Source organism: Gopherus flavomarginatus, chromosome 2 (assembly GCF_025201925.1).
Source record: "Gopherus flavomarginatus isolate rGopFla2 chromosome 2, rGopFla2.mat.asm, whole genome shotgun sequence".
Taxonomy (NCBI): Eukaryota; Metazoa; Chordata; order Testudines; family Testudinidae; genus Gopherus; species Gopherus flavomarginatus.
This window is the reverse complement of record NC_066618.1, coordinates 279,882,686-280,456,636: the sequence shown is the minus strand read 5'-3', so window position 1 is coordinate 280,456,636 and position 573,951 is coordinate 279,882,686. Positions and strand designations below refer to the sequence as shown.

The following is a 573,951-nucleotide window of genomic DNA, read 5'->3' as shown; positions in this document are numbered from 1 at the left end:
AATCCCAGTTCCCTCAGCCTCTCCTCATAAGTCATGTGCTGCAGCCCCCTAATCATTTTTGTTGCCTTCCGCTGGACTCTTTCCAATTTTTCCACATCCTTCTTGTAGTGTGGGCCCCAAAACTGGACACAATACTCCAGATGAGGCCTCACCAGTGTCGAATAGAGGGGAATGATCACGTCCCTCGATCTGCTGGCAATGCCCCTTCTTATACAGCCCAAAATGCCATTAGTCTTCTTGGCAATAAGGGCACACTATCGACTCATATCCAGCTTCTCATCCACTGTAACCCCTAAGTCCTTTTCTGCAGAAATGCTGCCTAGTCATTCAGTCCCTAATCTGTAGCTGTGCATGGGATTCTTCCATCCTAAGTGCAGGACTCTGCACTTGTCCTTGTTGAACCTCATCAGATTTCTTTTGGCTCAATCTTCTAATTTGTCTAAGTCCCTCTGTATCCTACTCTCCAGTGTATCTACCACTCCTCCCAGTTTAGTGTCATCTGCAAACTTGCTGAGGGTGCAGTCCACACCATTCTCCAGATCATTAATGAATAGAGGGACACGTTAAAGGAACATTTGTTTGTTGGACTATATTTTAGTGAATTCACTCCAGAATGCTAGATTTGTGACTAGGAAACTTGTATAAATATATGTTTCCTAGTAGGGCAACATTTTTAAAATGTATTATTTGCCAGGATCATTATCTCACATCGTTATCTCAAGAGGTTGTTATCTTGGGCAGTTTCTGTACGAAACTTTTTTATTATTATAACTAATTTTTATGTAAGAACAGCCATATTGGATCAGACCAATGAATGGTCCATCTACCCAGTATCCTGTCTTCCAACAGTGGCCAATGCCGGATACTTCAGAGGGAATGAACAGAACAGGTAATCATCAAGTGATCCATCCCCTGTTGTCTACTCCCAGCTTCTAGCGAACAGAGGCTTCTAGCGAACAGAGCTTGGAGTTGCATCCCTGCCCATCCTGGCTAATAGTCATTGATAGACCTAATATCTGTGAACTTATCTGATTCTTTTTTGAACCCTGTTATAATTTTGGCCTTCACAACATCCCTGGCAAAAAGTTCCACAGGTTGACTGTGTGTTGTGTGAAGAAACTTCCTGTTGTCTGTTTTAAACTTACTGCCTATTAATTACATTGGGTGACCCCTGGTTCTTGTATTAAGTGAAGGGGTAAATAACACTTCCTTATTCACTTTCTCCCCACCAGTCAAGATTTTATAGGCCTCTATAATATCCCATTTTAGTCATCTGTTTCCCTAGCTGAAAAGTCCCAGTCTTTTTCATTTCCAATAATATGAAATCTGTTTCATAGTCCTAATAATGTTTGTTGCCCTTCTCTGTACTTTTTCCAATTCCAATATATCTCTTTTAAGATGTGGGGACCAGACTGCCTGCGGTATTCAAGATGTGGGCGTATCATGGATTTATATAGTAAAAGTGGAGGAGCTTGGTTTGCCAAAATGATCAGTCAAGCCAATACTGACAACCTGCATGAAAAGGCTGCAAAAGTCATGCCTCTGGACTGCATTGACATGCAGAAAGTCTTATAAGCTAGTCAAAGCCAATTTTAGAAGTTCTTAATGAGGCTGTTAGGGATGCTGGAGACACAACACAGTTTATGTGAACCAACATGGCTGTTGCATCATACTTTCTATTTAAGCAAGAGATACCACACACTACAAACTGTAGGCCAGTGTTAAGTGCATTGTCACTTGTTAATCCTGAAGTTGGACACTGGTTCCAAACAGGACTGGCAAATGCTCACTATCTTTCTGCAAAAAAAACTCAACTGACTGGCTGGAAGCATGCGGTGCAACAGTGACTCAGCAGTTGAAAAAGCAAAGAACTCTCTCATCACATTCAAAAAATGTGCATACATGGCTGATGAATGCACTGATGCAAATAGGCATCAAGTAGTAAGTTATTGTGTACATTATCTTGAGGTCCGTGGTAGGCCAGTAGATGCCTTCTAGATCTTCAGGTTACAGAAGACACATCAGCTGCATCTTTGACATCTTAGAAGAGTTAACTGCTTGTAAATTGAACCCCGAAGAGATGACTGCTTGTGCATTTGATGGAGCTGTAAACTCCTCTAGAAGACATAGTGGAGTACAAGCTTTGCCTAGAGAAAAGTGTAACCTAATCTCTCCTATACACACTGCAGAGGCATCTACTACAACTAGTGCTAGTATGAGCTGCAGATTCTTCAAAATACATTAAAAAGCCATAAATGTAATGGCTTTGTTACACTCTTTTTTCAACAAGAGTCCAAAAGGTCTGAACCTTTTGGAAAAAAATAGAAGATCCACTGGAACTGAAATTCAAATAAGTCCAACCTGGGAAAACCTGCTGGCTTTCTCATGAGCAATCTTTGGCTATTGTCTTAAAATTACTTCAGCTGTTATTACTGGCTTTGGAAAGTATCTACCAACATAGGACAGATCTAAGTAGTGCAGCTAGCAGACTACTTTTGCTAATGAGTTCAGAGAAGACTATCACCATTCTCTCTCTTGTAAGTCTACTGTTGAAACCACTTGGGTCATTAAACGATGCCATCCAGGCATCTGCTACAACAGTAGTAGATCTTTGTCCAGCAATAGAAGCTATTCCTGGATCAATCCGAGAGCTATCCATTGAAAATGTACTGGAAGAAGCAAAGACTTCAGTCCAGAAGTTGACTAAAGAAGGCATTTATATTGAATCTTTAATCGAAGATGACAAGAAGTGTTTGTTAAGCCAGCTGAAAAAGTACACAGATTTGATTCTTACAAATCAATAATAGTGATTTCTGGATTCTACTCAACATCTATGTAGCTTTTACAGATGCCTGGTCTTATAGAAGACCTACAGTTGAGTGGAATGAGGCATTATCAGCAATGGGGCTGCCATGTGATCAGGACAGAATAGAGAATTTTAAACACAGAGTGGAATATCATATGACAAATGAATGAAGATTTAACTGTAACTTCTTTATCATCACTAGTGGTTCAACCCATTTTTGTGCTGTTTCCTGGGCTGAAAGAAGTAGGAATTCATTTCTTTCTAGTCTCAGTCACAACAGCTACAGTTGAGCAATACGTTCTTTTTCCTCATTGAACAGAATTTTGTGTTCTGAAAGAAGTGACCTTCTGCCTGTTCATGAGCACATCATGAAGGACTGGAAGTAATGGACATACAATAAGCCACCAAAGATGAATGCATTGCATTTGAGAAGTTCATTAACAGAAGTGTGCAAATTTACAAGAAGAAACTAAGAAGGCTACAGATAGTACAGAAGGCTTCATAGTACTTTTGTGTAGCCAACTTTAATTTCTGTGATGATTTAAAAACATGAGTTAAATCTAATAAAATGGTTATGAAACATTTTTCTGTTTTTACTATGGTGCCATACAGCCCACCTTCATCCTCATTGTCTGACCCCTCATTGGCCCTCACCCCCACCCCCTGTATATTCAAACACCCCCCTAATTTCAATTCCTGGGTAAAACACTGGCTTTGTCCCCAGTCCAGAAGCATCCTCCTTCCAGCCGACCATCCTATATCTCCTTCCCAAAAGCCCCTCTTCTGTCCTTTCTCTTCTTTCCTGGGCAAACAGATCACCAGGCCCCCCTCTCTTCCATCCTTTGTTCCCTCACTGGCCAGAACTTGCTGCCTTCCAGATCGCCTGAGGTCTTTCTCCTCAGCCCTTTGTCCTCCCACTGGCCAGAACCGGCTAACTCACAAGATGGGATGAACCTCAAAGTCACCAGTTGTTAAGTTCCACAGCATCCTGGCCATTGTCTGGTGTCCAGGCAGCTAGGCAAGGTCACACCTGGCCATCTGCAACAACAAACATCTTCTCTCACCACCTCATTAAACATACAACACAATGGGAAACTGACACACACACATTATTCATGCAAACCATTAAGAAAATCCCCCACTTTGTCACACCAACAAACTCAGGATGATCTAGGAGATGCATTAGCACAGTCCTCGCATTATTTACACGACAGGCAGCAAAGTAAAAGCGCATCCACTGATGTGGCACAACAGGGGTAGGTAATCAGCAGCTGGCTCTGTACTCATCTTGCACTGTGTGAAACAAAGCCTTCAGCTTGTTTGCATGCTTGAAAATGGCCCTGAATCCAATGATGCAAGATTTAATTTCTTTCATTTCTTCTGTAACAGTAGCTGCTGATACTGTAATGTTAATCAGATGAGCAGGACACATAATGCATAGCTGCTCCAGTTTCTGATTGAGTTTAATCTCCCGGGCAAACTTAAATAAAAAAACAAAAGGCTAAGAATCGGATGGTCCAAAGCATCAGGAGACTCATCAAAAATCAGACTAGACACAACATTTCCAGCAATTCGGTCCATCAGTTTAGAACTAAAGCATCGTCATTGTCTTTCAGATACTTACAAGTGAGATTATCTGCATTAGGAAGGGTTTTTCCTGCTGTCACACAAAGTCATCAGTAGGATCCTCTGCAATTAACAGTGGTTGTCCGGTGAAACAAAGAGCATGCACAAATTCAGACACACTCATGCTATGTTTTCTTTTTCATTAAAGCTCTAGTGAAAGCTCCTGATATTGATTGTTTAGCCCAAAGCTCACTTTCTTCTTTAAACTTCTCATGTTGCTTGCTTTTGACATGCTCCTTTATTCTGTCATTGCAAGTGCTGATCTCAATGCTGCCGTACTTGCAGTACAATGCATCCTCTTTGCTCCTGTCTTTACTTGTCTTGAAAAGTTCTAAGCACTGATTTTCTTATTGATATTCAGGCACAGATTTGTATTGTCACCCCATGTTTACCTTTTTACCTTAGCTTTATCTGTGGAGGATTGATTGATTAAATTCAGTGCTGCACTAAATGGACTCAAAGAAATAGTTGAGCAGCGTCTCCTTGTGAACCAATCATAGCACGATTTTAACATTGTGTGATTTTTCTGACCTCCACAGTGTGTGTGTTCTGTGTTTTACACCGAGAAACTGCTTCTGTCTCAGCACTGCAGGACACAACAATTGCCTAAAAGCATTAATGTGTAACAAAAATAAATACCAGAAAAAAATATTGAGTGGCTTGATATATAGGTGTAAATCAGTAAAAACTGAAATCCTTTAATAAAAAAAACCCTGATAACACTGCTCTACAGCCAAAATGCTTCTGAAATAAATGTAGTCAAACTTTACTAAATCTGGATCACTGAGAACGAAAATGATGCTTAAAATTATTGATTGGCTCTAGTTTTCAAGATATGCTATTGGGTCAGTATATACGACCCTTGACTTGAGAATGGCGGAGGATAAGTGAGTTATAAAGGGAAGGGATCTCAATTTAAACCAGCAATGACTAAAATACATCTTTGACTGGATCTATGAATAAATCTATGACTGGGTTTGGACAGTACTTGCATTTTAGGCAAAACAATGAATGCTGCAATCTGAAGCTGGTATTGCGTCATACATGATATGAATTGCATCATGTTATTCCTAGAAGTCATGGATGATGCAATCCTAACGAAGCTTACATCACTCTGCTGAACAAATTGCCCCACATCAACTCTAGAAATCATACAGTGTCGTGCTCTCTTATTTCTCAGTGTTTGATTTTGCAAAGGGACACATTTCTGTTTAGCCAAAGTGAGCAGAGATACCTTGTACTTGTGTGAATAGTGCAGATAACTTCTGCTATGTTTGTGGTGAAGTGACTTTTGCATCACAAAAGTGCAGTATAACCACTATGGTTAAGAAGGCCTACCACCTTTCTTTTGGCCGCAAAATTGGAGATCAGGACAAGAGGTGGGCCCCACACATATGCTGCAACACTTGTGCAACAAATCTTCACCAGTAGTTGAACAGGAAAAGGAAATCTATGCCTTTTGCAGTGCCAATGATTTGGAGAGAGCCAACAGATCATACCAGCAATTGTTACTTCTGCATGATGCCTCCAGTTGGGAAAGGTGCGTCAAAGAAGAAAAAGTGGACTGTGCATTATCCAAACATTCCATCAGCTATACGCCCAGTACCCCACGGAGAAGGACTGCCGGTTCCTGATGCACCAGAATCATTCTCACTTGAGTCAGACGAGGAAGAGGAAGAGGATGAAACTTCTGGTCCTGAACCATCAATGTCACAGGACCCACATTTTCTCCCATCCTCCTCCTCTGAACCACACCTCATAAAACAAGGTGAACTGAATGACCTTCTCAGGGATTTGGACCTACCCAAGAGTAAGGCAGAGCTGTTGGGCTCCAGACTACAGCAGTGGATTCTCCTGGCAGGTGATGTTAGGGTTTCCATGTTCCGTGACCGTCAAAAGGATCTTGTCCCATTCTTCTTCATGGAAGGTGATCTTGTAGCCTGCAACAACGTCGATGGTGTGATGGCAGCCCTCAACATCGTTCACGATCCAGATGAGTGGAGACTATTCATTGATTCATCAAAGACGAGTCTTAAAGCTGTTTTGCTACATAATGGCCATGTTTTGCCATCAATTCCAGTTGATCATGCAGATCATATGAAGGAAACCTATGACAACATGAAACAACTTTTGAGGTGCATAAACTATGACCAACATCAGTGGCAGCTTTGTGGCGATTTGAAGGTTGTTGCTCTCTTGCTTGGTCTGCAGACTGGATACACAAAGTACTGCTGTTTTCTCTGCGAATGGGATAGTCGTGCAAGAGATTCCCACTACATCAAGAAAGACTGGCCACTCCAACAGTCATTGGATCCTGGGAGGAAAAGTATTCAGCATCCACCACTTGTTGAATCAAGGAAGATTTTGTTACCACCCTTACACATCAAGCTGGGTCTGATGAAGAACTTTGTCAAGGCCATTGACAAAACATAAGCAGCTTTCAATTACCTCCGTGGAAAATTTCCAAGGTTAAGTGAAGCTAAGATAAAGGAAGGTGTCTTTGTTGGTCCTCAGATTCGTGAACTTCTTCGAGATGATGCATTTGCCCATGCACTGCGTGGCAAGGAAAAGACGGCATGGAAAGCCTACCAGTTAGTGGCAATAACTTTTCTCGGAAACAACAAGGCAGACAACTACAGGTTGTTGGTGGAAAACCTCCTCAAGGCATACAAAAGCCTTGGTTGCAACATGTCACTAAAGATACATTTTTTGCACTCTCATCTAGATTTTTTTCCACCAAACTGTGGAGCAGTGAGCGACAAGCACGGCGAGCAATTTCACCAGGACATTGCAACAATGGAGAAATGCTATCAGGGCAAATGGAGCCCATCAATGCTTGCAGACTATTGCTGGACAGTGACAAGAGATGCTCCATTTAATGAATACAAGAGACAAGCCAAGAAGCGCCGAGTAGACGCTGAATAGGACTAAACTATGTACATAATAGTTTTTTGCCTTTTGTTTCATAATAAATTTTATTTATATAACCCTTTTGCTGATTTTTAAAGTGTTACATAAACAGGACAGGTGAAATATTATCATGTAAAGCAACCATAAACACATGAAAAGACCTAGGTTTACAATTTATGATTAAAACTCTACTATCTACACAATATACATAGGCATAAAATGTAAAAACTTAAATATCTTAGAAACAGTAGCCAATCAGTTGTTTTAATTGTCATATTTGAATTCAGCACATCAAAATACATAATAAATAGCACATTTTAGCTCTGAAGCAGATGACTTCTCAAAAATTGTAGACCAGTGTAACTTATCAGTGAAAATCAGTAAAAACTGAAAATGTGGAACAGTACTTGTACAGTATTTTGAATAATAAAGACAAATACAAGTGGGAAGCTGTTTCCAAACACAATTTCTCGATACATCTATTTATAGCAGTTAGGGTGACCAGATGTCCTAATTTTACAGGAACAGTCCCAATTTTTGGGTCTTTTCCTTATACAGGCTTCTATTACCCTCCACCCTCTGTCCCGATTTTTCACTCTGGCTGTCTGGTCACCCTAATACCAGTCCATGATGAAAACCTACATTTCTTGCCACACAGTACACCTACCCCCATTTCATACAGTCTTCTCATCCATAATTAAAAATCATAACTATCAACCCCTCCATTCATTGCATACAGTGACAACATCTTATTTACTGTTTATTTTTTTGTAAAAACACATTCATAAATGTACTATCATCCCTCTTCTACTGGTCCAGGCAAGGCCATAATGAATGGAGCATCCCTAATTTCCATTAGCTGGATGCATTCTGCTCCAGCTGCGATAGGTGCTCTTTCTGGCTTAGTGTACCAGTTCAGCAATCCATTACTGTCATAGCTTGACTCAGGGGACAATGGCTCACCTTTGGCTTCATAAAGATTGTGAAGAGCACAGCAAGCTACAATAATGCAGCCAGCATTGACAACACTGGAGTTCAAATAGTTCAGTAAACAGCACCACTGGGATTTCTATCAGCCAAACACACATTCAACCACCATTCTATGCCCACTGACGGTGTAATTAAACCTTCTTTTGGCAAGTTCTCTGAGATCAGGAGGTTTCATAAGCCAAGGGAAAAGGGAGTGCGCAAGCTCCCTTAGAATAACAGTGGAGCAATAACTCCAGTTGTCATTTGGTGGGAAGAGTGTCCCAGACTGACAATGAAGGTGGACCTGATCAGTGGAAAACATAGCATCACGAACTTTTCTAACACAGCCCATGCTGGTGTCCATAACTTGGCCTCTGGTCCATGAGCCTCTGGTCCAATGAAGTAGTACTCTTTGTGGTTTATGTACTCATGTGATCCTTGAGAAGGGCAAAATATAGGTATATGAGTCCTATCAATGGGTCCAGCGCAGTTTGGAAACTCCACTCTCAAAACCATCATTTACTTCAGGAATATGGTTTATGACCACTACCTTTGGGTCAATCACACACCTGACTGCATCAGACACTTTTCCCACAGTCGACTTTCCAACACTAAACTGGTTAGCAACAGACCTGTAGCAGTCCAGGGTAGCCAGCTTCAAGCTGGTTATAGAAACCTGTTTCTGGACCAGCAAGGCTGCCCTCATGTATATATTGTGATGCTAGAGGGTCAGGGAAAGCAGCCTACAAAGCTTCAGAAAAGTAGCTTTCTTCATGCAAAAGTTATGGACCCACTGATGAGCTACCCGAGGCTGCTTGACAATATGAGCCCACCAGTCTGTGCCTGTGACTCTGCACCAGATATGCTGGTCTACATAGGGGGCATCAGTGGCTATACCGGGACTTGTGAGCAGCATCAGCTAGTTCAAGTCTGCCATGTCTATTGTTCTCAACCTCCTCCTCTGACAGTTGCCTTCGGTGGGTCAGAAAATGCCACAAGAACATCCACCTGCATCTCATGGAGGTTCTGCCCGGTTCCTGAAGCAGAAGTGAAAGCTCTAGCAGACAAGTTCTTCAAATGGTGACTCCACCATGTTGCTGGCTTCAGTTGCAGGGAGCACGGAGACCCAAAAGACAGCTCAGCTGCATATGTTGGTGGCCTGCAACAACTTCCTGTAATGTGCAGAGTGGAAAGGCACGTTTTCCCACACTGCACCACAAACAAAGAGCTAGAAAGGCTACAGCTGGGGAGAGTGCTAGGAAGCTTGTGATAGCCTGGTTTGACTCAGGTTTTCAGAATGCTTTGTAGATGCCTGAGCATGGCTGAGAGACCCAGGTCCAGAAATTCTAAAGCGGGGGTCAATATTCATTGTTTGCAAACACTGGGCCAGGGGATGCAAGTCCTATTGACTCTGGCTGTACGTTGCAAACCTCAGGCTTTGTGAATCACAATATTGTTCCAGTGATTTTCTAGGTGCATAAAAGTTAGGCTTTACAACACTGATCATCGCAATGCCTAAGTCCCTTTTTGAATCTGAGCCTTAGGCACTACAGGTATGTCATGGTATATTTCCCCAATCTGAACCTTAGAGTCCAAAAGTTGGGGTACCAGCATGAATTCCCCTAAGCTTAATTACCAGCTTAGATCTGATAGCTGCCACCAATCAGGACTTGGAGTGCCTGATACACTCTGGTCCCCCCAAAACCTTCCCTGGGGACCCCCAAGACCCAGACCCCCTGGATCTTAACACAAGGAAAGTAAACTCTTTCCCGCACCAGTGCCTCTCCTAGGCTTTCCCTCCCTGGGTTACCCTAGAAGATCACTGTGATTCAAACCCCTTCTCTCTCCTTCTCAGGCTTTCCCTCCCTGGGCTATCCTGGAGAGATAGTCAGATTCAAGCTCCGTGAATCTAAAACAAAGGGATTCCACCCTTCTCCCCTCCCTTCTTCTTCCCTGTTAAGTACAGACTCAATTCCCTTGAGCCTTGACAATGGGAAAAAATCAAACAGGTCTTAAAAAGCAAAACTTTTAATAAAAAGAAAGAAAAAAAAGTAAAAGTTACAGAGTCTTTCAGCTTATAGATACTAGAAAAAAGCCTCCCCCCAGTAATATACAATTTAAAATACTTCCAGCAAACTACACATTTGCAAATACAGAAAATAATCAAAAGACTATAACCACCGTTCCTATTTAATAGTCACTATTCTGAATATATAAGAGACTGTAGCAGGGAGATTGGCAAGAAACCTGGTTGCACGTCTAGTCCCTTTCAGGACTCAGAGAGAACAAAGCAAAACCCAAAAACACAAACAAAGGCTTCCATCCACCGAGATTTGAAAGTATCTTGTTTCCTGATTGGTCCTCTGGTCAGGTGTTTTTGGTTCCCTGTTTGTTAACCCTTTACAGGTAAAAGAGACATTAACCATAAGATAGTGTAACTTTAGCGCCCTCGTGGCCAAGATGGAGTCTGCTCTGGCCAAGAGAAGGCGTGCGCAGGCATGCAGCAGGAGAAATCCCTTCCATCCCAGGGGCACCTGTTCCAACCCCCCCAGAGTGAACACACATGCACACACAGGAAAAGTACAATGGATATAACAAAAGGAAGTATTTATTTACAGAGGGATGAGAGGAGAAAAACAACAAGGGGAAATATAAGGGGAGCAGTAAAACAGGGCTGCATCCAAACCAAGGCCCCACAGGCCCAGTGGTAGCACAGTCTGGAAGGGCAGACACGGAGCAATGTGTCTGCACACAGAATTCAGGAGGCCTGAGCAAAGTTCCAGTTCAGTGGTGAGTCTAGGGGGCTCCTGGTCATCTTCGGCGCCAGTGACCTCTCCCCCGCAAACCCCTCCGGTGCCCTCTTCTGCCGCTCTCTGCAAAGCCACCCAGAGCGACCACCTCCCCACTTAACTATCTAGCAGCCTCCCTCCTTGTTCCCAATGCAGAGTCACAAGCCTCAGTACTCACAGCCCCACGCAGCTCTGGGCAGCTGTGATACTGGGTCCAGCTCCAGCCTGTCCTTCTCGGGCGATTCCTCCCTGACACAGGGCTCCTCCTGGCTCCTGTCTTGGGCTGTCCCTGATCGGGCTTGTCCTCCTCAGGCCTCAGGCAGGTTCTCCCCACTTCACTCTTCCAGGGCCTCCCCTGCCTCTCTCTCCCCCTGGTGCTCCAGCGCTGCCCCCTGGAGTTTCTCTCCTTTTTTCTTACTCTCCTCCTCCCCCTGGGAAAAAGATTTAAAGGGGCCATGCTCTCTAAACCCCAAAGGGGTTACAATAGAATACAATGTCTCGGTTAAATAGAATAGAATCACAGGGCTAAAAGGGACCTCAAGGGTCATCTAGAAAACAGAATATCATTGTTACATTGTGCTCACTCTGTCTATTGTATCCATCTGTTATCTCACCTTATCCTTAGATTGCAAATTCTTTGAGGCCGAGACCATAATTTTGTAATGTGTTTGTACAGTGCCTAGCACAATGATGCTTGGACAAGTAGGTATTAGCATACCGCTAATATTAATTTATAAATTCAGAGTGTTCACAGCATCTTAACTATGAAGCCTATCCTGACTTCCTATCATTTTTTATTTTAAGACTCAGCTTTATATTTTTCTTAACTTTCACACCTTTGTGTACCTCATCTCATAAACTGGTGTTTTTGTTTGGTTGTAGGGGTGATATTTATTTACAAGCATAATTCTGTCTTTACTTTTTTATGGGAGAGAAGAGCTATCTAAACAAAAAAGGCCATATTTCGGCTCCAATTTGCATCACTGCCCAAAATTTCCTTTCTTCCAGAAGTTTTTGTCTACGTAGCTAAGGTGTTCAGTACCATGGTTTTACATCTCATACAAAACATGGCAGCTTGATTAGCACTGTGTCCTCTACCCTCCATGGATGAAGAAAGCATCACTGGTTCAGCTCTGACTCAGAGCATATAGAATCATCTGCATCACTTCCTGCAATGTCTAGGTGTTCCTGGAATTTTCTCACCCATCTCTTAGCCTTCTTATTTAAAACTTCAGATGAGATTGCAGCCAAAAGAGAGCAGAGTTGGGAAACCCCAAGCCTATCTCCATAACAACAGATGATTTACAATTACCAAGTTCAGAGAAATGGAAACCACAAGGGCATGAAATATCATACGATTGCCATGGCAAATTCAGACAATGTAAACAGTGCTGTATGAGGCTAGACCTGCAGCCAGACATATTTCAGCTCTTTTTATAGTCTGATTATTCAGTGTCTGGTACTTACATGAGTGTGCAGTGAGGAAGGGTGGGGATCAAGACGACAGCCTCTCCCTTGCACTGTCTATATAAGGGCAAGGCTGAACTGCGACTTTTGCATTCAGAAAACCATAGAGATTTTTCCATGCCTACTGCCCCTCAAGGCACATAGTGTCCAGCAGGGGATGGGGTTATGCAGGGAGAATATGGAGCCATGGACCTGCCCACCTGCCCATGGAGTGGGCCCCCAGCACAGAAGTTAGCAGGCTGTTCCTCATTCAGATGTTATTGAGGAGCATGTTTCTGCAGCATTCCAGGGAGCTCCAGAAGTCAAGAACCATTACACTTGCATGCCTCATGCAAGGTGTCTAGCACCTACTGTAACACCTTCAAGGGACATTTAAGGTGCTCAGCATCGAATAGGATCAGGCTCTTGTTTTCCCTACCTTTCTTCCTACAAAAGAAAAATAAATAGGCACACAACGTGGCTATGGATTTTGGGTGCCTCAAATTTTGGAGGCCCAACTTGAAACCCCTTGGGCCTGGTTTTCAGAGAAGCTCAGCACCCGCCACTTCAAGTGACCTTAAGAGTAGCTGGGAGGGCTCACCAAAAAAACCACACTCAGAAGTGTCTCAGGTTAGACACCCAAATTTGGAGGGTCCCTTTGGAACATGGTGTAAGCATGTTAAACTGGCCTCTTCAATTAAATCTGTTAAACCCAGGGAAGAGGCTAACTATGTCCATTCTTTTCTTTTCATTGCACCTTTAAAGCCAACCATTCACCGCACCTTCTTTTCAGTTCTGAAGCTGAATAAGACTTGAGCTTCTGCCCTCTGTCCTCTTTCCATTCAGGAACAGTGGTTCTTTCAGGTTTATTTCCCTCTGAAAATTGAAATTATAAAGAGGAAAATAGTTTACCATGGTGGGTTTGCAATGAATTGCTGGTCAAATTACCCCCTTAGCTCTCTACTATGTGAGTGACATTGTCAATCTTTGTTTTTGTTTGTTTTTTAATGTGTGGCCTGTGGCTGTCCAAACCACTCCCCTTTTCCCTCTGCAGCACCCCACTCACAGTTTGTTGTCTGAACCAGCAACGTCCCCAGAGTCTGCAGATGCATTTGGGTGGGTTTGTCTCCTGAGTGGGTTTGCCTCCCACCCTTGATAGTTAAGTGATGCCACTGCTCATCAGTGTCATTGCAGTCTCTGCCACTGTTTGTTTCTGTCATTGCTGTCATAACTACTGCTGCGCACAGCTACCATCATCACCATCTCCTCTTTCTTCAATACCGTGTTCTGAGGTTCCACCCCTTTGCCCAGTTATCAGTGATCTCCCTGCATAAGTTGGGGGGGACCTCTCTGTTCTACATTGTCTTTTCACAACAATGCTACCTCCAGACTAGGTTTACAGCTCAGCCCCCTTAAATCAGCCTATCAGCAAACTCAGCTCTAACTGTCACTGAGAAAGGACCAGAATGCTCAAATGAAATTAGCCAGCTCTGTCTTCAAACACTAGAGAAGAATATCAAATAGCTTTAGGGGGAGTCAAAGCCCAAGTCTCTCTTGGCATTAACATCTCTACCCCATGCTTAGCAAAGGAGATTAAAAGTTAAGATGAACCCTTCACTCTGGGCATGTTGAGTACAGTCCTGCTGTCCTTTACTCATACCGTCAGGATAACAACATTTCATTATGCATGCCCCATGCTTAGCAAAGGAGATTAAAAATTAAGATGAACCCTTCACTCTGGGCATGTTGAGTACAGTCCTGCTGTCCTTTACTCATACCGTCAGGATAACAACATTTCATTATGCATGCATTCAAATTTAAAAAGTTTATTAAAGCTACTGTTAAAAAATATGTAATGCATAGCTTGAGAAAAGAGTGTCTGTACCTCTGGGTATAGTGCTTAGATTATCCACAAATACAGAGGGTTTTTTTTAAAAGTCACATGATACATGCAGTAAAATGAATTTCAACCCAAAACAGCCAACCTTGATCACTTTGGTAACACAAGTCTATCTACTGATACCCTAGACATAGTAGATGTGTCTATGCAGATATAGTCTGCTCCAGAGGTCTTTTCTCCCAGTTCATCACTAGATGTCAGGGGAGAGCTCAGTCAGACCTTGCTTATACCTGCCTGGATGTCCTAATCCAGCCTACAAATCTACCATGTAGGGAAGAGTTTTAAAGGGTCTGTATTCTAAAAGATATTTGGGCCAGACTCCAAGCTGGCATGAACTGACAAAGTTAGGATCTGGTTCATTTGATTCTTGTGGGATGAACACTCCATTTAATAAGTCACAACAGCTAGGAGAAAGAAGACAAAGATTGCACAGTTCAAAGATTATCCTTCACTTTGTCCCAACTCTCTCACCCAGAATACAAAGGCAAAGGCAATCAGGAGTGGGAAGCAATTTTATTTATTTATGGTAGCACCCACAGTGTCCCAAAAAGAGAAGAAAGCAAGTTCTCAGCCCTGAGGTCTCCACAACCTAAGATGAACTAGTAAATGAACAGACAGGGGGTAGGTGAGGAGGAGCAACATACATATAATTATGTTTACAAATAGATAGCTATATTATGCTGGCTATGTAAACTGTACCCAAGTTACTTCTCAAATGTGTCACTGTCAGCAAACATCTCATTGACATGCTGCGATGGACTTTCAGGGGGAACAGGTGATTGAGGATGAGTTCAGGAAGGTCCTTCCTTGCATAAGGACAGCATGGGAGAAATCCCCCAGATGTTTGTGTGGGACCGTGTCCAATGGGTGAGCAAGGCTAACACCACTGACAGAGCAGAAGGGCTGGTGAGGACATCGAATATAGCAGCAAAGATGGAGTGAAGTCCCCTTCAACACTCTCTGGATAAGAGAGCAGACACAGCATGAAAGACAAGAGAACCCAACAATTAGACAAATCAGAATGTTACTTTTCCTTTGAAAAGACCATTTTGATATTACCAAAAAAAAATAAAAAGCAACCACGTGACTTTCCTATGAAACTGAGTTTATCTGCTGATTATTACTAGGCTCCTGCTCCTTGCTTGTGCTTTCAGATGAAAGTCGTGTCCACTCAGGGGTGACTCATTAACCACAAGACAAGAATAAAACACAAGTAATCACCATGGAACAGAAAGAAACCAACAAACAAAAACAACAGAAAATGTTGCCAGTTAACCAAAAGTTCCAGACAGTTGACAGAATGATTCTGCATACACTCGGCCGCTCTCCACATCCTGTGGCGTATGGTACTTGGCAATAAGCCTGAACTACGGTAACTTTCTTTGCCATGTGTGCATTCTTGAAAAGGGAGAGGAAGGATGATATTGTGCATAAAGCACTGGACTGGGACTTTGGCTCTGCCAGATTTCCCGTGTCCTCGGGCAAGTAACTTTGGCCCAGATCATTAAAGAGATGTAAGTGCCTATCTCCCATTGGCACCCATATCCCTTTAAAGTCTGGGCTTAATCTCTCTGTGCCTCAGGTCCCCAGTCTGTAAAATGGGGGTAATACTATCCTTTATCAAGTTAGATTGTAATAGCTTCAAAAGAGGGGCTGTTTCTTCCTCTGTTTTTGCTTAGCACAATGGAGCCCGATCTTAGTTAGGTCCTATAAATGCTACTGTAATAAAAATAATAATTCTTATCATAAAAGATATTTTAAGCACTTACCTTAGAACTTGCACAGTGTTGCCTGATCTATCGCTTGTGTATTTATTATAGTTACTTAAGAATTCCCAGTTAACATTCTGAGGTTCCAGTTCCAAGATCAGGTCTAGAGTTATTAGAATTCTGGTTACATTGGAAACCCCAATGAGCATGGCTGCAACACTCACACTTAGGAAAAAGCTTCTGAATTGGTAAAAGTTTTATTAAAAAGGTTAATAAACACACAAAGGTTCCAGTCAAAGAAGACTTTAATAATCATGCGATATTAATTTTATGGCCAGCCGTGTCATATGCAAATTCACACAATCCTTGGGGAGACCTAGGAGTGGAGAGGCAGGTGGTGGTCCACAGGGTTGCCAAATGAGTCCAACAGTTAAGGTCTAGATCAGAGGTGGGCAAACTATGGCCCGCGGGCTGAATGTGGCCAGTTGGACTGTCCTGCCCGGCCCTTGAGCTCCCAGCCGGGGAGGCTGTCCTCCTTCCCCAGCAGCTATGCCGCTGCACAGGCAGCGTGGCTTGCACCCGCCCTTCTCCCATGGTTAACCCTATTATAGGATCTGATGGATGCCAGAATATTCACAAGAGTGTTCAGCCTCCTTTGCCCATAACTAGTATCCTCAGCCTGATATTGTTGGAGTCTCTTTATTCTATAGGTTAGTATATTAATTATCTCAAACTCATTAGCATACACATCAGGTGGTTACTATAACAATTGTGCAGTTGAACATCTACTGATGTTCCTATCCTAAAATACCCAAACTGGCATCAACTGACATTTTGGGGTTACCCATCAGCATTGTATGCACAATTTCAGCAGAATTATTTATTGCAAAATTATATTTTGTGCCATCTTGCAACTTAAGCTCATTGTTGGTCAGCTTATTTATGCTAAGTCTTAACAGGCCTAACTTCCTTAAATGCTTAAACTAATGTCTTCCAGGCTTTTGGGCCTATAGGCTTCTTGCATTCCTGCCTTATACCTGTATCTTATCTTTAGACTCGTAAGCTAATTTTGAACACATATTTTGACCCACAGGCTACAACAATGCACTTAGAGCTGGGCCTGATTGTTATATCCTGCTATGTAGATCTCTTGGCAGTCAGTGAGAAATTACTGTCTTGCTCTAGGTCATTTATTCATAAAATTTGGCCAATATCTTCATGTAGGCAACGTAAAAAACAAGGTTACTTTTATTCAGTTTTCTGTGTAATGCATCCCTCTGTGAGGTTACATGCTGGGTTGTAAAGTGACCCACTTGGTGCAATCAGACATGGTCCATCAGCAATGCTGTACAAATTAAAAACAAAACCATGTTAACCTAGAAAGAGAAATTAGTGAAATAAATATACTCTGGTAAAATTCTACCCTTGGTTATGCCTGGGCCACCCCATGCATGTCACTGATTTGAGTAGGATGCAACTGAGGACAGAATCTGGCTCTATAAATCTTGTGTTTTTAATCAGTCCCATTATCTGTAGGCTGGTCTGGACTGAAATAGATGCTGTTTATTAAATAAGAAATATACTGAGAGGCAGGGACAATACTCTGACATCAGATAGTACCTGATATGAAGCAATGGGCTTAAACTACAGCAAGGGAGATTTAGGTTGGACATTAGGAAAAAGTTCCTAACTGTCAGGGTAGTTAAACACTGGAATAGATTGCCTAGGGAAGTTGTGGAATCTCCATCTCTGGAGATATTTAAGAGTAGGTTAGATAAATGTCTATTAGGGATGGTCTAGACAGTATTTGGTCCTGCCATGAGGGCAGGGGACTGGACTCGATGACCTCTCAAGGTCCCTTCCAGTCCTAGAGTCTATGAGTCTACGATGAGTAGTCAATGGACTACTTGTGGAGTACGGTACTTCCCAGTGTGGATAAGATATTCTAAACTGGCCCTTTTTCATCATCTTATATTTTAATGGGAAGTTAGTGTCAAATTTAACTATGAAGGGACCCACATGTTGCTATAAAAATATACTTGCTATTATTAATGGTTGGTAAACATTCCAAAGTCCATAGTCTGATCTAACTTACACTGTCTGAGTCTGACATACCTTCATTGAAGTCAATGGCGCAACTTCAGATTTACACCAGTATAAATGAGTTCAGAATCTGAGTCTAGCTACTTACTAAAATAATAATAGGAAATATACCTATCTCCTGGAACTGGAAGGGACTTTGAAAGGTCTTTGAGTCCAGCCCCCTGCCTTCACTAGCAGGACCAAGTACTTATTTTTGCCCCAGAGCCCTAAGTAGCCCCCTCAAGGATTAAACTCACAACCCTGGGTTTAGCAGGCCAATGCTCAAGCCACTGAGCTATCCCTCTCCCCCTCTTTGATTTAACTTTATCACTGTGTGTTGTCTTGACCTTTATTATTGAGCTCTGGGCAGCACAGTTTGTCATATTTGTGGCAAGAAAATACTTATTCACACTACATGCTGTTGCATGGGGCCATGGAGTTAAACACTGCAGCTGGAGCTGAACAAAAATCCCATTTGTAGCTGGCATAGCAAGAGATCAGGATAATCAAATATCATGCTTCAGAGCATAAACTGGTTGCTGGAGAGGTCAGGAAGGAATTCTCCTGCCACATACAGAACTGCACAATGGCCTAGATCAGGGATCGGCAACCTTTGGCCCGCAGCCCGCCAGGGTAAGCACCCTGGTGGGCCAGGCTGGTTTGTTTACCTGCTGTGTCAGCGGGTTCTAGGGTGACCAGATGTCCCGATTTTATAGGGACAGTCCTGATTTTTGGATCATTTTCTTATATAAGCTCCTATTACCCCCCACCCCCATCCTGATTTTTCACACTTGCTGTCTGGTCACCCTAGCAGGTTTGGCTGATGGCAGCTCCCACTGGTCACAGTTCGCCGCTCCAGGCCAATGGGAGCTGAGGGAAGCGGTGGCCAGCACATCCCTCGGCCCGTGCTGCTTCCCACAGCCCCCACTGGCCTGGAGTGGTGAACCATGGCCAGTTGGAGTTGCAATCAACTAAACCTGCAAACGTGACAGGTAAACAAACCAATGCCAAAAGTTGCCAATCCCTGGCCTAGATGCACGGTTGTGGGGGGAGTTCATCTTCCACTGACGCATCAGATGTTGGTCACTCAGGCTACTTCTACACTGCAAGTTAGAGGTGTGATTTCCCTGCTTGTGTGCACATACTTGCACTAGAATTATGTATACATACTTGCACTAGCACCCATCGTGTTAGTGCGAGTATAAATAGCAGTGTGGCTATGGTAGCACTGGTAGTAGCAGAGGCATTTACCCACTAGTTTCAGGCAGGTTTGTATTCAACACAGCTCAGCTGTGCCTCTGTTGCTCTTTATACTCATGCTAGCTCTATGTGAGTTAATGCAAGTATGTGTACAGGAACAGGGGAATCGCATCCCTCACTTACAGCGTACATGTAGCCTCAGAGGCAGGATACCAGATTGAATGGACTACTGTAATTAAGGCATGGTGAATCCTGGAAATTTCATATCTATTGATAGCACCTGATCCTGGAATGTTCAGAGCACCATCTGGGAATGAGGTCTTATGTGTTTGTGAAGTGCCTAACACAATGGGGCCCCAGTCCTGAATGGAGCTTTTGAACACTATCACCATACAACTACTACTGCTAATAATGAATAATTACCTTCCTGACATTTTGTGACTTTATTGCCCCAATCCTGCACCCATAGAAATCAGTAATCATTGACTTATCTGAGAGAAGGATCAAACCCTAATTGTGCAACATTAAAATTGCACTGACACATTTTTTAATTTAGTTTATAGCCCTGGAATTTTGAAAGGAGCTGAAGAGACTTAGGTATCCGAGGTGCACTGAATTTCTATGAGATGTAAGCACCTGACTCCCTTCAATTCCTTTGAAAATCTCAGCCTCACAGAACAGCTGAAGAGTGAACTTAGTTAATATGTCATACAGATTGGTGCGTGATTTTCAGTATTCTGCGCTGCGTGCCTCTGCAAACACTCTTATGTATTTCAACCTCTCCATGTTTGTTTTTAAAACAAAACAAGCCGTATTTACAGAACATATTCATACAAAGTTCTGCAAATTATTAGCATTATGTGAATGATCTACACTAGGAAGAGATGTATATCCCAAAGTGGAATTGATTTGTGCTCCAAGAGCCCATAGTCATAAATCATAACACTGCAATTTACATCCTAGATCTTGTATTATATCAAATCACCGAGGTGCCATGTTACCATGCTACATTCCACATACTGCTGAAAGACAATGGCAATCAAGACAAAAAAGACACAAATATTAAACTGATGTACTTTCAATAGACGGCCTCTAGAGTCTTAAACTGTGGGTCAAAACATGCAAGGACCTCAGAACATTTTACAAACACTGAGTCACCTACTTTCCTCAGAGGGGAGAACACTTTCTTTTGCAGCCAGGGAAACCAAGGGACAGAATGTTAGGTGACTCCACCAAGGCCATCATTTGAATCAGTGGCAGGGCCAGGAATAGACACCAGGAGGGTGCCAGTCCCCTGTTTCAATCACTAGAGGATCCTTTTATTTATTTATTTACTCATTTATTGCTATTGCTTCAGTAGATTACAAAGGCATGTTGATAGTAACATGAAATCTGTCTTTAACAGTTCTTGCATCATGATAGGTGGATCAAGATGTTGGACATGTATGTTTTCAATTTAACTACTTTTAACTGTGGTTACTAGAGCAGATAGGTGGATTAAGAGACACCAGAACTACCCCCACGTGTCCAATTAACACCTTGAGCACTCACCTTGTATGGTGTAGCACTTTCCCTACCCTTTGTCTGTTTGTCTTCTTTGATTGTAAGCTCTTTGGGGCAGGGAACATGCTTTCCTAGATGTCGGTACAACACCAAATACACTTTGGGTGCTGCTGCAATGTAAATAATAAACAGTAATAATAGTGCAAGCCATAATCATACTCATTGCCCAAAGACACACAGAAGGAACTGCCACAGTGCTCTCCAAGCAATGTCTGATTCCACGAGGTCATCTTCAAGGTACAGATTTTGAGACAGTGTTTCACAGAATAAAAATTTCAGAGCAGTGGAACCTGTCCAGTCTGAGGTGACACGATCCCAAATGCCCGTGGGCCTTCAAATAATCCCACGTTTTGAAGAATGGGAAAAAAAGAGATGACAATGTTCCTTCAGAGTGCAGCGTAACAGCATAGTAACAGCACCTGGCAGACTCTATGAGGATACTAAGACATGTATGCCTGTGACAATGAACACAGCTCAGTGGCAGGACTTTCCACTGCTCCCTAGGCTGGACAAAGACACTCCGTCTGAGATATATCTTCATACACCAATACAAACAAGTTACATATCACCCTTGATGTATAAGGGTGCCATCTCTGACATATTAGGGTGCCGCCCATTGCCTTGTACCTGTAGCGTCAATCAGAAAGATCTCTATCCATCATGCTGTCATCCTGACCTTATCTTTAGGATGGGTCAGTGGGTTCCTGTTATGTTTGGGGAATGCACTGGTATCGAGGTGTTCTGGTACCACCTTTCTGGAATGTGTTTGCCTATATATTCTTATGTCTCGCTCTACATAGGAATGTGTGTTTCTGTAATATCAGCCCTGTTCTTGCCAGATTCTGTGAGCAGGGCCTGCTCTTGCTCACAGCTTGACTTTGCTTTATATTAGCAAGTTTTGACCATTACTTTAGCCCAGGCCTCAGGCCTCATACCAGGCCCTCTTCCTACTACAGGCCTCATGCATTCATACAATTCCTGTGTGTCTATAGGGCAGAACATGTCAAAGGGTAACCAGGTCTCATCATCTAGTAAATAAGAAAGGAAATATGGTACAGTGGTTAAGCTCTAGGCTTGGAAGATGTGATTTCAAGTCCCTGTTCCACCAGAGATTTCCTGTGTGTGACCTTGGGCAAGTGACTTAGTCTCTCTGTACCTCAGTTGCCCATCAGTCAAATGGGGATAATAGCACTTCCCTACCTCTCACAGCATGGAATGGAATGTTAAACTGTATTATAATGTTTAGCCAGTAGATAGTGCCATATGTAACATATCTTACTATACCTGGCAGCATAACATATCATAGCTGGTAGCATGTTAAACTGTCTAAAATAGAACACATCTTCATGTGTGTCTCTGGGATAGAAGATCTGTAATGGGTCCATATGTGGTACATGACATGGTGTCAGAAGTGAATGCAGCCTAACTGGTGTCAGAGGAGAACAGAAAAAGAAGGGAAGCAGCAGTAAAGTTTGCAAACAAACTTAAAAAAAAAATCAACAAAGGTTCCAGAATCACTCATGCCACTCTTCGGTGCTCCAGAGAACTTCATCTTTAACAGACTGGAAGCAGAATTTTGCATTGAACCCAAACTCCTCAAGGAAACTGGAGATATTCAGGTATCATCTTTAATTTATGCCAAAGGGGAGCAGGCAGAGCATTCCTTTAAATCTTGTACCTTCACTGAAGTCAGTCACAAAGATGACTGAGAAAGGGTTCTGGCTCTGTTTGATGCATACTTCATGCCTCAGAGAAATATGATTTATAAAAGGGCATGTTTTCAGCAGAGAGGGGAATCTGTTAACATTTTTTTCAGCACTTTACATGCATTGACAGGAAACTGAGTTTGGGCCTGTGAAACATGGAAATATCAGAGATAGATTAGTCATAGGGCTTGCAGACAAAAATCTTCCACAGCAGCTACAGTTAAAAACAGACTTAATCCTACTCACAGCTATTCAAATAGCAAAACAATCTGAGCTGGTGAAACAGCAAAACTGAGAGCAACTTACCAAACTTGAAAAAACAGAAACTGTAAACAGACACGGTATGAGTGCTAGAAGTCGTAGTCATAAGACCTCTGAAGCTAAGAGGGATACATTCTAGGCTAACTACAAAATCTTTCAGGCTAAATGCACAAGATATGGGAAAAAATCATAATGCAAGAAATATATGGCCAGCCAACAGTGCAAGATATAATAAATGTACAAAATATGGATATAAATTGTTGCTGTTTGACATACCAAGACAGTTGGGGGTCTTAATACTATAGATGGCCAAGAGACATCATTTTTTGGGATCTAACACGTGATGACACACAGCCTGCCTGGAGAATGAAACTGGCTTGAAAGGGCGAATGACTTTAAAATCAACTCAGGAGCAAACATGACAGTCATATCAGAAAGGACTTACAATCACCGTCAACAACTGAAATCATCTCACACAACCATGACTAGCCCTAGAGGTATTCTGAACTACATTGGCCAGTTCACCACAGAAACACCTTACAAAAACAAAAGCTTTGCATTCAGAGTGTATGTGATCAAAGGATCAAAGACCAACAACTTTCTCAGTCAGAGCATGTCAGCTATGTTGGGGCTAGTGAGAAAGGTGGAGAAACTCAGAGTATTTGGTGATATTGGACTTTTGAAAGGAAATCCAATATAAATAACCTTAAGTGACCACGCTAAACCATATAGAATAACATCAACTCTACCCAGACAGACCTTGGAAGACACTAGCTGCAGATTTATGCAAATTCAGACATCATTACATGGTCATAGTGACTGTTTTTCCAAGAATAGAGAAATAATGTACTCAAAAGACATAAAATTTCAGAGTGTTACGGAGGAAATGAAGTGCACTTTTGCTCATTTCGGTATTGCAGAACAGCTAGTGACAGACAATGGCCACAATTCACTGCAGCAGAATTTAAGTTATTCTGAACAAAATATGATTTTGATCATATTACTAGAAGCCCACATTATCCACAAATGAATGAAGAGGCTGAGAGAGCTGTACAGTCAGCCCAGAAAATCCTACAGCAGGAAGATTCATTCCTTGCTCTTCTGACTTACAGATCAACATCAGCAGCAGCTACTGGATATAGTGCAGTACAACTCCTGATGGGAAGAGAATTCAGAACTATTGTTCCAGCTTTAGAAAGGAAGCTATTTCCAACGTGGTCAGACATGAAGAAAGCAGACAAGTCCGATAAAAAGGCTAAAAGAACTTATGAACACTTACAACAGATGTCACTCACTTAGAGAACTGCTGAGTCTAGAACCTGGTGACCATGTTCCTGACAAATTGGATGGAGAAAAAGGATGGACAATTCCAACTATCATTAAAAAAAAAAAATTAATCGCCCAGCTCATATGTGACCTAGACCGACACTGGGGGAATTAAACAGAAACTGTTGAAAACCATAGTTTGGTCCTCTGAAAGACCAATCAATAGAGCAAACTGAACAGATGGTAGATACAGAACAAAAAGAAGAAGACTCAAAGATCTGAAACTGACCATTTGCAGCTAATGGGCCATTGCAACAAATGGGCAGCCAGATGACCAAGTTGTTATGCATTTAGTGGTGTAGTTAGAATATCAGGATGATTCAGGGATGATTAACAGAGTGGCACATATGGAACTTTAAAGATAGTGTGATAGTGTACTTTTTGTAAAAGTTTGTAAATGGAAGGAATGTAAAACTTATAGGGGAAGTTGTAATGGGATGTTAAACTGTATTATAATGTTTAGCCACTAGGGGAACACCATGTGTGACATCCCTTATGCTGAGAACTGTCAAAGCTGGCAATGCATTAAAATGTCTTAAGGAAAACACATCTTCATGAATCCCTCAGGTGTGGAAGCTCTGTAATCAGTCCATATCTGTTAGATGGCCCGGGGTGGTGTGAGCACAATACACTACAGCTTGAGAGGCTCTCATATGCTACAGTGATGGGGTCCATATAGGTACCAAAGATAGATAGGAATCACCCAAATAAGCATTACAAATCCTAAGGAAAATTACCCAACAGCACACATAATTCCTCAAAACAGAAACTGAAAGGGGGGAAAAAATCTCCTCAACCTCTGCAGAAAAATGCTGCCAAGGCACTGAGCAATCACAGTCAGTTTCCTGGCAGCCTAATGAGTGTGGCTGGCCCTGACAGAAGCTGTCTGATTGACTGCACCACCTGGCTGGTTGAAGGAATCAGCAGGCTGATATGTCAGCTCAGGAGCAGCAGCAGCAGCAGCAGTTCAGTGGCTGCTCAATGCATTTCTAGCCTACTGCTGTGCAAGGTCCTATCCCTGCCTGTGCTGTCTCTGGCCTGGCTTCTGCCCTAACCCCAGCTTCTTTATCACTCCTGGCTCAGACCCTCAGTTCTGCCTTCTGACTGTGACTCCAGTTAGCCCTTCAGCTTAGGCATTGGTTTCTGACACCCGTTTATGACCCTTGGCATTGCTTCTGGACCTGCCCACTCTGGATTCAGCTCTCACTAATAAGATGGACTCTTGCTGCTACCTTGATTGCCCATGACTCGGTTGCCAACACTGCCTGCATGGAAAGGCTACCTGATAGGACCAAGAAACATTCCCAATCCTCAACACTTTGGCGAGAATGTTGGGTTTTTACAGAATACGAATGTGCGCAAGGTGCTTTGTAAAGCATATAAAATATAAGTCCTGCCCCAAAGAGCTTCCATTTGAGTCTGTAGGGGTGAAAGTGGTAGACAAACAAAAGGGGGTGGGGGAGGAAGAGGTGAGGGAGAACAGGAGCTGAAATAAGAGGGTTGCTCAATTCAGGTTGGGTCCATCGTGATCCTTGTTCTAGATGTGACTTCATATGGTCAGGGCATAGATGCATAAAAGCAATTCAGCAAATGCAATGCTGTGATTAGCTGCCATTTTTAAGAGGCTCTCTTATTCCTGCTGCCAAGGAGGCATAGTGGCTACTCGAGTGTGCTTACGAGCTGCATTTAATAGACACTGATAGCATTGGCAACCTGAGTGCTAGCAGCCAACCCAGCAGTATGTCAGAGGAAAGAGTATCCCTCATGACTAGCTGTTCAGTGCCCCACAATGTACACAGGGCACAGTGTTTGGCTTGTGCACCAGCACATTCCCTTCAATTTATTTCACCCTGTGGATGCTGGGTAATAAAGTTCAGATTTTATAGCACATGATGGCAACCTCCAGAAAAACCCTCCAAGTTGCTACAGAAGCAAGCTCAGTTTAACCTGCATCATTTGTACCACTACAGAGGCAAACCTTGCAAGCATCACTAATATCACCATGACATCAATGCTAGCCAGTCAGAAAGCATTAAAGCCCCAATTTGGCGATGAACTTAAGCTTGTGCTTTTCTTTAAAGATATGAATAGTTTCATTGAAACCAACAGGGCCTAAAATGAAATGCATGCTTTAGTTAGCCTAATGTTTTCTAATTGGGGTCTGGATTCCAAAGTTAATTTCATAATTAGGGCTAAGTTCTCCTTTCATACCTATATACAACTCCTACTGCTTTCAGCTTTTAGACTAGCTGGTAAGCACTTCTCTGAGATGTTAGATGCCCTGTCCCACACCAGGGGGCTCAGCACTTTGCAAGATTGAGTCTTTAGTTTGCTAGTAGATGCGAGTTCAGCAACACTAAACTTGATGTAGATGAAGCCTTCATCTTGAGAATGCAGTTAGATATGCAGAGGATTGGCAATGAGAAGCTTCTTGGAGCCCATTATCCCTTCTACAATGACTATTGTTTTGAAGTACAAGAATATAATCTGGGGGCAAAAAAGTTTTGAAAGAATGTATGTAGTATTTGAAACCTCTGGCCTAATTGTGCTTACGGTAACTGTCAGGCTGTCTCAGGTGAAGGTTTTGCTTGGTTAAGTCAATGTGATTGTTCCTGTATCACTGGTTTGTCTTTTCCACTGAAAAGAAACTGCAGACAGGCGTGCACCACTGTCAAGTGTTAGAGACAAGAAGCAAGATGACATCCATAACTGAAAGATGATGGGGAAAGGAAAGAGGCTTAACATGGCGATACAAGAGATACTACCATGTTTGTTTGGCTCAGTTCCCAATTGATTCCTGTTTCAGCGTTGTTATTTTTACCAAGTAAAGGTTTCACAATGTGGAGACGGAATCTATCAGACATGTTGTAACTAAGCCTTTTAAAATTGAAGTGCCATTCGGTCCTATATGTAGTGTATTAATTTTCAAACTTAGAGCTGATATTCGGGCACTAATTGCCTCTTTCCTTTGTTCTCATTAGTCAGATAAGCGAGATATGACAAAACACAATTTGTACCAAGTGTTAACTGTCCTTCATTTCAGAATATGCTGAAAATGACCATGAGCATTGTGACTTTGATGTTCATATTGAAATAATGCTACCCAGAAATTAAGAAATACCAAAAAACCAAACAAGCAAAAACTTCCAGTTCTCTGCCTGGATGTGGAACAGTATTATATTTTATAGATGAATGAATCAATAAGCCTCCACTTAAATGCCAGCCTTAAAAGCTGTGGAGCTGTATTTTCAATATGACTTGAATCTATGTGGGTTCATCCCATTTATGTTACAATTCTCTACAAACTGAGAAGATGCATTAATGGAGTCATGTAGAAGAACAGTGAACAGAAATCAGTGAATTCATCAGAACAAACAATTGTACAGCTGAACATGGTATCAGCATAAGCACCAGAAGGAGCACTTCTGTCTGATGCACGACTTGCACTCCCTTCAAGCTGAACTTGCACGCAGCTTACATAGCCTTAATAAATTCTCACTTGCAAAGTGCTTTGAGATTTTCATATGAAAGGAATGTAAAATGGCAAGTATTACTATTTATAGTTAGCCAAAATTGTATTAAAAAAATCCCAGAATAAGAGGGTTTTTTTGTCTTGCACCTTCAAGATTCTTTTCTTTATGATCCCTGTTCAAAGCTTCTGAGCTATAACTAGGTTTATAGATTTTAGAGCTGGAAAGAGCCTACCAAGACTGAGACTGAATGAAGCTGAGGGTTTTGTTAGGGGTGTTGCTAGATTAAATCAGTGTGTAGAGAGAAAGGATTAAAACTAGGCAATGAGTTGCTGAGGGTTGGAGGGAAAACATAGGATGGAATCAACTGGAGGATGGCTGGGGGGAAGAGAGTAAAAACACTATTTTGATAAAAAGTGGGGCCAAGATGACTTGTGCTAAACATGACTTCAATTTTTGTTTATTTTTTGCATCCCTGCACCCAGCTCACTCCTGTTTTTATCTACTTAGGCCGTGATCCCAGAAAGATTTATCTGCCTAACTTTAAACACATCAGTCATCCCACTAAACCCAACGGGATGATGAATGTGCTTAAAGTTGGGCACTTGCACAAGTGTTTCCTGGATGGGGGCCTTGGTTTGTAAGTGCTTTGGGGCAGGCTCTTCTCTAGTTATCATATGTCTCTGAGGCTACGTCTAGACTACCCGTCGTATCGGCAGGTTAAAATCGATTGCTCGGCGATCGATATATCGCGTCTCATCTAGACGCGATATATCGATCCCCGAGCGCACTTATATCGATTCCGGAACTCCACCAACCCCAACAGAGTTGCGGAATCGACAGGGGGAGCCGCGAACATTGATCCCGCGTGGTGAGGACGGGTGAGTAATCCAATCTTAGATATTCAACTTCAGCTACGTTATTCACGTAGCTGAAGTTGCGTATCTAAGATCGATTTCCCCCCGTAGTGTAGACCAGCCCTTAGAAGCACCTAATACACTTTTGGGCACTGAAAAACAAATAATAATAAATATTCTGAGATATTTCAATTGTTTAAACACATCCCCAAATGAGGTTATGTTTTGTTTTTGCACCAGCATATCATTGCTCATTCATGTCTAATTTTTCAACCTCTGATTGTTTTCCACACTAAAATTCTCTACCCAACTGTCTCCCACTTTGATATTGCAGTAGACTGGCTAGTGCATATTAGTATCATTACCCCGCACTGGATGGACTCAGAACTGTTCAGTTTGCTTGTCCCAGGCCTTATTAGCAAAGGCTGCTAATAACCAAGAGATTCTCCTTTGCTCTAAGTGGCAGAGACCTGTGTGTTTTGCAGCAGGAGAAGTTCTGCTCTGTCCCTACTGGCTGTTGCCATGACGCTCTGAGTGGCCACAGTGTGCAGCCATAGTGACAAAAGGGAAATGTGAAAGGGCGATGGATTTGTTAGAAGATTATTTTCCCCACACAACTGGCACTGTCTAGTTACCTTGTGGACCAGTAGTTCTGTCTCTCTGTAGCATGAAAGTACCCAGAATAGGTACAGCACAGGATATGACAGTGCCACCCCTCCACTTCTTCCCACCAGTGCTCACTATAGCTGCAACTGTCTTAAATTCAGCCTCTGTGGCCATTGGCTACCTAGCCTTTTCATAATATTGCCAATACAGAGAAGGACCGGGATATCATACAGGAAGATCTGTATGACCTTGTAAACTGGAGTAATAATAATAGGATGAAATTTAATAGTGAAAAGTGCAAGGTTGTGCATTTAGGGATTAATAACAAGAACTATTGTAATAAACTGAAGAGGCATCAGTTGGAAGTAACAGAGGAGGAGAAGGACCTCAGAGTATTGGTTGATCACAGGATGGCTATGAGCCACCAATGTGATATGGCTGTGAAAAAAGCTAAGGCAGTCTTGGGATGCATCAGGCGAGGTATTTCCAGTAGAGATAAGGAGGTGTTGGTACCATTATACAAGGCACTGGTGAGACCTCATCTGGAATACTGTGTGCAGTTCTGGTCTCCCATGGTTAAAATTCAAACTGGAACAGGTTCAGAGAAGGGATACTAGGATGATCTGAGGAATGGAAAACCTATCGTATGAAAGGAGACTCAAAGAGCTTGGCTTGTTTAGCCTAACCAAAAGAAGGCTGAGGGGAGATATGATTGCTCTTTATAAATATATCAGAGGGATAAATACCAGGGAGGGAGAGGAATTATTTAAGCTCAGTACCAATTTGGACACAAGAACAAATGGATATAAACTGCTATCAGGCAGTTTAGACTTGAAATTAGATGACGGTTTCTAAACATCAGAGGAGTGAAGTTCTGGAACAGCCTTCCAAGGGGAGTAGTGGGGGCAAAAGACATATCTGGCTTCAAGACTAAGCTTGATAAGTTTATGGAGGGTATGGTATAATGGGATAGCCTAATTTTGGCAATTAATTCATCTTTGACTACTAGCGGTAAATATGCCCAATGGCTTGTGATGGGATGTTAGATGGGCTGGGAACTGAGTTACTACAGAGAGTTCGTTCCTGGGTGTCTGGCTGGTGAGTCTTGCCCACATGTTCAGGGTTTAGCTGATTGCCGTATTTGGGGTCAGGAAGGAATTTTCCTCTAGGGCAGATTGGCAGAAGCCCTGCAGGGATTTCACCTTCCTCTGCAGCATGGGGGAGAGGTCACTTGCTGGAAGATTCTCTGCACCTTGAAGTCTTTAAACCATGATTTGAGGACTTCAATGGCTCAGACATAGTTTTGATACAGGAGTGGGTGGGTGAGATTCTGTGGCCTGCATTGTGCAGGAGGTCAGACTAGATGATCATAATGGTCCCTTCTGACCTGAAAGTCTATGATTCTATGATAGTGGTTTTAGTGACATCCACTAAGAACTGAACTACTCAGCTGCTCCTTTTGATGTTGCTGTAGCTGACCAGCTCAGAAAAGCCTGTTTGTTTCACTCTACAGCTCAGGTAGAAAAGACATGATCACTTGTAATCAGCAAGGCCTTGTCTAGGCTAGGAAAGAGAGCATTCCTTACACAATTGAGTTAGCTAACATGATTTGAAACAACACTTAGCACCCAGTGTAGACATAGCTTAGCACCTTTAGCTGGTCATGGTTCGCCTGTGACCTCATAGCAATCTCCAATCCTTTCACCGCCTTCCTACAGGGCTTCCCATGAGAGTGGGTGTTTGAGCCCTGCAAAATAAATAACTCTGGGCCTACTCTAGCTCTCACTGAAGACAACTGAAGCTGGGCCACTGACATCCAAGTGAGCAAGACCAGGCCCTTTCTGTGTTAAGGTCTGATTTATAACCTCTTTGTGGATTGCAAATATTTTTAACCATGCTTATTTTTAGCAGCAGTCACCTGCTGGAATTTCCTGTGCATTTCCTCAGAACTGTGTCTCTTGGTGCATGGAAGAGCTCCCAGGACAAACCACTAATACAGATTTTTGCTTAAGCTAGTAAGACACTAGGACTTTTGAAAGTATTTAGGCCTCAGGGACTGTGGGAATTAGAGGGCAATTATACTCAGAGCTGCCAAGTTCCAAGTAGCTTCCCATGTGACATTTTTGCAGGCAAAGCATGTGAGATGAATGACTTTTTACTGATTCAGCCTGTCTCCCCCTTTCTAACTACAGTATCTTCCGGGGTTTCACCTACCTGTGAGGTAGGTCAGTATTGCTGTCTCATTCTTACAGATGGGTAAACTGAGGCACCAAGCAGTGACATGACTTTCTCATGGTCGTGCAGTCAGTTAGCAGTAGAGCTGGGAATAAAACCCAGAAGTCCTGACTCCCACTCCTGTTCAGTAGCCACCCTGCCCATCCTTCCCTTGTTTGTCCTGCAGCGTTTCCTTTCTTCCCTTGCCTTGGCTTGGTCCCAATCTCTTTTTCAACTCTCTCTTTTCTTCTTCTTCTTCACCATTGTGTCTCTCTGTGTCTACCACCTGGCCCTTTCTCTACATTTTCAGCTGGACCATTTCCCAAAATGGTCAGTCTCCCCAAGTCTTTTCTTTCCCTGAATTTCTTGATAGGCTGTCTGGTCCTGTCTCCTTCAATCCTTGGCTATCTCCTGGGGGATAGGAAATGCTGCTGGTCATGGCCAGGAAGCCACAATGCTAGCCACCCATTCCTCTCCATTTTTGCTGCACTGAGAGGCAGAATGGGAGTGAGGGCATGAGTGGAAGAAGTGGTGAGACGGGGAGAACGAGGAAGCATTAGCTGCTTGCTTAGAAACCCAGACTCTAGGAGGAGAATCTTAAGGGGAATCTTGCTCATTGCCTGAAGGCCTGTTTATGAGTGAGTGATATTGCAGTGGACATCAGCGGGGGAGTGACAGCAGGGACACAAGTGTGACAGGAATGTGTGGAGCTGTTTGAATAAAGACCAGTTGCCATTTTATCACGCCTGCCCTAAAATAAAGCTGAATATATGCAAAGGCTGATTACTCAGTGTTCTGGTGGGTGGCGCTGCTGTACTTAGAAACCATTTCCCTCTGCTGATTCACTCTCATGTCCCAGTTCATTTGTGGGTTAGTGAAGGTGGAGGCACAGCAAGGTGCTCTTAAACCTCTTTGGGAAGAGAAAGGAGTGAGAGGAAAGAAATCATGCTCCATTCCACACAAATACTACCCACGGGCATAGCCACTTAAATCCTTTGGTTTAGACGCCTCAGTCTTCAGGTCTTATTGCTGAGAGATCATGGGCTTCATTTGCAGATGTGCCAAGTACCCTCAGCTTGAGAGCCGTAGATGTTCAACACCTCTGAAATTGATGTCTCGGATCAAAATCTCGGTGTATTTTTGAAGGTGTGAGCACTAAGTCCCAGATCCTCAAAGGTATTTAGGCACCTGGCCTAGCATAGTATGAGAAGAAGCTTGTACTTGGCACTTTGTTGTGTGCCCCGGCGTTACACTTGCAAATGGTTGTATAAGACACTGGCCTGAATGAGCTCTCCTCTGCCATCTATTGATGGGAAGAGACTTCAGGAGCAGACAGTATTTGCATAGACACACCTATTCTGCCTGTATGACCAAGACATATACCTACTTTGCCAAAGTGATAAAGTCTGGCTGTTTTGGATTAAGCTTCACTTAAGCCTTACCTGCAGAGGGAAGGAAATGTTGTTATCCTTATTACAAGACTAAAGGGTGGCAGAACTGTATTTAATATGTCCTAATTGGGAGCGGGGATTACCCTACATTTAACCTCACTCACTAAGCGGGATGGGGGGAGTGACACCAAACCCTAGTGAAAGCCAGAGGAGGTGGGGGGTAGATGTTCCTCCTTAGTGATATAGGTGTTGTTTAAAGGGTATTATGTACTATTTGACCCTTCCCCTGCAGTGTTTACAAGACAGGGCTGATTAGACTTGGTGAAAGTCCTTGTTTCTTTTCAGTGATTGCTAGAGTTGAAAGAGCTGATAAGCTGCTCGAGGGGACTGAGTCTTTGACTTGGCATGGGGAGAGTGTTGGAGTGAATGACAACGTAAAAGGTGGCAGCAGGGAATTTCTCCATTATGCCAGTGAAATCACTAAGGAGGGGGTTAGGTAGAGTAACCTCAGAACATGATAGCCCAACTAGTGGCAGCAATGAGTGGTGGCTGAGATAGCATCAACAGTGGTGGGCAGTGATAGCAGCAGCAGCAACAGTAGTGATCAGCAGAAGAGGCGGAGACATTATTTCACCATCACCACCCCTCCATAGTGAGAGATGAGCCCACCTGAATGCCCAGCTGTATTCTGGGACTTCACTGACTTTGGACAACGAACCAGGATGCAGGGGAGGGAAAAAGAGGTGTGGCATATTAAAAGGACTTTTAAACTGCAAGGTGGGAAGCTCAGGCAAAGGACTATTGCCTAAGATACAGTGGGGCAGGTGTTTACTTGTTGTTTGCATTCTTTTGAATCATTGCTGCTATGTTCTTACAAATTTATTCTGTGTTCCCTCTTCTCTCAATACATTTTTGTTGTTGATATGTGTAACCCATACACCTCCTGGGTGAGGTGCTCTGTCCCATGTAGTGGGACCGAGACCACTTACAGAGAGAGAGATTAATGAGTCTGCTCAACAGCCTTAGCTAACAGCCATGTGGCTTTTAGCTCATGCAGTAGAGGCTCACGTACTAAGCGGTCTGTTGGCATTACTTATGCACAGACTCAGTGCTTGTGAGTGGGGAACTATTGCCTTTTAGAGGTGCCCAGAAGTGATGTTTCGTTTTCTCACATTTCTGTGTGGAGGTTCAAGCTGGTTTCACATTGTAATGTGAAGAGGAGCCCCTAAATATTGAACCTGGCCCTTGTAACTGCCAACGCCACCTGGCAGAAGAAGTATATATGTGCTTTCTTAGCCGAAATAGTAGTAGCTGGAACTGGCCACAGGGTAAAAGATTAGATGGACCACTGGTCTGATTCTGTATGGCATCTCCTATGTTCCTAAAATGTAGTTTTGAAGCGTTCCATGCCAGCAATAAAACTGCCAAAGACCGGAAAGAGAAAGAACACAGGGCAGAATGAAGTTGTGGGGCAGAAGCACAAGTCTCATTTACGTAGTCTGTGGCATAGCTGTGTCTGCTTCTCAGAGCGCGACATTGTTTCTAAAACATATTCAGCATAACTCCAATGGACCTAAACGTTAATAGCTAGTCACAAACCCAGAATTTAAATAGGTTGCCAGTTCCCCATGGAGAGGCAACTCAAAAATAACTAAATCTGGAACGCAGAAAGATATGAATTTTGCTGTCGTATAAACAGAACTTCTGCAAGAACATTTAATTTCCAGTCGCTTCCCTCTGAAAATACTAAAACTCTGTTTTTTTCTTCATGATGCACAATGATAGATGAACCTGTTGATACAGCCCATGAGGTTTTTGACCAGTAATGCTGTATTTTTTTCCAGGGGGAGAAAAATGCCCTTTATAGTGGGGAAAAAATGACAAATTTCATAAGACAACATCAACTTTCATAAACATGTAATGTAAGTCAGTATCAAACAGTGTTTTGTAAGGTGCTGGAAATGGTTCAATGTTTCAAACTCAGAGAACTGGTATGGAAGGTCCAATGGGAAGCAAATCTAAGGGGAAAATTATTTCAGAAGAGCTAGCAGTTTCTCAAAGAGGCAATATTGAAGGCACAATAATAAACTATCCTACTGCCAATGAAAGATAGGAAGAATAGTAAAAGGCTAACTAGGCTCCATCAGGAGCTTTTTAATGACCTTAAAATCAAAAAGGACTCCTACAAAAAATGGAAACATGGAAAAATTGCTAAGGATGAATAGAAAAGAATAGCACAAGCAAAATCAGAAAGGCTAAGGCACGAAATGAGTTACACCTAGCAAGGGACATAAAAGGCAATAAGAAAAGTTTCTATAAATACCTTAGGAGCAAGAGAAAGACAAAAGAAAATGTAGGTCCTCTACTTAGTGTGGAAGGTGAGCTGATAATGGATGACATCAAGAAGGTTGAGTTGTTTAATGACTATTTTGCTTCATTCTTCACTAAAAAGGTTAACTGTGACTGGATGCTTAACACAATTAATATTAACAACACGGGGAAAGGAACACAACCCAGAATAGGGAAAGAACAAGTTAAAGAATATTACATAAAGTAGATGTATTCAAGTCAGCAGGGCCTGATGACATTAATCCTGGGGTACTTAAGGAACTATCCGAAGCAATCTTGGAAACTTTAGCAACTATTTTTGAGAACTCATGGAAGACTGGCGAGGTCTCAGCTAACTGGAGAAGGGTAAACATATCTATCTTTAAAAAGGAGAACAAAGACAGACCAGGGAATTATAGTCCAGTCAGCCTAACTTCAATACTTGGAATGATACTGGAACAAATTATTAAACAATCAATTTCTAAGCATCTAGAGCAGGGGTTCCCAAACTTGGTTCGTGGTTTGTTTAGGGTAAGCCCCTGGCGGGCCATGAGACACTTTGTTTACTTGACTGTCCACAGCCCGGCCTGTGCTGCTTCCCGTACTCCCATTGGCCAGGAATGGCGAACCGCAGCCACTGGGAGCTGCAAGTGGCCACCTGTGGACGGTCAGGTAAACAAAGTGCCTCACGGCCCACCAGGGGCTTACCCTGAACAAGCCATGAACCAAGTTTGGGAACCCCTGATCTAGAGGATAATAAGGTAATAAGGAATAGCTAATGTGGATTTCCAACAACAAATCATGCCCAACCAACTTAATTTCCTTCTTTGACAAGGTTACTAGCCTATTGGATTGGGGGTTAGATGTGATATATGTTGATTTTAGTAAGACTTTTGATGCAGTCTCACATGACATTCTCATCAGCTAACTAGGGAAATGTGGTCTAGATGAAATTGCTATAAGGTGGATGCACAAGTGGTTGAAAGACCATACTAAAAGAGTAATTATCAATAGTTCACAGTCACACAGGGCAGGAGAATCTAGTGAGTTCCTGGGGGGGTTTATTCTGGGTCTGGTGGTATTCAACATTTTCATTAATGACTTGGCTATTGGAGAGGAGAGTATGCTTATGACATTTTCAGATGACACCAAACTGGGAGGAGCTGCAAGCACTTTGGAAGACTGGATTAGAATTCAAAGTTACCTAGACAAATTGGAGAACTGATCTGAAGTCAACAAGATGACATTCAGTGTCACAAGTGCAAAGTACATCACTTAGGAAGGAAAAATCACATGCACAGCTACAAAATGGAGAATAATTATCCAAGGAGTAGTACTGCTGAAAAGGATCTGGGGGTTATAGTGGATCATAAATTGAATATGAGCCAACAATGCAATGCAGTTGCGAAAAAAGGTTAATATAATTCTGGAGTCCGTTAACAGAAGTGTTGCATGTAAGGCATGGGAAATAATTGTCTCCTAGAGAGGCCTCAGCTGGAGTATTGTCCAGTATTGGGTGCCACACTTAAAGAAAGACGAGGAAAATTGGAAAGAGTCCAGAGGAGAAGAAAAACTGATAAAAGGTTTAGAAACCTGCCCTATGAGGAAAGCTTAAAAAACAGAGCATGTTTAGTCTTGAGAAAATAAGACTAAGCAGCTGAGAAGAGTCTTAAAATATGAACTAATCTGCTTAATTTGGAGCAATGGAGACTTGATTTAGACATTAAAAAAATCTTTCTAACTATAAGGATTCAGTACCTTACTGGAATAGGCTGCCAAGGGAGATTGTGAAATCCCAGTCATTGGAGGTTTTTAAGAATGCATTAGACAAACGCCTATCAGGGATGGTAGTCTTGGTCTGAACCAGGGCTGGCTCCAGGGTTTTTGCCGCTCCAAGTGATGAAGAAAAAAAAAAAGCCGGGATCGCTATCAGCGGCACTTCAGCAGCAGCTCCACCGCGCCGCTTTCTTCTTTGGTGGCAATTCGGCAGCAGGTCCTCCCCTCTGAGAAGGACTGGGGAACCCACCACCAAATTGTTGCCGAAGATCCCGATGTGCTGACCCTTCCCCTTGGCTGCCCCAAGCACCTGCTTGCTGATCTGGTGCCTGGAGCTGGCCCTGGTCTTAACTTATTGAGGGGGAATGGAATAATGATCTCTCAAGATCCCTTCCAGCCCTACACGTCTATAATTCTATGATTCAATACAGATCTAAAAAAAAGCACAAAGGGTGAAATCCTGACTCCACAGAAGTCAATGGCAACAACCTTTCTTGACATTAACTGAGCCAGGACTTCATGCAAAGAATACCTATTACTTTTTAGCTTGTAGGAGCTTGTTTTGACAGTAATGTTTTCCCTGGGGGATTTGGGGGGAAAGGAGGGGATGGTAGTAGTGAAAGGGCCATAGGAAACAGATAGGAAAAGCAAAAGAAAACAGAGGCATTTAGGAGAAAGGATGCAGCACTATCTGTCCCCTTGTTTTTTGAGGGGGGAGAGTCTGGTTTCTTTTCTTCTAAGCTCCCACATTTCTGTTCCCTTCTTTCCCTGTTTCTCATAGTACTCTGGTCTGAAGGCTCAGCCTGAGGAAGCCCTAGATCAGGCCTTCTGGCTCCAGCCAAGGCCCCATCCTCACCTGCCATCTGCACTCTCCTCCCTCTCTCAGTGAGATCAATCATATTCACATCTCTCTGCTTTGTGTGGCTTGGAGTCTCAAAACATTTATTTATTGTTTGGAAAGCTCGATATCTATGAGAACAGAGATGCTGATTCAAACTGAGATGTTAAACAATTGGCAGGTGATAGAAGAAACCTTCCAATTCAGTGGACTCTTTTATTTGTATATTTGTTATTTTGCTGATGCCTCTACAGATCTCCAGACAACTCCCCAAATTTAATACACAACACTAGAATATCTACAGTTTTCAATGTGACCCTTGGCTTAATCAAAGATCAACTAAAAGCTTCTCTTTGCAGACAAAAAACCTGAAGATACTCTACTCTACCTAGTTCTATCACAAGAGGCCACTTAAATCATCCTGCAGTTGCCAGCCCCTTACCTACCATCATAGTACCCAGGTGGCTAGGCCTGAGAAAAAAGAAGGGCTTTGCAATATTCCCAGAAGATTAACAGAGGGAAGTGAATTCCAGGGTTGAGAACCCCTTGTGAAAGAAGGCCAGACAGCAGCTCACGCTCTAGAGAAGGAGCTCTGGCTCATATGCCTCCACTGATCTCAGCTGCAGCAGAGTGGCCCAAAGAGTGAAGCAATCTCTCAGGTAAGCAGGTCCCAAAGTATTTAGGGTTATGTCGGTTAAAACTGGCACCTCATAGCCCACCCAGAAACTTATCAGAAGCTAGTGCAGCTTGGATCTTTCAGGTTTCTTAGTTCTTTGATGGTGAAAATCGTCCTTTCTCCCCATTCTCACTCATCCTTCTCTGGAGGACACTGTGACTACTTCAGGCAGAGGGATCCCTATCCTGTCCACTTTAGTCAAAAGAATACTGCCCGTCAATATACAAATAGTTTTACCCATATTATGAACCAAAATGCAAGATACAAATGTGTCCAAACGTAGCATATCTAAAGTGATGCTTACAGGCAACCTACATGTATTTAAAATTTTATTTATGGAATGGGGTGTATATGCTTTTAGCTTCAGTTCTCTTTCCTAAAGCCCTCCATCTTGCAGCCATCACAATCCCCTTAATTTACTTCTCTCCCTATCTTATTTCACATAGCACACAGTTACAACCATTCGTTGGGCTGATGATTTAATAAATTCATGTACAGCCTAGTCTCAGGGTTTAAAGGATAGAAGGTACTATGTGTATTTTTGTGCATAATTTAGACTAATCAACGTGTACACACTCAGAAGAAAGAATACTGCGCAGCACATGCAGTTTGTTCATATACAATTAAGAATCCTTTATAATAGAAGAGAACATTGGTAAAAGGGCTTCCCAAATTATATATTCAGGAGAAGATAATGTAATTTAGTTATATCATTTTACATTTCAGTAAGCTAAGCAAAGCTACTGCTAAGAGGTTTGCTAGCAATTTCTTGATCTGACAATATTTTCAGTCACCTACAGAAATGTGCAGTGACCTGGGTACAACATGCATTTTCTCATGGGACAGTGCAAAAGACAGAGGACAGCACTCAAAAATGAATGATTATATGAAACTGGAAATAGATTATGCTCCTCACTGGTGTAGGTGCCCATAAGCTACAAGCAGATGACTCTCCAGTTCCCCTTCATTGTGTGCATGTGGCAGGAGACCACAGAGAAGTGATGCAATGGGGATTTGTCATGCTCATTGAACTCTACTTCTGTGCAGAAGTCCATCACACAGCCCTATTCTGAAGGTTTATTTGGTGCCTATGCCTTGTGCTGGTCCTCTGCACAGGGATGAATTTCACCCTTCTGCATACCCAAGAAGCAGAATTCTGAGGCAATTTGTTCCATATCAAACTAGAGAGAGGGGGTATCATGTACCAGATATGTACTGGTTACAGAGCTTCCACTCCAGAGAGACGTAGAAGAAATGTGTTCTCTTTAAGACACTTCAGTGCATTGGTGGCTCTAGCTATTACCAGCTCAAGTAAAGTATGTCACCACCTTATGGCAGAACTTTATAATACACCATGATGAAGCAGAGAAACTGCCTGTCAATACAGAAGAGGTTAAAGGAGACTTTGGGTCCAGCTCGTGCCACCCTGTTACACCTGCAGCCAATGTCAGGCCTTGGGAGGGAGAAAAGGATAGAGTCTGGCTCAGTTTGGGACTGACTAGTGACAAGGTAGGAGGTAGCTGCCTCTCTACCTGAGGGGAAGGGTCACTAGCCTGTCAGCCAAGGCAGCCACCAGGAAATAAGTACTGTCTCCCTGGCTAAAGGAGACTGTGGAAGAGACTTAGGAGCACCCAGCTTAAGACATAACTGAGTGACCAAAACACTGAGACCTTGTAGGGTTCTAGTCCCGCCGAACTTACGGCTGCCCTGCCCAGAGGAACCTGGGACCACGGCAGGACACTGTCCAAGGTCCACGAAGGGGCACTGCTAAAGACAAGCCACCACAGAGACTTAAGTTATAGGGGCCATGCCCCAAACTAAAAGGACAGCAGTAGGAAGTAGCCCAGGGCAGTGGACATAGCCTCCCCTCTGGGAGGTCCCTGATTCAGGGGTGGACTCACACAGGGCCCTGGGCACGGACCTGGCGGACTGAGAGGGCCCAGATCCCCCTCCCCACTTCCTTAAAGACCGAGGCACCTCAACCAGGGAAGCAAGGGGCCGGAGGATAACTATTCCAACCACTAGCCTGCCCAGTGCTCCAAGCTCCCTGTTACATACACTTTACATTCCATTACAGCTTCCTCTTTGTTTTACATTCCTACTGTTTACAAAATGTACATGATCCCCTTTAAAGTTAAATATGAATCATTTTGTTAACTGTCTCTGAAACATACTGGTTTTCTAAATACACAACCTTAACATGAAACAACTTGATCATCTGGCTGTCCATTAGTTACAATGACTGGATGGAGTCAGGTTGGAATCCTTGAGTCATTGTCATCTTGTTCTACAATTGCCATTTGCAGAGTTTACTCTGTTGATTATTCTTTTGAAGGAACAAACTGTAGATGTTGACTGTTACTGTTCTACTCTCCTCTGTTGAGCTGGATCACATATGATCTGGGCAATGAATTGTTTTTCTTTACGACAGCTGGAGTTGTCCATCATATTTCTCCATCTAGTTTGTTGTAAACACAGTCACCAGGTTATAGACACAGCAGCCCTCTGACTGAGTGACGATGGTTGTAAAAGTGTTCATAAGCCCTTTTTTGCCTTTTCATCTGATGTGGTTACTCCCTCATGTCTGGCCATTTTGGAGATAGATTCTTTTCAAAAGTTGAAACTCTAGTTCTGAGTTGTCTTCCTGTCGGGTGCCGGACTATATCCAGTAGCTGCTATTAATGTTGATCTGTAACTCTGAAGAGCAAGGAATAGATCTTCCAGTTGTAAGATTTTCTTGACTGTATGTACAGCTCTCTCAGCCTCTTCATCAGTTTGTCGGTAATGTGGGTTGCTAGTAATATGATCAAAATCATATTTAGTATGAATGACAAATTCTGCTGCAGTGAATTGTGACTGTTGTACTTCACTTGTTGTTCTGGAATACTGTAATGAGCAAAAATGGACTTCAGTTTCTCTATAACATAGCAATAGGGAAGAAAGACTGCTAAGCAGAGATGGGGTCCACCTATCAAGGAAAGGGAAGAGCATATTTGGATAGTGAGGAGGGCTTGGCTCGACAGGAGCAGGAGACAAAATCCCACAGGTAAGTCCAAAACATGGAGACATGGGAGAAGGGTCAGAGTCTGGAGGGAGCATGGGCTGTTATAGCAGGGATAAGGGAGACACAAGAGAGAACATAGGAGGGAAATCAAATCAATATCTTAGATGACGGTATATTAATATGAGAAGTATGGGGAATAAGCAGGAAGAACTTGAAATGCTAGTTAATAAACACAACTATGACATAGTTGGCATCACAGAGACTTGGTGGGATAATACACGTGACTAGAATATTGGTATAGAAGGGGACAGCTTGCTCAGGAAGGACGGGCAGGGAAAAAAGGGAGGAGGTGTTGCCTTATATATTAAAAATGTATACACTTGGACTGAGATTGAGATGGAAATAGGAGACAGACTTGTTGTAAGTATCTGGGTAAGGATAAAAGGGGTAAAAAACAAGGGTGCTATCATGGTAGGGGGCTATTACAGACCTCCTACCCAGGAAGAAGAGGTGGATGAGGCTTTTTTAAAAAATAAGCTAACAAAGTCATTCAAAGCACAGGACTTGGTGATGATGGGGGGCTTCAACTACCCAGACATCTGTTGGGAAAACAATACAGTAGGGCACAGATTATCCAACAAGTTCTTAGAATGTATTAGAAACCATTTTTTTTAGTTCAGAAGGTGGAAAAAGCTAGTAGGGGAGAGGCTGCTCTAGATTTGACTTTGACAAATAGGGAGGAACTGGTTGAGAATTTGAAAGTGGAAGGCAGCTTAGGTGAAAGTGATCATGAAATGGTAGAATTCGTGATTCTAAGAAATGGTAGGAGAGAAAACAGCAAAATAAAGAAAAAGAATTTCAAGAAGGCAGAGTTAGCTAACTCAGGGAATTGGTAGGTAAGACCTCATGGGAAGCAAGTCTGTGGGGAAAAACAGTTAAAGAGAGTTGGCAGTTTTTCAGAGAGACATTATTAAAGGCACAAGAGCAAACTACCCGACTGCATAGGAAACATAGGAAGTATGGCAAGAGACCTCCCTGGCTTAACCAGGAGATTTTCAATTATCTGAAACTCAAAAAAGATTCCTCATAAAAAGTGGAAACTACGTCAAAGTACAAAGTATAATATAAACAAATAACACAAGTATGTAGGGAGAAAATTAAAAAGGCCAAGGCACAAAACAAGATTAAACTAGCTACAGACATAACAAGAAAACATTCTATAAATACATTAGAAGCAAGAGGAAGACTAAGGACAGGGTAGACCCATTACCCAACGAGGGAGGAAAAACAGTAAAAGAAAATGAGGAAATGGCAGAAGTATTAAGTGACTTTTATGTTTTAATCAAAAAGGTTAGTAGTGATTGGACATGTAACATAGTCAATGCCAGTGAAAATGAGATAAGATCAGAGGTTAAAATAGAGAAAACACAAGTTAAAAATTACTTAGATAAATTAGATGTCTTCAGGACACCAAGTCCGGATGAAATACATCGTAGAATACTCAAGGAGCTGACTGAGGAGGTATCTGAGCCGTTAGCAATTATCTTCAAAAAGTCATGGAAGATGGGAGAGATTCCAGAGGACTGGAAAAGTGAAAATATAGTGCCCATCTATAAAAAGGGAAATAAGGACAACCTGGGGAATTACAGAGCAGTCAGCTTAACTTCAGTACCTGGAAAGATAATAGAACAAATAATTAAGCAATCAATTTACAAATACCTATAAGATAATAAGGTGATAATTAACAGTCTGCACGGATTTGTCAAGAACAAATAGTGTCAAACCAACTTAATAGCTTTCACTGAAAGGATAACAAGCTTTCTGGATGGGGAGAAGTGGTAGATGTGGTATGTCTTGACTTTAATAAGGCTTTTGATACTGTCTCACGTGATCTTCTCATAAACAAACTAGGGAAATATAACCTAGATGGAGCTGCTATAAGGTGGATGTGTAACTGGTTGGAGACTCATTCCCAGAGAGTAGTTATCAGTGGCTCACAGTCAAGCTAGAAGGGCATATTGAGTGGGGTCCCAAAGGGATGAGTTCTGAGTCTGGTTCTGTTCAATATCTTCATCAATGATTTAGATAATGGCATAGAGAGTACACTTACAAAATTTGCAAATGATACCAAGCTGGGAGAGGTTGCAAATGCTTTGGAGGACAGGATTAAAATTCAGAATGACCGGGACGAACTGGAGAAATGGTCTGAAGAAAATAGGATGAAATCCGATACGGACAAATGCAAAGTACTCCACTTAGAAAGGAACAATCAGTTGTACACATACAAAATGGGAAATGACTGCCTAGGAAGGAGTACTGCAAAAAGGGATATGGGAGTCATAGTGGATTACAAGCTAAATATTAATGAACAGTGTAAGACCATTGCAAAAAAAAGCAAACATCATTCTGGGATGTATTAGCAGGAGTGTTGTAAGAAAGACACGAAAAGTAATTTTTCCACTGTACTCTGTACTGATTAGGCCTTAACTGGAGTATTGTGTCCAGTTCTGGGTGCCACATTTCAGGAAAGATGTGGAGAAATTGGAGAAAGTCCAGAGAAGAGCAACAAAAATGATTAAAGGTCTAGAATTCATGACCTATTAGGGAAGATTGAAAAAACTGGGTTTGTTTAGTCTGGAGAAGAGAAGACTGAGAGGTGACATGATAACAGTTTTTAAATACATAAAAGGTTTTTACAAGGAGGAGGGAGAAAATTTATTCTCTTTAACCTCTGAGGATAGGACAAGAAGCAATGGGCTTAAGTTGCAGCAAGGACAGTTGGTGGTTAAGCATGGGAATAAATTGCCCAAGGAGGTTGTGGAACCTCCATCATTGGAGATTTTTAAGAGCAGGTTAGAAAAACACCTGTCAGAGATGGTCTAGCTAACACTTAGTCCTGCCATGAGTGCAGGGGACTGGACTAGATGTCCTCTCAAGGCCTCTTCCAGTTCTATGATTCTATTAACATAGTATGTCTTTAATGTACTTTATTTCTATATACCTGGGAAAATAGTCCATTATGACAAGGTAATGACGACTTCTGAATTTACATAAATCTGCAGCTAATCTTTTCCAAGGTCTGTCCAGTAGAGGTGGTCATGTTCTACACGGTTGGTTCAGCATGGTCTTTTAAGGTTATTTGTACTGGAACTCCTTTCAAAAATCAAATATCATCAAATACTATGTGTTCATGCACTTTTCTCACTAGCTGTGTCATGGCAACCACACTGTGGCTGAGAATGGTGTTGGTCTTTGATCACAAGCAGTTAGAATGCAAAGCTTTTGTCTTTGTAAGTTGCTTCTGTGGCAAACTGACCCGTGTTGTTCAGAATACCTCCAGGGCTAATCAGAGCTGTGTCAGATGACTTCAGTTCTGGGAGGGGTTGAAGGTGATTGTAAATCCTTTCTGATATGACTGTCACCTCTGCTCCTAAATCAATTTTAAAGTCAATAGTCTTTCCATGAATATTCAGTTTCATGTTTCAGGCAGGCTGTGTGTCATCACATGTGATAAATCCCAGAAACAATGGTTCTTGATTGTAATATTAGTCAACTCCCTGACCACTTTGGCATGGCAAACAGTTGGAAAATGACCATATTTTGTGCCTTTATTACATCTTGTGCCTTTATCTAGCTATACATCTCTTGGGTTATGATTTTTTCAACATAGACTCATAGACTCATAGACTCTAGGACTGGAAGGGACCTCGAGAGGTCATCGAGTCCAGTCCCCTGCCCTCATGGCAGGACCAAATACTGTCTAGACCATCCCTGATAGACATTTATCTAACCTACTCTTAAATATCTCCAGAGATGGAGATTCCACAACTTCCCTAGGCAATCTATTCCAGTGTTTAACTACCCTGACAGTTAGGAACTTTTTCCTAATGTCCAACCTAAATCTCCCTTGCTGCAGTTTAAGCCCATTGCTTCTTGTTCTATCATTGGAGGCTAAGGTGAACAAGTTTTCTCCCTCCTCCTGATGACACCCTTTTAGATACCTGAAAACTGCTATCATGTCCCCTCTCAGTCTTCTCTTTTCCAAACTAAACAAACCCAATTCCTTCAGCCTTCCTTCATAGGTCATGTTCTCAAGACCTTTAATCATTCTTGTTGCTCTTCTCTGGACCCTCTCCAATTTCTCCACATCTTTCTTGAAATGCGGTGCCCAGAACTGGACACAATACTCCAGTTGAGGCCTAACCAGTGCAGAGTAAAGCGGAAGAATGACTTCTCGTGTCTTGTTTACAACACACCTGTTAATGCATCCCAGAATCACGTTTGCTTTTTTTGCAACAGTATCACACTGTTGACTCATATTAAGCTTGTGGTCCACTACGACCCCTAGATCTCTTTCTGCCATACTCTTTCCTAGACAGTCTCTTCCCATTCTGTATGTGTGAAACTGATTGTTCCTTCCTAAGTGGAGCACTTTGCATTTATCTTTATTGAACTTCATCCTGTTTACCTCAGACCATTTCTCCAATTTGTCCAGATCATTTTGAATTTTGACCCTGTCCTCCAAAGCAGTTGCAATCCCTCCCAGTTTGGTATCGTCCGCAAACTTAATAAGCGTACTTTCTATGCCAACATCTAAATCGTTGATGAAGATATTGAACAGAACCGGTCCCAAAACAGAACCCTGCGGAACCCCACTTGTTATACCTTTCCAGCAGGATTGGGAGCCATTAACAACTACTCTCTGAGTACGGTTATCCAGCCAGTTATGCACCCACCTTATAGTAGCCCCATCTAAATTGTACTTTCCTAGCTTATCTATAAGAATATCATGCGAGACTGTATCAAATGCCTTACTGAAGTCTAGATATATCACATCCACCGCTTCTCCCTTATCCACAAGGCTCGTTATCCTATCAAAGAACGTTATCAGATTAGTTTGACACGATTTGTTCTTTACAAATCCATGCTGGCTATTCCCTATCACCTTACCACCTTCCAAGTGTTTGCAGATGATTTCTTTGATTACCTGCTCCATTATCTTCCCTGGCACAGAAGTTAAACTAACTGGTCTGTAGTTTCCTGGGTTGTTTTTATTTCCCCTTTTATAGATGGGCACTATATTTGCCCCCTTCCAGTCTTCTGGAATCTCCCCCGTCTCCCATGATTTCCCAAAGATAATAGCTAGAGGCTCAGATACCTCTTCTATTAACTCCTTGAGTATTCTAGGATGCATTTCATCAGGCCCTGGTGACTTGCAGGCATCTAACTTTTCTAAGTGATATTTAACTTGCTCTTTCCTTATTTTCTCTTCTAAATCTACCCTCTTCCCGTAAGCATTCACTATACTAGACATTCCTTCAGACTTCTCAGTGAAGACCGAAACAAAGAAGTCATTAAGCATCTCTGCCATTTCCAAATCTCCCATTACTGTTACCCCCTCCTCATTGAGCAGTGGGCCTACCCTGTCCTTCGTCTTCCTCTTGCTTCTAATGTATTGATAAAAAGTCTTCTTGTTTCCCTTTATTCCCATAGCTAGTTTGAGTTCATTTTGTGCCTTTGCTTTTCTAATCTTGCCTCTGCATTCCTGTGTTATTTGCCTATATTCATCCTTCATGATCTGACCTAGTTTCGATTTTTTATATGACGCCTTTTTATTTTGTAGGTCACGCAAGATCTCAAGGGTAAGCCAAGGTGGTCTTTTGCCACATTTTCTATCTTTCCTAACCATCGGAATAACTTGCTTTTGGGCCCTTAATAGCGTCCCTTTGAAAAACTGCCAACTTTCCTCAGTTGTTTTTCCGCTCAGTCTTAATTCCCATGGGACCTTGCCTATCAGCTCTCTGAGCTTACCAAAATCCGCCTTCCTGAAATCCATTGTCTCTATTCTGCTGTACTCCCTTCTACCCTTCCTTAGAATTGCAAATTCTATGATTTCATGATCACTTTCACCCAAGCTTCCTTCTACTTTCAAATTCTCAACAAGTTCCTCCCTATTTGTTAAAATCCAGTCTAGAACAGCTTCCCCCCTAGTAGCTTTTTCAACTTTCTGAAACAAAAAGTTGTCTGCAATGCAGTCCAGGAACTTATTGGATAGTCTGTGCCCCGCGGTGTTATTGTCCCAACATATATCTGGATAGTTGAAGTCCCCCATCACCACCAAATCTTGGGCTTTGGATGATTTTGTTAGTTGTTTGAAAAAAGCCTCATCCACCTCTTCTGCCTGATTAGGTGGCCTGTAGTAGACTCCCAGCACGACATCACCTGTGTTTTTTACCCCTTTTAGCCTAACCCAGAGACTCTCCACCCTTCCGTCTCCTATGTCCATCTCCACCTCAGTCCAAGTGTGTACATTTTTAATATATAAGGCAACACCTCCTCCCTTTTTCCCCTGTCTATCCTTCCTGAGCAAACTATACCCATCCACACCAACATTCCAGTCGTGTGTATTATCCCACCAAGTTTCAGTAATGCCAATAATGTCATAGTTGTATTTATTTATTAGCACTTCCAGTTCTTCCTGCTTATTACCCATACTTCTTGCATTTGTATAAAGGCATCTAAGATACTGGTTTGATTTTGCCTCCCAGCTTTGCCCTGACCCTCCTTCCTCTCTGCCATTATAGCCCGTGCTCCCTCCTGTTTCCATCCCATCTCCCAGGTCTTGTTCCCCACTTACCTGTGGGCTTTGCTCACCTGTCCCCGTCAAACCTAGTTTAAAGCCCTCCTTACCAGGTTAGCCAGTCTGTGCGCAAATAAGGCCTTTCCCCTCTTCGAAAGGTTAAATGCATCTTATGCATTTAGTCTGAAATGCTTTATGAATATCGTAAAATTTGTCCCTCTTGGCCTCAGGGATCGTATGATAATGACTTTTAGCACTCATGCTGTATTTATTTACAGCTTCTAAACTAGTTTCTTGTTTTTCAGGTTCAGCAAGTTTGTTTTGCTGCTTCACAAGTTTAGACCGCTTTGCTAATTGAATAAATGTGTGTTTGGTTACATCTGTTTTTCTGTTTTTATAGCTGCTGTGAAAGACATTTGTCTGTAAGCCTTATGACCAATCTATCACTAATATTTTCATGTTTTGCAAGCCCCAAATCAGGTTTTGTTTGCTAATGCATGTGTAAACCTCTAATAAAAGATTTAACATTTTCTTCTGGCTGTTGAATTCTCTGGTGAAAACACATCCTATCAGAAATGAGGTATGAAGTATGTATCAAACATCAGCAGAACTGTTTCATTGTCTTCTTTGTGATCATGTCTTCAGGGAATCTAAAAGATTTAAAGGTATACCCTCCCTGCTTCCCCATAGCATGAATTAAAGACGTACCTGAATATCTCTAGTTTCCTTTTGGTTGCAGTGTGAACTCTTGTAGAATGCTGCTTTCAGTCTGTCCATTCTGAAGCTTTCAAAATCTTTAATAGTTTATTTATTGTTTGGAACGCTCAGTATCTGTTAGAACCGAGATGCTCATTCAGATTGAGGTGTTAAACTTTTGGCAAGTGATAGAAGAAATCTTCCAATTCACTGGGTTCATTTATTTCCATGTTTTCTTTTCACTGATGCCTCTAAAGACCTCTAGACAACTCCCCAAATTTAAAACACAACACTAGAACACTATAGTTTTCAGTGACACAGCTGGAGTTAACTGGGGGCATTTAAGAATGGCATATTGATGAGAGAAATCCTTTAACCTTTGTTGCTTTTTTAAAATTATTTTCTTCTTCTGCTTGCAACCTTTGCTAGTTTCCTTCTGTTTCTGTTCTCCTCTGGCAGTTAGGTTGCCATTACTTCTGACACCATGTCATGTAACAGATACGGGCTGTTTACAGCATTTCCACTAGAAAGAGAGATACAAGAGATGTGTTCTATTTAAGACATTGTAATGCACATTGCTCTAGTTATTTCTGGATCAGGTAAATGATGTTAAACATTTCGTCTCCTAGTGGCTAAACATTATAAAATTGTTGTATATTCCATTATGGGGGAATTAGCAGTGGGCCAAGAAAATGGCCAATACATCCAAAAACTTAATGCATCCATTGGCTAAGCACCTGTGAAGAGGGTTCTTAGCAGGCTGCAACTCTTATTATAACTAGGAAGCTTTGGCAATGAATGCTGGGTAACCGTATGGCTGCTCCATGCCTGGGTTTGAGTTAGGGCAAGTATCTGCTCCTTTGTTCTCTACCTAGCTTTCCCACAATCCCCTCCTCCTCTGAACCCAATTATTCAGGCTTTGCACAGGGGATGAGAATTTGGCCGTAGTCATACTACACATACAAAATACAGTTACCATTCTGTTGGGGGAGGGAAAAGCAGATGTAGTGACATGAAATGGAAACTGGGACTGACAGACTTCTCATCTCCCTAAACCTGCCCTGAGATTTTCAGTGAGTATGGCAGAGACGGTGTCACCGTCACTCTGTCAGTAAAGGCATATTTTAATTTTTGTATTATTATTACAGAGAGAAAAGGCACAGACTGAGAAATAAGGTGTAGGGATGTCAGTTCTTATTTCTTTTTTGCCATGGTGTTAAAACTGCCTCCTGATACCAAGGAGACACTTTCTGGCCATGTTTTTTTAATTCTGATAAATTAGCAATTAGCTCTGAAGTTGTTTTTATTCTTCTGGGGAATAATGCCACATGGTTTTTCTACTTTTGTGTTATTCACCTTGCTTTGCATATGATATCAGGTGAATAATGATTTTTATTATTTTGCCCTCCAATTATTTTGTTTTTATCTGATTAAACTGCTAGAGTATTTGTAAACAATAAGCATTCTTTCATCTTCTCTTGGTGAATGTCCCATGGGGCTCTTCCCTCAGACTCAGTGACTATAAAGTCTAATTCAAGAAGCCTGCACAACTCGTAAAGTGGCGAGGGCCACATTACTCCAAAGAAAACAGCTAAGGGCAGAAGCCCCCAGCCTCGTGGAAACACGCCCCCCACCCCCTGCAGGACCTCCCGGCCCTGCAGAAACACCCTGCCCCAGTACCGCCCAGCCCTGCAGAAACAAACCCTCCTCCCCCAGCACCTCACCACCAAAACAGCTGTGGGTCAAAAAAGAAGGTTGGGGGTGGGGAGGTGATACTTGATTTCAAATCAACCAGGGGCTCCCAGCTGAAGAAGTGGCTGGGAGCTGTCAGGGGCAAATTAAAGGGCCCAGGGCTCCAGTGGCTGAGGGAACCCAGAGTTCTGCGGGGCTGGGGCAGGGATTTAAAGGGCCCAGAGCTCCTGCCGCTGAGGGGAGCCCTTTATATCCCAGCCCCAGCCCTTCTGCTGGAACCGCGGCCGGGATTCAAAGGGCTCTGGGCTGCCCATGGCGGTGGGGAGCCCTGAGCCCTTTAAATCTCAGCCGCAGCCGGGAATCTCTGCGGGCAGCCCAGAGCCCTTTGAATCCCGACTGCGGCTGAGATGTAAAGGGCTCAGGGCTCCCAGCCCAGAGCCCTTTGAATCCCAACTGCGGCTGAAATGTAAAGGGCTCAGGGCTCCCAACCCAGAGCCCTTTGAATCCTGGCTGCAGCTGAGATTTAAAGGGCTCTGGGCTCCCTGCCGTTGCGGCCAGCTCAAAGCCTTATGAATCCTGGCTGCGGATGGGATTTAAAGGGCTCTGAGTTCCCTGCATCTGCGAGCAGCCCAGAACCCTTTGATTCCCTGCCGGGCCACACAATGAGCGTCTGCAGGCCGCATGTTGTGCAGGCCTGGTCTAATTCAAGGTCTCTGTAATGACAGTCAGATCTTCCATGGGACTACCCTGCTGCCTGAAATGTCTCCTTTCCTTCTGTGACCACGGCCTCTCATGAGAGTTGCATTCCACTGGCACAAACTGTTAGCCAAGGGTGAAGGCTGATGAGTGTGAGTGACAGGAGCTGGATCTAGACTATGGAATCCACTCCCTTGGGAGATGAGGATCATCATATGCGTCACTGCATTTAGAATTAAATGCAAACTAAGTTTCTTTGATTTAGCTTTCCCTCAGTTCTTCACAGACACACACAACCCACTCGTTCACTCACAAACAATTACAAAGTGCTATACTCCAACTATTTCTCTCACAGACTAAGAAGAAAGAAGAAGAGAGACAGAGAGAGATTGGGGCTATTTCTAAATAACTGAGCACTAATGACAGCAAATATGATTCCAAATAGCCAAAGCGAGTAGAAGGTGCAGTTTTTTACAGTCACTTTTTTATTTATCTGTGGTACTTAAATGGCCCCCATCACCTTAAAATCTGAGCAGCTCATTCTTTATTAGTTTATTTATTAACAGTTCATTTATTTTAGACTGGAAATCTCATGAAAAAAATTTACAACTTAAATGGAGATAAAAGATGGACAATTATAAATTAGCCAATAGAAGTCCTTAAAGCTGTAGTGACGACACCTGCTACCAGTCACTTTCTTCAACTTTGTGGTACTGATCACATATTGTGGTTGATGCTTTTCTACTCTTTGTCTTCCTCTTCTGCCTTGTGAGTTGGTTGTGTTAAAGTCTTTCAGCATCTCACGTTTAGGTCAAAACTTCTGGTTTTTCTTACATTTAGATGTGTAACCTGTTTATCAGTTGTCCTATCAAACTCTGCATGATACGAAGCCGTTCTCTTTTTTCCTCCTATTTCTATCTTGTTAAAGTCTTAATTTTGAGTTTACATTTGACTATTGTTGAAGGGGTTTCTCCTATCCTATTTTATTATAGTGTCAGGTCTGGTGGCGAGTGAGGATCCTCTTCAACCAAACATCAAAAAGTTCCACCAGACTTCTAAGTAGTTGTCTTTTTTCCTTCTCCTTGTAGAATTCTGACAGTTTTAATTTTTCTAATATCAGAATTTCGCACACTTTTTGATACCAATCATTATAATGTGCCTGCAAAAAAGGTGCAGAGTATAAACCCCCATGTTTAGTGATGGCTTTGTACTCCATTATTTTTGTTTGGGAGCACATGGAAACAGGGAGTCAGATAACTAGCTATCGTCATTGATGAGGGGGTGCAGGCACAAATCCTGTTATGGAATTCTGTTCTCAGACTTGTCCATGAGTATTTCTCATGCCCCATAAAAATAACCCCATAATACTGTTGCATGGACAAGTGCAGAGAAACAGCTGTTGTGCTGAGTCTGTGTGATGGGAACAGAGACATTTTCTGAACAGCACCCAATGCAGTTTTGATTAAATAAAGTACTCTTAAGTGGCAGTGGTTGGAAAAATGCTGCTTCTGCTACTTTTTAAATCTAGCTTGCAGACATATTACTCTGATTCACTCCCTTTCTGCAATTGTCTTTTGCATAGGAATTTAATTGATTCCCACAGCAAATAATGAATAAAAAGGCAGGATGGATTATGAGTAATTGTGATGGACAGGGCGGCTCCAGGCCCCAGCACGTCAAGCACGTGCTTGGGGAGGCAAGCCGAGGGGGGCGCTCTGCCGGCGCCGCGAGGGCGGCAGGCAGGCTGCCTTCGGTGGCTTGCCTGTGGAGGGTCCGCTGGTCCCGCGGCTTTGGTGGACATCCCGCAGGCCTGTGGAGGGTCCACTGGTCCTGCGGCTTTGGAGGACCTCCCGCAGGCAGCCTGTCTACCGTGCTTGGGGCGGCAAAATCCCTAGAGCCGCCCCTGGTGATAGAATGTTACATTTTTACACTGTGCAGCTGCTAGGTAGCTCTGTGTGTAAAATACAAGGGAACCCCATTTATCCAATCTAATTGGAACTAGGGCTAGATCGGATCATCAAAAATTCAAATAACAAAGGGAATGGGCGGAACTCGGGCTGTCAGTCCCAAAGGTGGCAGGGCTCTGGCTGTCAGCCCCAGGTAGCAGAACTGACAGCTCAAGCCCCATTGCCTGGTTTGGTTAATTCGAAGAGCTGGATAATGGAGGCTCAGCTAAATTGAATTCCACAGTACCTGATTTAAAGGAATCTCAGCTACATCTGGAAGAGCATTAAAAGATCTTATGATGAACACATCTGGTGTGTACAAGCAAGCTCTGTGATCAGTCCATATCTGGTACAGAAGAACATGGCATGGTTCTAGGAGCAAACTAAGAACAGAAACAGGAGGAAAACTGCAACAAAGGTTGCAGACAGAAGGAACAAAGCAACAAAGGCTATAGGATATCATCTAAATTCCACTCTCCAATGCCCCAGAGGACTTCAGCTTTGACAAAGCTTCAGAATGGACAGAGTGGAAACAATATTTTGCAAGATTTCGCATTGCATACAAACTCCACAAAGAAACTGGAGATATATGGGTATCTTCTTTAATGTATGCTATGGAGAAGCCAGCAGAACATATCTTAAAGCTTTTGACTTAAGTGAAGACAGTCATAAAGATGACTATGAAAGGGTTCTGGCTATGTTTGATGAATACTTTATACCCCATGGAAATGTGGTTTATGAAAGAGCATGTTTTCACGAGAGAATTCAAGAACCAGGGGAAAATGCTGAATGTTTTATCAGACTCCGCATACATTGGCTGAAAACTGTCATTTTGGGGATGCAAAACATGAAAATATCAGAGACAGACTGGTTATTGGGTTAACAAATCAAAATTTCTCACAACAGCTACAGTGGAAGAGGATTAACCCCAGACACAGTTATACAGATAGCAAGGCAGTCAGAATTAATCAAACAACAGAGCAAAAGGCAGGAGCAACTTGAAAAAACAGAAACTAGCTGAGAAGCTCTAAACAGACACTTGAGTGTTAAAAGACATTATCATAAAACCCCTGAAACAAGGAAAGAGAACTCTCAGACTAAGAGGGACAAATTCCAGCCTACATGCACATGATGCGGAAAAAGTCATATCCCAAGAGATGATGCATGTCCAGCCAGTGGTACACAGCATAATACATGCATGAAGTATAGCCATTTTGCAGCTGATTGTGGCACCAAAGCAATCAGAGTTGCCTCATATTACAGACAACCAAAACACTTGTGATGACATAAAGCCTGCCCGAAGAGTGAAACTGAATATTCATTGCAAGACTGTTGACTTTAAAATTGACTCAGGAGCTGACATCACAGTCATCTCAGAAAGGACTTACAATCCCCTTCAACCCCTCCCAGAGCTGAAGTCACCGGACACAGCTCTGACTAGCCCTGGAGGCATAAATGACTGGTGCCCCCCCAGGTGAAGGGGGGGACACGTGACTTCCCCATGTGTCTCTGCCCCACCCCCAGCTCGGAGCCCCCATGCTCTCCTCACCCTATGTTACCTGTGGAGGGGGGGATGTCTCTGTCCTCCCACTGTGCTGGCTTCTCCCCTAGCATGTTTGGCTACTCTAATAAAAATATAACATTAGGGATCTATTATCAACCACCTGACCAGGACAGTAATAGTGATGATGAAATGCTAAGGGAAATTAGAGAGGCCATCAAAATTAAGAACCCAATAATAGTGGGGGATTTCAATTATCCCCATATTGACTGGGAACATTTCACTTCAGGACGAAATGCAAAGATAAAATTTCTCGATACTTTAAATGACTGCTTCATGGAGCAGCTGGTACGGGAACCCACAAGGGGAGAGGCAACTCTAGATTTAATCCTGAGTGGAGCGCAGGAGCTGGTCCAAGAGGTAACTATAGCAGGATCGCTTGGAAATAGTGACCATAATACAATAACATTCAACATCCCTGTGGTGGGAAGAACACCTCAACAGCCCAACACTGTGGCATTTAATTTCAAAAAAGGGAACTGTACAAAAATGAGGAGGTTAGTTAAACAAAAGTTAAAAGGTACAGTGACTAAAGTGAAATCCCTGCAAGTTGCATGAGCCCTTTTTAAAGACACCATAATAGAGGCCCAACTTCAATGTATACCCCAAATTAAGAAACACAGTAAAAGGACTAAAAAAGAGCTACTGTGGCTTAACAACCATGTAAAAGAAGCAGTGAGAGATAAAAAGACTTCCTTTAAAAAGTGGAAATCAAATGCTAGTGAGGCAAATAGAAAGGAGCACAAACTCTGCCAGCTTAAGTGCAAGATTGTAATAAGAAAAGCCAAAGAACAGTTTGAAGAACGGCTAGCCAAAAACTCCAAAGGTAATAACAAAATTTTTTTAAGTACATCAGAAGCAAGAAGCCTGCTAAACAACCAGTGGGGCCCCTTGACAATCAAAAAAAAGGAGCGCTTAAAGACGATAAAGTCATTGTGGAGAAACTAAACAGATTTTTTGCTTCAGTCTTCACGGCTGAGGATGTTAGGGAGATTCCCAAACCTGAGCCGGCTTTTGTAGGTGACAAATCTGAGGAACTGTCACAGATTGAAGTGTCACTAGAGAAGGTTTTGGAATTAATGATAAACTCAACATTAACAAGTCACCGGGACCAGATGGCATTCACCCAAGAGTTCTGAAAGAACTCAAATGTGAAGTTGCGGAATTATTAACTAAGGTTTGTAAGCTGTCCTTTAAATCAGCTTCAGTACCCAATGACTGGAAGTTAGCTAATGTAATGCCAATATTTAAAAAGGGCTCTAGAGGTGATCCCGGCAATTACAGACAGGTAAGTCTAACGTCGGTACCGGGCAAATTAGTCGAAACAATAGTTAAGAATAAAATTGTCAGACACATAGAAAAACATGAACTGTTGAGCAATAGTCAGCATGGTTTCTGTAAAGGGAAATCGTGTCTCACTAATCTATTAGAGTTCTTTGAAGGGGTCAACAAACATGTGGACAAGGGGGATCCAGTGGACATAGTATACTTAGATTTCCAGAAAGCCTTTGACAAGTTCCCTCACCAAAGGCTCTTACGTAAATTAAGCTGTCATGGGATAAAAGGGAAGGTCCTTTCATGGACTGAGAACTGGTTAAAAGACAAGGAACAAAGGTTAGGAATTAATGGTAAATTCTCAGAATGGAGAGGGGTAACTAGTGGTGTTCCCCAGGGGTCAGTCCTAGCACCAATCCTATTCAATTTATTCATAAATGATCTGGAGAAAGGGGTAAATAGTGAGGTGGCAAAGTTTGCAGATGATACTAAACCGCTAAAGATAGTTAAGACCAAAGCAGATTGTGAAGAACTTCAAAAAGATCTCACAAAACTAAGTGATTGGGCAACAAAATGGCAAATGAAATTTAATGTGGATAAATGTAAAGTCATGCACATTGGAAAAAATAACCCCAACTATACATACAATATGATGGGGGCAAATTTAGCTACAACGAGTCAGGAAAAAGATCTTGAAGTCATTGTGGATAGTTCTCTGAAGATGTCCACGCAGTGGGCAGAGGCGGTCAAAAAAGCAAACAGGATGTTAGGAATCATTAAAAAGGGGATAGAGAATAAGACTGAGAATATATTATTGCCCTTATATAAATCCATGGCACACCCACATCTCGAATACTGTGTACAGATGTGGTCTCCTCACCTCAAAAAAGATATTCTAACACTAGAAAAGGTTCAGAAAAGGGTAACTAAAATGATTAGTGGTTTGGAGAGGATCCCATACAAGGAAAGATTAAAGAGGCTAGGCCTCTTCAGCTTGGAAAAGAGGAGACTAAGGGGGGATATGATAGAGGTATATAAAATCATGAGTGATGTAGAGAAAGTGGATAAGGAAAAGTTATTTACTTATTCCCATAATACAAGAACTGGGGGTCACCAAATGAAATTAATAGGTCGCAGGTTTGAAACAAATAAAAGGAAGTTCTTCCTCACACAGCGCACAGTCAACTTGTGGAACTCCTTACCTGAAGAGGTTGTGAAGGTTGGGACTATAACAATGTTTAAAAGGGAACTGGATAAATTCATGGTGGCTAAGTCCATAAATGGCTATTAGCCAGGAAGGGTAAAGAATGGTGTCCCTAGCGTTTGTTCATCAGAGGATGGAGATGGATGGCAGGAGAGAGATCACTTGATCATTGCCTGTTAGGTTCACTCCCTCTGGGGCACCTGGCATTGGCCACTGTTGGTAGACAGATACTGGGCTAGATGGACCTTTGGTCTGACCAGGTACGGCCGTTCTTATGTTCTTATGTTCTTTCTGGCAGACAGAGCCATAGGCAACAACTCTGTGGGTGCTCCGGGGCTGGAGCACCCACAGGGAAAAATTGGTGGGTGCACCCACCAGCAGCCAAACTCCCCACCCCAGCTCACTTCACCTCCGCCTGCTCTCCTGAGTTGCCCCCCATCCTCTCTTCTCCTCCCAGCGCTTGCCACTGCAAAACAGCTGGTTCGCGGTCTAACAAGGTCTGGGAGGGAGGGGGAAGGAGCGGGACCATGGCACACTCAGGGGAAGAGGCGGGGCTGGGATGGGGATTTGGGGAAGGGGTTGGAATAGGGGCAGGGAGGGGACAGAATTGGAGCAGGGACATGGGGAAAGTGTTGGAATGGGGGTGAGACAGGGGTGGAGTCAGGGTGGAGCTAGGGGAGGGTGGGGATCGAGCACTCACCGGCACCAGCAGAAGTTGGTGCCTATGGCCAGAGCTGGGCAGGGAGTGGGACAGAGGCACTCCCGGATGCTGCCTGGTGAAACGCAGCAGCTGCCTGGGAGAGCTCCTGGCTGTGGCAGCAGCGGGCTGCCTCCCACCAGGGCTTGGCTTCCTGGATAATGGCTGAGCAAGTCAGAGTCCGCCCCTGCCCAGCATGCTCAGAGTTGGCTCCTGTCCCCAGAAGCTGAGCCTGGTCAGGGAGCGGGCTGCCGCTGTTGCCCCTCCCCAACCAGGCGGCAGGCTTTCTCGCAGCCAGCATGCTCTTTGCCCCAGACATGATGGTTCCAGCTTGCTCGGCCATGGTCCCGAGAAGCTGAGCCTGGGTGTAGGGCAGCCTGTTGCTGCCACAGCCAGGCGCTGTCCCAGTCAGCCCAGACACTGCACTGCACTGGACACAGTCCCAGGCAGCATGGCTGGAAGAGGCTCTGGCTCCACCCCTTCCTCTCCCCACCAAAGCTGGCTTCTGTGGAGGGGCACTTGACCCTTTGTGCCCCTCCAACAAATCGCATATGCCTGGAGGTATTCTGAGCTGCATGGGCAAGTTCATGTACGCAGGGTAAGAGCCATGCAGGCAGCCCACAGACCCTTCACCTGCCCTGGCCAGGGGCACAGGGGGCAGGGACATGGGCCAGGGCTGCTCTTGGGCCTCCCCACCCTGGGCAGCTGGAAGGGACCGGGCTTCCCAGCTGGGGTCTCGCTTCCATCTTGGCTGAAGCCTCGGAGGAAAGAGATAAGGCACGGGTGAGGCCTCAAGCACCGCCCCCCGCCCACACTTTTAGGAAAAATCCATTGCCCCTGCTAGCAGTATACCTAAAATTTTCCAAAGGAATGTGGCAGAACTGTTAACAAACAAAAATGCAGTTGTAGTTTTAATGGACGATATTCTAATATATGGATCTTCAATGAAAAAACACAGCAAAATCCTCAACGAAGCTCTAAGCCTAATCAGTCAGTCTGGACTGAAGTTAAACAAGGAAAATGCATTTTCTGTCTACCCCAAACTGAGTTTTTGGAACAGACAGTAAACAAAGATGGAATCAGTGCTAGCCCTAAGAAAGTACACGCAATTTAAGAATTGAATGCACCACCTAATGTACCAGAACTGTGATGTATGCTGAGGATGGTAACTTACCTTGGTCAATACTTGTGAGACCTTTCTACAGTGACAAAACCACTGAATGAATTGTTAAAATTCAGCATGTTTTGGCTATGGGGGCCATATCAAGAAATTGCCTTTAAAAGGGTAAAAGAAATTCATAGACTCATAGGCTCTAGGACTGGAAGGGACGTCGAGAGGTCATCGAGTCCAGTCCCCTGCCCTCATGGCAGGACCAAATACTGTCTAGACCATCCCTAATAGACATTTATCTAACCTACTCTTAAATATCTCCAGAGACGGAGATTCCACAACTTCCCTAGGCAATCTATTCCAGTGTTTAACTACCCTGACAGTTAGGAACTTTTTCCTAATGTCCAACCTAAATCTCCCTTGCTGCAGTTTAAGCCCATTGCTTCTTGTTCTATCATTGGAGGCTAAGGTGAGCAAGTTTTCTCCCTCCTCCTGATGACACCCTTTTAGATACCTGAAAACTGCTATCATGTCCCCTCTCAGTCTTCTCTTTTCCAAACTAAACAAACCCAATTCCTTCAGCCTTCCTTCATAGGTCATGTTCTCAAGACCTTTAATCATTCTTGTTGCTCTTCTCTGGACCCTCTCCAGTTTCTCCACATCTTTCTTGAAATGCGGTGCCCAGAACTGGACACAATACTCCAGTTGAGGCCTAACCAGCGCAGAGTAAAGCAGAAGAATGACTTCTCGTGTCTTGTTTACAACACACCTGTTAATGCATCCCAGAATCATGTTTGCTTTTTTTGCAACAGTATCACACTGTTGACTCATATTAAGCTTGTGGTCTACTATGACCCGTAGATCTCTTTCTGCCATACTCCTTCCTAGACAGTCTCTTCCCATTCTGTATGTGTGAAACTGATTGTTCCTTCCTAGGTGGAGCACTCTGCATTTATCTTTATTGAACTTCATCCTGTTTACCTCAGACCATTTCTCCAATTTGTCCAGATAATTTTGAATTTTGACCCTGTCCTCCAAAGCAGTTGCAATCCCTCCCAGTTTGGTATCGTCCGCAAACTTAATAAGCGTACTTTCTATGCCAACATCTAAATCGTTGATGAAGATATTGAACAGAACCGGTCCCAAAACAGACCGCTGCGGAACCCCACTTGTTATACCTTTCCAGCAGGATTGGGAGCCATTAACAACTACTCTCTGACTACGGTTATCCAGCCAGTTATGCACCCACCTTATAACAGCCCCATCTAAATTGTACTTTCCTAGTTTATCTATAAGAATATCATGTGAGACTGTATCAAATGCCTTACTAAAGTCTAGGTATATCACATCCACCGCTTCTCCCTTATCCACAAGGCTCGTTATCCTATCAAAGAACGCTATCAGATTAGTTTGACACGATTTGTTCTTTACAAATCCATGCTGGCTATTCCCTATCATCTTACCACCTTCCAAGTGTTTGCAGATGATTTCTTTGATTACCTGCTCCATTATCTTCCCTGGCACAGAAGTTAAACTAACTGGTCTGTAGTTTCCTGGGTTGTTTTTATTTCCCTTTTTATAGATGAGCACTATATTTGCCCCCTTCCAGTCTTCTGGAATTTCCCTCGTCTCCCATGATTTCCCAAAGATAATAGCTAGAGGCTCAGATACCTCTTCTATTAACTCCTTGAGTATTCTAGGATGCATTTCATCAGGCCCTGGTGACTTGCAGGCATCTAACTTTTCTAAGTGATTTTTTACTTGCTCTTTTCTTATTTTCTCTTCTAAACCTACCCTCTTCCCATAATCATTCACTATATTAGACATTCCTTCAGACTTCTCAGTGAAGACCAAAACAAAGAAGTCATTAAGCATCTCTGCCATTTCCAAGTCTCCCGTTACTGTTTCCCCCTCCTCATTGAGCAGTGGGCCTACCCTGTCCTTACTCTTCCTCTTGCTTCTAATGTATTGATAAAAAGTCTTCTTGTTTCCCTTTATTCCCATAGCTAGTTTGAGTTCATTTTGTGCCTTTGCTTTTCTAATCTTGCCTCTGCATTCCTGTGTTATTTGCCTATATTCATCCTTCGTGATCTGACCTAGTTTCCATTTTTTATATGACGCCTTTTTATTTTGTAGGTCACGCAAGATCTCAAGGGTAAGCCAAGGTGGTCTTTTGCCACATTTTCTATCTTTCCTAACCATCGGAATAACTTGCTTTTGGGCCCTTAATAGAGTCCCTTTGAAAAACTGCCAACTCTCCTCAGTTGTTTTTCCCCTCAGTCTTAATTCCCATGGGACCTTACCTATCAGCTCTCTGAGCTTACCAAAATCCGCCTTCCTGAAATCCATTGTCTCTATTCTGCTGTACTCCCTTCTACCCTTCCTTAGAATTGCAAATTCTATGATTTCATGATCACTTTCACCCAAGCTTCCTTCTACTTTCAAATTCTCAACAAGTTCCTCCCTATTTGTTAAAATCAAGTCTAGAACAGCTCCCCCCCAGTAGCTTTTTCAACTTTCTTAAATAACAAGTTGTCTGCAATGCAGTCCAGGAACTTATTGGATAGTCTGTGCCCCGCGGTGTTATTTTCCCAACATATATCTGGATAGTTGAAGTCCCCCATCACCACCAAATCTTGGGCTTTGGATGATTTTGTTAGTTGTTTGAAAAAAGCCTCATCCACCTCTTCCACCTGATTAGGTGGCCTGTAGTAGACTCCCAGCACGACATCACCTGTGTTTTTTTACCCCTTTTAGCCTAACCCAGAGACTCTCCACACTTCCATCTCCTATGTCCATCTCCACCTCAGTCCAAGTGTGTACATTTTTAATATATAAGGCAACACCTCCTCCCCTTTTTCCCTGTCTATCCTTCCTGAGCAAACTATACCCATCCACACCAACATTCCAGTTGTGTGTATTATCCCACCAAGTTTCAGTAATGCCAATGATGTCATAGTTGTATTTATTTATTAGCACTTCCAGTTCTTCCTGCTTATTACCCATACTTCTTGCATTTGTATAAAGGCATCTAAGATACTGGTTTGATCTTGCCTCCCAGCTTTGCCCTGACCCTCCTTCCTCTCTGCCATTATAGCCCGTGCTCCCTTCTGTTTCCAACCCATCTCCCAGGTCTTGTTCCCCACTTACCTGTGGGGTTTGCTCACCTGTCCCCGTCGAACCTAGTTTAAAGCCCTCCTTACTTGCAGGCATCTAACTTTTCTAAGTGATTTTTTACTTGCTCTTTTTTTATTTTATCTTCTAAACCTACCCTCTTCCCGTAAGCATTCACTATATTAGACATTCCTTCAGACTTCTCAGTGAAGACCAAAACAAAGAAGTCATTAAGCATCTCTGCCATTTCCAAGTCTCCCGTTACTGTTTCCCCCTCCTCACTGAGCAGTGGGCCTACCCTGTCCTTGGTCTTCCTCTTGCTTCTAATGTATTGATAGAAAGTCTTCTTGTTTCCCTTTATTCTCATAGCTAGTTTGAGCTCATTTTGTGTCTTTGCCTTTCTAATCTTGCCTCTGCATTCCTGTGTTATTTGCCTATATTCGTCCTTTGTAATCTGACCTAGTTTCCATTTTTTATATGACGCCTTCTTATTTTGTAGGTCATGCAAGATCTCGTGGTTAAGCCAAGGTGGTCTTTTGCCACATTTTCTATCTTTCCTAACCATCAGAATAGCTTGCTTTTGGGCCCTTAATAGTGTCCCTTTGAAAAACTGCCAACTCTCCTCAGTTGTTTTTCCCCTCAGTCTTGATTCCCATGGGACCTTACCTATCAGCTCTCTGAGCTTACCAAAATCCGCCTTCCTGAAATCCATTGTCTCTATTTTGCTGTACTCCCTTCTACCCTTCCTTAGAATTGCAAACTCTATGATTTCATGATCACTTTCACCCAAGCTTCCTTCTACTTTCAAATTCTCAGCGAGTTCCTCCCTATTTGTTAAAATCAAGTCTAGAACAGCTTCCCCGTTAGTAGCTTTTTCAACTTTCTGAAATAAAAAGTTGTCTGAAATGCAGTCCAGGAACTTATTGGATAGTCTGTGCCCCGCGGTGTTATTTTCCCAACATATATCTGGATAGTTGAAGTCCCCCATCACCACCAAATCTTGGGCTTTGGATGATTTTGTTAGTTGTTTGAAAAAAGCCTCATCCACCTCTTCCACCTGATTAGGTGGCCTGTAGTAGATTCCCAGCATGACATCACCCATGTTTTTTACCCCTTTTAGCCTAACCCAGAGACTCTCCACACTTCCATCTCCTATGTCCATCTCCACCTCAGTCCAAGTGTGTACATTTTTAATATATAAGGCAACACCTCCTCCCTTTTTCCCCTGTCTATCCTTCCTGAGCAAACTATACCCATCCACACCAACATTCCAGTTGTGTGTATTATCCCACCAAGTTTCAGTAATGCCAATGATGTCATAGTTGTATTTATTTATTAGCACTTCCAGTTCTTCCTGCTTATTACCCATACTTCTTGCATTTGTATATAGGCATCTAAGATACTGGTTTGATCTTGCCTCCCAGCTTTGCCCTGACCCTCCTTTTTCTCTGCCATTATAGCCCGTGCTCCCTCCTGTTTCCAACCCATCTCCCAGGTCTTGTTCCCCACTTACCTGTGGGGTTTGCTCACCTGTCCCTGTCGAACCTAGTTTAAAGCCCTCCTTACTAGGTTAGCCAGTCTGTGTGCAAATAAGGCCTTTCCCCTCATCGAAAGGTGAACGCCCTCTGTGCCTAGCAGTCCTTCCTCGAATAGCATCCCGTGGTCGAGGAAGCCAAAGCCCTCCTGGCGACACCATCTTCGCAGCCAGGCATTCACCTCCACGATGCATCTGTCTCTGCCCGGGCCCGACAGATGCATCATGGAGGTGAATGCCTGGCTGTGAAGAAATTATCTCAACAGCTCCAGTTCTTAGGTACTACAATGTACACAAACCCACAATGGGGGTCAGCGTGGATGTAAGCAGCTATGGTCTAGGTGGTGCATTGTTCCAACAGTGTGACGCTACGTGGAAGACAATTATATTTTGCTCTCACACACTTACAGAAGCTGAAAAATTATATGCACAGGTTAAAAAGGAGTGCCTGACAAGCATATTGGCATCTGAGAAGTCTTACAGATATCTGTGTGGACTGGATTTGTTTACACTGATAATAGACCACAAATTGCTTGTAACCTTCATCAACAGAAAAGCCCTGGATCCACCACTGCTGAGATGCCAACGTCTATTGCTGCAGTTCCACACAGCTCCCAGAAGCAGCAGCGTGTCCCCTCTCCAGCTCCTACATTTAGGGCCAGCAGGGGGCTCCGTACACTCCCCCCGCCACAAGCACTGCCTCTGCCGCTACCATTGGCCAGGAACTGCAGCCAATAGGAGCTGCAGGAGCAGCGCCTGGGGATGGGGTAGCACACAGAGCTGCCTGGTCACACCTGCATGTACAACCCAGAGGGGGGGACATGCTGCTGTTTCTGAGAGCTGTATCCCTGAGCCCAGCCCCCCCACTGCCCAACCCCCTTCCCCAGCTCTGATCCCCCTCCCACAGTCCAAATCCCTCAATACCAGCCCGGAGCACCATCCTGCACTCAAAACCCCTCATCCCCAGCCCCACCACAGAGACTGCACCCCCAGGCAGACCACCCCATGCACGCACACCAACATCTTGCCCCAGCCCAGAGTTTCCTCCTGTACCCTGAACCCTTCATTTCTGACCTCACCCCAGAGCCTGCACTCCCAGCCAAAGCGCTGACCCCCCCTCTGTGTCCCAACCCCCTGACCCAGCCCTGATCCGCCTCCTGCCCTTCAAACCCCTTGGTCCCAACCTGGAACACCCTCCTACTTTCCAAATCCCTCATCCCCAGCCCCACCCCCATCCCAACCCCCTGCCTCATCCCAGAAACCCCTCCTGCACCCTGAACTCATTTATGGCCCCAATCCAAAGCCCTCACCCCCAGTCACAGCCATCACTGCCTCCTGCACCTCAACCCCAATTTTGTGAGCATTCATGTCCCGCCATACAATTTCCATACCCCGATGTAGCCATCAGGCCAAAAAGCTTGTCCATCTCTGGACAAGAGACTACTTTGTGGTTTGTGGACAATTAAGCAAGTCAAATGGACTAATGATTAAAGGCAATTGTATCATATTTCCACATAAATTGAGAGAAGAAATCCTAAACCTCATCCATGAAGGACATCAAGGATTAACTAAATACTGTGAACAGGCTGACTGATCAGTGTGGTGGCCAGGCATCAGCAAGGCTTTAAAGAATGAAGTATCTGCATGGGAACACTGCAGAACTAACAGACCAACACAACACAAACTTTTAATAACAAAACCTCTACCAGACAGACCTTGGAAGAGACTGGCTGCAGATTTATGCCAATTCTGAGGACATCATTACCTGGTCATAATGAACTATTTTTCCAGGTATACAGAAAAAATGTACTTGAGAGACATAACATGTCACAGTGTTACTGAGAACTGACATGCAGTTTTGCTCTCTTTAGTAATCCAGAACAACTAGTGATGGACAACAGACCAAAATTCACTGCAGCAGAATTTAAGTCGTTCTGAATTATCTTGATCATATTACTATCAGCCCACATTACCCACAAGCTAACGAAGAGGCTGAGAAAGCTGTACAGCCAGCCAAGAAAATCCTACAGTAGGAAGATCCATTCCTTGCTCTTCTGAGTTACAGATTGACACCAATAGCAGCTATTGGATATAATCCAGCACTATTCCTGATGGGAAGACAACTCAGAACTACTGTTCAAATTTGTTCATGTCAAATGGATGGAGAAAAAGAATGGAGAATTCCAGCCATAGTGAAGAAAAAGAATTCAGCACTCAAATCATATGTGATTGAGACTGACAGGGGAGAGTTTAATAGAAATGGTCAATGTCTACAGTTTGTTCCTCCGAAAGAATAATCACAGGCCCAGGCATGCTTGGTTTGGAATCTCATGGGCTAGTCATTTTTTGTCTTCATGGTATACAGACATCAACTGATACAAACCTTAGCTAATCATCACTGGAGGTTTCTAAGAACAGGTTGGACAAATACCTGTCAGGGATGACCTAAGTTTATTTGGTCCTGCCTCAGTGCAGGTGGCTGGAATTGAAGACTTCTTGGGGACTTTTCTAGCTCTACATTTCTATGATTTCTATGAAACTATAATTGGGGAGGAGAGAGAGAAAATTAAACTTTCATAATTAATCATTTTAGCATTCACTACTATTCAAAGTAACACAACAGACTTATCAGCCCAGTTGCAATAACAAGTGTGACAACTAGCTGCTTGACAACTAGGTTTTCTTCTCCACCTCTGAAATTTATGGAATAACCTTTTGTATTTACTTTTGGGATGTGGTAAATTAGTACTTTGGCTTCATTACAAAAATTAATTAAAGCAGTCACACAATAGCATCATTCATTGCTGTACTTCTCTTTCCCTGCAGAATGTCCCCATGTCAGTTCTCTTTAGTTTGGGTCCCAAATTCCACTACGTGCTGGACTGCCCGTGTTATTTGCCTAACTAGAATAGGTTTTTTCTTTTGTCCATCTTCCATGTCTCATTGGAAAGGCTCCTGTTATTTAATTCCAAATTTTTTCTACTGTCGCTTTTGTTGTAGAAACTATGTACTGGCAGACTCATGGCTTGATCTTATTTACTTACAAATGTTTTCTCTCACAGAATTTGCTGTAGAACGTCTATTTGAATTGTCAGGTGTAACTTATGGATAACAATCTGCCCTACTGACATCTTAAGTGTACAGCTTTGTAGAAAAGGGTTCAAGACCCACGTGTTTTAATCAGTCTAAAAAAAGAGTATAACCCTGTTTATTCCAAAATTATGCATATTAATTATTATTATTATTTGTATTACATGTGTAGTATAGTTGGATTTCTGCCCACAGAAATACATTTACTTTTTTTTTTCTAAAATGTTTCCATATGAATGTAATGCTCATGAAAAGTGCTGGATTTACAGGCCTGACGAATAAAGCCCTCTCTTTATAGGAGGAAGCATTCTATAATGCTTCACATCACTAAGTACAGTAGTGAATGAACATGTTAATTTCAGTGCATACCGATAAATATGGGTCGCAAAAGAGAGCTCTAGAAACAATTAATGCAGTTGTAAAGGAAAAATGACCTTCTAAAAATTGTTGCCTGCTGAGAAGTACAGAAGAAAGTCAGTTCAAGCTGATATCATTCTAAATAATTAGTGTTTGTAGGAAATGGCATCCAGAGGTTGAAGAGGAAGAAGAGGTTATATGAAAAGTGCTCGACTGATAGACGTATTGGAGAGGTAAAGTCATCATTTAAAAAGAAAATATTAATATTGCTTGAAAAAAGAACACACTGACTGCTTGGGAAAGTGGCACCCATTACAGGCACTCCTTCTGCAGGGTGCCTAATTTTAAGCATGTGAGTAGTCTGGAACTACTTAAGTGTTTAATGCAATGGTGGGCAACCTGCAACCCGCTGGCCACATGCGGCCCATCAGGGTAATCTAATTGCATGCTGCAAGACATTTTGCTGATGTTGACTATTTGCAGGGACATGCTGGCCGCTGCTTTCCGCAGCTCCCTTTGGCCAGGAATGGTAAACCGCTGCCACTGGGAGCTGTGAAGGGCTGTGCCTGCGGATGGTCTACATCAGCAAAATGTCTCACAGCCCGCAATCAGCTTATCCTGGTGGGCCGCCATGGGCCACCGGTTGCCCACCCCTGGTTTAATGTCAGGCACCTGCTAAGTACCTTGCTGAATTGGGGTCTTAACAATCTTCCCTCTGCTTTTGTTGGCTAAGAGATGGACAAACTCTTTATAGCAAAAAATGTAGTCAATAAATTTAGCCTTTTTTCTCACTTTGCAAATTTCCCATGACCAGAGTTTGTTTTTTCCCCCATAAGCAGGCTGCGTAGACTGTCAGTCCTTCATCAGTTAAGACTGAGCTGATCACAACACGTCTTCCAATCTTCTCTCACTCTGGCCATCCTTCATCATGCTTGTCCATATCTCCTTGTTAGGAAATCATCCCACCTCTTTGGAGGCCGACCGCGTGGCCGTTTCAGTTCTTGCGGATATCACTCGGATATAGCTGCAGTCCATCTGTTGTCACTGATTTGGGCCACGTGTCCCGCCCACCACATTTTGCTGAGCCTGCTTTCAACAACAACATCTCGCACTACAGACTGCTGCCTAATTATTTCATTGGGGATGTGATTGCTTAGTGAAATGCCCAAAAATGTTCGTTCCATTGCCCTCGGCGTGACAGACAGTTGATGTTCTTCAGTGTTCGTCAGAGACCATGTTTCACTGCCATATAGCATCGCTGGAAGCATGGTTGAGTTAAAAAGATTTGCACAAGTTGTTTTGCTGATCTTTCCTTGGAGGATGTCCCTGACGTCGTTGAATGCGCACCATCCAGCTTTTTTTCTGCATGACAGTTCGCCTTTCTGATCATGGCACATGTTGACTTCCTGTCCCAAATAAATGTATTCGTCGACCTCTTGGATCTGCTTTCCTCCAAGAGTTATTTGGTTTCTTGGCAGAACATCTCATCTCATATATTTTGTTTTCGACTGGTTAATTTTTAATCTGACTTGACTACTTTTTGCGTTCAGTTCTTTAAGCATTCTCTTAAGCTGGACTGTATTTTCAGCTATCAGCACTATATCAACTGCAGACCTGAGATGGTTTAGCCACTCGCCGTTGATATTAATCCTGCCTTTCAGGTCTGCTCGTTGAAAGACCAGTTCAAGACAGGCTGTGAATAATTTTAGTGAAACTGTATCTCCTTGTTTCACACCTTTCTCGATGGGGATTCTGAGGGGAGTATCGATCAGCGATATATCAGTGCTGCAGCCAGAGTTCACTTCCTTTAATAATGTGATATATTTTGAGCTGATGCCCTGTTCTGAAAGAGCTTCAAGAACGGCGTTAGTCTCCACACTATCAAACATCTTCTCATAGTCCAACGCCTTCTCATAGTCCACGAAGGCAATGCACAAAGGGAACTTGTATTGTCTTGAATGCTCTAGTAGTCGGTTTAGAGTGAAGATGTGGTCTATTGTGCTGCAATTTCTTCGAAAACTGGCCTGCTTTCTAGGTTGCTGTTCATCCAGGTTTCGCAACAGTTGATTTGTTATTATTTTGGTGAACAACTTATAGACATGCGAAAGCAGGCAGATCAGGCGATAGTTCTTTAGATTTTCTCAATTGCCTTTCTTATGCAGCAAGATGGTATTGGACTCTTTCCAACTGGACAGTATCTTCTGGATTTCCAGATAACGGCTGAACCTTTGGGCGAGAGCTTTCCAGAGTTCCTGACCTCCCGCCTTAAGTGCTTCTGCTGTCAGACCATCCTTGCCTGGAGCCTTCCCCTCTTTCATTTGATGGATTGCATGACGGACTTCGCTGATGAGAACCGGGAGTATGTGTCCATCGGTCTGTTGAAGTGATGGTATTGGGATGTCTATACAGGATGCAAACAGCTAGGTATAGAAATCCCTGCAGATTGCCTCCATCTCTGTTCAATCGGTTACTGATTCTCAATCCTTGTTCCACAAAGCCAATAATGATGACCTATACAATGCCAGTTCCCGTTTGCATTTTTTGAGACTTTTACAATCTTCAGCAGCCTTTAGGACCTTTTCAGTTCGAAATTTCTCAAAGTCTTCCTTCAGCTTCATTCGTATGAGCTTGCACAGAAGGGAGTACTCAAGTCTGTCACTGCCATTTCTTTTCATTTTCCTCCTCTTCTCCAATAAGCTCTTTGTATTCTCCAAGATTCTTCCGCTAGCTCTTTTTGGTCTTTCATGCTCAGCTGATTTCACACACCATTTCAGTCTCTTGCTGAAGTTCTCATAATCATCATCACAATCATCCAGGAGGCTCCAATCTTCCCTGGAAATGTTTTCTTTCAGGATTGCCTCATCGAAAGCTACCGGTTGGTGCCTTCTGTCTGCGATACACAGAGCCTTTTTCTCCACCTTCACAGTGAATGTGAGTCTAGCTCTCAGTAGGCGATGATCACTACCAATGTTAAATGATAGTACTACTGAAATATCCTGCATAGTGCATCATCTTTCGATCAGAAAGTAATCGATTTCATTCCTTGTCTTCATGTTCGGTGCGATCCAAGTCCCTCTCCTGTTGGCCTTCTTTCAGAACCAGGTGTTACCAATGAACATTCTCCTCATCTCTGCCAATATAGCTAGTTGTTCTCCTAGCGCACTTCGTTCTCTGATACCATACCTTCCTATGAACTTTTCACCCCCTCTCCCTCTTCCCACTTTGGCATTAAAATCTCCCATCGCAATCGTATATGTGGAACTCTGAGTGAGGGTTTCCTCCAGCTCCTGATGGAATCCTTCCACATCAGCATCTTTGCATGCACTTGTGGGGCCATAGATCTGGATAATTTTGAGGGTGCTGTTTCGGTTCAATCAGAGGTAAAGCACCCTGATACGCAACAACTTCAAATGGCATGAGACGATTTTCAAAGACCATTCCTTGTTTATGATGAATCCAACTCCTCCAACTGTCCTCGTGCCTTTTCCTTTTCCTAGAATGGCCACGCTTCCATCCCTCCAGCTGACCTCCATCTCCTTCTTTCATCATGTTTCGCAAATACCCAGCACATGGCAGGATGTTTTTGCCTTTTCCTCCATGAGATGGTTTATCGATTCCTCCCTCATCAGTGTTCTGCAGTTATAAGTGCACACTGAGAGAGTTGTCCAGTTTCCTTTTGGCAACCTGGCACCTGAATTCTTTTCAGCCTCTTGTTGATTGAATGCCTCACTGCCTCCGGAGTGGGGATCGAGGGACGTGCAGAGAACTGGGACTTGGTTTTCTGTGTTGTTTTAGCCATTATTTTCAGCCACCCACTGGCTGAGCTGTCAGTGGCACTTGTACCTCCTCAGCTTAGCTAGTTTACAGCCTCAGAAAGAGGGATTATATGCCCCTCCACAGAGGAAGCAACCCTCTTGCTGGGCTGACAGTCCGACACCCTGATAGCATGGTTAGACCTGCCAGAGAATACACTCCGCTACCATCGTTGTCGAACAGCCGGGTCACCGCTGCGCCACACTGAGGCATCAAGGTAGGATTTGCAGCATTTCCCCCTTATTTTTAATAAATAACACACACAAATCTTTTTGAACCTATTTTGCATTTTGATAGCTGAGATACAGTAAATTGTTTAATGGAAACATATACATCATGCTTGTATAGGTCTGGGAATACATAACAGCTGTTTCTAGAGGCCCAGCTTGCAATTCTTACTCAGGCAAAACTCCCATTGAGAATAATGGGAGTTTTGCTTGAAAGTGTGCTGCAGGCCTGGGCCCATTTTCTAAATCTGTCAGCCTAAGAAGAATCTTGGCAAGCAACAATTTAATTTCCACTGATGTAAAATAAAAATAGCCAATAGCTGATTAGGATCACTTGATGATTACCTGTTCTGTTCATTCTCTCTGAAGCACCTGGCATTAGCCACTGTCAGAAGACAGGATACTGGGCTAGATGGACCATTGGTCTGACCCAGTATGGCTGTTCTTATGCAGGGCCATCCCTACCCATACGCAAAGTATGCAGCTGCATAGGGCACCAGGAAATTTGGGGCACCACATTTCCTGGTGCCCTGTGCAACTGTGTGCTGCTCCAGCCCCTGCCCTGCCTCTTCTACATGGTCTAATCTGCCCCACCCCATCCCCACCCCACCCCATCCCCAAAGGCCCCACCCTGCTCCGTCCCAGCCCTGCCCCTACTCCACCCCTTCCCCAAAGCCCCCGCCCTGCCCCTTCCCAAACCTGCTTCACTCCAGCCCCGCCCCCACTCCCCTGAGGACTGCAGCAGGGCCAAGCCCATACCCACCAGAAGCGGGAGCTGCAGGAAACTTGCTCCAGCCAGGGCAACAGTGCATGCTGGGGGGCAGTTCCCCTCATTCCCCAAGACAGCCCCGCCCCCCCTTGCAGAGACCTGCCCCCTTCATGGGGGCGGGGAGCTGCATAAGGCCCCAGAATAGCTAGGGATGGCCCTGATCTTATGTAATATAGTTCCTGATATCACAAAAAAACCCAAAGTCTGATCTTTGATTAGTCACAAACAGTAGTATTTTTGCTGTCTTTTTTAGTAGGGAGAAAGTTTAAAAGTAGAATCCTTATTAATTTATATTTAGAAATGAGAGGATCATCCTGGATGTGCTCTGGTTGAATGACATACTGTGTTTGATTTTGCTGAGACTGTACTTTTCACCAATAAGATGTACTTAAAAGTTTATAACTAAAAATGGGGCTGATGCAGCGCACAGGTATTTTACTGTGGAGTTGTTGCCTGTGAGTAGTCTTTAGACAGAGTTGCTGCACAGATATCAACCCTTCTATGAAAGAACAGCAGCTCAGTTACTTTGCCCACAAGCACTAAATTCAAACTACTGCAGAGATGTTTAAACTGAAACGGCACTTGGGAATATGGTTGGAGGGGTGGGGGAGAACACAATACAAAGCACAAAAATAATTGTGGTAAACCACAAATGCACCATTTCTGGGTTGACACTGGTGGTTTAGGGACCAGATTGAAAACACCTGTTTAAGGAAAATGTGAAATTTCCACCTCACCTGCTTCCCAGCTGCAGATATGACAATGAATAATTTATGTACCTTACAAATAACCTAAATCCTTGACTGGTGCTAAGGAGCAACTATTATTTAATATTTATATTGCAGTCTGTATCCCAGCTTTCAAAAGTCTGCTACTGATCTTTATTCTGTTTTTCTCCCATTCCTTTTGTCCCTTTTTCAGCAATGCTACCAGCCATCCAATTACCCGCTGGATCAATGGACAGCGATCGATCCAGCAGGGGTAGATTTATCGTGTCTAGTCTAGACATGACAAATTGACCGCCGAGTGCTCTCCCCTTGACTCCGGTACTCCACCAGAGCGAGAGGTGCAGGTGGAGTCAATGGGAGAGCGTCAGCTGTCAACTTACCACAGTGAAGACACCACAGTAAGTAGATCTAAGTACGTCGACTTCAGCTACGTAATTCACGTAGCTAAAGTTGCATAACTTAGATCATTTCATACACTCACACACATTCTCATCCAATTAGCCCTTATACCGTGATCCCACCAGCTCTGAAAAGCCAAGCAGAGTTGTACCAGGTAGACACGGGGATACAAGATCTTCAAGGAACAGCTTGAGGATGTAGGAAGTGGTGTTGGGGAGTTAGTAGGTGCCTCACTCCCAAGTCAGTACTGAGTCAATGTGGAGAAAAATACAAACCTTCCTTTTAACTTCATTGAAATGCAAAGGTCTATCAGACAGCTTTAGGCAGAGACAGATTGGGAAAATTAGCTATTATGCTCCTCTCCTAAGAATACTGTGCATATAAGGAGAAATGTGTGTGCTTGTTTGTTAAGCTTACATAAGTGTTTTAGGAAAGCTTGAGGATGAAAAGTAATAGAGTGTTATAATATTAATGGCATCAGTTTCTTACCAAGACATCTCAGGTAATCATTACAATGTTTTGGCTATCATATTTAACCACATGTACTTTTTGAACCATAAGCCACCTGGAGGTGCAGGTTCCTCCTGCATTGTATCATGGATGGAGCAATTTTTCCCTGGGGAACAACATTGCATGGAATTAGTAACACCGTAATTTAAAGGTGAATAACCATTTTTTTTGCAACTATTGGTCGGACTCTAACCCTGATCATGAAAACACTCAAACACATGTGTAATCTAGAGTCTAGACTTCAGTGGAACTACTCACTTGAGTACAGTTACACACACAGCTAAATGTTTTTAGGATCAGGGTCAAAATCACTGCTGCAGTTAAACGCTTTTAGGGGCTACTGATGAAATAACTAATTTTAATAGCAATAATGTTTTTCACTTATAATACTTTTCATTAGTAGATCTCAGTGTTTGCAATCCTCAGCAAAGATCATATCCTTGTTTTACAGATGGAGAATCTGAGGCACAAGGAAGTGAAGAGATTTTCCCATGGTCATGTGGCAAGTCAGAGGCAAAGCTAATAATGGAATTCAAGAGGACTAGTAGCACTGGCTCAAAGCAAGTATAGTGACAACAGACATTGTCCAGAGTTCCTTACATATTTCTGACAATGTAACTTCATTCTTGACCAGGAGCAGCCCTGCAGTTTTAGCAGAATAGGCCCTTTATCAGTGAACTGCCAAAAGTGTGGAAGCGTGCCAGATTGTGTGGCGATATTGTGATGCTGACAAATTTTAGGGTTCTCGCCTTTTTGAGAGTTGTCTACTAGATACACTCAGCCATTATGATATTGTGATGTTGTGGTGGCATGTTGCTATCCAGCGTGTTTCATGGTAATGTCAGCACTTGGTGATCCAATGCTGCAATGTAATGATGTTTCGTAAGTTCTGAAATAGCCTTTGGATGTAATAATGTGTTGCAATCAATGCTTGCAGAAGTGGTTTCCCATAACTAAATCAGGATGATTCCAGAAATACTATGAGAAGTGGTTAGCCCTAGATCATGATGACACCACCAAACTCATTTTTAGTTATGCTTTAAACCACCATTTTGATTCAGCACGCCAAGGGAAAACACTAGTATTGAAAGAAATTCAGAATATCTATCCCACAGGAAATTCCATCATTTTGAAAAAATAAATCAATACATAAAATTAATTCCAGAGTGGAACAAAAAGGTGAAATTTCCAAACTTCCTGTGAAACAAAATTTATGAAAAATATTTGTTTCAGGTGAATCAAAACACTTAATTTTGATAAAATAAAAATGTTGTATTTTGATTTTGACATTTATACAGAATATTTTATTAACGTTTATATTGTTTTAAAACTACTTTAATAATTTTAAAAGTATAATATAAACTAGAATAAAAATATAAAAATAAAATTTAAAACAATAAAAATTAAATATAAAATCAAATATATAAAAATGAAAAAAATTGAAATGAAAAGTTGTTTTGAAACATTGCTTTGGTTTTTTTTTTTAAACAAAAATACATCAAAATTCACACATGCCTGTGGAACATTTCAATTGTGATGAATTAGTTAGTGCAGGGTTGATGTCACTGATTTATATATGGCCTGGGCTACACATACAAGCTAGCTACATTCCTCAAGGATGTGAAAAATTCACACCCCTGAGAGTTGTAGTTAATCCTACATAACCCCAATATAGACACTGCTAGGTTGATGGAAGAATCTGAGATACCACTTCTCAAGGGAGTGGATTGACCCTTGTGGTCCCTTCTAACCCTATGATTCTATAATTCTATGATTTACTACAGCAGCAGAAAAAAACCTTCTGTCGCTGTACCACAGGAGCAGTGGCACAGGAGCCATCAAACAGAGCTGAAAACAAGAGTAGGAGTTTGGGGGAGTATATGCATATGGTGAGTTTTTTGTTTGTTTGTTTTTTGTTTGTTTTTTCCTTGACATGAACTTAGGAAGGAAGGCTATCACAGATATGGGGTAACAGTGGTAGTGACCCAAAGAATGGAAGAGACAATACAGGTGACTTCAAGTGGAAGATGCAGGATGTACATTATTCTGGAGAGGGTACCTGAAAGGTGCTTAGTTTGTATGAAGTGCCAGCTGATAGAACTAATGGAAGAGAAGATCCAAGGTTTGGAGATGCAACTAGAAAGTATGGGTTTTAGAGGGGGATTTGAGCAGATGATGGAGGGAAGGAGAGAAGAAGCTGAAGGGAAAACTGAAGACTTGCAGATGCATGCCGAACAAGAGAAATGTGAGGGTAGACTGCTGAATGAGGAAAGTGACCTGTGGCAGCATATGATTACAAGAGCAAAGGAGAAATACTGCTGAGGAACAGGTTCACTGCGTTGGAAAATGAAGAAGGGCAAGGAAGAAGAGAAGAGCAGCTAGACCTACAAGAAGAGAGGAAGAGACAATGGAATAGCCATAGTTCAGAGTCCCAGGAGGACAGAGGATGACTCTCAGAAGACTGCAGGTGAGAACAAAAGACAAGAAGACTTGCACCCAGAAAGAACAAATGGGGAAAGGCCTGAGAATTGGACCAATACCAGGCATAGGCAGGTCTACTTAACTGAAGGCAGAACTACTGATGCAGGAAGTAAAACCAGATATTATAGGGATAGTGGAATATTGTCATGATCAGAATACAGGTACTGAAGGGTGTGTGCTGTTTGGGAACGAGAGAAATAAAAGTAAAGGTGGGAGAGCAGCACGATATATTAACAATGAAGTAGGCTGTAAAGAAACTTAGAATGGAATAGATGGAATGGGTAAAACAGAAGCTGTTTGGGTCAAAATCACTGTGAGGAAGAATGGCAACAGAGGCTGCACAGTGATAGTTCTTGGGGTCTGCTAGTGCAGATGCTCCAAGCTGACAGAAGAGAGCTCTCCTGTTGACTTAATTACTCCAGCTCCCGCAAGTGGCGGTAGCTATGTCAGTGAGACAAGCTCTCCTGCCAACATAGCGCTGTCCACACTGGCACTTAGGTCAGTGTAACTTATCTTGCTCAGTAGAGTGGCTTATTCTCACCCCTGAGTGACATAATTTATACCAAATTAAACTGTAGTGTGTATATAGCCCTATTAATAACAGTAGGGCCTAGATATTCCTGAGTGTGAGAGGTAACAGATTTCTTCACCAAATAGTCACTGAACCAACAGGAGGTGATGCCATTTTAGATTTAGTTTTGGTAAGTGGCGAGCTCATAGTAAAACTGGGTGTAGAGGAGAACATTGGTTCGAGTGATCATGAGTTAATCCAGTTTAAATTCAATTAAAGGATAAACAAAAATAGGTCTGCAACTAAGGTGCTTGATTTCAAAAGCGCAAACTTTAAATAATTAAGGAAATTAATTAGGGAGGTGGACTGGACTGATGAACTCAAGAATCTGAATGTGGAAGAGGCTTGGAATTACTTTAAGTCAAAGTTGCAGAAGTGATCTGAAGCCTGCATCCCAAGCAAAGGGGAAAATTCATAGGGAAGAGTTGCAGACCAAACTGGATGAACTGACATCTCATACGGGTATTAATAGAAAGCAGAAAGCCTACAAGGAATGGAAGAAGGGATGGATCAACAAGGAAAGCTACTTGTTGGAGATCAGAAAGTGTAAGGATAAAGTGAGAACTGGCAAAAGCCAGGCAGAGTTGGACCTTGTAAAGGAAATTAAAACCAATAGTAAAAGATTCTTTAGCCATATTAGTGAAAAGAAAACAAGGAAAAAACAGAAGTGGGTCTGCTAAGCAGTGAGGATGGGGATTAAAGATAATCCAGGTATGGCCCAACACCTAACTGAATACTTTGCCTCAGTTCTTAATAAAGGTAATAAAGAGCTTGGAGGCAGTGACAGTGTGGATAATGGGAACAAGAATATAGAACTAGAAATTACCACATCTGAGGTGGAAGCCAAATTTAAACAGGACCAAATCAGGAGGGTAAAATAATCTTAATCCCAGAATATTAAAGGAACTGGAATATTAAATTGTTAGCCCAATCGGAAAGATTTTTAATGAATCCATAAACTTAAGGTCACACCCTACGACTGGAGAACTGCAAATATAGACCTATATTTAAGAAAGAAAAAAATGTGATCTAGCTAAATATAGGCCCTTTAGTTTGACCTCACTTGTGGGCAAGGTCTTAGAACAAATTTTGAAAGAAAATTATTAAAGATATACAGGCAAATGGTATTTGGGATAAAATAAAATGTGGTTTTAGAAAAAGTAGATCATGCTAGACCAACCTGATCTTTCTTTCAGAAGATAACTGATTTTCTAGACAAATGAAATGCAGTAGATCTAATCTACACATTAAATGTTTTACTAAAACATTCAGTATAGTTCCATATAGAAAATTATTAGTTAAATTGGGCAAAATGAGGATTAATATGAGAATCTAGAGGTGGGTAGGGAACTGGTTAAAGCAGGGACTACAGCAGGACATACCGAAAGGTGAACTGTCAGGCTGGAGGTAGGTTACTAGTGGAGTACCTCAAGGATCCGTCTTGGGACCAATTTTATTTAACATTTTCTTTAATGACCTTGGCACAATAAGTGGGAGTATGCTAATAAAATGTGCAGATGACACAAAGTTAGGAGGTATTGCCAATATGGAGGAGGACCAGAATATCAAACCAGAAGATTTGGATGACCTTGAAAACTGGAGTTTTAGAAATGGGATGAAATTTTATAGTGCAAAGTGCTATTATTCACTCATGGCATGGCTACACTTGCGAGTTACAGCATATTAAAGCAGCCTTGTGCGCTCTAACTCACGACGCATTCACACTGGCAAGGAATGTAGAGCGCTCTAACTCCGTGGCTAAAACGCTCCTAGTACTCCACCTCGGCGAGCGGAATAACATTTGATGTGCCCCTGCTGGAGCACCGCAGCACCAGTGTGGATACCCTAGTCTGTTAATGTGCTCTGATCAGCCTCCAGAAGTGTCTCACAATGCCTGGTCTAGCCACTCTGGTCATCATTTTGAACTCTACTGCCCTGCCCTCAGGTGACCAACCGTCAGACCCGCTCTTTAAATTCTCTGGGAATTTTGAAAATCCCCTTCCTGTTTGCTCAGCCAAGTGTGGAGTGCTCTCAGCGAATCTTTCCAGGTGACCATGCCTAAACGTGCAAGGCGATCCCCAGTATGGAGTAATGGCAAGGTGCTGGACCTCATCAGTGTTTGGGGGGAGGAAGCTGTCCAGTCCCAGCTGCGCTCCAGCCATAGGAATTACAATACCTTCAGGCAGATATCAAGGGACGTGATGGAAAGGGGCCATGACTGGAACGCACTGCAGTGCAGGGTTAAAGTGAAGGAGCTGCGAAATGCCTACCACAAAGCCTGCGAGGCAAACTACCACTCTGCTGCTGCCCCTGGGACCTGCCATTTCTACAAAGAGCTGGATGTGATACTTGGGGCGACCCCACCTCCACTCCAAGTACCACCATGGACACTTCAAAGCCCAGTTCAACAAGGCAGGAGGAGGAGCAAAGCAGGAGTGAGTGTGCTGAGGCCAAAGAAGACACTCTGGAATCCCTAGATGAATGCAGCCAGGAGCTGTTCTCAAGCCAGGAGGAAGGTAGCCAGTAGCAGCAGCCGGTGCTTGGGGAAGGACAAACACCAGAGGAGGTTCCCGGTAAGCGGCTTTTATTTTGGAAAGGAAGTTATTTGGTGCGAGCTCTTGGGGCAAGGAGGGTTACGGCTGCCTGCACGCCTAGATGTGGAATAGGGCATTGATGTGCTCTCTCACATTGCAGTAATCGGCCTCAGAGATCTCTTCAAAGGTCTCATCCAGAACTTGGGCAGTGCGCTTGCACAGATTTCTTGGGAGAGCCACTGTGGTCTTTGTCCCAGTCAGGCTAACATGTCTGAGCCACTGTGCCATGAGGGGTGAGGGGACCATTGCTGCACACAGGCAAGCTGCATATGGGCCAGGGTGGAAGCTGCATTGTAGGAGAAGACCCTCCCTTGCTTCCAAGGTCACCCTGAGCAGCAAGATATCTTCCAGGATGAACTCTTGTGGAAAATCTGGGGATATTTTTCAGTATAGGGGCCCCCTGAAGCTGTTGGCTCTCCCCAAGGCTCCGAAACCCAGAGGACAGTACAGCCATGAAACAATCATTCCCCCTGGACCCTGTGCTTACTCACCATTTTGGGGCTTCCGTGGGTTATGTGTGCTCACTTTGGGATGGGCAAAATATGCTATTGTGTAGACTGCGCTTGCCCTCCTTAAGTACAGGGGAATAATTGCTCTTTCTGGTTTGAACAATGCTGCCTCTGTTAAGTGTTGCATTTTGCCTTTACAGATGCAACCTTGATATCTCAGCCGTTCGTGTTATCACCGGCCGAGAGACTGCCAAGTCTCAGGAAGAGGCCACGTAGAAGCAAGGAAGACCTGCTGCATGAAGTAATGCAGCAGTCACTTAACTGGAATCTAAAAGCGCAGGAGTGGAGGAAGAGTGAAAGGAGGATCAGCCAGCAGAATGCAGATCGCTAGCACAAAAGCACAGAGCTCTGTCAGTAAAACACGGATCGGCTGATAAGCATCATGGAGCGCCAAGCAGATTCGACCTGGGTGCTTGTAGACATGCAGGTAGAGCACTACCACACCCACCCCCCCTACAGCCCTTGTCCCAAAACTTTTTCCCTTGTGCCCCTATATCACCTCCAAACCATTTCTCCCAACATCCTCCAACACCTGTAGCTTCACCACCCAGCCCTGAAAACTACAACCCTTATCCACTGCACTCAACCCCCATCACTATGCAGTATAGCCAGTCTGAAGTGCAGCACTTATTGTACAGCACTCCAGACAGGAAGGCTGAGTATGATAACAAGACATACGCAAATCTGTGATTGTACCATTCCCCGCTCCACCCCTTGCCCTTTCTGTTTCCCAAGCAGTTGCGTTTCTTTTCAATAACAGGTACAGCACGTGGATATAACCGTGGGGATGCTGTCATCAGCCAGGTCCAGCTTCCCATAAAGAGAGTGCCAGTGGCCCTTTAAACGGCCAAAAGCACACTCCACAGTCATTCTGCACTGGCTCAGCCTGTTGTTGAACTGCTCCTTGCTGCTGTCAAGGCTCCCTGTGTAGGGTTTCATGAGCCACGGCATTAAAGGGTAAGTGGGGTCTCCAAGGATCACAATGAGCATTTCGACGTCACCTCCAGTGATCTTCTGGTCTGGGAAAAGAGTCCCAGCGTGCAGCTTCCTGAACAGGCCAGTGTTCCAAAAGATGTGTGCGTCATGCACCTTTCTCGTCCAGCCTGCGTCAATCTCAGTGAAACACTCATGGTGATCCACAAGTGCCTGGAGAACCATAGAGAAATATCCCTTCTGATTAACATACTCGGAGGCTAGGTTGGCTGGTGCCAGAATTGGAATATGCATCCCATCTATTGCCCCTCCACAGTTAGGGAAACCCATTTGTGCAAAGCTTGTTTCATTTTAATTAAGATGGTTAAAAGCAGCATTTTCCTTCTGCGTAGTAAAGTCAATGTTCAGTTGTAAACTTTTGAAAGAACAGCCATAACATTTTGTTCAGAGTTACAAACATTTCAGAGTTATGAACAACCTCCATTTCTGAGGTGTTTGTAACTCTGAGGCTCTACTGTAACTTATTTCAAGACTGAGTTTGTTAACTTTATGGAGGAGATGGTATGATGAAGTTGCCTATGATGTCATATGGGCCATCTATGACTGTTATTAGCAAATATCTCCAATGGCCTGAGATGGGACAATAGCTGGGAGGGCTCTGAGCTAATCCAGAGAATTCTTTCCCAGGTGTCTGGCTGATGGGTGTTGCCCATATGCTATGGGTCTAACTGATTGCCATATTTGGGGGGGTCAGGAAAGAATTTTCTCCCAGTCAGATTGGCAGAGTTTTTTTTTTGCTTCCCTCTGCAACGTGGGGCACAGGTCACTTGCTGGTTTGAACTAGAGCAGGGTGTCTCAAACTTCATTGAACTGCAGCCTCCTTCTGACAACAAATATTACTACACAACCCAGGAGGGGTGAGGACTGAAGCCTGAGCTTGCCCGAGTCCCACCATCCCAGGTGGAGGAGCCAAAGTCTGAGCAAAGTGGGGCTGGGTGGCACTCCCTCCCCACACCCTGTGAGGGCTGGCCTGGGCCTGCCAGGCCCCCCGAACATTCCTCTGTGCTCCCTCTAGTTTGGGACCCTTGCACTAATGGATGTGCTACACTGGCTTTACTGAGAGTGAGGATCGCACTGGCACTTTCACCAGCACTAAATTCATGTAAATTCATGTAAATAAACCCATCATATATATATAATTAAACCCCCCTCTCACACCTATGGGTGGTATGTATCTTCCTCAAACTCGGGTCCTCTACCAGAGGCCTGGGAGTTTGAGGGTTCTGCGCAGTATCTTAGCTGTTCCTAGCACTGCACTCTTCTGGACAGAGAGCTCTGATGTTGTTCCTGGGATCTGTTGGAGCCACTCACCCAGCTTAGGAGTCACAGCCCCGAGTGCTCCTACCACCACTGGGACCACTTTGGCCTTCACTTTCCACATCCTCTCTAGTTCCTCTTTCAGGCCCTGGTACTTCTCCAGCTTCTCATATTCCTTCTTCCTGATGTTGCTGTCACTTGGCACTGCTATATCTATCACCATCGCTGTCTTCTGGTCCTTATCTATTACCACGATGTCTGGTTGATTGGCCAGTACCTGCTTGTCCGTCTGGATCTGGAAGTCCCACAGAATCTTAGCCCTGCTATTCTCCACAACCTTCTGTGGAATCTCCCATCTGGTCTTGGGAGGATCTAGCCCATACGCTGTGCAGATGTTCCTGTACACAATGCCAGCCACTTGGTTGTGCCATTCAGTGTATGCTGTTCCTGTCTGCATCTTACATCCTGCCACTATGTGTTGGGCTGTCTCTGAAGCCTCTCTGCACAGTCTGCACCTTGGGTCCTCTCTAGTGTGGTAGACCCCTGCTTCAATGGATCTGGTGCTCAGTGCCTGTTCCTGTGCTGCTACGATCAGTGCCTCAGTGCTGTCTTTTAGTCCAGCCCTTTCCAGCCATTGGTAGGATTTCCCAATGTCAGCCACCTCAGCTATCTGTCGATGGTACATCCCATGCAGGATCCTGTCTTGCCATGGCACTTCTTCTGCTTGGTCTTCCTCCCATGTCTGCTGCTGCCTCAGGCATTCTCTCAGCAGCTCATCTTTGGGGGCCATCTTACTGATGTACTCCTGGATGCTTCGGGTTTCGTCCAGGACAGTGGCTTTTTGACGCTCACCAAGCCCCGCCCGCCTTCTTTCTGGGTGTTGGACTTGGGGTGGAAGCCTCCGTGCATTGTGAGGAGCTTCCGGATCTTCACATCGGCAGCCTCCATGTCCTCCTTTGGCCAGCTCACTATACCAGCAAGGTATCTGATAACCGGCAGGGCATATCTGTTAATGGCGTGGATCTTGTTTTTCCCACTGAGCAGGCTCTTCAGGACCTGTCTTATCCTTTGATGATACTTGGATGTTGCTGTCTTCCTTGCCTCCTCATCGTGGTTTCCATGTGACTGTGGGACGCCAAGGTACTTGTAGCTGGTCTGTATGTCTGCTATGTGGCCCGCTGGTAGTTCCACCCCATCAGTCTTGACTACCTTCCCTCTCTTCACTACCATCCGGCCACACTTCTCCAGTCCGAATGACATCCCGATATCCTCACTGTAAATCTGCGTCAGGTGGATTAGCGAGTCGATGTCTCGTTCATTCTTAGCATACAGCTTGATGTCATCCATGTAGAGGAGGTGGCTGATGGTAGTTCCACTCCTAAACCCATACCCGTATCCAGTCCTTGTAATTATCTGGCTGAGGGGGTTTAAGCCTATGCAGAACAGCAGTGGAGACAGTGCATCACCTTGGTATATGCCGCACTTGATGGCCACTTGTGCAAGCTGCCTTGAGTTGATTTCCAGTGTTGTCTTCCATAGTCCCATTGAGTTCTTGAGAAAGGTCCTTAGTATCCTATTGACTTTGTATAGCAGCAGACATTCACATATCCACGTGTGCGGCATAGAGTCGTAAGCTTTCCTGTAGTCAATCCAGGCTGTGCTCAGATTGGTCTGTCTAGACCTTGAGTCTTGGGTGACTGCTCTATCTATGAGCAACTGGTGTTTCGAGCCTCTGGCGTTGTTCCCAATGCCCTTCTGAGCTGTGCTCATGTACTGGCCCATATGGTCCTGTAGCTTGGTGGTTATGATACCTGATAGGATTTTCCGTGTTGTGGGGAGGCAGGTTATTGGCCGATAGTTGGATGGTTCTATTCCCTTGCAGGGGTCTTTCATGATCAGCACTGTCCTTCCTTGTGTTAGCCAGTTTGGGTGGGAGCCTGCTGCCAGCAGCTGGTTCATCTGTGCTGCTAGGCGTTCATGCACTGCCTAGCAGTGCATATATATAAAATAGAGAGAGAGTGTGAGTACTTATGCAGGGCATATTATTTTTCACTCATATTTTCCTGATCCTACATCTGGAGCTTATTAAGTTGTGCAATAATTTAGTCTAATGTCCCATCGGTGCAGCTCCACCAGGGACAGCAACAGTCGGAACCCAATGCCCCAGTCCTGAAAGTACTTGAGCACAGGCATGTTTCCACACTGTGACTAGTCCCACAGATTTCAATGTGATGACTCTATGGCCCCAATCCTGCAAACACTTACCTTTACTAAGCAAATGTGTAAGTGCTTGCAGCACTGGGGTCACAGTGCATAAAAATTAGGCACAATCATAATTCTTTGCAGATTTGGGGCCTCAGTGTAGAAAGCTTTTGAACTGGATACAATTTTAATAGACCAAATTTTGGTGTTTCGAGAGAAGTATTTTTATTTGATATAAATGCTCAGATGATCAACCTTACTACATTTCTGAATTTATGGGTAGAGCCCTACCAAATTCACAGCCATGAAAAATGCATCATGGACTGTGAAATCTGATCTCCCTTGTGAAATCTGGCTAGAGTAGGGGAGGGGCAGGACTGGGGCCTCTTACTGTGTGCTGATCTCCAGATGCTAGTCCTAGCCGGGCTGGGGAGGAAGGGGACTTCCTCTTCCCTTGCAGAGGCCACCCCTGGGGCTCGGTCCGACCCATCTCCAGGAACCTCCCCCGAATGCAGGGAGCCCAGCTCTGAAGGCAGCACTGCTGCCAGCAGCAGTATAGAAGTAAGGGTGGCAATACTGCAACTCCCCCACACAATAGCCTTGCAACCCTCCATGATCCCTTTTTGGGTTGGGACCTCCATGGTTACACCACCATGAAATTTCAGATTTAAATATTTGAAACTTTGAAATTTAAGATTTTTAAAAGCCTATGACCATGAAATTGACCAAAATGGAATGTGAATTTGGTAGGGCCCTATTTATGGGATAATATGCACACACACCACCTATTATTAAGACTGCTCTACACTTTCAATTATAAGATGTTGTTTTCAGTTGCTTATAACTTTTAACTGTTTGGGTTGAAATTTTTCATGCCAGGCATCTGCCTCAGGCTGATTTGTCTTGGGAGGAGGAGGGTGGGAATTTCAGCCAAAATGGTTCAGCTGTTTGACCTGTTATGGAAAGCAGGAATGCAGTGTCTCCTGTGTTCTCAATACCCTCTACTCACACCACCGCTTGGCCCATGCAGTGTGGAGCAGATAGCTACCTGATTCCAATGCAGAGGGGACAGGAGCCACACCTGAAGTGTGGGGGATAGGGGTTTGATTGGGACAAGGAGCCTGGGGGAAGGAGAGTTGGACTAGAGGCTTCTGGGAAGCTGGGACTGGAGAATGAGAGTGGGTCCAGCAGGACAAGGAGATGCGGGGTGGGAGCCCAGAGGGCTGAGATCAGGACTTGCTGGGCAAGGAGACTATGACTAGGATGAGAAGCCTCGGGAGTGGAGACTGAGACTACTGTAGGTGAGGAGAATGGGACTGGGAGGGGTAACCAGGGAGAGATAGAAGTAGACAAGGAGAGAATGGAGAGAATAGTGGTAGAAGGGGGTCAAGTTAGGGAGTAGTGGGCAGAAGAGGCTGCACCTAGGAGATCACAGTCTTCTACAGTGCCTGAGATGGAACCCAAGATTCACAAATCTCCCCATGCCTTGGCTGTCAGCAAATATCTATTAAACCCTCTCCCAAAGCATTCCATCTCCCTCCAGTGCTAGTCCACATAGAGGATGACAGCTTACTACTGCTCTCAGTCACTCTATTAGATTACCTGGTAAAAGTCTGTGCAGTAGACCGAATGATGAACCATGTGAATATCAGCATGATGCCCCATGATGGAATTTATTTTTTCAGTTTGTTGTTTTAAAAACCCAGGACATTAGACACTCTTTCTCAAAGAACATTATTAAGGTTAGAAAGTCAAGCACTGCAAAGATAGCAAAGGCCAGAATTACAGGTGCCTGTGGCCTGGTCCACACTACAGCGTTAAATCAATTTAAACAGCGTTAAATTGATTTAACGCTTTACCCATCCACACTACAAGGCACTTTAAATCGATTTTAAGGGCTCTTAAAATCGATTTCTGTACTCCTCCCCAACGACAGGAGTAACCCTAAAATTGATATTACTATATCGATTTAGGGTTAGTGTGGACGGAAATCGAAGTTATTGGTCTCATTCTTTTACTGAGCTACCCAGAGTGCACCGCTCCGGAAATCGATGGTAGCCTAGGACCATGGACGCACACCAACGAATTAATGTGCCCTAGTGTGGACGCATAAAATCGATTTTATAAAACCGGTTTTAATAATTTTGATTTTATGCTGTAGTGTAGACGTGGCCTGTGAAGCATTAATTTAGCTAGCTTGCTTGAGTGCCTTGTGATAATGTTTAATTAAATAATCTTGTAACTGTTTTTTCCTAGGACCCTTGCACAGACAGCCTTAATTCTGGCATTTCCTAGTGTGCTTGACTTTACAACCTTAATAATATTCGTGTAACATGGTTTTTGTTGTGCGCACTAGATTTAAAATGACATGACCCAGCTGTCCCTCCCGCACCAGCAGAGCAGAGACTCGAACCCAAACATTCCCCGCCAGCACCCTACTCCCACACAAGTGCGTGCTCTAGAGCCGGCAGCTACCTTCTGCGTCCCCGCCTCTTCTCCCTTTAACCAATCAGCAGCGGCGGGGCGGGGCTGTGCTCGTGACGCGCCCGCGCCCCCGCTCCCGGGGAGGTGAGATAGTAGGGCCCGGGCAGTGGCGCGCGCTCGCGAGGGGAGCTAGGGCAGCTGAGTGAGAGCCCAGCCACAGCCCAGCACAGAGGCACGAGACGGGGCAGCTCCGCCGGCTTCGGGGGGGTTGCAAATAAAGCGCCGATGAATCCCGTGCATTGGGGTTTTCTGGAAACACTAAATTGGTAGTTGGCTCCTCTCCCGCCGTGGCAGCCAGCCGGCCGAGAGCATTAGTAAATGCACTGGGGCTTTTAAAATTGAAATATTAATTTGTTGCTCTAAATGCGTTAGGCTTTTTTTTTGGCAAGCCATTGATCTGTTTTGTTAAACGCGCTTTACTTTCTTTTTTTTAAAGTGCAGGCAGTAGCGTGGGTGTATTAAATGCTTTTCTTTGCCATCAGATTTGTTGCCTTAAATGAATAGTTATTTTGCTTTTTTTGGTAGGCAGCAAATCTGGTGCATTACATTCATTTTTAAACCGCTGATGTTGTTTTAGATTGAAATAGCAGGTTTGATCCTACTTGTGGGCATGACCCATTATGCACAAGGATGGATTTTGTTGTTGCCCTTGTGTGGGAGGATAGTAGCAGCTTGGTTTTAAATCTCAGGATATTTTTGGGAGGTTGTTGGGGGCTGTATGTAGAAAATAGACACCAATAATATTGGGATTTTTTTTCGAAATAGATAAGGATTTCACTTATTTTCCCTGCTGCCTTTAGGTTCGCCTTTTTTTTTTTTTTTTTTAAGAGCTGCTCAGGTTTTGTAGAGGTGGGAGCTTGGGGCGATTATTATTTTTAGGGTTGTGAAATTGCAGCAGTGTCTGTGTCCTCCTGTGTGATCGGCTGGGAAAATGGAGGCTGTGATAGAGAAGGAATGTAGTGCGCTTGGAGGGCTCTTCCAGACCATCATAAGCGACATGAAGGTAAGTGATTGAGAGGGAAGTGTGGGACCAGGTGCTGGGAAGCCATCTAGTAACCTTTGCTGGGTAAACTTTACAAGCACCACATGATTGCACCATAAATTCCAGCTGCATTGAAGGGTCATTGCATTAACTCCCTACCCCACCCAAAGCCCCCTTACACTAGTTTGTGGATGAGACTGAGACCCTGTGTTTAATCTTCTGGATGTGTGTTGGCATCAGTTATAAATGCTCTTTGCAGTATGTTAGTTAATTGTTGATGGTTTTGACTCCTGAGTTGCTTGCAGGACACCACCTCCTTCTCCTGCAGTGCCCATCCACGAACATTTAAGTTTGGATCTCTTTACCTTAGGGCCAACATTTCCTATACCATTTTTAAAAACTGTTTTAGGTTGTGCAATTCCTGACAATAAATGCAACAAGGCCAGAAGTGATTCAGTGTAGGACACCTATTATAGTGTGTTGGAAAGCCCTGGGATGGGGCTGAAAAGGGCAATATAGGCATCCGTATACCACCATGATGAGTGCCATATGAAAATATAGACCTACAGATACGAAAAAGTATATTTGTTTTTTCTGGGATGAAACTATATCTTAATCTGTGGTTAATTTTGTTTGTATATGGTATGTTCATATGGATGGTAACTGCCCTTTCCTAAGTCTGTTTAAATGCAAAGTGCATCAGTTCTCATAGCTTTGCCCCCATGAAAACTGAAATCACAGTCTACAAAGATCGTTCCTGTGAGGGAGCCATCAATTAAGGGGTGTTGCCTGCATCCTTGACTGCAAAGGGCCTCTCTGCAGGATATATATATATGTATATAAGGATGTGAAGGCTCTTCTAGCCTAGTCTTGTTTTAAAAAAATAAACTACAGTATCTCCTTAATAATGGTCCTACACCACTACAGCTTAAAATAACGTTACTACAGTGTTTGCAGCTCTTCTTGCGGAATACTGTAATGTTCTCTTCAACAAGGGCAAGATGCCTTTCTCGGATGGGGTATAGATGCGGGGCTAGGTTTGAGGGAATCCAGCTATAGTCTAAATACAGCCAGTAGTGAAGTGTTACATTACAGTATTCTACAGCAATGATTCCAGTGTGTTTTTAATTTATACAGGAGTCTTCCCAGAAGGGCTGGGAAGTGAGGGTGCCAGGTGGAGGTAGTTCTCAAAGGTGAGGGATTCACTGGTGGGTGTGGATGTGCTTTGGATGGGAGCTCAGTTTTACTAGCTAAAATATAATTTACAGTGAGGCACATATAAATGAATGTTTTTTGTGTGTGTATGGAGTGGGTGGGGGGAGGAAAGGGGACGGGGAGGTGTTTGGTCCAGGAATTATTTCTTAGCTTGGATTCACATGCCCTTTCATCTAAACAGATCTATGGAGATAATTAAAAGCATGGTTTGTAAAGAGTAGGCAGGTTTGGGGGAGAGGTGTATGTATCAGAAGAATGTTGCAATTATTGCTGTCATGTTCTTCAAGTGTGATTTTCCAAATTTTGCCTTTTTTTTTATATTAAGTGTACGTTTAATTAAAAAGACAAAACAAAAACCAACCTCCACCACTGTAATAATTTTCATTAAATATACTTCAAAAAGAACATTTAGCAGATGTTTTGTTCTGCCAGATTAAATATGTTATTTTTTATTTAAATAGAGAAGAGCAGAACTTCTCTTCTGTAAAAATGATGCATCTTGTTTTGCTGCTGCTGTTGTGTGTGTGTTTATTCACTGTTACATGTACGGAAACCCTGGTCACTGGAAAGATTTTAACACAGCTGCTTTACAGAAATGGAAACAGGTGTGGATTTAAAAAAAATCTTTAATAGTAGTGGAACCTGTTTTCTAGACTGAACTCTAAAAGGAGTGTATTAGATTTAAAGAAAACGAACACTGCACCAATCTTACCCCGGTTGATCACTGTTTAGATGAACAAGCACAATGTTCCTTATTAATTAGTCTAAACAAAGCAATTAAATTACATCCATGCAATTAATGAAACGTTAGCTGTTTTTACTAATTATGTGCAAGGATAACGACAGTTTACAAAAATAATTACTTTTTTCAGAGATTAATGGGTACTTTCAGCTAGCTGTACGAAATGGTCCTTAGAAAGCTAAGTTCCATTTTACTGCAGAGGTACAAGTGGAACTGTGGGGGTGGACTCCTTGCAAAGCTGTTGGGATCTGAGCAGGAGTCTGCCAACCTATCCTGTTGCAGGATCTGTACGTAATTCCCATAATTGGAAGGCTATAGCCAGATCCCTGTGTACTCTGCAATGGTGTGGAATTTGCAACTGAATCCAGCCCTTTCATTTTATTAATTTTTATTCTTAGCCATTGTGATTGTGATGAAACCCCCCCAAATATGAACAGTGTGAACAGAGGCTCTGGGAAGGGGTTGGCTGTGCAGCGCTTACCTGGGGTTCCAAGGTGGTGCTGGCCAGGGACCTCCATGCACTTCTGCCCCCAGGCACCGCCCCTGCAGCATCCCATTGGCCAGAGGGGTGCTCGGGGCAGGGCGCAGAGGCACAGCCCCATCCCACCCTTGGGCCGCAGGGGGAGGGCCATAGCAACTGGAGTGAGCAGGCAGACGCCACTCAGCTCTGCTGCACCACCGGGGCCCCTGAGGGGGGAGCGCCCGGAGGCGGCAGGTGGGGCTCGGAGAGACCTGCCCCAAAACTGCTGAAGCCCCATTGGCCACTGCTGAAGTCTCGTGGGCCGTGAGTTTGAGACCCCGATTTAAACTGTGTTCAGCACCAGTTCAGCTGTCCTGTTGTTGATGCCTACCTTTCCTTAGAGTGGACAAGGCTTCTGAGCCTGTAAACAGTAGCTCCAAAGTGAGATCTCCCCCCAATAGACTCAATGGTGTGTTAACACTGAAACCTAATGATGACTGTGTTAGCATGCTTAACCAGTCTAGTGCTGGTCTTCTTAGCAGAAACATTGAACTAGTTTGCTTCTAGTCCACAATCGTAAACTGCTTCTCTCAATTTCCGAAGTGCCAAAAGTCCCAAATCTTCTACATTGCAGGTTGGTTTCAGTGCAAAGTTTGGCAGCTATGTGTAAATTAAAAAATTTGTGGCATTGTGTAATTAAGAACGTAAGAACTGTCATACTGTGTCTGACAAAGGGTCCATCTAGCCCAGTGTCCTATCTTCCGACAGTGGCCAAGGCCAGGTGCCCCAGAGGGAATGAACAGAACAGGTAATCATCAAGTGATCCATCTTGTCACCCATTCCCAGCTTCTGGCAAACAGAAGCTAGGGACACCGTCCCTGTCCATCCTGGCTAATAGCCATGGATGGACCTAGACTCCATGAACTTATCGAGTTCTTTTTTGAATCCTGTTATAGCCTTGGCCTTCACAACATCCTCCGGCAAAGAGTTCCACAGGTTGACTGTGCGTTGTGTGGAAAAAATACTTCCTTTTGTTTGTTTTAAATCTGCTGCCTGTTAATTTCATTTGGTGACCCCCAGTTCTTGTGTTATGAGAAGAAGTAAATAACACTTCCTTGTTTACTTTCTCAATTAAATTGAATATCAAATTAAATAACACAAGGAATATTGTATTGTTCATTTTAATATATAATTCAGTAACCCCTCCCCCTTCCATTTTTTATTTTATCTTATTCTGCTGTGGAATTTACGGTTTGCTGTGTAAGCAAAATCCAGGCACTCTGCTGCAAAGTTTAGGTCAGATTTATCATGGACTACACAGGCTCTTCGCTATGACAGACTCATGTTTGACGTGTTCACGTTTGGTGCCATGCTTGGTATTTTTGCTCCAGAATCAGGATTTGGCAACTTCAGAATTCAAGAGAATCATAGAAATTTAGCTGTACGTTTTGTCCATTCTTAATGAACTATTGTTCCCTACAATCTATTCTTGAGGTGATAATGAACAGATGTTATATGTAAGATTTTTTTCGAAGTGGTCCAAATTAAAAAATAAATACTTGCTTTGTTCCCTCTGAGGAGTAGATTTATATGATGTGCTAACATTGTTCAGGTTTCCCTGTGAATGTAATGTGCTTTCTGTAGCTCCCTGTGGGAAGATAGCATTTGATCTGAATGGATTGTAACTCCTTTCTGGAAACAAAATACCGAGAAGCTCTGTACAGTAGTATGCTGTTAATTTCTCGTAGCATACAGCAAATGTATGGAGATCATTTTGGGATGAGCTTTTGAAGAGCATGTTTCAAACAATCCTGTCTTTTGATGCAGAGCATGCTCCCCCTTTTCAGTGTTGCTCTTCCTTTCCTTCTCATTCCTAATTCTGTGCTTTTCTTAATTTGTTCCCTCCAGCTCCCCTTTACTCTCACGATTCCGCACAACCATTACTCTCTCCTCCCCCACCCCGGTAAGGAACTAAGATACTATGTGCCACTCATCACTCTTGCTTTTATATTGCATCCTTTTCCCCCAACACACCCTTCATCTGTTCTGTCAGTTTAGGCTGTAAGCTTGTTGGAGCTGTTGCTCTGTGCAGCACCTGGTTGAATCGGGCCCTGATCCTGATTGTGGTCTCCAGGCATTCCTAGCATACAAATAAATGATAACAGAGAGGCCTACGTTGATTATATCCATGAGTTTGCTTGGGCTTAAAGATACAAAAAGGGGATATAAATTTTCTCCTTGGAGAGTAAAAACACATTTCTAAGGCAGGATCAGTGCCCACCTCCCTAATAAGGGGTGGAAATCCAGAGGCCTAATGATAAGAGAATATAAATTTTTATAGTCTTTTAATTGAAGTCTCCATGAAGTAATTGAGAGCAAAGCATTGATGTGACTTTTATTTTAATGCAAAGTTGGAGAGGTACCACTAACTTCATTCTGCCCTGTTGTGGCTAGTAATGCACTTTTGGATGGGAATGTGGCATCATTGCTGTCAAATGTTCAAGGCTGTTGCTGATAGAGATATAGAAAGGATAGAAAACTGAGTGGGCCCAAAAGGAGAATAGATAAGAGAATGTATCTGAGTGGCTGAGAGATGAGAAATATTAAGTTCCGAGAATTTTTCCGATTCTCAATGTATTTTCAATATGGGCAGGTTGAAGAGTAGTTAAACTGTGTACATGGCAAAACTTGGCACAAGATGTACAAGGGAAATGGCTATAGTTCTTGAAGCAATTTGGTAGTTAGGTTTTTACACTGATTCAGAGGTTAGGGAAAGCCGGTGGCATTTGTGTGCGTTTTTGATATGAACACAAGGAAATGCACGTTTGAAAAACAGATGAAAATATTTGTAACGTGACTCGAGCAATGCTAAGCCATTGTTGGGATAAGCAAAGTACTGAGCCAGTTGCCACGCAAATATGGCGTTAAACGGTCCTCATCCTGTGATCAGATCTGTACAAACACGAGGCTGCCCGCATGTATCTGCCTCCAGGACCCTGACTTTATTTTGTATAGCATCTCTCAAGCTGTCTCTAAATACTTTGAAGTAAGCTGGTAGTAACAAAATTGAAGTAAAATATAGATATTACAGCTGAATTAAGAGTCTGGCTGCCATCCAGTTTCTAATATGGCTAGCCTTATTTTCTTTTGATGTTTAACTAAAATAAATGCAAAGCACAGGTGTAGACTTTGGGGGAAGAGAGGGGGAGATGAGAGAGGGACTTCTTCCATTACCCCAGTGCATGCTACATTATAATGTACATGTTTCTCTCACGATTCCTGAAGACAAGCTCTGTTTCAAGCATAGAGACTCTGGTATTTATACTCTACAGTGTGTTTCTTTTTTTCTCCATGCAGCTTCTTTTTTTAGAATAGGTGTTTTGCTGTCAACACTTCTGTGGATAGCAAATACAGCTGATTGTTTGCAATTTGTGCAAGCAGCTAGTTTGCTTTCTCTGAAATTCCTTGCTCTTTATAAACAGCTGCAAAATCTTTCTGCAAGTGTCTTAAGGACTTCAGAAGGAAAAATTCTCATGAATTTATCACGAAGCTTGAGGGATGGTCTAGGAGAAGAAATACTGAATTCTTATCAATGTATTGGGCCTACCTGTGTGTTCCATACAATTGTGGCAGAGCTATGAAAATGCATAACTACTACTCTTTTTAGCAGCAGATCCTCAGCTGGTGTAAAGCATCTTCAGTGGAGTGATGACAATTTACAGCAGCTGAGGATCTGCCCCTCAAGTATTTAGAGGACAGTTTTGTTTCCTGCTACAGTATGGAGGGGAAAAAATACTTAAAAATCCTTTCAGATCAGGCAGAATGCCTTAGGCTACATAGTAAGGTTTCCAGTGTTGTAGCCTAGAAGAGATTGTGCAGCTTTCCCTAAAAAATACAACTGACGGAACAAATGTTTGAGAATAATGAGACTGTGTAATTACACACTTAGAACTGGTTAATACAGAGTTCACCGCTTCCTCGGTTCTGAACCTGGAAAAGATGCATTAAAACCAGCAGTATACAGTAGCCAGTGCTGTGCTGTGTGTGGATGTCTCTCTTGGTCACATATTTGTTGCTGTAAGTGATGGAGCACTTTTGTGTATCTGTATAGAATATTTTCCAGAAGCACCACTATCATTGTCTTGATCTTTTCAGCTTTTCAGTTACAAATCCCCAGTTTTAATCAGGAGGGAAGTAGCGATCTGTCCATGGAAATCTCCATATAGGATATTCGATGAGGGTGGGGAGTGGGGAAGAATCCCATGACGCAAAGTGGAATAATAAAATGACAGCTGTACTTAAAAGGTGCATCAGTCTACTTTGAACCCACAAAACCAGGGGGGCTCTGAATTAATAAGGAGGAGTCCCCCCAAAGGGCCTCTCAGCAGGGAGGATTTGTTTTCTTTGTGTTTAGGTTAGTCAGTTTAGCATTATATACCGTCGTGTCAAATGTTAAGCACATAAAAATTCCCTGTTGAGTCAGTGGGGCTGCTCGTGTGCTGAAGTGCTTTGCTGGATTGAAGCAATGTCTGAAGGAATGCTTGGCATTAGGGTTGAGCCCATAGTGCATTTCATCTTCAAAGTGCTCCACAAACACTAGTACCCAGCTTCACAGGAACCTTAGGAATATTTATCCCCTCTTTAACAAAAGGGCAAGGTCAGGCTTGGAGCTTTGGTGACGTTTCCCCCAGACTGTAAATGGAACAGGCCTTAGAAGAAGGATTTGAGTTCAGGAGTTTCTGGCTTTCACTACTGTGCTCTCTGAACTTTTGTCAGTGTCTCAGACTTCACTGACGTTTCCCCTTGTTTGAAGGTGGAGAAGAGAATCTCTGCAGTTGCTCCTCCAAGGCTGATCGTGATGCACCCCCACCCCCGATATACATGAGGCCAAAAACACTGGGCACAACTGCGTTAGTTTTTAAAGGAAGGGGCTGATTGGAACACTTTAATGTGTAGGATTATAGTGCATGAAGGATCCATAGCTGGCTATCCTGTGAGTGGCTGTTTTATCTCTGTCTGTCGCCCCCTCGTTAGCCAACTACAAGCTATTGAAGAGGTGAAAGCAGAGTAGTGCTGTGCTATTTGTGTTAATCTTAGGATGCAGGCTGAGATACCAGCTAGTGCATAACAATCGAGGCCAGTGGTTCTCAAACTACAGCAACCCGAGGACCCTCATTTTGGTTTAATTTTTTTGTGGACCCCTAAGCCCCCTGCTCACCCCATGCCCTGCCCCCACTACACCCCTTTTCCGCAAGGCCCCACTCCTGACTAGGCTGACCAGATAGCAAGTGTGAAAAATCAGGACAGGGGATGGAGGGTAATAGGAGCCTATATAAGAAAAAAAAAATATCGGAACCGTCCGTATAAAATCAGGACATCTGGTCATCCTACCCCTGACCCATCTCTTCCTGCCCTACTCCACCCCTTCCCCTCTTCTTCCCTGCCTCTTTCTACTCCCTCCCTGGTGTGCCCTCCCTTCCCCCGCCCAGTGCCTCCTGCGTGCTGGGGAACAGGTGTTCCCCCAGCATTCAAGAGGTACTGGGACGGAGGGAGAGGAGTTGATCAGCGGGGCTGGCGGACCCCAGTTTGAGAAATGCTGATCTAGGCTATGTCTGCACTAGGACTTTTGTCAGTAAAACTCTTGTCGGTCAGGGGTGTGAAACAACCACATCCCTGACCGACATAAGTTTCACCAACAGACGCTCCAGTGTGGACAGTGCTGTGACGGGGGGAGATGCTCTCCTGCTGACATAGCTACTGCTGCTTGTTGAGGATGGTTTAAATATGCCGATGGAAGAGAACTCTCCCATCGGCATAGAGCAGCTGCACGGGAGACCTTACAGCTGTGCAGTGGCACAGGCCTAACCGTGCTGATGTAAGGTCTATGGTGTAGACATAGCCCAGTGTCTATTGTAAGTAAAGTTAAGCGAGTTAACTTGTTGTTGATGTATTCAGTGCTAGTAATGATTATTCTATCTGAGAAAATCAATTTATCCTACCAAAGAGAAACGGGTTGGTGGTGGCGTGATATCACTGTCAGTCTTGGTCCTCTTTCTCTCTAAACTAGCAATGCCACCATGTTTGTGTGTAGGACCTTGAATGTTGTTGTGAAATAGCTTTTGTTGACATGCATCTGACGAAGTGGGTATTCACCCACGAAAGCTCATGCTCCAATACGTCTGTTAGTTTGTAAGGTGCCACAGAACTCTTTGCTGCTTTTACAGATCCAGACTAACATGGCTACCCCTCTGATACTTGACTTTTGCATAGTAGGTCTGTAGAGTGAGTTAGCCCGTCAATTTTGAGTTGGTAATAATCGTAGCCTCAGCCTTTTCCAATTCTTTGCTGAAACTTGGCATAGGTGCTTAGCTTGGGGCTAGGAAATGACTTTATTTTTCTCCTCTGAGCTAGTAATAAACTTGTAATAAACCAATGCATACCAGTGAATTTTGAAGCTACCCAAAGGGTAAAACCCCTAAGAGAACTCTCTTTCTCCCTGTGTGCTGCCTTGACAGCTGTGATCACCTGAGGCATTTCTCAACATCTGGGGAAAAGATCTTTGGCTCTGGTAATCGTTTCATCTGCTGGCCTGAGGGAGCTTGTGTTAGACTTAACCCTGGGCATTGAAACCACGGGCATCTCTTCTATGTGGGTTTTGCCGAAGAAATCGCGTGGACTTGGTGGTGCATACTTTGCATGGTGTGACTCTTGTAAAGGAGACACTGGTTAGCACATAAGATGCATAAAACATTGTACAGTGCACAGAGACCAAGTGGTGAGGGGCACTGTTATACTTTTTTTTTGCTAAAAGGGCTATGTGAAATTTTAGTCGATCAAATCCCAGTGCTGTTAATGGAGTTACCCGGCCATGGGTAGGCCCTGGCATTGCTTTGAGAATTTACCCCGTATGCCTTAACCAGAGTGAATGCCTCTTGAAATTTTAATAATCTTAGTTTTGATCCAACTGAAATATTGTGGGTTTAAGTGTCTGCTGTGCATACACAGGAGCTGATTCATAATGTTAGAGTGGATAAAAGGCTTCTATTGATGTCTCTCTGTGGAGAAATCCTCCCTTCAGAATTTCTCACGAATTTGTCATTCTAATCTGAATTGAAGAACATGTAACTAAACATTTCCCCTTGCATACTTCTTTAGAATCATCTTCTTGTGTATATAACTCTTTTTGCAGAATGTGCCATCGGATACTAGGTCAGGTTCTCCCATAGCTGCAGCAGGGTAGCTTTTTCCCCTCCTACAGACAACTTTCTCTATGTAGAGAGAGAGTCCAGTTAGACTTCTCATCTTAATGCAGGTCTGCTTATATTTGAGAGGGACTTTCAGAGTGGAAGAAAATGAAAGGTATCCAGTGGGTGTGTATCCTCTCACATTGTATTAATACATTTTTCTCAACATGTTTGCTAATTTTCCAGTCCGTTTGTATTTAAACTTACTGTCTCAAAGCTAAGTTTGCTAGGTCTTAACCTGTAGTGAATGATGTAGTTGTGACATCACACTTGTTGGCAGCTGGTGAGTGGCCTGATTTGGTCTCAAGCCAGGATGTTATGCGCAAAGAAAGGAGAGGATGCTTTTAGAGCCTAAATATCTTGGGCCATTCCACCCTTGACATCTGACAGACTGATGTGATTATGAAAATACAGTGTGTGTACTTCACTACTGGATCCATTTAGTCATGGGCTATTGGGATGTGGACTTTATACCAATAAGAACAAAGCGAAGAAAATGGCTCTCTAATAACAAAATTACACCTAATTCATATTCCTCACCTCCTTCCTTTGAATTTTTTATAGTTGCTATGCTCATTAAATTGCCATATTCCAAGAGGTGGCTGTACATCAGTGCTCCGGAATTAGTTATTGTTTGATGTTCAGAAGGTGCTTTGGGCATATCTAAATCAGTGGTGGGCAACCAATACTTTTTCCTGTGGTGTGGTGGTTTCTTCTAGATTTTTCCATAGACTTCCACCCTGACTGGATCAGTGTCTTGAGTTGTTCAAGCTGTTACAAAACTCCTAGACTAGTAGAGGTGGTTCCATAACATTTATAACAAATTTAACCTATACAAGCTTTCCATGGAAGTTTTTAGATTGCGTACATTGCAGCATTGTGCTATTGCATAAGACCCTGAAAGTAAAACTGGCAAGTCATCTAGGCCGGGTTTTCTCGAAGAGGGGTCGCCGCTTGTATAGGGAAAGCCCCTGGCGGGCTGGGCCGGTGTATTTACCTGCCCTGTCCGCAGGTCCGGCCAATTGCGGCTCCCACTGGCTGCGGTTTGCTGCTCCAGACCAATGGGAGCTGCTGAAAGCAGCATGGGCCAAGGGACTTACTGGCCGCCGCTTCCAGCAGCTCCCAGTGACCCGGAGCAGCGATCCGCAGCCAGTGGGAGCTGCGATTGGCCAGATCTGCAGACGGGGCAGGTAAGCACACCAGCCTAGCCCGCCAGGGGCTTTCCCTACACAAGTGGTGACCCTTGTTTGAGAAACCCTGGTCTAGGCTGAGAGAAATAGAAAAGAAAACGGTATCATAAGTAGTGGAAAAATAGGTTAGACTTATATTTTCTTTTTAATCGTCTGCTGCTTTGGTTTTCAACCTATGGTCCATGGATGCCTGGGAGTCTGCAGACTGGCTAAGATGCCCAAAGGGGTTTGCACCTCCATTTGAAATTTTTTAGTGATCCGCAAATGAAAGAAGGTTGAAAACCACTGAACTACAGTCTTTTGATGTTGAAACGCAACACAGGCTAAATCACGGTTTTAACTTGATTTCCTATGATTTGTCACTGCTTTTAGTTGTTCACAGTACAGCCTCTTAAAGTTGATGCTTTTCCATTTCATGAAGTTGGATTTGAGATGCCTTTGTTTTGAAAGGAGATGAAATTAATGTCATTCTCTTCTTTAACTGTTAACTACAACATATCATTCCTGGCCCTGCAGGGGTTCTGGGTGAGTAAAGAGTTTCTTTGGCTGCAAAACCATTGCGTCCTAAATCCTTGCTCTATGTATAGCATTATCTTTTTCTTCAGTTGTAGAACTCTTCATGAGATTATGGGCTTGCCCTTACCACTTATGAGAGGTTCTGTGCACACTTGCTTCTCTTTTGAACAAAGTTGCATTCCGGATACCCACAGTTCTCTAAATGAAACTAAGTGGGGAAGTTATTTTTCACTTGCCTTTCAAAAATAAAATAAAACAAAACAGTGCAGAGTAGCTTAATAGGGGAGTTCTGTCCTCTTTGATCCCATGGGTGCATGTATATTAATGATGGGTGAATTGGGATGACTTCACTCTCAAAGGAACTGAGCACCTGTAGTCATGAAGATACATGTGCTCACCACCTTTGTAAATCAGACCATGCATATAGTTTGTAAAGAATCCGTCAGAGTGAAATGGTGTTCATATAAACATGAAGAGGCCTTGCATCTGCTTTATTCTAATTATCTATCAACAAATTAAGGATAGATGTATTTTCATCTAATACAAAAATATTCTAAGATACTGGTTATGAACGATATAGAGAAGGTAGATAAAAACTTCTATTTGTCGTTTCTCATAATATAAGAACAAAAAGATTCTCAATGAATTTGAAAGGTGGCAAATTTAAAAGCTGCTAAAAAGAAATATCTTTTTCAGTGCAGTGCACAATTAGATTGTACATGAGATACCATTGAAGGGAAGAGATGTCCAGGATTTCAAAAAAAGAATGAGATTCTTATATTGTTATCAAGAAAATCCATAATGGTGACTATTAAACGAGTTTTGGAAGGGATATAAATTGTCATGCTTCACGGCATAAGACAGCCTTTAAGTTTGGAGGTTAGGAGGAAACTTTTTCATGGTGGCAGTTATCTCATTAATTACTTTTAGCTGGTTTTCTCATCCCTTCCTCTGAAACATCTGTTATTGGCCACTGTTAGAGACAAGATACTGGTCTAGATGGACTTCTGGTCTGGTCTGGTCTGGCGTTGGAAATTCTAACAGTACGCAGATTTTGAAAACTTGTCTTAAATTACATTGATATTTCTCATGTTTATGCTATACAATCAACAAGATATGTTTTGGCGGGCATATCAACCAATGGAGTAACTTTTCTTTTAAGAAAAGTTTGAAATGGAGTATTTTAATCTTATGGAATTGAAATGCTATTTTAAATGCTTGGTTTTAAATTAGTTCATTTTGACATTGCAAAACAAACTGGAAATGCTCAAGATCTTGTATGATGAGCGTATGGTGCATTTGGGGTTGCAGAAGCTTCACAGGTTGATTCACTTAACTGGAATATTAATATTGAGGGATAGGAAAGAGAAGTGTGTGGGAAATGAATATGTCAAAATCACTTGCACCAAAGCAAGATACAGATTGATAATGAAGGCAGCAGTAATGAAGGCCTATTTGTTAAGAGGCAAATAAAGTAACATCCTAGAATACATATGCTATTATTCTAGATCTGCGTGAAGAGTGAAGTAGAATGAACTATTTCTGGACCCTGCCTGAGTTTACGTTTCAGCTCACTGTAAGATGGTAGTTAACCTGACATTTTGTAGGGAAACACATTGAGCTGAAGATACTTCATTAAGTAGGTTCTTTAATTATTTTTAATGTCAACTTTCTGACCTGAAGAGTCGAGGAACCAGCCAGCTTAGAGGGAATGCTACCAATGGGAAAGAAAATTATTACTGTTAAGATAGTAGAGAAGCTTGGAAAAGGTGATCCTAAACTTCAAATTGGACTGTCTGTTGTGTGTCAAAGATGATCTGTTTTTTTTGCAAGCGCTTTTATGGTCTTCTGAGTGGCTGCATAGTCTAACTTTCGAGTTACGTAAACCATCCATGGATTGAGCAGAGAAACTAGCAGTACTGTTTGCTAGTGTTTTGTAACTTCTGCTCTCATGGCTCTTGCCAAATGCCCTTTTCCCTTGTTGACCCCTTTTAAAAAAAAACAACACAAACTGTTTGCAGCAGATGTTCTGGTTTAGCGAACTGATTTTTCAGCCACTATATCTCCCCCTACATGTTGACATTTGTCAGTGGTAAAGGTCCATTTTAAGGCCATTGTTGTATTGCTTTCCCTCGGTATTTCTTGCTCTGTTGTCCATTGAAGTTTCTTCGGCAGACGTGGTGTCCTCTATGTCCAGTCTAGTGAAGTAGCTCTTTGTGTGTAACCTTTGTATGTTTGTACAGCACCTAGCACATTAGGCTTTCTGTTTGGGGACATGGTGTTGTGCTCATATTACTAATCATTCTAGTGGTTGTGGTAACCAATGAGAGGGAAGTTTTGTTGTGAGTGGATAAGATTTTAGAGTTGTATATTTTATTTTATCAGGGCCGGGTCTAGGTTTTTTGCCGCCCCAAGCAAAAAAAACAACCACACCTCCAACAGCACAACTCCCGTAGCAAAAAAAACAACAAAAAAACCTGCTGGGGAATTGTGCTGCCCCAAGCATGTGCTTGGTTTGCTGGTGCCTAGAGCCAGTCCTGTATTTTATATTTTCAGGACATGTGTTCAGGAGTAGAGTTAATATTGTTTTGTTGTCGCAGGACAGATGTGCAGTCTGTGGATCTGTTACTACTGTGTGAAAGTTGGTGACAGAATTGCAAACTTAAATTTAGTTGTACAATTATGCTAAAAAAATCCAAGAAGGAAATCACCAGTTAACTTTGAGAAGTGTTAATGCAGTGGTGTTCAAACGTTTTATATTGGTGATCCCTTTCACACAGCAAGTCTCTGAGTATGACCCCACTATAAATTAAAAGCGGGGGTGGAGTTTGGGTGGATAATTTAATGTGGGGCTGACAATCCAGAGCCCCCAGAGCTGACAGCTCGTGACCCCCATGTAATCACCTTGCAACCCCCTGAGGGGTAACGATCCCCATTTTGAGAACCTCTGTGCTAACACCCATGATTTTTGTATTAATGTCTCTAAACAGTGAGCTGTTAATGTGATAAATGTGGGTTGCAGGGAGGGAAGCTGAGGCTTGAGGTGAGGAAGTGGAGATTTCTGGCTTTTGATGAGTAACACTACTGCTCTGCCCGCTGCAATCACCCTGCTTCCTTCGCATTTTCTTCTCTTTTTACTCCTCACACCCCAGTGGGACTGTCAAACCATTTTCTCATTTTTTCCCCTAAAATAGGTGGTACATCCAGGTCGTCCTGTGACATTCAGATAGTTCTGTCAAAGGTTGTGTATGTGATGGACAAGCAAAAATCAAACTTTTTTGCTGTCTCTTTTGCAGTAATTGTCATTGGTGACTGTCACAGGGGGAACTGAACCCAGCCCTGGCCCAGACCTGCAGGGGCCAGAGAGGGGCACCTGTTCTGCAGCCGCAGCCCCAGAGCCATGGCAGGGAGAGGCGCCTCTCCCCCCAGCCCAGGTGCTGGTGCGGGGAAAGAGAGCTGGGGGGAGTCTTCTCTCTCCCCCCTGTAGCCCCGGAGACCCTCCTGCACCCCAAAACGGCTCAGTCCCACCCCAGAGCCCACACCCCAAGCTGGAGTTCCTCACACCTCTGCACTCCAACCCTCTGCCCCAGCTCTGATCCCCCTCCCAGACTCCGAACACCGCCAGCCCATCCCCACACATGCACAGGATCCAAAATACTCTCCTCTGCCCAGAAAAAGCCATGACCCTACCACTAAGTTTGTGACTGGGGCATGGTTAATATGTGACAGGATTTGTCCAGATGCTAATAGGCCTGGGTACTGCACATCTGAGGCTTGAAAGAGCATCCTGGGCTCCAACAGCTCAGCCTAATACCTTTAGGGCAGTGTTTCCCAAACTTGGGAGGGCGTTTGTACAGGGAAAGCCCCTGGCGGGCCAGACTGGTTTGTTTACCTGCCCTGTCCGCAGGGCTGGCCGATCACGGGTCCCACTAGCCGCGGTTCGCTGCTCAAGACCAATGGGAGCTGCGGGAAGCGGCATGGGCCAAGGGACGTACTGGCCACTGCTTCCAGCAGCTCCCATTGGCCTGGAGCAGTGAACCGCGGCTGTTGGGAGCCGCGATTGGCTGGACCTGCGGACGAGGCAGGTAAAGAAGCCGGCCACACCGGCCAGGGGCTTTCCCTACACAAGCGGCGTCCCAAGTTTGGGAAACATTGCTTTAGGGGAACCAGCTACTGTATGTGCCCTTGAGGGGACACAGTTTGCCGTTTTAATTGTGAACTGGCTAAATACTGACAGGATAGGATTCACTGTTTCCTTTGTCAGCCTGCAGGGTAGTCAGTCAGGGAGGAGAGGTAAAAGCAGAAAGAGAGTGCCCTGCCCACCTTTGCAGTACATGAGTCACCTGATCTGAGGAGAGGACTCACCCATGCTACGATTAATCACCCATCAACTAACAAATTAAGCAATGAGATATGACAAGGGTATACTATTATGGCCTAATAATGACATGCCTTGGTGGTTGGTAGGCAAGCAGCCAAATACAGAGCGTTGCTTAACACCAAAGTGTGTCACTGTAGATACTTTGGAGTGTCCTACTGTGGCAAAATATACATTCCAAAGAAAAACACAGTAGTTGACATTTAAAGAACTAACTTCTTCAATAGGCATAAGGTTAGTTCTGGGAAAATAGATCCCCAATGATAAATAATTAACATTAAGAAACCTCCCAACAACCCAGTCTGCAAATTACTGACTTGTCCTGTAAACAGTGAAGTTGCTCAATAGATGGCCCCAGGACCTGTGTCCTAAAGCTGATCTTCTGCCCAACATTCCCTTCACACTGTGAACAGGGTTTGAAAGATAAAGGAAGCCTGCCCCTTTTACAGATACTTGAGCTCAAATGACTGACATTTAAAGAAAAAAATTGATTTCCTTTATCAGCTATTTTGAAATAAGAAATTTCAGACTGAACAGAGGTAGCTGTGTGAAACATTGCACTTAAAAACACTTCGTTGTTGTTCTTCCAAAGGAGTTTTAAATCACACTAGGATTTTTAGTCAAAGCAATTGTATAGTTTGCTTTTCATATTATTTAAAATAATGTTGCATTTAATATTTCTTAGGATGAAATCTTACAAATTTAATGGACATTCTGTCTGTAAAGTACTTCTGTGGCCCCCTGTTGTTGTATAGTATCTGAGCACTTTTCAATCTTTTATCCTCACAACACCCCTTTGAGGTAGGGAAGTACTATTATCCTCATTTTACAGATGGGGAACACAAAGGTCTTTACAGATGGGGAACACAAAGGTGACTTGTCAAAGGTCACACACAAAGTCTATGGCAGAGAAGGGGCTTGAGCCCAGGTTTCCCAAGTCCTAGGCTAGTGTTTTAACTAGTGGACCATCTCTTCCTCCCCCTTTGCTTTCCATAAACCTCACCCAGGTGGTCCTGCATAAATTGTTTCCCCAGCTGGAGGAGGCAGGCTAAATACCTACCATCAGATCTTGGAAATCTACAAAATATGAGTTTATATAGAAGATTTGTGGGTTAGAGATCAGAGCTGTGGAAAAGCAGAGTGAGTTATTGCTAGCCAAAGGGATTATACTGTGTATCCTATATTAATTAATGCTGTAAATGCAATACAGATAAAAACCATAACACACACATGCTGCTAGAAGGTGGGATTGTTGCTAGATTGCAGGTGAACAAATATTCAGGGATTCAATTAGGGTCGAACTAATAAATTGCTATTTTGGTATCAAATTAAGCTAAATCGCGATCAGCCACTCTTAGATCAGTTTAAGAATGTCCACATGAAAGGATTTGTACTGATTTAACTAAATCAATTTCGAAACCAATTTAATTACATTAATACAGCTTCTGTGGGTAGGCTTAAAAACAAAGAGAACCAAGATTTGTAGAAGTGGTAGATGATGATTTGAATTTGATTTCTGTATGGCAAGGTGGTACCACAGAATCTTCCCTTCCCAAATTATATTTTGTCTATAGTGTCTCTCAAGTCTCCCTGTGACACAATTAAATTCATGACTGGTTGTCAGTATTCTCTGTACCATTAGGCACAGTTAGCAGTGTAATGCTGCCACTGAAATGGCAGCATAAATAGACTGCTTTGGTAAGCTTAGCTGTCAGCTTGTATTTTGCTTGAGAATCCAGTAAAGCCTTAGGCCCTGCTGTTAATTGTCAGTGCTTCAAAGGTTCCTGGTATATACATACATAATGCATACGTTGCGTATAGACGGGTTCAAAGTAGTAGATTTCAGTAATACTGGTAAGTTTAAGGAAATGGCAATGATTAACTCATCAGTGGGTGTTTTTGCATTTACATGGCTGACAGTTCTGTCTTAACATAAAACACTTTATTCAGGGTTTTATAATCCTAAATAAGATTTTAACATCCCATGAGGTGTAGACATATTTAGGTTCAGGTTCATGGCAACCTGATTGATTTACTCAGTTCATTAAAATAAATGTGTGTGAGAGGTGTCGTATTGATATCCCTAGAGAGTGCAGTTTTCTTCACCCACAGGACAGTCACAGCTAGGACAATAGCAGGGCATGCTTCTCCTACCTCGGTGTAGTGTTTTAATTCTGGACAAGGACGTCTAGGGATAAGAGGGAAGGGCCTTCTTCATATGTATTCACCCCTGAGCCTTTCTTTTAGAAGTTGCCAACTGTGGAGTGACTTCTGGTTTGTGAGAGATGTGGTCACTGGACAAGAATTTCCCATTTCACACACGGGCCATTCATTCATGGTACTCTAAGGATAGCAAATTGGCTACTGACCTTGGCTAGACTTGAATCAGGAATTTAGGGCTTGTTTTCAGTGCAGGGTGTAAATCAAGCTTTGCCCCCAGTCCCATTCCCTCCCCATCTCTAGCCTGAGGTAAATGTTTTAAACTCAAGCTAGTTGGCCTGTTAGAGGTGGTGGCTGGAAGCCCAGTTGCTGTTGATGCTTGAGCTAGTAATGCAGTGAGGATGTAGCTACAGATTACCTTTTGAATTAGCACAGCTCCTAATCTCCTAATCCAAACACTGTATAGCTCAAGTTTTTTACTATGTGGCTGCTCTCACTCAAGCGAGGCTGGCTCAACAAGGACCTGGTGCTAAGTGCTGCGGTGAAGACAAGCCCTTAGACGGGTGAGGCTGTGTAATTCATTATCAGTCCTCTGATTCATTCTGTTCTTCTCTGGGTATTTGCTGTTAATGATGGAAAAGTCAGTGTAGTGTTCTGGCATTTCTCGAGTTAAGGAGTCTTCATTTCTCATGTCTAATAGGTAGTGTATTAAATTAATTACATTGTGAGGTTGCTGGTGTTCGGAAGGCAGCGGATAGCCTAACTGTAAACGCTCCAGTAATCCAGATTTGAGTTTCCTTCACAGTTCTAGATGATGGTATGGAGGTCAAATGTAAAAATCGTTTTTTTGTATACTGCCAGCCAGTGCGTTTCATAAGGCACTGATGCAGCAAGGTACTTAAGGACCTACCTGACTAATGTGGGAGTATTCATGGGCTGAAATTTCAATATGTACTTAGGCCCTGATTCAGCAAGGTACTTCTGTGGTCAGTGTTACAGTAACAACAAGAACAATCCAATTCTGCAAATGCAGAGCTGCTGGCTGTAAAACTGGTTTCTAAAGGAATTGTGAATGTGGGAATTACAAAGATGCCTCCTCACTTCTCTGGTGTTCATTAAGGGTGGTCCTTGTTGATGTAGGGATGTCACCTGGAAAAAAACTCAGGGTAAAATCATGGCCATATTGAAGTGGATAGCAACATTTTCATTGATTTCAGTAGAGTCAAGATTTCAGCCTTATACTTTCAGTGTCTGCATGTTCTGAAGCTGACTTTAATTATACGTGGTAAGCTTCATGCTGGGGTTTGTATCTGCTGACATTTCTCAAAGTGGGGGTGGGAAAGGGAGGGGATGCATGCCAATCAATTAACTCTGAACTTGATTAAGGAAAAGCACTGTAAAAATGAGGCTTCTAAGACTCATCAGCGAGTTGAGTTGAAATAATATTAGGAAATGGGGAATCTGAGAACATAAGTACCAAATTTATATGAAATTCAATATGTTGTATGAAACTTTTGTTGGGGAAAGTGGTGCATCCTTTTGAATCTGCTGCTTTCTCTTTTGCTGTGAAAGTATCTCTTTGATTTAAACCTGCAAAGTACAATACTCTTCTTTTCAAATAAACTTTGTTTTGGTTTAGCAAATCAATACAAGATTGTTAAAATAGAGTTAGCCTCTTCCATTAGGTGAAAAGATTTTTGGGGGCATTTAATATCTTGTCTTACTTATTGACAATGATCCCCTGGATACGCTAGCATCGCTAGCAATTTTAGGGTGTGAACCTGAGTCACTGATTTCGGTGGGAGTTACGAGTAGGCTTGCAGGATCAGGCTTGTATTTTTATAATCCACTGGATTATAGTTGATAAACACATTGTGATCTGACATTCTGATATGCTGCCAAATAGAGTAGTAAGCAAAAGAAGCCAATCCTGGTGCAGAATTCCTGTAAGATTGAGGTGTTACCAGATACGGTATTGCATGATACTTACAAAATCTGAAGGATAGATAACGTCTACAAAAAATTTGACAACGGCTAGTACACTGATATCCGTGCCCATCATGCTGACCACTGGGGAATACAAGGAAACAAGACAACAGTCTGTATGACTGTATCCATCTGTTTTTTCTCTTGTCTTCTATTTAGATCATAAGCTCTTTGGGGCAGAGACTGTCTTTTTGTTCTGTTTGTACAGCACCTAGCACAATAGGGCCCTGGTCCATGCCTAGGGCTTTTAGGCACTATGCCTATTAATTATTTATATTACCAATCTTCTGTCTCCTTTGATAGAAGCAGAGATGATACCTGTTGGGGCAGATATACCTTACTACAAACAATTGTATTTGCATACAATAACTTCCCGTTTGGAATGCATATTCTCAGCTGTGGGCATCTGTTTGATCTAGGCTTGTACCATGCCCATTGCTGCTGTAACTGAGTATCTTGCAAATTTATTAACGTGAACACGGTCTCTTTTTCTCTCTAAACCCTAGTTAGTTGGAATTATTGGGGGGAGGGGCACGGACAGCTGATTGTACTGTGGTGAGGGGGTGGGAAGAAGCTAGGTCAAAGGGGGACTCAGTGCCTATTCTGAATAGAGCTGTTGTGGTAATGGGGCCTACCAATTTATCCTAATTGTGAGCTCAGCTGAGAAGAGTGAATGAAAGTCTGTAAGATGTTACAGTAACCTATACCTATACCTATACATGGTGATGGGAAAAGGTGCAGAAGAGACACAGACTGAATTAGTCCTAACAGAAAGGCCTACTGATATAATTCAAGAACAGTGTTAAGATAATGCTTGGTAACCAAGGAAAACAATGCACCAAAATTAGGGTATTGGAAACTAGGCCTAATTGGTGACAAAATAATGAGGACCGAGAGTCCTCAGAAGGAGATTTTAGGGGATGACGGCAATGCTGGCTGATTAAATGAAGGGGAAGGAGCGAGCCTCACTGTCATGGCTGCCACCTCCACTGTCTACTGGGACCTGGATCTTCTTCGTCCTAATCTTGAGAGGCGCTGAGCAGACTGGGCCAGAGAGGAAGTTAGATGACATTGGCACCTCCACTGGCTCTGGCTAACCCCTGAATACCACCTGGGATGCAAGACTTTGTCCCCTCCTCCCCCTCCTCCTCCCTCTCCACACAGTATGTCGTTTTCCATCTGCACCTCATTTCTTATCTTTGCTTTCCTTCTCCTTTTGCCTTTTGTTGAATTAGAGTCTGGCTTAGCCAGCCAAAAGTGTGTATTTTGCTACACTGCTGTGAGCCTGTGATCGGAAAGAGGCTGTTAAAAGCAGTGCCCTAAACAGCCCATCGCTGATATAAGTTTGCCAGGTCTCAGAGTGGCTGATAAAACCATGTGCTGTGCCTGTGATTTTCCAGCAGAGAGATTGCAAATGAAAGTCAACACCAGAGACAAAAGCTGCACTTTCTTTGCTGTTCTTTCTTCTCCCTTCTTGTGTATGTCTTGTTTTATATAAACAGGGTCAAACTTCAACTGCATTTATAACAGCTCCAGTCCATCTCAACTAAGTTCCCCTCCAAAAAGGAGAGTTGTTATCTTTGATGCCATCTGAAAGACTGTCAAACAAAGTGTTTTACTCATAAAAATTCTCCCCAGGTAGAGTGGGAAAAGGAACAAGGGATGTTGTTTGAATGAAAGCCTTATTCTACATTTCAAATGCTTTAAATATTAACTGTTTCACCTTTTTTTTCTTTATCTGTAATAACATCTTTTTAACATTTTTAATTGTGTTTGCCATAGTACTAAGCAGGGCTAAGGGCTCTGTATGCCAAACCTTACTTGACACAGTTTAATGTTAGACAGTTTGGGGGGAGATCGACCTAAGTTCTAAGATCGAACTCCTGTTCTTTTTGCGGATGCAGACTAACACGGCTGCTGCTCTGTGATCTAAGTTACGTAGCTTCAGCTGTGTGACTAACGTAGCTGAAGTCGACGTACTGAGATCTACTTATCGCGGGGTCCACACTACGCGATGTCCCGTTGCGCTTCTCGTTCAGGTGGAGTTCAGGAGTCGACGGCAGAGCTATCTGCAGTTGATTTTGCGGGTCTTCATTAGACCCGCTAAATCGACTGCCAATGCATCAATCGCCATGTGTCGATCCCCGGGTATGTGTAGACAAGCCCTAAGTGGCTTGCCCAAGGTCACACAGGAAGTCTATGACAGAGTAGGGATTTGAACTTAGGTTTCAAGTCCTGGGATATAGTGTTCTCTCTGCTGCTTATGTTCAGCAAACAGGCAGCCTGAATTCAGAACCAGTGGGAGTTTTTTTTTGTTTAGCGAAAATGTAGTTTTAAAGGAACAGCAGATAAATTGTTAGAAAAATGTTATATGACTCAAGGCATGGACATTTATTAAACAAAAAGTAGGCTTTATTGCTTTATTTTGATCATTCATATTATCTCAAACACTGAATTCAGAATGTCAAAATAGAATGGCCACTAAAATTCTCATTATTAGTTTTTTGTTTTTTTCTTTCAGGGAAGTTACCCAGTTTGGGAAGATTTTATAAACAAAGCTGGGAAACTGCAGTCTCAGCTAAGGTAAGTTTCTTATCACACAGCCCATCCCCTTGGCATGTGCGGACATGCTAGGCATCCTGTGTAGTTCAAATGGTGCTTCATCCTTGATAGTGTATTTAGCATATTTTGAGTTTAGCTTTTCTTTTAAATATTTCATATTCAGAACTCATCAATGTAATTTCTGTGTGCCACCTTTTACAGTTTTAGTATATTTTAGAAAAATAGCTAATTGTCCAAACAGTACGGTAAGTTCTTTTCACATTTTCATTGTTTCACAATGTGGCCCCATCTGGACTATTATTGTAAGAGAGTTGATTTATTTTGATTTAATTAACCCATAGCTTTGGAGTCTAAAGTCCTTACATTATTTTTATAAATGTAAGATAAAGAAGGCTTATTAAGTTACAGGAGTACTCTGAATATTGCATAAAGTCTATGGTAACCAAAAAATAGGACATAGGATCTGGTTGCCAAGGGAATCCCAGTTCTGGGTCATTCGGCAGCAGTTAATAACATGTAACTGATTGGGTCTCCGTATACCAAGTGCATTCTGGATAACTTTTCACAGCCTTCCATTAATAAAATATTATTCAAGCAGCTTCTGTATCATGTCGCGACTTGGTATCAGTAACAGAATCAACAGACTCATAAAATGCCGTTCTGTTCACATAGAAAGAGAGGAGAAATTAAATTGCATGCTACTATGAACTGAACCTTGTTTCCTAAACTAATGGGATGTACACGTCTCGTGTGTCCTGTCAGAAACCCCACAAAATCCTGTATGTGGTTGCTTGCCTGTATGTGTCCTTCCCTTTCCATGCAGTCCTATCCCATGTGGGATTCACCTGTCTTACTGAAGAAGTGAAAGGAGAACCATACTTTCTCTGACTCCTATTAGGTTGTGTAGTTGTGTGAGGGATAGCTCAGTGGTTTGAGCATTGGCCTGCTAAAGCCAGGGTGGTGAGTTCAATCCTTGAGGGGGCCACTTAGGGATCTGGGGCAAAAATTGGTCCTGCTAGTGAAGGCAGGGGACTGGACTCGATGACCTTTCAAGATCCCTTCCAGTTCTAGGAGATTGGTATATCTCCAATTATTATATTTATTATTATTATATCTATTTTTAAAGATTTTTTTCAGTTCTTTTTTTCTCCATGTCCTTCTCTCCTCCACCAGCACTGTGGGATTTGAAGCATGCCCCTGGGGCTAGGAAGGCTTTGCTTTGGCCGATGTGAACTTGCTTGTCCCCACCCTATCCAGCCCCCACCTGCCCTTTTTTGATATGTGATACCAGTAAAGTAATTGCCACGTATTGGGAGTACTTAAGTGCCAGAAAGGTTTTACAGGACTGTGCCACAGCATCACTCCAAGTTGCAGATCATTATTAAATCCACTTTGGATTTTGGAAGGCACAACTGGAAAGGATCTGCCTGGGTTCTTAGATGTTCAAACGTTGTCTGGCCAATTTCCAAGTGTTCCCTGAAGTCTTGTCCTGAATGAGATGGACTGGAAAGCGGAGCCATGTTGGTACTCTTGAAAGGAGCTGGGCCCACTTCCTTATCTCTAGGAGCTCCTCTATACACCCAACACCTCAAGTCTTATCTGGCTTCCTGCTTCTGCCACCTTTCGAGCTTGGAAAGCTGTATGGGTAGGTGGCATACAAATGCAGCTGTGACCAAGTGTGGGGAGGAGATGATAGACAGTGAGAAGTGAGGAGTAATCTGTATAGAGGGTGGGTGGAGCTACTGGTGGGAGAGGAGAAAAATGAGTGGAGTCCGGGAGGAGGTTAAGGGTTTGAAAGGTTACAGTGTGGTATGTCTTTAAGCTAAGGTGTGTTAAACAAATTAGAGCAACCTGGAAGTTTTTAATCATTTATTTTGGAAATACAGTTTGTCTGCCCAGTTGGGATTGCTTCAGAAACTGCTCCAGTTCTGTCATAGCATTCTTCCTCAGATCTGAACTTTATAGAGTTCAGAAAATGAGATACTAGCACCTGAATCCTCTAAGCTTAATTACCAGCTTAGATCTGATAGCACTGCCACCACCCAAAAATATAGTGTTTTGGGGCACTCTGATCTCCCCCATCTTCCCTGGGGACCCCAAGAACCCAGATCCCTCGGGTTCTTAAAACAAGGAGAAATAAACCATTCCCCCACCTTTCCCCCTCCCAGAATTTCCCTCCCTGGGCTATCCTGAGAGATACTGATCTAACCTCTTAAATCACCATACAGAGAAGCATCTCCCTTCCCTTCCACAAAGAGGCAAACAGATTCAAGGAAAACAAAGAGAGATTATATTTCTCCCCCTCCCGTTTCCCACCCCACCCGTCCTGGTGAGTTATCCCAATCCCCTGGAATAACACAAGGGAAACAAGGAAAAAAAAATCTATCAGGTTCTCTCTCTCAAAAAAAGATATCTTTTAATAAAAGGAAGGAAAAGGTAAAGAATCATCTCTGTAACTTCAAGATGTAAATATTACAGGGTCCTATAGCTTACAGACACCAGAAAGAGACTTTCCCCCCCGTACCAATACAAATCAAAATATTCCCAGCAACTACACATACAAAAGTTAACCAGCCAGATCCACAGTTGCAAATAGAGTAAAAACAATCAAAAAGCCTAAACCGCCTGTTTTTACTTACTATATGAAAAGAAACTTAGAGAGGCTGTAGTAATGTCTGGTCTCTCTCAGACCCTCCGAGAGAAGAGCCCACAACGGACAAAGAACACACACAAAAGCTTCCCTCTGCCCAAATTTAAAAGTATCTTGTCTTCTGATTGGTCTTCTGGTCAGGTGTCCAGTTCCCTGCTTGTAACCCTTTACAGGTACAAGAGACATTAGCCCGTAACAATCTGTTTATGACAAGTTCCTCTTAATCCTTGATGCCACCAGTTCAGGACAATTGGGCAACTCCTCATCTTTCAATAGGGAGACCAGAATCCAAGAGAATCTCCAGATTCTGGCGCACACTAGCCAGCCAGGTCTTGACCCCTGCTTTGTCTCCCCAGTACATCTCAGGTCTCTGCCATTTGCTGGGTTTTCAGTGCAGTTTTTCAGAGTTCTTCATTTTTCTAATTTTCCTTCTGGGCAGCAGTGACAAGGGACATTCCTCCCCTGTCCCAGAAAAGAGGCTCTGCATACTTTGGCTGCATGAGTACAACATGGACCTGTGTCGTAGATTCTTGCTGTCAAGCTGCCCTTCAGAAAGAGCAATGGCATCTGGCAGCATCTCAAAGTTCCAGACTACCTCTCCACTGCTCCTGGCCTGGACAGTCTCTGATACCAGTGGCCCGTGACAGAGCTTTCCAAGAATAGGAGCTTTCAGATCCAGGCCTTGTCCTCAACTACTGCAGCTGGAAGGGTAGATGACAATTTCCAGCACCCTCTTTCCTCCAGCAGCTTCTTTTAGAAGGTGGGAAGTGTTTGCCTTCAGGTGCTGAAGTTCGTTTGCTCAGCCAGTTATTTTATAGGTCTTATTCAAGGGCTTTTTTTCTCTACTACCCACACACCACAAAGAAAACTTCCCTCCCAGGTGCTTTAGTAACTCTGTGCACAGTTTGAGGATTCTCTCACTTACTTCCAGCAAATGTTAATCTTTTGCCTCTGCTGCTTCCTCTGACAAAGGGGAGTATATGTAATCTAAGCTGGAGTTGGGCCCTCTAGTGTTTTCTTATCAGAGAGGTGGAGCCTCCTTGGTAACAATCTGGATAAGATAATGTAGCCCATGATTTTGGAAGAGTCTAACAATAGGAAAACAATGCTGGAAAAATCCAGATGTGGAAATAGCCAGATCCATGAATAAGTATTACCAATTAGCTAGAGAAGCCCTGCTCCTCCCCCATCCCAGGGGCTGACCTACAAATGACAGTGTGTAGAGATTCCTCCTCCCGTCCATTTGAGGTTATTCTCTCTTTCAAACCCATATCTTGGATCAGAAGATTGAGAAGGCTCTTAAGAAGAATTCTGCATCGACTGTCGCCCAACTGTGCACTACCATTTATGTCTCCTGTATTTTGAGGGTGTGCTTGAAGTGAGGGTTGGATAACATCCAAGTAGTCCAGTTCCAGCTCTCCCAGGAAAACAATTCTTCATCTACAACTATGGTCTTTACTTACTGCGGACAAGCTTCCCTGCAGCTTTCTGCTCACGTTTTTGGTTTGGTGAGTGTGGCAAGGATGGACTTCTGCCTTTAGGCCATAATGAGAAGACTTCTGAGACAAAGTAAAATTGATGGATCTCTTTAAGGGGATCTTGATTGTTTGGGACTCATTTGGAGTGATGTCTTCAACTGTTGTGGGGAGGAGGGAATTCACTATATTCACCTATGTTTCTGCATACCTCATTGTCCATGAGGACTAAATATTGCTGTGCCACTGTTCTCATTTAATCCCTAAAGTCTTGTCCTAATTTCATTTAAATCAGGATACCCAGACTGAAAGACAGAAAGAAAAGTTTTGGCACAAAGCTGTGATGCGTAGGGCCCTCAAGACCTACTTATATAGAAAATTGGAATCCACGTACGTCCTCTCTGAGGATAAGAATCAAAGGATGGCAGCGGCTAGATTTGCTATCGAAATAGATAAAACTGTTTATTTGTCGTATGCAATTAGCAGGCTGTCCTTGCACTTTGAACCTGAAAGGCCAATCCAGTTCACTTCCTAGGCAGAACAGGTGAGTAGCTGTAGTTGAAGAAGTGCAAATCTCCCACTTGGTGGTCCCTGCAGAAGTGTTCTCAACATACTGCCTCTATGCTTTCATCCTCAGATGCTGCCTATGGACAATGTGCCCTTTGGGCATTCCTCATAGCTTGGTGGTCCTACTGTCAAGGATGTGGGGGGAGGGGGAAGGTATTCTGTATCTTGTGCATTAGTTTTGATGGAATTTTCTTCATTTGGCTCTTCTGCCTTTGCCATCTTTTCTCTTCTGTCTCTTGGGCGTATGTTGTCTCCTCCTCGAGGTGAGACTGCCTCTGGGACAGAAGAGATTTCTTACTTGTAACTCCTTTCTTTGCCCTGGTTCTACTTGCACGGGCACCGAAAGTTAGTCAGCAGATGCAGTTTTGTTGTTGTACATGTTTATATATAGCACTAAGACATTTGGTTTAGATCTTCTAGAGGCAATGGTGGGGGTGGTCTAGCTGGCTCGGCAACTAAGACTGAAGGTGCTGACCTACCTGTCCAGAGGTGAATGATATAACCATCTGTCCTGCCCTGGTGTAACTGTAGGACAGAGAGAAATCTCTGGGTAATGAATATTCTCCTTTTCCCACTGGTCCCAAAACTCCCAAACAGGATCAACAGATCTCTTGGAACGTACCCTCTTATGCTCTCACAATTATTGAGGAGGCAGGTACACTTCAGATAAGCACTCATTTGATGTGCTTAGGATAGGATTTGTCTAGGACTGCAGAGAACTTACTTCTCCCTTATTTGGGGACGTATCCTGCAACGTACAGGTGCCCCCCAAAATAGTAGTGGTTTTAATTTGTTTAGATTCTTTTGCATGTTTGATTGCTTTAATAGTGATTCATCAGATGAAATCCGCTCGAAGGGTCTGGCTGCATCCTTTTGAAATGACACCTGTCCTGCGTAATTCACAGCACAGTATTAGCATGGCTGCAACACGGTCCATAGTGCCAGCACAAAGCAAGGAAGAGATTAAGAAATGAAGGCAGAAAAGGGCTAAATTCAAACACAAAATAGAGGGGCATTTGTTATATTGCTGCCCCTGCATGTTCCCACTAGTTTCTTAATAAGCCTAAATATTTTTGACAATCGTTAAACAGGCAGCAATGAGACATAGCTAATGTTTTGTTTTCTGTATGCATTTCAGGACCACAGTTGTAGCAGCTGCTGCCTTTCTGGATGCCTTTCAGAAAGTGGCTGACATGGCTACTAACACACGTGGTAAGCAGATGTGTCAATATTTAGTTTAACAGAACACTGTGTCCAGTTTATACCATTTGTGGTGGTGGTTTAAATAATAATAATAAAAAAAAAAAGCCTACTTGTTACCACTTGCAGACAGATCTTGTAGACCTCTGTTTGATGAATTCTTACTTGGAATATACAGAATATGAGATGGTTTGGAAAGATTTTTTGAAAAATGATGGAGACCCATAATCTTGATTTGTTTGACATAAATCATTTTGAATATTTCTTAATTGCCCTCTGAATTACATGCTTGGAAAGAATATTCTAACTGTTGATTTATTGAAATCTGTATCTGTTCTCACACTCATACTTTATCCCATAAAAAGTTTAAAAGAGATGTAAAGTCAGATCCTCAGCTGGAGTCTATCAGTGTAGATTCATTGAAGAGAATAGAGCTGTGCTGACTTGTACCAACTGAGGATCTGGTCTGTAGTTTTTTTGTTTGTTTTAAGCCACAGTCCCTGGATAGCTGAGACAGTTGCCTGTACCTTCATTTTAGAGGAATCTTCCTCTATTCTCCTCACCCTCCCTTACTCTGTAATTTTTCCTTAACCTGCTAATTAGTGGCCAAAGTAGTTCTCCTTGCCTCTAGCAGGAAATGAGGGATGTCCAGGTTCATATTGGGTGACTGTGCAAGTTTGTCAGTGAATAGACAAGTAGAAACAGTGCAGCTAACAATCCTGCCAGATCGCTCGGTGAATACGGAGCAAAGGGCTGATTTTCTGTGGTGTGCTGAATGAACACTGATCCAGGCAACAAGAGTTCTGATGTCTCTGCAGAGGTTGGGATGCCCGGTCCAGCAGGGCTCTATTATTGAAGAGATATTCCAAAGTGAATGCACAACTGTTCATTAAGTTGTTTTCAGTAGCTTCTAGCTTTTTTATTTATTTATTTTGGTCCTAAAAAATCCTTGCTGGTTTCTAGCTCTGAGTAGTACTGCTTCCCTAATGTTGAAAAGTGTGAGGTTTAATTAGCAATGTGCTAACGATCTAAGCCACACTTCTCCTTCTGAGAGCAGTAGTAGCAGCTGGAACAAGAGTTAAATAAGGGCACTCTGACAACTTTGAGGAACCAGGTATTTGTTTTTGAAAGCTAATATTTGCATTATGCTAAGCTTAGCTGAAGGAATTTTTGTATCTGCTGTTGGTGATATTAATTCATACGTTGTTAAATGCCAGCTCCTACATGTTGGACATCAGACCATGACTGACAGACTTGGCTTCTGCTGGACATGGCAGGAAAGGGCTAAAAGTAGAGATGAGACTGTCACAGGGACCCAAGGTGAAAAATTTTGGGTATGGATTCTGAAACACCCCTTTTTTCCACCCACAAAGTTCGGGCTTGGCTGAGCTCTGCTTCAGTGCTGGGTCATTAAAAGTGCTTGAAGATAATTAAAAAAAATTTTTTTTACAAATGTTTTGAATTCTTGAATGACAAAAAAACCTAAGGAATGTGGATCTATGCAAATTAGTGCAGGATATTTTATACTTCTGTTCCATGTATTTGGAATATATCCAACGTGCATTGCATCTCTGAAGACTGTGGCCTTCAGAAAACAAGCTCTGTAAATTCAGTCCTGTTAAAATTGTATAAACCCCACTTTCTTCCTCCCTCACTTTGAATTTTGACATATTTTTAGAAACTGATATTCTGACCAAATAATTGAAATTTCAGGCTAGTGGCTCTTCCATTCCCCTGAATATGTATTACTAAGAATTAGCATCTTGCATTGTAGCCAAGAAGAAACCTCCTTGAGGTTCTTCAACTAATACGACTCCTTATCTCTCTTGCTGTAGATTGGATGAAATCCCGGTCCCATTGAAGTCAATAGGAGAACTCCTATGACTTCTCTGGGGTCAGGATTTCATCCAACATCTTCATGAAAGTAATAGCTTCAGTGAAATCTGGCTTAAAAATACTGATCCTCCCCTCCCTTTTATGATGTGGGGATTCTTTTCCTGCCTGTGGTTTTGCTCCTTGAGGAGTTGTTAATTAGATATGTAGGACTTAAGACAATATTGTACTAAATGTTGCTATTTTTTCTGTGTATTTTATCTTTTATTAATTGTGTGTTTCTTTGACCTGTGGTGGTTGCTGTTGGTATAGATTATACAACTTAATACTGCAAAACCAAAGGTGGTTTTTACAACAGTTTTGTCCCATGTTTGTTTACATTAACTGAAATTAGCCGAGTTTGCTTTTGTGTTTTAACTGTCTGTGCAGAGAGTATATAAAATGTTTGTTTTTAATATGTATGCAAATATTTGAGGGCAAACTGCAAGCAGGAAATACACATACATCCTGTGTACCACTTGACAAAAGGTTTAGCAACTTGGCGCTCTGTGAATTATAGATATACATTGTCATTGTATGAACAAGTACTTATTTGGTAACTTTAAGTAAAAATGCTGATCCACCTGCCTGTTTGAGAGACAATGCTATTCCCTAATGGGAAGTAATGTGATTAAATTGTTGTAAAGCTGTGTGCTGTTTTTTATTTGTAATTGCTTACTGTTTTACTGGAAGTGACATGTTGTTATTTTAAGGCCCAGCGTTCTAGCTGATGAAAGCATTTTATCACAGTCAGCAGTAGCCCTCTCTGTCTACTTGTCAATCTGCTTGCATCAGCATTTGCTTCAGAGGAAGAAAATACTGTCTATGTCTATGTATATAATATATAAATATTTACAACTTTACATACCCACGTATACAGAGGAAACCCTCATACCTTTGCAGATACCTGAGGATGATGGGTTGCACGCTACGTTTCATTTCCATGAAGTACAACACTGAAGCCAGGCTTTTGTAGCTGGCACTAACCTCTGCATGGTGCTTGAGGTCTGCCACCCCGAAGTGCTGGCTATTCCCGTCCTATCTGCCTATCTCACCGGTTCTCAAATGTCATTTCATTGTGACCTTCCCTTCTGATGATAAAAATTACTACATGACCCCAGGAAGGGAGACTGAAGCCTGAGCCTACCCAACCCTGGGCGGGTGGGCCAAAGCCCGAGCCCCACCGCCCTGGATGGGGGGGCAAAGCTGAAACCCAAGGGCGGGGGGCCTGTAACCTGAGCCCTGCCTTCCAGGGCTGAAGCCCTCGGGCTTTGGCTTCAGTCCTGGGCAATGGGACTCTGGCTTTGGCCCCAGCAAATGATGCCAGCCCTGGCAACCCCATTAAAATGGGGTTGCGACCCAGTTTGGGGTCATGACCCACAGTTTCAGATCCCCTGGTCTCCCTTGGTCATTTGCCTCCTCTTGACTTTAACTTCGCAAGTTTTGCTTGTTGGGCAGTTTTTATATTCCTGTTGGAGTTAGAGTCTTTGTGGCGGAAGGTTCTAAGGGGGGAGTGTAAAACAATGGACTCACAGAGTGGAGTGTGCCAGTATGCAAGGGCTACCTTTGAGGGTAGCAAAGACCCACTCGATGTGACACAGTGCATTGTTGTACTGAGCTGGTCTATAGAAACAATAGCTCAGAGTGGTATGAGCTGCTCTGTTCATTTCAAGGTGGGAGGCCAACTCTGAAGGATTTCAATACTGATGATGCTTACTCCTGATGTGTGTGAGCAGAAACATTCAGCTGTTCCAAGATGGTGAGTGGAGGATAAGTCCTGCCACTTCTTTTTTTCCAGTCTGACCCCTAAATAAGGAGAGCTGTTATATGAGTCGACGAGTGAAAGAACATTGTCCATCTAACACATGCAGTAAAAGTGGTGCGTTGCCATATATTAGTTATGTTTATATTCCGGATACAGAATTTGTTATAAAAGCATGTGAACACAAGTAGTATAACACTATGTTGTATTGGAGGATTTATCTCCCTTTAAGGAGACAGTGTGGTCTGGTGGATTGACCGCGGGCAGGGAGCCAAGTACATGTGAGTCTGAGTTCTGCTCTGTATCTGTTTCAGAGCTGGCCTTCCTTAGGTCATGGGGCTTGCATAGACTAGGATAAGAAATATATATTCAAAGGGTGCTGGCTAAATTGGTTCAACAATGCATTTTTAAATATTCGCCTTTTATTCTAGTCCAGATACACCTGCTGTGGGGCCATCCTGGGATATGTGCTGAGTGCCCCCAACTGCTACTGACTTCAGTGGAAGCGGACTGTCTTCAGAAACTCACAGGATTAGGCCCTATACTTCCCTCCTTCTCTCTTCCCCGTCCATACCAGAAGATAATTCTTATCCAGAGTTCATGGGAGGATTAGTTCATGTGTAAAATCTATGGCCGCAGTTCAGCAAGGTGCCTGAGTTCATGCCTAATATAAAGCATGTGAGTTGTCCCACTGACTGCAGTGAAGTTATTCGTTGGCTGAGAGTTATTTTATGTCCCAATTTAAAAAAAAAAAACAAGAAGTACTAAGTGCCCTTAGAATTATTAAATGTACAACAAAATTACAGTAAATACTAATATGTTACATTTCGTTAGCCACTGGCATTAAGGATGGGATTTTCAGAAGTGCTCAACATTGGCGTAACTGCTCTTGTTGAAGTCCATGGTAGAGATCCTGTTGGCTGCAGTGACTGCATATGGAGATAAGTTTACCTTGGCCAGCAATAGATTAGTAAAACAAAACAACTACCCACCCTGAGAAGCCATTTTTTCTCCCACTTCCCCAAAATACTCTCATTCTGCCCCATCAACCCTCTCCAATAGATGGCTTTTGCCAGTTAGGTATACATGTCAATACGTTGCTGAACCAAGGTCTGTATAATGCTTTAAGTATTTTTATTTTTTTTAAAACCCCCATTTAAAAAATTTTTGGTGGAAAAATTACCTTAGACCCATTCAGAATTTTTTGATTTATAAAGAACAATATCTTTCACTGGGTTCAGTAGTCTACTCTGCCACAAAGTTCCTGTGTGACCTTGGACAAGTCATTTAGCCCCTCTGTGCCGCAGTTCCCCATTTTTAAACTAAAGATAATAGCACTGCCTTACCTTGCGATGGACGTTATGAGGATAAATGCATTAAAAGATGGCGAAGCGCTTTGAGAGCTACTCACACAAAGCACTACATAAGTGCATTTTTAGGCATTATTATTTTAATTATTATTATTAGCTTAGTTTGCATTTTGCTGAGGATGGAGAAAGAAAAACTAAATTGGTCTAGTCATGTTCTCATTTTCATAAGTTAGTGCAATATTACTGCATCTTAGTTCAAACCATTGAAGGGGGAAATGGTCATTTTTAGAGACTTAAAATCATATAGCGTCTCTTCTAACCCAGCCTTCTATAAATGTTGGCCTTAAATTAAGTTGACATGGTCGTGCTATGTTTTCTTACAACAGAGAATCTCAATATGTTCAAAACACTGTAGTTTGTAAATTAAAACTGTACAAAAAAACAAATTTATGTGTGTGGGTAAGTTGGTTTCTTTGCTTTGTACCTACACTAATTTTCTCTTTGCCTTCACTATATTTTGATGTCCTTCCGGACTGGCACTGGATTTAAAAACCTGAAAATGTAAGTTGGAGAGGAGTAGTGACATTAGCCTAATGTTTTATAGCTTCAGAGTTAATACTGATGTTATCCTTTAAATCTGCTTTATTGAATATTCATAGGGGAGCCTGAATATATTAAATGGCAAAGTCTCCCCACCTTCTCCTTCATTTCATAGGTGTAAATTTAGAAGACTTATGGGAAGAGAAATTGAAAGCTTTGTGATTACGTGGGAGCTAACAATTGATCTTCAAAGTATGATTGTTAATGGGTCCTTCAGTATCCACTTCACATATAGCGTTTTTTTTTTCTTGAACTGTATTGAAATGGTTTTTAATACACATAGGAGTATTTGTTTTTGGCAGATAAGTGTACCTCAGAATGGTTTAATTATACAGTAACTCAGAGCTTTTCTGCTGACAGTCTGACTCAGTGTGTGATGATGCAATCATGGGCCTTGCTTCAACCTGACATGTCCTGCAAGGGATACACTTTCCCTTCCCATGTACAATGCAATGCACTTCAAGATGTCAGTGCTATTTATGCTCTCAATCCCCTTCATTCTACAGCAGTCCATGAGGAGTGAAAGATGATCTGCACATTAGAGTGCTAGTGAGATGTGTCTCGGAAATGGTTTCCTGACAGTAGGATAGGACTTGGTGTTAGAGAGTGTCAAGGTCCGTGAGGAATAGCCAAGATAGCACACTGGAAAGCAGCCAAAACTGATGCTTATGTCTATGCTGCAGCTGAGAGTGTGCCTCCCAGCCCAAGTAGACAGAAACACATTAGGTCTGCTCAATCTAGCATGCTAAAAATAGCAGTGTGGATGTTGTGACATGGATGACAGCATGGGTTAGATGCCTGAGTACAAGCCCACCTACTCCCTAGGTCAGAGTTCAAGTGGCTACCTGTGCCTCTGCATGTGCTGCTATGTCCACAATGCTGTTATTGAGTGCGCTAGTTCATGTCTGACTGGACTGGGAGACATGCTTCTAGCGGCAAAGTAGACATACTCCCAGGGACCCAGAGTGCATACTCTAGTTGCTAGCCAGTGCTGAATTTTGTGAAGCATCTATGCTGCTGCTATTAACCGTGATAACTAGGTGAAAGTTAATATGGGTATGCCTACCTGTGCTCCAATCACACCTTTGCTTTGCAGCGTAGAAGTACCCCTGGTGTTCCCAGGCAGGGGAAAGGCAACTGAGGGCTATGGGCAAAAGATGAGTCTCTTCCATCTGGTCTTGTGAAAATGAATTATTTATTTGTATTTCAGTAGGGCCTGGAGGCCCCACTGTGTCAGGCACTGTGTAAACATGAAGTAAGATGGTCCTTGCCCCCAAAGATTTTGCGGTCTAACTAAATAAGATAAGTGATATGTGGGGGGAAAACTGAGGGGAAGTGATTTGCCTAAGGCCACACAGCAAATCACTAGCAGAGCTGGGAATAGAGTCCAGGTCTCCTGAGTAAATATTTTAATTCTCCTAAACTGGTGTTTGACTTAATAAAAATTGCCATAAATTGTGTTTGCAGGACAAAATTTCATGACAGTACAGCGTAATAGCATGGGAAATATTGACAGAAGTGTCCCTTCGCAGTCAAAAAACTTCAAAGTTAAACTTTGAACCAGTTATAGAGATGAGTGCAGGAAAGAAATGTAATTTCCCCCAAAAACTTTCCCTGTTTTTGCCTGGTTCTAGGGCAGTCTCCAATGACTGGAGACCTATTATAAATGATGACATCACAAGAAGCATGGGAGTAAAAGTGGAGCTGATGAGGGGAAGGGAATTTAGTCACTGTGAAACTATTTTTTTCATTAACAGCTGTTTAAGTGATATTAGAATAAAGGAAACCTTTGTTCAGTTAAGGGCGTAGGAACTTACAATAAATGTCTGTGTCCTTCTCCCGGTCCTCCCAAATAAATAAAACCCAGAGATGATCAGACTTTACACACATGGTACTTGTAAGGTGTAAATCAAGCAAGAGAAAAAGCAATATTTAAATAAACCTTTTATGCTACCAGTATGTGCAACAAAGGGATCAATTTAAAGCCCTTTGCAGGTAGTTTTTAAATTGCTTGAATACATATTTATTCTGTGGTCTGCAATATCAATTCATGCACAACAGATCGTAGTTTTAAAACTACTATCTGTTTAATATTAAATCCGCAGAATCAAGAAAGTACGTAGTTGAAGGCAGGTAGAGATGAGAAGACAAGGATAATACTATCTTCTTGCACATAGAGCACGGTGTTAAAATCACTGAGCTGCATACATACCTTGAGAGTTCTGTGGTACTCAGTAGAATGGGGTCAGAATGGAATGAGACCAGAGTCTTGCTTTTTTTAGATGTAGTTTAATCTTAAATGCAAGATATTTAAAGCTATGTTCTAAGAATTTTTTGTTGTTGTTTCTAGCTAGATTTTTGTGCGCTCTCCCCCACCCCCCCTTAAGGTCAAGTCTAAAGCTAGCTCAGGATTCACGTAATCAAAATTAGTGCTGCCTTGCTACTTCACACTGAGGGGAAATTTCCAGTTTGATAGATAAAATAGTCACTATGGCAACCTACATGGCCACCTAGTCCACAGTGCTTTGCGCAATATGGTGTATAAATAGACGATGATGTCTTTCTCTAAATCAGCGCGTTTTTTTATGAAGCCGTCTGTCTTTTGTAAAGAGATTGAAATGCAGTTAGGAGATGGATTAGGCTGCTGCAACAATTGTTATTCAGGCAGCAGAAATGAACAAATTTAATTGCAAAGGTTTCTTTAAAAAACAAACAAAAGAAAAAACCCACCCACCACCACCACACCAATGTTTGGGAGGGAGTGCAAGTAAGAAATGGCAGGTGTATACTAAGGAAGAGGTTGACACCCCTTTCCTGATTAAAAATGCAAATCTATTCAGAAACATTGAGTCAGAAGCCTTGTTGGGGGAGGTAGTAGGGGATAGAGGAAGAGTGAGTATTAGGTATGCATTGCTATTTAACCAATAACAGCAGCTTTTTTTCTGACTTTCGTATTTCTTAGCACTGTAGTATCTAAGGCCCTATGGACTGACCCGTGTGTCCATGTGGTGCCCTTTATTGGACTCTGTGTAGGTGTAGGTATCTGCCCACATGTTGTTCCTTGCAGGACTGGGAACGAAATGCCTGGTTTTTGGAACTGGTCTTGAGTTACAAGTGTTAAAGGGCTGGGATTGGAGTGTTAAAACCTTTAAAAATACAATTTCTTGTGAAACTGTGAAGATGAAATAATCCTTAAACAGCTTGTGGTTTACACTCATTTCACTAATTTACTGGAGGGAGGGAGAGAGCGAGAATGACTTAAAACAGTGGCGACTGAGGTGTTGGTTGGTGGTTACTTGTCAATACAGCCCATCTTCCTATGGTTGGAGATCCCCTTTCAGTCTAATTGAGTCATGATGTGATAAACTGGTACTGTAGTTGGTGCATAACCATACGTCTGTAGTAACCACAACAAGAGAGCTTTTTTCCCCTCTGTGAATCTGTTGGTTAGCAACAGTTGCTAAAGAGATGTTTCCATTGTAGTTTACCAATATTTGTTTTATTTTAATCTATTTGTCATAAGGCATCTATAGGAGGAATAAGTTTAAGGCCATTAAGTTAGAATTGAGTTGCTCGCCCTTTATTTAAAGTACGTAAGAATGGCCATGCTGGGTCAGACCAAAGGTCCATCTAGACCAGTATCCTGTCTTCCGACAGTGGCCAATGCCAAGTGCCCCAGAGGGAATGAACAGAACAGGTAATCATCAAGTGATCCATCCCCTGTCGGCTATTCCCAGCCTCTGGCAAACAGAGACTAGGGACACCATCCCTGCCCATCCTGGCTGAAAGCCATTGATGGACCTATCCTCCATGAATTTATCTAGGTAGACTCATCCTGGTGGCCCTGGAGATGTTGCCCAAATAAAAGTACTGTATAGGCAGCTGGCGATGCTTGCCCAAACTGCCTTTCCATGTCTGACCCAAAGCCTGCTTAGGCCACCTCTCGAAGCGAAAGGCAACAGCTGAGTCTCTACATGCCAGTTCACTCCTTGGCCTCTCTGGGTATGTCTACACTGCAGTTAAACACCTGTGGCTGGCCCATGCCAGGTGACTTGGGCTCTAAGGGGTCGGGCTAAAGGGGCTGTTTAATTGCAGTGTAGAGGTTTGGGTTTGGGCCATAGCCCAGGCTGTAGGAACTTGAGAGGTGGGAGGATCCCAAAGCCCAGGCTGTGGCCCTTGCCTGAACCTCTGCACTGCAATTAAACAGCTCCTTAGCCCGAGCCCTGCGAGCTCGAGTCAGCTGGCACCGGCCAGCTGCGGCTGACTAATTTCAGTGTAGGCATACCCTCTGCTGAGATTGAGTGTGACAGTTGTGATGGTAGCTTTAGTGAACAATGGAATGTGCCCACCAGAAGTCGAATTAGCAAAGTCAACTTGCTTCCTGCAAGTCACATCACAGTTTTATGCTGGCAACTTCATTTAGCTATAGTATCAACCCAGGCAAAATTCAGACCACTGACATAGGAGTATGTCCTGTTATCATGTCTTTAAGCCATTTGTCCCTCTCTCCATTCCTTTACATCAGTCCTGAGTGATGTAAGGCAGTGTATTTGTGGCACATAATAAAGTTACACCCTTTGGACTGGAATACAGGTTTGTTGTTAGGTTTTCCCCTCAGACAGAATTCTGTTTCTGACAACATAAAGGACACAAACAAATTTGAGATGACAAGCCTTGGAGGTCTAGAATTGAGAATTGCACATCCAGAATAATGAGACTCAGTTTAATCCTTGAACAAAAGACCCAGTGGCATTTGCATTGTTTAACAGGCTTTCCCCCTTCTGTGGTATACTGCCTGTCTTTCAGAAGGATGCTTGAGCCACTGTTTCTGATGTTGTTTTAATTATTCCCTGGAGGCTAAACTCTGCCATGTCAATTCTTTTTATTCACCCTTACTGCAGAGTTGTTAGCAATTTCAGTTGTGTAGTTTTGGTTGGGGTATGTGTGTGTGCGCATGTGTACAAGCAAACTAGTTAAGGCTGTTCTCATTGCCAGGCAGTTTGCTTACTGATATGATTCATCCCACATTTGTATACTTGCTGCTCGGAGGAAGGTTATACATTTGTATGGTAATAATGAGGTCTTGCTTAAAATAGATCAACTTCCTGTATTTTCTTGTCCTTCTGTTTGCTTGTGAGCTGTTGGGTGTTGCTAGCTCAATTATTTGCCCCTGTTGCTATGTGCAAGTATCAGTTTGTTTTAAAATGAGGTATCTCCTGAAGTTAGAGCCTAGGCAGTTTTCTGGTCTTGTTTGGCCAATACTGGGGTAGAAATACCCTTTGTATGCAGAATTCTGAGAGGGGAGCCCTTTCGGTTGTCAGATTTTACTAGAAAACTATCATCAGCCTAGGACAAGTGACTTATTGTTCTGTGCCCTTCCCTCCCGCTCCGCTCCACTCCCTTACTTAATGAAGTCCAACCTGTAAAACGGCATGAAAGTTAAAATAGTGTGATCGTCCTGCTGTTTCAATTCAGTGTTAGAACCTATCTTATCTTCTTTTCTAGGAAGAGCGGGTCTAAAAGGGCAAACTTCTGTAGTGAATCATTTCCCCCTGCCCCCCATTCTGATTGTTTCATTTGGCCTTTAGCAGGCACGTTCTGGTTCAAAAATGACCCAATCTCAGTGAATGACTCGGTTAAATTTCATTGTATTTGGCACTGTTTGATACATGAGAGGGAGCACGTTTCTTATTCTCATAAAGACCTTGGTGAAAAATGCTGCCATTTTGCAGCAGCAGCAGCCCTAGCACAGGTTGCAGATAACCATGCGAAAAATAATAGGGAGTGGGGGAGTGTTCTGTTGGATTGCAGTGTAGCAGAATCATGGGATAATTGTATGGGGTGGTTCTGTTTGCTATGCCAATGCTTACAATTACTATGCAACTCTGTCTTTCTGAAGCATTTACTGCTATGTAAAATTGAAATCTGCATTATCCCCTGCTGGGAGCGCCTGGGCCTAGGGACTGGTTACTATAGAAACTAATATCAAGGAGCTGGCTTGTGCTTTTCTTCGAAGTTGTATAAGAGCGTATTTCACAGTTCCATGCAATCCTGTGCAAATGTTTGATTACAGCCAAGAAGATAGGGAATGTGGCTCTCCTTGCTACAACTGAAGTGCATGCATCTCAAATGGGAACTGCAATCTGAAAATGAGCATTCTGAAGAATGCCTGCATCAGAGGTTGACAGCGTGTATGTTTCTGATGTTGCCAAGAGAGCCATAGATTTGAAGGATTGAATAATACAGTGAGAATTGATGGCAGAATATTCTTATATTCTGGGCATCACTTCAACCCATCTCAAAGTGAAATGTAAGGCTAGGAATCGGTGCTGTTTCTCCACAGGATAACAGCTGTCACATACTGATGCTGAGCTGGACTCTATTTTACTGTGTATAGTGAATAGCATTGTTAACAAAGTTACATTTGCAGGGCCAGATTCTGCTCTCATTTCCATCTGTGCAGTTTTAAGTTGTAATGGGGTTGCATAGCAGAATGAAAAGAGACAAGAACAGAGGTGACTTTCACAATCCAGGTTTTGTGGTGCTGGCAGTCTGGAAAATATGTTGTGGTCTGAGGGATGAAGATGGAATCCCATGATATGTTTGTATCTTTTTCAGAGTAGAACCCCATTTTCGTGAGAAGGGGAATACAACATAGAGAGAGTCACCTGCAGTAGAGTAACAATCTCTGAGCAGAGAATATTTCATACAGTCAGAAGAATGGCTCAGAGAAGTGGGCATACCCAATGCACAATGGTACCTGGACTATGAACAATTCCCCAGATATTGTGAATTAAAGTCAAGGGCAGTCTTATTGCCAGCCAAGTTTGTAGCATCAGCAACATAGCCTGAGGTGTGAACGTGTATTCTAATTTATAATTGAAAGCTAGTTGAACATATTTGAGTATAAAAATATGGATAATCACTTTTTTAGAATAAGATTTCATAAGAATGGCCATCTAGTCAAAGGTCCATCTAGCCCAGTATCCTGTCTTCCGACAGTGGCCAATGGCAGGTGTCCCAGAGGGAATGAACAGAACATGTAATCATCAGTGATCCATTCCTTGTCTCCCATTCCCAGCTTCTGGCAAACAGAGGCTAGAGACACCTCCCCTGCCCATCCTGGCTAATAGTCATTGATGGACCTATCCTCCATGAACTTATCTAGTTCTTTTTTGAACCCTGTTATAGTCTTGGCTTTCACAACATCCTCTGGCCAGGAGTTCCACAGTGACTGCATTGTGTGAAAAAATACTCATTTTGTTTTTTGTTTAATTGACCTTGTTATCCATAATACAGAATATTAACTTGCCTGTTCACATGATACCACTGGTTTAGTGCAGTCATGATTTTGAGTATTTTTGGACAACAATAAAATGTTTCCAGGTAACATGTTAGTGCCACCTCTCAGAAGGAGGTAGTGTCAGAACTGCACAGCATGTGTTGGTTGATATTGCTGAGAAACCTTGTTAATCAAGAGGTCAGTTCTGGGGCTGGTTTTAGTCAACATCTTCATTAATGATCTGGATGATGGGATAGATTGCACCCTCAGCAAGTTCGCAGATGACACTAAACTGAGGGAAGAGGTAGATATGGTGGAGAGTAGGGATAGTGTCCAGAGTGACCGAGACAAATTGGAGGATTGAGCCAAAAGAAATCTCATGAGGTTCAACAAGGACAAGTGCAGAGTCCTGCATTTAGGAAGGAATAATCTGATGCGCAGCTACAGACTGGGGACTGACTGGCTAATCGGCAGTTCTGCAGAAAATGACCTGGGGATTATAGTGGACGAGAAGCTGGATATAAGTCAACAGTGTGCCCTTGTTGCCAAGAAGGCTAACGACATATTGGGCTGCATTAGTGGAACCATTGCCAGCAGATCGAGAGAAGTGATTATTCCCCTCTGTTCGGCACTGGTCAGGCCACATCTGGAGTATTGCGTCCAGTTTTTGGTCCCCCACTACATAAAGGATGTGGACAAATTGTGGAGTCTCCAGTGGAGGGCAATGAAAATGATTAGGGGGCTGGAGCACATGACTTATGAGGAGAGGCTGAGGGAACTGGGCTTATTTAGTGTGCAGAAGAGAAGAGTGAGGGGGGATTTGATAGCAGCCTTCAACTACCTGAAGGGGGGTTCCAAAGAGGATGGAGCTAGGCTGTTCTCAGTGGTGGCAGATGACAGAACAAGGAGCAATGGTCTCAAGTTGCAGTGGGGGAGGTTTAGGTTGGATATTAGGAATCACTATTTCACTAGGAGGGTGGAGAAACACCAGAATGGGCTACCTAGAGAGGTGGTGGAATCTCCATCCTTAGAGACTTTTAAGGTCCGGCTTGACAAAGCCCTGACTGGGATGATTTAGTTGGGGTTAGAATAGATGACCTCCTGAGGTCTCTTCCAACCCTAATCTATGATTCTATGAATCTTCATGCCTTGTAGTAGTGGAGAGAGAGTCGCTTCTCTGCTTCCCAGCAAATGAGTGCTAAGCCGAGTGCTGTAAGACTTCATTATTTTTACATAACACGCTCCCTACAAGTCTAGTACATTATTTGTAATTATGCATGTGTTAAAGCTAAAGAACACTTGATAAACAGGCGAATAAAGCACATTATGGTGGATTATCTCTGTTGAGAACCAGCGGTTCTCTAACTGTGGTGCTCAAGGGAGGCACAGGAATGTATGAAGGGTGTGTGTGTGAGATGTGTGCTTTTTTTTATGGTAGGAGCTCTGGCTGTCAGCCTCGGGTGGCTGGGCCTTGTGCAGAAGGGCCATGCACACCTGGGAGGCAGGGATACTGGGGACAGCGGGAGCCCCGCTGCTTGGGATCTCCTTTCTTCCCTCTCCATTCCCTCACTGGGAGGCAGCATAGACTTGGGATTTCCTTCCCTCCTCCCCAATCCTCACCGGAGGCACAGGGCTCCAGCTGTCAGGTCCAGGGTGACAGCAGCAGAGCAGAAGAATGGGTGGCAGTGGGGTACTAAGTCTGCTGGGAAAAGTGATATTGATGAATAACACTTTTCACATTGCTACCCTTACTTCTGTGCTGCTGCTGGTGCAGCACTGCCGTCAGAGCTGGGTGCCGATATACGTACTTGTGCGTGTAGGGAGCATAAATGATTATAGACACAAAGAAGGGGGGCCGATAAATAAGTTTGAGAACCACTGTTCTAGACAAATAGCTAAGTGTGGGCATCAGACATGCTGGTTCAGAGGTAAAGCGTTCACATGTTGTACTTCATGGCTGTGCAACGAGGAGCCCAAGTGAGGAGTTTAATCGGGAATGGCATGCACGATTAAACCAACCGCAGTTTAGCCTCCAGTTGGGGAAATGAAAGCTGTCTTTTAAAGGACGGCGTAATCCTCTGCCCATTCCAGACCACTTGATAGAAGGGCACCATACAGATTTGTGGTGGTTAATTGATATAGCCTGTAACAGGGCGGCTTGCCCCTAAAGGCTGGAGGGCTTGGGTCTAGCCAACCCTGGTTACTAAAGAGGCACATCTGGATTAGTTTAGGTACTTCCCTATAAAGGGTAGCAGCTGGCTACAGTTAAGGCAGAAGCTCAGGAAACTGCAGGAAGTAAGAGAGACTTCTGCAGGAAAGACCCTCATACCCAGGGGATTTGGAAGCTAGAGCCAGTTAGGGTCTGGAAATGACCTGCCAAAGCAAGAAGGACCACAGATAGGAAGGCCCAGAAGTAGGGTGAAATGGCTCCAGCAGAAACACCTGGAGCATGGGGTTTCCCTCCTGAGACTACAGACAGGAAAAGCCTGGGACTGACGAGTCAAGAGTGTAAAACTGATGGATTGTGTTTTGGAGCTTTGTTTATGTGAATGAACTTGCACTCCTGAGAAGGGGTGGTGAATGGACAAGAAAGGTCTGTGTGGCGTTTAAGAAGCTCCTCGAATGGGGGAAACTGAGGCAGGCTGCCAGAGCAGGAAGCCTGCCTCAGAGCCAGAAGTGGGCACATGGGAGGCAGCAACCCAGAGCCACAAGTGGGCACATGGGAGGCAGCCGGCTTGTGAGTGCATCGTAGTTTTCAAAATGGGAGTGGGGAAGCTGGGAAAGAGTTTTTTAAATGAGCAGGGTGGTGCTGAAGACTGTTTTTGTGAATAAATGATTAAAGAGGAGAAGAAGAATGTTGATGGTACTGTAATATGACTTGAAATTTCATGCGCAGTATAAGTGAACAGTAACCTGCTCTGAAAATCGAGAGAAGAGTTCTGTTTTGAAGCCGTTGTTGCCTGGTCAGAACAAAGCCTGCCTATTCAAGCATGGTACTAGAGTACATAAGCTTCCCTACCGTAGAACTTGAAGGGGGGTGTGTTTTAAGAAAATTTATCTGCCCGTCCTGTGTGCCACTGGTGGATATTGGACAGAGCTGGCAGGAAGATCTAGCATTCCCCTTACTTGTGGAAGGACTGATTCATTAAGACTAAAGTAGGAAAACCTCACTGCTCCTTTCACTTCAATACATGGACTGTTAGATACGTTACTGCATTCAGATCAGAGTGTACTACCAAAAAACCCTAGTGCTTCAAAACCTAATTTTTAATGCCAACTTTTGTATAGGAAATATTCAAACCTGACTTTTAAAATAGACTTCCGTTTTTATGTGCACCGTTTTGCACGTACAATAAATAATGATACCCAGAATTGTTTTTATTCATGTTTAATTCATACTTTCCTCTAGTAATTCACCAGGAATTATCTTGGCGGATAAATTGCACTTGCAAAAGCAGGAAGCCTGGCTTGCAAAGTGAGTTCTCCAGGTGTTCCTAAGTGTAATGTAGCTTTATTGTTTAAAAGAATGTCATCAAACTTTAGGAAATCTGTTGTGGAAAATAATCAAGAAGGTGCTATTAGCATAGTTTTTTACAATTATTTCCTCTAATATGTAAGTGTTTCCCTTTTTAAATGAAGTTTTCATTCCCCATGTTAAAAGCTTTCCCATGACCATTGGGAGTAAACATTAAATATTAACGCTGTGGTTTTAAGTTGCATGGAAATGAAATGGGGCAAGTCAGTTCAGTTTACCTTTGATTCATTGCTTCCATGAGCTGCAAAGAGAAAAGGTTGAAAGGACGAGGAATATATGAACCTTTTCCTTAGCTGTTTCACATAATGGCGTGCTGTGTGCCAGACAGCAACCTAGCTAAGGAGATATGTTGTGTTTAGGTTGTGTGTAAATTTTTATTTTTATTTTTATTTTTAAATTGCATGCCAACAGTATCTGACAGTGGAACATCCGTTTATATAATCACAGTAATTTCTAGTTAAGGGTATTTCAGGTCTTTCTCAAAAGGGGAAACAGCCTAACAAAATGACTCAACGCTCGGCAAGCTAAAACTGTCTCTGGTTCCTCTTGGATAGAGGAGTGAACGGGTTGGTTTAAACACAAGGCTGGGTGCCAGGAAATTCTAAATTCTAATCCCATCTTTGACATTTTCTCTCTCTGACCTAGCTGATTAGAGTGGATTCTCCTGGCCTTAAAATCTATTAACTCTGGGCAAGTCACCTAGTTTATTTTCCTCCATCTGTTAAAAGGGTGCATATTTTCTTACTTGGGGTTGTGGATTAATTCATGAGATGGATAAGAGTGTTTTTTTTTTTGTTTTTTTTTTTTTAAATAAACGCTCGGTGTCTTCCCCAAAGTCACCTGTAGGATACAGTGGTTGATGTATGTTGGACTGGGAATTTTTCCATCAATGCCCCACAAGGCTGGCAACCATGCTCTGCTTTATCTTTAAAGCTCTCCCCACTTTCTTTTGCTTGTTTTAAATTATTTGTAAATTTCACCACTCCTGAGAACACAATGAGAACATATGATTTTCTAACATCTTTTGAGGGTGGGGTGGGTGGTAAACACTGGTAATTGTTCCCCATTTCTGATCAGATTTCTAATGCCTCGTTCATGTAGCTCTACTGAGCAAATGGTAGAGCTCACATTTTATCCAGCAAAGGCTTTATATGCTGTTTTTCTGTCCTTTACCTGCATCTGTGGTTATCTGTCTTGTTTTGGAAGCACAAACGCCCTATGGTAAGAAGCAGCATTGTCCATATATTTGCATTAAACTAGATGATTCGTAAATATACAACCTGAAAAATAGTCTGGTTGTTATTGGTCACGTTTGCGAAAAGCAAGGTGTTTTGGACCCTGATTTTTCTAGCTCTGGATAATGGGGTTACGGCTAGCCACAAATAAGTGCACCACAGTCTTGAGCGCTAACAAGGCGAAGTGTTTTGCCTAGTGGAGGCAGACCCTTCTGATAGCCAAATCTATTTTGCAGTGTAAAGCAGGTGTAAAACTACACAACTTTGAAAGCCTTGTCAATGTTCCACTGCCCTATCTTAGTTCCCTTCACTCCAGGTTTTTATTACAAGATACTAATGAAAACATTCTGTTTAGACACTGAAACTTCCATGCAATAAATGTAGAGAACACGTCAGTTCTCTAATTTAGCTCCTGTTTAGTACTCCTGTTTACTCTTTTAGATTTCATTTCAGCAACTAAAGATGTTATCTCTAATTAATGACATTTTTAAAAAACCCGGTCTACAGGGAGTCTGGTTTCTTGGGATTTTTTTTGAGAAATCTCAAATTACCTTTAACTCAGATGAAAACCTTTTAATGTTGTTTTTTATTTATAAGTTTTAGACCTGATCATGCTGGCAGGAGAGTGGGAGTAGAATTGTTTTGGCAGGAACATAAGGGACTGCATCTCTAGTTTGAATGAAAGCTTTCTAGACGTGGCTTATCAATTAATTAAGCCTCTACTTTGACAGGCTTCAGTGGGAGTGCTAAACAGTGATGGCATAAAGAAGGCCCAGTATGACACAAATATTAATGATTGTCAGTTAATTCCTGTGTGACTCAGATGGGTAGATCTGGGATCAAAAGGACTGCTGTCTTTCGACTTCATGGAACGTAGCATGCCTTTTGGGGCATTGCATTGTGTATCTATCTGTAGTAACATGTGGATGAACTCTTTGTGGTACTAAGTGGGAAACATTCTTGTACATTTCCCAGAGATCAGCCCAGAGTGAGGAGGATAAGTCTTGCTTTACTCAAGAAAGATTAAGATGCCGGGGTGGGATAGGGAATTCCACGTGGACTAGGAAGGACAGGTGGCTGCCATGTTAGAACCTTCAATATGTAAAATATTATTTCCCCTTTCTCCTGAATCTTCCTGCTCCATACTGTTGAAATAATCATCTTTTTAAAACTCCTCTTGCTTGTTTGAAAATGTAATACCCGTTGTATCTTTCCTAGATTGATAGATTAAAAGGCCAGAGGGGACCACTGTGATTATCTAGTCTGACCTCCTGAATAACACAGGCCATAGAACTCCCCCAAAATAACTCTTAGAGCAGATCTATTAGATTGGATGTTTTTCTATCTTGATTTAAAAATAGCCAGAGACGGAGAAGCCACTACATCCTTGGTATATTGTTCCAATGGTTAATTACTCTCTCTGTTAAAAAGGTACACCTTATTTCCAGTTTGAATTTGTCTAGCTTCAGCTTCCAGCCATTGGATCATGTTATAATTTTCTCTACTGCACTGAAGAGCCCATTATTAAATATTTGTTCCCCATGTGGAAACTCATGGGCTGTAATCAACTCACCCCTTAACCTTCTCTTTGTCAAGCTAAATAGATTGAGCTCCTTGAGTCTATCACTATAGGGCATGTTTTCTAATCCCTTAATCACTCTCCTGGCTCTTCTCTGAACCCTCTCCAATTTACCAGCATCCTTCTTGAATTATGGACACCATTGAAATGTGGACACAATATTTCAGCAGCAATTGCACCACTGCCCAATGCAGAGGTAAAATAACCTCTCTTCTACTCCTTGAGATTCCCTGTTTATGCATCCAAGGATTGCATCAGCCCTTTTGTCCACAGCTTTGCACTGGGAGCTCATGCTCAGCAGATTCTCCACCGCACCCCTCCAAATCTTTTTCAGAGTCACCAGTTCCTAGGATAAGAGTCCTCTATTCTGTAAATATGGCCTACATTCCTAACAGGCCCAGAGTAGCCCTTTTAGCTATGCTCCTCTCCCCTGGCTAATTACCTGTTTCATCTCATTCTGCACCTCAAATAAAACTGGGCCAGGATTTAAGCAAGTTGCAGTTTGCAGTTGCTGGTGAGAGCCTGTGGAAGGAACTGTGCAAGGACTCTGAAGCACAGTGGTGATTCATAGATTTTTAAACTCTGAGGACACTGATAGCTTTCCACAGAATCAAGTAAACTATTGCTGTTATACAGCAAAGTTAGACACGAGTGTGCAGACTTCATGATACTGAAGACCCTGATGGAAAATGTGCTAGTGCCTGAGCTGCCTCTCCTTTGTATAAAACTGACCTGATTTGACCAAACAAGTACAAGTATATTTGTTGAGACTTATCCTTGTTGATTATAGAAAGAGACTTTTAAAATGGAAAAAAAAAATGCTGTGTATGACTCCTTTCATGTGAGGACCTCACAGCACTTATTGGAACTAAGGGACTGATTCCCACATACACCTATGAGGCACACATTTCCCCCCTTCGTACTTGAGCCTCATACAGACATGGCACATAAAGAGTGGTGTTGCACTGAGGCGCACAGATTAAATGGCTTGTGCAGGAACAAACAGCACCTTGACAGAGGTGGGAACAGAACCCATGAATCTTGTTCCCCTGCTTTAATCACTAATATAAACTTAGGATAAAAAGGTGGTCTGTAGGTTTTTATTCAACAGTTACCAACAGGTTCCGTTTAGCAGTAGGCAGTATTTTGAGCTCACTTGCTTTAGCATTAGCAGTGGAGCAGTGCTTTCATGGCTGCCGGTCTTACTTTCTGATTTCATTTCTTCCTTTGCCAACTTGTAGCGTATTTTGGGATTTTAGAAACTCCAGCAGCACATGGGACTTACTGGCATTTCTCTTAAAACCTCTCACTGTTGCTCTGGTATTGCTGCAGCTTCATTGCTGATAGTAATGGTGTTGGCCATCAGTGTTCATGCAGTTATATTGTCGAGAGTTGCTGTGAGCGGGGTTAGCTGACATGGTGGTTAAGTAGGTAGTGGCCTTTCTATATTCACACTTTCTTTCTTGTTGTAACTGGTGGCAGCGCAGTTGCTGGAGATCTTATGAAAAATGCCACATAGTGGACATAGATTGGTTTGGAAACACAAAATAGCATCCCTACCAGAAGTCAGTCTTACGTAGAAGTGAGCAGGATAGTACAGAATAATATTGTGTACCTGTTATTCTGGAAATAGTTTTATTTTATTTCTACACAACAGGCCAACTTTTAATCACTGTTAACCAAAGGACTTTTTAAAAAGGACATGTAGAAATAGAAATCTAGTCATTTTCAATTAAAAACAAAAAAAAGATGCAATTATTTTTGGGTACTGTGTTTACCTCAAGTTCCCTGCCAGAGTTTATGGTTTTACAGCTACACATTCCTATGTTTCTATCCTCTGTTGTTGTGTGAAAAACCCATAGAATCAGAGGAAGGAGATTACAGATCAACAGACTAGACAAACTGTTGAATGCATCTTTCAGCTGAATCTTCTTTCAGCTGTATTTATTTTGATTTACATACAAAAGGGTGCCTATCTCAGTCTCTAGGCATCTTTGACATAAAATTGAAACCAAACAAAAAGCACTAAATAGTACAGTGATCTTCAGTCATAGAGTTTAAGGCCAGAAGGGACCACCAGATCATCGAGTCTGACCTCCTGTATGTCAGAGAACACCAGCACCCACACACTAAACCCCACAACTGAAATTAGACCAAAGTATTACAGCTCACAGCAGACTAGACTATTATATGCCACAGGCAGAGAACAGGAGGGATCAAGGTATGCCAGTGCCTGAGGCCCTGCATTAGCAGGTTGTGTTACAAATAAAATAAAACATTAATGTTCTTTTAAACTCTTTCCCAGAAAGGTGCTGGCAGTTTCTTTGGCTGGTGTACTTAAGACCTAATGGCTTGTAAAATGCCTAAGAACAGTGCCTGTTTTGCAAAGTGGTTTGTAATGACACAGGTAGCACTGGTGTACTTTGGCCGGGACTTGTTCTGTGGGGAGTTCCTCTTTGCCAATGAGTGTGCACTTGTAGTGCATACCGTTGAAGACATGCAGCATCAAATTGACGACTTTTCTGGATCGGCAAAGTGATTTGGACTCTGTCAGCCGCAAGAAAACTGATACGTGACTCTCAAAGCCATATTTTATGGACAGTTGAACATGGGAGCACGTACCCTGGGAAGCCAATGAAAACAATATAAGGACACTCTCAAAGATCACCTGAAAGCTGACCAAGTTGACCCGAACACATGGGAAGCTGCTGCCGCCAATAGAGCAGGACGGCGGCAGGCCTGTTGGTCTGCGGTTAAAGCCATCGAGAATAGCAGAACAGAAAACGCCAAAGAGAAGTGTGAGCGAAGAAAGCAGACTGTGGTAAAAACATGAGGCCACGTCTGCCCAACGTGTAGATGCATCTGCAGATTCCTCACTGGTTTACTTTCGTACAATAAGATGCACTGAAACAAACTGATTCTCCTACTTCTTATCGGAGACCTCAGAGACCTGTTGTACTTTGGCCAGTGCCCTGGATAAGAGTTTTCCTGTAGCATCAATGGAGACCATTAAGAGGCTTGAACACATGTAGAGATGCTGCATTTCGGTTTGAGGCAAGGTTGCCTGTAACGATGATAATTATGACAGCTTAGAGTGCCTTGAGGTATATTACTTGGTAGGATTGTCACCCAAGCAGCTTTTTGAAATACTATTACGGATCTACCTTTGAACCTCAATATGCTCTTCTACCCCTCTTCCCACCGTTTACGTTGCAGGAAGGGGCTGGACAATAGGGAGGCTTGTTTCCTTCAAAGCAAGCACAGCTATCTCTGAGTAACAGTCCCATTTTCAAATCCTGTACGTTGCTGCTTTAAAGCTGGAATAATTAAAAACAAGTCAAGGTGTATTCTGTAATATATTTTAAACTGTAAGCCTGACAGATTTATTTTAATTTGATAATTTGGGTGAAGAAAGAATTATCTTAATTTTTTATTAGCTCCTTTAGGAGCCCTGGGTTGTACGGAGTATAGTGTCCTGCAACTTGGAATTACCCTGGAAAATTGCCAACTAACTGCCACATTTTTGCTCTAGCTGAAAACAAATTGTCCAACAGCTTGTAATATGTGGTTTTGAGTCATCCCAGAAATCTTTAATTGGATATGTCCACCATATGTGGATAAAATTGCCTCTCACTTCACAATTTCTCCAGCACTTCTACGCTGACTGACAGATTGAGATGGCAATATATATAAAAATACCTTTGAAATAATACCTTTAAAGATTATTTTCTTCTGGTACATATTTAAGCAGTTGGTCCATTTCTCCAAATTCGAGCCCCATCCTCTAGAGCAGTGGTTCTCAAACTTTTGTACTGGTGACCCCTTTCACATAGCAAACCTCTGAGTGAAACCCCCTTTATAAATGTATTAAAAAGTATTTTAATTTTTACACCATTATAAATGCTGTAGGCAAAGTGAGGTTTGGGGTGGAGGTTGACACCTTGCGACCCCCTGAGGGGTCCCGACCTCCAGTTTGGGAACTCTGGCTCTAGAGTAACTATGCCCTTGGGGCACGGGTCACTTGCTGGTGGATTCTTTGCAGCTTGAGGTCTTCAAACCACAATTTGAAGACTTCAATAACTTAGGCATAGGTTAGGGGTTTGTTATAGAAGTGGATGGGTAGGGTTCTGTGGCATGCTTTGTGCAGGGGGTCGGACTAGATGATCACATTGGTCCCTTCTGACCCTAGAATCTATGAATCTAAACAGTAACACCTTTAATAGCTAGGTCCCTGGTTTATGTTCTTTGGCAGTATGGTTTCTATGTTTGTCTAATCACACTGAGGACCATGAACCTTGCAGTATTGTAGCACGCATACATATTGTCCCCTCCCCCTATGGTTTTGTGGCACTTGGTTTGAAAAGGGGATAAATTAGCTATGCTGGAGTCTTTCAGTCAAGTCTTGCACTTTACAAGATGGAAGGTATTTGCAAGGCAGCTTAGTAGATCTTGCTTCGCATTACTTGTTCTTAATCCAGTAGAAAATCCCTGGCCAAACAAGGTACGCAAAGCTTGTGGATCCTTGTTCTATAGGAAGGTGGTCTATTTGGAGGAAAAACTGATCTGCATGGAAGAATTGGAACACTTTTTTTTTTTTTCTCCATGGACAAGGTTGGGGAGCTAAATAAGAAGTCAGAAAGTTTGTGAATGAGTCTTCTCTCCCACTGTGCATGCTGAATCTTCCTTTCTTTGCCAGTAAGTAGCAGCTACCCTAACTACAGTCGGGTACCTCCTACACCGTGGCTGGTTGGAGAGAGGAGCTGACAAATAGGGTTGGCAGTCTGTCTTCTAGAATTGTGAGGGTTGTCTTTTTGAAGTGCTTTGAGGGTGGTTAAGAAAGGATGATTAATACTGGACTTGTGCATTACTGCTTTTTTTGGTCGCATGGGTCTTTCTAGTAGTTTGCCAGTCAATTCAGGGGCAGTAGAGGATAGATGAAAGGGGGCAGTCAACTAGGGAGAAACACCCAACAAAATCTGTCTGTAGCCATTCCAAAGTTCTTCCCTTGCTGAGGGACAGATGGTTGGCCTCTGGGAAAATAATATCTGGACTGTCACGTATGTAGGAACATATGGCAGCGAGGCCAAGCAAAGTTAGAGAATGCTCTTTCTCCAGAGAATGAGAACTTTAGGAATACCTGATCAAATCTTCTGTGATTGTTCCCTCAGAATTGCAGTAAACCCACAATGGCAGAGGTATCAAAAGACCTGTGAGAGGATGATTTCAGTTGTTGGAGCCCTACCTCTATGTAATCATACATGGAGGCTCAGTTTAGCTCTGACTCCGCGAATATTTTACTGACCTTAATATAACTGTAGAACAAGCAGCAACAGATTTATAAAACAATATTTTGTATATATTAGAGAGGATTAGAGTACATATAAAAAATATTGCTGCTTGTTTTACTGCAGTCTTACCTACATTTGGTGTGTGTAAATTTACATAAAAGATGTAGTTATGAAAACCTAAGTTACATCAAAAAGGGTTCTTGTAGCAGGATGAGGAGGACAGAAAATGTTTATGCTTCTTGAACTGCAGTTGTGATAGTGGGAGCTAATAGCTATTCTAGTGTATTTGTATATTTTTTGTAAGAACTCCTGCTTTTCTGATTGCAAAACCTTTTGATGCCCAGTTTATCTCTGCACGCTCAGCATCATTTGAAAAACTGATTTAACGTTATCTCTGTTTCCTCATCTCACAGGAGCGAGATGCTTGGCTGAAAGGGATTATACCCATGGAAATTAAAGGTCATCTAAATCTTGGGGCAATTATTTCTGCACTGTACACTGTGGTGTGTACATTAGTGTACAGAGACCTACTTGCTTTGCATTTGTAGGTCTGAAGATATTTTAAATTTAATAATAATTTTATTTGGAATAAGCTAATGTGAAACACAACTCTTTGCAGTTTTCTTGTAAGCCTTTAATGAAACATGCATCTTTGATTAGTAGTTCAGACAAGCTCCATCCTGATTTATAAAATATAGTGGGCCTGTTTCTAGACCTCCAACACAGACTTACAGGAAAAGCACTATAGCTGAAGCTTCTGGCTGATTGCAAAAGTTTTTGTTTAGTGTTTATTTCTGAAAGTTCTAGCGCTACAGTTTTTTGGGTAGGGGATTGTTTACGCTTGTGAGCACTTATGAATTCAAATGTTTTTTATAAGTGAGATGTTATAGCATGTAATTCATGGCAAACAACGTAGTGGTCCTTCTACAATGTCTACTTAAGCAGCTAATGGAATAAAAACAAAACGTGACTTTAAAAGACAAATACATAATAAGTTTCAGTCTTAGGTGAATTTGGCATTTCATAACAAAGAACCTCACTCATTTATACTAATGACTGGAGACTTGCAGTAATTTACTGCATTTTTGCAATCTGTAAGGTATAATGAAAACAAATGACTCAAGAACAGTGTATTAGAATCTACCAAATTTATTTTGACAGTTTTTTTAGTTTTAATTCCTTAATAGTTCATGATACGTTATGACATATTCAGTAAAGTCTTAGAAATATATCACTACCATTTTGGGCTTTTAAAATTTAGAGAAGGTGAGAGAGGCTGCTATTTTTGCATGCCGATTATTTAAGCATGGATTAGTGTGGTTTTACTGTAAAAGATGTTCATGGAGTTCCAAAAGTAATTACTGAATTTGGCATAAGTTCTGATCTTTTGGCTCTGTTCGATTTAGTGGTAAATGGAATTTGTGTATGTGCAAGGGGAGTGTAAGTGAGGGAAGCTATAAGGATACAGGGACCAGGGACAGTCCCCAATAATTTTTAAGAGTCAGCAGTAGGGGAAAATACATTTGAAAGCAAAGTTGCAATTTTGGAACTGTATGAGACGTTGGAGCGCTCTCCCTTTTTAAAGCTCGTTCTTCATTAGAGACAAACCAGGACTTCAGCATAGCGAATCAACCCTTTAGGCATCCTGGGATCACCTACATTGGAAGTAGTGAAAAGTAGTCTAGCTGGCATTCATTTCAACTATTCTATTATTCTCTGTTATGGTTTTGAAAGCAAGATGTATTGTTTGCAAGAGTTTGGAATGCCCGGCGACTTAAAAAGTAGCTAGAGAACATGGAAATAAGTGCAACTGCTTTTTCAGTTGCTCCGTCATAGCTTTTTGGTGGTGGTTGTTTTTGGTTTCAAAACATCTATTTTCAGATCTGTTCATGGTTTGATTAAACTTAATTTTATCAGTATTTTAACCCCCATGCTTATGCAGCAAAACATGCTGACGGTCCAAATTCATGCTTCTTAAACTATGGAGTCGAGTGGTTTTAAAACTGGTTCTACTTATCTTCTTCCAGTAATACGAATTGATACAGTACATCTGTGCAGCTCGAGAACGAACAAGTATGAAGTCATATTTCTCGAAATAACACATAGGATGAAAATGCTGAAGACAGCTTTCATTTAATCTCCTGTTGATCCTCCTTGTACAGGAGTCTGGAATCTTGGCTTTGACCCTGCGTGAAGAATGATCCCACTATCAACATCTGGGCTCTAGTTGGGAACAGATCTGCTTTAGATCAGTGTCTCTAATAACTTTTGTAAAGAAATACACTTAATATAAGAAATGTGTGTGGTCTCCAAACCAGCCCAGATTTCCAAACAAACAAAAAACGAAAGCAGATAGGATCTAAGTAACCTTAAAATGCTGCCAGCTGTCAGAGTCCACTGAGCTTTGTCTGTTTTTCTAGTCTGCAAAGGTAAACTAGCACTTTTATTACCCACTTCTGCATCTTTTCGGGTGTCAAATTAGAACTTCCCTTCTGCTCCACTGTATCTGCATGCTCTCCCAGATCATCTACACTGCCATGTTGCCATTTTTTTCAAGTCTTAACTATTTAAAAACATCTAACTATTAGCTGGAGAATCAATTACAATATTTTGCTTTATATAGAAGAGTGATTCTTTTCCCTGTCCTATAACAAACCATTAGTATCTTTTAGTGGTGACGGCTCACTCTTTGGCTTTTGATCTCTGGGCATATGGAGTAATTTTTCAGTGTAAAAGTTACTTCTCAGCATTTCTTAATGTCTGGTAAAGCCTGTCTATCCTTTTTCTTAACTCTTTGTAGAGTACATCTGACTATTAGCAATTACTTTGAGTGAAACTGTATTACTTTAACTTCCAAAGGGTTGTGTTCAGTTGTGAACCAAGAATAACTTTAAAAAAAAAGGAGGCGAAAAAGTAGCGTGATGATGTTTCCTCATTCTTTTAAGAGGAAGCTGCAGTTCACGCAGTGCAGAGTTGACCTGGCGTTTGCTCCAAGAAATGGCTGTAATGCCTCTGAATTAAAGCTAATACAACTGCAGTCTGTGCACAATAAATGGAGAGTCAGGGGAGGTAAACAGGAACTTAAATTTGTCATAATGAAACCGATTCTTAATCTGTTCAAAACAAACTTGCACGTGAAATGTGGAGCAACTAGACTTGCAGCCAAATTTATCTCTGGTGTCACTCCGTTGCATTACACCAGGAACTTGCTCATGGTTTGTTTTTCAAACAGTTTTAATTAGAATATTATTTTTATATACGATATAATATTTGGAAGGCAGAAGAGGAAGAAGAGATATATTGACTCAGACTATATGTGAAATGTTTTTCTTCATGCAGTCAACCATTCTTTACGGGAAACAAATTAGTTCAACAGCAAATTCACAAATTTTATCAGGACGGGTTAAAGTAGAAGTTAATGTGATTTTGAAAGCAGATCTCTTTTAATTACTCCATGTACTTTTAAAAAGAACGAAATGCAAAAAGAGACCTGTGCATGGCAATGATTAATTGGTGAAAAGAAGTTACCGAGTGCAGGAATAATAATTTTTCTGGGTTGAGCATCACCTTAATTACGGAATTTGTACCATTCTGTCCTGAAAAGTGGCTTTGATGAGTAGCCTTTTGAAAGCATGTTGTGTTGCTGTTGTGCTTACCACACCCTAAGTCGCTGGTGCCATTTTTAGAGATAATTGAAAGTTCACAGAAGAGCAGTAGTGCTGAAACTGGAGCCTAGTATCTTTAGCATTGGGGCAAATGTTATAATTTAGTCCTTTTGGAAACAAAATATAAATCTGTTACTGTATGATTGAGATTACACATTGTTTTGGCTTCTTCTGATCCTCTACATCCATCCAATAATAACTGTCCATACAACATGGTTTAAGTAATCGACATTGCCTTTTTTTTAAATAAGGATGTAACCATAGAAACAGAAATGGAGGCGAAGAAGTTCCACATAACCTATTGTATGTGAGGAAAAATAGATGTTGATCGAAGAGATATATGCATTTAATGGTAGGGTTATTTAGTTATTTATTTAGCCTTAGCTGGGTTATGTGAAATTAACAAATCATTGCAGAAGGAACTTAATTACAGCGGCACATATGGCATTTTGGATTGTTTAATGGTGTAGCCAAGAATAGGCATTTTTAGGCTAAATTTCCAAAGGACGCAGGTCCGCACCAAAAGTATGCATTTATTATATTTGCATGCACGAATAAGCATGTCGGAGGCCTTATTTGCACAGGAGCCTGATTATCAGTGTGGGGAGCTCAGCCCTTCCTTAAAACCAGTCCTTTAAGATGTCTCAGTTTGGTCTTTGGAAAAATGAGAGACCTAAAAGCACTAGTCACTTTTGAAAACCTTAGCTGAAATGAACAACTTGTGCTCTCCCATGTTGGACAAATCATATTTAGTATAAATCTAAGAGCCAAAGCGGCAGGACCCTTTCATCTGAGGAATGTGGAAACGGGACCTAGTGCTTAAGTTGGATAGAAATTTGGTAAACTTTCAAGTTTTCATGGAATTGTAACTCTGTTTTTGTCATTTTTCTTATGTGCCTGCAATCCTTCTGAAAATTAAAAGGGAAAACCATTTTGGGATGCAAGTGATGGGCTTCTAGCTGAGTATTGTTTGCACTGAGAATAGCAGAGCCGTTCAATCTATCCAGTGATTTTATTTGAAGTGCTGAAATGCTGATGAATCTATATACTGGTGCTGAGTTAACAATGCAAGAGTAGGTGGTTATGCCATGGTTGAATTTTCCCTTTTGCTTATGTTTTAAGAGGTGGCTAAAAAAACCTCCCGTTTATCAAGTTAAGATAATGCCTTATGACTTATTCTGCCAAAAGGTAAATTGGCTTCTGCTGCTTCAATTATTAGACCCCCTCCTCACCCCAGTTTGAAATACTGCATCTTAAAGTTGAAGATATGGCTTATGGTCAGAAAATTTTCTACCAAGGACTTGGAGCATCCTTTGTCTTTCCCACTGAAAGGGAATATGGGGGTTTCAAAGGAGTGAAAGAGATTTTGTTAAATCAAAGCAGCTTTTTAATAAATATGTGTTTGTTCAAATTTTAAGTGCAGTTTCACTTGGAACGCTTGTTTTCTCTAGTTCAAGTTCTTGAAATGTACTGATGGTCAAAAACATTACATTGATTTTGGAGGCATGGTGTTACCTTCACAGGCTCATTGGAAATAACACTGTTACCTTGATAACTACTAACATAACTAGTCATGGTCTCAGCTGTAGTATGGAAATGGTTAGTAACATCCAGATAATGTCTCATGCGCTTCTTTTTATTAACGGTTTAATTAGAAAATTGAAAATGAACTCAGAAAAGGTGGGTTTAAAACTACTCATGTATTTTAGGGTTAAATATTGAATGGATGAGAGGGATGCATTTCTTCCTGAGCATTTTCAAATAGAAAGCAAACCTCTATAAATAGCAACGGTGACTGTCCCAGAACTTGGGGTTGTAGCTTCTTTGCTAACCTAGCGAGCAGTGTATAAATATTTGTGTCAAAATGAGTTACCGGTTGCATAACTAGATACTTTCTATAATACTATGTTTTGGTTCCTACAGATACTATGTTTACTATATATGACCCCACCTTAAGGTGTAATGTGTGTTTTGAGTGTCATGTTAGCGCAAAAAATATACTGTTTGGATAAACAATTATGCACAGTCACGCTGGCATGAATGAGGTGGATTATCTTGAATGTGATTGGATTTAGAAGATGATCATCATTGGCACCAATGGCTTTTAAGCACCAAATTCTCCCTGAAAGTCAGTGTGAGTAAGGTGTTTTGACTGCTCTTTGCTTCTTTGAAAATCTCCCCTGTAGTGTTTAAAATATCTAAGCTTATTTAACTCTTCATTGGGGAGTTATTAATGCCTGCACTCAGAACTGTAGTATCTGAGTGCCTTACCTGTGTATTGGTTTGTCCATATAGATGAGACAGGACAATTGACCTAACTTTTCAGGCTGAAAGGATTCCGCCCCCAATGCTCAGTTTATTTATTAGAGCTGGTGGGAAGGTGAGATTGAAGCTGGGTTTTATATCTCATTCTGAAACTGCTGAGATTGGTCCCTGAAGAGTGTTTCACCATCAGGGGCCAGTTGTCAGGAAAGCTGACGTGCCATATGTGTAATGTTTTTGATGGGTTCCAGAGGAATATGCTTCTCATGGGAGGGCTGTGATCCCGCAGAGGGAGGAAGGGGAGCCTGGCCAGCCCTCTGGAGGGCTCTGAAAGGTCAGGACCAAAAACTTGAACCCGACTTTGTTTTAAATGGGAAACAGATGATGCACCAATCGAAGCTTTTTTCCAGGGTTGTCAGTTTTGCTTCCAGGTACCTACTGATGTTTATGATGATAATACTGTATCATTCATAATCATTTTTAGGTGGCTGTTGAAAGGTGAAGTATCGTAGCCAAATCAAAGGTACCTTTATTAGGTTTGAGAGACTTCAGTACCGTGTTTCCCTAAAGGGTATGGATATGAGATTTGAAACCATGCACTGGTTTGTAGTAACAGTGATCAGGAAATCTCATTTAAGTAACAGTGCTGTTAAATTCTTTGAGTATAGAAATGTGTTCTGATTGGCAAGGTTAGTAAATGACATATGCTTGTAAAATGTTTCATTATTGCACATACGGCACAGGAATACAAAGAAATGGTTGTGGTTTGGACTAAAATTAAATACTTCTTGTTTGAATGGGGCATTAACTTGCATCCAAGGCTTTCCCTGCTTTTGCTGACCTTTTTTAAATAAAAAGGCTTTAAACGTTGAGAATGATAACGTAAATGGAAGTGTGACTCTTATGTTCGGGCTAGGCAGCCCCATGGTGCAACAGGTTTATAGTGATGATAGACATGGAATCTGAGTTTATCTGTTTAGAGCCTGTTGATGTGGCCAGACAGTTGTTGCATAGTTAGGTGAAACTGTGGCTATAGCTAGCCACAAGGACTGGCAGGCCTCTAGCCTCAGTGTTCTACTGTACAGCACCAACTGTCCAGAGGGTGCTAAGAAAAGATGAGTACTTCATCTGCAGTGATGCCCAGGCACCCAAGGGGGCCCTGTCTCTCTCTAAACTGCCTGGCTGCTCACATATCTTTTAATTTCCTGGACTGATTTGAAGTCCTCTTCTCAGGCTGTCGTAGGCATACCAAAGCTAAGTGCCCAATCTATTTAGCAATGTGCAGGCCCTTCTCTGAATGCTATTGTAAAGCTGAAAGAAATAGGAATTGCTTTTTTTTACTAGCTTTTCTGTGTAAAGTGGGGCCTCTTTGTATAGAGCATCTTGTCTACTATGAAGTGTGTTTAAATAGAATGTCCATATTAACGAGAGAGCTTGCTTGTATGCTCTGTGCGTGATTTCTGTCTGCCTGCTCTTCTCCATTTTGCATTTTTTTTCTTCCCCACTTTACCATAGAAAAGCTGCTGAAAGGTGGGGGTTCCAGTGTCATTTCTCATCCTGTCCTTCATGTATTCCATTATCTGAAATCCCATTCATCGTCTGTCCCACCCCCGAATGCCATTAATTGATCTCAAGATGATAGGGGTGTGACAGCTGTTGCTATGGTTATACAATTGCTTCCATTCTAACCCTGTTTCCAATTGCTCATAAACATTCCAAACCTTCTGTGTTGAAATTTTAGGGTCTTTGTCTCTGCCTAATAGGGTGAGTGGGTAGGAGACTATGTGTGGGTGTGTTATAAGTTTGAGCAAGTGCTATGCTGGGTTAGGGCTTCAGAGAAACCTGTGTTAAGTAAACCACAGCATATGACATTTGCTGTAGCATTCCATTGACATGATGCAGGTGTCAGGATCATTGTCAGGATGCCATCTCTTATTGGATCAGTGAGTATGTATCGAAGTAATGTTGTAGTTTAGTCATGTGACCTAGGACAGGAGTAGGTCTCTGGAGCCCGCCCAACCATATTGGAGACCAAAATACATTTCTCATGCTGTTCAATATGGTAATATGTTTGTAATCTTCTTTTCCTAACTCAAACTGTCAAATGCACTGCTGAAGAACGCAGAGTACATACACATCTGTGTTCGTGTTTAAGGGGGACATAGTCCTGTGACTAAAGCTATTCCAAACTCAGATTAATGTCCTGTCCTGGATTTTATATTTTGCCTTCTCTTGGATATTATCCTTGGTTAGCATTTTGAAGGTCATTATTGGTCAGTTGTATGGGCTGCTGAGAGAGCCAGCTGGTTAGGATGGCATTCAACCAGCTATGCTGCTGCTTCTGTGATCTGGAAGGCGAGGGAAAGGCTCAGAAGAGGAATATGGACGTATAGCACTCTTACTACTCAAAATTATCATAAGCTTTCGTGGGCTAAAACCCACTTCATCGAATGCATTCAGTGGAAAATGCAGTAAGAAGATATATATACACAGAGGACATGAAAAAATGGGCGTTGCCATCCCAACTATAATGAGATCTAATCAATTATTGGTACGGCAACAGCCATTTTTTCATGTCCTCTGTGTTTATATCTTCCTACAGTATTTTCCACTGCATGCAGCCAATGAAGTGGGTTTTAGCCCACGGAAGCTTATGCCCATATACGTTTGTTAAGGTGCCACAAGTACTCTTTTTGTTCTTTTTGCTGATACAGACTAACACGGCTACCACTCTGAAAATTGTCGTAGTAATTGTGGTGGAGTGACACTTCCCATGCCGATGAACTAGAAGCAGGTATACATGAGGTGGGGGTAGTGGCATCACACATGCAGATTTCAAGAACACTACCAAAGCCATGAATTGTCAGAATGAGTAGTGCTAGCTTAATAAATTGGGCACACATAAACAGTATGGGTTTTTAAATGGCTAAATGTAAAATGTACATCTAGGAACAAAGAATTTAGGCCATACTTATGTGATTTATTTTTTTTTTTAATTTTTTGGTGGGATGGGGACTTCATCCTGGAAATCAGTGATGCGGAAAAGCATTTCGTGGTCAGGATGAATAGTCAGGTTAGTTCCCATTGCAAACTCAGTGGCCAAAAGGGCTAATGTGATCCTTGGATGTATAAACAGGTGAGTTTCAAGTAGGAGTAGAGAGGATATTTTACCTCTGTATTTGTCAGTGGTGTGACCACTGCTGGAATACTGTGTCCACTTCAGGTGTCCACATTTCAAGAAGGACATTGATAAATTAGAGAGGGTTCAGAGAAGAGCTACAAGAATGATTAAAGAATTAGAAAACATCCCTTTAAGTGATGGACTTGAGAAGCTCAATCTATTTAGCTTAACAAAGAGAAGGTTAAGGGGTGACTTGATCACCATCTGTAAGTATCTACATGGGGAACAAATATGTAATAAGGGGCTCTTCAATTTAGAAGAGCATGGTAGAACACGATCCAGTGGCTAGAAGTTAAACTAGACAAATTCAGAGTGAAAATAAGGCATAAATTTTTAACTGTGAGAGTAATTAACCATTGGAAACATTTACCGAGGGTCATGATGGATTCTCTGTCACTGACATCCTTTAAATCAAAATTGGATGTTTTTCTAAAAGATCTGCTCTAAGAATTATTTAGGGGAAGTTTTATGACATGAAGTCAGACTACATGATCACAGTGGTCCCTTTAGGCCTTGGAATCTATGACTCTGTAGTGCATATTCTTTGAACTACAGTCACTAGAGCAGGGGTGGGCAAACTTTTTGGCCTGAGGGCTGCATCGGGGTTTCGTAAATTGTATGGAGGGCTGGTTAGGGGAGGGGATCGTGGCCTGGCCCCCATCTCCTATCTGTGCCCCGGGACCTCTGCCCCATTTTCCCCCCCCACGCTCCCTGACTGTTCCGGACCCCCGCCGCGCCATCCAACCCCTCCTCTCATTCCTGACGTGCCCCCCCGACCCCTGCCCCATCCAACCACCCCTTTGCCCTATCCCCTGACTGCCCTCAGAACCCGTGCCCCTGACTACCTCCTACCACCCCCTCCAACCCTCCCTCCTTCCTGACTGCCCCTCTTCCCCCGGAACTCCCTTGCCGTTTATCCAACCCCCCCTGCTCGGTGCCCCCTTACCATGTTGCCTGAAGTGCTAGTGGTGCTACAGCTGCGCCACCCGGCTGGAGCCAGGCCACCTCGCTGCCGCCACTGCGCAGCACAGAGTACTGGGTCAGGCCGGGCTCTGCAGCTGCACTGCCCCAGGAGCTCATAGCCCTGCCGCCCAGAGCATTGCGCTGGAGGCGGAGCGAGTGAGATGAGGCTATGGGGGAGGGGGAACAGCAGGGGAGGGGCTGGGAGCTAGGTTCCCGGGCCAGGAGCTCGGGGGCTGGACAGGATAGTCCCGCGGGCTGTAGTTTGCCCACCTCTGTGCTAGAGGGTGTCTGGGTCTTGCTGTGACACCTCCCATCCAGTAGAGGATGACGTACAGTGCTTGCATATGGTGGGAAGACAGTCACACTAACATATGTATATAAATGGGATGCACTAATTGAAGATTTTATTCCTATTAACATTTGGGGTCCCCTTTAATCTATTTCTTCTAAAGCAGTGGTCCCCAACCTTTTCATCTGGCAGGCGCCAGATGAAGGACCGTGGCGGCAGTGGAAAATCCGCCGAAACGCCGCCGAATTTCTGCGGCATTTCGGCGGCGCCACCTCTCGACCACCTAACCCAGATTTTAGAGATCCTCTCAGTGAGCTCCCCCAGAATGGGAGAAATTTGGAAAAAGAATAAAATACGTTGCAGCAAACATGAGTCATTGGCTTTTGCTTTTCCTTCTGTAGAAGTGTGGGGATGGGGAGATGGATTGGGATAAAAATGTGAAGTGTGGTTTTAATTTTGTACCATGTGTACCAAATATTGGATAAGACATGCTGGAGTGACTTCAGCCTAAATCTTTGGAGGAACCATGTGCTAACTGTCATGATTTATATGGATCCATAAAGCAACACAAATCCCCTTTTGTAAGTGTGTGATGTGTCTTAGTATATACTTTCTTTAGCAGCTCCCTTCAATAGTTTTTGTTTACGTTATTAACTGTACTTCCTCCCAATTCCCTGCCTATCAGTTTAGCCACATTCCTTTGCTGAAAGAAGAGAAATGTTTTTCATTTTTAGAAACTTACCAGCCTTCAAGTTACAATTCAATTTGTGGCTTCCTGAGAAATTACTTTGGCAGCACAAGTCTTTAGTGGTTACATAGAATTTTAAACAGCTGTTCCGTACAGGCCCAGACTGACTGCAAACAAGACTTAAATCTCTTTCCATTACAGTAATGGTGTTTCCCCTAAAGCCAGGACAACTGGTTAGCTAATCATATCGCAGATTTTTCAGCACTGTCAGCCTTAAAATATCAAATCAGTGAATTAGGAGGGAGCCAGGGAGCCTTTCTTTTTGGGAAGATTTAATATATCTTAGCTGTTTGATACATTGCCTCTGGCATAAATTTGATTTTTATAAAATCTGACCTCATTTGCTCTGTTGTCTTGTAAGTAGAATTCCCTTGTACCTGCTACTGTTGTTCACACGTTAGTCATCAATGACTGTACACCTGCTTTGTTACAGACCAGAGCTAATGTCGGTCATAGATTGACCGCACCAAAAGAGGTGCTTTACAGGTGAGAAAGCATACTGCCCTCAGTAAATGCACCTGTGTTGAATCTGTCAGATGTATGCTGAATATGTGAAAGGACATTACTCCTTAGGATTGTTTTAGCTTTGGATCCCACTAACCACAAAACAGCAGGTGGCTTTGGAAATAGTACTTTGCACTTCTTATAGAGTGGGAAGGTGAAGCACCAAGAAGAAAGCTGAGTATTGTCCCTAGTCCTGGTCTGACACCTGAACCCATGACCTTACATAGGCAAGTTTTCTACCAATTCAGGTTTGTTTTGTTTTTTCCAAAATAACAAACCGAAAAATATTTTAGAGTGATAATGAGTCGGTTCTTAACATTTACAGTATGGCATCACATCACTGTTGGCTGGAGAGAAAGAAGTAGGTTAGAAAATTAAATGTCCAATATATTGATCCCTAGACAAAAGCCAAAACTCTGTGCAGTAAGTACTATGTGCTTAGGTTACTGCTGACGGCAGTTGATAAGCTCCTTTTAATATTTTCTGCCTAGTCTACTGTTAAATATTCCAAGAATACAGATGCAACTGTGTAAAATATGCATACTTGTGCACTCTATCCATTTTCAGAGCAAGCATGAGGGCAAACAGAAAAGGGTGCTGTGAGGGATGGTCCCAGGAGACTTCCCCTAATGAAAGAGTGTGACCCTAAGGGGGCTGACATCACTGAAGGAGTCCTCCTAAGGACTGATCCAGAGCTATTCAAGAGCGCCTGATCCATGAATCCGTGACGGGGGTATTTGTGCTTCTAAGCAGACAAACAAAACAATCAAACTTTAAACTTCAGATGAAGAAGTTCTGATGAACCGGTTTGTCCAGGCTGGAGAAGTGGCATGTGCATAGAGCTAATACCTACTCTGATTACACTGCACTATGGGAATCATTCTGCACACACTTTTGTGTCATAAAAATTCTGGCTTTACAAGACCACTGAAGTGACATAACTTCTTCCGCATAAAATGGAAGCCTTTGACCCACTCATTCTGGGCAGGCTGCATTTCAGTCATCACCTTGCATGCCTTTAGACTTCAGCCTGCTGAGTTGACTAAACTGCCTGGATTCTTATTGTGGTTAGATTATGTTGCATGCTGTTTTGAAAATGCCAGAGATTCTTTTGCCCTCTTTATTTTTTTTAATAGATCATCTGTTAATCAAATTGATTAGTGGACGAGGTAGACAACCTAATTTTCTCATGTATGGGATGCTTATTTATTTTTAGCATTGGATTTCGTCTTTACTTAGATTTTATCCAGATTGATCTCAAGATTTTGTCGACAGAGATCTCAAGGGAAAAGTCTGAAGGCACCCCAGAAATTAGTGTTGTAAAATACAAACGCTAAACAAACGGTTGTTGTTAAATATGTCACACATACAACAATATGCACACTTTTTTTAATTAGAGTAAATTATATGAAACTCAGGTTCACTTGTTAAACTAACTCTTATCAGGGATTGATGCTTCCAAGCCACTATGGGATGTATTTTCGTGGAAACTAAATCATGTAGGGATCGTTACAAGCTAATGGTTGAGTGACTAGTTCCCTGGGAGTTGAGAAGTCACCGCACACTCTTAGCTGGAACAGTTTTGTTGCGTTATTTGGTTATGACGCATTGTACGCTAATAATTTAAACATGAAAAGTGCCCTCAAATAAGAGCCCCTTGATGATTGTTATAACTGGGATGTGTGTGTGTGCGCGCGTATGTTCATAGAAACATCTTGCCACAACTCTACATTTTGGTTTAGCAGCTCCCCAATTTCAGGGAAGTCTTGGGACTGCAAGGATTTCAATTATTTCCTGGGTGCTGGAGGCACAGGGTTTTAACTCCACATTAATTATGTTCCTCTAAGGCAATCCAGACTGCAGAGCACAGCAGCTAACGTTCTGCAAACTGGCTCAGTTACTCCAAACATCTGAACCAAAAATAAACTTAACTTTGAAAAAAGAAATGTCTGTTTATTATTGTAGGGATAGTTTTTCAGGGCTGCTCTCTAGCAAGCTACAGATATAGTGCACCATTTATTAGTGTGAGTATCCAGATACATTGTTGCCAACTTTAACAAATTTATCACATGCCTTGTCATATATGATGGTGACCTTAAATCCTCAACTCCTGGATTCATGGGATTACAAGAGAGTATCTCTGCTTTTATTTTAATAAAAAAATACATTTTCAAGCCCTCATAGTTGCAGATAAAAGCTTGAAAATGTGTCCCTAGTGCCACCATAATAAATCAGATTTGAAGGAAAATAAAAATACCCTCAATTTATTATATTTCAGAAATTACATGATTTTTGAATACTTAGGGTTGACAGTGCAGATATGAGCATCTTGCTGCACTTCAATCCATACTAAAGCTATGTCTATACTACAAAGATAAAGTTGTTAATTAATTACTGTGGTGGTGCATATCTCCTGGGGTCAGTGGTGTGCGTCGTCTCCGGGAGTGCTTCCCACCGACCTGGGAGGGGCAGTGTGGGGAGCTGAGAGCCTGGTCTCAGCTCCTTGGCAGCTGCCCCACAGACTCACAGTGAGTCACCTCCTCGGCTCCCTGTTGGCAGTGAGGGTAAGCTGCCTGGGGCCTTTTACCTCCCCTCCCTTGCCAGGAGCAATGGGGACCCGCTCAGGGCTTTTTGCCCCCAGGGAGCAGGGTCCAGCTGCCCCGGCTTCTTGGCCCCCTCTGCTGGGAGCTGGGCAGCTTAAGAGCCATGAAATTGACAAGAGTGACAGCCAACAGCCCATGTAAGGAACCTAGTGTCTACACAGATACTGCGCCACCCTGAGTGTATCGACATAGGCCCTACGCTTCTTGTTGAAGTGGTTTTATTATGTCAGCCTAGCAGGATGGAACGTCGGTGGGAGCAGCATTTCAGTATGTATTCACCTTCGTTGTTTTGAGGACAAAAGCTAACTTTTGTCGATAAAAGTGTGTAGTGTAGCCAAGGCCTAGATCACCTCCGTGTAACTGGCTGAGTGAAGCGAGGTTTTATGCCAAGATTCTAAAGGTAGAGTCTGTGTCGGTCAGGGCTGTGAAGAGAAGAAGTGTGCTCCCTGACCAACATAGTTGTGCTGCCAGAAGTCCTTAGTGTAGATGCAGTTAAAGCAGCAAAGCTGTGCTTTTAACCAGGTAACTTCTTTCGCTCGTGGGGGATGGTTTTTCTGTACTGGTACTCAGCACAGCTTTGCCAGGATAAGACTAGGAGTGCTATGTAACGAGGAGGGCTTTGCTAGTACAGTATACCGATATCCCTATACTAGTAAGGCACTCCACGTATGATGTGGATTTACAGTCAACTTGATGGCATTTCTTCAGTTCTGTTTAGATGTAACATCATAATATTTGAATGCCACATACCCTCAATTCCAAAATTCAGGGAATGTTCTAAGCATTTGTGGGTGGAAATCTATGGATTTTGGGGGCTCTTGGGGCTAGACGGAGCTGCTGTCATCCCATTAGCAGAACTGGCAGCTTCATTAGTCTCTATAATTATCTATAGGTCAAAAAAAAGGTTGATGGCTACTACTAACACCTTCCTGCATAATAATACACCCCATCTCAGCTCTGTCCATCATCCCAATTCAGTGTGACCCCCTGAATGAATTCCCTCCCGCATAGAAAGAAAGGCAGATGAGAATGGTGGGAGACACAGGGGCACCTGGCATGGTGGGAGAATGGGGGAGCCTAGTATGGGCTAAAAGGGTAAAGGGGGGTACACAGAGTCCCTGGAATAGGTGGGGAGAATAGGGGCAATGATATGAGGGAGAGGGAGACATGGGCACGCAGAATCCCTGACATGAGGAATATGGGGGAGACAGAGCCTCTGCAATGAGTTGTTGAAGCAAGTCTCTGAAATGGGCAGCGTGCGGGCAGGGCCGGCTTTAGGCCAATTCAACCAATTCCCCTGAATCGGGCCCCGCGCCAAGCCCTGATGTGTGTACCAGCAAGAGCTGGTGCGCCGTACCGAGGTGGCCCGGCTTCCCCAGGGGGCAATTTAAAGGGCCTGGGGCTCCCAGCAGGGGCAGGAGCCCCAGGCCCTTTAAATTGCCACCAGAGCCCCACTGCTGGAGCCCTGGGGTAGGGTTGTGGGGCTGTGGGGGCTACTTAAAAAGTCTGGGGCTCCCGCTGCCTCTACCGCCTCGGCCCTTTAAATAGCTGCCGGAGCCCTGCTGCTTCCCCAGGGCTCCCTCGGCTATTTAAAGGACCGGGGTGGTAGAAGCAGGGGAGCCCCGAGCTCTTTAAATAGACTCCAGAGCCCTGGGGTAGCAGGGGGCTCCAGGGGCTCTTTAAAGGGTCGGGGCTCCAGCTGCCTCTGCTGCACCCCCTGCCTGCACCAGCCCTGCACCTCTTGCCCTGCCCGCAGCCAGCCCCTGTCTCCAGTCAGCCCTGCACCTCCTGCCTGCAGCCAGCCCCTGCTGCACCCTTTGCCCACATGAGCCGTGCACCCCCTGTCCTGCCCGCATCAACCCCGCCTTCCCGGCTCTGCCTGCAGCCAGCCCCTGCCACAACACATGCCCACAGCCAACCCTGCCGCTCACTCTGCCCTGTCTCCAGCCAACCCCTGCCGCACCCCGCTGCAGCCATGCCTGAAGCCAGCACGCCCTGCACTCCCTGCCCTGCCTCCAGCCCGCCCCGCACCCCCTGCCTTACCTGAAGCCAGCCCGCCTCGCACCCCCTGCCTTACCTGAAGCCAGCCCGCCTCGCACCCCCGCCTTACCTGAAGCCAGCCCGCCTCGCACCCCCTGCCTTGCCTGAAGCCAGCCCGCCTCGCACCCCCTGCCTTGCCTGAAGCCAGCCCGCCCCGCACCCCCTGCCCTGCCTGCAGCCAGCTCACCCCGCACCCCTGCCCTGCTTGAAGCCAGCCCCACACCCCCTGCCCTGCCCACAGCCAACCGCTTCGTCATCCCCTTGCCTGAAGCCAGCCAGTCCCGCACTCCTGTCTCCAGCCTGCCAACCCCTGCCAGACACCCCTGCAGCCCTGCGTGAAGCCAGCCAGCCCACCCCCATGCACCCCTGTCTCCAGCCAGCCCCGCACCCCTTGCCCTGCCTGCAGCCAGACCCTGCCTTCAGTCAGCCCCTGCTCTGCCTCCAACCAGCCCCATGTTCACTGGTGCCCTGTAGTTCTTAGGGCAGTAACCCTGCACACCTGCTTCAATGAGAGGGGCAGGGAGCAGTTGGGACCCACACATGTGAAACAGAGCTCATTAATAACCAATCAACAGCATATATGATGCAATGTACATAATATATGATTTTATTATTTATATAGTTATGGAAAGTAAATAATACATGGAAGAAATGAAAGGCTTTTTTTTTTACTTTAGTCATCCGTGCTGGGGCCCCGCCAAAAATGTTGGAATTGGGCCCCGCACTTCCTAAAGCTGGCCCTGGGTGCGGGTGGGGGGATGGGGGTGGAGAGCGGCTGGAGAAGGTGTCTCACAGAGAGCTGGCGGGGAGGGGAGGGGAGGGGATGATAGGGCGGGAATGGAGGCATGCAAGGTGTTTCTTGTGTGGAATGAGTATGGCTTACAGAATCTGTGAAGTGTGTGCGATTTTCTGTCAGGACACTTTTGCATCACTCTTTTGCATCAATCTTTCACTCATACAAATCTCTGAGAGTTTTTCTCTCCCTGCCTGATTTCATTGTGGCAGTTGTGTCCAGCCTTAGCTTCCATAGCTACTTCTCAGTTTCTGAGAGCAGCCAAGCTGAGATTCTGCCTGCTGATTACCTTCTTAGGTGGTCCTTAAACCCAAAATGCCATTTGAACTTAAAGTTGGCTCACACACAGCACTTGGCCTACATGAGCGGCAAAGTGTTCGGCCCTCTGTGAAAGACCTTGCTATACTGTGTAGACCACTTTGCTCACAGAAGCTGCATGAATACTACATTCAGTAGCTTCTAGTAGAGCAATGCTAGCTAATCCTGGCTTTGTGTGGTTTTTTTAAAGAGGAGATTTAACAGTTGGCTTTGCAATGATCAGGTTCTCCTATGAAGCTTCCAAACATTTAATCTGTAAATCAGTTTTTTCACTGTATGTTATCAGTCAGGACCAGATATTTTCTTCAAATGGTAGCCAGCTACCATCTAACACCTTACTAGCAGGATGCTGAGAGATTAATATTTGCCTCTCCATAAATTAAAAAGTTACCGATTATTTAAAATGTATGGTCAGATTTGGCCCTCATTTTAAAGTGAGATTACATGAAGAGAATACACATTTACAAAACATTTGTAATGCAGTAGATATGCTGTGCATAGAGGAGCTCTGTAGTTGCTTGTTTCCATTGTGTTCAAAGGAACATTACTGAAAGGTATATTGTACACAACTTTTAAGCACAAAGTTTGGATTGTTTTTTAAAGAGCATTTATTTTCTAAAAACTGGTATTGCAAATATTTTATGATGCTTCTTAATTTTCAATGAAGGGTTTTTAATCTAAACATTTCTCTACACGTTTTAAACCAAAGATTATAGTGCAGGGGTTATCAGTTGGGGGGTCGGGACCCCTTGGGGGATCACAAGGTTACTACATGGGGTGTATCACAAGCTGTAGCCTCCACCCCTGCTTTGCCTCCAACTTTTATAATGATGTTAAATATATAAACAAGTGTTTTTAATTTATAAGGGGGGGTCTCACTCAGAGGCTTGCTATGTGAAAGGGGTCACCAGTACAATGGTTTGAGAACCACTGTTATAGTGCATTTGAACCAGAAGATGAAATTATAGTCAGTTTTCATAAAATCATTTATTCTTTCATTGTCTGAGCTGAGAATAATTCAAAACATAAAAGGTAAAAGTTCAGTTAGGGCTTTAAAACATTTTCAGTTGTGGTCATCTAAGTCAACAGTTCTCAGTCAGAGGTCTGAGGCCTCCTAGGAGGCCCCGAGCAGATTTCAGGAGGGCCGCCAGTCAGAGCTGGCATTAGACTCACTAGAGCCCAGGGCAGAAAGCCCCACTGCCCCGAGCTCTGCCACCTGGGGCTGAAACAGAATCCTGAGCAGCTTAGGTTCGTGGAGCCCCCTGTGGCTTGGGGCCCCGGGCAATTGCCCTGCTTGCTACCCCCAATGCCGTCCCTGATTTTTATGCAGGGGCGCTGGAACAATTTGTATAGTGGGGGGTGCTGAGAGCCATTGAACCAGACTGTAAACCCTGTGTATGATGGAAACCACTTCAAGCCAGGGGTGCAACTGTATCCCCAGCTCCCCTAGTTACAGCACCTATACTTTTATATGCAGAAGAACAGTTGTGGTACAGGCATGCTGTCGAGCTTTTATAGCATATTGTGGGGGCCTCTGAAAGAAAACTCCTGATCTAAGAGAGAACCCCGAAATAAGTTACTGGTAACAAAAAGTTATGGATTTTTTTTAAAGCTATGTTGTGTTCCTTTTTAAATAAGTCAAATCTGTGACATTATTATTGTTTGGATTATTATTTGTTTCATTTATTTCTTGTATTTAATGCATCTTACTAGTGCACTTACCTGTAATTTGTTACAATCATGAATATGTTTTGTGTGTTCAGTTAGTGCTACCCTAGTACCTGCCTTTTAATTTGAAATGGGACCTCTGCGTTCAGGGCAGCTTGCTTCTTGAGATGGGAAAATTCTTACTTGCACTCTATGGGCAGATCAGTAAAGGGCAATATTTACACGCAGAGAGAAGACAGGTGCTAAACTACAGGAACCTCAGCACTCCAGCAAAGGTGCAATTAACAATCTGCTCAAACTTTGATGGTCAAAGGGCAGTAAACTGGGGCAATAAAGTTTCCACTAGGCACTGAAACACCAGTAAGTCTTAATTTATGGGAATCAATCTCCTTGTTTAGTTACTATTAATGAGTTAGGTAGTTGGTGTGACAGTTGTTTGCAGGAGCAAATAGGGTGCTATCTCCAGGGAAAAAAAACTGTTTTGTTGACACTTTAACTGGATTGGTTAAAACATTCAGTTTGCAAAAGACTATGGGGTTTAAAAAAACAGAATTGGTAACTAGAAATAAAGGTGGAAACAGGAGGAGACAGTGCAAAGCAGAAATCCAAAGAAACAACTGTGCAGTCAATATGACGAAGAAAAGTTTCCTCGGATTATCAGAAATTGAGACTTCCCATTAGGAAGTCATAGAATCATAGAATATCAGGGTTGGAAGGGACCTTAGGAGGTCATCTAGTCCAACCCCCTGCTCACAGCAGGACATGATGAAAAACTGTGCATAATCTTAGGATAAAGAAAGACAGTAGGAATAATAGGCTGCAATGGAATAAAAAATGGGTAATGGTAAGTAGGCACAGGGGATTAAATCCCCAAACGCTACTGAGAAAATCAGTCCTGGGAAGTTGCCTGATGTATTGATCTGTTTTGTGACAGATACCAAAGTTTTCCTTCCTTCACACTTTGACACTCCTTGTGTAGCTTATCTGCCAATGGAGTACTTCTGAAATGGATCAAAGGTGCAAGGCATTTGCTACAGGAGGTAAAGCTTCTGTATCTGGTGGTGGGTGAGACGTGTCATGTTCAGCAGCAGCGAGATGAGTGAAAACTGAAACTTGGCTCCTTTCCAACGGGGTTTTAAAATATTCAGGAGTTTGGTGGCGGAAACACCAATATGGGGGGACTTCAAAATTGTTTCTGCTTATATTGCCAGTAATTCTTTGTGCGCATCTCAAGTATGTCCGTACACATGTATATACTACTTCAAGTCTTGCAGCAGAAATACAAAGATGTGAATGCTGAGGTTTTCTAGTATCTTGGGTATCTCATCAGAGATGGAGTAGGTAGGAGCTTCTATTCTATAATTTTTTTTGATCTGCTGGAAACATTAGAAAGCACCCTGCTATGCAACGCGCTTGAGTCCCATAATCTCAGCACTAAGTTTCATATTAATGATACAGCTTAATGTGTATTTAGGAAATATTATAACCTCCAACAGCAACATAGCTAAACTTTTCAGAAGTTATTTGGTTTTTTAATTGTTCACACTTGAAGCATCAATTCCCTTGTAATAGTTACTTCTGGGGTATCACTGATTTTACCCACAAGACATGGATTTTATTGTCCTTTTGCATCTTACTCTTTTATAGATGGACAGCTGGCATTAAGGTTTATATTAGTCTAACAACTACACTGAAATATAAGACTGAGACCTTGAGGCTGCAAACGCTAGGAGTCTATGGGAACTTCCGATGCAGAGTGGTTGCCTCAACAGGCCTAACCACATGCTTCTGCTCCTGAGGCCAAGCCGTCTTGTGACTTCTCAAGATGTCTGACTTGTTTTGTTTTCAACTGTGAATACAAAGTCAAGAAATGGTAAAACGAATGAGCTCCCGCATGGGCCATTGTATTTCTTGCCTCTCTACAGACTAAATTAGAATGAGTGTCAGTAGATCTCAGGAAACCAGAGCGGTGACCAAGAACAGCCACGTAAGAAGATAGCTGCCTCCCTGTCAGTTCCACACTAAGGAGGGGCAGTCCAGCACAGATGGCTTCAGAACCATTTGCAGAACCTGGAAAACAGTTATGTCCAAAAATGTCTTTTCTCAAGGATTCCTGGATTAAAGGCTGTTTGCTTGTGTGTCAGTTCCATATTCACCTCTTGCAGTGTCCTCCGATCACGTTTATAGAATGTTAAACAATACAGTGAATGATTCTGTCGTGGGTGGGCAGCCATCACAGCCACCTACCCCTGTAGTTGCCTACCTATGGCTTAAACTTCACCACTTCTAACCCCCAAATCAGGGAAATGCTAGGGTTTACAGAGGGGCCTTTCACTGTGTGATGGTGGTCAGCAAACTCTATCTCTGGTCAGAGGAGCTAGAACAATTTGCATAGTGGAGGTACTGAGAGTCATTGAACTGATCTGTAAACCCTTTATATGGTGGAAATCACTTCAAGCCAGGGTGTGCTGCAGCAGCCCCAGAACCCCTAGTTCTAGCACCTTTGTCTCTGTTCTGCCAACAGATGTGGAACTCTCCAGCCAGCTCTCCCTCACTGAGAATGTCCAGATTCTAGTCCTTGAGTTCAGGTGGTGGCTTAGGGGAATGCTAAGGAAGTAAGTGTATGTCTTTGGTTCCAAGCCATTTAGGGCTTGATAGACACAACTGATGTTTAAATTCAAACATGACAATCCCTTTCAGCCAGAAAAGTAAGCATATCAAGTCCTGGGAAACTGATCCACCCCATCTCATCCCTTAGGCAGTCCTAGAGGTGGTATTTTTCGAAAAAGTTGTCCTCATTTAACTTGCTGATGTATTATTAGACTGGACTGTGTAGGAAGGATGTGATCCATCATGTGGAGCAATCTTGGTTACTCTGAGGTTCCACCCTTGAAAGGGGAAATTCTCATTTGGCCTCTGAAAAAGTTGTAAGATTTGGCTATTCACAGCCTTATTTATTACTCCCCCTGCCTTTCTTTTGTAGTGGCTGAGTTTAATGTTTGACTTTCAGCCCTATATAACAGTAGAACAGCCTTGCAAAATGCTCCTTGTCCAGGATGGGTAATTTTTTTAGCATGTCGAATACAGTTCGGTTTTTTTGATTGTCAATCATAGTATAGGACAGGTGAATAGATTTTTGTCTGGGTCATTAAATTTTCATGGCAACTTTGCAAGACTCTGTTTAGAACATAATTTTGATTTGATATGGCACCATTTTAACCTGAGATATTTTAGTGCTTTATGAAGTAAAGAGTTGAATCCTGACTCTGAGTAGGGTGGGGCGGAATGGATGGAGGGGGTGGACAAATAGACCAGCTATTTTTAAGTGCTTGGAAATAGCCCCTGTGAAATTGTGAATGCTGAAACTTGTTTTATTGAGAGGAAACATTGGCAAGGATACCTGGATTATTCTCTTGTTCTTTTCTTATTAATGAAAACTTTTTATACTACTTCTGCAGTAAACTAGAAAAACATGTAACCAGCTCACTGGAGATTATAGGTACTGAATATATTTACATATCATCCCTTCCCCAATCTTCTCTCCACCCCTTGGGAATGTGTAAAGTGGAGGTGTCATTAAATTCTCCTTCCCAGACAGCAAACATTGGAAATAGCATGTTTAGTCACACCAGGATTATAGATAATCCTATAGGTCATGTCAAAACCAGTCCATATCACTGAAGTTGCACATTATATTTTTTTTTCCTTGAGGAATTTTCCACTGGTAGAATCTGTAATTTAGTCTGTCATATTTCCAGAAGGGGTATCATAGGAAATTGTAGGGGGGAAATGAAGACATTAATTGTTTCAAACAGTGCTGTGGAAAGTTTCTAACTAGAGAGTCACTAGAGGAGGAGAAGAAAATTCCTTTAAATTCATGTAAAGGTGCTTCACTGACCCAGCTTTGTGTACTGCCAGATATGCAGTGAGTGAATCCTAACTTCAGAACTGAAATCACTGCTTAGTGTCCCAAAAGCAAAGGTGTAACCTGTTATGCCAAATAGAAATAATGGTGGTCTTGCCTAGATCTGTTTTGTCTCATATAATGTTTGTGTTGGCTTAATTCTTTCGTATTTTATATCTAGGGCCAGGGTTGACATATATGGGAAGACCTTTTCCTTTAATCCTTCATTCTGAAGTTTTTGCTTATTTAAAATTGGTTGCACTTTTAAAATGTTGCAGTCCACCCTACAGTACAGTACTGATAAAGAGAGCATCCTTCAGTGGTTAAAGGACTAGCCTAGGACTTGGGAGACTTGGGTTCAGATCAGTTCACTTTCTGTGCCTCAATTCCCCCACCTGTTTGGTGAGGGTAATGACTGTGCCCTACCTTGCAGCAGTGTTGTGAGGATAGATACACAAAAGATGGTGAAGTGCTCAGATACTATGGTGATGAGGGCCATTTACGTACCATGGTAGAAGGCTACGATCAGTAGGACACACTAATTTTTTTTAAAAAGACAGAAATCAGAGTTTCAGGACAGTAAGACGGCTTTGAATGTTTTTGGTAGTGTAATTTTTAGGAATGTTTTTAAGATACTTGATAATGACTTGTGTGTAAGGAAATGTGAGCTTACTCTGATTTTATTTATTATTTGTATTGTGATAGCACCTAGGAGCCCTGGTTATGAGCCAGGCCCTGGTTGTGCTAGGTGCTGTACAAACACAGAACAAAAACACTGCCCCCATCCCAAAGAGCTTATGATAGATGGAAACAGACAGGAAAGCACAAGGAAACAATGAGTCAGTGCTGGTCAGCCTGATAGGCTGTGGTCTCAGTACCCTAGCTGCCTGTTAATGTTTTTTGTAGGCATCCTGGCAAAGAGTTCGAAGGAGGATAATGAAGTGAAGGGACAGCATGGGAGAAAGCACGGAGTTTTAATAAGTGGCTGATGGAGGCTGGCATCATGGGCTGATCGAAGGCAGGAGTCGACATGTCTGTAGTGCAGTGTTTCTCTACTGCTAGTCTGTGGACTGGCACTGCTCGCTTTGAGATCTCCCTGACACAGCATGGGAAGGCAGCAAGCTGGTCTCTGGTATTTGGTATCAAAAAGGTTGAGAAACACTGCTGTAGTGTATGAGATAAGTAGCACAGAATGGGCAGTGAAGGGCCTTGAAAGTGAAGACTAGTAGCTTCTGTTTGATGTGATAGAGAAGGGGGAAGCAGTAGAGGGATGAAAAGAGAGGGGTGACATGGTCAAAGCAATAGGCTAAGAAAATGATCATCTTGGAAACAAATGCTGGCAATTTACCATCCATCCGTGTAGATATTTTGCGTTGTAGGATATGTCTCATGGATTCTTCTTTGCTCCAATCCCACTTTTAGAACATTTACAAATTCCTTTATTGGGGGAGTGTAGAGTGAATATTATGGACTAGAGAGGAAATAGCCTGTTAAGAAGATAAAAATTATTCTAAAATAGTTAAAGTATTGAATTTTTCTTAAAAGATTTAACAAGAAAAGTAAGCAATCTAGGGAGGTGGTAGGCAGCACGTGACCCATCAGAGTAATCCGCTGGTGGGCCACGAGACAGTTTGTTTACGTTGATCATCTGCAGGCATGGCCATCCGCAGCTTCCAGTGGCTGCGGTTTGCCATTCCAGGCCAATGGGAGCTGTGGGAAGTGGCTAGGAATGGTGAATTGCGGCCACTGGGAGCTGCGGGCAGCTTTGCCTGCGGACGGTCAATGTAAACAAACTGTCTCATGGCCCATCAGCAGACTACCCTGATGGGCTGCAGGTTGCTCATCACTGATCTAGGGGCTTGTCTACACAGTAGGGTAATGCAGACTGTGGGGGTGTGTCATGGTATAATTCCCCACTCTGAACCTTAGCGTCCAAAAGATGGGGTACCAGCATGAATTCCTCTAAGCTCAGTTGCCAGCTTAGTACTTGTAGCGCTGCCACCAACCAGGAATTCCAGTGCCTGGTACACTCTGGTCCCCCCAAAACCTTGCCCGGGGACCCCCAAGACCCAGTCCCTCTGGATCTTAACACAAGGAAAGTAAACCCTTTCCCTCACCCTTGCCTCTCCCAGGCTTCCCCTCCCTGGGTTACCCTGGAAGATCACTGTGATTCAAACTCCTTGAATCTCAAAACAGAGAGGAAAATTCACCTTCCCCCCCTCCTTCTCTCTCCCTCTCCCAGACTCTTCCTGAGAGAAAGTAATCCTGGCACAGAGAGAAATTAGCTTTTCTCTCCCCCTTCCCTCCTTTCTCCCCACCAATTCCCTGGTGAATCCAGACCCAGTCCCCTGGGGTCTCACCAGAATAAAAAAAGAATCAGGTTCTTAAAACAAGAAAAGCTTTTAATTCAAGAAAGAAAAAACAGTGAAAATTATCTTTGTAAATTTAAGGTGGAATATGTTACAGGGTCTTTTAGCTATAGACACTGGGAATACCCTCCCAGCCTAAGTATACAAGTACAAAGTAAAATTCTTTCAGCAAAATACAAATTTGAACTCCTTCCAGCCAAATACACATTTGCAAACAAAGAAAACAAACATAAGCCTAACTCACCTTATCACCTAGTACTTACTATTCTGGACATAATAGAGACTGTATCAGAGAGATTGGAGAGAAAACTGGTTGCACGTCTGGTCACTCTCAGAACCCAGAGAGAACAACAAGCAAAAACTAACAGCACACACAAAAACTTCCCTCCCTCAAGATTTGAAAGTATCCTGTCCCCTGATTGGTCCTCTGGTCTGGTGACAGGCAGGCTCACTGATCTTGTTAACCCTTTACACGCAAAAGTGACATGAAGTACTCCTGTTCTATTAACTCTTAACTATCTGTTTATGACAGGGTGGTGATATCTAAAGCACGCTAGGGAACCTTTGTTGCACACTGGAAATCACCCCCCTATACAGCTCATTAGCCCCCTGAGTAGACAATCTCTAGATCAGAGTTTGATCAGTCAACCGTTTCAGTAAACTGGAATATTAACCTATTCAAAATATAGAGGGAGAGGAATTGCATGAAATAGAGTTTAGGGGAATTTCTTTACCCTTCTCTTTGGTGTAATAGTCTGTCAAAGGAAATGGTAGCAATCTTGTCACTTGAATCATTCATGACTACCCTGGACAAAATATTTGAATACACTATAGGGACCTTCCGAGTTGGTCAGGAATGGACAGAGGGCTTACTAGTCTGTCTGCCTTTCTCAGTTTCTATGATGACTGAAACAATAACCTGGTAAACACTACCAAAAATGTGAACTAAATGAATGTACAGTAACTCCTCAGTCGTCCTGCTTAATGTTGTTTCGTTGTTCCGTTGCTGATCAATTAGAGAACATGCTTGTTTAAAGTTGCGCAATGCTCCCGTATAATGTTGTTTGGCAGCCTCCTGCTTTGTCCGCTGCTTGCAGGAAGAGCAACCCGTTGCAGCTAGCTGGTGGGGGCTTGGAACCAGCAGCAGCCGCCCATCAACTCCCTTATCAGCTCCCCGCTTCCCTAAGTTCCCTGTGCAGCAGCTGCCCAGCAGACTGTCAATTGCGTGCAGTTCAGGTGTCCTTCCCCCCACTGCTATATGCGGCTTCTGCCCTCCGCCTTGGAGCTGTTCCCAGGAGCCTCGTGCATGCTGTGCAGGGGAGGAGGGAAGAGGGGAGCTAATGTCAGGGGGTCCCCCTCCCCCCTACTCCTGCCCCCCACTTACCCCTTCTCCATATAGAGCAGGGTGGGGACAGGACAGGGCTCAGGATGGAGAGAGCTTGCTGGCTGCAGCTGCTGGACACAGCTTCCTGATCTTTTTAAAGGCAATGTACTTAGAATGGTGTCAGCATAGTTAAAGGGGCAATGTGCGTCTCTCTCTCTCGCACACACAGGGTGTGTGTCTCTGCCATGCTGTCTCCCCTCCCTCCATTCATACTGCCCTGTAGAGTGAGGCTACATTAACAACAATACATTAACCCTTGAGGGCTCAGCCGAGTGCTAGTTCATCATTTAGCACTAAGGCATTCCCTGGGACATATCCCACCCTCTTCCACCCTCTGACTCCACCACCTCAACCAAGCTTCACAATCATCATTGCTGTATACAATATTAAATTGTTGTTTTAAACTTATACTGTGTGTGTGTGTGTGTGTGTGTGTGTCTGTAATATATAAAGTTTTTTGTCTGGTGAAAAAAATTTCCCTGGACCTTAATCCCCCCCCCCCATTTACATTAATTCTTATGGGGAAATTGGATTCACTTAACATCGTTTCGCTTAAAGTCACATTTTTCAGGAACATAACTACAACATTAAGTGAGGAGTTACTGTATCTGAAACTGCTGTTCACATGGAAGTGTAACTATAGAGATGAGGTTACTTTTTAAAAAAGAACCTAGTATTTTATTATGATTATTTAGGGATTGCTTATCGTAAAGCACTTATCTTGTTGCTTAATGATAAATGGAATTTACAGCTGGGAACCTAGTCTGATGAGGCTTGGTTGATGAGAATTGATTAAAATGTTTGAGCAATAGTCTCTGATCTTTGGAAAAGGTAGGCCTAATACCATTACCTCTACTTCTTGGTGTTTACTAAGATTTCGTCATATTCTGGGAATTACACTAATAATGCCATGAACTCAGGAATGATCAACAATATAAACTGAGCACCTGGTTGCAATGGACTTTTGCATCAGTTTGGCTGATGCACTGATAGAGACCTCAGTTGCATAGATTTTTAAGGCCGTAAAGGATTACTGTAATGTAGTCTGATCTTCTGCATAATGCAGACCCAGAATTTCTCTGTAAATGAATACTGTTGGGCCCAACAACTAGATAACTGGTTAAATTAGATCGAATATTTTAGAATGACTTTGTGTGATGATCAATTTACCACTTCCCTTGGCAAACTCTTTCTTGTTATAACCAAACTGTAGAGCAGAGGCAGAAAAAAAATATGAAAAATATAAAATCTCTGAGTGGTAATATGTATTAAGAAATTAAAGTGTGACAAAAGAGAGGGGCTAACAATAGAGTAAACCTTGATGTCATAAGAGAGTTTTCTGTATGATACCCTCTTTTACTTTGGTCTGGCTTTTATCCATAAATTGCATTAATAAGTATTCCAAGTTGATTGTAGCTGCAATATGCAGCAGTTAAGTTCTGTTTTTTTTTGCATTATAACCCAATAGGGGAGGCCGTTTCTAGTGCCACCATACTGTTTCCACTAAAATAAAAACCTACATGTTTTGAGTTAAACACTGGATGCAACCTGAGTAATGCATTCCAGAAATATGCTGCTTTCAAAATGACAGTTTCTGTGGCAACCTGTACCCAATGTTCACCAGTTTTATAAGGTCATGATACATTTTGTACAAAGTATGTCTTGTGAGGTGTCATTTGAAAACTCATAAACTGCTGAACATCATTGTCCTGTTATGATTGCATAACAACACTGTGTGTAAAGCTATAAGATTTTATTGTAGGATTGTTAGTGAAATACATTGTAGTTCTGGGAAATGCCTACAGACCAACTTTTCAGAGACAGAGATGTTGGCGTACCAGCCAAGAGCTAAAGGGCCCTTACTGACTTAACTGGCTATTCCCTAGTGGCCGAGAAGATATAAACAAGAAATTTTCATTGCATCGCAGGAATGTTTCAAATCTCATGTACACAGGGAACTGTTTTCCTGCACCACGGCGGGGGGTGGCGGTGGTAATCCTTAAGGAGGAGGAGGGTATAAAAATATGAGGCAGTGACCTTCACCTCACCTCTCTCCTATTTCCATTTCTCTAGGCGTACTTCCACCTTTTCATGTTCTCTGTATGTATAAATATCTTCTGTCTGTGTGTTCCATTCTGTGCATCCGAAGAAGTGAGCTGTAGCCCACGAAAGCTTATGCTGAAATAAATTTGTTAGTCTGTAAGGTGCCACAAGTACTCCTGTTCTTTCTTCTCATAAGAATGACTCTCAAAGAACTGAATAAAGGGGAATAGTGATCCCACACTGGAAAGGGGCACAGCCTGTAAATTTATTGCAGCTTGTGGTGAGACAAACCTTTTGCGTTTAAGTCTATTAGCCTTGGTAAAGTTTAAGAATTAGCTTGTGTGTTTTTCCTTTTATTTAGACTTAGAATATAAGGTCAGAAGGGACCATTGTGATCATCTAGTCTGACCTCCTGCATGTTGCAGGCCACAGAACTTCACCCACTCCTGAAATAGCCCCCTAACCGCGTCGTTACAGAGAATTCACCATTTACACTAGTTTAAACCTACAAGGTGATCAGTTAAACTCTGAGCATGTGGGCAAGACTGACCAGGCAGATACCTGGAAAAGAATTCTCTACAGTAACTCTCTATAATCCTCCCCATCTTGCGTCCCGTCTCCAGCAGTTGGGGATTTTTTGCGATTGGCAGTTGCCGATGGGCCACATGCCATCACAGGCAGTCCCATCATACCATCTCCTTCATGAACTTATCAAGCTCAGTGTTGAAGCCAGTTAGGTTTTTCGCCTGGACTGTTCTGCTTGGAAGCCTGTTTCAGAACATCTCTCCTCTGATGATAAGAAACCATCTTTCTTTTATAACCAATCCTGTCTTATATGCATCTATACTTGTGATGATTTAAAGTCTGTCTCTAGTTAATAAACTTGTTTTATTGTTTTATTTAAACCAGTGCATTTTGTTTGAAGTGCTTGGGATTCTCTAGTTAGGACAACAAGCCTGGTGCATCATCATTACCCATTGTTGGAATGACAAACTGTCTTTCAGCTTGTACTGACCAGTGGGCTTCTGAGCAGTACAAGACGCACATTTCTGGAGAGCAAGGCTCGGGCTGAGGGATATGTGGGTGCTGCCCTTTATGTAATTCGTGGATGGCTGGGCATAGCATTCATGTATTCAGCTGGGAGTGACTTTGCATGCTAGTGGCCGTGAGTGAGCAGAGCCTGGAGAGGCTGCTATTTGTCAGGAAAGCAATGTAGAAAGCATCCCGGGCGATAGAACTAAGGGGATATACAGCAGTTCAGATTGCACCCTGGGGAATGCCACAGTTACATCTTGAAAATAGCTCTTGGCACTGTGCAGAACAGTGGTAAGTGTAATAAGTTTCCATTTTTTCCTGTCAGATTTTTCTAAAGTTACATATTCAAATATGTAGATTCCTGCATTGTAGTTTTCTGCGGTGGGCCCTTTGGTATAAATGTTTTTGATTGAAGTGCAATCTCTGAAACAAATGACAAGAACTGATGCTGTGATGCAGCCTTTTTAGAAACTGAAGCCCAGTGTTCTTTCCCATCGAGTTCTTCCTGTGGCTGGCTTTACGTCTTTTGTTTTTGTGTAATTTTTTTTAACATAACAGCTGTTATTCAGTGTTTCCCTTTCAATAACAAGATCTTCCATATTTGTAAAGGTTCCTGTAATTATGGTTAAAAGAACCCATCCTTGTATTTCACATGCATGTAAATCAGCATCGGAGACTTGCATAGTTAAGTGAACAGCCTCTTATGGTATTGTGGTAACAATGCTATACATTTAAGGTTGAGATGGTACTTCCAGCTAAACCCTGACTTTTTAGAGTTTAGAAAATCCTCCAAAAAAATGCCTCTTTGAAGTTTTTCATGCTTGGTCTTGTCCTAAAAGTGTGTCTTTAGATTTTAAAAAGAAATCCAGGAGGGCTGGATAGCAGAGGATATAAGCCTTTCATTGGAGGCTGCGGGTTCTTAAGCACTGTCTGCTCCTTAATCTCTCCCTGGTCAGTAGAGACAGAAGGTTACTTATCTGGTGGCTCTTTGAGCTGTGTGAGAGTGAGTCTGATCTCAGTCAGGTTCCTAGTGCACAGAAGTTAGTACAGTAACGCCTCACTTAATGTTATGTTCCTGAAAAATGTGATTTTAAGTGAAACAATGTTAAGCGAATCCAATTTCTCCATAAGAATTAATGTAAATGGGGGGGGGTTAGGTTCCAGGGAATTTTTTCATCAGACAAAGGACTATATATATATATATATATAATATATATATATATATATATATATATATATATATATATATATATATATATATATAAATGTACAGTATAAGTTTTAAACAATTTAATACTGTACACAGCAATGATGATTGTGAAACTTGATTGAGGTAGTGGAGTCAGAGGGTGGGATATTTCTCAGGGAATTTCTTAGTGCTAAATGGTGAACTAACACTCGGCTGAGCCCTCAAAGGTGAACACATTGTTAATGTAGCCTCACGTTCTACAAGGCAGCACAAATGGAGGGAAGGGAGACAGCATGGCAGACAGAGACACACGAATTTGGCCAGGTAGAGAAGATAGGGAAACCCCCTACTTCCTCTTCCTGTTGTATGAAAATTGTGACATTTTTCACTTAACTTGTAGGCCATTGTCAGAAAATGCATTCTGTTCCGCCTTTGTTTGTCATTGAGTTCCGTACGCTTGGGTAGTTTCTTTTTAAATAAAAATACTCCATATGTAGGTTGAAAGCTTTATCTGTTTGTCTCCTCATTAAACAGAGACAAAGTCTATGAAATGTGCTGATGGGGTTTTTACTCTTGCTTTCACTCTTGCTTTCCATTCACATTGCATTTTCCATTGAAAGCCTCCTTTACCCTAGTTTTGTTTCACATAAATGAGATGATGATGTGGTTAAGGCACTGGACTAGGAGATAGGAGATCTGGTTTCTGGCTCTGGCACAACTGCTGTATGATCATGGACAAGGCATTTAGGGCCTGATTCAGAGCCCACTGAAGTCGGTGGGAATATTTCTGACGATATCGATGAGAATGGGGTTCGACCCTTAAAATGTATGCCACAGCTCCCAGCTATAATGTGGGGTAATACCCTGCTCAGAGGGTTAACACTTGTAGATCCTTGCATAGAAAGTGCTGTGGAAGTGCGCTGTAGGAATCTGTAAAAGCAGCAAAGAGTCCTGTGGCATCTTATAGACTAACAGAGCATGAGCTTTCGTGGGTGAATACCCATTTCGTCGGATGCTTCGTAGGAATCTAATTTTCAGAAGAACTCTGTTCCCATTTAGGTACTTAGATAAGTGTCCAGATTTTCATAAGTGCTTACTACACAACATGCTGAGCATTTATGAAAATCTCAGCTATATTTTGGTGTCTGGAAGCAGAACTCTTCAGAAAATCTGGCCCCAGGTCCGCTAAAGCAAGTTAGCTAACTACTTTGCTGCTGCTTATGCTTTTGCCTTGTCTGCAGCAGAAAGTTGTATTGTTTTAACTATACCAGCATACTTAAAGTGGTAAAAACCCTAATGTGAATGTAGTTTTATCTGTATAGCTATTCCTGTATAGGAAAGGGAATAAGCTAGAAACTAGAATGATACAAAATAAACATGGCACACATTCAGTGGATTAAAAACTGGCTGATAAGTCCCAAAATGTAATTGTAAATGGAGAATCGTCATTGTGTGGGTGTGTTTCACAAGGGTCGGTTCTTGGCCTTACACTATTTAACACCTTGACCTGAAATGAGAATATAAAATCATCACTGATGAGGTTTGCAGCTGAGACTAAGATTGGGAGAATGGTAAATAATGAAGAGGACAGGTCACTGATGCAGAGCATTCTGGATTGCTCGGTAAACTGGACACAAACAATATGTGTTTTAATATTGCTAAAGAACAAAGAATGTAAGCCATCCTAACACAATGGGGGACTCAGTCCTGGGAAGCAGATATTTTATAAGCCATGACCTCCAAATCTTTTATAATCAGCTGAACATGAGTTCACAGTGTGATGCTTTGGCCAAAAGGGCTAATGCAATCTTTGAATTCATAAATAGGAGAATATTGAATAGGAGAAGAGAGGTTATATTACTTCTGTATTTGGCACTGGTGTGACAACTACTGGAATATTGTGTCCAGTTCTGGTGTCCACAGTTCAAGGAGGATGTTGGAGAGGGTTCAGAGAAGAGCCATGAGAATGATTCAGTGTTTAAAAAACTTGCCTTGTAGTGATAGTCTCAAGCCGCTCAATCTGTTTAGTTTAACAAGTGGTTAAGGGGTGACTTGATTACAGTCTACAAGTACCTACATGGGTAACAAATATTTGATAATAGGCTCTTCAGTCTAGCAAAAAAAGATGTGACACGATCAATGGCTAGAAGTTGAAGCTAAACAAATCCAGACTGGAAATAAGGTATATGTTTTTAATGGTGGGGGTAGTTAATCCTTGGAACATTTACCGGCGGTTGTGGTGGATTTTCCATCTCTTGGAATTTCGAAATCAAGACTTTTTTTGAAAGATATGTTCTAGTTCAAACGAAAATATTTTGGGAAAGTTCTGTGGCCTGTTATACAGGAGGTCAGAGTAGATGATCACAGTTGTCCCTTCTGGTGTAGGAATCTATAAGCTATGCCCATATAAGGTACCTGTATTACTGCATCCACAGTAGGGGATGCAGTAGTATAACTATTTCGGTCAAAAAAACCCCGCACCCCGAACTAAAATAGTTGTGCCAGTAAAACTTTTGAGTGTAGACCAGTCCTTAGATCCATATATTCCTGGGTGCCAAAACTGTGCTTAACTCATTAGACCAGGGGTTCTCAAACTGGGGGTTGGGACCCCTCAGGGGATCTCAAAGTTATTACATGGGGGGTCACGAGTTGTTAGCTGCTACCCCAAACCCCACTTTGCCTCCAGCATTATTAGTGGTGTTAAATATATTTAAAAGTGTTTTTAATTTATAATGTGGGTCGCTCTCAGAAGTTTGCTATGTGAAAGGGGTCACCAGTACAAAAGTTTGAGAACCACTGCATTAGACCCTGTTGCCACTGTGTTTTTTTCTTTTCCTATATTAAGTGGAGAAAAGACATTTTTATATATATCTTTTTATATGAAGTATTAATGTTAATGTTTTACTTAGATTAATCAAGGGACTTACCTGTACATGGAATTTTGTGGGTTTTACTCAAATGTGATTTGTGTCTTTGTCCTCACTGTAGCGCATGAGGACTTCGTAAAAGGAGAGCTCCCAGTTTAATAACAGAAATATGAAATCAGTGCAGTGAGTGCAGCTGTGCTGGCGTGCGAAACCCACAAAAAGGCATGCTAGCCTGCAGGGCAGGAACGTAGTCATGGATGTACCATTCAGAATGAATATCTCACTCTGGCTTTGTGCTCCCTGTGCCTAGCATCGTTGCTCTTCTCTCATATAAAATCAGGTGCAGTAGCATGAGAACTGTGCTGTTTGACATGTACAGAAAGAAATCTGCAGCTCTATCAAATAGGAGGTCTCCTCTGCATGATGTTTGATTTCTAAAACATTGTGGTGACTTGCTTGTATTGCATCTTATCTCTAACTGTGATGCACTGAATTAGTGTGCAGAGTTCTAACTGTTATCCAGTCACTTGGTTAGTGGTGGAAATCTGTTATAGCCACATGCTCTTTGGCTGGAGAGACTGACCTCCCTGTTGTTGCTTTCTTAAACACCCCACCAGGGCTTCACTGTCCCTTATATCATCCAAAGCAAATGGTATGCTGCTGCTACACATCAAGAGGTAATGTGAACCTATCCGTGAAATTGAGTTTGACCTGGGAGGTGTGTGTGTGGGGGGTCACACTGGTCCAAATGAAAACAAGGTTTAGGAGGCAAGAACAAACAACAGACTATTAAATTGGTGTGGAAAGTGTGGCCAACTGACATGCTGCTGGTCTTGCATCCTGTTACGAGCGCAGCGTCCTATGAACATGCCTGATAGTGAGATTTTTTTCCCCATGTGACTTCCTGATTTTGTCTTCTACCTAATAAGCTTGATCACAGGTTTACTGTTCAGTACAGCCAGTGTATGCACCTGTCATTTAAAAACATAATCTGCCTATGACCAAGCCTAAATGCGTGGCTGTGTCTAATAGTTTGTGTATGAGGGTGCGGTATCTGTGTGTGGGAGGGAATGAGGGCAGAATTAAATGAACAGCTGGGCAAAGAACTTGGTGTGGAATCCTTACTGTGTTACAGGGAAGTAATAAACTTAATGAGAAATGCAAGTTTTAAAAAAAAAAAAATCTGTGAAACAAGTTGGAGTCCATAGTGGGTTCGGTCCAGCTGTTTGCTTAGAAACGGAATTCTTTGGATTTGGTTAGTGCCTGGATATGTCTAGGTTGGTTGTTTTTGTGGGGGAGGATGTTTTTGATTAAATTAAAGAACAGTCTGTATGAGGTTGATTTTTCATACTCATTTTACTACTCAATAGCAGGTTAGACGTTGTCAAGTGTGCTGCCTGTCTCGATGGTGAAACAGCATGGTGTCTATATGTTCTTGCTTTATAGTACTCAGTTTAAGCTGCTGGCAATACATAGGTGACTGGGCTATTCTAATGAAGCTCGAGTTATTAAAAATCTATTACATTTCAGGGATGTTTTGGTTTCACGCTTCAACAGTGGTAATTAGATATGTGACCCATTTTCCTTCTGCCGTGGCTCTTGGGGATGATGGGGCCTCATTAGAAATACCAAGGACAGAAGATGCATTTGTTTCGCCCTCTGAATATCTTCTTCAAAAATGCCCAAAGAGTTAGAGTGCTTTTGGTGTAGGAAGTAGATTTTTTTCCTCTCTCTCTGTCTCCATTGAAAAATAAACAGAATTTTATTTATTTTAATTTGGAAAACCTAATAACAAATTTTCCTCTTCTATTTAAGAACAAGGTAGACTTAGTTGACAAGTAAATAGACTGAATACCTTAAACTTTACAATAACGTCCCATCAATTAATGGATTTAGAAAATGCTGTCTGTGCAGCCGTGCACTAAGATGTGTTGCATGGCTGACTGGCTGCTGAGAAAAAGTATTGGCCATGAAAAGTAATGTCTGCAAATAGACTCCCGCAAGAGAGATGTCATGATTTAAAGCTATGGGGGAGGAGCAGGTAGAAAATCAGGCCAACAAATGCTTGCAGAGCTATTGAGTTTATTTGTGCTTTATAGTCTCCAGGTTATTTTCCAGTAAAACTCAACTGCTTCACAAATAATTGTAAATAAAACAAATCAGATCATGTCCATCCCACTAGTGTGGAAAGAGCTATTTTCTTAGGACGTTGAAAGATCTTTTTGTCAAAACAGGGAGCTAGGAGTAAGGCTCCTGGTTATGTTCCCATCTCAATAATTAACTATGCCTTTGAGCAAGTCAGTTAACGTCTGTGCCTCTGCTTACCCATTGGTGATGTCTGTAGTCCTTTTTTTTTTAATGCCCGCAATAAAAATACAGGAAGAAATTACTTTTTAATTTACATTTACTGTTCAAGGCTTTGTTTGTAAACACATTTTGGAGGATTGTTTTTGGTGGAGCCTCTATTCAGACGAGTAAGCAAGCTGTGGTAGGGCGTTAGCTGGGTTGGGTTCAGGAATTTTTGCTGTATGTTCATTCTCAATGTGGCATTCTCAGTGACAAGCTGTCTTTAGTCTAGAGGTATTTAGTGCTGTGGACTTTGTAGCTCCGTCTTCCGTACAGTTGTTGCAGACATGTATGCAATGGATGTTGAGGTTAACCTTTCCGTCTGCAGAAGGGGAGGGGAATAACCTTTTCAAAAACTGTTGGTTTTGGAATGAACATAGTTTTTAAAATATGAACATGGACAGTATGAATTGGTTTGGGGTAGTAACTTCATTTGTTGGTATTGCACTCGCATCCAGAATGTACTAGGCACCGTGAAGGTGAACAGAAACGGCCTCTGGCATGAGGAGCTTGCAGTCTAAGCTAGGAGGCAGACAAAGAACCTAGGAAATGGGCATAAAGGGTTGTGACTGGTTCACGTCTAAGCTGGAATCCTACATTGATTTAAGCACATGGTTTATCTTCGTGCACTGTCTGTATCCCTGTTAATGTCGATGGGACTACTCGCAGCTCATACAGTTAAGCATGTGTGTAAGTTTGTAAGGCAAGGGACCTACTTGGTTCCACTTGTAAAATATTTATTTTTTTAAACGTGTAGAATTCCTTGCCATACTTTTTACCCATTTTTGATTATTAGCTGAAGTGTTTTAGTTGACCAGCTCAGGGCCTTTTGCCCTTTGATTGCTGTTTAGCTTATAATCTTTATCAAAAATTCATCTGTATGTTTTTCTCTTCCCTGTCACTTGCTTTCCTTATCTTTCTGGTTTCATTTTCTTTTAACATCTTGCCTGTTCTCAAAGTTTTAAGTTGTTTCAGCACATTATTCATCAGGGCAACTATTTTCAGGAACATATCTGCCCAGTAAAGTATCTTTCTTGTGGTCCTGAATGAACAGGAAGTTTGAGCCATTAGCTAATGCCATGTAAGGATTCCTGCCTTCTTTTGGCATACTTATGGCATCCCATGTGCTAGCTGGCATTATATATGTACTGAACAGTAAGTCTCCCCATGTGTTGATGGGAGACTGACTCCTACTAAAGAGCAAATTCTGCCTTGGAATGAAAAATGCCAGTGTGTTTCTTGTGTTCCATTGAAGTTGTGGACTAGGATGTTCTTTTGAAAAGAAAAACATAAGCCACCTGTTACTACAGGCCGTAGTTTGAAAGAACAGCTGGTGCCTGAACAACAGCATTTAAGAGAACAAATTCTTGCCTACGAATTGCATGTATTTGTTACATGTCACGCTTTGGAATTTATATAAATTTGTTTTTGAACACAGATAATGTTGATATTTGGAAACATTTTGTGACGTTTCTAAATTGATTATTTAAAACCAAGACAGGTGCATCTGGGAGCGTTAAAGCCAATCAGCAGTGAGTGCATTTTAATTTTTTTTAGACTCTCTCTCTCTCTCTCTCTCTCTCTCTCTCTCTCTCTCTCTCTCTCTCTCAAGAAAAATTGTTTCACTGTTGGGTTTACAATTGAATGAAACTTCTGTTTTGAGGCTGTAGTTTAGGGAGGATAATGATGAGGACACGGAAGCATCTAATCCTTCCATGAATCTGGAAAATAAGGTCATTCTCTCTTTGAGGTGAAGTTTAACTCTCGTTCATCAACTATGCTCAGTGCCCACTGAAGTCTGTGGGAGCTGTTAGCATATGTTCAAGGGCAGAAGTTGGCCCTGAAGATCTCAGAATGACATTATGGATACGTTTTAGTGAATTTAGTAGGGATGAAACAAGGTAGAAATTACTCTAAAATCCTGTAGATTAAATTCCAGCAGACTTTTCCATTTCATGACGGTATATATGGAAGTTGTTTAGCGTCCAAATTGAGTACTCTGGTTTGGGTTTGATCAGAGAGTAAGATTCTTCTTGAGTGATTGTCCCTATGTGTATTCCACTCATGCACCCTTCTCCTCCTTATGCTCTGAACTTGTGGATATGAGAGGTGGTGTGGACTGACTGCTTCCTTTCTACTGCCCACAGTCAGAGATGGACCTACCCAGACTGAATACACGTGGAACTCTTGATGGCCTTTCCTCTGTGTGGTGCCATATAACATCAGACATGGGTTCTGGGAATCATTACTGTGTGATAAAGTTCTTGTCCATCTTCCCTCCCCCCAAAAAAACCCTTTCATCTGCCACGTGACTTCAGAATGATCACACTGGCAGCTATAGCCCCACTGCTAAATAAAGGTGATTGGTTTGCAGTTCTTGACTTGAAGGGCACTATTTCAACATAAATATCCACCCTGCACACAGGAGATTCCTGCAGTTTGCTGTAGTCCTAGACCATTCCCAGTACAGCTTGCTCCCCTTTGGCCTCTCAGCTGTGCCACGAGTGTCCACGAAGATGTTTTCGGCAGTGGCAGCACGTCTGTATTGTCGGGGTATGTGAGCATTCCCCTACCTTGACAACCACACACAGGAAAGTCATACCAAGAAGTGCAAGTGGCAGCTGGACCCTGCTCCAACTCCTATAATCATTAGGACTCTGAGTAAATGCAGAAAAGTCCACTTTAGCTCCCACACAGACCATAGACTTTGTTGGAGTGAGCCTGAATTTGGTCAGGGCCAAAGCCTGCCTATTTCAGAACAGGTTCCAAGCTATGAAGGTTCTCATTATGCAGCTCTGCGTGAGCCCTTGGACAACAGTAAGATTCTGTTTTGTGCTACTGGGCCACATGGGAACATGTACATGTTGCACCTTTTGCAAGACTTCATCTTAATGTGTACAGGCTTAGTTGTGGATACTCTATGCATAAATGAGCACAGTTTGGACAAGGTCTCCCACAGAGTTCTAACGTCACTCACCTGAGGGAAAACATGAAGGTAGTGTGTATAGGAGTTCCCTTTGTTTCCACTCCATCTTCCGACAAAAAGACTGATCACAGATGCCTCTCTGCTAGGTTGAATGTACATATAGCACAAGGTACTTCAACATAACAGGATTCCAGCTTACACATAAACCTACTAGAAACTGGGTGCAGTCCATGAAGCCTGCAGATGGTTTCTGCTTCTGATCTGGACCCGTCAATTTCAAGTCACATTGGACAACATGACAGTAGTTTGTTATATCAACAAACTGAGGGGCAAGGTCCGTCCTTTGCATAGAGGCTGTCAGTGTCTGGAACTGATGCATCTGCCACCAGATTACCTCTTGGCAGAGCATTTTCCATGAATGCAGAACACGCCAGCAGGCAGCCCCAGCAAATGCTTCTCCAGAGACCATGACGCAGTGGTGCAGAGCATCTTTTAGCAGTGGGGATTCCCATCAGAGGATCTCTTCACGTCTCAAGAAAACAAAAAATGCCCAGCCTACTGCTCCAGGGCCACAACTTCAGAGGGGACACATTTTGAATACAATGGTCATAACCCCTAATGTACGGATTTCTGCCTATCCCTCTCTTACCACCAGTCCCGAGGAGAATCAGACCAGACAAAATGATGGTGACCCTCATGGCTCCCAAGTGTCTGAGGGTATGTCTACGCTACCCACTGGATCGGCGGGTAATGATCGATCTATTGGGGATCGATTGACGCAATAAAATCAATCTCCTATCGCTCTGCCATCAACTCCGGAACTCCACTGCGGCGAGAGGCGGAAGTGGAGTTGATGGGGGAGCAGCAGCAGTCGACTTGCTGCCGTCCTCATGGCCAGGTAAATCGACTTAAGATATGTCGACTTCTTGCTGAAGTTACAATCTTAGGTCGACACCACACTCAGTGTAGACCTAGCCTAAGGCAGTCCTGGCTCACTTGTATCTTCCAGGTGGGCTTGCATCCATTCATCCATATTCAGCTCTTTCCAGATCTATTGATCCAGGACAGAGGCAAGATCCAATCTCTGTCCATCTGGCAGCTTGGTATTTGGATGGCTGACGAACTTAGAGCGATCGTGCTCAGTGCCTGTATATTCCATCCTTCACAATAGCAGTAAAAACTCAATGAGAAAATGCTATTCAGAAAAATGGAAGAGATTCTCTATATGGCATCAGATACCTCCAGAGGGTCCCAAGATCTCTGCCATTCTGGACTATCTCCTTTCTGTGAAAATGTCGGGGTTGTGTCTCAGCTCCTTGCACGTGACAGCCATTAGCGCATTTCACCTTCTGATGGACAACCATTTTGTCTTCGCCTGCCTGACTACAATGTAAGGTTTCTGAAGGGTCTTGTAAATCTTTCTTCCAGTGCAGAAACCTGCCCTGATATGGGACCTTAATCTCGTCCTATCTGTGCACATTTCCCATTTGAGCCTTTAGCCTCGTGTTCCTTCATTCATGTATCTATGAAGGTTGCCTTCCTGGTGGCAGTCACCATAGAGACTTTCTAAATGGATTTCAGGATGCAGCCTGCTTTGCTGTGAGTTGGTAGTGGCTCCTCCTGCACACAGTACAAGAGCCTACTTCACTAGAGCTCAGGCTGCATTGGACACTTCCCTTTGAGATGCTCCTCTTCTGTAATGCAGCAAAGTGAGGCTCTGTGCATAAATTTGCAAGACATTACGTCCTGGTGCAACCTTCTACAGATGTCTCCTTTGGCATAGCAGTCCTCCAATCTGTGGTACAGCAGGATTCCTCGCACCTTCCTCTTCAATGAATTCTAATTGAGAATCAACTCGAGTGGAATAAACCTAAGGACCATTACTTGAAGAATGACGACTGGTTACTTAGCTTGTACAGTAACTGGAGTTCTTCAAGATGTGTGGTCTCCCATGTACACTCCACCACCTGCCCTCCTTCCCTTCTGCAGTGGATCCTTATCCTGTGGTTATTCAGGGTTCAGAAGGAACTGGAGAGGTGGTTGGTCTGCACCGCCCCTAACATCCTCAGTTCAGAGCATGAGGAGGAGAGGAGGGTAGGTGTAGAACAAGGGACACTGCTCATTATAAATTTTCTGGTCTTAGGCTCATGGAGCACCTCGAGTGGAATACACATAGGAACCTAACATCTCAAAGAACTCCAGTTTTATTATACACGGTCAGAAACCAGAATATATCCTACAGGAGAGTATGGACTGTTGAGTTTTTATGCAGTGTTCAGTAGCCAGATGCACAGTGGATGGATGAATATTTCAGAGCATTACAAATGGGTCTTACTGTTCCCTATTTACTGAAAAATAGAGGATCTGCTAAACAACTCTGGAATCTGCAGACATACATACCCACTTGGTTGTCTTGAAGATTTAAGTATTTTGCTGTGGTTACAGAGGAATGATTTAAACATGTTGATCTGTACAAGATGCTTTATTTCACTGCCTGGATGGATGACTGGATGCATTCTCTGGGGGTGGGGATCATGGTGCGCCAGTAATTGTAGTTAAATGAACATGGCTGGCTCTCAAGCAAATGAAACTGAATTTGTCACAGCTGTCAGAAGGATCATGTCACATCTGTTGCCTTAAGGAGCAGTTTTAAGGCTGCATGCCCTGTTAACGTTCCAGTTTACTGTCGTTAAATATCAGGCTGCATGTTTGCTGACCCAAGTCTTTGTCTAATTTTTTTTTAAATCACCAGTTCCATCTCTTCTTACATAAGTTAGGGTTGAACTTCAGTGAATCTTAGTCATGTGCTGCAGCCTAATTTCAGACCTTAATGGGTAAACAGTACAGTACTTCAAGGACTTCAACATTTCAGAGATGTTTGAGTTAACTGCACAAAGAAGCAGAGAGATTTGTTTGTAGTTTAATATATTCAAAAGTCTTCAATAGAGAAGAGTGTGCTTCGAATTATGTCTTAAAGAGCCAGCCTCTCAGGCTGTATTGAACATCGATTTACATTCTACCTCATACTCTGTAGACAAAGCAAGCTACTGGAAAGTCCCAGGTGATTCTTGAATCCTCCTCATCCATACCATCTGGAAATGCAGCAATTGTATTAGTACAGGACTCTGATAAATTTCAGTGTATAAATATTGCAATCAGGTGCAACTTGTCCTACCATTCACCCTCCACCCTTTATTTTAATATTTACTTTCTTTTTAGATAAATGTATTGAGTTGGAACAGGATAGAGATATTCCTCTGCCATAAAATAAGTGCTGTTTGGTTATCAGACACTGTGGGGAGATAATTTTCTGCCACACTCAATATTTGTACACTGAAATGTGGTTCTAAAGCAGAGTATTTAATGCAATTTAGGGAAAAAAGTGGGTAGAATACCTCTGATGCATGTTGCTGCAGGGGTCCCCTGTATCCTTATGAATGGGGGTGAGGTGCTGAGAAGTGAGGTAAAGGTCTGTGTCTGTATTGTATAGCACTGTGGGAAAATGTCAGCAGTTTCTGGGGTCGCTCTCAGGAATGAGTCCTGGTGCTTTCACCCAGTCAATGGGCTTTCAAGGAGGTATTGTGTAGCAGCACTGCACCATGAATGTTGTGACTAGAATAAACATGGCTTTTTTCCTTTCTTTGCCACCTGTGGACTGAATTGTAGACCTTCAGCAATGCAGACGTATTCTTTCCAAGCTACTCTGACAAAGTCAAGAGTTTTCATTATGAGCAATGTCCTGGCTGCATGTATTAGCTGACTTATTTCCTTGTACAAGGTACTACATGTATTTGGCAGACTCTAACCAGGGTTATACAGACATTGGACTTTCAATAAACCTGTACATAAGAATTGCCACTATATTACAGTTGCAAATATGGGGTAGGAGGAATCAATGGAGGAAGTGGAGCGAAGCCAATAAGATTGGTTCCCCATAGCTGCCTTATTAATGAACGCCACTTAAAGCTTCACTTGTTCTGGGCCTGTTTGGCTGTCAACACAATGGCAGCAGCTAAGGGTTATGTTTACAGTCTCTTCTCTATGACTTTCCATATATTTCCCCCCCCCCAAAAAATTCTATTTGTGATACAGAAGAACAAATTACTCCTCTTATATGAAGTAAAAAGAAACCTCTCTCTGTAGTGATCAGTTTTAATCTTCATAATATCTACAAGACATTTTAACCTTTGATAAAAAAGCATGTGTTTTTGTAGATAAACATTTAGAGCTTTAGCTTAATGATTTATTAAAATTTGCATTTTTGTTTTGTTGTAACTTTCATTTTCAATATGCAGCTGTCTGAGTGCCCCTGAAAACAAAGAAGAAACTGACGCTCTCAGATTTGCATTGCGATTAATGACTTTACATACATATGTATATTTTTTTTCCCTGGCACCTCGGCACAGGATTCTTCATTCTCCTTGCTCACATTGTATATTAAAAATGTGAGTATCCAGCGCTTTGTTAGTAGGGTTTATGTTTGCTTTTTCATTCCGGTTATCATTGTTACCCATACTCCATCCAAAGTCCTGAACTGTTTGTTGCTGCTGACGTGGAGATTTTGAGAGGTGATAATCGCCTCAGAAACTGCTGGTCTACTCTCTCAACCTTTGTCATAATGGAGGTGAAGAGGATAATGTACCACATGACTCTTTTCCCCATGCCACCTAATGCAGAGTGGCTGTGCTGACTGCAGTCCTTCCGCTCTGGGTCTCTCTTACAAGATGTGCTTCGGTTTGTCTGGAAAATCAAGGCAAAGTTACTCTGTAGCTTGTTGGGAGCAATTGTGCCATCTTTGTTCTTTGCAAACATGCATGGTATCTTAGTTTAGGGTGACCAGATGTCCTGATATTTGGGGCTTTGTTTTGTATAGGTGCCTATTATGCTCCATCCCCGTCCCGATTTTTTCACACTTGCTGTCTGGTCACCCTATCTTCTTTCCACAAACAGGAGTGCCAACTGTGAAATGAGTTACCATTGGTGACACGCAAAGGACAACACCCAGTGTGTGCTAATATATTCCCAGGACGTAGCCATGACTTACTTTTGAAACCTTTCTGGCATCACATAGTACACCTGTCTGAGCTAGTTCAGCTAGGGCCTTTTGGCACAATGAAGTAGCATATAGACTTCAGTATTACAGTTGCAACCTAGTTACTGTTTCCCTGATAATCTTTATTTTATACATATGGGACATATGTGTCCTGGTCCTGGTCACAGCCTTTGAGTTGGGCAGGTCCTCAAGATCTTTCTCTCTCAGTTAAGACTGAGCTCAATTTCAACTTTACTTCAGCTACCCTCAGTACTTAAGTTCTAGTTCAGCTAGTCATTAATACACTGGGAAATTGGTGCTTTAGGAGCTTGGTAGTAGAATATAGCGCCTGTTACCTCTAGGTTGCTGGTTCAAATAGGACCGAGATTGGTAGTGACTGAGTATTGGTTCCACGGTGTTGTTCCTAGTTGATGATCCCCAGCATGCAAACCAGCGCCAAATTCAGCACTCACTAAAAGCCTTAGCAAAGAGGCTAGAGATTTGGTTAGGCAGATGAAATGACGCTCTGAGTCCACCTTTATGAAGAATAAGGCATATTGTAAAGTGATTTGGGAAAGCGTGCACTGCCACTGTCCGTGTAGTGTGGGTTTTGTGGCTAAATAAAGGATTTAATTCTGCAGAGGTGCCAATCTGGCACCTTTCAGGAGCACTACAATCACCAGTATTTCAAAAAGTAGCCTCCAAATATATCCACCCTTCAAATCTTTATCGCGATGGTGCCCAAAGTTCCCAGTCAGAGGCCTCATGCGAGGTGCCATATGAGGACATAGGATATCTTCTTGCCTCAGAGCTTACAGTCTAAAGAAACAAAGGGAGGAGGGAGAATGGGGGTGGAGAGTGGGATAGGATATAACATAAAGAAATCAAGTTGGTGATAGGTGCACATCATGTTAGTACCAGCCTCTTGTAAGGGTTCTCCTAAATACTTGCCTAATTTTTTTAAGTATTTTAAACCCCGCCTTTATTTTTATATATGTTCTCTTTCTAACCCTAATCTTTCTCTGTGTTGTTTATAATTAACATTAGTCTTTTCTAGGATGAGAAGGACTTTGACTACACAGACCAAGTGATGAAACCAACCATATAAATGTCATGTCTTGATGAAGAGAGAGTGTGTGTGCATCAATTGTGTTACCTCAGTTAAGTTAATATGAATGAGCTCACATGATCCAAAAACCATACCCTTTTTGTCCATCAAGACTGGTCAGATGGCGTCAGTTGGACAGAGGAAATGGAGTTGTGGAGGAGGGAGAATACATTTTCTTTCTCTTCTCTTTTAGTTCTAATAAACACGTAAAGGTGATTTATTTCGGTGTATGGTGTCGGTTTAAGTACACAAGATCCTGTGATGTTTGCGGTCCAGTGTCATGTTATAACACCAAAGGATAAACAACAGCATTAGCACCAGCTCCTACCTTGCTTGCCTTGACTGTGTGAGTTAGGACCCTTTGTTTCTAATTAAAAAGAGTGCTGGGCAGTAAGATTACCCACTCTTATCAGTACCATAATCCTTGGATCACTGACATGACTCATGGGCGTTAAAGCCTAGTGAACTGACACTGTGGAGTGGTTCCAGCCTGTTGTCATCTTGTCAACCTGGCCTTTGCACATGTCCATTAACTTGGCATTCAGGACTTCTCATTTGCTGTTACTCGCCATTTACTTAAAATTGGCTGCTCTGGTTGAAAGCAACTGTAGGGAGAGGCCAGAAATAAGACTCCATAGGCAAGCACTTGCATGCTGTACTCCAGCCAAAAGTGAATTTTCAGAGCTGAGCATTTCAGTGTGAAAGTGTATATCTGATAGTGTGATTGTGACACAGGATATCTTCACAGTGCAGGTGCTACTTATGACTAGCTTGTATGTATTTTAAAGCCACTTGGGTTTACTCTTGGCTTTGGTTGTTTCCAAAACCACCATGGCTCACCCAGGAGAGTCTCTGCCAGATGTGCCCCACCCAAGTCAGATCTGTGATAACAAAATTGGGGCAGTTAGGAATACTACAGAACCTGTCCTAGTTCTGGATGAAAGTGGGGATGGGTCAGGCCTTCCTGTTTAACTTTTAGGAGGAGACCAGTTCTGATTATGTCTCACAGCTCTTCTAAAACTGCTGCTAGCTTTCTGAACACACCTTCCACCAGAATACCAGTAAACGTTCTGTAAAGGACTATAGGTGCATGCATCTCCTGCATGACCAGCCTACAGCAATGCAGCTAGCCCCTTGTCATGCACAGTACTACAACATCGTCCTCACTATTTGACCCCATTGTGCAACACTTATTCATGTTGGTGAGCAGTTACTTAGAAGAGGAGTCCCATATGGAGGACTTGTGTGACTGATGGCTATACGTCTAGGCCCGAGATGAATCTATGGCTCTTGATGGCGTAGTTATGGCAGTTATACTATAAGGCTTTTGAAAGGCAGGTACTGCTTTGACGTGCATGTGTAGCATACTTTGAAGTTTGGTCTTCTTTGGATATATGTACGTAACTCCCATCCGCACTAATGGACGTAGACATGCGGTTGAGGGGATGAGCAGTAATGGCACTGCTGGGACCTCTTTCTGTTGTTTATTACTGAAGTGGTAACAGTGTATTTTTATTGGCTGCTGAGGAACAAGAAGCAACTTGGTTATTTAAAAACCCCACCCGTGATTTGTTTAATACATTATCAGATTGTTTTTAACCAGGAAATTCTCACTTGCATGTGGTGCTGCAGCTCCATTTGCCTTGGGAAAATCAAGAGAGAATCATATTGCCTGCCAGTTCTGGGACCTGTTGCATAATGTAGAACGAGGAAGAAAAGGGAGTTGTGTAGGTGAGAGGGTGGACAGGTCCTGCTAATAATAAATACTATGCAAATGACTACAGTCTGGGTTTAAATAAATGTGGCTCTTAAGTACTACACTTAAATGAACCAGATATATGCTAGTGTCTTGTCCATCTGCGGCACAGATTATAGGCTGCTTATCAAATAAACTTCAGTTTTTAAATGATCAAACAGTCCATTTTAATCATGGTCATATCAAAGGGAACACCACTGACCTTTGTCATTTTGCAGGCAGTTCCTAAAGAGGTGGTGCATGGTTGGAGCCCAGACTAAGAGTAAGGAGCTCTGGGCTGTCGCACTGATATGAACAAATCAGCCTCTTCGGGGTATGTCTGTACTTCAGTCTCTGGGTGTGACTGCAACTTGAGTACACGTTCCCTAGCTAACACGGGTAACAGAGCATAGAATCATAGATTATTAAGGTTGGAAGAGACCTCAGTAGATCATCTAGTCCAACCCCCTGTTCAAAGCAGGACCAATCCCCAAATTCCTAAATGGCCCCCTCAAGGGTTGAATTTACAACCCTGGGTTTAGCAGGCCAATGCTCAAACCACTGAGCTATCCCTCCCAGCTGCAGCTGCGTGGCTGTACAGCCCAGCTCCGAACCCTGGGGAATTACTCATGTGGCCTGCCCGTGCAGCCACCACCCTGCTCCAGGACCCAAACTAGATAGAGCAAAGCTGACTCAGGTGTGTCTGCTCAAGCTGCGGTCACACCCTGTGATTGCAGCATAGACTTAACCTCCAAGTCTGTCCCTCCATCTGTAAAATGGGAAGATTTCCCTACTTCACAGGGCTGTTATGAGGTGTAACGTTTAATGTCATTCTGAGATGCTGGCATGAAAGGTGCAGTGAAGACAGTCGGTTTTGAATTTAGCTAGTGCTGCTACAGGTGTCATTCCATCTGTCCTGAAATGAGAGAGAGTTGCATGGTGATGACTTTTGTGGCTGAATGTGTTGTTGTGCGTTATTGAAGACAGGAACATATTTCTTGACTCATGAGCAGTGGGGAGGCAAAAAGGTACTAATGGGGGAAGTACTTTGCCAGCATGTCATGTACTGATACAGTAACCACAGCAACACGTTGGAACATCCTGTCGTGGTCTGTCCGCCACCTACCCTTTTGGCAACATAAAGTCCTGAAATGGAGAGGAAGAAAAATATCAAAGCTAATGAACATGTGCAAGCCCGTCTTCGGCATACTTAGGGTTTCAAAATGCTTATCCCTCTTAATTTTATGATTTCTTCTTCTTTCCAGCCTCCATGAAGTGATCATGTCTACACTGCAATAAAGCACCCACGGCTGGCCCATGTCAGCTGAGTTAGTTGGTGTTGGTCCTGTTTGAGCAGGGGATTGAACTAGGTGACCTCCTGAGGTCTCTTCCAACCCTAATATTCTTTGATTCTATGACTTGGGCTCAGGCTGTGGGGGGTACAAAATTGCAGTGTAGATGTTTGGGCTCCAGCCCCAAAGCCTGAGCATGTACACTACTATTGTTATAGCCCTGTGAACCTGAGTAAGCTGGCACAGGCCAGCTGCGGAATTTTTATTGCGGTGTAGACATAACCCAGAGGTCCCAGCCAGAGAGGAAGAATTTGGTTATTTTATTAGTCTACCCCTGGTCTGGTCAATATGCTGATATGCCCTATTCACTGCTCTCCTGCCACCTCCTGTGCTAATTATTGGTTGGGAAGTCAACTCTCTGGTCTAATTTCCAAATGCAGCAAGGAGATTGGGCAGCTATGAGGGAATGCTATGTAAGCATGATGCGTCTAGTCAGTAGTAAAGTATCTCTAAAGTTCTCTTAGCAGAATTAAACATTTATTAGAAGACTGTCTGTTAAACAGCTGGTTTTGCCAGTCCCTCTGAGTTGTTGAGTTAAAACAAGAATAATTGTGGATTTGGGGGCGGGAGTTCTTTCTGGTTTGATAAAAATGTACTCACCACTAGGTTTCATGTTAAAGTCAATGCAGAACTAATTGACTAAATCAGTGCTTCTCAAAGTTGGGCCGCCGCTCATTCAGGGAAAGCCCCTGGTGGTCCGGGCCAGTTTGTTTACCTGCATGTGCAGGTTCGGCTGATCGCAGCTTCCACTGGCCGCGGTTTGCCGCTCCAGGCCAATGGGGGCTGCAGGAAGGGCGGCCAGCACATCCCTCAGCCCATGTCACTACCCGCAGCCCCCATTGGCCTGGAGCAGCGAACCGTAGCTAGTGGGAGCCACGATTGGCCCAACCTGTGGACGCGGCAGGTAAACAAACTGGCCCGGCCCGCCAGGAGCTTTCTCTGAACAAGCAGTGGCCTGACTTCGAGAAGCACTGCTAAATGTAAGTCAGGCTCAACTCCTTAGAATAAACTTGACCACCCTCTGCTTTGCAAAACTTTGTGGCTAAAACAGGGGCCATATACTATGCCTTCCAGGTTAGCACTTTTGCCTCTGATAGACCATTGAGAGAATTGACTGTCACAGCTGAAGACTATCCACTGAGAATGTTGTGTCCCCTAAATTCAAAAGTAATCAGTCCAGTTTTTGGTGCGAGGGATGTTCCCTTCTCCCATGCTTCTGTGAAGTGGGTTGTGGTTGAAGATTGTGAACTTTCCCTCTGCAAAGCAGTTCAGTCTCTTCCTCCCTCTGCTAAACCAGCTGCTTAGCACATGTTTTCTTTGGATTCTTTTCCAAACCTCCATCTATGGTGGCTGTGGGTTGCCTCATTCTGGCACAAGACTCCAAAAGTCTGTCACTCAGATTCTTTAGGCTCTGAAGCAGCTATAATTGTTGTCTCAAACTTTGCCAAAGTGTTTGGGAGAATTGGAATCCTACAAGGAAGAAAAAGTTTTCCCCGACCTTTTCTGGGTCACCTTGAAGGACCCGGGCCTGTAGATCTGCTTGTAACTGGAGTTGCTAGGATTTATTTGTAGGAACAGTGAGAGGTTTGAAAATTGTAAGTGATTTTATAAACATAAAAGGACTGATAGAGATGATGATGATGATTTTATTATAGTACTCAGTGAATATGTATTGCTGTAATACTCAAGAGTAAGACTACCCTGCTAGAAAAGAGAATCTATTTAAGGCTCTTCCTTAAAACAAAGGTGAGCTCTTTCAGACTCAGATTTCTGCTTTCTAGTCACATGCGTGATATGATGGGATTACTGTTCACCCCATTTTTTTTCTTCTGTCAGCTGTCTGCTTGCTTTGTGGAATGGATCGATTTCCCCGTCTCCACCCCCCCCCCCGGGTTTTCCAGTTTGTGTATACATGAGGGTTTGTTTTTTTTTAAAGGAGGGGGAGAATCCTCCATCTTCGTTTCCTCTCGCTGGATATTTTGGTATCCATCACACAAGCCTTTCTCTTGCAGCTGTTAGAGCTGTGTTTACCCTTTGAACTTTGGAAAACCTCTGTTACAAAATTCTGAGGGCTTGGCTACTCTGGAAAGGTTGTATCCTTTTTACTATATCAGTATAATTGTGGTGTGCTGTCATGACTTTGACACTGGCCAGTGGTGGTTCCTATTGATTAAAGCCGGGATTTCAGGCAGATGTAGTGGTTTGCACCGTGTTACTTCAGTGGTTTTGTGATTGGAAAAGCTGAGCGTTTGGATTCAGTGTTGATCTGCCAAACCATTAGATCTGTTGGCTAGAAATTTTAGCCATTTGCCATCAATTCAAAGTCTTCAGTAACTAAATTGTCAGAGTGGAGGGGGAATCAGAACTCCAGTTGCATATTTAAATAGGATGAATACCTCTGCAGTTATTTAGTTTGCATTACAATATTGAGTCTCCTTGTGCTGAATAAATGCATAGTAAGAGATGGTCGGTGCCTCAAAGAATTTACAGCCTAAATAGACAAAGCGTGGGGCAGAGGTAGCATTATTATCCTCATTTTACAGATAAAGAAACTGAAGCACAGAGATGAAGTGAAGTGATTTTTCACAAAGTCATTTAGAAAGCCTGTGACAGAACCTCTAATAGAATCCAGGTCACCTGAGTTTAGGTCCATTGCCACTGTCCATTGCCACGGCCTCACAGAACCTTCCCTCCCCTCTTAGCTTCTGAAATTTCAGAGTGTTTGAACATAAATGAGGTCATGCATTGCATACTGTGCTGAAGGTTTCACTTACTTGCCATACCGGGGAACAAGTCCCAAGCTGCTTCCTGGTGCACTCTCAAGCCAACTGGAAAATAGATTCAGTGGAAGGGAGTGAAAGGATGTGTAGATTCATTCATCACTGCATTGCAACCATTTCTGGGGGTGGGGGCAGCAGCTTAGACCAGGAAATGAAGAATAACGTAGCAAACAAACTGCAGAAGGTTAGCAGTTTAGGCTGGCAGAATATACTGCCCAAGTTGGAGTTCACCAGGATACCAAGGTTAATGCCTTAGGCCTTGCAGAAAGCACCATGAGACCAGTGACCTGTGGAGGTCAGCTTCTCAGTTTTATGTCATTGAAAAACCCACCACCTGCAGTTGCAAAATCATGGGAGTGATGCTGCCAAAGTGGTCCTGTGCATTGCTCCGGCACCTGAAATCTAGGCTACAGCAAAGCTCCAACGCTTCAGAATCTACCCCTCCCTCTGCCCCGCTCCCACTGACTCCCTCAGAGGCTGGTGCTCCTCTCTGAAATGTGTGTTGCTCAGTTGTCCCAGGAGACACTACTGTGGGATAGGGCCAAGGGGTGCAGGTGGCTAGGGCTAAAGGGAGCCAAGCCTGCCCAGATTTGAGCACCCCTGCTGCCTGTGTACACATCCCAGCTTGGCAGGCAAAGCCCTGCCTCCGGCGATGCTAGGGCCAGCTTGTCCCTGAGCTGCCTGGTTGCCAGGCATCAGAATGAGCCGGGAGAGCTCCCAGAGCCTGGCAGCAGGTAGTGAGGTGAGTGCGCAAGGCTGCAGGGGCATGGGTGTGACCAGCGCCCAGCGAGCCAGCCCCATCCCAGGTGCGGCAGCAAGTCCATACCCCTCCTCCCCCCGTGCTTTTGAGTGGAGCTGGGACTGATGCCTGTGAGGGATAGAGTGGACAGAGAGGGGGATGGGGAAGGGGCTGCAGAGGGAGCCAACCACAGCCAGCTGTGGCCATTGGCACCACCACACAATGCTCTCCCAACCCTCCTGCCACCCTCGCCATAGACTTCCAAATAACCCTGCTCCCACCCACCTCCCCATAGCCCCTGCTTAAACCCATCCGGGCCCCTAATACCCCACCCCCAAATAAACCCACCCCAACTCCTTCCTACTTCTCCCCCCCCAAACGTCCCACAACCTCAACTCCTCACCCAGCCGCACCAACCCTCATCTCTTCAAGTAAAGCTACCCCGTCACCCAGCCTCCCCAAAACACTCCCATAAACATCATCCTGCCAAACCCGCCCTGCATTTCCACCCCCAAACCCTCCACCACTACTGCTCACCATTCTCCAGCCCCCTTCCCCAATAAACCCACCTCTTAAACCCCTTGTACTTACCCATCCACCAATCCCTAAAACACTTTCTTCTCCCTTCCTCCCTCTTCACCCCGCCTCCCCCACTATTCTACCACCACTTCCTTCCCGCAGCGCTCTTCTGCTGCAAGTCCATCTAGCGGACAGATCAGCCCAACTGCCCCCAACTCCTGGCTGCACCAGCTCTCCTCTCCTTGTCACAAGTGCTCCAGTCCCTTGAGGCTCACCCATGGACACCCTGCAGGGCCCGTTAGCCCTGGCATCTGCATCCCGTATTCAGTTTGAAGCAGGACAAGTGACCTTTTCCCTCTCATCTTGGGGTGGTCAGATGGCTGTCTTCTTTCCCTCCCCCCGACCCTTATTCAGAGGTTTCTGCCACAGCAGGTCTCTGATTGGTGAGAGCCAACAGGCCAGAGCAGGCAGCTGGTCCCATTTCTGTGGGACAGGAGCTGCTACTGTGTGGTGAATTTGGGGCGGGCATGCTCCCCAGTCCCTCAGTCCTCTCTTTTCACACCAGGCTGGGCTAGAGACAGCCGCCCCTGCATGCGCCAAAGAGCAGGGCCCAGCCCAACGGATGCACCCATCTCCCCTAAGAATATTTTCACCAGCCGCTTATGCTGAGAGGCGACTTAAGCAGAGCGTGGGGGGCAGGCATTGGAGGGAAGGAGCAAGTGTAAGGTGGGAAAGGGTAGGCTGGGAGATGGCGCCAGCACTATAAAACTTAGCATTACCTCACTGCTCACAGTGACTCCAAGTGCCATCCCAGGGCACTGATTGAGTGCCACTGACTTCACTAAACCATCCGCACTATTACCTATAGTACCTGAGTTTTGACCTGGCCTGGCCCTACTTAACAACCTTCAATCTGGTTCGGGATCTGTCTACTGCAGCCACACTCTTCCCTGGCTGTGGTTTCATTCAACCTCACAAGTTAAGTGTCTAATTGAATTATTGCACGACAGGGACACAGTGACTCATATTGAAGCTAATCACCCGCTGTTTTTTCTTGGCCACAAAAAACAGATCAGTAGTTAAACATTGAAAGGTCACAGTCATGGTAATTGGGATGGTCTTATTGTTTTTCTACTGAATGTCTGAAGGCATCCTGCAGTAAGGGAGGAGAGGTGCTTCAGAGAAATAGCACTTTAAAGAGGAAGGATTCCAGCTGATCGCTACTTCCATCTCTTGCTGTGGAGCCAGTGATCTTGTTTATACGAGGGACAGTGTTTGAGTATGTGAAACTGATGCCTCCTGATCTGCTGACGTAACACACATTTCCCCAGCCCCTAACCCCTTTAGAGACATTCTTCTGTGGAGGTTTACTTTAAGTCCACATAAAACACAGCTCTCCAATCCTTGGAATACTTTATTCAGGACTGTAACTAGGGTGGGGCATCTGCTGGAGCCCAGCATGCTTGGCGCCCCCCTCCCTGCAGGATCACGGGCCCAGTAACCCTGGCTGGAGCAGCTCTCCCTGTGGCGCTAGGACCAGGGCAGCAGGTGGGTATGGTGCCGAGTGAGCTCCTTGGCTCGTGCTAAACATGCTCTCATGGACTGAGCGCACTCAGTAACATTTGCTGAAGCTGCTGCCCTCGCTGGGGATTAAAGTCTGCTGCTGTTCAGAGGGGCTAAAGGGAGCCAATCGGTGGTGTGGGATGGGCTGGGTCTGAGCAGGGATGCAAAGTGACTGTGCGGGGGTGTCAAACAGCTGGAGGCAGGGGCAGGAGAGCAGCTGAGGGGCAAAATCAAGGATGGGAAGGGGGTAGGAGCCAGGGGTGAGGGGCTGATGGATGGTGGCAGAGGGGAAAACCCTGGCACAGGAAAGTGCAGAGGGCTACCAGTTATCGTGATGGGGTGAGCCATCTGCATCGTTTACAAAAATGGTGGTGGGGTGAAGGGCTTTATTTCCCCTCCCTCAGAACAGTACGCTCAGTACCCGCTTCCCAGGGCTCTGTTCTTAAAGGCACAGGCATCCCAATGCCTGCACAAGGGAGCTGTTCTCTGTCTCCTATAAAGTACTGAGATGGTATAGGAGACTTGATTCAGTGACATACATACACCCCCCCAAAACTGTGTGTCACACATTCTGAGTACCTAAAATAATCCTTTACTAGTGTATATATGTCTGCATAAAGTCTCACAGCAGTTCACAGAGTTGTCTCATCTGCTGCTGTGATTCCCTGAATTGCTTTCCCTTTCTGGTATTCCATTTTAAATAGAGTCTTGCTCCTTCTAATTGTTTAGTTTTTTAAATGTTTTTATTACTCTTAGCACTTCATCATTTGCCTTTGTCAACACTAAGCAGATGGATGTCATTGTGCGCTTTAATTTATATTTTAATAGCAAATAATCATTGAAAATGTTTATAAGTAAATAGTTGTTAGTAGTTTTAGCAGTGACATCTGTGTTTCAGGCATAGCACTTCCTATGTTTTTACTATAGCACAAGTTTATTTTGTTGGATCATGTGATTTCCAGTCTGACTGATTTCCTAGTCTGGTGTCAAAACTTCATTTTCATTTGATCCACCAGTAGGGATTGCCTTTCTCAATGGTTATTTTGTCTCTCAATCCAGCCCTTCATGCTTTTTTGCATGTCACTGCTTGTGTGCAGAACTTGGTTCCCAGACATTCACCAAGGGCCATATACTATCTCATATTAAATCCTCTCAAAGGCAAACATCTGTTGTAATTTTTACTGAGCATAAGAACAGCCAGACTGAGTCAGTAATGGTCCATCAAGCCCAGTATCTTGTCTTCCGACAGTGGACAGTGCCAGGTGCTTCAGAGGAAATGAAGTCGAGTGATCCTCTCATCCACTCCCAGCTTCAGGTAGGCAGAGGCTAGGAATATGGACACCCAGAGCATGGGGTTTCATCCCTGACCTTATCTAATTCTTTTTTAACCCAGTTATAGTTTTGGCCTTAACAACATAAAGAACACACATCTACAACCCCAAGATTGTTTGACAATCACAAGAATTCAAAAATCATGAGCTATACACCCCAAAGTCATGAATAAGACTGTTTTAGTCATGGGTATTTTTAGTAAACGTCATGGACAGGTTATGGGCAGTAAACAAAAATTTACGGCCCATGACCTGTCCATAACTTGTACTATATACCCCTGACCGGGGGCGCCACAGGTGCTTGTGGAGGGGCTGGCAGGCTCCCTGCCCGGCTCTGCGCCGCCTCGAAAGCGGCAACATCCCTCAGCTCCTAGGCAGACTTGGAGGTGCGGCCAAGCAGCTGTGTGTATGCTGTCTCTGCCCCAAGAGCTGGCTCCGCGGCTCCCATTGGCTGGGAACCGTGGCCAATGGGAACTGCAGGGATGGTGCCTACAGGCAGTGGCAGTGCAGAGAGCCCCCTGGCCATGCCTCCACCTAGGAGCCGAGGGATGTCACCATTTCTGGGGAGCTCCCCTGAGGTGAGTGCCGCCCAGAGTCCTCACCCCCTCCTGTGCCACCAGCCCTAAGCTGCCCCCCACAACTCCTGCAGCTGCTGGGGGAGGGATGTGCGGTAGCCTGAGCCTGCCCCAGCAGCGGCTGGTGCGGCTGTCCAGGGGCTGCCCGAACTGCTCAGGTGGCCCCGGGCAAGTCGCACCAGCCACTGCAGAAGTCAGAGAGGTCCCAGAAAGTCCCAGAATCTGTGACTTCCGTGACAAACTTGCAGCCTAAGTCATAAAATTTTTAAAAAGAAATAAATGATACTGGGTTCTTTTTCCTGAGCCTTTAGGGTTCAGGAGGCTTGGATCCACAAAAGTAGGAGCCTAAACCCTCAGTGTATCCTGGCCTAGCCTCATACTTTTGCTGTTACCTCTTCCAAATAGTTCATGTATGTAAGGCCATATCTACACGACACATTTAGGTTCACTCAAGTTATGTCAGCATAGAGTCGCCGCAGTGAGTACATCACTTATGCATGTGCTTACTTGGCTCCTGGTGTCAGGATGAGTGTACTCACCTGGAGTGCTTGTACTGATTTAGACTGTGGGTGCACTAGGGGTATGTAGCAACCACCCATCACAATTTGCTACCACTGACATTTGTCGTTCTCTAGTCTAGGGATAGCAAATTGTGATGGATGATTGACATCCTGTCTCAATTTGCTATTCCTGGACCAGAGGATGGGAAAGGTGAGAGTAGCAAAATGTGACAGTGCAACCAAAGAGAACATCCATAGGTGTCAGTAACTGCTGCTGGTAGAGAAATCTGTCAGAAGCAGTTTTTGACATGGTACCCTGGCTTCTGGCAGGAGGTGATGATTTTCAAACTGGGGGGCATGTCTCCCTTGTGTGGCGCACCCCACAGTTTGAAAACCTCTGTACTAAATGGAAGGCAGAAATCTGAGAAGGAATGTGATCCCTCATGCTCCCCCCCACATCACTTCTAGTGGGCACAAATGTGCTTGCTTTACCCTGTGCACTAAAATGTTTAGTTACAGCTCTGACTTTATTCCTGTGGATCTCAGTGAAAGCAGAGCCAGATTCCCAGCCCCCGCAGCTGATCTGGTCCAGGCTAATGGATTTAGCAGAGCTTTCATGCTCATCAGGCTAAAAATATCTTAGGGGACAGGGTTTTCTGTTTCCACTAGGAGCTTCTTGACAGCTTTTTAATGATGTTTTTCATAGAGCTGTGTGAGAGAGAGAGAGGGAGGGATATTGGAATATAACTTACATTGCTATATGCCTCTAATCGATTGCCTAAAGGATTTGGAGGGGGAAGAACTCAGGGAGTCAAACCATATCTTGCATATCTTCTGTAGAGTGGAATTGTGTATTCTCCTCTGTGGATGACGCATCAAGGCTCCCAGTATCATTCTGTATGGTACTTTACTATCAAGTTGCTGCATTTGTTAATTGCGTCTTTTATTTGGGATAAATGGTATGATTTATGAGAGTTTGCTAATACAGTAATGATCCTGCCATCAAAACTAGTGGAGTCATACTTGGCTGTTAGTCTGGAGTAGACTTCTCATGGTGGAAAATCCAAAGATAAAAGGACAGAAAATTCACTCTTGTAGCACGTGGCAAAGCATCAAAATCTTCAGCTGAGAAATCCAATTATTAGGTCATTATTTTTTAACGTTGGTATTGGTTTGTGGCCCCAATTAAAATAAGATTTCTGAGGAAAGTTACTGTGCATTTTCCATACAGAGGTGTTCTGTGGCAGGAAATGTTCCCCAAGGTACACAAATTAGGCTATTTTAAAGTCTGGGTCAGTGACTGGGCATGACTTTTCTTTTGAAGTAATCTTGGCTGCCCTGAACTGGCTAGGAGAGCACTGGGGCATGTTTCAAGCTTGGTGGCTTCCTTAATAAAATTTTTTCTATGATTTGAAATCAAAGCTTTGGAGACAGTTTGACATATAAGCAATGGGTTTCTTCCTTTGCTGCTGTGACCTCTGTTGCTGGACAGTGATTGCATGAAACTAGAACAAAACATCTGTAGCTTGCAAACAGCTAAGCAGTACACTCTAACACAGGATGCAGGCGGACCAGCGATCAGCAGCTTGCAGCTGACTTAGTGGATGATGGCACATTTTGATTGCTCACACTTCCTCCTCCACCCTTAGAAGGAAACTTTGCCAACTCCCTCTACATTTTCTCCTATTGTGTTTGCTGGGATTTAGTAGAACAATGATAGTAGCCATGGATCCAAATATAGAAAAGCCTCTTTGAAGGGTGTAAACACGAAGGAGGGAGAGGAATTACTTAATGGTACAAGGGGATGACTGTGCAACATGAAGAGGGGAAAATTTTAGGATGAATATCAGGATGAGATGTGGTAGGCTGTAGATTAGTCTGCAATTGGTGCAAAGCACTGTGTTTGGGACACTTAAAAGTCTGGAGTAGCCCTGTGTTGTCAGCGAGATGAACTCGATGGCCTGATAGGTCTTATCCCTTTTTGATATTTTCATCTTACCCTGCATCATTTAAAAAAATGAGAGCACTTTGACATATTTAGACTAAGTCAAATGGAATCTTGTAAAAGGGAGGCCATTTCTCTTAATGGGACCCCTCTGCTGCTTTTGCAAACTGATTTGTTTTGCTCTTCCTTTTGCAAAAGGCAGAGAAACTTCAAAGAAAGCCACATCCTACTGCCTCGTGCATGCGCTTTACATTCAAATGAGATTCTTCGCTTTCATTGCTTGTGGTGAACAGAATGTACTGGAGGAGGCTTCCCAGTGCTTTAAATTGCTGTCACTACTGTTGTTATAGGTAAGCTTAGAGAGGGGGCATATTGAAAGAGAAGCTGAGACTGCTGTTTCTTGCTCAGTACTTATTTTATGGCTGTAAATCTGGCACCTCTTTAGGCGCTTAATGTGCACGCGCCCATCCCAACCACCAACACTGTAAAGGGGGGAATCTCCTATCTCCCAGCTCCTGTTTGGAACTTGGCACACACTTTAATTTCATGTGGTGTCTGTGCCCTTAGCTTGCCTGCTTGAAACAAATGAAGTAAAGTAATAGGTAGATCACTGTTCCTTGAGTCTGGTTCTGTTGTTCATCGATGTGCTGAAATTTATCAGTCTCCAAATAATTTTCTATGCTTTCATTTCTGTCGGTGTAGGATTCTGCCATAGCTATTGGATAATAAAATAGTGCATTACATGGAATTTATCCCACATGCATCCCTGTTCTCTCTTTAAATTACCAACATTGCTCTCATTTTATTGCAATCTTTCCTGCAAGCAGTTTTTCACAATTTTCCTGATCCTTTTGGAAATGGCAGATTAATGAGACTAAAGGAGCGCCTTGGAAAGGTTTGTCGTAACCATGGAGTGGCTGCTTAGGACACGATCTAATTACTCTGTCCTTATTCTTATATCAAGGAGTAGTTCTTTATATAATTTATTTTACCTACTTAAACGTACTGTTACAAAATCTAGGCTAATGCTGTTGCAGGCAGTTGTGTCTAGAATGGATTGCAGCTGGACAGATTGAATGCACCAATTATTTTGTTAAAGATTTTCCCTTGAGTTTCTCAGATTGAGTGGCAATGTTGCTGCTTCAGAAGACAAATTCTGAGATAATCAAAGACCACACAAGTGCTGCATTGCAGTTACTGTGAGCCTACATCGCAACCAGAAATTTGGGCTCTTGAAGTGTTCATCAGGAGTATAGGAAGATGTGGCTTTAGTTCTGTAGAGTGGGAAGAGATCTTGCAATGTATAAGCTTTCTAAGGTTTTTGATGTTTTAAAGGCTTTTCCTGCATGATACTCACTTGATCTCAGCCCCCCTCCTCTCTAATACTATGTACAAAGCTGAAAATGCATATGCAGTGAGAGATTTTGAGCCTCATCCCTCTCTGTATTCAGAAATGTACACATACTGTTTAAGACAATTAACCAGAAGAACTGGGACCTAGCTACAGTACTTTAATGCAGTAGCTAGTGATCCTTTATTTACAGGAGGGAAGTACAGGTTTGATCACAGTTCTGTTGTCTACTATTTTGCTCTCTTGCAAGTAGTGATATCTATTTTTCCATATAAACAGCATTGCATGCTGCAGAAGGTGAGATTGGCTGTTGTATATTGATGCTTCAGATGGAAACTGATTGTGGTGAAGAGGTTTGTGGGGTGGAAGGAAGTAAAGCAGTGAAACTTCTATTCCATTGGATGTCTCTTAAGACTGCTAAGATGTAATACATACCAGAGCACAACCAAGCAAGGGAGATTTAGGTTGGACATTAGGAAAAAGTTCCTAACTGTCAGGGTAGTTAAACACTGGAATAAATTGCCTAGGGAGATTGTGGAATCTCCATCTCTGGAGATATTTAAGAGTAGGTTAGATAAATGTCTATCAGGGATGGTCTAGACAGTATTTGGTCCTGCCATGAGGGCAGGGGACTGGACTCGATGACCTCTCGAGGTCCCTTCCAGTCCTAGAGTCTATAAATCTATGAATCTATGAACTTGAATATTTTGATTATAGCATATATTTCTAAGGTTCACCACACTTTCAGACCCTTCCATTCCCTTATATAATGCAATATCTCATTTCTGGTACTAAATATTATAAAATATTTATACTAGTTCAGTAACTGGATGCTACTTAAGGCTCACAAGTATCAAAACTTGATGAAAATCATTGATACAACTCTGCAATTACAGCAGAACAGCCCTGTAGTTAATGGATAACTGATACAAATTTTGCTGAAGCAAGGGAAAGAGCTTTTGAATGTTAAACATGCTGAATTCATTTTAGCACTTGTGGCAATATTCATGCTTAGAAAGCAAAGCACTTCATAAAGATGGTTAAGTTCCATTATTCCCATTTTACAGTTGGAGAAATTGAGGTATAAAGAAACTAATATTTTTCCATTCATATTCATAATTTCCTATTTAAAAAAATCAACCAAAACCTAAGATCTAGTAGGAAAACTGTGTCAGACAGACCACACAGAAAGAAACAAAACAAACACGCTCCCTATAGTTGAATTTATGTGATCTAAAATAACTTTGATCCCTGATCTTAGTAGAGCTTTGATTTTTTTGTGAGAAGTTTCATTTGATCTCTTATATTGTTTTTCATTGACATTTACTGTCAAGTATAAGACACATTTATTGATGTGTCCATAATGCAGGTATTTTGGGCATAGTGTTAATTGAGATGCATGGTTCCCTTAAAGAAAGGCTAGTCAGTAAGCGGACTGTAGGCCAAATTTGGATCACCAGAAGCAAAATGTTTTTATTTGAACAGACCGCAAAATGAACAGACTACAAAATGTTTTTATTTATTATCATCATTATTATTTTCTCTGAAGTCTGGACCTCGACTATACCTTGACCAAGAAATTTGTTCCTTGTCAAAAAATAGATTACCCTGCCTTAAAGCATTACCAGCAGTCGTACAGTGTAGAGAAAAAGTAACTGCATACACAGTAGCTATGGTTTGTCTCCCTCCGTCTCACACCCTTTCAGAGATGCTGCATTCTTGTCCTGTGGACTGTTCTTCCTGATCTTCAAGACCACACCTTCCATCTGGGGCTCCTCTGTCCCACCCATGGCCATAATTTGTAACTCATTCATGTGCTACATACAAACACAGGTTTAAATAAATCATACTTTGATCTGGGGATCTGAGACTAGAACCCAGGTCCTTCAGCTTCCAAAACACAGGTCTTCACCACTTGAGATCACGGTAGTAGTAGATCTCTTAACTTATCTGTGGTCCATCCATTAGAGAACATGTCCCCCACAAAGTCAGGAAATTACAAATGCACTCTAAAAGACATTGCAGGAGGAGTTACTGTTCCCTACTACCCCATTAGAGCATTACAAATGTTAAACTTACAAAATGGTCTGTAATTGGGTCATGCTCTTTGAGAGTAGCCTGGTTCTCATGTTGACTGTCTTCAGAGGAACAGCTGGATGAAATGAACTGAGTCCTGCTTCATGGTTGAGAGAGCGAGAGGATGGTGGGAGGGAAGGGAAGTCTATTAATACAAGAGCATCACTACTAAAGTGGGAACATGGCACTAAATCAAAGTGCTTCCTCTGGGAATAGTTAATAAATTCTTAATAGCAGACGAATCTTTCCAAGTAGTTTCCTGGAAACCTGCAGTTTAGGTGCTGGCATTATGTGCACCAGAGAACTTAGAGCCTAGGTCAAAAGCCCCTTTGCCTGCTCTGACATTTCCTGTCATCTTTAACTGACAATTTTATAAACCAGCCATCCTTCCTAAACAAAGGCTGATGAACAAATTGAACAAAGGAGTGGCAATGACGGTTGAGAAGATGTGAGGTTTGCATGAACTTACCTCAATACCAAAAGATGACCAGATGCCGATCTCAGTATCGTTAGGCATAAGTCAACTTAACCTTGAAAAGCAGGGCAAAATGCATTCTGATGTGCTTTAGGAAATTCGGAGAAAATATCTGTGTCCAGATATGTTGGTGTTATCCAAGAGCTTAGCCTCTTAAGTACACCAGAGAATCTCTGTAACTAGGTTGTGACACTGGTATTTGACCCGTTTAACATACGTGGTTGAGTTGTTGACATAAAAACATTTTCCCCAATACAAACAAATGTCCACTGTGTTTCTGTCCACACCTACCAGGCTGCTTTACCATGTCGTCTTTCAGATCATTCTCAATAAATTTAGGCAGCTAATGCCTGAGATGGGAACTGAGCAACTAGAAGTCATGCACACAGCAGCAGTGGGCAGTGCACTCTGAGATGTTCCACAAAATGCTGGGAGTAAGGACAACCAGCCAAGCCAGTTACACAAGCGCTCTTTGTGAAGGGAGCAGAGAGGTAGTTCCATGTGCACAGCAGAAGAAGTGGGCCAAATGAGTTACCAGAAGACAGCCATGTGCCAGCCGCATATGCTGGCAGAGAAAGGAATGTTGCTAGCTGCCATCGTTACTAAGAAAGCAGCCGCAGCATTGTGTGCGGACAGAACCCTTGGGTAGAGCCAGAGGAGCTTGATTGATTACAAACTGCTAAAAGTTGTAAAATAGACGGGGTGATGGCACTGTCCTTTATAAGGTGCACAGGAATTTGTCTTTCTTTTCAAGTCTTGAATTGCAGGGCATGCTAAGTATTAATCTTTTTTTTTTTCCTCAGCGCGCTTTCTTTCTTTTCTTGGTGTCCATGGATAGGGAAAAAACTGTTACCTCTAAGGGTGGTTTCTTGGAGCTTTTTACAGTTAGTTTCAGTGAGGAAATGACAAAGTGTCTTTAAGCTTTCTTATCCAAAATCTTACACTTGTTTGTGCTTAATTTGTGTACATCATAGTAGCAACTGAACAGCAAAGTTATTCGTGTGCAGTCTAACAATCTGAGCTCTTAAGTTTCCGTCATAGTTATGGGGATCTTCTGAAAGAAGGAATCAAAAAGACATTTTTCTATATTTTGTGGGATGGTCCTAAATCCTGCATTGGAATTTCCCATCATGTCCATGCATTTTACTTCCCTTTTGCCTGCCTTCACTGATGGCTCTGCCGCAGTGGGACATGAGCATATGCTGTGCTTGGTATTTGCATGTAAATGAACACCCTAAATATCTTGTTTGGCTCCAGAATTGCCATGTACTACAACAACACATAGCTTTTTTAAATGAAGGATGTTTTTTATAAGATTTGCAGGTTTTACTTGCAAAGTAAGAAAATCTCAGGAGGCTATTCCCACTTTTATGCTCCATGCTTTGAACAGAGGTGCTTTAAATTCAGCATGCCAGTTTAGATTGTTGTAAAGAATTTTGGGGTAAACAGTATATTTGCCAGCTGAGCTGTTAACTCAAGCCTGCAAAGAATTTATCTGGAGAACAAGGGCTGGCCTCATCAGATTTCCCACCTCTAAATTAATCTGTTAATGGGTATGCAAGCTTATTAATGTAAAAAAAGCATATTCCTCTACTGGTGCGTATATGCAGAGGGGGAAAAGATGCTACAGTACCATTTTTAAATTCAAAATTGACAAATTTTGTAATTAGATTTAGTTTATTCAGAGTTTGTAGCATTTAGTGCAGTTATGTGGCTAGAAGAGCAAAAACACTTGACTTCTGGGTGTTCAGATTATTGTCCTCATTATGTTTTTCATAACAGGTGGAGTATTGCTTTTTTCCATTGATGTCAAGTGTTGTGTACTAAATTCCTGTGCCTGCTGGGTTTAAACAGCCAGCTGGTATTAGGCTGTGTGGTGCTGGTCTCCCTCCATTTGTGGAAAAGCATAACTACCGTATGTAACAAATGTAGGAAAGCTAGAGATGAAAGTAGTTGCAGTAATGCAAAATATTAGTGCCAGACCAAATGTTTGGATACTGACCTGCTGAACAGCACAGCATGGGTCTTTGAACATAGTACTGGATAAAATAGCTTAGCAGGTTTCATGGAATCTAGATAACCATTTTAGTGACACAGTTGTCCAACTTAAACTTAATACTCGTGTTACTTGTCTTTTGGTTAAAGGAGTTCAGAAAGTCTGCAAATTTTGCCTAAGAAATTGCTGTCTAGAGAAGTGGTGGAAAAAGACAGTTAATATTAAAGCAGCAAAGAATCCTGTGGCACCTTATAGACTAACAGACGTTTTGGAGCATGAGCTTTCGTGGGTGAATACCCACTTCTTCAGATGCATGTGGTGGAAATTTCCAGGGGCAGGTATATATATGCTAGCAAGCAAGCTAGAGATAACGAGGTCAGTTCAATCAGGGAGGATGAGGCCCTGTTCTAGCAGTTGAGGTGTGAAAACCAAGAGAGGAGAAACTGGTTCTGTAGTTGGCAAGCCATTCACAGTCTTTGTTCAATCCTGAGCTGATGGTGTCAAATTTGCAGATGAACTGAAGCTCAGCAGTTTCTCTTTGAAGTCTGGTCCTGAAGTTTTTTTGCTGCAGGATGGCCACCTTAAGGTCTGCAATAGTGTGGCCAGGGAGGTTGAAGTGCTCTCCTACAGGTTTTTGTATATTGCCATTCCTAATGTCTGATTTGTGTCCATTTATCCTTTTCCGTAGAGACTGTCCAGTGTGGCCGATGTACATAGCAGAGGGGCATTGCTGGCATATGATGGCGTATATTACATTGGTGGATGTGCAGGTGAATGAACCAGTGATGGTGTGGCTGATCTGGGTAGGTCCTGTGATGGTGTCGCTGGTGTAGATGTGTGGGCAGAGTTGGCATCGAGGTTTGTTGCATGGATTGGTTCCTGAGCTAGAGTTATTATGGTGCGGTGTGCAGTTACTGGTGAGAATATGTTTCAGGTTGGCAGGTTGTCTGTGGGCAAGGACTGGCCTGCCACCCAAGGCCTGTGAAAGTGTGGGATCATTGTCCAGGATGGGTTGTAGATCCTTGATGATGCGTTGGAGGGGTTTTAGCTGGGGGCTGTATGTGGTGGCCAGTGGAGTCCTGTTGGTTTCTTTCTTGGGTTTGTCTTGCAGTAGGAGGCTTCTGGGTACACTTCTGGCTCTGTTGATCTGTTCCCTTATTTCCTCGTGCAGGTATTGTAGTTTTGAGAATGCTTGGTGGAGATTTTGTAGGTATTGGTCTCTGTCTGAGGGGTTAGAGCAGATGCGGTTGTACCTCAGTGCTTGGCTGTAGACAATGGATCGTGTGATGTGTCTGGGATGGAAGCTGGAGGCATGAAGGTAGGCATAGCGGTCGGTAGGTTTTCGATATAGGGTGGTGTTAATGTGACCATCACTTATTTGCACCGTGGTGTCAAGAAAGTGGACCTCCCATGTAGATTGGTCCAGGCTGAGGTTGATGGTGGGGTGGAAGCTGTTGAAATCGTGGTGGAATTTTTCCAGAGTCTCCTTCCCATGGGTCCAGATGATGAAGATGTCATCAATGTAGCGTAGGTAGAGAAGGGGCGTGAGTGGACGAGAGCTGAGGAAGCATTGTTCCAGGTCGGCCATAAAGATATTGGCATATTGTGGGGCCATGCGGGTGCCCATAGCAGTGCCACTGATCTGGAGATATATATTGTCATCAAATTTGAAATAGTTGTGTGTAAGTATAAAGGCACAGAGCTCAGCAGCCAGTTGTGCTGTGGCATCGTCAGGGATAGTGTTCCTGACAGCTTGTATTCCATCTGTGTGTGGGATGTTTGTGTAAAGAGCCTCTACATCCATGGTGGCTAGGATGGTGTTTTCTGGGAGGTGACCAATGCATTGTAGTTTCCTCAGGAAATCAGTGGTGTCACGGAGATAGCTGGGAGTGCTGGTGGCATAGGGTCTGAGTAGAGAGTCCATATATCCAGATAGTCCTTCAGTGAGAGTGCCAAGGCCCGAGATGATGGGGCGTCCAGGATTTCCGGGTTTGTGGATCTTGGGTAGTAGATAGAATAACCCTGGTCGGGGCTCTAGGGGTATGTTGATTTCTTCTGGTGTTAGTGTAGGGAGTGTCCTGAGTAGATGCTGTAGTTTCTTAGTGTATTCCTCAGTGGGATCTGAGGGAAGTGGCCTGTAGAATTTGGTATTGGAGAGTTGTCTGGCGGCCTCCTTTTGGTAGTCAGACCTGTTCATGATGACAACGGCACCTCCTTTATCAGCCTCTTCGATGATAATGTCAGGGTGGTTTCTGAGGCTGTGGATGGCATTGCGTTCTGCACGACTTAGGTTGTGAGGCAAGCGATGTTGTTGTTCCACGATTTCTGCCTGTGCACACCGGCGGAAGCATTCAATGTATAGGTCCAGAATTTTAAAGCTTCGTTCTTTGTACCAATCCATGTTAAAACTAATTTCAACAATGAATTATTCCCGGGAGCTAGAGTTCACAGGTATTTCAAAATACAGTTGAGATCAGATTTTTAAAATTGACTTCGCAGAATGCACAGCAGCTGCCTTTGGAGTGTGTGCATTTAGGAGTGCAATGAAAACTTTTTCTGACAATCATACCACACTAAACACAGTGAAAGAATGTTAACACTCATGCAAAAGGAAAGACATTCACAAGTGAGAAATGAAGCACATCATGGAATACCTGGAAATGGAGCATAGCATTCCTCTACATGCTTTATTGGGCCCTGTTGGGCTGTTCTGCTTAATTGTGCATTTAATTGTTCTTCTTGGTTGGTGTTGCCATTTTAATTTAAACATTTGTACTGTATTCCTGTATGTTGAATGAAGACCTATGAAATTTCATGGAAAGTTTGTTATGTTAACTTTAATATAGCATTTAGTGAATTTCCTCCTTTTGTTACCCCGCCATCCTCCCTTGTACCCCGCCAAGGAAAATGCTTTAGAGTTATTCTGCTTGAAAAAGTGACTGTATAAAAATAGCACTGCCATACTCTGCAGAACTGCTCACTGTGTGTTCTCTCAGTTGTATCTGCTGCCATTAGTGACAAATTCTTTGTTCTGCCTTTTGCACCTGTTAGACTTTGGTTCCAACTCACCCTTCCATATGACTATCAGACAGAATTCCAGTAGCAGTGCTGTCCTGCATATGCCATCCGTTTCATCTAACCCTTAATACATATAGGATGTCACAGAGAATCCTGGTGCATTCTGGCCTAAGCCAGTGAACACTGGTGTATTTGCATGCTTTTCCCATTTCCTAAACTCAGCCAAGTATTGCACGAAGTGCACCCACTGTATATGGACGTAAAAGACTTAACCAAACATTCTATTCCAAACGGAACATTTTGAATACAGATATTAACTCATGAATTTGGACTGAAACCTTTTACGTGTTTTCTCAGATTGAGGGGCTTTATTTTGTTTTTGTGGGGTTTGTTTTTAAATTCCCAAACCTTGTTTGGAGGTCCTCAGAGGGCAGAGTTTTGTTGCTCTTCAGGAATAGTCTGCGCCTCTGTATCTTAGGCTACGACTTCACTCAGGTAGCAATCGATTTCTCGGGGATCGATATATTGCGTCTCATCTAGACGCAATATATCGATCCCCGAACGAGCTCCTATCGATCCCGGAACTCCACCAACCCGAATGGCAGTAGCGAAGTCGACATGGGGAGCCGCGGACATCGATCCCACACCGTGAGGACGGTAGGTAATTCGATCTAAGATACTTGGACTTCAGCTACGTTATTCACGTAGCTGAAGTTGCGTATCATAGATCGATTTCCCCCCATAGTGTAGACCAGCCCTTACTGAGCTCCATCATTTACATTAATTAATTACCAGGTCTGGTCCACATCTTAAAAGTTTTGACAGCACAGATACATTGGTAAGGAGTATGAAATATCACACCCCTGACTGACATAACTTTGTTGGCAAAAGCCATATGGTGCAAGCACTTATGTCAGTATAGATTATTTTATTCATTGCTAGTATAAGCTGCATTGCCACTAGGGGGTTTGCTTGTATAACTATACATGTATAGCTAGATCCTTTCTATTGTAAACAAAGCCTTAGTACCCATTGACACAAATAGCACAGATACAGCTGCTCCTTCAACAAGAATCTGCATCTCTGAGGCAGTTTTCCTCTGATTTGTATCTGCAAAGACTTTGGCATCCTTAGTTACAGAGAAAATAGCTATTTAGCATACTTCTTTCTCAGCCAAGCTGGGAACAGAATCCCATAGCCTGGGCAAATTTTCAGTCATGTGCATATCCAAGCCCATTTAAATACATTATCCAGTACTTTTTCAAATAGGCTGTAGTACTGAATATTACACTCCATCTATCCTGTATTGACAATTGCATGGCTATGCAGTGCATGACTTTGGCTTGTCATAATTGTGCATTTTTTTCTGATTTAAATGAAAATAGTTAAGAGGGAGTTTAGACCGTGTAACAATTGCAAAATCACACTTGTTTCAAAGCGGTCTAATTGTTAAAAAAAAGTTAATGAAAACTTTAAAAATTAAATACTTCAGAAAATTGCTTCTTTTTTTAAATCACCTTGAGCAAACAGTATTTAGAAATGCTTGCCAAGTGCAGTTCAGCTAGAAATTTCCCAACACTCAGTTGTTTTGCCAACAATTCTTTTCAGGGGGTGGAGGGGGGAGACCTGTGCTAACCTAAATAATGCTATAAACAAAAGCTCCTTCCTCCCCCAAAAGGTAGTTTATAGCATGGTTTTAAACAAGTTTGTAATAGTGTAACAGTGTTTGGTTTGCATGCAAACAGGGTTGCAGCCATGCTAGGCTCCATATAGCCCAAGAAATCCCAAAAGGGCAAGTCTCTGAGGCATTGATCAATCCATCCTTTATTTTCATGGGACTGCATGTAGGCACAAGTGTCCCCCCCACATGAACAGCTTGTGGGATCAGGGCCTATGGCTTGTAACCCATAAAGGAAACTACTTATTATTTTAACAGCTTGAGTTTAAATAAGGATTGAGTGATAAACTGAGAAGTCCTACTGCTTGTCAGCTTGTCACAGCCTTGGTATTTAATGTGTTTAATAATCAAGCCTATAGTCAGCTGCTTCTTTAATCTATGTTCTGAGATGGAAGCATCTTGATAACTTTGAAACTGTAAAATGTTATGTCCCCCTTTCATGGTCTCCCTTCCCTTTTGGAAGGAGAAGAGTGTCTGACATAATTGGGCTTTGCCCTTGAAGATAAAAAGGAATCACTTAAGTGGAGTCTTAAAGTCACTTCCTGAAAGACAGTTGTCATGCTAACCTTCTGTACTCTGCTCAACAATGAAGTTAAAGGCTAGAAGAGATAAGAGGCTGATTGTAGCCACCTGCTTTGACTATATAGAAGGCCTTGTAGTTATACAGCTGCACATTTCATCAAATAATAATTTCATTGATACGTGATCATTAAGTAGAACAGAATGATTCTAATAAAGCAGTTTAGTCTGTCTCTCCCCCCTCCCTCCCCTACTCCTTTTTATTCCTCTGTGGTGTTGAATAACGAATGAGTACGGAAATAGAACCATTTAAGCCTTTACAGTGGCCTCCTTGTAGCAGTATTACACAGCATTTCATTTAATTAGTTTATAATGAAGAGGTTTTTGGTCTTCTTAGGCTTGGTTGGGAGACGCGTGTGTGTAGTGAATAATGCATTTTATTTTGGAGAACACAATCTTTTATTTTTTTTTACCCCTTTTTTTAATTTGATAAAATTTGACAGTTTTTTTTTTAATACCGATGAAAGGTTCCATTGTATAGCAGTAATGCCATTCTCCACTTGTAGAATATTGCTTTAGACAGTGTCAGAGAATTTTAGGGATGTTAATGAATCATTGTAATGCGCCCTATATGGTACATATATTTTACCCACATTTTATAGGTGGAGAAACTGAGACATGGTAGTTAGGGAACTTGCCCAAGGAGTCATAGAGCAGGGAGTGGAACTCAGGTCTTCCAACACTTTACCATTCTTTTACTAGGAGACTGCCAAATATGCCGTTATAATCTCTTCTCTTCAGGGGATTGTAAGTGTCATAGAAGCGTGCTGGGACTTAAGGCAAAATGTCAGCTTTTAAAGAAAATGGAGTTTATATTGGTTCAACAATTTCTAAGCTACAGGAATGCATGGGAGTGGCTGGTATTGCAGTGCAAAGCCTTTTGTCTGGCTCTCTCCAGTTGAGTTTGGTAACAGCTGAACGCCAGTGCTCTGTTTGCTTCTGGGAAACTGACAGCATTCTGTTCTTCAGTGAACATGTTTTCCCTTTGCAATTGGCTACTCGTAGAGAGTCTTGGTGGGTAAGAAGTGAACAGGCATAGAGATTAGACTATCATCTCACTTTTTAGAGGTGGGACTCTCTGGGTCATGGTTGGGGAAAGTGTGTGAGTTAGTGCTGGAAAGCTTTCGCTGCAGCTGCCTGTGCTTGACTGTAGGTAGACTTCACTTTTCAGGGTCTATGCATACTTGCATTAAAACGTTTATTTTAAATATGAAATTACTTTCCCCTGTGGATTTTAAAATCCTGCTTTGTGCTCTTAAGCACTAGACTGCACCAATTGTACTGCATATTTAATACACAAACTTTCTCCCACATTCCATTCATGTTTTTGTGAGGCTAAACTCCCATGTATAATGCTAAGGGTTTTCCTGGTGGATTAGTTAGTGGCTGAAGTACTTATTGCCACGTGAACTTTCATAATTCTGTAACAAACTCAATGGTTCGTTAACATCTCATTCTATGGGCAAGACACTAAGTTACTGTAATGCTGAACCAAAGTATGGGACTGCCTTCCCATCTGTGATGACCCTCTGGAGGAAGCTAAAAATTAATGCTAATTTAAAAACAAAACCAACAGCAAGTTTCAGCAATTCTGAAGATTCAAAAATTTTGGAACAGCTCTACTAAGATCCTGTGACTTGAAGAGACCTTCTTCTGTCTGGTGCTAGTCTATGTGGGCAGTGTCCCACCAGCCGATCCCAGTATCTTTAAGCATCTTGAGCAGATGGTGTAGTTTCTTTTGATAACCCTCAGTGGGATCAGAGGGTAATGGCCTGTAGAATGTGGTGTTAGAGAACTGCCTAGCAGCCTCTTGTTCATATTCCGATCTATTCATGATGACGACAGTACCTCCTTTGTCAGCCTTTTTTATTATGATGTCAGAGTTCCTGAGGCTGTGGATGGCATTGTGTTCTGCACGGCTGAGGTTTTTAAAACTACAATACCCACCTGGTGAAGTGAAGAAACAGAGTGACAGAGCCAGAAGAGTACCCAGAAGTCACGTACTACAAGACAGGCCCAACAAAGGAAGTAACTGAACGCCACTAGCCGTCACCTTCAGCCCCCAACTAAAACCTCTCCAGTGCATCATCAAGGATCTACAACCTGTCCTGAAGGACGATCCCTCACTCTCACAGATCTTGGGAGACAAGCCAGTCCTCGCTTACAGACAGCCCCCCGACCTGAAGCAAATACTCACCAGCAATCACACAACAAAAACACTAACCCAGGAACCTATCCTTGCAGCAAAGCCCATTGCCAACTCTGTGCACGTATCTATTCAAGGGACACGATCGTAGGACCTAATCACATCAGCCACACCATCAGGGGCTCGTTCACCTGCACATCTACCAACGTGATATATACCAGCAATGCCCCTCTGCCATGTACATTGGCCAAACTGGACAGTCTCTACGCAGAAGACTAAATGGACACAAATCAGATGTGAAGAATTGTAACATTCAAAAACCAGTTGGAGAACACTTCAACCTCCCTGGCCACTTGATTACAGACCTAAAAGTCGCAATTCTTCAAGAAAAAAATGTCAAAAACAGACTCCAATGAGAAACTGCAGAACTGGAATTAAATTAGGCTTGAATAAAGACGAAGTGGATGGGTCACTACACAAACTAAAAACTATTTCCCCATGCTAATTTCCTCCCCTGCTGTTACTCACACCTTCTTGAAAACTGTTTGAAATGGGCCATCCTGATTATCACTACAAAAGTTTTTTTTCTTCTGTTGATAATAGCCCACCTTAATTGATTAGTCTCATTAGATTTGGTATGGCAACCCCCATCTTTTCATGTTCTCTGTGTATATATTGTATTTTCTACTCCATGCATCTGATGAAGTGGGTTTTAGCCCACGAAAACTTATGTCCAAATAAAGGTGTTAGTTTCTAAGGTGCCACAAGTACTTCTCGTTCTTTTTGCTGATACAGACTAACACGGCTACCACTCTGAAACCTATAAACACAGTGTGCCTTCTCACTTGGATAGGTATTTACAGACATATTTAGGTGGTTTTCTGGCTTTTCTGATCAAAAGCGTGTCAAGATTAAAAATCCAATTGTCTCTTCCAGCAGTTCAGTCTCATACACTTAATTATACTTCAACAACATTAGCTTTTAAATGGGAATTTGAAATGCAGTGACTTTGTTGTCGCAGTATGCTTTGAATGAACCCCAGGTTTTTGTTTTTTGCTGCAGCAGAAGCCTGCTCATACAGAACAACTTTTTCAGTACATGCTTGCCACCTGCACCCCTCTATGGACTGATTGACTGTGTATCTATTAGCTGCCTGCTGTGTTGAGATGGCAACAGCCTGCAAATGAGAAGGCTTTGAGGAATACAACAAAGATCACCATGGTCTGCATCAAACAGCACTGTAATTGTTTATGGCAAGTTGCTATATGCAACTGCTGGGTTTTTTTTAATGGTCCCATAGCATTGTTACCCTGGAATGAAGATGATGAGGTCCTGGAAGGTCTGGATCTGGGACTTAAATAATCTTTGCAGCTATATTTTGATACTGACTGTGCCACTGCAAATGTCTCATTTCTGGGATCATCAGACTCTGTGTCCTTCTGTGATTCCATTTATGCGTACATTTTCATTCAGTAGCACATTTGATCTTGAAGGTTCTGAAGAAACCAATTCAGTGTGCTTTATTATATGAGCATGAATCCTTTCTCTTTTGTTACTTAGCAACTTTTGACAGTCACTTGTTTCCTAACACTTCCTTTGGTTTTAGACGAGCTGAGTCAGATACATTCGTGTGCTGTTTGGAAATGACTTAAACATTAACCACTCATTTTGCGGTACTGATCAGCAAATTTCACATTTACCACTTAGAGTGAGCAATTGCTTGGTGAATTCAACTCTGTGAACAGAGAAAAATAAGATTAAGCTAACTGACATTATACGGAATCATTGTAATGGGGTGCACTCACCTTTCACGAGTGCCCCCCTGGCAGTGTGTGCGCCTGCACTTTCTCTCTGCTCTGTGGTAAATCTTCAGCGATCCAGCCCTCTGGCCAGGTCACACACAGTCTGTATGTGAGTTCAATCAAACCCCATCCTGGATATAAGTCCAACAGGGGGACCATCTCAGGTACCTTTATCTGCAGCCCTATCTCTGGGCTCACTCCTCAATCAGTCCAGCAGGGCCTGTTGTTGTACCCTGGTTCAAACTGCCTTTCAGTCCCTTCTGGTCTCTCTCAAATTCTCCCCCCTCCGGTATGGAGCAGTGCCCCAGAGCTCCCTCCCTGGAGGCAATGTTTTTGCCCCCTCTGGACCTTTCTGGCCTCAGCTCTTCATCTGGGCCACTAAAAGAGTTCAGTTCCTCTTCTGGGGTGTATCAAAGTCCAGGCCATTTTCCCAGTGGCTGGTGGGGCTGACCCGGCCCCGCCCTCTACTCTGGGTCCCAGTCCAGGGACCCTATAGACAGCAGCCACCCGCCACAGCCTTTTAAATAAACAGTCAGTGCTCTGGTTCCCTGGGCCACTTGCCCATGGCCCCAGAACATTCTTCACCCTTACCTAAGGGCCTTGTCCTGGTTGAGTCCCAACAGCCAGCCTGGCTCCTTCATGTTCCCCCCAGCCTCTGCCAGCACTGCTCTGTCCTAGGTCCTGTAGATCCCTCAGCTAGCCAAGCACATGGTCCACTCTCCTCCAGCTATAGCAAGGAACTGATCTCACTCGGGCCCTGCAACATTTCTTATACTAGCCAGCTGGGTCCTGATTGGCTGCTCCCTGCAGCCCCTTTCTGATTGATTGTGTCCCATACAGCCACTCTAGGCAGTTTGGAGGACCCTCTCCACTGCCCTTTTCTGGGTCGGGGTTTGGCAGGGCTGCGAGGCCTCCAGCAGGGACCCTCAGAGCCAGGTCCACCGCGTCACAATCGTATTATTAGATGCCCTACCCCCTCACAGCAAGATTTTAACAAACTAAGCCTCATGCTCACCATTGACAACTTCTCCCAGTCTCTTCTCTTTAATATTCACTGACATTTAATTTCATGTGCTGGTCTGGCTTCTCCTTGTCACCATCGACTCTACCCATTCTTCTTCCCTTCTTGGCTACTATAACAGTTCTAGACTTTGTTTCCTAACAGACATACAAAAACTTGGATCTGCTCATCACTTCCCTGTTTTCTAAACTTTGTAGGATAATTTTCATTCATAGCTTGAAATTTACACTTGATGTTGATGGTATTAAAAAAAAATTTCAAAAGATGGGGGGAGGCGGCTATTGTTTAAAAAACAAAGAGTCCTTCCATCCCAAAACTAGTGTTGTTTTCTGGAAAAACCCAGTTTTTTTCACACCTCTGAAAGAGCTTGTTGCAATTAATAGTAAATACTTTGAAAATCTGCAAATGTGCTTTATTGTTATTAATAAACAGAAATAATATGTAGACCTTGTTTCATGCAATTTTGTCATGCGCGCATATATATATATATATATATATATATATATATATATATATATATATATATATATATATATATATATATATATATATATATATAATAAATCCTTGTGTGTTGAATGTGCATATTTATGTTGGTTGGTTACTGCTACTTGGGTTATAATAGTACTTACCTGGCAGTTTTTATTAGTGCCTTTATTTATTTTAGCTGACCCTTATTCCCCGTTTTACAAAACACGTTCCCCATTTCCCATTTCTGTTCTTAAATGGCTCTTCCTTTTTCTCATGGTGTGGGGTTAGGGAAGCATAAATATTAACCTGTAAAAACCCTAGAATACTTGTGTTCCTGTTCAAGTTTCCCTAGTTCTTGCATAGTGCAGCATTTCACTGTATCTTGAATGGTAAGTTACTCCACTAATGACAGTGGAGAAAGTTTTAGCACTCATTGCTTAGGAGACCTTCCTTGAAATCTCCAGTAGGAGTTCTGCCTCCATTAGGACAAGATGTTCTGTTCTTTGCTTGCTTTTAATGGCCTGGTAGTTCCCTGTTAGGGGGAATGAAGAATAAGACCATACTGAGCATGTGGGACAAGAAAGATGCTGTCAGTAGCAGACATAATTTTTCACTGTGGGAGATGAGGGGTCTGATTTTTCTGCTTTTTGGTACCCAGCTATATGTGCAGTAACAACTTTTGTATGAACTGCAGTACTAACGAGAGAAGATTGATCTGCCTCAACTGTAAAGCTTCATGTCTGCAAGCTTTCTTCAGTCATTGTTTTTGCACAATTGTTAGTTATATTACAGCACCTTCATTCTTATAAATGTTAGTAAAACTTTAAACTTCTGGATGTTCGTTATTAAATTAATTCCTTAAAGGAATTTAATTCTGAACATGTTCAAAAGGGTAAATAAAAGGCTTCTGCCATAATAAAGAGTTAAAAAATAAAAACCCACAGCATTTTGTGCAAAATATTTGCAATTTCATTCTGGGTCATTTGGTGAGCCCAAAATTTTGCTATTTGTGAAAATAATTTTAACATCAAAATGTGACATTTGGCAATTTTTTTTAAATGTAAAAATTGATTTTCAAATTGAAATATTGACCATATTGAACTTTTCACTTGAAAGTAAACACTTTCTGCTTAAACAGTCTAGTTTTTAGGAAAACTCACAAAATTTCTAAGTATATTGCAAAATCAGATCAATATCACAATCAAATTGAAAAACTTTACATTTTGAGGTTTTAAAATTGTTATGGGTGTTTCACACAACCCTGGTGAATATTTTTAACAAATTAGTTAGGACTTTGTGTAGAAGTTTGCTGAGATGATACCGCTTAGCTTACACATAGCTAGAACCATATGGCTATCAAAACAAGAGCTAACTGAATACACAAAAGGTCAAGATGATTGTTTGTTTAAATTATAGAGCAGGCAAATGCTTTCTTTAAAAGAAAATATACTTCGGGGAGAAAAAGTCTTAAAAATTAATCATTCGCTGTCAAGAGAAGTTTTCATTTGGAGGCACTGAAATGAGTGACTGGGAGCGTAGCGCACATAAACAGTGCCATCTTCTGGCAATATTATGAAGTGATAGACGCACGGTCTGTGACGATTACTGATATGTATGCTATATCCAGGATTGGGTTTGGGAAGAGAGAGCGTAATCTGTGCTGAAATGGGTGTTTTAAATACCAAAAACTTCGCAATATTAGCTGTGAAGAATCTGGCGAAAGGAAATTAGTCAAAAGTCCTGGATATGTTGTTTCAAGACGTTGGATTATTGTGTCTCTGTAGACACTGACCTGATCAGTGTTTGTTGCTGCTCCCAACTCTCTCTTTTCTCTCTTTACCCTGCTTCTTCCTCCTATACACCCAGCTCTGATCTCCCAGCTGTCATGCTCCGTTTGGATCCCTTCCAAGTAAAATGTTGAGAGTATGTTGATCCTCTACACATTCTTGGCACACTAAGCCCTCTAGAGAGAAAACTATTTTGTCCTCTTGTTAATCCAGTTCTCGGCTTCTGGTGATCAGCAATAAATCTCTTTTCCTAAATGTCAAATATTGTTTAGTAGTTCTGCCGTTAATAGTACACTAGGGACTTAATTTTACAATGTGATATTTAATTCAGCTTCCATCAACATCACAGTGAGAGTTTCACATCCGAGAGATCCCTGTTCCTTAACTCTTTTGTATTTCGTTTTCAGGTGGTACCAGAGAAATTGGGTCTGCCCTGACAAGAATGTGCATGAGACACAGAAGTATAGAGTCCAAACTCAGGCAGTTTTCAAGGTGAGCAATTATGCAGCCGGGCCCAAAGCTTGGGAATCTAGACTACAGTCAAAACATAATTGTTACACAGCCCCTTTTATTCAGGAGCACGTTAAGCTGTTTACCAGTGTTGGCTTCCAGCTGACCTCTGACTTAAAGTCAGTAAGAACAGGCTTTCTTTTCTCTCCTCCAACAAAATGGACTTCATAGAAATAGAGGGGAACAGGGATTTAGCTGCTCATTCTGAGAATTGGTCTTGCCAGCTCAAGCTGCTTTAAATGCTGGAAATTCCTAACATCAAAGTTAGTGTAGCTCAGCAGTGAGCAGTCAATTCATGGTGTTGGGGACTGGGCTTAGAATTTCTGTGTTGTCACTGAGTTAAAGTAAAAGCAAGTACTTCATCCCGTCTTCTCAAATGCATGGGAATCCGAATAACTTGCAGCCAAGAAGGTTTGGGAGCAAACTGACGTGAACTGAACTCCTCCACTGCACCCCATTTCAGTAGATTTCTACAGAACGTAAAAATAGTGAGGTGGGGGAGGATAACACAATCTTGTTGTGTGTTAGGAAGAAAGCTGCCAATATGCTTACTCCAACACCTTTTATCACAGAAGTAAAATGCATACTCTGCGAGTGGTAAGAGGAAACCATGACCTGCCATTTCTTTGACCTAGATACATTTTTTTAATGGGCTAAATTTGAGGGACTGAAGATTGGTAAAAGGGGTAGTCCTGTTATCTCTCAATTACTGGTTTGAATTCAGCTCGTGTCAGCTGTGACCAAAAATTGGCTGGTCAGTAGCCTATTTTAAATGAGTTTGGTCTCAATCCAGGTCCCTAGTGGACAGTTCCCAATGCCATATCATAGAATCCACAGCCACAGTTGAAATTCCTATTTAGCATTCTCAGCAGAGATGCCAGGAATTCAGCAGGCATAGAGACTAAATTACCCCAGCACCATGTCCCCACTGATGAGGATTGGGGCACATGGATGAGGCAGAATACAGACGCTTACACTGCTGCTGTTTGTGCTCTGCCTGTGCATTACGTATTTGTACAATCTTTTTGGATAAATAGAAGCCATTAGTCTTCAGGACATCAATCTAGAGCATTCTGCAAACATTGACTTATGCAAGCATGTGACAAATGAAAAATCAAATTGTTTACATTGAGACTGTTTCAGGTCACCCTTCTGGTTTATATTCTATTCCACACCTCCCCCGAACTTCTACACACTAATTCTTTTTCTCCTGTTATGCGGGTTTTTTGAGTGTCTCATCTTTGGCTTTCATCCAACCAGAGAAATTTGGGTCACCTTGTAACAAGTGTTTAACCACCTGATTGTATAGCAGGCACTTAAACACTTTCAAGTTTAGATATTTGCATTCCATGGCACTATTAACTGTTGCAGCAGAGTAAAATACTCCAATATTGACCTTGGCTTTGGATATAGAAATAAAGGCATCTGCAGGATTTGATTGCTCTTTGTGTTTTTTCAACAAAATTAGTGCTTTAATTGACTGTCTGATAAACCCACTTCAAGAACAGATGGAAGAGTGGAAGAAAGTGGCCAATCAACTGGATAAAGACCATGCAAAAGGTAGTTATAGAGGAAAAACACTGTAGTATTATAGGACAAGGTTGTAATACAAGATTTCTTCCTAACACGGCACTTCTCCTTTTACTGGGTATTGGGAAAACCATATTACACTTGCTTAAGATCTATACTAATTTTCCTCATTATTTTTTTAAAAAACTACTTAGCAAATATAGTTAGCTAATTCTTCAAGCGTTACAGGCTTAATTTTGAAGCTACGTGCTGAAGAGTCTAAATGAACGCCGTAATGGGCTGTTTTCAGCATATTACTAAACCTAGGTGAATCGTCTCTTGTAAATTTAAGTCTGGCATGGTGTTTTTCTCAGCAATCTCTTGCTGCGTGATGCCTTGTCATGCACTCTGCTGGGGATATGGGACCCACCACTCGACAGCCCTGGGATTTGCAGACTACCTGTAATGTTAAGGGAAGCCTCAGCCAGATATAGTGTTTTCTATTTTACAGTTAGTGGATACTAATTTTTGAACACACATATTCTGAATCAGCTGACCCAGACTCTCAGATTCATTGCTATGTGTGTTTTATTGCATGTGGGTGTACCCTGTGAGCACTATTTCTCCCAAAACCTAAGCTACAGACACTACAAAATGTCAATCTGATTTTTAAGCTGCTCTGATTAAAAGTGAAAATTCTTGTTGCTGTGCTAAAATTTCTAGTCTAGGGAACATTTATAGTGTCTTAAAACAGAGTCTTTTTTGTAAAACAAAGACTGAACCAAGTATCAAATGTGTTGATATACAGACTGTGTTTTTTAGAGTACAAAAAAGCCCGCCAAGAGATAAAAAAGAAGTCATCAGACACGCTGAAACTGCAGAAGAAAGCTAAGAAAGGTAACTTTCTCCATATTTTTATCACTGAGATACTTTCGCGAAAGATTCATTGGCAAAAATTGCCTAGCTATAGGATGTTCTGTGGAAACCATATAGTGTCACATCTCCTGTCATGGTGTTCTAGTAGAAAGCATAAAAGCTGCTGTGTGTTTTAAAGTGCCTTAAAAGAGTGTGAAAAATCTCTATATACAAAATTGATCAGCAGAGAGAGTTTTTAAATGGAATATTTTTGGTGGTTTTTTTCATGTTTAGAAACTGCTAACGTATGACTTGTGCTGTATTATACATGCAAAATTTCCTGGAAGCTTTGGAATAGTATAGAAAAACTATTATGCAAATGCTCTATAGTAGTTATAGAAGGAAATTATGCTGTTCTCTCTTTTCCACCCCTATCTTTTACAATTTATAGTCTCCTAAACTTTCCATTGTTTGTTACAAGATTCATAAAATGATAGCTGTAGGAAGCTGGTATTGGTCGCTGTCAGAGAGTGTACTTAGCAATAGTAAAAAGCCAGAAGATGAGGTAAAGAAAGGCAGTACAATAGTTTCCTCTTCCTCCTCCCCAACAAAATTCCCAAACTCTTTCTCTTATAATCCAGTGATACAATGTTTAGTAGCAGAATCTGTGGTTTTTCACAGTGGTTTGTTCCCCATTGGTGATTTGTCAGTGCTTTATTTTAAATTGGCGCCTTCTTGAAGTCAGAAGGCTGTGGTGGTAACAGAGTGAGGTCCTGAGCTCTGCTGAGTGATGCACAAATCTCACCAACCCGTAAGTTTCATATTCTTACTACTGCCTCCGTACACTTGCAAAACTGGACTGGAAACCTAGCAGGACCAGGCTCTCCTTACTTCCTGGTCCTGTGCTCTCTGATATCAGCTGGGTCCGAAGAACGCTTTGGACAGGTCTCCTGTTGGAACTTATACTTCCCATGCAGGCTGAAACCTGGAAGTGTAGAGCCAAGGCAAGTAAGTGGTAGGATGTGGAGTTTCCTTCACTTTCAACATCTCGGAGATTCAGATGAATTCATGTTTTATCCAAGGCATCACTAACTTCCCTTTCTGACCACTGAGTTAGCAGAGATTATGAACAAGTATTCTAATGGATGATCATATGACTAAATTATTTCATAGTAAATAAATTGCTCTTGAAGCTTCTCTAGCTATTTAAAGGAAGAATGGAATGGAAGGGGAAAAAACTAGCAAAAGACTGTAAAGTAGGGGATTAGCACAGTGGGCCAGCAGTCTTTGCCGGTATCAGGAGTTCTTCTGTGGAAGAATCCAGTATCAAATCATAATCTCGGTTTAGGTTCTTAGCTTTGTTTACTCCTTGTTTGAGAAATTGGCTGATTTCAGTCTTAATTTTATCGAACTAGTGTATGCTGTTCCCCTCCCAACCACCTGCAGTCCCCCTTTCTTCTTCATTGGATACCATAAGCAACCCTGCAGTGCATGGCATCCTTCAGATGGAGAGTTACAGAGAATGTGTCCAGAGTGGAACCATCTTTACAAGTTTTGTCTCAGAGGTTATTTCCTAGCGGGTTATCCCTTGCTCTCTCCCAAGCTAGCCGGCACACTCAGTGGTGCAGAGACTCCCTGGAGATAGGGTGACCAGATGTCCCGATTTTACAGGGACAGTCCCAATTTTGGGGTCTTTTTCTTATATAGGCTCCTATTACCCCTCACCCCCATCCCGATTTTTCACACTTGTTGTCTGGTACCATGCTTGGAGAGAAGGAACACTTAATGCCTTCTCTGCTGGAGCATGGAGATGTGTTCAGTGCTGTCTTGTCTAGTTTCTTATACCAGGCTCATCACCGTAGTATCTGAGCATCTTCCAGAAAAGCATTAAGCAAGATAACGGATGTGTGTGTTCTCTTATCCTGTCTCCATGTACAGGAGGGTGTGCAGTGGAGGGTGTTGCCTTTATTTTTATTTAATTTTTTTAAAGGAACCAGAGTAGAGTTGGCCAAGAGATCATCAGCTCAATGTGGTGTCTTGTTTTATTTTGTGAAAGGATTAAAAGGGGAAAAGTAAAAGGCCATTTGCATTAGTGTCTCCATCGTGACACAGATTCCATGGTGGTAATACTGTGAGTAGGTACTGGTTTAAAAACCCAGTCACCCTTTCTAAATGTTGGCACCTTGGGATATGCTGTCAGACTCCTTACTGAATCGCCCATGCTGGTGTGCAGTGCATTCTTGGGACACTTCAGCTCCCTGAGTCGTCTCTGTCTTGAAGAATCACTTGGATCCAAAGTTTCTTTAAGGTAGGAACTGAGGACAAAATTAGTGGCAAAGGGAGCAGCAAGGGAGGTTGGAAATAAGAACAAAGGAAGCCAGCCAGATAGCCAACCCAATACACAGTGAAATCAGGGTCCACCATGTTTCTTAGGAAACCTTTGTCCCTTCTCTCTCTCTACCTTGAGTATTTTTACACAGCTACCTAGCTACAAACTAAAGCTTAAGTAGAAGTGAAAAAAATGAATTCCTTTGTCTGTCGGCTCAGCGGATCACACACACAATGGAGAGGAGAATAGCTACTTCCTCTAACATTTGAAAAAACAACGAAGTGTAGAAGAAAATAGGTGTCATATGCTTTCTCTTCTCCCTATCCCCTGCCTTCTGATCCCCAGACTTGAAGCATCAAGACATTGTCCTTAAAATAAAATACGTGTCTAGCTAAAAGCAGGCATCATGAAGGCACAACTGTTTTTATGCTTCCTTCTGAATATCTGCTTAATGTGCCTCAGTCCTGACTGCATTATTCTTGCTATCAATCTGCAGTGTCTTATAAGCAGAAACTTCTAGTAGTGACAAACTGAAGTAGAGCTTGGTAATTAAGTGTCAAAGCTTTTACCAGGCACTACATTGACAACACTGAGCTAATTCCATTCTAGATAGAAGCAGGATTTGAACCACAATCTCTAGAGCGCTGAGGAACTAACAAGTGTATTAACTTTAAAATCCAAAAATCTTGACATCATGACACGTTAGTTTCAAATGAATATCCATGTACTCATACCAGTATGTCCATCAGCTGTTTCTTCTCCCCTCCCACTTCCTGTTAGTTGTAAATTCATTTGTCTGTTACATCTCTCATTAAAATTGAGCCCTTTCCAAGCAGGAACTTACTCCTTTTGTTTTCTGTGATGTTCCTAGCACACTTTTGAGAACTATAAAACAACAAATAAGATAATCTTTCACCTTCCACTCCTCAAATATATTTTAACAAATCTTATGGTCTGAGATGGGTAAATGGAGCAGTGCTGAGGTCTGGACCTAGATTAAATTTAAGATACGATTTGGTGCCAGAATTTTGCTAGCTTTGCATAGCAAGATTTCTGCCACAACTGAATTGGAAAGTAGACCCCTCTTGGCTTTGGACACAAACTATATGGGTGGCATTGGATCCAGAGATTTGAGTATAATCTTCCGCCTCAATACAATGCATCCTTCATCCCCGTCCCTTAGAATTCAAAGAGGGTTAAATGTATTTGGTCCATCTCTTTTTGTTTTGTGTAGACTATATTCCAATCTCATGTGATTATGTGGAAACTCAATTTTGGACTTTCTTGAGATCAGTAATTAGAAATTATACCGATGGCATCAGTGGTGTTAATTGGGATAAATGTGTTTCCTTTTAAGATGAATGAGAAGCACTAGAACGCTAAACTAAATGAATGATTTTAGGATTTCTTTTTCTGAGTTTGCAAAAAGGTATTTGGCAAAAAGGTAGGACTTTTATGGAAAGGGAAATGGAGATTTTACAACTTTCTTGGGAGTCTTTTTGTTTTTGTACATTGCAGTCATGTCTTGTGGCTGCTTTATGACAAACTTATTAAGACTATAGGAAAAGCATATGTATTAATTGATCTACATTTTTCATTTATTTTTGTTTGTTTCCAATGGATGTAATTATATGTTCCATCTTTAAATTGCTCTCCTTTTGTACATTGATCTCTTTGGCACCAGAAAAATCAGCCCTTCCCACTTTGTGTACTCCGTGTGCATAGGAACTGATTGAGTAAAGCCCATAAGTATGTGCTTAAAATGAGGTGTATACTTTGTGTTGTGATGAATTGGGACCAGGTCCCCAGCTGGTGTAAACTGTCGTAGCTATTTTTGTAGATGTAAAACATTTGAGGGGGTGGGGGCTGGCGTGAGTTAACATTGTTAGGCACATTTTAACTAAAAATCATATTTTTAAAAAAAATGAATTAAAATCTTAGGATATAATTGAAAAAAATCTAATTACATCTAGCTAGACTACTCAGATTTCACTATTGCTTAATTTGTGTTTGATAGGTTTTGCTTTCAGGATCTTTGTGGAGCATTGGGTTAGTCTAAGGGCTACAAACACTGCAAGGGAAAATGATTACATCTGAAGCGTTTTCAGACAGATAAATCTTTTTGGGGAGTGGAAGCAATTAATAGTCAAAAATCCTTCTCCCCCCAAATAAATTTTATAAAACTTATACAGAACCTGCATTTTGGATCAAAACTACACAATAAAGTCCCTTTAGAGCACTACTTACACTTAATATACCTGAATGGGGACATCTCTCATCCCATCAGTAGCCAGTGTCTAAGTTCATGACATGTAGGGCTAATGGTAAAGCAAATCTAATGCATTTACTTTAGATACTGATTCTCTGTACTTTTGAGTTACTCAGCAGTTCTTGAGAACTTGCTCTTCAGAATTTTAGTGTATATATTTGAGATTTGCTTTTTATTAAGTCACTTTACAAGCCCTTTAAATTCTTTGTTTTTTTGGTTGGACAAGATAAAATGCTCCCATTTTTAGGATTCCTTTTGTCAGTTGATTTTGACATTTTAATTTCTGAATTTTTGTCACAGCTGTAGAATATTAAAGATGATTGTGTACCTGGCACCTTTTCTGAAGGAGAAAATAAATATTTGCATGCCAGTATTATAGGGATGGCAGCCATATAAATATTTAAATAGATTAGCATTTTGTTTAAAATCTCTTAGCTCAATTTTGCAATGCTTAGTACGGAAAGCTCTCATCAACTCTCACTGGAGTTGCGTGCAGGTAAAGGACCTCTGATCAGGTCCAGTTTTAGAATGTATCTATACTAGGATTTTCCCCTTTAAAGTAAGCACATGTGCTACTGCAGTGCATGCAGCTCCAACCATAGGCACTGACTGCCCCTTTGCCCGGTGGGTGCTCGGCCCTGTCCTGCCTCTTCCCACCCCTGCACTGCCCTTGCCCCACCCTCGCCCCACCCTCATTCCACCCCTTCCCCCAAGTCCCGGCCCCTGTCCCACCTCTTCTCTGCCTCCTCCCCTGAGCACGCTGCATTCCCGCTCCTCCCCGCTCCCTCTCAGAAAGTCCAAAGTGCCACCAAACAGCTGTTTGGCGGTGACCGGGCAGGAAGCGCTGGGAGGTAGGCGGAGGAGCGAGGACACGATGCACTCGGGGGAGGAGGAGGTGAAGAAGGTGGGGGGAGTTTGGCTGCTGGTGGGTGCTAAGCACCCGCTAATTTTTCCCCGTGGGTGCTCCAGCCCCGGAACATCCGCAGAGTCGGCGCCTATGACTCCAGCAGTGAGAATTTAGATAGAGCTGACTGCAGTACAACCAGGCTTGGAACAGTGATTATTGCTAAACTGAAAGAAACAACTTTTAGAAACTTTTGGAGAAAATTGTAAACAAAACACCTAGGAACATGTTATTTCTCACACCTCTATCATGTAAGCTCTGCTGGGGACAAAATGAAAATAAAGGTGTTAGGGAAATCATTGACAGGAAATCTTGTTTTGATACTCCTTCCTTTTATCTTGTTTAAAATCCCAACTTGCAGAGGGTTTGTTTCCCCTTCGCAGTAGCAGGCTTCTGACATTATTGTTTACTGCATCAACCTTTAGCTTATAAAACAGCAGCAGAAAGTATCCTGGAGCGTGCTGCAGTAATCAGTGCAGTATCTCAGCATTTCAAGGACTTGAACTACTGTTATATGTATCACTGTTGCTTTAAATAGAGGGACAGGGAAAGTTAAACCAAAGGACATTCACTTCATTCTTGTTTATTAACTTAATGAGTCTGAGAATTAACTATATATAGCGTGTGCTTTCTTTAAAGGTCAGCTACTATGTTCTTGCTGTAAGTTAAACAATGTTGATTTTAAAAAGTACTAAATGGATTTAAAGTTAAACTCCCTTTAAAATATAACTGCTTGGCATGTAGTGGGAGGTTTGTTTATTGATGAGCTGTTGTAAATCAATGCTAGCAGTTTTTCCTTGATACCAGCACTTGAAGAAGTGAAAGTAGTGTAATCTGAAGTGACTTACTCTCTTGTCCTGGAGCTGATATTGATGTATAAACACTAGGAATGCTGGAATACCAGTTTGACTTTTTTTATTTTCCTTTTTGTATCAATTTTGTATCCTGCAATTTCTCATCATGCGTACCTTCCCGCCAGCTGAGGCTCTGGGTAAGTCTGTGCTGTGCTGTATCCCTGGTGGCTGGTTGGTTGTAGTCCTTTCTGTGGCCTCCTCATGGTTGTCTAGTCTCCACTAGCTGCCTAGACTTTAATTTCTAATTAAAATAATAAAATTAAAATACTACCTATTCTCAATGATCTTGAAACTCCACAATCATTCTTTTAATTTTCCTTTTCTTTGCATCGAGTTGGAACACTGTAAAAGGGAAAAAAAATCTCTTTTGTAGTAGCTAAATTGTAGGTTTATTTTAGAAAGAGATTAATATGCACTGGTTAAATCATGCCATGCTTGTGAGAGAAGTTACATTAAACACACAATCTGTCGTCAGGGTGACACTCAAATAATTATTTGTTCTTATTGCCAGTGTGATTTTTAAAGTCTAGAGCTAAAAATCCTTTGTGTTGTTTTTTTGTAAACCTGTTACCTGAATCCCTTTTAAACACATTGCATGCACTTTTATGATTGATTAGTAACAAATTATACTGATCTTTCAAAGCGGTGGAAATTGGAATCTTCTTTTCTGCTGCTTGACTAAGTCTTAAATCTACTGAATCAGAGGGTGATCTTCAACCGTAATACTGGAAATTGAAAACGATTGTCCCGCTAAGAGTCTTTCAGTATTTTTCTCCTTTTTGAAATTGTACTTTGCATTTTTCTTGGGCTTATCTAAATCCATAAGTTTGCATTACTTAGAGCTGGCCCTATAGAGACAACTAACAATTTTTGCAGCATTAGGGACTGATCCAACATCATCTTGGAGTCACTAAAAAGACTCGATTGATTTCAGTGGGAGTTGGATTTGGAATTAGTTTCTGAAGTCAGCAGTAGCAATAAGCTGTGGATAACAAGGGGAACACAAGTGGAAGATGGTGTAAGAGGGGTATCCACATCTTCCTGTATTTGGACAATTGTTTACTGAGGGTCAAGTCCAGAGAGGAAATCCTCTGTCCTGTCCACATCACGCAAATCATACTACGCCTCCTAGGTCTCATCCTAAACAGTGGAAGTCAACATTGGTTCCAACTCAAAGAATTATGCTCAGTGGGGCCCCGATAGATGATGAATTAGAGAGCTTTTCTGCCAACCAAGCAATTCTCGTTGATTCACCACCTGTCTAGAGCTGCAGTCTCAACCCTCAACCACAGCCTGAGTGGCTCTGAGGTTGCTAGGCCATATGTCTGCATGCACGCAGGTAGATCAGTATGCCAGGCTGCACCTGTGTCTTTCCAGATGTGGCTGAAGTTGATCTATCATCTGAGCCGACATCCCTTTGGGCAGACTGGTCCGACTTCCTCCACCGATCCTAGACTCCTTACAATGGTGGATGGTTCAGGGCAATGTGTTCCAGGGCATTCCTTTCACTCAGTCCCAACTGACCAGGATGATTGTCATTATTGCTTTCTTAATAGGTTGTGGACTATGGGGGAGGGGGTGTTGCTGAAAGTTCAAGACCTATAGTCAAAACGGGAAGCTTCTCTGCATATCTATGTCCTGGAGCTTTGTGCCGTCTACAATGACTGTCAGGCCCTTCGAGATCACATCAGGGACTTGGCATTGCACATTCTTACCAACAATGCTACCACAGTGTATTACATGAACAGACAGGAGGAAGCAAACTCCAGCGTGGTGGTGATCAGGCTCTGACAGTTTTGCTCTGGGAAGAACGTTACCCCCATGGCTGATCACTTACTGGGATCCAGAATCACCTGGTGGATCACTCCAGCAGGAATTTCTCCTTTAATCATGAGTGGTCTCTGAATCCCAGTATCCTGCAGTCTACTTTTGCAGTTCAGCGCATCCCAACAATCTGCCTGTTCACCAGCTGTTTTGCTCTTGAGGGGGTCTCAGTCCAGGCTCCTTGACCAATGCTTTTTACCTGAGCTGCAATCAGCACTCCTGTATGCCTTTCCTTCAATTCCAGTCATCCTGTAGGTCATTCTCAAGCTGAAATTGGACTGTGTCAAGCTCATTCTCATTGCTCCAGGATAGCCAAGACAGTGTTGGTTCTCCAGCCTCCTTGCATTATCAGTTCGGCTTTCCACATCTCTTCTTCTTCATTCTGACCTCCTTATTCAGCACCATGGTCAGGTTTTGTATCCCACACTCAACTTCCTGCATCTCTCAGCATGGATGTTGCATGGTTACATGAAGAGGAGGAGGAACAGTTTTCGGTGGCGGTCCGCAAGTCTTACTCAATAGTAAGAAGCCCTCCACTGAGATACCTCTTTGGTCAAGTGGAAGTGGTTCTCAATATGGTCGCTAGCCCAGGGAGTTAATCCGAAGCTGGCTTGTATCTAGGATATCTTGGAATACCTGTTACACCTTCAGTCTTCTGGTCTTAGTTCATTGAGAGTGCACATGAGAGCGATTTTGGCATTTCATCTGTCCATTGATGGAAGATTGGTGTTTTCAAACCCCATGTCAGCAAGGTTCTTGAAAGGAGTCGCTCATCCCCACCTGCCACTTAAAGAGCCAATTCCTTTTTGAGATCTTAATACTATCTCAGCAGCTCTTGTGGGGCCTCCATTCGAGCCTCTGGCCGCTTCTTCTTTTCTCCAGTCTGTCAAAAACTGCTTTCTTTATGTCATTAAGATCTGCAAGGAGATTGGGTGAGTTGTAGGCTCTGATGGTGGAGACCCCTTAGGAGGAATTTTCTAAAGACAAAATAACCCTGCAACAGCACCCTACGTTTTTATCCAAAGTGATTACCCAGTTTTACTTGAATCAAACGATATATTTACCAGTATTCTTTCCTAAGCTGCATTCAACACCAGAGGAACAATGTCTTCACACATTGGATGTCAAGAAATTTTTAGGTTTTTATCTAGAGAGGACGAAACCTTTGCATTCCTCATCTCATTTGTCTGTTTCATATGCAGACTGAATGAAGGGACAAGCGGTCTCTTCACAGCTGATCTCCGGGTGAATAACTTCCTGTATTGTGACAGCCTACAAATTAGCCCAGATTACGCCTTCTCAAAGGGTGCTGCGAGCTCATTCCACAAGCACCCACGCAACATTGAATGCATTTCTAAGTGACATTCCTATATTGGACATTTGCAGGGCTGCCACTTGGTTCTCTGTGCATACTTTTATACGCCACTATGCCATATTGCTGCATCCAGATCAGCTGTAAACTATGGGAAGGCAATCCTGCAGTCCTCTAACCACCCTTATATGGCCAGAGGAGGGAGTGGGGCTGCAGGACATGAGCACTGCTCCTATGGATACTGCTAGGCAAAGTTCTCCAGCTCCGGTACCCTGGGCACGCACACGCATAAGTAGAATACACATCTGCATCACCTCAAAAAACAACGGTTATAGATAGGTAACCTTTTTTTCTTGATATTTGCAGGAATGGGGTTAGGGACTGGATCAATTACTGGGCTTCTAAGGATTCTGTTCTATAAGGTACCTCAGGCATTCCTTAGAGATTCTGGAGAAGGTCATTTGCAGGCCAATATAACACATTGGCTTTTTTCCTCTTTTGAAGATAGTCAGATTAATCCAACAGAAACCATTTTTTAACAGGCTATTCTGACAAATTGCTGATACTATTGTATAGTTTCTTCCCATCAGTCTGAAAACAGTTCCGTGGTTCTTTTGTTCTTGGACTACACCATAGTTGTTTGTTTGTTGATTCACTGTGCAGTATTGACAGTAGTTAATTATACTGGAAGGTCAAAGTGCACACAATTGCCATAGGAGAAGACTAAGGGGTGAGTGGCTGCAGCAATTGTTTTTTGGTGTTATTGTTTGTGCTCAGCTTGTAAATGTGTAGTGTAAATTGTGTCATTTTGTGTAGAGTCCAAATTAATAATTCAATACAGACACATGGAAAGAGTGGGGAAGAATCGGTGAGCCAAAAGAGTGTGCAATGAAAAGTAGTTTTAATTGGACCAGCATATATGGTTGTATCTATCTTGTCTACACTAGCAATACCTGTAGTGTCCAAACCTAAATAGTGAGTGCATTTTATACTCCTGGGGGAATTCTGCTCCGCTGCACATATGCAGAATTCATGTCCCCCTTGTAGATTTCTTTGCATCCCCACAGAATATGATGGGGAGGCAAAGGGATGCCGCGTGAGGGAAGGGACTGGGTAAGCCCATGGGTGTCGTTTGGGGGGGGACATTGCCTCCTCCCAAGCTGAGGCGAGGTGGGGGGGCACGCAGGATCATGTACCACTGCCCCACCCATTTCAGCGAGCACAAAACTGCTTGGCTGAAGGAGGCTGGTGCTCTGCTATCTGACTCTGAAGCATGCTGCCTCCTGAGTCCTAGCACCTGGCTTGTGTACAACTGTGAGTGCCTGTGGTGGGGCAGGGCAAAGTGAGTGAGGGACATGAGGGAAGGGGGATGGGATGGTGGGAAGAGGCAGTGGGGAAGGAACAGGAGTGGGATAGGGCAAGGGAATATGGGAGTTTCGGTGAGGGGGTGGGGCGGAGGACAGTGGAGACAGGAATGGGGGAAGAGAAGAGGATAGAGGGATCGGAGGCGAAGCAGGTGCCTGGCATGCGGCATCCCCTGAGCAGCTAGGGCTCTTCTGTTAAGCAGGCCTATCGAGCGGAGCCCCTTGCACCTGGACACTCTGACAGGCCCCCTGCACCCAGACCCCCTTCCCACTGAGCCCCAACCAGCTGCACCCACACTGCCACCTCATCAAACCCCACTCCCGCAGCACCCAGATCCCCTCACCAAGTCCTCCGTAACCAGAGCATCCCTGCTGAGCCCCAACCGCCTTCACCTGGCCCCCACTGCAGAGTCCCATTGTGCCTGCACCCGGAACCGTGCAGTGAGCCCCTGTGCATCCAGATGCCCCCACTGAGCCACCCACACCCAAATTGCCCCACACAGAACCCTCTAACCCCACACCTGATCCCCCACACTTAGCCCCTCTATGCTTAGATCCTGCTGGGCTGAGCCTGCCCATACTTGGCTCACCTGGTGCAAAGGGGCAGGGCCCTGGGGTGTTCCTGGGGCAGGCCCCACCCTTGCACTGTGTCAGGGTTGGTGCAGCCTCACTGCTGAGTCTGTGTCCCGAGGGGGTTTGGAGCTGCAGAGTGATCTCCCGTCTCCAGGCACCCAGTGCCCTGTGCTCCCCACTGCTATGCTGGAGCCTCCACATTTATTTATTGACAGATAAAATTTGCAGAATGTTGCAGAATTTTAAAATATTGTGTGCATAATTTTTAGTTTTTGGTGCAGAATTCCCTCAGGGAGTAACTTATAAAATAATCCATCGTCAGTTCTGCAGTTGAAGCTACCTTTTATTTAAGTTGTAGCACAAACCTCAGTCATGAAAATGAGTTGGAAATTAGAATTATTAGTTTTTAGTATGTTGCTTTCATTAAACTTTTGTTTTAATAGATGATTATTTAGGATTCAGGCTCACAAGCACATCCAGCTGCAGCTCTCACAGAGTACTGTGAAGCCTGTGGTTTTAATGCATGTTAGCCCTTGAAAGCTCTTGCATGCCATGCTACTGATCAGAGCAGCTGCTTCAGTAATGCATGAAAGTAGCATATTAAGACTGTCCTGTGGGTAACCATGGATTCTTGTTAATATCGATGAGAAGCAACCCAGCAGCTGTGGTAAGCTCTGTGTACAGTTCATTAGACGTGTACCTGCCTGTGTCAACCTCTTAGTCCCACAACTGCCTGAACCTTCTGCTTTCGCTACCAGCAGAGTGGAGTCAGGCCACAACCACTCACCCAGCACCTCTGCTCCCTGTCAGCAAAAATAAAGATTGAGAGAAGAGTGAATGGACAATAAGAAGCCTTTTGCCTTAAGAAATCTTTCCTCGGGGTCAAGCAAGTGATTGGTCCCTTTCTGAGCGTGCACCTTAGTGTTCTGGAGAACTACCGTGTTGATGATCTTCACTCTCATTGTTGAATGGTAGAACTCCAAATCAGACCTTTCTGTCTATCTCTAATTTCTATTCTGTCAGGTCATGCAATTCAATACCTAGCTGGGGCAGGAGTGTCCCCCATAGTATGTTTTTCACTGCCGTGTCTAATCCGGTATTAAATGATGAAGCTTCACTGGACATTTTTTCTATAATTTAATAATTTTATTCTGTGAATAGTTAGCCTGAGGCCTTGTCTATGATAAAGAGATTGATCCATTGTTAATGCTCCCTGTTGATTGCGGTGTCCATGTTTCCATGAGGAAAAATACTTTCAGTGGTCATGGAGGCAATTGAGGTTTCCCTGGTAATTCAGGGGGGAAAGCCTCAGTCAACTGACCTTGTTAATTCAGTGCCAGTGCAGATGCATGGGCACAGCTGGCCACCTCTCATCTCTGACAGCAGCGGGAGCTGACAGCTCCTTCACATGCATAACACAGTGGAGTCAGGTTGATGAAGGCAATAGATGGGACATGCCTGGTGATCTGCAGTCTAATATTACAACCTCAGAGTTTTTCAAAACGTGTACCACAATGTATCAGGAGTGCAGCCTAGCGGTAGCACTGTGCCATTTCGCTGGGGTTCAGACCCAGTTCCCGCACTGGTAAGGCCTGGGAGTGCTGCAGTTGGCAACTGCCACTGCTTTTTCGAGTAGTGGCCCTATGGGTGCTCCACTTCAGGTGCGCATGTGCCGCTCGAGCCCGTGATCAGAGCTTTTCTGTTGGCAGTGTTTGTTTACCCCTCGTGTGCTCTACACAACTTCATTCCACTCTCTGAGCATACATAGGGCTACGTGGGTGAACTGACCTCCGTTCCTTCTCTACCGCCTTGGCCTGAGACGGGGCTTTAGCATGTCTGCCTCAGGTGTGCCTCAGTGTTCTCTGTAGCTGTTGTTTAGTTTACATTTGGAGCACAGCATGAGGTATAGCGAGCATTCATGAGCCAAACAGAAACTGCGAATGGAAAAAAATCTCTGATTAAGGGCTCAAAAGGCACATGTGCCCCTGAAGTGGAGTACCCATAGGGACACACATCTTGAAGAACCACCGTTACCGCACAAAGTGAGTAACCTTTTCTTCAGGAAGCAGAGAGGGTAGGCCACACATAGCTCACAAGCCCTATCTGCTGGCTTGTTAGGTTCTGTGTTGTGGAGTACAGAGGGTCTTCAATGCAGTTTTCCTGTCCAAGGAACAGTCATTAGGAGGCATCCTGCCCACAGAGGTTTGTCAGGTTACATAAAGGAGCAATACAAGAGCTTTGTAAAGGCATAGGTGGTGCCAGAGATGCGTGAGGTTAAAGAAACTTTATGTTGAAGGGAATTGGGCTAAAATACACTGAGTCTGATTCTGGTTACTCCTGACTTACACGAGTTACTCTGTTGAAGTCAGTGGAGTTACATTGGTATAAGCCAAGTCATTTATGCCAGTGGTTCTCAAAGCCAGTCTGCCGCTTGTTCAGCAAAAGCCCCTGGCGGGCTGGGCCTGTTTATTTACCTGCTGCATCCGCAGGTTTGGCCAATTGCGGCTCCCACTGGCCGCGGTTCGCCGCTCCAGGCCAATGCAGGCTGCGAGAAGCAGCGCGGGCTAAGGGATGTGCTGGCCGCCCTTCCCACTACCCCCATTGGCCTGGAGTGGCGAATTGAGGCCAGTGGGGCCGCGATCGGCCGAACCTATGGATGCAGCAGGTAAACAAACCGGTCCTGCCTGCCAGGGGCTTTCCCCGAACAAGTGGCGAACTGGCTTTCAGAACCACTGACTTATGCACCAAGTAATTAGTGCCGGGTTTTTTCCTACATAACTTTTAAACAATGATGATTGAATTTCACCATAATTTGACCTTACTGCATCAGTGGATTCGTACTGAAATTGATAATGCATCTATTACCACTTTTACTAATAGACCTATGAATTTAACCTAGAATTTCTGTGTTCATCCAGGGCTTTCACCATGCACAATTATATCTGATGCTGAATATTTATAGTAGCTCTGACTTGCTGAAACTGAGTCATTCATTAGTTTCCACAGTTCAGTTAATGACTAATATTTCGCAATTGGTAGACTTACATTTGTGAGCTACTGTAGATTTAAGGCACTTACAATCATTTTCAAAATTCTTCTCAAAATATAGTCACTTAGTATTTTCTTGTGTGGCGTCAATAATATAATCCTCAATCTGATAAAAAAGAAAAACTCTAGTGTAATGTAAATGCTATTCTGATCACTGCTTCTAATTACAAAGAGATGAAATAAAAATGATTTGAAAGGTATTAAAAAATAGTCACATAGAAAGTTACCATCTTGCCTATCTCAAGAGGCAGATGAGGACTCCGAAAATGTGAGTCTGTTCAGGAGTCATTTGAAATTAGGGTGGATAAAAATCCATGTTTTTTTTAAAAATCAGATATTTTTACTTTTAATTGGATTTCTTTGATTTTGTTTGTGTAAATTCTAGTTTTTCTTTTTAAAAATCTATTTTAAATGAAATCTGAATTTAATACTACTTCTAATCTCTTAAAACATTTAAATAGAAAAAAATATACTGAATCCATGAGTCTCTTTAAAAAACGTTTTGAGTTAAAGCTGCTTTTCTATATAAAGAGAGAATCAGGAAAAACATCTAACTTTTGCAGTCTAGCTTTATAAATATGGCACAATAGTAGTAAATAAGCAATATATCCTTCACCGTTTTCTAAACATACTAAAAATGTACAGTTAATAAGAATCTGAAAATACTAAACTGTATAGTTGCTTAGATAAATGTATATCGTTATAGTGTACCCTCCTAAGTAGCCAAAAATACGTACCAAATCTGGTGTGAAGGCAGCATCAGTTGTAAATCAACATGGTTTCATGGTTATATCAACCAATGAGAATGCACCTTTCTTTAGAAAATAACTGAAGTACAAATGGAAAAGTTGAATAAAATTGATTATTTAAATTGAGGCTTTCCACTTGATGCTTTAAATTGCCTTGGTTTAAATCAATCCACACTGTTTCAAATCAGTTTGCCAAAAAACAACAATTGTTAATATTTCACTTTTTGTGGGAGGGGAACTTGGTAATTCTATAATTTCACAGGACACTATTAAATTAACTATTTTTAAAAAGTTATAGACCTTACTGTAAAACAACAGTGAAAGTCTTAGGGTCTGGTCTTAGAAAAATCCTCTGATGGAAATACTGATCAGTTGATCTGACGCAGCTGGTCAAACACCGATTGTGTGTGTCCACACTGGTAATGCTGCACCAATGTAAGTCCATGCTAGCACTGCACTGCTTCAGTTGAGGCAGATGCGTTGCCCATTGGGAAAACATCAGAGAGATTTTCACACTGTACAATAATGCACAATTTTCTCTCTGGATGACACACTCTGCCTGCAAATGGATTAGTCTCAATATTTATGTTTTTATTATGTTAGAAAATTATGACTAACTCATTGTATTTTCTACATGATAATTTAGTTTGTGATTTGTGCCAGGCTGTATTTGGATGGAAATTCAAACTCAATAAAAATGCACGTCATGGGGTGAAAGGGATGGCACCTTTGACTGATTTTTTCCTTTCAGTTAATTAGGCAGCAGATAGACACAAGTGACCAACTGGCTGCTGCTGATCAAAAAGGAAAGTACCTGGGTTTTATAAGGCAGGGAGGAGTGGACGTGAAAAGAGGGTGGTAGGGAGCTTCCTGGGAGAGGGGCAGGAACAGCAGGAGAGAGCAGCTGGAGGTAGAGAGGAGCAGCTGGGGAGCTATTTGAGCTGCGGCTGAGCTTGTGATAGGATTCCTTTGGGAAGCAGTTGGGGAAGTCGTCTTGAGGTACAGCCTGAGAATCCAGAGAGCAGAGGCCTCAGGAAAGGGGCCTGGATAACCCAGAGGACTCCAAAGGGAATGAGAGACGGTAGGAGCTGGAGAGCACTAAGAAACTGTAAAAACAACAAGGAGTACTTGTGGAACCTTAGAGACTAAAGATCCGTCTACACTACCCACCAGATCGGCGGGTAGTGATCGATCTATCTGGGATTGATTTATCGCGACTAGTGTAGACACGATAAAATTGATCCCTGATTGCTCCACCGTCAACTCCGGAAGTCCACCATGTGAAGAGGCGGAAGCAGAGTTGACAGGGGAGCAGCAGCAGTCAACTCACCGCCGTCCTCATGGCCAGGTAAATCGACCTAAGATACACTGACTTCAGCTACGCTATTCGCATATCTTAGGTCGACCCCCCCCCCAGTGTAGGCCTAGCCTAATACATTTATTTGGACATAAGCTTTTGTGGGCTAGAACCCACTTCCTCAATGCATGGAGTGGAAAATACAGTCAGCAGGAATAAATATACAGCCCGTGAAAAGATGAGAATTGCCTTACCAAGTGGGGGGTCAGTGCTAACAAGGCCAGTTCAGTTAGGGTGGATGTGGCCCATTTCAGCAGTTGACAAGAAAGTTGAGAAACTGTTAGCTGGGGAAATTGAAGCCAGACCTCAGAGAAGGGGAAATGTGAAAGGGAAATAGACAGGCCTTAGACACCAGGAGTGTACCCAGTGGAGGACCTAAGAAAGAGACTTTTATTTGAAGCTGCAAAATAGAAAGACCTTTAGAAAGGAGGGGCTGTACCCAGTAGGGTACCAGGACAAAAGGGACTGTGTTTGAGCATATTGTATATTAATAAGCTGATCCCCAAGAAGGGGTGTTGGCATATCACATAGGCCTCAGTGGACTTATTGTGGAAGGGAAACTGAGTGCCGCAGAACAGCTGTGCTCATTTACAATGTACAAAAACAGCATTTAATTTTTTTTATTAAATAAAATTACCTTAAATGTTCTGGATACATAAGGAAAAAAGTCAGTTTATCAAAAACAGGTTTTGCATTTAAACCTAATTTATTAAACAGAAGAAATACTATCTGTAGTTAGTGAATTGTACTGATTGTTTCTTGTCACCATGTCCTTCAGGATTTTAGAACTAATAGATCTCATTCTCCAAAACAGTTGTTCTCAACCTTTCTAGACTATTGTATCCCTTTCAAGAGTCTGATTTGTCTTGCGTACCCCAAGTTTTACCTCACTTAAAAACTACTTGCTTGCAAAATCTGACATAAAAATACAAAAGTGTCACAGCACACAAGCTTGCTTTCTTGTTTTTGCCATATAATTATAAAGTAAATTGATTGGAGTATAAATATTGAACTTGTATTTCAGTGCAGTACTTGAGCCTGTTTTTCACTTGTCTGAAACCCAAGCCCCAGGCGATGGGGCTGAAGCATGTAACTGAGCTTCACGGGGCCCGGGGCAGTTGTCCTGCTTGCCACCCCCTAATGCCGGCTCTACACTTGTGATTCCCCAAACCCATCCCCAACTCTGCTTTTTCAGCTCCCATTGGTTTCTGAACTTTGAAGCAACTAGTCACTGACGTGAACTAGCTGAATCAACTGAAATGAAGAAAATATTCTCTCTGCACCTGAAGCAGCAGCCACTGCTGTCGAACTTGGTTTAGCACTTCAGAAAATTCTAGTTCCAGCTGCTTATCCACTAACTTCTACCAGTTCAGTGGCTTGACTTCTTTTAAAACTTTAGCAGCAGGTGCTGGCTGGTGAGTCTTGCCCACATGCTCAGGGTTTAACTGATCGCCATATTTGGGGTCGGGAAGGAATTTTCCTCCAGGGCGGATTGGCAGAGGCCCTGGAGGTTTTTCGCCTTCCCCTGCAGCGTGGGACATGGGTCACTTGCTGGTGGATTCTCTGCAGCTTGAGGTCTTCAAACCAATTTTGAGGATTTCAATAACTCGGTCCTGGGTTAGGGGTTGTTATAAAAGTGGATGGGTAGGGTTCTGTGGCCTGCCTTGTTCAGGAGGTCAGACTAGATGATCATATTGGTCCCTTCTGACCTATGAGTCTATGAGACATATGTTGCTTAATTTTTTAAAAATGTAATTTATTAACAGCATATAATAAGTTTAAGCCTTAACGTACATCGTCATGCTTTCATGGAGCTGGCTTGAGCCTGATGATCAGCTGGCAAGTGCAACAGGACAAAGGCCCAGTTTTGCCTAAAAAGTTGGGACTTCCAGGGTAGGGCTTAAAAAGGGGACTGTCCTGGCCAAAACAGGACATATAGTCACCCTAGGCTGTGGTAAGAGCTTCCCAGAGAGCCCAAGCCACTGTGGGGAGTCTCAGCCCCTCCACCTGCCCTGAGTGGATGGCCCAAGAGCAGCCTTTTCTTTGCTCCTCGGAGCACAGTGTCTAGGGCAGGTGTCGGGGCTCTCCACAGCAGCCCATTCCCCGAGAAGCTCGTACCACAGCCCAGCTCTGCTTCTGGCCTGAGCTGGGGGCTGGGCCGTGGTGGGAAGGGGAAGAACAGGAGGCAGGGCCCCATGCTAGTGGTGAGGGGGATGGGGAGACTCAAATATTCTTTGTGCCCAAGGCCCCAATAAATATTAATCCAGCTCTGCGCCGATATCTTTGATTGGCCTTGCATCAGATAATTATATTTTTGGTAGCTTATCATTTGTTATAAACCAGTTTGACAGAGCGTATATATTTATACTAAGGATTCATTCCGCAAACTCTGTTTAATTTTACACGCTCCTCAACATACTTGATCATTCAAGATGTCGAATGTACTCTACTGTCTCTAAATGTGCTGGCATCATAGCTTCTCTGCTGCCCTACATCATTAAAGCCACAGAACTTAGAGACTGGCATGTAATTCAGTGCCAGCTTCGCCTAGCCCACAGAAATAACTAACTCATATTGTACTTATCTCTCTATAAATCTTTACTGACAAACATGCATCTTAAGAGATCTCTACAACAGTTTATACTGGCTGTGCTTTTCGGTCAACCACTTTAGTGCTAGTTGTTTGAAACATAGAAGGTGCAGTTAGCTAGAGATCTATTCAATGTTTTCTCTTCGGCTTGAGTCTAAAACAAGTGAAATTGAATTATATATATTTTTTCAACCCATTTTAAACTCTAGTTTTTCAGCCCCTAAGCAACAGGAGCCCTGAGCTCAGCAGATACATTGTGCTTTAATAAATCCCAAGTCTCAGCACCATGGGTTAAATTCTTACAGAGTATTTCCCAGAGGATTCCCATTCCCCCAACATGCTATAAAATCTCCAGGGTAGATGAAGATGTTTACTGGAACCTGGCTCTGGACAGCTCTGGCTGAATTTAAGCCCTGCTCAGCACCAACTAGAGAAAAGACATTCACCTGAATTTTCTTTGCTGACCTTCACCCTAAAAGCCCTCAGGTCTCAGTGAATGACCTTGCTGAGGGGTGAAGCTGGTCATGATGCCTATAGGGTCCAGTTAGTCACGCTCCCAAAATGGCCCCAGGAATCACTAAAAGGTGATGCAAAATGCTCCTTTGTACAAACATCCCTTCTAGGAAAGGAATATGCTGCCTCCAAAGGAGACAATACATCTTGGATGATGTACTTTCATCATATGCATGGTCATGTGTTACCATCAGGCTAACCCAATCTTACCTCGCTTTTTGCTTTCTCTCTAAAACAATGTTGTACCAAGATATCAAATTCTACTCTTAAGGTTGGCAGTAACTATTCTTATCCAGTGTATAGAGCAGGGGTAGGCAACCTATGGCACATATACCGAAGGCAGCACGCGAGCTGATTTTCAGTGGCACTCGCACTGCTCGGGTCCTGGCCACTGGAGGTCCAGGGGGGCTCTGCATTTTAATTTAATTTTAAATGAAGCTTCTTTAACATTTTAAAAAACGTATTTACTTTACATACAACAATACTTTAGTTATATATTATAGACTTATAAAAAGAGACCTTCTAAAAAGGTTAAAATGCATTACTGGCACGCGAAACCTTAAATTAGAGTGAATAAATGAAGACTCAGCACAGCACTTCTGAAAGGTTGCCGATCCCTGGTACAGAGTCCAAGATGAAATGAGCATGTGGTCTTTGGTATGTCTAGGCTGCGTTGTACATTTGCACCTGGTACATTACGTAGTCTTTGTTTTATAGAGGACTATGTAGATATAGCTTCTGAAGTTGGCCTGCAAAACAGTAAGGAAAAATCCTATGTTCTGTCAGGTCTGCTCCCTAATAGGATTTCAGCTTCCAGGAATTGCAGTTCTGCCAACTTTCAGACCACTGAAGTTTTGCTGCACCAGAAAAGGCAAGTTAGTTTCTTCAACTGCCTCCATTTCATAAACTCTATCCTTGAGCCAAACATTACAAAATGTTATGCAGCACGCTCTGGTGTAGATGGAGACAGAAAGCTTTCTATAGAGGGTGAAATGTAAATGCTGGGCCAGCTTCGCAAAGGGCATAGGTGTTGCAGTGCCTGACAGGTGCCTAAAAAATACTGGAACATTAGGAATCCAGAAAATCTGAATTAGATGCCTACACTCCCTATATGGTGAATGGGGAGAAAGAGGTGCGTAAGAGTAGAATACACAAAAGCTAACATGCTAGGCAGGGAGATGCCTAAGCAGCCAGTGGGAGATGCTGAGAAGAGGGGTATGTCGTAAGCCCTGCCCCTCTCTTGGAGTTCAGTAACTCAGCTTGGGTTGTGGGGAAGCCTCTACATAGCAACTACGTACCCAAACACGCTATCCAACCGTTATCTTGTCTGGAAATGGTCTTCCCCATTTCAGAGGGATGCAAACATTAGTAACGGGCAATATCACTGCAATGAATCTGGGAGGAGGTGGTTCACTGTTACGAACAAACATAAATATAATATAATATAAAAGCAGTCATTGGTATTCCACACAGATGGAAATGGAAATATGCAAAGTACATAATGTTTTCAGAAAAGACATCACATTATTTAATGCTTAGGGTAAATGTATGTGTCTGAGTCTCTAAAATATTACAGAACCTAATAAGTTGTACTAAAAAGTCTTGTAGCTATAACGGTGCATCAGTAATGCTATAGCTAAGGTTGCTTTTTATTACAAACCCATATTTTTGGAGTGGTGGACAGTACGCAAGGGTGTAACTTGTTTTAGGATGAGACTTGATGTATACTTACTGTGGCAGCAAGCTTCAGCATAATGAGTTTGTTGCAACTATCTAGATAAATCTCTGACAAAAGTCTGTTCCTTTTATTTTTAGTAGATTGGTTGCAGGTGTAAAAAAAAAAAAAAAAAAAAAGTAAAAGCTACTGGACTTATGCATAGCTTATAAAAGGGTTTTGACCTTAGCAGATTGATGAGTACTATGCTTTGCATATTACCAGTTACTTCTAGAAATACAAGAGAACCCAATGTTCTAATCATTAGTAATTAGCACCTGTTTTTATTTGATCGTAAGGAACATCACTAGTGCATGAATCTTTTGTGGTCCTACCAAAACCAAAAGTAACTAGGAACTAGACTCAAAGAGGGGGGAGGAGGAGGAAGAGAGATGTCAGTGGTCAGTGATTGGCACCTTCACAACTCCTGCAGGCAACAGTCATTAATAAGAATGGCTGAAGGTTTTTAATAAGATTTGCTTTATACAGCCATCTTGCACTTTCCATGTGAAATAGAAACCAGAATCTGTTCTTTCTAACTTGAAGGAACCTCTTTTGAATTGAGAGGGTTGTATTTCTGCTTCCAGGTGAAAAAGAAATGATGGTAAATACTTGATTAAGAAAATATATTTTAATTATAGAAAATGCTGATTAGCTTCCCATTATGAATAGCCTTATTAGGCAATGAGGCAGTGATATTGAGTTTATGAAATAGGGAGTTCCATCGCTGTAAGCCCGTAGTTCAGACAAAACCTACTTATTCTTTCCCATGTACAGGGAGGGGAGACATCCAGCCCCAGTTGGACAGTGCATTACAGGATGTCAATGATAAGTACCTGCTGCTTGAAGAAACCGAGAAGCAGGCTGTTAGAAAGGCCCTCATTGAAGAACGCAGTCGCTTCTGTACTTTTATCTCGATGCTACGACCTGTGATAGTAAGTCTTTTGTTTCAAGTTCTTAAAATTCAGAACCCTGACAGGTAAATGTAACTTTGAGATAGTGTAATTAGTAATAAAAGTTTTTTGAATGAACTCTTAGATGTTACTAATTCATATTCTGCCTCCCTCTCTTTAAAATGAGATATTAAAAAAAACCTTCCTCCCTCACTCCTCATGGAATGCTTGGACTCGTGCATTCCATGACCCCCCATATACAGAAATGATTATCTGATACATTCCAGTTTGCTTCAACACAATTTTCTGATAGCATCGACCGCCTACACAAGGCCCTTTTCAGTCCATTTTAGGGGCTTAAGTATATTTTTGTAAGTTCAATTTGCCTGAAGCCCAGGGATGGAATTTTGTGTCATTGTATAAGACTTGTATATTTGTATATGCAATATGTTCTTGATGCTTTCTTATGAAAGGCATCAGTCCCTAAGTAGAACCACCATTAAAAGTTAGGTAGGAGGGTGCCTAAGCAATAAGAAGTGAATAGCAGACACTGAAGTTCTGGATGAAATTGCCATGGTAGCTGAAGCAATTGCTGTGGTAATTTGCCATGTTCTTAAAACTCTGTTGGGTCAAAACCAGCCCTTTGCATAATTATGTGCTAGTCTGAATCTCAGATTTATGTAATGACTTTATCTAAATGAAGTGCACACAAAACCAGCAAAAACTGTAAGTTCAACCACTGTGTCTGAGTTTCAAAGATAAGATCCCTGAGGGCAAACATTGAGTGCACTTAGGAGTTCTGATTCCCATTCCAAATGCAGAGAGGGACTGAACTTCTGTTTGCACAGGTCTTTCTAAAAGTTTGCTTAGATTTCTGCATCTCCTGGGTGAGACAGATGGCTTACTGAGCATGAGTTTTGAGGCACAGATTTGCTGCAGTGTGGTTCTAGTTCTTAAGCACTATAGATTGAACTTTCCAGCCCTTTTCCATGGGAAATAATAATCTCATGGACAAAGACATGAGCACGTAACTGATTGTTTGACATAGTTGTATCCAGGAGGAGGAGTGATAAATGTTACACATCATGGTCTATATATGGCAATTTTTAAAATCCAAGAGGATGGTGAGACTTACTGTTACATTTTTAATATCTTCAGGAAGAAGAAATATCAATGCTAGGAGAAATAACGCATCTACAAACCATATCAGATGACCTGAAAAACCTCACTATGGATCCTCACAAATTGCCGTCTTCAAGTGAACAGGTTAGTTCTTATTCCCTAGAGAAGGCAGTGTTACACGGACGGAGGAGGGCTGCTTATTAGAAATGTTTACTACAAGTTGTAAAAAATAACTTGAGTATATTTTTGTAGGTGCCTAGGTGCAGCAAGATAACTTTTTCACTTTTAATATATACAGTGTTTCCAACTTGATAAATCAAGTAAATCGACTGTCTCCTGAAATCTTGGGCAGACCAACACAAAATGTTGTTTTGAATGTAGCTAAGAAACAACCAACTGTGCTCCAGAAAGGACTGAGTAGAAAATGCTGTTTACAAATCAGTTTCACCATTTGGTGCTGGAAAATAACATAGTGCAGCTGCAGAGTTAAGGGACTCTTTCAAAGGGAAATGGCTTTTTTTCTGTCGTGGGGCCCCACTGTAAGTTTGCTGCTGGCTACAATTAGAATTAGGCTGCTCAGGGAGAAGTTTCCACCCTCTACCACCTTTGTTTGGCAATTACAAACTAAAAACTGGTATAAATGTTCTTTTGAACCTTTAAAAGTATCTGTTAAATGCATGTATAGAACTGTAAAAACAAATGCAGGAACAAATCTTAAGGTAGTTATGGTAGCATTTTAGGCTGGACATTTCAAAAGAGACTAAGGGAGTTAGGTGCCCAGCTCCCATGGAAATTAAATGGATTTGGGTACTTGACTCCCGTCAGGTACCTTTGAACATCTTAGACAACAGCAGCACTGCTCTGGATAGATAATTCCTGGCATTCTGTCATTTGAGTTCATGACTTTCCTTTAAGGTATACTATCAACGAACCTAGTTTTAGAATTTAGGCCCTTATCTCACAAACACTTGCGTAGTCTTATTGAGTCCAGTTCTTATTCACTCTGACACCTTTACACTGATCCAGCAGTGTAAGTAAGAATTGGATCCATTTAATTTAATGAGTCTGTTCTCCTATATCCTGTTTGCAGGACCATGGCCTGAGGGTTGATTTTTTTTTTAATTACTACATGTAAATAAGTGAAATCTTTTAAAAAATATTTTTGTATAAATCTAAACTTTTTCCCTTTCATGTTAGTAACTCAAATACTGGGACATTGCTTTAGTGGGCCAGAACCCAAAAATGAAGCTGACTAGTCTGTACTCATCATCCATCCAGAGCTAAATATGAAAAAAATAGAAAGCATGGATTTGGTGATCAGAAAGTGTAAACCAATAGAAGAATAGTGAAAATTCCTCTAACAATGAACAACTTTTTGCTAGTTTGGGGTATTTTCTTGAGAGGGAAAATGGCTTTTTTAACGTCATTTTATAGGATCAATTCTGTTTCCACCAGGTGATTCTAGATTTGAAAGGTTCTGATTACAGCTGGTCATATCAAACTCCTCCATCCTCTCCCAGTACCACCATGTCCAGAAAATCTAGCGTTTGCAGGTAAGCAGATTGGTGAAATGTCATTTTAATCTATTGTTGGGAAAATACTGCCCATGCTCTATTGCAAATGTGTGTCTGTATTTTGTTTTAATAATGAGATATCAATCCCTACTAGTCACTGTCCACTTAAGTATGTGACAGAACATGAAAAATGAGGGTCACTATTAAATAACAGAATGCAAGGAGACTGACAGCTGAAGATACGCTTAGTGAATTGCAGATGAAAGAAGAAACTCTACTAACCAATCTAAGCTCTGAATTGTTCACTCATAGTTGCCCGTTTTGATCATGCTTACTTCATATTATGATGATTTAGATAAAGAAATGATCATGCAGTAGCTGTAATTCACTACTAGGTTAATTTGTATGAAAGGGAAGAATATACTTGTCAATTACTTTTTCAGTCTGTTAAATGGAGATTATTTGCTGTGAAATACAAGACTGTTTAATGCTGTCCTAAAGTGTATTTTGGAATCCTGTCCTTACTTTCTCTGTAAAACTGTTTTCTTTCAGTAAAACAGTTTATCAGCATGTTGCCCCTGTGCCTTGGTGTCTAAATAATTAACTATCCTCCCCTCCTTTTTTTTTTTAAAAAGGATGAATATCTATTGTGTATCCTTCTCTAATACCTTTGTAGCCTTTAATACTCTTACCTTTTTGGTTTACCTTATGAATCAAGTGGATCGTAAGCTCCTTTGTGCGAGCTGAATTTAGCCTATAGCATGGCAGATCTAGCAAAATTGCGCTGCTTCATGTATGTATCTAGCTGTCTCTGCATGCATATATATTGTATATATGTATATATATATATATGTATATATAAAATTATATATAATATTTACAGCAGTGAGCACAGGGTTAAAGATGCAATATCCTGAAACTGTAAAAGAAAATGGCTGAAAATACATTGTCTATTCCTAGCCAGCTTTTTATTTTCTCAAGTGATACGATCGTGTAGCAGCAGGCTTTTGCGTGTCTGGTTCAGGCAACACGGCGCTCCCCCTCTTTGTCCCAAGCACACACTTTAACATGCAATTTTTAAATAGAAAGATGATGATATACACATCGAATCAGCATACAGCTGGGTGGGTACCTTTTCTGTTTCCTTTATACCATTAGGGGAGATCTTACCAGTCTGAGCAGTTATTCCCTGAACTTACATGGGGGAGTGCTACTAGTGCCATTAGTACATTATCATAAGAGGCAAAAGGAAACTCTTGAAAAACATCCCTGTGTGGCTGGTAAATAATCGATGCAACATAGATTTATTGGAATTTTTTGAAAACAGTCTCTTTTGGGTTATTCAGAAGTCAGTAATATTTATGCCTTTTTCACAATTATTAGCTGGGATCTTTAATTCTCTTTCCTCTCTGTACTCACTAACATTTGATAAATACCCTCAGTATAGCTTTAACTTACGTGCTTTCGGTTTGCAGTTTATCAGCAGAAATTTTTTTATATACAGTGAAATCTGCTGTAGAAGATCTCGAGAACTCAAGATAAGTTTGCATTTTTCAAAGCCATTTCCAGAAACTCCACCTGTTTGTCTGCCCACCAGGGGCGGCTCTAGGTATTTTGTTACTCCAAGCACGGCAGGCAGGCTGCCTTCGGCAGCTTGCCTGCGGGAGGTCCCCGGTCCCGCGAATTCGGCAGCAGCCTGCGGGAGGTCCACCGAAGCCGCGGGACCAGTGGACCCTCTGCAGGCATGCCGCCGAAGGCAACCTGCCTGCCTCCCTCGCGACGACCGGCAGAGCGCCCCCCGTGGCTTGCCGCCCCAGGCACGCGCTTGGCGTGCAGGTGCCTGAAGCCGCTCCTGCGGCCCACTTTACCCTCTTTGTGCAGTCAGAGGCAGGCTATTGGATGTGCGTTTAAACTTTGCAGATGTGTTACTCGACACTACCTTAACAATGTGGCCCATTACATTGAATTTAACATATCTGAGCTGGTAATATTAAACTAGACTCCCTCTGCTGACCATCAGATAGGAACAGTAATGGACTGTTCATGCTTAGTGACTATGGTGACTGGTGCTCTGTAAAAGCCCAGAGAGAGTGTTCTACTATCTCCCCAAACTGGGGAAATAAATTCCTTAGGGCCAGATTGTGCTACCCGTACTAAGCAGTGTGAGTAGGTGTGTCAGACTCCGGCCCCTAATGAGCGCAGAACACACAGTAATGCAGAATGCCATTTTCCCTCTCTAATCACTAAGGATATTTGCAGCTTCTTATGATTTTTGCCAATTGTTATTCCACATTTCTTTCCTGGTTTATGCTGCCTGTTGCTAGATCTGTAGAGTGTTAATTGTACTGTATTGGTCTCTTCCCATTCCTCCCTCTTGTCTTTCCCTCTCCCCTTTCCTTTCTCTTTTCCTTTTGTCTCTCACAGCAGTCTGAACAGTGTTAACAGTAGTGATTCCCGGTCAAGTGGCTCTCACTCTCACTCACCTAGCTCACACTATCGCTATCGCAGCTCCAATCTGCCTCAGCAGGCGCCTATGAGACTGTCCAGTGTGTCGTCCCACGATTCTGGATTCATGTCCCAGGATGCTTTCCAGTCCAAATCGCCATCACCTATGCCACCCGAAGCACCTAACCAGGTATGTGCAAGTGAAAAAACACAAATCTGAGTGAGTAATGTACGGTAATGCACACGCAATCTGTGGAGTCAAAAGGAAGAAGTACACGGTTATTGGGTATCATGGAATCAAGATGAACACTTTCAAATGAGGGAATTAATTTCTACTTCAACTCCACTCACCCAGCTCACTTGTTCATATCCTGTCTAGGTCAGCAGTGACTGCAAGTTAACATATAATGAGTGTTGCATTAAGACATCTCAGTTCAGTTTCCCAGTGATCAGACATCCATGTCCCAGTAGCCTTATAATTCATATTAACCCTGGTGCCCTTGCTGGTAGTGTAGGCAAAGAAGCCAAGGACTTAATACACATAAAACTACATTCCCCTTTGACCTATGAGAAATGGCCCACTTCCAGGGCAGTGCTAAGTAGCATTGGCAGGCAGCATGGGAAACTTAGTTGCTCTAACTTTTGTGGTGGTAACCACCTCCATGGATAACCTCATTCGCTAGGGCTGCCAATCCAGCACTCTGCAGAAGTACGAAAATAATATAAAATTTATAAAAATATATATATATATATATATATATATATGCTACTTATAAGACATGCATATTAACCTAAAGATGCTGGGTGAAATCCCAGTCCACTTAGGCCAATGGGAGTTTTGCTGTTGACATCAGTGGGGTCAGAAGTTCACCTCTTGCTTTTTTCCTGGTCTGTTTAAATCAGACAGTATATTCTATAGATGTCTATGTCAAACTGAGTTGCTGTTCTGTTTATGATCAAATCAAGCATCCTAAAAAACCTTGGTGAAATATGCAAATAGGGTTTCTGTGGCTGACTGCCATCTCCTTTTCAGCAGCTGAATTTTGCATAGTTTCTTCAAATCACCCTTTAAGTGCAGGTTTTTTTTCTGTGCTCTCATTAAGGCTTTTTGCCATTTTACATACTCAGTCCCACCCCAAAGCTCAGTATCACGACACTGGGGGTATGTCTGTACTTCAAGCTGGGGGTGTAGCTCTGGTGTGAGCGTGTCTCCTCGAGCTGGGAATTATATCCCCAACTCAAGTGTAGACATACCCACTGAGTAGGTCTTTGTCATCTTTTGTTAAGATTTGTGTTTGTTGCTTAGTAGCCCACAGGTCACTGGAAGAAGAGATGCCCTTCGTGCCTCTTTAATGAAAGTTTTTAGTTTAATAAATACAAACTTACCATATATACTCATTCATAAGCCGATTATTTTTGGTAAAAAAGTGATGCATCAAAGAGCGGGGGTCAGCTTATAAACCGGTCTACACCAAAATTTGATGATTTTAAACTCTATGGGATCATTGAATTGAATGTCTAATGCACTGTCATTTTGTTTACCTGGAGCGTCTGAAGACATGGAGCCCCTCAGTTCCCTGTGGCCGCAGGTCACCTTTCTCAGTCAACTCCCATTGGCTGGGAACTGCGAACCGCAGCCACAAGGAACAGAAGGGCTCCATCCCTTCAGTCGCTCCAGGCAAACAAAACGTCCCGACCCACCAGTGGCTTACCCTAACGGCCAGGAGCCAAAGTTTGCCAACCCCTGACATATAGAGTCGACTTATGAAAGGGTCATACAGTTTTTGCTATTTTTATCTAACCATCTTGGGGGGGTTGGCTTATAAACGAACAGGCTAATGAACGAGTATATACGGTAATCTTTTTCATCTGGTAAAAGCTAGGTGAGTTTGTATGCACTAAAACTATGACTTCCAGCTAAAGCAGGAAATGGAGAGTTTGAAACCGATCAGTGGAGACACATCTGTCATCAATACATCTGGTGTATCAGGTCCTTTATTTCTTGCTGAGTATTTGATAAGTAGCACTAGAAATAAAACTGTAGGATATGTAGTAGAATGCTCTCAGGTTAATATAGGTCCAGAATATAGCCTCATAAATGGAACATCAGCACAAATATTTCCATGTTTTTATTTTAATGAAAACATTTGCTTTTCAAATAAGTATATCCTCTGCAGTGTTGAAGCTCAGACATTGCAGCATTTTTCATATGGATGAGATCCTGAAAGTGAAATTGATTAGGAACTGCATATAGACAAGTAAATTGATTGCTCTATTTTGATGATCTAAGGCTAAGCCAAGTGAAATGCAAAAAGTAAATGCAACATGAATAATCAGAAATGAAAACTGGATTAGTAAAAAGGTAAGAAAGTTAACTATAAAATATATGGATTTAACCTGTTGGTATCCCCTTACCTTTCCATAACATCCAGCACGTTTGGGTAAAAGTGTGCTAAGTTGCAGTATGGTACTGGCGAGTATTTTTGCAGGCAAAGATTTTTTCTTTTAAGGTCATTTGAGTATGGGAAGCATCAGCACCATCTCATACAAGTTCTCTTTGCATCTTCTTAAATAAGGGGACAGATCCTCACTGTGTAAATCGATGTAGCTTCATTGAAGCCAGTGGAGTTATGCCGATTTAAACCAGGTGAGGATCTGGCCCAAGTATTTTTTTAGTTCATTTCTGAAGCTACATATGAAATCACAAAGCAACCTTAATACCACTGTAGCTCCTGAATAATGGTAGTAAATGGGAATTCAGCTTTTTTACATTAGAATCATAGAATATTAGGGTTGGAAGGGACCTCAGGAGGTCATCTAGTCCAACCCCTTGCTCAAAGCAGGACCAATCCCCAGATTTTTGCCCCAGTTCCCCAAATGGTCCCCTCAAGGATTGAACTCACAACCCTGGGTTTAGCACGCCAGTGCTCAAACCACTGAGCTATCCCTGCCTTGCCCTTGAACAAAAGAGTTGACTTGCCAACTGTCGTATCTTGGTACGATACATAGGTATGTCCTCAACATGTCCCAAGTTCTGTCTGCCTTTACCTCGAGGGAAAGGTAACAGATCATTGCCTGGCAGCTTCATTTTTTGCTTAAGTGGCTTGCTTTGTATGTGCAGCACTAATTAAAATGTGCATGTTATGCTGACAAATTTGTGACAGTAAATTTATTAAAAGGCTGTTTAACATACAGGATATTTCGTGTTGTGTGTCTCCAACTAATGGCCAGACTTTCATTCTTGTATTGTGCTTCCATGTTCATATGAGAAGAAAGCACAGGTGTACTGTTTGCTAAATGTTGCTTTTGAAACCCAGATGTCATTTCCAACAGTAACATTTTGGGAAGCAGAAAAGGGAGTTTTAGAATGACAAAAGCTGTACATGCAGCATTGATTGACCTGCTCTGGTGGTTTCTGTTAGCTCCATGTATTAACACCATGTTGTGTAAGGCAGCAAAACATCTTTTTTTGTTTTGGTGATGGGTGAAAAGAGTATAGAAAGGGACTGTGCATAAATTCCATGGTCATGTATCTTCCACGAGGGCTGTAGGAGAAGGGTAGAAGTGTAAACCAAAGTTTTAGAAAAGTATATAACTAGTAGTTTAACAATAAATCAGGGGTTTTTTTAACTAAGTTGGCTGAAAATGAGGGATACCTAGGGTTTTAAACAAGGATACAGACTTTACTAAACAGATAGACAGAGCTACCTAATCTATCAGCGAACATGCAGCAAAGTGAAGACTGCTTTTCAGTATATTGAAGTAATAGTTGAATATTACTGACCAATTGAAGAACGCAGATCAGGTCTGTCTTTTGCAGTTGATAGTTATTTAAAAGGCCAATCTTAGATCAAGTTGGGTTGGAATTGCCTAAGTCTTGTTTTGAGGGACTCTGTAAAACTAAGGAGGGGAATATGCTGGTAGAGACAGCACATACCATCTCTTTGGTGCACACTTTACATGACAGAGGTCCTGTTGAAGCTAACCATAGCCTAATACAATAGAGAGGCCCAAGTTTGGGAGTATCTAGGATCAACTGATGTGGTAATTATTAGGGCAGTCAGTTAATCACAGTTAACTCATGCGATTAACTCAAAAAAAATTAATCATGATTAGTCACACTTATAACAATAGAATACCAATTGAAATTTATTAAATATTTTTGGATGTTTTTCTACATTTTCAACATTGATTTCAGTTACAACACAGAATAAAAAGTGCACAGTGCTCACTTTATATTATTATTTTTTATTACAAATATATGCCCTGTAAAAACGATAAACAAAAGAAATAGTATTTTTCTATTCACCTCATACAGGTATGGAAGTGCAATCTCTTTATCATAGAAGTGTAACTTATAAATGCAGATTTTTTCTGGTTACATAACTGCCCTCAAAAACAAAACTTTAGAGCCTACAAGTCCACTCAGTGCTGCTTCTTGTTCAGCCAATCACTAAGACAAACAAGTTTGTTTACGTTGACAGGTGATACTGCTGCCTCTTTCTAATTTACAGTGTCACTTGAAAGTGAGAACAGACATTTGCATGGCACTTTTGTAGCCAGTGTTGCAAGGTATTTATGTGCCAGATATGCTAAACATTTGTATGCCCCTTCATGCTTCGGCCACCATTCCAGAGGACATGCTTCTAGGCTGATGATGCTCATTAAAAAAATAATGCACCAATTAAATTTGTGACTGTACTCCTTTGAGGGAGAATTGTATGTCTCCTGCTCTGTTTTACCTGCATTCTGCATATATTTGATGATATAGCAGTCTCAGATGATGACCCAGCACATGTTCGTTTTAAGAACACTTTTACAGCAGATTTGACAAAACGCAAAGAAGGTACCGGTGTGAGATTTTTAAAAATAGCTACAGCACTAGAGGTTTAAGAATCTGAAGTGCCTTCCAAAATCTGAGAGGGATGAGGTGTGGAGCATGCTTTTAGAAGTCTTAAAAGAGCAACACTCTGATTCAGAAACTACAGAACCCAAACCACCAAAAAAGGAAAATCAACCTTCTATTGGGGTTATCTGACTCAAATGATGAAAATGAAAATGCATCAGTCTGCACTGCTTTGGATCATTATCAGGCAGAACCCATCATCAGCCTGGACACATGTCCTCTGGAATGATGATTGCAATATGAAGGGACATATGAATCTTTAGCGCATCTGGCAAGTAAATATCTTGCAACACCAACTGCAACAGTGCCATGCAAATCCTTGTTCTCACTATCAGGTGACACTGTAAACAAGACGCAGGCAGCATTATTTCCTGTAAATGTAAACAAACTTGTTTGTCTGATTGGCTGACCAAGAAGTAGGACTGCGTGGACTTGTAGGCGCTAAAGTTTTACATTGTTTTATTTTTGAATGAAGGTTTTTTTGTACATAATTTTACATTTGTAAGTTCAACTTTCATGGTAAAGAGATTGCACTACAGTGCTTGTATGAGGTGAATTGAAAAATACAATTTTTTTGTTTTTTATGGTGCAAATATTTGTAATCAAAAATAAATATAGACTGAACACTGTACACTTTGTATTCTGTGTTGTAATTGAAATCAATATATTTGAAAATGTAGAAAACACCCAAAAATATTTAAAATAAATGGTATTCTATTGTTGTTAACAGTGCGATTAATCATGATTAATTTGTTTAATCGCTTGACAGGTCTAGTAATTATATTTGAGTTATCAGGATAATAAAATGATGCCTTTGACTTTGAATGAACATGTAAATGCCTTGTTTATTATAATGTAAGAAATGTACTGCAGGAAAATGGACAGTAATTACACAGTTGGAGAGACTGCACATGGAATTAATTCTGTTTTAAATCTAATCATGACAAAAGGACAGCAAAAGCCATTGTAAAGGCACAAGACACAATCAAAAAGGCTTTTAAAACAACCTGATGAGGATGAAAACTAGGTAATGGTATTAGAAAAGTAAATAGACAGACTAAGTTGAAAGCACAATTAGAGCAAAATAAATTCCGATCTCAAATTGCAAAAGACAGTTTGACTAACAATAAAGGATTCTTAAAATATCTTTCCAGAGACAATAAAGAAAAATGGGTAATCTCTAAAAAGGGAAACTAGATCAGAAATATGTGGCAGGTTTGTTTTAACTCCTTCTGCATGTACCAGTCAGGAAACTGATGGGAGTCCGCTGATGAGGAGATCCTGTTGCATCAGATAGTAGGGAAGAAGTTAGTTCAGTTCACAGTGGAAATATTTTTGAAAAAAATCCTTTTTTTCTACGTAAATTATGAAATGCAGGTAACTTCTACAAATCTTTAAAAAAAATGTAAAACTCTGACTGAAATTAGTTACAGTTTCACTAACTGACAGTCGATGTGTGTGTGTTTTTAATACTAAGTTAAAATATATGGATTAGGAAACTTTACTGCATCTGTTAGAGAAACTAGTAGGAACATCTGGGTGTAAAGTGCCTGGAGGTCTGTTATGCTTAATGAATTGTTGGAATTCATCAATTGTTGTTTATATGGCAGACTGCACAATTGATTATGACTAGTAGCACCCCAAGTGTGTTAAGTGCTTTCCAAATACAGCGGAAGATGCAGCCTCTGCCTCAAAGATTATACAGGCTAAAATGCAGGATATACTTTGATACCTAGATATTCAAAAAGCATTCAATAAAGTACTACACTAATTGGCTAGCAGAAAGTTTTGGTATGTGGATAAACTAACTTTCCTTGGATAAGCAACTGGTTTGGAAGACATAAACTGACTGGACCAAGCATCATTTTGGTCATGCCAGGAGCTCTTCCTTTCTTAATGGGTCATAAAATATCAGTTTGTCACTTCAGAATTGACACATTCACCCCACGGATCAAGTGGAAGATTTAGTAGGGGTCCCACAGGAACTATAAATCTCTGTGAACCACCATCAAGTATTAGCTTCTCCTGGGTTTCTTCAAATTTAAAAAAATCCAGTTAGGTTATTAACAGACCATCAGAAGTCACTGCATAGACTTTCTGCTGCCAGTGGAAAAATCCAAGTGAGTGATTTCCAGTCACTCTGAGTGTGACCCAACTGAGTTATTGAAGTCAGTGGAAAGACTCCCATTGGTTTCAGTAGGTTCAGGATAAGGCCCGCCAGTAGGATTTTGTCTTCCTTGGTATGGTGTCCTAGGAAAAGTTTTTATTTGTTTTTAAGCAGCAACACAGTACATGAATTAAAAATATAGCAAAATAAGGCTGCAGGCAGATTGAAATGGATATGGATCTTGTATAGGTCAAAAGGTGGAAAGTTCCATCTAATCTAAAAACATGGTACAATGGCTCAAAATACAAAATATTGTATATTTTCGATGGAATGCCCATAGGCATTGAAAGGTTATTGAAGAACAATCTCTAACACCAAGAGTCAACATCTAACAGACAAGATAGTAGGCTACATAGAATACAATATAACCCTGAGAAATGGCATTTGTTGCTGTGCAAAGCACTGTTTAGATTGCTATGTTAGTGTTGTGTTAGCTTTAATCTCTTTCATAGAAGAGGTGATTTTTAGATCTGTAGTGCGTGCACTCTCTGAAGGGTAACCACAGTCATTCCAGGCTTTAAAAAAAACAAAACTTACTGTGATGAAATAGTTAAAGGGGTGAATTGAGCTTTAAGGTCACCCAATAGGTATGTTCATAATTGTGAAGGGATTTTATAGTCAAACTGGTCTCACAGGGAAGGGTTCCAAAGAGGGAAAGGCGGACTGTACGCTGTTCCCTAATGTCCAAACTCAATCAAGCTTTGCACACGCACATTTGCATCTGCAAAAACCAGAATTTGTGTGCACAAGGGGTGTTTGCTGTTTTGCAGCCACATGCTGAGTCTAGACAGCTTCCACTAGGAAACTGAGCTCATGATATAATCTGCCTTTGATATTAAATAGTTAAATTCATATAGGACCCAGACATTTGATGAGCTGAATTCCCTCAACTTCCATTGATTATACAGGAGGGCCCTCAGCATCTGAGGGCATCTGGCCCTTGAGGTGCAGTGGCACAGAAAGCAGTGGGGGTGAGAGAACCAAGAGGTCTGTGAGTCTGTGAAGCTAGTCCTTGCATTAAGAAATTAGTTTATTTTGTTTCTTCTGTACCTTTACTGATCACTAGTGGTGGATTTGAACAGTATTTAATGATTGATTTAATCCCTAACCCTCTGCTTTTCTCATCCTTCCCCTTCTCCTGCGTGTGTCTGTCTGTATGTGCGTGCTTTTTGTTTTCCTTTGTTGGTGGCTTGTTTTTTCCTTTCCTTACGTTGTGATGCTGTTCACGCTGCAGAATTCGTCCAGCTCTGCCTCTTCAGAAGCTTCTGAAACCTGCCAGTCAGTGAGCGAGTGCAGTTCCCCCACCTCAGTCAGCTCAGGCTCCACCATGGGGGCTTGGGCCTCCACAGATAAGGTGAAAAATTTCATCTCAGACATACAAATCTTCTGGCTCATTAGCCAAGCCCAGACATTAAATAACAGCATGCATGGGACATGGAGCTAAGACCCTTCCCTGTGAAGATGAGAAAAGGAACTGTTACACACTCTCTTAACAAATGAATACATGAATAAACTACAGTGAAACTTGTCTAAACTGCCAGTCGGGGGACCTACAAATTGGTGGTTTAAGAGGTGGTTTTCTAACAAAGGTGCAGCCAAACTGTACACTCTGTGTTTGGGGGCACTGTGGGAAGTTGTCTACAGAGAGTAGTTGCCTAATATGAGTGGCCTCTTGTTCAGGTTTCACTGTCCATGTTTTTTCTCCAAATTATGCATTATGCATTAAGCTCTGAGAAACCCAGGTATGCAAAAAGCACACCACTGTAGAATAAATTTTGGATAAACCCTAAATCTTGGGGAGCCAGTGATATCAGTATCCATTCTCATCCAGCCATTTTTTCTTCCTTCCCTGGTCATTATGCTGATACATGTCATTTTCGGAGGCTGCACACTTTCCTTTCTCCATTTTATTGCATATGATAAAGCTGACATGAACGTTTTCAGCTTTGGAAATGTTTAGTTTCCATGTCCAGAGCTGCATCATCAATAAATTGTTGAGTCTCTTTTTTTAAAATACGATCTCCAGGAGAGACCAGGCAAAGCTGCTCAGCCCAAAGAAAATGATTTCTGGATTGTCCTCTGAAATTTGTTAATTCAAATAACAATTTTCAAGCAGGTACACTTCAGGATCAAATATTAGATCTGTTTTTTAATTAGTTGTTAATTTGTAGCAGTTCTCAGTTTTTTTGCTTTAAAATTAAGATACTTTCTGCCCAGAGCACATCAGTCACCGTATATTTCCATACTCATCTTGTTTATATTAATTTATTTTTTGTTTGTTTTGTTTTGTTTCCAGTTGTCTAATGGGTTTTATCACTGTAGTTTGTCAAGTGACCCATACCTAGCTTCAGCTGGTGCAGGTCCTTTCCCTCATTTCCCGCCTGTCTCCCGCACATGGACTCGGGCTTCCTCAACCCTCCTTCCAGACCGCGGTCATTATTACACCATTGGGCCAGGCATGTTATCATCATCTAAGATCCCTAGCTGGAAGGTTTGTGTTTCTTTTTTTGCAGCAGTGCTCTCCTCTCCATGCCTTTCGATACTCACTGCAGTCCTTGCCTTTCAGATCCCGCTTAATTACCAGTTGATTTGCTCTGTTTAGTACCAATCTAAAGTGGACTTTACATGCCGAATATTTACCACAATCCAATTATAAATGTACAAAGAACTAAATCAGTATTTCCGCATGACCATGAACAGTCTAACGTTTGTAAAATACTTACCTTTAAAAATAGACAGGGTTGGCCTTAGAAAAAGGGGGGGGGTTGTTCCTTTGTGGGCATTCTGGGTTCTGTTCAGCAGGTGGTAGGACTCCCACAAGTTGCTTAGCACCCCACCAAACTTATGCTCAAAGAGGCAAATGTAGGGTTGGCATCTAGTTCACTTAGTGGATGTTTTTTAAATTGATTAACAATGTGCATGTGTTGCTTTAGCTATTGTAATGAACTACTAGAGAATACCCCTGTCTTTTAGTGGATGGAATCAGAACTGTTCATTGTGTCATAAGCCCAGTACTGCCCAGAGCTTTCAGAGATTCTCATTTAGCTCAATGGGAGGAATAGACCTGTGTTTTTGGACAAGGAGAATCTGAGTTCTGTCCCCTTGAAGCTCCAAGGAGCCATGGTGTGCATCATGCAGACAGCTGTGAAGTTCTTGGGTGGCTATGGATTTGTTACAAGATTTCAGCTTTTTTAAATGGGACTTTTTATAAATTAAATCGAGACTTTGGGATACTTATTGCAGCTGTAGAATGCTACATACAGGCTTCCAGTTCTACCCCACCCTCTGAAACTTAATCTGTAGAGCTACCTTCCTCTGAAAGCCCTATATGGAGGATGGTAATGACCACCTCTGGGCTTGGGTATCTTCTGTGAGTCCTCTGTTGACTTGAAGAGGGTAGAGAAGAGGCTGATTAGCAGCCAGGCTGCTACAAGAAATAGGCCATGTAGTCTTAAAGTTCTGGCAGTTTGCTTATGAAAAAGGATAGAGAAAGGACTTCATGTACAGATTAGAGAAGAACTCTTTACAATTAATTGAGCATTAACATTTGGTAAGTAGCACCTCTGGATCTGATCAACAGTGAATTTGTAGTCCCACCAAATTTCTCTGCTGAACACTTTTCCTAGTGCATGCTCCATAGTTTCTATGTATCCACAGAATTTTCACTGCTTAATAGAGCCATAAGTGCATATATTCCAATAGCCTGAAAGGTTGCCTCCTTAGTGGATTCAGCATCACCAGTATGCAAAGTGAAGTTAGCCCTCCTCAATATAGCTCTTAACTAAAACCTAGACTTCCGCTAATAAGTAGCTTTAGAAGAAAATACTCAGAATAAATGTACGCTTTTAATGGGGTATTTAGATCTGTTTCAGACCAGATTTTGAGAACACTGCAGCCATAATGTGATGTGTGCAGTTTCTGCTATTGCACATGCAGGTGAATTTTTAGATGGCTAACTGACCATTTGCACATGCATTGCAATTGCTCACTTGTGGTAATGACATAAATTTTGCCTCTGTACTTCTGAAAATTTAGGCTTTAAATGCAACTGAGTTTTACCTGGAGAGAATTGAGGTATTTTAGGTACCTTGTTTAAAGGAAGATTAGAAGAGATTGGTTTGTATCATGAACTTTTTTATAAATATGAGAATTAAGAATTTTATTTCACTTTTTTCAATATTGCGCCCACGTTTGATACCTAATCTGCTGCTATGTTGGTATTGTTCTGTAATAGGAATGGTTGTATTTCCACATAGACCGTATGTTTGCTAATGGAAACGTTTCCTTAGGATTGGGCTAAACCAGGTCCGTATGATCAGCCTATGGTGAACACCTTGCAACGCCGCAAAGAGAAACGTGAACCAGACACTAATGGAGGAGCCCCAAGTGGACCATCTGTGCCCACTGAGGAGGCCCAGAGACCTCGGAGTATGACTGTGTCAGCTACCACAAGGGTGATGCTCTAATTTTTACTAAGGAGCTCGGTGCAGAGGGGATGTATTTGTTAGCTCTTGCAAACATTTTAGTTCAAGTGCTTTCTGTGGGCACAACTCTTTTTATAAAGACAGAATGGTTAAGGCATGGGCATAATCTTTGGAATTCATAAATATGCCTCAACGGAGGATATACTGTTCAGTGTGGCACTCGTGGAACTATGATGTAAGAAGAAACACCTATTTCTCTCTCTCTCTCTCTTTTTTTTTTTTAAATGGTGAATATTTAGAAATAATCCTACTGGGTTGTGGGTGACTCAGGTTGAGGTGGGAAAGGATACAACAGTGACAGGACCAAACTTGGTGCAGTCTCGGAAGTATTGTCCCAATGGAATCAGACATAAATGTAATGAGCTGCTTTCCTGTGTGTAACTAGCAGGGAGAGGAGATAGAAGCATGTGAGGAGCTAGCTCTAGCTCTGACAAGAGGTCTGCAGCTGGACACCCAGAGAAGCAGCAGAGATTCCTTGCAGTGCTCCAGTGGCTACAGCACTCAGACTACCACACCGTGCTGTTCGGAGGACACTATCCCGTCACAAGGTATAAAGATCTAAGCTGCTGCACTTCTTGACCATTCCAGACGAAGACCATCACAGCCCCTAACTTCTCACTACTAATGGATTTGAAGTCAGGAAATGTTGCTCTCTTCTGGTTAGTGATAGGAGAAGAGCAAAGCAAACGTTACCATGCTGATGGCTTGTTCAGGCTTAAGTGTGAGCAGTATATTAACAGATTTCATCTTGTAAGCTTCTGAGCCTGTTCTCCCTTAAACAGCAAATAAGGGCAAAATTCACTCTGGTGGAGTGGTGCCTGCACTAACTAAAGACTTATCGGAGGTTAGAGGAACTGTGTAGGGGAGAATTTCATCTTAAGCATCGTACCATTTTTATAGTAAAGCTGATTGATCTTTTACGGGTTTTATTTAATAATGTTCTGCATGATTTGTCTCACTGACTATGTAGCCTTTTGGGTGGGCCTGTATTGTCCAATGGCAAATCCATGAACTTTGCTCAGTAGCTGTCTAGTTCCCGTTTCTTCGTTCTGTGAGCTTTTTTTGAACATAGGTGGGAATTGTAGTAACTTTTTAACTGAAAAATAGATTTGCTGAAAGTTTATTTGGGAATACCTGACAAATTGCATTCAGGATTTATTTTTAATTCAGCTTCAGAAGAGGCAACCCAGCTAAGCGGGTGTGAGCTGGATTCTATTTTTAGTGCACCTCTAAAATTGTTTACTAATTTTGAATCTGTTACACCTGTGTAAGTCCATTAAAGGTAATACGGGTTGGGTAGTTATAACTGGAGATCTAATTTGGCATAACCTCTGACTTCTAGTGTGTGAGAAGGAGGCTTAACACTCAGAGCTCAGGCTGAGTTTGAAGGGCTGGCCATTAGCAAATATTTTTACTCATAAGTTGAGCATATCTGATGCAGAAATCATTGAGACACAGCAAATGTGCACCTCTACAATGCAATTTTTAGAACTGCCTTTTAGACCAGGGCTGCGCTTCCATCATCGATGAATTCAAAATATTGGGACATGGCTAACAGGACAGAGTAGTCAGTGGTTTTAAAAGTTGGGTTCTTTACTGTTGACACCCAAATTTCTTAGACACCTGAGTAAGTGATCTGAGCACCCATAATTCTCATTAACTTCAATGAGAGAGGTAAATGCTTATCACCTCTAAAATCAGGCTACTTAGGTGCTTAACTTTAGACACCTAGCTTTGAAAATTGTGGCTGTGGTCTCTTAGGCTTGTTCATCTTTTGGGTGCATGCACATGCTGTTAAAGTGTGTCTTTTGCAAATATTAATAGATACTGACTTCAAACTTAGTACTGTTATATACTTATTTTAGACTCACTAACCTGATACAGCTGTTTGCTCCAGCTTGTTTCTAACAGTATCCTTTGGTGTCAGTTTCAGATTATGATTATTTCTCTGTGAGTGCTGATCAGGAGACAGAACAACAAGAATTTGACAAATCCTCAACCATTCCAAGAAACAGTGACATCAGCCAGTCCTACCGCAGAATGTTTCAGGCCAAGCGTCCTGCTTCTACTGCAGGCCTGCCAACGACGCTTGGACCTGTAATAGTTACACCCGGTGTAGCAACCATCAGACGGACCCCTTCCACCAAACCTTCAGTCAGACGAGGTACCATAGGGGGGGGCCCTATTCCAATCAAAACTCCAGTAATTCCTGTCAAAACCCCAACTGTACCAGATGTACTAGGGGGACTGCCGGGCATCCTAGGTGGAGCAGAAGAATGTGCTGAGCAGAGTCCTGAGTCTGAATCAGCAGGCGACGGTGGGCAAGGAGTCACCAGTATGCCCTCTTCCTTGTGGAGCGGGCAAGCATCTGTCAACCCTCCACCACCAAGCCAGAAGCTGAATACCCCAGACGAGCAGAGACAAGCAGTCCCTGAAAGTGAGGGAGAAGAAAGCGAAAGGGATAGCTCAAGCAGCCTTGCACCCCCAAAATGTGACCCAGGAGACCTGAGCCCTGGAGATGCCCCACAAGGCGAAGACATGCTGAACGCCATTCGCCGTGGTGTCAAACTGAAGAAAACTACCACAAATGATCGCTCGGCACCTCGTATTTTGTAGACAGGAGAGTGCTGCCAGAGTTCTAGTCACTGAGAATGAACTGTGATGGAACTTTATTTGTCTCTATCCATTCCAATCTATAATCAAAAGCTTTTGTAGGAAACTCAGTAATAGACCGTTTTGAAGGTACTATAAAGGGGAAAAAAAGATAAAAGCGCATAGTAACAGGCATTTTCACTAGTGTTTTAATTTGTAAATATCAATGATTTTTTTCTGCACATTTTTGATCTAAGACCCCCTTTTAATTTTTTCTGAAGGTGCCAAATCCCATTTAACTTTTGTATAACTCTTTGTAAAGTTTTAAATACGCAAGAGGAAAAAAAAGTTAAGTAGTTAACTTTGGCAAGGCGATTTACTGCATTTGGCTTTTTTGCAGGTTTTTGTAGAGCACCTTGTAATAGTGAGGTTTAAAAGAAATGATACTTTTGTGTATAAATGAACCAGTAAGGAATAGATACTCATTTAAGTATAATGATTTTGTTTGTTTGTTTGTTTGAAAAGCAGGAATAACAATTGATAATAAAAGCAATATAATGCAAGAAAGAAACCTGCAATTGGTAGAGTATTGGGGGATAATTGGGGGAGGGAAATGCCATCAAAATAGCAGAGGCTGTTGCACAAGTGTAGTCTAGTAGGATTAAGTGCTAGTAGCTTCACAGTAAGTGCACCCGAATAAGCCATATTGGATTGCGTTGTTTGTTTCTGTAGCGTGTTTAAAGACTTTAGTTTCCCCCCCTCCACATTTCTTCTAGACTGCACAGTAAGAACGTTCAGTCATATGCATGCCACCGGAACTGTGTAGGCTTCAGTGTCCTCCATTACTTTCTATTCCACTCATCCTTTCATCGAATACAAACAAGTTCAAGAGACTTAAGGAAATTACAAATGTGAAAACGTTTTAAAAATGATAGCAGGGAGTTCTTAGATATATCAAAATGCCTTTTAGTGACTGAGCCCAGCAGGCTGGGCACCCTGAAAAGCCCAAATATTTTGAGAAAACACTTAATGATTTGACCGCAGTCACCAGCTTAAGATCTAATAAATTGCAAATATATTTCATTTCCAGTTCAGGGGCTTGTTTTTCTTACCATCTTTTAAATGACAGTTGATTGGCTTTTACTAAATCCTGAAAAATGGGTGAAAGATTTGTATTTAATGTCACTTCTCCGAGACTGACCACTCTGTTCCCTTTTTTGTATTCTAGGTAATGTATTTTTGGAATGTTATTGATAGAATTATAGATGAGATGGATTTTTTCTTAAAGTAAAATTAAGTTATGACTGCAGTACCCATCTCCTGAAGCCAACAGAAATGTGCAGAACTTGGACTGCCGCAAGTGTTCTGTTCAAACAGTCCAAAAGGGCACAACTGCCTATCTTCATCAACCCTAAAAGTGAGATAGGTACCAGGCTTGTACATTTGTGACTGTTAAAATACACCAAAAAAATGTAAGGGACGAGTTTCCACCAAACGCTGCCGATTTCTGTTGGCTTTTGTCTTGCCTACATAACCTCTTATGCTTTAATACATAACTGCATTGGACGTGAGACTTCTTGTAACTGAATAGTCACTCTGTTCTATATAATATTTACACTGCTGTGGTTGCTTAACATTTTTATATTACGGCTTTAAAGCAAAAAGGCATGATTCTTAGAATATATGAAACCTTCCTTTCTTTGAAAAACAAGCTCCTTATTACCGAATATAATAAACAGTAGTGCCTGTGGTGGAGCCCACCAATCTTGATAAAGTAGCTGATGAATTGTGCAAATGATGCTTTGAGATGGTTTTTGCTTAAACAAAAAACTGTTAGGTAATAATCTCAGTAGTTAAAAGTGTTATTTAAACCTTTGAAATAAATGGATGTAACTGTACCGAAGTACAGCTTTTCAATTGTTTAGTTCTTAAACGTAAGTATAATCTCGGTAAATGTAATATAAAATGTTGCCAAATTCAATGTAGAAAGAATGTGACAAAACACTTTGGATAGTTCTATTGTTTGTGTTTTTGCATATTGTAAAAGCAGTGTCACAGCTAAAAAATAAAAAGTTTCTAATGGTAAATTATTGTGGTTTAGTTGCTAGTTTGTACTGAGAGTTGACCTCTCCTTGTGCAGTTTTTTGTTCTAAACTGGTATAAATAATTGCTGTAACTGTGGGTCTCCCTTCTACATTGTAATGATTGCTTCCGCCTACATTATAAATAAAGAACTGATGGAAAATGCGTGTTTTTCCATTCTTAAAAAAGACTCAGTCCTTTCAGAGCTTTGGATATAGATGTTTTCCTTTGTCTAATTCCTTTAAAAAATATATATAAAACACAGAACATGCAAATCATCCCTGAACTCCAAGCATCTGAATCATGCATGTAGGTAAACAGAAGCTTCAATAAGGAATCTTGGAAATTATATTTTTGTTCAGTTGTTTTTTCCTGGGGTGTTTGGAGAGGTGGCCTGAAGTTAGAGGAGAAAGATACATTGTAGAGCACCCTAAAGATAAAATGTCCTTAATGCCAAACAATTATATTTCCCTGCCCAGCCTGCACTATTACTTGTAGAGTTCTTTATTTCCTGGCCAATACTGTGCTTTCAGTATATCTGTTTTCCTTGTGGACTGGTTCTTCTTTTGCCTTAGGACGAAGATTTCTGCTGTTGATGCTGCTTGTGTTCTAATAAATATATTAGTCAGTATCAAGCATAACTAAGTATAAGCATATCTCTGACTGGTGTCTACTCTCAGTTCTGCTGCCTGTCCTAAAGACAAAGGTAGGATGGGAAGGAATTGTTTTAAAAGTACCATGCAGTGTCCTAATTTACTTGCTGCTGAAACAGATAAATGAAAACTTAATAAAAATTCATGTCCTAAAGACATGAAAGGGAAACTCAAGGTGGTTGAGCTAAATATATTTTGTGCCTTTAAAAGCAGTATATAGAATCATAGACTATTAGGGTTGGAAGGGACCTCAGGAGGTCATCTAGTCCAACCCCCTGCTCCAAGCAGGACCAATCCCCAGATTTTTACCCCAGTTCCCTTAATGGCCCCCTCAGGGATTGAACTCACAACCCTGGGTTTAGTAGGCCAATGCTCAAACCCCTGAGCTATCCCTCCCCCCCATATGTGCATACCCGTTGCACTGCCTACTGCCATCATTTATTTCATACGTGCACAGTGCTGCTAGGCAAACCTATATAACCTCGAGGCACTTTCCTAATGGTTCTCCAGTGTGTCTGTCAGCTTTGACCCTGTGTGCAAACATTTGAAAGACGTATTCTCCTAGAGAACATCAGACATAGGGCCATCAGATCTGATGGCCACTGAAGTCAATGGAAAGATTCTCACTGGTTTCTTTAATGCTAGTTGTAAACATGGAGACTTCAGACAAGTGGAACAAAGAGTATTTTGATTTATTTGTCCCCAAAAGGTCACAATAAGGCAACAACTTGGTTCTGTTTAGTTTACACTGGAGGTAGGAGTTGAGTTGACAAACAGCACAAGAATCATGGGAGGTTTAAAAAAAAGTGGCTTGAGGCCATTTTAAAGAAAAAAAATCCCACAATTCTCTGTAATTAGTTGCTAAAACAAAGGAGCTGTTGGAACTTGTTTATGGAAAACGTCTCAAACTATTTATGGAAAACATCTCAAACTATCGTGATTTTTGGGTGGCTTTTTTAGATTACAAGTTTAATTGATAAAGGCAGTAGTGCTGATGTAATATATTTAAGACTTCTGTAAGACATTTGAGTTGGTACCACACGACACTGATTTAAGAAGTTGAAATAATACAAAATCAACATGGTACAAATGGCTTAAAAACAGATCTTAAAATGTAACTATCAGTGGGAAATCATGGAGCAGGTATGTTTCTCTTGGGGTTGTGCAGGGACTGGTTCCTGGACCTATGATATTCAACATTTTTATCAATGGCCTGGAAAAGTCATCACTGATGAAGTATGTGGATGACACCTAGCTTAGGGTGGTGGTAAATAAGATGATGAAGTGATCTGGAATGTTTGATAAGCTAGGCACAAGCAAACATGTTTTTAATACCAGCTAATGTAGATGTATAAGTCTAGGATCAAAGAATATAGGCCATTCTTATAGGATGGGGGGACTCTTGAAAGGACTTTGTGCTTCTGGTGGCTAATCAGGTAAACGTTAGTTCCCAGTGCAAACCTGGTGGCCAAAAGGGCTAATGCAATCCTTGGATGTGTAAACCGGCATCTCAAGTAGCTTAAATAGGGAGATTACCTCTGTAGTTAGCACTAGTAGAACTGCTATTGCAGTACTGTACCCAGTTGTGCATCCACAATTCAAAAGGGATGTTGATAAACTGGAATTCAGAGAAAGCCATGAGAATGATCAAAGGATTGGAAAACATACAATATGGTGATAGCTTCCAGGAGTGCAATCTGTGCAGTTTACCAGATTAAGGAGTGACTTTATTATTATGTAAATACTAACATAGGGAACAGAAATTTGATAATAGAAGGCTCTTCAGTTTATCAGAAAAAGGTGTAACATGATCCAATGGGTAGAAATTGAAGCTAAACAGATTCAGACTAGTAACCAAGGACGTTTTTTAATAAATCACTGAAAATTTACCAAGGGTCATGGTAGAGTCTCCATCACTGGCCATTTTTAAATAAGGATTGGATATTTTTTCTAAAAGATCTGTTCTAATTTGAATAGGAATAAATTTGTGTGAGTCCTATGGCCTATGTTATGCAGGAGTTGGATTAGATAATCACAATGGTCCTTTCTGACCCTGGAATGTATGATTTTGGACTGGCTAACTTCCAAAATTTTGCTGCAATTATTAGAGCTGCTGTGCTACAACAAACCTAGCTCTGGCAGAGTGGTTTACAAATGCGAGTAAAGGAAGCTTAGCTGGGACTCCTGTTATGAATAAGTCATCTCTACAACAGCCCTGTCAGTGAGAGCCACCTCCTCCCTCAGCCCAAGACATAGCAGAGAACTGCACCAGAGGCTAAAGGGGAAAGAGGAACATCCTGTATCCGTGCAGAACAGTTCTGTGCTAAAGATCAGGGGTCATATGTAAGAGTTGTGCTCACATTGGAGAGGAGTGCTGGAATGTGGCACAGACCACCTGCTGGAGGGAGAAGGCCCTGTTCTGTCGAAGATCAGTAATCTTCAGGAGGGTGTGCCACAGAAAAGCTAAAATGTACATGAATTTCAAAGGCAGATAAGTCAATCTTAGTTAAGCAGTGCCACTGTATTCAAGTCTAAGGGAGGCATCGTGGCCCAGTGGATAAAGCCTGGTGCTGTAGTCAGGAGACCCAGGTTCAGGAGAAAGGCATAACCCAGTTGACAGCTGGAAGTTAGTCACATACATTCATATTATAAATGCCACTTTTTATCAATGAGGGTGATTAACCATTGGCACAAACTATTAAAGCAAGTGGTGGATCCTCCATCTCTTGAAATCTTCAAGCCTTTCTGGAAAATATGCTTTAGTCAAACAAGTATAGGACTCAGTAGTGGGATAACTGGAGGATAGTCTATGGCCTGTGATAGAGGAGATTGGACAAGATGGTCCTGTCTAGCCTTAAAAAATCTGTGAATGTCAGACTCTGGAGATTAGAGAGAGAAAGTGGGGTAATATCTTGAGGCACACAATTATATTGCATGCAAAGACTGGAGATTACAAGTCAGTTCATTGGTAAATTACTACATGAAGAGTTAAATTACTTGGACTATTTCCCCACGAGTTTGTTGCTCTTACACAAGCTTCATTTTTGTGAGCTTTAATAGAACTATGATACGGTGACTAGCCTCCACCGTAAAAAGAGAATAAAGTAGCAATCAGCTTTATTCTCCTCCCTCCAATCTTGTGCACCCTGGGTCGAACTCACACCCCTCACTTCTCCCCTGCCAACACCAGCCTAGCTGAGAAGAGGGGCTATACTAGAAGCTACTGTTCTCTAAAGGTGGCACAGTTGGATACTGACTTACCTCCATCTTCCTAGCCCAGTTTGGTTAGACCTTCAGTACCTGATACAGAGCTGGACCAACCTTCTGACCTTTACCACTGTTTGCTGCAATCATGGTAAAGGATGTAAGTAGTGATTCAACAATTTTGGTCTATGACCCACCCACATCCCACAATCTTTTACAGCCACAGAGCACTGGAATTATGTCCGAGGCTATAGGCAATTTGAATGACTGTGATTTTACACTAACACAAGCACAAATTACCTACCCAGCATTTTTCCTTTTTTGAAGTGGCCAACTGGTGCTTTGAGAACCCCACCCAGGACATCACCTAATTGGCATCAAATTCCTATTAGAGGGAACTCTTTCCTTTTTCCCTTACAAAGTATTCCTGCAGAGAGATTAGAATTCTCACAAGGGACTGTTCCTTGCTGTAAGTCTTTTCCATTTATGTGTGAAAGAGTAGCTAAGATAGTATACTTTTCCATTTGTTATGCTCTTGCATTCATTAAGATAAATGTTCCTTAATGAAACTAAAATAATGCAAGTGCTAGATGTAAGTTTGTTTATGCAGCGGTGGCAACATTATTTATGCAAGGTATCACTTTAGATACCTGTTCTCTCAATTCCTTCACCTCTGTGTTAACAGCACCTGCCTGCCACTCTCCTGCCATACTGCCAGCCTGCTGGTGGTGGTGAACCTTGTATTCCCCTCACACATGATGTAGGCCAGTGTCATTTTACCACAGCTGTCCCTCACCCCATATTACTCCTCCTTGGGGAATGCTGTACTATACTATCTAGGATAGTATACTACAGCAGTAGTATACTATCCTTAGAAATGAGTAATCAATTGATATAGTTTTTCTCCACTTCAGCAGTTTTCTAGAGTAGTAGGCAATCAGTTTTCTAAACATGTCCACCTGCTGGTACTACATTGTAATGCTAGAGGGGATTAAGAGGAAAAAGGCTTTGTGCTTGGCAGACAAGGAATTCCTCAGTTGTACTATATCAAAGAGCACCATGGGCCAGCTTCAGAGAAGGAAAAGTGATACCTTGCATAAATAATGTTGGCACCGCTGCATAAACAAACTTACATCTAGCACTTGCATTACCTTAGTTTCATTAAGGAACATTTATCTAAATGAATGCAAGAGCATCCAGATTTCGCTGCTAACACATTTACACAGTTTAAGATAAACAAGATATTTATTCCCAGTGCTTGAAACTAGGACTTTTTCTTCCAGCAGAGGAGATTGCTGCATCAAGTCAAATACCATTAAAATGGTTCTTTACAGGTTGGTTGTTTTTAAAATCAAATCACTTTTAGTCCATTTAGCCAAATCAGTAGAAGGCTCACAAGCACTGTAATGTGAAACAAAATAATGCAACTAGTTTACTAGAAATGCACCCATAGTTTGTAGTACTACATAAAATCGCTGATATCCAAATGCATTTTTGGACAAGTGCTTACATTTTAGTTTATTCTGTCTTGCCATGTTGTAGTTGCTAAGTGCAGTGTCTTAAAGCAAAACAGCAAAGAGAAGAAAGAAGGACTTCTGACCTTTTCTTCTGCTTCATTGGATAGAGGCAGCCTGCCCATCTTTTTCTGCTTGTCTTTCACCTTTGAAATTTATATCCTGTCTAGGAGGAAAGACTAATGGAATAACTAGTGTGAATGATAATACAAGGCATGAGTGAAAGTTCAGTTATTAAGAAGATTAGATATTTCTCAACACTGTTGAGAACTTGGTACCTATTTAACTTCAATAAAAGCCTCATTCGGCCATCCTTATACCTCAGTCATCCTCCACTCAAACTAGGGAAGGCCAGAAATTAACATTTCAGAAGCAGAATTAACATTTTACAGGAAGAGGGATGCACAGCATCCAACTAAAATGTTGTGTACTTGGCTGAAAAAAAGGCATCTGACCTACAGGCCCCAAATGATTTGTGAAGATACAGATACCTACACACTACAGTAGAACCTCAGAGATACAAACACCAGACTTACAAACTGACTGTCAACCACACCTCATCTGGAACCAGAAGTACACGATCAGGCGAAACAGAGTGGGGGAAGCAAATACAATACAGTACTGTTAAACTACTAAAAAATAAAGGAAAAGTAGCATATTTCTTCTGCATAGTAAAGTTTCAAAGTTGTATTAAGTCAATGTTCAGCTATAAACTTTTGAAAGAACCATAACATTTTGTTCAGAGTGATTAACATTTCAGAATTACGAACAACCTCCATTCCTGAGGTATTCATAACACTGAGGTTTTACTGTACATGATGTAGGCCAGTGGTAGTTTTGATGCCAGAGTTAAGGTAGCACATCACCAAATCCCATCTAAAGTATATTCATGTTTATTTTAGTTTTATTGTGCATTAAGTACAGTAGTGCATGTTAACTGGAATTCCTACTGGTTGTAGAGAACAAACCACTCAAGTGTAATTTGCTTGTTCATGCATGGATTCTTTTACATTGGCTGTTCTCGGGGTCTGGTTACATAATGCCACCACAGAGGTGGCAGATGCCCTTCTTTGCGAGCTGGTGGCAAGGCTTCATTCTCAGGACCACCAGGTGGAGTTTCTTCCTCTAGCTGCTTAACCTAAAACATACAAGAAAACAACTTCACCTAGTATACTTAAGTCTTGAATCTTGATTTGTTTCTTTTGGTATTTTGCTTTGGTCTCAAATATAGGCCCAGAACAGTTCCTTACGTCACAACTATAACCAAAAGAACTGACTTCATGAACAGGATAGAGCCAATACAAATAAAATTCCCTCATTTAGGTTGACTGCACCATCAAGTGCTCATTTCATTACAGATCTTCTGCCCTTACAATAGTTTGTTAAAACTTATTAATGACAAAGCAATATTTTAAACAGAAGCTTGTGATTATTCTATTATTTGTTACAGTTAATGAGTATCCTCCCTCTGCTTTGGAAGACTATCAGACACTCTATTAAATATTAGTGACCCAAGCCAGCACCACTGGAGTCAATAATTATCTTTTCATTGATTGTAATGGACTTCCTTTAATGCCCTTGCAGGATAAAACCTTTTTAAACAAGAAATAACCTTTATATGGAGCCAAGAGCCTCAGCTCCCATTTGCTGTTATTTTGAGTTGATCGTTTTTAAAGTTAAGAATGTGACAACTAGCTTCACCACCACTATGTAATTGCAGAGTCACAAATCCCCTCCATTTACCTAAACATTAACGTTTGGAAAAGTTCAAGATTTCAACTAATTAGCAACATTTTTTTCTGCTGAAGACTAAATGGAAAATGGCCCACGATTGTTCTGAATTCTTTAATGCATGTTAACAAAGTGAGCTTTTCAAAAGCACATATCTATTTCTTCAAAAGATGTTACCATAATAATAATAATAATAATAATAATAGTTACTGTCCTATTTGTCCTAGTAACACTTATAACTTTTAGTGTACCTGGTGCAATACTTAACCACAACAGGATGAGACAAGGATATAATTGCAGTTTTAACTCTGAAATGATCTTTTAGGGTATGTCCAAACTACCTACCAGATCGGTGGGTAGCGATCGATCTATCGGGGATCAATATATCGCATCTCATCTAGATGCGATAAACTGATCCCTGAACGCGCTCCCGCCGACTCCAGAACTCCACCAGCGCGAGTGGCGGTAGCGGAGTCGAAGAGACAGCCGTGGCTGTTGATCCTGCGCCGTGAGGACAGGAGGTAAGTCGAAATAAGATGTGTCAACTTCAGCTACGCTATTCCCGTATCTTATATCGACCCCCCACACCCTCAACCCCACCGTAGACCAAGCCATAGAGTCCTTATGAAGTTGTGTGTCATTAAGATATCTGCGTACAGAAAGCTGTCAGTATTACAGTGCTAACAACTTTACTGGAGTATTCTAATTAAAACTTCAGTAGGTAAATTTAAGTAACATGCCTAAATCAAGTAATCACTTTTAAAGTGTTTCTTGTCACCCAGTTGGAGTCTGAAATATGTTAAGTTTTCTTCTTTGAAAGCACAGAGTCATACACGAAAGCGTCACTCTGCATTGAAGTAGTACTGACCTCTTTTTCCCAACTTTCTAACTGCAGTCTCTTCCATTGCTCTCTTTTGGAGAAATAGTCAGGATACATTGCCTTCTCAGAAGGATGCCAGAAATCCAAGCACCACTCAGGAGCCTGTCAAAAATCCAGGCACTAGATATGAAAAACTACAGAATATACAGCAACACATCTTAGACAATCACATTAATACAACATAGGTAAGTGGCCCATAAAGCAAAGCATTACATAATACTACCTCTTTTATAGTACTTTTCAGTAGTAGATCTCAAAGTGTTTTACAAAGGACGTCAGTATTTTTAAACTCCATTTAACAGAACAGGAAATAGAGGCACAAGGTACTCTTAGGTGGCAGAAATGGAAACAGAACCTAGGCCTTCTGACTCCCAGTCCAGTGTTCTGTTCACTAGGCCAATTACTTTCATTTTTGCCCTTGAAAGAATGCCAATTGCTTATATTATGAGTTAAGTTACCAAAGAGGTGTAATTTAAAAACTCCTGTCCTCCTAATTTGGGGTTTAGTTGCCAGCATTTGTGGTGCAAACCAGATGAAGTCAAAATATAATTATAACAGCACAGTGGTCCAACTTTCACAGTTTACTTCTCCTCGTCTTCAAAGGTGTAGCTCAGCAATCACATCCAGAAGATTATGGTACAATCTGAATTCAAGTGATGTATAGTCGAGATAAGGTGGTACATCTGAATTAAAAGGTGGGTGCGTCTTCTGGGCTCCAAGTAGGATGCACAGAATCTCCCCAGCAGAGAAGGTACTACACCTGTCCAAGACCGCGTGAAAATTTTTATATGGAACAAGTTCCTGTTGTAAATATTTCCCTTCTCTGTTGTAGGGTGAAAGATGGGGAAAAGGGACTATACAGAGGAAACAATGAAACTGACTAGTGCTATCAAGTGCACAAAGTAAAAACAAAAAAGAGAAGAGAAACATTTCTCTAACCCCTTTTAGTTTGTTGTCTTAGGTGTTACTTCCCCAAATAAGCTCTCAGACACAAGTGTCACTTATAAATTGACGGTGTCCCCTTAAACAGCATTTTTGCTGCTATTTGTTTCAAATCAGTTACTATACAAAGTGCTTTAATCTCAACAATGGCAATTTAATCATATCCCAGGAAATAAACTTTAAGAAAATGGGATTTGAAACCAGACAGCTACATTTACACTGTTCAACCACGGAGTCATTAGTGAACTTATTCTAGACTCAATAGTTTTTTTGTACATGCAAGCAAAAAAGTATAATATAATAATTGGAGATATGCCTATCTCCTGGAACTGGAAGGGACCTTGAAAGGTCATCAAGTCCAGCCCCCTTGCCTTCACTAGCAGGACCAAGTACTGATTTTTGCCCTGGATCCTTAAGTGGCCCCCTCAAGGATTGAACTTACAACCCTGGGTTTAGCAGGCCAATGCTCAAACCACTGAGCTATCCCTCCCCCTTGAAGTGTTCAGCTTGAAACCTTGCATGCTTCATCTTAAATCAAATCAGAATTTTGGAAAAAGTAGATAAGCTATTTAAAGTTGTGGTTCTTACAACTGAGAACACCGGAAGTGCACATTTTTGTTTAAGTCTCTAGGCACAAATAATTCAGTCACTTTGTACACATTTATCCTTAGTTAAAACTAGAATATAGACCTAGCTTTACTTTGTTGGGGCCTTCAATTATTTATAAATTCTGAATGAACAGGCACCACACGTGAACATTATTAAAAAGTTCTCATGTTAATATTCCTACTCTGGGGCGTATCTTCCTTACAACACTGGTGCATAAACTTACATGGGATTTTCAGCTTTGCCAAATCCCTCAACCCACAATCTGGGGACAGATCCCTGTGGCAAAGTGATAGTACACCAAGGGAAGAACAATGAAAGAGATGACGTGAGCCTGTTACTGACAATTTAAAAAACAAAAAAACCTGCACTTAATCAGAGGGTTATAAACTCCACAGCAAACTCCCACTCCCACCCAGTTCTGGCATTTTTATGAGAGAAAAAAACCAGTCCCTTCCCAGCCCAGGAACCCCCTGTGGCATCAATACTGATCTAGTAAACTCACTGCAGCAGTGCTTCACCCTGGAAACTCTGCCATCTCTTGAAGATGACATAGGCATGTCTCTCCTTTCCTGGACTCTTAGGGCAACTACTTTTTGAAGCAGCTGTATCCTTTACGGACAGTCAGTGCTGTCCATCTAGTCTCATCCTCAGCATTTATGGTTCTACTTGGGATTTACCAAACAGGAAGAGGAAGGAGAAGAGATTTTTAAAAAACAATTATGTTGAGATGAATCTTGTCCATTTTTCTTTCACCATATACAATTCCCATTGATTTGAATCTATAACTGTTGACACCACTATCATCCTCCCTATCACTCAGACCCATGACCTGGGCATCATTGATTCCTTCTCCCTCATATCCAGGCCATGTACAAAACTTGTTGCTTCTCCCTCCATATCATTACCCAAACTGACTGTCTTCTGTGCATACTGTTAAGACTCCTTCATCCCTCACCTTGATTACTGTAATCTCCTCTCTAGCCTCCCACAACCCATGTCCCTCCCAAGTCTGTTCAAGCACAGCTAAGGTGATCTTCCTAGTCCTTTCCACTGATCACGTCAATCTAATCCTCTCTGAATCCTTCCATCACAGCAAATTCAAGCTTCTTCCTTGTTCTTGCTTTCAAGATCTTTCACAGCTCTCCCCTTTCTTACTATTTGCTTGTTTATCAGGTTGCCATTCAATTCCCACTGCTATCAGTCTCACTTTCCATTTGTTTCTTTCTTGCTACCCTTTATGCATGGAACATCCTGCTGGATTTATCTGGAAGGTCATTAACCTCTGTCAAATCCTATTTACGGATGTAGAAAAAGCTGGATCTAATTGTACCTAGGGTGACGAGACAGCAAGTGTGAAAAAAGGGGTGGGGGTTGGGAAGATATAATAGGCTTCTATATAAGGAAAAGCCTCAAATATAAAAATCGGGACATCTGGTCACCCTAGTTGTACCATACAGAACTATAGTCTTAGTGTAATGCATATAAGAAACAGGAAGAGATCAGACTTAGAGTTCACATAAGAACTTTAACTAGGAGTTTCTCTATTTTTAAATCTTTTTGTATTAACTTTACCATTCTAAGAACACTAAAGTAAGTCTCTTGGTTTTTCTTAGTGCCCATCATACTGTAGTATTCAAGTACCAAACATATAATTAAGATCCACAAAGCATCTTCTGAACATCTACAAGCCTAATTGGTAATATTAGTGGAGTAAGGCAATGGGGGACTGAAGTAGCAGAGGTCTTTCAATAGACCAAACTGAAACTAGAGTCCTGACAGACCAGCAAAAGATCAAAACACTATAAAAAGGTGCTTGAAATTCCCATCTTCCACTCCCAACAGAACGAGACAACTTAAGACAAGAGAGAACAACATAGGCCAAACATTCCACTGATACTACCTACCTTGTAACATTCATATCTCTCATAAGATGTGCCTCCAGGAGAATCAGGGAAGATGTAAGGTTGAGGATGCTGGTTTGCCCAAAGTTCCTCCTCAGCAGCTCTCAGCAGTTTTTTTGCTTTCACCATATCCTTCTCATTTTTGTGTTCTTCGAACCGTTCTCTCAGGACACAAGCAAAGAATCGATACTTGTCCCTATAGATACAAATAATGTGCAACTTTTCTAGTGGTAAAAATATCAGGGCTGTGTTCTAGTATGGGAATATTAGACATTTCCTCACCACAGACTAAAAGACTTGCCCTTGACCTTTTGAGAATTTACATCATTATCACCATTCTTCATGGAAATCAGGGATAGAAGAGCCTCTTTGGGTCATCTAGTCACTGGATGTCTACAGTAGGTTCTCCTTGTATATTGTCTAGTCTGAAATGAGTCAAACTCTTTCTCTAATTATAAACAAGTTAAGCCCTGCACTGGTTCCTTCTTCATTCTTGTATCAACAGTACTTCTTGACTTTATCTTTAAGGCCTTCGCAATTTGCCCTGTTCTAGCACTTGAGACACTGCCCACAGGTAAGCTTCTCCCTTAAATTTTCTGCACTCTCCCATCCTGCCCCTTATGTAAGTAACAAAACTGTGGACATTTCAGTTATTTTTAGGTTATATCCCCCTCCCAAATCCTTTGTTTGCTCCTGTATTTTTTAAGACTCATGCCTTCCTGGGCAGAGACTGCCCCTTTATCCATGTTTGTAATGCAGATGGCACAATTGGGCCAGGATTTTGATAGGAGCCTTTTGGCCTACAGGAATGCAAAAATGTGTTAGTAATAAGCAACCTACCAAAAAAAAGTAGTAAACCCTTTTGGGCAGAGAACATCTAAAGTATTTGTACATCAATCAGCACAGTAGGGTCGCGATGATCCTGACTGAGGCCACTGGACACTATTAGAATACAAATAGATTAAGGCCAGAAGGGACCATTATATTAATCTAATCTGATCTTCTACATAAACAGACCATAGAGAGCCGTGGTGGCCAGCATGTTCCTGCAGCCCGCACTGTTTCCCACAGCACCCATTGTCCGGGAACGGCAAACCGCGGCCCCGGGAGCTGCGGGCAGCCGTGCCTGTGGAAGGAGGTTAGCATAAACACAGTCTCGCAGCCCACCAGCAGATTGTCCACCAATGCCAGAGAGCCTCACCCAGTAATTGCTGCATCAAGCCTGTAACTTCTGCTTGAGCTACAGCGTATCTTTAAAAAGAATATTGGGTCCTGATTTGAAGTCCACAAGTGATGGCTATTCCATGATGTAGAGGACAGAGCACTGGAGTGGAATTCAGGAGGCCTAGTTCTATTCCTGGCTCTGTTGCTATTCTGTTGGGTGACCTGGGGTAAATCCTGTCAAGTCTCTGGGTCTCAGGCTTCCCCATCTGTTAAATGGAGATAATGATACTGATTGTCTTCACAAAGCTGTTTGAAGACTCTGGATGGAAAAGGCTAGTTTAGGGCTAGGTATTAATACAAACAGACTACTGTTTAACTGCAACAAAGAGTCCTGTGGCACCTTATAGACCAACAAATGTATCAGAGCATAAGCTTTCATGGGTGAATACCCCCTTCGCCAGACCCATCATGTGTCTGATGAAGTGGATATTCACCCATGAAAGCTTATGCTCCAATACATTTGTTGGTCTATAAGGTGCCTCAGGACTCTTTGTTGCTTTTTACAGATCCAGACTAACAGGGCTACCCCTCTGATACTGTGTAACTGAAAACTTTAAAGTCAAGGAAAAGTTCAAACGAGACTGAATAGAAGAGACTTTAGCACAGCACCAATGCCAGAGATCTTTCAGATAGTGGAGATAGGCTCAAGCCTAAACTGACCCGTCTCCTTTCAATGCCCTTTTCTTTCCCTTCAGGCCCCAGCGTGATCCCACCTCGCACCGACCCGCCTCCCGCTCGTTGATCACTGACCGTTACTGGCATCAGAAAAGCACCGCTGGGCGCAGACAGCGGCCTCCGCGCTCGGCAGCCCCGTCCCCCGAGCTCACCTCCTGCCAAGAGGCCTGCGCTGCCCGGAGCTCGCGCCGCGGAGGGATGAGAGCCCGGGGGGCGGGTGATGGGGCATGGGAAAGGCAGCAGCCTGAGGCGCCAGTTCAAGCCCAGCCCCCCATGGAGACGGCTGAGGGGGCGCCCCACCGAGGGGCTAGGGGAGCGGGGGTGGCTCGTAGGGGGACCGACCTCCCTCCGCGAGCCGCTCTCACCGGTGGATGCACCAGGACTCGAGTTGGCGCATCGCCCGCTTGTAGAGCCGCAGCACCTTCTGCTGGTGCGTCAGGTAGGCCGCCATCTCGGGCTGCGGCCCAGCGCTCACCTTCGCCGAGCGGGAGCGCGGGCCGACGGGAAGGGGGAGGAGCCCGCGACGCCCCGGCTGGACGTTTCCTTCCTTCCGCCGGCCCGGGACGAGGAGACGGCGGAGCTGCTGTAGCTATGAGCCGCTTTAAATTCATCGGTGAGGGGGCGGGCGCGGTGTCCCGGGGTCCGCACTCCCCACAGCCGGACCCCGGGCAGAGGGCTCCGGTGTGTGGGTCCTTCCCCTCTCCCCCGGGACTGGCCTTCGGTGTGAGCTCAGGAGCTGGTCCGCTGAAAGATGTTTCCTCCCCCGCCGTGTCTTTCTGCCGGTGGGTTGTCCCGGGGGCATGGCGGGAGGCCGGCCGGTTTGGACAAGCTGCCAGCCGCTGACCCAGCCGGTGCGGGAGATGCCGCATCTTTCCCTGCGTCGCGGCCCTGCCCGGGACTGGCACTAGGGAGCACTGCTGGAGATGTGCCAATACACACCGTTACCTATTACCGAGGCGTTTGCTTTACTGGAGGTGGAGTCGGGTTTTACACATTTTATAAGGTAGAACGAGTCTGATGCTTATTCCAGAACAGGCCAGAATTTGTCATTCTATCAAGGCTAAGAAGGATTAGTTAAACTTCAGGATTGCTGAAGAAAACACATACTGACGCTTTAAACTGTTCATCTATCTCTGCGGTAACTGGTGCCCCTCAGAACCATCATGTACACAAAGACGTATCTGTTTCTCCATGTCTTACGTTCAGCACCGACCCATTGATCTACATGTGAAAAAGAGAGACTATAACAGTTAATTCAGCCTGCATTGTTTTTCTCACTGCAGATATCGGTATTAACTTGACAGATCCTATGTTCAGAGGCATTTACAGAGGTACACGGAAACATCAAGGTAAATGTTTGTAACTTTTGACAGATTCAAGGAGTTTCTTTTATCATATTTCTTACCTGAACAGTAAATATGAAATATTCATCTTGTTTTCCTCAGCAGTTGCTTGTAGTATCTAAGCAACATTATCTATGTTATGAGATTCCAGGGTTGTCATTCTGAAGCTTACATTAAATCTCAGGAAAAACTTCCTAACTGTAAGAACAGTAAGACAATGGAACAGCTTGTCTCTGGAGGTTGTGGAAGCTCCTTCACTGGAGGTTTTCAAAAGGAGGCTGGATTGCCATCAGTCTTGGATGGCTTAGACACAATAAATCCTGCATCTTGGCATAAGAACAGCCTTACTGGATCAGACCAATGGTCCATCTTGCCCAGTATTGTGTATTCCGACAGTGGCCAATGCCAGGTGCTTCAGAGGGAAGCAACAGGGTTATTGGCATGGGATTAGACTACTAGACCCTTGCAGTCTCTTCTAACCCTATGATTCTAAGCTTAGAATCTCTGTTTTAAGGTAGTGTGAAATGATGGGAACAACTATAAGCATGGTTGAGAGCTCTTTTTGTTTAGTATATCACCAGGTTCAATTATCACTGGAATTTGTGGTCTGTTAATGTCCAGTTTTAGAATTCTCAGACATTTTCCACTTTTTTACACTTACTAACTTACACCAGCAATAGGCTTTCATCTAGTTGTTTATTTCTATAGTGCCTAAGGTGACAGTGCTTTAAAATAAATGTTTATACCTTCTAAGTAGTGTGTGTGTGTGTGTCTGTGTGTGTGTATATATATATACAAAATTATATATAATTTTGCAATGTAACTTCCATACAGATACTAATCTAAGTAGCTGAACATTTTGGTAAAGTCTTTCCGCAGAGGTTTTAAAAGGTTATGCAGACAGATCTGAATTTAGACCTCCAGCCTTTGTATTTTGTGGGCCAGATCATCAGCTGGTATACTTTGGTGTAACTCCATTGTAATCAGTGGAGCTACTCTGATTTGCACCAGCTGAGTCTCCTGTCCTATATGTTTAGACTGTAGTGTGTGTCTGGTTTAGATTGTAAGTTTTATGTGACAAGGTCCATGACTTCTGGTGTGTATGTACAGAGCTGTACCCACTGTCTCTCAGTAAATATTTATTAGTAATGACAGTCAAGATTTCTTTCTGTAAATCTTCAAGCTTCTTTTTCTCTTTATTTTCCATGTGACTTATTTTGTGATACACTGAATTACAGGACATTAATTTCATATTTGTCAGAGAATTCTCTCCTACACGTTCTTTTCTTTTCCACTCTCTTCTTAGGTGTGAGGTTTTATACAATGTACTGACACAAATTCCAGATTATTATTATTATTATTTCAGTGCTAACACTGAGCAAATTTTCTTCTATTTTTCTTTCCTCTGGGGTTTTCTTCCTATACATTTTTGTTCACCTTTTTATTGGTCCATCTTGCAGGGGAAGAGGAAGCCCCATTCTCTCCTGCCTCCAGCCCAGCTGGGACTAGCAGTTGATCCCAGATTAGGGTAGGAGCCACTGGCTGGAGTGTCCCCAGCCCTGCAGTGATTTACCTCTCCACCATCTACTCCAGGTGCCTTAAACAATGTACCTGCACAGCGAGGGAACAGTGTGTGACTGCTTTTGCAGCTTCCCTTTGTTTCCCTGTCAGAAGGTCATTTTTCTGCGGGGAATCAAAGAAATCTGTGGGGGACATAAATTCTGCACACACACAATGGTGCAGATTTTCCCCAGGCATAATTAAAGAAACTAGATAAAGTAAATTGTATTGTATGGTATAATTTTGATGGTTTTTCTTATATTCACACAAAATAAATCTTTCAGATGTCACTTCTTCTAAAAAGAAGATGCTTGCAGCGTAGCATATTATTATCCTGCATATTTTAACTCCAATGCTTTCCTACTATCTACTTTTTTTTTTTTTTTTTTTTTAGTTTGTGAGAACTTCAACCCTAATCCAGTCCATCTCTTCTGCTGAAGACAAGATAGCTGGCTTCACTTTGTTCTAGCTATCCAATTATTTATGTCCAAAGACTATTCATACCATATTAAGCATAATACATCAAAGTTAAACAGCAATGCATATGAAATACACACGGGTTTTTAGCGTGCATTTCTTTATGCTACAGAGTCACTGGAATCAACTTTGTCATATCAGCAGGAGTTGCATTTATGGCAGTATTTTAAATCTTTCATTGGTCTTTTTTGTAAACCTGATAATTGTTCTTATAGTACATGGGCAAATGATAGGAGCATATTCAAAATACAAATAAGTATTGGTTTGTTTAGATTCCTGAAGATACTTTCCCTCAGTCTGTTGCTGTTTTATGAGGTGGAAGGATAAAGTAGCTAAGAAATATGGCTGTAAGAAATATACAAAGTTATAAAATAACATTGTAGTAAAAGATACAGAGTAGAGCCAGATAATTATTTTTTTATAAATGGCTTTTTGACTAAATGGAAATGTTTTTGAGAACATTTCCATTTTTCATTAAAAAATTGTAAATGAAAAAAAATCTCTATTTTTTCAGTTTTGTTAGGTGGCGAAAAGTCTACTTTCTTTCACTTTTTTTATTCTCTCCTCTCCATTTTCTAGTGGAAAACAGTGGGAGAAAGTTTAAAGAAAAAGTGAATGGGTTTTTTCCCCCCACTGAAACAAAACTATTTTTTTAATTGAAAAATAACATTTAGTTTCTTTTGAAAATGTTCATGAAAGATGCTGACCCTTTTTCCAACCAACTCGAAAGCAGAGTTATTTAGAGAAGCTAAAGGGAAATTAGACAATTTCTCCACTTACCAAAGAACTTGTAATTCATTTTCATTCTTCTCAATTCCTTAAATAAACAGCATTTGGTTTAACTGCAGCCTTTCATTTGGATTTGATTTCAATGTTGGAGAACAAGTATTGAGTGACCATGCAGGCAGCTCAGTTCTTGAGGGAGGAACAGAAAATCATTGTAGGTCACAGTCACACCTACACGTTAAGCAACACATTCTCTACCCATAGAGACAGCTCAGCAGATGGGGGTCCATTTGGGCAGAGTGAGCTGTCAGACTGTTGGTGTGCTGGGACACGGTGACCCACTATTAACTACTACTTTCAGCAAACACATTTTTCAGACATAGAGCTCAAGACAGCGTTTACGTAACTAGGTCCTGATCCAAAGCCCATTGAAGTGTATGGAAAACATCCTGTTAACTTAAATAGGTTTTAGATCAGGTTCTTAGTCATTTGCATCCTCCTCCTATTTGCCTTCCTAAAGATTGACTAATTGTTTGTGTCCAAAGATTATTCATACCATGTTAAGCATAATATTAACTATACATAAATGGCTTTATTGCAAAGGAATGTGCAAGTTAAATTATGTTTTAAGAACTGGACTTTAATTTACCAGATTTTTACTTTTGCAGATGACTTTTTGGATGTAATAGAGAGAGCAGTCAAAACTGGTGTTAAAAAGGTAACTTCTCTTGTAGATCATGTATATCTGGTTTTGTTATGATTATGTTAATTTTTAAAAATGGATTTTAACAGCCAGGGTTTTTAGGAATACTTAAGCTGTAACAAAAATAATTTTTTACTGAAATTAGCAACAATAAAAATGCCAGAAAGTTTCTTTAGCATTGCAGAAGATCAAAATTCTTTGTACCTGGTATTACGTCTTCCTGTGCACAATGATTAGCTGGTCACAAAAATACGTGTAAGGGCATCCTTTTTTCAAAAATCTTGTGTATAGGACTCGTCATGGCTTGTTTCACAATGTCAGGCTATGCAAGCAGGGAGGGAGGGGGAAGTTTTCTGGGTGTGTTGTATTGCAGGAGGCTAGTATTGACTTCTGTTGTCTATGTAACTCTCTCACTTTGTGATTACCTCTATCAACCAACACCAAATATTCATATGACCTTGATTCTCTAAACACTTTAGTTCAGGGGTCGGAAACCTTTCAGCAGCGGTGTGCCGAGTCTTCATGTATACACTCTAATTTAAGGCTTCGAGTGCCGGTAATACATTTGAACGTTTTTTAGAAGGTCTCTCTATAAGTCTGTAACCAAACTACTGTTATATGTAAAGTAAACAAGGTTTTCAAAATGTTTCAGAAGCTTTATTTAAAATTAAATTAAAATTCAGATCTTATTAGTTTAGTGTGATCCTTGCCCTTGCTTTTCCTTGCTGAGTTTTCCAATGTCTGGTGGCATCTATTTAAATACTTTTAGCTGCACACAGGCTTCTGAGTTATAAGTTGATAACCAGCTGGCAGAAGGTCAGTGGCTGGAACCCCTGATCCGCAGCTGAGGTGAGTGGAGCTGGTGGCTGGTAGAGCTGAGCAGGGCCGGAAGCCTGGACCCTGTCTGGCAGGGGGCCTGCACTGGAACTCCAACTGGAAGCAAGGTGAATGGGGCTCAGCGGACCCTGGCTGGCAAAGGGCCAGCAGCCAGAACCCCAGAGCAGCGGGGGGCTGACCCGGAGCTCTGGGGTTTCCACCACCAACTCCTTACCAGCTAGGGTCTCAGCCTGCTGCCAGCCTGAGGTTCCACCTCCCAGGCCAGCAGCTGGGCTGAGTGGGACCGGCGGCAGGACCCCGGCTGGCAGAAGCCAGCAGTGGAAACCCCAGAGCAGGGGCAGGCTGAGCAGCTCAGCCCACCGCCACTCTGGGATTTCGACTGCTGGCTCCTTGCCATCTGCGGTCTCAGACCGCCGCCAGCCTATGGTTCCTTCCCCTAGGCCAACAGTGGGTGCTGAGTGGGACCCCGACTGGCAAGGGGCCAGCAGCGGGAACCCCAGAGCGGCGGCGGGCTGAGCAGCTCAGCCTGCCCCGCATGCCATGAAAAATCAGCTCACGTGCCACCTTTGGCACGCGTGCCACCGGTTGCCAACCCCTGCTTTCAACGGTTCTCAAACTGGGGTCTGCGAGTCATGTCTGGGGCCACAGGCCCCACTGATCAACTCCTCCCCCTCTCAGTGCCTCCTGCATGCCTCAGAATAACTGTTCAGCAGCATGCAGGGGGTGCTGGGCAGGCGAGGGGGAGGAGCAGGGACAGAACGTTCATGGTAGGGGTCAGAAAGAGGCAGAAAAGAGGAGGGGAAGTGATGGGGCCTTGAGGATGGGGAGGAGTGGGGACAGGGTCGGGGTTGAGTGCCCCCAAGGAAAATTAGAAGCCAGCTTTAGTTCAATCATCTTTATGCTTTTCACCTGTGTAAAGTTAAGGATGTCCATAGATGTTTGCAGTTCAGGCCATTAGCTGACTCTCTGTTAGTAGATGTATTAATAGTAGATGTACTGTTAGTACTTATATGTATTTAAATTTACATCATTATGTGCAAACTTGGAACTCTTTGACTAAAATCATTGTTTTCATAAATTGTCCAAAGGCTCCTTCCCAACTCCAGTGACCAGTGAATATTCAAGAAACAAATCTCTAGTCCCACTCCTTTTTACTGGACCTCTGTAAAATTAAAGAAATTGCTATTACAAACAAAAATATGAATCAGCAGTTTCATGATATTATAAAGGTATTTTACTCTGTTAATAAAGCATACATCTTCGTTTGTTTTAAAAAGAAAACCCCCTATCTCTTTCACAGGAACAAGTATTTTAATTTGAAAGGAGTTAAAATTTGGAGAGCAAGGGAAAAGTTCTCAAAGTAACTAATGTAGAATCAGTAATACTTAGCAGTTATGTAAGTGCTGTACAAACATTATTCAAGCCTCACAACATTCCTGTGATGTAAACAATTAGTAATATTCCTATTTTGCACATAGAGAAACTGATAAGTGTAGATCAAGTAATTTGCCCAAGAGCACATAGCAGAGCCCAGATTAGAATTCAGGAATTTCTTACTCTCAGCCATGTGCTCAGTTGTTTCCAGCTTGCATAGATGCAGAGGTCTCGTCTGTCTCTGTTTCCAGTTGCCTCAGAGTCCAAGGCTTAGACACTTAAATTGTTCTTTTGAAAATATTTCTATTTGTGTGAGTAGTTGTGCCTTATTGCGTGCTTAAGATATATGCTGTGAACATTTATCCCTGCATGGCTGCAATGAACTGGTTTCGGTTTAATTCACTCCTCTGATACCCATTTAAGACTGATTATTGATTCGTTTTTTAAACTATGATAGTAATGACCCCACATAAACTCCCAAAGGACAGATAAGTATGTTACTTCTAGATATTTCCCCAAAACTGTTTCCTCATTTATAGGACTAAGATCTGTAGGTACATCTTAAATTGACATGCAGTGTCACAATCATTATGTTGCTGTTTTGTTGCTCTCCTGATTAGTCCTAGAGAAGCTTACATCTTTCACAGTAAGGGACTATTTCTCCTCAACAGAGCACAGTGACCAGTAACATTCATGGGAATTATGGTCATATATCAAGTAGACAATAAACCCCAGTTATGTCCAGAATATGTGAGAATTTGTTTAATTGTTTAGCTATCATGAGCATTGTTGGCCCTGATTCTGAAAAAAGTTAGGCACATACAATACATGTGTTGTTATATACTCCTGGGGGAATTCTGTGCAAGTGCACAATTAATGTCCCCCACTGATTTTATCCCCCCCCCCCCCGAAAAACTGATTCACACGTCCCTCCTGGGCAGCAATCAGGGTTGGAGAGGCACATCTGGTTTAGGTGTCAGGAGAAGATGAGGAAGACATAAATCACCTTAGGGGGCAGGGCTGGGCGCTCTCTGTGCCTCTCGCTCCCTATTGTGGTGCACTAGTAGCTGGGGAGGGACAGGGCAGGGGATGCCCCAGCCGGTGGATCCTACCATGCACCATACTCCAGCTGCCAGTCTCGCCAGAGCTGGGGGGTGGGACTTCTTCCCCTCCAGTGGCCTCTCCTGAGGCCAGTGTTGGGTCAGACCCACCCCTAGGAGCCTACCCTGGCTGCAGGAAGCTCCACCTTCCCCCCCACCTCCCCACTTCCTGCCCTCATTGTTCCCTGGCTACAGGGGAAGTGGTCACTGTATGAGGCACTACCCCTGAGTCTGATCAACCCCCACCCAGCCCAACCCCTCTGTATCTGGACCTCCATCCCTGCACCCAGAATCCCCCAACAAGCCCTTCTGCATCCAGATCCCCCCTGCACCTGCCACCAAGCCACCTGCACCCAGATTTCCCCATGCAGAACACTGACCTGGATCCCCCCACACTAAGCCCTTCCATACTTGGATTCTGAGCCTGCTTGCCCCACACTTGGGTCAGGGGGACAGGGCTGGGAGTGCAGGAGTGTGAGACTCTGTCTTCCGTGCTCACTGTGGAGCCATATAGATGTACTAATATGCCTAGTATATAATCTATTTGTCAAAAAACATTTCCTGAATCTTTTTTGTAGTCTATATTGTTACAGACATACTTGCTGACCGGTATTTTGAAGTAAAATACCAAAATAATTGAAAATTGTGTGATTATGTTGTGTTATTTTGACAAATAAAATTTGCAGAATTTTAAAATATTGTGTGCAGATTTTTTAAATTTTTTGGTGCACAATTCCCTCAGGACTAATAATTGCACACCTTAACTTGTATGTGCAATTGATGTGATTGCATATCCCGATGAAGTAATTATGCAGTCAAATGGCCAAATCTTGGCATTTGCACATATATTAACCTATTTGCACATGCTGTCACAGCTATCAACTGTTCATTTTGCAAAGTAATTTAAAATCCAGTCCTGTGTTTCCAAAAACATACAATAGAAAATGTTCTATAGCAAAAGCATTACCTGATTTGAAGAAAAACTAATAGAGCGGAACAATCTTACATTTAAATTCCTTGGGAGAATGAGACGTGGCTTTATTGCAGAGACAATAAAACACTGGATGTACATCCAACATATGAAAGGTTAAGAAGACACTTAAAACTACAGTGTTAATGTAACAAGCTCTGATGCTATGGTTAGAGCATGACACTGAGGGACAGAAACTCCTGAATTTATAATCCTGGAGCTCTAATGCCGATTCCCTGGATGGCTTTTTAAAAATCACATAATACTTCTACTTTGATTTCCCCAACCGTAAAATAGGGATTATACTTTACTTAGTACTGCGAGGATTAATTCATTTGTAAAGTGCCTTGAAGATAAAAATCAAAAAGGTCAATATTGTTATTAATAGTGGTACTGCAGTAATTGAATAGACTATGACCGGCATTAAGGTTGGAGACTAATTTATGTACTACTGAACAAAAGCCACGATTTGGCCTATAGTACATTCACTAATATGTCTCCTGAGAGACTTAATGAATGCGTGGATTATCAGAATACTAATATATTCATAATACAAATAGCTGCTTGGCTTTTCTCTGTCTAGGTTCTTCTATGATTTCTGTCACTGGTATCTCAGTGCCTTTTGAAGCATTTCCTGGTTGGTTGCTGTTAATTCAGAGTTGAACACACGTTTACTAACAATATTTTTCTTTGTTTTAGTTTATGATTACAAGTGGAAATCTACAGGACAGTAAAGATGCATTGCAGCTGGCACAGACAAACGGTATCCTTACTTTAAATATATATCATGTATTTTAATCTTTGGAGCTGTAGATTTCCCTCTTCCCCATGGTAATTAACATTTAAAATTACTTATTCCTGGAACTATTGGCAGACTCCACATGATTCAGAATAAAGAAAAGGAAAAAATATATCCAGGTCAGATGGATATATTCTACATGATTTATTTCTTATTATTACAGAGGGCTTGAGGTACTGGTGGATATCAGTCCTTCCTATCTTCTGTTTCTATATTTCTAGATAAAACAAATGAAGAGTGTTTTTCGGAGGAGGAGTACTTCTCTATCATAGAAGAATGTACAGAATAGCCAGCTCCCCTTATTATCTATTTCAGGGATTTTCAAAAGGCATTTGACAGTCTGCAGAGGCATACATTGTAGAGTATTCTTCAGTCTTATGGAATTCCAGCTAAAGTTATCATCCTCATCAATGCTGTATACAGCAATGCAAAGTGTACTGTAGGAGCGAACTACCAGACAACAGCATGGTTCAGCATGGACAGTGGTGTGAAACAGGGCTGCACTGTGTATCTGATAATGAAGCAGCATATTACCAACATAAACACTGGCATAGCATGGGTAGTTGCAAAATGCCTAGAAGACCTAGACTTCTGGTGATATCGTGCTATTGAACAACACCCCCAAAAGCTACAAACGAAGACAGACACCTTGGCAAAAACAGGAAGCCAAGCAGGGCTCGAAATCAGTTATGCTAACACAAACATCCTTGAAACCCGAATGTTGAGCTGTGGTGTCCTACTGGAAGGTAAAACCATCAAGAAAGTAGAATAGAAGTTCATTTACCTGGGTAGCACCAGACTAGCCAATGGAGACCTCAGGAAAGAAATGACAACAGGGATAGGAAAAGCATCCACAGCGTTCACTAAACTCAACAACGTATGGAAATCAAAGATATAGAGTGCCCAAACAAAACTGAAAATTGTCAACTCAAATGTAATCTCAGTGCTAATAGAGCTGGAGATCTACCAGACAATTAAGCAGAAAACCAGGTGCCCTTGAAAGATCCTGGGCCTTGGATGGAAAGATTTCATCACCAGTGAAGAGAGCCAAGAAATTACAAATAAAGAACTTGTCTCTACCAGAATCAGAAGGAAGTGCTTGATGTATTTGGGGCATATACTCTGGATGCCAACCCCCAGACTTTTACATGAACCTGTCAAGTGGAAACCAGCTGGTGTGAGGAAACAAGGGTGCGCAAGAAAAATCTTAAGAAGCCTTCGTACGGAGGGCAGAACAGTTGGTCTGAACACATAGAGCAGATGGAAGCAGCAGCTAATGACAGAAGGGGATGGAAGAGACTCACAACTCTCGTGCGAGAAGGATGTAATAATAATACTTCTCTGGCCCCTGCCCTTCTGGAGCCAGCTGAAATGCTAGTATAGTATTGTATTTACTGCTTAGGCTTGCAGTGCCACACAGTGTGGAGTTTGTGCTGTTTTGTGCTGATTGTAATAATATGACTACCATGTGGAATGGGGATATCTTTCTCTTTATTGCAGTGTTTGCAGGTTCCCCTTTCTCTTTCTGTCTGAAAGCAACCTCCATCCACTGTTCACCTAGATCCGTATTTAGCAGATCATTTAAGCATGTGAAGGATCCCATCCCCGTTCAGCAAAGCAGTTAAGCCTGTGCTTAAAATTCAGTATATGCTTAAATGCTCTGTTGAATAAGCCTTGGATTATTCATGTGCTTAAGTGTTTTGTTGGGTTGTGGCATTAACTTCCTTCACAAACATACTCACAGATTCTGTTAATGTAACTGTGGTATCATAGTATCAAAACTTCTCGACAAGTTACCCCCTTACCTAGCTGGACTGAATCTCTCTCACCCCAACAAGGATTGCATAGGAGATTGGAGCCGGTGGGAGTAAGAAAGTCACATGGTAAATCATGAGCCTCAGAGCTGAAGGTCACCTGCTTTGCTTGAACCAGCCTAGTTTCTGCCCAGGGTTTGCCCCAACAAAAAAAAAAAAATTCAGTATGAGTTGCTGTGAATTTGATATAAACTTACTGTATTCCTGGAAATATAATTCTAATACTGTTATGCACTAGACATGTTTTACAGTACGGTTGGCTGTCATCCCACCCGCTGTGGAGAATTTGAGCAGAGTGACCCTGACCAATATTTAGCTGAATTGCAAAATCTAGCTGAAAAAAATAAGGGGAAGATCAGAGCAATTGGGGAATGTGGCCTGGGTAAGTATTGTAGGATAGCTCAAGATTATTCTCTTTTGTTGTATTCTTTAAAAAAACAAGGAATTGATTGTTCCTTTTTTTTCTTTTGTAGATTTTGATAGATTAGAATTTTGCCCTAAAGACACCCAACTCAAGTAAGAAAGATTTGATAACTATAGAAATTGATGTATCTGTAAAATACACTTATTCTAACTTGAAGTCTGATAAGCTATTATTTTTTGGCCAGCAATAATGATTTTATAGGAAAGAGACCTACATTCAAGAAAAATCAGGTACTTATGGTGCAATTCATAAAGCAATTTAAGTGGTTAAATTCCAGAGTTAGACACCTAAATCCCAGTGTACAACCTCACTGCAATCCATGAAACTCCTTGGCTGCCGCCTAACCCTCTAGATGCCTAAACTCACTTAGCACCTAACTTTTTGCTGTAAAAGTTCCATAGTTGCTTAAATTGTAGACCCTGGGACGTGTGCACTGATGCCGCCCTCTAGGCTTCCAGACACCTGTCTCTCACCAAAGCCCCAGAGCAATCTGAACTGGGGGACAATAGGCATTTGGCCGCCTAAGTTGCATGCAGGGCCTAATGTGGTAAGCAACCTCTGAGCACACCAAACAGATTGGGTTTAATTCAGAATCTGGCTGGAGGAGGTTGTGGTGCCCACCTTACGACTTTTATCCCTATGTTTAGAGCACTCACCTGAGATGTGGGAGACCCAGATTCAATTTCTCCCTCTCTGCCAGAGTTGAAGAAAGGATTTGAACAGGGGTCTCTCCCACCTCTCAGGAGGGTGGTCTAACCATGGGATATTCTGGTGCTCTAATCCATAGGATATTCTGATGTGGAGCTCCCTCAGTCTCTTGAAACTGTTCCACTGTGGATAAATAATGAAAGAGTGATTGGAGCAAGGGGATTGGCTCCCACCTAATGTGCTGCCTTTTGCGGATTGCAGTGTTGTTCCTGTGATTTTTCTAGGCACCTAAAAGGCACTGTAATGCTCAGCGTTGCAATGCTAAGTTCCTTTATGGAGTGTTGTGTCCAGTTCAGGGTGCCACATTTCAGGAAAGAAGTGGAAGAGTTGGAGAAAGTCCAGAGAAGAGCAACAGAAATTATGAAAAGTCTAGAAATCACGACCTATGAGGGAAGATTGAAAAAATTGGTTTTGTTTAGTCTGGAGAAGAGAAGACATAAGTTTTCAAATACATAAAAGGTTGTTACAAGGAGAAGGGAGGTAAATTGTTCTCTTTTAACCTCTGAGGATAGGACAAGAAGCAATGGGCTTAAGTTGCAGCAAGGGTGGGTTAGGTTGGACATTAGGAAAAACTTCCTGTCAGGATAGTTAAGCACTGGAGAAAATTGCCTAGAGAGTTTGTGGGACTCTGTCATTGGAGATTTTTAAGGGCAGGTTAGACAAATATCTGTCAGGGATGGTCTAGATCAGAGGTGGGCAAACTATGGCCCGCGGGCCAGCCACATACTACCCGTGGGACCCTCCTGCCCAGCCCCTGAGCTTCTGTTCTGGGAGGCTAGCCCCCAGCCCCTTCCCCGCCGTTCCCCCTCCCTCACGGCCTCAGCTCACTGCGCCACCGGCACAATGCTCTGGGCGGCGGGGTGCCAGACATTTGCCGGGCAGCGCAGCTGCAGAGCCACGGCCTGACCCAATACTCTGTAATGCTCAATGACGTGGCTGATTCCAGCTGGGCAGCGCAGCTGTAGCACTGCCAGCCACTGGCAGTGCGGTAAGGGGACAGAGAGCAGGTGGTGGGGTGGATAGAGGGCAGAGGAGTTCGGGTGTGGTGGTCGGGGGTGTGGATAGGGGTTGGGGTGGTCAGGGGGTAGGGAGCAGGGGGTTTGAATGGGGGTAGGGGTCTCAGGGGGGACAGTCAGGAAGAGGGGATGGGTTGGATGAGGCAGTCAGGGAACAGGGAGAAGGGGTGGTTGGATGGGGCAGGGGTCCCAGGATGGCAGTCAAGAATGAGAGGAGGGGTTGGATAGGGTGGTGGGGGGAAGTCGGGGGCAGGGGTTCCAGGAGCAGTCAGGGGACGGAACGAGGGGGGGGCATGGATGGGGCAGGGGTTCTGGGGGGGCATCAGGGGGTGAGAAGCAGGAGGGTTGAGAGGGGGTGGGGGACGGGCCACTCCTGGCTGTTTGGGGAGGCACAGTCTCCCCTAACCGGCCATCCATACAATTTTGGAAACCTGACGCCGCCCTCAGGCCAAAAAGTTTGCCTACCCCTGGTCTAGATAATACTTAGTCCTGCCATGAGTGCAGAAGACTGGACTAGATGACCTCCTGATGTCCCTTCCAGTCCTATGATTCTGTTCCACTCTGAATATTGTAAAACCACTCTTACACCTGACATTAAATCGATACTTCCCTTGCTGTAAAATCAGTGAGAATTTGTGAGTTTCTGGGTAGGAGAAGCATTCACTGACTTTGCTGTTCAAGAACTGTCAGGAGCTCCAGTCCAGAGGGAAGTCTACTGTAGGCTAAAACAACGACGAGTCCAGTAGCACCTTAAAGACTAACAGATTTATTTGGGCACAAGCTTTCCCGGGGTAAAAAACCTCACTTCTTTAGATGCATGCATGGTTTTACTCCATGCATCTGAAGAAGTGAGGTTTTTTACCCAGGAAAGCTTATGTCCCAATCAATGTTAGTCTTTAAGGTGTCACCGGACTCGTTTTTGTGGATACAGACTAACACAACTACCGCCTGATACTTGACACCATACAATGAGCAGTGACGTAGAAGCTGAGCTGTGGAGAAGGAAGGCCTGTAGAAGGGAGTGGAACTGTCAGAGAGGATAAAGCCGGCAGCAGATAAGGGGGCAAGATATTGGCAAGATTAGGAGCAGGGCAATCTAGGAAAGCTGGTGAGGAGCGGGCTGATTTGTCAAAGGACAAAGCATGCATTAAGGAGCAGGGAAGGGTCTCAGTTGTTCTGATGGAGACATACTGGTACTGCGCCCAGAACTGGGTTGTGTTGTTGGGGAGGAAACCCTGCAGAAATGAGTAGGGCTGTCTAGGGAAGCAGTTGAGAAATACATTTTTGACAGCAGATGATACATTTCAACAAAATGACCTTTGGACTTGTGGATGATGCTTGCACGTTGGTGTCCGAGAAGGGAGAGAACTAATGCCATTCACAGAAGTGTAGAGGTTACTTAGGACTTTGCACCTGCAGTATGAAGGTGTATCTTTTGCTTCAGAAGGTATAGTGGCTTGTAAATAGGCTAGAAGCTACATTATTACCATGCTACTGCACTCGCCTCTTGCAGTAAGAGGATCAGCCAAGTGGCCAGCATATTTTTTTTTGTTCTTATTATTAGTTTCCAGTAGCAACCAAAATGTGCTGAATTCAACGAAGAACAGCCTGGTGAAGACTTGTTCAACCATTGCTGTGAAATGAAACACTGGTGTAGTGAGCAGGAGTAGATGATGTCACTTTGAAGATTCTTCTGTTTCCCTAAACAGAGCTACTGAAATAAATCTTTAGAGTCTAATTGTTCCTTTCCACTATACAAGCTACCAGACTGGTCTCTGAATCAGCATGGTCAGTGATGCAAGTGCTTGACTTATAGTTTTAGTAAGCTAGAGGAAAACCTCTAATCAACCATACTTAAATCGGAGTGGGAGAGTAGAAGAGGGAAAATAGAACAGGGAGATCATCTGTGAGTTGTAGAGGCAGAAAGTCTCTACCATCGGATTGTGTGAAATAAATTGGTTTTGTCAGATCAGTTCCTGTTGGCTCCACTTAGCATCCTTACTGGAAATCACCAGAGAAAAGATAGATGGGGGGGAGGGAAGGGGAATGAGGCCAGGCAACAAAGAAATGTAAAATGGGGAAAGACACATGCCACTTTTAGATTTGTAAATTTAATTTTATTATTTTCCTAAATATTTTTGCATTTTGCTGCCAGCTGTCCTACATATGTCTGGGAAAATTACTGTTAAGAAAGTTTTAAAATTGCATGCCATAGTGTTAGGGAAAGTTTTACAATTAATTTTAAAAACATCATAAGGACACGGAAAGAAAAAAACAAAAGGGTGGAATGAGTGTAGCCAATTTTCCAGTTGTCATCTTAGAGGGAGTCAAACTGTTATACTAGTTATTAAGATTGCTAGCAGTCAGCCAGATGTTATCCTGTAAGAAGAAAAGTGACACCGTTTCCCAGTTGTACCTGAGTATGACTTCTAAGTTCCATTTCATGCTTAAACGTTATTTTCTGTTGTAGTGTAACTTTGTTTCCTTGGAGACAATTTTCTATGAAGATTAGAGGATATCTGTCACCTGTCTTGCACAGCCATTCATGATGAAAGTCCTTTGGTAAAGCTGTCCCAAGAGCAGTTTCTATCAAGTTTTCCTTCTTCCTCTTTCTCACCTGTTGCGATGTAGAAATCATAAAAATTGGCCAGGAGATTCAGGGATATGTATTGAAGTTATTCATGTTACATTCAAGTTCATGGAATTCCTTTAGTGTGTTGTCTGGATACTGTGGTTATATTAATTTGGATTCTTTGATTAAATAATATTTGGTTGCTAGCTATTGTAGCTTTTGTGGTTAAATAATTGAAGTAGTTTGACAGCTGGCTTTTTTTTTTTTTAAATAACTATTGTTTTTTTTTTTCCTCCCCTCTCCCTTGGGAAGACTAGGCTTTGTGTGACTGTCCCTTGATTGATGCTAGTTCTCTGGTGCTACCACTCACTCTTTTTTTTGCATTTGTCATGTTTTTCTTTCCCCTTGTTCTGTATGTATGGTTATCATATTATGTATTTATGAATATATGTCCAGTCCACACTCATGCTGTGCATCATACATACCTGCAAGTGGACTGGATCTTCCCTTTAAAGGGTTTTTTAAGTATAAGGCTAGAAATACTCTGTGCTTATTAGTTTAAGCAACAAAATATAAAGAAATTTGACAAATGCAGTAAGTATCATTTTGTTGGGCAGGCAGCAATGTCCTCTTGCCTTGTCCAATTAATGTTATCCTCCAAAGTGTTTACTCACAGTGAGTCTGCTGTTCATTCTTGACCATATGACATACATAAGTGCCCCCTCACGTTTCCTGATCAGTTGTAATTTGCCAGTCTGGTGACAGCTTGGCAGCCAGCCAACCAAAAATGATCAATGTAGCAATCTAGAGACAGAACTAGCTACAAAGGGAAATTGACATGGTCGTGGAAATACTAATTGGTTTGCTTTGGAAAGTGTGTTGGGAAAACTGGCAACCTAGTTGATTTCCCTCTGCTCACCCTTCCATATGTCTTTATAGAGCTCCTACGTGACTACTACTGACCTTTCATCCATCAAAGAAGAGAATAGCAGAGGGTAGAAAAGGCAGGGAGAGGGAGAAAGATAAGAGAGAATAGGCAAACCAAATGCAGAAAAAAGGAAGGAGGAGAGGAGATAGATAACAGAAGACCTGAAGAGGGTTAAGATAGGAGAAATGGAGCAGAAATAATAGTAGTGATCCTAATCTTGGTACCTCAATCTTCCATTGAGAAATGACAAACCAAAATTTAAAGTCTTTCTTGGTAGCCTACTATACAAGTAAAATAACTGGCAGCCTGCTACCTAATTATAGCAGTTTGAGGATATAAAGACCAGGGGAATGCTCCCCTGTTTTCTCCAACCCACAAATACACAATTTGATTGGTCTTTGTGCTGTTGATATCCAGATGACATTAAGCCTCTCTTGTTTCCTAAATGTTTTGGGAGAAGTGCTGCAATTGTGTGAAATTTAAACCTAAAGTTCCTCAATTTTTAAAGCTTCCTGGAGATAATTTAAAAAAAAAAAAAGAGGGGGAAGAGGAAGGTCACACTTCTGATTGTGTCTGCCCAGCATAAACCCCTTTGCATTCCCCCCGTGTTGCCATTCCTGACCTCTTATTAACTGATTTCCAAAATGTATCACTTAATATAGTAATATGCCCAGAGGAAGACACCCCTTTAAAGATCTATCCTTTAGTCATTTCACAGGCAAAAACTCCCATTCAGTGGAACCATTAGTGTGGTGATACTCAGACTTCAGTGGTTCAGGAGCCAAATTAGCCATCAGCATGATCTGAAAAAGCCACGATAGTGCGAATTCATTGTTCCATTTCCTATCCATACCAGTGGCTCTCAAACTTTTTTTTTTTCCCCACAGACCACTTGAAAATTGCTGAGGGTCTCAGCAGACCACTTAATGGTCTTTCCAAATGTTGTTTGTACCATAAGCTAACTATTGAAAAGCGCTTTGGATAAAAAAGTTATATTAAAAAAAACCCCTTAATAATAAACTTTTTTTGTTCTACAAATAAAGCGCACAACTCATATTTTAATATCTGTAGTCTTCACTTTCGAATGTGATGGATGTGCCCTTTCTCCCCTGCCGTGGCAGCCCCTGAGCTGAGGCTGGGAAGAAGGGGGTTCTGTCCCCTCCCACAGCAGCCACAGAGCTGCCATCTCTCCCCAGCAGCTGGAGCTGGGGGAAGTCAAGTCTTTCTCTGGCCGCCGCTGGCCAGCACGTCCCAAATTCCCCCCACCCCCTCTTCTCACCCATCCCTTATTGCCCCCCGCCCCCGGCCATCACTTCACCTTACATGTGCATCTTCTCCAGGGTCCAGGCTCGTAATTAGTGGAGAGACGCCTGAATGACTCCACTAATTAGGTGGGTGGCCCTTCATTCTCTCATGTGCAACCACTGAGGTGTGCACCTTAGAGGAAACTATCCACAAACCGTCCGAATGGAGCTCGCGGACCACAGCTTGAGAACCTCTGATCTATACTATTTATGTATATATATATATATATATGTGTGTGTGTGTGTATGTATGTATGTATGTATAAAGTGTCACATCAAATGACTGACCAAGTATTCTACAATTGGCTAATAACATTGTAAAAGCATCCTGATTGGCTAATAATTTAGACTGGTTAATAATTAAATCACAGTGTTTTAATATCACGTGCTGCAAAGAGCCACAGGAGGCCCATTAAAGAGCGTCTTGTGGCTCCTGAGCCTCAGTTTGAATATCACTGCTTTAGTGTCTTAATTCTTGTGGACAAAAATGCACATGGGTTTTTTTTTGTAGTTTTTTTAAAAAAAAAACAAAACCCATTTTGCCTCATTTTGCCTTTACACTATTTTTATTCAATCTTGCACTGAATTTCTATCTAAAAACATTTTTTTTCTTACAGATACTTTGAAAAGCAATTTGACCTGTCAGAGCAAACAAAATTGCCAATGTTTCTCCATTGTAGAAATGCACACACTGAATTTTTAGGTGGGTTTTACTCAAGACTGAATGTGACAAAAGTTTGTAATAGTTTGCTTTTGCCCTTTAGCGAACAGTTAGTTTTGCTTATATTGTTCTTTCTTTTAATTGGCAGAGATAATGAGAAGGAATAGAGATAGATGTATGGGAGGAGTGGTATGTATGAACCACCTTATAATAAATTGTATTCAATCTAGCGCTCATTTCATTGTTTTGAGTACTATCCTTTTGTTTGTAATATAATCTCAGTAGATTTCCTATTAAACCATTTAAACCACTCCAAATCCATAATAGCTTTACAATCCCTTTCACTACTTTTATCCTTCCCATTGTTGCTTTTCCAACAGTTTCTTGCAAGGTATGAGGATTGGTCAAGGAGAGAGAGACTTTGCAGCTAACATCAGCAGTTTTTATTGGCTTGCCAGAAGTGCAGTTTTAAGCACTTTTTACTTAAACTGCCCCCTTCCTAATTGTGAAGCATCTACAGTTGCAGTTAGTTGTAAGGAGTACTAATCCTGTCTAGAAATTGAAACCCAATATCAAATGGTGCGTTTTGTACATGGAAATGGGCAAGGTTCAGTTTAGATATTGATTGGTAGGATACTGTATCACCAAGAGTAAAAAAATAGGTCATACTTTTAACATAAGGGTCATGCTTACATCACTCCAAACGACTCTGTTTTAGTGATGAAGTCCTCACCATCGTTGGTCCTACTACCACTAATGTCTACGATGCCTTTTCTGTGATTGACAAACTGTGCTTTTTCTGGTGCAACTAACTTTGTACCACTGCATTTTTAATTTCTTGTCTGCTGCATGCTCCAGCATGAACTGTAACCACAAACATTTGCTTTTTTATATCAAAAGACTTTGTCAAAACCATGTCCAGATGTAACTTTCAACCAGTATATATCTGCAGAAATTAAGGTTTTATATTTTAATGTTAAAAATATAACTGCAAACAAAGGACAATTTTTAAAAAAACTCTTGCAGGTTACTTTAAGATATAATCATCATCCCTGGCTAAGAGAGAAGGACAGGCCATCCTTCCAAAATGCTTTCAAAGCCAACACTACTTGTCAAGGGGCTGCATTCTTTTGTCAATATTCAGTTGCGGAATTCAGCCTGTTACCCTCTTGCCCAAAAGCAAAAGTGCTATCAGATGAGCCTTACTGACTCTATAATTAACTGAATTCTATATAAATATATCTTGCATATTACCTCTGGTTTTTACTTTACAATTAAGAACTATAAATATTTACACAAATATTAATTTTCGGCTATACGTTACATACTTTATCATGTAATAACATCTTTTCTAGGTACATTCATTTGATGGCACAAAGGAAGAAGCAGCTGCTATAATTGATTTGGATCTCTATATAGGAATAAATGGTTGGTAAGTTCTTTTCAACAAATGATATTTTAAAATAGTTTCATAACTTGAAATGTAATTACTTTTTAAAATGAGGTTGTCTTCAAAGCTCATTAGACTAACTGATAATTTGTAGACAGATTTAGATTTGCATTTATTAATCTGTTAACTGCAAAAAGTTCTTAATGCACAGGTCAAATACATTCCCTTCACTGAGATAATCTAGTCTTGGACCCTTTCTGAGACTCTTCATGCCAATTCTTGTTTATAAATAAATGAGGTGGTGGAGTGTAGAGGCAGCTATATTTTTGGACAGACTAAAGAAAAAGTAAACTACATTGTCTAGTCCAAAAGTAACCAAGAATTAATGTGACCAGCCAATGGACTGGGCTGAAATCACACTATTAATTATCCTGAGATGTAACTGTTTGATTTACATGAACTCAGACTGCTACAGCCTTTGGCAGGAGCCTTTAAATTATCCAGGTGAACATAGAAACCCAGCAGAAACTTCCACAGGTTTTACGAGGTCAGTGTGGCTGTAGAAGCTGATTTGTGGAATGAACTAGGACTAACATAAGAATGGCCATACTGGGTCAGACCAAAGATCCATCTAGCCCAGTATCCTGTCAACTGACAGTGGCCAATACCAGGTGCCTCAGAAGGAGTGAACCTAACAGGTAATGATCAAGTGATCTCTCTCATGCCATCCATCTCCACCCTCTGACAAAGAGAGGCTAGAGACACCATTCCTTACCCATCCTGGCTAATAGCCATTAATGGACTTAACCTCCATGAATTTTATCTAGATCTCTTTTAAACCTTGTTATAGTCCTAGCCTTCACAACCTCCTCAGGCAAGGAGTTCCACAGGTTGACTGTGCGCTGTGTGAAGAACTTTCTTTTATTTGTTTTAAACCTGCTGCCCATTAATTTCATTTGGTGACCCCCAGTTCTTGTGTTAGGAGAAGGAGTAAATAACACTTCCTTATTTACTTTCTCCACACCACTCATGATTTTATATACCTCCATCATATACCCCCCAGTCTTCTCTTTTCCAAGCTGAAAAGTCCTAGCCTTTTTAATTTCTTCTCATGTGGGACCTGTTCCAAACCCCTAATCATTTTAGTTCCCCTTTTCTGAGCTTTTTCTAATGCCAGTATATCTTTTTGAGATGAGGAGACTACATCTGTACACAGTATTCAAGATGCGAGTGTACCATGGATTTATATAAGGGCAATAAGATATTCTCCGTCTTATTCTCTATCCCTTTTTTTAATGATTCTTAACATCTTGTTTGCTTTTTTGACTGCCACCGCACACTGCGTGGACGTCTTCAGAGAACTATCCATGATGACTCCAAGATCTCTTTCCTGGGCCACCTCCCAAGGTTGTCATTTTTAGCTGTGGCTTGGAATCACAGCTGGGAACTTTTTAATATAAGTTGAAGCAAATACTTAAGTATTATTTAGAAATTAACTCTTTAAGAAACCACTTTTGCTAAGAAACCATTTTGTAAGCAAGGTCATTAAATAGCAGCCAGTTATGAGCTTCATAAGGCTCTGAGTAGATGATTCCAGTCACACATGGCTTAAATATGGTTTGAACACAAAGCCACAGACCTTTAACAAAACATCAGCTTAAGTCCAAATTCACTCCCTATTTTTTATGATTTCTAGCTCACTGAAAACAGAAGCCAATTTAGAAACACTGAAGTCAATTCCTAGTGAAAGATTAATGATAGAGACTGGTAAGTTGTTGTTCTGATGGACCATTCTGCATTTTTTTAATGTTTTTGAAAACTTTATTAGAAGTGGAGTTATGCTTGTATGACAATGAATATAAAGGGCAATCTACAGACACAAACTCACCATCACATTAACAGGGGTCAGGAATATGGAAAGGATTACCATGTTCTCTATGGGTATGTCTACACTGCAGTGTAAGCCTAGGGTTGGAATTCAGGCTCAAGCCTAGCTCTGCCTTCCTTCTAACACACAGATCTCTCTAACCCAGTACCCTAAAGGGGTGGAGGGTCTGAGCCTGAGTCAAGCCAGGACCCACAGTTCAAGCCCTGTTGCTCTGCAGCATAGACATAGCCCCACTGGACATGTGGTCTGGGAGACTGTCAAAAGTATTCCACAATTCCACAGGCCAACTTTTTGTCCTCTAGACAGTCACATTTGAGGGACAGTCAAGTTTTTCCACACTGCACCATAATCAAAGGGTGAAAGCAGCCACGTTTTGGGAGGGTGTTAAGAAATCTGGGATATGGGTGGTTGGATTCAGCCCCACATAATGTAGTGTAGATGCTGGAGCCCCAGGTTGGGATCCAGGGTTCAACAGTTCCTAACATGGGATTACAAATGAGTGTAGATGCTCAAGCCTAGGTTATAATAAACCCAGTGTCTGCTAAATTGAGTTCTGTTAACCCTGGGCTTACACTGAAGTGTAGACATACCCTAAAAAACCCTCTCCCAGACTCAATAAGCAGAGTTCACAGGCTCCAGCAGTAATATATTCAGCCCTCTTCTGCTAGAAAAGAACACAGATGACCTTGACAGAGACTGAGGGCATGAATGAATAAAAGGGGAAACACTAAGCAGAGTGTAGATATGCCAAACACTATAGTAAAGAACGTGATAAAAGCCATCCCATTATCAGGAGTAATGGGACTTGGGTACATACCAGGAAATTCCAATTCATGAAGCAAAACAATATGAAAGAGGGCCTGAAAATACCTCCTGGAATAATGAGTTATGACTGAACTGATCCATTAGTGGATATTGGTTCTACTCACATTTATTTTAGACATCAGTAGTAGGACAGTTAAAAATGGATTAGGAGATTTAGTCAACAGTTATGTAATTTGGAATATCTGAATAAGGCTGTTTTTAAAAACTCTGGTTAAATCCCTGCATTTCATTTGTGTCTTAAACAGAGGCACATCAGGGTGTATATCAGTGATACTCAGACTTCAGTAAAAACAAGGAGTCTGGTGGCACCTTAAAGACTAACAAACAGATCTATTTGGGCATAAGTGTTCATGGGTAAAAAACCTCACTTCTTCAGATGCTTCAGATTCTTTAAGGTGCCACCGGACTCTTGTTATTTTTGTGAATACAGACTAACACAGCTACCCTGATATCAGACATCATTGGTTCAGGAGCCAAACTGGCAATCAGTATTACCCAAAAGAGCCATAGTAGTGTGAATTCATTATTTTATTTACTGTAGTACTATATATTCATATTTAAACAGTATCGCCGGGAAATATTAGTTCATATATATTATTCTCACAGCAAAATGACTGACCAAGTATTATTATTTTATCAACTACAATTAGTTAATATAGTAAAATCATCCTGATTCGTTAATAACTTAGATTGGTTAAAAATTAAATCAGTGTTTTAATATGTGCTGAAAAGAGCCGCGGAAGATGCATTAAAAAGCCACTTGCGACTCACAAGCCTCAGTCTTGAGTATCATTGTATATAAACTTTCTGTGGGTTACACAGTGGTTCACTGGCTAGCAGCCCTTGTCATGATAGCATTTCTCTCCTTGCTTCTTTTATTGTACTGCATTATTGCTGAATAAAGTGGCTAATTTTATAATATGTAAAAATCTTACAGAATTTAATATAATGGAATAGTAATTTGAAGTTATTTATTCATCATTATGGATGTTAAATTAACTAATCTCATCATCATTCCTTTATCATTTGGGAAAGAAACTGTGCTGAAGAGGAATGATTTCTAAAATGAGTTTTGGTCTGTGGAAGGTTGGGAGGACATAAATTGACAGAAGAGCAAACAATTATATGAAATTACTGAACTATTGTATACATTTAACTCGTTTGAATCATGCTAGATGCTCCCTGGTGTGGTGTGAAAAATACTCATGCTGGGTCAAAGTGTATAAAAACAACATTTCCCACAAAAAAGAAATGGGAAGTAGAGCACTGCTTGAAGGACAGAAATGAACCTTGCCATATAATGTAAGTATGTAATTTTTGTATTTTAAACAAAGGTTTGGAAACATACACAAGTACATACAAAATTTAGTAGGCTTAAACCAATGACAGAGTTATTGAATCAGGAGCAAGGTGTTGTACTCTTAAGATATGTTTTACAAAATACATATATGTTTTGTGGCTAACTTTTCAGTGGTTCTTGCATCTCTCTATTGATTTCAGCAGGAATTTTGGAAGCTCAGCAAATCTTAAAATCAAGTCCTTAGTGATGTCTTTTCATTTGATATCGAATGTATTTCTTCCCTCTATTTTGTAGTTCCCTTGTGTAACAAGAGGTTAATTCTCCCCTTAGCACTACCAAACTAGAGTCCAGATACCTAGATTCTAATTAATGTCACTGTGTTGCTCCTCCAGATGTAGCTGTTAGAGTACATGCAACACCAGAAGAGCCAACTGTGTGATCTTTTAAAGTGGAAGGGGGGCAGGGGGACATAGAGACAAATTACCACTCGTTTAAGAGTACTTCCAGCAGATGAGGAGTAGCTGTAACTTGAGGATCAGTAGCAAAATGAAAGTGATTAAGATCACATCAGTTTTGTTCTGCTCTACAGCCAGTAAAAACACCAGTTTGAGGTTTGGAGATAAACAAGGATGCCCCAAAAGGGAGTTTGGAGACAAACTCTTCAGGTGTCTATGGACCCCATTGCTCTAGAATCTAAATGTCTAGAAAAAAACAGAAGATGGTAAAAGTACTGCTTTTGATTTAAATTTTATTAACTAGAATCACTAAATGAGATTGGTGGCTGAAATACTCAGATCTTATCAAATGCTGACCCTTTATTGTTTCAGCCTGGTTTTGGGGTTAGAGCTGCTTTCTCCTGTTTCTACCCACCACCACAAAACACTAAGTGAAATGCCCTCATTATGTTATAAGTAGGCTTAAAAGAGTTTGATTTTTATAATGTCAGAGAATTTTTTTTCTCATTTTTATCAATTTACATTTCACAGTTGTGGGAAATTATGGGGGAGGTGAGGCAATTATTTAAAGACAGTGGATGTTGAGTCAAAAAGTTAAAGCTGTATAATTGTGAAAACAGAAATGGTCAATATCACATGTCTAAATACCCTTTAATCAAACTCTAATAAGTTGTTAAGCAGCATTTTTCTCTATCTGTGAATTTCAATTATCAATGGGGAAAAAAATTCATCAGTTTGTATAAGGTGAAATTGACATTTATCTAAAAATCAAATTCTCCCAAGCCTAGTTGTGACTTTAATTCACTTTTGGCCCAGTAACAGTTTGCAAGAGTGTCTGTCAGCAGGAATGTAAATACTTTTGTAGTAATCAAAATCTGAAACTAATTTACTTATCATAGAAATGTTCAGTCATTTTGAGCACAAGAAAAAGTTATATAAGTTAGTTTTTAAAAGTTAGTGTTTAAAAAAAGGTCTTTGGATACAGCTACTTAAGAGTCCAAATAAATTTGGCAAGTAATCCACAAGATAGTTTGATCTTACTTTGATATGTCATCATCTGTTATAAAAGTGTTCAGAAGCTCTTTGTGCGTAACAATTTGTAGGAGCCTTTGAATAATATGTGACTTTCCATACTTTTCAGTACATTATCAGACCTTATAGAGATTTGATTTAACAATATTTTGACAAACTTGTATATGTCCGCAACTTGTAAAGTTGATCTGCTCACTGCTGCTGCTTTTAGATAGGTTATCTGGATGAACCTCAAATTATGTTAAGAGTCTGCTCCTCCCCTTCTCTACACACGCTTGTCAGCTGCTTCTGTTTCAATTTAGCTGGTAACAGTCAACACCTTGTTACAGACAGTGGGAGGAGAACATGCAGGGGAGCTCCCCCAGCCCTCAGCAGTACATGAGATATGAAGTGCAACTAACTATGCATAAAATTTTATTTAGTAATTATTTTACTGGGGGTGGGGGAAGGATTTTCTAATTACAGTGACAGTCAGCGACCTGTAACATTAGGTATAAAATTTTTAGGTCAAAATGTGACTAAAGTCAGTCATCCTTTAAAATGATCACAAATAGCATGCAGCCAGCTTCAACCCTGAATATCAACCGTCAAATGTAAATTAGACAAAACAAAATCTCTAGTTGATTACTTCAAAAAATGACTCTCAGCTAAAATGAAGTGTGATAAGTGACATTGGAGGTCGTCTTAAGCTAGATCCACAGAAATTTTGGTACTTAATTGCCACTTTATATGCCTACATTCAACTCTTGCTCTGCTGCTGCCTAAATTCCTGCTGGTGGGCACATGCAAAGCTGACCATGTTCTGATGCTCAGCACCTATTTCATGCCTAAGCCCCAGTGAGCTCCATAAACTAGACTTTCATCTATCTTGCCTGCAGGTTCCAATTTGGTAGGCATTCTCAGGGGTCACTTAAGAGAGCATGTCTACTGGAATGGACCCTAGAAAAACACCGCCTGAAAGGGAGGTGGAATACTTTGTCACTGGAGCAGAGACCTGAGTCTCCCAGGATAGTGTGCTAAGCCCTAGGCTATAGTGTTGTTCTCTCTAGGTTGATGAGTAAGTATGTGACAAAGTAAAACAGCTTCAGCAGGAGAGATTGAGAGATGCTCATCCCAGAATACCCTGTTAGCCTAACGGTTCGGGTACTGACCTGAGAGGTAGAAGACCTGTGTTCAAGTCCCTGTTCTTAATCAGGCAAAGTGGACATCTGAACCTCTCTCCCACCCACATTCTGGCAGAGTATGCTAACTACTTGGCTACTGAGGTTAAGGGCAGTACCCTCCTCCACAGTTTTACTTGAAAAAGGGCTGAGCTGATTTAGGGGTCTAATTAGGAAATGATTCACAGTGGTGGAAACAGGCACCTAATTCTCTTTTAGGGGGGTGAGGCTTAGGCAAAACCTCTCTTTGGCATTATCTACTGGTTAGTTTAGGCAGCTTCCTGCTCAGCCTATGGTGGCTTTTGTGAATGTTTTTTAGGCACCTAACCATCATGCATGGTGCAGAGAGCATAGGAGCCTGACTTGGGGCTAAGGTGTCCTTTGGGTGTCAGAGCACCTAAATGTAGACATTACAAGGCTGCCCCTACATCCTTTATGGATCAAGCCCTTCATCTTTAAGAACAAAAAGATGTGGCTATTAGAGGAGGAGGAGAAGGTGGAAAGTACTATCAAAATAAACTACATCAGGCCTTTGTCATAGGCCATCTGGTAATAATCTGTTCTCCATGAGGGGAAAATTCCCTCATCATTGTCAGAACTAGAGATTCTCACCTAGTGTTAGTTGGGGTAGCTACATAAGCTTCTGTAGAGCTATGCCAATTTACACTAGCTAAATGTCTGACTTTATGGACTTTAGGTTCCTGAATAAAAAATCTCAACCTGAATAGGTGGCTGGTTTTTCAGAAGTGCTGCACAGCTTCTACTGAAGTTAAGAGGAGCTGCTGGGTGCACAGAACTTTAGGAAAAACAGGCCACTTATTTATTGGCCTAAATATGAACTTCAGCTTAAGATTTCCTAGTGAGACCTCCAGAGGCCAATCCTCAGCTGGGGTAAATTGGTGTAGCTCTACTGAAGCAAATGTATCTGCAACCAGCTGAGAATCTGTCCCTTAATTATCACTTTCCACTTACTGTTAATGTCTTGTGCCTACAACAAACAACCTATGCAGAAAATTTTCTTGTGAACTGAAGCTTTAGTGGAAATAAAGATCTTGAAAGAACTTAGCTGAGTTTTTGAGATGTTAAGCAGAAGTGTATCCACTAATTCAGCTGCCTCTAAAGAAGTGCAATATTGCATTAATAGTCAAGAAGGTAGTCCTACGGGCCACCAGTAGTGGAATGAATAATTATTCCATTCTTGTCTCTCACTACTAATTGAAGACCTGTATTTTCTAAATACAAATAAGTGGCAGTGCATTGCTCCACCTGTCAAGGTTTTCAGGGTAACAGTTTTTTAAAAGTGCAACTATTAAAATTAGTCTTATCCTGTGGCTTCTTCCCCATCCCTTTTAACAACCAGATTTGTTAGAATACCATATTCTTGAAGTGTTTGTTTAACAAGCTATTGTTAAACACCTAAGAATTTGTTCATTAGAAATAAAAAATGTGAACAGGAAGCAAGAGTATAGGGTACTTAATTGACTACATGCTTAATGAATGTCACCCTTTGAACTTCTGATGGCCTAGGTGAGAGATTTATTCTGCACTTTATCCAAAATAGCAGAAATTTCACCCCTACAGCAGAATCACTTTCATTGAAATTTAAGGTTGTTTAACTACCTGTGTAGGCCAAGCAAAAGTTGTCAAAGGATCAAAGATTAGGAGACTACCAGTGAGTGGTTGATGTTTTAAATGGCAGAAGCTAGTTACTGTGTGCAAATGAAACTAAAGTATACTTGCAGCAGTAAGTCCCAACCACCTTGGTCCCCTCACAGTTAGTAGTGTACAAATGAACTAAACTGACATTAGTATATTTACCATTACACATAACTGAGTAAAATTAACTTTTTTCTTTTTAGTCAGGTACTGGAGATAATGACAACAGTAAGAGAGGAAGATCCACTTGAACTGGCCAACACTCTTTACAACAATACTATTAAAGTCTTCTTTTCAGATATGTAATGCTATGTTTTTTACCTTTATTTTGTATGCAAAGCCTGTTAACCTTACTATAAAACTTAAAATATAATAGTACTTTTGTTGTTGTTCCAGAAGTAGGTTTCTGGTTTGTTTGAGGTATGACAAGATTAAACCTGTCGTTGTAAACCTCAAATACTGAACATCTAAAGCAAGGATTCTTGCAACAAATTTTTGGTGGCCTCAGAGTGTGGCTACCTGATTGTTTGTTTTTCCTAAAGTTAAATATTTTAAGAAAAATGAAGACATATACATATCCAAATCCCTGTAATTTATTTATGTAGGGTTTTTTGCAAACTCAATAAAAAAAATACAATTGTGTCTATTCTTTACTGGACCTAAACAGAATAGAAACAAAGTACCTTGCACGGTTTAGTGGTTGGTTGGGGTTTTTTTTTTTTTTTTGGGAGGGGGTGCAGTGTTTTGGGATTTTTTTTTTTTTTTTTAAAGATTTGCTAGCTTGTAAGTCTGTTTCTGTGAAAAGTGATATTTGAATATTTTTCACTTTTCACAGCAGCAGGCTTGTTAGCTAGCTGGGAGACACTGAAAAGTGATACACCTCTACCCCGATATAACACTGTCCTTGGGAGCTGAAAAATCTTACTGTGTTATAGGTGAAACCATGTTATATTGAACTTGCTTTGATCCACTGGAGAGCGCAGCTACTTCTCCCCCCTGCGGAGCACTGCTTTTCCACATTATATCCAAATTTGTGTTATATCAGGGTAGAGGTGTATTAATATACAAATATCACTTTTCACAACAGACTTACTCAATTCTGGCAAGCTGGAGGACAAATTAAGCCCAGGATCAAGAGGTGGGTAGGAAAGCAGCAGTCAGGATAAGCTTAAGGAGCAGAGCCCTGCAGCTATGTGACAGGGGTAAGAGGCCATAATGGGGGCCAGGAGTGATGTGGAGGGAACCTAGGCCTGGAGCCCAAAGCCCCATTGCCAGGGGACGGAACCCACTGCTGCAAGGTTGGAGCTGCTGCCTGCCACCTAAAGCCTACTTCTCCAGTTTTTGTGGTACCCAAGGGGGTAGGGTCCACTGCTTTGCCCCCCATCACTGCGCAGGAGGCTGCAGCTGCACAAAAAGCCCCTGGTGGCCACATGCAGCCACGATGGCCGCTGACCTAATGCCTCAACAATAGGGTCTGCTTTTTGTACAGTCAGTTTTGCAGCTCTACTTCCCTCACAACATTCTAGGATCAATTTTAAGGGTAGTCTGTAGCAGCTCATTTATTGATTCATCTTTTCAAGTACTCTGACTTTGTATCAGATTAAAATAAAAAGCAAAATTCTTATTTTGCATGGTACTGTCTCATATTAATGAAGTTCAGCTGTCCACCATACAACTTGGTTCTGAGAGTTTTCCAGAAAACATAGCAATTTCATTCTTATATTCCACACAAGTACTTTTAAGTTTTCTACAAACCTGAACTTTATTTTGAGATAGCTCAAAAGTTTTATAGCTATAATGTTCTGCTGATGTTTTTAAATTTATTGGTAGACCAGTTCCTGTTCAAAATCTCTAATTGTCTTCTAGGCATACTGAAGGTCTCAATTCTCCAACAGATGAACTCTCACTCAAAAATCCTTGTTCTAGAATTATTAGTATGCAGTCTTTGGCACAGCAGATGGATTACATGTGTCACTATGTCAATTAAGTGTTTATCCAACTTTGTCTTAAAAACATGTGAAAACATTTTATTCCATGTACAATAATGTACACAAATTTAAGGTAGTCATGAAAGAGACCAGAAATAATTAGTGGTATATTTACAGTAGCACACCAGAGTAAATGACAACCATTCACAGACAACACTTAGATACCATTGTTGTGCTTAAGTATACAGTGATGAAGTGAAACTTTTATTCTGTTGCTGAACTCTATTTTAAACAAATACCTCTCAGCAATTTTAGTCACCCAGGGAGTCAGAATCAATATTAAGAGTCTCATTGTGGTGTTCTGCCACACAATCATCATCATCATCACTGTCGGTACTGTCATTATCTTCATTTATTTCATGTGCAGCTTCTTCTGCAACTTCTACAGGATTTTCATTAGGTGCAACAAACCCATTGTTAGAGATATTGGCATTTTCCTTTTCTTCGATATATACTTTTTGATGGCACATTGGACAAGTGTCTTGAATATAGAGCCATTTCCGAAGGCAAAGTGCATGAAAGTAATGATTGCATGGAGTAATACGAGCAGATGCAGTAAACTCATGGTAGCAGATTGCACATACATCATCTATTTCATGTAACCGACTTCCTTTTACTTCAGGAAGTGAGTTTATTTTCTTAACAGCTGTCCTGCGATTTATAAATGTTTTCCAGCCATTCTTTGCTTGCAAGTAGATGTTGAAATAAGCATGTAGACACATCATGCAAGCCCGAATCTTACTTCCTGATTCAAATACCATAGTATAAGCTCCATTTCCAAACATGATTACACCAAATATAAACTCAATAATATTGCCTGTTGAACGAACATAGTAGACATAATCATCAAGCTTTTCCCATAGGACATTATAGTAGCCATCAATCATGAATAGTACATAAACAGTGATAGAAACAATTACTTTTAGGCAAAGTTCCACACAGAATGCTGTAACTGCAAAAAGCCATGTATTTAATGCATAGTGGTGCCAAAGGATATAACTGAGCAGAACTGGAAGAATAAAAAGGCAAGCTGAAACAAGTAGTACAGGGAAGTGTCTGCGAAATGACGATACATGGGAGGCACTGAGAGACATTAGTACAGGGTCTGTCATTCCATGGATAAAATGCAGGACTGCAGTTAACAAAAGGCACATGTTTCGACTTAGGCGAACTAGTCTCTCTTCTGGCTTTAGACCACTTAAGCCAGTCTGCAGAGCCAAAATAAAAAATAAAACAGGTGCTACAAAACCAAGCCTCTTGTCATCTTCATCAGTTGATCCAATAAAAGCCAAAATACCCAGTCCCAAATAATGGGCAATTGAAGAAATTACAGCACTCATGCCTAAGACAGTTAAAGTAGAATCACACCCACTTATTATAAGACTGCAAACCAGTTCCCAACAATTTTCCCAAGAAATCAAGTAGAACTTCTCTTCTGTGTTAGTTTCTGCCATCTTGACAACATAAGTTAACACAACTGCTTGTGCTGTAAGTCTTGTTAGCCAGAACACACGCAGTACAGCTGGAAAACGAATCCTTTTCCACGTATCTTCCATCAATAGCTGTAATCCATAAATGCGATACATATGCCTTAAAAGGAGATAAACGTATCGTGTGGAATAATAGAACCATTTAATTTTCATAACTAAATTGATTGTGGTATATAATGTCAGAATTAGGCCTGAAATAAAAACTAAAATCTGTCTGACATTTAAAGGTAATTCAATGATCAAGCCTATTATAGGAATCAGTATATCCAGTATGATTAGTTGGGAGTATATGGACTGCACGTTTAACAATGTAACATATCCAATCCCAAAGGTAAGTTGAAGGACAGAAAGTGCCATCCATAGCGAGGGTCCTTTATGAGGGAGGAACTGAATTCCAAAAGCTGCTGTGTAGTAGGCACTGTAGAAGTTTATGTGCAAAGAAGCATAATAATTCACCAACACTGAGGTTGCAGCTAGCAGAAATGCCGAGCTGATCATATAAAACTTGAAAAGTGCTCGCTGTTGCAAGACCAGAACAACACTGGATACAAAGACCCCTAAAAAACAGAACAAAATCATTTAGTTTTCAGCAGAAATTAGACACACACATTTTACCTATTAACTCTCATGATACACAGTTCAGAGTTTTTAGCTTCAATGGTTTTAATTACCTTTAAACTTTTCTATAAAAAAGATTTGTAAATAGCGCTTACAGTTTAAACTTCAGTTTTTCTGTGCAAGAGGCACCAGGGTACATGACTACTTAACTTGCCTTTAATACACACAAAAAGTGAGCATACCAGACCAATTAAGCAAAAACAGTAAGACACCACCACAACTGTCTATCTTTTTTGCAATTTCCATATGAAGACTTAACTACTTTCTCCATCTTGGTAGAGTGGGATCCTTCCAGATAAGTGCTGAGGCACAATGCAGGGAGATTCATAGATTTGAAGACCTGAAGGGACATTAGTTCATGTAGTCTGACTTTCTCTATATCACACACCACTAAATTTCCACTCCACTACACCCGTATTGAGCCAAATAACTTATTTTTGACTAAAGCACTGAATTGCCAATGCCTGAACTCTTCAAGTACTGTGAATCCATAGAGGACTTTAGTCTCTAGGACAATTAATCCAGAGCCTTTCACTAACTTTTTTTTTTTTAATTATTTTTAAAACTTAGAGAATATAAGTAAAGTGTTGCTATCAGGATATATTTTGAAACCTTCAGACATTCTAAAATTGCTGCTGTTTTGAGGTGTTCACTTCAATCATCGTTCTAAATGTCAAGCTATTACAACATCCTAAAATAATCTAGTGTCCAATTCATTTAACTTTTTAGTTTGACAATAGAAAATGAATTATTTTTGCAATATAAGAAGTGTGATATTGAGAGAAAACCAAGAATACAACGGTGCACATTCATTTTCATACAGGATGTCATATTCCTATCCAGATCTGTAGCAAGTTGCTGAAAACCTAGGGTAAAACCTACGATTTTTTTTACATATTTCTAATGGCTATGTTTGACTCAAATGACAAAACGATTTGTTCCAATTTGCTTGAGGTAGAATGTTTCAACCTTTTGAGGTTGATGACCACTTATTTAAAGTCAAATTTTGCAATCTAACGTTTTTACTCTTATAGTAAATGTATTAACAATGATAAACATATTTTTGTGTGTGTTGAGAAATTGGTAGGGAATACTTGATTTGAAGGGTAACGGTCTGCAGGGAATAGGGGAGCACGATTTTCTTTGTTTTAGACTGTGACCCCCCACCTCCCCAACCTATTTCCTTTCATGACCCTGCTGGGGGTTACAACCCACTGGCTGAGCAAACACTGGTCTAGAGAAACCAAAAACGTACTGACTGCCCTTACAAGCTGGGAGATAATCTCAGAAATTAGACCTAATCGGGAAATAGAATGGATACTAATCACTGTAGGCCATTCCCCATAGCACATTTTAAAGTTTGTTTTCTCAGTTTAGATAGATTTAGTTTTCCTGCATTATGGAGGGAATTTTACGATTCAGTTCCACAGCTTAGTAGAGTGTTAGGAAGTTTTCAGATAAAATGTTTATTAATTTCATCTTGTAACTCCTACATATACATCCTTGTACTACCCTAAATAATTTGACATAATTTGATGTTTATACTATTCAGATATTTTTGAATTGTTATGCCTCATCCTATGTCATTTAATCTTTTTTATAAGTGCACAGATTTACTTTTACTGATTTTCTTTGAACTCCCTCTGATTTATTTCTTTCTCGTAATAAGGTGTCCAGAACTGAACAAAGTCATACAGAGAGGAACTACCACCTCGTTTTGTAACATGATGCTTTTGTATATGCATCACAAAATTGTATTGGTCTTTGCCTGCCATATCACAGTGCAAACTCATACCGAACTGGTTGTCCGTCAATTTCAGGTCTCAGTATATCTGTTTGCCACCTTTTCCCCTCATCTAGAATTTGTGATTTCTTTTGCCCCAGATTTAAAAGCTTGCATTTTTTTCCATGTTTAATCTAGTGTTTTTCTTGGGCCATGTTTCTAATGTCTATAACATATTTGTATTATCTCTGTCCTTCCAATGCCTCCTTCTTTAGTATCATCTATGAATTTCATTAGTGTGTCATTTATCACCTCAACAACCACCTCCAAGTCATTAATGAAAATGTTATATACAATGGGATATCTCACTAGTCTCTGTGATACCTCACTAGTCCATGGCCCTTCTGTCCATGCGACAGTCTTCACATCCTCACCAGTTTGGATAAATTTTGACTAATATTGTGAGTTGCTAGCAACTTCATTTGGAAAATCCAAATATATCATATCTGGTTCATGTGTTTTATATAAGGACGGAACCCAGTTGCTTTCTGAAAATAATATTTTAAATTGATTATTGCACAGTGCTCTAAATCCTCTAAGAACAAAGACTTACAAATAGTAAAAACAAACAATTATCTCAACATTAGGATGACATTACTAATAGTGTCATTTGTATCTTCCCTTATACTGTAATCAGTACCTCTAATTCCCTTGTTTCTATTCTCAACTGCACTCCCTGCAATTTGTCAATATCTTTCTGGTAATGTGGTACCCAGAATTCAACAGAGTATTCAAACTTCAGTAATATAAGAGCTATATTAGAAGGAACTATTACTTCTCCACATACAATTTATTTTCTAACTCTTTAATCAGCCACTGAACTGTCTTTCCACCCCCAACTCTGTCCATCTTAAGCTCAATCTGCACTTAGAAAGCAACATCTCCAGTGAACCTGTCAAATCAGCACACCCCAAAGAGGAGATATTGCTTTCTGAAGTGACAATTTAATGCATTAGACACACATGACCCCAGAAGTGATTTTAATGCTTAATGAAAACTGGGAGCCAAAGGAGATGGTGAAAGGAGAGTGTGTAACTAGGGCCATAAAGTGAGAGGTTAAGCAGAAAGGTTAGAAAAAGATTGCAATTAGTTTTAGGATTCCATTCTGCCCTGACTTCCTATTCACCTAATCCCAGTTGAAGCCAATGTGGTTACTTACATAGGAAGTAAATCAGGGCAGAACTGAATACAAAAATTTAAATGGAAGCAACAGGATTCCATAATGTACCACAATTGTACAGCAGGGGTCGGCAACCTTTCAGAAGTGGTATGCCAAGCCTTCATTTATTCACTCTAATTTAAGGTTTCGCGTGCCAGTAATACCTTCTAAGAACATTTAAATGTCTCTTTCTACAAGTCTATAATATATAACTAAACTATTGTTGTATGTAAAGTAAATACAGTTTTTAAAATGTTTAAGAAGCTTCAGTTAAAATTAAATTAAAATACAGAGCCCCCCGGACCAGTGGCCAGGACCCAGGCAGTGTGAGTGCCACTGAAAATCAGCTCACGTGCCGCCTTCGGCACCCGTGCCATAGGTTGCCTACCCCTATTGTTCCATTCATTCTTCTCAAAACAAGGTATACTATCTGAAATAGTGTTTCAAAACTATTCAACAGCACTCTCCAAAAGTATCAATGAAATTTCATTGGGACACACCACCTTTCCTCCGATCTATAGGATAAATACCCTAACTTAGCTATTTTTTTAAAAAGTCAACTAGTTAAAAGTAGAATCAGTCCAGACAATCACTGCCTACATGTTGGAGTTTTACCAACAAAAGTCTTCCATTATTTCAATATGGCATAATCTATGGTATTTCAGAGTCAAATAATATTTCTGTTTATGCCGATCTCAGTAACACATCTGTCAGCTGCAAAATGAACAGACTCCAAATATTCAGAATATAGCTAGTTGACAAAATACTGTCTCAAGTATGTCTTAATAAAGCGGTTTCTGATTGCGAATGACTTAACAGCTATCTTTTCTTACCTGAGGGGTAGGGAAGAGAAAAAAATATAGGGAGAAACAGTCACTTCATTACTGATCAATATGAAAGATATCAATATCTTAAGGAGGTTCTCCAATTAAAAGTGGTCAACATCACTTTTGGGTAGGAAATGTGTTTAATATCAGTGCAGGATTGTTCCTACAGTATATCAAGTGCTGCAGCCAGTTTAATTTTTAAGTGCCTCAAGCAATGAAACTTTCAAAACTTTCCATGGAGAGAAAAAAGAACAAAAAACAAAAACAAATTACCCCCCTCTCCTTCTCCAAAAATCTATCATACAGACACCATTCTGAAGACTGCGTTAATCATATCATTACACACTTAACAGAGATCATCCAATAACAAACACACCAAGTCTCATTTATGTGGGATTAATTTCAAAGCACTTTCTAAAGAATCTGCCTCATATGATACAGGACTTTGAAAGGTGTTTCAATGAGACATTTAGAAATATCACTTTAAAAAAAATTAATTTATCAGTTTGAGGTAGTATCCACACCAGCTCAGGGAACAGAGGGAGTAAGTCAGGGCCTTCCAGTCCCGCAAGACAAAGAGAGATCTTTCTAAAGAACAGGGACAATTTATCCCCCTTCCCTTTCTCCCCACATACAGAAAAGCAGGAACAAGAAGGGCTCCTTCTCCAAAACACCACCAGCTGCAACTGGTGGGCAAGTGGTGATGCACAGTGGGCAAGTGACGGCTTTCTAGCCTGCATACTACAATCCAAAGAACACACCTAGGCACTGAGCCACGTAGCCTACCCAATTCTTCACATGAGCAGCAGCAGCCAGGAGAGGCCTTTGCAGCCTCTGGACAGCATCATTTACTCAACTCTGAAAAGATTTGTATTTGTAAAAAATTTCTATTTTATCACTAAAATTTACACTCTCCCCTTTTATCTGCTGTATTGCTATTGGTTGCCTTTTATCTCTCTTCCACCCCTTTAACACCACATTCCTCAGCTACTCAACCTTATTCTCCTTCTCATTGTATTTTGTGTTCCTTTTCCCCACTTTCTGCCTCTCTCCTGTCTTTTGGGATCGCAAACTCTATACAGGTGGGAACTGCATTTGTACTATGCTTAGGACAATAGTAGCCCAGTCCTGTTTACGAGACACAGGGACACTACTGTAATATAAATATATTATAGCACCTAACCATCACACTGAGGAAAACAATGAAAAATTACCCAATATCAACCATGACTCCTGTCAAGTTTCACTCTTAGGAGGGTTACCCTCCCATCTGGGGATTCTTTTTCATGCGCTTTATAAGCTATAAGATTGAAAAAACTATTTAGTCTAAAGAAGAGAAGACAGGGGAAACTTGATAACAGTTTTCAAGTACATAAAAGGTTATAAGGATGACGGTGAAAAATTGTTCTAGTTAACCTTTGAAGATAGGAAAAATAATAATGGGCTTAAATTCAGCAAGGGAAGTTTAGGTTTGACATTGGGAAAAATTTCCTGTCAGGGTGGTTAAGCTCTGAAACAAATTTCCTAGGGAAGCTGTGGAATCAATGTCAGTGAAGGTTTTTAAGAGCAGGTTAGGAATACCTGTCAGGAATAGTCTAGTTATGTAGTCCTGCCTTGAGTGCAGGGGAATGCACTAGATGACCTCTTGAGGTCTCTTCCAGTCCCACACTTCTATGATTCTATCACACTCAAAGATTTTGCAGTATGTTTCAACAAAGCATATTACACTTCTGACTGGTTTTTTTTTTTTTTAGGTGTATAGGTATAAGGACACCACGCAAAGGACTGTGGAAAATCTCCAGACTACACAGAACATTACACAATGTCAAATGTGGAGAAAAAGAAAAACTCGAAAGAGAAATAGACAGTAATGCAAAATGGTCACATGGCAGAAGACCCATTACCACTGTGTAGTCTATTTTAGAGACACTGAAGGGATTAGCTTCAGCATCACTAGCAGGCCTTGTTAGCCAGATAAAGTTACAATCATAATTCCTAACACTTACATGGAATTCTAAAATTTTCTAAGGTTCTCAAATTATTACTGAGATGCAAAAATATCTCATTTGAAGGCAGGTTAGGAGCCACTGCACAGAAAGCCAGAGAATGAGGAAAGAGGAGAAGAGAGCCCTTCAGTTTAATTCAGTTAGGAAATATGTAGCAGAAGGGACGAGCTCTCAACCTGCTGCTGTTAGGAGGGAGAGATGCTGAACCAGAAGGAAGAAAAGGGTGAGTGGAGAATAAAAAAAGAGTGAAGCACTATGAGCTCAATGAAGTGAGACCAGCCGCAGGAGAGGAGGGAAGTGCAGACATCTCTGCTCAGTGCAGGTAAAAAGGAGCGCGTAGGGAAACAGAACAGAAACTAGAGACTGGAGAACTCAAGATCAGCTGGTGGTGAGACAGAAAGGAGAAGAAATGAGGAGGCAGGAGGCGCTCAGAGGAAGGGGCCCTAGATATAGAGCGGTTAGGGGGAGACAGGAGGCAGCAAGGAAGAGGCGTGAGACACCGAGAAGAGTTATGGGGAGAGCAGCAGCCACAGGGAGACAGGGGCAGGAGGGTGACTCGGCTGACCTGGGAGTGGGGAGGAAGGCAGGCTCCAGCAAGGAGGGTGGCGGATAACTGTGAAGGGAATGAAAAGTGCAGGTATCTCGGGGCCCAGGGGATACCCAGCCCGCCGCGGCAATGCCTCCAGGAGCCGGGGTGGGATAGGAAAGAGAATGTAGAGAGAAAGAGGTCTCTCCCCAGCAGCACCCCCAGGAGCCCGGCGCACGGGGAGGGGGGGATCTCTCCCCAGCAGCACCCCCAGGAGCCCGGCGCACGGGGAGGGGGGGATCTCTCCCCAGCAGCACCCCCAGGAGCCCGGCGCACGGGGAGGGGGGGATCTCTCCCCAGCAGCACCCCCAGGAGCCCGGCGCACGGGGAGGGGGGGTCTCTCACCCAGCAGCCGCAGCAGCACGCCCAGGAGCCCGGCGCACAGGGAGCCCCCCGGCAGGGGGTACGAGTTGAAGATGGCGTCGATGAGGAAGAGGCTGGGCACCCGCAGCGCAACTTCCAGCCCGGTTCGGAGCCGCGGGCCCAGCCGCAGCCCCGGCAGCTGCGGGGGACCAGGGGCCGCCATCCCCCGGGACCCACCGCCTCGTACCGGTCTCTGGCCCGGGGACCTCGCTATAGTCCTGCTCCCGCCTCCCGGACGGGCCAGGCCCCCCACAGTACGGCCGCCTCCATCTTCCTTTCGCGCTCGGGCCTCGGCCTGCGGCCGCCCGCACCGCCCTCGGGGAGGCGCGGACACGGCGCGTCACAATGCGCGGCCCCGCCCCCGGCTTCCACACGGGGCGGGCTGGTGCTGCCGGTGTGTCCGGGCGTGTTCGCGCCGGGAGCCCTGGTGCCCCCGGGTCCCGGCCCCCGCATGGCCGCCCCGCTTCCTGCCGTGACGTGAGCCCGGCCCTCACAGTGCTCTGCTGCCCTATAGCCCCCCCGACACCTCAGTGCTGCCCCCACCCCCTTCACTCTGCTCCATAGACCCCCCGACACGGCACTGCTGCCCACACCCCTTCACTCTGCACTGTGCCCCATAGCCCCCTGACACCCACTGCTGCCCCTACCCCCTTCACTCTGCACTGTGCCCCATAGCCCCACTCACACCCCACTGCCGCCCCCACCTCCTTCACTCTGCACTGTGCCCCATAGCCCCCTCACACCCACTGCTGCCCCTACCCCCTTCACTCTGCACTGTGCCCCATAGCCCCACTCACACCCCACTGCCGCCCCCACCTCCTTCACTCTGCACTGTGCCCCATAGCCCCCTCACACCCACTGCTGCCCCTACCCCCTTCACTCTGCACTGTGCCCCATAGCCCCACTCACACCCCACTGCCGCCCCCACCTCCTTCACTCTGCACTGTGCCCCATAGCCCCCTCACACCCACTGCTGCCCCCACCCCCTTCACTCTGCACTGTGCCCCATAGCCCCCTCACACCACACTACCGCCCCCACCCCCTTCACTCTGCACTGTGCCCCATAGCCCCACTCACACCCCACTGCCGCCCCCACCCCCTTCACTCTTCACTGTGCCCCATAGCCCCCCCTCACACCCCACTGCCGCCCCCACCCCCTTCACTCTGCGCTGTGCCCCATAGCCCCCCTCACACCCCACTGCCGCCCCCACCCCTTCACTCTGCGTTGTGCCCCATAGCCCCCTCACACCGCACTGCTGTGCCCACCCCCTTCACTCTGCACTGTGCCCCATAGCCCCCTCACACCCACTGCTGCCCCCACCCCCTTCACTCTGCACTGTGCCCCATAGCCCCCTCACACCCCACTGCTGCCCCCACCTCCTTCACTCTGCGCTGTGCCCCATAGCCCCCTCACACCACACTACCGCCCCCACCTCCTTCACTCTGCGCTGTGCCCCATAGCCCCCTCACACCCCACTGCCGCCCCCACCCCCTTCACTCTGCACTGTGCCCCATAGCCCCCTCACACCGCACTGCTGCCCCCACCCCCTTCACTCTGCACTGTGCCCCATAGCCCCCTCACACCACACTACCGCCCCCACCTCCTTCACTCTGTGCTGTGCCCCATAGCCCCCTCACACCGCACTGCTGTGCCCACCCCCTTCACTCTGCACTCTGCCCCATAGCCCCCTCACACCCGACTGCCGCCCCCACCCCCTTCACTCTTCACTGTGCCCCATAGCCCCCTCACACCCACTGCTGCCCCCAACCCCTTCACTCTGCACTGTGCCCCATAGCCCCCTCACACCCCACTGCTGCCCCCACCCCCTTCACACTGCACCGTGCCCCATAGCCCCCTCACACCCCACTGCCGCCCCCCGCCCCCTTCACACTGCTCCATAGCCCCCTCACACCCCACTGCCGCCCCTACCCCCTTCACTCTGCACTGTGCCCCATAGCCCCCCCACACCCGACTGCCGCCCCCACCCCCTTCACACTGCACTGTGCCCCATAGCCCCCACACACCCCACTGCTGCCCCCACCCCCTTCACTCTGCGCTGTGCCCCATAGCCCCCTCACACCCCACTGCCGCCCTTACCCCCTTCACTCTGCACTGTGCCCCATAGCCCCCCCCACACCCCACTGCCGCCCCCACCCCCTTCACTCTGCACTGTGCCCCATAGCCCCCTGACACCTCACTGCCGCCCCCACCCCCTTCACTCTGCACTGTGCCCCATAGCCCCCTCACACCCCACTGCCGCCCTTACCCCCTTCACTCTGCACTGTGCCCCATAGCCCCCCTCACACCCCACTGCCGCCCCCCACCCCCTTCACTCTGCACTGTGCCCCATAGCCCCCTCACACCCCACTGCCGCCCCCACCCCTTCACTCTGCACTGTGCCCCATAGCCCCCCTCACACCTCAGTGCCGCCCCCACCCCCATCACTCTGTGCTGTGCCCCATAGCCTCCTCACACCCCACTGCCGCGCCCACCCCCTTCACTCTGCACTGTGCCCCAAAGCCTATTCACACCCCACTGCTGCCCCCACCCCCTTCACACTGCACTGTGTCCCATAGCCCCCTCACACCCCATTACCGCGCCCAGCCCCTTCACTCTGCACTTCTGCCCTATAGCCCCCCTCACACCCCACTGCCGCCCCTACCCCCTTCACTCTCCACTTCTGCCCTATAGCCCCCCTCACACCCCACTGCCGCCCCTACCCCCTTCACTCTGCACTGTGCCCCATAGCCCCCTCACACCACACTGCCGCCCCCCACCCCCTTCACTCTGCACTTCTGCCCTATAGCCCCCCTCACACCCCACTGCCGCCCCTACCCCCTTCACTCTGCACTGTGCCCCATAGCCCCTTCACACCCCACTGCTGCCCCCACCCCCGTCACACTGCTCCATAGCCCCCTCACACCCCACTGCCGCCCCTACCCCCTTCACTCTGTGCTGTGCCCCATAGCCCCCTCACACCTCACTGCTGCCCCCACCCCCTTCACTCTGCACTGTGCCCCATAGCCCCCTCACCCCCCACTGCTGCCCCCACCGCCTTCACACTGCTCCATAGCCCCCTCACACCCCACTGCCACCCCTACCCCCTTCACTCTGCACTGTGCCCCATAGCCCCCTCACACCCCACTGCCGCCCCCACCCCCTTCACTCTGCACTGTGCCCCACAGCCCCCTCACACCCCACTGCTGCCCCCACCCCATTCACTCTGCACTGTGCCCCATAGCCCCTTCACACCCCACTGCTGCCCCCACCCCCTTCACACTGCTCCATAGCCCCCTCACACCCCACTGCCGCTCCTACCCCCTTCATACTGCACTGTGCCCCATAGCCCCCTCACACCACACTGCTGCCCCCACCCCCTTCATACTGCACTGTGCCCCATAGCCCCCTCACACCGCACTGCCGTCCCCACCCTCTTCACTCTGCACTGTGCCCCATAGCCCCCTCACACCACACTGCCACCCCCACCCCCTTCACTCTGCACTGTGCTCCATAGCCCCCCTCACACCCCACTGCTGCCCCCACCCCCTTCACACTGCTCCATAGCCCCCTCACACCCCACTGCTGCCCCTACCCCCTTCACTCTGCACTGTGCCCCATAGCCCCCTCACACCCCACTGCTGCGCCCACCCCTTCACACTGCGCTGTGCCCCATAGCCCCCTCACACCTCACTGCTGCCCCCACCCCCTTCACTCTGCACTGTGCCCCATAGCCCCCTCACCCCCCACTGCTGCCCCCACCGCCTTCACACTGCTCCATAGCCCCCTCACACCCCACTGCCGCCCCTACCCCCTTCACTCTGCACTGTGCCCCATAGCCCCCTCACACCCCACTGCTGCCCCCACCCCCTTCACTCTGCACTGTGCCCCATAGCCCCCTCACACCCCACTGCTGCCCCCACCCCCTTCACACTGCACTGTGCCCCATAGCCCCCTCACACCACACTGCCGCCCCCACCCCCTTCATACTGCACTGTGCCCCATAGCCCCCTCACACCGCACTGCCGTCCCCACCCTCTTCACTCTGCACTGTGCCCCATAGCCCCCTCACACCACACTGCCACCCCCACCCCCTTCACTCTGCACTGTGCCCCATAGCCCCCTCACACCCCACTGTCGCCCCCACCCCCTTCACACTGCACTGTGCTCCATAGCCCCCTCACACCCCACTGCCGCCCCTACCCCCTTCACTCTGCACTGTGCCCCATAGCCCGTCTCACACCCTACTGCCACCCCTACCCCCTTCACTCTGCACTGTGCCCCATAGCCCCCTCACACCTCACTGCCGCACCCACCCCCTTCACTCTGCACTGTTCCCCTTAACCCCCCTCACACCTCACTGCCGCCCCTACCCCCTTCACTCTGCACTGTGCCCCATAGCCCCCTCACACCTCACTGGTGCCCCTACCCCCTTCACTCTGCTCCATAGCCCCCCTCACACCTCACTGCCGCGCCCACCCCCCTTCACTCTGCTCCATAGCCCCCTCACACCCCACTGCCGCCCCTACCCCCTTCATTCTGCGCTGTGCCCCATATCCCCCCTCACACCCCACTGCTGCCCCTACCCCCTTCACTCTGCACTGTGCCCCATAGCCCCACTCACATCCCACTGTGCCCCATAGCCCCCTGACACCTCACTGGTGCCCCTACCCCCTTCACTCTGCTCCATAGCCCCCCTCACACCTCACTGCCGCGCCCACCCCCTTCACTCTGCTCCATAGCCCCCTCACACCCCACTGCCGCCCCTACCCCCTTCACTCTGCACTGTGCCCCAAAGCCCTCCTCACACCCCACTACCGCGCCCAGCCCCTTCACTCTGCACTTCTGCCCTATAGCCCCCCTCACACCTCACTGCTGCCCCCACCCCCTTCATACTGCACTGTGCTCCATAGCCCCCCTCACATCCCACTGCCCCCCCACCCCCTCCACACTGCACTGTGTCCCATAGCCCCCCTCACATCCCACTGCCGCCCCCACCCCCTTTACACTGCACTGTATCCCATACCCCCCCTCACATCCCACTGCCGCCCCCACCCCTTCACTCTGCACTGTGCCCCATAGCCCCCTCAAACCCCACTGTCAGCCCCACCCCCTTCACACTGCACTGTGCTCCATAGCCCCCTCACACCTCACTGCTGCCCCTACCCCCTTCACTCTGCACTGTGCCCCATAGCCCCCCTCACACCCCACTGCCGCCCCTACCCCCTTCATTCTGCACTGTGCCCCGTAGCCCCCTCACACCTCACTGCTGTGCCCACCCCCTTCACTCTGCACTGTGCCCCATAGGCCCCCTCATACCCTACTGCCGCCCCTACCCCCTTCACTCTGCACTGTGCCCCATAGCCCTCTCACACCTCACTGCCGCGCCCACCCCCTTCACTCTGCACTGTGCCCCATAGCCCCCCTCACACCTCACTGCCGCCCCTACCCCCTTCACTCTGCACTGTGCCCCATAGCTCCCTCACACCTCACTGTCGCTCCCACCCCCTTCATTCTGCGCTGTGCCCCATAGCCCCCCTCACACCCCACTGCCGCCCCTACCCCCTTCACTCTGCACTGTGCCCCATAGCCCCACTCACATCCCACTGCCGCCCCTACCCCCTTCACTCTGCACTGTGCCCCATAGCCCCCTGACACCTCACTGGTGCCCCTACCCCCTTCACTCTGCTCCATAGCCCCCTCACACCCCACTGCCGCCCCTACCCCCTTCACTCTGCACTGTGCCCCAAAGCCCTCCTCACACCCCACTACCGCGCCCAGCCCCTTCACTCTGCACTTCTGCCCTATAGCCCCCCTCACACCTCACTGCCGCCCCCCACCCCCTTCATACTGCACTGTGCTCCATAGCCCCCCCTCACATCCCACTGCCGCCCCCACCCCCTCCACACTGCACTGTGTCCCATAGCCCCCCTCACACCCCATTACCGCGCCCAGCCTCTTCACTCTGCACTTCTGCCCTATAGCCCCCCTCACACCACACTGCTGCCCCCACCCCCTTCACTCTGCACTGCTGCCCTATAGCCCCCCTCACATCCCACTGCCGCCCCCACCCCCTTCACTCTGCGCTGTGTCCCATAGCCCCCTCACACCCCACGGCTGCCCCCACCCCTTCATACTGCACTGTGTCCCATAGCCCCCCTCACACCCCACTACCTCCCCCACCTCCTTCACTCTGCACTGTGCTCCATAGCGCCCTCACACCCCACTGCTGCCCCACCCCCTTCATACTGCACTTCTGCCCTATAGCCCCTCCTGACACCCTATTACTGCCCCCACCCCCTCACACACTGCACTGTGCTCCATAGACCCCCTCACACCCCACTGATGCCCCCACCCCCTTCACTCTGCACTTCTGCCCTATAGCTCTCCTCACACCCCACTGCCGCCCCCACCCCTTCACTCTGCACTGTGCTCCATACCCCCCTCACACCCCACTGCCACCCACATCCCCTTCACTCTGCACTGTGCTCCATAGCCCCCCTCACACCTCACTGCTACCCCCACCCCCTTCACACTGCACTTCTGCCCCCATAGCCCCTCCTAACACCGTATTACTGCCCCCACCCCCTCACACATTGCACTGTGCTCCATAGCCCCCCTCACACCCCGCTGCTGCCCCCACCCCCTCACTCTGCACTTCTGCCCTATAGCTCTCCTCACACCCCACTACCGCCCTCACCCCCTTCACTCTGCACTGTGCTCCATAGCCCCCCTCACACCCTACTGCCGCCCCCACCCCATTCACTCTGCACTGCTGCCCTATAGCCCTCCTTACACCCCACTGCCGCCCCCACCTCCTTCATTCTGCACTGTGCTCCATAGCCCCCCTCACATCCCGCTGACGTCCCCACCCCTTCACATAGTGCACTGTGCTCCATAGCCCCCCTCGCACCCCTCTGCTGCCCCACCCCTTCACACTGCACTGCTGCCCTATAGCTCTTCTCACACTGCACTGCCGCCCCCACCCCTTCACACTGCACTGCTGCCCTCACCCTCCTCACACACTGCATTGCCACCCCATAGCCCCCCTCACACCTTACTGCCACCTCACCCCCTCACTCACTGTACTGCTGCCCCATAACTCCCCATCACACCCTACTGCTGCCCTTCACACACAACCCACAGCGCATTGCCGACCCATAGCCCATCACTGTAACCCCCCACACCCTACTGCTGCCCATAGCCTGTCACTGTAATCCCCCTCACACCCTACTGCCACCCATAGACTGTCACTGCAACCCCTCTCACACTGCACTGTCACCCCATAGTCCCCTGCAAACCCCATTGCCACCCCATGGCCCCCTATAAGCCCCACTGCTGTCCTATAGCCACCCACGTATCCTACTGCTACTCTATCTACTGCTCCTCCTCACACACTTTAAACTCCACTGCTGCCTAATTGCCCCAAACCCTGCTGCAACCCTCATAACACCCACAAACCCCACTGCTGCCCCCTCACACCTCCTAATGCCCCTCAGACCTCTCAGATGCCACTGCTGCTCCATATCCCCCCTGCAAACCTCACTGCAACCCTGTCACACCTACCTACTGCACCCATCACATACCTCAAATCCCCCCTGCAGCCTCCTCCATAATCCCCACAAACCTCATTGCAACCTCCCTCTCACACATCTCAAAATCCCAGTGCAGCCCCTCTAAAATCTCCACAAACCCAATTACAGTCTCCCTCACACACACACTTTAAGCCCCTTTTGCAACTCCCTCATATGCCCCCCAAACCTCACCTATACGCAAGCACACATGTTGAAACCCCACTGCAGTCAAACTTGTGCATCTAGGCCTTGTCTACACTGTAGAATTTTGTTGACAAAAGTTATGTTGACACTCAAAAAGCACTATAATAAAAATTGGTATTGCAAGTTCACACTTGCTCCCTCTATTGGCAGAGTGCATCCACAGTTGGGGCACTATCATCGACAGTGTGAGCAATGCACTGTGAGTACCTATCCCACTTTGCAGCTTGACACTTGCCACTAGGTCTAGTGGGAGGCGGAAGGGATCAGGTCGCATCTTGGGATCGGGTTCAATGTCCCATGATGCATCGTTTTCTGTGCCAGTGTTCCATGGGCTTCCAGCTTTCTTTCACAGCATTTTTCAATGACCCTTGTTTGCTGTGCACCCTGGCATCTTTGTGTGAAGGGATGGATCCCGCACGGCTCTCCTATGCTCTGATAATTGTCATTAACACGTCACTGATGGCAGTGCAGTTAATCATAAAGTTCCTAACTGAACAAGACTCGCAGTTGCCTGAACTGATGTATGATATGGATAGGAGCAACTTTAGATTTCTTTTGGCATTCTCAGAACAGTTGCATACAGCGGACCATCGCTTTTGCGCTTAGGAAACAAGCACTGAAAGGTGGAATCGTACTGCCATGCAGGGTCTGGCATGACAAGCAGTGGCTACAGAACTTTCGGATGTGGAAAGCCACCTTCCTGGAACTGTGTGTGGAGCTTGCCCCAGCACTGTGACACAAAGACACCAACATGAGAGCTGCCCTATCTGTAGAGAAGTGTGTGGCAATTGCAGTGTGGAAGCTTGCGACTCCACACTGCTACTGGTTGGTTGCAAATCAGTTTGGAGTTGGGAAGTCGACCATTGGGGCTGCATTAATGCAAGTGTTCAGGACACTTAATCGCATCCTGACACGAAGTACCGTGACTCTGGGAAATATGCGTGAAATAGTGGACGGCTTTTGGCACCAGACGACCTTGAAACAGAGTACATCAATAGGATGAGGTATTTCTCCATGGTGTTGCAGGCGCTTCTGGATCAACATGGGCAATTCACTGACATCAATGTGGGATGGTCCAGGAAGGTACATGAAGGCCTGTATAGAAAGCTGCAAGCGAGGACTTTCTTTCCAGACCAGAAGATTACAGTTGGGAATGTTGAAATGCCCACAGTGATCCTGGGAGACATAGTGTACCTCTTACAACCATGGCTCATGAAACCTTACACAGGAAAATTGTATAGCAGTAAGAAGCAGTTCAACAACAGGCTGAGTAGGTGCCGGTTGACCATGGAATGTGCCTTTGTCAGATTAAAGGTGCGCTTACAATGTCTTTATGGCAGGTTAGACTTCAATGAGGGTAATATACCCATGGTCATAGTAACGTGTTGTATGTTGCATAATATTTGTGAAGCTACGGGTGAAAGGTTTGCTCAGGGGTGGAGTGCTGAGGCAGACTGCCTGGCTGCTGATTTTGAGCAGCCAGATACCAGGGCTATCAGAGGGGCCCAGAACAGGGTAATTCAAGGAAGAAATTGTGAAATGTTGGGCCTTACATTCAAGTAAGCAACTGATTAAACTGCCTGTGTATGTCTTGGTAGTGCCTGCTATCTCAATGTGTAAGACACAAATAAAGATTAGTTATTGTTCAAAAATGTTGCTATTATTTCAGAAAACACACACACACACACACACACACACACACACACACACACACACACACACACACACACACACACACACACACACACACACACACACACACACACACACACACACACACACACACACACACACACACACAGAGTTGGTGGGAAATGCAGTACCAGGGAAGAGCAGATTTTCAGAGATGTGTGTATGTCCAGCTATCATTTTGAAAGTTGTCCGAGGGGGTGGAGTGAACAGGAAACTGAGAACTTCCAGAAAGCAGAAAGGAAAGTGCAGGTAGAGTTGGGCTGGGGGTAGGGGGCACAGAAAAGAGTTCTGAATGAGCTGCAAGGGAGGGCGTGCACACATCTACTCAGTCTACAGCATTATTAAGGACTTCAGCATCTGTGTTTGCTCCTCTATGATTTTAATCATCCACACAGTAACGTTCTTAACAAACTCCTGATTTCTTTTCTGTCCTGCCTTTTGGCTTCCCTCCACTCCCTGTATTCCCGTTTCTCTGCACTGGAGAACTGCATTACCTCCCAGAGAGGGCTAGATTAAGGCAAGAGCTTTAGGGGTTGCAGCTTAGAGCTCTGCAAAAATAAATCACAGGCAATGATCTCCAGGCCGCTAAAAGGGGCTTTCAGGCAGGCTGCCTGCCTGACATAGCTCCACGCCGCTCCCGGAAGAGGGTCACTGCTGGGACATCTCTGCAGCCCGTGGTGGGGTGCGGGGGAGGTGGTGCCGCACGCTGCTCCCACCCCTAGCATTGTCCCTGCAGCTTCCATTGGCTGGGAGCAGCGTTTGTGGGCATGGGCAGTGTAGGGAAACCTGCTGTCCCCCTCCTCCCAAGAGGCGCGCACAGATGTGCTAGCAGCCAGTCGCTTCCAGGAGTGGCGTGGGGCTATCGCAGACAGGAAGGTAGCCTGAGCCCTGCTGCGCCGCCAGCAAGGAGCTGCTTGTGGTAAGCACCTCTCAGCCGGAGCCTGCACCTCGTACCCCCTCCTCCACATCAGCCCCCTGTCACAGATCAGAATGCCCTCCTGCATCCAAACTCCCTCCCAGACCCTGCACCCCAATCCCCTGCCCCATCCCCTTCCTGCACCAAACTCCCTCCCAGGAAAAATACTTGTATACAGGGGCCCCACAAAATCTAATAGCCCTGAGTCTACAGGAGAGTTAATCCGGCCCTGCTTCCAGAACATGTCTTCTTTGCTCTGTCTTGGGAGCTTTCTTATCTGGCAGAGACGCACTGCTGGTGTGTGTGGCGTTTCCCTCAAGGCCACATCTGCAGAAGCACAAGAAACAGTGCACAGAAGCATGATTGTTAAGTTCACGCACAGCATTGAAACATTTCAGTAAAATACACCTGTGGTAACGTTACAATTACTCTCTCACTGGAGTCACCACCAAGAATCGCATCCAGCTCCTTGTAGAGCTGGCAGGTCTCGGGTGCAGCACCAGAATGCAGGTTTGCCTCCCTTGCACTGTAGGTTGTCCTGATCATAGCTCTTTTCGCACAAGCCTCGCACAAGTATCAAAATTCCTACAGCTGAAGCACAGCTGGGATTGCACATACTCTTCTCCCCAAATACTGAGCAGATACAGCAGCTCTGCAGTGGTCCAAGCAGGAGAGCGTTTGCTGCATGAAGCCACCCTGGTCACCTGGGAAGATGCGATGAGACCTCTCCATGATGAGTAAACAGGAAATGGAATTTCAAAAATTCCCAGGGCTTTAAAGGGTGAGAGGCAGATGGTTGTTTACCTGGTTGCAGGGCAGCAGAGTTTAAATCACTGACCAGAGCGGTCAGGATGGGCATTGTGGGATGCCTCCTGGAGGCGAATTAAAGCAATAAAATCAAGCGTGGTGTCTTCACTGGCACTTTGTTAACGTAACTTTTGTGCACAAAGCCTTATGTCTCTCATCGGGGTGCTTTTATTTTATTGCCAAAACAGGGCATTTTTGCCACCAAAAGTCTCATTGTAGTGTGTACACATCCACTGTTTTGCCAACAAAAGCTGCCTTTTGCCAACAGAACTCTATAGTGTAGACAAGGCCCTAGAAGGCTCTCATGCCCACACCCTCGCCCCAAACTCCCACTGGGCCCCTGACACAAACCAAACCCCACCACAATCCCACTCACACATATCCCTAACAATGATCACAGTGCCCCTCACACACACACCAACCCCATTGCATCTTTGCATACTCCCTCACGTACACAGCAAACACCCCCTCAGAAAATCCACCACATCCCATAGCCACCCTCTCTCGCATACACCCAGCACTAACCAGTAGTATTGAAGTTAAACAGAACATCTCCTCATTCCACAATTCATCCACATATACTAAAGTTACACAAATCCCCATTCATTACTAAAATTAATATGGCAGTATGACCCATTCCACATAATACACTCCACACAGATCGCATATATCAAAAATCTGACATACTATATATGTATATGAAACTCATATGCCATTATACAGAAGTTACATATAGAAAAATTCCTCAACCCACAAAACGGTTTTTTAAAAATAAGGAATCCATTTTTAAACAAAAGAAATGTGTGGGTTTGATTTTAATAGCAATGGATCTTGAACAAACCTGAAACTGAATCTAAGGCAGGAATGGTTTCAGTTTGTTTCACCACACCATTATAAAGACTGCCATCTCTCCCAGCACACCAATGTTGATGTTTTTTTTGTTTTTATTAGCTCAGCTATCTTATTTGCTCACAAGAAATTGTATGTAGTTCGCACTTCAGGCTGTCTCTGCACTGTCCTTTTTAATAAAATTTCTCATAGGTGCCAGCATTTTTACCACTATATTGTCTAACCTCGTTTAGATACAGGCAAATTTAGCGTTGTCATTTCCTGACTTATGAGTGAGTCATTCACCTTCAAGTGTCAATGTTCTTTTAATGTTGGGGTGGGGGAGGTGTTGCATGGAATTTCCTCTTTTTGTGTGTAATCAATAATGCAGCAGCTCTTGTCTTATTCTCTGCACACCTTTCTATATCAGATGGGAGAAGGCAGTACTCCTTTGGAACCATGTCTCCTTTTCCCATATATCTTTTCTAAGGGTATTTCTACACTATGAAATTAGGTCGAATTTATAGAAGTGTGTCCCCACTTAAGACCATTAAGACCATTAATTCGGCGGAGTGCGCCCACAGTACTGAGGCTAGCGTTGACTTCCAGAGCATTGCACTGTGGGTAGCTATCCCACAGTTCCCACAGTCTCTACCGCCCATTGGAATTCTGGGTTGAGATCCTAATGCCTGATGGGTCAAAAACATTGCCGCAGGTAGTTCTGGGTACATACCGTCAAGCTGCCCCTCCCTCCCTCTGGGAATGCAATGGCAGACAATCATTTCTCATCTTTTTTCCTGGGTTACCCATGCAGATGCCATATCACAGCAAGCATGGAGCCCACTCAGCTCACCATCACTGTACGTCTCCTGGATGCCGGTAGATGTGCTACTGCATTGCTACACAGTAGCAGCTTATTGTGTTTCAGCAGCAGATGGTGCATTAGACATGGTAATCGTCGTCGTCTCCTGGGTGCTCTTTTAGTCGACCTTGATGAGGTCGGTCAGGGGCGCCTGGGCAGACATGGGTGCTCCTGGAAGACCTCAGTGAGGTCTGTCAGGGGCGCCTGGACATAAATGGGAGTGACTCCAGGTCATTCTCTTCTTAAGTTTCGTCTCATGGAAATTCAGTCCTGCCTGCAGTTGTACTGCACTGTCTTCTGGCAAGCAGCCAAGAGACGACAATGGCTAGCAATCGTACTACACCATCTTCTGGCAAGCAGCCAGGAGATGACGATGGCTAGAAGTCGTACTGCACCATCTGCTGCCAGCCTAAGATGTATAAGAGAGATGGATCAAAACAAGAAAGAGACCAGATTTGTTTTGTATTCATTTGCTCCCCCCCCCTTTGTGAATGGTGGGGGAGGGATAGCTCAGTGGTTTGAGTATTGGCCTGCTAAACCCAGGGTTATGAGTTAAATCCTTGAGGGGGCCATTCTGTGTGACAGTTGTGTGTGCTTCCCCTTGATGCAAACCCACCCCCTTTGTTGATTTTAATTCCTTGTAAGCCATGTTGTCAGTCGTCCCTCCCTCCATCAGAGCAATGACAGACAATCATTTCGCACCTTTTTTCAGCACAGATGCCATAGCACGGCAAGCATGGAGCCTCCTCAGATCACTGCAGCAATTATGAGCACTGTAAAAACCACGCGCAATATCTTGCAGTATATACAGAACCAGAACCTGCAAAAGCAAAACCAGATGAGGAGGCGGTGGCAGTGTCGTGACAAAAGTGATGAGGACATGAACACAGACTTCTCTCAAAGTACGGGGCCTGGCAATGTGGACATCATAGTGTTAATGGGGCTGGTTCATGCCGTGGAACACTGATTCTGGGCCCAGGAAACAAGCACAGAATGGTGAGCCCACATAGAGTTGCAGGTCTGGGACAATTCCCAGTGGCTGTGAAACTTTCGCATGCATAAGGGCACTTTCATGGAACTTTGTGACTTGTTTTCCCCTGCCCTGAAGAGCAAGAATATCAAGATGAGCGCAGCTTTCACAGTTCACAAGTGAGTGGTGATAGCCCTCTGGAAGCTTGCAATGCCAGACAGCTACCAGTCAGTGGGGCATCAATTTGGAGTGGGCAAATCTACTGTGGGGGCTACTGTGATCCAAGTAGCCAACGCAATCAAAGAGCTGCTGCTATCAAGGGTAGTGACTCTGGGAAATGTGCAGGTCATAGTGGATGGCTTTGCTGCAATGGGGTTCCCTAACTGTGGTGGGGCAATAGATGGAACCCATATCCCTCTCTTGGCACCAGACCACCAAAGCAGCGAGTACCTAAACCGAAAGGGGTACTTTTCAATGGTGTTGCAAACACTGGTGCATCACAAAGGACGTTTTGCCAACATCAACATGGGATGGCTGGGAAAGGTACATGACACTTGCATCTTCAGGAACTCTGGTCTGTTTCAAAAGCTGCAGCAAGGGACTTTCTTCACAGACCAGAAAATAACTATTGAGGATGTTGAAATGCCTATAGTTATCCTTGGGGACCCAGTCTACCCCTTAATGCCATGACTCATGAAGCCATACAGAGGCAGCCTGGACAGTAGTCAGGAGCTGTTCAACAATAGGCTGAGCAAGCACAGAATGATGGTAGAATGTGCATTTGGACGTTTAAAAGTGCGTTGGTGCAGTTTACAAACTCGGATAGACCTCAGCGAAACCAATATTCCCATTGTTATTACTGCTTGCTGTGCGCTCCACAATATCTGTGAGAGTAAGGGGGAGACGTTTATGGAAGGGTGGGAGATTGAGGCAAATCGCCTGGCCGCTGATTACGCACAGCCAGACACCAGGGCAATTAGAAGAGCACACCAGGAAGCACTGCGCATCAGAGAAGCTTTGAAAACCAGTTTCATGACTGGACAGGCTACGGAATGAAAGCTCTGTTTGTTTCTCCTTGATGAAAACCCCGCCCTTGGTTCACTCTACTTCCCTGTAAGCTAACCACCCCCCCACCCGCTTCAATCACCGCTTGCAGAGGCAATAAAGTCATTGCTGCTTCTCATTCATGCATTCTTCATTAATTCATCACACAAATAGGGGGATAACTGCCAAGGTAACCCAGGAGGGGTGGGGGAGGAGGGAAGCACCGGGTGGGATGGGGGAAGAGGGAAGGACAAAGCCTCACTGCACTTTAAAACTTATTGAATACCAGCTTTCTGTTGCTTGGGCAGTCCTCTGGAGTGGAGTGGTTGGGTGCCCAGAGGCCCCCCCACCGTGTTCTTGGGCATCTAGGTGAGGAGGCTATGGAACCTAGGGAGGAGGGCTGTTGGTTACACAGAGGCTGTAGCGGTGGTCTGTGCTCATGCTGCCTTTCCTGACTCTCAACCTTACACCGGAGCATATCAGTTTGTTCCTCCAGTAGCCTCACCATTGCCTCTTGCCTTCTGTCAGCAAGCTGATGCCACCTATCATCTTCAGCCTGCCACTTATTATCTTCAGGCCTACCACCTGTCCTCACGTTTATATTGTGCTTTCCTGAACTCTGATATTGTCTGCCTCCATGCATTCTGCTGTGCTCTTCTAACGTGGGAGGACTGCATGAGCTCAGAGAACATTTCATCGTGAGTGCTTTTTTTTCACCTTCTAATCTTCGCTAGCATCTGGGAAGGAGAAGATAGTGGAAGTGTTGAAACATTTGCAGCTGGTGGAGGGAAAAAAAAGAGAGAGCGGTGGTTAAAAAGACACATTTTAGAGAACAATGGGTAGACTCTTTCACAGTGAATGTTGCTTTTAACATTACATAGCACATGTACAAGGTCACATTTTGCCTCTTATTGAGGATCTGCCGGTTTGGTGTGAGACATCTTTCACACAGGGCCGGGCAACAGAATTTGGCTTCCAGGCTGCCATGATAAGACACAGTCTTTTGGCTTCTTTAACCTTCATAACCTGCGGGAATAGTTTCAAACAGCAGCACCCTCATTTCCCATACCAAGCATTCATTGGGCTGGTCATTTAAAATGGGTTGGCAGTTTAAAAGGAGGAGCTGTGGTTTTCAGGTTAACACGCAGCACAAATCCAACTAACCCCCTCCCCCAGTTCTCTGGGATGATCGCTTCATCCCTCCCCCCACTGCGTGGCTAACAGTGGGGATGATTTCTGTTCAGCCATAGGCAAATAGCTCAGCAGGAAAGGGGACCTCTGAATGGCCCCTTAATAAAATGACCCTATTTCAACCAGGTGACCATGAATGATATCACTCTCCTGAGGATAACACAGAGAGATTAAGAATGGATGTTGTTTGAATGCCAGCAAACACCTGGACCATATGCTGTGTTGTGCAATGATTCCAGACTACATGCTACTGGCCTGGCATGGTAAAGTGTCCTACCATGGAGGACAAAATAAGGCTGCCCTCCTCAGAAACCTTTTGCAAAGGCTTTGGGAGTACATCTAGGAGAGCTTTATGGAGATGTCCCTGGAGGATTTCTGCTCCATCCCCAGACATGTTAACAGACTTTTCCAGTAGCTGTACTGGCCGCGAATGCCAGGGCAAATTAATCATTAAACACGCTTGGTTTTAAACCATGTATAATATTTACACAGGTACACTCACCAGAGGTCCCTTCTCCACCTGGTGGGTCCAGGAGGCAGCTTTGGGTGGGTTCAGGGTGAGAAACAGTTCCTGGCTGTCGGGGAAAATGGTTTCTCTGCTTGCTTGCTGTGAGCTATCTTCAACCTCCTCCTCCTCATCTTCCTCGTCCCTAAAACCTGCATCCCTATTGCGTGCTACTCCATTGACAGAGTCAAAGCACAGGGTTGGGGTAGTGGTGGCTGCACCTCCTCGAACGGCATGCAGCTTATCATAGAAGCAGCATGTCTGGGGCTCTGACCCGGAGCAGTCGTTTGCCTCTCTGGTTTTTTGGTAGGCTTGCCTCAGCTCCTTAAGTTTCACACGGCACTGCTGCGGGTCTCTGTTATAGCTTCTATCCTTCATGCCCTTGGAGATTTTTTCAAATATTTGGGCATTTCGTCTTTTGGAACAGAGTTCTGATATCACGGATTCATCTCCCCATACAGAGATTAGATCCAGTACCTCCCATTTCGGTCCATGCTGGAGCTCTTTTGAGATTCTAGGACTCCATCATGGTCACCTCTGCTGATGAGATTGGCACTCACCTGCAGATTGCCACGCTGGCCAAACAGGAAATAACATTCAAAAGTTCGCAGGACTTTTCCTGTCTACCTGGCCAGTGCATCTGAGGTGAGAGCGCTGTCCAGAGCGGTCACAATGGAGCACTCTGGGATAGCTCCCAGAGGCCAATACCATTATATTGCGACCACAATACCCCAAACCTGGCAAGGTCGATTTCAGTGCTAACCTCCTTATCATGGGAGGAGTACAGAAATCAATTTTAAGAGCCTTTTAAGTCGAAACAACCAGCTTCATCGTGTGGATGGGTGCAGGGTTAAATCGATGTAACACTGCTATATTTCGACCTAAACTCGTAGTGCAGACCAGGGCTAGGAGACTCAGGCTCTACAGCATTGTATACAAACTTGCCTATGCCTAAGCTATGTCCACATTAACAGAACCAACAGAACATTGGCAGATTGCTAAAGGATTATATTACAAATCCAATAAACATTCAGAAAGAACAATTAATAAAATGGACAAAACTTATCCTTGACAATTCACAGCTAATTTCTACTAGATACTGACAGGCATATCTGCAACCCTGGAACTATTTCCATGCCAAATGAAGTTATAGGTTCTGGTTTTTTGTTTTATAATGAGAAATGTGTACTTTTTAATTTCCTCATTCTTGAAAATGGCTGATGCCTATAATAATATTGATAATATTGTTCAATTTGAAATAAAAATAGAGAGCAATACAGGCTTGAGATGAAGCATTTGAAATAAATCAATAATAATCATTTTTGAGGAGGAAAGGAGAGCAACATGTACATACCTGATCATTCTGACTAAGATATATTGAAAATGTTTATCTGTATGGGCTATAATTTAAATTAACTCTCAGCTGCAAAGTCTTCCACGCAGAAGGACCCTTTGGCCTGCATGGGGCCCCATTAACTACAGTTGGGTTCCTCACTGATATAAGGTACACCTTTGCAGAACAGCTTGCTTGATAGGAGTTTATATTGCTATTTCATGTTACTTTAAAGGAGTTAAGCCAATGGTCCCCAAACTGTGGCACATACCCCCTTAGGGAGGTGCATGTGGAGGAATGCTCGGGGGTGGTGTGGCCTGGGCCAGCCCCCAAGGGGATGGGTGGGGAAGGAGCACCACCTAGCCCCTCTCTGCCCCCAGCTCCGCTCCAGCTCAGGCCCTGCCCCCAGCCGAGGCCTCGACTTTGGTTCCGCTGATGACTGCAGCTCCTGCTCTCAGCTACGGCTCACTGGCCTTGGCTCTGCTCCCGGCCCCAGCTGCAGCTCCATCCTCAGTCCCCAGGGGGCTGGGAGCAGACAGATTACATTACGGATAAGGGGGGGGAGCCACGACATAAAAAGTTTGGGGACCACTGAGTTAAGTGTTAAACACAGTGGACTAGATTTGCAAAGATTCATAGGTTCAAGGCCAGAAGGGACCACTGTGAACATCTAGTCTGACATGCTGAGAAACAGAGACCAGAGAACTTACTCCAAATAATTCTTGTTTGAAATGCCTATGCATGTTTACAGACATTTACACAAACTAATTTAGGCACACAAGTACCATCAGGTGCATGTGCATATATGTGTGTTGGGTCTTGTGTGTAAAACAACTCCAACTTGTGTGTATCCATCAGGTGTAAGGTCTAAAGTGGGTAAGAGCAAATGAGTATACAGATTTTTGTACATACGCTTCTGAAAATCTGGCCCAGTTTTTAACAGTGCTGCTGTTATTATTAAAAACTTTCTAAGCTTGATTATTAGCAAGCATATAGTATGAGTAAAGATAACATCTATTGTATATTTACACTTTGTGCTCCAAATGTGGTGATGATCGTTTGGAATAATGAACCAAATTCTGCTCAGTTACTCTGGTTTGGAACCTCACTGAAGTCAATGGGGTTGTATACATGAAGTGACTGTTCCACTGTGGATAAATATTTACTAATCATTGGATGAAAAGGAGAGTGAGCACCGCTTTCTGTATTTTTCACTCCATGCATCTGATGAAGTTGGTTTTAGCCCACGAAAGCTTATGCCCAAATAAATTTGTTTGTCTCTAAGGTGCCACAAGGACTCTTCATTGTTTTTGCTGATACAGATGAACACAGCTACCACTCTGAAACATGAGAATGACTGTAGTTCAGTGATAAAGGCAGCTACCCGGCAGTAGGAGACCCTGGAACCACTCTCTCTGTTCCAATCACTCTTTCATTATTTATTCAACAGCTTGAAGAGGAGAGGTTGAGGAAACGCCCATTGCTCAGTACACCCACCTAGTAGGGGAGAGATCCCTCTTCAAATCCTTTCTTCCTCTCTGGCAGGGGAGGGGGAGAATTGAAGCTAGGTCTCCCACATCTCAGGTGAATGTTCTAGCTATTGGGCTAAAGTTATAAGCTGGTTTCTATTTCTGGCTAGATTCTGAACTGGACCCGATGCACTAGCTGAGCATACCTATTGGATCAGACCCTGCAGAATACTTTGGCAGTTGAATACCTGTCTTCCCATGATTCATGACTAGCTCTAGCACTTACATGGAAGATAGACCTTGAGGGAGGCAGCTGTGCACATGCTCAGAGGCAGAAACACAGGCACTTGGGGAACTTTTCCCTGAAATCTTAGGTGCTAAACTGAGTTTAGGTGCCTACTGTGTTCAGAAGGAGTGGAGCTAATCCTGGGATTTAGGGCCAAAGACTGGGCCTTAAGCACCTCGATTCCCTTGTGAATCTGAGCCTTAGTTTCTTGCTATATAAATTGGATATAATAATTACCTGCCAAATTGCATTCTGAAAATTAATTAGTGTTTGAAAAGTACTTTGAGATTAAAGCCAGCTGAGGATTTTTAAAATGTTGACACAATGAATTGTGAAAAATGTTGTAAATTTCTTTACAAATTATTTTTACTGTTTCATAGCCAGCTCATCGATTGGTCAAAATTCACGAAAATTTTCAAAAATTGTTCACTACATTTTTTCTGCATTTTTCAACCAGCAGTGTTTGAGCTTGTCGGTGAGAGGTATTGTATAAATGAAAAGCATCAAGTATGGACTGCAACAGTTTGCTTGAGCTGCAGCTAGCTTAACAAATTGAACACAAATAGACTGGACATAAACAAAAAACATTTGCTGGAGCTCAAAACACTCAAATTTGCATATTAAGGAATGCCCTGGTACAACCACACACTTCTCAAATCAGGCCCTCTACACCTTGTTACCTACTGAAGTCAAATTTGTGGGCCTTATGAAACTGCCACATCTACATCAGCTGTTGGGGGAAAACAGCTAACTCATGATGACTGCTTCTATTGCTCAGGTGCTATAATTGGCCCTATACCCAAAGAGCAACAGAGTTGCCGAAAGGTCAGCACTCAGATTACACGTTATAAAATGACAGGATTCTGCAAAATCCACATTCTTAAAGGTAAAGAAAAAGGAAAATGGGGAAACCTTTGTGGTTGTATTCCTGTTTCTAGCTATAAATTCCTGAGAAGCATGTAAATGTATTCAGGGACCCTTTTCCCTGTGTGGCCAGATCCAAAAAACAAAAGTTATGTAAGAATTATAAACACCTGCTATTTGTTAAGAGACTCAATCAAAATATGGGTACTGAAAAAATCAAAGTTTGTACACAGCTTGAAAATAATGAAATAATTAGATGTTTTGCCGTATTTCAAAAAGAGCTTTTTTTCCCCTTCTAAAGGCTTAAATCTTCTGGAACCAATGATTTGGAAATGATTTAACACTTCTCATTGAAAAACTCTGTGCAATAGCTCATTATTTTATCACAGTGTTTTTCACATTAGTAAGAGTGAAGTTTTTTGTTCACTGGACTGTAATGAATGAGAACTGTGAAAGGAAATTGGAGTTGAGAGCAAAGGGTTTTTTTTTATTCCCCTCACTGAATGATTTTCTAGCATTAGATAGCAATTAAAAAGAAATGTACAAACATTAATCTAACTATTACTGTTTATTAGTGTAAGCAGAGTCAGGATAAGCTCTACCCTGACATCTGGTGGAAAGAATTTCAGAGAGTGTATTTGCATAGGCACGCCTACCCTATCCCAGACTGCTGAGCTGTGGGACTGGTTGGTGACAAATGACTCACCCTCAGTTGGGTGGTACTTGCTAGACAAGGGACATGGGTTCCAAAACCTAGTGAATTGAGAGAGGCTGGGGACAGGTATCTGTGCCTGGTGGTGCAGGTGCCTTGTGGCGCTAGAAGCACCAGTTCCACCCCCTTCTCTCTCCACTGTGGAATGTCAGAGTTGATTTTTTTTTTTATTCCCTCAAGAATCTAAATACAGGTTACTGAGCTGAAATCACTTTGGGCTAATGGTGCACTAGCACTGGGGCTCCCCCACTAAGAGCTGAGCCCACTAAGAGTTGAAATCACTAAAGAGCTGAAATAACTGAGCTGAGAGCACTGAGTACTGTGCTAACTAGTGGGGGAGCCTGAAGTTATACTGTGGAACAGAGCAGCTGGTGGAGTGGAGCAGTTGCGGGGACGGCTGGTGGCAGCAGAGCGGCTGGCAGAGCGGAGTAGCTGTGGGACGGGTGGAGCGGCCCACAGAGCGAGCGGAGCCGAGCAGTTTGCAGAGCAGCTCATGGAGCAGAGCAGTTTCTGAGGACGGCTGGAGGAGCAGAGTGGAGCAGCTGGTAAAGCGGAGCAGTTCGTGGAGAAGGCAGAAGCAGAACCCACGGAGAGGCAGGGCAGTTGGCCCTGGACCACGTAAGGTGCCCCTTTCTACCCAGGCTGGGGGGAGGGACCTCTACAGATAAACTCTCGAACTCTGGGGTGCCATTGACCAGAGACTTTTGGGTTGTTGGACTTTGGGGTGATTGGACTTAAAACCCTAAGGGGAAAAAGGACAGTGCCAAATGTGGGTTTTTGTTTATGGTTTGTGTTATAACCCTGTTTGTGGTGTTTCTCCAATGGGATGCCGCATTGATTCCTTCCTTTATTAAAAAGATTTTGCTACACTCAGACTCCGTGCTTGCGAGAGGGGAAGTATTGCCTCCTAGAGGCGCCCAGGGGGGTGTGGTATGTGAGTGTCCCAGGTTACTGGGTGGGGGCTCGAGCCGGTTATGCATTGTGTTACTGAAATGGAACCCCTGGATACTGAACCCGGCCCTTGTTGCTGCCAACTCAGAGGGGCAGAAGGGTTACATTAGTATGGGCTTTCAGATACTGAGTACGCAGATAACATCCAGCGTCTTATAGAGGGACAAATTCTGTCCTCAGTTATGCTTGTGTAAAATGTTAATAGGTTTGTAACGTGTGCTGACTACAAGGTCAATAAAATACATTTAGTGGGTACTGCACGTAAAGCCTTCAAATATCCTAAACCTGCACCTGTTGTTTTGCAATTTGATATAGATGGACTTTTGCGCTATACTAGAAGCATGAATGATACTTAAAGACCAGAGCAGTTGCTGCTTGGGGCTTAATGTAAGAAAATTACAATTACAGTGTCTATTTTTCACATTATAATTAAAGACACAGGTGAAGTCTTTGCCAAGAACAAACAGTTTATATCTGCATCCGCTACTTAGGAGCAAAATAACGAAAACGCAGCAAACTAGAAGATCCTTTGAAAAAGAAGAGCAACTGACTATAACAGTAGTGGTAAATGTTTGCTGATGCCTTAGGGACATTTTTTTGATATTTTAATAATCATCTCTCTTCCCTTTTCCCCTGTCCAGAAAAAAGCAGGTGTCCAAGATTCAGCTAGCAAACACAAACCTCAGAAAACTATGTTTACTCTTTGATCTTCTTCTTCTCTGCACTACAAGCCAAGAGTTTAGTTTTCACTTTTGAAACCAAGTAAAAAGTGTGTGCAAAGTGATTTATTCCTATTAAATACTGACAAGTCCTATGGTGATAATTTATTTCTGTGTAAAAAAACTATTTTTATTTCACATTTCAAAGACACATCACCAGAGTATCTAGGTACCCATTATATAACAATTCTCTCAAAAAGGAGATGAAGATCTCTTACCCATTGTCTGGTAAAACATGCTCACTTAAAAAGGGAACAGATTCAGGAGAATTTACCTGGTACAGAGGAAACACTATACAATGCAAAAAAGACACTGCAAAGTGCTTTAAGGATCCAGTAATAATGATCTCCAGGGGCAAACATACAAAATCGTAAAGTATATGTAAAGTAAAATATAGCAAAGTAGTACAGCAGTAGCTATAAAAATGTTAGTTTATCCTGGGCTGACACAGTCAGTATTTCTGGATTTGTTATGGTTCTTGTTGCTCTTTAGAAGTTTGTAGTAAATAAAATACTAAACCTGCTAGTGCATTGTAACATCATTTTAAAAAAATCCTAAATAGTAACTTTCCTGATGATTCTATTTTATATATTATTTTCCATAGCTAAGGAAAATGAAAATATTTTACACTCTAGATGCATGTACTGTAGGTAGAGAACTTACGGACCTGATCCTGCTCCCCAGTGACTTTGGTGAGGCAGATTCATACCCCGTTTACTTAGTTTCTGATAAATCTGGAACCTATTTTGCTTTGAGAGAAAACGTGGGGAAAGACATCAAAGTCCTCTTTGTCTTTCATTGGCACTTGAACAGAGACACCACAGTAGAAGCGGTCATCAGGAGTTCTGGTTCTCTAGATGTTTTGGCCCATAATGAGTGAGTGCTACCAAATGATTCATATTGATCATCTTTTTAACCAATAAAATGTTGGAATGCAAATATTAATCTATTGGCAGCTTCCAACAACTGTATCTGAAAACCCTGAGCCCCGCTCTCAAGTAAAAGTGTTTCCTACAAGTGTATTTGTAATACATTTTACATAGAAGAAGCAGGAAAATACCAAATGGAGTTGATCTTACAAAAGTTTTGTACATGCAGCTCAGTAAGAATGATTTATTTATTTGTCTCTTGGTTATGATAAAGTGCATCAAGAAAGAATGATATGTCGGTGCACAGAGATCTAGAACTGACAGGCGAGGGGCCCTTAGCTTGAATTTACCAAGCCACTTGGAGTGACAGGTTGAAACAACACCTTTAAGTGTGCTTAGAAACAAACTGGAATCTGATGCTGACTATGAGCAGATCTTTAATTTGCTCCCTGTGGGAAACACTGCTAAATAAGTGAGCGGCAACATTCTACACCAGTTGAAGTTTCTAAGTGGTCTTCAAGTATCTCTCCTTGTAGGGTTTGTTTTATAACCTAATCTGGATGGGGGAGGGGGAAGCACAGGTAACTGTGGTGAGATCTTCATCTGAAAGACAAGATCATAACATTCTAGCTAAGCACACACACAAGGCCGGTGCAAGGATGTTTCGCGCCCTAGGTGAAACTTCCACCTTGCACCCCCGCCCTGAGGCACCCCCTTGCGGCAGCTCTCCGCCCTAAGGCACCCCTCCCACCCCAGCTCTCCCTCCTCCTCGAGCACACTGTGGCTGCTTCACGTCTCCCGCCTCCCAGGCTTATGGCACCAATCCGCTTAGGCGCCGCAAGCCTGGGAGGTGGGAGACGTGAAGCAGCAACGGTGTGCTCAGGGAGAAGGCGGGGCAGGGGTGAGCTGGGGCGAGGAGTTCCCCTGTGTGCCATCCCCTTCCCCTTACTTGCTGCAGGCAGCCTTCCCTGCACTCCCCTGCCCCAGCTCCCTCCGCCTAAATGCTGGCGGCGACTGGGGCAGCCGAAGATCTGGCCGCCGCGGTCGCTGCTGAAGAAAATGGTGCCCACCAAATCCCAGTGCCTGGTCGCCTAAATGGTTGCACTGGTCCTGCATACACACAATAAAGCCATCTTGGCAACTGCTGCTGTCAGATATTCAGCAGCCATTTGGGATATAATTACAAGATCATCTCCTCCCTTGACTATCTCTCTAACAAAAAGCAGGCAGATATTCCCAAATGAGGGAGCTCTCTACTGGTTTCCCTCAGTCTAATATCATCTCTGTCTTTCCTTGGCTGAATGTGACCCAGCTATTTTCCTGTGGGTCCCAATCTGACTACACTGAGAAAGCCAATCAACATTGCTGACACAGAGCTGGTTGTCTCTTGCCTACTGAATGCACCAAAGCCCACGCTATCTCCCCAGGTAGTCTCTTAGGCCTGGTCCACACTACAGCGTTAAATCGATTTAACGCTGTACCCGTCCACACTACAAGGCACTTTAAATCGATTTTAAGGGCTCTTAAAATCGATTTCTGTACTCCTCCCCAATGAGAGGAGTAACCCTAAAATCGATATTACTGTATCGATTTAGGGTTAGTGTGGACGGAAATCGAAGTTATTGGTCTCATTCTTTCACTGAGCTACCCAGAGTGCACCGCTCCGGAAATCGATGGTAGCCTAGGACCATGGACGCACACCACCGAATTAATGTGCCCTAGTGTGGATGCATAAAATCAATTTTATAAAACTGGTTTTATAAAACCAGTTTTAATAATTTCAATTTTATGCTGTAGTGTAGACGTGGCCCCACACATACTGAATGGAAGGAATGACAAAGCCCTATCTGAGCCTGCATGCATATGCAGCACAATGCCAAATTGAATTCATTATTGACAAATCCAAGGTAATGCACATGGGAAGGAAACATTTGAACTATCCATGTACATAGCTGGGTTTTCATTTAACTATAACCACTCGGGTTAAAAGGGCCAAGTGCCATTTGTGGGCAGCTCAGGTGAAACCTCTGTTCATTGTGTAGTAGCAGTAAAAAAAGAAAAAAACCAACAGGATAGAAATAAATATGAGAACAATTGTGATATTCTTATAGGTACCGTACCAAATTCACAGCCATGAAAAACGCATCACAGACCGTGCAATCTGGTCTGTGCAATCTGATCTTTTGTGTACTTTTACCATATATTATATAGGTTTCACGAGGAAGACCAGAGTTTCTCAGACTGGGGATCCCAACCCAAAAGAAGTCTGTAAGGGGGATTACAAGGTTATTGTAGGGGGTCGCAGTATTGCAACCCTTACTTCTGCACTGCCTTTAGAACTGGGAAGCTTGAGAGCAGTGGCTGCGGGCCAAAGGCCCTCCTCTGAAGGTAGCAGCGCAGAAGTAAGGATGGCACTACCATACCATGCCATCCTTACTTCTGCATTGCTGCTGGCGGTGGCACTACATTCAGAGATGAATTCCCAGCCAATAGCCGCCACTCTCTGGCCACCCAGCTCTGAAGACAACACAGCTGCCAGCATCAGCACAGAAGTAAGGGTGGCAATATCATGGACACCCCCCCCACACACAAAAACCTTTTGGGTCAGGACCTCCACAGTTACAACACCATGAAATTTCAGATTTAAATATTTGAAATCATGACGTTTATTATTTTTAAAATCTTATGACTGTGAAATTGACCAAAAGGGACTGAATTTGGTAGGGCCCTACTTATAGGTCAGTGATTCATTCTCACCTTAAATGTTGCATTGATAGACACGTCAAGCTGAGGCAGATGATTAGAAGCATGAAGAGATTTTTGTCTGAGGAGAGATTGGAAATACCAGAAATATTGTGTTCAGGCCACTATTCTGCAAGCTGCTTCATGTGGATGGAGCCCTACACCCATGTGGGATCTCATTGACTTCTGTCAGGCTCTGGTTTATGGCTGCATGGAGCATCTACAGGGTGCAGGGAGGATCTAGAGATGAGAGGAGAAGAAATGGTAAACCAAGAATTCCTGTTTACCCTCTTTCATAATAAAAGAACAAGCAAATAGTTAAGGAAATTGAAAAGTATAAATTTAAAGTGGATAAAAGAAAATAGTGGTTTGAACTTTGGCCTGCTAAACCCAGGGTTGTGAGTTCAATCCTTGCGGGGGCCATTTAGGGATCTGGGGCAAAAAAAATAGTTGGGGGTAGGTCCTGCTTTGAGCAGGGGGGTTGGACTAGATGACCTCCTGAGGGCCCTTCCAAGCCTGATATTCTATGATTCTAAATACCGTTTACAAAATGCATAATTAGCCTTTGGAACTCATTGCCAGAGGATGCTATTGAAGCCAAGAGCTGGGATGGATTTAGAAAGGAAGTAGGCATATAGATAATCAGAATATCCATAGCTATATTAAGTAGGATACGTTTTTTAAAAGAAGGGATTAAAACACTCATGCTTAAACCTGCCACTAACTGATGGGGGGTTGGAGGAGACCTCTCTTACAGGCAAACTATTCCAAAATTGTCTGCTCTAGGATTTCTTGCAGCTTCCTTTGAGAGGTAGCGGTCATTGTCAGAGACAGGACAGTGGACTAGATAAACCACTGGTCTGATCTGTTATTGTGTTGCCCATGTCCCTATGTTTTATATTTTTAATGATTGATTTTAATGATAATTTATTTATAAAGAAGGCCTGATTACATTCAGGAAGACAGAGTCTATGCTTTTCTCCATGACTCAAGGGCCACTGAAATCTCATAAGCCCAGGAATGTATGCTCCAAGGCAACTTAAAATGAACTCAAAACCCTTACTAAGGACTCAAAATCTTGTCTCTCTCACCAACAGAAGTAGGTCCAATCAGGGCCGGCTCCAGGCACCAGTGAAGGAAGCAGGTGCTTGGGGCGGCCAATGGAAAGGGGCTGCATGTCTGGGTCTTCGGCGGCAATTTGGCGGCGAGTACCTCGGTCCCTCTCTTCCTCTTTGAGCTGCTGCCAAAGTACCCCCAAAGAGGAAGAGAGGGAGTGAAGGACCCACCGCCGAATTGCCACAGAAGAATGAAGTGGCGCGATTGAGCTGCTGCCAAAGTGCTGCCGATCGGCTTTCCCCCGCCCTACCCCACTTCGCCGCTTGGGGCAGCAAAAAAACTGGAGCCGGCCCTGGGTCCAATAAAAGATATTACCGCCCCCACCTTGTCTCTCTGCGTTCACATAGCATTTACAAATTGGCACAAAGTCTTCAAATATTATAGAGCTACCCAGGGTGTATCTTCCTTGTGGATTTTGATAAATAACCCCCACATGTCAAAGACTTTCAACTGTAATCTTTCTCAGCTGTAGGAAGTGCCTGATGCAGAACCTGTGTGAGGATCAGATTTATGAGATCTGAGAAGGTCAGAGCTACTTATATTCTGAACACGCATATATCATCAGCTTTTAGATTTTTTTGTCAGGGAGCTAACCAGCTCCAGATGACACCAGAAATTAATCAGCTCATTAATACTAGCTTCTATTAATAGAACCAGTTGAAACTGGCAACTGCTCTGTAACGTAACAGTTTGATTAATAAACAGGACATTTTTCAATTAAAAATGTATCTGCTTCCTGGGAAGATTCCCGTCTCTGGTCTAGCTAGCCTTAAAGGTATCTGTTTTCAGCCTTTTCCTGAGTGTCAAGAAAGGAGCTTGGCATCGGAGTTATTTGTCTGTGAAATTTTGCACCGAGATGGCAAGACAAGAGTTTGGCTGGGGAGGTGGATGGGATGAGTGTAAATAGTTGTAGGTTGGTGGTAGCATCACAGATCCTGTTATGACAATTATTCTGCACTGATCATTAATACCAGCTGTCTTCAATGGGAATTCCACAAATAAAATGATCTCAGGACTGCAGTATCACACCAGTTTCAATAGAGGTTTGTGGAAAACATATTATGATGCTACATGATTAAGGGTGTAGCTCACTCTTGTGCAGAGGGCAGCACAAGGCTTAAACTAGAATGAAGGCTTAGGAGGGATTTAAGTGATGCACAGATTTGATGGCCCTCTGTACAGGGATGAATTTCACCTAAAATAATAGGCCAAATTCTGATTGGCAACATGTATATTCGGATCACAAAATTATGGGTGGCAGGGGAAGAGCTCCACGGAAGTTGTTCTCCTTGATTCCATAACCTCCAGAAAGTTACGTAGGGCTAGGTTCACAAAGGAACCTAGGTGTGGCAATGCTGAGTGTCACCATGCATAACATTTAGGCACTTAGAAAATCCCGGTGATTCACAAGCCTGAATTAGGTGCCTAGACTCCCTCTACAATAGATAGAGGGAGAGAGACACCTCAAAGTGCTGTGTAGACATAAAGAAAAACCCAGGGCTGGCCTGTGCCAGCTGACTCAGGCTCTTGGGCTCGGGCTGTGGGGTTGTTTCATTGCTTTGTAGACTTCTGGGCTCCGACTGGAACTCAAGCTCTGGGGCCCTCCCACCTTGCAGCAGATTGGGTCAGAATCCATGACAGAATTAACAGGTTGCTGTGTTAATGCACACGTGGCTTATCATGCTATTGCTTCATGCAAATATGCAGAACTCTACAGGTTTCCTCCTGCCTGCACCTGGCACAGTTTGGGGCAAAAACTGACACCCCACTTGTACTTGGGAGAAATGATTTGGTGACCCACAGACACCATGGATTACCTCTAGATGAAATGGACTAGATTTGGAAATAGAACACCGTTTCCCAAACATACACACTGAGTTCACTGTTTCCAGGCAGCTTTGTGGACCGAGGAGGGGCGATGACAGAGCAGCAACTTTCAAGCCCTTCCTACTGAAAGGAAAACATGAATGACCCTAGCAAACATCTGTGACTTTACAGCAAAAATATCCTCTTGAGCCGTTTGAAATTCCCAGTCACCATTTTGAACTTCATATTGCGGGGGATGAGGGGGAAAAGGGGACACCAAGGTTCTCTGAGAGAAACCGCCTTTGGCAGGCACAAGCTGCTAGCCGGGGCTTCTCATAACTTTTGCATTGCTGCTTAGAGCAGAAATCCTTCCCATTCCTGTAATAACAAACTATTAATTGGAATCATAAATTTCCTGAGCTCTGGAGCAGCTTCTGTCTCCACTGAGTTTGCTACAGGCTCAGCAGTGGGCTGTTCCTGGTGGTGGTGGGGAAATCAAACAACTCTTCTGAGTAGGGTTACTCCACCCCAGTTCACCAGGTCGTCAGGAAGCACAGTTGGCTCAGTGCTGAGTGCAGTGTCCCGCATCCGGTCAAACTGCTCATAAAACAAGCATGTCATTGGTGAGTTGTCTGTTGTGTGGTTCTTGTCCCTCATCTTCTGGTACTCAGTCTTCAGCCTCTTACTATGCTCCCTGCACTGACAGAACTGGCTCTAGGCTTTTTGCCACCGCAAGTAAAATAAATAAATTAAAAAATAAAACTTCTGAGAGCACAACTGCCGAAGGAAAAAAAAGAAACCACCCAGAGTGTTCCCCCTGGAACTGTGCGGCCCCAAGCACGTGCTGGGTTTGCTGGTGCCTAGAGTCAGTCCTGTGCACTGATCACCTGTCTGGAAAATCTGCAGAGCTGCCAGCTTTTTAGCTATCTGGTGGTACACGTCATCATTCGTGGTGCGTTTGCTAAAGTCCACAGTTTTAGTGACCTCATACCAGAGAGTCACCAAAATTTGACTGTGCTCCCATGACCGTGAAGCAGCGTGTTTTGTAAAAGGAATGCTCTGCTCGGTCTCCACTGCAGACCCAGGAGGCTCAGCAATAGTGTCCTTGCAACTCTGTGATTAGAAGAGAACAGGTTAGCGCTGACCTGAGCTGCTGCCCTATGCCAAGATGAGGGTTGGGGTGGCTTCCATTTTCAGTAGAGTCAATTGGAGATTGTTTGGATAGAAGGGACTAAGGGAGTTTGCCCCTGCAATTGTGGGATACTTCTGGTGGTCTCCCAGGACACGAGTCAAGAGGCGCTGCGTCTCCACTGCAAAGCAATAGGACTCGGACCCTGGGTCCCAGCCGGACTTGTGCTCAGACTCTGCAGCCCTGCAGGGTCCTGGGGCCCTAGATCTGAGTCCTAGGTGAGCACAATTGCAGTGTAGATGCAATGGGGCAGGGGCTAGATGTGAGCCTGAGCTTAAGTATGGATTTACATTGCAGTGTACACATACCTTCAGAGACCAGGTCAATTGACTCAGGCTCATGAGGCTTGGGCTGCAGGGCTAAAAATAGCAGTGTAGATGTTTGGGATTGGGCTGGAGCCCGGCCTTTGAGACTCTCCTCTCTTGATGGGTTTCAGAGCCAGGGCTTCACCCCAACCCTGATTGTCTATACTGCGATTGTTAGCACTGCACCCTGAGCTCCTTGAGCCTTAGTCAATTGACCCAAGCTCTAAGACTCAATGCCGCAGGTGTTTTATTGCAGGCTAGGCATCGCGTGTGGTTGGAGCAGTCACCTGGGAGTAGGAGACCCAGCATCCAGCCCTCCTGCTCCAATTACTTTTTTTTGTTATTTATCCACAGTGGAACAACTTCAACAGTAGAGCTTGAGGGAGCTCTGAGTCCACTTACTAGACTGGTCCCTGCAGGCCAGTTAGGTAATTCCCCCAGTTCATGTATTCACTGGGGAGTCTGCACACCAAGAGTGGAGCAGCAGCATGCATGTGCAGAGACAGACACATAGGTGCCTAGGGAACTTTTACTGCAAAAATGTAGGTACTGAGTGAGCTTAGGTGCCTACATGGTTCAGCAATCCCCTCCCCTAAATATTTATTGTGGATCGATTGAAACATTTTGTTTTGACAAAACTGAAATGTTTCGTTTCTATTTGGACATTTTTTCCCTTAAATAAAGACATCAAAACAGCAAGTCATTTCAAAATGAGAAATCAAAATGTTTTCTTTAGAAAATAGCAAACCAGGAGGTTTCAACATTTCTGGAACTCCCCCACCCCCTCCCCCCACCGGAGCCGCGGGACCAGTGTACCCTCCACAGGCATGCCATCGAAGGCTGCCTGCCGGCCGCCCTCCCAGCAACCGGCAGAGCGCCCCCCGTGGCATGCCGCCCCAGGCATGCGCTTGGCATGCTGGGGCCTGGAGCTGCCCCTGCTCTCAGTATAGAAACTTTCATGTGAGATTATTTCCAGTAATCCAGCCATTTCCATTAATCTGGCCATTGAACCAGTGTATACCTCGGTTTGACCACAAGATGGCAGGCATGTTTTGTATGAAGAAGTAGAATAGCCTCTACAAAGTTGTTCAGTTTATAGTTTTGGAAAGGTTTCCAAGCAGGCTTGTGTTTTAGTTTTAAGAATAAAATTATGCATAAGTAAGACTTTTTGACTGTAAATTACACTACTGAACTCAGAAGAATAAAGATGTCCATAATTACTCTGCTGATATTAAAGTTACTATATTCTCCCTTCTAAATCTGAGCCCCTCTTAGCTTCTTGAGTCTGTATCCACTTTCACAATTGGAAGGAGATTATCATTTTCTGGATTAGAAAAAACACAGGAATTATCACCCAGTGCAAATTCTTTGGTTCATGTTATTTCTATTTTCTTTACCTTTTTATAATTTACCCAGGGATGGAAGGGAGGAGAGAGAATCAGTGAACTTTCCCTCTCACACAGGGTACTGGGACAATTTTTATAGTGGGGTTGCTGAGAGCCATTGAACCAAACTGTAAACCCTATATATAATGGAAACTACTCCAAGCCAGGTGGTGCGGCAGCACCCGCAGCACACCCCTAGTTCCAGCACCTATGCCCTTGCAACAAGCACCAGGACACCCCCTTTACTACTTTAGAAGCACTGCCTGATTATCCTCCCAGCTGGTAGTGGCTGGATGTGACTTCTAAAGTTTATAAACATTGCTTCTGAGTTGGCCAAATGTATGACTATAGAGCAAAGCTGTAGGAATTATTAATAATATTTGAAATTATTAATATGACAAATTACCAAACACCAATTTAACCATAAATTCCATTATTAAATCCAAAGGCCAAATAGTACTTTATGTAGTTGCTCTAAACATGTCAAAAAAGCCTAAATAATAAGGCTGGGTACAACTACAGAGGACTGTGAAAATTTAGATGTACACAGATGTGTGATAAGTCAAAATACAGCCTTTGAAAAGGACTCTGAGGAGGACAGAGCTGTATGTGAACGTTAAAGTCCTGAAAGTACTTCCAAAAGAAGCGATTGCAATCCAAATGACTAAATTAGCCTTGAATCAAGAAGAAAACCCCTTTATTAGAAAACGTCCCAAGAAGTGAACTTCCACCTTATCTAGGCTGATTGGTCAATGGCACATCATCACAATCAAAGCTAGTGGTTCATATTTCAATACTCTCAGCACTCCCTCCACTTGCTCCCCCATGCCCACTATACTAAATTTAAACTTGTCATTCTCTTCTCAAGGCCCTTAATAACTATGCTCTGGCCTGTACTTCAGCTCTAATTTCTTATTGTCTCTCTCCTCCCCTGACTTTACCACTGAAGTCAGTCTTGATGAGATGTAGTCTAGCCAAGGAGTCCGTCCCATGAGACAGAATGGGGGACATAAAGAACCCAAACTACAACTCCCATGAGGCACTGCAGCAACCTTCGCAGATGAAGTTTAATGCTGACCTGACTTGAAACAAAATGCAATTCAACAAACTGAAATGTTTTGACTGGGGTGAAACATCACAAAAATAAAATATTTCATTAGATTTTCCTGACAGAAAATAAACAAATTTCAGCAAAATTATTTTTTTTGGCTGAAACTGTGTTTTCTGTTAAAATCATTTGATGGTTAGCAATTATCCAGGTCTAAAAATGAACACATTTTTCATAAGTAGTGACAAAACAAAAAATGCTGAAAATTTTATTTCTATAAATAAAAATAGTGGACCAGATTCTCAGCTGGCATAAATCAGTATAGCTCCCTTTATTTCTGTGGATCCAAGTCAATTTACATCAGGTGAGGATCTGGCCCAATACTTTAAATCTAAACATGCAGAAATTGCTGCTAGATACTTTAACCCCAAAATAAATAAAAACAAACAGCCCCAAATAATCAGGTGACTAACTCTTGGTTATTGTTCCTCTTCTTGCACACAATGCTATACGTAACTACTGTCCTATTCATCTTTGTTGGCTCCAATTAATATCAAGGCCTTTTTGTGCTGGGCACTGGACAAATATGCAGTGCCAATTTGCATGTATCAATTTGCTTACAGTTCAATGTCCTGATTCTGCAATTAACTTCTCAATGGCAGATGCCTGGGCCTGCTCAGATCTCAATGCAAGATCAGGGTTTAAATTAGGGTTGCCAGTTTTGGTTGAGCATATTTCTGGAAGTTTTATCACGTGACATAATCTTTAATCTTTAATTCCTGGAAGCTTCAGGACAATCCTGGAGGGCTGCAACCTTAGCTTAAATAGGTCACGTACAAGACGCAAGAAGGAGTGAAGAACACAACATGGCGTGAAATGGCAAGACAGTGATCATGGAAACAGAAACACAAAGTTGCATAAGGCTTCAGAGTTGCTGTATAGCTAATGTGCTTTATCTCATTCGAAGTGTTCAGTTTAGGAAGCTTGGCATATTGCTGTTTCTGGGAAGAGTGGATGATGATCAATTAGTGTGCAGATGCTACAGCCACTTATCCCAGTATCCTGTTTCAGTGTATTGACTACATTTCATTATTAATACTATATCCAAACTAATGGTATGTATCCTGCTTTACCATTCAGGTTGCCCCATTATGGTGCATTATGTTATAACACACTCTGCAATATAGGCAGATCTGAGGAGATGTTGTACACATCAGCAGGTCTGACAACCTGTAACTGAATCTTAATTCTGTAATTGTTTCACAATCTTAGGTGGAGAAACCACAAGCCCAGACACTCTCATTCCACTCTTCACACACAATATGTTTCAGTGCTCTGTACTCCTATTTACAAGCTTTCCCTCATGAAGAGAAGTGATTAGTCTTTAGCCTTCATGAATCCGGGCATAAGCTGATCAGCTGGAGACTGTGACAGATTTCCCTTTGGGTACAGAACTGAATGGTTAGGTATATTACAGAGATTTTATGCCATCCTCAAGTATCCTGCATTTGCCATTATGAGAGGAAGGGATCTGAGGAAGTTGTTTATGGAAAAATGTTGCTGTCCCTGTACTCTCAGAAGAGTTTCAATTAATTATTCCCGTTCAGTGAAACAAAATTGCCCATTCTCTTTTTAAGGGCCAAATACTTAACCCATGGCCAGACCCCTAATAGATAGGGTTCCTTCCCATGCTGCCAGCTGTGGAGCACTGTGCAGACCCTCTCTATCGTTGTCATGGAAGCCTCAGGACTGCATCAGCATCTCTAGCCTCAGAATTCCCCTCACCATAGAGATTTTGGCCAGAGGATCTACATAGTTGTTGACCCTCTCCAATCACCCATCCCTGAACACCTCCAAATTGGCTCTGAGGAAAATCACCAGGCTGCACTGCTTTGCTGTGGTGGTTGGTGGAGTCTCCCGATGTGCTGCCCACAACTTGGGCAGCAGAACCATGGGAGTTTTGGTGCATTAGGGCCCTTCCCTCTACAGAAGGGGGTGGGGCATAATATCTCCTCACAGATTATCTAGTTTGATGTTGTAGTAAGTGAAGAAAATATAATTTACATTATGCTGGCACATAACATGAATTCATCACTAAGGGCCTGATCCAAAATCCATTGATGCCAATGGAGAGATACCCATTGACTTCAGTGGCAGTTCGATTAGACCCTAAACCATACACTTATGCCTACCCTTATTCTCTGAAAACTTGATGGTACTGTTTCTTTTAATTAAATGTGGCCTGTCAGACACCTGTACTATTACAAAATCTACGCCAACCTATAACTGATTCTGCAATAGCTTCGGCAAGCCTCATGACAGGGTTTTTTTCCTAGTAGCACTCATAATATGTGACAGGCGGTTGAAAACCAAGTAAAAAAAATTCTTGACTTTAAAAAAAAGATTAGATTTTCAATATTTGATTTCAATTTTTTTTTATCAACCCAGCAATCAAACTGGTGTAAAATGATGACCTCTCCATGAAGATCTTCATTGGGAAAAATATTTTTTTGGGAGTGGTGGTGGTTGAAATTAGAATTTGCAACCAAAAATTCATCACAAGTTATGCACTTTACAAAGGCAGAAGAAGACATGGCCCATGTCACAGTTCAGGGCAACAGCACCTTTAGTTCCTTTCAGTGGTTTAACAAGGGTTCCCACATCAGTCTTCCAGCTCCCCAGCTGTTGGCTCTCTTGGGTAGAGACATGCATCTGTTTCTGCTCTGACTGACTGGGATATTTCCAGGCTGCACCGATCCCTCCCTTTACTGTGTTATCTCCCACAAAGACAGTCAGCCTAAACAGACCTGCTTGCTTTCTCTTCAGATACTGATCACAGACTGGTTTCAGAATAGCAGCCGTGTTAGTCTGTATCCGCAAAAAGAACAGGAGTACTTGTGGTACCTTAGAGACTAAGAAATTTATTTCAGCATAAACTTTTGTGGGCTACAGCTGATTGCTACAGCTATAAGTACCACACAGCGCTTTCTAAGCAAGCCTCCTTTACTATTAAGGTAAAAAGCATTACAGAGAAAACAGAAAAAAAAAAAAAAAGAGAAAAGAACCTACAATCATGCTAATAAGTTCACCAGAGTCCATCCCAACTCTAACATGAGTTCTGGCAGGAGATGTCCTTTAACACATACCCCTCTCCACACAAAGGGATTCCTTGTGGTTACAAGTTCATCACAGCTTCAGTTCAAAACAAGCACCCAGTCTTATGAGGCCTCAGTAGGCCAAATCTTGCCAATCTTCCCCTAAGGATTGGGGCCCTCTATGGACCAGGGGTCCTGTCCATTTGCTAGATCAGGAAGAAGGCCCTGACTCAGCTTAAAAACAGGCTTTTTATCCAAAAATCCTTTATTTGTCTTTTGGTCTCTGGAGAATCCAGTTTGATCTAGTATATGCGTATATCCCCAGTGACTGACTTCACAGGGTTAATAAAGGAGGAAATGAATTAGCATCACCCCCTCTACTAGTGAAGGGACATACAATGCCACATAAACAATTGCATTTTCAGTACAATGTACCCTAAAGCCATTCAATTAGGTTTAATTTCAATAATAACCTCTAATTCAATAAGGTTTAACTTAAACTTTATAAAATTATCTTAATTCCATAAGGTTTGTTCAGGATATTGTCAATCCATCACAGTCCCTGCCCCAAAGAGCTCATAATTTAAAAAATCCTGAAAGGGAAGCTGGTAGCGATTGTGGGAATAAGATAGGTAGTAGAAAACAGGGCTATAGTTTGGATACCCTGTGGTATGGACGTTCTTTGGGGTACCTGACCTTAGAAAAATTTGTGTGGTTACTATGGATTAATTGGCTCATCCCATATTTGTTCTATCCATCTCAGAAAAGCAGCTGGAGAGCATTTCATCATTGTAGTGCTTTGGTTTTTCAAAACGTAGTTTAAAAATAGAAAGCATCTCAAATGGAATAATTTCCTTCTTGCCTCAGTAAGTAACATCTGTAGGAATTATGAATGCACTAATCAAGAAATGATTCATAGATTTGTGTATGTGTGTGTGCATGCACGCATGTCAAAAATATTGCAACTCTAAATGACAGCTTAGTTTCCTGGAACACACAAAATAAAAACAGCTAATTCCCAAAGTCTTTCCTACAGGAGGACCATCTCCATTTCAGATAGATTATTTCATCCTTGCGCTATATTTCTGGAATAATTAAAAAGTGTGGCCATCCCTCTGTCTGACAAGCTAGAATGCCTAAATTTAATTACCTCTTTAGTTCTGGGAGTCACGTTTTTTGTTTTTGTTTTTAAATACTGCAATTAGCACAATGCACCAAATCTTAGCTCTTCCTACATCAGGTATTGTGCATTGGATTAATGTATTGTAGCTACCTTGGGCCAGATCCTCAGCTAGTATAAAATGCTGTCATGCCTTTGATTTCAGCAGAACTACACACTAGCTGAGGATCTGACTTTATTTATTTTGTACTAATACTTTCTGTTTAGTCATCACACATGGATGGCTTTCTACTTTTGGCAAATGTTGATAAAAAATTTAAATATTTTTGTTTTAACGTGACAAAATGAAGTCACAACATTCTCAAAATTGCCAGAATCTCTTCCTAGCTTAAAATTTTCAGCCACCAAGGGAAGATTCAGAAAACAGCCCTTACTTAATAGGTTTCCTTTTGCTGCAGAAGTGTGCATTTCAGCTGGCAAAGAGCACTAAGAACTCACAGTAACTTGTCCCATCATTAAAGAGTTGAAATTCCATTTTGCTAATAATGTGGAGCACGCTGTCTGACCTATAATAAACAGTGAGTATTCAAATAATTTCAGATACAAGCTATTGCTAGATATTTTCACCTTGGGTGAAATCCAGGCTTCATTCATGGAAGTTTTGCCATTGATTTCGTTGGGACTAACATGTAATGCAGGCCTTCTATTTCTATGGAGTTTAGATAAGACAGTGACCAGCAGTCTAGAAATATTTAAGTTACACACACATGTATATATTTGTTTTATGCATTCTGATTTCGTCAGCTATGGTTATTCTGAGCCTTCATGGCTTTATGTGGTTGCTAGAAATGTAATTGTTTGAAGAAGACTCTCCAGTTTTCTGACCAATCTATCAAACATCACTTTTTTCAGTTACCCTTCCATCACTGACCTTGGCCCTTACTCCAGACACTGTACCAAACCCTAACATCTTTTATAAATAAGGGAACCAACAAACGTATCTGTAGCAATAATCATGTTGTTGGCGTTATCCTCATAATTTTATCCTCTTTCCCACACCCTTTGGTTATTGCCATTCCTTATTGTGTTGTTTTTAATTTAGATGGCAAACTCTTTGGGGAATGGACCGGTCATTTTATTTGACCATAAAGTTGTATGCACGCAAATGGTGATCAGTCTAACTGTTCTAACAGTTGGTGGAATAGCGATAGGTCATTTTATACCTGGAGTGAATAAAGTACCAAAGAATAATTTGTAAAGAATGTTCCTGCACTGGACTCCAGGGGTTAAACTAGATTGGCCTAATAATTATTAGTTTTCTCCATTCCTCATTTTTACCCTAACTTCATTCAAGTAATGGCAAAATTCCCAGTGACTTCAACAGAGCAAGGATTTTATCTTTTGTTTCTACAAGATTCTTAGGTGCTGTATTTAGCATATGGCAAGTGTGTATTCTTTCCCTCTCTTTTTTAAGTTTAATACTTTTATTTTAACTTGGAGCAAATTAATTTCATATAAAACATTCGATACTCTTAGCGTCTCAACATATATACAAAGTTCAGTTTAGTATATTGAATGCTATTTTCCAGTACTAAATAATTGTTCCATAGCTACTCAGATTTATACCCATAGTGATATATATGAAATATATATGTAAGTTTCAGTCTATGTGTTCGATGAAGTGGGCTTTAGCCCATGAAAGCTTATGCTCAGATAAATTTGTTAGTCTCTAAGGTGCACAAATACTCGTGTTCTTTTTGCGGATACGAACTAACATGGCTGCTACTCTGAAACATGAAATAAATACTTAAGAGACTGAGATTTCTATGTCCAGTTCATAAATATTGTTACATGATAGGATCAACTTCTTAATGACAAAAAGTACCCTAAATTTGGCTGTGCATTTTTACTCACCATCCACATTTCATCCTAGAGCTGGTTGCATTTCAGTGGTAGGTGAATCACCATTTAATATTCTAGACAGAGAATAATTTTGAAAAATGCCTGCCTTTTATGCTTTGGAAAGGAAATATTAGAGGACAACTTTGAAGGGACACTGCTGTGTTACTGGAAGTAAATACTCCCCCTTTTCACCCACCCTTGACACACTTTATGAGGAAGCATGGTCTAGAGGTTAAATCAGAAAACAAGGGATGAAATCCTGGCTCTGTGAAGTCAATGGGAGTTTTGCTATTGGCTTCAGTGGGGACAGGATTTCACCATAAGTATTAAAAGGTGGGTCTCCTTCCACTAATTTGCTGTGCCATTCTGACGAAGTCACTTAACTACGCTGATGGGTAAACATGGGTGTGACGCACTATACCTCGGGGAAGCACCCTGTAACCTCCATATTAATCATTTATATATAATTGTGATATTTTCATATAAAGCATTCCATATTTCATATAAAGCTTAAACTGCAGCAAGGGAGATTTAGGTTGGACATTAGGAAAAAGTTCCTAACTGTCAGGGTAGTTAAACACTGGAATAGATTGCCTAGGGAAGTTGTGGAATCTCCATCTCTGGAGATATTTAAGAGTAGGTTAGATAAATGTCTATTAGGGATGGTCTAGACAGTATTTGGTCCTGCCATGAGGGCAGTGGACTGGACTCGATGACCTCTCGAGGTCCCTTCCAGTCCTAGAGTCTATGAGTCTATGTAAGCCATAGGAGCCATCTTTATGAGTTGCTGGGGGGTGCTTGACCCCCACTCCGCCCCAGGCTTCCCTCCCACTCCACCCCTTCCCCCAAACCCTTATCCCCCCTCTGCCTCTTCCTGCCCCTGCTCCACCACCACCAAATTCTGCTCCCTCACCCGAGCACGCCCCTGCCCTGGCTTCTCTCCCTCCCTCCCAGCACCTCCTGCATGCGCTGAACAGCTGATCTGTGGTGGGCGGCAGCCACTGGGAGGGGGAGGAGCTGATCAGGGGGGTTTCTGGTGGGTGCTGAGCACTCACTATTTTTTTTCTGTGGGTGCTTCAGAGCACCCAGAACACTCATGGAGTTGGCACCTATGATGTAAGGAAAGGTTATGATCTGCTGAAAGCCATTGTTCTATCTAACTATGTATATGCATATGAAGTTATGAGATTGTGTTGTATGGTTGTCACTAAAATATGTTGTGAGTTTGGGGATCTAATATCTGGGTGATACCTTGAGACCACAAAAAGGGAGGTAACCAGCATCTGAGCGGATGTCCAGCAAGGGAGTTACAATTCAATGACTCGCTCGTACAAGGCCATACCAGGGGAATTGCTCAGCCTTGCCTGGTGACTCAGCAATGCCCACCAGACATGCCTGGACTTGTGTTCTCCAAGCCCATGAAATGAGGATATAAAATAGGGGACAGAGGCTGCATGGTTTGTCCTTTGTCCTCTCCCACCTACGTTGAAGGCAATGAGAATGCTGGAGCTGAGGAGACTGGTCCTCAAGCTAACAGGGAGATCCTATGTATGAAAGACTGTAACCAACCTGCAGCATCTAGTAGGGTGAGAAAAACTGCTTAATCCAGCTATTCCAAGTCTAATAAAATTGAGACTTTAGACTGCATGCTTATCTTTTATTTTCTTTTGGTAACTACTCTAGCATTTTGCCTATCATTTATAATAATTTAAAATCGATCTTTTGTAATCAGTAAACTTATTCTAATGTTTATCCTTACCAATGAGTTTGACTGAAGTGCTTAATAAATCATCTCAGGTTACAAAGGCTGGTGTATGTCCACTATCCATTGAGGAAGTGGTGAACCAATTAATAAACTTGCATTTGCTCAAGAAAGGGTCTTGAGAAGTGCAAGACGGTACATTCCTGAGGTATAAGGCTAGGAGCTGGTGGTGGGAGTTGGGAATTTGGCTGGTGCCTTTCACTGTGTGATTCATGAGTGGCTCTGGGAGCATTCATGAAATCTAGCTGGGTGTAGGGCTTCATATGTAGTTGTACTGAGTGGTAAGAGCATCTGCAGGGGTTTGCTGCTTGTCACCAGTAAGGCATTGTGAGAGACAACCTAGATTAGTCAGTTAAGGGGGCACAACAATCTCACAGTCCCAGATTGCACCCTGGGGATCCTGTCGCAATGGGAATCCATATTTGAAACTTGGGAGCTTAAATCCTTCCTTCGGGTGCTCTAACCACCATTTGCAAGGGTTGCCTAAAAGGGCATTTAGTTTCTCAAATGCTTTGTAAGTGCTCAGCTGCAGGATTTAGGCACACAACGATGAAAATTGAGTCCCTGTCTGAACAGGAAATAGGTAGCAAAAATGAACTGCTTGAGTTGAATATGAAGAGAAGATGGGAAAGAGAAAGCTTTTGTTTTCTGAATGACATTATTATATTCATGACAGTTATTTTCAGTGATGTAATACAGTTAAGGCTTCCTGTTTGGGAAAATGATTTGTGTGTATATTGGTGGAATGTCTCAAAATACTTGAGCTGTCAGTATGGGCGGCTCCAGGCCCTAGCACGCCAATCATGTGCTTGAGACGGCAAGCTGCGGTGCTCTGTCGGTGCCGCGAGGGCATTTTAATGGCACACTCCTGATTTCTGATAAGGGTCCAAAAAGCACTTGGCAACAAAGGTCCAACATTAAAATCAATTCCAGGACCAGGAAATTTACAGGAAAGCAAGCTTGCATCTACCACATAGTGCAAAAATTGGGCTTCTGAATCTCAGTTACTGTCTCAATATGCATAAAAGAAGTAGTCACTTTCAAAGTATTGAGAAAATTACTCTTCTGTGCTCAAAGACACCAATGTTTAAAGCTCTGTATCGGTAAGGATGCATGTCACAAACTTTCACAGGAAAAACATTGCCAGTAGGTTTCACTCCTCCTCCCTATCTTCCCTCCTCCATAATCAGCTAAAATAACATGAAAAGTCAAGCGGAACACCAAGACTAATTCAAGGGTAAATTGTTCCCAAAATGTTTATAGACGTATAAAAAGTTACATTTGTTTTATTGTGTGAATTTTCATATCATGCAATGACAGCTATTGTGGCAGATTCCATCCAGTTATTGTGAGTGATCTTAGTGTGATCCAAACATACACAAACATCTAGTCTGGGACCCAAAGTACTTATATTCTCAGAGGGACAATCAATACAATATTGCTGCAAAATCCACAAGTTGGCTAAAAGCAGCCCCCAAAATGAGGAAGGTGGAGATTCCTTCTGTAAGATGTAGTTATGAGTAGGGTTCTGTGTGTGGCATGAGGTTGTGGAAGTCACAGTTTTTGTGACTTCCCATGACCTCTGTGGCTCTGTGGCCAGTTGCTTAGGAGCTCCCCAGGACAGCCACACCAGCCACTGCTCTGGTGGCCCCAGGCAGCAGTCCCCGGCTGGCCAGCTGAAGTAGCCTTGGTCTGTTGTCCTGGCAGTGGTTCCCGGCTGGCCAAAACAGTCCTGTTCCATTGGCCCTGGCAGCAGTTCCCGGCTGACCGGCTGGCTGGCTGGGGAAGCAATGGTTCACTGGCCCTGGCAGTGGTCCCTGGCTGGCTGGCCGGAGCGGCTGCGGTTCGCTGGTCCTGGCAGCAGTCCCTGGCCAGCTGGCTGGAGCAGCCTCTCCCCCCCGCCTCCGGACACCCTCCCATCCCATAAGATTTAATCACAGGTATTTTTAGTAAAAGTAATGGACAGGTTACAGGCCGTGATTATTTTTTAATGCCCATGTCCATGACTTTTACTGAAAAATACCTGTGACTAAATCAGAGCCTTAAATAGGAGATATGAATTGTGGAAGTATAAAGAGACAAAGGAAGTAGTTAGGTGGGCCAGTGGGTGGAAAGGTTGCAAAAATGTAACCTGAAGTGAAGTTGCACAGGGTCCTGAAGCTGAGGACAAGAAATCTGAACTTAATGCAATGGACAGTGAAGAGATGTAAATAGGGGAGTGACATAAACGCACTGGTGAGAAGATAGTTTTCACAACTGCATTCTGGATGGGCTGGAAGGTGGCAAGATGAAAGATAGAGAAGTCAGAGAGGAGAGGATTGCATTAGTCAACACCACAAATGACTAAGGCAAGGGCTACCATGTTAGCTGTAGGCATGAAAAGGAAAGGATGAATTCTGGAGACGCCTTGGAGATAAATACAACAGTATTTGGCAGAGGTCTGGATTTGTGTGTGTGTGTATGGCAGGCAGAATGGGGAAAGAAAAGAATAAACAAATGACATCCAGTTTGGAAAGCCAAGGTGGTGGCATCATTGACAGTGATAGGGAAAGGAGGCAGATGGGAAGGCTTAAGAGGAAAGATAAGGAGTTAATCTTCTATTATATTGAGTTTCAGTTTGTGGCTAGTCATCCAGAGTGAAGTATCAGAAAGTCAGCCAGTGAAAGAGTTGTATAGTCTGTCAGTGGGAGAACCTTGTCTTTATTCATGAGATGCAGAGTCCTTCAACAGAAAATTTTCCATGCCTCTTATATGTGGGTTGATGGATCTATAAATCTGGAGCTGATAAAATAAACATCAGAAACAAAAGTGCATGTCAGTTAATATTATATAAAATGTATTGCTGCAACATGTCACTGAGTCCAAGAACTTAGCAGGCTACAGAGAAGAATTAAACGTTTATATTGATAATGTTACATTAAATAGAATAAAAATTGAGGGATATAAATCCTCATTCTTCAGGGCGCAAGCCAACCATTGGAGACCTAGAGTTAAGAAGAAATTTCTCCTGTGGACAATTTGTTCTATAATCATCTCTTTCCTGGTAGCAATCTGGTATTGGTCATTGTTGGCGACAGAACTAGATGGACCACTATTCTGATTTGGTACGGAAATTCCTATGTGGCTTGGGAAATGAATTTATTGACAGTTTTTCATGTTTACAGTTCCATCTTGGAAATTATGCAAATATTAAATTCAAAAATATATAATAATTCCATAATCAGCTTACTACCAATGTTCCCTGTCTTGAATGATTGCTGTGCATGAAACACACAAAACATAAAAATTCTGCATTTAGAACGAACAGATTTAGTGGTTGGATGTAACATAGGTATATTCTAAATAAATGATTCTTAATCTTTGTATTCATCCATCTAGTCATGAACAAAATCCCACAGAGCCCACTGTATCCAACTTTTAGTTCTTTAGCTGCAGTGGAATGAGGATATCTGTGAGCAGAAAGCACTTACTCTCTGTGAAACAATGTAGACTAAAGATAATTTCTTCCATAGATTTTAGGACTGTTGTGGATTACAAATCATGATCATGACCATACAAAATAATTAAATGGAAATTCTTGATTGACAGCAACACATGTTCTTTCTCTCCAGAATACTGATGAATAAAAACCACCCTCATCTTTACTATAGACAAAACAAATAACAGGCAAAAATAGATTCCTGTATGTTGGAGGTTTGAAGAAGGGGACTTATTTATTTTCATTCATTTTCTGCCTGTATTTTCCAAATATTTTGCCAGTCAAAGACATGACGGCCGGAGGCATTGTGTAGTGTGTTGCACCCACTTATTTGTGTCTTTTATAAGACACAACTTTTTTGGTAGAGGATGGCCTATTGGGAGGATAGACATTTTGTAAACACTCTGATATTCCTTATGTGTTAAAGAACAACCTTCCAGAAGCAGTGGCTGTATGGCTTATCTTGCCCATGCCTCCCATATGTCTATGAAAGGGTTTGATTTTGTGTATCGTGTAATAAAATGGAAACTAGAATTTCACTCTGAGGATGGAATTCACTTCTGTGTGTAAGGCTCTCCAAAGCACTTGAGTCTTTGGGCTGCACTCGGAGGATTTGGTGGCTGTGTAGGAGTTAATATGCACACCCTGTTGCTCAGGAAGTGTTCCCACATTGGCCGTATACAGGCTAGTAAGGAAGGTTATGCTAGGGTTGGACAAGAGGCAGAATGGAGAGGGGCCGCAGATCTGCATTTTCATGGCTCCAGTGGCCACAGGGCTTGTTTAAACCAGTATTCCAGCCTATAGATAGATTTTGCCTCCATCGTTTCCCCATGCTCCACCTGCACAGAGAAATACTATCCAGAGTGAATTTCTTTTTCAGTCAGAATGGTGCCATGCACATTAACTGTTTTCCTATTATTTAAGATTTAAAGTCATTAAAATATATATTGAATGAGGTGTGTACAACATCAGTATTCAATCTATCAAATTATATTAATAGAAACAATTCCTACTATTAATACAATATATATGCTAGTATTAAAAATAAAGTGAATGGAAGCCTTTTGAAATCTACCCTCTATCAGAAACATAATGCTGTATACTTGACTTACTCCACTTCCTTATAGTGCAAAGGTGGCAGCATTTAGTGCACTAAACACAGGTCAGACACAATGAGCCCCAGTAGCAAAATCCTGGTCCCTCTGAAGTAAAGAGCAAAACTTCCATTGACTACAGTGGGGACATGATTTCACCCCTAAGTTCTAATAACAGGTCTTACAGGTCTGGTGTACAACGAGGAAATTTCCTCCCAAATTCTAACTGGTTTTAAAACTAGGTCAGCTAAACAGATTTTAAAACTGGTGGGAGCTGAAGTGTAGACCAGGCTCCACTGTTTTTACTGATGTTCAAAACCACCCTAAGCAAGTTTTGAATTTGATTCAGGCTGCCTGGACCCTGACCTAGTCTATGGCTCCAAACAGTTTCAAAATCCATTTAGCTGAACTGGTCTTGAAACTGGATAGAGAAAGTGTGTGCGTGCGCATGCGTGTGTGGCAGGTGTGTGTGCTGCTAAACTTCCTGTCTCAATATTTTACCTTGGGCAAGTCCTCTGGCAAGCTGCTCTGCACTACCTGGCTCTGGCTTCCTGCCTCCGATCTGGCCGGGGGCAGGGAGAGGAGATGGTGGGAGGAGGTGTGGAGCTCTCCCCTGGACTGCTGTGCTCTTGTGCTGCAGTCTGAGGAGGAGCAAAGCCCTCAATGTCCCCAACTCTTCCCAGGGTCTCAGGGCTTCTGTCTCATGGAGCACCAGGACTCGGGGCTCTGGGCTTCAGCCCTGCGGGGGGCATTGGGGATCAGGACTTCAGCCCCAAGCCTCCCGGCTTCAGCCTCATGGGGGGAACCGGAGATCAAGGCTTCAGCTGTGGGGCCCTGTGGCCCCCCTGAAAGGGCTCTGGGGGTCCGTGGACCCTGGTTGAGAACCGCTGATCTAGATGAGTTGGTGAACCCCCTGGAAGACCTCTGCTTATCTCCCAAGAGCTGTGTGTATGCCCTTGGTTGAGAAGCAGGGAGCACCAGAGGAAGGATAGCTCAGTGGTTTGAGCATTGGCCTGCTAAACCCAGGGTTGTGTGTTCAATCCTTGAGGGGGCCACTTAGGGATCTGGGTCAAAAATTGGTCCTGCTGGTGAAGGCAGGGGGCTGGACTCAATGACCTTTCAAGGTCCCTTCCAGTTCTAGGAGATTGGTATATCTCCAATTATAAAAAATATATATATAAAAAAACCACTGAGCTAGAGAGACTTTTAGAGATGTCAGTAATACAGAGGTCTTTCTGTACCTAGTGAAGCATAGGAAGGCAGTTACAGCTGAAGTGGAGGAGGGACAGGCTGAGATCTGTTAATTCTAGAAAAGTGAATCTGTCATACTAAAAAGGAAAATAAAATTAGCTGACGGCCAAAATGAAAACTATAAAGGTCTATGGGCCTAGTCTAGCTCCAATGAGAGGTGGCTCTAGGGATTTTGCCGCCCCAAGCACGGGCAGGCAGGTGCCTGTTGGAGGTCCTCCAAAGCTGCGGGACCAGTGGACCCTCTGCAGGCAAACTGCTGAAGGCAGCCTGCCTGCTGCCCTCGCGGCGCTGGCAGAGCGCTCCCCATGGCTTGCCGCCCCAAGCACGTGCTTGGCATGCTGGGGCCTGGAGCCACCCATGGCTCCAATTGACTTGACTGGTGTTGGGCCAAATCCCCATGCCAGAAGCCTACAAGCAAAACTAGATGATCTAGAATGCCTGGAAACAGAAGAGGACCATGACATAACAGGCAATATTAACATCTGATGAAAAGATAAAATTCATTGTAATCTGTGGTTGTAAATTCTACAGGAAGGGCAGATTATGGCTGTTCTTAATCTTGGTAAAAGTGGTCAGATTTAAATGGTGCAGGTTGGAGACAAGACTTTTGCAGAACAGGGGCCTGGATTTCTGTTGTTTGCTTCCCGATGGTTTATCTAAGCTTAAACTGGTTGATTTACAGGGCATAATGCAAGAGCAACCTGAATGTATTACATATGGATTTGAGTAAATTGTATTTGTGGGTCACGGTGTTTTTATTTTTTTGGTCTTTTTATGGTACTAGATAACACAGGCGCTGGCTTCCTCCTTTCCCCAGGGGTGCTCAAGCCTCACTCAGCCACAGGCCCCACCCCGCCATAACATCACATACAATGATAGCACATATAAATTTAACAGAATATTAAATGTTCAACAGACTAAGACTTTTACAATGATACTTAAAAGGCATACTCTGTACAAAATATATCACAATTTGTATGACAGTGGTGTGTATGGGAATACAAGGGTGTTGCTTTGTGGTACAGAGTGTCACACTTATTCTACTTATTCACTAAATACAAATTTATAAGTAATACTTAAAAGGAAAAAAATGCCTTTGAGTGTGGGTGGATGTGGCAGGCGGGGGTTGTTGGCTGTTTTTTCCTTTGCCTAGCAAAGCTCTTCATGAAATAATCCTTGTGTGGTGTTATAGTACATTGGGAAAACAGGCCATAAAGCAATCAAAATGCTTTTAGTGTTTTTATAGTCCTTTCTGTGAAATGCATAATTTGCCCACACGCATATTCAGTAGGCCTCTTCACTCCATGTTTGAAAAGAAGGGAACAAAAATGAATTTTCAATGTAGAGAGAGAAAAATACAAAAGCACAACAGTGCTGTACTGCATGTGGAATAGATAGACTAAAACTTGTTGTTTATTAGTGAAGAAATGGCAGATCAACAACAAATGGTGACAGCTTTCAGTTCCAAAGAAAACAGGTTACTTTTTTCAGTACCGCTTTCCCACGTTACTGATGTGTTGAAACATAGGCAGGTTACGAACAAGACAAAATGCTCAGACTTCACAGGGGAGATGGAAAGGAGGAGCAGCAAGCCTTCCACTCTATCACACAGAATTGTTTATCAGTTTGTTCACCTGAATGGAGAGAATCCCTTACTGAAGGCATTGGAAACAATGGAATTGCCATACTGGAGTAGACCTAAGGTGCTCTGCTACAGATAGGGTCCTGCACTAGAGGCCACTGGCAAGTACTCCAGAGAAAGGTGTGAGAATCCCGCAGTAGGCAAATGTGGCCTAATCTGCCCCCATCATGAGTCCACTGCCTGGTCTCTAATAGAATGGTTTAAGACCTGACATATGACGTTTCGTAGTCTTACTAAAATTTGTTATAATTAATTATAACTGTCCAATTAAATGTCTAATCCTCTTCTGACTCTTGGGTGGGCTTGGTGAGTTCTGTAGCATGGCCTTGGGAGTTTATGGTGGATAGGCTTCATAACCCCTGCAATGCCCTCTGGTGGCACTCTCCACAGCAGCATAGAGGAAAGTTAGAGGCTAGAAGCTGCATATGAGCAGTGTGGCCAGTGAATTCAGGATTCAATAGCCGAAACCCATGTTTGGCAGCATACACAGAACAGTGGCTCTCGACCTTTCCAGACTACTGTAACCCTTTCAGGAGTCTGATTTTGCTTGCATACCTCCAAGTTTCACCTCACTTAAAAACTACTTGGTTACCAAATCAGACCTGAAAATACAAAAGTGTCACAATACACTATTACTAAAAAAGTCTTACTTTCTCATTTTTACCATAAAATTATAAAATAAATAATTTGCATATAAATATTGCACTTACATTTCAGTGTACAGTACCTAGAGTAGTATAAACAAATAATTGTAAGACATTTTAGTTAGAACTGACTTTTCTAGTGCTTTTTGTGTAGCCTGTTGTAAAACTAAGATAATACCTGGCTGAACTGATGTACCCTTTGGAAGACCTCTGTGTATCCCCAGGGTACATGTACCCCTGGTTGAGAACCCCTGACACAGAACACTGGCGATGTTCCACTCCACCTTTGAATCGAGGAAGATTTCATTTCCTCCAATCCCAGCTGCCAGCACTGGTCTCCTATGTAAAGGCTGTTCACTCCAGTTTGTAAATTGGACTGGATTTTGCCCATTGTGTATTTTGAAAATGCAGTTTTTTTAAAGTTAAACCCTGTAAAATATGCTCTGAACAGTATAAAATAAGTGCAATTAGTATAACTATCTTGTAACTGGTAGTGAACATTTTAATATCAGCTTCTCTAAGGTCTCTTTAAAGTTGGTGCTCATAAAAGATTTCAGGTGCACATTTTTGGAATTCCCTTTTTATACACAGAATTGGTATACTTCTTCAGTGTTCCTTAACAGTGACCTCAGGAAGCCACATTTGAGGATGAAATAATACTTCAAGTTTCTATCTCCCTGTCCACTCAGTTGCAACAGTCAGCTAGAATGCCATTGTGTCAGCTAGGCATGAGCTGAGACCATCAGTTCAGATACTGAGATGATGAACCCAACATAACAGATTTCACACAGGCCACTTGTCAAGCTGTCTGCAGTGACTCAAGAGTGTGAGTACTAACCTCAGGACAGATTGTTAGGGAGCAACAAACCCCAAATTGGCTGTGAGTTCTATACTTAGAGTTCACCAACCAATTATCAAGTGTAAACTCCTCAGGCACTCTAGCTGCCTTAACATGGAGTCACAGATAGTCCTCTTGGATTCTCCAATCTGTCTTGTGATAGACGATGCCTTACACCAAGAATCACAACAATATTCAGGTTACTCTCTGTCCCAAAAGACCCATCACTTACCACAGGTCTATCGCACCTCAGATTTCACATCAAAGACAATGTTGGTAGCTAATCCTATAATAACTATATATAGATTTATTAATAGGAAAAGGAAACAAGAGTTATTTACAAGCTTAAAGCCGGTAAACATATATACACAAATAAGTTACAATATTAAGTTCTGAAGATAATAGAAGCTTCTGTAATAAGCAAGCTCTGTATGTCCTTTAGGGCTAACCCAGGCTAAACAACTAGGGACCTCTTGCTTATGCCTAGAATATCTTGCTCTCCAGAGTCCAAGCAGGATAGAGATACAGTTTCTTCTTGTTAGTGGTTTTTATCCTCTGCCTCCCTTGTATTCTATGATGCAAATTCAGCTGATGGGAGGAATCCACTTGCACGACTCATCTTTATGGGATGTTGATAGAAGAACAACAAAGTCTTTTGTCCTCTTTAATGTCCCACAATAATCCATCTCCCGTTGAAGGACCTTCCCTATTCGGCAGGATGTAACACATTCTGTTGGAGACCAGCACTTCACAATAGTTAATGTCACTCTCCTGTTTGATGATGATTTACAGAGGCTTACAATACAAATGCTCAAATATTAGCTTACAATATGGAATACAGATGTTATAAGCAGGGATTCTTGTTTTCCATGATTAAAAAACCCCCAAATTTGCCAATTAAAAAATGCACAAATCCACATTTTTCTGCAATTAAAATGAAATGTTGAACTTTAGTGTCCCTAGCCACATTATATAAAGGTATCAGTTGAACACAATGTTTTGTTGATATATTTACAATTTTAAAGCAAGTTCGAAGACTACTAGTGCCATGAATCATTATAATAAAATAAAATAGAATGATCCAGTCACAGTACATTGTTTCTATTTTCTACAATTGTCTGTTTTCTAACATAATCTACAGCCTTGCTGCATATAGCACAGCACATTACATGGTCTATTATATTTACAGATACATTCAGTACCGAATCAGAAAAATATACTCATAACATACATAATTTCAAGTTATGGTGTTATAAAATACTTTATGAAGTTATGTTACAGTTTAGGGTCTTGGTCTCTTTTCATCTAACATGGCTTATCTTTACCTACAGCAGGCATGATACCACCCAAGAATTAAATTTTGTAAGTGTAGCCAGCACCATCCAGACTACTACTGCTGCCCAAAATAAAAGGCCCTACAAACTTCTGGATGGGACTAGGGAAGTCTGAGAAGAGGAACCAATCCTGTCCTGCCCCAAACCCCGGCTCAGATTCACAAAAGGCTATATGTCAAAGCTGTAGTCCTTTCATGCTGGCATTCTGTGGAAATCTTTTTGCACTTTCCAATATATTTTAAAATAGTCTTCAGACCTTTTCCGAGTGATGAAAGGTAAATTATTGCCACTGCTTTATCAGTTCAAATTTGCTTCCTACATAAACACTTTTTCCACCCTAGGCGTTAGGCCTGGACACTGCTTTTTCAGCTGCATTATTTTAAAACAACTCCACTAATTATGTCAACTGTTATGTAAATCAGCTTTCATTGCGTTGGTCGTTCATCAGTTTTTTCCTGTTATGAGAAAATTAAGCTATCAGAAAGGAAAAAGGAAATAAAAAAACTTCTCCACTTTTCAAAAGGCTGTGAGACTAGGATGGCTGTGAGAATAGGATGGAAAGTCCAGTAGAAAAGATCTACTGACCAGACACCTAATGTCTGGTTATTGTGAGCAGGGGAGGCAGAGGAGCGCTGAGTCATCACCCGAACCTGCCTCTATTCAGCATAGGCTGCCTCCTACCAGTGTTGGGCACCTGCAGCTCCTAGCCCTCAGTCCACAGGTAAGTCCCTGCTGACCCGGGCTGGGTGGGTGGATAGGAGATAGGATTGCCAACTTTTTAATTGCACAAAACCGAACACCCTTGCTCTGCCCTGTCCCACCCCAACTCACCCCAGTCCCCCTCTGTCGCTCACTCTACCCCACCCTCACTCACTTTCACTGGGGCTGGGGTGCAGGAGGAGGTGAGAGGTCCAGCTGGGGGTGCAGGCTCTGGAGTGGGGCCAGAAATGAGGGGTTCAGAGTGCAGGAGGGGGATCCAGGCTGGAGCAGAGGAGTGGATGCGGAAGGTGGTGAGGACTCTTACTGGGTGTGCAGGCTCTGGGGTGGGGCTGAGGAGTTTGGGATGCAGGAGGGGGCTCAGGGCTGGGGCAGGGAGGTGGGGTGAGGGAGAGGGCACAGGGCTGGGGCCAAGGAGTTTGGAGTGCGGAAGCATGCTCAGGATTGGAGCAGGGGGTTGGAGTGTGGGAGGGGGTGTGGGCCCTGGCTGGGGGTGTGGGCTATGGGGTGGTGTTTGGGTGCAGGAGGGGGTTCCAACTTGGGGTAGGAGTGTGGGCTCCAGCTGGGCGGCACTTACCTGAGGCAGCTCCTGGTTGGCAGCGCAGCAGGGCTAAGGCAGGCTCCCTGCCTGCCCTGATTCCACGCTGCTCCCGGAAGTGGTCGGCATGTCTGGCCCCTAGGCGGAGGCACAGCCCCTGCTGGCACTGCCCCCACAGCTCCCATTGGCCATTGTAACCAGCCAATGGGAGCTGTGGAGCCAGCACTCGAGGCTAGGGTAGCGCACAAAGCTTCCTGGGCCACCCCTCTGCCTAGGGGTCATAGGGACATGCCAGCCATTTCCAGGAACTGCGCAGAGCCAGGGCTGGCAGGGAGCCTGCCTTAGGCTCGCTGTGCCGCTGACCAGACTTCTAACAGCCCAGTCAGCGATACTGAGCAGAGCTGCCAGGGGCCCTTTTCAACTGGGCATTCTGGTTGAAAATCAGACACCTGGCAACCCTAGTGGGAGGGGAAAAGCAATGAGCAATAGGGGGGAGAGTGGAAGAGGGGTGGACAGCATCATGGGACCTTGGGGGGGGGAGGAGGTGGGGTAGGGGAAGAGGCAGGGCATGTGTGGGGCCTCAGGGAAGAGGCCGGGCAGAAGAGGTTCTGGTGCTTCTGCTGGAGTGTCTGTTTTTTAAATACTACCAAGCTGGCAACCCTGTGTGAGAATTTACCTTTGTAGCAAGCTCACAGATCCTGCTGGAGTCTCAAAGGTTAATCAGAGTTACTATACATCACATGATGAATCAGGTTAAAAATAAGGTCTGATTAATCAAAATGTCTGCTTGCCAAAGGCTTCAGTTCCACTTTTTTTTTAAATAAAAGTAATAGCAATGAAAGATATTAGATCATTTGGCCCATTCCTCGCCAGTGCAGGATTGTTGCCTTCAATGTTTTTATACTGAATTTATCCTATGCAGTTTTGTATGGAGCCACTGCTATACCCTTGAGAGACTCCACAATGTACTATACTTTCTGACTTTGAGCTATAACTTGATATTCAACAGAAGATTTTTGTTTTCTTAATGTTATTATAACATAACTAGTTTAATCCCCTTGACCTCCCTTTTGTCTCCTGGTGTTGTGTTTATAGATCTCAACTATCTTTAGGCTGTTATGTCTATCTCCTTAAGATCCCAATCCTGCAATTAGTTCCACGATTGAACCTCCATTGATTTCACTGTTGTGCCGCACAGGGCTCTGCTTCTGCGTGGTTTTTCCCAGGATCAGGGCGCTAGATTGTGAGTGCCTTCTGATGAGAACAGACACTTCTTGAATGTTTGGAAAGCCTCAACCACATTTGCGCTCTGTCACACCACACCCAACCATTATAAATAATAATTGCAGGAAAGTTTGAGCAATACTGGGAGTTTTGCAACACACTATAAAAAGGACTGAGCCCAAAATCTAATCAGTCTTCTCTGGTAGGTCATTATATAGCAGGGATTGGCAACCTTTGGCACACAGCCCATAAGGGAAATCTGCCGGCGGGCCGGGCCTGCTTGTTTACTTGCAGCGTCCGCAGGTTTGGCCGATCACAACTCCCTCTGGCCGCAGTTCGCCACTCCAGGCCAATGGGGGCTGCGAGAAGCGGCGTGGGCCAAGAGATGTGCTGGCCGCTGCTTTTCACAGCCCCCATTGGCCTGGAATGAGGAACTGCGGCCTGTGGGAACTGCGATCAGCTGAACCTGTGGACGCTGCAGTAAACAAACCATCCTGGCCTGCCAGCGGATTTTCCTGACAGGCTGCGTGTCAAAGGCTGCTGATCCCTGTTCTATAGTCAAGTGCTCTTTATGGAGCATTTCTTATCTTTAGCTCTCAATTCTCCCCTCATAATGGTCACTTCTCCAAAGATGTCACATTCGGCTGAGTAAATCCTGCTCTGGTACTCTGTTGCCCTAAAATTCTCAATTTCTTCATAAATTAAAGATATAAATTTGCCTACAAGAAGAAACAAAGGGCCAGGAGTTCGGGCTCCTGGGTTTGTTTGGTTCTCCCATAGTGCCGACTCAGCACCCACTGGTAGCCCCCCTATGAGCACCTTCACCCCCCCAGCATGGATCAGCTGTTCCGCAGCATGCAGGAGGTGCTGGGGGTGAAGCGAGGGCAGGGCAGGGGGGTGGGAAGAGACAGGGTAGGGCATTGGGGGAAGGGGTGGAATGGGGGCGGAGCAGCCCCTTGGCACATTAGACGGTCGGTGCCTATGGGTTCTCCCACTGACCAGTTCTGTGACTTCAGCCTCTCTTCCCTGTCTGTTTCCTTACCTGTAAAATGGGGACAGTACTTGCCTCTCAAGGGTGACATGATTTAGGACCCCATCCTACAATTAAATCCACATGGGTGGATCCCTGCACCTCCATGTAGCACCATCACATTCAGTGGGGCTCCTTCCAGGCACAGGGGTCTGACTGCAAGAACTGATTGTAGAATCAGGACCTTAATTAGCATAGCTAGTTGGTAAATATTCTCAGGAAAAGGAGAAATTATAAAAAATGGGGAAAAATTGTCAAAATTCTTCTTCAAAAGTTCTTAGGATTTTGCAAAAAACAAACTTCTCCACCCCAAAATGAAACAATTTTTTTATAACTATTATTTCTTCATTTTCAGCTGAATTTGTAAAAGTTTTCACTTTCTTGGCAACCCCTATTTTCTCTTCACCCTTCAGAAAAAAATTCCTAATAGGGGCACTTCCTATGGAAACTTTTGTTGTGGTGAAAAACCTATTTTTGGCTGAGAAACATTTTTGAATAAAAAAAACTTTGACCAGTTTTATTAGTTAGTTAATATTAATAAAGATCTCTATATGTGTAACTCTGATTTCACCATAACTCACCACATAGTTATGCTTTTAATAAGGCACCATAGATGCTAAAAATGTGCACAAGCTATGATCAAAAGCTTAGCATTTCTGGAGCAGGAATAAGAGCTGGGAGAATGGATTACAGAACAGTGACATTTTTCTTGAGTTTCAGACATGAGTTAGAGCTCCAAAACCAGTTGGCTGCCTGATAAAAACATGTTCAACTGGAAATACAAGCCGACACCCATCTTTTTCTCTCTGTTGTTTCCCTTAGTAGGCTGAAAATTACAAGCAGTGGATCATATATTATATATGCACTGTAGAAGAAACCCCACTTATTATGACATCTTTGTCTCAGAACTTGATATTAATCCTCTGCAGCGGCTGGGCATGACAGGCAAATGCTACTGTTGCATTTACAGTCACGTGCTTCTAATTTCTCCCCAGAGTGGATGGAGAGAGGAGTGGCCTGGGCACTCTCCCCAGGAAAAATAGCAGACACTATGCTGCACAGTCTGGACTTGCTTTCACATTCCATAAGTCTTTGTTATTTTTTCAATTAAAAGAACCAGCAGCAATACAAATCACTTTATAAATAAACCCCTTGTAGAAGAGGTGCTTGAGACCCTGCACAACTAAAATGTAAAAACCACTAATCACAATGTGTGTCTTTTTTTTTTTTTTTTTTAAGCAAGCTTAACAACTGGGTTGCCACCTGTCAGGGACTGGACATTCCTGACTATGAATTTTGGCCCGGCACTTTCTTTGCACATAAATTAATTCCCAGGACAAATAAAAGGTCAGATTGTGTGTTAGTGTATTTAAAAAGCTTCCCAATTCCTTTAAAACTTTGACACATAATTTTCCTAGAGTGTTCTGTTGAAAAAGATTGCACTTTCGGATCATATTGGATAGTTAGTACTCATTTTTAAAAAAATGTATGAATACATTTTTTTTTGCAAAACCTAATTGGAAATCTGAAATCTTTATGTTTATAAAAAAGAGCAACTGTCTTTTAATTTTAAAAGAATTCCCCTGCAGTGATTGCAATCCAAATGTTGCAGCACTGTCCTGTTGCATGGGGGGGGGGGGGGGAGGAGGGGGGGGCGACGGGGGAGGGAAAAGACGAGAAAAGGGATGAAAAAACCAAAGTGAAACATAGTTTGTTTTCCACTGCCTAAATGATAGGGTCAGGGCCAGCTCTAGGTGTTTTGCCGCCCCAAGCAAAAAAAATTTTGGCTGCCCTCCACCCCAGCCCTGGGCTCTCACCCTCCCCATACCGCCCCAGCCCTGGGCTCCCTCTCCCCCCTCACCGCACCCCCTGCCACCTCAGCCTTGGGCTCTCTCTCTCTCCCCCACCCGCACCCCCTGCCACCCCAGACCTGGGGCTCTCTCTCTCCCCCCCCCCGACCCCCTGCCGCCCCAGCCCTGGGCTCCCCCCCCACTAGTGCTGACTCTGCCCGTTCCCTCCTTGCCGACAGCTGGTCTAGTGCTGGCAGGGTTGGGGTAAACAGTGGGACTCCTGGGCGGCGCCTCAGCCCAGGGTCCCTTCAGCCAGGGCTCCCGCCTCCAGGACCCGGGAGCAGAGAGCCGGGGGACTGCCCCAGCAGGGGGCTGAGGAGCCGGGGCAGGGTAGCCCCAGAGGGAGCAGAGCCCCGGAGAGCAGGATGTGGACCCCGCACGGCAGTGCCCTGCCCTCTATGGCCCTGCTGCTGCTTCTGGCTGCCTTGCTGCAGTACCTGGGCGACTCGGGCTGCTTTGCCCAGTGCTGGCTACAGTGCTGGGAGGGGAGACTGCCCTGCAGCACCTGCTGGCGGCTCCGTGTTCCCTGTGGAACGTCCCCAGCTCGGAGCCTGCCCTGCTCTGTCACAAGGTGTGGTGCTGCTCCCCCGTGGCGCTAACCACAGCAGCCCCAGGGTGCCCCCCAGGGCCAGCTTTAGGAAGTGCAGGGCCCAATTTGAACATTTTTGACGGGGCCCCGGCAGGGATGACTAAAAAAAAGAAAACATGTAAAAAAAAGCCTTTCATTTCTTCGCAACCGGTTCCCTATAAAAAGTTCTGATTTAAGGGATGTGCCACAGTATGTATTTTTTTGTACCAATAGAGTTACCATACATCCGTATTTTCCAGATGACGATTTAAGAATCAAAAAGCCTGACATGTCCGGGAAAATATGGATATATGTTAACCCTACCTAAAGTTCTTATTTAAAAAGATGGGCCTGAACTAGAAATGAGCTCCGTTTCACATGTGTGGGTCCCTGCCACTCCCTGGAGGTGTGTGCACATGTGTGGGTCCCAGCTGCTCCCTGCCCCCCTCATTGAAGCAGGTGTGCAGGGTTACTGCCCTGGGAACTGCAGGGCACCAGTGGATATGGGGCTGGCTGGAGGCAGGGCAGAGGCTGACTGGAGGTAGGTCTGGCTGCAGGCAGGGCAAGGGGTGTGGGGTTGGCTGGAGACAGGCTGTCTGCGGGCAGGGGGTGTGGGACTGGCTGCAGGCAGGGGCTGGCTGCGAGCAGGGGGTGTGGGTACAGCCCACCCTGTACGGTGAGTGCCCCCTCTTCCTCCCTCCCCCACAGGGTAGCAGCAGCAGCCCAGGACTCGGGGGCTATTTAAAAGGCCCAGGGCTCCCCTGCTTCCACCACCCCAGCCCTCTCAATACCTGCAGGAGCCCTGGGGAAATGGTGGGGCTCCTGTAGCTATTTAAAGGACCGGGGCAACAGAGGCAGCTGGAGCCCGAGCCCTTTAAATAGCCCCTGAAGTTCCCCGCTACCCTAGGGCTCTGGGGGCTATTTAAAGGGCCTAGGGCTCCCCTGCTTCTACCGCCCTGGCTCTTTAAATAACCACGGGAGCCCTGGGGAAGCGGTGGGGCTCTGGGGGCTATTTAAAGGACTGGTGCAGCAGAGGCAGCTGGAGCCTCCTACAACCCCAGGCATCTGGGGGCTATTTAAAAGGCCCAGGGCTCCCCTGCTTCCACTGCCCCAGCCCTTTAAACAGCTGAGGGAGCCCTGGGTAAGCGGCAGAGCTCCAGTGGTTATTTAAAGGGCTGGGCGGTAGAAACAGCAGGAGCCCTGGACTTTTTAAAAACCCTCATAGCCCTACCCCAGGCTCTGGTGGCAATTTAAAGGGCCTGGGGCGCCAGCCCCTGCTGGGAGCCCCAGACCCTTTAAAATGCCCCCTGGGGAAGCCGGGCCACCCCGGTACAGCACACTGGCTCTTGCCAGTATGCTGTACTGGGGCTTGGGTGCGGGGCCCTCTTAGGGACGGGGGTCGATTCAGGGAAATTGGTTGAATTGGCCTAAAGCCAGCCCTAGTGCCCCCCACGCACGACATGCTGCTGCTGCCAGGGCTGGCTCTAGGCTTTTGCCATGGGAAGCAAAAAAAAAAAAAAAGCCATCCCAAGCACGTGCTTGGTTTGCTGGTGCCTAGAGCCCGCCTTGGATTGGGTATTGGTTTGCTGATGTTTGTAACATGTTTTGATTATGTAAATCAATGTTAAGCTACTACTTATCAAATGTATTAGTAATAACAGGAAAGAACTTTTTTTTTTTTTAAAAATCTGGTTTGTATTGGCAAGTTTTAGTTACAACGATGACACTCTTCCGAGATGATTCATGCTTGCCCAGTAGCATGGGTTTCGGAAATTCAGAAACCATGTGCCTAAGCCTGGCACACCCTCTCTGTGTGTAATCTAGAGAAAACGGAGAGGACAGCTCTCTGAGCTTCGCTGCCTGAAACTAGTTCTCCAGACTCCTCCCCCGAGGGAGAGAGGGGCACCCCATGAATATGATGGGTAAATAGCGTCTTAACTCAGCCCGCGGGGAGAGCCTGCAGGCAGACCTTTGTCCTCAGAGCACGTGTCAGGTCACGCAGATCCCTCCCCTCCGCTGGGGACAGCCCCACCCACCAACAGAGACGTGAACTCACCCGCGATCCCGGGAAAAGGCACGAGGGTGCCGGGATGACTCCGTGCTATGGCAATCCGACACGGGGTAATGATCCAAGTTGCACTAGGAAGCTCTAGGCGGCTCAGCCGCTCGCTGTGTTCCATTTTCCGGCCCCGAGCTTTGTATCTTTAAATGCTGGCAAAGCTCCCCGGGCTCACACCAGCCCCGCAGCTACTGGGTCCAGGCTCGCTGCTGAGACACACCCGGGCTGCCCAGCGCTCCACCGCAGCAGCTGGCGCTTACAGCGGCTCGCTCCCCTGGCGCTGGCGGGCGGGGAAACGCCGCGGGCAGCGCCCACTCCCCCCCAGAGATGGCAGCGGTAGAACCGGGCACTAACCCGCTCCTTGCAAGGGACTGAACCAAGGGAGCTGGGGGCACTGGGGCCGGAGAGGACCGTGCCCAGGCGGAGCTGCTGAGCACGGCGGGAGGAGCCCCCTGGGCCTGGCTTTCCCTGGGACGCGGGGCTGAACGCCCCCACTCGCGCTCCGGAGCGAGGCCTGGGGGTGGGACACACACCGGGGTGGGGGCCGGGCCGTGTCCCTCACCGCCTGGCTGGGCGGGCGCCTGCCACTCGCCTGGGCGGGACCCTCCTTCTCTCCCGCTGTCGCTCAGGCATCGGCCGGGCGCCTGCGCGGAGCCGCCCCCTCGGCTGTCCGCGGGCGCCGCCGGTGTTTGTGCGGGGCGGCTGGGGTGTTCCCTTCGCAGCCGGCCCGGGGGCCGCAGCCTAGTGCCGCTGCCAGGAGCCTGCATGGGACGGCGCAGGGAGCTGTGACTGACTCGCCCTTCCCCAGCCCGGAGCCCAGCCGCAGGAGGCGGCTGCAGAGAGAGACCGAGCGGAGCCCCCTGCTTCCCGGCCGGCAGCCCATGAGCAGCGCGTCCCGCTCCCCAGTCTCGGTCACCAGCGCAGGAAGGAGCCGAGCCCGGCCGCGGCTGCTCGTTTCCCGGCTCCCGGGCTCTGCCCTGGATGGTGCCCGGCCGTGCCGCGCGCGGGGCTCCCGGGCGGGGATCGTAGTTCCCTAGTGCCGCTCCCTGCCTGCTGATGTCGGCGTGGCTGAGCCGGGCGGGGCTGCTGCTGGGGCGGCCGGGCGGCCCCGCCGCCACCCCCTTCTGCCTGGGCTCCTTACGGGCCCCCCGCTGCTGCCGCCGCCTGGCCACCCTGCGCGGCGGGGCCGAGGGGCTGCGCCTTCCCCCGGCCTCGGGACTGGCGCCGCCCGGCCGCCCGCGGGCGCTGGGCACCCACCCGAAGAAGGAGCCGATTGAGGCGCTGAACACGGCGCAGGGCGCCCGCGACTTCATCTACAGCCTGCACTCCACCGAGCGGAGCTGCCTGCTGCGGGAGCTGCACCGCTTCGAGTCCATCGCCATCGCGCAAGGTGAGCGGCCAGCGCCCCCCTCCCTGCCCAGCCTGGCATCGCTGCGACCCGTCTCCTGTAGCCCTCTGCGCTCGGGGGGGTGCGCTGCCCTCCGCTAAAGTCATCCTGGACACGGCCCGTACCGCGTCTTGCCAATGCACCTGGGTCTACAGAGCTGCATTAGCCACGGGGCCAGGCTGCCACCGCAGCCGCTAACGCCATGTTAGCGTGACACTGCCCCCAAAGTAAGCGACATGGGAAGGGTTCCCCATCGCCTGCTCCCCCAGCCAGGGGTCCTGAGCAGCTGGGCTCGGGTGGCTGTGGCTGTGTCCCGTACTTTAGGGTGCCTTTGATGAGCTGGGCTGTGCAGTGAAAGGAGATGCTGCACAGGGCCCAGTGTTACTCACGGAAAGTTTTCCTTAAAAAAAGTAGGAGCGACACGCCTAGTGGAATGATTACTCTCTTGCCTATCCCTGTTCATTGAAGAATAAAACCTATTTTGGTGGAGGAGGGTGTGTTTGAAGAGCTTTAGGAACAGGAAGGAGAGAATCACCAGAAGGTATTAGGAAGCAGAAGGGTAGAGCAAAGGCGGTTATACAAGTAGACGAGATCTGTGAATGACTTGAAAACAATCCAGCATCAAATTGGGGAAAGGTATAGTGAAATCAAGATGAAAGCAGGCAGTATACTGACCAATTAAATTAATACTAGCTTGAGGTTGTTGGTAAAGAGGGACAGGGAGAAAAATCAAAATCTTTACCATATTACAAAAACAAACTTAATGCAAATAGAAGCAGAAAACAAAATGTTAAAACTAGGGCTTGCTATTTCATTCTAGACTAAATTGCCTATTTTGAGCTTTTTTAATTGTGGTATTTAAAGATTTGGCATGTCAGATTTTAGGGAGGCTTCTTGGAACTCCAGGAAAAGAGAGAGAAGCAAAATGACAGACTATGGAGACAAGGAATAAAATGATTCCAAAGAACCCTTTTCACACTCTAGTTACTCAACTTATGAGTTTTCTGGATGTTGATATAATTTATTGATTCAATGAAGCATTCACGTCTGACTTAGTAAGAATTCAGCCTTTTCTCTCTCCTATGCGTTAGGCCAATTGAATTCTTAAAAAGCAATAGAGTAAGTAGGAGACTCATATAAAATGTGACTTCAAAAATGTACTAATGATATATAAAAATATAAAAATAAAGTAAATTTGTCTTTGTTATACAGTAGCAGTGCATAGGGACAATGTCCTCTGCCTTCAACACCTGGAGCTCCGCAGTTCGCGGGCAGTGTAATGTTTGTGTTTGTTAAACTGTTATGTAGTTAGAGTTCATAAGCTTCCAAAGATGCCATAGCTTTGGTCTCAAAACTCGATGTAACACTAAGAAACCAACCAACCTATTAAGCCTAGTACTGAATTTGAAATTCTGACTCTTATAATTTAACCTTATTAAGTACCATAAATTTCTTTTTAATACAAATATTCAAGACTCTGTAACTTATTGAAGAAATCCACTCATATTTGTGGTAGGCCTCTTTGTGGTTTCAGTAGTACTGTAATATATGTCCTTGGAAAGGGCACTTTTATGGCCTGTAGCTGTACAGTGCAAGTCTCGAGGAAACATTGCAGTAAATGGAAAACAGTTACAACAGTCAGCCCTAGAAGCACTGTTTCACTGAAGAAATAATGTGCTTTTCTTATCTTTGTTATGTAAATGTGTAAATGAATGCTATATTTATAATATACTATTCTGTGATCATAATCTTTTAAAATGTCACTTGCTTTCTATGTGAATATCTCTTGAGAAAATTCAAGCTTTTGTGGAGCTTTACTGCTAGCTTTTGACAAAGCAATACATGAGATCTGAATAGTTGTATTCTTTAGCATAGTTGCCAAAGCACTTTATTCAATGATAAATAGGACAAGAAAAAATGTTGTTTTTTTTTTTTTTAAATTTCAACATAATGTTTGAGGATTGATACAGAGATAAACAGATTGCAATTAAGTATTCCTCTATAACTGCATTTCTATAAAATCCATAGTCTGCATACCTGTTACCTGAATATTTAGAAGACTAAACAGGAACAAAACAGTCAGGCCATATTAATCTTTATTGTATTTGAATTATGACTTCTTTATTACAGATCTGTAAAATTACCAGGGGCACCTCTCTCATAGTCTTGGCACTCATGAAAATTAGTTAATAGCACAATTAACATGAACAGAAAACTCAGCAGGAACCTCACACAGTATGACAAAAAAACCACAAAAAAACTGCACAGTATAGATAAAATAGCTACTCCATCCTCAGTAAACATTACTCCTCAAATAGCATTTGTCTCCAAAAATCTCTCCCAAAGTTTTTGAAGACTTTCCTGCAGGTCAACATATCCAGGCTATTTTGAGTTGGGTGTGTGTATTCCAGAGGAAAGGGTCCCTCACCTAGAATGCCCTGCCAATTTAGTGACAGGGATCTTTGGCTGGAGTGTCTCCACAGGTCTTGACTTCAACAATGTGGCATGTAGAGAGAGGCAGTCTTAAGTAGGCTGGCCTCGAGTCATTTAGGGATTTGTATATCTATATTAGTACCTTCAACTCCACTTGGAAATCTGCAGGCAGCCAGGACATGCCTGCTGCAACTAACAAACTTTCTCCTCCTTGATGAGAAAATAATAAAAGGTGTGCATAGTTCTGTCGTCATAATACACTTAAGCTTGGTTCATGTCTGTGGTCTTCTGATGTGTTCTGAAGCTTCAGCTCTTGACACAGTACACCTTTATGGAAGAAGAGCCTTTAGTATGTGCCCCTTTTGACCAAGAATTCCTAGTTAGGGTAGGTTTTTGTCTCCCTTGCTACACTACCTCTTTTGTGCCCTCACTGAGACTCTCATTAGTTAGAGGAGACTGTGAACAGACAGGAGACTTGTTCACATCAAGAACCAAAGGGGGCCTGTTTCCCAATTAATTACCAAGCCCATGACCAGAAGAATATAGTCCCATCTATGTCCGCCAACTGCCTTACAGCTAGATAGGGCAGGATGTCTTGCCTGCAGCTTCCACTAACATCAGAGGCTGAGGAATAACCTACCTATTGTCACCACTGCTGCACTGAAGAACAATTGTCAGATAGGTGAGCCAGAGCCACCACCCTTAACATTTAGAAGCCACCAATCCGAACAGGTGGGCCTGTGAAATAGTATCTTTACTATTCCAAAACATCATACGTTCCTGTCCACCGTGATCATACAGCTATGCACAGGGATGTGCTGAGTGTATAGGATAATTCCTTCCAAGTATAACTGATTTGTTTTATGTTAGGTGTTGGTTGGAGAACTCTAGGTGCCCTCCAGCTCCCTGTTGCTGAAGTGGATCTCAAGTTCTGTTTGGTTTACACTGGTTGACGTTATCATGCCAATCTAGAAAAGGGCTAGAAATGTACTTTAAAAAAATAAAAGCAGACGTTCTCCTTTATACTTTTAGTCCTCAATCAGAAGGCCTGTGTCTGTGTGCTTAGCAGTGGCCTGAAGGGAGCCACATAGAGCTGTGGTTCTCAACCTTTCCAGACTACTGTACCCCTTTCAAGAGTCTGATTTGTCTTGTGTACCTCAAGTTTCACCTCACTTAAAACCTGCTTGCTTACAAGATGTGACACTTGTGTCACATCACACTGTTACTAAAAATTGCTTACTTCCTCATTTTTATCATATAATAAAACAAATCAATTTGGAATATAAATGTTGTACTTACATTTCATTGTGATATTTGAGCCTGTTTTTCACTTGAGAGCCTAGTCAGAAGCCTGAGCCCCAGGCAGTGGGTCTGAAGCATGCTACTTAACTTTGCAGGGATCCCTGTGGTGTGAGGCCCTGGGCAATTGCCCTGCTTGTCACTCCTTAATTCTGGCCCTGCACTTGCAATCCCCCTAAACCTGTCTTGTGACCCCCCTGATGGCTTCAACCCCCAGGTTGAAAAACACTGATCTAGATGAGTTGAGTACCCCCTGGAAGACTTGTGTGTACCCCCAGGGGTACATGTACTCCTGGTTGAGAACCATTGACATAAAGGAACCTCTCACAGGAGCAGTGGAGTGAGAGCACGTAGCTCTGGGTGGGAAGACTGGGAGGAGGATAAAGTGAAGAACTGGATTTTTGGGGAGTGTTGTCAGGATACTGTTTTACCTGACGATATGTCCTGCCAATTGAGGTAGAATTTTTTTTTTAAGCATTCCATGTTAAAATTTTGACAATACATCACTAGATAGTGTGCTGTATCTACAACATTAATTTTATATTTTTTCTTGTAACATGGAAATCCTTTGCAAGTTGTTCTCAGACAGAGAGGCTTGATGATTGTCCCTGAGTTTCTGTTCTTCCTGGAAAATACAGTTTGTAAATGGAATGCCTGTCCCTTACAAACATTATCTTAAAGTCATACAGATGGACTGGACTTGCATCATGTTTTACTTCCTCCCTCTATAATTATAAAAGCACTAAGTGGTGGGGCTGACAAATTCTTCTTTTTTTCTGTTTTGAATATATCTGAAATGCTTCCAATTTTGCTTTATTTTCTGAGTAAAAGGGGTGCCCCTGGTAAGCTTTGCTTAGCAGTGGGACAGAGTTAATTCCTCCTCCCTTTCCCCCCCCCCCTTTTTAAACATGGTCAGAGGAGGAAGGTGTCACCGATTCCACAGTAGTGGAAAAACTTACAGCTAGTGTGAAAAATGACTTTACACAGAGACTCATGTATACTTCTAAATTTCCTTTTATGTAACAAAACCATCTTTTGATGAAAATTAAGAAGTGTTTTTGTAGAGAAAATTTCTTTTCAGAGAAAAAATTGTTACATTGAAGTTTTCTACTTTCAGTTTGACCAAACTTACATTTCTAAAGTGACTTTTATGAAAACACCCTTGCACAGTGTACTAAGGCATACCAAGACCAGTGGGTTGAGAGCCACTCTTTGACCCAGTGACCACTTACAAGATTCTGCTGGGATCATTTCCTCTGCAAAATAAGCATCCTTACACTGGGTAGGGTGTGGGACTGTGTGTATGCATGCGCGTGCATATTTTGGGTAGACTAATTGGTCTACTGTGGGGAATATTCCTAACAGTGTATTATGGCAGATAATGGCTGAATCTGAAGAGAAGATTCTTCTGGCATCCCTTTACGGCTATTGTGTATATATATGCAGGTGAATTTTGAACTAGGCATACATGGAACCATCTGCCTTCTGGCTAACTCTTACATAGTTTAGTTTATTCAGTGGGAGAATAAAATGGTTAGTTTCATCGTTATTTTGATCATTGGTGGTTGTGCAGATTTTGTGCCTGTGCTGCTAAACATTCATAACATTTTTGCAAGAGTAAGCTGCTTTGACTAGTGCAAACAGTTCTAATCCAATATGACAGCAAGCTCTTTCAGTTGGTAGATTTGCAAACTCCACTAGTGAGTGCAAAAGGTTAATTCATAGAATAAATGAGACTAAGATATTTCAAATTGAAATAAACATTTCCTCCACCATCCCACAGTGCTTTTTCTTTTCAGACACTGCAAGACTAGTGTCAAGTCTTTGTACAAAGGAGGCATGTACAGCAACTGCTGTATAGCTTGTCTAGAATGTTAAAAGAAAATACAAGCAATATTGACTTTGAACTTTGGTCAATCTTATTTGTACTTTGAATGTATTTTACACACAGCATCAATTTATGGGAATCTAAAAATTACTATTTATGATAGTTTAATGTTAATATTTCTGTGTAGAAGGTAAGCAGCATATATTAACGCTAACAGTCTTTTGTGGTAGAGAATATAATTGGTAAGCATTTACACCACAGTAGAAAGTCAGAAGCCTTTCATTGCTATTTTCTGTTGACATGTACAGCAATTAGCTCAATTATCAGCAATACATCATATTAACTTTAAAAAGTTTGTTCAGTTTTATGTTTAAATACATTCTTTGATAATTTGTTCAAATAGCAGAAGTTGTAGGTGATAAGATGTGAATAATATACATGGCCTTCTTGGCAAAAGAGAATGTGTGTATATAATATATGCAAACTAGCCCAACCAGAGGACATTCAGAGTTAAATGTTGCTCTGTTTACTTTGGTACAATACTTGGCCTGAGGGGAAAAATGCATTTTCTTTGTCAGAATCATGAGCCTGTTCATCCACAAAATTGTCACAGCAGCTTTTGAGTCAAAGCATTCGATGAAGTAAGTTGCTGTGCAAAGCAGATTTGGCTTTTGTTGGTCTGACCCAGCCATGCCCCTTTCTGATGACTGGAACTATGGATTCTGCCTTGTTCAGATAGGAACTCTATTGTGGAGTTTAGCCAGGGAGAACTGAGGGTATGGCTGCACTTGCAGCTGTACAGCGCTAGGAGTTAAACCTGTCTTCATACAGCTGAGAAGGGAAAGCGCTGCAGTCTGTCCACACTGCCAGCTGCCAGCGCACTGTCCTAACCACATTTGCAGCATCAGCAGCAGCATTGGGAGCAGTGCATTATGGGCAGCTATCCCAGGGTTCAAGTGTCTGCATCGTGCTTTTCAAAAGGGGGTGGGGTGGAGTGTGACAGGGAGCGTGGGGGGGGGAAGAGTGGATTTTTAGAGCCGACACTCTGTCAGCATCCTGCCTTGGAAGTTCCGACCCCCTCCCTCACCCCTCTCTCATTTGCTGAAAGCAAACAGCTCCCGAAACAGATCCTTCCCTTCCTCCCGCCTGCCGCGCTGCTTCTCTCCTCAAGCAAACACTAGCTGTGGGCATCCCAAAGGGAGCCCCCTGCCTCTGCTCATTCACAGCAAACAGCAGCTGTGTGTGTTTGTTTTTTTGATAAGCAGCTCCCGGAGCCCGGAGTTCACAACAAAACAAAGAGCGGAACCTTCACTTAAAAGGATTATGGGAAGCTTTCAGAGTTCAGACACAGCGTGCTAAGGTTATTCCCTGTTTACACTGGCTCCCCAGTGCAGCAGCAGCAGCAGTGCTATACTCTTTATTCCTCTCGGGGAGGTGGAGTACAAGCAGCGCTATAGCCAGGGAGATACAGCGCTGTATGTGCCATGCCAGTGTGGACAGGGAGTGAGTTACAGCGCAATAAAGCCACCAACAGCACTGTAACTCTCAAGTGTAGCCAAGGCCTCATGCCCAATTGGGCTTAAAAACTCCACAGGTAACTCTATTAGTATAGAGAGACCTGGGTCAGACCTCTCTCATCAGTGAACACCACAACTACCCCACCAAGTAAATAGGGTCAAAAGTTGGATTTCTTCACTCTCCTCATCCCTAGATGAAACTATTTTGTCTTGTAAAAAATAGTCTGGATTATCTTTCATGCTAATCTTTCCCCTCCACAAATGTGGGTAGCACGAAGGTTATAGCACCTCTGGTAGCCTGCAGAACAATCAGCACCAGATGCAGGTGGAGCAGAGAGAAAAGATTGAAGACTAGGCATTTCATTGGATACCTCAGTTATGAAAAATATTAATCTACAAAGTTAAAAAAGCTTTAACATGTACTGCTCTTGAGGAGTTGAAAATCTTAGTTTCTAGTTGCATAACTACCGTTGGTTGCATTACAGAGCTGCACAACTCAGCAGTTCTTCATCTAGTTTTCTTTATTCCTATATTCCTCTACATTTTAATCTTTATTTAAAAAAAAATACAAAACCCTATGTCAATCCAACAATAAAATTGCAAATTCAAATAGTTGGGCAACTCAATTTTAAATTTCTCATAGGAATGTTATCTTACTCTCATTACACATGTAGTATTTTTGCAAGATTAAATTTACCTTAATATACATGTTGTGTGCCATATAGGCAAGTTAAAATTGCTATGAGAACTTTAATTTCCTGACTTGTTCTGTGTTTAAACTTGCAAACCTAATATTGTGTTGATTTTGTTTAGGACTTGAACCTAGTTCCACGTTTATAACCTGTGAAAACAGGAACTTCTTGTAGAAAGCACTCCAGGGTGAGGCTGTTGATATGTTGTTAGTGTACCAAAAGTGGGGTAGGGTTTAATAGTCTAAATTACAAAGGAAGCATTTAATCATTTAAAACGGAATTAGCCTGGAATTTGTCTCAGAAAATGTCTAAATAACATATAGCTGTCCATTTTTCCTTAAATTCAGCAACAAACTGTTTAGTGCAGTTTAACTTGTTTTATGACTCATTCACCTGATTTCGCTTTGTGCTCCATTCTGCAGTGTTCTGTCAGTATGTTTTTATGAAGACCACTTCTTTAATTTGATATTGCATCTATTTCTCTATTCTCAGTAGTTCTCTATGTACAATTAGAAATTCTCAGCGCCTGATGCTGCAGACTTTACTGTCACAAAAACATCTTATTAAAGACAATGATGCTGCAATCAGTGGGAGTTTTGTATATGGTATTATGCCTCTCCATCAGTTATAAAGGCCCTATCCTTTCTGGCAGGTTAATTATGGTGGTTGGAATGGTTTTAAATAATATAAGCTACTAAAGAATGACTTATTCCTGCTTTTGCTTTTTAAAACGTTTAGCATCCAGATACCCAAAACCACTGGTACCCTTTGAGAAGGCAATGAAGCAGGTAACATCACCAGAGACAACTAGTACTTCTGGTATGGTAAAATCTCTTATGTTTGCTGGCTTTATGCAGCATGAAAAATGTAGGGAATTATCAGTTTGACATACTTCTGCTTGCTTGTTTTGAAGCAGTTGGCATGTTTTGTTAGCAGGAATAAAGTTTGCAGTTTTGTTTATAATTCAAGAATGTCAGCTAGGCCCAAGAATTATTATAGGAATTTTTTAGCTCAATTTTAGAAAGTTGTTCTTTTCCTTCTCCTTGTGGAGAGGCTTATGAACTGTATCTTAACTTAACTGAAACAGGAATGCTTTTTTGAAATAGCCCTGTTCACTCTGTAAACATTGGCAACATGTATCTTATACCATTCAGTACCCTAGTACTGAACAACTTTCACCACTAAAAATATTGTGTTACTTTTTTAAAAAAAACAACCCCAAAGCAGTAATTACTATTCATAGGTGAAATGAAATGGAACATTCTAACTTAGATTTAGGCCTAAATTTTCAAAATTGTGCATGTGCAATTTTACATATATATTTTGTGTCAAGTTACTTCATAAATTATGCTTGCACACTTTTACATGCATGTCTTTACAAATTTGAGCCTTAAGGCCAGGTCCTGCAGATGCTTACCTGTGTTTTAACTTCAAGTATGTGAGTAGTCATGTTGAAGTTAATGGGATTACTTAAAGTTCAGTATATGCATAAGTGTTCGCAGGAGTGGGGTCTAAGTTTGAAAATATATGTAAAAGTAGTAATCTTATATCTGTAAAAGGAATACATTTATACCTGTAAGAAGTTAGATTTTTAACTAACTTTTCTAGAGGAAAATATGCTACTTTTTAATATAGTAAGACTTTTAGGAGAGATCAACATTCTGCTAGCACTAAATGTGTAGTTTGATTTTTACGGTTCACATTACTATCCTAGTTAAAAACACTTTAGCAGCCATAAGCGGTATTCAAAGTGTGCATATGCTCAGTTCCTTTATTTTCTTCATCAGAGGCTTAGTTCTGATGTGTCATCTAAATTAAAATAAAATAAAATGTGGGGTTTTACTTAAGCAAGGAGAAAAGTTTACTCTGTATTGCCAGCTCTTAGCCACTGCCGATTTTATTTAGTCAAAGTGTACTAGGTGCTGTACAGAAGGAGGAAGAAATAGTCTGTGCCCTTAGGAATTTACAGTATAAAAAGACAAATTCGACAGTGGATGCAGGTAGATATGGTTTACAAGCAGAGTAATCAGGGCAAATGTTACAAATCTTGTTAAGTTAGTTCCATTTTAAAAAAAAATATAGAAATGGCTAGATTAATAGACAGTTGGAGATCACGTTTTTTAAAAAAATATCATGGAACTGCTTCCAACACCAAAAAGTATCTTCTTTTAGTTTACTCTTACTCTGTGTGAAACTTTCCTTCATAACAAATAATATGCTTGCTTGAGTCTTGGGACATGTACTGACAATGCTTGCAATTAAACTTGTCCTTGCATTTCTGATGACTCTTTGAATTTTCAGTTTTTGTCCCCTATAAACCATATTTACTTGGTTCTAAAGGCAGAAGTTCAGAAAAATGTTTTATCCAATGGATGTAATTTTCTTTTTCATCCAAAGACTCTCTCAATGCTATCTGAAAGAAGTTGAAGGTACTTCCGCAGTGTTCATTGCAATACTTTATTCTTTAGATAGACATATGTGCTTTTTAATATATAGCCCAGGTTTTGCTAAACTTTAGCAGAGTCATGGCACATGTCAGCATTTCTAGTTTTATTAAATGGTGTTTCCTCAGCCTGTCTGCCACATTCCATTTATCTCTGATAGTCTGTTTACCCTCTGTTCTTTGGATTCCCTTGGAAGTCATGTTTGAATTATTCATTTTGTACTGCTTGTTTTTAAAATGGTGAGGATAGATGTTTGTTGTGCCTTGGGGAAGGACACACTAAGGGAAGGCACTCTATTTGTAAGTCCTTTAAGAAGAGGAACCGGATAGTTAGAGACTTAAGATTGAAGCAGCGCCTTCTCGAGCAGGCAACGAAGCCTGCCTAGACACTGGGAACTGCTTTGGAAAGTCAGGCCCCTCAAAGAGCACCAGAGCTGGGGCCTCTCAGCCACACTCAAATTACTCAAGCAGAAGGAATAGGGACTGCTCCCTTTCATTGGGCTATCTGAGGGAAAAAAAAACCCTCATAAGACAGCCAGGGCCATTCCAGAGGTTGGACTTGACGTCTCTGCCTAAGAATAGTACTGAAGAGCACTGGGAGTCTCCCCGTCCATGGGTTAGAGTGGGACTGTCAGCCCACTCTTCAGTACCGAGGTCGGAGCAAAGAAAGCCTGTACTATTGACTCAGTACTGCCCTCAGGCACCTGTTGAGACTGTCGGTCTCCTCCCTGACTGTATATCAAGCAGCAGCAGATTTTCTGTGCCTTTCTATCCCTGACTCACCGCTCATTCAAGACCAGTTGACTGCAGTGCTATCATCCTTGGCATCCTCAGATCCCCCCTTGGTTTGGTGGCAAACTTACTATTGTTGCTGATGCCATCCTCGGAACTGCAGTTTACTCTTGGTGCAGGGTTGTTGTCGACTTCCTGCTTGACATGAAGATCATTGTTGACGTGCATAGAATCTTTGTTACTGATGCTCTCTACAATGCAGCCTGCATCTGCTGTCCTTGGACCATCTTCGTTTTTGTTACCGATCCCTCTTTTGGGACCCACTGTGAGGTTGTTTGGTGGCCCAGTTGAGTGACCCCAGTGACACAAGTATCAGAGGGGTAGCTGTGTTAGTCTGGATCTGTAAAAGCAGCAAAGAATCCTGTGGCACCTTATAGACTAACAGACATTTTGGAGCATGAGCTTTCCTGGGTGAATACATGCATCTGACGAAGTGGGTGTTCACCCATGAAAGCTCATGCTCCAAAACGTCTGTTAGTCTATAAGGTGCCACAGGACTCTTTGCTGCTCCCACTGACACAGTCAAGCTATTTGGAGGGATCCTCGCAGTCAAGCTCAAAGCATTTCCCTCCCCTTTCCTATCGCTCTATATCTCAAAGGTCATCAAGACACAGCAGGAATCACAGTCGGTACTGGGATCGGTACCGTTCCTGCAGTAGACACATGAGACCTTGGCTTAGTTCTTTCTGGTTGGCAATGCATTATCCTTATTCACAATGGCCTCTGTGGAAGTCCTTTGTTTGGAGAAATGCTGGTTGTCTGTTCACTGTAGAGTGAGTTCACCTGTACCTACAATGGTCTCCCTGCCAGAACCACCCGGCCTGCAGCCATCGGCTCCCTCTGCCATGGGGTATCCTGAACCATTACGGCAGTCAGATGTTATTTCTAAAGGGATTCCATTGGTCCCAACTATATTTTTGTCCTCATCACCAAATGACACAGAAATATTGAGTCCTCATCTTCAGTGCTGGATGACTTCAGATTGTATCATGATTAGCTTAGGTGCATGGCATTGGCCTTAGGAATTCAGGCTGAGTTTGTACAGGAAAACACCTACATATAGGTGGTTATTCTCCATTGGTTCCTTGGATAATTGTTCTCTATAAACAAAGCAATACTAAAGCCTGGTAAAGCCCTGTGTAATGTCCTGGCTTTGTTAATGCACACAGCAAAGCTCACTGTCAGAAGATGCTGTGTGCCAATGCAGGGCTCTGAGTCTATTTTCTGTCATCCAGCTCCAAATTCTCTGATTGAGATAGTGTCAGTTGAGAAAGTAAGACAAGGAAGGTATAAATCAGTGGCTACAGAAAGAGTCCAAAAGGCTAGATTTGATGGGGAGAAAGATCTGCTTGACTCTCACTTTGCAGATGCTCATTGCAAACAAGCAAGTTGTGTTATTGAAATATAATTTTGTGAACTGGGATGCTATGTCCAGTTTTGTGAACAAATTGCCAGAATCTTCCAGGCAGGAGTTCAAGGCCTTTGTTACAAAAGGCCGTTTAGTGGCCAAGACATTCCTACAGTCAGCCCTGGATGTCGCTGGTGCTTCCTCCAGGCTCAGGGCCTTTGCTGTAACAATGAGAAGAAATCATGGTTACAAAACTCTGGTATAGCTCCTGAGGTCCAGCAAACCATGGAGGACTTGCCATTTGGTTGCTTCCTATTCTTGGAGAAAACTGAGGAGACATTACATTCTTTCAAGGACTCCCAGGCCACCCTATCTTCATTGGGGATTTATACCCAGGCCTCAATGAAATGTCATTTTGGGAACCAGCAGCAATATCATCCTCAGTCCTCCCACCCTGTGAGGCATCAAGATTTCCCCAGAAAGGGATACAAATCATGGAGAAGGAAAACTTCTGGGTCTAGTTTTTCTCAAATGGCCCATCCGCCCACTCTTTTGGCTAGACATGTTGTTTGGGCATTTTGAGAGCAGTGCCTCAGTTGTCAGCTATGCTGGGACAGGCTTTCTCACTTCTGCGATGCTTGGGAGACAGTAACTATGGAGAGATGGGTCCTCAGCAACATGAGATTGGGTTATATCATTCAGTTCCTCTCTATTCCCCGCTCCCATCCCACTACGCCATCCCTCTTCAGGGATCCCTCTCAGAACTCACTGCTGTCACAGCAGGTATGAACCGTGTGTACTGGGGAGGGTATCAAAGAGGTTCCTCATCACCATCACAGAAAGAGCTTTTACTCCTGGTACTTCCTAATCCCCATGTCCAAAGGTGGGAATGAGACCTATCCTCGATCTCATGCTCTCAAGACACATCAAGTACATGAGATTTTTGCCTGGGTGCTCCGGTTACCGTTCTCCTGGCTTCGAATCACGACCTGTTTGCTGCCCTCAACGTCCAGGATGCTTATTTTCACATGGCAATTTTCCCAGGCCACAGGAAGTTCCTGAGATTCCTTATTGCTGGCCACCACTACCAGTATATGGTCCCTCCCCTTTAGCCTATCATCAGCTCCCATCATGCGATTTTACCAAATGCATGTATGGTGCTGGTGGCCTTCCTCAAGAGGAAGGGACTTCATATCTTCCTGCACTTGGACCGATTGGTTACTGAGAGACTATCCAAGGAACAGGTCCTCAGTCTTGTCAACTTTTCATGCTAGACTTTTTTGATTGTCTAGGTCTGTTCTCAAAAGGGCAAATCAACTTTGCACCCAACTCAGAAAATCATGTTCATTGGAGCCTGATAGAGTCTATGAATTTGAGGGCCTTCCTTCCATCTGAACAGTTCCAGACAATTCAGCAGCTTCACTGAGGTCTCCAGTTGCACCCTTTGACCACAATCTGAGTATGCTTGAGGATACTGGACCATATGACCGTATGCACATACATAATACAATATGTGAGGTTGCGCCTTTGCTCTCTTCAGTGATGGCTGAAGTTACTGTATTGCCCAAGCTGCAGACATGGAGCACCTTTGAGGTGCCTCCAGAGATACTTCACTCTTTACAACGGTGGATGGAATATAACATGGGTCAGGGAGTCCCTTTTTCCTGCCCTCCGTCAATCAAAGCAGTGGTTACCGAATGCCAATGCAATAGGTTGGGGAGTGCTTCTGGGAACATTTAAAATTCAGGGCTTTTGTTCTGAAGAGGACGCTCCCTCTCATGTCAGCTGGCTGAAACTTCTGGGGATATACAGTGCCTGTCGGTTTTTTGGGATCACATACCTACTCAGTTAACATCATGGCCAGAACATGTTAAAAGGTCAGGCTGTATCTATCCAGAGGTTATCTAAGTAGATGTCTAATTGCATTAACACTAATTAGAAATAATCCGTTTAGATCCTTTGGTGCAGATTAGGGTTTATTCCATTAGAGCTCAGGCAGCTTCTGCTTCCCTGAGAAGCGTATCTGTTTCTGAGGTGTTTTTTTTTTTTTAAAGTGACTATGGGATTAGTCCATACCTTTATGAGATGTTATTCCTTGGTTGAAGTTTTGAGATCTGATTGGTTGGTTGTGCAGAGTTGGATGGCAATCCTTATATAAATTGACTATGAGTACCCTCCTCGTACACATCAGATTACTGATTGTGAGTCACCAGAAGTGGAATACATATGGACAGTTGCTCCAAGAAGAAAACTGTTACTTACCCTACAATAACAGTGAGATGTTGTCCATATGTATTCCATGACCTTTATTGCACCTGGATTCTGTATTGGCAAAGGAAACTGAGAAGCGATTAGGATCGCTTTCCCCTCAGTATGGGAGCATGAGGACACAGCTCGAGTGGATGCTGTTGACTAAAAGATTTCAATTGCAAATGCATGGGGCTCATGTGTTGTCCATATGTACTCCACTTCTGGTGCACAACTTGAAGAACCAGTTTAATATAGTGTCAGTAAAGGGTATTTTGAATCTTGGTATAAAAATCCAACATATTTGTTATGGATTTCGGTGTTGTGAGAGCTTCTTTCTTCATGGTTGCATACTGCATTCTATTTTATTAGGCTTCACTCCTCTCAAGGAGCCAAAGAAATTGTTTTAAATACTTCTGTATGACCATATTCTATTGAACATATAAAATAGGCTATCTAAGAACCTGTATAATTTTAAGGGTATGTCTACACTACCCACTGGATCAGTGGGTAGTGATCGATCTATTGGGGGTTGATTTATTGCATCTATAATAGATGCGATAAATAGATTGATCCCCGATCTCTCCTCCGTCGGCTCCAGAATTCCACCACTGCGAGAGGCGGAAGCAGAGTCAATGGGGGAGTGGCAGCGGCAGCAATCGATCCTGTGCCGTGAGGATGCGAGATAAGTCGGTCTAAGATATGTTGACTTCAGCTACACTATTCTCATAGCTGAAGTTGCATATCTTAGATTGATTCCCCTCCCCTAGTGTAGACCAGGGCTCAGACTAAAAGAATGAGATATTGCGTATCAAAGCTGGCTTCCATTAGACTGGCCTTTCAAACTAATTTTTCAAAGAATATTCAAAGTGTGGTTCTGCACTGAAAAATGAAATGACATCTTCTGACTTAATAACAGTTTCTAGTTGGCATTTAGAGTAGTATTTGCTTCCCTTAGTGACAAATATAAGATTTATTCCTGATGCTTAAGGGCTACGAGGGAGCGAATAGAATCCAGCTCCTTCTCATGAAGGATCAACAGAATTATTAACTAATTTCCAATTTCCATACCAAAATTTGCCCTCTTCTTTGTGCGAGCTCGTATATACCACAGAAGCTTAATTTATAATGATGCATGATGCAGAAAGAAAAACTTGAGTTCAGGTTGTCTGCAGCACTGGCAGTTAGAAAAAAAACCAAAACAACTGCTGTCTATATTTAAAACTAGCAGATGTGCTCTGGCTTTGGAGACATGAAAATGGAAACATATGATGCCACTTTAGTTACTTGTCATAGTGAAACCATGCATTAAGTGCATATGTCTTAAGAACTGAAATGCCATTAGGCCAAACCTGACCTTAAAAAAAAAAACAAACAAACCCCCACCCCCTTAATTTAGCTTCCAGCTTTCTCAGCCTACCCTTTAATTACTACCTTTTCTACAATAAATGTAAGACAAAGGAGGCAATTGTCCCATTCTACTCGTCACTGGTGAGTCTCAGTTGGAGTCTTGTGTCTAGTTCTGGGCACCACACTTTCAGAAAGATGTGATAAACTGGAGAGAGTCCAGAGGAGAACAACGGAAATTATAAAAATTTTAGAAAACCTGCTGTGTGAGGAAAGATTGAAAAAAAAAACTTGGCATGTTTAGTCTTGAGAAAAGAAGGCTGAGGGGAGTCCTGAGAAGTCTTCAGATGTGTTAAGGACTGTTATAAAGAGGACTGTAATCAGTTCTCTGTGTCTACTGAATGTAGGAGAAGTAGTAATGGGCTTAATCTGCAGCAAGGGAGATTTAGGTTAGATATTAGGGGAAACTTTCTAACTATAAAAATAGTTAAGCACTGGATTAGTCTTTCACGGAAGGTTGTGGAATCCCCATCATTGGAGGTTTTTAAGAACAGGTTAGGCAAACATCTGCCTGGGTTTACTTGGTCTTGCCTCAGTGCAGGGGGTGGATTAACTGACCTTTCGAGGTCCACTCCAGCCCAACATTTCTGTATTCTGTGGTTCTAAAATAAATCTGTAAATTTAAGGTACTGAAGTAGAGTTAGACGAGAGAGGGAAAACTGTTCCATTGTTTTAGGTGCTAGCCTGGGATTTGGGAGAACTGGCTTAGATTCCCTGATCTGCCTCAGATCTCCTTGGTAGTGATTTGCCCATGATCAAGTCTCTCTCTGTGTTAGTCCCTCACTTGTAAAATGGGGAAGAATAGCAGTGACCAACCTCATAGGAAGGTTGTGAGGTTATATACATAATTTAAAAAAAAAAAAAAGAGAGAGATGCTAAGTTACTTTGGTAGGGCACATCATCATAAGCACTGATGATAGAAGTTGGTACCCAAAGCTCTGTACATCTTGTAGTAATATACAGCATTTGAATTTTGTGTGTGATTTACGGAAATGTGCAGACTAATGAGTTTCTTAATCCTGAAGTATGTTTGAGAACATGACATAATGTAGGTTTTTTTCAGGGAAGGAGCCTTATGTTAATGCATATGTATGAGGTGCCAAGCACACTTTTGTCACTACCATACATAAATATAGCAGCTTGTTGCTTTTCCTTGTGTAATCACCCTATATGGTGTCACTGTCTTCTTCTAATGGCTAGTCCACATATGTGGGTTTGTCTGCTACAACCTTTCAGTTAAGGAACCTGGTTCTTTATCTTAGCCAGTAGGGACTCAGGGTTTTAGATCCAGAGGTTCTGGGTTCAATCCCCATCACTTATATGTAATACTTATAGTAATTATGGGGTGTCATGTTGTTACTACCTTAAATGTTTTCGTTCTCTTTGTAGCGCCTTCTGTGGAGATTGTACAAAATGTGGTCCAGTAGCACTGAAGGCAGTTTAGTTTAAATATTTATTTTTTAAAAATAATCCTCTGTGTGTTATACATAATTTGATATTCAGATGTAAGAATAGGACCAAGGAAACAGAAACATTGAATAACTGTAGAAATTTCTCAGATTTTGAGGGAGGGATGAGGCACTCTCTTGAGATGTGACTAAAATTCTCTGAGGAAGAGCTCTGTGTATCTCACGAACAGCAGTTGGTCCCATAAAAGGTACTACCTCACCTACCTTGTCGCTCTAATATCCTGGGACTGATACGCTACAACAACACTGCATATAGAATTTTCTGCAGATTACCATTATTTCGGTTGATTGTTTGCCTTTGTATGAACAGCACCACAAATATGCAGAGTATTTTATGGATGTAAATATCTTTTTCCAGTGGTGATGTGGAATCACATATTTTCTTATGCTCTGTGTATCAGGTGACTACTTTGCTAAGCTGTTTTGGAGGGTGGGGGGGCTTAACTAAATAGTTAACATGGTACAGCATATATTTAGTCATTTCACTAGTCAACATCCTTCTGTGCTTTGACTGGTATAACAACTAAAAATCATTTATATTATATACAACAAGTGGCTGAAGTTTTTTGTTTCTAGATACTGTCGGCTTGTGTTTTGGCTTTTCCTGCCTGAAATGTCTAAGACAACCACTGGAAAAGCAATGAACTTGTTCACTAAACATTAGAGTCAAAGTGTTTGCTGTACTTCTATCTCATTTTTAGGTTTTAGAGATCTTCATACTTCTACTGTCTCATGAGGCTATCCCAGTGAGTTATATTAACAACTGGTTAGCTGTCTTGCCTTATGCTTAACAGTTATTATATAGAGTCCACCTCCTTCAGGATTCTCAAGTAAGTGTTATCTGGTTTCTGTGCATCTTATCCACCAGTCCAGAATTTTTCCCTGGCATAGTCCCTTTCCTCTTCATGGATACTCCTATAAAGGACTTTAGATTAGATTACCTTTCTGATAGACATGGAAAATACTTTTGGGTCTTTTGTTTTGTGTGTTTAAAGCCCTCACTGTCCTGATGGTGATTATCTTGGCAAGTGATTTGCTGGCTTTGCCTTGACAGGCAGGTCGGAGAGAACCTTGTGTTCTGGATTGATGGATCTGAGGCACAGAAACTAACTTCCAGGTAAGAAATTATCCTTCAATCTGCGTATGGTAGGGGTACTAGATCCAGAGTATTAGTATTTTCCTTGATTGTTCATATTATTTCCTCACCCTTTCCCAGCATCCACTGTTAAACAGCTGGCAATGATTTCTTTTCTGTTCTGCTTTGGAGGAGACAATTTAAAATATGACCTGTACAGTATCTGAAATTATTCTTTCTTACAAAATGTGCTGTTTTGATTTTTAACACTTTTACATGGCTTGATATTGCCCAGCTGTATCTTATGTATTTATAGGAGCATCCATCCCCATATCAAGTATCCCCAATAGCTGACTGCAGGATTATAGTAGTAAAGATTGATTCTAATATTTTTGTATAAAATTATAACAAGTTATGACTTGGATTACTAGTATTTCTTCAAGGCTGCCAGTTTCATTGTATCCTTATTTCTTAGTAGTTTGTTCACTTACAAACTAGCAATAGTGCTTCTTTAGTACACTTAACTGATTTACTGAATATCCCCAGCTATTACTCATCTAATCATTTTCCTTTCAGATGGAAGTTAAAAACCTGGATCTAAACTGCTGAATATTGCTTGAAAGAGTATAAATCAGCCCAAGTCAGCAGATTTTATGTCATTTTGCTGAACTAGGAACAAATTGGAAAAACAGTGCTGTATTAGCATTTAGATTTATGTCCTTCAAGCTTAATCCTTTTGCGATTAAATCTAATTTTGTTTTAAAACAATTTATCAATTATAAACATGTAAAGAATTTAGATTTGAGAAGTTGTTGGGAAAAAAACCCACTTCCCTAGTTAATTGCTGGGCCTCAGTTATCAGAAAATATAGAATGCCTTCCACTTCCACTTCTACAGGTTATTCCAATGGCATGCTAGTAAGGTTCTCTTTCCATTTCATTCCTCCTGCTGCAGGACACACTCTGGTGTCTCCTTCAGTTGTGTGCCTTAGTCAGAAGATTTGGTGAGATGCCAGGACTGCTTTCATTTTTGAGGCACACATACTTCTTATTTGTGTATTGAATTTATAGTATGATGATAACTCTTAAAACCGAAGCTTCTGCGTGAACATTCTATTGAGGTTCCAGGGGTTACTGGGGTTTTTTTGTGGGAAAAATTTGCTTCTTTTTCCTTTAGTATTGATATGTAAGGTTTCAATTTGTCCCTTTCTAGTTTTAAAAAAATCAGACAGACCATAGCTTGTGTTCATTATGCTAAACCTTGAAAATTCAAAAGATCAAAACCAGCTTTTGTGTATGAATGTACAGTGAAATATATTTCAAATTTTTAATTACATCTAGAATTTTGGTCTTTCAACTGTTGGGACTATCTTGCTGATAAGATAGTGACATTAATGTGGTTACAGTCTTACAATTTCTGTGCTTTAAAGCAGTGGTTTTATATACTACAAAGTGACTCTGCAAAATATGGTATTCTGGAGTTTCATGGCTGTGTCTCAATTATTCTAGTTCAAACTTGCTCATTGTTAAAAGAATATTTTCTTTCTGCCAGCCTTAAACTCAGATGTGGGCTCTGAGAATAAAGCTGGGTTCTTTCCTTCTCAAGCATTGTCATCTGTAATAAAAGTACTGCAGGGTTTAGCCAAAGTACAGATGTGCATGTTGGAGCATGATTGGGTGATCAGTCAAGAATTCCTTTGTGCTTTCCTATGAAATGCAATTCCTGCAGGCTTTCTGCAGCAATCTGTAGGAGAGAGCTTTAATGTCCAGTGCCTGGATAACATGCCCAGTTTCAGGTTGTGTCCCTGATCCTGGCAAAGATAATATCAGCGTGGCAGCGCCTGCATATTCTGAGGGTCAATGTTGGCTGACCTGAACTTCATTTCCTGGGCTCAAGTCCACATAACGCCTGTCGAATACCACCACCAATTTCCTTTGGGCCCTGCAATTCGTTTGATTTCTTTTTATCACCTTATCATCTTTGTCCTCATCTTCAAGGCTCCTAATTGTTTGGGCCCAGGATACCTAAACAATTTGCTCGTACTTCAGGAACTCAATTGCTGCTGCCTCTGCCACTCTAGCATTGGTTACTTTTAATCTTGCATCAGCAATGAAAAATCTATGCTATTTCTTAGAGAACCTTCTTTCCAATAACTGTATACAAAATGCTATCTGCTATATACTTAGAGTATCTCTTTTTTTAATCATACTTCTGTAAGGGCTTCACCTGTGCACCATGAAATGTACTGTTTATTTATGTAGACGTATTACTGCCTTATTGCTGTTTTCCATAAATTTCCTCCCCAAATTTTAAAAAAAAGGTGCTCATCAAATTTTTTGAATATAGGCAAATTACTTTGCATAATTTTGATATTTTTAATAATGATATGGAACTAGTCTGAGGCTTTCCTATTCTATATTTAAAAATTACTAGAGAGCATGTTAGTCATGATGATATCTTGAATCCAATTTAGATGTATCTTTGTGTAATATATTGATGTATGCCTGTAATTTCATTACTCCACTACAACCACATTTCTTTATATACCCTAGAAGGCAGAAAATAGAGAGATACCGTAAACATTTTATATTGCAAAGAAATGGAAGTATGATTAGACTAACTTTCCAATTTCTTTTTTACCTATCTAGAGAAGTTGGAAGTTGCACCACCATCCCCAGGACAGCTGAAACACGGTAAAAGAAAAAATATGCTTATTGAATGTAGTTAATAGTTGTATATATTCTTTGATTCCTCATACTTGAAATACTTTATCTTATTCTCAGAACTGTGCAGATTTATTCTAACTCATCCTTTCATTAATGGGAGCTATCTACATATTTTCTTTAGAGACTGTGAGAGAACCTACATCTGGAATGCACTGAGGTGTTAAAAAAGTATCTGCAACCACCGTGCTGTTGTTTCATAATACACTAATTGGGGAAATGACCACATATCTTTGGTGTGTGTATTGTCCTTAATGTCTAGTTTACCCAGACCCCAAGTACAAAGTATTACTGCATAGGAAAAGAAATTCAGAGACAATACAGAACAGTGTATTGGTTCTGAGCTGTGTTGATACAATAGCTTTTTTTTTTTTTTTTTCTTCAGCTTCTTATCCCACAGAAGTAGATTATCATCTGCGTGTGTAGCGGTGGTGGGGGACTAGAAACTATAAATATAGATGTTGGATAAAATTTCTGAGAATTTAGCAGTCAACACCTATATTTATAGTTTTTATTTTCTAGTCCCCCACAACTGCTCCACACACAGATGATGATCTACTTCTGTGGGGTAAGAAATAATTTACTCAGTTACCACTTCCTGCCAAAAAAGAGATTCACTGAATCTTAACACCTAACATTTTTAACCTAATCCCACAGATACATCTATAAGAGAGAACACTGTGCTATAACCAGGCTGTCTTGGATAAAATTTCTGAGAATTTAGTAGTCAAGTCAGCCTGGTTATAGCACAGTGTTCTCTCCTATAGATGTAGGTTTGGGATTAGGCTAAAAATTTTAGGTTTTAAGATTCAGTGAATTTCTTTTTTTTGGCAGGAAGTGGTGTCTGAGTAAATGATTTCTTATCCCACAGAAGTAGATTATCATCTGTGTGTGGAGCAGTGGTGGCAGACTAGAAAATAAAACCTATATGTATATACTGGGTTTAAATATTTAATTTTTTAACTGCGCTTACATCTGCTTAGTGTTGATCTTCCATAAACACTTTAGCAAACAGATTTACTGGCAGGAATGTTTGCCAAAGCAATTTATATTTAAGCAAATATTAATGGAAAGGAAATTTCAGATTATCAAAAGTATTCATGCTGTTATCCTGGAAAGAGTTACTCGCAGGCAGTGACCGAATTGAGTACTTGAAACAATGAACAAATACATAATAACTTCCATTTTCATCACAGATAATTCACGAACAGGGAAAAAACCCACCCCACTCCAAATTATTATTGACAATTATGTGTTCAGCTATGTTTATTAACAGAATGTAAGTACCTTTTTCTTGTACATCAATGAACAAACACACTTCTACACCCTTTTCCCTTTTTTAGTTGTGTAAGTTGTTTGTAGTGTTACTCATTCAGGGACCCAATCTAAACCATATTGAAGTTATTAGAATCTCATTGACTTCATCTAAGAGTTTGATCAGGCCTTTGCCACAGATCCACAGTTGACAGTACAGATCTTGGAAGGCACTGCAGTGTGTCACACTTAATGTTTTCTGTCTATTGCCTTTCTAATGTCCTCAGTGTTCAAGCTTGCTAACGTACCAGATGTTTAGAGTCACAATCCACTACACATTTTCAAATGCTGATATAAAGAGAGAGAGTTTTTACTGTCATGTAGAATAGTTCCAGAATTCCAAACTAGACCTTAAGTTTGGGGGCAAAAAAAAATTTATTCAGATATGGTATTTTAGTTCCAAAAATTGGAGTATATCTAGGTGCCTCTACTGGGTAGTATGAGTTGACTGTACCATTCACATTTTTATTATCCTTTCGGTTTCCCATCAGTATGAAATAAGTACTCATAGGTTTTCATTTTTCCCTTCTTTCTTTTCTATCTCTCCCTCCCACATGTGGTTGTTTATATGTTTACAAAATAGTGTAAATTTTAAAAGAGCATAGATTTTAAGATGCTATTGGGAAAAAGTATCAAAGGGCAGAAACATTGGGAATATGCCAAAAAAGATGTTAAGATAAGTCTAGTCCCCACATTTACGTTTTAAGTTACATGCGTTATTCTTCAATTCCCTATTTAATATTTATATTATAGTAGCACCCAGAGTTTCTAATCAGGACTGAGGCTCCACTGAGACAGGTGCTGTATAAATACATACAAAGACGTACTCCTTTCCCCAAAGTGCTCACAAACTAAGAACTATTAGGGCAGAACAGATGGGAATGATTGCAGAAAGAAAGAATTGTGCTGTAATGAAAGCCTGCTTATTGAAGGAAGGTACTCATGTCATAGCCCATACCAAGTTACCACAATATTGAGTCTATATCAAGTGACATTTTCTTCTCTTGAGCTATCAGAGGAAAGGTGAGAGGTAGAGAAAAGGGAAGGGTTGGAAATGCAGAAAATGGAGATGAAGCTCAGTTCTTCAAGCAGGAAAATGAGGAACAGAGTTAAGTGTAGAAACATTAGCACGAGCCAAGAAACATAAAGGAAGACATACTCCTTGATCTGAGGAGTTTACAGTCTAACAAAACACAGCTCCAGGAACATGTTAAGGACTCCAAGATAATGTAGATAACTATAGACCCTCGCAGGGTTTCTGAGCCTGGGCTCCAGCCTCAGCTCAAATGTCTACAGTGATAGTTTGTAACCCAACAGCCCAAGTTAGCTGACTTGGGATAGCTGCAGCCATGTTATGGGTCTTCTGTTGTAGTGTGAGCATACCCAGTGAAAACAAAAAGGTCAGGATGAGACCAAGCTGTACAAAAGCAGCTGGGGAAGGACTACTGCATGTGTGTGTCTTAATTTGTCTTTTAAATCTGATGTCTAGCAATTGAAGAACAGTTGAAACTTAGATTTATTTAAATTAGTGAACTCAGCTATAGATTCTTACCTCTTATTACTCATTTCTTCTAGTGTTCTTCCATAATGCAATACCTTTTGTAGGATTTGGATTCTTGGATAATGCAATTATGATAGCTGCGGTAAGTTTGTTTTTATGTCTGATTTTGATAAAGGAACTGTAGTGTGTCAGATTAAATAAACATTTTATTATGATTTCCAGAAGACATTTTTCTACCATGTTGTTAACTTCAGTCCCATTTTAGTACTTCCACTGGGAATATTTTTACATTTTATTTATTTATGCAGAATATTTTCAAAATTTGGTTTGGTTTTTTTTTTTTGTTCACTTTTCAGAATAGTGATGTTCATGGCTGAAGGGGCAAAATTAGAGCTGATCTTATTTTGGCTTGGTTTGAAAAGAACTTGCTTTTTTCTGTCTGCTCTTAAAAATCTGTGCAGTGTGAGCAGTCTTAATATGTGAACAATCCTTCTTTCTGTTGACTGACACTGGCTTGTTGTGTGACGTTAGACATGTCATGAAACATGTCTGTCTTATAAAATGGTTATAATGCATCATAACACACAGGAGTACTGTAATGCTTAATGTTTGTAAGGAATGTTTGTGACTTGCTGATAAGTGGTCCTATAGATATGCTGTAAATGCTGTGGCTTTTTTATTACAGTATTTTATTAATCTAGGTGGGTTTAATTGGAATAGCACTTTCAAATATTTCTACTTAGTTCATAGATTCAATGGCCAGAAAAGATCATTGTGATCGTCTAGTCTGAACATCTGTATAACATAGACCATGGAAGTTCCCCAAAATAATTCCTAAAGGCAAAATAAACTAGTGGAGTGGGAACAGGAGTAGAGGCCAAAAAATCTTCTTATCTTGATTTTTACCACTGACCCTAGAGGGTTGGGCATGCTACTTAATCGCATTGTGTCATCTTCCTCATCTGACAGTTAAGGCTGTAACTAACTCATGTGGTGCTGAGTACTTACTATTTTGATTAGCATTTGAAGATGTAAAAGTGTTAGAATAATTATAACATGCATTAGTTTTACGTTTAGCTAAGAGAATTAAAATAGGAAATTAGTATGCTGAGATTGGAGCTCTTGTTTTCTGATGTCCAGTAGGTAGCCACTGTGAAACAAATATATAGTATGAAATGAATATAGGAGATACTAAATATATGAAGCAGGGACTTGTATTTAAGGGAATGGGAAAGGCTGGAAGGAGATGTATTGGTCAGGTAGAAGCTATGATATTACCTATCTCTGTACTTCTAAATAACGAAGCAAGCAGCCGTCAGTCTGTTAAAGTATGAATGTTTTTAACTTATTGCTGACAATTAATGCCTCAGATAATGACAAGACAAACTTTTATTTCCAGGGAACCCAAATAGAATTATCGATTGGAGTTGTCCTGGGAATAACAACTATGGCAGGCAAGTAATATAAACACAATAATAAATGTAAACCAAAATGGCAAATTCCAAATCTAGACTGAAAATGAGCCACATGGATTTGAGGTAGCTGCTCTTTGTTCCATAATTGAATCTTGTTTATAGACAAACAACTCTCAGTTGTTAAAAGTAAGTATTCCATCTACAGTAAAGGAATTTTCCGCTGAAATACCCTCTAAAGATATTGATAGATTGCAGTTGTTGTGTTACTTTTTTTTTTTTTTTTAAATGGCATTTGTGTAGGAAAGCTGTAAACCACCAGAGGCCTGATTCTGCAAGCTGCTATGTGCCTGCAACTCTAAATAAAGTACACAGGAGTTGAGGGAACTCATCCTGCAAAATCAGGCCCACAGTCTATAGCTCTTAAGTATGTTTAAATGATCTTGTCTGTTTACCAGTATTGGGAACGTATTGTTTAATTCTGTCATACTATTTGAAAGAAGACTCTAAAGTTCCAATTGCAGAGAAAATGGCACTTAAATGCTGACATGAAAGTAGGGCTGACTTTGTCTTGTGTAAATCTAGCTGTAATTCTTCTCCAAATTCTGCTTTACTACAAAATTATTAAAAGTTATTTTCATGTAACTCATTAATGGTGGCCAATGCCAGATGCTTCAGTAGTAATGAACAGAACATGGCAATTATTGAGTGATCCATCCCTTGTCATCCAGTCCCAGCTTCTGACAGTCAGAGGTTTAGAAACCCTGAAGGCATAGGATTGTATCTCCAACCATCTTAGTTAATAGCCATTGATGGATCTATCATTGATAAACTCAAGTAATACTTTTTGAACCCAGTTATACTTTTGCCCTTCACTGCATCCCCTAGCAAGGAGTTCCACACATTGACTGTGTGTCGAATGAAGAAGTGCTTCCTTATGTTTAAACCTGCTGTCTGTTAATTTCATTGAGTGAACCCCTAGTTTTAGTGTTTTGTGAAAGGGTAAATAACACTTCCCTGTTCACTTTCTCCACACCATTCATGATTTTATAGATCTCTATCATTTTGAAATGCAGAGTGTATAATTTTTCCATCTGGGTGTTCTCCTCAAATATGAGTTAATAGGACATAGAATGAATAGTTTCCTTCTCTGTTTTTAGGAAAATACACATTAGCAACAGGAATTTAGTTATAAATCCAATAGCATTAGCAGATCTTTTTGAATAACTTTCTTGACATGGCTAGTATAGCCCTAGAAAGAGTGCTCAGTTGGAAAATGTCAAACATAAAAGCCGCAAAAATGTGGCTAAAAATAGTGCCATGCTCTGTAATTTTCCTTACTGAGTCCCTGTTAAAATGTGAAATACACCTCTACCCCAATATAATGTGACCCGATATAACACGAATTCGGATATAATGCGGTAAAGCAGTATTCCCGGAGGGGGGGCCGCGCACTCTGGTGGATCAAAGCAAGTTTCACCTATAACACGGTAAGATTTTTTGGCTCCTGAGGACAGAGTTATATTAAGGTAGAGGTGTATCGTCAAGAAAAACTGTTTATTGAGAGGGAAGTGGTGTCTGATTATGCCATGTTGATGTGTGTGTATATATAAATTTTATAATATATAATTTATATAATTTTATATAAAATAAAATTTAGTTAGATTTTCTTCCCAGTTAAATAACTAAGTTAATTAGAACTATCCTTAAGATTAGTTTGGCAATTTAAAGGTTTTTGTTCTGCTTGTCCATACAAGATTCAATATGTTGGTATACACTGACTGAATTACCAGTCTTAGAAATTTTACACCAGATCTGAAAAAGTTGTGTCTAGGCATTGCCAATGGCATTTAGTAACAGACAGGCAAAGCCTAACAGGCGGTTTGGGCTTTATGGAAGCACTGTGGTTTTTAGTATTTTACAGACCTCATGGAATGCTTTGTGACTATTCTGTGTTGGATAGACTAACAGCCTTTACATTGGCCAAGTGAACTGTTGTTTAACTTAATAGCTACCCTCAGCACCAAAATATTGAATTATCTCCTTTTATTTTTACTTCTGATATAAAGAAGAAATAATATAAGTTTCAAAGTTGGAGTACTTCCTGTGGTTTACTTTCAGTGGTGTGTGTGCTCTGCACATGTGGGACAGTGGTCTAGAAGGCAAGAGGAATTGGTTTGCCTTGGGTGGAATGACTTTACCTTTTTAATGTTAATTTAATTAAAAACAAATCTAACAACAAAAAAGTAAACCTGCTTGCGAGTACTGCTCTTGCAACATAAGTGTTTTAAATGTGTGTAATGGAAAACATTACTCGTTCAGGCATGTATAAAATATATTTTCTCAGAATATGAGCTGGTCTACATGAGCGTGCTACATCGGCACCGCTGCACCAATGCAGCTGTACCACTGCAGCGCATCTCAAAGACTCGCTGTGCCTATGGGAGAGCGCTAGCCTGTCGGCGTAATTACTCCACCTCAGTGAGAGGCAGAAGCTATGTCTATGGGATTCCACTGCCTTTTACTGGAATATCTGTCATACCTAGCTATACAGCTTCTAATGCGAGTGCCGCTGCTTCTGCTAACTGACTGGAAGCCTTTTTGTGTGACTCAGACTGAGGACTCCCATCTCCTATGTCAGATTTACAAAGTTGGCTGATGGCTATGGCCATTGTTAACCAGTCTGAAAATTTGTTATGCTGTGTCCCAGGTCTGAGTGAATTTCCTGAATTTAATAAATTGAAGAAAATAAGTGCACCACTTGTGATGTTAAAGCTCTGCTAGACCTACTGTTACAAATTATGCTGCTAAAAGAAATCCCAGTGTAAGAGAAGAAACTTAATTCTGATACTCATGCTATATATCTTAATTACTCTTTTGTCAGCGGGTTTTGTAAAATAATGCTTTTCTGTTTCTCAATTTTTCAGCTGCTGCTTTGGGAAATCTTGTTTCAGATTTAGCTGGACTTGGGTAAGTCTGGGTTTTGCTGGAAGTACGTTATTGCTTGATCGCAAAAAAATACAACAAAAAGCCCCACCCAACAAAGCTTAATACACTGTAGAAATCCCTTTGGGTGTTTCTAATTCTTGAAATGTGTATTAACCAACCAGATACCCATAAAGATACCAAAATAATTGGCTTTCTCTCCTTGTGTTGCTCAGAAATAAAGCTGCGTTCTTTGAATTACTGCACATGTGGCTCTCAAATTATGGTGTTCATGTGCCCCAGCACAGGGGTTTGGAACATTTTCAGTAGCAATGTCCAGGAGGGGGTTTCCCGGCATGCCCTCATGCTCCCATTCCCCAAATACATAAAGGGCACAGTGATCCCATCTGCCACTCAGTTCCTTCTAACTGCCTCAGCCTGTGAATCAGAACAACTATGGGTGTGTCTACGCTGCAAAGAAAAAAAAACCCAGGCCAGCAAGTCTCACCACTCAGGTCAACTGACTCAGGCTTGCAGGGCTTGTGGTACAGGGCCAAAAATAAAAGCTAACAATTTCTGGATGGGCTTTGAAACCCAGGGGAGAGGTGTGGGGGAAGCTAAGGGAGGGGTTGTGTCTTAGAGGCCTAGCCGGAGTGGGAAAGTCTACACTGCTATTTTTAGCCCCTTAGTACAAGCCCAAGTTGGTTGACCCGGACTCTAAGACTTGCAGGTGTGGATTTGCTTCTCCCCACCACGCCTCCTGTAGTACACATAGTGTCCCTCTGTAACCATCTTATTATTTAGTAATTGGTCTGATAGTTAGGGGTTAATTTGTTGATAGTTACTTTGTTTATATTTGTGAGTATATTGGTTATCCTTTCAATTAGCTTGTTAGCAGTAGTTGTTTTTTAAAGACAGCAGCTTATGGCAGAGCCTAGATCTCCAGGTTTTAAGCCACGTCTCTCCTGGGGTGGGATCGTTCCTCTGACTGACACCTGCGATAGATGCCTTTACTGTCTAAGTGAGGAACATGGCCATGCTGAGTGTGTGATTCTGCAAGTCCTTAAAGTAGCTCACAAAAAGTAGAGGCAGTCCAGACTTTTTCTTATGGTCTATGAGATCTGTGTTGGATGTTCACAACTTACCTCTCCAGTGCTCCAGTCAGCAGAAATGTGGCACCTTAATGGAGGAGAAATTAAGACATAAGAGACTCGGAGGAGTTCCTCAAAGCAGCCAGGGCCCCGTGCTGTCATAGTGCAGCTATTCCATGTAGACACTGCCTACACTGACTGAAGGGGTTCTCTCATCGGCGTAGGTAATCCATCTCCCAAAGAGGCGGTAGCTAGGCTGATGGAAGAATTCTTCTGTTGACGTAGCACTGTCTTCACAGGGACTTAGGTCAGCTTAATAGCACTGCTCAGGGGTGCGGATGTTGCACCCCTGGCCAGTGTAGTTAAACTGACCTGCTTTTCTAGTGTAGGCCAGGTCTCCGTTTCGCAGCATCGAATGCTGTCTCTGTGGCTGGGAGGGCAGAGGAGTTCTTCAAAGGAGCTGTTCTGCCAGTGCCGAGAGTACAGTGGAGCTCTGTCGTGCTGCAGCACAGCACAGAGCTGCGACAGAAATCTTCCTCTTCAGCTAAAAGATCTCAAAGGAAGAAAAATTCAGACAGTCACCTGTTTTCCTCAGCTTCGGCATGGGTTTCAGCAGCACTCTCCCTTTCAGTGTAAGTGTGGTCAGGACAGTCGTCTGCAGTGCTTCCCTCATTGGCACTACAGCTTTGATCAAAGCCCCTTCTGGGCGAGCATTTCAGCTGCTGAGGAAGCTTCAAAGCAAGGAGAGGCATCTACAACACCCTCACTGCAGGGACCTTTTTACACCTAAATTTGCAGTTCCGAAAGCTTATTTTGTGTCTTCACCAAACCTCAGGGTCACTCCAGATCCTAAATCATCAATCCTGGAAGTTCCCCTATCTTGGTACTAAACACATCCCCTCCTCAAAACGAAGCCAGGGTACCGCTAAAGAAAATTGCTTTGAACCAGTATGTCAATGCAATTAAGGATTTAAGTCCCACTCAAATCCTTCCTCCTCCTGTTATAGCTTCTGCATTAGAGGTTTCTTCATCCAAAGACTCTGACTCCTCTTCAGACTCTGACAGGAATCCTCCACCAAAAAGGAAATTGCATGAACGGAAAGAAAAAAGTCTTGGCAGACATATGGAAAAGACCTTCCTATTTAACCCAAGGATGCTAATTATTACTATGCTCCTTGATTCCCTCCACTTCTTTCCATATGGTCCACAACCACGGTCATATTTGTCCCTCAGGGCCTCAATAGTTGCAGTTTTGAGGAACAAGTTCTCCCACAGTATATGAAATCTATTCATGAGTCACCTGCTACAGACTTCTATAATTCTGATCACTCTCCTCATTAAGTTCAAGATGCAGAGGAACAACAAATTGTAAGTGATGGTGAAATACCAGCCCAACAGGACAAATCTTCTGATCTTCTTTCTTACCTGATGAAACCATTTCATAGGCTACACCACTTTCAGCTGATTTTAAAATCTTTGAGGAATCATTGAAGCATATGACAAAAACACTAGAAATTACTATGGTGACAGTTCAGGAAAAACATAAACTTTTTGATATTCTACAGTCAGCATCCCAAAGCAGGTTTGCACTACCTATTAATGAAGGAATATTGGATCCAACAAAAGATCTCTGGGCTACCTTTGTTTCCATTTCAGCTATTGCAAAAGGCGCCGATTATAAATATCGGGTACCCTCCAGGATTTGAGTATCTTTGTCACATCATCATCTCGCTTCTTCACCACTGGTGGTTGCTGCAGCCAATGAATGATCAAAACAGACTGGAAAATCTATCCCTAAGGAGATTGAATTTTTATTTATTTATTTATTTACTATTTTATTTTAAAGAAAATTTATTCTTCAGCATTTTTATGGATCAGGATAGCAAATTATCAAATCATGCCAGCAAACAGGGGAGTTTCAGAGGGAGTTCTGTTGGAGGAGCAGGTTTTTGTAGTCTGTAGTTTGTGGATTGTGTTGTGTAGTGTGTGTGAGTGTGTGGAGGCTGCTAGGGGCAGTGTGCTGGGAGAGCAGCGGAGCCCTGATTAGGGGTCAGGGCTTACCTGATTAAGGGTCCTATATAAGTAGCCAGCCAGTCAGGCAGCGGCACAGACAGCTGCAGTGGCACAGGAGCCAGCCAACAGAGCTGTAAACAGGGGAGTTTCAGAGGGAGTTGCCAGGGGGAGGTTGCAGGGGAGACTAAGACAGAGGAACAGACAAGCAAGTCAAGGGAGAGAGTGGTGGTCTGGTGCCTGCTGGGGGCTTGTGTTGTGTTGAGTACCAGGCTTTAGGTGGGAAGGCCATGACTGATACAGAGGCAGCAGTGAAAGACACAATGAGGATGACTGGATGTGGAAGCTGCGGCATGTACATGATCCTGGAGGGGGCGCCTGAAAAGAGCTTTGTCTGCATGAAGTGCCGTCTGATAGAGCTGATGGAAGAGAAGATCCGAGGACTGGAGATGCAGGTGCAAACTCTGGTTGAGTTCAGAAGGGGGTCTGAGCAGATGATGGAGTACAGACATGAGGAGACTGAAGGGAAAAGCTCAGATGTGCAGATGGAAGCAGGACCAAAGAATTCAGAGGAGAGACTGCTGGGTGAGGAAAGTGGACGGTGGAAGCATGTGACTAAGAGAACCAGGCAGAGGAAAAGACAGGCCAGTGAAGGAGAAATAGAACTCAGGAACAGGTTTGCAGAGTTGGAAAATGAAGAAGGGGCACAGCAGGTGGTTGCTGAAGGAGAGAGGGCAAGGAAAAAGAGAAGAGCTGATAGTCCTGCAAGAGGAGGGGAGGAGTCAATGGAGGCAACACCAAATATAAGCCCCAGGAGGATTGCAAGGGGGAATAGGAATCGAGAGGACTTGCAGCCAGTTGGTGCGGGGGATAGACCAGAGAAGCGCACTGTCACCAGGAAAAGGCAGGTCTACGTGATTGGAGACTCCTTACTGAGAAGAATAGACAGGCCTGTGACTAGAGCTGATCGGGAGAACAGAAGAGTGTGCTGTATGCCAGGTGCTAAGATACAGGATGTGGACCTGAGGCTGAAAAGGATACTAGCGGGAGCGGGGAAGAATCCGTTGATTGTCCTTCATGTGGGAACGAATGATACGGCTAGATACTCTCTGGAATGTATCAAGGGAGACTATGCCAGACTGGGGAAGACGCTTAAGGAAATCGAGGCTCAGGTGATCTTCAGTGGGATTCTGCCAGTTCCTAGAGAAGGGCGACAAAGGTGTGACAAGATTATGGCGATCAACAGATGGCTCAGGCAGTGGTGCTATAAGGAGGGCTTTGGGATGTACGGCCATTGGGAAGCATTTACGGACAGAAGACTGTTCTCTTGGGATGGACTTCACCCGAGAAAGGAGGGAAATAGACTTCTAGGATAGAGGCTCGCCGACCTGATTAAGAGAGCTTAAAACTAGAAATTTGGGGGAGATGGTTGGGAGATGTTCAGGAGATCTCCACGCCAGAATGTAACCTTGAGAAGGAAGTAAACAAAGTAATAGGGGATATAGCCGTGGACAGAAGAATTGGCATAAGGAGGAAGGGTAGTGTAGATAACAGACTAACAGGTGATGTCGGTGGTAGAATGTCTGTGCCTAACAGGGTACAGAATGTGAGTGAAGCCAAAAGGCAAAAATTAAGATGTCTGTACACTAATGCGAGGAGCCTAGGGAACAAAATTGAGGAACTGGAGCTACTAGTGCAGGAAGTGAAACCGGATATTATAGGGATAACAAATGTGGTGGAATAGTAGTCATGACTAGAGTACAGGTATTGAAGGCTATGTGCTGTTTAGGAAAGATAGAAATAAAGGCAAAGGTGGTGGAGTAGCATTGTACATCAATGAGGAGGTTAACTCTAAAGAAATAAGAAGTGATGGAATGGACAAGACAGAGTCTGTCTGGGCAAAAATCACACTGGGAAAGAAAGCTACTAGAGCCTCCCCTGAGATAGTGTTTGGGGTGTGTTACAGACCACCGGGATCTGATTTGGAGATGGATAGAGACCTGTTTAATGTTTTTAAGGAAGTAAACACTAATGGGAAATGTGTAATCATGGGAGACTTTAACTTCCCAGATATAGACTGGAGTACAAGTGCTAGCAAGAATAGCAGGGCTCAGATTTTTCTGGATGTGATAGCTGATGGATTCCTTCACCAAGTAGTTGAAGAACCAACAAGAGGGGATGCCATTTTAGATTTGGTTTTGGTGAGCAGTGAGGACCTCATAGAAGAAATGGTTGTAGGGGACAACCTTGGTTTGAGTGATCATGAGCTAATTCAGTTCAAACTAGATGGAAGGATAAGCAAAAATAGTTCTGGAACTAGGGTTTTTGATTTCAAAAGGGCTAACTAAAGAATTAAGGAAATTAGTTAGGGAAGTGGATTGGACTGAAGAACTTGTGGATCTAAATGTGGAAGAGGCCTGGAATTACTTTAAGTCGCAGCTGCAGAAACTATCAGAAGCCTGCATCCCACCCAAGAAAGGGGAAAAAAACCAAAGGCAGGAGTTGTAGACCAAGCTGGCTGAGCAAGTATCTCAGAGAGGTGATTAAGAAAAAGCAGAAAGCCTACAAGGAGTGGAAGAAGGGTGGGATTAGCAAGGAAAGCTATCTTAGTGAGGTCAGAACATGTAGGGATAAAGTGAGAAAGGCTAAAAGCCAAGTAGAGTTGAACCTTGCAAAGGGAATTAAAACCAATAGTAAAAGGTTCTATGGCCCTATAAATAAGAAGAAAACAAAGAAAGAAGAAGTGGGACCGCTACACACTGAGGATGGAAAGGAGGTTAAGGATAACCTAGGAATGGCCCAATATCTAAATAAGTACTTTGCCTCAGTCTTTAATAAGGCTAATGGGGAGTTTAGGGGTAATGGAAGGATGACAAACGGGAATGAGGATATGGAGATGGATATTACCACATCTGAGGTAGAAGCCGTACTTGAACAGCTTAATGGGACAAAATCGGAGGGCCCGGACAATCTTCATCCGAGAATATTAAAGGAACTGGCGCATGAAATTGCAAGCCCATTAGCGAGAATTTTTAATGAATCGGTAAACTCAGGGGTTGTACCGTACGACTGGAGAATTGCTAACGTAGTTCCTATCTTTAAGAAAGGGAGAAAGAGTGATCCGAGTAACTATAGGCCTGTTAGTTTGACATCTGTAATATGTAAGGTCTTGGAAAAAATTTTGAAGGAGAAAGTAGTTAAGGACATTGAGGTCAGTGGTAATTGGGACAAAGTACAACATGGTTTTACTAAAGGTAGATTGTGCCAAACCAACCTGATCTCCTTCTTTGAGAAGGTGACAGACTATTTAGACAAAGGAAATGCGGTAGACCTAATTTACCTCGATTTCAGTAAGGCATTTGACACGGTTCCACATGCGGAATTATTAGTCAAATTGGAAAAGATGGGGATCAATATGAGAATTGAAAGGTGGATAAGGAACTGGTTAAAGAGGAGACTACAATGGGTCGTACTGAAGGGTGAACTGTCAGGCTGGAAGGAGGTTACTAGTGGAGTTCCCCAAGGATCGGTTCTGGGATCAATCTTATTTAACCTTTTTATTACTGACCTTGGCACAAAAAGCGGGAATGTGCTAATAAAGTTCGTGGATGACATGAAGCTGGGGGGTATTGCTAACATGGAGAAGGACCGGGATATCATACAGGAAGATCTGGATGACCTTGTAAACTGGAGTAATAGTAATAGGATGAAATTTAATAGTGAAAAGTGCTAGGTCATGCACTTAGGGATTAATAATAAGAACTTTAGATATAGATTGGGGACGCATCAGTTGGAAGCAACAGAGGAGGAGAAGGTCCTTGGGGTATTGGTAGATCACAAGATGACTATGAGCGGCCAATGTGATATGGCCGTTAAAAAAGCTAATGCGGTTTTATAATGCATCAGGCGAGGTATTTCCAGCAAAGATAAGGAGGTGTTAGTACCGTTATATAAGGCGCTGGTGAGACCCCACCTGGAATACTGTGTGCAGTTCTGGTCTCCCATGTTTAAGAAGTATGAATTCAAACTGGAACTGGTTCAGAGACGGGCTACTAGGATGATCCGAGGAATGGAAAACCTGTCATATGAAAGGAGACTCAAAGAGCTTGACTTGTTTAGTCTAGCCAAAAGAAGGCTGAGGGGGGATATGCTTGCTCTTTATAAATATATCAGAGGGATTAATATTAGGGAGGGAGAGGAATTATTTAAGCTTAGTACCAATGTAGATACAAGAACAAATGGGTATAAACTGGACACTAGGAAGTTTAGACTTGAAATTAGACGAAGGTTTCTAACCATTAGAGGAGTGAAGTTCTGGAACAGCCTTCCAAGGGGAGTATTGGGGGCAAAAGACATATCTGGCTTTAAGATTAAGCTTGATAAGTTTATGGAAGGGATGGTATGATGGGAGAGCCTAATTTTGGCAATTAATCTTTGATTATCGCCAGATAAGTATGCCCAGTGGTTGGTGATTGGATGTTGGATGGGATGGGATCTGAGTTACTGCAGAGAATTCTTTTCTGAGTGCTGGCTAGTGAGTTGCCCACATGCTCAGGGTTTAGTTGATTGCCATATTTGGGGTCAGGAAGGAATTTTCCTCCAGGGCAAATTGGCAGAGACCCTGGAGGTTTTTTGCCTTCCCCTGCAGCGTGGGGCATGGGTCACTTGCTGGTGGATTCTCTGCAGCTTGAGGTCTTCAAACCACAATTTGAAGACTTCAATAACTCAGGCATAGGTTAGGGGTTTGTTATAGAAGTGGATGGGTAGGGTTCTGTGGCCTGCTTTGTGCAGGGAGTCGAACTAGATGATCGCATTGGCCCCTTCTGACCCTAGAATCTATGAATCTATGATTATGCCCAGTGGATAGACTGGCAGAGTTTAAGGACAAATTGCGCTCAGAGTAGAGATGAGTTTAGCACTATTTGTGAAGAAGAGCAGCTTATTGCTAAAACCCCTCTCTAAGCTAGGTTAGATGCTGCTGATTTAGAGTGCTTGTTCAGTGGCTACAGGTATCATGATGCAATGCTCAGCATGGTTCTCTGCATCAGGTTTACCAAAAGAAGTGCAAGTGACAGTTGAAAATTTGCCATTTGTTTGTCAGAGTCCATTCAGTGCCAAGACATGAATCTCTGCATTAATTAAAAGACTCAAGTTGCACACTCAGGTCATTGGGTTTATATAATTCTCCTTTCAAAAAGAAATTAGTTTCATCATCAGTTTTCAGTCTCCACATATAGGAACGCTCAATATCCTTCTTTTCCATGTTCCCGACACCAAAGGCCCTTCTGAACAGTCTAGAAAGAAATCTAGATATCAGAAGTAGTAGTCAGTTCCACTACCCTCTTCTAGAATTACTCAGTTGGGTCAGACACAGACATCAAATTTGATCCTCTTTTACTCCACCCTTTGACTCCCATCTATGTTATTTCCTGGCGACTTGGTAGCAATCACCACAGATTTATGGGTCCATTAAGTAATCAGGGATGATTATGCCATTCAATTTCAATCCTTGCCTCTTTCCCACCACCCTTCCCAGTACCTTTTCAGGGACCATTCTTATGCGAGTGCCATGCATCAGGAGATAGACGAAACTGCTCAAGCTTGAAGCAATAGTGTTAGTTCCTCAGCAGTATATAGGAAAAGTCTTCTATTCTCCATGTTTCCTCATATTAAAAAAGAAAGGTGACTTGCGTCCAATTCAAGATCTCAGGAACCTCAACGAATTAATTTGATATGCAAAGTTCCAGATAGTAACTCTTGCTTCAGTTATCCCTGTGCTGGATCCCACGGATTGGTTCATTACCTTTGACTTACAGGATACTTATTTTCATGTATCAATACACCCAGCACACAGAAAGTATCTGTTTTGTGGCACTGGGAAGCCATTACTAATTCAGAGTACTACTTTGGAATTTTATCAGTGCAGAAGATATTTACAAAATTCCTGTCAGTAATACAGACCATCTCCTCAGAGAAGGGTTTCATATTTACCATTAACTAGAAGACTAGCTTGTGTGGGGGAAGTGACGAACACAGGTCATAGTGGCAGCAAAGAAAGTGATTTGTTTATTTTCATTCCCGGGTTTAAGAATCAACTTTAAAAAGTTTCTACTCAGATCCTGTCACAATACATAGAGTTGCTCAGAGCTCTCTTAGACTCAATAGCAGTGAGACATTCCTCACGCAAGACAGATTTCAAATAATAAAAAATCTGATTCTTCACTTCCATACTTACCCTCAGACAACGATAAGGATATGCCTGAAGCTTCTAGGTCATATGACTTGTGTACATTTGTAATCCCATTTACCAGGTTATGTCTGGCTGTTTCAAGCATGGATCGAGTCTGTTTACAGACCAGCAATTCACATTGTCAATGAAAGTGCTGATCCTAGACCAGATTTTATTCTCGATGGAATCGTGGCTGATACATGGAAATGTATGTGCAGGAATTCCATTTGCTCCTCTGATTGCATCCAAAACTTTGATAACCTATGCATCCAAGATGGGCTGTGGAACACAGACAAATCAAGACCAGAGGCCATGAGTCTGAATATATCTAGAATCCACAGTTCACATAAATGTACTTGAACGAAGGATGGTAAGCTTAGCTTGCAAAGCATTTCTACCTGTCATAAAGAATTATTAGATCCAAGTTCTCATGGACAATTCCATGGCTGCCTATTACTTAAACAGATGGAGGCACAAGATCAGGCCTTCTTTGCCAAGAAGCCATAAAACTTTGGGAATGGTGCACTCCGAATCACATCAAACTGACAGCTCTTCATCTCCTAGGAAAGATAAAACGGTCTAGTGGCCTCACTGAGCAGGAAAATGTACTTATCTCACAAATGGGAATTAAAAAAAATGCAATATTAAACTGATTTTTTCAAGGATGAGGCCTTCCCCAGATAGACTTATTTCCATCAGTTCAAAATAGGAAATGTGTGATATTTTGCTCTTGAGCAGGAAAGAATCTGGAATCTCTAACAGATGATCCATGATTTCCTGGTCACACTGTTTGATGTATGCTATCCTTCCATTTCCACTAATTCCAGGAGTGTTAGACAATTATAGCAAGACAAGACTTGAGTTATACAGGTGGCTCTGGCTTGACTTTGCCAGTTTTGATTCGCAGATCAAATGCTACTGTCATCAGTTTATCATCATATCAATTTATCACATTCACAGTTCTGGAAGGCCTGTTATCTTAGAATCAGGGTCTGATTCTCCACTCAAATCCAACTCTCTGCCTTTCACAGCCTGGATGATATCTGGATGTCCTCAACAGACAGAGTATTCTTCAGACATACAGACCATTATTCTTCAGAGTAGAAAATTATCCACTAGGGCTAAATACCCAGCCAGATGGAAATATTTTACTTTATGGGCAAGGTTTAAAGGTTATGCTCCATCTCAGTGTTCAGTTCCAATAATATTAGATTACCTCTTATCTTTAAGTATCAGAGGGATAGCCATGTTAGTCTGGATCTGTAAAAACAGCAAAGAATCCTGTGGCACCTTATAGACTAACAGACGTTTTGGAGCATGAGCTTTCGTGGGTGAATACCCACTTCCTCAGATGCATGTAGTGGAAATTTCCAGGGGCATATATATACCACTACATGCATCTGAGGAAGTGGGTATTCACCCACGAAAGCTCATGCTCCAAAACGTCTGTTAGTCTATAAGGTGCCACAGGATTCTTTGCTCTTATCTTTAAAGCACTCAAGACTATTTATCTCTTCAATCAAAGTCCATTTGGCAGTGATACCTGTCTTTCATTCTCCAGAAGAGGGAGATACATTTTTTCTCATAAATCAGTGAATAGATTTATTAAAGGGCTTGTTCACATTTTTTTCCTTCTATGAGAAAGATTGTTTCAATATGGGACTTAAATTTAGTGCTTTCTTCAGTTAATGACATCCTCACTTTGAACCTTTATCAAATTGTCCAATTCATCTACATTGAAGGTAGCGTTCCTGGTGCCAATTAACATCAGTTGGTAGAAAACGCATATTTCAAGCCATATGGATTAATCCTCCATACACATTTTTTCACATGGATAGAGTAACTGAGACTGCATCCATCTCTTATTTCCAAACTACTATCCGATTTTTATATCAATCAGTTCACCATTCACCAGTTTTTCCCCACAAAAGCCTCATTTTCTCCTGCTGAATCTAAATTACGTATTTTAGATGTGAGGTCCCTGTTATATTGCCTAGATAGTACCAGATCTTTTCATAAAATGTCAAGATTTTTTCATTGCTTATAATGATAAATCAAAATGGATGGCTATTTCATCACAGAGACTTTAAAAATGGGTATAGCCTGTCTTAGAACTGTTTATGATATTAACAAGAAAAGACATCTGTCAAGCATTCGAACCACTCCACCAGAGCATAAACTTTATAGATAGGGTGCTTAAGTCAGGTTATAATATAGAACAGCTACCAGGTCTTCAGCTCACACATTTACAAAACGTTATTTGTTAGTTACTGATTCACGATTTGACCCCCGTTTTGGTAGAGCTGTTCTGCAGTCTCTTTTCTGATCAGTCCTAGCTCTTACCTCTTACAGGTAACTGCTAGCTAATAACTATAAGTGGGCTCCACATGTGCAGTACCACGAAGAAGGAGAAATGCTTACTTACCTGATAGTAACTGTGGCTCTTTGATATTTTGTGCACATGTGGATCCCGTGATACACTCACCATCCCCACAGCTTAGAGTCTTATAAATGAGGATTCTGGGTGGCAAAAGGTACTAAATAGTAATTGAGGTTGCTGTGACCTTTGTGCCTTTGGAAGGGGCAGAGACACGAGGGCATGCAGAGCACAGGTGTGATGCCTACTGGACACTGCTAGTGAAAATGTTCCAAACTGCTGTGCTGGGGCACATGGACCCCATAAATAGAATCCACATGTGCAGAACATCTCGAAGAACCGCAGTTACTATGAGTTAATTAAGTTCTTTATCTGTTTCTTATAGTAGCTTGAATTATGATATCTTTACTCACATTGATTTCTTTTCCCGTTTCGGAATGCATTTTAGCCTTTGCTCCATTCCAAAAATATAGCAAAGTAGCTAAAATTGAGCTTTAAAAGTTTTGCTGTATTCATTAAAAGGTATATTCACATACCTTGCAGATGATAAATAGAATTTGCACCCATTGTTGCAAACAGAACTTGCATTCACAAAACCCATTCATTTCAGTGTGTTCTGTAGATGCAAATATGAAACAGTTGCCTACTGGTAAGGGTTAGAATTGTGTTTGCACGAATGTTTGTACTTGCAAAATGTGGATCCATGTTTGTATGCATATATGTGTTTCTGTGCATGTCTAAGTGGAGACTCAGTAGAGAACCAGCTGAAAACTTGACCCTAAGGTTAGTTCATTAGTGTTCAAGTTGCATTAATGTAATGAAATGGCCAGAAAGTGGAAAAACTGTGTGCAGATAAGAGAAACTTAACTAAAATGCCATAAATCCAACATTTTAATATTTTTCATGCTAGGTTTTTTTTTTTAGAGCAGTTTCTTAAAAATTTCCTTGATCATCTCAGCATGACATATATTCTGTGCTAGAATATGAAGTTGCCACCAGCAGTGTGTAGGGTCAGTATTTGAGACTTTGGGCAAGATCTTTGGATAGCATCATGTGCTGTCTTAGCCTCAGTTAGTTCAACACTGTCTCATTCTGGAAGAACAAAGCCTGCAGTGGGAATCCTTTAGTGTTAGTATCTTCAAATAACTTTTCATATACAGGAAAAATTATGGAAGTTGTTATAAACTGTTCAGTCCTAATCTATAAACTTGACTTTATAGTATAGTTTGAATAGACTCTGCATCCGTCAGTCCATCTAATGTAGTTTACTAGTGTGCCTAGACAGGTGAACTGGAACATCCCAGTCTGCCTTCAGGCAGGTTTATTCAGTTGGCCTGCATCTGTGGAATACACTCCTTTTTATGGTGTTTATTTCCAGAGGACTTGTGCAACCTAGAGCCCCATAATTATTTTCTTTAAGGCTTATTTGTCAGGCCAAGTGCTTCCCAAACTCACTTCCACCACTTTTACTGTGTAGCAGCCCACTATCTGCTCCTAACCATAAAAGTGAGACTAACCTCCAGGTAGATAAGTTGGTTAAAAGAGAAAAAACTTTCCTAACTTGCATTCCTCTTCAGTGGGATAACACTGCACTGATAATACCAAGTGTTCCCTGGCAAGTGGCTAAAGTTCCAGACAAGCTTTGGAATATTGCCAAAGCGTTGACTAGCGGTAACAGCCTTTTAGAATCTCTACATAGAGAATTTCATGGTAATAACAATTTTCTCATGGAAAACTGAAAAACCTGAAGAGTTTTATATAAACTAGTAATTCTTTGGAATGACTTCGCTATATTGGGAGGGGCAATCTACAAATACAGTGCCTCATACAATTTTAATATATTTTACAAGTATTAATGTGCCTTGAGAAGTACAAAAGTGATAGAGTGGGTGAGGTACTATCTTTTATTGACCATCTTCTTCTGTTGGTGGAAGAGACAAGCTTTCAAGATCTGTGTAAACGCGGAAGTGTGTCTTTCACCAACAGAAGTTGGTCCAATAAAAGATATTACTTCACCCACCTTGTCTTTCTAGTATCCAGGGACCCAGCACAGCTATAATACTGCAAAAGGCTAAATAGATTATTAACTCTGCCAAGAACTTCTCTCTGAAATCCTTATTTTTTCAGTTCCATTTAAAAAAAGGTAACTTTTGTCTGCCAGGTAGTTACTTGTATGATAAGGGTTATGGTAAATATGCTGAACACTCAGTATTAAAATGTAATGTAACTTTTATTTTACGGTTGTCCTGTTACATTTTAAGAAAAAGGTATATAAGAGGAGGGAAAGACGCCTTTAGACTCCAGACTTGAGAAGTTATCAATGGTAAATTAGTATGTGTGAGACTTTTTGGCTTTCTTTTCCATAGGGAAAAAAACATTGAACATTAATTTCTGCCTCAGCAACTGATTATTAAAGCACAAATATATATGATATGATAGAATGTTCCATGAATAATTGTTGAGAGGGAAGCTCTTATGTATGTACTGGATTTTTTTTCTAGTGCTGAAAAAGACATTGCTGAATGGTGAAATCTTTTTTTCATAAATGTTACTGTAAAATGTGTCAAACTACAATAATGTCCAGGTCTTATTACATGAAGGTTTGGTTTTTTTGGAAGGCTTGACTAATTAGGGAGTGAATTAGTCAAAAGTATTCACTTAAAATGTAAATGAGAACTTTCAAGTCTGAATATTTTCTTCTGTATGCCAAACTGGTGAGTTAGCAGTACAGCATGCAAGAAGAAAAGCTTTTCAGTATAAATTAGTACTACTTTTGCACAAGTAATTTAACTTCAGTTGTACGTTACTCCAGCTAATATGTTTTCAAATCCAGAAGCCTGAGTACTAACATGTGGCTCTTTTTTAGTCTTGCAGGCTATGTTGAAGCTCTGGCTTCAAGAATGGGCCTGTCAATTCCTGATCTGACACCCAAGCAAGCTGATATGTGGCAAACACGTCTTAGTGCACATATGGTAAATATATTTATGTATAGTTTGTGTGTACTTTTCACTGGTCATTAGCAGGGATGGGCAGAATCCATTTTTAAATTTTTTTTTGACAAATATCAAATATTTAGCTTTTGGTATTTGGTAAATACTAAATATTGTTGTCAAGTTGAGGGGAAGCAGATCTGGGCCAGTAGGGCTGGGAGGGAAAATAGCTGCACACTCTGTGTATATCTGTGAACTCTGGCTGTGATGGTAAGATTAGGTGGGTGTCTGTGAAGTTAGTCAATGTGATGGGTGGCAGTACTTGTCCTTTAGAAAGTTTGGTATCTATATTCATTGTCCATGTCAGACTTACTAAATGCTTTCTGGCAATATATCTGTAGTGTGTACAAAACTAATTTCAATCCTTAATTTATATATAAATCTGGATATGAAAAAAACTTTCCTCTAAGTAAAATGTGCATGTTAAAGGAATATCCACTACCTAGACTTAAGATAGAAATCATTTTCAGAATTACTAGATATTCATCATCTTTCAGAGAGAAAATATTGGCTATTTTATTTTATTAAAAATTGAAGTGTTTGACATTGACTCATTGAAAATGAGGGGAATTAATTGCCACAGAAATAAACTGACTAATTTCATTGCGATGAAATAAATGCTACAGATGCAAGATGAAGGAAATATCCAAACAAGAGCTGAAAAAGTAGTGTAGGAATAGTTTACTTTGGTAGAAATTAGGGTAAAAGAAAGCACAGCATTTATCTAGGAAGAGCAGTTATGGAGAAGTGTGTGTTTGTATGTAACACCACCAGCAGCAAAAGAAGCAATGAATCCTCTAGCCTTATGTACAGGTACTAAATGTTTTCAATGGCGCACTCGTCAGCCTCTAGCATTTAGGATTTTCCTATGCTAATTGCTAATCCCAAATGTTAAAATTGTGAGAGTCTGACTCCTGGAACTTTAAACGAAGTAACTGTAGAGCTACTCTACTGCTCTTCCTACACATCTTTTTGTAAGATCTCATTCATTCACATAGATTCAGCTTCCATTCTCATGCCGATGACTCTCAAATCTGTCGTTCTGTGGTCTTCCTCTAGCCAATCTGGCTTTAAAGCATCTCTGTTTGACAGCATCTTCTGGGTCTCGTACCATTAATTTAAACCTAACATGGCCAAAATTAAACTCACTATTTTTCCTCCCAAAACCTTCCCACTCAACCCTTATTTGTCACTTCACAATATGACCGTATTTTTTTTTTTGCTTAAAGATCTAACCTGCATGTCATCTTTGACATCTCCCATTTTGATTACAATAACCTCCTCTTCTCTGGCCTCCCTGACATCTCCTTCACTCCCTCCCATTCCATTCAAAGTGCAGCTGCTAAGGTATCTTCCTTGCCTGTCATGACCATACCACCTCTTTTTTGAATCCCTCCACAGTTGTCACCTTTTCCATCGCAAGAAATTCAAGTTCTTGGTCTCTGGTTCAAGACCCTTTATAGTTCTGCTTTCCCCCTTCCCACTCTCTTCTTTTTATTGTGATGTGTATCCAACTCTTTGAGCCTTGCTACTGCCATCCATGTCCACTTGCACATATATACATGCCTCTCCACCACTCTTTGTATGTTGCCTGACTTGGGGCAAAAAACCCCAACCCACTGAATTAATTTGACATGTTACCCTGATTGCTGTAATTGCATGTTTATATCTTTTTTGTCTTCCTTTATTGTAAGCACTTCAGAACAGGGTTAGTTTCTAATTATGTGATATTGCAGTGGCTAGCGTAATAGGACCTATTTTCTGATTAGGGGTAGCAACTGGACTGTGAAAACCCTGGTAATTTCTCTCCATTTTTTTCCTTAGGGTAAAGCTATTGGAGTGACCATTGGCTGCCTTTTAGGAATGTTTCCTTTGTTCTTCTTTGGAGATGAAGAAAAAAAACTGGAAGAGAAAAATTAACCTTTTTACAATACAAATAAAAATGTAAACTAATGTACCTCAATTATTCAATTATGCTGTCAGAATATTTAGGAATTAACTGACAGTAACAATGTATAGACTTGGGAACAAAACATTCAGCATGTTGTTTTATGAATAGACTAATTTATTGTAGCTGTGTCTTATTCAGTACATCTTTTTATAAGATGTAAATTGTTGAAATGTTTTCACTTATAGTAACAACTGACGTTTACCAATTCCCTCTCACCTTCATCCTGTAACAGGATTATTACTTAATTGCCTGCTCTGGATGTACTGTGCAGATTTTGGGTTTCCATGGCTGCTGCCTAACTTGTAAATACATGCCAAAAGGGGTTCTTTTGCTGCTGCTCAGGTCCTCCAATCCAGACTGTCAGTGGGGCCAGTTGGCGGGTGATTTGGAATGATGTCATTAAGCATTCTTGCAGTTACTTTTCCCTTTGAGCTGCCATTTCACATTGCCTCAGGATAGACCTGTTTTAGCTACCCCTCACGGTTTGGTTTGCACTCCTTCACAATGCTAGCTAATATTGCTTGCAAGCCATCCATTACATGCCATCACTTCTTGACGGAGATAAGTATTTATTTATAGTGGTGCCTTGTTACCAGGTTCATCCTTCAGTATTTATACACAGTCACCCATTTTTTTTTCCTGAAGCAGTATTTTGAGAATCAAGTTTAAAGTTAGTTTGTGGAATATCCCTTCTTTCATCTAACCACTCACTCAAGTTACAGCACCTACTTCTAGTGAGCATAACTTTTCTCTCTTCCTGAACTTTAACCAAACTCCAGGAATTCCATCTGAGCCCCTAATGGAGTAATTATGTGCTACTGGCAACTGGATCAAAACAATAAAACTGTGTTTTGTACAGAATAGCAGATAGGTTGAGAAGAGCTGTAGACAGGAGGGGGATGTCTTAAGATGAAATTGGAAAAGAAGAGTTATATTTGAGGTGATGATACAAGAAGTCTTTTCCAGATGAGGGCACAGGACAAAAAATGAGGTTGCTCCCTTATTGTTTCGAACACTTTTTGTGCAAATGGTATGAACTGGTGCTGTGTTCTGTCCAAGAAGGATTTAATGTGAAGATCGGTTTCAGTCAAATCAGATTCCAGTATGCCATCTGGACACTTTCCAGATCTGCCAGTTCTATATGTTTCCCTGTAGACTACAGATTTTCGAACCATTATATGGATTTGTGGGGAAAATCTCTAATATATGGGGAAATAGCCTCCGTTTGGTTGCCTTTTCCTGTTCATCTGCATCATGGGGAAGGAAAGCTAATTGGAGCTGCTACACAAGCTGATGGATAGTCTGTGGAGCACACAAGAGCTCTGCTCCACTGTCTATTAGCTGGTGAAATACTCAGCTCTTTGGTCTTAGAACTGGCTGGGGAGTTGCTGCTTCCTGTCAGCTCTGCAGCTTCCCGTGTCCTTTGACCTCCCCCATCTGCCTACACGTGTTTGCTCTCCCATGAGTCTCTAGCCCCTGACATCACCCTACCCACCATGTCCCCAGATTCCCTCTTACCTCAGGTGTCTTCTGGGACAGGCCTTGATGGCCTGCCCCTCCCCTCCATAGGTCTTAATGCAGTACCTGGCTGACTCCCCACCTCTAGTCATTGGGGAGCTGCAAACAGGGAACCCATTGCCTCCCAAATCCCACAGCATTCCACGGCCTTTAGAGGCATGGACATAGCGTCCCAGGCACTGAGCTCTGCTGACTTCAATCATGCTAGCCAGGAGTAGCTCTACCCATTGGGTGGGGTTTCCACCTATTGCTGGCAAACTCCTCCCATAGGGATGGAACTTTCTTCAGCAGCCAGGGCTGGAGCCATCTGAACGTAATGCCTGCAGAGCCAGGGTGTGGGTTAGGCAGTGAACCCCCACTTGGCAGTCCCCCAAACACGGGAGATAGTGGGTAGCGGGTCCTCCCAAAGGCACGTAGGTGTGAGAGGCCATTGGGGGAGTAATGGGGGAGAGAGGAAAAAAATAGGGAATCATAGGCCTGGGATGGAACTTCCACGCATGGAATCCCCGTTCTTACCCTGGGCTCTGTCTATGAATGGTGAAGCCTATGGTATGCTTTCCTTCCTCTTGTGTAATGTGGGAGCTGGCTTGGTGGAGGGTTTTGTGGGTGATGGGATGACTGCATGGACTGAATTGGGTATGAGATGCAGGGGTGTGTGTGTGTAATGGGTGGGTGAGATTGTTCAGCACAGGTGGATGGAACATACATGAGTGTGTGAAGTGAGCAGGTGTGCATGTATAATTGGAGGATGTGGGGCTGCATGCATAGAATGAGTGGGTATTGTGTGTGCATGCGAATGAGTGGAATGAATGGGAGGGTTGGTGGAGGAGTGAGTTGTCTGGGTAGTATATGAGTAATGACGTTGGGTAGGAAGATGGGAGGGAGTGAAAGTGGGTTTGAGATGTATGGAATGAATGTATGAAGTGGATATGCATAGAACAAATGGACACATGTATCTGAATTTATGCATATTTATGCATGTTAATGCAACTATAGCTAAATTAAAATGTACTGGGTTTTTTATTTGCAAATGTTTGCATGCATGGTTTCCTAATTTAGAAACTCAATCTGTTGATCTCTCTCAATCTTTCTGTTGAAAGCTGTTTTAAGATGAATGAGTGCTCATGTCAAAAATGCTTAACGGGTGGTTTCTCTGATCATCAAATTGGAAAAAAAAATCAGTCTGGATTAGTGGATCTGATTTGCAGAATATAATTCACAGTTAAAACTAGACCTTTGTTTATTACTTTTGCTGTGAAGGCATTTATTGGAAAAGCAGATTTGTGGGTTTTTTCCTTTTTTGCCTTATTAATTTTACTTATTTGCAGCCCTGTATAATCTTATGTTTGTTGGTGAGTGGTGAGTGATAGTTGCAATTACCATATTAAATATTTGTAATATTTCAGTATATGTCCCATCTGTACTATAAATATAAATTCCTAATAGTTGCTTACAAAGGAGAGGATCCTCTCTATGCACAATATAGAAGAAGATACCAAAAGCAGGGTAGAGCTAGGGCACTTTATTTTGCAACTCTGCATCGTTTTTCTAATCTGTAGAAAAATAGTAACAATTACGTTAAATCCCATGAAACTAAGTGTTTTGTTTGCTGTTGGAAAGACTTTATTATTGCAACCCTTATTTGTTTAACATGTTTGATTAGCTGCTCACTTCCTTGGTGGTAAATCTGATCCCCCTCTTGACCACCTCCAGAGGCCCTTCCCCAGCGGTACCAGCCCTTTAATCCTAATGGATGAAGAAGGAACAAAGAAATGCTCTCAACTTTTTAATAAGCTTTGAGATAGTACTGCTAAAGCAGTGTCTCAGAATTGCACTTCCCACAAAAAGATGACTTTTCATAAACTTTGTTAATATTCCCTTAATATGTAGTATCAATTCAAATGTCCCTTGTAGTAGGATAGTATAATCTTCCTTCCGGTGTAAGTTTGTGTCTTATGTGGTGCTTGGATGCTTTAAAATTGATCATCCAGTAGTAGTTGCCTTTCCTGGAAAGGACACTTTGGTTTTCTTCCTCTGCATATGTATTCAGTTTGCAAGAAGCTTTTCTTCTTTTGACTACTATTCTTTCCTATTTTTTTCTTTACAAAGCTATAGTTATTATTATTCTTTTTTTTAAGATGGAGAACACATAAAATGCATTTTGGATAGCAGTATTTTTATTTTACTATAGACCTGGCATAACTCATCAAAGCGTAACATGTTGCTGAATATAAGTACCATACTCTAATGTATGGTACTTTGCACAGAATAGTTTCAGCAATGTTTCCCATTACAATATTGGCATTAGCATTGAAATTTTTAGGCAATACTCAAGCTTCTGTACTTCACTAACTGATTAAAATCGGAACACTAACTTCATTCTCATTATTTTTGAGAGCTTGCAAGAACAAATACGTAGCTAAATTCAGCTGTTGTAGTAGTGGTCATTTAAAAATGACTAAGTCCACGTACTATTGTTTATTACCTTGTGCATGTAAATTGAGTGCATTTTGTTGATACTGTATGGTAAACTATTGTTCTGCAACCAATATTTTTAACAAGAAAAGATGAACTAAAAGATCTTCAAAGAAGTTCATGTGATTTTGTTCTAAAACTATTGAGCTGGCCATGAAAAATTATAATGGGCAGGCAACACCGTGGTTGGACATAATCATGTGTGTTTCAGACCAGCCGTGGACAGGGAGATCATGAAGGTGACTCCCTAGGTCTCCCAGGATTTGGGAAAGGAATAGTTAATACTGTAGGTGAAATCCTGCCACCTTTGTCACCAGTGGGGAAGCTTTCACAGTTTTCAGTGGGGCTAGATGTCACCCTGTATGTGGGATGGCTCAACAAGGCTACAGGATTAACCCTTGTGTACCTCAGTGGTGCGAAAATAGGGGTTTGTGCCTATTCAGTATTGTGAATCTCTCAGCATGTGTTTTTAGTAAATGATCAAGGGCAATCCTGAGTGCTCTGGCCCTGTTCTTAAAAACACAGATTTGAAAAGACCAAGCATATAACAGAAGAACTACCATGTTGTCCGTACAAGTTTTTTAAGAGACTTTGTTCTTACTCCATTCGTTTATTTCTATCAGTTTTGTACTGTATGTAAAATGGGCCTTTAACATTAAAAACTTGGTAGATGTGAAATTGTTTATATTCTGAAATAGTATGTCTTTTATTGTAACTTTAAATTTCATTATCAGTGTGTTTTTAACATATGATTCAAGTGATTTCTTTAGTTTGAGTTATTCCTTTTGCTTCCATTGCCCATGATAGATTCAGGGACATTTTTTAGAAATAACCAGCAAAGAACATGCATTTGATAGTATGGTGTGTGCCAAGCTGGGAAATACCTTTTATTTTTATGAATACTGTGCATCCGTCAGTGTGTTTATGATGCATTACTTGCTGTGGGGTAAGATCAAAGGGAATTGTTAGAGGAACCAAGCAGGAAAAGGAAAACAATCATCTAGATAAGGAATGGCCCACAAAACACAGTAGCCAGGTTATTAGTTGTAAAGAAGTGACTTATCTGATGCCAATAAGGTTACACAGCTGCTTTGTCAAGGCTGATGAGAGAGAGAGAGCTCAAAAGATCGGTCAGTTAAAGGATTTGCTCTGCTGAAAGAGATGGGGAGAAAGGAATTGTCAGCAGACTGAGGCTGATAGAGTGAGAGGGTCTGTGAAGATGCGAACTGACTCTCGGAAGCGGGGTCTGGAATAAGCTGGACCTACCTCAGCTATGCATAGAAAGGCTGCGCGTCCGTAAGTCAGGATACATATAGGACACTTTTTGCTTTAACCCCTTTTCTTAAATGCTGAGTTCCCTTTGGCAAATAAATACTACTTTGTTTTGAAGAAGCTGTTTCAGTGTCACTACAAACTTATTACGTCACAGGCTCCTAGAGGAAGAGGGCTTACATGTGTCAGCCCCAATTGGTGCCTCTCAGGTTAACGCAGCTGGTAAACGGGGCTGCAGCCCAGAGGTCAGTCTGAGTGGTAAGACTGCATGGTTTCATCCAGAATGAGGTGCTGGAAGCTAGGCCTGTCACCTGAGGGGAGCACTTAAGAGGAACTGAAAGGGCTCTAAAGCGCAGCTCACCCTGTAACCATGACACCAAAGCATATCTTCGTATTTTTCTCATTCATAGAATCATAGAAGATTAGGGTTGGAAGAGACCTCAGGAGGCCATCTAGTCCAATCCCTTGCTCAAAGCAGGACCAGCCCCAACTAAATCATCCCAGCCACGGTTTTGTCAAGTCGGTCCTTAAAAACCTCCAAGGTTGGAGATTCCACCACCTCACTAGGTAACACATTCCAGTGCTTCACTACCCTCCTAGTTGAAACAGTTTTTCCTAATATCCAACCTAGACCTCCCCCACTGCAACCTGAGACCATTGCTTCTTGTTCTGTCATCTGCTACCTCTGAGAACAGCCTAGCACCATTCTCTTTGGAACCCTCCTTCAGGTAGTTGAAGGTTGCTATCAAATCCCTCTCACTCATCTTCTGCAGACTAAACAATCCCAGTTCACTCAGCCTTTCGTCTCCCTAGCTCCCTAATCATTTTCATTGCCCTCCGCTGGACTCTCTCCAAATTGTCCACATCCTTTGTGTAGTAGGGGGCCCAAAACTGGACGCAATACTCCAGAAGTGGCCTCACCGTTGCCGAATAGAGGAAAACAATCACCAGTCCAGCATGCTATTAGTCGTCTTGGCAACAAGGGCACACTGTTGACTTATATCCAACTTCTCATCCACTGTAATCCCCAGGTCCTTTTCTGCAGAACTGCCACTTAGCCAGTCAGTCCCCAGCCTGTAGCAGTGCATGGAATTCTTACATCCTAAGTGCAAGACTCTGCACTTGTCCTTGTTGAACCTCATCAGATTTCTTTTGGCCCAATCCTCCAATTTATCTAGTCACACTGGACCCTATCCCTACCCTCCTGCATATCTACCTCTCCCCGCAGCTTAGTGCCATCCGTGAACTTGCTGAGGGTGCAATCTATCCCATCATCCAGATCATTAATGAAGATTTTGAACAAAACTGGCCCCAGGACTGACTCCTGGGGCACTCCGCTTGATACCAGCTGCCAACTAGACATCAAGCCATTGATCACTACCTGTTGAGCCCAACGATCAAGCCAGCTTTCTATTCACCTTATAGTCCATTCATCCAATCCATACTTTAATGTCCTGGCAAGCATACTGTGAGATACTCTATCAAAATCTTTGCTGAAGTCAAGATATATCACGTCCATCTCGCTTTTCCCCATATCCAGAAAGCCAATTATCTCATCATAGAAGGCAATCAGTTTGGTCAGGCATGACTTGCCCTTGGTGAATCCATGTTGACTGTTCCTGATCACCTTCCTCTCCTCCAAGTGCTTCAAAATGGGTTCCTTGAGGACCTGCTTTTCCAGGGACTGAGGTGAGGCTGACCATGTGGGGGTGTGGATAGGGGTCAGGGGGGAGGGGTTGGATATGGGGTGGGGAGGGGCAGTCAGGGACAAAGAGTAGGAGGGTTGGTTGGGTTGGGGTTTCTGAGGAGGACAGTCAGGGAGTGGGAAGTGGGAGGGGGTAGATAGGGAGCAGGGGCCAGGCTGTTTTGGAATGCATAGCCTTCCCTACCCGGCGCTCCATATGGTTTTGGAACCCGATGTGGCCCTCAGGCCAAAAAGTTTGCCCACCCCTGGTGTAATACTTGCCAAAAAAAAAAAAAAAAGCAAACATCATTCTGGGATGTATTACCAGAAGTGTTGTAAGCAAAATGCCCATTGAAATAAGCAATGCAGGAATTGGGCACTTAAGATATAACCGATTACCTTGGTTCCTTTCATATGAGGTACTACAGGTGAGCATGTTCAGGGCATTCAGGTTAGGGCGTTCTCACCTCTGGGGAGATATCTAAATGGGTGCTAAATGTGAAAACTTTAAGGAAGTAAAATCAGCCAAACTGACACATATATAGGCAAAAAGTCCAGCTGCACTTTAATTTTGTACCTGATAACATGCATACGAACAAACAATCAGTTTAATGAGCCTTTGGAACTCTGCGTTGGTCGTTTTGGCTCTTTACTTGATTTACTACTTGGCTTTCAGTAATTGAAGCACAGTAACAAATGCCACAGATGCCATTCACTTTAATAGGAGTGACTAAAATAAATATATTGAGGAATTTACATGGTCTCATTTAAAGTGTATTAGTGTCTCTGGTATATGAAAGATCACACATTTCACTGGCACCACTAGTAAGAGCAATAAAGTTTATGTAAGAATGAATGAATGGCTTTCACAAATTAATACGGAGAAGTTCAGTTACATGGATGGCATCTACCATGATTTTTAATGTAGCAGGCACTGACATCAATGGGCGGATCTCTTATTTTTGCTTCTATACTACAGACATTTTCTAAAATTCTTCCAGCTCAAAAGAAATCTTGCTTTTCAGTAGTCAGTGAATGGCTGAATATTTTTTCCTTTGAAATCTTTCTCGTTGCTGCTGTTTAGCTCTCATTCTTGACAGATTTCAGGGAGGAGTATGAATGATTTTGTACAGATGTTGCTTCTTCTATGAGTTGGGTGTTAGCATTTTTGTTCTCTCCCAGTAGCCAACCCTGTTGAACTACTTTAGACTTTTAAAGAGAGGGCACATGAGAAAAGGAGGCAAGGCAAAAAAACATGCTTGCCATTCTTAGATTTTTTTTTGTTAGAAGCATCTAGCTGAGCAGTGTCAATCTGCACACTGTGAGCGAGATGATCTGTAGCCAAGAAGCTGTTAGTTACAAAATTAAGCTGTTTGTGATGACTTCTGTGAAGCCTTTATGTTTATCGCAAGACTTACGTGCATAGCATAGCATTCCTCCTACCAGATCAGACCACTGATTGATCTAGCTTGAATTCTAGCCTTTGGCAGTTGCCAGAACATGAGTCATCAAAAGAGTACAAACATCATCCCAAAATATACCTAGTCATTGAAACAATACATACTAGTATTAAGAAGTTCCCTCAGGCAGTTAATTTATGCCATAAAGCATAGCAGAATTACCTCTAGCAATATTCTGCTTAGATGTGTCAACCATAAATATGGAAAAAATCATAGCTATAGTGTGTTTATAAGACACGTCAGTTCTTGTAGTGTATAGTTGCCATTGCCCACATTTAGAAGTCCATCAGTACCCTGAAGAAAGAGAAACAAACTTCCCATTTCCCCTCTTGTATAAAGTTGAATATCTTGGAATACAGAACTTTGCCAAGAAAGAGTACAAGTGTTGTTCAGCTAGAAGGGATCTTGAGTATATATTTAACTAACCCGTAAGCCTTTCATGTGAATTGCATCTTGAAACATAACTAGACTGTATGAATTGGTTTTGTTCAATTTAGGATTGTCCTTATCTGTGCAGATATAGTTAATTTAAATGCATTATTCATGTTTATTACGGTAGTGCCTAAGGACCAACCACAAATGAGGAGCTATTGTGCCAGGCGATGTACAGGTGGACAATGCCTGAAGAACTTAAAATCTAAATTGACAAGACAGACACAGAGTCAAAGATGCAGTTAACCCTGAAACTGGCAACATAGCAGGAAATGTTATGAATGGTCCCTAAACCAGTTATTATTAGTTTAGTTTTCAGGTAGAGTCAACCCCAAATTGACCTGCTCATGTCCTTTCAGAATTCTTGGTGTCTTCTGTATTGACAAGGCTCAGAGACCAATTGCTATCAGATGCCTTTCTGCTGAATTGAAGCAGTCATCTCTGTGCCTTCCCTCCATTCCCTTGATGCCCAGAATCATAAGGAAAATCAGGGAGGACTGAGCAAACAGTATCCTCCTGGCAGGACCTTAGCAGTATCGGTACACAGACCTTCTCCAGCTGACCGGAGAACTGCTGGCTCTCTGAATTTTCCCTTGCCCTGGACCTTCTTTCTCCACAACAAGGAGAATGTGTTGAATCTGAGACACTTCACTTAGCCACTGGGAGGATAGTCTGCTTGTTTCCATGGATTGCTTCTGTTCACAGAGAATTCAAGCAGTACTGTTAGTCTAGCAAGATCTCTACCTTGACGTGTTGCAGACTAAAATGAGAAATTGGTGTTTGGTGAAGGACAAGAAGTTATCTGTCACAGGTGAGAGTCTGCAGGTTCAGAGCATCTCTTGCATTTAAAATCACAGAGTTTTGATGATTGATTCCCTAAAGGTGCCTTTTGCTGTTGTATCTGCCTCTCAAATATTGATCAGAAACAAGCCTCTATTCTCCCACACCACAATCTCTAGGTTTTTTTTATGGGAATGACTAATGCCTCTCCTGCTATTGGAGGCCCTTCCTGAGACTCCAACATTGATGGGCCAACCCTATGAGCCCCTTGCTCCAGCTTCCTTAGAACAGCTGGCTATCAAAATGGCATTTTTAATAGTCTAGACAAAGGCATTTGAGAGAGAGACTTCACCCCAGATTTATGCCTTAAATGGACTCAATTTTCTGCTGTCACAGTATGTCTCCGTCTGTGTTCTTCCACAGACCTCATGCCCATCCAGAAGAGTTCCATTTAATTTTGTTTTAGATGTGCAGAGTCCATGTGCTATTATCTGGACAGGACTAAGCCCTTCAGAAAGTATAACATTATTTGCTGCCTGTGGGGAAAGATGTAAGGGACAACCTATTAGAAAATAGACTTTCTGAATGGATTAGGAGGTGTATTAAGCATTGTTATTTGGTAAGAAAATCAATACCCGTATGATTAAAGATGCACTCCAGTGGGGGCTACAGCTGCCTCTTTAGCTTGTTTGAGGCCGATTCCTTTTGCAGACATTTGCAAAGCAGCAACACAGAGTTCTGGTCATACTTTCACTAACCACTGTCCATTGGACTTGGCATTGTGATCTGATACTTGGTTTGGTAAGGGGGTTCATTTGTGCCTAAAACTCTTTGCCCACTATCCTCTAACAGGGGCCGTGGCTTACTAATTCCCCATAAGTGGAAAAGCACAGAGGCCCTTGAATGGAGTTGGTTGCCTGTAACTTCAAGAGTTGCTGCTGTGCATTCACACCACTCAGCCACCTTCTGCTCTGCCGCAGAATTCTTTGTGTCAGGGGTCCGCAGGCTGGAGAGAAGGAACGGGGCTGACTCCAGTGTGGGGCAGGTGTACTTTTTTCTAGACACGGCTAATGACAGCATTGCAAGAGAGTGTCTCTGCACCACTTCCCTCATCACTCCCGCCACAACAGCCATGGCTTTCTATGCAGTTCCGCAGCTCGATGCTAGAGGTACCAAATCCCAAAAGTGTGACTGCACAGAGGCAGCTCTCTGAGAGCAGCAGTAACTAGTAACTAACTCCTCTTTCAATCCAAAATTCCCTGACGGGGAGAGGCAGGTCACATGCTGTGCTGTTATAAATGCTTGTCTGCGCACTGGAGTTAGGTTATTCATCAAAGAACACATTCAAGGCCAATCAACCCTCAAAAGGAAGTAGTATGCAAGGGGCGGGGAGGAATTATACATTCCCTCAGTTTTAATATTCAGGCTTACTGTGACATTTGCTTTGGATTCCCAGTGCTGGGAGGCACCTCGCTATCTCTTGCCCTTAGCGTGAGGAAGCCCTGTAAGTGCCTGCTGTGGGTCAGCTCCCGAACTCCACCAGCCACAGGCACCACAAGCACTATCTTGCAGGCCCCACTGTTACTCTGCCAGTTAGCAACAGGCACACCCTAAGCCTTGAGCTCTCCGAGCATCTCCTTGGAGCATCCAGCCTTTGGTGTGCCAGACACTTGCAGGACAGTAACTCCTCACTTAACTTTGTAGTTAAGTTCCTGAAAAATGCTACTTTAAGCAAAACAATGTTAAGTGAATCCAATTTCCTCATAAGAATTAATGTAAATGGGGGGGGTTAGGTTGCAGGGAATTCCCCCCCCGACAAAAGACTATATTTTATATATGCATATATATATATATACAAACACATACATACACACACACAGTCTAAGTTTTAAACAAACAATTTAATACTGTACACAGCAATGATGATTGTGAAGCTTGGTTGAGGTGGACGCAGAGGGTGGAAGAGGGTGGCATATTTCCCAGGGAATGCCTTACTGCTAAATAATGAACTGGCACTCAGCTGAGTCCTTAAGGGTTAACGTTGTTATTGTAGCCTCAGACTCTACCAGGCAGCATGAATGGAGGGAGGGGAGACAGAGACACACTATGTGTGTGTGAGAGAAGGGGAAACGCACTTTGCCCTTTTAAGCATGCTGACCCCAATTTAAGTACATTGATTTTTTTAAGTAGATCAGCAAGCTCCCTCCCTCCTGAGCCTTGTTCTGTCTCCCCCCACCCCTACTCTGTGGAGATACGGTAAAGGAGCGGGAAAGGGGGGATATGGGGGGCACCCTGACATTAGTGTGATGGGTTGGATTACAGAACCCCCTTGGGAGCTGCCAACTGATGTGCCAAGACTATTTTTGCTCCTGCCTACCTGCCAGCTTGGGACCCCAGCACCCTGTCTTGCTGAGCCAGACACGCCCATCTGCTCCAGCACAGACCCAGGGTCTCAATTACTTGCCCCAAAGCTGCAGACTTAACTGAAAGCAGCTTACAGGAGTGTTCCTGTCTTTAACACTTAGATGCCCAACTCCCAGTGGGGTCTAAACCCAAATAAATCAATTTTACCCTGTATAAAACTTATACAGAGTAAACTCATAAATTGTTCACCCTCTATAATGCTGATAGAGAGATATGCACAGCTGTTTGCATCCCCACCCCCCAGGTATTAATACATACTCTGGGTTAATAAGTAAAAGTGATTTTATTAAATACAGAAAGTAGGATTTAAGTGGTTTCAAATAGTGACAGACAGAACAAAGTGAATTACCAAGCAAAATAATATAAAACACGCAACTCTATGTCTAGTACAGTAATAAACTGAATGCAGATAAGATCTCACCCTCAGAGATGCTTCAATACGTTTCTTTCACAGACTGGATACCTTCCTAGTCTGGACACAATCCTTTCCCCTGATACAGTCGTTGTTCCAGCTCAGGTGGTAGCTAGGGGATTCCTCGTAATGGCGGCCACTCTTTGTTCTGTTCCACCCCTTTATACATCTTTTGCATAAGGCAGGAATCCTTTGTCCCTCTCTGGGTTCCCACTCCTCCTTCTCAATGGAAGGTCACCAGGTTAAAGATGGATTCCAGTTCAGGTGACATGATCGAACTTGCTTTGATCCACTGGAGTGTGCAGCCCCGCCGCCCCCGGAGCGCTGTTTTACCGTGTTATATCGGGTGGCGTTATATTGGGGTAGAGGTGTACTGTAAAACTGAGCCATCTGCAGTCAATTGTCCTGGTTGATGGGAGTCATCAATAGATTCCAAACCAACATTAGTGGCCCACACTTTGCATAATTACAATAGGCCCTCAGAGTTATATTTTATATTTCTAGTTTCAGAGACAAGAGTGGTACATTTATACAAATAGAATGACCACACTCAGTAGATTATAAGCTTTGTAATGATACCTTACAAGATACCTTTTGCATGAAGCATATTTATGTTCACACTCATTAGCATATTTTCATTAAATCATATAGAATGCATTACAATTAGCACCCCTCTTCAACACACACACCCCCGCACAGCAAGCGGGAGGCTCCCGGGAACAGCTCCAAGGCAGGGGGCAGGAGCAGCACAGAGCAGTGCGGCGAGGGACACCTGAACTGCCTGGCAAATGATAGCCTGCTGGGCGGCTGCTGCACAGGGACCTTAGGGGAGGGGCGAGCTGATAGGGGGGCTGTTGGCCCACTATGTTTCTAAGTCCCCACCAGCTAGCTGCAACGGGCTGCTCTTTCTGCAAACAGTGGTCAAAGCAGGCAGCTGCCAAACAACGTTATAGTGGAGCATTGCGCAACTTTAAACGTGCATGTTCTCTAATTGATCAGCAATGTAACAACAAAACAACAGTAACTGGGACGAGTTACTGTATTAACATTTTTGTTGCTTCCAAAGAGACTGTACCCTCCATCTACCAGTTCCACTTCAGATCTCCTCTCCTCTTAACACACTGCTCTTAGGTAGGTTTATAGTAGGGAGGTTGATTAATCGCAGTTAACTCACGTGATTAACTCAAAAAAAATTAATCGTGTTTAGTCACACTGTTAAACAATAGAAAGCCAATTGAAATTTATTAACTATTTTGGATGTTTTTCTACATTTTCAAATATATTGATTTCAATTACAACACAGAATACAAAGTGTACAGTGCTCACTTTATATTTTTTATTACAAATATTTGTACTGTAAAATGATAAAAGAAATAGTATTTTTCAATTCACCTTATACAAGTATTGTAGTGCAATCTCTTTATCTTGAAAGTGTAACTTACAAATGTACAATTTTTGTTACATAACTGCACTCAAAAACAAAACAATGTAAAACTTTAGAGCCTACAAGTCTACTCTATCCTACTTCTTATTCAGCCAACTGCTAAAATAAAGAAGTTAGTTTATATTTATGGGAGCTACTGCTGCCTGCTTCTTATTTACAATGTCGTCTGAAAGTGAGAACAGGTGTTTGCATGGCACTGCAAGATATTTACATGTCAGATGCGCTAAAGATTAATATGTCCCGTGATTCTTCAACCACCATTCCAGAGGACATGCTTCCATGCTGATGATGCTCATTTAAAAAAATGTGTTAATTAAATTCGTGACTGAACTCCTTGGGGGAAGAATTGTATGTCTCCTGTTCTGTTTTACCCGCATTCTGCCATATATTTCACATTATAGCAGTCTCGGATGATGACACAGCACATGTTTGTTTTAAGAATACTGCACAGCAGCTTGACAAAACACAGAAGTTACCAGTGTGAGATTTCAAAAAATAGCTACAGCACTTGACCCAAGATTTAATAATCTGAAGTGCCTTCCAAAATCTGCGAGGGATGAGTGTGGGCAACTATCGTGTATTTTAGGCCGCAATTTGTCAAGTCAGTCTGGAAAAATACTGGGACCCTTGCTATAATCATGTGACTGTCTGAGTTTTATCTGACCTTGCATAGTACAGTAAACAGGGCCTTTTATGGTGCCTACAGGATTGTTGCTTTGTGCATGCTGCGCGCGTGATAGTATGCTTTTGTCCAATTATATGATCAGTATGTACAACGTCAGTATGCATGGCTAGTCCTTATGTAACTGAAATTAACTATATAAGGAAGTAGAAGTAAAAATAAAGAAGAAGATTTTTCACTTGCTTACAGTTGTGTTGTGTGAGAATTTTCTGTGCTCCGCATTGAGACACCACAATTGGTGACCCCGACGTGATCCGATCCGGCAGGACCTGGTCGGAGTGCTCGAGAGAAGAAAAGCGAAGGTGGTGGCCGCGGCAGGAGGTACCGAGGGGATATCGGCTCCTGGTCGTCCGAGAGTGACGTTCGTGAGCTCACAGGTGAGCGGCCGCATATTATAAAGAAAATATGGGTTCTGCATTGTCTGTAGAGGAGAAGACAGTGCACGAATTTCTGCTGCGTACGGCAGAAAGGCAGGGAGAAAAGATTTCCCCTGAACCACTGTCCCGTCTGCTTAAATGGGGGCAGCGACGAGGATTTTTTATCACCCCGAACACTGTCTTCGACAAGACTGTTTGGGAGCGACTTGGATCAGATCTGTGGGAGTCGGTTGCCCACAGCAATAAGGAGGCTGTCTCCCTTAGTCTAATATGGTGTAAGGCAAAGAAAATAGTGGAGACACTCGCTGCCGAGGCAGGAGTTCAGGCCGCCGTGGAGGAGATTTTCCGATCGAAGAAGACGAACGAGCCGCCTGTGGTGCCGCCTGAGCCGCCCGTTGTGTCCCCGGTTGGGGATAAGGATGAATCGTCTGTGGTGCTGCCTGAGTCACCCGTCGTGTTCCCGGTCGAAGCTAAAGAATTTTTTGCACCAGGAGAGGACACAGTTATCCCTACCGCACCTGGTTTCGACCCTGATGGGACTGACATTGATCCTCACACGGTTCCTCTTCCTCCAGATTCGGAGAACTCTTTTGGCAAAATGGATATCGATCACCCTCCCTATTTGAACTCCGCGGAATTTCGTGAGGAGATGAGACGGCAAGGATACCAGCTGCAGGAAATGTTGAACCACTTGTCCCGTATGGCGGGAGAGCCTGTCCCTCCTCAGTCTCATCTTTTAAAGACTTTGCAGGACTATGAGAAATATAAGGCCCATAAAACTAAGCCACCGGATCCCACCTCGTACACGGGTGGTAACGCCGCTGCCTGTCTCACCTGTGGACGTTGGGCGTGTGGTATCCATGGAACTCCATCGCCGGATGCTCCTTGTCCTCGTTGCGGTCGTTTGGGGTGCCGTGGAGAATGTGGGCGATTACCAGGTCGACCTTTGGTGGGCGAACCTTCGAACCACGCCAATCCTTTTCTTACTCAGCCACCCGCGGTTCCGCCGCGTCCAGCGACTGCGCCTGCAGTCCCGCCAACCGCCCGGCCGGTGTATTCCTCTGCAGGCGCTGGAGCGGGTTCGCCTGATCCGGTCCGACGATGGCATGGACTTATAAAAGAAGCACGCATAGAAGGGGAATTTTTACCCAGTGCCTTTCCGGTTATTACGCCGGACCCAAATAACCCTACCCGGCGACAATGGGCACCATTGGATTGGAAACTCATTCGTGAAGCACAGAAGGCTATAATGTCTTATGGCATGAATAATCCATATGTGCAGTCCCTCGTGGAGCAGGTATTTGTTGGACAGGCTATGTGCCCTTACGATTCGTCAAAGTTTGCTGATATGCTTTTAACACCCACTCAACGGCTGTTGTGGAAGGATAATTGGTTAAAGCGTGGGGAGCTGGCTATGCTACGAAATATTGAATTGGATATAAATAATCCGTTACGTTTTGCTACTCAGGATATGCTTATGGGAACTGGTGCTTATGCAGATCCACAACGACAAGCCCGCCTTGATCCTCGAATATTACAGCAGTCGCAGAGATTGGCTTTGGCCGCCTTTAAAGATGTGCCTCAAATTGGTAAACCGATTCCACCGTATGCAAAAATTGTCCAAGGCCCTTCAGAGCCTTATTCAACATTCCTTGACCGACTTCGAGAAGCAATAGATCGCTCCCCAAACTTGACAGCCGAGGCGAAAACAGCCGTTGGGCTCGATCTTGCCACGCAGAATGCCAACGCCGTTTGTCGTCGTATCCTAGCCACCCTGCCAAAAACTGCTTCCTTGACTGAGATGGTGGAGGCCTGCAGCAGAGCGTCAATATATGAAGAAACAGATAAAGCAGAGATACATGCAAAGGCCCATGCATCCGCGTTGGCGGTGGCCCTTAAACCTTTGGTAAGACCCGGTAAGCCTTCCCGCCCGTCCGGAGTTTGTTTTGCATGCGGAAAGCCGGGGCATATGAAAAAGGATTGCCCAAATAAGAATGCGCGAGCGGGGACTGAAAACACGACAAAGGCTTTTGCGGGAACCTGTAATCGCTGTGACAAATTTGGACACCGTGCATCCGAGTGCCGGTCTCGTTTCAAGAAGGACGGTACACCGCTTCAGGGAAACGAGACGCGGAGCGCCCGCCGGGGGGGCGCGAAGATACAAGTATCTCCCAACCCCAAGCCGGTTGTTTGGAATACCTCACAGGAGCCACCCGAGGAAGTGCCAGAGTGGACTTGGCCACAGCCGCAGATGTAACGTTGGAAAACGATAAGGTGCAAGTCGTTCCTTCGGTAGTGAATGGCCCCCTGGGATACGGACTTAGTGCTCTTCTGATCGGCCGTTCCTCTATGTCTAAACAAGGAATCTTTGTGCTACCTGGTCTTATTGACGCGGACTATACTGGAAACATCGGAATAATGGTCCGAGCCCTCTTCCCTCCAGTTAATATTGCAGCTGGCACTCGTATCGCCCAGCTGATTCCCTTTCGCAGTTCCGTGCCAAAGACTAAATTAACGGAACGTGGCCCTCATGGATTTGGCTCTACAGATTCTCCACAGGTAGCTTTTGCCATGACAGTAACTCAACGTAAACCTTCCCGGATGGTGTGTCTACATGGCCCTGATGGCCGCCAGATCTGACATGACGCCCTTTTGGATACTGGAGCTGATGTGACTGTTGTCCTAATTCAGTTTTGGCCCGACTCCTGGCCCTTACAAGATGCCGCGACCTCGGTTAGGGGCATTGGTGGAACCCAACCCACTCACATCAGTACGTATTACATCACAATTTGCGACGATGAGGACCCTGCTACAACCGCAAAGGTGCGTCCTTATGTTCTTTCTGCTCCCGTCTGGCTCTTAGGCCGTGACTGTTTAAGTCAGTGGGGAGTCGTTTTACAAAACTCACCTTTTGCTTAGCGGCCATTGAGGGGCGGCCAATCCTACGGTTAGAATGGTTAACCTCTACTCCAGTGTGGGTCGCTCAATGGCCATTACCAGCTCATAAGCTCGTCCATGTACACGAACTGGTTCAAGAGCAACTTGGAAAGGGTCACCTTGAGCCCTCTCTGAGCCCCTGGAATACTCCAATTTTTACTATCCCCAAAAAGTCGGGAAAATGGCATCTGCTGCATGATTTGCGAGCAATAAATGCAGTTATGAAGGATATGGGGGCTCTTCAGCCAGGCTTACCCACCCCTACGATGCTTCCGCGCAACTGGCCTTTACTTATAATTGATTTAAAGGACTGTTTCTTTACAATTCCTCTTCATCCTGACGACAGGGATAAATTTGCCTTCTCAGTCCCTTCTGTAAACAAGGCTGAGCCTGCTCAACGATATCAATGGACAGTGCTCCCGCAAGGCATGAAAAACTCACCCACCATCTGCCAGTTTTATGTGGCCTGGGCATTGCGGCCCCTTCGTTGTGCACATCCCGACTGGCTTATTTATCATTATATGGATGATATCCTTTTTGCTGCAGCAACTCTTAATCCTGAAACAGCTATCTCGGAGATTACCTCTGTGCTGCAGTCTGCTGGCCTCACTATAGCTCCGGACAAGGTTCAGCGACAAGCGCCTTATTTTTATTTAGGCATGCGCATTACGGATTCCATTGTGCGACCTCAAAAACTGACTTTTAATCTTACTATTCACAACTTGCATGATGTCCAACGTCTGGTCGGCGACTTACAGTGGGTCCGTGGACTTTGCGGCATTTCTAATGAGGATCTTGCTCCCCTTCTTCAACTTCTTAAAGGAGGCCGTGATCCAGCTGAACCTCGATCCTTGCAACCGCACCATGAAGCTGCTCTTCGTACTATTGCCGATAAGATCACCCTTCGGTATTCCGGTCGTATTCTTCCGGGATCGCCTGTGTCCCTGGCAATACTCTCCAGAGATACCTCCCTGGAGGCGCTACTTTTTCAATGGCTTCCTGATCTCCCTGATCCCCTTGTCTGCCTTGAATGGATTTTTCCCTCTTCCCAATTTTCCAAAACGGTTACCACTCGCCTAGAGGCTATTGCATCACTTCTTCTGACCGCTCGCTCCCGTACTGTTGCAATTACGGGAGCTGATCCTGATGTTATTTATGTGCCTTTTAATGCTCCGTTATTATCTCACATTTTTGCTACTGATGTTTCTTTTGCCGTTGCCTTATTAAGTTATACTGGTCGACTTACCAACCACTATCCCCCTCACCGCCTTTTATCAGTGACAATTCCTTTGGAAAAGGCTGTCATGCGACAATCTTCCCCTGTCCAGGGACTTACTGTGTTTGCTGATGCAAGCGGCAAAATGGCTCGCGCCGCCATTTTGTGGTATACTGCCGGTGCCTGGCATCATGAAATGGTGGTCGCTGAGGGATCTCTGCAAGTTTTGGAATTTCAAGCCATTATTCGTGCCTTTGCTAAGTGGCCTACCACCCCCCTTAATATTGTCAGTGACTCCCTTTATGCTGTGGGTGTTACAAGTCGCTTGGAACGTTCTCTTTTGAAACAAGTGCCTAATCCTGTCCTGTGGCAGGCCCTTTTAAAACTTTGGCATTTACTTAATGCCCGTTCCTGTCCTTATTTTATTACTCATATTCGCAGTCATTCTGGTATTGTGGATGGCTGGCCCAGGGCAACGCCATTGTTGACCAATTGGTTGGTTCGGTCCATGTCCCTGATTCTTTTGCTCAGGCTCGTCTTTCACACGACTTTTTTCACCAGTCCGCCCGTGCCTTAGCCAGACAATTTAAGCTTCCGTTGTCCACTACCCGTGCCCTTGTGGCCTCTTGCCCTAGTTGCCAGCAACATGTTTTGCCCCCTTCTTTTGCCTCTGGTGTTAACCCTCGCGGTTTGTCCTCCTTACAGATTTGGCAAACTGATGTTACCCTTTTTTCTGAGTTTGGCTCTCTCAAATATGTTCATGTTACAGTGGATACCTTTTCAGGATTTATATGGGCAACAGCACTGGCCAGTACTGGCTCCCGAGATGTTATTAAACATTGGCAGGTTTGCTTTGCTGTTATGGGCATTCCCGCGTCCATCAAGACTGACAATGGTGCTGGATATATTTCTCGTCGTACAACTCGCTTTCTTTCTTTGTGGGGAATTTCCCATGTTACCGGTGTGCCTGGCAACTCCACCGGCCAAGCTATTGTGGAACGTTCTCATGCCTCCCTGAAACTTCTTTTGTTAAAACAGAAAGGGGGAGTTGCCCCCGATGCTGATCCATTGTCCCGTACACCCCATGCTCGTCTTTTAAAGGCTTTATATGTGCTTAATTGGCTACAGGTAGGACCCCATAATGCCCCACCAGTTATGCGGCACCTTGCTGGTGCTACGGGCCAAGATTGTCAATTGCCCCGTCCACAAGTCCGATGGTTTAATTATACAGATCAAAAGTGGCAAGGTCCCGCGGATTTATTAACATGGGGAAGGGGTTATGCTTGTGTCTCTACTGCTACAGGTCCTAGATGGCTGCCCGCGAAGTGGGTTCGACCGTGGCTTGCCCGCAGTAACCCGGAGCAACCACCGAGTGACCCACCGAGTGACCCACCGAGTGACCCGGAGGACGCAAACCAGGACGACGATATTCCAGACCTTCGTTTTCTTTTTATTTGAGATCAAGATGTGTTGGATAATTGGACTATTGTTTTGTATGATTTTAATGCCTGCTGCAGCCGCGCCGGATTTAGAACAGCGCTTGCGCTATAATATTTGGGTGCGACTGGCTAATGTGCTTAATCAATCTGAATTTTGCTTAACGGTTGCACCCGATATGCATGGCTTGTTGGGCACATGCCTTGTGCCTGTTTGTAAAGCACCCGAAGATTTACCCATACCGAAATCTTCTGGCTTGTGTAATTTGCAGTGGTATCGGACGGCGTCCAATGAATCAATAATACAATATTCCCAGTTGTTCAATTGGGGTGGTACCCCCCGTCTTTCTCTTCCCCCGGACGCTGTGCAACTTTACACCCCCTTTGTTGCCAATCATCCCAATAATACGTGTGTGCGCATAGTAAATTGCTCCAATCATCGCCCAATAAAAGGCTGCCTGCGCACTGGGCCAATACGCTGGAATTGTACAACCCCTCAAAATGTAACCAGTAATTATGCTCATGTCCCTTTGCCTAGTGGGTGGTTTTTTACCTGTGGAAGCCGTACATTTAATTATATTCCTGCCAATTTGTCTACTACCCAATGTTGTCTTAGTCGCTTGGTTCCTATAATGCCTTCTGCAACATTGCTTGATCGAACCACCCACTCACGAGTTAAACGGCGTGCTTCCCCTTTGACCCCTGAATGTAATGGGAATGTGACCCTGCTTAGTAAGGCTGAATATGTTTCTTTAGCTGCTTCATTGGTGGGTCTTCCGGGTTTAGCAGTAGGATATGGGAATAATTTGGCTGAGCTTGCCTGTTTATTGGCTAAAACCATTAATACCACATCTAGTGCTATTGGATTATTGAACCAGGAACAGCAGGAATTGCGGCATGCTGTCCTGGATAATAGAGCAGCTATTGATTTTTTGTTGTTGCAAGAACATTTGGGATGTGAGGCTGTAAAGGAAATGTGTTGTTTTAATTTGACTGATAATAGTAATCGTATTCAACAGCAAATTGCTATGCTTAAGGCTTATGCGCTAAGCATAAAACAAAATGATGATCCCCTGTGGGCTTGGCTCGCAGGTTTTGGTTGGCCCAGTTGGCTTGTGTCTTTAGCTCATACATTTATTATCACTTTGCTGGGCATTCTGTTATTGATACTTTTCATTCCTTGCATAATTCAGTGTATTCAGCGCAGTTTGCAGCGCCTTGTAGACTCTGCATTTAATAAAAAGGGGGGAATTGTGGGCAACTATCGTGTATTTTAGGCCGCAATTTGTCAAGTCAGTCTGGAAAAATACTGGGACCCTTGCTATAATCATGTGACTGTCTGAGTTTTATCTGACCTTGCATAGTACAGTAAACAGGGCCTTTTATGGTGCCTACAGGATTGTTGCTTTGTGCATGCTGCGCGCGTGATAGTATGCTTTTGTCCAATTATATGATCAGTATGTACAACGTCAGTATGCATGGCTAGTCCTTATGTAACTGAAATTAACTATATAAGGAAGTAGAAGTAAAAATAAAGAAGATTTTTCACTTGCTTACAGCTGTGTTGTGTGAGAATTTTCTGTGCTCCGCATTGAGACACCACAGGATGAGGTGTGGAGCATGCTTTCAGACGTCTTACAAACCCAACACTCAGATGCAGAAATCACAGAAAAAGAAACCCAAACCACCAAAAAAGAAAATCAATCTTCCACTGATGGCATCTGACTCAAATGATAACAATGTACATGCATCGGTCTGCACTGCTTTGGATCAGTATCGAGCAGAACCCATCAGCATGGACACGTCCTCTGGAATGGTGGTTGAAGAATCACAGGACATACGAATCTTTAGCACATCTGACATGTAAATATCTTGCGACGCCGCTACAACAATGCCATGAGAACATCTGTTCTCACTTTCAGGTAACAGTGTAAACAAGAAGCAGGCAGCAGTATCTTCTGCAAATGTAAACAAACTTGTTTGAGTGATTGGCTGAACAAGTAGGACTGATTGGACTTGTAGGCTCTAAAGTTGTACATTGTTTTATTTTTGAACACAGTAATTGTACAATACATTTGTAAGTTCTACATTTGTAAGTTCAACTTTCATGATAGAAATTGCACTACGGTACTTGTATGAAGTGAATTGAAAAATATTTTCTTTTGTTTTTTGCCGTGCGAATATTTGTAGTAAAAATTTAAAGTGAGCACTGTACACTTCGTACCGTGTTTTTATTGAAATCAATATATTTGAAAATGTAGAAAACATCCAAAATATTTAAGTAAATGGTATTCTGTTATTGTCTGACAGTGTGATTAATCACAATTCATTTTTTTAATCGCTTGACAGTCCTACTTTATAGTAAAATCAGGTGTAAGTTTGTTTTTTTTAACAGCAACAGAGATTCATGTAGTAGCAACTGGAAGTATTGGAGACAAATGATTATGTATAGAACAAAATCATAACACACATTCTAGAGCCTAGACCTAATTAAAAAGACCCTCCTCAGTCCTGTAGAATATTGTTCACCCAAAATCCTTGTGGCACTTTCCAGTCAGGCTTGGGGCTATGACCTCCTTTCATGAGACAAGCATGCTGTGAGATGCCTGCTAGGTGAAGGATCCTGTGTGTTTCCAGGCACTCCCACGTATACCCTAACATTCCTTTGTCTTCCTTCATAAACAGGACATTTCCCCATCTGTTTGCTTCATTCTGTAAATTTTCTTTCTGGTAAAACAGGCATTCTTTCATTCTGCCTTTGGCTCCATATGCAAATATGCATAAATTTTGAGGCATACAGTGCACCCATGGCTAGACAGGGAGTTGGTTTCTGTTACCTTCTACCTGAAAGGAATATCCAAGGTATGCCACCTCCCAGTGATTTTAACTATCATATTTTAGTATGTAACTCCTTAAATATTATTTGTACATACATTTTGCAATGATTATGATGCCCAGTGGGCTACCAGTTCTTGGCAGAGGCTTCACTGCCACCCTTTGGTGAACTATTATGCAGATATCTGACCCAGGGACCCCTTCCAGTTGGCGCCAAGAGCTCACTGGTCACCCTTTGAATATTTTTCCATTCCTCTTTCGTTCACACTTTTTCTGTTAATAGTTCTGATATAGACCAGTACCTGGCTAGGTAAGGGAGTGCTTTTTTCTCTCTGCACCACACCACTTCAGCTGCATTATGGGTACTCCAGCAGTCAGCCCTGAGTTTGCATTTGTAGTTGGTGAGGGTAGTGTTTCAGCCATGGCATTAGCTACCAAAGGCAATTTCAGGAAGACCATAGCAGCTTTATAGCAACACCCATATTCATTTCTTTATTTAGGGTTTCCCTCAATAATAGCTGCAGCCTGGCTCTAACAACACTTCTCTGGGATGATAATGCAAAAGCTGAACCCACTCAAGACAGTAGCCCTGAAAGAGGGGTACCTGTAACTAGAACATGGTACCTTAAATACTATGGAGATGTATGTTAGAAATCAGTAGACAGAGAACAAGAGGGAACAAGTAAATGGCTGAATATCTCCAAACCACATTGAGGCTCTTGTGACAGACTGACAATATCCTGTGTTACAAAACTTATGGAATTAAGATAAACTTTACTGAATTAAATTAAACCTTATTGAATTGGTGTTAATATCTTTCGGGTACATCACATTAAAAATGCAATTGTGTATGTGGCATTGTATGTTCCTTCTCTAGTAGGGAGGGGGGATGCTAAGATACTTCTGCCAATACCAACTCTTTGAAGGCGACCTTGCTGGAGAGACGTGCATATACTAGTTCAAAGTGGATTCTCCATAGACTGACGTAGAAAGGGTTTTTGGATAAATAGGACTGGGCTTGTGAAAAGGCAAGTTAGGGTTGGGGATAATTCTGGTATTATAATTGGCATGCCTGTAGGTACTTTTATTGCTCTTAATGTTTTCTCTGAAGTGCTTTTTACCTTAAGAATAAAATAGCCTTGCATAGAAAGAGCTGTGTGGTAACTTGTAGCTGTCTCAATCAGTTTGTTATCAGTCTCTGAAGATAAAGCAAGCATGTGTCCTTGGGCAACCTGTCTATGCTGGGAAATACACAGTGAAGGCAGGGAACTTTGCAGACTGGGTATATATCAGTCAAAAGGGAGAGAGACATGGGTCCCTACCCAGAAAGGGAATGGCTGGGGAGCTGGAAGCTGAGGTCTTGGCTACAGTGGTGCTTTACAGCGCTGCAACTTTCTCGCTCAGGGGTGTGAAAAAACATACCCCTGACAGCAGCAAGTTACAGCGCTGCAAAGCGCCAGTGTAAACACTGCCCCAGCGCTGGGAGCACGGCTCCCCGCGCTGTAAGCTAATCCCCATGAGGAGGTGGAGTACCTGCAGCGCTGGCGCTGCGACCACACTTGCACTTCAAAGCGTTCCCACGGCAGCGCTGAATGGCTGCAAGTGTAGCCAGACCTTGAGAGCAGGAATTTTGTTATTCCAAAATTATCCTGGTATGATTTCAGAGGAGTTAGTCAAGTTTTACCAGTGTAATAGAGTAGTGAATGAGACCTGGAGCATAATTATCAGTCCAAATACTGCTTTGTCAGCAAATAGAAATATGGCAGCTTATGTAATTGATTTAAAGAAGCCATTTAACTTAATTTTCAAACCAATGTAAACCATTAGTCCACTTTTAGAGTAATTACCTGTAAATATTTCCTTGAAATGAAGATCAATATTTAAAACCTCCACTAATGAAGTATACAAATCAGATGATCATGTCACATGGAAGCTTAACTATAAAAGATTGGAGACAGAGAGAGGGAGTTTAAGCAGCAAGGAATCCTGTGGCACCTTATAGACTAACAGACCTTTTGGAGCATGAGCTTTCATGGGTGAATACCCACATCGTCACATGTATGTAGTGGAAATTTCCAGAGGCAGGTATATAGATGCAGGCAAGCTAGAGATAACAAGGTTAGTTCAATCAGGGAGGATGAGGCCCTGTTCTAGCAGTTGAGGTGTGAAAACCAAGTGAGGAGAAACTGGTTTTGTAGTTGGCAAGCCATTCACAGTCTTTGTTTAATCCTGAGCTGATGGTGTCAAATTTGCAGATGAACTGAAGCTCAGCAGCTTCTCTTTGAAGTCTGGTCCTGAAGTTTTTTTTGCTGCAGGATGGCCAACTTAAGGTCTGCTGTAGTGTGGCCAGGGAGGTTGAAGTGTTCTCCTACAGGTTTTTGTATATTGCCATTCCTAATATCTGATTTGTGTCCATTTATCCTTCTCCGTACAGACTGTTCAGTTTGGCCGATGTACATAGCAGAGGGGCATTGCTGGCATATGATGACGTATATTACATTGGTGGACATGCAGGTGAATGAACCGGTGATCGTGTGGCTGATCTGGTTAGGTCCTGTGATGGTGTCGCTGGTGTAGATATGTGGGCAGAGTTGGCATCGAGGTTTGTTGCATGGATTGGTTCTTGAGCTAGAGTTACAATGGTACGGTGTGCAGTTACTGGTGAGAATATGTTTCAGGTTGGCAGGTTGTCTGTGGGCGAGGACTGGCCTGCCACCCAAGGCCTGTGATAGTGTGGGATCATTGTCCAGGATGGGTTGTAGAGCCCTGATGATGCATTGGAGGGGTTTTAGCTGGGAACTGTATGTGATGGCCAGTGGAGTCCTGTTGGTTTCTTTCTTGGGTTTGTCTTGCAGTAGGAGGCTTCTGGGTACACATCTGGCTCTGTTGATCTGTTTCCTTATTTCCTCGTGCAGGTATTGTTGTTTTGAGAATGCTTGGTGGAGATTTTGTAGGTGTTGGTCTCTGTCTGAGGGTTTAGAGCAGATGCAGTTGTACCTCAGTGCTTGGCTGTAGACAATGGATCGTGTGATGTGCCCAGGATGGAAGCTGGAGGCATGAAGGTAGGCATAGCGGTCGGTAGGTTTTCGGTATAGGGTGGTGTTAATGTGACCATCACTTATTTGCACCGTGGTGTCTAGGAAGTGGACCTCTTGTGTGGATTGGTCCAGGCTGAAGTTGATGGTGGGGTGGAAGCTGTTGAAACTGTGGTAGAATTTTTCATCAATGTTGAATCAGACTTCAAAGAGAAACTGCTGAGCTTCAATTCATCTGCAAATTTGACACCATCAGCTCAGGATTAAACAAAGACATCCTCCCTGATTGAACTAACCTCGTTATCTCTAGCTTGCTTGCCTATATATACCTGCCCCTGGAAATTTCCGCTACATGCATCTGACGAAGTGAGTATTCACCCACGAAAGCTCATGCTCCAAAATGTCTGTTAGTCTATAAGGTGCCACAGGATTCCTTGCTGCTTTTACAGATCCAGACTAACACGGCTACCACTCTGATATTTGACAGCATGCAAGAGGGAGTTTAGTTGTTGTTTTTTTCATTTCTCATTTTTAAATTCCAAGTTTATTTAAGAGATTAGAAAGAAATGACTACATGTCCCCTTCTGCGTGGAAACACTTGTCTACTGTAGCACCATCTGATTTAAAAGAGAACCTGCCATACATGCCTATAAAACTACATATGCACAAAAGGTGCATTGGTCTCGAGATTGCAGGGCAGTGCAGTATGGGCCCCTAGGTTGCCTTGTTGCAGCAGTCAGCCAGTGCAAGGAGGAGGAGGAGGAGGAGGAGAGCTTTCACTAGATAGTCATGGTCCATGAAAAAGGCTCTTGGCGTGGCTGGGAAACAGAGCAGCTGATATTACCAAGAAAAGCAAAAGAAGGCCCATTCCTGTTCTGCCCTCCATTGAAAATATCACCTTTTTGTTCTCTATCCTTGGTAGTTGTGTTGGAGGTATTAATTAATTTGCAGTCTGTTTATGCTTGCAAGTCGTCTTTTGAGTTTCATAGGACACTTTGGTTCCAGGTGGTATTTTTCACAGGTCACCCAGGGTGTAACAATTGTGTGGATAATGTGCCTGAATACTCTCAGACTTTGTCACTGGTATGAAGATTCTTGGATCTAGAAAATTTCATGGGTGTCTTGCAGGCACTTTGGAGACCTCTGATCTGTTGGCCTTGGCATCCTGTGAACTTTGACTTTTGTAGTTTGTTAGCCTGAGTGCTTTGAGAACTTTCATGGTTGGTTTGTGATGTACAGTCTGAGACTGTGAGATTTCAACATCAAGAGGGTGAAGACGGGTGACAGAGGGATCATGACAGCCCTTTCTCCCTTTTCACTGCTGACAGTGCAGGTTGGCCCAGGAAGTGTCGTCTCATGAAATTAATAAAGTTGTGGCCACTTGGCCACAAATTCCAGACATCTATGTCCGTCCTTATTGGTTCCTGACATTCTCAAAAAAGTTTTTAACTACTCAGGGTATTCAGTAGTTTCATCTTAAAATCCAACCGTGTGTGCACTTTCTGACTTACCTTGTCTTTATCTCATTGTCTTTGATTAGTCTCTCTAGGTGAAGCTGTTAATTATGCAAGCATTAAGCAAATATAGCTCTGCACTGGATCAGTGGAAATAGCATTGAATTTTAATTGCAAGTGGAGTAGCTTAATGACAAAGGGGCTGACACATAAACAAATGACTTCTTTTGAAACTTTCCAGCAGGGAGCAGTTCCTTATTTCTGTATGATTGTTCCTGATGACTTTATATGTGGGCAGCAAATTGCAACTTTTGTTTTCATTTCAGCTGCTATGACAAACAGTAGAAGTGTCAAATGTTGCAAAATAGCTTGTAGTTGTTAAGGCTTTCAGTGAAAAACAGTCTACTGAAATATCTTTGTGATGTTCTTTCCCAATCTGCTGAATGCATTATCATTTAACAAAATAAACATTTACGGATATGCTTATAATTAACATCGTTGAGCACTGTCAGTTTGGCATTGTTGGAAGAGACTACGATATGGTGTAGAATAAAAAGGGGAGTTTTATGGTGTTGAGCACCGAGTAATTTTATCACAAAAATTACTAAACATTTGTAGCCTAGAGAAGCAGCTCCTGGACTTTATTGGTTCCTGCACCATTTTAAATTTGTTGTGAAGTGAATGGATGGAACATCACATCACGCTCACGTACCAGAGTTTGGGAATCTCTAGTCTAGAGAAACAAGAAATGGTTGCTCAAATCTTAATTGACTCTCAATGCCAATTTAGGATTTGTGATTCCTGGTATTCTAGTCACATGGAGTTTTGCACACCAGGCCTGAAGGAGCACCGTGATCAAAGACAGACAAAACAGAACACAAGCAGTAAACACTAGTTACTTCAGATACAGTCTCCTCTGTTTGTCTGTCTGTCTGTCTGTCTGGAAAGCTTTCAACAAAGATTGCACCTTTAGAGGGGTACGCTCTGGTGGGAACACTGTTCTATACTCTTGGATGATTTAGCTGGGGATTGGTCCTGCTTTGAGCAGGGGGTTGGACTAGATGACCTCCTGCGATCCCTTCCAACTCTGATCTTCTATGATTCTGTAGGTCAGATAAAACCAAATTATATTATTCCCCAAATCAGTAGCGAGTCCTGTCTGTGTATCATAGATAACTAAAACAGTTTATAGATGGGCAAAGGAATTTCATTTAAGGGTTGGTGAATCTTGTTTGAATTATCACAGATAGAATAAACAGTTCATAAATGGGCAGAAATGAGTGATCATAACTAAGACCCAGGAAACCAAAAGTATTTGACTTGGTTACTCAAAAGAAGCCATTCAAGGAGTAATCTTAAAACAGGCAAATCAATGAATATAACAAATCTTGAATTCAGATTAAATCCCACGATACCTCTGTGTACCAAAGTTAGCTGATGGCTTCTCTCCAGGAACATAGTTTGAACAATCTGTTAGTACCCTAAATTACAATAGCATTTCAATTCCCCATTAAAATTTATTACAAGAAAAGTTTAAATCTAAAGCCTTGGCCATGGTTTTGCAAACTCCCATCTCACCAATGATGCTGAGGTCTTGGCAATGTCCCTCTCTGGGGAAGAGCTGAAAAAGGAAACACAGGAAATTAGCTGTGGCTGCCAGCTAATCAAACAGCATGCACAAACCTCTTAGGACACCAAAAATCGAATCCTGTTCTTTAAAAAGGTAAATTTTATTAAAAACAAAAAGAAAGAAAATGCACCCGGAACTTAGGCTTTTGCTAGATTTTAAAAGAGCAATTCCAAAAAATCAAGCACCCAAAATAGCTTTTTTGGGGGTTCAGCTTAAAGGTTACAAGCAAACAAAAGTATCTGGGATTAGCACAGAGGATTCCACAAGCCAATAAGAAATAACCCTAATCACATTTAGCTAAACATTCTGATCTACTGTCACACTGGAGTTCAGATAAGTAGTTCTAGGCACGATCTGATGACTTATAATCATAACTGGCTTTGCTGCTTACAGCATTGCTGCTTTGTGCCTCCAGCCCAGAAAACAACAGACAAAGGGAAAATTTCTTTCCCAATTTTAAAAAGTTCTACCTCCACGTTGGCTCTTTTGGTCAGGTGACCACTTTTTTTCTTTACCTGAGGGACTTTTTAACCCTTTACAGGTAAAGCAAGTAAAGAACAGCTGCCAGGAGGGATTTTACAGCTAACTGACTGGCTGAGTGTCCATCAAAGGGAGCTATCCCCCCATTTTATTTATTACAGATTTTTTTTTCTCTTTACAAAGCAGCGAGGTAAAGAAGGCCAACTTTCATGACCTAGTTTATAGCTCTGAAAACACATCCCAAGCATCACTCCTCTTTGAAGTATTCTGAATAAAGAATATCCTCATTTTCTTTTACACAACCAGGTCTCTTTCTAAAACAGATCTAAATATCTCACAAAGTTTGCTTTCGTGAGATAAAGATCATATTTTAACCAAAACAGTGCCTTGTGCAAGGGGAATGTGCCCAGTTCTTTTGGAAGACACACTTGGTAACGGTTTGCCTTTTGATCAAACAGTTCCTTGCTTTGCAACCTAGCACATGTAGTACATTTACAACTTGCAGTTAAGAACTTCTATCTGCTGTTCGAAACAAATCACAATAGCTAACACTTGTATACATTTTTCAAAACCTAGAATAAATACTATAGAATGTTAAAAGCAAAATAAAAATTATAAAATTTCATTCCTGAGTTTTGTAAACACACTTGGAGGTAACAAATGTGAGGTTTTATGGGAAAGGTGATGTCATCCTCTTTGACGCTTGTAGTGCTTGTCACTGGTTGGAGAAACCAGAGAATTCCTAGGAATTTCCTTAATTAGCTTCAACATTTCATCTAATTAAATAAGCAACCAAAAACATAAACATGCAAGCTATCCATATTTTCTCTAGCATCATACATATGAAAATAATTTTCTCTGTTAAAATTCAGCAAAGGTGAAGTTAAGACTGTAATAATTGTAAGATTGTAAAATTAGAATAAGAAATTAAAATATTAACCATTTGTGCATCAATATTGAGATCTATTCTGCCAAAATGAGTTGCACAGTATAAACATCTAATGGGGGAGGAAAATCCCTTTCCTCTGAAAGTAATTGTAAGAACATTAGTTGTTTTGGTGAGTTATAGTTAATATAATGTATTACTTTTGTAATGCATTACTAATTACTAATGTATTACTATTGTAGAATAGACTGTGTACATTCTTACTGACGTACAGCTGGAAGTAAAAACCAAAGCTGCTGCTTTATTAGAAAAATATCAGCAAAATAAGAAAACTCTGTAAGGAAATAACCTTTCTCTTCAGGCAGGACAGAGAGTTATAAGCACTCTAGCTAAGTATTTTATCAGAATCTCTGAAGACAATGATGAAAACAGTTTTTGGCTCCATACTAACATCTTACTTTTCTTTCTTTCTGGTTATCCCTTTTGACACTAATAAGGTAAAGAACAGTGGTTCTGATCTCCCCTAAGCCAGTTTTGCATGTGGATTGTTCCACTGACTTTAAGGGAGTTACATCTGACACAGATGTACCTGAGAACAGAATTAGTGAATTTTACAAATGTTTTTATTCTAATCATTTTATTCTGTAATTTAGCAGAGTTCCTGATTCAATCCATTCGTACAATGCAGTCTGTGAAAGAAGAACAGTTACTGTTTCTATTTTGTGCTTGCCAGTGGGAAGAATTACTGAGGAGACTACAGTAGGTTTTCTGTCTACAACACAGCGATATAGTAATGGTGACCATAGATTTTTTTCCATTTTATCACCCTGTTCCTAAGACAATGCTGTTAAGAGGTCACTGTCAGGTGACAAATAGCTTTACTTGTATTTTTATACCTTTTATTTACTGAAATAGAAAGAAGTTTTACAAATTAATTTTCTTTTCACCATTCATATCTGTTTGCATGTCATTTAGATTAGGTGATGGCAATTGACTAATTCAGTTGTTCTCAAACTTTTTCATAATATGTGTGCCTTGTTAAGAGAGCTTCCAGTCCTGATCCCTGTAGGTAGCCAATTGTTCACTGTACATATATAACAGTGCAGTGAAATTAGTTTCCAAAGTACATTTCTCAGTGTATGAATCTGCTTGGAAAAGAGACTATGGAGTGGAGATGTGATAGAGGTCTATAAAATCATGAATGGTGTGGAGAAATTGAAGTGGGAGAGTGTTATTTACCCCTTCCCACAATACACACATCAGGGGTCACCCAACAAACTTAATAGGCAGCAGGTTTAAAACAAACATATGGAAGTACTTCTTCACACAATGCACAGTCAACCTGTGGAACTCCTTGGCAGATGATATTGTGAAGGCCAAAGCTATAACTGGATTCTAAAAAGAATTAGATAAATTCATGGAGGATAGGTTCATAAATAGTATTAGCCAAGATGTCAGGGATACAACCCCATGCTCTGGGTATCCCTAAACATCTGACTGCTAGAAGCTGGGACTGGAGGACAGGGTGGATTACTCAATAAAGTGCCCTGTTCTGTTCACTCACTCTGAAGGATCTGGCACCTGCCACAGTTGGAAGACTGGATACTGGGCTAACAGGACCATTGGTCTGACCCAGTAAGGCCAGTCTTATGTTCTTTCACTGTAGTAATTATTTTGTATTGGTCAGGGGAGTGTTGGAAGTTCCTAAGCTGCTTTAGAATATGTGTAGTTGTAGTTCTGTGCAAAAATAAGATAGGCCATTTGTGGCTTCAAGCTTTGTAAATTAAGCACAAAATATCCCATTACAAACCACACAAAAATAAAGTCTCTAGTAAAATCAGATTGTAAACTCACCAACCTACTCTATATGTATCAGTTGTATTTGTAGTCTGGCCTGATTGCCTAATATTATGGCTTTGCCTTTCTAAGCACAAGACCCAGCTTTGATATGTTTCCAGTTGTGCTTCTCCTTGTCCTTGAGTCTGAGAGTGGTTATCTAACCTCTGCCCTATTCAGGAGAGAGTGGCAAAGTACTATTGCACCATAATTGGACAAGTCCTGGACACCCTTTGTAAAAAGAAAAAAATTGTCACAAACATTGATAGAAAAAAACCTTGGGATATATCTTTCTTCCTCTGTTTCTGATCACATTAGAGAAGATCCAATGCCTGGAAGCATGTTTACTATCTTTATCTCCAGATTTTCAGAAAATGTGGGGCAAATGCCAGCAGCATAGAGATAGTCAGTGACATCAATGACAATATGGGGAGTTCTTCCTGGATTCTTTTCAATTAACTTTCCCTATCCTTGCTAAAATGCCTTATAGAATCATAAAAATTAGAAATGGAAAAAGGCGTATTAGCCCTCTCCAAGCCAGTTCACAATTGTTCCTCAAGTGTATTTGGCAGTATTTTGTCCAGTGTCTTTTTGAATTTTCCCAGTATGTGGCTCCCACTAGTTCCCTTTGCAAACTAAATTCTACAACTTGGTCTATTTTTTTTTACTTTTAGGAAGTTCTTCCTGCTATTCATTCTTAATGTCCTTTAATTTCATTCCATTACTCTTAGTTCATTCCCCTGCCTCCGTCATGGGTATTTACATATTTACAATATTTGTAGAGTGCTCATATCCTTTCCTTAACCACTTCTTAGGCAAGTTATTCACATTTAGCTCTTATTAACCTGTACTTATATGTCAGTTTTACCAACCCCCTGATTATATCTGATGGTGTTCTTTGTACTTCCTCCAGTTTGTCTGGTAATGTGGCTTGAATTGAACACAATATTTCACTGCATACAAACAGAGAAGTTAGATAACATAAAATACTCTTGCTGGAAGATTGCAATGTAACCTTAGTAACCTTCTTTCTTAGAATTTAGAATAACACAAGAACACCAGAACAGATAGAGACAAAGCAGGCTGCTCCCTATAACAGGCAGGCACTACTCCATCCACTTTACTCGAGGGCCGGCTGTCTGTGTGCTGATTGACTCTATTACACACTTCCTTAAAGAGCCCCTTCTAGCCTACAAGCAGGACAAGAAAACCCCTTACAAATTAAATGAATAATCTACAATTTCAACGCACTTTTCAAATACACCATGTAGTATTCCCAGGATGGCCACATGATAGAGATACAGAGAGGGTACTATTATTTCCCTATCCTCCTCCTCCTAATATTTCTGTGTATGCATCCAAAATTGTGTTAGCCTTTTTGGCTGCCATCACTCAAGGCAAACTTGTATCTAATTTGCTGTCAGCAATTGGCAAGGTCTTTCAGCATTCCCTGTTTCTACCACTGAATACTTGTTGCAGATTTCCCACAGATGCTAGTTAGTAATTTTCCAAGGTTCACTACATATTAACATCTACCAATATTTCGTACCTCTCTATATCCCTATTGTAGTATTTCTACATTTTTTTGCTAATATTAGAAGTAGTTCAGAGATGAACACATTTGTTTACTTATTTCTTGGAGTATTAAAATGAATGTTTTGGTTGCTTCCCTAAAAACTTTAGAGTCTTCATCATTCTTGGCATGTGAACAGAGGACTTGTTGGTCACCACTGCTATTTTTTGTTGCTTTCTCCCAAGTTGTCATCCTCCATCGCCTTTTTTATTTTTCTAGCCCTCTTGCTGGATTTTGAGAGGCTGTAAAACATACATTCCGCATGACAAACTGTATCTGTGTTTAGTTTTGACCATACAAATAATGAACCATCAATTTATAGAAGCTGTCCACTTCGTTCCACGGTGACGTTACTGGAGATTCTACATCACAGCAGCCCGCTGCTCAGCAAGATGTGTCTCAGAACAGTAGATCTCAGCACAATACGGGTTACTGAAGTGAATAATACATCGGGAAATGATGTACTCTTTTTTTACATGACTATACTGTTCAGACACTAAAGCGAACAACATGCTATAATAAACCTTTCACATTAACGACTATTAGATAAAAGCAAGGGCCTTTTTTTTGGCTTTGGAGTGAACCTTATTATTTCCTGTCACCTTATTAAGCTCTCAGCATAGAATTTGCACATGCACATGCATTTCTATTGGTAAGCAATGAAAAAGTTGCCATTTATTTGAAGAAGGATGAAGATTTCTTCATTCTTTGCCAAAAAGAAATACAGCGTATCATCCACCTCACAGCTTGGCTTCGGTGTCTTAAATCAACTGGCTTTTGAAAAAGCTGTATTAGGCTTCTGGTACTAAGCCTGCTTCTTCTTTACAGTTTGTGAGACTGGACAGGGCTGGAGATTGATAATGAGATATAAAATCTTTCTCCGATGGCACTGGTTTGAATCAGGGTTAGCATGAGTGTGGCCATATCTCATTACCAAGTGAAAATGGCACTGAGACCCAATATGAAATTAATTGCTTCCCCAAAGGCTTAGTGGTTGCAATGCACTAGCTGGGGGTAAACACTGAGTGCCTGAGACAATTCTGGGCACAATCAGAGTCATGGTTTGATCACTATATCCATACAAAAAAGTTGGTAGAATGTCAACCTTAAGAAATCCTGTTGCTTTTTTAGGGGGCTGTATAGGGAGAACCCCTTCCCCAAATGACTCCAAATTTGGATCACTACCCCTGCCCTGCAGCCCCACGATGCACACCAAATGTAAATATATTATGAGTGAGCATGTAGATAGTAGCGCACTTACAAGAATCAACCTTTAAACAGAAAGGAATTTTGAACCTTAATTTATGCAGAGCTATAATACTGTAAAAAGTATTAATATATCTTATTTTGCAGATTGACAGGTATATTAAAATGTGTATTAATGCAGTATAGTGAATTTTGTCAATAGAAGGGATTCCTTATCAATAGCAATTTATCAATGGGCAAGGTGTCTACGATTTCTCAAGACTTCACCCTTATTTCTTTTACTCATGAAAGCAAATATTAAATAAAAGCATACTGTAGAACTGTGAGAATAAATTAAATTATCATGCTAATAAATTAAAATATTAGCTATTTTCCCTTGTAATTTTTTGTGTAAAAGTTACTGTCTTGGCTAATACTTTGTTTATTTTTTTAAAGTATATCTTGTTAACACTGTTGCTTCTGCCAAAAGTGTCATGATCTTTAATCACCAGCATTAGTTAGAATCTCTTGTTTTCCATTTCATGGGAGGGACAAGAAATTCCAGAAATGTATCTGCCTGATCCATCCAAAGACCCCTTAACCCTACTCATCTCTCAGAGCCCTTTTCTCCCAAAACATCTGGGCCTTGCTTTCCAGACTGGCGATCCACTTGATGGAGTTCTCCAGGTACATCCCCCTAGCCAGCCCCACTCCATTCAAACTCAAGAACCCTTACTAAAGGCTGATCTATGCATGGTTTTTGTACCAGTGTAATGTTTTCAGTTAGGGACATGATTTTTTTTTGTTTCAGCTGTAAGCATAGTACGAATGAGTTTGCACCTGACATCTAGTGATGAGCTAGGGAAAAGACTTCAGGAGCAGACTGTATTTGCATAAACACACCTACTCTGCCTACGTGTGCAGCGGAGGGAAATGTTCTGCCAAAATGATCAATTTTGACTGGTGCTGGGTTACAAATCACTCTAGCATTTTAATGCAGGGTAATGGAATGTTGTTATCCTAACTGGATGAGTAAAGGGTAGTGGAACTGTGCTTAATCTGCCCAGATTGCAGAGAGTCATCTTAAACTCAACCTCACTTACAGGGTTACAGCAGTGCTGTAGTGCAGATGCTCCTATGCTGGCAGGAGAGCTATTCCCTGGCATAGTTAATCCACTTCCCTGAGAAGCAGAAGCTATGTTACTGGGAGAAGTTCTCCCAGTGACATAGTGTGGTCTATGTGGGGGGTTAGGTTGGTATAACAATGTTACTCAGGAGTGTGGATTTTTCACACCTCTGTGTGATGTAGTTATATCCATATAGGCCTGTAGTGTAGACATGGCTTAAGTCCTAGAGATCTTCTGACCTTCCCCCTTCCCACTGTTTAAAGACTGAGCTGATTGGACTTAATTGAGAGTCTTTGTTTTAGGAAGAAATCACTAGAGCTGAAATCACTGATAAACGGCTGCTGTGCCTTAGACCTGGTGTGGGACAGTGTTGCAGTGAAAGAGACTGCACAGCCTGCCGTAGCAATGAGGTTCCCCACAACTCACTGAGAGCTGGGTTAAATGGTGGAACCTCAGAATGTGGCATCACAGGTGGCAGCAGAAAAGCAGCAGCAGCACCAGAGAGAAGGATGGTGGCAGGGTGAATGTGGCAGTGCCAGAGTCAATGACGGCAGCAGGTGGCAGAGTTAACGACTGCTGCAGTGGGTGGTGACAGCAGAGTGAAGGGCAGCAACTGTGTGTCAGCTGCAGAGGTGTCAGCAGCTGCTGAGGTATTGTTCAATGTTCCCCTCCCAAAATCTGAAGGTGGGATGTGGACACGCACCTCTGAACTCTGGGTCTTTGCTGACTAAGCACAACCAACTGTGGGTGCAGTGGAGGGAGAAGGGAAAGGTGCACTAAAGGGATGCCATATGGGAAACTGAGGCAAAGGACACTGCCCACCGTGTCATGGGGTTGGTTTATGATAACATGTTATTCAATGTTAGTTGTGATGTTTTCCCAAACTAATGCTTAGTTCCCTTTCTCTTTTAATAAAAGTGTTGCGTTTTTTGTTATGCAAACTTGGTGCTTCTGAGTGAGGCAGTATTGCCTCTTAGAGATGCTCAGGGGTGGTGTTAAGTTTTCCAAGGCTACTAGATGCGGGCTCAAGCCAGTTCTGTGTTGTAGTGTTAAGAGGAATGCCTAGCTACTGAATCTAGCTCTTGTTACTGCCGACTTCAGCTGGCAGAGGGGTTACATAACTGACATAGCTATTCCAGTTCCACAGCTAGTGTGGATGCAGTTATATCACTATAAAGGGGTCTTATATGTACAGTTAATTGCTCTTTTGCAAACTCTTTTTGAGTTCAGAACTCTTCATTTCTGCAGCTGCAAGTTTGGTGGTTGTAAGTTTGAAATTTGGCCTTGAAATATCCCCCCCTGAAGGAGAAGTACATAACCGAAGTGTTCCAGGGAAAACAGTCAAACTAGCCAAGCAGATGAACTGTACGTGTGTGTGTGCACGCGTGCTGCTGTAGCATTTTAGGGCTTGTCTCCACTTACTGGGGGATCGACGCATGGAGATCGATCCACTGGGGGTCAATTTAGCAGGTCTAGTGAAGACCTGCTAAATCAACTTCCAGTCGCTCTCCCATCTCCTCCGGTAGTCCAATGGAATGAGAAGCATAAGATAAGTTGATGGGAGACTTTCTCCCGTCAACCAGTGCGGTGTAGATGCCGCAATAAGTCAACGTAAGGTATGTCAATTCCGAGCAGGTCTACACTACGTGGCTAAGTCAACCTAAGTTATGCAACTCCAGCTCCAGGGCTCTGCTTGTTAAAGATCTGATCTCTGTGAAATGAATTCCTGCGAGCTACCATGAAAAACACATTACTTGTGTGACTGGTTCCCCCTTTTCCTTCATGCCAAATTTCTCACTGATGCCTCTGAATATGAAGGGGGAGAAAACCTTCTGACATTTCCTTGCCCTCTGTTTCACTCTCAGTTTGAAGCAGTGAATTTAAATCAGTCCCAGAGAATATCACTCACTTTGATAGAAAACCTGACATTCTTTGTGTTTTTCTATGATCTATTCTTTGAATTAGGAGTGAGAGCCATTGGGGCTGCCATAGCTAGTTAGCTGCAGCAAGAGTAGAGGGAATTTATTAAGTTTGTTTTAACCATCTGTGAATAAACAAAATATTAAATTATTACTTAAAATGTGGCTGGGGATGGGATGGAGTCTTCAGTTGCCATGGAGAGAGAATAAGAAATAGATGATTTGTATTACAGGTCAAAAAGATGTTAGTAACAGGAACTTATTATTAAGCATGTACCAAGCGCTGTCCAAATAGCATTGAGCAGCTGTATACAAGAAAATAGAATAGAATTAATCTGTGAGTGGGTTGTGGGAGGGGAGTTGGAGAAAAGAATTTTCTTCTAAATATATTTAACATCACGGTTCAGAAGACTTAGAGAAGATTTATTGCTATAAAACCTATTGCATGTAATCAGCTTAATAGGAATATTAATAAAACATGTCTCATGCATCATGAAATCTCAGAGTTGCTGGAAGCATTCAATTCTATCTGTAAATCCACAGGAGGAAATAGGTAGACATCTGATTTCAGATTAACACTGATTTTCATTAATACTACTGCTCTTCATCCCCACACTGCTTTACAAAGCTTTTCAATATCTGTGTGAAGTAGCTAAGTATTATTCTCATCCTAGAGCTGGAATAACCAAGGCAGAGGTAAGTGGCCTGTTTAAAATCCTAGGGCAGGTAATGCCAGAGAGAGGACTAAACCACAAGAACCTCAGGTTGCCAGTCCTCTGCTTTTGGCCACTATTCCACATTTCTCTTTCAGACTCAGACTATTAGAACCTCCTCAGAGTCACCTTTAGAAGCATTTTGAATTCTCTCTTTCACCAGGAATAAATCCAGTGGGAATTCTGGAGTTGTTCACAAGCCTGAAGCTTGTGATACTTAAAAATGGTAGTTAAAGCTGGTTTGGGGTACAAGTGTGGATACAGATTGTTCTAAGACGGGGAGGATCTCCTTGGTGATGCCAGCACCTGACATTGTAAGGATGGGATCTCTTCAGAGAGGACACCGAAGGAAATCCTTATGCTCTACTGCATGAACCCGGAGGAAAGGCTCTATTTTTCTTCTTCCCTCATTTCCTTTCAACTATTTTTTACACTATGACAGACTTTGGCTGCAAAGGAAGTTGCTTTGCCTGCCATCCCCCTATCTGGCCCCTTCAGAGATGAAGGCACACTACTCCTAGTTCCCTTTGACCTTTCTGTAGGGCAAGCAGCCAGCATTCTCACCCCCAGGAAAGGCTCATTTTCCTGCTGCTGCCAGAGCAGCACAGAGCCTTGTCTCAGGGAATTTACTGTTTACTGTGTGATACCATATGCAACATGATGACGTTAAGGCTCAGGGCAAGTCCATGAATGCCAATTTTTGCTAGCCGCCCTGAAGATGTCAGACCTGGGAGCAGCCCACCCAGTCCCCTAAGTAAGGGGGAGTTGGGGAGAAGCGTGGGTTTGGGCTGTTACAGTTCACTCAGCTCCGGAGATGATGCGTGGAAGGTCTAGGGCCTGTGAGGGGTGAAGGAACTTCCCACATTTGCTATGAATGTAGCACGTCACATGGGGTGTTCACGTGGAGTCTGAGTGTATGTGAACCTGAAACTCAAAGGAAAATGGAAGCATTGCAGATCTATTGAAACCCATAAGAACTGCAACAAATAGGATTTGTGCAGCCCTGCCTAGGGGTTACCAAGCACCATTAAGCCAACATTTGCAATAGCTAACACTGCAGGAGAAATGGGTATTTAATTTACAATTTCTCACCCTTGCAGTAAAATAGTCAATTGGCGCTTTCTATAACAGACACAAAGATGTCTTATTGCTAAGTTCTCTCAGTTCTGCAGTGACTCCTATCTGTTTCCCACACAAGCATCCTTTGTGTGTCCTGCAAGGTTCCCAAGGGCTGACAGCTGTGAAAGAAAAAACCCTAAGCTGGCATGGATTGAGCTAAAATTTGCTGTGACGCAAAACATTTCTTGCCTCAGCTGGTGGTGCTGGAAATTGAATTGCAGTTCTTGAAAATAGAGCCCTTTCATGCCAGTTCTCAAGAGTGTCTGACTCAAGACTTTTAAGATTTAGCATGGGCTGAGTTAGTCTTGCTAGTGGGAATTGGCTCATGATGGCTGTCTGTGACACTGAAGACAATTGGAATGGTGTACCTTTGCTTAATATATACTTTTAAGAACCCAAAGCACACATAAATAAAAAACCTAGAACAAGCTGCTTGTTATGCACTTGGTGAATCTACCATATGCTGCCCCTTATGCTTGGGAGGAGCTCTCCATAAACACCCATAAAACTAATTCATTAGCCTCCTTCAAAACCCTTTTTGAAATTCTCCTTTGCCATGATGCCTACAATGAACTTAACAAAGTTTAGGCTGCTGGTGCCTTGAGACCATCGACTATCATGCTGAGCAATATTGTCTCATTATTTCCTTGTGCTTTCCTGTCTGTCTGTATCCATCTGCTGTCTCTTGTCTTACACTCTTAGATGTTAAGCTATTTGAGTCAGGGGCCATCTTTTTGTCTTGTGTTTGTACAGCACTTAGCACAATGGGGTTTTAGTCCATGACTAGGGCTGCAAGGTGCTATGGCAATACAAATAATGTTTGTAAAACCTCCTATTTGTCGTAATATTCAATTTTGTTTTTACAGTGTGCAGAAGTTTTTGATCTTTAACTTCTTTAGGTTTACTGTAGTTTCTGAATCTTACAGGATTAGATGAAAGGATGGGTAAAGTCCAGAGATGAGCAGGTACAGAAATGTCGGATTAACTTGGGTACCTGTTGGCACTGTACTATCCATGGGGCATGCACTTAAGGATTAACAACAAGAATTTTTGCTAGAAGCTAGGGACGTATCAGCTGGAAGCAGCAGAGGAGGAGAAAGATCTGGGTGATTGGTTCATCACAGGATGACTATGAGTAACCAGTGTGACGTGGCCATGAAAAAGGCTAATGCAATCCTAGGATGTGTCAGGCAATGTATTTCCAACAGAGATAAGGAAGTGTTCATACCATTATACAAAGTACTGGTGTGACCTCGTTTGAAATAGTGTGTGCAGTTCTGGCCTCCCGTGTTTAAGAAAGATGAATTCAGACTGGAACAGGTGCAGGGAAGGTTTACCAGGATGATCAGAGGAATGGAGATCTACCTTATGAGAAGAGACTTAAGGAGCTTGGCTTGTTTAGTGTAACAAAACGAAGGCCGAGGGGAGATATGATTGCTCTCTATAAATACATCAGAGGGATAAATACCGAGGAAGGAGAGGAGTGTTTAAGTTAAGGGCCATTGTTGGCACCAGAACAAATGGATATAAACTGGCCATCAATAAGCTTAGGCTTGAAATTAGGCAAAGGTTTCTAACTGTCACATGAGTGAAGTTCTGGAACAGCCTTCCAAAGGGAGAAGGGGGGGCAAAAAACCTAATTTGTTTCAAGACTGAGCTCAATAGGTTTATGGAGGGGACTGTAGGATGAGATTGCCTACAATGGCATATGGCCCTGTTGCCCTGAATTTGAGGGGTGTGTATATCCCAGAATGTGATCAAGCTAATTACAACCACATTATGTGCATTCAGCCATCATGAATTAAGGAAATAGAACACCACAGAGTTAAGGGTTAATTTGGAGACAGGCTTTCAGAAGCAAGGTCAAAATCTAGCTGGCAGTTTCTGCTAATCAGAATGGGAGGTGGGGACAGACAAGTAAACAACTGAGACTGAAAACCTTGGTGGCTGGAAAACCTTGAGTCTAGGTGCCTCTGATGTTAAAAGTTTATTGAAAGTTAGAAAAGTGATGATCCAGTAGGGATCATTATGATCTATGCATTTTGTAGAAGTTAGTTATAAAAGAATAGCTAATAGAGTGTACTTGGAGCAGTTCTCTGAAGCCATCTTGAGAGATGTTTTTCCTGGCACTTTTTTCCCCCAGCAGGTGAGCAACTTTCCACTGTGAACCTGCTGTTAATTACGCAGCACTGTTCCAGATGTTAGGTAAATATCTGGGATGTTCTAAACCTATTGCTTATGTCTGTGTATGCTTAAATCTAGTAAACTGCAGTGTTAGATAAGAGCATAGGTTACTTGCATTTAATCCTTGATCAGACAGAATTGCTGTGTTCCTACTGATTTATTCCTGACACCGCTTGGAGTGAAATAGTTAAGTTGCCCCTGCTGGGGGTTCTGAAAACCCCGAGTAACACCCCATCTGCGACTGTTATTAGCAAATATCTCCAATGGCCAGACATGGGATGCTAGCTGCCCAGGTTTGAGTTACTACAGAATTACTAGCTGCCAAGATGGCTGACAGGTGGGTCTTGCCCATATGCTCAGGGTCTAACTGATTGCCATATTTGGGGTCAGGAAGGAATTTCCCCCCAGGACAGATTGGCAGAGACTCTGGTTGGTTTGTTTTTTTTTGCCTTCCTCTGCAGTTTGGGGCACAGGTCACCGCCTGGTTTGAACTAGAGTAAACAGTGGATTCTCTGTAATTTGAAGTCTTTAAATCAAGATCTGAGGACTTCAATCACTCAGACAGAAGTTATTTGCATGTTTCTTTTAAGATAGTTTTTCTTTGCAGCTTTTTATTTTATTAGTTACTTTTTGAACAGTACATCCTTCCTACACTACAAGTAATAAATAATACCACTAATTATTAGCACAGCCTTCTTTTACTTGCAGATTGAGGCCTTTTCCTCATTAGCCAGAAACCATAAACCAAATATTTTATTTTCTTAATCAGACTTAAGCTAACTTTAATTTCATAACTATCCCCTCTAGTCACCACCTTAAAACCCACATGCAGGTTGTACTATACTAAGCATTTAAATTACACTGATAATGGCCACAATTTGAAATGACAATGTCCACCCTGGATGTAACCCCACACTGTATGTTTGCAGGGCTGCCCTGGGGGAGGCGGAGAGAGAGGGGGAGGGGGCAAGTGGGGCAGTTTGCCCCAGGCCCCGCAGGCTCCCCCACAAGAATATAGTATTCTATAGTATTGCAACTTTTTTTTTATGGAAGGGGCTCCCGAAATTACTTTGCCCCAGACCTCCTGAATCCTCTGGGTAGCCCTGTATGTTTGTTTCCACCAGTAGGAGCTAGCCATTTCCCAGATTCCTTGTTCCACCTTATTATTTTGTTATTGCATTTCAGTAAGGAGTTCAATGGTTCTGGCCATTACACTTTTAAGATCCATGCTAAAAGGAGGAATAGAGTGCCCAAACTCAGGTACTGCATTTCAATCATCCTTCTGCAATTTTAACTTTGCCTATATTTCAATTACATAGTGAAAAACTGATAGGGGATATAACTTTTTATCACCACTGGAAATTCAGGTGTGAAAACAGCAAATAGGCCAATTAAAATAATATTCCCTGGGTCTATACTGGAAATGGTCTTTTCCAGTCACCGCACGATATTTGCCATTCCCAGTATAGGCAGTTTTTACTTCACCAGCTTTCCAGCATCTCAGCTGTACTGTGCAATGTGCAGACTATTCCCCCAAAGCAAATCCACATGCTGGCAACTTTGTAAGACATAACATGTTAGTGTCTCCCTGGTGCAAACAGCAGTACAAGTATGGGGCTTTCCAGACTTGTCATTGACTTGAGGATGGAAAACAAACTTCTTCCACACCTTATAGGCTGCAATGGTTTCAGATTTAACTTTGTGGTATTGGATCCTTGTTAATTTCCTTACCCTGCACCAACTGGTGTCACCTCTCTTGTACCAAATTTTTAACATTTCTGCTGTGTTAAGAGGGCAAATTTTCTTGCTCCTTCTCACTGAAGTCTGCTTTCACTTTGTATAGCATGTGTCTCCCATACACTACACCTGTTGTTATTATTAGAACACAGTGACTTAATCCCATACTTCTTAAAAGCAAACACAACGTATACATTATATACAGTTAACAAAGGTTCATTAATGAGTCCTTGGTTTTGCTCAATCAATGGATGCAGTCCTGCTGCTGCTAGCTTCTACTGAAATGCTGGGTCATGTTCCCACAGCATCTCTGTCAGCTTGGTTTCAGAGTGACATACCAGTCACACACAGCTCAGTTCCCAGGCCAATTCCACCAAGTGACCTTTGCTTTTCTTGCTTCCCTCTTGGCAGGCTCATGCATTTTAAAACACAAGTTTTGTTCAGAAAGTCCTTTCAACAGTTCACAATCACATTCCATCAATCAAATTCATTAGGGAACTGCAGATTGGTAACATTCAGTGACACTGGCACATAAACTGAACATCATTGTACAATATTTTCTTAGTAGCTTTTACCCTAAGCCATTAGTGGGATTTGTTTCCAATCTAGGGCATTTTGATCTTTTATACAATTGCTTAGCTTTAAGCCCTGACAAAGCCCTGGCTGGGATGATTTAGTTGGGAATTGGTCCTGCTTTGAGCAAGGGGTTGGACTAGATGACCTCCTGAGGTCTCTTCCAACCCTGATATTCTATGATTCTATTAATATAATTCTTCTTCTTTCATTCACAAAACATGGCTGTATAGCTTTTCACTCCCTAGTAACATTCACTTTACATCACAGTTAATGGTTAAGCTCCATTTTTTATATTCACCAGTCTTCCCTGGTGTTGGGTTGGTTTCTGCTTCCAAAGCACACAGCCAACTGAAAAAGAAAACACAACCTATTGTGGCTCCTCTTGAGCCCTTTTTGGATTTTAATTAAGTAGCATGTTTTGTTTACACTTCTTTTATCCCTATTACTGTACACACTGCATGGTCCATAGGAATGCACACTCTGTCCATAATTTAATTCCCTCTCTTTATTTGCCATAACATTATATTAGCCCTATTACTTTGCACATAAAGTGGAACTGTGTATTTTGTGCTTACGGAGTTTTCATGTCCTGCTATCAGAGTGACTGTTTGATCACTCAGAGCCACTCAGTGATCTTAACACTGCTTCTCTTGTGCCCCGCTCCTAGGTGTGGCTGTTATTATTCATTTATTTATTTTCCTTCTGCAGCTCTTTCAGGTGTTACTTTATTACCAACAAAATGATCCCGGGTCTCTCCCCAGTATCCTGGTTCTGGCCTCCCTGTTAGTCCCTATTTGCATTTACTAATTCATCTTTAAGATTGATAGCCTAATTTTAAAAAGCCGTTGACCTTTGTAAAAGCATTGAGCCACCCGAAGGGTTAACTAACAAAATTAAAACTACCAGGAGAGGTTGACTGCTCCCCACAGAATGTCTGTCAGCTTTGCAGCCTTGAATGAAAGATTCAAATGGATTTGTAGTGGAATCTTTTAAAAGCCAATTCATTTTAAGCATATAAAATAGGGTTTTGAAAACCAGGAGTGTTTGTTTAGGTCCTTTAAAACCTTGCATAATTACACAAATGTATTTGCGTTTCTTTTAAACATTTTGCTCAACACTCCTTATTTTCTACACAGCTGTACCCAGATTACTTTCCCTGCTTGTACTTTTGGAGACAAGCATGTTCAGATGGAAGTGCTTGTATCGATGCACAGTGAGATGCATCCTGGGTAGGTATTCTAGTGTGCAACTCACCACCATCCAGCACACTGTCTTGGGACATTTTGGTAATGCATGATGAGCCCAAAATGAGATGCACAGGGGTGACTGGGAACAAGGGGCCAAGTTCTGAGTTTGCAACTGTCTCCATCCCACAGTGTCATCTGTGTCCGATAATTTTCATGCCTTTTTTCAAATCCCACAAAGCCGTGTGGCCCTCCTCGCTGTCTGCCATCTCTGATAGAAGTATCGAGCCTGTACAGCTCTGCACTATTCTCATCAGCGTTGAAAGTGCAGGGCGCACAATCCTGCAGAGCTGCAAGAAGAAATGAATCAGTAAATAATATGATGATTTCTTGGAGCACAGTTTGCTGTAAGACATAGCGAGAACCAACTCAAGGTTGTTGGCAGCATTCACGGAGCAGCTGCAGATGGTGAAGCACCACTTCTGGGCCCAAGAAATGGGCACTGACAGGTGTGATCCCATCGTAATGCAATCTCTGGATGACAAGCAGTGACTGCAGAACTTTTGCATGCTCAAAGCCACATTCCTGGATCGGTATGCTGAGCTCACCCCAGCCTGTCAACATGGAGACACCAGAATGAGAGCTTCACTGTCAGTGGAGAAGCCAATGGTGATTACACTGTGGAAATTTGCAGCACCAGATTACTACCAGCCAATGGGAAATCAGTTTGGAGTCAGGAAATCCAATGGGAGGGGCAGTTATCATGCAAGCATGCAGGGTCGTTAATTGCATCCTGCTACACAGGATTGTGACTCGTGGAAACACAGAGGATGGGTTCGCTGCAGCGGGGTTCCCAAACAGTGGTGGAGTGATAGACAGCACACGTACCCCTATTTTGGCACCAGACCACCTTGCCACAGAGTCCATCAACAGAAAGGGCTACTTTTCTGTGGTTATGAAATCATTGATGAATCACTGGGGACACTTCAACAACGTCAGTGTGGGCTGGTCAGGGAAGGGGCATGATGCTCTCATCTTTAAGAAATAGGACTTTTCAGAAAGCTGCAAGCAGGGAATATAACATTGTCAATACATCTGTTAATTTTGTGTTTGGCTTGTCCTATGTGTTGTATCACGTTGTCAGTAACAAGTAATTGGGTGCTTTTAGACCTGCTAAGCACTTGGTAGCAGATGTTGAAAACTAATGAAGACGTTATGTTTTAAATAACAGACATTTATTTTGTAAAAGGATTCAGTGCCAACCCCCCCACTACAACATTTTAGAACAAATATGTTTGAAACTTAATAAAAACATAATAAATTAAGAACACAGAACTTACGAAGGAGAAAGAAAATGTATGTGCATTTCAGCTATACATACACCTGTGTACAGGAAGCTGTGATTGTCTTTAACTTCCCCCAGGGAAGGGCAGTGACCCCTGATGCCACATGGAATGTTGAGGGGGGTGTAGGGAAGTCCAGATGTTGAGTTCTCAATGGACTTGCAGAGGGAAGTGAGACTGGATGGCTGAAACTGCAGGTCAACCAGAGTCTGCAGCATTTGTGTTTGCTACCTGAGGATCCCCATTATGTCCTGGTTCCTACCTCTCCTTTTCCTGCTGGGACTCCTGGGCTTTGTTCCTCTCCACTCTTTTCTTTTCCAGGCTGTCTGCAATGTTCATCCTCCAGGCCCTGTGCTCACAGTCTGATGCAGCCCTGGCTTGCAGGATCTCACTAAACATGTCCTTCCATGTCCTCTTCTTTCTTCTGCTTATCTGATTCGGGTGTTCTTCAGGCATGGAGGGGGAGACCCTGAAGGATGCAAAGGAAAGTGAAAGTTACGATGCAGAACTTACTCCCCTTTCTCCTCTGAAGTTGTGAGCACTGCATTCTCGCTTCTGCTTGGGATTGCTTGAGCACAGCACCAATCACAGCACCAGCCATGGTAAGTATGGACCACTGAGGGTTAGGGAAATGAGGAGAGAATTGCTCAGTTGAATGAATCTTGTAGTGTAGCCCAATGGCACTGAATCCTAACACTGTTTCCCACGGGCAGTGGGGATTTTAGCTAATATCTCACTCCCAAGGGTAACAGGTGCAGACAGAGCGCCAGAGCTGCTGGCGTCCCGAAGCCACCCAGACCCGTATGCTGCTAGTCTGTGTACTGCAGTGGTGTCTGCTCTAGTAATCACTGATTAGCATGGGAAAGTGTCCTGCCATGGAGGAAGAAATAAGGCAGCCCTCCCTAGAAATCTTCAGCAGAGGATTGCAGAGTACCTCCATGTAAGTTTCATCGAGATCTCTCAGGAGGATTCAAGGGACATCCCAGTGCATATAAACAAACTGCTCGATGGGTCCCCCTGCCTAACTTTAGAGGGGAATGAAAAGCAGGTAACAACTCAACATCTCTTGGTTGTACAATATGTATTCTAGCATGAATAAATTTTTGAAAAGTCAAAAGCTTTTCCTGCTATTTTGAGGATGCCACCCCCTGCATTGGGCTCACCCATACTCAACTGGCAGGAGTGTCTGGACTGCAGTGGAGTCAAGAACATATCCTGGCTTGCTGTGCAGCTGGATTCTCCAGTCATCCCTCCCACATCCTCCTTCTCTTCCTCGTCCACCTCCTCCTCACTTCACAGCAGGGCCCTGTGACTCAGGCTCCTTGGAGGTCTCCCCAGTGCTATGTGTGCATGATGGGGTCTTCACCGAGTATGGCGTGCAGCTGTTGCTGGTCCAGGTCAGACCCCTTTTTTTTGCATCCCCTGAGCGATCGGCTCATAGAAGTCCATGTTTTCATGGCTGGTTCAGAGCTGTGCCTGACAGCCTCTTCTCCCCACAGGCCCAGAAGATCCAATATCTCTGGTCAACTCCAGGCTGGAGCATGTATGGAGCATGTAACCAGCATGAGCAGCTGGACAGTTGCACTCAGCAGTGGAGAGCTGCTTGGTGTGCTTGCCAAGCTGGGCCATCAGGAAAAGGAATTTCAAAAATACACCGGGCTTTAAAGGGGAGGTGGGACTTCCAGTCTCTGTGACCCCAGGCAGTGGAGCTCACAATGGTGACTGCAGCTTTCAGTGTCTAGTATTGTGGGACAGCTGATGGAGGACTGTTAAGGTCAACATAGGTAATGCAGTATCTACACTTGCACTGTGTCGACCTCAGTACATCAACCACAGCTCAACACCACTCGGGGAGGTGCTGTTATTATGTTGGCATAATGGGGCATTCACATTGATGGAGACAAATTTTAATGTAGACACATGCATGACTAGGTTGATTCAAGGCAGCTTACATCAGCATAACCTTTGTAGCTTAGACCAGCCTCAGTACAGTCCTTGAAGGAATGCTGCTTTTTATTTGGATTTATGCAAATAGGTAACAGACATTGTTTTCTCTCTGATCTCCCAGGAATCTTTTCCATGTAGTTTGTTTCTTCCTCTACAGCAGAGGTTGGCAACCTACAGCACGCCAGCTGATTTTTGATGGCACACGGCGGCTGGCTGAGACCCTCAGCCCGCTGACGCTCTGGGGTTTCTGCAGCTGGCTCCTGCCAGCCAGGGTCCCACTGCCAGTCCCACTCAGCGCCTGCTGCTGGCCTGGGTAAAGGAAACCCAGGTTGGCAGCGGGCTGAGACCCTGGCAGGCAGGAGCCAGCAGCCGAAACCCCAGAGCGGTGGCGGGCTGAGATGCTCAGCATGCCACCTCTCTGGGGTTCCCACTGCTGGCCCCTTGCCAGCCGGGGTCCCGCCGCTGGTCCCACTCAGTGCCTGCTGCTGGCTTGGGTGAAGGAAACCCAGGCTGGCAGCGGGCTGAGACCCTGGCTGGCAGGAACCAGTGGCCGGAACCCGGAGCAGCGGCGGGCAGAGCCGCTCAGTCGCTGCTCTGGGGTTCCGGCTGCTGGCCCCTTGCCAGTCAGGGTCCCCGCCGCAGCCCCACTCACCTGGCTTCCATTTGGAGTTCCAGCACAGGCCCCCTGCCAGACAGGGTCCAGGCCTCTGGCCCTGCTAAGCCCTACTAGCCGCCAGCTCCACTCACCTCAGCTGCTGATCTGGGGTTCCAGCCACTGACCTCCTGCCAGCTGGTTAACAACTGATCATTCAGAAGTCTGTGTGCAGCTTAAAGTATCCAAATACATGCCAGACACTGGAAAACTCAGCAAGGAAGAGCAAACTAAACTGATAAGATCTGCATTTTAATTTAATTTTAAATAAAGCTTCTGAAACATTTTGAAAACCTTGTTTACTTTACATATAACAGTAGTTTGGTTATATAATATATAGACTTATAGAGAGACCTTCTAAAAATGTTAAAATGTATTACTGGCATGTGAAGCTTTAAATTATTAGAGTGTATAAATGAAGACTTGGCACACCGCTTCTGAAAAGCTGCCAACCCCTGCTCTACAATTTTAATTTGCCTTTTATGCTTTTTACATTCATCCCTCAAGGTGGCATATTTTGTTTGCAAAGATTTAGCCACCAAATCCAATCTCTATATAACTGCCTTAGTCTGTGCTTTCTTTACTTTGGAATGATTTAAGAAGGCAATATTAACATTGTCACCAGAAAATAACAGAACACCACTAGCTGTCACCTTCAGCCCCCAACTAAAACCTCTCCAGCGCATCATCAAAGATATACAACCTATCCTGAAAGATGATCCCTCACTCTCACAGATCTTGGGAGACAGACCTGTCCTCGCTTACAGACAGCCCCCAACCTGAGGCAAATACTCACCAGCATCCACAGACCAAACGACAAAAACACTAACCCAGGAACCTATCTTTGCAAAAAAGCCCGATGCCAACTCTGTCCACATATCTGTTCAAGTGACATCATCATAGAACCTAATCACATCAGCCATGCCATCAGGGGCTCATTCACTTGCACATCTACCAACGTGATATATACCGTCATGTGCCAGCAATGCCCCTCTGCCATGTACATTGGCCAAACCTGACAGTCTCTACGCAAAAGAATTAAGGGACACAAATCTGACATCAGGAATCATAACACTCAAAAACCAGTAAGAGAACACTTTAACCTGTCTGGTCATTCAATGACAGACCTGCGGGTGGCAATTTTGCAACAGAAAAGCTTCAAAAAGCTTCAAAAACAGACTCCAGCGAGAAACTGCTGAGCTGGAATTGATATGCAAACTAGACACAATCAGCTTAGGCTTAAATAGGGACTGGGAATGGCTGAGCCATTACAAACATTGAATCTATCTCCCCTTGTAAGTATTCTCAGGGTATGCCTACATCTACAATTTTGCAGCGCTGGTTGTTACAGCTGTATTAGTACAAATGCCACTAATTATTCTCATGGCCTTCCTTTGCTTGCTAATTTGGGGCCTCGTCCTTGCTAGCCACAAAGCGTAAAGCAAATATCATTTTTCTGAACCAAATTTAAGCTAACTTTAATTCTTTAAAACTATCCCTACACAGCTCTTTGGTTATGAAAACACATACCCAGTGATCTGTGCATACACAGTGGGGAAGTATAATGCTGCCTCAGGAAGAAGAATTAAACACAGGTAAACTGTAAGACTCAATGGCTTGGTTAGGATTAAGAGTCCTAGGCCGTGGAGAAGAAGCCAGGGAGTTAGATGTGGAGAGAATTTTCTATGTGTTTGAGATGGCAAGCTCTCTGGAGCACAGAATGTCTTTGGCACTGTACAAGACAAAAAATAAATGCTTGGTTCATGTGTAATATAGCTGAAATACCCAGAGACTACTGGCCGTCAGGGCACACTGCAAGACATGTCTGTCTATATGTGGAGCATTGGGAGGGGAATTTGACTTGTGGGGGTAGGGAGTCTGGTATTCTGTCAGCAGTTTAATTGTACTTGCTTTTGTAACTTATGGCAGAGATGCCTAAAGCCTTGGGTAGGTACCTCTTTATTTTTTGTATAAATCTGAATAAATGAATAGTAAATGGTGAGGCAAAGCTTTGGAAGTCAATAATGCACGAATCGTTTAACTCTACGTTCACTTTGTAAGAGAAAGCGGCCTCCTGGCTCTAACTAGACAATTCCTTGGGGATGACAGTGCTAGTTGCTTCATGGCTGCTTAGCAGCCTAGCTCTTGGGACAGACATTGAAATGTTCTTGCAACTAATATATGGGAAATTGCTTCAGTGTATTCTTGAAAATGATTGGTCGATTTCACTGGTACGATCCAGTTCATCCATTCTGGAGTACCACAAAGCAGCCACTGCATACTAGTGAATATGGCAGTAAATGAATAGATGTAGGTACTTAAATTTATTCTTTTAATGTGTTCCTTACAGCAGTTTATAGATATCTATAATTATAACTAGAGCTATTCAAAAGTTTTTGTCAACAGTTTTCCACTGAAAACATTGCAGTTTCGTCAAAATAGAAATGTTTGGGAACATGTCGATTTTTGACAATTTTTCAATAGCAACCAATATAAACATTTTTAGATGCATGTTTCATTTTGACTTACTGTATAAACGATTAATTTTAAAATATTAATGCACATGTTATATTTATAATGTAAACATCTAAATGAAATTAATCAAAATGACACAACTAATGTTTTGACTGAAACAAAATGTTTTTCAGAATGTTCATGTCATAGCAAATTTCAAAATTTCAGCTTTTGATTCCAAACTGGAATTATTATTATTATTATTATTTTAAATGTCAGAATTTATCATGGAAATAATATGTCAGTTCCCAACCAGCTCTTCTATTAAGAATATTTTTGTTCAGTTGAAAGCATTCATTTTAACAGGATTTATTATAAATACAGTGTGTACAGAAGCTGGCTAATGTGCAGTCTATTTGATCTTCTGACTATGGTTATTCAGTGATTTTTAAGGCCAGAAGGGTCATTAGATCCTCTGACCTTTTGTATAATGCAAGCCATAGAATTTCACCCCTTTACCTATGTATTGAGCCCAATAGCTTGTTTGACTGAAACTGGCAGTTAATGTGGTGAATTGAATGCCCCATAATGTAGCAAGGCTGTGAATCTCAATAAATGTTCTATCATACTAGCTAAGGAAAGCCTCCCAGGCCACCTGCTATGTCAAAAAGATAAGAGGATGCAACTTTTTGTAAAACACTAACAAACCCATCAGATACAACTGTTACGCTGAGAGGTCCTGCTGACTGCATGGATAACAAACCTGTTTGAGATTGGGTGTCAACACAGCCTTCAATTGTCATAACTATGGGGATAAATTAATCACAGACCTCTCCTCCCCTAAGACAAAAGGGTTGTGAATCTGCACAGGGGTTTGGATTGAGTGTAGGGAGAGCGGTTTTGCTGAGCATTGTTTGGGGAAGAGTGTGTGTGTGTGTGTGTGTGTGTGTGTGTGTGTGTGTGTGTGTGCGCGTGCGCACGCGCGTGTGTGTGTGTGTGTGTGAGAGAGAGAGAGAGAAGGCAACGCAGAATAGAAACTGAGGACTGGTCCACACTACAAAGTTGGGTCAATATAAGCTGCCTTGCATCAACCTAGTTCTATGTGACTCTACACTAAAATTTGTCTCCCACTGGTGTAAGCTCTTCATTATGCTAGCATAGTAACACCACCTCCCTGAGCGGTGTTGAATCATGATCAATGTACTGAGGTTAATACAGCACGAGTGTAGACATTGCATCACCTATATTAACTGTAAGAGTCCTCCAGCAGCTGTCCCACATACCTGATACTGACTGCTTTGATCACCATTGTGAACTCCATATGCAAGGATCACAGAGGTCAGAAGTGCACCCCCATCCCTCTTTAAAACTCTGTAAATTGTTGAAATGCCCTTTCCTAATTGTACATCTTGGTGAGCACACCTCTTGCAACTCTCCAGTGTTGTGTGCAACTGCCCAGATGACCCTGCGAGCTGCGTGCTCTGGCCTGGAGTAGACAGGAGATACTGGATCTCCTGGGCCTGTGGGAAGAAAAAGCTGTGCAAGCACAGCTACGAACCAGCCATAGAAACGTCAAAGTCTATGGGCAGATTGAACAGAGGATGCAGGAGGAGGAGTATGACAAGAATCAGCAGCAGTGTCACATACAAGCAAAGGAACTGCAGCAGGCAGGGAGGCCAGCAATCAATCTGGTGCCAACCTGCAGACCTCCTGCTTTTACAAAGAGCTGCATGCCATACTTGGGGGAGACTCCACCACCACCCTACATACCACTATGGATAGCTCCAAGAAGCCTGAGTCACAGCCTCCAGCCATGAACAGCGAGGATAAGGAAGATGTGGAGATGGGGTGCTGGGATAATTTTTAGAGTGGGGATGCTGAATCATACTGTAAACCCTGTATATAATGGAAAACACTTCAAACCAGAGGGTGCAGCAGCAGAGGGGATGGGGAACTTGTGACTGGAGGAGGCCCAACTATGCCGTGAGCCAGTACCTCTTTGAGACTCTATTGCAGTCCAGTCAGTCCCAGTAAATAAGCATGGATGAGACTGATGCAGAGAAAGGAACCTTGGGTAAGTGTGTAAATTTATTTCCAATTAGAGTGATGACACCCCCAACTTAGCAGGACACAGATATGGACTTCACATGAATTTACTCATACTAGAAGAGGTACAGCAAAGAGAGGTAGAGTTATTTGGTTTTCATTTCCCTGTAGGGTTTGTGGAGAGGCCCTGAGTAACAGTTTGTTTATATACATAGGGTTACTACTTGAATTCTCCTGAGAGATCTCAATGAAACTTTCATGGAGGTATTCTGGAATCCTCTCCTGAAGGTTTTGAGGGATGGCAGCCTTATTTCTTCTTCTACAGCAGGACACTTTCCCATGCTAGTCAGTGATAACTTCAGCAGGCACCATTGTGGTGCTCTGACTAGCAGCATAGGGGCCTGGGCAGTTTCAGGATGCCAGCAGCAGTTGTGCTGTCTGTGCCTTTGTTATTTTCAGGAGTCAGATATCAGCTAAAATCACCACTGGCTGTGGAAAATGGTGCCAAGATTCAATGCCATTGCTGTATGCTCCTATCTAATTTCATGCAACTAAAGAATTCCTTCATTTCCCTCACCCCTGGCGGGTCATACTCACCAAGGCTGGTGCTGTGAGTGCTGCCCTGCACAATCAGTGTGAAGCAGAAGTGTCAATAAGCTTGTCTTGCTTAAAACTTTAGGGGAGCAAGGGAAGGAGGTTCTGAACCTTAACTTTTGATTTCCATTGTGACTATGTTGACAATGGAACTTCTGTGTGTTGTAGCTGTAGCTGCTGCCATTGTGGCCTTGAGGGTTTTCGTTTCCACACAAGCTGAACACCTGAGCCAGATACGGAGGAGAAAGAAGAGGTCTCAGGGTGATCTGTTGTTTGAGATGCTGCATCAGACTGTGAACAGAGGATTTGGAAAATGACTATCACAGACTATACGGAGAAGGAAAGAGCGGACAGGAGAAAGACCCAGGAGGGAGGGGAGAGGAGAGAGAGATGCACCAGGACATCATGGGGCTTCTCTGGCAGCAAACACAGATGCTGCAGACACTTGTGGACCTACAGGGTCTATAATCCTGGACTTTCCTCTCTTTCCAGTCCATGGAGAACTGCAGCACAGCGCTTTCCTACACTCTACCTCAGCACTCCACATGGCATCAGGGGCCACATGCCCATCCCTACCCCTATCACTCCACACTGGGAGACAGTAAGGACAACCACATCTTCACATACAATGACCTGTGAGAGCCACAGTGTATGTATGCATAGCTAAAATGGACATGAATCTTCCTTCCTCTTCTTTATGCTCTGCCTCAAATTTATTAAGATTTTAATGTATTTATTTTTGAGTTCTGCAGAATTTTTGAGGAGTTTTCATTGGTCAGTAAAACTCTCTTGTTAGGAAAATAATTTATTTTTATTAGTTCCCAACGGATGCTGCATAATGCCTGGTGGCAGTGAAAGTAGGGAGCACAACCCGTAGGATCAGTCACACACACACACACACACACACACACACACACAGTCATAATAAAAAATGTACAGCACATACTATAACATTAATAAGTGCATTGTCAGTGTTACATTCCTAGATGTGCAGTGAGCACCATGCAATTCCTACCAGATCCTCAGCTTGCAGGACCAGATGGAGCACGGCACAGCACAACATATGACTGTGGCTCCCTGTTAAAGTATTTTCAATGCCTCCCTGAGCCGGGTAGCTCCTTGCTGAGCTCTACTGATAGCCCTTATGTCCAGCTGTTCAAACTCAGCAGACAGCTGTTCCACATCACTGTTCATCCCAGCCAGCCCCCACCCCTAGCCTATAGCTGACCTTCATGTTTTCCATAAAAAATGAAAAAAATATAAGTCATAGATTTAAAAAAAAACTGGTAAAAAATCTTACATAACCTTTTTTTGCCTAAACAAAAATGTTCTTGCTTGGAAGTCCAATATCTCAGAACATCTCAAGGCTCAAAGCTAGAATTGGGTATCACAGTGGGAATATCTCCTGCCTAGTGATATACATCTTGTGTTTCTAGAGGCACCTACCACTGGACAAAGAGTGAATATTGCCCTTCCTGCATCCCAGATTAGTGGAATATGCAGGGAAACAATATATTTATCTGGGACGTTACTCAAAACTTCTTTACATGGTGTGCCAAATCCTCAGTTGGTGTAAATAGTGTAGGGCTCCACTGAAGTCTACAGGGATTTACACTAGGTGAGGATCTGGCCCACTATGTCATGATTTTATGAAACAATTCCTTTAACTAAATTGTGGAGGGGGGTTCTGCTCCCCTTTACATGGTTAGAGGGGTCTTTGTAGCAAGGAAGACCCTAACTGGCTGACTGTATACAAAGTGCTGACAAATGTACAAAATCAACTGAAATCAATTAGAAATGTTTTTCTACCACTTGAACAGAAATTTTCAGGTGTTGTTTCTAACTAGAGTAGGTGCACAATTTTAGGGCAGAAATGTGGTGGGTTTTTTTTTTCATCCATTAAGTATTATTCATTCCTTTCTTTCCCCTCCTTTTATATCCGCACCCTTTCCACTCCCTGCAATGTAGTGGTGTCTAGTCCCTGCAGCTCTTTACTCGCGTGGCTAGTCCTCATTGGAATTACTCCCACTAAAATCCATGGATGAAATCCTGGCCCTGCTGTGGTCAGTTTCAAAGCTTCCACTGACTTCAGTGGAGTCAGCATGTCACCAAAGTGTTTCAGGATTCATAGCTTATAAAGACAGAAGGGACCACCGCTGTGATCATCTAGGGTGCCCTTCTGCAATGGGCTTCTGTCAGCAAAACCCCAACACTTGCACAAAACTAGGGTGACCAGATGTTCCGATTTTATAGGGACAGTCCCGATTTTTGGGTCTTTTTCTTATATAGGCTCCTATTACGCTCCACCCCCCGTCCTGATTTTTCACACTTGCTGTCTGGTCACCCTACATAAAACCCCACTGACCTCAGTGGGGCTCCACATGCAAAGAGGCAAGGAGCATTTCCGGATCCAGTCCTGATGTTCACAAATGCCTTTTCTTATGTTTGTAAAGCACCGTACCCACCTCTGGCACAATCTATATCCTCAATAACTGCTGGATTTTGTACATTCATTCGAAATGACTCAGCCAACAGCACAACATTCAGGGCCATAACACAGCTCTTATGAGACATCCATTTAAATCAGAACTGCTGTGGTTCTGCTATCTTCTTTTCAATCCCCACGACTCAGCAGGAGCCCAGCTATTTCAGAAAGGTCACTTTTCCAAGTAAACAATTCTTAATTTTTTTTTTTGCCTATGTAAGCAAGTTTAAGTAACTTTTGAAATTTTGGATTTAAACTTCCAGCATCATGAAAGAAGGAAATGATTTAGGGTCATAGAAACCTCTCAGATATTCAAATTAATTTGAAATGAAACACAGAAACTAAAGTAATTACTTGTTTTTTATGTTTTGTGGGTATGTTAATGTGACAGACAAATGACAATGGACATCGTAAAGTTATACCGAAACACTGTAGGTGATTTTAAATAAAATACATCAATGAAAACTCTTACAATTCTTTAAAATGACTTGTTAAACTTCAAATATAAAAAAATACTATGGCTAATGATTGCTGATCTGATTTTCTTATGGTTAATAACACAGATAAGAGTTATCGTTAAACACTTTGACTTACCTCTGTCTTTCCAACCCACTTCAGGTTAAATGTTTATTTTATTCCATTAAAAGTTTATTACTATATACCCATTAAAAGTAATGAGCAAACAGCCCACACGTGGAGCTAATTCTGTGTTATTGGGGGAAGATTTGATTTTGTTAGGTTCACTGACCAGCTTCATAGAAAGTTTAGTTCCTCAGCTACCTGAACAGAATTTATTGTCTCTTCAAAATTTTATCCCTCAGGAAATGATGATTTGGTATGAAAACTCCTTAGCTATTGCTTAGAATTTGTCTGTTTGATTCTACAATCTCAAATGTTTTCTTTGTCAAAATTACTGAATGTAGTTTGTTGTTTTTTAAACAAGCTATTTACTCAGATGAAAATATTTATTTCTGCAGTTTCTTAGCAAGAATTTCAAAATGTTGCTGGTGATGGCTCTTTATTTTAAAGCTGTTCAGGGTCTCTGTTCCTGGACAAAAAACCATCAAGCTGTATGCATCATCCTTCTGCCAGGTGTTGTCAGCAGCAGGGGCAAGGACTGGATTCAGGTATCTAAGGGTTCCTTTTAAGATTCTAACAAACATCACAGGCTTGAGGCCACAGGGTTTACACCAGTAAGGATGAGTGACGTTTTCAGAAATATTTAAGTAACTTGGGCCCTAAGAAACTAAGGTGCTTTTGAACATTTTACTTGATGTTATGCTGTGGCCAACCTGCCTATTAGCCATGCCATGCACTGACCTGGCCCATGAAATGCCTGAGCTCCCATGGTTAAAGGTGTGGTTTAAAATACTAGATAGGCAAAGTGCACATTTTCCAGCTGCCATAGGCTAACTCATCCTTCTTCCAAATAAATGGCTTCTTGCAGCCAAAGAAGCAACATGGGTTCTTGCAGCCATAGTTTTTCAGTGCTAAGATAGTTTGCAAATCACTTTCAGTGTTGTTTTGTCTCATCAGAGAAAATCTGCTTCCTTTCCACTTCACTTCCTAGTGCAAACACTACCCAAATTTTCACCCTTCTTATGCAGTTTTCTTTTCCCGGATGGAACAATCATCAGTGGTTGAAGACATCCCATCTCCCATTCCTATTAAAGAATTTCTCTGCTATACCTGCAGTAGAGTCAGCAACTTTGTTTTTTCCACTAAACCTGTGTTTTGGTTCTAGAAGTTCCATAACTGCTGATGAGAAACTTAGCTGTTCAAGGGGGAGTGAAAGGAGCTGTATCTTGAAAGAAAGTGGTTTTGTGAGAATTCCCTTTCATGAAGAGACACCGTGTAATTAATATAATTTGAAAGGTTCCACATTGTCTTCCATAGTCTTTTAGAGGTTGGTGATTTCAAATTTTGGCTCTGATTTTGCCAACGGAAGGTCATCATGTAGAAACCAAATAGATTCCAGTGCCATTTTGTCGAGGTAAAACTCTAATATACTGGTAACTGTGTGTGAATATCTCCTGGCTTTTTCAGCTTGATATCGGGTCTTTTGTGCACCACTGCCTTTGTCAGCTTTTAAGCAGCTTTTTGACAGCATGATTGAAACAGTTTCCTCTGGTGTTACATTCCACAAGGCAAGAACATTTCAGAACAGCAGGGTCAAACATATAATGCCGAATTGGGCTCAGTTTAGTCTTCAGCTATTTTGTAGCTCAATCTGAATAATTTTTTATCCTCAATTCCTCTTGCAGGATGGATTAGCAAACTGATTTTATACTGCTATTGTTTTTATTCTTTGTTCTGCACCGACTTATTATAAAGCTATATCTAAAACTCACTCTTGCTGCCCTACAGATTATTAAGTAAAAAATCTGCTAGTTGTTTGAAGTTAATTGTACAAAGTCAGATTCCACTATGGGTATAAATCACGGTTAAATTGGTAGATATGACAGCAAAGTAAATGCACCATGTACATTTTCAATCATTTTAAGGAGCTGTAAGTGTCTTATATTTGCATTCTCTACATGGATCCTCAATTGTTTTATACACCTCTACCCCGATATAACGCTGTCCTCGGGAACCAAAAAATCTTTCTGCGTTATAGGTGAAACTGTGTTATATTGAACCTGCTTTGATCCGCTGGAGCACGCAGCTCCCCTACCCCCGGAGCGGTGCTTTAATGTGTTATATCTGAATTCATGTTATATCAGGTCGTTTTATATCGGGGTAGAGGTGTACTTTAAAAATAAAAGGCTTACATTGTACCTACAAAACAGGACACTAAAATACAGGTAGCAGAAGACAAGCATTGTCCAGAGGTGAGATTAGAATAAGTGCTTGAACCAAAATGACCTTGATTGACATCTTATGCTTTTACAGGTAAGCCTCTCAATCTCTTCTCCACTGTGGAAGCTGTTTTTCAAGAGCTTTGTTTTTTCGGAAGCAGTAACACAAAATACCTTATTTTGAGGCTATAAAAGAATACGGTGCAAGTCCCTTTCCATGTCATGTGTTTTTATGTGGTATTCTATGCCTGAGGCTCCGTCTCTTTCTATTGTTCACTGCCCTGTAAACAGTTGTGGTTCAGGCCGCAGCACCATTAAGTGATTTTGCTAATGTAAATAAAATCCTACAAAGCAAGTAATGGGCTAGATTGTGGAGCCTTTGCTTACACTGGTGAGCACTTATTTATGAGTAGTCTCGTTGCTATTAATACTTTGTGGGACACAACATAAATATTTCACAAATATCTGAAATAGGTCATAAAAATAATTCAAATAATGTTGTTTCAGTTAAAAAGTGAGTGTCCTAATACCCTCCCTGCAGGCACCTAATACATGATCTTGAAGCTGAACAGAAATGGATGTCTAAGGGATTGTCTACATTACCGCTTAAGTCGTTGTAAGTTACGTCACTCAGGGGTGTGAAAAAGCCATCCTCCTGAGTGACGTAAGTTACATCGACTTCAAGCTCTGTCTACATAGCTTCCACCTCTCGTTGAGGTGGAGTAATTATGCCGCCAAGAGAGCGCTCTCCCATTGGCATAGTGCGTCTTCACCAGACGCGCTATGGTGCAGCTGTGCCAGTGTAGTGTGGTAGTGCAGACTAGCCCTAAGAAATATGGCCATGAATCAGCAATGAACTTAAACATGTGCTTAACTTTAAGCACACGAATAGCCCCATTTGCTTTGGTGCTTTGCTAAGTCAGGGCCATCCGAGGCGAAAGAATAGAGTCAGGAATGACAGGCTGATCATTGTTAAGTGTTTTGTAATGATACCAGGCACATGTTCTGGACTTACCACTTCACTGTTTGTCACATCATTGGCTTCTTAATTTTTAGACTGTGTTTCAAAGTCTTGTCCATCAAAGAAATACTGCCTCAACCAGTCAGCTGGACTTCCCTTTAAATAGACAAGGTGGGTGAGGTAATATCTTTTTTAGGACCAACTTCTGTTGGTGAGAGAGACAAGAGCTTCAAGCCACACAGAACTCTTTCTAGGGTGCATCTCCACTGTAATCTGAGGTGCGGCTATGGCATGTACAGACAAATCGAAACTAGCTTTGGTCTAACTAGCTCAGATAACAATAGCAGTGATGTCATGGCAACACAGGCACTGGATATACAGGCTTGTCCTTTGACTATATACCAGGGTCTTGGGCAGGCTTGTGAAGACCATGCTGCTGCCTGTGCTGCACCAGCTTCATTTCTATTGTTATTCAAGCTAGCTAGTGTGGTGCACTGAGGATTGTGTTGGAATTGCAAGCTGTCACTTGACCAATATAGAGTTTTCTGGTTCTGCTTGCAGGCTAGGGGGCTCTGCTGGGAAACTTGCAATAAGAATTAGTTGGCAGCCAGATGTCTAGGGTAAGATGGGGTGAATTGTGCCTTTTTATTTTAGGGAGCAGCCTGCTTTGTCTGTCTCTGTTTTGGGGCTCTTTTGTGATGTCATTCTAAATGATGAGAAATAAAGTAGTGTTATATTGTAACTTTCTAGCAAGAGTATTTTATATTTTATCTAATTTCTCAGTTTGTGCGCTATGAAAACATAACAGCTCGAGTAAAGCTAGCTCAGGTACGTTTACACATGCCACAGTCATTCCCCTCACTGCTGTGTAGATATACTGATAGTTGCTCCCAACATTTTGAACACTGAGGAGTCTTATCATCAGACCAGATATTTCAGTTTTCCTTCAATTGCGTCAGAGTACCAGATAAAATTTGAAACAAGAGTAGAAGCAATTTATCTGAAACCATATAATTCAGTCAGGCTTCATTAGTTGGTAGGTGTCTGGAAGACGATGTTGAAGTGTAACCCCAAATAGTCTGAATGTATTAACCAACCATACAAGTTACCTCTTCCCATTATAAGCATATGCTGAGGATGAATTCTGCCCGGGGAACTAGATGGCACAGGGGATTGGTGTTTCAGATTAAAGTCCATTTCTATATTATCCCTCATCATGGTATCTGAGAGCAAAGAGTCATCGTTTCAAAACTTGGATCTCATTTAAAGCATCAGCAGCACTGAACAAAAATGTCTCCAATCTATATGTTAAACCAGAAAATGGAAGCAAGGTTCAAATCTCATCTAGGGTTTCTCAAATAAGGTGTGCATGTCAATTACTAAAACCTCTGACATGCTCAGACACTACAGTGATTGGGGCCACATAAGTTCCTGAGATAGTGATGAGGCTGCCAGTTAGTGGGTCCCAGCAGACCACTTCCTGAGATCCATCAGTTACATTTGTTGGTGTTTTGTGCCGTGTACAACACCACGCACATTGGAAACACTTAACAAAAAGCAGAATATAGACAATCCAGTTTGTGAGACTAGACTAATCCAGACTAGTGTGAGCTATTTGGTTAAGGAGAGAGGAGAATCATCTGATACAGGGCCAAGGCTGATGTTCAAATTACAGGGAGAAATGGCAACCTTGCTATTAGCTTGCTTGGGTGAAAATGAGGGGCTATTTTGTGGGTTAGTAAGGTACAATATCCAATGGAATGATCCATTGGCTTCTCCCAGGCAGGGTCAGGTAACTTTGCATATTGTGCCAGTGGTAAGGAATTGTCTCCAAAATAGATACAACTGTTTTTCTCATGAACTGCTTTCCACCATTGTGTACTTCTTGGCTTGCCAAGAGAACACTGTGTTGCAAGTTTAACTGAGCATTTCTGAAGGCATTAGGGAGAGCAAGGGGGTGTGGCATTGTATAAATGGCAGCAGCTTCTCTTGAAAGAAACAAGACAGTTGTTGAACCTCTGAATCCTTGGCACATAATTATTAACATGTCCAGGCAAATGAATAGATGAATAATTTCATTAGCTGATTCACAATGTGTTACCGGTGAGCTACGGCTGAGCCATGCTGATTTAAACAGCATTGGGAAGAAGGTGAAGCTATTTCCAGTGTCTAAGTAGAATCTGGATGTTCTTTACTTCTCACTTTTACTTCAGTACTTTCAATAAAAATTTTCAGTGAATTTAGTGTCTGTGAAAGTCTCCAATCATGGGCGTGTATGGGATTTGAACTAGAGTCCACTCGCACCCAAAGTGTGTTTCTTATCCTTGTTTTATGGACAGGGAGCTGAGGCACAGAAATTGATTAAAGGATACTACCCAGGAAACATATCCTAATAGCCCTGGAGAATATCATTCTCTCACATCAGGGCTTGTTTATATTCGGGATTTTGAATTGGTGTAGCTACATGACTACAGCACCACTGGGGCAAACCCTCAGTCTAGATGTGCTGTGATGGCGTAAAATGGGACTTACACCAATGGAATTACCCTGCTTTGAAAGTGAGACTTCACATCAGTCCAGTGCATCTACATACACTGAGATTTGCCCTGGTGCATACAGTGGTGTAATGGAGAAAGAAAAAAGTGCTTAAATTAATCTTTTTGGTGTACCAGGCCAGGGAGTGCCATGGTAGGCACTAAGGGTGTACAGAAATGCACTTATTTGGAAATGGATTTAGGCTAGGATGTCATTGGGATGAAAACCAGAAGTGCCATTAAAATTGCACTGCACACAACCAGGCTTTGCTTATCATGAAAGAGAAGGAGTGAGTCAACACTTTATTCCCCAAATGAGGAGGGGTAAACTCTGTTTACCCATGTTTAGCTTTGACTGCAGTACTGGGTGTGTAACTACATCACTGCATATGGCATGCAGCACTAGTGCAAGTTCTCCCACATTGTCCTGCTTGTGTGTCTCAACCAGGCCCAGCAAGGAGTTTCTTTAGTGGGTGAAGTGATAAATCAGTCTGCCAACCCCCCCCTAGTTCGGAGCCCTTCTACTTAGGGTCTCAGTTATTGAGCTGGCTGGACAACAATTTCCTTTCCATTACAAATTTGAAATTTTAGAAAAAAAATTGTCCTGAGACAGCAGCCCAGGGAATTGGGCATGCTGGACAACATTCCAGCCCAGGGAGTTGGTGTGACAGATGTAGCAATTCCCTGAAGTATTCTGGACAAAACTTATTGAATTAAGTTTAAGTATTTTAGGAGTCCACTGTATGAAAAGTGCGAAGAGTTGGATATTATTGTGGAATTGTATAGAACTTCTCCAGAGGGGAGTCATGGTTATTGTAAACCCTGGGAAGTCTGATGAGCATCAAAAAACTATTTGAAACAATGTGCCTGACAAGAATGGACCTTTAAAGTGAAGTGGGTGTCCCAGGAAATCACTAGGGTCAGGTGTATGCAAATATAACACCTCCAGTTATACAAGAAATCAGCCTTTTGACACTTCACCCTGAGGATGGGAGTTTTGTCCTCTGTCACATTAGGACAAGATCAGCAGCCCAAACTGTATAAAGGAGTGACTCACTGATTCATTCAGCTGCTTGTTCTGGGCAGAACAACCTCTTCTGTAACCTCTGAAAAACCCTTTGGTGGAGTTTGAAGGATTGACTCCTGCCAGGGCCCTTGCTGGAGTCATGGGGTGATCTCTGGTAAGTTTATTAGCATGCATGTAGGTTTGTTTATTGTTTTAATAAATGCTGTAATGCTTTCACCTTAAGAATTAGTGTGCTTACTTAGAGAGCTCTGTGTGGTATCTTATATCTGTGGGATGTTATGCTGCTTATAGCTTCTGAGGAGAAAGCAGAACAGGCCTGCTTAGGCACTCTGACTTGTTGGACTATTCACAGCATAGGCAGGGAATGGAGCAGCCTGGAAAACCCCTGTTAAGGAGGAGAAAGACTTGGGTCTCTGCCCAAAAGAGGTGCTGGCTGAGGAGCCGGGAACCTAAGAGTGGGTGCCCTTGGTGGAGCAGCGAGGGGAAATACAGGTGCAGTTGCTCTGAAACACTGACAGTTGGATCACCTGGAGAGTCCATGGGCTAGGCAGGCTGGCCAGAAAACAAGCAGACTAGCCTGGTTGCCATTGAAACTTTCAATGGAATCGGCCTGTTTCCACAGAATGTTGGGATTCCATCCCAAACTGCTTATTCAATGGAAAACTTTTCCACTCGAAAGTGTTAAACCATCTCCAGTCAATTATGATTCTGATGATTTCCGTGATTGTTTTTCTCCCATCAGGAATTAAATTAATATCCCAATTCGTTTTCACATGCCTTTAAAAAGATGTCAGACAGTAAAAACATTTAATCATTACTGACTTGGGATGAATTGAACTGGTGTCTTAGAGGAGTAAGATTTTTATAACTGTCCTGCAGCCTAGTTACAGCATCTTCATTATTTAAATTCTGGTAGCAATTAGAGGTGATGACCACGACTAGGTCCCCATTGCTCTAGGTACTGTATACACACGGTAAGAAACTGTTTCTGTACTGAAGCACTTATAACCTAAATAAATACAGACAGAAAAGGGATGGGAGAAAGGCATTATTCCCCCATTTTACAGACAGGGAACTGAGGCACAGTGATCTTAATTTGATTTACCCAAAGTCAAACAGGAAGTCTCTGGAAAATCTGGGCATTGATCCTAGATCTTCTGAGTCCCAGTCCAATGCATTGACCACAAGATCATCTTGCCTCTTTACTTGTTCTTGAATTGTCCAAATACGCCTTCTAGGTTGTGAGAGAAGTTGTTTTTCACCTCTCTTTTTCTTTATTTACTATTGAGTAAGAATCTGCAGAATATACAGAAAAGTAATCACAACTTACACTTCTGTATTGCATTAAAGCACTGAAGCAATAATAGTGACAAACAGTACAGTAATTAGAATCCATGATTCACCTTTTTAAACAAATCAAAGCCCTTTTATTGATTTATTTACACAAAGTGAAAGAGCCGTGAATTCAGTCTCAGTGGTGTATCCTGGGAGTATAATGCACATGGAACTGTGTTAAGTATAATGGTTTGTGTTTGCATTCTAGCTGAAATTTGTGGCAGTTACTTGTAGGCTTCAAAGCTCCTCAGTGGATATCAAAAGATGTGGAAAAATTGGCTAGGGTTCCAAAAGGAACCAAAGGAATGATGCAAGGTCTTGAAAACATGCCTTATAGTGAGAAATTTAAGAATCTCATTCTATTTAGTTTATTGAGGAGAAGTTTAAGAGGTACTTAATGTGCATGGTACCTACATTTCACAGAGATTTGTGATGGTAATGGCTCTTTGATCTAGCAAAAAAAGGCATAATGGAATCCAGTGGTTGGAAGCTGTAGAAATACGGCACACATTTTTAACTTGGAGGGCAATTAATCGTTGGAACAGCTTATCTGGGGGAATGATGGAGTCATCATCACTTGAAGTCTAACTCAAGACTGGCTGTCTTTCTAAAAGAGATGCTGTGGCTCTGTCATAAACAGATAGCTAAGGGTTAATGTTCTTTTACCTGTAAAGGGTTAACACAGGGAACCAAACACCTGACCAGAGGACCAATCAGGAAACAAGACTTTTTCAAATCTGGGTGGAGGGAAGTTTGGGTGTGAGTTCTTTGTTCTTTGTCTTTGGCCACGTCTACACTACAGCATAAAATCGAAATTATTAAAACCGGTTTTATAAAACTGGTTTTATAAAATCGATTTTATGCGTCCACCCTAGGGCACATTAATTCGGTGGTGTGCGTCCATGGTCCTAGGCTACCATCGATTTCCGGAGCGGTGCACTCTGGGTAGCTCAGTAAAAGAATGAGACCAATAACTTCGATTTCCGTCCACACTAACCTTAAATCGATATAGTAATATTGATTTTAGGGTTACTCCTCTCGTTGGGGAGGAGTACAGAAATCGATTTTAAGAGCCCTTAAAATCGATTTAAAGTGCCTTGTAGTGTGGACGGGTACAGCGTTAAATCGATTTAATGCTGTTTAAATCGATTTAACGCTGTAGTGTGGACCAGGCCTTTGTCTTGGGTCTGACCCTCTCGGCTCTGAGAGTGATTTTTCTATCTCCTGGCTTCCTAATCTTCTGTTTCCAAGTTGTAAGTACAAGGATAGTAAGACAATAGGTTTATATTGTTTTCTTTTGTATTTACATGTGTGTAATTGCTGGAATGTGTTAAACTGTATTCTTTTGGAATAAGGCTGTTTATTCACTTTTTTTTCTTAAGCAATTGACCCTGTATATTGTCACCTTATACAGAGACTATTTTTAATGTATTTTTCTTTCTTTTTATAAAGCTTTCTTTTTAAGACCTGTTGGAGTTTTTCTTTAGTGGGGATTCCAGGGAATTGAGTCTGCAGCTCACCAGGGAATTGGTGGGAGGGAGAAGTCAGGGGGGAAATCTCTTTGTGTTAGATTTACTAAGCCTGACTTTGCATACCCTCTGGGTAAGGGGGAAGAGAGATTAGCTCTCTCGGTACTTGTGTCTCCAGGACTGGAAGCAGGGAATCTCCTAGGGTCGTCCAGGGAGGGGAGCCTGGGAGGAAGTAACCAGGAAACAAGGGGAGGGAGTTATTTCCCTTTGTTGTAAGACTCAAGGCATCTGAGTCTGGGGGTCCCCCAGGGAAGTTTTTGGGGAGACCACAGTGAGCTAGGCGCTGTATAATCCTTAGCTGGTGGCAGCAAATACCAGGTCCAAGCTGGTAACTAAGCTTGGAGGTTTTCATGCTAACACCCATATTTTGGACGCTAAGGTCCAGATCTGGGAAAAAATGTCATGACAGGCTCAAACAGAAGTCATGGGCTTGATGCAAAGATTACCGGGTGAAGATCTTTGGCCTGTGTTATGTGTTAGACTAGAGGATCACAATGAGCTCTTCTGGACTTAATATCTAGCTATTTGTCAAGTTGCTAGTCTGGAGTTCTCCTGCCCCAATCGCCTGTAGTGGCGGTGTGTGTGATTCCTGAAAGTCCATTAGGGGGTGTCTCTCTGCATATTGCACCTGAAACATCGTTAGAAAATACTAATGCTGAGTAACTGATCTCTAACTGCACCTTCAGTTTATCAATCAGCAAATTATCATTTGGTTTTGTATAAGGATTCACTTAAACATCACGACACAGGAGTGTATTATTAGTAGCAGGATTGGTCACTCTGAAATCTGCTCAGGCATATGTTCAATATAAGTTCTTTTCAGACTAGAAAGATACTGTCTTCCCTGGTATCCCAGAACCTCAGTCATACTATGAATACTTCAGTTTATAAATCATGTACAATGAAATTATCATTGCATGAGCAACATGAAGACTTTAGCCCAATACTTAGCTGTGGGCTTTGTCTGCAGATACTAAAGAGATCAGCAGTGTTTGCCTATGCTTCTGTGGCAGTGCTTTAATGTTGCTACTCCTTCCTCCCCGACCATCAGCGGTTCTGCTGGTACGGACCCTACCGGCAGGTCCACTGACAGGGGAGGCAAAAGGGGCAGGATTTTAAGTGGACATTCAGAGGTGGTCATTCCTGCTGGGCTGTTTGCCTGTGGCTGAACAGAAATCATCCCCACTGTGTGCCATGTGGTGGGGGGAGGGGTGAAGTAATCACCCCAGAGAATAGGGTGTGTGTGTATGTGTGGGGGTTAGTTTTCATCAAGGAGAAACAAACAGAGCTTTCACTCCGTAGCCTGGCCAGTCATGAAACTGGTTTTCAAAGCTTCTCTAATGCGCAGCGCACCCTGCTGCGCTCTTCTAACCACCCTGGTGTCTGGCTGCAAGTAATCAGCAGCCAGGCAATTTGCCTCAGCCTCCCACCCTGCCACAGATGGCTCCCCCTTACTCTCACAGATATTGTGTAGCACACAGCAAGCAGTAATAACGATGGGAATATTGGTTTCAGTGAGGTCTAACCTCGTCAGCAAACTGTGCCAGTGCGCTTTTAAATGTCCAAAGGCACATTCTGCCATCATTCTGCACTTGCTAAGCCTATAGTTGAACAGCTCCTGACTATTGTCCAGGGTGCCTTTGTATGGCTTCATGAGCCATGGCATTAAGGAGTAGGCTGGGTCTCCGAGGATAACTATAGGCATTTCAACATCCCCAGTGGTTATTTTCTGGTCTGGAAAGTAAGTCCCCTTCTCCAGCTGTTCAAACAGACCCCAGAGTTCCTGAAGATGCGAGCGTCATGTACCTTTCCCAGCCATCCCACATTGATGTTGATGAAACCTCCCTTGTGATCCACCAGTGCTTGCAGCACCATTGAGAAGTACCCTTTTTGGTTTATGTACTCGCTGCCTTGGTGCTCCAGTGCCAAGATAGAGATATGAGTTCTGTCTATCACCCACTACAGTTAGGGAACCCCATTGCAGCAAAGCCATCCACTATGAGCTGCACATTTCCCAGAGTCACTACCCTTGATAGCAGCAGCTCTTTGATCGCGTTGGCTACTTGGATCACAGCAGCCCCCTCAGAAGATTTTCCCACTCCGAATTGATTCCCGACTGACCGGTAGCTGTCTGGCACTGCAAGCTTCCACAGGGCTATCGCAACTCGCTTGTGAACTGTGAGGGCTGCTCTCATCTTGATATTTTTGTGCTTCAGGGCGGGGGAAAGCAAGTCACAAAATTCTATGAAAGTGCCCTTATGCATTCAAAAGTTTCACAGCCACTGGAAATCATCTCAAACCTGCAACACTATGCGACCCCACCAGTCTGTGCTTGTTTCTCAGACCCAGAATCGGCGTTCCATGGCATGAGCCTGCCCCATTGCCATCAGGATGGCCAAATTGCTGGGACCCATGCTTTGAGAGAAGTCTGTGTCCATGTCCTCATCACTCTCGTCACAACGCTGCCATCGCCTCCTTGCCTGCTTTTGCAGGTTCTGGTTCTGCATATACTGCAGGATAACGTGCGTGGTGTTTACAGTGCTCATAACTGCCAGGGCGATCTGAGCGGGCTCCATGCTTGCCGTAGTATGGCATCTGCACGGAAAAAAGGTGCGAAATGATTCTCAGCCGTTACTCTCACTGAGGGAGGGGCGACTGATGACATGGCTTACAGGATTGGCTTACTGTACTGTTCCCACAGTCTCCACTGTGGGCTAGCTATGATAGTGCAATGCTCTGGAAGTTGACGCTAGCCTCGGTACCATGGACGCACTCCAATGACTTAATGGTCTTAAGTGGGGACACACACAATCAACTGTATCAAATTGATTTCTAAAAGATCGACTTATATTAAATTAAATACCTAATTTTGTAGTGTAGACATACCCTTGGACTAGGATTGTCACAACTGACAAAATACTTGTGGTAAAGGGGGGATAGAAGGGAGAATACAGCTGTATGAGCTGGGATGCTGGATGAGGCCCTGGCCACAATGGTGGGTGGGGAAAAGCAGAAGGAGTGAGAGAGGAGACAGAGACACTAGGACAGTGCAGGGTGGTGTTGTGAGTCAGTCTCATGCAATAATGGAGTTAAAATGGAGTTCCTGTGAAAATCCTGTGAGTTGGATGCTGGGAGTCTGGAGGCAGGAACTGGTGCATTAGAAAATCATAAAGGAAGCAAGCGGTAAAAGGCTACTAGAAGGGGGTGAAGTTACGTGGAGGAGAGAGAGAAAGTGGTAGCAAAAGAAGGGAGGGATGAAAAGATGACTGGAAGGAGGAGGAAAGGAAGAAGAACAGTAAAATGATCATTGGTTGTGGTTCTCACTTCCAGGAGATTTTTTTTTAAAGCCTGCTCAAAAGGATGAGAAATTCATTTTTGCCTTTGAAAACTTAAGAAAATAAAATAAGTTACTTTCAGTGTGATCATTTCAACCCCACTTACCACTGACTAGTACCAATAGGAAAAGGTTGTTCCAAACAAAGTTTTGCTCTGTATAACTGAACCATGAAAATAAACAGTGATTAATGAAACTGCAATCCACTCTATGGCTAGCTCTACTTATTACAAGGTGCTGGCTCCTAGCTCTGTCCTTACCTGGCAGTTTGTATGTATCACAAAGACTGTACATGTAAGTTTTTAATGCAGATGTTTGAGGAGATGTGCCGAAGCATTAGGTCCCAGTTTCTTAAGCATGGAAAGCTTCATGCCCAGGTCTATCATGTTGCTTTAGTCTAGCTGAGAGGTGATGAAAGTGTGCATTGTTGTGCAGTAGGGAATGGAGACTCCTAGCCAGCTGAAGATGGTGGAAAGCATTACTCACAAATGCTTCTATAGGAAAGGAGACTGTACTATGGCTGCAAACTCTTCAAAATATTTTCCTCTAGTCACTAGCATAACCTCTGTCTTGCCTGGGTTCAACTTCAATCAACTGTTCTTCATCCATGATCTGATCTCCTGCAGGCCCTCATGGTGTGGAATGGTTGTATGTGGTGATGGTTAGGCAGAGTTGGGTGCCATCTACATTTTGCTGGCACTTGAATCCATGTCATCCCACCAGTTCACCTAGTGACTGTATATAGCTGTTGAATGGGATCAGAGAGAGAATTGATCCTGGGAGGACACCACAAATGAGGGATCTAGTAGTAGAGGCCATAAAAGTACCATAGAGCGAGTTTGTGGGGCAGTTTTCCATCAGTATTCATTGGGTGCATTCCTTCAGGAAAGACTCAGGTCATTGTCCCCGTAGAGCCGGTGAATTTCTTCTGTGGCTCTCACACACATCAACAGGGGAAAGAGAAGCATTTGAAAATGTGGGACAAGGTATGTGAAGAAAACCTGCAACTGGTTAGAAGACAGGAAACAAAGGGTGGGAATAAATAGTCAGTTTTCATAACAGAGAGGTAAACATTAGGGTCCCCCAAGGACTTCTGCTGTTCAACATATTCATTAATGGTCTGGTGTGAACAGTGAAGTGGCAAAGTTTTCAGATGATACAAAATTATTCAAGATAGTTAACACTTCATAGTCAGCTTTGGACTTGCAGAGAGATCTCACAAAACTGGGTGATTAGGCAACAAAATGGCAGATTAAATTCAGCATTGATAAGTGTAAAGTAATGCATCCTAGAAAAAATAATCCCATCTATACATATGTAATGATCGGTACTAAACGAACTGTTACCACCCACGAAAGAGTGGACAGTTGTCTGAAAACTTCAGCTCAATCCAAAGCAGTGATCAAAAAGGCTAACAGAATGTTGGGCACTATTAGGAAAGGGATAGAAAATAAGATGGAAAACATCATAATGCAACTATATAAATCCCTGGTGTGTCTTCTCCTTGAACACTGTGTCTAGTTCTCTGGTCACCCCATCTCAAAAAGGACATAGGGGAAATGGAAAAGGTTCAGAGAAGGGTGACAAAAGTGGTCAAGGGTATGGGATGACTTCTGTATGAGGACAGACTAAAAAGGTTAGGACTGTTCCACTTAGAAAAGAGATGACTAAGGGGGGATATGCTAGAGGTCTGTAAAATCATGAACGGTATGGAAAAGGAAGAGAAGTGTTATTTACCATTTCCCACAATACAAAAACCAGAAATCACCTGATTAAATGTCTAGGCAGCAGATTTAATACAAACAAGAGGAAGTACTTTTTCACACAATACACAATTAACCTGTGGAACTCATTGCCATGGGACGTTGTGATGGCCAAATGTATAATTGGGTTCGAAAAAGAACCAGATAAGTTCTTGGAGGATAGGGCCAAGGTTTTCAGGGCCCTGGCTCTGTGGCAGCTACTGAGTCAGGTGAGCTGGAAGGAAAGCAGGCCTGGCTTCTGTCACAATATTCGATCAAGTGGACATGCTCCTGCAACACATTTTGATGAATCAGATGGAAAAATGTTCAGTCAGAAAAGATCTGGTCTGTTTTAAAAACTACATAAATGATGGAGAATGGTGTGTGTCGGGGGATGAGGGTGTGCGGAATTCTATTAATTTTTATGTTGATCTTCTGGAATTCTCCTTCTGTCTGTGAAGGATAATTATTGTGGATCTGTCCACAGTATAGGTAAACAGCAGAGATAGCAAAATACTACTCTTTATCCCTGAGCAGGGATTTAACTTGCTGCAGTGATTTCAAAAAGGTCACCTAATCTTATCCTTCAGTTATAGCCATAAAAATTATATTGTAGTCAAAGCAAATTTTATTAAGCACTGTTATATGAGACAGGCATGTGGGCTGGAGGGAAGGATATGGGCTTTTCTGCTTAAGGATTATATCAGTGGGTCTGGTAATGTCTAATGGCTGGAATAACTCTTCATTTGTATCAGTACTCACATGTCCTATTAGACACGGTAAGTAGGAATTAAATTTCTCTACAACACCAAAAACTTACCACACAACCTCTCCCAGCCACTGTTTAGTTTTCTCCTGTTTTATTTTTCTCTGAAGTCTTATCTGACCAGCCCACTGCCAAAAGCTATTAGTCTGGACCAAGGCTCAGTCTCACACTTAATGACAGAGGAACAATTGCAGAAGAGACTTGCCCGACCCACTGTTATGGGACTGACTCAACATGCTTCTGTGACAGCTATCAAAATTAATTTGGAAGGATGTGCTGTTGCAGCTTCCTTTACCATTAGGAAAGGGACAAATAATAAGACAGAAAATATCATAATGCAACTATATAAATCTGCAGTTTGCCCACAGTTTGAATATTGTGTGGAGTTCTGATTGCCCCATCTCAAAAAAAGGTATATTAGAATTGGAAAAAGTACAGAGAAGGGCAACAAAAATTATTAAGAGTATGGAACAGCTTCCATATAGGGAAAGATTCAAAAGACTGAGACAGTTCAATTTAGAAAAGAGACCACTAAAGGAGAATATGATAGAAGTCTATAAAATCATAAACAGCAATGAGAAAATGAATAGAGAAGTGTTATTTACCCCTTCACGTACCACAAGAACCAAGGGTCACCCAATGAAATTAATAGGCAGTAGACTCAAAACAAATCTAAGTACTTCTTCACACAATGCAAAGTCAGCCTGTAGAACTCATTGGCAGGAGATGTTGTGAAGGCCAAAAGTATAACCGGGTTAAAAGAAGAATTAGATACATTCATGGAGGATTAGGTCCATTAATAGTCATTAGTCAAGATGGTCAGGGATGAAACCCCATGCTCTGGGTGCTCAAAACCTCTCACTGCCAGAAGCTGAAACTGGATGACTGGGGATGGATCACTCAATAAATTGCCCTGTTCTGTTCTTTACCTCTGAAGCATCTGGCACCGGCCACTGTCAGAAGACAGGATACTGGGTTAGGTGGACCATTGGGCTGATCCAGTATGGCCATTCTTATGTACTCTGCAGTGATCAATGTCATGGGCCAGCCATCGCACAACAGAAGAACTTTTAAACAGCAGAGTGCCTGCGCTGAATCCCAGCTATGAAGAACTCAGGGCACATTGTGCCGATGTGTTTAATTTTGCAAACTGTTCTCTGTTTACTTTATTCTCTGACTTGTACTGCTGGCAAAGGGGCTGAGTTAGTGGCTGGAACATAGGACTTGGAGCCAGGAATCCTGGGCTCTGTTCCCCACTGTCACCTTGGATCCAATCTGATATCTTTTCATTGACTTCAATGAGCACTGGATCCAGCCTTTAACCCTTTTGTGCCACAATTTATCCATTTGTAATGTGGGTATTGTTTGTCGTATCCATCACAGGTATAATAAGACATATCTACCTGATTGCAAAGTGTAATTACTAACTACTTATAAAATAACCTGAGAATGTTGGATGAATGTTCACTATCGTAAGGGATTTCACCCCTTTTAATGCCCTCACATGCATACTAATTAGACAATTGGTTCAAATCCAGCCATTCAGTTCCTTTTGGTCAATTAGTCTGGGCTCCAGATATCTGAGCTGCACTCTTTAGAGTGCCAAGTTAATCACTTTACAAGTGGGTATTTAGAAACCGACTGATGGTGCTTCCAGATGGTTTTGATTCTGGACTATTCCTTGATATAAAGATCCATCTGAAAACTGATAAAAGTACAAAGGAAGAGCAGACAATCCATTCAGTATCCTGCCCAATATCCAGTCTGTTGGCCATCCAGAAAAAGAGTTGTGTGGTGTTTTGTTTTTGTTTATGTTTGAACAGGAATTCAATGTCACCAGTGAAAGTCAGCCTGCTGGACAGAGAATGGCATGTGGAGCATGGTATGCAGAGGCTACAAGGCTGTAATATTATATATCTGAAAGATTGAGGCTTTCAATATTTGATGGAATCTGATTTATTTTCTAAGCCTGAGCAAATTGGTTCTCAGAAATATTATTCATATTACTGTAGTGAGTAGATTCATAGGCTCATACAGTTTAAAGCCTAAAGAAACCATTAGATCACCTAGTCTCAAATTTTACCCAGTTTCCTCTATATTGAATCTAATAACTTGACTTTGACTAATGCATATCTTCAGTCTCCATCTGAAAACACCAAAGGCTGGAGAATCCACAACTTCCTTTGGTAGTTTGTTCCAATGGTTGATCACCCTCACTGTTAAAGTTAGTGCCTAATTTCTCATCTGAATTTGTCTGGCTTCCACCACTGGTTCTTGTTCTGCCTTTCTCCGTTAGATTTAAGAGCCCTTTGGTACCTGATATTTCCTCCTCATGAAGGTACTTAGAGACTGTGATCAAGTCACCTCTCAATCTTCGTTCTGATAAGCTAAATAGATTGTGCTCTCCACCTTTCTGTGCCCTCTGTTCTGCTCCCTCTCCAATTTTTCAATATCCTTTTTCAAATGTGGACACCAGAATTGTAAGCTGTATTCCAGTATCAGTCTCTCTAGTGCCATATACAACGGTAAAATCACCTCCTCATTCCTATCTCCCTGTTTATTCATCCAAGGATTGCATTAACCCTCTTTGACACTGGGAGCTCATGTTAAGTTGCTTGTCCATTATGACCTCTAAATCCTTTTCAGAGTTACTGATGTCTGGGATACAGCTCCATTCTGTAGGTGGCCCTTGCAGTCCTTGTTCCTAGATGTATAACCTTGTATTTGGTTGCATTAAAATACATTTTATTTGAATCGACCCAATTTACCAAGCGATCCATATTGCTCTGTGTGACTGCTCTCTCCTCACCATTTACCACTCCACCAATCTTTGTGTCATCCACAAATTTTATTTCGTAGTGTAGCAGCGGCCCCACTGAGCGAGGCACTGGGCAAACACATAGCAAGAGTTAATTCTTGCCCTGAACAGTTCACAATCTAAATTCACAAGAAAGACCAAGGAGAAAGAGCAAGATGAAAGGCCTTACCCGAGATCACACAACAGATTAGTACTAGAGCCAGAAATAGAACCTCAGTCCCCTGCCCTGTTCCCTGAGCCCCAGTTCTACTCCTTCAGTTATTTACATTTCCTATTTCACATTAAGGTGAATTTCAAACATGCTGCAAGTTAAAACTTTCTCCCCAAACCTGTGCATTTTATGCCAAGACGTCCATCCTTTGCTTACCTTTTCTGCACACAGTGAGTCGTACCAATGTGTGTCTGTTAAAAGGTTACACAACACATAATAATAATGTGACTCATCTGCACTAGTCAGACCAAATGTGATTTACAGTGAATTGTGTGTATGGTTTGACAGTAGCGTTTCCTTTAGAATTTAGGGCCAAAAGCAGTTTAAAATCAAGAACTCTGCATAAACAAACCATAAGTGAACCCACATAGGGAATGGGCTGACTATTATTTCCAGTAAACATTTCAGTAATATTTTCATATACAGCAGATTTCCAAAATCATATTGAGAGAGACTTCAGAGCTCTGCAGAGAAACTACATTTCAAAAGCAATATGTACAGGAAAACAATTTCCCAGCATTCTGCTGCTTTCATCTATTCCTCATACACGGAGAGCAGTACTTGGCTCTTCCCTGACGAAACAGTCTAGATTTAAGTCATTTACAGCTTTATAGTACACACATTTTGGCACTAACATGTGAATTAGACTTCGGATTCATTTGTCTGCTTTAGGTGATAAAATCTGACAGGAAGACTTAGGGGGCAAAACCAAGAACTCTTCTGTCTCAGCTGTAAATTGGTTATTTTTTGTTACTCCTCTGAAGTAGAATTTCAGAAAAAAACTTTAAAAGCCATTTAGTATGGTGAATGGGGCTCAACTTGATGGCCCTGGAGACACAAGTCCTCTGTTTTCACAAGAGGTACAGGAAGCTTCTCCACCTTCCCCTGCTGTTGTATCCCAAACTCAGCCTGAAGAGACCATTTCTAGAGGTCACATGGATTTGTTGCTCATCCCAGCTTCTGAGACTTCCAATAATTGGTGTAATAAACAGAGGCAGCTGTGATGACGACAACCACTATTTGGTGACGTGGACACCTTTCCATTAACAGCTAGCCTGATATTACCAAACCCATCCAACTAAGCACCCCTATGGTAGTGACTTTCAATCCCTTCCAACCTGGGCCAGTTTTACCCATTTGTTACCAATCCCTTGAATCATCTACTTCCATCTTGTCTAAAACACCTTTGATTCAGAAGTACCCTCCCCCTGCACACTCTTCAAACATACTGTTGTTTTTAAATACCGCTGCATTAACATCTGAGGTCCATTTCCTCCCCTCCCATGCAAAAGTGAGTGGAAGAGAACAAATTAATGCAAACCTTTTGTGGTTCAAAAGGACCCATGGAGCCTCAGAGTTCAGATCACTGAGGAATGGCTTGGGTAGGACACAAGGTGACACTGCTTATCAAGAGATGTGAGCCTTCTACCCTGTAGATCCTGTCCCAGTTCTGCAGAGAGACGGCACCTTCACACTCCATTGCTGCCCCCACTTCCCACCCTGTGCTGGCATCAGCTATAGTAGCAGCTGTGCTGCTGCTGGCTCTGTGCCCTGCTCGTGGGCTGCTGAGGGAGTCACAGAGCACATAGTGGGAGTTAATGTTGCCTCAGCTTTGCAAGAGCTGAAGGAGTCTGAAGAAAATTTTTGGTTATGTCACACGCTGTTTTTGACTCATGCTGAACTGAACCACAGTTCACTTTAAAAATAACTTGCAGGTGCTTCACATGGATCTGTGTCTGCTGCACTTCATGAAACTGCCAAATTATTTAACTTTGCAAAGCAGCCAGGGTGCCCCTTAGCAACCCCTTTAATTTACACTGGGACACTTCTGCTTCCATTGGCACCCTGTCATAAATCACAGCAATTCTTGTGTCAGCATATTCCATCTGCCTAGATGGTCAGATATTTAAATGATTGGTAAACAAGTAGCTAAGTAACAGATGGGAAAATACACATTGGATAAGAACCCAGCACTGCTCCAGTAATATCCTACATTTATAGAACATTGCTCATGCCAAAGGGTCCCAAAGTCCTATATTAATAATTATTATTTATTTACATCACTGTAATGTCTAATGGCTCCAACCAAGATCAGGGCTCCAATCTGCTAGGCATACCACACACGCACAGACACAGTAAGAGACAGTCCTTCCCCCAGAAATCTTTCAGCCTAAATAGACAAGACAGAAAGGGTGGGAGAAAGCAGGAGTGCTAAGTGGCTGCAAATTCTATTTCCATCCTTGGGGAAACACCAGGTATGGGCAGTGTGCCCCAAATCAAACTTGTGTGTGTGTGTGTGTGTGAGAGAGAGAGAGGAATTAGCCTCAATCCCTCCTGATTCAGGTATCAAGAGGAGGGAAAAGACTCCCTTTCCTGCTCCTGCACTACATGGCAGGGTAGTGATACACTATCTAATGTTTTGTGTCATAGCTGCAGAACTCAGCAGGTTCCTCAGCAACCATATGCTTGTTGGTAAGCAAACTCAAGGGGTTCCCAGGCTATGATCTTCAGCTTGCTAGGATGCTGTCTGCCACGGCTGCTTAGTTGACGATGCTTAGACAGATTAGCCTACTTCAACATTTGTGCTGCAAGTATATCGTCCTCACCCTTACCCTAGGCCTCCCCTGACTTACCTGTGATGTCTTCTGCAGAGTTATTAATGACTCTCCATGACCATGTATGTTTTCCCTGGGCCTTTGCCAATTGTGGGAGGAGATGACACTGCTCTCCTCCAAGAGAAGAGATGGTTAGTGGCTTGGAGCCCCTACAAAGGACTTGGATGGAGGCCTAACTGCCCTGGGACACCTAAAGTCCCTGACGAGGGGACCACTAAGTCCCAGAAGAGGAGGAGAGATCATTAATAACCCTGCAGAAGACATCTGCAGTAAAGTGTGGGGAGGCCTGGGCTAAGAGGGAGGAGGGTGTATTTGTAGCACAAATGTTGAAATAGACAAATCTAGTGATACTCAGACCTCAGTGGTTCATGAGCCAAATTAGCCGTCAACATTATCCAAAAGAGCCACAGTAATGTGAATTAATTGTTTCATTTATGATAGTACTATTCATATGTAAACAGTATAATAGGGGAAATATTTAGTTTATATATAATTCTCACAGCAAATAAGCTAATAACTTAGTGCAATTTGATAATTTAATTGGTTAGTAACATAGTAAAAACATCCTGATTGATTGGTTAATAACTTAGATTGGTTCATAATTAAATCCCACAGTGTTTTAATATCATGTGCTGCAAAGAACCGCAGGAGACACATTAAAGAGCGACTTGTAGCTCAATAGCTGCAGTCTGAGTACCACTGTCTAATCTGTTTAAGCATCATGTATATCTCTTCTAGGACTGCATTAGACTAATGTAAATGTGTCTGTCACCTACCTTGGATAGGCTTGGTAAGTAGGCCTCAGTTTAATATCTTCTATCACATGCATATTTCTTTAGGTTCCAAGTAGAAGTGAACAGGTGTTTTAAAAAAAATCCACATCATGGCAAACAGTGACTGTCAGGTGAGTCACCCAGCCCACTAAGGAACTCTGAACACTAGCAACCCATCCCTCTTGGGGTTGGGTCACTTCTGATCACCTCCTCCTGGCCACGGGTGGCATTGTGTTGGCAGCTGCATGCCCTGCTGCTGCTGGCCACTGACACCTTTCTGTGTTCTGAGAACGCTGCTGAGTGAGTGTGCCAACGATTTGTTGCATCTCGCACTCTGGAGCACCCCCAATCCAGCAGCATCTGGCAGGAGTGGGGTTGGTTCTCAAAACAGCTTGACGCTGTCAGGCAGGGTTTGGGTTGGCTGTCCTTGGCTTGGGTTTGATCCAGGTCAGGCTTTAAAATTAGGCCTGAGCAAATCTCCAGGTGAGATTTCAGAGAGCACCTCATGACCAAGTTGCTTATAGAAAGCCAGTGCCAGCATCTGAGAGTCAGATCCAGAGGTTTCAGTTCAGTCAAACATCCATTTGATTAGTAGGACTGTGGGAGTATGGCCATTTGACTGGAGTGTAAGTGGGATCAGACCACAGAATGCACTAGCAGCTAGACATCTGAATCAGGAAGTGTTATGCACAGAGAACAGCATCATCCAGCGATCAATGATTCGTGAAACATTCCAAATGAATAACGGCATTGCAGATTCTTAGATTTTAAGACTAGAAGGGACTGTTAGATCATTTAGCCTGACCTCCTGCAGGACACAGGCCACAGAATTTCATCCAGTTCTCTCCTGCATTGAGTGCAATAACTGTGCAGCCCAATAAACACAGACAAGCTACAAATTTAAACTTAAACACGACTGATGTCTGTGTTGGTGAATGTACTTGAGAATAAAGGCAACATACCTTGTGGAATTTTTGCCAGAGAAGATTCAGAGCAATTTTTACATTGATTGATTGATTGATTGATAGATGACAAAGACCAGTTGCTGCTGGTGAAATGAATGGATGACGTCAGTGTTGATGGATGTTTAATGCTTGGTTTTTACGGGTCAAAACACATAAAGGATAAATATGAGAGACACATCCTTTAGATCTGGGAATTAACGATGAGAAGAAAAGTCAATCACGGATTTGATGCGTTTGATGGGTTTCTAGTAAACAAATGTGTGTGACCTTTGAGATTCATAGATTCCAAGATCAGAAGGGATCATTGTGATCATTCAGTCTAAGCTCCTGTGTAACACAGGCCATAGAACTTACTCCAATTATTCCTAGACCATATCCTGTAGAAAAACATCCAATCTTGGTTTAAAAATGGTCAGTGATGGAGAATCCACCATGGACCATGGTAAATTGTTCCAATGGTTAATTATACTCACTGTTAACAATTTATGCCTTATTTGCAGTCTGAATTTGTCTCAACTCCCAGCCATTGGATCATGTTACACGTTTCTCTGCTAGATTGAAGAACCCATTAACTATTGCAGGCACTTACAGACTGTAATCGAGTCATCCTCTACCCTTCTCTTTGTTAAGCTAAATAGATTGAGCTCCTTGAGTCTATCACCTTGAGGCATGTTGTCTAATCCTGTAATCATTCTTATGGCTCTTTTTTGAGCCCTCTCCAATTTATGAACTGAATTGTGGGCACCAGAACTGGACATAGTATTCCAGAAGTGGTTGCACCAGTGCCAAAGACAGAGGCAAAATAACCATAGGCATGCGCAGCACATTTCATTAGGGTGTGCACCCAGGGAATTTTATTTATTTGTTTTTTTAAGGAGAACATCATAAACGTTGGGGTGCAAGAGGGAATATGGGGGGTGCAGTGTGCAGGAAAGGGCTCAGGGCAAGGGACTGGGGCAGAGGAGGGGTGCAGGATGTATGAGAGGGCTCAGGGAAGGGGGCTGGGGTGCAGGAGAGGTGTGGAGTGCAGGAGGGGGCTCAGGGCAGGGAGCTGGGATGCAGGAGGGGTGCGGTGTGCAGAAGGGGGCTCAGGGCAGGGGGTTGGGGTGCAGAAGGGGTGTGGTGTGCAGGAGGGGGCTCAGGGCTTGGGGTTGGGGTGCAGGAGGGGTGCAGTATGCAGGATGGGGCTCAGGGCAGGAGGTTGGGGTGCAGGAGGGGTGCGGTGCGCAGGAGGGGGCTCAGGGCAGGGGATTGGAGTGCAGGAGGGGTGTGGGGTGCAGCAGGGGACTCAGGGCAGAGAGTTGGAGGGCAGGGTGTAGGAGGGGGCTCAGGGCAGGGAGTTGGGGAGCAGGAGGGGTGTAGCTTCCCATCCAGTACTTTGTAAGTTCTCTCCTGTTTATGAAGCTATTATTGTTTCTCTCCCTTCATTCTATTTATAGCGAAGGGTGAAGAAAGGATCAAGAGAATACTTATTTTATTTGCTTCAGTAGCTTTGTGTCTCACGTTATAAATCACGCTAGCCAACCCCAGCGCACAATGATGCACACGCCAACTGTGCCAGGCACAGACATAGCAACAGCAGTACAGTACTAGCAACTCCCAGGAGAAGGTTTTGTCTTGTGTCTCTAATGCCCAGGGATGTTCTGCCTTGATCACTTCCTCTTTGGGGCTGTGCCCCTTTTACTTATGTGTACTGCTGATAGCGAGTTGAGCCTGCTATGGAAAATAACTGGCACGAGGAGAATTCATGCAGAGAGGGGACAAAAGGAAAGACATATGTTCTTTATGAAGGCTTGTGGCTGCTTATAAAAACACAATCCTCTTTCTGTAGTATTTTGGAGCGCCCTAGCCTAACAATAATCAGGACCTAATAGTTCTTTTCATTACCAAATTGTAAAGGTTTTGGCATTAGGTAGCCTGTTAGTGATATGCAGGGAGGCATCATTTGGAAAAAAGACAGACCACATTGTGCTAGATGAATCCTGTCCAGCTCAGAAAAATCTCCCTCTGCAGACAGCAGCAATCTGCAGACTAAAGACATGAAAATATTAGCTACTGATTAACCTGAAATCCATCCGGAGCTTTAGAGCAGTACATAGTTCAAATGTTACTTCTGGGGGATGGTGATCCACATTTCTGAAGTAATATATGTGATTTTATTATTCCTTTATTTTACATTTGAAGAGAATTTGGTTAGTTTTTTTTTCTGGGTGATTTGGCAGGATTTGCTCACATAAGCCCCTGGACTCACCAGAAAAGCAGCAGCTAAGTGAATTTTCAAATGTTGTTGACAGCTCCTCCTATTTGCTCCCTCTGTTTTCCCCACCTTCAAACCTTCCTCAAGCCAAACATCTTTTATGCTGCAAAAAGCTGGTTTTCAATCCACATCAGGCTGGCAGTCGCAGTCTGCATGGAAGTGATCTCAGAGTTATTGACCTGAATTCCGGTTGATACATTTTTCCTTGCTCCCAGCTGATTCAGGCAGGACTTGCTCCACCTAGTGCAAAAGGTTGCATGTATAGATGCAACGTAAAAAGTGATGAGCCGAAGAAAACCCAAACTGCCCCCGGGCTTAAACTCCTCAAAGTATCGCATCATGGCGCTGTGTGCTGCAGCCTATCTAGCAAAAACTGGACCATATTTATGGGGCTATAATGTAGACAGTTTATGCAGCTTCAGATGACCAGCAAAGCTAGCTCGACAGGGCTGGTCTGTCTTGTGTATGTTGTGCTATGGGTCTAAAACTAGCAATGCAGACATTTCTGCTCAGGCTGGAGCCCGGGTCTCAGAGCCTGGGGGTAGGGAGGGGCTGCAGCCTGAATGGAAACATCCACACTGCTATTTTTAGCTTTATAGCATGAACCCCAGTCAGTTGACCCTGTCTCTGAGACTTGCTGCCCTGGGATTTTTCTTGCAGTGTAGATGAATCCATCGAGTCATAAAGTTTAAGGCCAGTGGGAACCCAGAGATCATCTGCTCTCACCTCCTGAACGTCACAGGCCAACAGCACCCGCACACTAAACCCAACAAATACTGTAACCATTTTGCTATTGCTGCAGTTTTCTGACTCAGCATTCCTGCTACAGAATAAATAATTTACAATAGTAAAAATGCATAAAAGCCAGGTCAGCCTGGAGCGGAGATAAATTTGGGACACCAGTGAAAGGCATCCCTCATAGTGGACAGCTGAGTGAATCATTATATAATCTATTGTCTTTCCAGATACTTGTATTAATCTCTTGGCATGCAGCCAGGGAGATGTGACAAATTCAGTCCTTAGGCTAATTATAGACTGGAATCGAATTTATTTATAACCATTATCCCAATCAGGAAAATGTTTTTCGGAGGGATTTTGGAGAGTTGACATATTGAACTATTCTGTTGTATATTGACACAGGCTTTAGATTGAGAATGAGCAGCGAAGTGAAAATAGCTCAGGTTGGAGATATGAACTGGCTGAGAGCTAAAGGAAGAACAAATGGGCTAGCCACAGAAAGAAGGGAAGAAATTTAGGGAAGGAAATTATTGCTGGTTAAAGAATCAACATGGCAGATAGCTAATGCACATCTGGGCCTGGGTGGGGCACTCTCAGGATTTAGAAGGATTTGGGTTAATAAAAATATTAATTTTTGGGCACTTGCTTTGCCATCACAAATCATCTGCTGTGGCAGCACATGGCTAGCTGCACACCTAAATTGGGTGTGTGTATAGTGGGGAAGTGCAGGCACACAATTTGGGCAGGTCTACACCACTGCTTAAGTCCATCTAGCTTATGTTGCTCAGGGGTGTGAAAAAGACATTCCCCTCCCCCCCGCGAGCGACAGAAGTTACAGTGACCTAAGCGCTGTCCACACCAGCTCTCCTGCCGACATAGCTTCCACCTCTCGTAGAGGTGGAGTGATTATGCCAATGGGGGAGCACTCTCCTATTGGCACAGAGGATCTTCATCAGATGCACTTCAGTGGCGCAGCTGCATTTGTGCAGCTGCGCCAATGTAGGGCTTCTAGTGTAGGCCCATCCATAGTTGTGTACTGATGTGTGCAAATGCTCACCAAGATTAGTGGTGAGATGTAGACCCACTCTGTCTAAGGGTCTAGAAAAACTGCAGCTTTGAACTACAGAGAGACACTGCAAACAGCACTTTCAGTGAGCTTAGAAAAGGAAGTGGCAGTAGCTGGAGATGGACAGTAGTTGGAGATGCAAGGAGGAACAAGGCTGGGTTTTTTTTAAGATGCTTGTATTGTGAGCTGAAAGAGAGAATGAGAGGTTATGGAGAAGAGTAAGGGAGAGATTAGAATGGGCATGAAGGAGATGGGATGGGGTCACTAGAGCAAGTAGACAGACACAGCCTAAATTCCTGACCAAATATCAAACCAAACTGAACCCCAAACTATTTTAAAAATGTGGGATGTCCCAGCTGTTCCTTTTCCTGATCCTCTGCGAGCCCCCCACGTTTGCTGAAATCCATCCCAGGAGGCAGGAAGATGGGTGTTACCGGATAGCCTCACCTGTTAGGACCAGAACAGAGAGGCTCAGGGGGCAGGTGTCCCCATTCCAGGAGTTCTGCAGCAGAGAGAGACTCAGGGAATGCACAAGGAGATGCTGTTATCTTGGGGATAACAGCTGGTGTCTGAAAAAAAACAGGCTGTTCTTTTCAGGACATCGCAGTGCAGGATGGGGCAGGGCTCCCTTCTCTTTCCGCCAATCATGATGAGTTCTGGGAAGGAAGGCAGCATATAACTTACCTCCTGATAGAAGGGACACTGATAGGATGAAGATTGCCTGCTAACTTGTCTCAGGGCCAGGGGCAAGGCTACTGAGCTATTTGAACTTTGCCTCAGGCCCTGGAAGAACACTGGAATCCCCACTGGAGCAATGATATCTGGGGGAAAGGACACCTGGTTTGTGAAGATTTCATTTCAAGTTTTGTTTGAGAGGTTTTGCTGGGACAGAGCTGGGTGTAGGTAATTTAAAGGGCTTGCTAGGAGATGCTGGCTCAGGATCGCAGGCTCTGGTACATGGGGTTTCTCTGCCAGTTTGGAGATCTCTGCTGGGCTGCTACTTTCAAATTGAAGGAGATCCAGAATTTTCTTTGGGGCAGAGGGGAGTGGTTCATTCTAGGGTGTCTGTCTCCAGTGTATGTGAGATTTGAATAGAACCGAGAGTGAGGACTCGGGGGATAGGATAGGTACTGACAGTGAAGAGTGTGTTTGCAGTAAGGATTTTGGGGGACTGTGTTAGGAAACTGGAATCTGAGCAATTGATGAGAGGGAGCTAGGTATTTGTGGGCTTGTTTGGGGCCAGCAAAAAGAAGCTGGAAGATCAGGGGTCTGGTTGGACTGGGAGCACAGATGAAAGGGGAGGGAGAGAAGGGGAAGGAAAACTTCAGAGTTTAGGACACTCCTGAATGTAATAGGACCTTCAGCTCTTTAAGGGTCACTCCTTTGCTGAGATTTCGTATGGGGGCATGCAAGGACACGACCTTGCAAAGGATGAAAACATGAACAGCTTCTAACAATGTCCTTGTAATAGAACTGAGCTGCTGTTTGGTATATTGATTGTATTTCATGTTACAGCACATCCGGGAGGGAGTTTGGAAAAAATTAACATGGCAGTGAAGGGCCATTAGCTGACATCACATCCCAGATGCCTCATCTCGACAACAAATGTTTGTTTTTGCTGAGGGCATATGCTATCACATTGCTGATGTTTCATTAGCTATGTTATAAGTCTCCTGTAAGGCTAGAAAATGACCAATATTTTGTTTATTTCATTACTCCTGAACTATGAGGAAGCCCTGTAGGATGCTAGTTACCTCTTCAGAAGTAGTTATGAAAGTGGCGGCAGTCCACTTGGTCAGAAATATATTCATATTTGCATAAGGTCCTATCTTGTTCAGAATCTCTGCCCCATCTCCCGTTGACTTGCTGCTCCCTTCCTTATGTCATGTCTGAAATTAGATTGGGAAACACCTAGCGTTCTTTTCACTGCTGCAAAAGATATTTGTTTAAAAAGCCATTGCCTCTACTTACCCTTCTTTTCTGTCAATTTTAGATATTTACATGAGCTCCAATTACCACTGCATCTGAGCACCTCACAGTCTGTATCCTCACAGAGCACCCTGTGAGGTAGCGAAGAACGATCCCCAATTTGCAGATTGGGAATGGTGGCACAGAGAGACTGAGGGATTGGTCCAAAATCACTCAGGAAGTCTGTGGGAGAGCAGGAAATTGAACTGGGTCTTCTAAATTTCAGACCCTAAATACTTGACCATCCTTCCTCTCTTCATCCATTCCTTAGGGGGCAAGAGTTTAGTTTTGGTGTGACTCTTCCATCAGGAGTGGGGGGGGGGAAGAGAGGAGGGAGAGTTTGTCCCTGCAGAATGGGAAGAAGGTGTGGCCTTTGTAAATACTTGGGTCCCTGCTAAGAGTCACTTCTTCCTATTCTATTTTATGGCAGCACTATGCCAGCAGGACCCATGCTTCCATGATTGCCCTGCCATTGGCCAGCCCTTCCCCTGCAGGAGGGCTTCACAACATTTGGGGGACCTGGCATAAGTCAGCTTTATCATTACACCAGGAATCTCCCTGGAGCTGAGGGAGGGACAATGCTGCAAGACAGCTAGCCTGGCTCCAGCATCTCTGGCCCTGTTCTCTCCCCATCTGTAAAGTCTGATCCCTACAGGAAGAGGATTCCATGGGATTGACGAGGAGTGACCCTGGTGCCACAGACCCCACCACCACTATTCCTAGCGTGGATCAGCTGCTTTTTTCCTCCGCTATTCATGGAAGTGGCTGGGAGCATTCGGCCTCAGTTTAAGGTTCAGTGGAGGTTGTCAAAAGTGAGCTATTAACTTGATTAGTGCCACATTATTAGAATGATAGTACTTAAAAAAATAATCCAGATATTTTCCATGCAGGAAACTTACATTTCATTCTAAAACCCCAAACAGTCAAACCTAGTCTGTTGTATTTATGGGTCATTCTAAAGCCTAAGAGTTAGAAAGTCTGGAAATAGTACTTAAGAAGGAGGGATGTGTTTTGCCTCAAGACAGTTTTGCATGACTATTAAAGGTATTGAGGTCCTTATCAGTACATGGCAGCTTGATGTATGCAGGCCACACCAAAATCAAATCTCCAGTTCATCCAGCTTGAATTTCCCTGATGGGAGGAATTGTGGGTAGAAGTAGAAGATACGTGTTTATCTCTTCTAGCTGCCATAGAAGCTCAGGCACTAAGACTGAAAGCTGGATGCAGCTGTAAGAATCACCACTTTCTGTGGTTAGTAGGTGTGTGTACATGTCATAAACAGATAGCTAAGGGTTAATGTCTCTTTCACCTGAAAAAAAGTAACCTGAAACACCTGACCAGAGGACCAATCAGGAAACAAGACTTTTTAAAATCTGGGTGGAGGGAAGTTTGTGTCTGAGTTCTTTGTCTTCTGCCTGTCTCTCTCTCGGCTATGAGAGGATTTCTGTTTCCTGCTTTCTAATCTTCTGTTTCCAAGTTGTAAGTACAGAGATCATAAAACAATAGGGGTTATTGTTTTTTTCTTTTGTATTTACATGGTATAGTTGCTGGAATGTTTTGAATTGTATTCTTTTTGAATAAGGCTGTTTATTCATATTTCTTTTAAGCAAATGACCCTGTATTTGTCACCTTAATACAGAGAGACCATTTTTATGTATTTTTTCTTTCTTTTTACATAAAGCTTTCTTTTAAGACCTGTTGGAGTTTTTCTTTAGTGGGGAACTCCAGGGAATTGAGTCTGTGCTCACCAGGGAATTGGTGGGAGGAAGAAGTCCGGGGGAAATCTGTGTGTGTTAAATTTACTAGCCTGACTTTGCATTCCCTCTGGGTGAAGAGGGAAGCACTTCTGTTTCCAGGACTGGAAATAGGGAGGGAACACCTGGAGGGGAGAAGGGAAATGGTTTATTCCCCTTTGTTGTGAGACTCAAGGGATTTGGGTCTTGGGGTCCCCACGGAAGGTTTTTGGGGGGGCCAGAGTGCCCCAAAACACTCTAATTTTTTGGGTGGTGGCAGCTTTACCAGGTCCAAGCTGGTAACTAAGCTTGGAGGTTTTTATGCTAACCCCCATATTTTGGATGCTAAGGTCCAAATCTGGGACTAGGCTATGACAGTGCAGCACCACTTAACTGTAATGATGGCCTGCAGTATGTGACAATGTGCACCCCAGCAGCTCTTTCAAACATTTACAGGTACAATCCTGGCCTTGGTCTTTCGAATGACTTGGTTTTGTTTTATGCTCTAATCTTACCCTTTCTCCTATCTCATCAGAAGACCCCTCCCAGTTGCCCAGCTACAACATACACCAGTCTGAGCTCACTGAAACCAGAATATCTGTCCGGGGTCTGGTTCTGTTCAATATCTTCATAAATGATTTGGACAATGGCATAGAGAGTGCCTACTTATAAAGTTTGGGGATGATACCAAGCTGGGAAGCATTGTAAGTGCTTTGGAGGACAAGATTAGAATTCAAGATGATCTTGACAAACTGGAGGAATGGTCTGAAATAAATAGGTTGAAATTCAGTAAGTACAAATGCAAAGTACTCCACTTAGGAAGGAATAATCCATTGTATAAATTAGGGCTGTTGATTAATCACAGTTAACTCACATGATTAACTCAAAAATTAATTTCAAATAAAATAATTAATTGTGATTAATCGCACTGTTAAACAATAGCATACCAATTGGAATTTATTAAATATTTTTGGATGTTTTTCTACATTTTCAAATATATCAATTTCAATAACAACAGAATACAAAGTGTACAGTGCTCACTTAATATTTTTTATTAAAAATATTTGCACTGTAAAAATGATAAAAGATATAGTATTTTTCAATTCACCTCATTCAAGTACTGTAGTGTGATCTCTTTATCATGAAAGTGCAAGCTACAAATGTAGATTTTTTTGTTAAATAGCTGCATTAGAAAACAAAACAATGTAAAACTTTAGTGCCTGCAAGTCCATGCAGTTCTACTTCTTGTTCAGCCAATTGCTAAGAGAAACAAGTTTTATTACATTTATGGGAGATAATGCTTCCTACTTCTTAATTACAATGTCACCTGAAAGTGAGAACAGGCATTTGCATGGCATGGTTGTAGCTGGCGTCGCAAGATATTTACGTGCCAGATGCGCTAAAGATTCCTATGCCTCTTCATGCTTCAGCCATCATTCCAGAGGACATGCTGATGATGCTCGTTAAAAAATTAATGCTCTAATTAAATTTGTGACTGAACTTCTTGGGGTAGAATTTAATGTCTCGTGCTCTGTTTTACCAACATTGTGCCATATATTTTATGTTCTAGCAGTCTTGGATGATGATCCAGCATATGTTGTTCATTTTAAGAACACTTTCACTGCTAATTTGACAAAATGCAAAGAAGGTCCCAATCTGAAATTTCTAAAGATAGCTACAACATTCCACCCAAGATTTAAGAATCTGAAGTGCCTTCCAAAATCTGAGAGGGACAAGGTGTGGAGCATGCTTTCAGAAGTCTTAAAAGAGCAACACTCCGATGCAGAAACTACAGAACCCAAACCACCAAAAAAGAAAATCAATTTTTAGTTGGTGGCATCTGACTCAAATGATGAACATGAACATGTGTCGGTCCGCACTGCTTTGGATCGTTATCAGGCAGATCCCATCATCATTATGGACTCATGTCCTCTGGAAAGGTGGTTGAAGCATGAAGGGACATATGAATCTTTAGCTCATCTAGCATGTAAATATCTTGTGACATAGGTTACAACAGTGCCATGTGAATGCCTGTTCTCACTTTCAGGTGATACTGTAAACAAGAAACGGGCAGCATTATCTTCTGCAAATGTAAAGAAACTTGTTTGAGTGATTGGCTGAACAAGAAGTAGAACTGATTTGACTTGTAGGCTCTAAAGTTTTACATTGTTTTATTCTTGAATGCAGGTTTTTTTGTACATAATACTACATTTGTAAGATCAACTTTCATGATAGAGAGATTGCACTACAGTACTTGCATTAGATGAACTGAAAAATACTACTTTTGTTTTTACAGTGGAAATATTTAATAAAAATATATAAAGTGAGCACTGTAAACTTTTTATTCTGTGCTGTAATTGAAATCAATATATTTAAAAATGTAGAAAATATTCAAAAATATTTAAATGGTATTCTATTATTAACAGCATGATTAATCACGATTAATTTTTTTAATCATGTGATTAATGGCGATTAATTTTTTTAATCGCTTGACAGCCCTAGTATAAATACTCCAGCTGCTGTTCTATGAAGCAGCTGATATCTTCAGACTAATGTAATTGAATCAGGACAGATAAATGCAGACTCTGTCAAACTAAAATGGGTGTGGGCCTAGATCCTCAAATCAGGGGTGGCTCTAGACACCAGCAAAGCAAGCAGCTGCTTGGGGAAGCCCATTCGCAGGGGTGGCAGCTGGCAAGGATCCAGCCTGGGAGCTGTATTTCCTTGATTAGCTTTCTGCTTATAGAACCAGCCCTGGAGCAGGGAAAGAACTACATTTTCCAGCATTCCCTTTGCCGCTTTGAACAGGAAATGGAGGGGGAGGGAGTATGGTAGCTGAAACCTCATGCTGCAGCTTGCTGTGAATGGAAAGCTCACTGCTAGAGCGGGGTGGCACTGTGAATGAGGAACAAGTGTGCCCAAGGAGTAGAAGGCTTTGGCCCAGATATTCCCTTCAGAAGACATCCCCAGACTGCATTAGGGATACTGGTGAAACCTCACCTTGCAGCCCCTAAAGAAGGAATTGGGTGGAGTAAATGGACAGTGCCCCTCTCTAGCTGAAGCCTAGTAAGGGAGGTATGTGGCTCCCACTAGAATTACAAATGAAAAGTAAGGGAGGGGAGGCTCTGCTAGGGGACTTTGGCAGCTTTAGATACAGTACCAGGCACTTAGGAGGATTTCCACTTCTGAGCCATGGAAGCAGAAATTGATTTTTCCTTTCCAGATTTAGCTAATATTCAGAACGGGAATCTAGCACCTGCCTTCCAGATTTGAACATCTCAAAATTCAGAAATGCTCAAGCTCAGTTTGGGCAGCTGTTACTTCATTTCTCCCAAATCAAATATACTGATCCACTGTAATGTGCTGTAGAAAAAGTAGGACAAAATTGAGCAAGAAATGCTGCCCAGTGGTTTTTAGGACTGGAATTGCTATTTTCAACAGCCATTGTCTTTTTTTTTTTTTTTGGCTGCATTTGTTTACAAGGAAGACAGTGATATTGCATTGGCAAATTCCCCATAGAAACAAAGAGTGGAACAAAAGAGTAATAAAGGCACCTCAACTTTTCCTCATTTATGGAGGACAGTCTTATAATATGCATCCAGATATCCTCCAGTCACACAAGCTGAAAATTGTTCCACTTTACTGCAATTCTGTAACGATATGGGAACCAATCCTGTCTGTGTTATGTTCACATCCAAAATTCCTGCTGAATAACCCGCCCTGGGAGCAACTTACCAGTGACCCAGGGCTGGGGAGGAAGGAAGGTGCAGATGGGGCAGGGGAGAGCCCAGGGTTGGGGCAGCAGGGGGTGCGGGTGGAGGGGGCTGAGCCCAGGGCTGGGGCGGCAGGGGGTGTGTGGGTGAGGGGGCACTGGTGGTGGGGAAGAGGGGAGCCCAGAGCTGGGGCAGCACGGGTTGTGTGTGGGGGAGAGCCCAGGGCTGGGGTGACGGGGGTGCAGGTCAGGGGGGAGAGCCCAGGGCTGGGGTGGCAGGGTGTGTGTGTTTGGGGGGAGAGCCCAGGGCTGGGATTGGCAGGGGGGTGTGGGTCTGGGGAGGCCGAGAGCTGGGGTGGCAGGGGGTGCAGGTCGGGGGGAGAGCCCAGGGCTGGGGCAGCAGGAGGGTGCGGGGGAGAGCCCAGGCCTGGGATGGAGGCAGCCAAATTTTTTTTTGCTTGGGACAGCAAAAAAACCTAGAGCCAGCCCTGCCTCAAATGTTTTAGATGTCTAACTCCCATTGATTTTAATGGGAGTTAGATACCTAAATACCTTTGAGGATTTGGGCCCTGTGTCTTGAAAAGGGGCTGCAAATTGGGGAGCGTGGGCAACTGTAGATGTCAGAATATGTGATGGCCATACCTACATTTCTGATTAGATTGCCATTATGATGTCAGCTATATACAAATATTTTGTGATATTCAGCACTACAAATGCAAAAGTACACATCCATTTGTACTACAAAGCTCTGTAACAAGGTCCTTTCAGATCAAACTGATTGCCCAGCTAACCACTCCACTGCTGCTCGGCCTGATCCTAGCCCCACTAAAATCCATGGCAAAAGTTTCATTGACTTCAATGGGAGCAGGTCCCTTACTTGTAGTTTATAAATCTGAACACAATTCTGAACAAATCTGAAAGGATTTTGTAATCCAGAGGGATTGCCCTTGAATTTTATTTGTAATATGGGGCTTGAGGGCACTCAGCACGTTGTTGCATCAATTTCTATTGACTTTGATGGGGAATTAAAGCCTTCGCTATCACACAAGAGGTGCTCAGCACCTGGCAGGAGTGGGCCCAGACCTTGGATTGCTTTCATTGATCTTTTTAGAATGTTTACAATGTGGAATCTAAAATGCATCCAAATATTTGATTGCTTGCAAATATGGACTGCTTATGTTTAGATGCCCTGTTATCAGCTGGAAAAGAAAGTGCTTCCATTTGTTTCTGAATTGGATAGTGATTTATATAGAGAGTCATATGCTAGTACATGCTGCTGCTGCACAGTGGAAGTAACCACAATTCTCAAGGTCATTTGCTAGTCCTTTTAAAAAGTCACAGCTCCTTATTAAATCATGATCAGTAGCAGAAACTGTCAAGACTGTCTCTTGGGGAATATTTGCAGTCATTTCAGAGACCGTGAGATATTACCAAGAATGAACACATACTAGGCCAGAGTATGTGGTATGTTCCAGCTCCTTTGTGTTACTCTGGGACCACAGGGGGTCAGTAGCAGCTGGGTCTGGCCTTTGAATATTCTGTTTGGCGTAAGAGAACTCTTAGTGGGTACAGAGACAATGTAGCAGCCTCAGCACCACCTCCCAGCTGCCCACACAATAGGTGGCATGTTGGGAGGGGGATGGATTGCGCTGCACTCCAACAGTCCTCAGCACATATGCTATTCCTTGGGGCTTTACCAGCTGGGGGAGTTTAGAGCAGACCAGAAGCTGCTCTAAAATCCACCGAGACTGGGATCACGGCAGAACTAGCCAGAAAATGAGGAAGCCACAACAAGCTCCCTGGCAGTCGCCCACCCTGCTGCATCAAGCTCAGCAAGAATCGTAGATACTATGGCCCAGCATAAGCACAGGCCAGCCTGCTCTTGAGGGATGCCAAGCACCTGAACCTCAGTGGACTTCAATGGGAATTGTGTGTGCTCAGCTGCTATTGCAGGGGTTCTTAAACTTCATTGCACCTCTTCTTACAATAAAAATTACTACAAGACCCCAGGACAGGGGACCAAAGCCTGAGCCCATCTGAGCCCTTCCCACCAGAGTTGGGGGGCCAAAGCCAAAGCCCAAACCCTACCACCCCAGATGGAGGGGCCAAAACCAAAGCTCAAGGCCTTCAGCCTCAGGCAGGGGGCCTGTAGCCTAAGCCCTGCTGCCCAAGGCTGAACCCCTTGGGCTTCGGTCCTGCGCCTTTGCAAATCTAAGCCAGCCCTGGCAACCCCATTAAAATGGGGTTCGACCCACTTTAGGGTCTCAACCCACAGTTTGAGAACCACTCTCCTATTGGGATTATGTGCTATATATAGATGCAATCAAACACAAGTATATACAGATTAAGACTGATAGATGTGACATGTATCAATATTTAGAAAATAATTTAAATGGCATGATGAACAGAGAAGTATGAAAAATTTGTTACCACTGACAAAACCAGTTTGGGGAGGATAAGGGGCGTGATTCACCACCATTATGCCAATTTTTAACACAACTATAATCAATGGAGTGACACCAGCAGAACACTGTTATAATGCAGTGGGGCATTAAGCCCAATGTTTTCCCTGAAATTGCCTTAAAGCTTTTTTAGTGCCTTTAGGATTGTTTAAGTTTCATAAGACTTTGAGAATAATCATACTGTAATGAACGGGCTGGTGTGTATGCATACCTCATCTAGACGCGATATATCGATCCCCGAACGCACTCCCATGGACTGCAGAACTCCACTGGAGTGAGCGGTTGTAGCGGAGTCGACAGGGGGAGCCGCGGACGTTGAACCTGCGCCGTGAGGACCCAAGGTAAATCAATCTAAGATACTTCGACTTCAGCTACGCTATTCACGTAGCTGAAGTTGCATATCTTAGATCGATACCCCCCCAGTGTAGACCAGCCCATAGAATCAGAACTGCCCAAATTGCACCTGACCCTTTTCTGATAACCAACATTCTCTGTTAGCTGAAATGGCAAAGAGTCTGTGCTTTGGGAACAGGAAGATCTGAAATCTAGCTCATTTGTTAGTGTGAAATTCTGAAATGTCATGACATGCAGCAACCCTGACGTCCTAGAAAGTACAATGGTTTTCATACCACAACATTCTCTAATAGTTTGTTTGAAACCAAAGAGTTAAAAAGGAGCCAAATCAGATTTATTGGCTATTCAGCAGGCTATGTGCATCACAGATTCTAAAAGACCTAAATTGTTTATCTGATAACAGATACAGGAAAGAAGTGCTAGGTCAGGTAGTCTATGCCTGGCAATAGAGATTTCTTCCTTGCTTCTAGTGCTTTGTCTCAGGTGAGGTATTTTCCCCTCCTTAGGGTGAACCTCCAAAAGGTTGAGCTCTTAGGTGCACTTGTAAACACCTCCTTTCCTGGGAAAACCGCTTAACTTTAAAAGTTCATTCTTGTTGGGCACAATGTTTGGGTGTCCTTTTGAAGCTCATAACACTTCTCAGGACTTTACATTAATCATGTCGTCTCATAAGAATGGCCATACTGGGTCAGACCAAAGGTCCATCTAGCCCAATATCCTGTCTTCTGACAGTGGCCAATGCCAGGTGCACCAGAGGGAATGAACAGAACAAGTAATCATCAAGTGATCCATCGCCTGTTGCCCATTCCCAGCTTCTGGCAAACAGAGGCTAGGGACACCATCCCTGCCCATCCTGGCTAATAGCCATTGATGGATCTTGTTGTCAGAAGCTACCGGTGTGGTGCTCTGCTCTCTCCAATGTTGGTATCACTCGGCTGCGTGCGTGTGTTCCCTCTGTGTGCTGCCCCAGTTCTGCAGATAGCTGACACAGCAGACCCGAAGAGAACCTCCAATAACCACAGACTCTTGTAAGGTACGAAGGCACGTCGGTCAGGTTTATTGCCGTATGGACACAATGGCAGTTCCCTGTAGATTTCTTAGTCTAACTCAGGGCATACTAGGAGAAAGTGCCTCCTGGCAATGGACTCGACTCAGTCAGTGGCGGTACTTTCCACTGCCCCCTCAGCCGGACCAAGACACTGCCCCAGGGATGCATTCTTATACACAGGTACAAACAAATTACACATCACTCCTGACATATTGAGGTACAACCCTTCTACGTAGCCAGGTACAACCCCTCTATGTAGTCAGGTGCCGCCTCTCACCTTGTACATGTTGGTTCGAACAAAACAACTCTATCCATCATATTACCCTTTTGCCTCTGTCATTGGGATGGGTCGGCCTGTTCCTTGTTATCTGTGGAATGTTCCAGTATAGGGTGTTCTGGTACCGTGTTTATATTTCAGTACTAGGTGGATATATGTTTATGCAATATCAGCCCTTTCCTTGCCAGCTTCTGTGAGCAGGGCCTGCCTTTCGCTCACAGGTTAACTTTGCTTTATATTAGCAAAGTCTTGACCATTATTTTAGTTCAGGCCTCAGGCCTCATACTGGGCCTCTGATAGCAAGGTTTATATCTCAGGGCCTCCTCTTACTACAGACCTATCCTCCATGAACTTATTGAGTTCTTTTTTGAACCCTGTTATAGTCTTGGTCTTCACAACATCTTCTGGCAAAGAGTTCCACAGGTTGACTGTGTGTTGTGTGAAGAAATATTTCTTTTTGTTTTAAACCTGCTGCCTATTAATTTCATTTGGTGACCCCCTAGTTCTTGTGTTATGAGCAGTACCGGATTTACCATGGTGCCATAGTGCTGAGCTCAAGCTCAGAATGGGCCCCATAACACTTGCTTCCTCACCTCTTGCAGCGCTGCAGAAACAGAGCCTCGGAACAGCAGGGATCCAGCATGGGAGCTGAGGATCCAAGGGGCCCTGGGAGCTGTAGTTCCTTGGCCAGCTCACTGCCAAGAGAGCCAGCCTTGGAGCAGGAAAGGAACTACATTTTCCAGCATTCCTTTGGCATCTAGTGCCAGGAAAGGGAGGGGGAAAGAGTGAAGAAGCTGAGACTTCCTGCACTGCAGCTTGCTGTGAATGGAGAGCTGTCTGCTAGAAGGGGGTGGCACTGTGAATGGGGAACAAGTATACCCAAGGAGTAGAAGGCTTTGACCCAGATATCACCCTCAGAAGACTTCCCCAAACTGGATTAGGGCTGTTGTTGTAACATGGCACTACCACACCAGGCCCACACTTGGAACCCACAACTACATGGGGGCCCACAAATATGTTTGGTGCCACAGCCCACAAAAGGTTAATCCAGCTCTGGTTATGAGAAGGAGTAAATAACACTTCCTTATTTACTTTCTCTATGCCAGTCATGATTCTATAGACCTCTTTCATAGGTCTAGATTGGATATTAGGAAACACTATTTCACTAGGAGGGTGGTAAAGCACTGGAATGGGTTACCTAGGGAGGTAGTGAAATCTCCATCCTTAGAGGTTTTTAAGGCCTGGCCTGACAAAGCCTTGGCTGGGATGATTTAGTTGGTGTTGGTCCAGCTTTGAGCAGGGGGTTGGATTAGATGACCTCCTGAGGTCTCTTCCAACCCTGATATTCTATGATTCTATGAATGGCTATACTGAGTCAGACCAAAGGTCCATCTAGCCCAGTATCCTGTCTTCTGACAGTGGCCAATGCCAGGTGCCCCAGAGGGAATGAACAGAACAGGTAATTATCAAGTGATCCATCCTGTCGCCCATTCCCAACTTCTGGCAAACAGAGGCTAGGGACACCATCACTGCCCATCTTGGCTAATGAATTTATAAATTCATGAATTTATCTAGTTCTTTTTTGAACCATTATAGTCTTGGCCTTCACAACATCCTCTGGCAAAGAGTTCCTCAGGTTGACTGCGTTGTGTGAAGAAATACTTCCTTTTGTTTGTTTTAAACCTGCTGCCTATTAATTTTATTCAGTGACCCCCTAGTTCTTGTATTATGAGAAGTAAATAACACTTCCTTATTTACTTTCTCCACACCTGTCATGATTTTATAGACCTCTATCATATCTCCCTTTAGTCGTCTCTCTTCCAAGCTGAAAAGTCCTTGTCTTACTAATCTCTCCTCATATGGAAGCCGTTCCATAGGCCTAATAATTTTTGTTGCCCTTTTCTCAACCTTTTCCAATTCCAATATATCTTTTTTGAGATGGGGTGACCACATCTGCACTCAGTATTTAAGATGTGGGCGTACCATGGATTTATATGGAAGCAATATGATATTTTCTGTCTTATTATCTATCCCTTTCTTAATGATTCTCAACATTCTGTTCACCTTTTTGACTGCCGCTGCACATTGAGTGGATGTTTTCGGAGAACTATCCACAATGACTCTATGATCTCTTTCTTGAGTGGTAACAGCTAATTTAAACACGGTCATTTTATATATGTGTAGTTGGGATTATGTTTTCCAATGTGCATTACTTTGCATTTATCAACATTGAATTTCATCTGCCATTTTGTTGCCCAGTCACCCAGTTTTGTGAGATCCTTTTGTAGCTCTTCGCAGTCTGCCTAGGACTTAACTATCTTAAGTAGTTTTGTATCATCTGCAAATTTTGTCACCTCACTGTTTACCTCTTTTTCCAGATCATTTATGAATATGTTGAATAGCACTGGTCCCAGTACAGACCTCTGAGCGACACCACTATTTACCTCTCTCCATTCTGAAAACTGACCATTTATTCCTACCCTTTGTTTTCTATCTTTTAACCAGTTACCAGTCCATGAGAGGACCTTCCCTCTTATCCCATGACAGCGTAATTTGCTTAAGAGCCTTTGGTGAGGGACCTTGTCAAAAGCTTTCTGAAAATCTAAGTACACTATATACATTGAATCCCCCTTATCCACATGCTTGCTGACCCCCTCAAAGAATTCTAGTAGATTGATGAGGCATGATTTCCCTTTACAAAAACCATGTTGACTCTTCCCCAACAAATTAGGTTAATCTATGTGTCTGACAATTTTGTTCTTTACTATAGTTTCAACCAGTTTGCCCAATATTGAAGTCAGGTTTACCAGCCTGTAATTTCTGGGATCACCTCTGGAGCCCTTTTTAAAAATTGGCATCACATTACCTATCCTCCAGTCATTTGGTACAAAAGCTGATTTAAATGATAGGTTACAGACTGCAGTTAGTAGTTCTGCAATTTCACATTTGAGTTCCTTCAGAACTCTTGGGTGAATACTATCTGGTCCTGGTGACTTATTACTGTTTAGTTTATCAATTTGTTCCAAAACCTTCTCTAATGACACCTCAATCTGGGACAGATCCTCAGATTTGTCACCTAAAAAGAATGGCTCAGGTTTGGGAATCTCCCTCATATCCTCAGCCATGAAGACCAATGCAAAGAATTCATTTAGTTTCTCCGCAATGGCCTTGTTGTCCTTGAGTGCTCATTTAGAATCTCAGTCGTCTAGTGGCCCCAATGATTGTTTAGCAGGCTTCCCATTTCTGATGTACTTAAACATTTTTTTGCTATTACTTTTTGAGTCTTTGGCTAGCTGTTCTTTTTTGGCCTTCCTAATTATATTTTCACACTTCATTTGCCAGAGTTTATGCTCCTTTCTATTTTCGTCGCTAGCATTTAACTTCCACTTTTTAAAGGATGCCTTTTTGACTCTCACTGCTTCTTTTACATGGTTGTTTAGCCACAGTGTCACTTTTTTGGTTTTCTTACTATGTTTTTTAATTTGGGGGTATACATTTAAGTTGAGCCTCTATTATTGTGTCTTTAAAAAGTTTCCATGCTGCTCGCAGGGATTTCACTTTTTGCGCTGTATCTTTTAATTTCTGTTTAATTAACCACCTCATTTTTGTGTAATTCCCCTTTCTGAAACTGCTTTCCAGCTGCTCGGCTCTGAAGGCAGTGCTGCCACCAGCAGCGCAGAAGCGTAGCTGTACCACAACCCCCTCTCCCCCTCAATAACCTCCCCCAGAACTCCTTTTGGGGTCAGGACCCCTACAATTACAACACCATGACATTTCAGATTTAAATAGCTGAAATCATGAAATTTATGATTTTTAAAATCCTATGACCAAAATGGACCATGAATTTGGTAGGGTACTAAGTATAAATGACTGTGGGTGAAATGCTCTTGAATGATTTTTCTAGCTAGAAAAATCAATGCAAATATCCAGGGATCCCAAATCTTGCCCCCATTCATTTCTGCAGCAGTCCCTCTGGGCGGTCTGTGCCCGCAAATGAAGGTCAAGATTTGATCCTTAATGCACACTTAGAAAACCCGTTTGCACCTATAGCTATGGTTATGTGTGCAGGCAAGCAATTACATGCACACTTCTGTTTGAGCAGATTCCTAGGTTATAGCTGAAAAATGTGGCTTGGAAAGGGGACTGGTGTGGGGCACGGATTACAGCCAGGTAGGTTAGGATTTGAGCTGTGCAGAAGGCTTGTAAAAGAACCCGGAACCAACTCAAAATCAGAATGGACTTGGGCTCTTTTCTGACTTTGAGGAAATTTGTCCAGGAATATTGAGTAAACATGGACTGATGCTGTTTGCAAGGGCTGTTTGAATCTGAGCCTCAAAGTAAAGCTGCATGGTTTGGTCTGTTATAAACCCTGTCAACCAGTCCCTAGTTCTGCTAAAGCAGTGGTTCTCAAACCTTTGTCCTGGTGACCCCTTTCACATAGCAAGCCTCTGAGTGTGACCCCCCCTTATAAATTCAAAACACTTTTTTATATATTTAACACCATTATAAATGCTGGATGCAAAGCAAGGCTTGGGGTTGAGGCTGACAGCTCATGACTCCCCATGTAATAACCTTCTGACCCCCTGAGGGGTCGCGACCCCCAGTTTGAGAACGCCTGTGCTAAAGTAATTACTCTGATATAGATCCTACAAGTGTACCTGTGCCCCCCTTGCCAGTGTGGGGGGGAAAGTGGGAAAAGCAGTTGTCACAGACCACCAGCACAAAGGCAGGGGAATTGAACAGACTGGAAAAAGGCCCAACACATGCACACATCCTTGTTGAGCTCCCTCTTCCTGGATTTGTGGATGGTCACCTTGACCAATGCCAGGAGGAAGTTGATGTGGAGGTCTCACTTTCTGTGAATGCCTTGAAACGAGAGTAGATCAAAGAGCACTAGGGAACTCTGAGTGTGGGGCAACAAGATCCACATGGAGACTTAGGCCTGGTCTACACTATGGGGGGGATCGATCTAAGTTACGCAACTTCAGCTACATGAATAACGTAGCTGAAGTCGACATATTTAGACCTACTCACTGTGGTGTCTTCACTGCGGTGAGTCAACTGCTGCCACTCCCACGTTGACTCCGCCTGCGCCTCTCACGGTGGTGGAGTCCAGGAGTCGACAGGAGAGCGCTCGGGGGGTGATTTATTGCATCTAGACTAGATGCGATAAATCAACCCCTGCTGGATCAATCGCTGCCTGCTGATCCGGCGGGTAGTGTAGACATACCCTTAGTGTGTGGCAGGCTAATGTGGGGTAGATTTACACTCCAGCTTTTTATAAAATAAGTGTTCTTGTAGATAAGCCTTGACTAAGCTTCATTATATAGTTTATTTTTACTACATATGTGGAAGCTGAAATGTGTGTAGAAGGAGACTACTTATTCTAGTTTCCTTCACAATTCTGCTGTCTTAGATTTTGCATTATGATGACAGTGGTGTAAATACAATAACAAGCCAGATCCATTGACTTCAGCTAAGCTACCATACATTGATTTACAGCAGCTGAGGATCTAGCTTCACAGTCTTTTGAATTCACAAAAGGCTCAATCCTGCAACACTTCATTGTATGAATAAATCTTAAGCATGTGAGTTAGTCCCTTATGCTTTTACTCACCGGAGTAAGGGTTGCAGGAACAAGGCCAGGATTCAATGCAATATTTGCGTAATACAATGAGTTTGATTTTTTGATCAAAGATATGTAGCATGCATAGACACAAGATGATGAGGGCCCTGCACTATATCGCACTGCACTGGTGTGTGCAATGGACCTACCCTTGAGGTCCTTACTCAGGCCAGGTCTACACTATAACATTTTACCAGCAAAACTTATCTTCTGTTGACACAACCTTGCATATGTTCATACTCCAACTCTGAGCCGTGTGGAAAAAACCCTGAATCTTTGCCAGTGAAGCTCCTGAGCGACATTATAAACTAATGACAAACCCTACCGTAGATTTATCCAATATCAAGCTGACTGTCCACAACAAATGGCAATCTGAGGTTGCAAGCTTCCAGCAAACAATTGCCCCCTGTTCCTCAAATGTCAAAGTAGCTCTCATGTTGGTGGCTTTGCACTGTAGGAGTAGGGTGAGCTTGGCACACAACTCCAGAAATATTTTGTACTGCAGCCACTGCTGGTCATTCCAGGTTTGCATACCACTAGTCAGTGCTCATTTCATAGGCCCAGAACAGCTACTCCACCCACTGCCGCTGGTCAATGAATACCTGCAGCAGCTGGCCAGTTCCATTCACTGTCCATATTGTTGGGATTTTGTGGTTCCCAGTGAGTCAGAAGCTGGGCAGGGACTTCGGGACTTCGGTTCAATGTGATTCAATTCAATGCGATGCGATTCAATTCAGTTCAACAAGGCTTTATTCAATATGTACAAAGGGAGAGCCCCTGGTACAAAAATCAGACGACATCCCTCCAGCAAGGAGCCCGTCCCCTTGCTATTTGATAGCACATGGCACTTACATAACAAGTTACATAACATAAACCTCTAACCAATCATATTTAACCTTTCCATATATAGATTTGTTTATCACGTGCTCATAGTCCTCCATTCCACTTGCTGAGCTCAACCCCTTCCCCTCTGTCCTTCTCTAGAATGTTCCTAGGGTAGTGAGCCACAGCTTGTTTCCCTATGCATAAGCACCCTGCAAACCACATTTTATCCAAAATGAACATAAACATACCCTTCAATATCATCCACTCCTCAGTATCCTCACTATCCCTGCTACATGGCTGGCTGATGTGGTGGCTGTTGTGCTTCTGCAAATATCACTCAGTCACTCTTCATCTAAAACAGATGAAAACTTGGCTGATATGTTCAGCATCCATGTTTCTGATGAAAAACCATCCTGGAAAAGAGTAAATTATGGGAGGGAATTGTAAGAGTTTGATCCCAAACTCCCACAGTTCCCAGAGAGGATTGCTGGTACCCCAGAATATGCTGTAAAATTTTCCCACAAGGTAGTGCATTGGTTGGTGGCAAAGGGGACACTGGCATGCTTCCCTGCAGTGCTTCACATCTCTTGCCAATACAGCCTGGTTCTGTGAGGATACACTGCACCATCAAAGGCAGTGTAAATGCACTCTGCCAAACTAGCTATGTCAGTAGCAGTATGCTGGCAGAACTTTTGCCAGTAAAACTTTGTAGCAGAGACAAGCCCTCAGTTTTTAACCAGGTTGGCTCCTGCTGATGTTAAATTGAGTGAAGACCTCTGGACTTGGTCCAATAGACTGATTTTTATCAGATATACATCAATGAATGCTGCACAGCTCGCTCCTAAACATCTTACTTCTTTTCTTTTGTGATGCACTACAAAGAGTTAGATGGTCAGATTGTTATTAGCCGGTGTCCAACCTGTTAGCGGTGGTGGGCACACGTAGAGCAACTTACTGATGTGACTTTTTGTCTGGGACAGAATATGGCTCAGCGCTCGTAGTTACAAGAAAACTTCTTCAGATCCAAACCTTTCCCCCTTCACAATCCCCTGTGCTAGCTACAATGTAATCTACTGTATTTAATTTACCGGGGAATGAATAGAAACTCACTCATACTTAATTTACTGATATAAAGGCACAGATGCTATCTATATTTTAATTTTGATTCTGATCCCATCAAACATTTTTCTTGATAGCCAAAGGGGAATGAGCTCATTGATTGTCTGACCGAAGGCAGCATGTGGCCAATATACTATGTAACCCTTTTGCCAGGTACAGTCAGCAGCAATCAGGGCCAGGTTCAATGTCTAGAGGCTCCTTTTCAACAGTCTGACACAGAATCAGCTCGAACCCTCACCCAGTAACCTGGGACAATTACACACCACCTCTGGGTGCCTCTGGAGGCAATTCTTCCCCTCTCACAGGCACAGAGTCTGAGTGTAGAAAGAAACTTTTAATAAAAAGGGGGAAAGTAACCCAGCATTAACTTGGTGGGGATCAGAAAGAAGCAAAATGAGGGCAATGCCTCAGGGGAATGGGCGGAGCAGGGGTGGGGCACCCACCAAAAAAATAAAAGTCAGTAGCTGTACAAGTACTTACCCCCCACTTTCTCACAATTCCCTGGCCTTTGGTATCCATGTCTCCTGCTTAGCAAGTGCAGTTTAGTTGAGGGTCAGTCCCTCGATCAGGGCATGCCAAGCACAGTTCTGCTGCCCTTGCTTCACACAGCAAGGATAGACAACCCTTTATTACCCCTGCCCCAATAGCAAAGTGACTTGTCATCCAACACCAGCCAAAAGTAATCATTTGGGCAAAGCATTCCCATCATGCTGTGCACCTAGGCAGAGTGGGCGTATCTATGCAACCAAGGTTGGTTCATGAAGTCTTCTTCCCCAGCTCCTCACTAGATGTCAGGGGAGAACTCATGCAGACCCTGCTTACAACTTTACAGTTGTTAGTTTGTACAGTAATTTTTGTGAAATGGTACTCAAATCAACACACAACAGAACAGTCAATACTACAACCTGGCCGGTGAACAAATAATAAATGCATCTCTTATATCACACCCTGTGTTTTGTTATAATAGATACAGCAAGTGTCTATTTAGTATCAATTTTAAAACTAAACATTTTCACACTTCCCTTTAGAAGGAAATAATGAGGTGGTAGGCGAAGATCCAGGAATAAGTAGTCAAAGAAAATCGATCGAACAGATCAATACTAATGCTTTTCATCATATCCCCTTTCACCTCAGTATCTGAAAGTGCTTTATCAGATGCTAATTTAGCCTCAAAGCACCACTGTGTTTTGTGCATGTACTGCACAATGTAATGTGCATTGAAAAGCCCTATCTTGTGCTGCACTGAAGAGAGTCCTGAGCATGCCAGCAGATTTCTGTCATCAATGGTCAACAGTGGAAGCTGGAACATGACCAACCAATCAGAACATGTATTCAAATATTAATGTCAAAGGGAAAAACTGTTGTCAGACATAAATGTGTAGCAACAATGGATAGATTTCAAATAATTCTGATGAAGAAAGATAGTCTGTATATAATGATACATACTTCTGTTTACTGATCTGGATGGAAAGGTTGTCAACCCTGACTTAAGGTTGTTAACACTGTGTTAAATCATAAATCAGGTCCCAAAAATCATGAGCTTGGGGGCTTGTTTACATGGTGTGTTAGTCCGCACCAGTAGTTCAACATAAATTCTTGTCTGCACTAATGTGTTATGTACGAACTAGCCCATATAGATCCACTGGGGTGCACTAGTCCATGTTAATGTAGTTCAGTTTCTAAGCTATGTTAACATGCATCAGAGAACTTCCATTGTGTGTGAGCAAACATCTCATGGGACCCTCCATTCTCTTCCTCTGCCCATTGCATTCGCTGCACCTAAAGAGACAAAGAAAGCATGTGTTGGACACTGGGGGAGGTGTTCTGACCTAATTATGTGGCATGATTTACACCTTTACCTGAGGCCAAATAACCACAGTTCAGTAATTAGCAGGCTTATTGCATAGTGAGCCGATCACACACAGGACTTGTCACCAGTTAAGAACTATCTGCTAAAGTTGTCTGTTCACAAATCTGTAATGATGGGTCACTTAATTTTCCACCCATCTCCCTCTGTGTATTGTGACTATACAATATCATGCAGGGATTGAAGAGCTGAGAGGTACTTCACTTCAGACTTTTGAGCCTACTGTGTACAAATCCATCAAATGCCATGTAGGTTTCTTGAAAGCAGAAGGCTGTTTGGTTTCCACAAAGTGTGGATACATTCTTGCGCGTTCTACGAATGCTATCAAGTGCATCCTCCTCTCAGCTTCCTACTCACACAGTGGAAAGATAAAGAGCTGAGTTTCAAAATGATCAAAAATCCCCTACAATTCCTGCTTGTACAGCAGATGAGGTAACTAATTTTTCTGGAAAACAAGCCAGAAGTCAAAAAGACTGAGACTAATCTGCTATTGGTTCAGGGGAACTTTGACTTCTCTTTTGTTTGGGACACTTTTTTTCTTTTTGCCACTTGGGAGCATGACATAAATACCTTACTCACAAATGTTCAATACTTGGCCTCTTTATGTGCAAAGTTGTATGCAAAACCACTTTCACGTGCATTTCTTATTATGCTATGACTTGTTCTCGCAAGTGATGGAATGTGTACTTGGAAATGAAATGGACTTATGTGGTACCTGGGTTGAGAAATCCATTCATGCTGCCTCTGCATGTGCAAATAGCCTCTGTACATATACATTATATCACTTGCATTCACATGTCATAGTGTGTTTTAAAAAATTGTGCATGTAAATGACTATGGATACCAAGTTTGGCACACAGAGGCCAGAGTTTGCAAAATTGACCCTAAATGCTACTCTAAAAAGTTTAAACCTGTGGTATGCATTCAGGAATGTTTTCATACAATAATCCTATGTAAAACAATGTTACTTTTCATAGCTGCAGAAATATGTCTTAAGCCTTATAAATTCATTTAAAGAAGTCTCCTTTGAAATTTTTTTTTTCTTTTCCAAGTTTTATGTCATTCTCTGAAAGGGTGCAAAGCAACACTAGAGATGGAGAGGTCATGCTGAAGCCTTGGGATTCTAGAGTGTCTCCCTTCCAGAGAGGTCAGGAATTGGTGGTATATCTCCAAAATGTCTACTCTTTTCACATGGAAAACAATCCTAACCATATCCTGCAGTGTTTGTAAAGGATTAATGAAAGACAGTTCTATGTCTAAGAGGAGCCCTGATATCCTTATGTTGCCCTTTTAGGGGGATTCACCTTATAGAGATCAAGGTACAAGACAGTTTCTGTGCATAGACTTACAAGACTATGTCTTTATTTATTATAGGAACTGCATGTTCACTTCTGGAAATGCTCATTATTAGGGGTCTACTTAAATCACAGAGAAATCACACATTTTTCATGGCTTGGTCAGGGCATAAATACCATAGCAAATTTTGTTGCAATATAACAAGTATTGTAGTCCACTACTGTTACGTTTGTAAGTTGCCCTGGATAAGGGAGTCTGCTAAGTTCTTTTACCAGTGAATCTGGTAAGGCCCTATTCATAATAGCATGCACATATCTTGCTTGCTTGGAAACCCTAGTGTGGCTATAATATGGCTCTGATGTCATTCCTCTCCCTGTGAAGGGAGGCAATTCCCAGATAAGGCAATCAGGGCTGGCGCAATTGCAGGCTCCAAACTAGTGGCATTCCATGGCTGCTGATCAGGAATGAAAAAGTTATTTAGAGCTAGATGGCCTCTCAGAGGTTCAATGGCAATACAACCAGGAACATCTAAGAACTTCCTATGCCAGCAGTTGCTAAGGAAGAAAGGCAAAGGCCAGAACCCTGTGGGGTTACAACAGTATGGTGGCCTTAAATCTGGGGCAGGCAAACTGTTTGGCCTGAGGGCCAATTCGGGTTTCATAAATATTATGGTGGGCTGGTTAGGGGAGGGGGTCGTGGCCCAGCCCCCACCTCCTATCTTCCCCGCCACCCGGACTCCTGCCCCATCCAACCCCCCTGTTCCCTGATGGCCCCCTCTGGGACCCCTGCCCCATCCAACCACCCCTTCTCCTTGTCCCCTGACTGCCCCCAGAACCCCTGCCCCTTACTACCCCCTGCTGCCCCATCCAGCCTCCCCTCCTTCCTGACTGTCCCCCAGGACCACTTCTCACCTCCTGTTTTCCCCCCGACCCCTAGCCGCACCCCCGCCCCCTGACCACCACCCCAAACTCCCATGCCCTCTATCCAACTCCCCCGCTCCCTGCCCCCTTAGCACACTGCCTGGAACACTGGTGGCTGGCGGCGCTACAGCCACACTGCCCAGCTGGCCGTGCTGCCACCTCCACCACCATACAGCTCAGAGCACTGGTCAGGCCGGGCTCTGCAGCTGTGCTGCCCTGGAGCTCACAGCCCTGCCGCCCAGAGAATTGTGCTGGCGGCGGAGCGAGCGAGTTGAGGCTGCGGGCAAGGGGGAACAGCGAGGAAGGGCTGGAGGTGAGCCTCCTGGGCCAGGAGCTTGGGGGCTGGGCAGGACGGTTCTGCGGGCCAGATGTAGCCCGTGGGCCATAGTTTGCAGGGCCAGCTCCAGGGTTTTTGCCGCCCCAAGTGGCAGGAAAAAAAAAGCAAAGCCATGATCGTGGTTGGATGGGGTGGAGGTTCTGGGGGGGAAGGAGGCGGTCGGGTGGGGAGCATGGGGGGTTGGATAAGCATGGGAGTCCCGGGGGGCCTGTCAGGGGGCGGGGGTGTGGATAGGGGTCGGGGCAGTCAGGGAATGGAGTAGGGGGGGTTGGATGGGAGTGGGGTCCCGGGAGGCAGTTAGGGGTGGGGGATCCCGGGATGGGGCAGTCAGGGGACAAGGAGCGGGGGGGTTGGATGGGTTGGCGGTTCTGAGGGGGGCAGTCAGGGGGTGGGAAGTGGTAGGGGTTGGATAGGGGGTGGGGGCCAGGCTGTTTGGAGAGGCACAGTCTTCCCTACCCGGCCCTCCATACAGTTTTGCAACCCCAATGTGGCCCTCGGGCCAAAAAGTTTGCCCACCCCTGATATAAAGGGTGAAATCTACCCTACGCAGAGGGTTGGAATAAGGGCTTTGGACCATTTGAGGCCCACTTTTAAACCTGTTATGAGGTCTTAAATAGTGCACTGGTCTTGTGCAAGTCCTCCGCGCATGAGTGAATTTAGCTCACGTGCAAAAACTGAGTGCTCCTCTGTGACTGCTAAATTTCACTCTGCCATTAGATCAACTAAACAAGTGGGGAATGTTTAGCTAAGCCTCGCATTAGCATGATGAGGATAATACTTAAACCATGTCTTCTCAGATCAGTTCATACCGCCCTGTCCCCTCTCATCCTATTCTCCAGATTTGCAAGTAAAGGAATAGAAGTACATACTTGAAACTTATTGCTGCTTAGCAGTGAGAACAGTGTTTAGTGCTTAACTTTACTTGCATGCACAGTTATCCTTCACTCAGATGCATAGTGGAGTGTTACAGCTTTGCTTACCTTGCTGATCATCTCACTAGATCGAAATGAGTGAGAATAACAATCTGTATTTGGAGCTGTTGAATGCTAGGAGCTAGAGGTAACATCCTATTATATCAGTCAGGATTTTAACATCATTCATGTTAGGTTTCCCTAGAGCACCCTCATTTCAGTCACATTTCAGTCAACATTAGTGGATTCTCTCTCTCTTTAAGCCGTGTATTACACCATAGAATAGATGTACCAAATACTTTATTGAAGCCATCTGGTCACCATCTTTTCCCTGCACAGCCAAGAATGTCAGGAGGAAATTGTAATTAGATGGCTTTATATTTAGATGGGATGGTATCCTTCTGAATTACTATGAAAATGTAAATTGGGGGAATATGCAGAAAGCCTGGTGCAACTTTTAAAAATTGGTGCAGCTTCCCCTCTATTAACTTTTCGAATTTCCCAGTAGAAATTGTTATGTAGATTTTTAATTTCAGCCAAACTGCTTGTTGGAGAGAAGTGAAGTCTGAGCAGATGGTCGTCACAAAATGAACAGCAGTTACGAATTAGTGCAAAACTATAGACAACTTTGTAGATTTTGTAATGCTGTATGTAAACATACATTTCAGATGCCAGTGAAACCAGGCTCAAGAGACACACATATATGTGAGAAGGGACATACAGTATAATCTGGATGGATTCAAATCTCAAATCATAAGAATATAAATATTGTAGTATGATTATACTACCAGTTTCCTGGTCAGCAAAAGGATCTTGAATGCACAGTGTTGAAGCCCAACAAAGAGGTAATTAAGTAAACAAAAAAGAGCAATGACGGATAACTGAAACTGCCCACATATGGAATGGTCTAATGTCACAGTGAGTCAAGGCTTAGATACCTTAGACAACTGCTTCTTAGAACATCTGAATAGGAGGTAGAAACAGATTAGACACTGATGGAATACACTCTGTATTCACACCCTACACAGTATTGTAGTAATCTTTGTACACAATATGTCTTGTCAGGTATCACATGAAAATTCTAGCCTTTCATTTTATTTAAAGTGACTGTAGTAACGTTGTATTACACCACAGTGGGTTCAGCTCTGGTGGCTACAGTTTCAAGCTCAAAAGAGCGAAAGTCACCTCTGCTACTTGCTTCAGATGTAGAGTCTCTAGAAACACATGAAGATCAAAGATAGTGACCACACAGATGTTTACAAGTACAAGGTCTGGTCTATTTTGCAAGTTTTATTAAAGTTACGGTTACCCAGTGTATAGAAATTCTATAAAGACCTATGCACAAGTTACAAAAATGCTCACATCCTTAAGGATATTCTTAAGGTCTGATGTCTGCCTTGCCAACTGGTCATCAGTAGAGGGATGGTGCCTGTTGGAAGTTCATTTTTCTCAATCTGGGCACCCTCTTTTTATAATGTAAGTCTGACTATACCTCATTAGAATTTATGCACATAGTGCACCCTGTGGTTAGGGCATGTGCTAGACTAGTGGATATCTTGTAAGCAAAAAATTACTCTTACTGTTAATTTTTCACAATATCATCCATTAGTACATCTTTGCCTGTAATCTTGTGGCATAGGGTCATTCTTCTTCGAGTGGTGTCTCTAAGGGTGCGCTACTTTACATGTGTCTGTGTCCCTGTACTGCTGATCGGAGAACTTTGGTAGCAGTGTCCACTGGGCTCGCACATGCGCTTCCTCTCCTTGTGCTGTGCCATAAGCCTAGACAGTGCACATGGGCTAACTGACCTCAGTTCCTTCTCAACCGCTCCTGGCTAGAGGCGGAGCTGTTAGCTGTCCGTTAGTGGATCGTTAACTCTCTTTCATTTGTTAAATGTTAGCTTCCTTGAAAGCCTTTTAGTTTTCTTTTCCTCTTCTGACTGCTTATTTAACCGTAGCTAAAAAAAAAAAAAAGGAAAGAAAAAAGGACTTTGTTCTTGTGTCATCCCCTGGTGTTGGGGAACCCCCCAGACAAGAGAATGCCCAATTCTCCAGGCTTCAAGAAGTGTCGCACTTGCAGCGAGGTGATCCCTGGACAAGCACTATCAATGCCTCAGCTGCCTTGGTGAAGGCCACATCCAACGGAAGTGTTCCCTTTTCTAGCAGCTCCAACCGCGATCCTGCAAGGACAGAGAGAAAATCATCTTTATGGAGGCAGCTCTCTGACCCCAGCCCTCTAGCAGGTGTGAGTCTTCCCCTCAAACTTCAACTTCAAAGGATAGTGGGTCGAAAAAGCAGTCTGGGGACTCCTCTCATAAGTCAAAAAAGAGAGTGTGAATTCTCCTCAGTGAGTCCAGGGATAGCTGAAAGCAATTGCCATCTTGTTCGGTATCCTTAGCATCCCGGCACCAAGATCCTCCAGCACCCATGCCTCAGATTGATAAGCCCACAGACCCTTTGGGCATTACCAAATCTTTAATAGAGAGAGATATGGGCAAACATCCTCAGATGCTGACTGTACATGAGTCGCTATTGGTACCACCAGAAATATAGGCCCACCAGCCCTGGACAGACTGATGTGGATGAGGTCTCCGTCTCCCCCGGCGCTGGCAGGGGTGGGGTCTTGGTATGAGTGGAAATCCATCAGCCCGGTGACCTAAGCAGGTTGAAGGCACCCAACTCTCCATCCCTTGGTACTGAGATTATGGCACCAAGCCATAGCCAGCCACAGGGTATCTCTTCACAATCATGCCATGCCCCTCCACTGTCAAGTGAGAGGTCGGATGGTGAGCTGGAAGGAGTTTCGCAGTACTCCTCACAAGCTGCAGGAGGGAGTTTTGCAGTACGCTTCACAAGCTCCACATTGGACCCACTACCAACAGAGTCCGGGAATGTACCACCAGATGGCACCATCACTGTCTTGGTACAGCCACCCATGACACCTCCACCAGCACCTATACCACCGCAGTGGCCATACTGGAACCCCTGGGTGGCGCACAGATAGCCTGCCTCAAGGGTGTCAAGAATGGCCTAAGAACCTTCCAGCCATGCTCCCTTAGCCACAGCATCAAGGGCCTCACAGCCTCAAGAAATTGAGGAGCAAGAAGGGGACATAGAGGAGAAGGTAACACTGGATGAAGCGGTCATGCCTTCACCACCTTCCATGGCAGATGACTTCTGCTTGTTCCAGGAGGTGGTGAAGAGTGGTGGACACCCTCCACATACCACTGGTGGAGGTCAAAGCCACCACAACCAGCTCATTGACATGTTTCATTCTTCACCCACTTTGGAAATCACCCTCCCTGTCAACGACGTTATTGTAGACCAAGCTAAGACGGTGTGGCAAACCCTGGCATTGGTGGCCCTGACTGACAGTGGGTAATAAAAAGTATTATGTCCCTGCAAAGGACATTCCTATTAACCCACCCACCACTCAATTCCATTGTGGTAGACGCTGTGAACTCTTGTGGCCCACAACATCATTCCAGGACAGCACCCTATGACAGAGAGTGGAAGTGCCTTGATCTCTTTGGTAGGAAGACGTCCTCCTTGGCCACCTTACAGTTTCGTATTTCCAACTACCAGGTGCTCACAACAAAATACGGCTACCCAAGTTATTATAAGTTATTATTTTATTTTATATTATAAGTTATGACTTTATTGATAAATTGCCAGAGAATTCCTGAGACTGCTTCAAGGCCACCATCTAGGAGGGGCAACTAGTGGCAAAAACATCATTGCAATCGGTCCTTGATGCCGTTGACATGGTTGCCAGATCCATCTCTATGGCTGTGGTGATGAGACGGGTGTCATAGCTTCGCCTCTCAGGATTCCTGAAGGAGGTGCAGACTGCATAATTTTCGCAAAAGCATTTTTCTTTATAAGTTGGACAGAATATTGATCACTTTAAACAGAACAGAACCAGGCTCCACACCTACTAAGCAGAAGAGCCCAATTGGTTTATTTCTTTTAACTCTCATTCTTTATATTCCATGCATCTTTTTGAAAAAAAAATAAGAGGCAACATCTTAGAAGGGTATCTTTTTTTCTTAAGACTCTCACCAATCAAAACATAAAACTGAATTGTGTTCTGGAATGGAACTGTCTTCTTTAAAGAATGGTATTAGTAATTAATTTAAAATGGGATAAACGGTATTGCCAATCCCAAATATTCAAAAGTCATGAGTCAGCCCCTGCACACAAATCATGAGTCACCACCCACCCCATGCACAAAAATCATGAGATAGATAAAAATCTCAGTATAACTTTTTTTTCTTTTTCTTTTTGAAACCTCTCCCCCACCCCCAGAAATACCTGCTATGTCTAAGTGGCAATCAGTGTTACCAATTCTCTCAAAGTATTGAGCAAGGTGATTTTGGTGACTGTTGTATGTGCTCTATCAGGCTGCCTGTAACAAGACAGGGCATCTCTGCTATGTACATCGGCCAAACTGGACAGTCCCTACGTAAAAAGATAAATGGACATAAATCAGATATTAGGAATGGCAATATACAAAAACCTATAGGAGAACACTTCAATCTCCCTGGACACACAATAGCAGATTTAAAGGTAGCCATCCTGCAGCAAGAAAACTTCAGGACCAGACTTCAAAGAGAAACTACCGAGCTTCAGTTCATCTGCAAATTTGACCCCATCAGCTCAGGATTAAACAAAGCCTGTGAATGGCTAGCCAACTACAAAAGCAGTTTCTCCTCCCTTGGTGTTCACACCTCAGCTGCTAAAAGAGGGCCTCATCCTCCCTGATTGAACTAATCTCATTGTCTGCAGCCTGATTCTTCCTTGCATGTATATACCTACCTCTGGAAATTTCCACTACATGCATCCGACGAAGTGGGTATTCACCCACGAAGGCTCATGCTCCAATATGTCTGTTAGTCTATAAGGTGCCACAGGACTCTTTGCTGCTTTTATTGAAAATATGAACACTGAAATGGTCAGCAGAATTAAGGGATTTAAATGGCAACAGAAGTCAGTGAAGAAATCTCCAAGATAAGAACATTCCTTGTATTCTGGCCTCTCAAATTCTTTCCCCTCTCCCTAACTCTACTCATAACTGGGTTTACTTTCAAATAAAGCTGTTGGGTCTCCAGACATAAATACTGCCAGCTTTTAACCCTCCCCACCCCACAGCATAGCAAGAAAACTGCAGTGAGTTCAAAAGTTTACAAATGATATAGTGAGCCTAATAGAGTTTAGATCTCCAGCAAAGGGCTCTCTGAATTTCCAGCAGCATTAACACTATCAGGAGTTAGGTTTAAAAGCTGCTGCCTTGTCTTATTATTTTATGAGTGAGCAGCCTGCCTGGATTTCTTCAGTGTTGTAATCTGAACGTCACTGTTTTTATGCTTTGATGACTCATAGTTTGGTAACTGCATTTAATCATCATTCTTACGTTTAGATTCTTGTGGCAGGTGCTTTGGTCACAGCTGAGTAGCATGTCTGAGTTTGTTCCATTACTGGATTTTGTTACAAAAAGTTACAATTTTTAGCATGAGCTGAACTACAGTCAAAGTGCTAAGAAAAGATGGAGTGTCTTATGTTTTTTTAGCTTCTTCCCCCTCCTCCCCTACTGAAGACATTAGAAATAAACTATTGTTTCTAGGAAAAAGCAATTTGTTTGGTTACATTCACCAGGTTTTATTTTATTCCTCTGATCTTTTGTCTTGAAATGACTGTGGGCAATTGGGGGATTTAAAAACAAGATTTAATATCTCCTAGCAAGTAAATTCAAGGACTTCTCCAAACACCTTATTTTCTCAGATCCATGGTTTCTAAGAATAAACACACTCAGGACTATTCTTAGGAAACTGTTTTCAGTGAATCGAGTTTGTTTTTGCTTTTAACTTCTAGAAAACTGCTGCAAAATTTTACCATGCAAATGCTGTCTCTGGACCCCACTTGGCTAGGCACAGCAAAGTCACGAAGTAAGAGACAAACCCTTCCCCAAAGAGCTTACAATCTAAATAGACTGGACAGACAAAGGGTGGGAGGGAAACAGAGGTACAGAGAGAAGGTATTTGCCCAACGTCAGACAGCAGTTCAGTATCAGAGCCAGAAAAACAACACAGCTCTCCTGAGTTCCATGCCAGTGCTTGCTCTACGGGACCATGATGCCTCTTGCTATATATACATTGTTTACTCAAAAAACCAATTTTCTGTAGAAAAACATTTCTGATGGAAAATTTTTGACCTGCCCTAGTTCACCTTATCCATATTTGCCAAAGCCTGACTGCTGCTGCCTCTTACTCCCAAATTCCTCCTTTAGCTGGTTCAGTCTAAGTACAGACATTGATAATTATGATGCATATCATGGAGCAAGGATCCGGTCTCCCTCTGTGCTTGTACCGCACCTAGTACTATGGGACTGTGATCTGGATGAAGCCTATTGGGTGCCAACACAACGCAACTGGTTAGTAATGACAATCTTACATGGCTGGAATTTTTTTTAAAGAAAAATTCCAATGCACTGGAAAATCACTTCCATGTATCCTTTTATTGAAGCATGGAGTCTCCATGAAAATAAAAATCAAAATGCAGAAATTATTAATAATCCTGTAGCCCTCAGGAACATTTCCATATGCCCGCTGTGATGCTTAAGCCTTTCATGATTTCATTAAAAACTAATCTAAACCTCAGGTACTGGAGGAAAATAGGGATCATGCTCTAGACATGATTTACATAAGCAACTTCTGCTTCTTTGAATCTTTATCCATGTGTATCTCACTCATAGTGTAACCCTTCTGCCGTGTGGTGAACAGACCTAGCATTATACCAGCTCTTGTTGCTGTCTGAGTTCTTGAAGGACACAGCCATAGCTAAGTGATAAGCCTCCCACAACTTTTCTTAATCAGGAAACATTGCTGATGCACCTTGTAGCTAGCTCCATCCTCTGATACACCAAAGCACAAGTCTATAGGTAATCTGAGTTCTCATCCAATCATCAGGAGATATGGTGCAACTCGGGTAGCATCATTCTATGTGATATTGTAGGCATGCACCAAAAATGCAAAGTGCTGGCTCCGAGTTGTCTTCTGCTCTGGATGTAAAGTCCCCAGCATATTTAACAGAGTTAGATTAAACCGCTCTGACTGAGGGTCACCTTGTGGGTGATAAGAGGTTGTCCTGGACTTTTAAATTCCTGCCATCCTCAGCGCCTCCTTCAGTCGGTGGCTCTCAAAGTCCTGTCCCTGGTCGGAGTGTATCCGAGCTGGCAATCCACACCCTGAAAAATATTTCTCCCACAGCACTCGAGAGACAGTGGTGGCCTTCTGGTCATGTGTGAGATATGCCTGCACATACAATGTGAAGTGGTCAGTCACTACTAAAACGTTCCTAACATTTTTTCTGCCCACTTTCAAAGACAAGAAATCAATGCATCTAGATACACAGCTCTAGTGAGCAGAATTTTCCTTTGAACACTCTGAGCACGTCTCACATTTCCTGCAAATTCTCTCTGTTCCCAAATATCCAAAGTCATCATGCAGGGCCCCCCTAGCCAGGGCTCTATACTCTTCTGGTAGCACTAATTGTGTTTGATTTTTGTAAAGGATCTGCTGTGGTTTGCTGCAGTTTTAGTTTGCTCCATTCTCTCAGTAGTAGTTTACCCTTGGGGGCAGATGGAATAATTGCAGCTGGATTTCACTCCTCCTCGTTAGCAAGTAGTGTGTCATAAATAGTGTTATCTTGCAGCTGGCTCCTTGCCTAGGCAACGGAGATCAGTCCAACACAATATAATTTCACCGATGCTACTGGCACACTTTCAGGCCCAGACTTTCTGAAACACAACCATGAAGACTCTTCTGCGCCTCTTGATGACCCATATTGCAAATTGTGCTCACTCCATCAGTAGGAACCACAGAAATGTCCAATGCCTGTGAATGCCAGGGCTATGAACCCACATCTACATTGCTTCTTCCCAGTTGGTACAGTGTACAGTAGCTGTCCAAGGTGGCCACCCATCTCTGCCCTGTAGCATCCAGTTTGGCGCAGCGGATTTTTATCTGTCGACACTTGAAATGGAGCACCATACAAGTAGCCTCAAAGTTTCTCAATGATGGGCCATTTCAAGTCCAAGAACTCCAGCTGGTGAATGGGGTAGCAAGTCTTGCTATCAGACGTCTGTGGATGGCAAAGGCCACAGGTTTATGTTTGCCTTCAGCTTCCTGGCATAGGGCTGTTCCCAAGCCCTCCAAACTGGCATCCATATGTAGGATAAAAGGCTTGCATGGGTCAGCAAAGACTAGGGGTGGAGCATGAATTAGGCAATTAATGATTTCTTGAAAAGCTCTTTCACATCTCTGTAAACCTAAAGAAGGAGATGATGGCAGCATAAACTATTATAATATCCCTCCCCACACACACAAAGGCTTTGGTGTGGAGCAGGTGGCCAATACAGACCACATTTCAGATTCCCATTTAAAATATACAATAACTTTAGCTGAATGATAGACTCTTCTCTTGTATAATGTATATTATAACGTATTACTGTATGATGCCACACATGCTCCATGGCATTGTATAGCTAAAGTGACAAGTCCCAATACCAAGGTTCCTTCACTCTGAAGGGCAGATTTTTTGTCACAGTTAGGGACCCTTTGCTCCACAAAGAGGCCAGAATCTGGCTGCAGCAAGTGGATTGATTATTTCCCCCCCCCCCATGGGGTGAAGGTAAGGGAGAGAGAACTCGTGGATGGCATTACGATGGAAGAGCCAGCTGCTACACTGCCTGTGTCCCACACCATGGAATAGGGGGCAGGTTGGAGGAAGGAGTGGTAGAGCAGAGCATGTCCACTCCAGCAATTCACAGCTGATATATAGGCTTCTTTTGATCAAAATTTCAGACCTTAACCAATCCTCCAGTGCAAATGGTCGTGGTAACATGTGGGCCATACCTAAGTACCTGATTGTCCATTTGAGTCTGTTTAGAGCTATATAAAGAAGATATATCTGTTGGCCTGCAGGTAAATAGGGACTTAATATAATGTGCAGTATCTACAGGCTCTTAAGAATATATCACATTGTTCATGTTAGGTTTAATAAAGTTATTCACTGCAAGGGATTTACTGAGTCTGAACATAGATATTCACAGACACAGCTCTGAAGGTAAACATTTTAGAGGGCCAATCTGCACCTACATTTATTTGCACCCACAAATGGAGATCAGAGTCTGAATATTGGTGATGATGTTCATTTATAATCCAAGTTGACAGAATCCAGAAAACATTCAGTGTGATGTATGGACTCTCTCTTGCTGTTTTGATTAATGACTTTGAGAAATAACACCTCAATATTTCAGACACGATTGCTACAATTATAATCCTACGTGTTGTACCAAAAGATGTATGTTTGCCATTGTTCAAAATGAACCTTAGTAACTTCCGAAGAAACTACACAGCACCCTGGGTAACAGATTTGTTCTTAAGACACACACATGCAGAAATTTGAATGTGTGAATAGTCAGTTTTGAATTTCTCCTAGAATATTAGCCATTAAAAGTTGGAAATGTATCAATGGAAAAGTAATTTTTTCCTGTATCTCTTGATGTCAATGGCAAAGCTCTCAGTTAGATCAGTGTGTAGGATTTAGCACCTTATGAAAATGTACCAACTTGAGAGGGGCAACTTATGGATTTTAGTAAAACATTTCTTATTGCACTCTGCCCCTCCCCAACCCCCTCCAATACAAAATATTCCAATCAGGTTGAACAGTAATTTTATGATGCATCCCTTGTCCTCTTTTCAAACGTCTCCTGTATGGAGCATTTCAGTTTTGGTACTTATACTGATGAAGGGTATTTTATGTGATGTGCAAAGCTTGTTCTCCAGTCTTCTTTATTAGACTAATAAAAGTGGCTGCTTATAACCTTAGAATTCTATTGTTATTTGAATTGAGATAATTCTAAGAAGACTGAGAATTTGACACATTTGTCATCTTGTTCTTTTGTCTTGTTTTATTAGTCCACTTAATCTAGTGTCAAATGGCACAGAGTCCTTCTGTGACCCTGTCTTTCTCGCTACTCAGATATTATCCTTTTTTATTTTCAGTATTTTCTTGAGGGAAAAAATCCAATTTCAAGATCAAGCCACTGTTGTCACTACAGCAAATAATTAGTGATTGAGATGCTATAGCATGTGTTACCCAAGAGGTCAGGCTAGATGTTCATAGGGATCTCTTCTGGTTTCAAAATCTATAAAAAAGTATATCTTAGATTTATATACCAGCATGTGTCATCTGAGACTCTCAAAGTGTTTTACAAATATTATGAAAAAAATTGTACCCTGCCTTATGTGGATGCACTATGGTGGTGGTGGTGGGGAGAATGGAGGACAATACAGCAAGCCTATCCCACTACCATTTTGCATCCATTTAAGATCAGAGTGATATGCACCTAGTGCACCCACAGCACTGGTAACTGCTAAAGTACATGGCGACGACACTCCACTGCCCATAAGATTCTGACCCATTGCATGGGGGTGTGTACAGCTCTTGCATGTGCAGGGAAATGCGTCTCTCTCAGGGGCTGGCTCAGGTGCTTTGGAATCGTATTCAAGCATGATGATAAACTTGAACAGTTTCTGGTCTAGGAGCCAAATCCTCCACTGGCACAAATCATCATAGCATTGTTGATTTACACAAGCTGAGGATCTGGCCTACAGTGTTGAACTCCCTTCTTCAAACTCACTTTCCTGCTAAATAAAACAGGGCATAATAGCCGCTTTGATCTGTAAAGGGAGAAAGAAAGCATGCACAGAACTTCTCCCACTTGGGGAGGAATGCAGAAGAACCCTCCTATGGCAGAGGCTAATCTCTTGCTTAGCTATAACTCTGGAAGGTGCTCGGCTACCAGCTGAAAACTTACAAAATTTCAATGAAAAATTTTTTTTTTTTTGCAAGACATGTGTTGACATTTTCCACAATTTTTAGTTTTCATTGTTGTTGGACCAGCTTATAAAGTAGTTGACATTTTCAAATTCTGTTTTGTTTTTTATTGTGACCAGCCCTAGATGTCATAGTGCTGGGTACAGTCTAAGTCTCTGACTAGAACAGAGACAAATATTTCTTCCATCCGATGAATTCTAGCCCTTTCCTGATTGTTGTGGTGCTAGAGGAGGTAACTGATGGACATTTATTTCCCTTCAGCTGCCTCAGGCTTGGCTGAAATGAAATTGAAGGGGTCAAATCCTCTGCACCTGTAAAAGGTGAAATACTCCGACTTCAATGGTGATACATTAATTGACCCCAGATCAGGATATGGCCCAAATGATCTTGGACAAAAAGCCAATTTGTTCATCTTTTTCCATCTATATCATTTTAACTATAGCTGAGTGCAGGTTATTTTAAAATAATAATCTGTCCAGTAGAAACAGTCTTGTTTAACTACTTCTTGAAGTTTCTTTTTGGGTTGGGGTTGTTTTCTGTGGGGGGGGTATGTTTTGTTTTTGACAAAAGATTAAAGCAGGGCTAGCCTAGCCATTTCTGTGACCGATATAGCTCAGAGCATGAGCTGAAGAGCCATGAGTCTGATGCTGGGGGCTGTAAGCAGTATTACAGCCCTGCCCATCCCTTCCATGCACTGTCTGTGTGACTGCATCTCCTGTCTGCGGTCTGTACAGCAGTGCTGGAGGACAGGGCTGGGGGCGGGGCTAGGAGTGGTACAGCTGCACCGGAGGGGCTGCTGACGCGGGGTGCTGGCTCTGTGGATACAGATTTATAGCTATCTATATATTTATATATATAAATTTGTATCTGCGCAGGGCTCTAGGTATCATCTTGTCCTTTGTCTTTGAGAAACAGGTTTATCCACTCCCCAGACTTGCCTGGTAGTCACATTTCAGTCATAATTTCATCTTATGTTCGTAACTTTACATATAGTTTTGCTGAACACGTTTAACCATGATATTATTGAGTAGCAATTTATTAGTTTTCAGATGATGCCTCACAAAGATTATTACAATAGTGTACAGGATGTGGATACAGGGTGCATTGGATTGCACTCCCCTAGAACATTAGAGGGAAGCTGACTGGATGCTTATGGCCCTGAATATGAAAATATTTGCTTTGCTTTTATAAATTTTTTATGAAAATAAAAGTTTTTATCTTCATTAGTAATTCCTGCATAGCAACAGCACCTCCTGTCCGATCTTCCCAATTGCAGCTTCAGTGCTTTGGATCAAAGTGGTAAGCACCATATAACTACTTTAGATCCCCTGAGCGCAAAGCACTTCACAGGTGTTGATGGGTAAGCCTTCTGTGAGTGGCTGAGGAATCTGTGTACAACTTATGAATTCAGATTGTTTTTATGATTTCTATGTATAACTATGCAGTCTGGTTTGAAATCAGACAGACCTCTTTTTGGGACATGGCTTTTGCCTGGTATTGGAAGGGGAACACCATTTTGACAAGTGAATGTTTCTGTCCCTGTCATTGTGACCTTGCACACGTGAGGGTGAGGTGTGAGGTCACGCTGGCAGGGGTGAAGCAGCACATGCTTAAAAAATGGCATCCTCCTTGCAACATGACCTCATATGAAACATGCAGGGGCTGCCTGCCCATATAGGTGAACAAGGCAGTTGCTTGGGGTGCCAAATTCGAGGAAAAAATCAAATAAAAAAAAAAAGAAAAAGGTGAAATAAAATACAAATAACAAAGATATTTCAGGTTTCAGAGTAGCAGCCGTGTTAGTCTGTATCTGCAAAAAGAACAGGAGTACTTGTGGCACCTTAGAGACTAACAAATATATTTCAGCATAAGCTTTTGTGGGCTACAGCTCATCATCCAAAGAAGTGAGCTATAGCCCACAAAATCTTATGCTGAAATAAATTTATTAGTCTCTAAGGTGCCACAAGTAGTCCTGTTCTTTTTAAAGATATTTCAATTCCCATGCATGTATGGAGGGAATATGAATTATAATTCATTTCTCTACATTTCTGAGAATTTATTAATATGTCAAATCTTTTATTTATTGGAAAAATAAATAATATTTGAGCGGTTTTTTTTTTTTCAATTTGCAATGTAGGGTCAAGATGACCCACTTTGCAATTTTGATAAGCAATAACTCAGCCACGGTGAAACACAGCTGCCAGTGGCAAGAGCTGCAATGTTAGTGATACCTAACTCAAATCTACATCAAGGTTGCATAACTGGAAATTCATGTAGAGCGGAGATACCACGAGTTGATACATGTCAAACAGTCATTTTAACACACGTTGCAGGTAGATGGTTAAGAATCAAGTGAATACTGTGAAAAATTGTGTTTCTTGGTGCCAAAGAATAAAGAAAAATATGAGTATCTTTAAGCGTTATTAAAGCCTAGTGTTATTATTGGGCTGTATAATTATGAACTTTTCTTTGTTATAACTGGTTCCCATATAACAAGGTCCATAAAAGAAAAGTAAAGCTTAATAGACTACGAAAGTGATGATGTCACACTCCAAGCAGGGAACCGTGAGGAAGGGGATTACTTTCCAAACAACCGGTGTCGCGTTATAACATCGAAAAAAACTAACTGTTTTAATAGGTGAGTGTATGTTACTAATCATTGAACCTTTAAGCAGTGAAAAGATGTGTTGGGATGGCTGCAATGTGGTTTAAATTGCCAACCATGTGGTGTCAGCCATCCTTAATGCTATAATGCTTGCAGTCAGGAGCACAGTTAGGGTATGTCTACACTATGGGATTATTCTGATTTTACATAAACCGGTTTTGTAAAACAGATTGTATAAAGTCGAGTGCACGCGGTCACACTAAGCACATTAATTCGGTGGTGTGCGTCCATGGTCCGAGGCTAGCATCGATTTCTGGAGCGTTGCACTGTGGATAGCTATTCCGTAGCTATCCCATAGTTCCTGCAGTCTCCCCTGCCCCTTGGAATTCTGGGTTGAGATCCCAGTGCCTGATGGGGCAAAAATCATTGTCACGGGTGGTTCTGGGTAAATGTCGTCACTCATTCCTTCCTCCGGGAAAGCAACGGCAGACAATCATTTCGCGCCCTTTTTCCCTGGATTGGTCTGGCAGACGCCATAGCATGGCAATCATGGAGCCCGTTCAGCTTTTTTTTTTACTGTCACCGTATGTGTACTGGATGCCGCTGACAGAGGTGATACTGCAGCACTACACAGCAGCATTCATTTGCTTTTGCATGATAGCAGAGAGGGTTATCAGTTGTTCTGTACTGTCCGCTGCCATTGTAAATTGGCGATGAGATGACGGTTATCTGTCGTTCTGTACTGTCTGCTGCTATCATAGGTGCCCGTGGCTGAGGTCAGCTGGGGGTGCAAAGGCAAAACTGGGAATGACTCCCCGAGTCAATCTCTCCTTTATGGTATCTAGAAATAGAGTCAGTCCTGCCTAGAATATGGGGCAAGTGTACTAGAGTACCAGAAAGCACAGCCGCTCCATGTCAGATCCCGCAGAAATGATGAGCTGCATGCCATTCATGGGGGGGTGCCCCTGCAACAACCCCACCTGTTGCTTCTCTCCTCCCCAACCTTCCTGGCTACCGTGGCAGTGTCCCCCCCATTTGTGTTATGAAGTTATAAAGAATGCAGGAATAAGAAACAGTGACTTGTTAGTGAGATAAAATGAGGGGGAGGCAGCCTCCAGCTGCTATGATAGTCCAGGCAGTACAGAATCTTTTCTTTACACATGAAAGGGAGGGGGCTGATTGAAACTCAGCCACAGTTACTATGATGAGGACGGTTACCAGCCGTTCTGTACCATCTACTGGGAATGACCAGGAATCATTCCTATTTTTACCCAGGCACCCCCCGCCCCCGACCAGCCTCACCTGAAGACAGCCAGGAGTACTCAGCAGCTATCAAGCATATCATACCATCTGCCACCGGGGAGGGAAGAGGAGCACATACTGCTCTTTACTGCCATAGCATCGCATCTACCAGCAGCATTCAGTACACATAGGGTGACATTAAAAAAAGTCAAGAAACGATTTTTTCCCCTTTTCTTTCACGTGGAGGGGAGAGTAAATTGACGAACTATACCCTGAACCACGCCGGACAATGTGTTTGAACCTACAGGCATTGGGAGCTCAGCCAAGAATGCAAATACTTTTTGGTGACTGCTGTGGACTGTGTGATAGCTGGAGTCCTCAGTACCCCCTCCCTCCCTCCATGAGCGTCCATTTGATTCTTTGGCTTTCTCTTATGCTTGTCATGCAGCACTGTGTAGCCTGGAGATTTTTTTCAAATGCTTTGGCATTTCATCTTCTGTAACGGAGCTCTGATAGAACAGATTCATCTCCACATATAGCGATCAGATCCTGTATCTCCCGTACGGTCCATGCTGGAGCTCTTTTTGGATTTGGGACTGCATCGCCACCCGTGCTAATAAGAACTCCACGCTGGGCAAACAGGAAATGCAATTCAACAGTTCGCGGGGCTTTTCCTGTTTACCTGGCCAGTGCATCCGAGTTCAGATTGCTGTCCAGAGCAGTCACAATGGTGCATTGTGGGATACCGCCCGGAGGCCAATACCGTCGATTTGCTGCCACACTAACCCTAATCTGATATGGTAATACCGATTTTATTGCTACAGAGTACAGAAACCGATTTAAAGAGCCCTTTATATCGATATAAAGGTCCTCATAGTGTGGATGGGTGCGGCGTTAAATCGGTTTAATGCTGCTAAAATCGGTTTAAACGTGTAGTGTAGACCAGGCCATAGTACATAACAATATTCAAACACCCCATGGCAGAAAGAGGAAAAAGAAAACCCTCAGGAGCTGAGTATCGTAAACGAAAGGCTGAGAAGGAAAAGGACCAAGCAAAACATCAGGGATATTGCCTGAAATATCTTCTCTTTAATCCAAATACAGATGGAAGCAGTTCACAACATCCAGGTGAAGGAATTTTACTTGGAGAGGAGATTAGCTCACATCTGCATGGAAGCAGTTTGGAAACTCAAGATGATGGAAACTTACTTCTAGATGAAGGCAGCTCACAGCACCAGCCTGATATGGAAGTGGAGAAAAAATGTTCACCTTCAGAGAGACATGCAGAAATTGAAGTAAATGAAGTAGAAGGAAGAAAGGATGAGGAAGTTACAAACAAGTTACAGTATGGGGACCCAGCTTCATGGCCCAGATGTGATGACTGTGTGCAGCAAATTCCTGTGGAACATGGACCTGAACAAGTTCATGAATTTCCCTTCCCTAAGGCTGGAAATAAAAAAAAATTCTCTGCTCAGCATTATAAGAAGAAACTCATTAATGGGGAAGAAATTCATCAAAACTGGTTACAATATTCAGTGTTGAAGGACTCTGTTTTGCTTTTGCTGTAAGTTGTTTAGAAATCAAGCGATTGGTACATCACTTACTGAAAATGGTTTGAAGGACTGGAAAAACGTATCTTCAATTCTCTCTTCACATAAAAGAAATACAGAGCATTTGGAATGTTTTCAAAATTGGAAAGAACTTGAATTACGATTGAAAAAAGGAAAAACCTATAAATTAAGAAAATGTATGTGTGATCAAGGAAAAAGAAGAATATCAGCAGCATATATTAGAGCATCTGATTGTTTTAGTGAGAGTTCTCGGTGGGCAAAATTTAGCTTTCCATGGCCATGGTAGAATTGAAAAATTATACACTCCGGGTAATGGAAACATTTTAAAATTTGTTGAATACTTAGCTTTGTTTGATCCAGTCATGAAGGAGCATCTACGTAAAATAACTGATCATGAAACGCAGGTTCATTACTTAGGAAAAAATATGCAGAATGAACTGATTCAAATCCCAGAAAATGCCATTAAAAAGAAAATTGTAGAAGCTGCTCATTCTGCAAAATACTTTTCAATAATACTGGACTGTACACCAGAAGAGAGTCATGTAGAACAAATGATTCGTTTTGTGGATATGGAAAAGTAGATGAAGATAATGTTGAAGTGCTCATAAAGGAACATTTTTTGGGGTTCATACACTGAAGGAGACAACTGAAGCATTTATGACCGAAACTATTCCACCAGAGCTTGAAACAATGTCATTATCTGTTAAACTTACGTGGCCAAGGCTATGATAATGGAGTAATACGAAGGGTAAAGACAATGATGTGCAAAGGACAATGATGGAAATTACTCCTAGGGCCTTTTTCATTCCTTGCAGAGCACATTCTCTGAATTTGGTTGCCAGTGGTGCTGTTAGATGCTGTTTGGAGGCAAGCAGTTTCTTTGACCTGGGGAAATGTGTTTGTTTTTCTCAGGCTCAATATGCCGTTGGGAGATTCTAACTCACCATGTGAATTCTCTAACTGTGAAACCACTTAGTCAGACAAGATAGGAGAGTCACACTGATGCTTTGAAACCTCTTTGCTATGAACTTGGAAACATTTATGATGCCTGTAAGCCGGTCGTGTCGGGGCTCGTCCCTCTCAGGCGCGGCGGGGAGCCAGGGCGCCTCCTAGCACGCTGCAGTCTGGGTAGGCTTAGCCCCTCCGCAGCGGTTGAGGGGGTACAGGGTCTGCAAACAAGGTAGAGCCCCGGCCCTCTAGCCGGGGTCGGGGATCTCAAAGTAAATAAGCCCCAGCCCTTGGACAGGGCGGGCAGTAACAGTTCAGGCTCAGGCCCCTAACAGGGGCTGAGCAAACACAGTATCAGCCCAGGCCCTTGGCAGGGCGGGGCAGTAGCAGTTCAAGCTCAGACCTCTAGCGGGGGCTGAGCAAACACAGTATCAGCCCAGGCCCTTGGCAGGGCGGGGCAGTTGCAGTTCAAGCTCAGACCTCTAGCGGGGGCTGAGCAAACACAGTATCAGCCCGGGCCCTTGGCTCAGGCGGGGCACCAAACACAAGTCTAGTTAGCTCTGGCGCTCTGGATCAGGACAGAACAGTGGCAAAGTCAAAGGGGGCCCAGCCCTTGGTTCGGGTGGGGCACCAAACACAAGTCTAGTTAGCTCTGGCCCTCTGGATCAGGGCAGAGCAGTGGCAATAGGCGGGAGGAGGGGGAGTCTGCCACCCGGTTACGGGTGGCAGGGGGAATGCAGGCCCTCCCACTCCACTGCGTTCCAGCCCGGGGCCCTAGCAGCGGTCAAGACCTGCTGCGGTCAGTGGGGATCCTGGCCGCAACACACTGACATGGGTTCAGGCTCTTCAGGAGCCAAACCAGGGTCGGCTATCCCCGGGCCACTTCCAACCTCCCCCTCTCTGGGTACCTGGTCCTTGCCAGCGTCGTCTGGGGTCTGGGGGGTCCCAGACCATAGGTTCCTCCAGATACCGGTCGTGGGGAAGCTCAGGCCACTCCTCGGGGTATCGGGCACACGGCAGGTCAGACCGACGTTCCTCCGGGTACCGGGTCTGAGGCAAGTCCAGCCAGCGCTCCTCTGGGTAGTGGGCGTGGGGCAGGTCCGGCCAGCGTTCCTCTGGATAGTGGGCGCGGGGCAGGTCCGGCCAGCGCTCCTCTGGATAGTGGGCGCGGGGCAGGTCCGGCCAGCGCTCCTCTGGATAGTGGGCGCGGGGCGGGGCAGGTCCGGCCAGCGTTCCTCTGGATAGTGGGCGCGGGGCGGGGCAGGTCCGGCCAGCGTTCCTCTGGATAGTGGGCACGGGGCAGGTCCGGCCAGCGCTCCTCTGGATAGTGGGCGCGGGGCAGGTCCGGCCAGCGCTCCTCTGGATAGTGGGCGCGGGGCAGGTCCGGCCAGCGCTCCTCTGGATAGTGGGCGCGGGGCAGGTCCGGCCAGCGCTCCTCTGGATAGTGGGCGCGGGGCAGGTCCGGCCAGCGCTCCTCTGGATAGTGGGCGCGGGGCAGGTCCGGCCAGCGCTCCTCTGGATAGTGGGCGCGGGGCAGGTCCGGCCAGCGCTCCTCTGGATAGTGGGCGCGGGGCAGGTCCGGCCAGCGCTCCTCTGGATAGTGGGCGCGGGGCAGGTCCGGCCAGCGCTCCTCTGGATAGTGGGCGCGGGGCAGGTCCGGCCAGCGCTCCTCTGGATAGTGGGCGCGGGGCAGGTCCGGCCAGCGCTCCTCTGGATAGTGGGCGCGGGGCAGGTCCGGCCAGCGCTCCTCTGGATAGTGGGCGCGGGGCAGGTCCGGCCAGCGCTCCTCTGGATAGTGGGCGCGGGGCGGGGCATGTCAGGCCAGCATTCCTCTGGATAGTGGGCGCAGGGCAGGGCAGGTCCGGCCAGCGTTCCTCTGGGTAGTGGGCGCGGGGCAGGTCCGGCCAGCGTTCCTCTGGATAGTGGGCGCGGGGCGGGGCAGGTCAGGCCAGCATTCCTCTGGATAGTGGGCGCAGGGCAGGGCAGGTCCGGCCAGCGTTCCTCTGGATAGTGGGCGCGGGGCGGGGCAGGTCAGGCCAGCATTCCTCTGGATAGTGGGCGCAGGGCAGGGCAGGTCCGGCCAGCGCTCCTCTGGGTAGTGGGCGCCGGGCAGGCTGGGCCCGGCGGGAGCCTGGGCACCAGCATCTGTCCTCTCCGGCAGCCTGCATCCAACTGAGCGCTGGGGCCGGGCTTTTATACTTCCTGTCCCGCCCCTTGACTTCCGGGGGGCTGGGACAGGCCATGCTGACTCCGCCCACTGAGGCACCTGCTCTGGCTCGTCCCTCTCAGGCGCGGTGGGGAGCCAGGGCGCCTCCTTACAATGCCCTAATTGAAATTTCTGATGATACTACCTTTACTGGATTATCTGGCAATATGGCACGTTCAGATGCAGTAGCTCTTGCAAATGGACTTTCCAAGTTCAAATTTGTGACTTCACTCATTTTGTGGTATAATATCCTTTTTGAGATTAACTTCACTAGTAAGCAGCTTCAGGAAAAGAACTTGAACATACATTCTGCTATTCAAAAACTGCAGCAAACTAAAATTATTCTGGAGGAATTCAGAAGTGGTTAAGGGTTCGAAAGAACACTGGTATATTCTCTTGAGCTTGCTGAAGAAATAGACTTTTTGACAGAATTTGAAGCAGAGCCAGTTTGTATTCAGCAAAAGAAACAGCAGTTTTCATATGAAGTATGAGACACACCCATTCAGAACCCAAAACAAAGGTTCAAAGTGAATTTCTACTTTGCAGTCCTTGATACTGCTATTCACTTGATTGACTAAAGATTTCAACAGATGCAGCAGCTATAGTTTGCCCACTCCTGCAATAGAGCATGAAATAGCTCAAAAACTGGATCTAAAAGAACTAGTGACTGAATTTTCGAAACTTAAAGCAAGAAAAGTCATGTTTTAAGAGCACAGAGTGCTTTTTATTCGGAGTGTTTTGTAAATACAGGTGAAAGTTCACTGAAGAGTTTTCTTATTTCTTTTTATATTGGATGTGGTGGTAATGGCAGTTAAAGCAGGATAGCATAATGGATGATTTTGGATTTGTAGTAATAAAATTTTTAATGTATTTTTATTTGAAATTGGATTGAAATATCATCTAGCTGTTGTACAAATCTATTCTGAAAATTTCGTGTCTCTATTTTATCTGATCTCAGAAACATTGGTTGGACAGATGGATGGGCGGACAAACCAAGTAATTAAGCCTCTGTTTAAAAAAAATAAAAGCTTAAAAACATTAAAAGGAGAAAAAAAGGAAAAATGTTTCCCAGTTTACCGAAAACCTCAGCCTAGATCTGCCCTTGGGGTTTGGTGGTCAGGGGTGCCGATTGCATGGTTCAGCTAGGGCGCCAGTTGCTGGCAGCAAGTCTAGGGCTGCCCCTGGAACCATGTGTATCAGCTAATGCCGGTAGGTACATTCTGGTACTTCTGGGAATGGTGTACCCACTGCCTTGTATAACTTTAATCCTCAGTGGGTATTAAATCAGTCACTTGCTGTCAGGGATCTTGTCATGTATCACACCCCGTTTGGAGGCAGCTACAAGACAATCAAAAAGGTTGTTAACATAGAATGACTTTGCCTTGGTAGAACAATGAATATGCTTTAAGAGATTTGCTGAGGTAAAGGAAATTGGTTTTTCACCAGGGTGTCTGCAGGGAAGTGGATAGGAACAAGGAAAGTTCCCCAGGAGGAAAGGAGAACAAAGGAAGAGGTGTTAGAAGCTGCTTTTTAAAAAAAACCACATATGCTCTATGAACTAGGGCAGGGGTGGGCAAAATACAGCCTGCGGACCAGATCTGGCCCATCTAACATTTTTGTCCAGCCCACCAGGGTCTTTGGCTGCCCCCTCACAATCTCTGGGCCGCTAAAAGTCCCAGAGTTGCAGTGGGGTACTTAGGCAGGCTCCTTGCCTGCCATGGCCCCACACCGCTCCCAAAGCATGGTGGGGTGGGGGAGGCCAGGCGGCTCCATGCGCTGCCCCCACCCCCAACACCATCCTCACAACTCCCATTGGCCAGAAACTGACCAATGGCAGCTGTGGAGGAGGTGCTTGTTGGCACGGGCAGCACACGGAGACCTGCTGCCCCCTCTTCCCCAAGGGGCATGCAGAGATGTGCCAGCAGCAGCTGTCCACAGCCATTTCTGGGAGCAGTGTGGGGCCACGGCATGCAGCCCACCTGAGCCCTGCTGCACCGACGGCCAGGAGCTACCTGTGATAAGGGCCTCCCAGCCAGAGCCTGCACCTTGCACCCCCTCCCACACCCCAACCCCCTGCTCCAGGTCAGAACCCCTCCTGCACTAAACTCCCTCCCAGAGCCCACACCCCTCACCCTCTCCTGTACCCACCCAGAGCTCCCTCCTGCACCCAAACTTCCTACCAGACCCTGCACCCCCTCCATTAATGTAACAGAATTGTGTCGCCTGTGACAACTTACCAAAATTCATGGAGTGAACCCCTGCAAAAATGATTGCCCATCCCTGAGCTAGGGGTGACCTAACAAGCTAGAGAGATCTTGTTGAAAGGGTGGAGAGAAGCTTAAAGTTCAACAAGAGAAGAGGAGGATGTAGGGCCCCTGAAAAGACTGAGCAAAACCCCAACAGGCTCTTGGAGGGGTGAGGACACTGGAGGAAAGGGCTTTGCATGCAGGTTTTGTTGTTTTTGAATGGATTGGTAAATCTTCAGGCTTTCTCTAGGAATAAAATGTGTGTGTTTAAGAAGCTCTCTTGAAAAGCCTCTGAGTTTCTTGCTGTAACTTTCATGAGTCCCTAGAGCAGGGGTGGGCAAACTTTTTGGACCGAGGGCCACATCTGGTTGGGAAAATTGTATGCAGGGCTGTGGCAGGGGGTTGGGGTGCAGGAGGGAGTATAGGATGTGGAGAAAGGTGAGGTTTGCAGGAAGAGGCTGAGGGCAAGGGATTGGGGCAGAGGAGGGGTGCAGGATGTGGGAGGGGGCTCAGGTTAGGGGGTTGGGTGCAGGAGGGGTGCGAGGTGCAGGCAAGGGGCTTAGGGCAGGGAGTTGGAGGACAGAATACAGGAGGGGTTTGGGCTCCGGGGTGGCAGCGGCGTGCACCAGGGCCAGGGAAGCCTCCCTGCATGCCTGCCCTGTCCCTGGACCCACACCACTCCAGGAAGTGCTGCAGCCCCTGGGGTTGGGGGTGTGGAGGGCTCTGCATGTGCTGCCTTTGCCACACCTCCAGGTACCTTCCTCGAAGCTCCCATTGGTCGCGTTTCCCCATTCCTGGCCAATGGGAGCTGTGGGGGGCGGTGTCTGGAGGCAAGGACAACACACGGACCCCTGCCCCCCACCTCACCCAGGGGCCACAGGGATGTGGTGCCGACTGCTTCTGAGGGGCCAGATCCGTAGTTTGCCCACCCCTGCCCTAGAGGGTTAAACTGTAAATTGGCATACCCAGGAGGACGGAGCTCTGGAAAAAGGCGTGCTTAAGCTATTGGGGAGACTTTTGGGGTTCAGCACTGGTCTTAGGGCCTAAGGCACCCAGACCTCAGGGTCCCACTTCCGAGAAGGGGCACCTGACACAAAGTCTGTACCCTGAATATGAGCCTGAGAGGCCAAAGCCAGTTCCTGGATGCTGCTCAGACTCGGAGGACTTAGAATGGCCCAGCATCCAGTAATGGGATCCAAACACAGCAGCCTATTATAAAAAAAATGGCTATTACTCATTTATAAGCCAGTGGCTAGGACCCTGAACTGGGAAGTAGTTGACCTGAATTAAAAATCAATTGACTTTCAATGAGACTCAGGTTTCTACATGCATAAGTCACTTTTGAAAATGGGATGCAAACACATGTAAAAAACCTTGGTGCAGTAGGATGGATCATTTTCTGAGCCCAAAGGTCCTCTAAGATACATAAATAACTTAAAACCATTAAACATTTAAGAATCAGCCAACCTAATAACTGTCTCAAGACATATGGATAATAGAATCAGTTTTATTAAGCCTGGTCTTAGCTGAGTAATAATGCAGTCTATTTAAGCTTTGCATGTAATTTGGGGGGAGGGATAGCTCAGTGGTTTGAGCATTGGCCCGCTAAACCCAAGGTTGCAAGTGGGGCTCAGGGTTGTGGTGGGGCTCAGGTTACAGGCCCCCAATCTGGGGCTGAAGCACTTAGGCTTCGACTTTGGTCCTGCCAAGGGCATTGGGGCTCAGGGCTTGGCTCCCCCCAGCCTGCCCCAGGGCAAGGGGGCTCAGGCAGGCTCCAGCTTCGGTCCCTCCTCCTGGGGTCTTATAGCAATTTTTGTTGTCAGAAGGGGGTCACAGTGCAATTAAGTTTGAGAACCCTTGGACTATTCACATGCTTAAGGTTAAGCACATGTTTAAGTACCTTGCAGAATCAGAGTCCTATTCCTGTGAATGCTTTTCAAAATTCCACGCTTGATGCATTTAAGAGATTAACTTCAAAGGGTCTGTTTAAAAAAAAAGTCTATTTTTTTTCTATATAAAGTCATGATTAGCGCTATTTTTTGTATTCCATTGCCAGTAGAGAGCTGGCTGTATTAGTACCTTGACCACAATTGTATAGGGTTTGGAGGGCGAGAAATTATAACTCAGGCCACATCTAGAGGTACAACACTGCAGCAGTGCAGCTGTACCAAGAGCTCTCCTGTCAGCATAAGAAAGCCACCTCCACGTGCGGCAGACACTAGGTTGAGGGGGAAAAACTCACCTGCCGACATAGTGCTATGCACACGAGTGCTTACACAGGCCCTAACTTATGTTGCTCAGGAGGGGTGGTTTATTCACACCCCTGAACAACATCAGTTTTGTTGGCATAAGATGTAGTGTTGACATGGCCTAATACATTTTAGAAACCTCTCAAAATTACCTTTTTTCATAGTCATAGAGTTTAAGACCAGAATGGACCACTAGATTGTCTAGTCTGATATCCTGTACATTCAGGCCATTACATTTCTCCCAGATACCCCTAAACTGATACCTTGTTTGACTAAAGCAATATATTAAAATCAATATTTTAGATATTCTGTAAAGCACAGTGCTACAATTCTTAAGGACTGGAAACTTAGGACCTTTCAGGGATAGACACAAATTCCATATTCTACAGGACATGGTGATGTCCAGGTCCCCAAGGGGGTAAAACACTAACTTCTACCCTTGATAGTTTGTGAAATATCCGACCTTAAATCTGTCACTGGTCAATGACTGAATTTGTCAGGCCTGGGCCTTAGACTAATGTAATTTGGGTAAAATGCACAGGGTAGGGTTGAGGAACCTGGTATTCCACACTTTGGAAACATTTGCATGTCAATTGTTATTAAACAGATGGCTGTTTTTATCTGTATTACAACACTAGCAGCTCCATTCAAGATCAGGACGCCATCATGCTAGGTGCTGTCCAAACATATAATAAATAGTAAAGCTGTCCATGCTCCAAAGAGGTAACAATCTGAACAGACAAGATAGACAAAGGCAGCATTATCACCCCCATTTTAGAGATGGTAAACTGAGGCATTATGTGACTTACTCATAATCACACGGAAGTCTGTGTCAGAGCCAGGTGCTGAACTCGGACCTCCTGGAGTCTTCTGGTGCCTTGCCTGCAGGAACAGAGATCCTTCCTGAGAAGCTGTTAAAATGCTCAGAGATTTAGAATGTTAGAAGTAGTGCTTGGTAAAAGGAAGGCTGTTTATTACATGGCTATAATCACACATACTTGGATACTTTTGTTTTAGTTTTTACTTAGAAAGTAAGTGTGGCATTGCCACTTCTCACAGTATCGGTGCTATTTTTAAAGCCCTAACTCCTGAGTCAAACGACTGTGAGAATCTCAACTTTCCTTAAAAAAAGTGCACGTTTCTAGTGCTTATATTTGCAGAATAAAGCTTAAAAATGATCCCTAGAGGCTTAAACACCAATAGGCAAAGGAAAAGAACCTACAATGTATTTTTTTTTAATATAATGATTTTGGAATGTTTGGGTTTGGCAGTATTCCAGGATAATAAACCTATAGGCCCAGATTCTCAAAGGGGATTTCAAATGAAGTTACACACCTAAATACCTTTGATGCTCTGTGCCATGGGCAAATACTACTGAGAGTTTTTCAATTTAAGTCTAAAATCCGCCCTCTATTTGAAGTGTGATCAGATATAGCAAGTTTTCATTCCAAGGAGAGTTCTCCGTGCTACTTAGAAAACGCTGTACAAAAAAGGTCTTACATTCATTTTTCTGCAGATCAGCTGTCAAAAGATACAGTACCTTCTTCTCAATGAGAGGTAACTCATTCTGTGTCAGTGCACTTTTGGTCTACCTTGAATAGACAGCCTGCTGAACTGGACTGAATTATTTAAGATGCAATTGTAATGTGCACTACTGCCCATTAAAGAGTTCAGATCCTGTATTCCATTGCATTCAAGATTAGAAGATATAATCAGAGAGCTCAGAGGAACAGACTTTATTTTTATGTGAATTAATACTTATTAGCCTATGAGTTTATTATCCACTTCATCTGTTTTTGGGGACTATATCTTGGTTTTGGAGGGAGAGGAGCATGAGGTCAGACCCAGCAGTTTTTACTGAAGCATAATTCCCATTGAAGTACTGCCTGAGTATTAAGGACAGGAAAACAGGGTGCCTGGTGATTTAATACTACTTTTCCATTTCTTCTGTGATCAGGATAAAAGTTTTCAAGGACACTCCTTCAGTATTAATTAAGAAGAATTTTTACACCAGTTGTTTAAGATTGTTGTGATATTAAAAAACAGCTGGTAATATGTACAACCAAAAGATAACAAAGCTATTGGAAAAGTACGGCTGTGAAATGCATTTATACACACAATAAAGTACTTAGTGTTTCTTAGCCTTTTTGATGCCAGGGGCCTGCTTGCTGCCTTCCTCACCAGTGTAAAGAAGATCTCAGGGACCAGGCTATTGAGAAACACTGAGCTAGCTCCTCAGCTGATATAGATTGGTGTAGCTCCAAAGGAGCACCAGGCACTCAATCCTGTTATCCAAAGGAGCTAGGCCAATTTATATCAGCGCAAGATCTGGTCCTATATTCTGGATGGTAACTTTGTGCATCATTAGCCTGTTTTTAATGGATGAATTTTGTGAGTAGGGATGTTCCCGAGTTTATAGCACTGGACTAGGACTCAATCAGGGTTAAATTCTCACCTCTGCCACAAACTTCCTGCATGACTGTGGAATTCACTTAATCTCCCTGCTCTTCAGTTCTCCAGTTCTCCCTGGCCCCACGCTGCTCCCAGTATGGCCATGTTTATGTTCCTCTTGTGAGCCCAATAACCTGTATTTGACTAAAGCATATCTTCCAAGAGGGAGTCCAGTTGGACTTGAAGAAAGCTTTAAAGAAGTGAAAAGGGGTCACATTTTCAAGCTTTTCTCCACAGTCAGGTAGCCTAAAAATGTTCATTTTTATTTATTTTAAAAAAGTAAGCCATGTTTCCTTTGTAATCCATAGATCCATCTTCAGGAGCATTTAAGAAAAATACCACATAAAACCACGATCATTTGGAACACTGTGGATTTTAAGAGGATTATGTTAATTCTAATTTGTTTATGAATCTTTAAACTGATTTTTTTAGCAAGGCTGGTTTCGATTGTGCAGTTTGACTCATGTAAAGCATCAGACTCCACAGACAGAACTCTAATTGAAGAGTGCAGCCATGAGTCTCCCACCAACTGAAATTCAGACTAGAAAATGTAGTACAGTCTGGGTTTGACAGTAAGCAGATGATGCTTGAGCTACTGTAAGAAACTAGCACCTGCAACAGCGTCTACTGTCTGGACACTTCATGTTCACTTACTTAGTTAAGAATAATGTTTGTTTTAATTTTTCTGCTGCCTTGATTGAAATTAATTGCACTTTCTTCCTGGCCCTACTCCCACACTGTCAGTCTGTATTAGAGATCATTGCAAGAGACTATGGGACTGGCATGTGTAAAATTTCTGTAGTATAGTAAACGATGGAATATCGGTACTAAAGGCAGAATCCTGTCCTGTGTCGTGCAGGTATGCTAGAGGGTGCAGGGAGACTTGCCCTTTCCACCAGTCTCCACCCCTAGTGTATCAAGGGTGCTCTCCTCCTAACTCTCCCTTGGGAGCTAGAAATGTCCAGCTAACATTCACACAGGAGTTCTATGACTTTAAAGGGGTGTGGTCTGCTGGTTTGAGGGCAGGGCCAGGGCTTCCATTTCTGGTCCCTCTATGCATAGTCTACTTGTGGCAACAGCAATCAGGTACCATGTGAGCATTCATTCCCAGTGAGTCAGCCTGCTCCTGTGCAGGCAGGATGGCTCTGTGAGCTACTGCTCCACAACCTGCATGCACAAAACAGAGAGAAGCAAGGGCAGGATTATTAGTTATTTATTTATTGGTAATGCTTTATGGCTAGGAGCCCTAGTCATGGACCAGGACCCTATTGTGCTAGGTGTTGTACAAACACTGATTAAAAAGACAATCCTTGTCCAAAAATAATTTGATGCCCCATCAATGCTGCATTATATAGCCAGTTCCCTTAACGTCAAATAAACTGTAAGGATCCCATTTCAGTTATAGCTGAAACCACACTTCCTCCTTATTTTGGCATGAGCAGGAAATTCATTGCCATTGGCCATTGTTGCTGATTGATTCTGGTTTGGCAGTGCCACAAAACTGCTACCAGTCCTATTTCCTTTGTCAAATGGCATTTCTTATAACCTGTGGTATGGGAGCACTGATTTGAAGGCATTCTCAATAAAAAGTTTCCTAATTCAAGTTGACTTAATTATTTATCACTCAGGCCCCAAGCTCTGCACCTCCCCCATCACTTGTAAGGTCAAGAAGCACATATTTGTTTGGTTTTTAAATATGACTATTCTTCCTCGGCCATACCTCCACTAAGGGCTCTAGGTGAGTGTGCAACATACATGGAATTTTCTACAGATCTTTTCTGCTTGGCTATATTTCTACCATTTTTAGTAGAGACTTTTGGATAAGTTTCAGTGCATGGAAAGGAAGTGAAAACTGATGGTGAGTCTGTTTAGAAATCAGTCTTAATTACAGAAGCAATCTGAGTTCATGAATATAGGATATTTTCTCTTTCCCGTTACATGGAAAATGTTTACCACATAATGTAAATGAATGATGCAGATAAAGACTGGGATTTTCATATACACCTCAGGCCCAGATCTGCAAAGGTATTGAGCCATTAAAATCCACATAGGTGCCTAAATACCTTTGAGACTCTGGACCCAAGAGACTTAGGAGCAGAGTGGATTTGATTTAATTGGTTTAAATCACTAGTCAGGAAAACTCAACTTAATCACGGTTTTCTACATAAAAGTGCATTCTTGTTGGTTGTTATAACCTTAATACATATTCTTCACAACTCAGAGATGGATGTAGGTTTAATTTTAGAAGGTACGCACTATACATTTTAAACCAGTGATTTATTTTGAAAACTTTTCAGATTAGTTTTACAGCTATATCAGAAAATGAATGATTGTTTGGTTATTTCATTTACCAAAGGTAATTGAAGCAGATATTGTGAAGTCATTGGGAGATTAACTATCTGCAATTCAACTGGCTAATCATTAATATTTGGAGGAGTTTCTAGCCAGGCTGTATTAGGAGGAGAACATCACCAGACAGACATTTAACTTTACAAATCCAGAGTTTGAGAACTGCAAAACTAAGCATCTCTGATGGTATCTTCTAGGCTGAGCACTGAGTCCCATTGGGTAGATAGAAAGATTAACCTAAATAATCTATATAGAAGCCCCTGGAATGCCATAAAATTGGGTCCCTAATCTGTGAATCATTGGAACTAATTTACAAAAGTTTTATTAAACATTACATGAATCATTACATGAATTAAACATTACATGAACCACCATCAACCTCAGCCTGGACCAATCTACACGGGAGGTCCACTTTCTTGACACCACGGTGCAAATAAGTGATGGTCACATTAACACCACCCTATATCGAAAACCTACCGACCTTCATGCCTCCAGCTTCCATCCCGGACACATCACACGATCCATTGTCTACAGCCAAGCACTGAGGTACAACAGCATCTGCTCTAACCCCTCAGACAGAGACCAACACCTACAAAATCTCCACCAAGCATTCTCAAAACTACAATACCCACACGAGGAAATAAGGAAACAGATCAACAGAGCCAGATGTGTACCCAGAAGCCTCCTACTGCAAGACAAACCCAAGAAAGAAACCAACAGGACTCCACTGGCCATCACATACAGCCCCCAGCTAAAACCCCTCCAACGCATCATCAAGGATCTACAAGCCATCCTGGACAATGGTCCCACACTTTCACAGGCCTTGGGTGGCAGGCCAGTCCTTGCCCACAGACAACCTGCCAACCTGAAACATATTCTCACCAGTAACTGCACACTGCACCATAATAACTCTAGCTCAGGAACCAATCCATGCAACAAACCTCAATGCCAGCTCTACCCACATATCTACACCAGTGACACCATCACAGGACCTAACCAGATCAGCCACACCATCACTGGTTCATTCACCTGCACATCCACCAATGTAATATACGCCATCGTATGCCAGCAATGCCCCTCTGCTATGTAGATCGGCCAAACTGGACAGTCTCTACGGAAAAGGATAAATGAACACAAATCAGACATTAGGAATGGCAATATACAAAAACCTGTAGGAGAGCACTTCAACCTCCTTGGCCACACTATAGCAGACCTTAAGGTGGCCATCCTGCAGCAAAAAAACTTCAGGACCAGACTTCAAAGAGAAGCTGCTGAGCTTCAGTTCATCTGCAAATTTGACACCATCAGCTCAGGATTGAACAAAGACTGTGAATGGCTTGCCAACTACAGAACCAGTTTCTCCTCTCTTGGTTTTCACACCTCAACTGCTAGAACAGGGCCTCATCCTCCCTGATTGAACTGACCTCGTTATCTCTAGCTTGCTTGCTAGCATATATATAACTGCCCATGGAAATTTCCACTACATGCATCTGAGGAAGTGGGTATTCACCCACTAAAGCTCATGCTCCAAAACGTCTGTTAGTCTATAAGGTGCCACAGGATTCTTTGCTGCTTTTACAGATCCAGACTAACACGGCTACCCCTCTGATACATGAATATATTTTCTCATACTATAGAATTAGAATTTATAATCCCTATTCCATGATGAGATATCTTTGAGCTATAATATATCTTACTTAAAACTATCTTTAGATAGGTTTTTCCTCAAAAAGCATTTTATCAAAAAAATCTGATTTAAATAAAAAAAAACGCAGTTAAAAAAAAATCATTGATTTTTATCCACCCTGCTTAGGAGCACTGTACAAGCGTCTACTCATCACTGTGCACTTCCTTATGACCAGCCATGGCATTTTAGCATTCTTGCTAGGATAGTGACCCCTGGTGGTTTCTCTGCCAGATAACTCAGATTTTTAGCCCACCCCTTCCAGGATCACAACTGTCCAAACTAAACTTCCACCTTCTCTGGGGCTCTCAGTCTTTTTGCTGGTTATTCAGAGTCTCTCCCTGTCTGGAAAGCTTTCCTCACTTTCTCCCTTGTTTTAGCCAGAGTGCCTCCCGGGCCTGCCCTCTCAGCACTTAACCCTGTCTCCTTTTATACAGGAATCAGTTGACTCCTCTGAGGTGAGGCCCATGCTGTAATCAGAATTGGCTTAGCCCTGGTTCTCAAGCCACCCTGTTATAAGCACACGTCCCAAATTGAAAATGCCACCAACATGTATAGAGCTGGACACACAACACAGGTAAGTCACCAGAACCTGTGTCCATCCAGAAGAGTCAGAGTTAAAACTGAAAATCAATTAACTCATCCCACTGTGTCAACTGTAGGTTTTACTGCAGGTAAAAAGGTGCCCAGAGAAGAAAGGCCAACTTGTAGCAATGATACTTTGTTCTAATATGGAGCCTTTTATCCAAGGACCTCAGAGTACTTCATGGCAGTGAGTAAGCCCCATTCTCCCCATTTTACAGCTGATGAAAGTGAGACTTGGGGAAGTTCAAAGGCCTGATTTTTAGGATGTCACACACACAAGTGCAGCTGCAACAAGTGTGCACAACTGATGCCTAATTTCAGTGAACAATTAATGCAACCACATAGATTCTAGGATCATAGATTCTAGGACTGGAAGGGACCTCGAGAGGTCATCGAGTCCAGATGCAAAATTGCATTTTTGCATAAGCAAATTAAGCCTCTGTCAGTGGCAAAGCTCCATTGAGATTTTTGGTATAGCATTGGGCCTATTGCCAACTGTGTATCTTGCTGTTTAGTTTCCCTGCTATCACCCCTCCATCTTTCTCAGACTCACAGTGCGGCTCTGTGTGGTTTATTTCTCTCTTCTACTGTAGGATTTTGTATTGATTAGTATCTAGTGTCTCCTTGTTGGTGCAGCCCAGCTGGTTTTAGGATCTGTTCTCCTGCGTGGTTTTCTGCTAATCCACTGATATTGGGTGTCATTGTCAAAAGTGATCAGTATTTGTGCTGCGCCATGTATCTGGAACACTTTCTCTCTCCACAATAGAGTCATTTCCTCTCTCTGATTCAGCTTATGATCTTCCTTTTCCCTTTAGTTTGTTTGACTCTCACCCTGAAGCACTTCATGCATGAAGGACATAAAAAAACAAATTGAATGGAGGCATTATCTTTTCTGTTTCTAATAGACTCATAGACTCATAGACTTTAAGGTCAGAAGGGACCGTTATGATCATCTAGTCTGACCTCCTGCACAAAGCAGGCCACAGAATCCTCCCCATCCACTTCTATAACAAACCCCTAACCTATGTCTGAGTTATTGAAGTCTTCAAATTGTGGTTTGAAGATCTCAAGCTGCAGAGAATCCTCCAGCAAGTGACCCATGCCCCACGCTGGAGAGGAAGGCAAAAAACCTCCAGGGCCTCTGCCAATCTGCCCTGGAGGAAAATTCCTTCCCAACCCCAAATATGGCGATCAGCTAAACCCTGAGCATGTGGGCAAGACTCACCAGCCAGCACCCAGAAAAGAATTCTCTGCAGTAACTCAGATCCCATCCCATCTAACATCCCATCACAGACCACTGTGCATACTTACCTGCTGATAATCAAAGATCAATTGCCAAAATTAATTGCCAAAATTAGGCTATCCCATCATACCATCCCTTCCATAAACTTATCAAGCTTAGTCTTAAAGCCAGATATGTCTTTTGCCCCCACTACTCCCCTTGGAAGGCTGTTCCAGAACTTCACTCCTCTAATGGTTAGAAACCTTCGTCTAATTTCGAGTCTAAACTTCCTAGTGTCCAGTTTATACCCATTTGTTCTTGTGTCCACATTGGTACTAAGCTTAAATAATTGTAGATTGTTAAATCACATGTGGCACTTTATAAGGATTAATGCTACCACTCACTACGACATTTAAAATAGTCACTTAAGTGATCATAATGCCCATTAAGGTAAATACTGGCAAGCACAAGTAAATTTAGGAGTTTTAGGTCTTTAAATGAGATTGGGTAAAATCCTGGAGCCATCACAGGCAATGGCAAAACTCCCATTGCATTTCCCCCATTACCTAGTGATTTAGGAAATACCAGCAAATCAGCATCATAATTATTTTTTAAACAAATAACTGACTTCTAACTGGTAAGAGAAGAGCAACAAACTAACTTCCTGTCCCTAGTTTAGTAGGATGCACTGTGGGGTGTGATTCTCAATACCTCATTTACACCAGGGAAAAGTGAATGTAAAATGCTACCAGATCAGCAGCATTTCATGCTTCCTGTGCAGTGGTCTGAATGATGGTGTAACCTTTGGGTGGCCTAGAGTTTACTCCATTGCCCTTCTCCAGTGCCTAAGAAACTCAGCTCCCATAGAAAAGAAGCTGGAGACCCAGAGGGCAGTGCCTAAGGATTTTCAGCAAGGATTGCACAGGGTCAGCCTCCCCACATTCAAGTCCCAAAAGGAATGAAAGAAATGAATTTAATTAAGTAACAACTCTATAAAAATTTATAAAAAAGAAAAAATAATATGTTTACAACATAACATAGCTATTTTATAATCCACAGACATTACCTTCACAGTTATACATAAACAAAGAAAACAAATTAAAATCTGAACGGGTCAGTCCCTACAGAAAACCCAATGAGAAAAAATACCCTGTGTTCCCAAAAGCTTGGGTTGAGTTCACCAGAGTCTCTGTCTTTGATCACTAAAATCTGTACAGGCTGCTGAGTCAAAAACATCTTCCCTCCCCTTGCTTGTCAGAACCTTCAGTTGGGATCCAGGCAGACTCTTCCTCTTCTGAAATCACTGTTAGTCAGTCAACAAACTGATTAACTAACCACTCATTTAAGTGTATAGTTTAAATAACAAACAAACCTGTTTCAAGAAAATACAAAACTGAAGATAGCAAAATATAAATGACAGAAAAGTTGGTGAATTGCACTAGTTGAGACAATTTAACTATAACAGTTTTGCTAAAATCAAAGAACATTCAAAGCACACAATTAAAATAGAATAAATTATTTTTCCCTTCCAATTTCCTTTTTCTATCATTACCATTGCCCAGGCTGCCCCATTAGAGGGTTAACAATATCTCTAACCTGCTGCATGATGCTTCTGAGTTAGGGACAACAGCCTGCTTCCTGCTCCTGGGCTCAGCTTCTCCCAACTCACACAGGGCACATGGCCCTTTGCAAAGCAGCTGCCCTGACTGCTCGCCCTCATGGAGTCTGAGCCCAGCAACATGGAACCTATTGGAGCAGACCCAAAAGTACCACACCCAATTCCAGAAGCTTCTGGATGTGGAATGCTTAATCATAGAATCACAGGGTGGGAAGGGACCTCAGAAGGTCATCTAGCCCAACCCCCTGCTCAAAGCAGGACCAATCCCCAACTAAATAATCCCAGCCAGGGCTTTGTCAAGCCTGACCTTAAAAACCTCTACGGAAGGAGATTCCACCACCTCCCTATGTAACCCATTCCAGTGCTTCACCACCCTCCTAGTGAAAATGTTTTTCCTAATATCCAACCTAAACCTCCTCCGCTGCAACTTGAGACCATTACTCCTTGTTCTGTCATCTGCTACCACTGAGAACAGTCTAGATCCATCCTCTTTGGAACCCCCTTTCAGGTAGTTTAAAGCAGCTATCAAATCCCCCTCCCCCCTCTCTTCTGCAGACTAAACAAGCTCAGTTCCCTCAGTCTCTCCTCGTAAGTCATGTGCTCTAGCCCCCTAATCATTTTCATTGTCGTCTGCTGGACTCTTTCCAATTTTTCCACATCCTTCTTTAGTGTGGGGCCCCAGACTGGACAGAATACTCCAGATGAGGCCTCACCTATGCCAAATAGAGGGGAACAATCACGTCCCTCGATCTGCTGGCAATGCCCCTACTTATACAGCCCAAAATGCCTTTAGCCTTCTCGGCAACAAGGGCACACTGTTGACACATATCCAGCTTCTCCTCCACTGTAACTCCTAGGTCCTTTTCTGCAGAACTGCTGCCTAGCCATTTGGTCCCTAGTCTGTAGCAGTGCATGGGATTCTTCCGTCCTTAGTGTAAGACTCTGCAGTTGTTCTTGTTGAACCTCATCAGATTTCTTTTGGCCCAATCCTCTAATTTGTCTAGGTCCCTCTGTATCCTATCCCTACCCTCCAGCATATCTACCAATCCTCCCTGTTTAGTGTCATCTGCAAACTTGCCGAGGGTCCAATCCATGCCATTCTCCAGATATTGAACAAAACCGGCCCTAGGACCAGCCCTTGGGCCACTCCGCTTGATACCGGCTGCCAACTAGAGATGGAGCCATTGATCACTACCCGTTGAGTCTGATGATCTAGTCAGCTTTCCATCCACCTTGTAGTCTATTCATCCAGCCCATGCTTCTTTAACTTGCTGGCAAGAATACTGTGGGAAACCATATCAAAAGCTTTGCTAAAGTCAAGGAATAACACATCCACTGCTTTCCCCTCATCCACAGAGTCAGTTATCTCATCATAGAAGGCAATTAGGTTAGTCAGGCATGACTTGCTCTTGGTGAATCCATGCTGACTGTTCCTGATCACTTTCCTCTCCTCTTAGTGCTTCAAAATTGATTCCTTGAGGACCTGTTCCATGATTTTTTTCACGGACTGGGGTGAGGCTGACTGGCCTGTAGTTCCCGAGATCCTCCTTCTTCCCTTTTTTAAAGATGGGCACTACATTAGCCTTTTTCAGTCAGACAGCACCTCCCCCAATTGCCATGAGTTTTCAAAGATAATGGCCAATGGCTCTGCAATCACCTCCTTTAGCACCCTTGGATGCAGTGCCCCATGGACTTGTGCTTGTCCAAATTTTCTAAATAGTCCTGAACCACTTCTTTCTCCATAGAGGGCTGGTGACTTTCTCCCCATGCTGTGCTGCCCAGTGCAGTAGTCTGGGAGCTGACCTTGTTCGTGATGACAGAGGCAAAAAAAGCATTGAGTACATTAGCTTTTTCCACATCCTCTGTCACTAGGTTGTTTCTCCCATTCAGTAAGGGGCCCACACTTTCCTTGACTGTCTTCTTCTTGCTAACATACGTGTAGAAACCCTTCTTGCTACTCTTAACATTCCTTGCTAGCTGCAACTTCAAGTGTGATTTGGCCTTCCTGATTTCACTCCTGCATGCCTGAGCAATATTTGCATAATCCTCCCTGGTCATTTATCCAATCTTCCACTTCTTGTAAGCTTCTTTTTTGTGTTTTAAGATCAGCAAGGATTTCACTGTTAAGCCAAACTGGTCACCACATCGGGATGGTTTGTTCCTGCAACCTTAATAAGGATTCTTTAAAATACAGCCAGCTCTCCTGAACTCCTTTCCTCCTCATGTTATTTTCACAGGGGATCCTGCCCATCAGTTCCCTGAGGGAGTCAGAGTCTGCTTTCCTGAAGTCCAGGGTCCATATTCTGCTGCTCTCCTTTCTTCCTTGTGTCAGGATCCTGAACTTGACTATCTCATGGTCATTGCCTCCCAGGTTTCCATCTCACTTTTTCTTCCCCTACTAATTCTTCCCTGTTTGTGAGCAGCAGGTCAAGAAGAGCTCGGTCCCTAGTTGGTTTCTCCAGCACTTGCACTAGAAAATTGTCTCCTATACTTTCCAAAAACTTCCTGGATTGTGTGTGTACTGCTGTATTGCTCTTCCAGCAGATATCGGGGTGATTGAAATCCCTGTGAGAACCAGGGCCTGTGATCTAGTAACTTCTGTTAGTTGCCCGAAGAAAGCCTCATCCACCTCATCCCCCTGGTCTGGTGGTCTATAGCAGCCTCCCACCACGACATCACCCTTGTTGCTCACACTTCCAAACTTAATCCAGAGACTCTCAAGTTTTTCTGCAGTTTCATACTGGAGTTCTGAGCAGTCATACTGCTGTCTTACATACAGTGCAACTCCCTCACCTTTTCTGCCCTGCCTGTCCTTCCTGTACAGTTTATATCCATCCATGACAGTACTCCTGTCATGCGAGTTACCCCACCAAGTCTCTGTTATTCCAGTCACATCATAATTCCTTGACTATGCCAGGGCTTCCAGTTCTCCCTGCTTGTTTCCCAGGCTTCTTGCATTTGTGTATAGGCACTTAAGATAACTCGCTGATCGTCCTGCTTTCTCAGTATGAGGCAGGAATCCTCCCCTCTTGTACTCTCCTGCTCGTGCTTCCTCCTGATAGCCCACTTCCCCACTTATCTCAGGGCTTTGGTCTCCTTCCGCTGGTGACCCTAGTTTAAAGCCCTCCTCAGTAGGTTAGCCATCCTGCTTGCGAAGATGCTCTTCCCTCTCTTCGTTAGGTGGAGCCCGTCTCTGCCTAGCACTCCTCCTTCTTGGAACACCAACCTGTGACAGTTAGCAGCCCACTCTAACAGCTAGTAGCCTTATAATAGCTGGCAACCATTAGGAGAAATTGGACACCTCACGGACACAGTAGCTTGAACTTTTGAACTGTCTTTCCTTATCAGTCTTGAGGCAGTTGAAGCTGGTCCAAGGCTGGTTTTTGCTGAGCAGATTGCAGAAATGCAGGGTTTGCTAACCACCAATCAAATGCTAACATGACCGAAGCCTGTGTGTGAGTGTGTATAAAAGATTCTTGGTTTTTGTATGGAGTAGAGTTTTTGTACCAAGGTACAAACTCTTCTTTCTTCTGCAGAATAAAGCAACTTTTCCTTATCCCTGTCTGGCTGTCATTGGCTCTCAGCTAGGCGAACCCAACATTTCAGTAACAATCCCATGGTCAAAGAATCCAAAGCCTTCTCTCCGACACCACCTGCGTAGCCATTCGTTGACTTCTACGATTCGACGGTCTCTACCTGTGCCATTTCCTTCCACAGGGAGGATGGATGAGAACACCACTTGTGCCTCAAACTCCTTTATCCTTCTTCCCAGAGCCACGTAGTCTGCAGTGATCTGCTCAAGGTCATTCTTGGCAGTATCATTGGTGCCCACATGAAGAAGCAGGAAGAGGTAGCGATCCAAGGGCTAATCTGCCTAGCAGCAATGACCCAGACACAACTCACTTCTACCTCCCCTCAATGAGTCTCTTAAAGAGATAACTCTCTATTAGGCACATGGGTTACAGTAGCACAAGGTTGGAGGTTATGGAGAAACGCTTACCCAGATAACACAAGAAACTTTGAAAGATCTGGTAACAGGGCTTGATTCTGTATCCCGGGCTCATATTGATTAGTATCTACTTACACCAAGATTTGCTATGGGCATAAATAAGGTCCGACTCAGTGGGTGAAAGTCACCCCTGTGCAGAAGGCCAGCACAAGACCTATGCATCCACTTAAGCTGTATTTGGAAGGTTTAAGTGGAAATTAAATGGTGCATCAGCCCTTGTTGGCCTTCTGCACAAAGGTGAATTTCACCAGCTTGACTAAGAGGTGAAGAGTTGCCCTGGATACTGGACTGTTATGAGACCACAGAATTTTAATGCATCCAGAGAATGCTGTATTATGTTAAATGCAAATGTATGGATGATATTTAAGGGCGATGTTTTTTAAACAATTTAGTGAGTCTGGATCCACAGAATGAGCATCATTTCTAATAGAGGATCCAGGGCCAAAGCCACCCAGGCACATCCTAAAAGTCCTTGACAGGGAGAACGAACCTATTTTATTTCTATGCATCACCCCAAGGTGCAGCCTGATGTGCCCTTCTCCTCCTCACTGCATGGAAAATGGAATTTTGCTAATCTATACAATCCATGTTGCTCTCTCTGACCCAATCAGAGCCCTCTGGCCTTCCCTTCCGCCCTAGCTTTCTTTTACCCGTAGCCTCACAACTTTGATTGGTTGCTTCCATTCTCCCTCTCCATCAGCTGGATAAAATCTTCTAAACTTTGAGACAAATCTACTCCTTCTTTAGCTCCACCAGCTTGCCTTACACCAGGGATGCATCTGGCCCTGGGTGCCTGTTTGGGTTGTTATACCATCATTAAGGAGAGAGAGAGAGAGAGAGAGAGAGAGAGAGAGAGAGAGAGGCAGGCTCCAGCAAAGCCAAAAAGCAGCCAGTGGCAGGAACTAATGAGATACTTCATTTGCATAAAAATAAATGTCAGGAAAAGAATGAGCAGCCTGAATGTGACAGTAAGGTCCTTACTGGCTCCGTGTGCATTACAACTTTCTAATATCAGCCTCTATGTCTTAACAGTGCAAACCCAGAAGAGAGACAATCTTTAATTGTTTCAATTCTGACCCGCCATTTGAAATGATGAAATCTCCCCAGGTAGATGTGATAAACTTAATCTTGTTTGTAATACAAAGGAAGGGAACAATGTATGTCCTACTGTTTATTCTAACCATCCTTGGGCTATCTAGCTGGAGAAAAGCTATCCGAGCTACATTAGCAAATGTTACAAACAGCATGCCTGCAAAATAACACCTCTGAACAGCCCCCCCGAAGCCAGTCTCCCAGGCAAAGGAACATAATGGAGAAAGTTAGCAATAAATAAGGAGAGCACTGAGATTAATTAAGGCAATAAAGAACTCGCCCTCACTCGCTCTGGCTATGGTGCAACTGCATCTGGAATACTGTATTCCGTTCTGGTACCACTTCACTAGAGAGAGAGATTGATGAAGTGGCTGGAGTTCAGTGAAGAGCAACTGAAATGATTAGGGAGCTGGACAGACTGGTTAATGGCAAAGAGCTAAGAGCTCAGTCTAGCAAAGCAACAACTAAGTTGTATGAAATTACAATTCAGTGTGGACTGTGCCAAAGTGATGTGTTCATTTATACAGCCCCTTTCCTCCGAGGAGAGCAAAGTGTTCTAAGGATATTAATTAGAAACCTGTGGGAGTCAGGGAAGCATTATACTTATTTTACAAGTGGGTAAACATGCTTCTCAGCCCCAAATCACCATTGCCCTACGTGTTGTGCAGTCAATTACACTGGTCGGGGCCGGCTCTAGGTTTTTTCCACCCCAAGCCAAAAAAAATTTTGGCCACCTCCTCCTCCCCTCTTTTTTGGCTTTACACATGTTTGCACTTTGCAATGTTGTAGCTGGAGCAGTGGCAGCTGTGCTGGTGGGCACAGTGCACAAAGCGAGTGGCTGGCAAGGGAGCGCAGCCGCTGCCCAGGGCGCAGGGCTGCTCCAGGGGAGCCGGGAGGCACGCGGGGGTGGTGAGGGATCCTGACAGGGATGCTGGCAATCCTGGCGGGGATGCTGAGGGTTGGGTTCGGCCCGACGGAGAAGAGACAGTCTCTGCAGGGCAGCAGTGCTGCCAGCTCCGATTGATGCTCTGGGTCTGTTGCTCCCAGCTGCCGCCGCCACCACCATCCCGCTGCCGCTCCACATCTGTCCCCCCCCGCCATGGTGGTGGAGAGCCCGACTGCTGCCCAGCCATGGCCGGGATCCCCTCAGGCTTGGTGCTACACCTCAGTGATCCTGGCGTTCGCCCTCTCTGCCCTGCCCCCCCGGCCGTGCCTCCAACCTGCTGCCTGGCGGCGAGTGCCAGCGCGGCGGCGAAGGGAAGGGCATCAACTGCTCAGGTAATGCCCTGGCAGCGGCTGGCTCCCCCGCAGCATGGTCCCTGGGCACATACACGTGCAGGGCTTGTGCCCAATGCGGCTCTACCTGTTCCCATTGTGTTTACACGACAGCATGGAGCATGGAGCCGGGATGGTAACGGGGGGAGGGTGCATGCAGCCACCTCCTCACTCCTGCCCTGTGTGCTGCTGAAAACAAAGAGCCCGGTTCAGGCTTGATTCCAGATGCGATTTCCTGATAACCTGAAAAGGAGGAGAAGTTTTCTCCTCCATCAGACTGGAGATTTTTTTGATCTTCATGTATTATTTTTTTTGTACTTTGGTCGATTTTTCTGGGAAAAAAGGATGGCCGGAATGCCGCCCCGGAAGTGTGCCGCCCCAACCACTTGCTTACTTTGCTGGTGCCTAAAGCTGGTCCTGACACTGGTGCAGGGTAAGTGCAATGCTTTCTCTCATGCAATTGGTTTGCTCAGTGCCACAGAATGAGTAGCGGTGATATTGGGGTTGTTACACCTGCTTCCCAGTCCATTGTTCCAACTCAGTCCATCTCTTAATACCGGACCCACTGAGATCCTTTTAGCAAAGGCCAAATGTTCAATATGAGAAACAGTGATCAGAAAATGAAAGTGACTATGTAATGAGGACAGTGTTGCAATTGCAAGCTATCCTTTTAAGACTGGAGTCTTATCGGTCCTACCTGTAGGCTAGAGCAGTGTTTTTCAAACCATGGGACATGACCCAGTACTGGATCGTGGCATGTCAGGCACTGGGTCGCCTTGCTCTGGGTCAGCACCGCCAACCAGGACATTAAAAGTCCTGTCGGCGGCTGACTAGTGCCTATCTTTTCCGACAATGCATTCCAGAAGTGGCCAGGGGTGGGTCTGGCTTCTAGGCAGGGGGGCCACGGGGCTCCGCGCAATACCCTTACCCCGAGCACTGGCTCCATACTCCCATTGGCTAGAAACCAGTCAATGGGAGCTGGGGGGGGCAGTGCCTGTGGGCGAGAGTGATGCGAAGCCACTTGCGCGCCTCCGCCTAGGAGCCGGACCTGCTGCTGGCTGCTTCTGGGGTGCAGCACAGTCCACAGTGTCAGGACAGGCGGGAAGCCTGCCTCTGTTCCCTGGCTGTGCCACTGACCAGGAGCAGCCGGAGATAAGGCCTCACCCCAACTCTGGGTCCCAACCTGGAACCCCAACTCTGGAACCTGGAACCCCAACCTGGAACCCCAAATCTGGGTCCAAACCTGGAACCCCTTCCTGCACCCCAAACCCCTCATCCCTGGACCCACCCCAGAACCTGCACCCCCAGCCCAAAGCCCTGGCCCCCTCCCTCACCCCAATCACCTGCCCCAGCCCAGAGCCCCCTCCCACACCCTGAACACCTCATTCCCGGTCCCACACCACAGCTCTCACTCCCACACCCCAACCCTCTGCCCCAGCCCTGAGCCCCTCCCACACCCCAAACCCATCATCCCCAGCTCCATTGGGTCATGGGCATCAACAATTTTCTTCAACTGGATCCGCAGAAAAAAAGTTTGAAAACCACTGGGCAAGGGGGGGCTGTAGGCAAGAATGTGATCA

General features: G+C 43.1%; 5 protein-coding genes across 24 annotated transcripts; 3 read left to right on the top strand and 2 right to left on the bottom strand.

Annotated features, from left to right (window-relative positions):
- The first annotated feature begins 86,650 nt into the window (after window positions 1–86,650).
- On the top strand, window positions 86,651–263,645 carry MTSS1 (MTSS I-BAR domain containing 1). 12 transcript variants are annotated; one of them, XM_050940828.1, is made up of 15 exons: window positions 86,651–87,546; window positions 109,938–109,999; window positions 115,809–115,882; window positions 217,417–217,501; window positions 218,988–219,079; window positions 219,851–219,925; window positions 242,061–242,218; window positions 243,335–243,442; window positions 244,754–244,851; window positions 247,321–247,447; window positions 255,565–255,684; window positions 256,627–256,821; window positions 258,620–258,784; window positions 259,200–259,362; window positions 260,742–263,645. In XM_050940828.1, the coding sequence occupies exons 1-15, from the start codon at window positions 87,475–87,477 to the stop codon at window positions 261,428–261,430; spliced, it is 2,283 nt and encodes a 760-aa protein (XP_050796785.1). In that variant the 5' UTR covers window positions 86,651–87,474; the 3' UTR covers window positions 261,431–263,645. The 12 variants fall into 12 exon arrangements, with proteins under 12 accessions (XP_050796785.1, XP_050796784.1, XP_050796783.1 ...); XM_050940827.1 differs by having other exon boundaries at window positions 247,240–247,447; XM_050940826.1 differs by having other exon boundaries at window positions 247,237–247,447; window positions 259,203–259,362.
- TATDN1 (TatD DNase domain containing 1) lies at window positions 248,496–306,485 on the top strand. Of its 8 annotated transcripts, none has more exons than XM_050941227.1 (13): window positions 278,105–278,170; window positions 279,625–279,757; window positions 281,596–281,645; window positions 286,611–286,674; window positions 286,932–288,021; window positions 288,763–288,906; window positions 288,998–289,040; window positions 296,094–296,179; window positions 296,286–296,326; window positions 297,493–297,569; window positions 299,224–299,294; window positions 301,416–301,542; window positions 306,047–306,485. In XM_050941227.1, exons 5-13 carry the CDS (start codon window positions 288,000–288,002, stop codon window positions 306,147–306,149), a joined length of 714 nt encoding a protein of 237 aa, XP_050797184.1. In that variant the 5' UTR covers window positions 278,105–278,170; window positions 279,625–279,757; window positions 281,596–281,645; window positions 286,611–286,674; window positions 286,932–287,999; the 3' UTR covers window positions 306,150–306,485. The 8 variants fall into 8 exon arrangements, with proteins under 8 accessions (XP_050797186.1, XP_050797187.1, XP_050797181.1 ...); XM_050941226.1 differs by lacking the exon at window positions 286,932–288,021 and adding an exon at window positions 282,400–282,479; XM_050941230.1 differs by lacking the exons at window positions 279,625–279,757; window positions 286,932–288,021 and adding an exon at window positions 277,339–277,434.
- On the bottom strand, window positions 269,737–277,277 carry NDUFB9 (NADH:ubiquinone oxidoreductase subunit B9). Its single transcript, XM_050941416.1, has 4 exons — window positions 277,187–277,277; window positions 274,926–275,118; window positions 271,459–271,572; window positions 269,737–269,997 (listed from the first exon to the last, which is right to left on the bottom strand). Exons 1-4 carry the CDS (start codon window positions 277,270–277,272, stop codon window positions 269,866–269,868), a joined length of 525 nt encoding a protein of 174 aa, XP_050797373.1. The 5' UTR covers window positions 277,273–277,277; the 3' UTR covers window positions 269,737–269,865.
- Window positions 306,486–307,643: 1,158 nt separating the features above from the next.
- RNF139 (ring finger protein 139) lies at window positions 307,644–316,844 on the bottom strand. Its single transcript, XM_050940904.1, has 2 exons — window positions 316,646–316,844; window positions 307,644–309,878 (listed from the first exon to the last, which is right to left on the bottom strand). The coding sequence occupies exons 1-2, from the start codon at window positions 316,824–316,826 to the stop codon at window positions 308,083–308,085; spliced, it is 1,977 nt and encodes a 658-aa protein (XP_050796861.1). The 5' UTR covers window positions 316,827–316,844; the 3' UTR covers window positions 307,644–308,082.
- Window positions 316,845–376,835: 59,991 nt separating this feature from the next.
- Window positions 376,836–427,325, top strand: TMEM65 (transmembrane protein 65). Of its 2 annotated transcripts, XM_050941290.1 has the most exons (8): window positions 376,836–377,584; window positions 386,089–386,169; window positions 398,780–398,824; window positions 401,744–401,811; window positions 403,069–403,123; window positions 406,009–406,051; window positions 420,580–420,685; window positions 422,528–427,325. In XM_050941290.1, exons 1-8 carry the CDS (start codon window positions 377,251–377,253, stop codon window positions 422,621–422,623), a joined length of 828 nt encoding a protein of 275 aa, XP_050797247.1. In that variant the 5' UTR covers window positions 376,836–377,250; the 3' UTR covers window positions 422,624–427,325. The 2 variants fall into 2 exon arrangements, with proteins under 2 accessions (XP_050797247.1, XP_050797248.1); XM_050941291.1 differs by lacking the exon at window positions 386,089–386,169 and having other exon boundaries at window positions 376,839–377,584.
- The last annotated feature ends 146,626 nt before the right edge of the window (window positions 427,326–573,951 follow it).

Excerpts from the sequence above, each read along its gene's own strand:
- MTSS1 (XM_050940825.1), top strand. The coding sequence starts at position 87,475 with ATGGAGGCTGTGATAGAGAAGGAATGTAGTGCGCTTGGAGGGCTCTTC. Across the intron at positions 217,502-218,987 it reads AAACTCAGGCAGTTTTCAAG|TGCTTTAATTGACTGTCTGA; the intron begins GTGAGCAATTAT and ends CAACAAAATTAG. Across the intron at positions 243,443-244,753 it reads TGCCGTCTTCAAGTGAACAG|GTGATTCTAGATTTGAAAGG; the intron begins GTTAGTTCTTAT and ends TGTTTCCACCAG.
- RNF139 (XM_050940904.1), bottom strand. The coding sequence starts at position 316,826 with ATGGCGGCCCCTGGTCCCCCGCAGCTGCCGGGGCTGCGGCTGGGCCCG. Across the intron at positions 309,879-316,645 it reads CGTGCTGCTGCGGCTGCTGG|GGGTCTTTGTATCCAGTGTT; the intron begins GTGAGAGACCCC and ends TCTGTTTTTTAG.
- TATDN1 (XM_050941223.1), top strand. The coding sequence starts at position 277,573 with ATGTTTCCTCCCCCGCCGTGTCTTTCTGCCG. Across the intron at positions 277,604-278,104 it reads CCCGCCGTGTCTTTCTGCCG|ATATCGGTATTAACTTGACA; the intron begins GTGGGTTGTCCC and ends TTCTCACTGCAG. Across the intron at positions 296,327-297,492 it reads ATAGATGTATGGGAGGAGTG|GTACATTCATTTGATGGCAC; the intron begins GTATGTATGAAC and ends CATCTTTTCTAG.
- NDUFB9 (XM_050941416.1), bottom strand. The coding sequence starts at position 277,272 with ATGGCGGCCTACCTGACGCACCAGCAGAAGGTGCTGCGGCTCTACAAG. Across the intron at positions 275,119-277,186 it reads GAGTCCTGGTGCATCCACCG|GGACAAGTATCGATTCTTTG; the intron begins GTGAGAGCGGCT and ends TTGTATCTATAG. Across the intron at positions 271,573-274,925 it reads AGAGATATGAATGTTACAAG|GCTCCTGAGTGGTGCTTGGA; the intron begins GTAGGTAGTATC and ends GATTTTTGACAG.
- TMEM65 (XM_050941290.1), top strand. The coding sequence starts at position 377,251 with ATGTCGGCGTGGCTGAGCCGGGCGGGGCTGCTGCTGGGGCGGCCGGGC. Across the intron at positions 403,124-406,008 it reads GGGAATAACAACTATGGCAG|CTGCTGCTTTGGGAAATCTT; the intron begins GCAAGTAATATA and ends TCAATTTTTCAG. Across the intron at positions 420,686-422,527 it reads CACGTCTTAGTGCACATATG|GGTAAAGCTATTGGAGTGAC; the intron begins GTAAATATATTT and ends TTTTTTCCTTAG.